This window comes from Cricetulus griseus, chromosome 7, assembly GCF_003668045.3.
Source record: "Cricetulus griseus strain 17A/GY chromosome 7, alternate assembly CriGri-PICRH-1.0, whole genome shotgun sequence".
Lineage (NCBI taxonomy): Eukaryota > Metazoa > Chordata > Mammalia > Rodentia > Cricetidae > Cricetulus > Cricetulus griseus.
This window is the reverse complement of record NC_048600.1, coordinates 8,323,306-8,861,451: the sequence shown is the minus strand read 5'-3', so window position 1 is coordinate 8,861,451 and position 538,146 is coordinate 8,323,306. Positions and strand designations below refer to the sequence as shown.

At 42.0% G+C, this 538,146-nt stretch overlaps 2 protein-coding genes and 1 pseudogene across 11 annotated transcripts; 2 read left to right on the top strand and 1 right to left on the bottom strand.

The window, feature by feature from the left end:
• Positions 1-61,140: 61,140 nt before the first annotated feature.
• LOC100762522 lies at positions 61,141-61,615 on the bottom strand (annotated as a pseudogene).
• A 53,212-nt stretch (positions 61,616-114,827) lies between these two features.
• On the top strand, positions 114,828-488,713 carry Ltbp1 (latent transforming growth factor beta binding protein 1). Of its 10 annotated transcripts, XM_027426077.1 has the most exons (34): positions 114,828-115,318; positions 116,289-116,359; positions 162,201-162,492; positions 248,913-249,082; positions 277,702-277,869; positions 321,888-322,112; positions 323,715-323,989; positions 344,092-344,194; positions 347,111-347,182; positions 358,808-358,930; positions 367,283-367,450; positions 370,014-370,241; positions 372,522-372,544; positions 375,222-375,321; positions 375,780-375,878; positions 382,804-382,929; positions 383,897-384,022; positions 385,150-385,272; positions 388,795-388,914; positions 400,289-400,411; positions 407,091-407,213; positions 409,160-409,282; positions 416,189-416,311; positions 422,354-422,479; positions 443,438-443,563; positions 446,985-447,128; positions 456,120-456,299; positions 457,730-457,816; positions 459,536-459,664; positions 460,356-460,496; positions 461,721-461,891; positions 482,005-482,127; positions 486,178-486,327; positions 487,311-488,713. In XM_027426077.1, the coding sequence occupies exons 1-34, from the start codon at positions 114,843-114,845 to the stop codon at positions 487,490-487,492; spliced, it is 5,139 nt and encodes a 1,712-aa protein (XP_027281878.1). In that variant the 5' UTR covers positions 114,828-114,842; the 3' UTR covers positions 487,493-488,713. The 10 variants fall into 10 exon arrangements, with proteins under 10 accessions (XP_027281878.1, XP_027281872.1, XP_027281869.1 ...); XM_027426071.1 differs by lacking the exon at positions 277,702-277,869 and having other exon boundaries at positions 370,173-370,241; XM_027426068.1 differs by lacking the exon at positions 277,702-277,869.
• On the top strand, positions 136,708-137,035 carry LOC103163079 (60S ribosomal protein L36a). Its single transcript, XM_027426078.1, has one exon. The coding sequence runs from the start codon at positions 136,708-136,710 to the stop codon at positions 137,026-137,028; it is 321 nt and encodes a 106-aa protein (XP_027281879.1). The 3' UTR covers positions 137,029-137,035.
• Positions 488,714-538,146: the final 49,433 nt, after the last annotated feature.

Genomic DNA, 538,146 nt, shown 5'->3' with positions numbered 1-538,146 from the left:
TTATGATTTAGGGTCTACTTAAATCTTTTAGGGAAGCCATTGAGGACTGGGCAGATGGATGAATAGTGGGGTAGATAGGTGGATTGTTGATGGTGGGTGGGCGGGGCAAGGTTTTAAATGAGCTCTTTGTCAGTACCCAGCTGTGAAAGAAATGAGTAGAAAAGAAGATGCGGTCCCGTCCCGCCCCCCCTGCCCCCCCAGGACAAGAGTTTCTGAAGTCAAGGGAAAGACTGAAGCTCTCAATTTATTCTCCTTTGAAGCCAAGGTAGGATAGTCCCATGGTTGGAGCAGTCTTCTCCATAGCTGTGCTGAGTCATAGTTTCTCTTTTGTCATGGGTGTTTTCTCAAAAGAGAGTTTCCTTTAGGGGTGTAGACCAAAACCAGGAAAGGGAACAGTGTGGCATGATGGTGTGCTCTCACTAGCCTTGGCTCTCCTGTAAGCGGTCCTGCAATACCAGGTCTCATCAACAGTCCTCTGGGTCTGGACAGCCTTCTGGAGAGGCTCAGCATAAATACTTATCTCCACATGTCTTAATTTTTGTAGTTTCAACTTTGGTTTTCTAGTATTAATGCCTCTTTTCCAGAATCATTCTTTTGCTTTGTCAACTACAAGAATAGAAAAGATATGATTTCCAAGTATAGATAACAGCAGCAGTCGTAAGTCACTGAATTAACAGCAGAGGAGTGAAAATGAACTCCAGTGAGTAAGGATCCCTTGTCAGTACCCAAAGCCAAACCTGGGGATGCTTAGAGAGCTGCCTCTGAGGCTGGGAGGCTGTGCTGTGGATGAGAAGGGCTGTGGAGGGCTCAGAACTACACAGCCCTATAGATTGTTCTGTAACTGATGGTTCTTCCCGCCAGCCTGGTCCCACAGCTGTGTCAGCCAAATAACACACTGAGACTTATATTAATTAGGAAACTGTTGGCCAGTGGCTTGGACTTCTTATTGGCTAGCTGTAGTCTTAATTATTAACCCGTAACTACTAATCTATTCCTTTCCATTTAAGGGTGGAGCCCTTGGTCCTGTCAGGTGAAGCCACGGTAGTAAGATCCCCAAATGCCAAGGGAAGTAACTGACTTCATTGTGTATCCAGGCCACTCTTCCCATGCTGCTTTGTTTTTGTTGGATGTGCTTTAGTGGCATTCATTCACAGGAATGGGAAATGAACAATAAATGTGTGCAGCCATCCACCTATCTTTCAGACTTAGTTCAAGGGTTATGAGGAGCCCACATGTCCAGCTACCCGGGGCTACTCAGGACCATTCACCCAGTTTATACAACTAGTTCTGGTTCTACCAATTTAAAGCTGTAGTTGAGCCTGAGGAAAAGGGTTTGGGTTTCTTCTTCATTTTTTTTATAACATCCCTGTCCATCTAAATTGCTGTTTAGAGAAGGCAATTCTACTGGCCAAGAGTGAGGAGTAAAATCTACTAAGTGGGTGCCACACACTCCCTTTCTGCCTGTTCATTCAGCAGGCCCTCAATGAAATGGCTGAGAGCCTTTATTCAACAGAGGGTGCTGCGCTGTGCAAATACAGCTGGATTTCTCACAACATGCAGAAGTGTGTATAAATAGATAGATTTCAATCAACACGTAGCTTATTGAGGCATGTGCTCAAATATAGTAGCTGCATTCATTAGATAGACATTTCCACTAATCCCAAGGCTATACTAATAAAAGCGTAATCCCTGTGGGCTGAAGGTAGCCTCTCACTCAGTCTTTCACAGCCAAGGCCTAATAATAATCGTGGCTGTGTTCGCTTTTCACCAAGTAAACGTAAAAGCTGAGCTTATCTTAATGTTTCCTTTGTGTTTTCTGTTCACCCTATTTTGAGATATGTGGCTTGCAGGGAAGCCCGTTTAAAACCAGTGTGTGTTGTATGTGGCATTCTTGTTACTTGGTCATGATGCGTTCTCCTCCCCCTGTTTGACAGAGTGTTGGTTCCCATAGTTTGTCTTAGTTTTTCCTTTGACCTTAGGATAAACAACAAGCTAATCCATTCTGTGACTCCTTGTGTATTGTCATAGTTTGACTTTCTATGGACCTTTTATGTCTCCCCATTTCAGGCTTGGCTTTGTTCAACAAGCAGTGTCCTCCTCCCATGGTGTTCAGAGTTAGCTGTAATTAGTTTGCTTAACACAACACCAAAAAATTTTCCCTGGCCAGTGATGTCAGCTCTGCCTTCCTTTTTATTATTCTGACTTATAAACTGTGGTGACCTGTGAGTCACCCTCACCATCTCCTGGCCCCGTGCCCACATTGTGATCTATGAAAAGGGAAGCCTGCCAAGGGCTACAAGGCGGAAAACTGATATTATTAAATGGTCTTCTGAATGGTAACTCTCAGCCATTTTTTAATCTTTTGTGATGTTATTGCCAGAAAGGGGGCGGGGAAGGTAAATCATGGCAACATGAAGGAGCTAATCCACACATTGCTAACTTTTTCCATACTGGGGGGGGGGGGCTCAAATGAGTATCAGTATCCGTAGATATATAGGATTATCACACAATGTTGCTTACAGCCGCCATGTGCTTTCTGAAGATTCTTGTTACCATGCAGCTCAGAAACTCAATCTCTCAGGCCTGTGTCCTTACCTCTAGCCTGTTAATGACCCATATTGTGTAGCAGTAATGTAATAACATTGGTCAAGAAAGATGCGTGGACACAACTTTGGAAACCAAAACATGTAATGGAAAAAGAGTGCAAATAAGAAACCATTTGATGATAATCACTGGCACCATCTTTGCTGTTCCCCTATGACATCTAGTGCTCCTGGGCCGTGGCACCAAAGTGTTGTCGTTCTTCAGGTTTCCTTCTCTAGCAAGCTTTCCCGGTTTCTGGGCTGAAGGTGAGGGTTAGGGTGGTAGAGCATGATGGCTTTTTATTAGGTAAAGAGGAAGGGAACTGAGTTAGAGAAGGAAAGGGAAGAGTTGGTGAGGATGGGTGACTAGAAGTCAGAAGAGAGACTGGCAAGGACGGGGAGGAGTGGGGAGGAGGGAGGACCAGGCAAGAGTGGAGAGGGGGGCTGGATGGTCAAAGCATGGTATCGCATGTGGGACCATGCCACTGGCAGGATCTTTTAGTTTGTACAGCTAATGTGTTACAGTTTTTTTGTTTTTTTGTTTTTTTTTAAGATGAAGTGGGTAATTAGCTGTCTGGGATTAACTAGACTGAAACCCCAGCTTTATCACTTCCTAGCTGTGATCATATCTGAGCCCCTGAACCTCTCCGGGCCTCTCTTTCCTCGGCTATGAAACTCGGGTCTCCACCTTTGCAGGCCACACAGAACTATCAGATGACTTGTGTGAAGTTCTCTGAGCAGTGAGACAGGTAATTCTCCCGTGTGATCAAGAGAAAGGGGCATTGTTGATGATCTTCAGTTCTTGGGGGCTGTGAAGTCCCCGGCTGGGGCAGCCAGCAGCTGGTGACTCCAGTTTCTGTAATCCCGGGGTGGGGTGGGGGGATCATGACCCTGTATTTTGAGAAACAATGGCGCAGAATATCTCGGTTGTCTGTGTGCCTTCAACACTACTTATTGAGATCATTGGCCCCCATGAAGTCTGGTGCCAGGGCTGATAGAGCAGTCTTAGTAATGCTACAGCTGCTTAGCCAGAGACAGACTTATGCCTCAGAAGTGTCCCTGCAGCACACACATGCACCGCCCCCCCTTCCTCTCTCCCTCCCTTCCTCTCTCCCTCCCTTCCTCTCTTCCTCTCTCCCCCTTCCTCTCTCCCCCCTTCCTCTCTCCCCCTTCCTCTCTCCCCCCTTCCTCTCCCCCCTTCCTCTCTCCCCCCCTTCCTCTCTCCCTCCCTTCCTCTCTCCCTCCCTTCCTCTCTCCTCTCTTATCCCCCCCACACTTTCTAGGCCCCTTTCCCTAACAAGCCCACCTCCCACTTATATGTCTTTGTTTATTTATTTAAATGACCCACTGAGTTTAATTAGGTTTATTTGCAACTCCATGGATGTGAGGTTATTTACTGGAGCATGGGCAATAGTGGCTGGCTGTGCCGCTGAAGAAAATGACCCCCTGTCACCCAGCAGCCATTAACTGTGGGCTCCCCAGAGAGGGTGGGGCCTCTGAACCCCTCCCATACACCATGCTGGAATGTTGACAGAGACAATTGTTTAAAAGAGTGGACTGCATTCAAGTTAGGAGTTATTTAAAGACATGACATGCCAGGCTTTGGTGGCACATGACTTTAATCCCAGCACTCAGGAGACAGAGGAAGGCAGATCTCTGTGAATTCGAGGCCAGCTTGGTCTAAAGAGCAAGTTCCAGGACAGGCTCCAAAGCAATACAGAGAAACCCTGTCAAATAAATAAATAAATAAATAAATAAATAAATAAATGACATGGCAAGAAGCCAGGTGTGGTGACACATTCCTGTGATCCCAGCTCTTGGGAGGCTGAAGCAGGGGTATTAGATGTTTGAAGTCAGCCTGGACTACCTAGAGGAGACTTAGCTCCAGAAAAAGGATGGGGTGTATGTGTGTGTGTCTGACAATTATAAGCCAAAGAAAATAAAATAAAACAAGCCAACAAAAAAATTGATCATTACTCTAAAAGAAATAGCCAAATAAAGATACAAAACAAGCGCTTAAACTCAATCATCAGAGTCATAGAAAGTTAAAATCAGGGATGACCAATGGCTAATGGTTAAGTGGTGGTGCCTACTATATGCTCCTGAGGATCGAGAAGTGTCTGCTGGGAGTAACAGCTTGATATAAACACTCTAGGAAACCCTTGGGTTGTAGGGAGCCGTCCCTGCATTCTCCATTACAAGATGGCGCCTGCATCCGGCAGGCACTGAATGTAAACAAGTTAATGCGCGCAGGCGCTGGGTAACTTTCCATTCCTTGATCTCTGCCTATTCCGTGGCGTCATATGGTCCGATGAGCTACAGCCAATCATGGGGTGACACGTCCCAGGCGGCGGTTGCCAGCCTTTATTAGGGGACGGGATTCTTGGCTCGGGGTCTCCGCTTTTGTAAGCTTATGCTCTTCTCTCTCAAGAGGCATTAAAGCTTTACTGCAGAAGGATCCGAATGTCCTGTGTCGTTCTTGCCGGCAAGACAGTCGCGTGGGACATTGAGTGATATCTGCCAACCTTTTGAAGATATGCACACCCTACCTATAGCCCACCAATTTTACTCTAGACATACAAGCATAAATGAGTCTGAAAGAACACCATAACTCTCACTTTCAAAGAGGCATAATTGCAGCAGCATTGTCTGTCAGAGGTCCCAGCAGAAGCGGCTCATCTGTCTACCAGCTGCAGAGTTGGTGGACTAGACCATACAGTGGAATAGTCTTCACCAATGAAAATGAATTCCCTACAGCCACAGCATCATCAGGGATTTCTCAGACATGCTGAGCAAAGGAAGGTAGATGTGGAGAAAAAAAAGGTTTGCACACAGTGTGTTTCCTGTGAACATAACAAAAGCTCAAAAAGTAATGGAATTGAGCTGCGTTATTCACTGAGCTCGCTCGGTGTTAAATCAGTAAAGAACGAAAGGCCATGATGACCACAGGGTGAGGCTGGTGGCTCTTGTGGGTTCGAGTGGGTGATGGTTGCAAGGTACAGAAAGGGCTCTAGGGAGTAGCAAAGTCATCTCCATTAACTCGGGTGGTGGTTGATGTGGTTATTTTGCCGTGACTCATAGAGCTGAATGTTTTTGTTCTGTGCCTTGTTCCAAATGTGTGCTACATTCACAGTGAACAACTTCAAACACAAACAGCAGTGCAATCACATTTAGTGTGATTTCTGGAGCATTCTCTCTCTCTCTCTCTCTCTCTCCCTCTCTCTCTCTCTCTCCCTTCTCTATCCTCTCCTCCTCTCTCTCCTTTCTGCTCTCTCCTCCCCCCTCCCTCTCTCCCTTTTCCCCCTTCTTTCTCCTCTCCCCAGGTAACTCTCCTCACAACTTACAAAGTTACTTTAGAGAAAGTGTACTGCTTATTGAAGTGAGATTGGATGATATAAACCCAAACTTCACTCCATATAACTTTAATCCCCCCATCCATCCCTACCACCAGACACCTCCTTAAAAAGTATAACATTTCACAATTCTTAGATGGTTACTCCAGGACAAAACTTGTATTGTTTGGCATTGTACTCTAAATTCTTCCCTTCTTTAGTGTAGTTCAGTTCAGAGCCTGTTCCCTTTCCACATTGGTGCCTGGGGAGAAAGCGGGGGTGGGGGTGGGGGGACAGCTAGCCTAAGGGAGGCTGGGCTGTCCTCACTGCCAGAGCATGCTCATCTTAGTGAGCCCAGCCAGCTTCTCACATTTCTTGAAAAGTGTGGTGTTGACACGTTTAATATCCTGTGGCATTTCCACCAGGCTCTGTAGTTGTGATGGAAAAAGTCAGCGATAATGTCTGAAGGCCAAGTTGACTGGCAAGGCCATGAGACACTCTACTTCACAGCTGGATAGTAATTTCTCTCTGAGCTGTCTGGGAAGCACTGATAGTCATATCTAGCAGGATCCACATGGCACCAGTTTCAGGAACAGAACTTAGGTGTGCCTGGATGGTTCTTGAACAACAACAACAAAAAAAGTGAAATCTCACCCGCAGCCTCATAGTGGATGATAAGTCAAAACCCAATGCATTAGACAAAGGAAAAAGAGAGCCCCAGGGATTGGGGCTTTTCTGGAAGAATTCCAACAATGTATATGGCAAGGGAATGTCTCAGGGCAACTCTCAAATGAGCTGGTGACCTGGAGATCAAAGGCACTGTGTTTTATGAGCTGTCACCGACCTCATCCTACTGCCCTCTGTCACTGTCCCTCCTCCGTCTGTCCTAAATGGATTCCTCCAAGAATCCCAAATCAGTCCTGACAGCATATGGTTTCCCATCTTCAGGAATGTAGCTGGCACATTCTTTATGTGAAGGAAGCACTCTGGGGAAGGGGAGCGACGTATCTTATTTCACCCAGAACGAGTGTTCAGAGCCCAAGCAGGGCTGAGGACTTGGATACAAGCAGACTGGTGGAGCTTAGTTCTGTGGAGAGCTATGCATGCAGCTGCAGGGGAGGATGGGGAGGGGAAGGTGGGAGTGTTCACTGTGAAGAGGGGCTTGCTTCCCTTCCTCTATGATTGCCCTTAAAGTAGAGCCCCATCCTTCAAAGGTAGCACTCACCGACTCGGGGCTTCTTACCCTCGTCTGTAACATTCCATGGGGTAAACAGCTTCCCAAGATCTACAGCTTCACTTGGCCATAATGCTAAATTTCCCATCACTTCACTGTGGCCTAGGAATTCTGTGAGATGCCAACGTGACAGGAAAGCCTCCAGGATGGCACCGAGTAACCCCCTGCCTCTTGCTTCGACAGTACTGTGACATCCCATTCCCTGGTTCTACAATAACATAGCGGCAATGCTTGAAAAGATGTCCCTCTCATGACAAAGTGACAGAGGCTCAGTAGCTGTCTTCCTCGAAGTCTCCCTGTCTGCTTTTCATAAAGCAAGACATCATGCTGGAAGGTCGTGGAGGGCCAAGCCACCTCTAGAGCCCCTGAGGAAGGAAGGAACTGAAGTCCCATGATGCATGCATGGGCTGAATCCTACCAACAAGCACTCAAGCTTAGAAGCAGATCTGACCCCAGCTGAGCCTTCCTTCCATTGGCTGACACCTTCATGGCAGCTTTGTGAGGTACCCAGAAAAAACAGCTGGCTCCCTGGGCCTCAAAAACTGATGTAATCAATATGTGTTGTTTTAAGTTGCTAAATTTATCTTATCAGTGTGTTATCAGTGATAGATGGCCAACAGCAAATTCTGCCACCTTTGTCCCCCATAATATACTCCTTAATAGCCATTAGCAGCTATTGGGTATATTTTGCAATTTCAACTTTGGTAGCCTGAGATGGAGACCAAACTGTACTTTCATCGTATGGCCTATTGCATTGCAATCTGTCATCTTTTGAGTTTTGGGGAACTGACTGACAGCATTAAGAGTCTTCTGTGGTCTAGAACACAGCTCTGGTTATAGCAGGACTATGCTTCAAGACTGTGTGAAATCCCCTGAAGCACCGGTTTTCTGTACATGTGTAATACGACGCTCAACCACCCTCCCAAGCCCTTATCCCCAGAACATCCACTTCCTACTGTTATCTCACATGTCTACTGAAGAGATGGCTCCCAGCATCCTCCCCATGCTGGAGCCTGCCCCTTTCTTCATCCAATATCTCTCCTGCCTTCCCGTGAAAGAAACATGAAGGTTGCCAGTCAAAATGGCACTTGTGTCAGCCCTAACAGCAACAACAGCTAAGAAAAAAGAAAGAAAGCTGACAGTGAGGAGGCCCTGGAGTCTTCTTCCTCATGCTTGCTGGATAGCGAGCACCACAAAGACTCGGCTAGATTATTGCATACAGGTCACTGCAACCCAAAACAAACCTGTGTCTCCGAGGACATCTGCAACTGTCTGTTGTTCATTGTGGTCCAAGATTATTGTTTCAAAAAGTCTGATGTAACTCCTCATTTTTGTCTTCAAAACCTTCCCTGGCCCCGCCTCCTTGAGCATGCCCATTGTTCACCGTGGCATGTCTTCTACTCCCATGTAGTGCTTAGCTCTCCCCAAGGAAATGCCAGTGTTTCCCGATAACCTCCCCAATTGTGTTTCTTCATTTTCTTTTTAGATTGTGGTGACAATGATGATGCTCTCTCTTCCTTTTTCCAGCTCTTATCTGCAGTGGAAAACTTACTTCTTCAATATCGCCTCTTTCAGGTTCTTCCAGGACCCAGTCCACCCCTAAGTTTGATGTCCTGTCCCCACTTTTTACACACACACACACACACACACACACACACACACACACACACACACACACACACACCATTTTTGGTTTTGCTTTGAGTGATATTTATTCTGATCATCATCCTGAATGTCTTCCTGCCCTGTCTCTGGTTCTGCCTCTTCTGGTCACTCAAGTGAGAGTGACAGCTCTCTGAGGATAGAGACATGTGGCCCTTCCTATACCTAGACAGCTTTGGGTAGTTACTCAGTTTGTGGAATTCACTTGGTGAATCTCATGATGTGGTATGAGATTACATGGTATTAACAGTCTCAAAAGGTCAAAGGAGTGTGAGACTGAGGGGCATTCTGTTTCACCTTGAAGGTGACTAAAGTTTCTAAGAAGCCATGCAGTAAAGAAACAGGGACAGCCCAGCTCCTGGCTTTCCATAGTGCTGGGATGGGCTGGAGGTTTGGAAGTGATCCAGTCACGTGTCCACTGAGTCCCTGCCTGCATAGAGTTCATGCAAGTAGATGATGCATGTTTCTGGCTTTTGTTGCCAGATGTGAGTTTGTCATGCTGTATAGTGAGACATGATATTGATAATGACATTCATATTTATTCCCATTGTTAGAAGTGATTCCTGAATAATTTGACCTTGTGATGCTTTTAATGGATACTGACAAAGAACACAGATTCTACTGGGAGACAAAAAGTCACCTTTCCTATACCGAGAGCCACATTGGATGACTAGTATGACAGGGTCCCAGTCCTCATGGGGCATTTTGCTCAAGATTTTCTATAGTCGAAATTTAAAGATCTGAGATGTTAGAGATTTACCAGCCTTTGGCAGATTCAATGTCACTTAAGGGATACTGAGGGGCATCTCCTTTGGGTCTGGCTCTGTGCTAGGTAGGTGCTTAGGGCACAAAACTCAATTATAAAATGTTCTTCCTCTAAAGAATGTGTAGGTCCAATATGACTCAAAACACCAGCAGATTATATCAGTCCAATGTCATGAATGCTGAGACCCTGGTACCCACTGTCTCTGAGTCACTTGCCAACCCTGTTACCCATTGTCTACAAGCCATTCACAGACCATTACCTAATGTCTTATTCATCAGACTCAGCCTACAAAGCAAGAGATGAGTTACCTCAAAATGCAGAGTCACCCAGGGATCAAGGTGTAAAAATCCAATCCAGTGACTTGAGTGGGTGCTAGTGCACGTGTGTGTGTGTGTGTGTGTGTGTGTGTGTGTGTGTATTTTTCCTCCCTCCACCCTTAACTCACTCTCTTGCCAACAGCTCTCTCTGCTAGGTCTTAAGATGAGTGAGACACATTCCCTTCCTTCCTGTACTTTAGCAGAGGGTGGCAAGACAAAGGTCAGATGAGACTCATAGGAGTTGGTTAATAAAACCAAATCCAAAGTGTGTGATGAATTCCAAATGTAGCCCAAACTTCCAAACTCAATTTAATAATAATTTCTTGCTTAAAATTATACCCCCACCCCAGCCAAGAGCTGGTATGATTACTCTGGGTATTTTTCTTTTAAGTGTGTGAGTGTGTGTGTGTGTGTGTGTGTGTGTGTGTGTGTGTGTGTGTGTGTGTAGGATCATACCACATGTACACTCTTGTTTGCTGTGGGTTTCTAGGGATTTTCCTGTCTTTGACAGCAGTGTAGGAGCATTGGGGTTGCAGATGTACTACCGTGCCTGGCGTTTCCATGGGTTCTTGTTTTAGTGAGGGTTTTTATTGCTGCAATAAAACACTATGACCAAAAAGCAAGTTAGGGAGGAAAAGGTTTATTTAGCTTGTACTTATACATCATATTCTATCATCCAAGGAAGTCAGAACAGGAACTCAAGTAGACAAGGAACCTGAAGGCAGGAGCTGGTGCAGAGGCCATGGAGGAGTGCTGCTTACTGGCTTACTCTTCATGCTTGCTAAGCCAACCTTCTTATAGAAGCCAGGATCACCAGTCCAGGAATGGCACCACCCATATTGGGCTGGGTCCTCCCCCAGCCATCACTACTTAAGAAAATACCCTATAGGCCTTCCTACAACCATTTTATGGAGGCATCTTCTCAATTGAGGCTCCCTCCTCTCAGATGACTTCCATCTTGTACCAGTTGACATAAAACTAGCCAGCATAGTTCTAAAGATTCAAACTTGGGTCCTCACACTTGCATGGCAAGTGCCCTACCCATTGAGATATCTCTGGGTTTGTTCATTGAACTGAGTTCAGCAGAGAATAAGAAGAAAGTCCAGGACAAGAGTTTGTGTGTTTTTTGTTTCTTAATGATTATTGTTAAGATTCCTTTTGGGGTCTACATGAAGCTAGGACAATAGCTATGTCTGGGACCAGTGTCTATAGCTGGAGAAGTCTTCTGCTATCAGCACACCCAGGGGTCATAGCGTGCCCTTGGTTTAGGGATCTCCAGCTGCCCCCTATGTAAGGCAGGGTAAACATATACTTTTCCTGGCTCTGTATGCAGGTGGCTGTTCATGTCCTGAGCTACTAGAGTGGCATGGAAAGTGCCAGTCTGATCCCTGTGTTTCTTTAAGCTGGAGAAAGTACATCAGAAATTCCAAGTAAATAAGAACTGTTTACTTCCAGCTCACACACTCAACTGTCAGGACCACTTACTATGGTGTTTAAAGGTAGATTTTAGACTATGGCATGATGAAGGGCGCCCATAATCCCATCACCCAGGAGTCTAACCAAGAAGGACCTTGGTTTCCAAGTCATCTGGGGCTCTCTAGTGAGACTGTGTCTCACAGGGCAAAACCAAAAGGCCAGCTTCTTCTCCAGTGGTCCCGCCTGCATGTAGCTGTTTCTTCGTCCCTGTGAATGTGGTCGAGAACATTTGTTCATTGTGTTTGAATTTAAAGTGTATCTCTGGAATGCTCTCATTCTCTCCAGGTTACCCTGAGGAAGATAAGGGTATTTATGTTGGCGTGCACAGCCAAAAGAGAACATGGGTACGGATGGAACATATAGTCCGTCATAGGTGAAGATGTGAGTACTTTTGGCTAACAAATTGATTTTCCTTTGCTATTATACTCAAGCCAAGGAAGCCCCAATTACTTCAGAACTTTCCGGGAGTAATTAATTCACCTGGACAGCCTTCCTCTCCTCCCTTCCTGTGAGTCCTTTCCCAGGAACTTGTTCTTCATTATCCAGAGGTCATGAAACCAGGGAGTGCCTGCTCCGGAAGTGGGCTGTGTTAGGGGCACACAAAGACACAGGGGCTGAAGGAAATGGAGAGCCCACCCATGTGCCCTCACTCTCTGATCCTCTTATGAGGGATGCTTTGTGCTAGGCAGACTTTTGAGATGCTCACAGAGGTAAGAAGGGCAAAGAAGAAGAGAGGACTCACAGGGCAGTGATGGACAAAGGCCTCACAAGTGGGATTTGATTTAAAGACTCAGAATGACTTGGTGGCACTGAGGACACGGACACATTTAGAGAGACAGCTCAGGTCAGTGGGTATAGTGGCTAATATTGGTTGTCAGTTGGTATACCTGGGAAGAAGGGACCTCAACTGGACAATTGCCTCTATAAGATGGGCATGTGGGACTGTCTGTGGGCATTTTCTTGATTGTTAGTTGATATAGGAGGGTCCATCTCACAGGGGGCCTGTGCCTCCTAGCTGGTGGTCATAGGCTGCATAAGAAAGTCAGTGAATGTGAATGTAAGTCTGGGAGGAAGCCAATAAATGGCTTTCCTCTGTGGTCTCTGCTTAAGCTCCTGCCTCCAGGTTCCTGTCTGACTCTTCAGTGGCAAACTATTCCTTGAAGCATAGGCTAACATACTTTCCTTCTGATCTCGTTTATGTTCATGGTCCTGATAACCACCACACAAACAGAAAAGGCAAAGAGCAACAGAAAGCAGACAGATGATTGACGTACGGAAGTGTGAGGAGAAAGCCAGCTCACCTGGCAGTGGGCCAGCACCAGCTCTGGGACCATCACTGAGTCTGTGCCTGTGCATCGTTTTAGCTTCAGATAAGGAGCCTCTCCATCCAAGCATCCAGAGAACATCAGCTAAGGAATCCCGCTCTGAGACTAGGGCTTCACTCACAAACTGGTCACTGCTCCTTCCGAGTTCACAGCCTGGGGCTGTGCATAAGAACCACACTGGCTGGGAGGCCCTGGGATAAAAACACAAGGGCTGCACTATGTCCTGGGGGTCCTACGTGAGAGAGGGTGAAGTGAAGAAACAGCAAGCTTCCTTCCGCCTGCCCATCAGAGCCAAACGTCAACTTCCAACTGGACTTTGGTGTGCTTCAAGAATCCACCATGGCGAGAACATTTATGCCATGGAAGCCGCACAGCTGAGAGTCATCGAAGTTCACTCTCTAGAAAACCAGTTACTCAACAGCAACCAGAACACTGCTGTGATTTTATGTATATGAACGCCCATTTAATTTAATCCAAACAATAAAATTTAATTAAATAAACAACATTTGATAAGTGTTCTGATTGCTATCAAATGTTATCTTGCTCTCAAATAGCCCATGAGAATATGTGGAGGCCATTATGGCTTCAGGAGGGGACACTGCCCGGAACTGGGCAGGCCTGACACTGAACCCAGGCTTGACTCCTCTCTGTGTGCTTCCTACCGTGGCAGGCAGTGCCTCAACAGTCAGACATCTGGTACTTAGCCAGGATCTTCGTCACACAAATTGGAGAGGCCAAATCTGACCCCATTCTTGAACATCTGACAACAGAAAGTTTCCCCCAAGGCTGGGAAGTTTTGTAATAAATGACCTTCACACTCTGCTTACTTTTGTACAGACTTCTTCTCAGGCTAACTTCGGGGCCTAAATAGGCAGGCTCAACCGAGACCTCCAGTCTGGAAGGCTTATTTTTTAACAGGACCAGGAAATGTGTCCCATGCAAAGAAGGGAATAAGAACTTTTAAAAGCTACCCCATTGAGGTCTTAGTCAACACAATGGGGACTTCCAGATATGTCACACGTGCTGATTGAAGGAGCAGTGGGTGCGTTTCAAGAGTATGAGGAATTTATGTCACGTGGAAAATCTTAGTACTGAGGAGCTGTTTCTAAAATGGTGCAAACAGCGGCAGACTCGACTAGCACATAACCACTGCCTACCGGCACATGATGGAGTGTGAAGAAAGAGAAGAGCCCCAAGTCACCAGGTGTCTCTTTCCATGCCTCTGGTATTTGTTGGGACAAACAGCCAAGTCATGAAGAAATCACCATAGAAGATCTTTTTGAGGTAGAACTTTCCTTTATGTTTGGAATTTGGGCAGCTCAGTGTGTTCCATGTATATGAACAGTCTGTGGTGTGTCCCCAGAGCCCTATGATGGATACTTAGTCCTTGAGACAGTATTGTTGAGGGGTGGGACCTGTGATGAGATTGGGAGGGCTCTGTGAATGCTCTTATTCTGGAGGGGGTTATCGTAAGGGTGGGCTCACTTAGGATAAATTCACCCCTTTCTTTTTCTCAAACACATGCTCTCTTGTTCTTCTGTCATGGGGTGATAGACCAAAGCCCCTTTCCACAGGCTGCCTCCTCCATCTTGGATTTCTCCATCTCCAGATCAATGCAAAACAAATTTGCTCTCCCTAAGTTACCCAGTTTCTGGCATCCTGTTATAGCAGTACAAGATTCAAGACAAATGCCCACTCTGGTGGCCACACTCAGAATTTCAGTCTCTGTCATACTCTGATTCCATCTGGAAATTTCCACACAGGATATCAAATGATGCTTCCTTTGCTTTCTGAACAACACCCTATGTATTGGTCTGCTTTTTGTTCTAACGAAATATCCTTTCCTTGCTTATACCCATTGTTACGATAAATCTTTCCACCAAAAGCCGCCCGAGCCCTACCGCCACGTGGGCGGTCTCCACCAGCTACGTGAGTTCTGCCTGCCGAGTTAGGACCCCAATTAATGCACAGAGACTTATATTAGGTACAAATGTTGCTTGGCCAATGACTAGGATTCTCATCTGTTAGCTCAGTCTTAATTATCATAAATCTATATATTTTTTAAGACTTATCTTATTGGACACCTTCCATTGGCCTCCTCCCTTGCCGATGGATCACATGGCGAATCTGGAGGAAGAGCGAGCCCACTGCCTTCTTTCCTTGTTTATGTATGAATCTCCCTGCTATGTCATTTCCTGCTGGATCATCACTTCTTTACTACATTTCTCAGAATCCTCTTTGACTCCTAGTCCCGTCTAATTTGTTACCTCATTGGCCAAACAGGACTTTATTCAACAATCAATGAGATGAACATACACAGAAGTACATTCCCCATCACACACACCCGCTTCATTACCTCTGTTCCTCCCTTCCCTAGGATCTCCCCTGACACACAGAGGCCTTAGTCTACTTTCTTGCTGTCTACTGGTATTCCTAACTAAAGAAATCTAAAGATTAGGTGCTAGGGCCGGTATGAGTGAGGATGTGATATTTGTCTTTCTGGGTTTGAGTTACCTCACTCAGTATAATTATTTTACGGTTCCATCCATTTATCTGCATATTTCATGATTTTAGTTTTTATAGCTGACCAAAATTCCATTCCACATTTTCATTATCCATTAGATGATGAGCATCCTGGGTGCTTTCATATCCCTAGCTATTATGAATGGAGCTCTGATGTGATGAGCCATTTGGGGGACTCAGGTCAGAATCATAATGAAGGGGGAGAGGAAGGTGACCTGTGTGAAGTGAACACAGAGTCAGTGGCAGGATTTACAGGTAGGAACAGGCAAATTCACTGAGCAGAACTCTCAGAAAATGCAGCATAGTGCAGTACCAGCCCACCACCACCACCACCATCATCATCACTGAGAACTTGTTAGGATACACAGCCTCTGGGCTCTACTCTGACTTGGCTAACAGGGGCCCCAGGAGCTCCTGTGTTTTTGTAGCCAACCCAGTTCTAAATGAGGTCACCGCCTTGCCAGCTCTTGTATGTCTCTACCCATTGACTGGGACAAGGTCAAAGGCATTTCCATGGGCTGGAGTATAGTATCATATAGTGACCAAAAGACATCTATAAACTTCAGTGAATGCAGGGTATAGAGCTCTCTCCTCTCCTGCTTCCCTCCCCTTTATGTCTGCTTCCCTCCCCTTTATGTCTTCTCCCCTCCCCCCAGCTCCTCCTCCCCTCCCTCCTTCCCCCATTGGAACTCAGATTTAAGTTTACACCCTAGCTTTGTCTATGTATGCTTGTGGTGACTCTATGAGCTGAGCTCTTACAGGAAGCTAGCAGGGAACATACCTCACTCAGCCATTGTCCTGATGACCTGTGTGACCTGGAAGCTCTTATTCCCATTTGACAAGTGAGGACGTGGAGGGCCAGTGTGACCGGCTCTCTGGAGATGACACACTTGTGTGTAACAAGATGGGGTCCTGGAAACCTGGCGGTCTGCTCCAGAGCCTGTGTCTTGCACACCTCCTGCTGGGACACAGAGGAAGCATCTAGAGAGTGGACATGGGGGTTGAATGTGGTGACTGCTGCAAACCATGGGCCTGTCCTGTCCTCAGCTGGCCCTCAATAAGTTCTTATCTCCCTTACAAAGATGAATAGAGATTATGTAGTTGGGAAAGACATACATCTTAGTAGATACTCATAGAGATTTTCCGCACTATGAGGGAAATTTAGTTGCCTTTGCTTTTTCTCTTCCAAATTTTCTTGAGAGTAGCATGCTCATCTTTTGTCATAAAAATAAAATGAAACATTATAATTTTTAAAATTTCTCTTTTTTATTTTTTGAGTCCAAGTTTTGCTACATGTCCTTGAACTTGCTGTGTAGCCCAGCCTGGTGTCTTAACTTATAGTGCTCCTGCTTCTGTGTCCTGAGAACTAGGATTACCACCATAGCCTCTTGACTGGCTACCCTCTGACCTGCTCATTAGCTGCAGGAGGGAGGACGGACAGAAGCCCCAGAGCCTGAACCAAGCTCCTATTGGTGGAATTGGAGAAGACACCTAAATCTGTCTCTCAGAAAGCAATGTCCCCAGCCCCCATCTGCCAAAAGCCACAAGTGACCTGAGAGGACTCACACCAGGAACCAGAACCTCTAGGTACAGGGGTGGAGGAGTGGGGGCGTGGGGGTGTGGGGGCGTGGGGGTGTGGGGCGTGGGGGCGTGGGGGCGTGGGGGCGTGTTTCTCTCTGTGTCTCCCTCGGTTCCACGGCATCCTAAATGAACTTCTCAACCTTTCCCTGTATAATGAAAGAGCATGGAAAATGTATGGATTACAGACTCCTGGTTAACGACTTTCCGAGTGTGGCGATGTTTCCCCTAAAGTGCTTCAAAATTAGCATAATGATGATTAGGGCTCTGAGACCTTGGTGGCAGCAGGCAGAAGGCAGTGGGACCCGAATGAGAAAGGAAGAAAGGGAATTCCCAATCCTCAGGATGCCCCACCCTGACTCTGAACTACTGTGCTAGCAGGAGCCTCACAGCTCCACCTACCCAAGCAGGAAGGCAAACCTATTACTTGTTTCAAAAGTGACTGTCAAAACCCTTAGAATAAATTTCATTTCTCCTGGCTCCTCTGGACAAGCTGTCTGCGGTAGAAAATATTCTTGTGTCTCTAAAGGAGTTTAGTCTTAGGTTTGTCAGCAGTTGTTAAATACACACCGTTGGCACTTTACCCCACCCCCACTCCACCTCCCCCCCCACCCCCAGCTGCAGACGTGTTGGACCCAAGGAACAAATTGAAACCAGCCTCCACTACTTGTACTTCACTGAGTGTGACTAAGGCCTGTGATTGCCAGTTTGCCTTGTAAAGCTGAAGGCTGCTTCCTGGCCTCCCTGCCAAACCATCTTTAGCTTCTCGACAGGTATGAGGCCCTCCTCTCAGTGGGTGAAGGAAACCAACTGGGGCGCAGGAGATGGGAGGCCTTGGGAAACTTGCATTTTCTTATTTTCAAACTTTATTTATGTACATGCATGTATGTCTTTGTGAGTGTACACTTACACTACATGTGTGTGTGGATGCCCCCAGAAGCCAGAGGAGGACATCAGCTACAGTTATAGGTAGTTGTGAACTGTCTGTGTTGTGCGGGGAGCCAAACTTGGATCCTTTGGAAGAGTGACAAGTGTCCCTAACTGCTAAGCCAGCTCTCAGATTTCCACCTTTTCCCTTGATCCATCCTCCTGAATCAAGCAAAGGAGGGCCTGGATTTGACTCAGAAGGAAACTCTACAACACACCAAAAATGCCCAGTGGAATGGAAATTATGAGCTAATGCCTTCAGGACCATAGCTGCCAATGGGTGAATTCCAGTTCTGGCTAGATTGGGGGATTCCCTCAGAGGTCCAAATTTACCATCTTAAAAATCCTCAGAGGTCCTAGAAGAAGCTAGGGCCTTAGGTGGGACTCCAGAACAATGGTAGGGTCTTCTGGCTGGCTGGGCCTCTGTATTGGATGTGACTAATGACAGTCATCTCTTCTATTGTCCCTCACTTTACACAGAAAGTGGCACTCATCTTTTGAAGGGCTACCATGGAACTCTGGGTGTGTTGACTTAGAAAGCCCTACAAGAGTAGAGGGAAAGGTCTTTATGTTATTTCAAATTCAAACTTGCTATTTAGACGTGTTGGTGGCCTGGCACCCAAGTGTTGAGAAATTCCTTTCTGTTCCTCTAGCTCAAGGCTTCACCCACAATCCACTTGCAGTTTGGAGTCTACATTTGGGAGAACATTTATAGCAACATACCAACGATAGAAACATTCAGCATTGGGCCTATGCCGAATGCTGCAATGTGTTGTGTCCCAAAGCTTGAGAAGAAAGCAATCTACAGGCCAATGACATTTGTGTGTGTGTGGGAGGTCGAGTTCACGAGGGTTGCTGATATGTGTTCTCTTATCATTCAGCTAGGGGCCTTTCAGCCCCCCTTGAAGACCTGTCTCCAGCAGGATTAACACCGGATACAAACAACAGGGAAAACCCTAAGAGTTCAGTTCTGTGTGGGAGCCAGAGGGTTGGATTCAGTCCCCAGGGTCCATGCAAACAGGGCCCTTCGAGTTTCATAGTGCTTCCATGAATGTCCCTGGTAATGGGACAGCAGAGTTTCATTCCAGAGTGTCTCCAAAGACATGCTGGCTGAGGGGAGAATGAAGAAATATGGAAACACTTCCACTTTGGGTTAACTGGCGGTTGAAGAAGACTGCTTGGGGAGACTTGTGTAAGGGTGTGCTGGCATAGAGACTGAGAGCCGGCTGCACCATGTCTGCTAGCTGACATACTTCTTTGTGTATCTAGACTGTATGAAAACTCTGAAGACAGAAACGTACCTGTGGCTAGCTTGGGGGCAAGAGATCAAAGCTCACATAGACAACCTTGAGGAGTTAAGGGTGGTCTGGGGACACCTGGGGATGAAGGGTGGTAGACTGTGAGCACTCTCTCTCAGCATCTTCCTTCTATTCACCTTGGCTTCAGGATTTTTTTTCAACATCTCAGAAAACAAAGCTACCAAGAAACCAGGTGTTGTATCTCACTCTTCATTATTAACCAGGGGCCACCTCTCTTTTGATAGCTTCAAGCCAAAACATTCCAGAAAAGGGCTGGGTCACAGGTGTACCTCTAAAGGCAGGTGGCCTGGTCGCTCTCTGGAGCTGTGCAGCTGGAGCAGGGAAATCTGGTTCCAGAAAGGATTGAGCAGACAAGCTGTTCATGTCCAGCATGGCACTTGTGGAACATGCGAGGTGGGCTGTGGGGCTGGAGGAGCAAAGAGAAAGTCATAGAGAAAGTGTGGCACTAGAGGAGGGGTTAGGACTGGGAAGGTGAGGATCGGAGCTCACTCCATAGCATGAGCAAGCTAATTGAAAGGACATTTAGTTCTGCTCTTGAATTAATGTGCCCCAGGCTGTCCATTTCTCGCCAACTTCCTCTCAACCTTAACGAATAACTTTTCCTCTTTATATTCTGTCTGAGCCAGTTGGCAAAGTGTAGCAACACTTTCTGTTTATTTGTTCTAGGAACCCCCGCCCTGTATCTTCTTGTCTATAAAGCTCTACTCAACGTGAGCCATCTCTTATATTTTTGGTTGTGAGCCTAGCCTTTAACGACTGAGCTATCCCTCCAGCCCATGAACCATCTCTTAATAGGCTAGCTGTGGTGATGCCCATTGGTAATATCTGTGTCTTGGTGAGTTATATCTTTCAACTTTGGATTCTAGCTCTGAGCATTAGGGCAGACATTTGTGGATCTCTCACTTAGGACGGAGCACAAGCCTGACAAAGAGGTGGTTGTCACCGACACATGCAGTGGAGATGATCAGAGAGACTGCAAATGATGAAGGCTGCAACACACCACTCAGCCTTCTTGTCTGCAGCTGATGCTGGAAGCCCCAAACGGCATCCCTTCCTGAGTATTGCCTTGACCATGGGCCCTGTCTAACTTGAAGCTGTACTTCTTCCCAGAGTGGCCTGGAATGGTTCATGGGCCAAATAATGGCCCCACAGTCTCACCTTGGTTGAGGATAATTCTGGAGCTCCTGCCAACTTTGGTGGCTTCTGTAGGGACTGTACCAGTGTAAGCTACAATAATGTAAAATAATCTATCCAAGCAGAACTTCAATTGTTCTATCAGAATCAAGATTTGTTATCACAAATGTACAGAAAAGCCTCGTGGGATCCATTTGAGAAAAATGCATATATGTATAGCTAATAGGGATAGTTCAGTGTTTTTGGTTTTTCTCTTTGCTCTTTGGGGCAGGGCTGTCACCCAGATCCCCAATAATCACATAGAGGCTTATTCTTTCTTATGAATGCAGGCCTTAGCTTGGTTTGTTTCTAGCCAGCTCTCTTAACTTAGATTATCCTGTCTAACTTTTACCTCCGGGCTTTTATCTTTCTCTATCCTATATATACTTTTCTTCTTACTCTATGGCTTGCTGTGTAGCTGGGTGATTGGCCCCTGGAGTCTCCTTTTACTCCCAGATCATCTCAGAGCTCTCCTCCTATTTATTCTCTCTGCCTGCCAGCCCTTCCTATCCTTTCTCCTGCCTAGCTATTGGCCATTCAGCTCTTTATTAGAGCAATCAGGTGTTTCAGACAGGCAAAGTAACACAGCTTCGCAAAGTTAAATAAATGCAATGTAAAAGAATTCAACACATCTTTAAACAAATATTCCACAGCATAAATGAATGTAACAGATATTAGAATAATATTCCACAACAGTTCAGGGACTTGTTCGGTTCAGGATAAGCTTGGATGCAAACCTGGATCCAGGGGATAGGAACTATAGCCAGCACCATCAGAGGCTCCCCTCTCCCACCCTATGTGGAAGCAGCAGCTGTTTTTTCCCACCTGGCTCATCAGTTTAGTGAAATTGCTTCTCTGGTATCTCCAAATTCCTGAAAGTGCAATAACCACTGCCAGGAAACTGCAAGCAGCTTCCTATTGTGTGACATGCCATCCTGATGTTTGACCTGTAAGTCCCTAAATGTCCCTTCTAATGCCTCCTATGCTAGGGTTTTCCAGAAAAGCAATAGGATATTTATATTTATGATTAACACCCAGTAACAGAGACAGAGGCAGAGACCCAGAAGGGATAAAGCTGAGCCCCTGAGAACCAGGAATGTCAATCAAGTCCAGTCCAGTTCAAAGTCAGCAGGAGCAAGACCCAGGAAGAGCTGATGTTTCTGCTCAATCCAAAGTAGGGAGAAGTAGCAGTGTCCCAGGACCAGCAGTAGGCAGAAGGAGCTGCTGCTCAGTAGATTGTTCTATTGATTAACTTAACTTATAGACTAGAAGGACTAGGAAGCATCCAGTATGGAAATAGAATTAAGTTATAAACCCACTAAGCTTAACATCCACCTGCAGGGCCCTCCACTTAGCAACACCATGTACTTGTGGAACCACCTCCAGGATAATTTATATAGTAGCCCATAAAATAAGCCTAAATAAGTTAAAAAGAACTGGAAAGTGTGCTGTAGTTATAATGGATGGCTTTGGAAACAAAGCATTTAGAAAAATCAGAAACACTTGGAAATTGAGCAACACACTTCTAAATGACAAAGGGGTCAATATGAAATAAAAAGATTAGAAAATACTTTGAGATAAGCCAAAATGAAGATTCAGCATAACAAAACTCATGGGACCCAGTTAGGGAAATAAATAGCATAAACACCTATATTTAAAAAAGAAAGATCTCATATCCTTACAGATTCATCTTAAGACACTGTTAAAAAGACACAGGCTAAAACAAACCCAAAGTAAGAGGAAATTAAAGAATTATAAATTAGGAAATCAAGTTAGGACTGAGTGCTGCTCCTTCAGAAGACTTGATCCTGGCAACCATGTCAGGGACTGCCTGCAACTTCACATTCAGGGATATCTGAACCCCTGCCGGGCTTCTTCAGACACCCGTGTTCACATGCATATATCCACATACACATATTAAAAATGAAAGTTCAAAGTAGACAGTTGACAGAGCTAGAAACTGGTTCCTAGAAAAAAATACTGACAAAATGAACCAAGTTTTCAGCTAAATTGACTAAGAAAGAGAACACTGCAATTAATAAAACCAGAAATTAAACAGGAACCATTACCATCAATTTTACACAAATGAAAAGGGAAATCTATGAACAGCTACATGCTAATAAATTCTATAACTTGAATGACAAATTCCTATAAAAAAGAGAGTTCTGGCCATAAAGAGATTGAATAAAAATAATCTTTTCATGTTTAGATGGCTTCACGGGTTCCTATGAGTCATGGGCACCCCGTGTGACTATACACAAATAAGGACGCTAGGGGCTCATTGGGAGTTGTTTTGGAGACCTGTACCAAAGTCAATCTGTTTACAGGAAGGGGAACTATTTGGGTTTTGGAAGGGGACCAGCCAGAGGGCAGAGGAAGGTCAAAGAGAGGCAGTGAGGTGAGTGGCTGCCAGCAAAGTACAATTTATATATATATATATATATATATATATATATATATATATATATATATATGAAACAGTCACAATAAAGCCCACTATTTTGATGCTAGTAAAAACGTAAGATCAAATTTAGAAACTTAATTCACCCACTTTTGTAGTTCCCATAGCATCAGGCTTGCTTCCTAGAGAGTAATGGCCAAAGCTCTTCGAGGGGAACTTTATTCTCAGCCCCAGTCTAAAGCCAGGGAGCTGTGATGACCAAGTTCTGGGCAGGTGTCAGCAGGAAGGTTTGGGGGTAGGAGAGCCTTTGGAAAGCCTGCAAATCACAGATGGGCTTGCAGTGTAGTCTGCTGACAGACTCCTAATGGACACTCAAGCCACAGATACCAGAAGACTCTGCCTAGTTCATAAATGTTATGCTTCTCAGGGCAGGAGAGATAGCTCAGCTGTCAAGAACACTTGATGCTCTCACAGAGGACCCCAGTTCAATTTCCACTTGGAGTGCATGATTCTTTGGAAACGCTGTATAAATATTGACATCATAGTTATTTTGACCCCCAATAACCTAAAGCTACTACCAAAGGCAGAGTAGTCTAACAGTCCAACACAACTGGCCAGTCTGATAGTATTTCTCTTTCAAGTCAGAAGGCAAAGGATCCAATAAATACTGATGCCGGGTTTTTGGCATGCTTGACCTCCATCATCGGTATGTTTGAGAACGGAAGCCATTAACAGAAAGATTTGCTTTGCTTGTATGTGAATGTCTCTCAGTCTAGTCCCACATTTCAAGTCTTAGTTGGATCTTGCTGCAGCCTTGGGGCAAAATGGTTCCTAGAATTGAGTGGCTTGCTCACTCTATTTTTGCACACACTCACTCATTTGACTATATCTATTGGCAAAGGCTATTGCTGGTTTAAGAAAAATGGAAAGTGTTCATCTCTGTCTGGCAAAGATTCCCAGTTTGTGATGCTGGTGGTTATCCAGCTGAACTTTCCAACTTAATTGGGTATGGTTGAGTGTAATTTCAATGGGGCTGTTAATTTAGTTGATTGGAATGCCTTTAATTTAATGGAAACAATCTTAGACTAATTAGCCAGTTCCTCCACCCCACATGCTAGCCTTGGCTGGAGCTTCTGGATGCTTCCCTCACCCAAACTTAAAGATAACTCTGCAAATCACCAGGCTCCAGCTCTGACTGCATTTGGCATCTAGACTTCAAACCAGACCCTTAAAACTGCTAATGTTTATAATCAAACCCAGCATCTAGCCAGTGCCTGAACACTGAGACTGAGTTTTGTTTTTCTAACTGCAGTTCCAGTGACAGAATGTTGAAGGTGCTTGTCTCCTGGCTTTTTCCAGGTGAGCTGTTAAGGTAAGAGGAGGGAACCATAGCACATTGTAAAAAGAACTGAGCCCCACCAGAATCATCCTCAACAAATCAAATTGTGGACTTCTCGATTTGGAATTCTATTAAGACAGTAGATGGAAGATTCTGTCCCACCCAGTCCCACAGCCATCTAGTCCCAAATAAACACTCAGAGGCTTATATTAATTATAAACTGCTTGGCCTATTGCTCAGGCTTCTTATTGAATAGCTCTCTCTTGTTTATTAACCCATTTGTATTAATCTGTGTATCTCTATATGGTCTTGGCTTACCGGTGATGCCTGGGTCTCTTGGTTCCTGGGCAGCTACATAGCATCTCCCTGACTCCATCTACTACATTTTTCTATCCCTGTTTGAATTTCCCGCCTGGCTAAATCCTGCCTGTCCATTGGCTGAAACAGCTTTATTCATCAATGAATAAGAGAAACATATTCACAGCATACAGAAGGACACCCCCCATCAAAGACTAGTGATTGGTGAGATTGCTATTTTTGTTTGCTAATTCTGTGGGTTGACTGTTTTTTCCAAGTTTCTACAGGCTTTCAGGGCTGCTTGGGCAGCTCCATGTTCCAAAATATTACAAGGCACAGATAAGGGGACTGTCTCAGTTATTTCCTGTCTTAGTTTAGGGTTAGTATGGCTATGGCTAAACACCATGACCAAAAGCAAGTTGTGGAGGAAATGTTTGTTCGGCTTAAACTTGCACATTGTAGTTCATCACTGAAGACAGTTAGGACAGGAAGCCAAGCAGGGCAGGATCCTGGAGACAAAAGCTGATGCAGAGGCCATGGTTTGCTCATCCTGCTTTCTTATAGAAGCCAGGACCACCAGCCCAGGGATGGCACCACTCACAATGGATTCCCCTAGTGATCACTAATTAAGAAAATGCCTTACAGGTTTGCTTACTGTCCAGATATGGCATTTTCTTAATTGAGGCTTCCTCTCTGATGACTCTAACTTGTGTCAAATTGACACAAACTTAGCCAGCACATGTCCCAAGGCAAGAGCAGCCATCAACATCATCTTAATAGACTGGAACCCCTATGATCTGAGTCTTAGCCAGTTGTGGCAGTGCCCTTCCACCTTGCACTTGAAGTTGCATGTCCCTGTAGTTGGGCATTTCTCTCCTACCCACCAGTTCCCAAATAACCACTCAGAGGTTTAATATTAATTACAAATGCTAGGCCAATAGCTCAGGCTTGTTATGAAATAGCTCTTACATTCTAAGTTAACCAGTATTCCTTATTTACACTCTGCCATGCAGAGGTACCTTTATTAGCATAGCCTGTTCGTCTCCTACTCCCTCTATATCTACTGAGACCCCTGACTCTGCCCTTCTCCTTCCCATCATCCTTAGTTTGGTACCCCTCTCCATTCTTCCTGCCTAGCTACTGACCAATCAGCATTTTATTAAACAAATTAAAGTGACAAATTTTTACAGTGTACAAGAGGATTATTCCACAGTGTGTCCCCACACAAAAGTTTCCTCTATAAGGGTGTGATAAAATAGGGTTTGATTTTAAGTTCCAAAATCAAATTTGGCCAGTTTGGCTTCAGTGAGAGAACTCTGTGATTGTACCCATTGCAGCTTGGACTCTGTTGTCAGTCTGATGAGTGTTTTTTCTCCATCCGCCATCCACCTCCCTCTATCTCCCCCACCAACCCTCTGTGCCCATCAAGCTGGCTCCTACCAGTAGCTCAAATGTGGGCAGATGTTGACTCTGCCTGGGAAATAGGATCTAGAGTCAGCACCTTCACTGCAGAGGTATGACAAGGTTGAACGTGACCAGCAGCATGGTGTGTTCCTTGCTGCAGCAGGAAAACACAGCATATGAACTTTGGGGTGGAAACTGCTCTTTTTTATTTATTTAAATTATGAACAAGCTTCCTTTGTCAAACTCAGTTCCTTCTCCCTCCTCTCCTCCCCTGCTCCCCACTGACCCCCATCCCAATCCCTTTCTGCTCCCTCGGGAGAGTGAGGCCTTCCATGGGGGAATCTTAAAAGTTTGTCATTACCATTTAGAGCAGGGCCTAGGCCCTCCCCTATGGGTCTAGTATCCCTCTATGTGGAATGGGCTCTCAAAGTCCATTTGTATACTAGGGATAAGTATTGATCCACTACTAGAGGCCCCATAGATTGCCCAAGCCTTCTAACTGACACCCATATTCAGGGGATCTAGGTTGGTCCTATGCTGGTTTCCCAGCTATCAGTCTGGGGTCCATGAGATCCCCCTTGTTCAGACCAGCTGTTTCTGTGGGTTTTTCCAGACTTGTCTTGACCCCTTTACTCATCACTCCTCCCTCTCTGCAACTGGGTTCCAGAGTTCAGTTCAGTGTTTAGCTGTGGGTGTCTGCTTCTGCTTCCATCAGCTACTGGATGAAGGCTCTAGGATGGCATACAAGGTAGTCATCAATCTCATTATCAGGGAAGGGCATTTAAGGTGGCCTCTCCACTATTGCTTAGATTGTTAGTGGGGGTCAACCTGGTAGATCTCTGGACATTTCCCTAGTGCCGGAATTCTCTTTAAACCTATAATGGCTCCCTCTATGATGGTATCTCTTGTCTTACTCTCCTCTATTCTTCCCCTGACTACCTCTTCCTGTTCCCTCATGTCCTCCTCTCCTCTCCTCTCCTCTCCTCTCCTCTCCTCTCCTCTCCTCTCCTCTCCTCTCCTCCCCTCCTCTCCCCTTCTCTTTCTTCTAACTCCATTTCCCCTCCCCCATGCTCCCCATTAGCTTAGGAGAGCTTGTCCCTTTTCCATTTTCTGGGGGACCATGTATGTCTCTCTTAGGGTCCTCATTGTTTCCTAGCTTCTCTGGCAGTGTGGATTGTAGGTGGTAATCCTGAGCTCTATGTCTTAAATCCATATATGAGTGAGTACATACCACGTTTGTCTTTTTGTGACTGGGTTACCTCACTCAGGATGGTTTCTTCTAGTTCCATCCATTTGCCTTTGAATTTCAAGATTCCATTGTTTTTTAACTCTAAGTAGTACTCTATTGTGTAAATGTACCACATTTTCTTCATCCATTCTTCAGTTGAGAGGTATCTAGGTTGCTTCCAGGTTCTGGCTATTACAAATAATGTTGCTATGAACATGGTTGAACAGATGTCCTTGTTGTAGGAATGTGCATCTTTTGGGTGGATATGCCTAAGAGTGGAATAGCTAGCTGGATCTTGTGATAGACTGATTCCCATTCTCCTGAGGAACCGCCATACAGATATCCAAAGTGGCTGTACAAGTTGGCACTCCCACCAGCAGTGGAGGAGTGAATCCTTTCTCCACATCCTTTCCAGCATAAACTGTCATTGGTGTTTTTGATTTCAGCCATTCTGACAGAAGTAAGATGGTATCTCAGAGTTATTTTGATTTGCATTTCGGTGGCTAAGGATGTTGAGCACTTTCTTATGTGTCTTTCAGCCATTTAGATATCTCTACTGAGAATTGTCTATTTTGTTCTGTACCCCACTTTTTAAATTGGATTATTTGGTGTTTTGGAAACTAGCTTCTTGAGTTCTTTGTATATTTTAGAAATCGGCCCTCTGTCAGATGTGGGGTTGGTGAATATCTTTTCCCATTCTGTGGGCTGTCATTTTGTCTTGTTGACTGTATCCTTTGCCTTACAGAAGCTTCTCAGTTTCAGGAGGCCCCATTTATTAATTGTCAATCTCAGTGTCTGTGTTACTGATGTTATGTTCAGGAAGTGGTCTCCTGTACCAGTTGGTTTGAGGGAACCCTCTTCTAAGGGTTCAGTGTGGCTGGATTTATGTTGAGGTCTTTGATCCATTTGGACTTAAGTTTTGTGCATAGCAATAGACATGGATCTATCTGCTTATCTGTTCTTGATTTAATTGTGGTATGTGAAATCTATCCAGAAAATTGTCCATTTCCTTTAGATTTTTGAATTTTGAGGAATACAGGTTTTCAAAGCATGACCTGATGATTCTCTGGATTTCCTCAGTGCCTGTTGTTATATCCCCCTTTTCATTTCTGATTTTATTAATTTGCATGTTCACTCTCTGCCATTTGTAAGGTTGGATAAAGGTTTGTCTATCTTGTTGATTTTCTCAAAGAACCAACTCTTCGTTACATTGATTCTTTGTATTGTTCTCCTAGTTTCCACTTTCTTGATTTCAGCCCTCAATTTGATTATTTCCTGGTGTCTACTCCTCCAGGGTGCATTGGCTTCTTTGTGTTCTAGAGCTTTCAGTTGTACTGTTAATTCTCTAGTGTGACTATTCTCCAGTTTCTTCATGTGGGCACTTAGTGCTATGAACTTACCTCTTAGCACTGCTTTCAAAGTGTCCCATAAGCTTGAGTATGTTGTGTCCTTATTCTAATTGAATTCTAGGAAATCTTTAATTTCTTATTTTATTTCTTCCTCGATCCAAGAATAGTGCAATTGGGTATTTATTCAATTTCCATGAGTTTGTTGGTTTTCTGCAATTTGTGTTGTTGTTGAATTCTAACTTTAAAGTAAGGTGGTCTGATAAGATACAGGGGGTTATTTTAATTTTTTTGTACCTGTTGAGGTTTGCTATATTGCCAAATATGTGGTCAGTTTTAGAGAAGGTTCCATGTGGCGCTGAGAAGAAGGTATATTCTTCTATGTTTGTATGAAATGTTCTATAGATGTCTATTAAACCCAATTGGGCCATAACTTCTATTAGTTCCTTTGTTTCTTGGTTAAGTTTCTGTCTGGTGTTCCTGTCTAGTGGTGAGAGTGAGGTGTTGAAGTCTCCTATTATAAGTGTGTGAGGTTTTATGTGTGATTTGAGGTTTAGTAATGTTTCTTTTACGAGCGTGGATGCCTTTGTATTTGGGCCATAGATGTTCAGAATTGAGACTTTGTCTTGATGGATTTCTCTTGTGATGAGTAGGAAGTGACCTCCTTCATCTCTTTTGATTTATTTCAGTTTTTTGGTTTTTGGTTTTTTTTTTGTTTTTGTTTTTTTTTTTTTTGATTTTTCAAGACAGGGTTTCTCTGTGTAGCTTTGGAGCCTATCCTGGCACTTGCTCTGGAGACCAGGCTGGCCTCAAACTCACAGAGATCTGCCTGCCTCTGCCTCCCGAGTGGTGGGATTAAAGGTGTGTGCCAGCAATGCCTGGTGATTGATTTTAGTTTAAAGTCTAATTTGTTAGATATTAAGATTGCTACCCATGCTTGTTTCTTGGGTCCATTTGATTGGAAAATCTTTTCCCAATCCTTTACTGTGAAGTTGAGGTGTGTTTCTTGTATGCAGAGGAAGGATGGATTCTGTCTTCTTATCCATTCTTCTAGCCTGTGTCTTTTACAGGTGTGTTAAGACCATTAATATTGAGAGATATTAATGACCATTGATTGTTCATTCTTGTTTGTCCTGGATTTGGTGGTGGTGGAATTGTGTGTGGATTTCCACCCAATTTTTCTTTGGGCTGTTGGTGAAATAGGATTATCTATTGCCTATGTTTTTCTGGTTGTAGTTAACTTCCTTGGATTGGAGTTTTCCTTCCAGAACTTTTTGTCGGGCTGGATTGGTGGATATGTATTGTTTAAATCTGGTTTTGTCAGCTTTCAGAGTTTCTATGAAAAAGTCAGGTGTAATTCTGATAGGTTTGCCTTTGTATGTAACTTGACCTTTTTCCTTCGCTGCTCTTAATATTCTTTCTTTATTTTGTATGTTTGGGACTTTGATTATTATGTGGCGAGGAGACTTTTTTGTGATCCACTCTATTTGGTGTTCTGTGGGCTTCTTGTACTTTCATTAGCATGTCTTTCTTTAGGTTGGGAAAGTTTTCTTCTATGATTTTGTTGAATATGTTTTCTGCACCTTTGAGTTGGGTTTCTTCACCTTCTTCTATACCTATTATTCTTAGATTTGGTCTTTTAACAGTGTCCCATATTTCCTGAATATTTTGTGTTAGGGATTTGTTGGACTTAAGATTTTCTTTGGTCGATGAGTCTATTTCTCCTAGTGTATCTACTGAGATTCTCTCATTCATCTCTTGATTTCTGTTGGCTATGTTTGCACCTGTTGTTCCTGATCGCTTACCCAGCTTTTCTATTTCTGACATTCCCTCAGATTGTGCTTTCTTTATTGTCTCTATTTCAGTTTTTATGTCTTGAACTGTTTCCTTGAGAGATTTGTTGATTTCTTGTATTTTTTGGTTTGTTTTTTCTTCCGTTTTTATAAGGGATTTTCTCATATCCTCTTTGAGGCTCTCTATCATTTATTTTCATGAAGATGTTTTTAAGGTCATTCTCTTCTGTTTCATCTGTAGTGTGATGTTCGGGTCTTGCTGGTGTAGGGTCCCTAGACTGCGGTGGTATCTTATTGGTTTTTCTGTTGTTGAATGTTTTTTTATATTGTCTTCTTCCCATCCCTACTTCTGGTGGGTGTATAAGGAGTCTCTTCCTCTCCTGGTGGTTATGAGACCAAGGTTCCCTTCCATTAGGTGCAAACAGGTCCAATACTCTGATGTTTCTCCTTTTCCCCTGGGGTGGAGGCAGGACTGGTACCAGGGCCTTGGAGTCTTTGGGTGGGCTGGATCTCACCAGGATGGGATCCTCTGTGAGCAGTCCCCAGGCTTCAGGTGTCCCCGAGGAGGGCAGAGGAAGGCGGGCTGGAAACAGGCCCAAACCTACCTAGTCCTGTGGATGGAGGCAGGACTGGAAGTCTTTGGGTGGGCTGGATCCCACTGAATTGGAAACTGCTCTTTTTAATTGCTGCTTTCTGTGTGCCATTGTTGCATTTGAAAATTCAACACTTAGCTTGTGCAGCAGTGTTGGAGAGCTAAGGATTAACTCGACTCTTCTGGGAAAAATCTATTTTCATGTCATTTATTTACTGTCCAATAACCAGTTATTGAACATATCCAGGAACTAGATAGATGGACTAGATTTTCCAAAATAACCCCACTTAAAGAAAATGGATGTTTTCTATAAAGTCAATTTATTAATTATATGTTAAGTCTGGTCTTAGTGCCATCGATTCTTATTTGTTTGAGTTCAAGCCCATTAGATTGTTTTGCCTTCCTTGAGGGCTACGACACTCACTGTTCCTTTTCCTGGGCAGGGACTTTTTCTCCAGTTTTATAGAGAAGGAAAATGATGGCCAATTTGTGGCTTTCTGGGATTATTCCATGCATAGATACTTAGAGTTGACAATTTGAAACAGTTTTAATTTCTGATTTTTGAGTAAGATTCATTCTTTGACAGTTTCATACATGCCTATAATGTAATTGGGGTTCTTATGAAGAGACTGAGTTAGGGCAGACCTTCTCAAGCCTAGATGTGTACAAACCACTTGAACTAGAAAGGCCACCCCTTTAGCCAGTGTTGAAGGACAATTTTTGTTTTGGACAGGGTCTCACTATGTAGACCATGCGGGCCTTGAACTTACAGAGATCTGCTTGTGTCTGCCTCCCAAGTGCTGGGATTTAAGGGTGTGCCACCATGCCTGCTCTGGCCTTCCCGGTCTTGCTTCTGAAGTTAGCTGCAGCTGGACCTGGAGAGCCTGGAGAAGGACTGGGCACCGTCTGGGACAGTGGGAGCCTGCATACTCCACATCCAGTATGGCCCAGTCTGAGCTTCAGCAGGCTCTCACCTGCAGTACCTGGGGCAGGACGGCAGCCTCATGGTCTCGTGGGATTTTTGCCAGGACGTGTGGCTCTGCATAGCATGGCTGCATAGTATAGTCGGGCAATAGCAGCCTCTCAGTTGGGTGGAACTGGGACAGTAAGTGGCCTCCCTTCCAAGCCTCCTGCAGCCATTTTATTTCATTCTCAGAGTCATTAATGTCCAAGTCCAAGCCCGTGGCTCAGAAGGCCCAGCATGTTGGTCTCAGTTCACAGTAGACAGTGGAAGCCTGGCATTAGCATGGAATCAGAGACACACATCCTGACTCCCTTAATCTTATAATGAGTCCCTACTGGTTGAGGAGTCCCCTTGGGGGTCATTTTGAAGCCAGTACCAGTTATTGTAATAATTATAAGGCTGGTATAACAGGCATAGGTTCTGGACTTGAACAGCAGAAATCAAATCCCAGTTCTACTTAACTGTTACAGGGTCTGCTGATCGGGGCTTGCATGCTGGGACACACACAGATCTTTTTCTTTTCCTTGTGAGACCTTGGGCAGGTTGTGCACTCAGGACAGCTTGGGTTCCTCAACCACAAAGCACAGACGACAAGGCTATAGTGTGAAGTGAGCTGTGCGATGCAAAGGGAGCGCCTCACACTGTGTGAGTAAATACGAGCTATCACCACACAATGATACTTATTTAATAATTAAGGAGTTGGGGGTTTTATTGGAAGCAAAGTAAACATGTCTGCTTCTTAGTCCCCCATCCCTCTGGGAAGCCAGGGCAAGTTCATAAATGCCGAATACCACATCCACCTGGTGGCTGCATCCCCAGGTCTCTCATCAAGAACCTGGGGAGGAAATGAAAAGGCTTGTAATTCATAAAGCAAGGCTCCTCACGAGGTGGTGGGGGCAGAAATGGGCAAACACACACTCGGGGGTGTTACATGGGCAACTCAAAGACAAAGCAGGACTTTGTCCTGTGGCTTGGCTTGGCTTTTTGTCATAATATTGAATTAATTTTGAAATTTCAAATAAAACATTAGAGTGTGAAGGATTTGCATCTAATAGGAAAGTGAGCCTGTGTTGAAGAGGTTGAGAAAGCCTCTGTAGTCTTTAAAAGGTAGCCAAGCTCACAGGGGTGACAGGTAGAGGGAGTCATCTGCCAAACACCTTTCCTCCTGGTCTGTCAACACCCAGACATCCCCAAGGTGGCAGTGGGCAGTGGAGCCTTCAGTGTCTGCCTAATTGGAAAAAGCTGGCCCTTGCACAGGGTTCAGTGTTCCAGAATCTTCTTTTTTGCTTTATAATGCTAAAGAATGAACTTCGAGCAAATGCTCACAGACACTGATGGAAATGCACTGTTCCTCCATCCTTGTGTTTGCACTGTTACCATAGTTGTCTTGTAGGACATGAGACAAGGATCCCTAATCCATTCCAAGAAGTCCACTTGCCATTCTGGCTAAAGAAAACTCCCTGGTGAATCTCTCTTCCTGCTTGAAAATTTACTACCCTATTGACTAAATAAAATTTGAGGAGTTAATAAAAGTGGAAAAACACACTTCTAGAAATATAGCACACAAGTGTCAGGCTAATTGAGTAGTTATAGGCTGAATTTGAACACTATAGTGCAGAATATTACCACCTTACCTCAGGGTCTCTATCCTGCTTCCTCATACTTAAACACCCCCAGGAGAATGAGTGTACAAGCTGGGTTTTTCCCAGCACTGAATCACACTTATTTTTGAACTTTATATACGCAGGTAGAACCAGAGAGGGTGGTGTCAGCTCAATTGGAGGGAGATGTGCCTAGACTAGCAAAGCACACTGTGTAGACATTTCCAGAGAGGACTGATGAAGGGCAAAGGTATCCCTGAATTTGACTAGCACCATCCAACAAGCTAGGACCTTAGATGGAATAAAGGGAGGGGTGGGTGGAGAGCTGGCTAACCTAGGATTTGGTGTCTGTGTCTGCCACCTTTGTAGGACGATGCTTTGCTCTTCCATGCCCTTCCCACCACGAGGACCAAAACCTTTGAGATCATGAGTCGAAATCAGTCTTCCCTCCGGCTGCTTGTGTAGGGCACTTTTGTCCCAGGTGAGGAAAGTAACCAATGCAGACACCCTGTACTACCCTGGGTGCATTGTGTGAGGGAGACTGATGGCTGGTTGGGAGCACTGTGATAGTCCTTTCAGGGTCACTGCTGTGTAGTACCCACTAGGTCATCTTTTGAGATTGAAGCCATCTCTGGCAGAGATGGGCATGCGGTCCTTGCTGGGGCTGGTTTCAGAGATGGTGTCTTAGGGTTTCTGTTGCTGTGAAGAGACACCATGACCATGGAAACTCTTATAAAGGAAACCATTTAATTGGGGTTTGGCCTACAGGTTTAGAGGTTTAGTCCATTATTGTCATGGTGGGAAGCATGGTGGCGTGCAGGCAGATATGGTGCTGGAGAAAGAGCTGAGAGTTCTACATCTGGACCAGTAGGCATCAGGAACAGAACGCCACAGTGGGCCTGGCTTGAGTATCTTGAGACCTCATACCCTACCCCCAGTGACACTTCCTCCAACAAAACCACACCTCCTAATACTGCCACTCCCAATGAGCCTATGAAGTTTGAAAGCCTATGGTCTTTCAAACCACCACAGATGGGCATATGATCTAGGCTAGTCATTTGGGATTTCCCAATGGGAAAGGCAGTAAATAGGTAGCTCTGTCCCTCACAGGCAGCAATGCATCATAGCCAACTCCTGAGTCCCGCTGTCTCTTCAACCTTTGCCATATCACTGACCAGTTGTGAGATCTGGCATGGGTTATTTAACTTCCCCATCTTTTATCTTCATCTCTGTATGTACATGGGAATTGTTCCTTTGGGTTGTTTCAGAGACTAAATGGGTACCTGGAACCATGGCAGGAACAATTCCACAAGTGTTCTTTCATTCTTGGACTCCTAGACAGGATGATGTCAGGCTAGGCTGAGGTGGCCTGGACACTGCCTGCAAGATGAGCATTGAGGTTGCTTTGGCACGCTACTGTGTCCATCATCCCTCTGAATCTTTGCCATTCCCTGGGTCTAGCCTGCAGTTGCATTCTCAGAAAACATCTGTTCCTCTTTCATGGAAAAGAATGGATGGATGTCCCTTAAAGCAGCCATCTTACACTTTCCCAGGCAGACACATCCCTATTCCTTCAGCCTGCAGGGTGGCTCCTAAGCAGTTCTGGGTGGGGGGTGTCATTGTAGTGTAACAGTTTTCCTCTGAGATTGAACCATTTGACCTTGAAGGGAAGCTCCATAAGCAGAAAGATAAACAACTCAAAAGAGCCTCAGGAAGTCCCTGAAACTGAGCAGATCCACTAGGCCCCTCCCTGCCAGAGTAAGCTGAGCCAAGTTGCAAGGAAGATGCTCAGAAGAAGAAAAGCTTCAAAGAAGACTTTGAGACCAGACCAACTGCCTGGAAGAAATGGAAACCAGATGAGCAGCCCAGCAGATACAACGTAGATACCAGAAAAGGACTCTCTCTAACCTGTTGAGCTGCCTGCAGGCTTTTCAGTGGGCTCCAGGCTCCCAGTTTTTAGTGGGCTTTGATGATACAGCTGTCTGGGAGGCACTTCTGCTCCTGAAAGTAACCACTTACCTACATATGACCCCAATAAACTCATTGGTTCACCAAGCTGGACTTTGTTGGTGAAGGGACTCTAGCTGGCTCAAGTGTGGTGAGCCTGGCTCTGGCCGGCTTTGTCCTTGTCCTTGCTAAAAACTAGCCTAAGCTAAAGCTAGCCATGAGGTCCATTCCTTTATTTGGCCACTTTCTCCTCCCAAGGCTGCCTAACAAGGTCCAGCTGTCAAAGTATTGAAGTTCAGCAATCAGAAGCCCCCTTTGGTTCACCTAATTAACATGCCTAATTAAAATTAAACACCTCATCCTATCACCCCTTGTACCCTTATAAACTCATTTTCCTATGTGTTCCATTTGTCTCCTTTCTATCCAGAGGCAGCCTTATCCCCTTCCCCCTTTCCCCTCTTTTTATGTCTCCTGTGTTTGTCTCTTATTTCTTGCTCTCTGTCTCTTTGGAGCAAATAAATCTCCTTTGTGCTGAGAATTTGGCTTTCAGGTCCTAAGCCGATACTTTTCCTCTGGGGTAGTTACATGTATTCTGATCTGTTGTGGGTTTCCTAGTAGATGTGTATGCTGTGTTCCCAGGAAAAGTTTTGTTATACAACAATTATCAGCAAAACCCTAGGGCAGCCTCCTAAGACATCATTTGCCTTGTTTGCTCTGTTGGCATTTGAGTCTAGGCACAAAAGCTAGTGCTGGTGAGGAAATTGATGGCCATTTTAGAAAGAATCAGACATCGGGGTTGGACTGAGCTGTGTTGGGTGACACAGTTGAGAGGAGGAGGGGGACTGAAGGAAGGAAGGAAGGAATATAGGGAGGTAAAAGGGAGGGAGGGAGGGAGGGAGGAATAAATGAAGGACAGTTTCCACTTAGTTGCAGAAGTGAAAATTTGTTCATTGTTGACCTGTGAATGCAAGCTTGTGTATTTTAAAATTTTTATGTGTGATGAAATAAGAAGTATATATGAAGCTTGTCTTTGACTTGCTAAATGATGCAATTTGGATCTCAGTGCACCACAAGGCCATTTGTTAAAGGGTGAGACCTCAGCCACAGCCTGTTGGGAATTGGTGAAACTTGCACAAGTGGAGCCTGATGGGGGCTCTTCTGATTGTCCTCAAAGAGTACAGTGGGACCCCACTCCTTTTTTGTCACATACCTGCTGTGAGGTAAATGGATCTGCTCTGTCATGTGCTCCCACCATGGTACACCCCCAACACACACACATTAGAAGCTTCAAAGTGGGATGTCCACCTGAACACAGGCCAGAACCTCCAGACCACGTGTGACAAAATAAACCTCTGCTTTTTCTGAGTTGATTTGTCTCCATTCTAATAGAAAGCAAAGATTCTGAGGTGGAGTGGCTGTCTCAAAGAGAAGCCCTTTGTGAACTGGTTATACACTGTGTTTCCTCCCCATGGGGTACATCTGTATTGGGTGAAAGAGTGACCACTAGACTCTGGTGAGGCAAACTTGGGTATTGGCAGATACTTTCTAGAAAACGAACAAAGAGATCCTGTCATGGCAAAGAATGTGATAGCGAGTACTTGTGGCAAAGATAAAACTGAAACTTTCAAGTCCTGATTAGACTATTGGAAAACACAAACACACCCTGCCATTTTGCTAAGTGGAGATATTAGCATGTGTGATGGAGCTGGGATCTTATGTCCAATTTTCTAAGTAATGAGACTAGTAATTGTTCATGAGTGACATTGTGATATCTGATGCGTGTGTATACTGCAGAAATATTAAATTGAGGTGCTTACCCTGTCCTCTTACCTACTAATCAGTCGTTATAGTGATAACTTTGGCAACCATTTGCAATTTTGAAACGTACAGTGTATTATTATTAACTCAGTCATGTGGTATAATCGATCATGGGAAGGTACCCTCCTGTCTAAATGGGACTTTGTACGTTTTATCAAGACTGTGCCTTTCACCATCTCCACCTCACGCCCTTGCCTCTGCTAACCACTTTTCTGTTCTATTGTCATGAGATCAACTTATTTTAGATTCCACATGGAAGTGAGATCATACAGTGTGGATCTCTCTGTGTCTGGCTTTTTTTACTTGTAATTTTCTCCAGATTGACTCATGATATCACAGATATTAAACTTTCATCATTTTTAATGGCTGGGTAGTGTTCAGATGTGTGTGTATATATCACATGATTCATTTATCCTTTGTGGGGAAATTAGATTGCTTCCATATCTTGGGTATTGGGACTAGCACTGAAATAAGTGGAGTACAGGCATCTCTTTAGGGTCAATTCCAACTCCTTTGGGTGCATACCCAGTAGTGAGTTTGAGGGGTAACATGGCGATTTTATTTGGTGGAGGTATTGAAGAAACTTTCATAGTGTTTTCTAAAGTGACTATTGACTTTACATTCCTACTACAGTGTCTGTGATTCCTTTTACTCCACACTCCTACATAATCTTTTAAATAATATCTGTTCCTCACATTTTTTGTTTGTTTAGAAAAAATAAGAATCGATTATCTGTAGGTGATAGTCCAGATCCGAAGTATTGCCTGCCTTATGCTCCCTCTAAAAGTTGCAGTAACGGCAAAGCTCTCTTCCCCGTTCCTAGCTTCTGTTGGTTTGCTGGTAATCTTTGAGGGTATGGATTTTAAATTAATGTGAAATAACAGGTTTCATACACATTTATTATATTTTGCTCATATAGCCAGCCATTGACCTCCCTTGCTCAGCCCTCTCCCCCTGGTCTCCTATCTCCCAACTGGTTCCCCTTCTGTTTTGATGTTGTATGTAATTGAGATTACACATAGAAGAGAATAAGCAACATTGGCTTTCCCGACTGAATGATTTTCCTTAACAGGATGGTTCCCAACTCTGTTGGGAAGGGCAGTGGGAAGAGTCAATAAAATAAGTGTTCCCACACTTTCTTGTGAATGACATCATTTCATGCCTCTTTACAGCTCAGGGTGTGTATTCCACATCTTCCTTACCCACAGATCTCCTCAAGGGTCTCTAGGATGCTTCCATGTCTGTGACCAGTGCAGCAGCAGACAGATGTGCAACTATGTCTGTGGTTCACTGGCTTAGACTCCTTGGGGAGTACACTAGGAGTGGAATGATTTAGTCTGTTTTTAGTATTTTGAGGAACCTTCATCCTGGTTTCAGTGGTTGCTAAAGTAGTTTATAATCCAACGCAATAGGGATTCATTTTCCTGTGTATCTGCATCAGCATCTTTTTCATATTTTTAAAATTTTAAAGTTAGCTTATTTTTGGAGTGTTTGGTTTCATTTATACACACACACGCACACACACACACACACACACACACACACACACACACACACACACACACCATTCCACATTATTTTATTGACTCTTCCCACTGCCCTTCCCCTCTTTATAATTTGTTTTCTTGATAATAGGTATTGTTTGGACAAAGATAGAATCTCAATATAGTTTTAATTTATGTTTCCTTTATAGCTAAGAATGTGGAACATTTTTTTCCTTCATATATTTATTGGTCAGTTCTTTGTTTTCTTTTGAGAACTGTTTGTTCAGTTCATTTTCTTTTATTATTGTCTAGATGATTAGGGTTTTTAATGTTTATTTATTTTTAGTTTTAATAGATTTGAAGCCAGGTATGGTGGTACACACTTTTAATATGAGTATTCAGAGGTACAGGTAGGAGAGTTGGAGGCCATCCTTGGCTATATGAAACCTTGTATTAAAAATATTTTTTAGTCTAGATATTAGTCCCCTGTGAGATACGTGGCTAGCACAATTTCCCTGAGCCTGTAATTTCCCTTCACTGGAGTGATTATTTTCTTTGTGATACAGACACTGTTCAACCTTATGTGAGCCCATTTGCCAAGCTTTCAAATTCTTTCTTGAGGGGTTGGCACCCCTTTAAGAAACTCCTTGACTATACTTACATCTTGAAGTTATCAACCCTGTTTTCATCTAGTAGTTTCTAAGTTTCAGGCTTTACATTTCTTTTTGTGTATGCTATAAAATAGGTATCCAGCTTCAGTCCTCTATGTGTGACTATGTCATATTTACAACACTGCTCTTTGAAGAAGTAGCCTTTTATCCAATTTAGGTAGTGCCTTTATTGAAAGTTATGTGACTGTAGACACATACTTTTATTTCTGGGTATGCTATTTTAATTTTTTGCAGGGGGGGGCTCATGTGTCTGTTTTTCTGTGACAGTGCCAAGGTGTCTTCAGTTGCTATGGCTCTGTACTATAATTTGAGGTCAGCTATTGTGATACCTTCAGCATTGCTCTTCTGCTTCAAATTGCTGTGGCTATTTGGGGTTTTACTGTGCTTCCTTATGACTGTTGGGATCTTTTCCAGTTCTGTGTAGAATCTTACTGGAATATTGATAAGGGTTACATTGACTCTCATGGTAATACACCTATTTTCACATTATTAGTCTGTGAGCATGACTGGTCTTCCTATCTTCTAGTATCATCTTGAATATTTCTTTCCAGAGTGTTAAAGTTTTCATTTTACATTGGTTATGTTAATGTGTCACTGAATTTGGTTTGCAAATATTTTGTTGAGAAGTTTTGCATCTATTTTTCACCAAGGAAATTGGTTTATAGTTTTCTGTCTTGTTGTATTCTTACCCAGTTTGGGTATTAGGGTAATACTGGCTTCACAGAATGAATTTGGGAGTGTTTCTTTCCTTTGATTTCATGGGGTAACTTGAAAAACATTGGTATTGGCTCCCTGTGAATGGCCTAATGGAATTCAGCAGTGAGTCTATCTGGCCTTGGGCTTTGTTGTTATTTTTGCTGTTGGGACACTCTTACTGCTTTAAGTCTCTCTCTCTCTCTCTCTCTCTCTCTCTCTCTATATATATATATATATATATATATATATATATATATATATACTTTTTGAGACAGGGTTTCTTTGTGTAGCTTTGGAGCCTATCCTGACACTTACTCTATAGACCAGGCTGGCCTTGAATTCACAGAGATCCGCCTGCCTTTGCCTCCTGGGTGCTGGGATTAAAGGTGTGCGCTACCAACGCCTGGCCTCATTACAGATATTTTTAAGTCATCTACATCATCTCAGCTTAATTTTTATAGATTATACATGTCCAGGAGTTTATTTCATCTATTTCTTCTAGGTTGTCCACCTATTTGGAATTTGGTATCTCTTACTTTAAATGTTGCTGTGATGAGATACTCCAACAAAAATTTAAGAGGGCAAAGGGGTTATTTTGACTCATGCTTAGAAAGTACTGTCCATTATCGTGTGGCAGTCACATCAATGGGAGCTTGAAGCAACTGGTCAGAGTGTATCAACAAAGAAGCCGAGATTAATCAATCCCTATGTTCATCTTACTGTCTCCTTTTTATGCATAGTCTAGGACCCCCCAGCCTAGGGAATGATGCTGCCACAGTGGACAGGTCTTCAAGCTTCACTTAAGACAATCCCTCAGAGGTGTGGCCAGAGGCCCTTCTCCCAGGGGATTGACAGTAGTGATGACCACCACAGAATTGTCCCAATTGCTGTAATTGTCCCAATTTGGTCTCTAGTTTTACCAACTTGAATCTTCTCTTTCTTTAGGTTCCTTTGTCTACACTTTAGACTCTAAAGGCCTCCCAATCTTGTCTTTTCAAAGAACCCACTCTTCATTTCATTGGCTTTTTTGTGTTATTCTTTTTCACTCATGTCATTAATTTCTGCCTTGATTGTCATGATTTCTTTCTTTGTACTGATATTGAATTTTGCTTGTTCTATGTTTTTTGAGATATTGAGGTATATCATTAAGTTATGCCCTCAATGCCTCCCTGAATTTTAAGAAATGTAACAATTATAGCTATAAACTTCTATCATTATAAACATTTCCCAAAAGCCTATGAACCACACAGTCAGGTTTATCACTGCAACACTTGGTGCCAAAGGCCTATGAACCACACAGTCAGGTTTATGACAACAACACTTGGTGCCAATTGTTTTTGTATTTGTTATTTCTCTAGCTACTGCCACAATATGCCTGATGAAAGCAACTTCAGTCTTAAGAAAGGGCTCATTTTGGGTTACAGTTTGAGGGTATAGTCCTTTACAGCAAGAACGTGAGTGGTCACATTGCATTCACAGTCATAAAGAAGACAGAGAGGAATGCTGGAGTTCAGCCACCTTCCTCTTTTTTATGCAGGCTGGGACCACAGCCCATGGAATGATGCTGCTTGCCTATAAAGCACTGGGAAGGTGTTGCTGGCAGAGCTCACAGTCTGCTGCAGCCTGGCAGCTTTCTACACATATGATAGCTAAGACTTGTGCTGAGAGCCTTATGACAGCAGTGTGCCACTGAATGCAAGTTAGGGTTTGTTCCAGGCTCCCCCAATCCTATGTATTCCTTATACTCTGAAATAAAGTTGAGCTGATTCACTGAAGTCAGTCTCCTGGAGAGTTGTCTCCATTTGTGCTCATGGGCTGCAAACAAAGCTTGCTGTTGCTGCTACATGCAGAGAGGGAAAGAGGACTGGAAAGAGGACCCCCCCAGTACATCTTTGCCCCCAGCAATTACCCTGATTTAAATAGTCCCTCACAGCCATGTCTGTTTATCTAAGATCCTATGCACGATAATTTATACTAACCATCATATGGTAAAAAGAAAAAAGGAGGGATACAAGAGACAAAAAGGAAAGGACGTCGTGTTACTGGGAAAAACTTCCTTCCAAATCTTCTAAAATTGGAATCATCCTGGCCAGACTGGGATAGGTACAGCATAAGTGGAATGTGGACTCTCTTTCCTAGTACACTTTTGCTCAAGTTGGGTTGGGCGATGTTATAGCTGGAGAATGTCTCCCAAGTACTCGAGGAGTAGGGGGAGGATCACAGCACTGAGATCCATATGGGATGAGTAGTCTCCACACTTTCAAAAGCTGTTCATCATTAAACAGCCTACTGTGAGGCGGAAGGAGCTGTGAGGTGGAAGAAACCAGGCACTCTGGAGCTTCAGAGTTCTCAGCCCACCTGGCAGTGAAATTTGAGACTTATGAATGAGTCCAGAGATCAGGCTACCTTCTGATGACAGGCTATCAGACTCCATGGTTATTCTCAGGTAATGGGCTACATTTCTATTCACCACTGTACCTTTACTTCCTGATCTGAGACTCCCACAGGCTGAACTTTGAGGCATGTTGACACCCTGAACTCCCCTTCTCTGTGACCTCCTCATTCCTCTCTCTCCCATTCTTTGGCAGGTTGACTCCTGACCCCCTAACATGGGATTCATCCTTATTATCAGGCTGCCCGGGTGGCTATCTTAAAAACAGTTTATGCCTAGGTTACAACTCTCTCTAAGACATGGAGAGAATCATGGATCTCCATTTCACTGCTGAATCTTCATGCCTGTAAAAGTTACCACCTCATTAAAACCACCAACCTAGGGCTCCTAACTGAGGCTTTGAGGACTATGGACTTGTCCTGCCAGTCTCTTTACATCAGGGCTGCCTGGCTTTCTGATTGGATGAGGATTCTGCTTCCCTTCTGCCTCACAGGGAACCATGCGGCATCTCCCTTCTGCTCCTCAGCACTTTTATCTGCCCTTCCTTGTGGCTCACAGGGCCCTGCTATTTGTCCTTTCTTAAAAAATCTTTGTCTTAGCTATTCTGACTCTCCTCGGAGTCACTATTCCACATGAAGGCAGTTTCTAATCAACCATCTTAATCCAGAAACCAAATGATATATATTCTAACAGGCTTGAGGCAGCCTCATGCTGTGATTTAAATTTGCATTTTCCCATGATTGGAGAGGTTGAACTTTTTTTTTTTTTTAATATATATTGGCCATTTGTCTATCTTCTAATGAAAGACTGTTCAAATCTGTCTTGGTTTTCTTGTTGCTGCAACAAAATACCTGCTGCAAATAGTTGAAGGAAGAGAAGGTTTGTCTGAAGGAATACAGCCAACCCGTCATCACACAGACTTCATGGTGGTGGGAGCATTCAGATGGCTAATCCAATTATATTGTGTTCATAGGGAACAGAGAGCCATGGATGCTGGTGCTCTGCTGGCTTCTCCCTGCCATTTTTTCATCTGTGAAATAGTGACACCCACACTGAACGTGGTTCTGCCCTCTTCCTCATTTAATCTCCTTGGAAATCCCCTTGAAGACATACTTAAAGTGCGTCTCCTAGGTAATTCCAAATCCCATCGGTTGACAATTAGGGCCAAGTGTCACTAAATCCTTTGCCCTTTTGAATTAGGCTAAGTAGGTTATTTTTTCCTTGATTGAGTACTTGATTACCTGATGTATTGTGGGTATTATCCTTATCAAATATATGGACTGCTCCCCCCAGCCCCCATTGGTGGGTTATGTTTTAATTCTCTTCTTTCTCCTGCTCAAAGAATTTTCAATTGAACACAATCTCATTTATCTACTTTTTTGGCTTTTATTGATTGTTCTTTTGGAGTTTTATGCATGCATCTTTGCCCAGGTTTGCCTCACCTGTCACACACAGTTCCCCTCCTCCAGGTACAGTCCTGTTCCCAGTGCCATACCTTTCACCATTGCCTTCCAGCTGCTGTTCTGCATTTCATCTCCAGTTCACTTGCTGCTCACTGATTGACAGCTGGATGCCTCCCCCAGGAGGAGGAACTGGGCTCACTTCCAAGACAGCTGCATCTGGGTCACAGGCTTGGGGAGGAGACACCTGCCATCTGGTTGATCCCTTAGCTTAGAGATCTCACAGGGTCTTAGGGTCTAATACTGGGAGGCAGAAGCCATCCCAGGAGGGGACAATCAGGTCCTGAAAGCTTACAGGGGAGCATAATGCATAGGTCCACATGAGGGCCCCTCTCCAGCGTCACACCCTTGCAGGGAAGCAGTGACAGAGGGAGGAGTAACAGAAACATTCATTTCGCTTTTTTAGAGGGAGAAGAGGATTGGGTTATAATGTGGGAAATTACCAATACGAAGCCAGGTAAAAATACAAGGGAATTTAATAGGGAAAAGCCTTACTTACAGATCGACCTCGCCAGCCGGCGGGGCAGCAGTAAGAACAGCAAGCCGAAGACGAAAGTGAAAGCAGGCCCACCACGTGAGAGGCCCTCACTCTTAAACCTTTCCTACATCACCCTGACCACGCCCTCGAAGGTGTGGTCAGGCACACCTATAGCCAGTCCCCAAGCAGGTGTGGCTACAGCATCCCCTACAGGGTTATTTTCAGCATTTGGAAAAAGGTTTATTTTATTTTAATTGTGTGTATGTGCCCCTGTGTGGGTGTGTGCACATGTGTGCCAATGCCTATGGAGGTCAAAGAGGTTGGGTTCCACTGGAGCTGGAGTCACAGGTGGTTGTCACTGCCTGATGTGTGTTCTGGGGACTGAACTGGGTCCTCTGTAATAGCAGTATATACCTTTAGCCACTGATCTTTCTCTCCAGTCACATTGTAAAAAAAAAAATTGTAAATACTAAGAAATTTAATTGTTACAGTTCTGGAGATTAGGGAGTCTGAGACCAAGCCATTTGGTGTTCAGTAAGAGAGTTTGGTTTTGTGTTTTGTTTTTCAAGAACACTTTTATTTGTTCCTTGACAATTTTATACATGTATAGATTACATCTTGATAATATACACCCCAATTCCCCATCCTACTCTCCCCATAGTCCCCCTCCCACCTTCCTGTCATCTTAGTCATGTTAACAGCCCACCAGGTCCAATTAATGCTACCCACATAAGCACGGGTGTGGGCCTGCCCACTTGATTGTGGACAGCCTCCTAGTGGCCACACTGGAAGAAAGATGACCCCCTTCCCAACAGCTATCAACTGCCAGTAGCTCCTCAGTTAAGGGTGGGCTTCACAAGCACCTGTCTGCATCCAACCTGGCCATATTTGAAGCCACAGTTATAACTGTCAGCCCACCATAATCTCTCATCCTTAATTTGTGAAGAAAAAAGCTCCAATCCTCAACAAATCACAAGGGAGTTTGTTTTAGGTTCTTATTACCAGTTAATATTCTTTAGCTGGCTTAGTCAGTGTTGTATTGCTGTGAAGAGACACCATAACCACAGCAACTCTGTAAAAAAAACATTTAATTGGGGTTGTTTACAGATTCAGAGGTTTAGTCCATTATCCTCATGGTGGGGAGCATGGTGGCACACAAGCAGACATGGTACTGAAGAGGTGGAGAGTTCTACATCTGGATCCATAGGCAGCAGGAAGAGAGAGAGAGCCATTGGGCTTGGCTTGGGCTTCTGAAACCTCAAAGCCTACCCTCAGTAACACACTTCCTCCAACAAGGCCACACCTACTCCAACAAATAATGCCATGCCCTAAAAATTCAAATATATAAGCCTATGGGGGCCATTCTTATTCAAACCACCACATTTGGCAAATAAAAACATCTTCAATTCTCTCTCTTTCTCTCTTTGTTTTTCTTGAGACAGAATCTCATTATATAGTAGCCTTTGCTGGTCTAAAACTCAAAGAAATCCACCTGTGTCTCAAGGTCAAGGATTAGAGGTGTATGCCACCAGGTCTGGCCCTTTAATTACCCTTTGAAGATTATTTTTTTTAATATAGCAATCTCTTATGTCTCATTCTTTTTGTTGTTTAGGAGAATTTAAATATTATTTTGATTTAAATATAATTTTATTTTCAAAAGGTATGAGTAAATTTCTCTGTTTGGATGATTTTACACTTTATCAAAACCAGAAAAATGACAATTGTCTAATATTAACTAAACCACAGACCTAATTTTATTGCTACAAAGAGATTCCCTTGCTGTACCTTCTTATAGGTGAACTCCAGTCATCTTTAAAATCAAATGTTTATTTTAATAAAAGTTACAGCCCATAAAAATGCCTATAATCAGAGTCACCAGAGCACAGTGTCCTGCATATGACAAACTGTGATTTCAAGATCAGGTAGTTAAAGAGGCCTTTTGGTGAAAGTTGACTCTCTTGCTGTGTGGTTTTAGGCAAGGACACAACCTCTCTGAGTTTCAGCTGTATCTTCAGAATGCAATTACTGATCCTATGGAAGGATACTACAAGCATTAGATACAAAGCATTTTGGAGTGCCTGGTATATAGACATTCTGCTCATGACCTGTGTCTTGACTTAGGTTGCCTTGGAAGCACCATCTGGGATAAAGATGTACACAAAGATAGTTTATTTGGGGAATGCTCATGCGATCAACAATGCCCAAGAGTGGGGAGGGATTCAGGATTGGACTGGCAGAGGAGTTTGAACTGTGATAACAGTTGTAGCACCATACTCCTCCAGAGAGCTGGAATGGCTCCCACGACCATGTTCCCCACAGTGACCTCAGTCTGGGTTGTTCTAGGGCAACGGTGCAATCTCACCCAGAGCACAGCCTAAAGACAGACTCAACCGTGAGCCTCAGCAGCTAATGCTCCAACAGCTGGGCGATCGGGGCCTCTGTGTTGAAGGGGAATCTGGGCAGGACATCACAGCAACGACCCTAGCCACTATTATTATGATGGCTTTGAGGAAGGGGGACATCAAAAGGGGAGGCAATTAATCATGAGTTTTTATCTTCCCCACATGTTAGCCGCGTTAAACCATGGCATATGGGAAAGGCTTGATATTCTAGAAAAGATGTTTTCCTCTTCCACTCTCTGGCATCGAGGAGGACTCTATTTACATCTTCAGGAAAAGATAATTGAGGGGACAGAAATAAAAACAAAAAACAGAACAATGGATCCTGCTTTTTGTTACAGCTGCTAGAGACTCCACCAGTTCCCTTTGCCAACTTTACAGAAGACCCTCACGTGTAGGGTCCCACCACATAGGAAGATTCCCTTGAAGTGAGTTGTCCTGTTAGACTTTGAATGAATTTCAAGAAAGTCTTTCTTGGGCTGCCAAGATGGGTTGGTATCAGCCATAGTTGCATGTCTAGTAATAGCTGTAAGTCTCCTGGGAGTTTTGGAGCCAGGCCCATGTTGGAAGGCAGAGAAGAGGGGTCAACTGTTCAACCTGAGAGTATTTCCTCATGCCTTCTCTGTGCACAACCCTCTGTGCACAACCACCCCACGTAAGCACTAGAATATAGCTCCACACATGCCAGAGGCCCCTGCAGACTGATTCCGGCCCTAGAGGTTCTGTGTGTGATTCTGCCTATTTATGTTAAGGTGAAACCATTGTCCTGATTTCATTTCTGTTGCTGTGATTGTGTGTGTGTGTGTGTGTGTGTGTGTGTGTGTGTGTGTGTGTGTGTGTGTATCTATGCAAAAAGCAACTTGGGTGTGAGAAGTTTTCTTTTGGGCTCACAGTTTTTGTAGGGCAGTCACAGAACAGCACATTGAGACAGCTGGTCGCATCCAATCCATAATCAAGAGAATGAAAGCATGCACACTCATTTATACAGTTTAGAACACCCCCCACCTGTCCTAGGGAATGGTGTCACCCACAGTAGTCTGGGTCTTTCCCATATCAGTGAGCTTAATTAAGACAGCACCCCTACCCCTCACAAAGACATGTCCATGAGTCAACCCAATATAATCCCTCATTGACCCTCTTCTCAGGCAATTCCAGGTTGAAGGCAGGGTTTAAATGAATCCACCAGACCAAAGATAAATGATAAATAGGTGTTTTATTAGGGAAGAACGTACATAGATACGAGTAAATAACTGATTCAGTCTTCCTGCTCCAGAAGATGCAAACCCTGTACTTCCGATGCTCTCTGCAACCCAAAAGAGTGTAAGCCAGCCTCTCCCCTACCTTAAAGGGGTCACATCTGCACCTGAAACTGTAGGGAGCCGGTTCCTGCATTATCCATTACAATAATGGAGCCTGAAGACACCAAGATGTAAATTACTTCACAGGCGCTGGGTAATCTCCATTCCTTTGATCTCTGCCTATCCCGTGGCTCATTTGGCCTGAGGAGCTGAAGCCATTCATAGGGTAACACGTCCCAGGCGGCTGGCCAGCCTTTATAAGGGATGGTTTTCTTGGTTCAATGTCTCCGCTCTGGTAAGCTTATGCTCTCCCCTCACAAGATGCATTAAAAGCTTGTCTGCAGAAGGATCCGAGTGTCCCGTGTGTGATTTCTTGCCGGCCGAGAAAATACAGCGCGCGCGGGACATGAAACCATGACCAAAGGGTGTGGTCACCACTACATGTTCACTGGCAAGGCAAGATGCCACTGCAATTTCCCTTTTGTCTAAATAAGAAGGTTTGAAGCCTGATACAAAAACTATATACAATGATAACAAATGTCAAGTATACTCCAGGAGAAGGAAAGGTAAAAACATACACAAATTAAGACCTACAACCAGGAAGAGCAGCATTGAGCAATAGACACAATACCAGTTCCAGGGTATTGGCATATAACAGAGATTACCCTGATAGCTGTTCTAATCTGGAAAGTCTAAGTCTTGTCTAGTAGTTTCTATCTAAGATAAGAGGATATTAGCTATGACTGTCTAGTCTTCAACATCATCAAAGACCTGAGAAGGAAAATAACATTACTAGGGTAAGCAGGAATTGCAAGCACCATGTAGCTACCAGGAAGATAGAATACCCGATGTTCTCCGGTAAGATAAAACCATGTAAAAATACATGGATTAGTAGTTATGGGTCAAAATTAAAAGAGAGATAGCCAGTAAGAAGCCTAAGCCCTCAGCCAAACAATTTATAAATTAATGTGTCTTTGTGTGTTTATTTGGGGCTAGTCGGCTGTGGGACCAGGCAGAACAGAAACTTGCGTCTACACGAGGTTGTGTCAAATTGATACTTAAAAGCTAATTGCTACAAGCACTTATGTTAATTTTGGGGATAAACATGTTTTCCTGATTTATTAGTCTCTTTGAAGCAGATTTCTTTGGTCAGTTATCTGCTGGTCTTTGTTTGTAAATATAGATACAGCCCACAGCACATAACAGAAATGGTAAAATCAAATGTTCTCATAAGTTGAGGCCGTTTCTGTGCCAGGAAGCTTGTTAGACAAAGTTGGTTTTTCTGAAATAGCTATGTTGGGTATTTGGTTGCAGTGCCCTCATCAACGTAAGGGTACAAGCCCTTACGTTCCTCAGACATGGGAAGCCTTGAACCCAAGCTTGCAGGTCACTGTGTGTCACCCTCCCTCCCTCCCTTTGTCTTACATCTTTCCCTAGTTCTCTTCCCGAGGAGCACCCCTGCTGGGGTGAGGAAAGTAATGGCCATTACCCTGGGACTCAGACAGTGTGTGTCACTCCTGGCCTCCTCACTCACAAGGAAGTCTGGGGAACAAGAGCCAGATCCAGTTTCCCTCAGTGTTCCTGCAGGACCGTGGACAGGCATGGTGAGTGATCCAGGAATTGTTGGCGTGGGAATGGGCTTTTCTGTTACCCCTAATTAAAGGTTTAGAAAGTGATGCTATGAGCTAATCATCGGTGACAAGCAGCACAAATCAGTCATGTTTAGAGGCGGTGGGGTTTTGATGGTTGCATCAGAGATCTTGGCTTATTCTTAGGAACTTTATTGAGCAATTTGTCTTTTAAATACGAATCTTTACTGAATCACCTAGTGGGTGGGTAATGAAGTGCTGGTCTTGGAGTCATGCAAGGTCTGAGTTTGGGGAGGCTTTTGAAGCCAGGTGACATTAGAGGTGTGGCTGCATCACCTGAAAGCAGTGTCTTCCTCAGGGACGCTGGTTGACAACCAACATTGCCTCTTTCCACAGTCTTGTTTAATGGACTAATGAACTATGCTGGCAGTATTGGGTTAACAGCCAGTGCTCAGTGCAGATGTTTCTTGCCTTCTTCATGGGTTATGTCCATTTAGATCTGGTAGAGATTGTGTTCTTTTGTTTAAGATAAAGGATGAACTAGATGGGACATGAACATGAGAGATACATTAACCAGTTTAGCTTGGGGGCCGCCATTTTGGCCATGTGGCCTATCTTGGGAACAAGTTTATGGAAGCAACCATCTTGACCACATGACTTAGCTGTAGGCATGTCTACTCAGTCTAGCCAGCTTCAGCCGACAAACCCTGCTGACAGATACAATTCATTTACCTTTTGCCTTTTATTTTTGTCTCTAATTTCTTCTTTGACTGGCCCTGTTGCACATGGCTTGTTTATGGAATACTGTGCCTTTCCAGGGCCCCCTGTTCTATCTGCAGCAGGATCTGCTTTCTTATCACTTGAGTCAAGTCTACTCTGTCTCTTTAAATCTCCCATCTGTTTGCTGCAACATGAGAATCAGAGATCACACTCTGGTTTGTCTTACTTTTACCCAGTCCTGTTTAATATATCCATGTGTATGCATACATGAAGCTGTTTAAAAATGTAAGCTAAATCTATGCAACTTAAATTCAACTATGCTAAGTCTCAAATATTTCTAAATTGTTATATATCTTTAAATGATGGTAAACATTTAAGTTTATAAAGGTCTACCTGCTGTTTAAAAACATAAGCTAACTCTATATGCAACTTAAATTCAACTATGCTAAATCTCAAATATTTCTAAATTGTTATATATCTTTAAATTATGGTAAACATTTAAAGTTATAATGGTCTATTTCAACTTAATGAAATATTTATACCACCCAGTCCCTCCTACAAGCTGTTTACAAAGGTAAAGCTTCTATTACAAAAGGGGAAGTCTGCACATGCATACTAAATCCTCATGCAGCCCCGTAATGAGTGATGTAGTGATGACATGGCTACGCCACTGTGCGTTCCCCACCCGTTGTCAGGAGGCAGGGTCAGCATGGTGTTGAGTTCCAACAGATTGCAAATAATGTAAATGAAAATGAGGTAAATGCATATAACCTACATCCCTACATCAAGCACCCTACATCAGCAATATGGTGCTTAGTAAGGTTAATTATTTTATCTCATGAGGGACTGTCTCACTTAGAGTTGTGCTCACTGAGCTACCCAGTATATCCGAGAAGATGGGGCTCACTATCTAAGATGGAATGATGGTCAATCTCATTGTCTGTTGACTGGTTTGGAAATAACTGCTAGACATATCTCTGAATGCACCTGTGGATATTTCCAGATAATTTACACTGAGGAGGAAAGAGCCACCCTCAATGTGGGGTTCACCATCCCATGGATGAGGGTTACAGACTGAATAAAAGGGAGAAAGGACTGTAGCCAGCCAAATGGCAGCATCCATAGCTCATTACTTCTCTACTGTGCACACAGTGTAACTGGCTGCCTCACGTTCCTGCTTTTCTGCCCTGGTGGACTGTCTCCCTTCAAACTGTGAACCACAATAAATCCTTCCTCCCTTGTATTAGTTCTTGCCAGGTATTTGGTGACAGCAATGTGATAAGCAATCCACATGGGAATCAATGAACTATATTTTATGGTTGCTGCTGAACACACACTGACCTTGCTCTTATAAAGTTGACCCGTGGTAAATTGGAACTAACTGAAAATAATGGCTACTGTGATTACTTCAAGGTGCCCTATAATCAGATACTCAAATCAAAATACTTGAGAAGTGAAATGGTCACTTATCTAAAAGTTTTGCCTAATGACTAAAATATTGACTTCTGTATTACAGATACTTATAAAAAGTGATTTAACCAAAAAGTCCTTTCAAAGATAAAAGCTATTTTTTGAAAATTATTCATTTTTATTTTATGTGTATGGGTGTTTTCTCTGCATGTAGGTCTGTGCACCATGTGCATTCCTGGTGCCCATGGAGGTTAGAAGAGGCTGTCAGATCCCCTAGAACTTGAGTCACAGATGGTTGTGAGACCATGTAGGTGCTGGAAATTGAACCCAGGTTCTTTAGAATAGTAGCCAGTGCTCTTAACTGCCGAACCATCCCTCCTTGTAATCACTGAGCCATCTCTCCAGCTCCTATCTCCTTTTGAGCAGGATCTTACTATATAGCCCCAGCTGGCCTGGAACTCTGTGTGTAGAGCAGGCTGGTCTCAAACTTAGCAAGATACATTTGCTTTACCTCCATGGTGCTGGGATCAACGAAACCCTAGCACCCTTGCTGAGCTAGATAGTATCCAGGCATGTATACCATGCCTGGCAAAGATAAACTTCTTTGAAAAAATAAAACATTTACATATATTAAGGAAGGTTTAAATTCTCCCTTTTAAACATTAATTGAATATTTACAAAGTTTAGCCAGGATAATTACTCTTGATGCATAATTGTGTATGTCATTGTGCTCCCCAGTAAGTTTCCTGGCTTATCTGTTTTGGCACTTTTCTGCACAAAGTGTTTCTCACTAGTGTGACTTAAAACTTTTCCCATGAAATTGTCTGCATTTGTGGTTTAAGCACTTGAAATTATTGATGCTCCCATTGATTCTTTGCTATAGACCATGGAATATTTAATTGAGAAAATAGTCTACTGTGTGGAAGTAGTTTGTGAACCAAAGTTGTTCTGAGCTCTACTATGATACAACTTGCAAATAAGTAATCTCTATTTCTAGTTCTTTTGAATTGTTCACCAAATTTAGATGGTTCAAAACCGTAGGCCTTCTCGATTACGTTCTATTCTGGGACAGAATTTAACAGTATCCAAATGAAAAGAGGATTGCCATGGACATATTCTTACAGGTTGAGGCAGTTCAGGACACAGTTATGGAATGTCACAGTTAAGTCATGTACTCACTAGAACTCACATGCCCCTTTCTCTGCTTTGCCTTTGGAAGATGAGATTCAAGTTTGTCCTGGGACACAGGGTGTAACCTCTGTCATCAGCCACACAGAGTAGAGACCTTAGAGCAGAAAAAGAATGTGTACATGGCCTAAAGCTCTATGTTGACATTTTAAAATTGTTACTGTATTTTCTTTAGGTGCTGGAGTTCAAACCCAGGGCCTCATGCATGCTGGAGAAGCTCTGTCCATTTCTATTGTGAAATTCTTGACTTTTGAAGAAGCATTTTCCTGTTGTAGTGAGTCCCTTACTCTGTGAACCTCATTTTGTCTGTCAGTTGGTTTTCAATAATAGTTCTATTAAAGGTTAAAGTTCTGAAGTTGGAACTTTATAATTAAATTTGTTTAAACTGATAAGTAGAACTACATATTTATGAAGTTCTATACAATGCTTTGATACTCATATATATTATATAATGTTTAAATCAGGTTAAATATATCCCCTCAAACTTGATCTTTTTATGGTAAAAACCATTCATAATCTTAGATCTCTTTGAAATGTAAGATACATTTGAAAAGTTGAGTTTAAAAATACCACTCATTTGATACTTTGTCTAAAGACTTACAAACCATTTTGATCAAAATACAACCCAGATAAAGGACACTTGAAATGATTTTCATTGAAATTGTTTATCGTAACAGCTTAGCTATTTGTGTCAATTGGCCAGCAACAAGGAGAATTTTGTGTGTGTGTGTGTGTGTGTGTGTGTGTGTGTGTGTGTGTGTGTGTGTGTGAAATCTGACAGCTCAGCTTCCATTCCCATTGGTGATCAAGACAACCTGTTTGGAAAAGGTGCTACTTCCAAACATTCTACTACAGTTCAAAAATATTTTTTTCTCTCCAAATTCTTTCTTTCTTTCTTTATTCTGAGACAGGGTTTCTCTGTGTAGCTTTGGAGCCTATCCTGGCACTCGTTCTGTATGCCAGACTGACCTTTAACTCACAGAGATCAGTCTGCCTCTGCCTCCTGAGTGCTAGGATTAAAGGCATGCGCCACCAACGCCCTCCAAATTCTTGATAGAGTAAGAACACTATTTCCACCAGGATTCTCCCCATCAACTTATTATCTTAAAAACAGTTTCTCGTCAATGATCAAAACTTTAAACAGTATTTAAATGTTCCCAGGCTTTAAATAAGATGTTTCATCTTTGACAGAAAGAACTTTCCAAAGTTTTTATTACATGAGTTTGTTTTTTTTTTTAAACAATAAAGCATTATTGTAATCAACTGACTTATCGGAAACATCCTATGACTTCGATATAAAGCTCGTTGGGTATGGAGGTTTCTCAAAGATTCTTGTTTTGTGATGCTGGAGACTGAGCCCAGGGATGTCCTCAGGTGCTGATGACTGAGCCCTGTCCACAGCTCTCGGCTTTTTGAAACCAGATCTTTCTATGTAACCTTCGATGGCCTCAAACTGAAAATCTTTTTGAGTATTAAGCTTGAAGTTGTGTGCTACCACACAACTAGCCATCCCTCTGCTGGGTGAAACACCTAAAGGAGGAGAAACCAGAGCCTCATTTATATTTCTGTGCTCTTGTGTTCATTACAGTGTATCTACCATAGCCAAGCTATGGAATCCATCTGAATGTCTATCCAGGCATAAATGGATACAGAAATTATGATGTATCTGGACAATGGAATACTCAGAGTTGCTTGAAAATAGAATGCAACTTTTAACAACACAAATGAAATGGAGGATATTTTGCTATGTGAAATGAACCAGACACAGAAAAAAATTGTTGTATTCTCTTATGCAGAATTTAAAAAAAAATCAGGTACATAAAGGATATCTATTAGGTAATTACTAGGCATCAGCCAGGAAGAGGTTTGAGCAATGGGTCAAAGGTGCAGTGATGTAGAAGGAATGATCTAGAGATCATTCATGAATATTTGCATTAATAATAATGTACTGTATGTTGGATATTTTCCAGGAAGGTAGATTTCAGGAATTCTTTGGACAAGTGCACAAGAAGGGGAATATATTGGAGGGTTATGTATTGACTTGCCACAAGTAATAATTTTGTTTTTAAGTGAAGCATCTTATGTATTACCTGCCTAGGATCGTCCTGGGAAAACCTGGGCAGAGTCATCCCACTACTATCTGTGCCTTGGTTATCCTATAGCATCTCAAGGAGACATACTGTGCCCCACTTTCATGAACAACTTGTACATAATGAAAGTGACTGCACTCAAACATAAAGAGTGGTCATGTTGCTGTCCTTCGTGAAATGGTGTGATGCTGAAAGATGGGTGGAAAGTCTATGGGCTCTTTCAGAGGTCACAATTTACCCCTCCCTTGAGAGCCACGTGCCAAGGACAACCTCCAATCATGTTTGTACAGCTCCTGGGTATTTCTAGTTAAAGCACATGGAGTTCTTGCTGGGGAGGAGAATTGAATAATTTATCTTCCACTTGCTTCCTAAGTCCGGGGCCCACATAAATTGAGGTCTACAGCATTGAAACCCTTTTAACAGCATACCACAATGAAATATCAGGAAACCACTGCTTTTTTGTTGTTGCTGTTGTTAGGGAAGGGGGTCTTGGAAGTCTAAAGTCATATTGGAGACCAGATGTATACAACTTGTGTAAACTTTATTGTTGGAGGGCTCTGTCACCTGTAAAATGGCTCTCCCAGTGTGGGCTGCCAACACATCTGAGTCACAACAGCTGGGAACAATTTTTAGTTGGAAAAATAACTTATGTGGAAAAGGAGCATAAACTTTCATCATATACTGGCTGGTTGTAAACTTAAGGCCATGTCAGTGAGGCATTCTAATGGCTTGTTTTTCTATTTGGTTGTAATCAGATATTATTGGGGCACATAAGGCACACACACCTCCCAGGCAACACTCCTGGTAGTAAAATTAACTGCATTATCATCTTCTTAGTTCTCTATGAGTTTGGAGAAAGAGATGCTAAATGCAACAAAACATATATACAGCATTGTTAGATTTTTACCATGTGACCCTGTAAGCACAATGTGCTAGCAGGGAAAACAAAACGAAACAAACAAATAAACAAACAAAAAAAACAAAAACCACCTCAAGTCTAACAAGTATGACATAACACAGATGAAAATCTTGTTTCTGACTATCAGAATAATGGCATGCGGACTTGGGTGACCAGATGACTGTAGCTAAAGATGTCCTGATAGGAGAAGACAAGAGTGAGGGTAGTGTCCAGGCACAGAGCAGAACCATATTTTAAACTTGGCAGCACTTAGCATTTTAATCAGCAGAGATTCTGCTCTCTTTCTGGTTGAGAAAACAGAATGTATCAGCAGCCCCAGTCCATAGAGTGTAGGGAAAATAGATGAACAAGTGCTTCATATAAACACTATCTTCATATAAACACAACCCAAAAGCCTTGATAAAAGGCATAGGTTTTACAGTTTTTTTTTTTCAATTTTGGACCTATTACTCAACTGTTCTTTAAAAAGTTAAGAATTTCTAATTAGGAATTGCAATGGCAAAATCATTTGCATTAAATACATTCATAATACTGTAACAATCAAGTCAAGCCACTAAATCCAGAACATGATTTCTTAATTTTTAAAGCATCTCCAAGATGCAAATACAGCACTAACAGGAAAAATATATGATTTTTTTTTTTCTGAGATTGAGCAATGGTCTTCTTGCTTTCCTTCTGCCTGGGAAGGTAGGTCACGCCTAGGACTGGTTCTTGTCGGGTTTATCTGAATCTGTCCACATGTTATGTTTTACCTTTTTCTGAACTTTGCTTTTATTCTAGGATGGTTGTAAAGCAGAGTAAAGCTTCATAAATCTATAAATACCCTAAAATGAAATTTCACCAGGGCTATATGTCTGGCGTGGGAGCTGTTCGAGCTTTATGGCATTCAGGTTTAGAGGAAAGGGGCTCAAACTCCCCCATAATTAGGTGCAATTATTAGGGAACACAGGAATTTAGTTTCTGAGCGTCTATATTTCAAGTTGTATATGGTTATTATCTAAAACAAAGGCCCAGAGTATGCATGCATGAAAGCCAGCCAGCAAAACACAGGCCTAAGTAACTTGAGAATTTTCTCCTCCGTGAGACTTGTGCTTCGGTGCTTATGTCTCTTTAATATCCCATGTGAGAATCCTACCAGACTCTCAGCAACCATTGCCCAGCTCCTGATAGCTGAGAGGCCTCCCTGAAGTCCCATTGGAAGTACTGGTGGTTTGTTCTTGGCCCAACCCTATTATGATTGCAAAAGGTTCAAATTGTTTACTGGGAACAACCCTAAGAAGAGAAAAATGGAAATGAGACTACTGATTTAGCTTTATTTTATGAGTCAAATGGATATAGCCACACGTGGAGAACAAATAAGGTGAAATTCCAGCATGAGGTAAATCTTGGTGGCTTTTATATGGGTGTAGGTTTTATTCTGTTCTTTGTTTGGTGTTGGTAGTATTACCTAATCCCCCGAAGTCATGTATGCTCATTTCTGAAAAAGCTGTTGCCTCCAGTCCACAGGATGATCTGGTTCCTATTGCTTCAGGGACAGAGCGGCTTCTGGCGAATTAAAATTTCAACTCAGACTGAAGATTGTCCCCGGGTTGTCTAGTTTGGAAACTAAAGCCGGTGAATTCAGAAAGCAAATTGTTCAGTTTCTTCAGAGCTTGATGTTTAGAGCAAAACAATGACTCTCCTTTAGCAATATAGCCTTGTTTGTTTTTAGTTCTCTTGAATGTAATCAAGGAGAGGTATGGGGGACAGAAGACATTCTCACAAGGCTCCCAGAAGCACTTTGGCACTCACCAATGCAGCCGGCAGATGAATAACGCAGTCCGGGGGTGTGGCTAAGCGGGTTCGTTTATGTGTTTCTCAATGATACCAGAAAGCATGCTGCAGTTCAGTGTCCCCATTCAGTCACATGTGCCAAGTGCCTCTGGGTAGTCGTCTGAGGGGACAAAGCTAAGGAGGAGAAGGGGCAGACACAGGGCATCTGAACATAAAGCCTGAGAGCTTCATTAGTGGAAGAATTTCTTGGCCAGCCCCCTTGGGAATAGGGTGGTTTATTGCAAACATTCCCAGGCACCGGTGTCCTTATGAACAGTCTTTGGGATGTTCTCGGGGAGGACCCTCGAGCAGTAAACAACCAGGGAGTCGAGGCAGGGTGGCTGAAGATGCAAGGTGATTTAATTATTTCATGTAACGAATCCTTAGGAAGCTATGTTCCTTGCTGGCTTCTTCCTCCTGCAGCAATTTTAATACAGTATCCATTCACAGTAGTGTCTGGGGTATGTGTAGCCCCAGGTCTGGCTGGACAAGTGTAAATCCGCTAGGGAGCTGAGTGTTCTCAGAGAGGAGCGGCTGGAACCACTTGCCAGGGAGGTAGATGTGGGTAGAAAGACCACACTGGGGCACTAGAAACAAGAAAACGTGCAGCTGTGACTAGACCCTGTCTTTTTTTTGAGGGGGGATGAAGTATCTTTTATAGCCACTGCTAACCAAGTTAAACCTCAGTTTCCTCCTCTGTAGAATGGGGTTATAAAAGCCATGCTATATGGAGGATTACATGATGGTTTCACCCTTAGCATCAGGCATGGGTCAGAAATGAGGGTCAAGGTCCTAACTATTTCACCAGTATATTGCACTTACTTTTTCACTTCTGTAATCTATTTGATATCCACAGTTGCCTAGTGGGAGAACAGCTCAAGGGCCCTGAGGCATGAAGTAACCAAATGTACCTGCTAACCCACTGCATAGCCCAAGGTCAACACCATAGTGGTTTCCTGCTTGCCAAGATAGAGCTTCCACACTCTGCACACGCTATAACTTGAGGAGAAGTACCACACTGAGCAAATGCTCAGCCTTGGCTTAGCAGGGGTGAGGCTCACAGAGGCTAAGTGGGATGATTGTTTTAGAGGAGCAGGATGGGAAGTAACATTTTGAAAGAAGCACTATTTTTTAAAAAAGTGTTGCTTTTCTAAAGTTAGCACTCATGAGGGTTTCCTCATGGTATCCTCACACGTGTTTCATTATACATTGTTCCCATTGATTCTCTTCCATCCCTATGGCCCTCCCTGTGGTCCCCTTTCCCTCTGGAGCTAGGTTGTCTTTCCTCTGTCTTTCAATTACATGTATTCCATCACCCTGCCTATTTCCTACCTTCCTTAAGTTTGCCTTTTCTCTTCTCACTATCTCCTTTCAGTTTTGTGACCTAAAGTCACACAAACATAAACACAACACACCTGCACATGAAACTTTAAGTGTATGTTGGGTACTCAAGATTAAGCATTCTGAGTCTAGCTCCTTTCGCTTAACATAGCAGTTTCCAGGTCCATTTATATTGCTGAAAATGTCATTTTATTTTACCTTAGGGCTGAATAAAATCCTGTTGTGTGTACATATCACATTCATCTATTGATGGGCTTCTAGGCTGGTTTAGTTTCTTTCCTGTTGTGACTAGTGTGATGATAAACATGGATATGTGAATATCTCTAGAGTGTGTTGACTTACAGTTCTTTGGGTCTGTAATCAAAATGGGACAGCTGTGACATGTGGTAATTCTATTATCAGTTCTTTCTCTTTCTTTTCTTTCTTCCTTCCTTCCTTCCTTCCTTCCTTCCTTCCTTTCACTTACTTTCCCTCCCTCCCTCCCTCCCTCCTTTCCTCCCTCCCTCCATCCTTCTCTCTCTTCCTTTCTTTTTTTTGAGACAGGGTTTCTCTGTGTAGTCCTGGCTCTTCTGGAACTCACTCTGTAGAAGCTGTAAGGGGTCTTTTTATTTTCTAGTGTCTTCTTTGATTTCTTTCTTAAAGGGTCTTTATGTTTTTACTTTGGGACTAGGGAGATGACTCAGTGTGTAAAGTGTTTACTGTACAGCATGAAGATATAAATTCAGATCCCCAGAAGCCACATAAAGCCAGTATAACTATGGGAGATGGAAAGTAGAGAGGGGAGACTAGCTGTTCTGGGGTTGTTCTCTGACCCCAGTAAACATGCCCACACTTAAATAACACATATACACACAAGTGTACACACCAAGATTTTTAGAGTTGTTATTATAGAGGTCTTTTGACTTCTTGCTTAAGCTTATTCCTAGATCTTTTTGTTGTTAATGAACCTATTGTGGATAGTATTTCCTTCCCAACCCCACCCCACCCCAAATTTCATTCTTTCCCAATTCAGGGTCTCATTGTGTAGTTCTGACTTAGAATTCTCTATGGAGACCAGGCTAGCCTCAAACTCACAGAGATCCGCCTGTCTCTACCTCCCAGTGCTGTGATTAAAGGTGTGCATGACCAGCTTAGCTCTGGTTTAATTCTTGGTGAGGTTATTATTTGTCTGTGCAAAAGCTATTGCTTGCAGCATGTTGATTTACTATCTTGACACTCTCCTGAATGTGTTTCTCAGTTCTAAAGGTCTTAGGGTGGAGATCCTGAGGTCTTCTAAGAATAAGATCGTGCTGTCTGTAAATAGGCATAATTTAACTACTTCCTTTCCTATTTGTATCCCCTTTATATGTTCTTTGTCTTGCCTTACTCTTCTAGCTAAGACTTTGAGCTCCATATTGAATAAAGGTAGAGAGTGGACACTCTTGTCCTGTTACAGGTTTTAAAACAAATGCTCTCAGTTTTTCTCCACGTGATGTGATGTTGTCTGTAGGTTTGTCAATGACATACTCTTTCTGTTTTTTATTTTTGTTTTATGTGCATTGGTGTTCTGCCTGAATGTATGTCTACGTGAGGTTGTTGGACTGGATTTACAGACAATTGAGAGCTGCCATGTGGACGCTGTGGGCTCAACATGGGTCCATCCTTAGGAAGAGCAGCCGGCACTTTTAACCACTGAGCCACTTCTCCAGCCCCTTGTCAATGACATACTCTTAAGAAGAAAGGCTGAAATGCTTCAAGTGGTACTTGGTTAGAGTTGGAGACATTGGTATGAATTAATGTTTATTTTTTAATCAATCGTTTTTATTTAAAGTATGTATTCTTAACATCAGAAATTTTTAATGGGAATTAAAAAAAAACAGTAAAGAACCAGTTCACCTTTCCTATTCTAGTCACATAAGCCAGCTGCAACTCAGACCTCAGCTGTAGGCTCTAAGGGAAATAGTCTAAAAGCGTCACTGTCCCAGAACTACAGAAAACTGCCACCCACAAATAAACTGCCAAGGTAAAGTAAATATAGTGTGGCTCTGTCATTCATACCAGATAACCCCAAATAAATACCTTATGAAAAAAATTAAAATCTATTATATCTACTAAAAACACTTAAATGCAGAAATCTCCATTTTCCTCCAATTGGGTCAGAAACCACCACCAACATTATGATCACGGTTCCAGGGACAATGAGTGGAATGTTTTAAGCTTAGACCAACCAACAAGCCCTGTGGACTTTCCAATAGAATAATTTACTAAGGCATACCATAAATAAGGACTGTGGCAACACAGGAAGCAAAAGTCAGTTTGTAAGTGAAATTTCTAGAAGCTCATGAAAACAATACCATCCCAAATTGCAGGTGGAAAAGGAAAAAGTTAAGAGTACTCTGGTCTTCTTCAGTCATTTGGTCATGCACAGCGTTTAACAATCTCTGCTTCCCACATCAACATTAGTTCACAGGAGGGGCGGGCGGGTCCTGTCCACTGTGAGGATTTGATCGCTTCCCGGGGAGGCTGGAGCCTCTCAGATTAGGAGGCCCCTGTAAGAACAGGAGCACTGCAATCACCATCCAGGCCATCAGGATCACAGTAATGCTGACGTCGCTGTCCCTGGAGGGTCCTGGCAGCTCACGGAGGCATTCTGTGTCTGTGCAGTAGCACTGGGATTGACCAGTCTTCTCATCGCATGTTCATGAGAGCAAATACGTTCACAGGATCAAATCCACCTTCAGCCATGGTTACCCAGCTTGATTTTACTCAACTATTTAAATCTGCCCAAACAAGCAGGCGGGCGGGGAGAGTGGCAGCCGGAGATCTCAGGACACCGATGTTGCTGCCGCTGCCGCTGGCCGCCAGCCTCCTCCCCTCTGTTTTGAATTAATGTTTAATCTAATAAATATATGAAGTCTATAAGTAGAAATTCTCGAGATATGTGTAAATATGTATCTGTCAAAGATATGTCCTCTGTACCTGAGAGGCTCTACAAGTAATGGCCGTGGGAATGAACATACCCAGAACCCAGATCTTGGTTCTAGTGCTATTCTGCAGTTAAAGTAACCAAAGGTTCATGGAGGAATGCTGGTTCTAGGGCCGGACATGTAACATATAAGAGGTCATGAAGTACCAGAAAGTAGGAAAGTACTGGAAACAGAGCAAAAAAGATGAGGTATTCAAAGGGAGACAGGAGTCAGCTGTTAAGAGAACCAGTGGCTACAACTGGAATAATTTAAGCAATAATAGAAACAATGTAGTACTTAATTATAAGCCAAGATATAAGTAAGTCTGTGTTAGTAAAAAGAAGTGATTGAATAAACATATACATGGAGAAAAGAGATACCCCTTCCCCCAAGATGGGCTCTGTGCAATGACCTCCAGAGTCCAGAAGGGAAAGAAGGGAGAAAAAAATGACTTTATGGTGGAGAAGGTCTACAAACTCTACCTCAGCCAGCTGACCAGGCACCAGTGTGATACATCATCTATGTGGAATGCTCCCTTCATGTGATGTCATGAGAACACTCTTGGTGGCCTTCCTTCCTCGAGCCCATGAGAAACCCAACAAGCTGAAATTTAAGAACAGTCTATAAATATATGATAAGTAATCTTCAAAACTGCCAAGGTTACCAAAAACAAGGGAAGTCTGAGAAATTGTCATAGCCACGAGAAGACAAAAGATAACAGTGGGATACCCTGGATATGATCCAGACACAGAAGAGACATGGTAGGTAAAACAAGTTTATAAAGAGTAAATTAATCCAGCTCAGAGGATAATAAAAAATGACAAATGCATATGAAAAGGAGGAGGAAGTGAAGCAGGAAGACCAGGAGGAGGAGCAGGGGGAGGAGGGGGAGGAGGAGCAGGGGGAGGAGGAGGAGGAAGCAAACTGATGAGAAAACATAAAACAGCAAGATGGTGAAGTACATAAAATTATGTTCAGTGTAAATGATTAAAATCTGCATTTAAAGGACAGATATCGGTCAGGTATGGTAGTGCAAGCTTGTAGTCCTAGCAGTTAGGAGGCTGAGGCAGAAGGATAACCACAAGTTCAAGGCCAGCTTGGGATTCTTAGCCAGTGCCAGGTCAACCAGGGATAGCTAGCAAGAGTTATCTTTAAAAACAAAATAAGGCAAAACAAAATGGGGGACGGTGATGTTATCTGATAAAGATTCAGCATATCTGTTTTCTATATAAGAAACTACTGTCAAGGTATAAATATAGAGGTGTTAAAAGTAAAAGTTAGCAATGAACACCAGTTGTGTATATTGGTGTATACAGTATGAGAAAGCTGAAGCACATACATTAAAATTAGACAAAGCAGAATTAAGAAGAGGAGATTTTACCATGGATGAAGATGGATAATTCTCTTTCCCTGAAATTTTTTAAAAAATTTTCATTATGCACGATACTGTGTTATATAAGAATATTTTCACACAGATGTACACTGTAATTGAGATCACTTCCACCATATCTCCCTGTCTTCTCCCATTAACCCCTTACCCTTTCACCCTAATCAGTTTTGCTTCTAGTTTACACACACACACACACACACACACACACACACACACACACGATGTTATGTATCTATATAAAATCTAGGAACTACAAAAAAAGAAAGCATAAAATATTTATCTTTCTGAGTTTGCCTTAAATCACTTAATACTTAATATGATTGTCTCTAATTGCATAATTTTCCTGTATGTGACATAACTTCTTTTTGTATGAAAAATTTCATTGTGCATCTATATACTGAATAATCTTTTTGTACACTATAGAGATATGTCACTCTGGTTGATTTAATAAAAAACTGAATGGCCAATAGCTAAGCAGGATTTCCAGGCGCAGAGAACTCTGGGAAGCAGGGCAGAGTCATGGGGAGACACAAAGAGACAGGGAACAAGCAAGACATGCAGGAGGAGGTGACAGCCACGAGGCAGGTAGACCAATGTAAATGGTTAATTTAAGTTATAAGAGCCAGTTAGAAACAAGCCCAAGCTATCAGCCAAGTTTTCATAATTAATAATAAGTCTCCATATGGTGACTTGGGAGTTGGCTGGTGGGACAGAGAAAGATTAAAAACAATATACACATTTCCATTACCTGTTCCCCAGTTGTTTGACTCCTACATTGATTCCATAACTTAGTCAAACAGTGCTTCAATAAACATTAATGCACAAGTGTCTCTGTGGCATTTTGATGTGGAATCCTTTGGGTAGATACCCAAGAATATATAGCTAGGTTATATGGAAGATATATATATATATATATATATATATATATATATATATATATATATATTGGAACTGAAAGTCATAGTAACAAGGGGACCTAGGGACCTAGGAAGTGGTTCAGTGGATGAATTGCTTTGACACTCAAACATGAGGACTGGAGTTTGGATCCCCAGCACCCATGTAAGTTTTCCGTGGATGTGGTGGCCTGCCTGAAATCCCAGTGCTTGGGAGCAAAGAGGGGATCTCCTGAAGCAAGCTGGCTAGCTTAACTAGCTAAAATGGCAAGCTCTGGGTTCAGCAAGATACCTTGTCTCAGTATATAAGATAGAGAGGAACTGAGGAAGACACTAGAATCAAAACATGCACATACAAACACACACATGTGCACATGCATCTGTACATACCCATGTCCACACACATGTGAGCACATGCACAAATGAACCATGCACACACAAACACACACATGTGCACATGCATCTGCACACACACATGCCCACACGTGTGAGCAGTCATACACATGCACAAACGAACCATGCACACACATCCATGCAACAGTAACAGAGATCACTATGGGTCAGTTCATGGAGAGATGTAAGAGTCCTTCATCTGCACACACCTTTAGAGATTTGGATATTCAGAACAAAGATTAACAGAATTAAAAGGAGAGAGAAATAGAAAGTCTTAGTTGGATTTTCAATATTCATCCCTTAATAACTGGTAGAACAACTCAAGAGAAGAAAAGAAAATCCAAGAGAATTGAAGAAAAGTGAAAATGAAGATTGGATAAGTTCCTCTTCGAAACAGCATGAAGAACCTGTTGTGAAGCCCCTCCCCCCTTAAACTGCATGGTCTCTTACACTTGATGGGATTTCTGGATTGTGTTTTCTACTTGTCTTTTATGTTCTTTGTTCCCAGGTGCCTTCTCTGAGATTAATTATGTGCCTGTTGGTTTTAACTATGCCCTAGTGAAGCCCACATAAGGCAGGACAACAGACTATCCAGGGTGGTGGAGGTAGAACAGGTTCCACGTTTTCCACTACATAGCCTGTGTTTTGTGTGTGTGTGTGTGTGTGTGTGTGTGTGTGTGTGTGTGTGTGTGTGTGTGTGTGTATGTAGTTTTTCAAGACAAGGTTTCTCTGTGTAACTCTGGCTGTCTTGGAACTCACTCTGTAGACCAGGCTGGCCTCAAACTCAGACAGTGCTGGAATTAAAGGCTTAGCCAACCGACTTACCCCTTGGTTTCTAGGGCCTATTTCCTGCATTCACTTGTGTGTGTCTATTAAGTCTCCTGACCCTCTTTAGCTGGCCACTCAAGCCACCAGTTTTAAAGGAATATAAGTTCCATTCCATTATATATTTGCAACTGAATCCCACTGTATGTTTTTTTCAATGAGCTCATGGGTGATTACTATCTATTGTCAACACCTATGAGGCAAGCCCTTGGGCACTTGTGTAAGGGATTGTCTAGATAAAGGTTGCCTCTGAGAATGTCAGTAAGGGATTGTTTTGATTATGTTAACTGATGTGGAAAAACACATCTTAATAATGCCCCACCATTCTCTAGACCAGGGACCCTGGACTTTATAAGAGTAGAAAAAGTTAGCTGAACACTCCTTGGTTCGGGATTGTGGATATGATGTGATCACCTGATTCAACTTCCTGCCTTGACTTCCCTGCAGTGAGGGACTGTAGCCTGGAATAAGCCCTTTCTCCCTCAAGTTGCTTTTGTTAGGTCACAGCATCAGGAAACCAAACTAACAGATGGCCTCAGTAGCACTTGGGTGACAAGATGAACATTGGCTGGAACAGTATAACAATTCTTGGTATGCGTTCCAAAGAAACTTGGTATGTTTCCCAAAGTAGCAAACTTGGGCATAACCTTCCCAAGATGGTTGTCTGTTACAGTACCATGCTGCTCCATGGAAAAATGCAGTCACCCTTCTATTTCACTGAGCTGTGGATGGGCTCAGTGCTGACAGCTCGTTCTCATCCTCTGTCCCCACAGAGGTCACACCAACCTTCTGTCGCTGTAATCTTAAACTTCACTATCTCTTTAGTCACTCATCTCACTGAAGAACTATGAAGAACCATCTTCTAGCCAACCTTCTTGACCCCTCCAGTATGAACAATGGAAAATTCTGACTATTAGGTCTGCAAATATTTCTTTTGTGAATTTTCTCCTTCCTTCCCCTTGGGGACTCCAATTCCATGTGTGTTAGAGTAGTACCCTGCAGGTTGCTAGTGATTTCCTTTTTAATATTTTCTATACAGTTCTATTTTGCTGTTTTCTAATGATCTCTGTATTCCTTACTTCTCTCAGTGCTGCAACTGATGCCTGGTAAGACACAACTTACAGGAGTGAGGATTTATTTTGGCAGAGGGTTTCAAGGGACATAGTCTATAATGGGGGGAAAATCTTGGCAGCTGTGACAGAATGGTGACAGAATCCGTGGCTGGGATTTCTCAGAAAACAGAGTCTGGCTATACAATTTAAGGTCTACTCCCAGTGGCCCACTTTTTCCAGTATGGCCCCAACTCCTAAAAGTTCCATAGCTTCACAAATAAGTGTTTAGACATCTGAGACTGTGAGAGAAATTTCTCATTCAATCTGTGACAACCTGTGTTGACATTCTTCAATCTCTCTTTCTGTATACCCAATATTGGTAGATATTAATTCATTTATCTTCCTTTTCACTGTTCAATTGTTTTAAAGATAGATTAGATAGATAGATGAGAGAGAGAGAGAGAGAGAGAGAGAGAGAGAGAGAGAAATAAGGTAGATAGGCAGGCAGATTCCAACTACCCCCCATGTTTTTTATAACCTGTTTGTCTTCAGGTTAACTGGAAGTGTAACCTGCAGTGATTTGTACACTGTCTTAGGTCACTCAAAAAACTTGTTAAAAATGTACATTTCTGAGAAATATCACTAACCATCAGGCTATAGCTAGGTTATTTAAACATCCTCTAGGTGGTGGTCATGTAGGAGGCCTCAGAACCCTTGAGTGGCAATGATTTGTTGTTAAGAACTGAGTTAAAGCCGGGCGTTGGTGGCACATGCCACTCGGGAGACAGAGGCAGGAGGATCTCTGTGAGTTCGAGGCCAGCCTGGTCTCCAGAGTGAGTGCTAGGATAGGCTCCAAAGCTACACAGAGAAACCCTGTCTCGATAAACCAAAAAAAAAAAAAAAAAAAAAAAGAACTGAGTTAAAAGTAGTTAAGGCTGGGTGGAGAACAATGGTGGTTACTTAGGACGAGGGTGCTTGGGTGGAGGTAGATTAGGAGTGGAGAGTTGTTGAAGCAAGGATAAATACTTAGTAAACTTTGAAAATATGCAAAGAGAATAGCACTGCAGGGCCTGGCACTGTGGTAGACAGCTTTCTGTTCGTGTCACACATACTGGAGACAATCAGTTTATGAAGAGGAAAAGTGTATATTGACTCATAGGTTTAGAAGAGTCAGCCTGTGGTCAGTTGTTCAACTTAGCGCTAGTCCTTCTTATCACTAGTCCTGGAGTGAGTCAGCACATGTGGTGGGGAACATTTGGTGAAGTGAACAGTTCACCTAACGGCAGCTAGGAACAATAGAGAGAGGAACAGAAGGATGTCAAGAGTCCATCATCCCTTCAAGTGTATACTCCTAGTGCCTTAAACTCTCTCACCTGGTCCCGCCTCCTAAAAGTCAGTTCACTCTCTCTATGGTACCACAGTTGTGGTGGTTTGAATGAGAATCGCCCCATAGGCTCATGTATTTGAATGCTTAGTCACGAGAGTGTGACAGTATTTTGAAAGGATTGAGAGGTATGGCCTTGTTAGAGGAAGTGTGTCGCAGGGAGTGGGCTTTGAGGTTTTAAAAGCCTTTGCCAAGCTGAGGCTGACTCTCCCACCCCATCCCCCAAGGATCATGATTTAAATCTCAGCTACTGCTCTGGTATCTTCCTGCATGCCACCATGCCTTCTGTCATGATGACAATGGACTAAACCCCTGAAACTGTCAGCAAGTCCCCAATTAAATGCTTTCTTTTATTAGAGCTGCCTGGGTCATGGTGTCTCTTCACAGCAATTGAACAGTGACTAAGACAACAGTCTAATAGGGTTCAAGCTTTTACCACCTGGGATTCCAGAGGCACTTCAGATCTAGCCTAAAGCAACTATGGTGACTATGTATTATGTACTTGGAAATCTCTAGGAGATTAGATATTGAATGTCCTCATCACAAAAAAATGATAGGCATGCAAGATGCCGGATCTGTTCATTAATTTGATGTAATCACATAACAATGTGCACAAAGGTCAAAATAGCACATTGTACACCATAAATACATGCACTTTTCATTGTTTTCAATATACTTTGATAAAAGGGGGGGACTTAATTTAAACAAACTCATATAAATGGAGACACACGTAATTTAAAGCTGCCAAAAGCCAGGTGGTTTTCCCACTTCACATGCTATTAATTTGATGTTGGCCAAGACTCTTCGGTGAGCTGACTGAAGCTATGGATCGTTGGGGAAGACAAAAGTACCTTTTGTGATTTGTACTCCATTTGGGTAGGCACAGAATCTTTACAGACCATGAAAAGGAATGGGAATGATGAGAATGCTGAAATCTGCTATTTCCCAGCTGATTTCAAGACTTCATGGCCTGGACCAGGCACCAAAAGCCAAAACCCTTAGCTTGCAAGTAAAATTAGTTTACAAATACCATGTAGTTATCGAAAAGAGTCTCTAAGATTTGGACAAACATAGGAGAAATTCTTCAACATTATATAATGCAAATGGGAAAATGAGTTGATTGGTAGCCCTACTTCATTGGTTTGGCTGCCTGGAGTACTGTGTTGGAATTCTGAGGCTGCCTGTAACTCAACAGGAGATAGTGCCTTCCTCTATAGCTCTGCCGTGAACATGGGTTGGAGATGGTGGAAATGGACATATGGAATCGCCTTTTGTTAATGTCAAGATCTCTCTGACTTTGAGAGATCTGGGCTCTGCTACTTACTAGCTATAGTATTTTGCAGACCACAATATCAATATTGATAATTTAATGATAATTTGTTATCAAAATGTTTCCATTCTGTATGTTACAGATACATATGTGACAATCCCATTGTAACCTCCAAACACTAATAATAATTTATTCTTCAAGGAATGGTATCTGGTGAACTGTGATCTTTATTCACACTAATTTATTCATCAGACATACCTTGAGAAACATCTTGACCAGCCTGGAAAATAATGGTTTTGCATCAACTTGATTAGGTCAAAGGCTGTCCAGGTATTTGGCAAAATGTTACTTGTGGATATGATTGTGAGTGTTCTTCTAGAAGAGATTAGCATTTCGTAGAGCAGGCTAAGTGAGGAAACTGCCCCTTACGAATGTGAAGAGAAGCCATTTAATCCATTGAGGACCTAAAGAAAGGGAAAAGAAAATAAAGTGATTTGTCTTTCTTATTGAGCTGGGACATCTATCTTCCCTGTCCTTGGACATCAGAGCTCTCGATTCTCATGGCTTTGACTCTGTGACTTACACCTGAAGGAAGAGGATTGCTGAAATTCAGAGGCCAGCCTTGGCTACATATTGAGTACCAGGCTATCATGGGCTATATAGCACAACTATTTTTAAAAAGGTAGATAGATGATGGATAGATAGATGGATGGATAGATATTACAGCATACGCTCTTAACTATTTTTCCCCAAAGAAGAATTCCAAACATTTGTGTGATGACAGCCTCATTTGTATGGTCTCCCAAGGGTACTATGTTTAATACCAGAACTTACATAGGTGTGAAAGATCATTTTGGATTTATATTTAACAACTCTATCATTTTGCAGTATAAACTCATGGTTTTCATAGCAATGCTACATACTTTGAATTAAAATGACAATCATAGGCTGATCCTGAGCTAATATCCAGAATTTCTGTAGTGAGAATAAGGTAGACCAGATGAACGTTGAACCTCTGTTAGAGAGAGAATCAGAGATTTATGGTAATACTTTAACCTCCAAGCATCCCACTGTTGGTAACTGCAGTACTATGAGTTATAGATTTAATATATCTGTGAAAATACTGTCTGTCCTTAACTCACTACTGTAATTAGAAGAAGGTGAAAACTTTTGGAAGGGAAGCAGCTAAGACATCCTTGGGAGGGAGGAGTGTCTTTTAGCATTGGAGGATGGTCTATGTAAAGGAGAGCTGGCAGAGTTCTAATATATGCTATAGTCGAGGAGGCAGATCTTCCTTCAAAATGTTGTGAGGGGGACCTGCCCTTTGCTGTGAAATTTAAAAGCCAAACTCTGACTTTCCTCTCTCCAATGAAGTCCATAGAGCCAAAGGGATGTGCTCATTGTAAACCCACTGTGGTAGGAAGAACTCAAGATAGTGTCCCAAGAGTTCCAACCTTTGCATTGTGTCCCATTCCTTGCATGTGGGTGGGACCAATGGACATAATCAATGTCATTACAGTGATCAGGTTACATTATGGAAGAGGAGGGGGTAGTTTGCAAATGAAATTATAGTTTTTAATCAGTGAAGTATAAAGCAGGGTGAAGTTAATTTTCTTGAAGTCTACTATGGATAAAATTGACTCAGTCTGTTTAAACACCTTCAAAGTTGACTAAGCCCTTCCTGAAACAGGCTTTGATGAAGTGAGTTTCCATTAGTTGTAAAGTAACAAGGAGGTTGCCAACAGTCATATGAAGCTGGAAGTAGACCCTGAGCCCCACATGAGACTGCAGCCCCGGCTGACACTGTGACACCAGTCTAGCAAGACTCTGAGTCGATGACTCAGCTAAGCTATGACTGCATGCTCTCGAACCACAGAGACTATGAGGTGATGACTACATGATCAACTGCTGCATTTGTGCAGCACCCATCCTCCGTGTTCTTGTCTAGTGATCTGGAGGGTGTTGTGTTCACACTGAGTGATGTTCTGCTCTTTCTACGGCAATTTGATCCTATGAGACATTCTAATGGTGTTTTGTAATAGTGTGGGTCAATTGTAGAAAGGGAATTAAAACTTTTTTTTCCTGTTTCACTTCATAATTTGCTTCTCTAGTTTCTTGAATTTCCTGCCCAGATCCAAGTCTGCTTGCAGGGCCTGCCCATTCTCTTTCCTTGGGTTGGTCTAAGGGCAGAAGTACTGTCGATGATCTAATTTAACTTTGTTTGGAGACAAGTTACAGAACCTGATTTGTGTGGGCTGCTGTGTCACGTGTGAGTGTGAGCCTCTCATACTGCTACATGGAGGTGGAAAGAGAAGAAAGGCCAAGAAAGAAAGATGAAAGAAAGCTTCCTGGGAATGGAGGCTGTGACTAGCTCATTAAGGGTTATCTTGGAGTTCCCCACCAAGGCACAGAAAGCTGAAGGTTCCAAAGTCAAATGTGGCTTTCAGGTCATTGTGAAGGTCTAGTGGTACAAGTGGGAGAATATATTTTGTCTACTAATATGTTAGTTTGACTTATGTTTGTGTTTCAACATAAATTGTTAACCATTACTAAGAGTAATAAAAAAGACAAAATTGAACCCACAAAACCATACCTACACCAATATTGACAAGTTATTTGTACAATACAGTGAAATTTTTCTTAATGTATAAATTAGCTCACATTTATCTATAGGAAAACAGATGAAATTCACAAACTCACAGGCAATTTTTTAAAAACAGTCCCACAGAAACTTTCTATAGTGTAAAAAATGTATTCTGTATTTTATCTTTTCTCACAATAATTTTTCATGTTTTATTAGTTATTTGAGAGTTTTATTTTTTTCAGGTTTTAAGTATTTTATTTATCAAATCAAGCTTTTACTTGGAATTTTTACATGTAATTAAAAAATCAACAGTTTCAGAAAATATGACATTATACTATGTTTGACTATTTTAAATATGATAAATGACACACAATTTATCCTTCTCAGCCCTATTTGAGAGTTTTAAATGTGTTATTTTAATCATATTCACCCCAGCTTTTCCCAGATCTTCCCCACTTCCCTACCCACCAAACTTTGTTTCTCTCTCTTTTGCTCTCTCTTCTTTCTCCTTTTCTCTCCCCTCCCCTTCCATCAAGACCAATTTGTGCAGCCCAAATATTCTTAGATGTGTGATCTTACACTGGACTGTTCAACTTACCACGGGCTACAGTCTTACAGAAAAACTGTCTGTCCCTCTCCCATCCCCGTGCTGAGACTTGGTCCGGTTTGGACTTGTACAGGTTTTATATGTGCTGTTTGCTCTTACACATTGAGCCTGCTTCCTCAATGATTTCTGAGCCTTAGGGTGGGGTTCAAGCTTCAAGCTGAATATCGGAAAAGTAAAGCAGATGGCTACTAGCTTCTTAGCTCTACCTCAGGCTGAATAGGTTATCCCGTCCCCATGAGCTCTCACCAAGCCTCAGACTGTAACCTCTGCTCAGTGTGGCTGGGGAATGAATGCTTCTCTGAGACCTTGCTTCTGTCTTGTGTACTTCCCTAATGGTGGGATTAAAGGTGTGAGCTATAATTCTCTTTTAGACTGATTCACTCTTTTGTAGATCTGGGTTGACTTGGACTCACAGAGATCCACCTACCTGTTAATCCTGAGTGCTAGGATTAAATGAGTATACCACCACCTCCTAGTTTCTGGCTGCTGGGATTAGAGGTGTGTGCCTGGCTGACTTTGCTTTTCTGAATCCTCACTCAAGCTTTAGTAAATCAATAACGATATATCACCACACCTGACCAAGTTTTTCATGCAATAATTTTAATAAAAGAAACAATTTTGATTACAGAAAAATAAAATAAAACTATATGCCTTTCCATGCTTTATAAACGGAGAACAATAGTAACATTCTTTAAAAATCTGGAGTAAGAAAAAGTTGGTTTAAAATTGAAAATTAAAAACTTTTTGAAAGATTTGTTTTTGTTATTTTTAATTATGTATATGTGGTGTGTGTGTGTGTGTGTGTGTGTCTGTGCATATGAGTGTAGGTCACCTTGAACTCTGGCAGAGCCCCTGGAGCTGAAGTTACAGGTGGTTATGAGCCACCTGAAATGAGTGTGGGGCTCAAACCCTAGTTTTCTGCCAGAACAGTATTCACTCTTAACCTCTGAGCCAGCTTCCAGCCCAGAAGGGAATTCTGAATGCCATGAAGGGCACTTACTTCCATTTTCCTGAAGAAGTGCCACATTGTGTTGTTCAGTGCTCAGAAGAATGTGATGGCAACACTCCGAGTGATGCCCTGCTTTTACACATTTTAGACACTGGCTGGCTTGGCCTTCGCTACTCTTATGCTAGACTTGCAAATGTTCGGAATGAGCCCTGAGTTCCCTTTCTGCTTATAGGACACTTCCAGATCCTTCCTGTGACTACAGCCTAGACTCCTGAACTACTCAAGTGGAAGGCTTCAGTGTCCTGTTTCCACTGACACCTCACCGTCATTATAGCAGGGAGTTTTTTTGTTTGTTTGTTTTTGTTTTTGTTTTTCGAGACAGGGTTTCTCTGTGGCTTTGGAGGCTGTCCTGTTACTAGCTCTTATAGACCAGGCTAAAGGTGTGTGTCACCAGCGCCCGGCTCCATTTTTTATTTAAATTAGAAATACGATTATTTTACATGTCAATCCCAGTTCCCTCTGCCTCCCCTCCTCCCATGCCCCCCTCCAACTAACACCCTACCTATCCCATACCTTTTCGGCTCCCCAGGGAGGGTGAAGCCTTCCATAGGGGGTCTTCAGAGGCTTTTTATTTTTTTCTTTCTCTCATTTGCCAGACCAGAGTGCTATGGATTGGGGACAGAAGGTTGAAAGAGCCAGTTTATATCAGACAATGTGGCACTGTCAGGGGTATCTGATATGAGTCAGCTAAAACATGGCTGACAGTGGACAAACCAGGGGGCTCTGAATCAATACAAGATGGCTGACATTGGATGCCTGGAAACCCCAAAACAAACAGATATAATCTATTATGTAACTGTTTGGGGGCAGAAAGGCACTTTTGTGTGACTTTGTGTAAGTATGGCCTTCAGGTCAGAGGCCTAAACCCCAGCCAAAGCCTTTGCTTTCATTAACCTGCTTGTATGTGTCCAACTACTAGGTCTGTATACCTACCTCCATATAGCCTGTGTGCTGGTGTGTGTGTGTGTGTGTCCACCTGTGTGTGGTCAATGTGTGTCTTTTTAAAGTTTTTATGCTTAATCCCAGCACTCAGGAGACAGAGACAGGTAGATCACTGTGAGTTTGAGGCCAGCCTGGTTTACATAGCAAGTTCCAGGACAACTGGGGCTACATAGAGAAACCTTGTCTCAAAAAACAAACAAACAAACAAACAAACAAACAAACCAAACAAAGAAAAGCCTGAAGACCCAAGTATGGCAAACATGGGGGTGACAAGTTTTGACCTTTCCCCCTTTCCCTCCCCTTTGCTAAAAACCATTAGATTACATTCCTAAAGGATAGCCCCCACGGTCTATTCCCTAATTCAACACTGACTCATTTCTGAGACTAAACATGGAGGCTCAACAAACAAAATTCATTATTTGGCTACACTGGCTAACCCGTCCAAATCAGATTTACCAACTCACCCTAGCAAGTCTCCCCCCTTTCCTCCCCCAAATCCCACTCCTGAAAACAACAACAACAAAAACCACCTGCTTCTGGTATTTGCTGTTTGCCTCTGAGGATTCAGGGGCACCCCTCCACCCCGCCCCGGCATGGAAATAAATCTCCTTTGTGCTGAAAACTGGTATCAGGCTGTGTTTTGAGCCCACTCCTAGGGACTTCCCTCCCTTATAAACCCAACCACAGTCAACTCATGTCAGAGTGTTTTGCCTGCATGTATGTGAGCGCACCATCTATATTGCTGGTACCCACTGAGGCCAGAAGAAGGTGTCGGATCCCCTAGGACTGGAGTTACAGACAGTTGTGAGCTGCCATGTGGGTGCTGGGAATTGAGGCCAGGTCCTCTGGAAGACCATTTGGTGTTCTTAAATACTAAGCAATCTGTCCTACCCTAATAAAGTTTGTCCTGGTCTATGGCTCCTTGAATTCTTTTCATCCTCCTGGCCTCCTCTTCCTGCATTCAAAGCTTAGACCTCATAGTTTGCCCCCAAAATGGATATGGGAACTTAATCCCCAGGGCAACAGTGTTGGGGGATGGGACTAATGAGCGCTAATGAGGTCATGAGAGGGTGGTGAATGGGCCAATGCTGTGGTCAAGAGAGTGAGTCTATTACAGGCAAGTTTGGCTGGTCTTCCTCACTTCTACCTCTTGTTATGAATTATACAGCAAAATGGCCCTTACTGGGGGCCCACTCCGAAACCTTAGACTTCCCAGACTTTAGAATCACAAGCCAATACATTTTTGTTTGTTTTAAGTTATCCAGTGTCTGGTATTCTGTTATAGCAACATAAAAATGACCAAGTGGCCTTTTCTGGATTCTGCCATGCAGAATACAGCAGTATTTCAGATCCACAGTAGGAAACTGTCACATGACTTTCCTTGATGGGATATGAAGAAATGTCTTTCACCATAGATAGGGGCATTGACGGACTAAGGAAGAATTCCATCCAACTTCAGCTTGATGAAACAATGAGTTCTTGGGGTTCCTCACAGAGAACTCCCCGTTCTAGGCTGCTGCAGCATGGACAATTCACGGAAAGCTGCGCCATTGAAAAATCCCCATGGGTGATGTCCAGGCAGAGTTGCTACGGAAGAATCTCTGCCCCTTCCCCCAGTCTGTGTTGGTTTATCGTATAGCTTCAGAGAGGGTAGGGGCCTGGCAGATATCTTGCAAAGGGTCATGAGCTTCTTGAGCATTGAGTCAGTGAGCTCCCTGAGTCTCCTGCCTCTGCTAAGGAATGCTAACAGAACCTGATCTTGTGAGGCTCTGAGGGTGATCACTGCTGGTCTGACTTTAGACACATCAAGTTGGCCAGAGGAAATAGCTCTACAACAGCAGTTGTAGTAGTACTATTGGGTACCTTACACCCACCAGTATGGGGGTTCAAGTCACAGCCTCCAAAGATGTAGTTCAATGCTTGGAACCCATGAATGCTACCTAATGTGTCAAGAGTGCGGAAATGATAATGAGGGGTTTTTGACTGTCCTTGGATCACCTGAGTATGTCCTTGGTGCAATTACAGTTGACTTTCTACAAGGAAAACAGAAAGAGTGTTGGCACAAGAGAGAGAGGGCACAATATTGGAACAAAAGCTTCCTTTAAAGATAGAGGAAGTGGCCAGGAGCCCAGGAATGCAAGGCATAGGACCTTAGAATCTGGGAAAGACAAGAGAAGGATTGTCCCCAGAGCCTCCAGAGGAAGTGTAGCACACCCCCCTCCACCCAAGACCTTGGTTTGGGCCCAGTGAAACTAGTTTTAGGCTCTGACATCAGAGCTGGAAGAGAATAAATGTGTTGTTTTAAATTGTTAAGCTTACAGTGATTTGTTACAGCAACCACAGAAAACCATATAGAGGTGGAAAAATAAAATGTGAGATACTTTTCATCAAATGAAAAGCCTGAAGTTTCAATGTGTGTATATGTCCAGCAAATACTAGTTTTTAAGACTCCTCTCTCCAGGCAAGACATCATAAACTAGGTGATATAAGCAAGAATGAAGAAGACAATTACATAGGCCCAAAGGGTGTGCTTCAAAAGCCATGTGAGAGGCCGGATGCCAGCCACTAAGTTGGAACCAGAGGGTGTTCCCTCTAAGTCACCGTGAAAGAATTCTGAAAAAGGCCAGGATGTCCAGCATTTCCCCACAGTTGACATTTATGATGTATCAGTCCGTGTTCATAGCTCAACTGATGGACAATCAGATGGCCCACAGGACTCATAAATGGCCTGAAGCACCCGCCGCTTCCCCCAGCTCGGAGAGCACCGTTTAGTGGCCAGCTTTGGAAGCAAGACATATTAAAATTTGAACCTGAGAAAAGGCAAATCCAGGGAGGAATTTAGGGCACACATGTTCTTGGCCCAACTGTGGGAGTCTAGAACAAATCACTAATTACCACAAGAAGGTAAGAAGCTCCGAGTTTGGGTTTCTAGGGTGTCTGTTGGAGGAGCAGGAAGTACCTGAATAGGGTGAGGGGGCTTTTCCATCGCTCATTTCGCTGTTCTCCACACAAGCCCTGGAAGTTAGCCCCAGAAGACTATGGGTGCTGGAGGCGAAACGCAGCAAAGAAATCTCACTTCTGAGTCACCTTTCCAGGGACCAGGAGTGGCTTAGGCCACAAGAAACAGCAGTTGCTAAATTTTGTTCGCATGGCTCACACAGAACACCCTCTTAAACTCGTTCTGTTTCTTATTTAGGCGGGTATACGTTTAAATCTAGCCTGGGAAAGTATAACCAAAAGTCCCTTGGGCAGAGTCTGGGTATCTGGTGTCTGAGATGGGCTCTTTGCTGCGGTTTTCATCTCTTCTGGGCAGGTGGGTTCATTCTGCTCTGAGTCTCAATCGGCCACATTGTTCTCCAAACAGCTGCAAATTCATCTCACTCAACCAGTCTTAACTTCGGGTCGGGTTTTACATCAGAGTATAAGCTGTGGGGAGTAAGAACTTGTTACCCGAAATTCATGTACCTCCACCAGACTCAAGTGTTGCTATTTGTGAGCAATGGTGGTCTCCATGGCAAGGAAAAAACCCTTCTCTAAATGGCCTGTGTCGTTTCCCTGGGTGCCTTATGAGTTCCACCAGACACTTAGCTACTGTACGTTTCTCCTTGCAACTGGGAGCATGTCGTTCCCATAATTGCCTCCTCCTTTTCCTACGTACCACCTCCCCTTTGGCTCTGTGACAGCATCTCAAATCAGGCACTTGCTAACTAGTCCACTGAGTGACTAGATACTTTCAAATGTGAGTCATTTAGTAACTGGTAGAAAAGGTATCTTGGATGTGTTTTGCCCCTATCCATTTTGACGCCCTTTGAGCCTAATGTCTCATTTTGTCTCTACAGTATGCTCTGACATCAAGATAGTAGTAATAGTTCCATTGACCTTATTAGAAAATAAGAAGAAAATTCTTACCCTGAATTATTGGCAGAGTTCTCATAGAATGTGTTCCCTACTCCATCCCTGCCACCACACTGTTGTGCCTCAGGCCAGGGCTTTGAGAATGTTTCTCCTCATGACTCCTTCCCTGGACCCAACTGATAAAATAGGTGTATAGTCAAACATTTGCTGACATAAATCATAAATTTATTTTTAAACAACATTTTGTAGACATAGAATCTCATGATTTATTAAAGATGAAAGCTAATTTGCATATTAATGAATGTACTGCCTTTTTTTTTTTTTCTTCACAAAAAGAGTTGAATCAAAAACAAAGAGAATTAAGTCCTGGCTGAATAGTTGACATTTCAGGTCCTAGAATATCTTCATCATTTTTCAGAGTTGATTGATATTTTGTAGGAGTCATTGCTGATCGTAACTGCCACATCACAGAATTGCACAGCATGAGATAGCAGAAGCATTGTGGGGTCTGTCTTAGGGTTTCTTTTACGGTGAAGAGACTCCATGACCATGGCAATTCTTATAAAGGAAAACATGCATTGTTGCATGGCAGCATGCAGGCAGACTTGGTACTGGGGAAGGACTGAGAGTTCTGCATCAGCAGAAGGAGAACACTGGGAGTAGCTTGGGCATATGAGACTTCAAAACCTGCCTCCATGGTGACACACTTCCTCCAACAAGGCCACACCCACTCCAACAAGGCCACACCTCCCAGTAGTGCCACTCCCTGTGAGCCAAGCATTCAAACACATGAGTCTATGGGGCCATTCCTATTCAAACCACCACAGGGCCATTTCAGAAACTGTTGCAAGTTCCATCCTAAACACAAGGCAAAAACTCATCCAACATTTTTTTTTTAAACAATGAAACACAGTATGAATGGTAGAGAGAATAAGGTAAAACTCATAACGGATCAAAAATAGCAGCTGGCCTCTCTGAACATTGTCCTAGGGCAGTGGTCTCAACCTTCCTAAAGTGACTCTTTAATGTAGTTAGTTCTTCGTGTTGTGGTGACTCCCAACCATGAAATTATTTCATTGCTACTTTATAACTCTAATTTTGCTACTGTTGTGAATTGTAATGTAAATATCTGATAGGCAGGATATCTGATATGCTACACCAAAGGGGCCATGAGCCAGAGGTTGAGAGCCACCACCGCCCTAGGGTAATGGTAAGGGACATGTTCAGGAGGAGAGGTAGTGTGCATTTGGGGTCACTGGTTGTCATGACTGATTGTCAACTATACAGGATTTAGAGTGACTGGAGAGACAGGACTCACAGAGTGTCTTTCTGTGAGTAGTTACCTAGATAGCTTAACTAACATGACAGAGCCACACTGCAGGGGGCAGAGCCACACTGCCTGGGAGCAGCAAGTGATTTGAGCATCAGCATTCATCCTCTTTGCCTCCTGACTACAGTGTGACCAGTTGCTTCTCTGCCGATGGACCGTACTCTCTAACCACGGTCCTTTCTTCCTGAAGTTCCTTTTGTCGTGTGTTTTGTGGCAGCAATGGGATTAATAATGAATTCACTGGGCATTCCGAAAGGATCTTCTGCCTTTTTCTATATGAAGTCGTCTCTGGAAGTCAGAATATAAGAGGGCTGCAGCTCCGAGTCATGCAGGTCATGGTGTTGGGTCCTAGGTGTGGTGGAGCTGGTAAACAGTGGATTCTGTCCACACTGACTTAGAGGTCACAGTTTGCCTAAATGTGTATGCACCTTAAACCACTCTAGACTGGATAGCACCTGCATACCCCATACTGGGATATACCTAGAGTACAATCTAATAGAACATCTGAATTTGATAGCTGTTAAGGAGAGGGAAATCTTATTCTATTGTTCAGAGAGGACTATGTGTGCAGGTTGGGGTGTTAGTAAGGTTTCTAGGTGTACCGTACACAGAGAGGGGTATGTGTGCATATAGCATAGTACATGTGGGTAAGGGTACCACACTGTCGAGTGCATTCTTAGAAGGCACATGTGTGCACATAGCCCAAGTCTAGCGGAGGAATACCAGGTTGCTAGGTATTCCTTATACTTGCCTGCCTTACAAAGATCCTCCTGTCTCCATCCTGTTCCGAGAGCTAGGGTTACAGATGGGCCTTCATGTTCAACTTCTAGGTGCTAGGGATCTGAACTCAGGACTTCTGGCTTGTACAAGAGGGACTTTATTAACCAGTCATTTCCCCAGCCCCTGCTCCAAGTATGTACTTCTTAGTTTAAGAATGTATTTTAGGTTTCCAGTATAGCCAAGGCTGTTACACAGAGAAACCCTGTCTTGAAAAACCAAAGAACAAACACACAAACAAAAAAGAGTGTATTTTAGGAGAAGGGGCCATATAATATGTTAATGTCTTCATTTTAACCCTTATCATCACACAAAAATACTTGAGCTTTAAAAAGTTTTGTTTCCTTGGTTATGTGAAAGAAATGAATCCTCTCAATAAAAACCAGGGATAAGGGAAATTGTAGCCCTGTCCATGCCCTCTTCCCATGCTTGATGCTACAGTTCTGCTGCCTCAGTGGTTACAGATCTTCATTTATTCTGGTGACTGGGACCGTACAAAAGAAGACCATATAAGTCACACATAGGATGTAAAATATCCTAATAGTTCCATTGAGATAGTAAAAAAATAAATTAATTTAAACAAAATCTTATGCTTCTCACTGCTGCAATAAAATACTGAACAAAGGCAGGTTTAGAGAGAAAGGTTTATTTTTGCATATGGTCTTAGTACAGTCAGTCAGTCCTTCATGGCAGAGACGTCAATCAAGTCAGCAGGAACCTGAAGCAGCTAGCTACATCTTCACAAACAGGAAAAGGGGAGCAATGAACACTTGTGCTCTGTTCAACTCCTCTATTCCATACAGTTTAGATCCTAGCCTAGTGAATAGTACTACTCACTCGTGTAGTGGGTCTTCTCACCTCAGCTATTAGAGAGAATCTCCCCTAGGGATGTCACCTCAGCTATTAGAGAAAATCTCCCCTAGGGATTCCCAGAGACTAATTTACCTAGATAATCCCTCATGGGTGTTCACGAAGACTTGTTCCTTAGCTCAACCTGAGTTTGTCAAATTGACAATACTATCACAACTAATATATTCTATTTATCTCAGTATGTCCAAAATATCTCACCAAGTGGTCAACATTTTTTTAATTATTAGTGAATGCTGGAAATAATATATATGCCATCATATATACCATAACATTAAAAATTAGCTTAAAATCAAGTGGGGATAGTATTGGATTAGTAAAGTTATGACTAAAATTAAAATAATTTACAGTGTTTCTATTTTAAAGTTATATTGAAATGAACTGACATTAAATAAAATTTGAGATTCATTGGTCAACACTGGTCACATTTAAGTAGCTCATGACTAGTCATAAGCTACTTAACCTTAAAATCATTGTGCTTTAATGGAACTGTATTTAATCTATAGCCTCCATCACCAAGTATTAGTAGTTGGAAGAGTGACTCTAGAACCTTCTCTGGGTAATATTAGAGAACATCTATGGTTTATTTTTAATATAAACTTTACTGTGGGTTCCATCCCTCTCCAGCTGCTGGTCCCCTGTGGAGGAGCTAAAGAATAACCAGCTATTCAGGGCCACGGAGTGATTGACACCCACAGTTGAAGGTCAAACAGTGTGTGTGTCAGGGGAGTCACGCTCTCTTGACCTTTCTCTACAAGTGTGCTTTTTGCAAAAGGGTTAAGAAAAGTGAACTCCTAAGGAAATTTTCATGGGTGAGGCCAAAGCTGAAGCGGAGGAAGAGAAGAAAATCAAGGGTGTTAGGGCTACTGTCTCTGAGGGACAGTTGCCCCACACGGCAAGGATTATCAAAGCCAGGAGGGAGAAAGGGAACCTTTAAAAAAAAAAGCAGGCGGAAAAATTTAGACACAAAGATGCAAGCCTGCGGATTTCTACAGCTACTGTGAAATACTACATGGTCAGTACCTCTACTGACCCCTCTTGGCTATTCTAGAATATTCTAATAATGAGACACACCCGCAGAGTGTTTAGTATCGCATCTGTGCTTCCTCTTGGCCAGCTTATTGGACATCATCTGATCCCAATGTTTGCCATATTATTGGATAGCCTCTGAATCTAAAAATACCCCCGCCCCCGCTCTAAATCAGTCCTGACTTTACAGCTGGGGTTGTAACCATAACATTGTTACACATTTTCTTTCCCTTCCAGGGAGTCCATAATCATATCAAATTTCTCATCTCATGTTAGTCTCTACTTGAACTTTGCTTGGCATTTGAGGAATATATTTATAAATTAAGCTGTGCTCATTTTTATCCCATACAAAGCCATTCTGGGTTTTATAGCATTCTCTTATCTCCTGATGTTTTCCGTCTTTAAACACACCCGGTCTCTCACAACTGATGTTCCTCAACAGGGGTTATTTTCATCTTAGAATTTCTGGAGAACGGTTTGTTATAGAGAGCGAAAGGACAGAGGCTCCTGGCTGCCCAAAGTCAGGGCCTCTTGGAGCACAGGCTGCCCTGCGGGGTTTGGCTTCTTCCTTTACTGGAGCTAGCCTTGCAGAGGCAGAGTGCCGGGTAGCGGGGCAAGTGGCAGCTTTGCTGGGCTTCTGCTTTGTTCTTGTGTGGCTTCTGGCACAAGGACTTTAGGTACCATCTAAGAAAGTCAAGCAAACCAGTAGGAATGCTTCTTATCCAGTCGCTCCCTCCCCCTCCCCCGCTCAGCGCACACCCAACTGTTTTACTAGGGACTTTCAGAGATGCCTCTGTGGTCCCAGGTTGTCCGTGCTGCCTTTTGCATTATGGTGATATTCTTGAAAGCCCTTGTTCTATTTAGTCTAGTGGAGTGGACATATTAGAAGTAAACAGAAAAGGGCTGAAATATTGACCCTGGATCGACTTACAGAGAGAAATGTGCATTTCTAATTTTCTGATTCTACAAAGGGTGTCAATAACACAGTGATTTCTCCCAGGCCTCTGCCTGCATGATTTTGTCTTTGGAGATGTAAAGCAGACGCTTGGCTTCCACTTGATTTCAAAACATATATATATATATATATATATATATATATATATATATATATATAAAGAAACAGCCGATGTATTTTCCAAATTGCAAGTCATCTTTTACTTTTCTCTTCACCGGGTACCCAACTCTCTCTTCATATCAGCCCCACGTGCTACTGGTTTCCATTCTCTGGAAAGAGTTAAGCTTCTCTCAGGCATTAATCCCAAATGGAAATAACTGGCCAAATGCCCAAACTTGTTCTTTATGAGGGATACAAGACTCTGAGGGATTCCAGCCTGTTTTTGAGCCATTTTAGGATTGGCTTGGGAAGCACAGAGATGGCAGAAAGGGAACTTAGGAGCCATTTAGCCTATTCATATGGACACAGTGTTGTTCTTTTGTTTAAATTAAAGATAAAGAAGAAGAGGAGGAAGGCGCAAGATGAGACACAGGATGAGACATATTAGACATATTAACCAGTTTATTATAGACTTGGCAGAGTAGGGAGACTAAGAGAGAGGAGAAACAGGGTAAATTGCAGACCGCCATGGCCGGTCGCCATAGAGAGGCAGACAGAGTGTGGGTAGGAGAAGAGAAGAGTGGAGAGAAGAGTAGAGAGCGTAGAGAGAGAAGTATAGAGAGAGTGTAAATGGGCAGGGGTCTGTCTTTTAAAGGGGTCCTCTGCACCTGCGTGTAGACTTAGTTCCCATGGAACCCTGGGATGACAAGGGTACTGCCTGTACCGCCAGGTAACAGGGGCAGGCCAGCATAATGCCTGAACCTTTCAATTCCACCTTTACTTATTATTTAAAAAAATGGGGTGTTAGACATGGCAGATTAAGGAATAAGGGTGTCGAATTCGCAAGACTGCTTCCTGCTGACATGGGGGGCGTTGACCATCTTTGGGGGACCTGAGAAGGTTGGGGTGCTCCCACATCCTGGGGTAGCTGGTTGCTTCATCGCAGTCCAGGCTGTATGGAACTCCCTGAAGCCTCTTAGACCTGGCAAGATGTTGGCAGAGCAGAGGACAGGGTTAAGTTTAGAAAAATTTTTTTTCTTAGGTCCTGTCACTTGAAGGGAAGATTGTAAGATGAGGGAGGGGTTCCCGAGGTGTCCCAAGATGAGGGAAGGGAATTTGGGACTGGGGAAAGGTTGACTCTGACCTGTTTGGATCCAATTCAGCTCCCTGGAACTTACAAGAATCCTTAGAGTTTGTGGAAACATAAGTATTAGACACATTAGCAGCATATTCATGTTAGAAGCAACTTGGCTGAAAGCATTAACATTTTAAAATTGACAGATATTTTTATGACAATTAAAAGCATCTTAATCTTGACCTTGTAGTTACGATCCTATAGTGGTATTGTACAACTTTACTATGAACAGTACCATGAGAAATAGAGAAATCCAGAACATATTTCATTCTTTTTAATGTCTCAACTCACTTTATCATCACTTAAGCCTTTTTATCCTCAGACCTTCATAACTTTAATTCATACACCTTACACCCAGAGCCTGGGTTTTACAAATAGGGAAAATAGTGTGCAAATCCGTGAGTAGTGAAAGAAGAAGGACGAGAGAATTTAAACTCAGAATAGCCAAACAGTCTTGGAAAAGGATGGTAAGGCTGGATGCCAGAAGGTACCATGAAACTATTAATGTTGCTATATGGTTCAGGCACAGGCTTGGCATACAGACCAAAGGACTGGAATTAAGTCATCTGAATTAAACCTGTGCATCTGTGCATGGTGCTTGAGCTCAGATGTTCCAAGGGGAAGAACTTTTGGAAAGAGATGACTCTGGTGAATCTGAAGATCTCCAGGCACACAGAGGGGTCCGAAGCCCGGTCTCACACCATATGAGAAAAGCTAAGACAGATCAAAGGTCTAAACTTAAAAGCTAACTATCTAAACACTTAGAAGAAACAATAGAGATAAATCTTTGGAGCTTTGGATTTGGCAGTGGTTTCTCAGATATAATGCCAAAAGCAAAAACCACTGAAAAAGAAGGTACATTGGATTTCATGAAAGTTGAAAATGTTTGTGTGTCAAAGCATACTACACAGGACATTTTTTTTGTTGGGGGGGAATGTTTGCAAATCCTACAGTTGGTAATGGTCTATTATCTAAAATATAGAAAGGATGTTTACAATTCAATAACACAGAAACAGCATAATTTAAAAATGGACAGGGCTTGTGGATGGACCATCTTCCAATATTTAAATTGCCAGTATCTGAAAAGATGTTTCACATCACAAGCCATCAAAGAAAGGCAAGCCAGTGCCTCATCAATTATTGCTTTATCCACACCAAGAAGCTATAGCTTATTGATTTAGAGAATTATTGTTGTTAGAAAATAGAGTCAGATGTCTGCCTCTTGAAGGTAAAATTTTGCACATGTCAATAAAGGAGTTATTTTTTTTTTTGCAATTTTGTGTGTGTGTGTGTGTGTGTGTGTGTGTGTGTGTGTGTGTGTTTGTGGGAAATACATGTTATGGCACACGTATGGAGGTCAGAAGACAATTTGAGAAAGCATGTGCACGGGCCCACGTGCACCCCCCCACACACACACACACGGGGCAGGGTGGTCAGGAACCTTTACCTGCTGAGGGATCTGGCTGGCCTTACAGTAAACACATTTTAGATGCAAAGTCAAATGTCTTGGCATGGATGTGGAAAACTGAATTCTCATACATTGCTGGTTATAGTGAGATGATGTGTTCAATCCCTAACACCACAAATAAAGCAATAAAATAAAACAGTATGAATGGTTGCTGCCACGTTGGAAAAAGTTTGAGGGTTTCTCAGAGAGTTAAAATTATTATGTGACCCACAATTCCCTTCCTAAGTATATTTTCAAGCACTGAAAGTGTTTGTTCACACAAAACCTTGTACCTGAGTGGTGATGGCAGTGTCAGTACTGATAGTCCTCAAGTGGGGAAAATACAACTAAATGCCTATGAACAGAGGGATAAACACACTGTGTTGTACCCATAGCGGACAAAAGAGGGACATCTTAGCAGCCATTCCCCATTTCCCCCCTCCACAGGCTCTGAACGCCACTCTTGCTTTGATCTATATGAATTTCCCAATTCTATACATTCAATTAAATACAGATTCATATGATGTGTGGCCTCCTGTGTCTGGCCTTGTGTGGGAGTGTCTGGTTTCTTTCATTTAGCATACTGTTTCAAAGTTCATTCGTACTGTATCATACGTAAGTATTTTATTTCTTTTTATTATTGAAGAATATTACATTGTATAGGTATATCACATTTTATTTATGAGCATTTATTTATGAACATTCCACAGTTTAGACCTTATAGGAAATGCTGCTATGTGCATGCATGTACATGTTTTTCGTGGTAATACGCTTTTATTTTATAGTGGTTTGTGTGCTTGTTAAAAGTTGTAGAAACTTTGCTAATTTAGAAAATAATAACCCTTTGGGCTGCTGAGATGGCTCAGTGGGTAAGGGGGCTTGCTGCAAAGCCTGGTGACCTCAGAAACCATGGAAAGGTGGGGAGAGAGAACAGACACTGCAAAGTTGTCCGCCCTCCTCACGTCTCCTAGTGTGTATGCCACCCACGCCCGACAAAAATGTAAAAGATAAGGAAAATTATAACTTTTTTTGACATGTGGGAAGTTTTCTCCTCAAAAGCTGACACCTGACCACTTTTTAATCACATCACAATCTTAGAACATTTGGCTCTTAAAGGAATGGAAGATACCTGTGAGGTGAGACCCTGAAACTAATGATAGAAGAGGTGATTGCACCAAGCCAGCCAGTGCTAGGAGAGGGGATCACACCAAGCCAGCCAGTGAGTGGCCAGCACAGGCACAGAGCCTGCACTCCATTCTACGCACATATGTGTCATGAATGCTTAGCCCCATGAGTCTGGTATTCTTTAGACACTTCTAGAGGAAAACTGACCACTGTATGGCAAGAGTCTCAAAATGAGCACTTAACACCCCTCAGTGGCATAAGCCTGGAGCTCCTTGAGTACCCCAAGATGCAGCTCCCCAGCACCCTCTTACCTCAAGGAACCTTGGAGGAGGTAATGGCTAGTGTTCCATGCTGGGGCTAAAATCCATCCTAACTTGAATCATGAATACTGCACATGAGGACCACCAAACCCTGGAAATTCAGGGCCCATTTCTAAAGCAATATTCACTGTTCAGAAGTGCATGGAGTATTTTATAATCTGAGGGATTGATTGCCTCTTCGTATGTGTTAATGAGATAGGACTTTCTCAGTAGAAATCCATCTTCCCTCTGATAGCTTTGGACGCATTGCAGAACCCATTAGGGCCTCAGAGTGCTAGTCCTTGGTGCAGCTAGGAGCCTTGCCATGAGCACATGAATGCACAGATGACAAGAACAGATGTTAGAGCCCCTAGAAGATCAAAGCGCTGGCTCTGCTTTGGAAAATCTGCCCATGCCACATAGTTCTTCAAATCTGCATGAAGGCTGTGGTAAATATCCAATCCGTATTTTCTCCACTGACTGAACTCTAACACAAACATATTCTTTACTCCTCCTATGGGAGACTGAAGCTGGCGTCCTGATGGCCATAGCTGAACACAGAGTCCTTCTTGAGATGCAATTGTCATCTCTGGCTTTCCCTGAACAGTTGTCTGTTTCCTTGGCATCTTAATTTTCCACAAAGAAAAACTTTCTCTTTTGCACTGGAGTCACCCTAAGGTTGTCATTATGGTTTTTTTGTTTGTTTTTTGTTTTGTTTTGTTTTGTTTTTTCCAGACCCCAAATAGGAACACAGTGTCTAGTGATTCCAGAGAAAGGAAAACAAGGAGAATTTTGTGACTCAGGAATAGAGAGCTCCCAGGGAGCCCAAACTGCTTTCTTTCACCCACCCTCATAACTCCCCTTCATATTTTCCCCTGGACTTCTTTTCTTCCACATTGATTCAAAAGCTTTTAATTACAGTGGATGAAAATGAGCTGAGCGCCAGCAGTGGACTTGAAGCAAGAGAAGCTCCCAAATGCCCACTTCTGTCTGAGCAGAGTGACCTTGTGAGCTCACATGATTGACATTACTGGAGATGTTGTGTTCCTCCGGAGAGTTCCATTCGTCTTCAAAGTGTGTCCTCTCTGTGAAGCTGTTTCACCCACACAGCTGGACAGAAAAAGCCACTGAATGGAAAGAAAATCAAAAGTAGATATTTTTTAAGTGCTTTCCCAACATCATTAATGTTATTACTGCCAAAATCTGCATCTGGTAGTAAAATCGTTCTTTTCCAAACATTGTTTCCTCCAGAGCCATCCAGAAGTTGCTACTGTAGGAGAGTTTCTCGGCCACTTTTAGTTTGTGATTTTTAACAAGCATGTCTTCAAGGCTGACTCTGCCTGGGAGGCAGGGGGCATCACCCATGACCTGGTGAGTGCAGGGTGCTGACAGTTTCATGACATTTGCTTTAAGAAATCACCTGTGGTTAAGGTTTCTATTTGATAAGTCAATTTGCATTTACCATACAACATGAGCTATCTCTGTCTCCCAAATGTGCACTTCTGATGGTGTGACAAATTGTTTGTGGGACAACACATGCTACAGGCTAGACAGCTAGACAAAACACCCCATCCGAAAGGAAACCACATTCTAAGCCCCTGAATAAAGAAATATGCAAAGTCACACCTGCTGGTCGGTGTTCCCAATTGTGTCTTCGTCCTTTTTTTTTTTTCTTGTCCATAAATAAAATTAAGGAAAATGAATTTAATGTTGAGAAAAGGACCCAGGGTGAGTTCTCACATAAGTTTAATTCGGTCATTGGTGTTTTGTGTGGCCCAACTATAGACAGCTCGACAGTGTGACTGAAGTTCAGTTGCTAGTGAATTGGACTTGAAACTCTCATGAAGGATGCAATGGCAGCTAACACAATTTAGTCTGCACAGTTATCTGGAGACTTTTATTTCGTGTGTGTGTGTGTGTGTGTGTGTGTGTGTGTGTGTGTGTGTGTGTGTGTTCGTGTCCATGCCTGTGGGTGTGGATGCTACAGGAGGACCTCAGATAGCTTCCCCTAGATCTTTCCACCTTTTCCATTGAGGCAGGGTGTTTGGCCAAACCTGCAGCTTGTTTTTGTTTTTACTAGGTTGGTGGCCAGCAAGCCTCAACGATCTTCCTGTCTCTGCTCAACTGCCCAATACTGGGGATACAGGTGTGTACAGCCAGGCCCAGCTTTCTATGTGTGTGCTGGGGATCTGAACTCAAGGTGCTTGTGCACTCAGAGCCAGTGTTCTCACCCACTAAGCCATCTCCTCAGCCCAAAGGAGCTGGTGAGCTTAAGATCTATATATTTCATCAAAGATTCCTGTCACAATCAAATTCTCATAAATCCTGCCTTTAGTATGTGATATGTATCATGTTGAAAGACTGTAGTGATATATCATTTATGATCTTTTAAAGCCACTGAAAATCAAAATAACAAAGCAGCCACACAAGTTAACCATAGTAGCTGGACAGTGGTGGCACAAACCTTCAATCCCAGGACTCAGGAGACAAAGGCAGATGGATCTCTCTGAGTTTAAGGCCACTCAGGGCTACACGAGATTGAATCCATCTAAAAGAATAACAGAGCTCACACATTTAATCCCAGGACTAGATAGGAGCAGGGTCTCAGACATTCATTCTCCAGCCGCATTGAGGATAGAAAGGCATCAAATTCTCCAGCCACATTGAGGAGAGGCTGCAGTCTGAGGCTTGGAGGAGATATGTGGAGACAGGATTGCCATTTCAGCTGTGTAGAGGAAGGATCTACTGTCTTGGCTGCTTTGTTTCTCTGGTCTTCAGCTTGAAGCTTGAACCCCAATATCTCTCTCTCTGTGTCTTATTTTTTGTGTTACAAAAGGCAGAGATTTTTCCATGGGTAGGAGATTATTGGAAAAGGAAGAGACTTGTTTTTGTCATTCATTCTGACATGGAAAGGTCTGAGGATTATTGAGCTTCTAAACCTTCCCTTGTCAAGGCATAGTTTATCCTGGTGTGGGAGATGAGGCAGAATGCATTCAAGTTCCTGACAGTGACAACAACGGTGTTTCCTGATTCCTGCCTTGTCCCTGCGCTTTACAACACAATTTTACATTTCCTCTTCCCCATCAAATATGACACCCTGATTCCTTTCACTCCCGGAAGCAAATCAAGCTGAATTCAGTCTCAGGACCTTCGTGCCTGCTGTTAGCCATGTCTCGTCTACCCTTTCTCAGTCCAAATGTCACCCTGCAGAGATATTTTCCTTCACCTCCTCTAAAATAGACACGTCCTATTTTTTGTTTATATTTTGTTTTGTTTTGTTTGTCTCCTGTCCTTTTATTTCTGCCATTTGTGATTATGTGGCCTGTCTCTTTATTATTGGTCTCCCTCTAGGGTGATGAACACAGTGAAAATGGGCAGCTGCCATGCCTCCATAGCACTTAGCACAGTGTCACACGAGTGCTTCATAAACACTTGTTGGATGAATGAATGATCAGAAAGTTATACTAAAGCGAAGGCTGTCTGTTGAAAATTTCTGCTGAGGCTAATCGTTCTCTAAACCACTGGAAAATGGCTCTACGGCTCTGTACACACACTCATATTGAGATCTTTGCTCTGCTTCTTGGCTATCTTATCTCAGTGTTACCTCTCCTGATCTCCCTTTCGATGGTCTTGTAGCTCTCTCATCACAGCTATCACTCTGTTGCAAGACTGTAGCTTTACCACCACACTTTTTTTGTTTTTTTTAAAGAAAAATCATGTTGGGTGTTGGTGGCAGACATCTTTAATCCCACCATTCAGGAGGCAGAGGCAGGTGGATCTCTGTGAGTTTGAGGCCAGCCTGGTCTACAGAGCAAGTGCAGTACTGGTTCCAAAGAAATACAGAGAAACCCTGCCTCAAAAAGAAAAACAGAAAAAAGAAAAAGAAAAAGAAAAATCACATGTTCTGATGAACAGGGCCCAAAAGGACCCAAGTCATCCCCAAGAGCTGCAGCCTCCCCACGCCAACGTATTTCAAAGTAGAACACTTTCCAAAGCTCTTCCCACTGTTCCTTTCCATTCTCAACAACTTTTCAAACGTTTCAATTGACTCTGCAGTGACATTTGCAGTCTCTTCACACTTCTGGGCTGTCATCTGTCTGCACCTGGAGGTCTGAAGTCATTGGCTGATTATGCCAAGAGTCTTCCTTGTTCTCTGCTTTACTGTGTACTCCATTTCACTCCACTCATCTCACTTCTATTTCTTCCTTTTTAAAAGAGATGTATTATTATTATTATTTATTTTGTGTTCATTTGTGTTTTGCCTGCATGTATATCTGTGTGAGGGCATCAGATCTTGAAATTACAAGCAGTTGTAAACTTCCATGTGGGTTCTGAGAGTTGAACCGGGTCATCTAGAAGAACAGTCAGTGCTCTTAACCACTGAGCCATCTCTCCAGCCCCCTCTTTCTTTTTAAAGATAGGGTCTCACTACATAGCTTAGGCTAGCCTCAAACTTACGAATCAACTGCCTCAACTTCCTCAGTGCTTGGATACAGGCTTGAGCCACCTTGGCTGCCTCTTCTCCTTGCCTCTTTTGCTGCATGCTTAGAGTCGAGAAACTTTTATCCTGGCTCTAGAAGATAGGGTTTGAGTGTGTGGTAGCTGGGGATCTTTTTACCTGCTAGTAGCACACCATTTTCTCAACCCTGTCCTGTTTTTTCCATGTCCTCTCCCTCCCTATCAGCTGCCTCTTTTCCTTTTTTAGTCTTTTTTTCCCTTCCCTTCTCTCCGCCCCCTTCTCTGACTCCATTTCTGTCTCTCTGAGTTGAGCCTACCATGGAGTACCTTGTTAATCTTCCTTAGGACATTTTGCCCTTCATCTTTTAGAATCAGCTCTTGGATACATATCCTTCGTTATGGCTTGTGAACCTGCCCTTTGAAAAGAACATGAGTTCATGAGGAGTTTGCTAGGTGACCACACTGGTTTATAGTTTACTTGTCTTTTCATTTCACCATGTCTCCTCATAACTGCTTTGCTTTGCAATTTACACAAGGCACCCTTTCCTGGTTGCTATGAATTCCCAAAAGATACAGCCACCATCTCCTAACGTGTCTATAATTTCTAGATCAAAGTCTATTTTTTCTCATTGGTTAAAATTACATCCAGAATATATTTCTCCTTTTACTCAAGAGCTGACATTGTTAGTTCAGGATATTAGAACGTTTTGCAAGTTTCTTGGGTTTTAAAAGAATATTTGTTTGTTAATTTTTAAATTATGTGTATGTGTATCTGTGTGCAACTATGTGAACATGTGAGTGCAGGAGCCTGAAGAGGCTGGAAGAGGGCACTGGATTCTACTTGGAGGTAGGAATTGACCTTAGCTCCTCTACAAGCACAGTGTATGCTCTTAACTTTTGAACCACCTCTCTAGTCTAAGATGCTTACTTTGTTTAGCAGACTGTAACCTCCAACAGAAGACATAAAGCAGGTTTCAGTCCCTGTCTGTGCTGCTGCTTGCCTTATAAGAAAGACTAAAAGGAGGAAGGGAAGGAGCAAGGAAGAGAACAAGGATGTGATGGCCACAGGAAGATGGTGTATATTAGCAGGTGAAAAAAATCTATACTGCCAAAAGCAATATGGTTTACCTTCGGCTTCCTCATCTATTCCTAGCACCAAAGTAATCCCTTACTCAATGTCTTAGTTATGGTTCCTATTGTTGTGATGAAACACTATAACCAAAAGCGGCATGAGAAGAAAAGGGTTTATTTAGTGTACATATCCTGTGTCACAGTCCACTGAGGGAAGTCAAGGCAGGAACTCAAACAGAGCAGGAACCTGGAGGCAGGGGCTGACACAGAAGCCACAGAAGGGTGTTGCTTACTGGCTTGCTCCCCATGGCATTATTACAGAATTCAGGCCCACCAGCCCAGGGGTTGCTCCATCCATAATGGGCTGGACCCTCCCACATCACTATCACTCACTAATTAATAAAATGCCCTACAGGCTTGCCTGCAGCCTAATCTTATGGAGGCATTTTCTCGATTGAGGTTTCTTCTTCTCAGATGACTCTAGCTTGTGTCAAAGTTGATGTAAAGCAAACGTTTCACAGTTGCATCCTAGTCACTCTCACTAAGTGGCTTTCCATTCAGGGGCATGCTGCCTTTCAGTACTCCCCCCTTTAGTGTGTGCACTGTGTGATTGTGTATGTTCACCTGTGTACATGTGCATGCATGTGTGCATATGTCAAGAGGCTGGAGGGCAATCTTAGGAATCACCCTCAGGAGCCAGAACCACTGCCTCTGAGGCAGGTTCTATCATTGGCCTGGAGTTCACCAGTTAGGCAAGACTGGCTGGCCAGTGAGCTCCAGCTCTGGGAGTACAAGTGGGTACCACCGAGCCCATCCCAGCCTTTTACCAAGCTAGCATTCCTCAGGTCAGGGGCATTCTCCATTGTACAAGAAACTTCTTCCTGTTCCTTTTGGTTTTCAGAATTCCTGTCTTACTACGTAAGGATGTCATATTTCTAATGTTAAAACTTTGCCTTCTTTTCTTGTACTCTGTTTTCTTTGGATCAGCATCAGAGATCTATTAGTGCATAGGGGGATTTCCTGGTGAGTTTCAGTTTCAACCAAGAATAACACATGAGGTGAGTCCAGCAGTAAGCCAGAGGCTTTTCCAGATACTTCCTTCTTCTTATATTGATGCTGATTTTCCCTCTGACTTCTTAGTGTTGGGTCCTTTCTATAGTCTATGTACTCAGCTCATAACCTACTATATAGAAAGTCCTTCCTCTTGGATTTTACCTGCTCATCTGCCTCCCTTCTGTGTCTCATTTGAACATGTATTTCCCGGTTTCTCACTCCACCTGCCTGGGTGAGCTTCCCTAAGACCTCAGAGAAGGATGTTGCTTCATCTCCAATTTTCCTGGGCTCATGACTCTCCAACCCACCCTTCTCAACCATACTCTGTTCACCTCTGGCACCCTCACTTCTCCCAGGTTTCCACATACCTTGTATCTGAAAATGTACATGAGCACTGACACTTTGAGCTAACCATGTTAAGACATTTCATAAGCCACTTGGTTATAGCAGAATGTAATCTCTGGATGGCAGCTCCCGTCCCTCTTGCTTGGTGTTATGTGGTCCTCCTTCAGGGTGTGCCAGGTCCATCTTGATGCTCTTTCAAAGGCTCATGTGCAGACAGTGTCGGGGAGGCAAACAGAATTAGAAGAAGGCCAAATTGTGTTCTAGTCCAAATGTTGCCACTTTCCCTTCAATCATTTGATCATTCTGAGTCTTGGGATTCCTAAATGTGAATCATAGACAATAATCCCAACTGTATACAGAGTAGCATGTATTTCCTGGTATATAACGTATACACCCTTGGTGTGGCACTGCTTCCCCATCTGGGAAGGGAATAAAATGACATCTACCTTTTGCATTTATTTGGACAGGAAGCAGGATAAACAAGTGTCATACATTGCCTTCATAATTAAACAGGTCTTGTCATGGGAGGTGGCTGTGAATTACAAGTTAGGTTTATGAACTTGAAGTTAGATGAAGTTTGAGAACTGGCCCTGCCACTAACAAGCTGTGTGAAGCTGGACAGGATACTTTGCATTTCTAAGCCTTATTTCCACCAATGGTACAATAAGACCAACTACAGAAGCCACCTATAGGATTGTCACAATTAGGCAACATACTATGTGCAGTGTCTAGTCTTGACCCTGGTGCTTAGCAAGGACTTCAGACTTGTTGCCTATATTAACTTACAAGTGCTGCCATTTCATTCTTTCTTCTGCCCTTCTGGCCCCAAACCAGGAGAGAACATTGCATGCCTGTTGGGACAGGGAACACAGTGAGCAGAGGAACCAGGAGTCAAGAGAGGGAAGAAAAGATGGTGAGAGCAGCAGGGACATCCTGCTAGGAGAGGTGGGGTCTTGTTTTATTTCTGTTCTATGCTTGTCCCATCACCCTGGGAGCTAGTCAGTAGACATTTGCTGGAAGGGCTGGCTCCCATGCTTCTCATTGAACCCATGTGTTTTTCCATCCATGAATAGTTTTTTCTATCCTAGTTAACTAGATAAACATCTTGTTTGTGATATAATTGTTCTGTTTCAGATTTCCCTTCCTAAGCTAAAGACTGGAGTTATCTACAACATTTGAGACAATGACTCGAATGCACTGCTTTTATGACGAACTTTTCATTTCCTATAGTTTACATTTCTTTTTCCTATTGAGACTTTGACCCCTTGGCTCTAGGTGGAGGTCCTATAGGGCAGAGGTTGCATTGTTGAAAAGAGTTACTTTTGTCGTCAAAATTTCCACTTTCTAGAGAGAAGCCAGAGAACAACTGGATGAACAGAGGCAGCTTGGGTATTTTTGGAAATACAATCATGATCTTTATTTTGATTGCTTAAAAATGTCTACAGAAGGCAACGTCTTCTGCCAAAATTACTTTTGCAAAGAAAATACTTGACTGCTTTAGCTGCTTGTGGCAGCAACTTCTCTTGAAGGCAATGAATGTAGCCGCTACTGGTTGCCTCTGTCAACTCATAGAAGGAGGAAGGAAGGCTTAGGGACGGGGTAGAGTTTTACTTTGCCCCTTTAAAGTGAAATATTAACCACATCTTGTTTATCAAGGAGATGAGCAGATCATTCAATTATTCGGGTGTGGTAAAGTGCGTGGAGGGTTTCAGCACCAAAAGCTTGGACCCAAGCCCTTTTCTTCTGTGTAGTTACTTCCATGAGGTGTAAATCTCAATGTTCTTGACCATAAAAGGGACAATAATGCCTAGATAGCAGGGCTGGCTGAGGACTGGTTAAAATAAGACATGAGGGCAAGTAAGTCTTCCTTGAGTCATTTATATAAATATAATAATGCCTGATGATTTTCCTTCTTGGGTAGAAAGGGTCTTGAATATGGCAGCTGGGTGCAGGTAGAAGTGACAAGAGGAAAAAGGAAAGGCAGCCTGGCATCTGAGCCCTGTGCCCTTGTACCTACACCGAGTATTAGCTTCTGCATCACGTCCCCCCTCATCATGATGAAACGGGTTTTGGAGTAGATAAAGCCTTGGGGTGCAGATGACAGTATCTTCCTCCCTGTTATACTCTGTAGGCTCAGGGCAAATCCATCAGCAGAGTTCTCAAGTGACTTGAGAGCTGAGGATGGCAAGGAGACCAGGAAAGAAGAGGCACATTGCAGATGTATTCCTGCGTCCATCTATAACATCCTCTAGGATGCCTAGAAGATCTTCAAGAGACCAGTGGAGTGGGGATCCGGCTCTTAAGGACCCCAGGTGTATAGGTAGAGACTTATTTTAATAGTACCTCACAAAGTGGTGAGAAGACATTTGATGTAGTTGTATGTCATAGGCTTCCACACAAAGCCCCCAACAACGCACTTTGCAAATTTTGAAGTATAGAAAGTGAGGGATCGGCATTAGGGTGAGGATTTTCGGGAACCTAGTGTAGCCTCCTGTTGAACTATCCGCAGCAACTCTGCCAAGGCCAGCTGCAAATTGGAAACAAGTCACGGGATATGGAACCACCTTCCCAGGAAGCCCAGGGGAGCCTTACCGCACATGCGCCACGCCTCTGATGGTCTTATGTAGGGCTCCAGGTCGAATTATTCTCAGTCTCTTCCCTGCAGGAGTTCATGGCCCTCAGAAGGTCTCTCTTTCTTTTCAGACCCCACATTCTAAGGCACGCCTCAGACGGAGGGGTAGGCAGCTCCCACAGCCTCCTGAGGATCTCAAGGGCCTCCTTATCAAGCCTAAGCCATGGCACCTTTGCTCGTGGATGGTTAGGTAAGACTTCAACCTCTACCGCCTTTGGCAGGAGGCATACAGTTATTGAAGGGCTGCGTCTTTATGTTTTAAAGTCAAGACTGTGTTTTCTCTGTTTCGGATCATTGTTTTGGTTGCTACAGAAAAGAACCGGCACCCATTAAAAAATTGTTCACAAAGCTAGTTCATTAGTACCACGGGATGAGAAGTGATTATTTACTGAGTAACTCTCTAGAGCTTTTTTGAACTATCTGCTGGGGGAGTACATTTACTAGTAAACACTTGGCTCTAAGGCAGTGGTTCTCACCCTTCCTAATGCTGAGACCCTTTAATACAGTTCCTCATGTTGTGCTGACCCCAAACGTAAAGTTGTTTTGTTACTTCATAATTTTTAATTTTGTAATTTTGCTATTGTTATGAATGATAATGCAAATATCTGATATGCTGGACATCTGACATGTGACCCCAAAGGGATTGAGACCCACATGTTGAGAACCACTGCCCTAAGAGAAGGTTTTCCTCTTCAGCCTTGGGGGCATCTTTTGAGGAACATATGTGGAATGGCGATGGAGAAAGAGGATACTGGTCTTTCTATCAGACTAGCTGAATCAATGCTGACAATTGATGAGGCAACAGATACCAGAACCAGGCTGACCTCATTCCATTGGGTACCTTTGTGAGCTAGTCAACACAAGGTTGGTGTGTCTGCCACTCTTCCAGGTCATCACAGGTGGGCTGGATATACTCACTGCCCAGTGACCATGAAGCGGGTATGGAGATTATTAAAACGAAGCAGAGACAGCATAAAGATGTCAAATGGATCCCATAAGTCAAGGATTTTGCATAAAGACTCAGAAGAAGTCACCCCAAGATTCCTTCAGTTGGGGAAGATGGCTCTGTGTTTGCCATAATTGCTGAAACACAAAGGCCTATGGGATATGTCAGTGAAGGGTCTCCCATCTTTTCTAAGGACATAGGGTATAAGAAGCCCTGGACATGTATGGGTGGATTTAAAGAGGAAACACTAACTTACTGCCTTTGCATTTGCAGCCTGCTGCAGGGGTGAGCAGGCTGTGGCTTGTGGGACCCATCTGACTTACCACCCCTATTTTTGTAAATAGTACTTCACCAGGATCCAGAAACACCCACTTGTTGACACGTTGTTTGATGGCTGCTTGCCAACTACCATAGTGATGAAGTTGTGTAGTTGAGATCTTAGAGCCCACAAAACCTAAAATACCAACTCCATAGAAAACATTTACCCACTCCTGGTTTTGTGGGAGAGGCACATTAACTCTTGTGGAACATGTTTTGGAGAGAATCCATGGGTATCAATGGTGGTGAGGAGACAGCTAACTGGTTGCCACCCAGGGGTGGTGACATGATGGATAGATGAACCCTCAACGTGGTAGACCTGCCAACTGGACTTCCTAGTTTCACCTGGACTTGACATCAGAGTTTATGATGCTATGACGCACACCCAAACTCCAGGTGGTGTACCAGTTAGACAGGAGTGTGCTGTGTGACTGGATCTTTCAAGGTTTGCTGATGAACAGCATAGACAAGGACAGTTAGTTGAGATCAAGATTCGATGAGCAAGGACAATGCCACTCCGGTGCCTGGAATCAAATGTGCCCATCCCCACCCCACTACAGAATAGACTGGAAAATACCAGAATGTGTGGCTTCTGACTCTCTGACAGCACTACTTCCCTTAATGCAGCTTTTCTGAGGCCACATTGACGGCATTGGCTATAAGCTGCAGCTGGTGGTGATAAAAAGAGTTGGTCCATGTGCCTCATAGCTGTTTTTTTCCTTTTCCATTACATATTGTATTTATGGGTCCACTGCAGGAGGGATGCCTTATGTTGTTTATGCTTAGGCTCTTGAGGGCTACCTCTTTGTCACCACCACACCTCCTGTACCTGATGCTGTGGGCTATGCTCTCATGGAGGCATGGTGAAGATGCTGCTGAACTACAGAAGATGGCATCATTAACCATGACTGAAGGTTTGGTAAAGGCTTAGAAACAGGTGGGTGTGTTGAGACACTGGTGACACCTGGACTGGGCTGGAGTCATGGAAAGGAAGAGTGACTGGCTGGCAAGAAGAGGAGGAGCTTGGCTTGGGGCAGTTTCAGTGTGGAATGTTGTGGGTCACCTGAGATCAGGTGAAAATACAGACACACACACAAAAGTCATGAGGTAGAGTGAGAAGCCAGAGCTTGATTTCCCATCAGCTAAGGCAACAGAACTCATTGGGGGCAGAGTTGGTGGAGTATGAAAGGGGAAGAAATAGAAACTGAATGTGAAGTCTTAATAGTTGTCTTCATTGAAGGCTGAGCAGATGAAGAGGAAGTCGCAAGAGACTGAGGAGATTCATTCATTCATTCATTCATTCATTCATTCATTCATTCATCCATTCATTCATTCAACAATGGACAGAAGAAGTGGACTAGTCCCTGTTCTCCAGGATGCTTACTGAGAGATTTCCTCAGGAAAGTACTGGATGGACCCCCAAAGAGATAAGAAGTCAGGAAGCCCAGGGCCGGCTAGTATTGGATGCAGCAAGGTTGAGGAGGAGGAGGCATAGAGAAAAGGGAGGGACAAGAGGAACAAAGTGCAGAGGCACAAAGGAATGGTTTGTTTGATTCAGAGTTCTTCATTCTTCCAGACAGCACAGTGAGCATCAGCCTCATTTGTATATCTCTGTTGCCATAGCAAGCCCTGGGCATCACTAGGTTGCACAGTCTTGAAACTTTGAGGAAATGACTTTATATCAAGTTACCTACTAATTAGGCTACTGTTTTTTCTATTTCTGAAAGCATTTTTGATACACCTTCTCCCAGGAATCCATTTTTCAAATTCTTCATCACACACACACACACACACACACACACACACACACACACACACACAGGATTTAAAATGAAATTATCATGTCATGTGGTAGTAAGACTGCTCATTGTAAAAACATTCTTTTGAGGAATGTAAGTAGGAAATACAAGTCACCCATTTCCACAATATTTCTCTCCTAATCCTATTACATTACAGGTAAATATACTTGTTATTGTGCTTTTACAGTTTTGCATAATTTTATATTAGAATTCTTGTGTCTAAACTAATCATACTGGTATTTCAAAGAAGGACATTAATAGGATTTAGTAGTCATTCAATCTCCTTTCTCCAAATGCAAATAATTTTGTAATATTGTTTGATTGTCTTATAAATGTCATCATTAATGTAGACCTAAATGTGAGTGGGAACAAATCATATTTACTTTTGACTCAGACCGTTTAACCAACAGGAATTCTGCAGGTAAGGATTAATGCCACTCTTGTCTCTACTGTAGGAAGATATTCTGACCCTGGTTGTCTTTTTCCTCTCTCCTTGTTTAATTCTTAATTTTATTGTGCCAATTTGTGAGAATTCAATGGTTACAACAGGAAGCAGACAGGAAATTTTCCCCCATTGGAAAAACTCATTTGCTTTATGCATTTTTCCAGTTGTGCTACTCTCTACACATTTAGTGCACTTCTGTGTTAAGTGTGTTTTTTTTTTTTCACATAACAAATACTGCTAAGGTTTCAAAGCATTACCTTTCTTTCTTACTAGTAAACATGACTTTTTTCTCTTTTTTTGTGGCCACTGATAAGCCTTCTTGGATTTGGTTTTGCCTCTTTTTCATACATTCTGTTTGTCCTGTAGATTTCTTAGTCCATTTTCCTCCTCCAATTTTTTTAAATGAATTTTTATATGTATGGTTATTTAACTTGCATGTATGTCTGTGTACATCATGTGTTCCTGGAATCCAGTGAGGCCAGACGAGGGCATCAGATAACCTGGAACTGGAGTTCCAGACAGTTTTGAGCTCCCTTGTAGGTGCTGGGAATTGAATTAGGGTTCTCTAAAAGAACAGTCAATGCCCTTAACTTATGAGCCAACTTTTCAATCTTCCCTCTAACATTTTTAATGGTAAAAGTTATTCCCCATCTTCTAAAACTTAGTGTTTTAGGGTTTTTTTCCAGTTATAGGCTATTTTATTTCTACTAAAAATATTCTGTGTGATATATTCAAGAGGGTATAGAGCACATGCATGTGACTGCGTACACACACACACACACACACACACACACACACACACACACACACACACACACTATAATGTGGGCAGGCCACAGGGACTCATGTGAGTCCAGAAACTGAGGCAGGAGGACTGTCATAAGCTTAAAAGCAGCCTGAACAATATGGTGAGTTCCAGGCCAATATGAGTTGTAATGTGAGATTCTGTCCCACAAACAAACAAGCATAAATTAAGGTAGGAAGGAAGCATATTACAGCTTCTTCGTTAGAATCCCAGATCTTTTACTTCTGGTTTTTATGATTTCCCAGATTAGATGTAATTATCAGCATTAATGTTTATTTTGAATTATTAATGCAATTACCATTTTTTCTTTGATCATATAATTACCTCCTTAGACTGAAGGTCTCTCTTCTGAATGCTTTTCCTCATTTTTCTTAATTTAATGTGTGTATATATATGTTCATGCATATATATGTGTGTGTGTGTGTGATTTTATGTGTCAGTGTGTGATTGTCAGAATACATGGTCAGGGAGAACAGAATTTCAACATTATGTCCTTTATTGCACCTTATTTTTAGAGACAGGGTATCTCATTGAACCTGGTGCTCACTATTCATCCACACTGGCTGTCCAGTGAGTTCTGGGGGGTCTCCTGTCTCTACCCCAGTGCTCCCTATTCAATTACTGACACAAACATCCATGACTGGCTTTTATGTGGGTGTTTCGATCCTAACTCAGCTTCTTATGCTTGTGTGGCAGGCTTTTTACCAACTGAGCCACCTCCCCAGCCTGCACCTTCCTTATTTCCCATACACATGGATTTCCTGAAGATGCTTCTTCACTGAAGATCTTTGGGTTTTCTGCCTGTTGGTGCTGCTTGACAAAACACTTTACTGCATCCTCAGCCAGCTAAGGACTCTTTTCTGCTTGCTTTGTTTTGTCTCTTGAACCCCTGGTCCCCCATTTCTCAAGTGCTGGGGTTACAGGTGTGCACCACACCTGGCTTCTCAAGATGTTTTGGAGGTAAATTATCTTGGCTTTTGTTCACTTGAATACAATCCATTTCATTATCATTCTTGAAGGGTAAGTGTTGTTCTTATGTAATTATACACTCCTCACCTATTTCCTCCAGTGTCCCAAAGACATTCTTCCTCTTTTAATTTCTTCTACTGTTGGCAAAAAAAAAAGAGTCAGAAATCAGGCAGATAATCTTTCCCCTATTTTCAAGCTGTCATACTTGTCTTTACTATTCTGCATTTGGGCCAAAATGTATGCAGATGTGAATATATTTTGAAATTTTCTAGGTTGCGTTAAAAATTCTGTGGCCTCATAAGGTGGCTTGATGGGTGAAGGTCCTTGCCTTGAGACTGATGACCTGAGTCTGATTTCCTAAACCCTCATGACGGATGGGAGAGAGCACCCACACACATGCACACCTAATTCCAATACCTAAGCTCCACACAGCTGATCTGGACACTTGATGCTTCTGCTAACTCTGGTACCTCACTCTGAGTGGTTTTGTGATTTTTTTTTTAAATCACAAGCTCATTTTTTTGTGAGAATTTTATGAGGCTTGGACTGAGAGACTATCCCTTCTATTTCCACTAATGCCAGATTAATATGTCTCAGCTTAAAATACTTTTGGAATAGGTATGTGGAGTGAATTTGGTGTATTACCTCTGCTGGAGGTGGGGTAGAGACTTTTTTTTTTCTTTTCCCTTCCAACTAAAATTAAGGTCGAGACACAACATTTTCTTTGCTGGCTTTCTTTGCTTAGCAAATATTTTTTAACTTTACTCTTTTACTGGGCATGTGGGCCTTTGGGGATTCATTCCAGAGCTCCAGGCTGACACTGCACTGCCTTGTTGCAAAGCTCCCCTGTGCCCTGTCCTCAGGTGTTGTTAAAACTGAATGATCTAATTTACAAAACATCAGCAAATGCCCTTAGGGTCCCAGCCAGCTTGGGTGAGCTTCACCAGCACTTTTGGCTTCCACTCCCTTTTGACTCCCGAGGATTAAGATAACTTAATTTCCTACCAAATCCACTATTCATTTTGTCCAGTGTTTTAAAGGTGCTTTTTAGGGAAAGCTTACCAGGATAGAATGTCACAGTGCTGGAAATAGGCATCAAGAATCTCTTTTTAACAAAATCATCTTTTTAACAAAAGATGTGCAATATGGGAACCCGAGGGTTTCCTGAGACTCCCACAGTTAAGACCTGATGCTTGATGAGTTCTGAACTGTCTGGAAAGAGTTTCAAACCAAGCCCTGCCACTTACTGCTGCTGAGGGTGACAGTAGTCAAACCTTCTTTGCAAAGAGCAAAGGACAGGTATTTGCAGGGTATATCCACCAATTTGTACCAATGTGCTACAAAAAAACTTACACAATGGGCATGCCTGCTTTTCAGTAAAACTTTGTTTACAATACAGCCAGGGGGCTGGATGTGGCTTTGGGCTTTAGTTTTGGCCTTGTGCAATGTTACCAATGTCAGCAGGTAGGTTGTTGTAAACATTAACTTAGTGAATTGGTGATCTCCTAATGCTTGCTGTCATGATGCTTTGAGAAATGAGAGGGTTGCTTTGAATTAGTTCCCTGATGTTTTAGTATTAGGATGACTGCAGTTTAATTTAACACTTTCAAATGTGCCTAATACTATCTCCTTAGCCATTTCTGATGATTTTTTGTTTGTTTTTTTCGAGACAGGGTTTCTCTGTAGCTATGGAGCCTGCCCTGGCACTCACTCTGTAGACCAGGCTGGTCTCGAACTCACAGAGATTCACCTGCCTCTGCCTCCTGAGTGCTGGGATTAAAGAGCCACCAGCCCCTGCCTACTGATGATTCTTAATGGGAAGATGAGGCACTATAGTAACAGATATCCCCTATCTTACGTTTCTGCCCTCTGTCAGCAAGAGTACCTGCAGTTTGCTTTTGCAACCTCTCTACAGAGGGAAGAACTGAACAGACTCCTCTGTTAGGCATCTTGGATTACAAAGCTCCTAGAGAATGACCCATTTTTTTTTTTTTTTTCCAGGAAAAGCTTTCTCTTACTCCAGGCAGTAAATCCATAGAGGCAGAGCTGGCGACCAGGAAACCATTCGTGATCACAGAGAAATCATCCAGAGTGTCGACTCAGAAAGGGATAAACTCAAACTGCAACCCCCACAGATCTCTAAAGGCGGAGCTTATCTGTCTCTTCCAGCTTCCAGCTGAGGAGCCGTCCCAGGACAGCACTGAGCAGCCTCCAAAACGTTCCCTCCTAAAAATGGGGAATTCAAGACTTTAGTTCCTATTTGCCCATCCTAGATGCTGAGGCCACAGTTTTCCTCCCGGGACTTGGCAAAGGAAGCAGAAAGGGAGCCCAGGTTGTTTGATGCCAGAGCTGTCACTTCTCTGTCTTGTCTACTCCCTCCCAGTACACAAATATCTGGGATTATTGTATATCCGAGTTCTGCAGATGCTTGCATACAGGCTCCTATAGGATTTTCTGGCGTTCTTCTCCAGGGCTTTTAAGTATAATTTTCTGAAATCTTAGAAAGAGGCCTTGGATCTTGTCAGCATTGGATCTTAAGCAAAAAAAAAAAAATCTCAAATCTTTTCTTCATTCACAGTTTAAAAAAAAAAAAATGTTCCTCAAGAATGGCTATTGACTCCCAAGTACATACCTATAGTCCCAGAGCTCAGGAAGCAGGGGTAGGGTGGGAGGGAGGCATGATTACAATACTGGTCTGGGCTATGTAGGGAGGTCATGTCTCAAAACAAACAAACAAACAAACAAACATTCCCCCCTAAACAACCCTCCCCAACAGCCAAAAACCAAAACAACACAACAAAGAAACAAAAGTCGCAGCACAGCAGTCGAGTGCTTATGAGCTCATCTCCAGCACAGCCGGCACCAAAAATAAATAGAAATAAGCAGATGCGGAATGAATGAAGCGTTGGCTAAATGAGGGGGTCAATGAATTCATCGGTTTCTTGATTTTGAAACAAGGATGGCTGTCAGTTTTCTACTGGCTGAACTACCTGCTGCTATTGTGCATGTGAAGGGTCGGAGCCGTTGTTTATTTAATTACACCCGGCATTCCCCATGAATCGCGTACTGTGTTGCTGTGGAACCATGACACACCGGGCCTCTGTCGCCCTCTACACAAGCCTCCAGGCATGAAGCTGAGGCATGGAAATCACTGTGGGCGAAGCCGGCTTCACCTGGGGCTTTGGCCAGTCACTCAGATATGGGGAAGAAAGTCCCGGGGAATAGGAGGACGGCGGTGTTATTTCTAAGAGAAGTGCACTGTGGTCCAGGCATCAGGCGGACAGGAAAGGGTTAAGCGCGAAGTTGCTGGCAGCTGGCACGTGTAACCCGATCCTGCTCAGCAGTAGCCTTTTAAACCAGCGTTTTAAAATCAGGAAACCAGAAGGACTCCAGACACTGGGCTGGTTTTACTGGTCTCAGCTCTCTGTTTAGAAAGCCAGGCTGGTGTGTCTTTGGGGATAGGAGTTACTTCTGCGCACACCTCGGTTCCCCACGTTTCTGTTACCGTGGGCTTTACCAGTTCCATTCGCAGAGACCGTCCTGGTCTCCGCTAATAGGGCAAACTAAAAAGGCAACAAATAGGATGTTATAAAACCAGTGAGTGTTTGAATGAGGGAGTTCTGTCCATATAAGCGTGTTCCGAGCCAACCTCAACCAGATTCTTTGCACAGAACTCAAACCGCTTTTCAAGTTCAGGGTTAGGGGACTTTCTCCACCCTACAGAGAGCCACTGCTGGGTTCACTGGAAACAATTTATGTTGAGGAATGATGTGGACTTGGTGGAACCCTGAATGCAGACAGCTTATGACAGGCATGCCAGTGTCCTAGCCAGACCTCAGCTGCTGATACCTGTGACCTGCTTTAAGTCTCATTGGAACCAAGAGCACGAAAATAAAGTGTTCTTAACGTACAAGTTACCTGTCCAGTGTCCGCACTGGATGGTAGGTGCTGAGTTGAGAGGGAAGAAAGAGAAGGTCAGTAGCTTAAAGGGCTTAGGTCTTCTGAAGGAAGAGGACTCCATGGAGGGGGTAAGGCCCTCTGAGAGAGTGACAGGAGGAAGTTTGTTGGCAGGGGTCGGGCCTCATGGGGCCTCATGTTTCTACTCACTCTTAGAGTGTCAGGGTCTTGGTTTTTCTTTCAAAGAGAAGGAAACATTGACGGAAAAGTAGTTGAGACAGACCAGGGAGTAGACCAAAACTAGCCCAAAAGAGCGTGAGTCTTGGAAATGCATCACCATTGCAATTGATGTGGATTAGTGGTTGCTACCTATATTTCTTTTTTTTTGTAACCGCTTTTCCCTTCCTTTAACCCTTTCATCAGGAGGCAAAGAATACATTATGACAGAACTGTCAGGTGTTCATGTGTGTGCAGGTACACATATATGGTCATGCATGTGGTGGTCAGGAGATAACTTTGGGTGTTATTCCTCAGGTCCCACCCACCTTTTACTCCTCTTTCCTTCTTTCTTTTTGTGTTTGGAGACTAGCTCTCTTCCTGACTTGGAGCTTGTGGAATAGACCAGGCTTGCTGGCCAGCTAACACCAGATCTGCCTGTCTCCACCTCCCCAGTGGCGGGATTACAGATACTTGCTGAGTGCCTAATGTCCCCTCTCAGGTCTTCTTTCCCACCCTCAAGCCAGAATCACATTCTGATGCTATTGTATGACTTTTTTTTTTACCGTCAATAAAAGAAATTATGTAGATAATTCATAATACTAATGACTTGGAATTTCAATAAAGAAGCAATTTGCAGTAACTCAGCAACCTGGGAAGCACTGAAGGAAGTGCAGCAGGAATTTATAGGTGACTGTGTCTGGCTGTAGAGAATATTATTACCCACCTGGTAGGCAACCAGGCAATCTTCCGGCTATCTGAGCGTCTTTGAACTTTAATGAGAGAAACTAGGAAAATCCCATGGATTATATGAAAGGACACAGAAGTATTTAAAACAGAGATTCCGAAGTAAAATTAAAAACAAATCAGAGGACTTGTCTAATCAAAAGATGCGTGTTTTGTAGCTTTCTTGGTTGAAATGCATCTCAGTTTGGGGTATATCCAAAGCGGGGTTTTTCTTTCCCCTTGACACAGAAGCAACCCATTAAAAAAAATTATAGTTTATTTATTTATTTGTGTGTGTGCCTGAGTGTGTGCACACCCGTAGGGTGCAGATATGCAAACATGTCACAGCATATGTGTGTGAGGATCAGATGACAACTTGTGGGAGTCAACTCTTTTCACCATCCTGGGGATTGGAACTCAGGTTTATCAGGCTTGTGGCAAGTGCTTTCACCTGCTGAGCCATCTCAATGACTCACAATTTCCTTTCTACTACCTCATTGGCACAATGAGACTTGGTGGATATTAATGAAAGATGTCAATAAAATTACATGGGAGGTTATTTAATTACATAGCTTCATATTTAATACTGAAGAGTTCTGAATAAGAAGAGATGATAGGGAACATGCTATAACATATAGACTTGGGTAAGAACTTCCTAAGGAGGGTATCATTCACTCAGAATTAGGACCAATAATTGAAAAATGAGACCTCAGTGAAGCTGAAAAAAAAAATAAAAACTCTGTGCAGCAATCAAATAGTTAATTGAGTCAAGGGAAGGTCCACAGAATAGGAGAAATTCTTCATCAGTTCTATAATCCAGAGAGGATTAATATTTAGAATACACAAAGAACAACAACAACAAAAGAGCATCAGGACAACAAAGAACCCAATAAAAAGATGAGCTGTAGATCTAGCCCGAGAGTTTTCAACAGAAATACAAATGACTGATCAACATTTAAAAAGTGTTCAACATTATTAGCCATCAGAGAGTTTCTACTTAAAACCACTTTGAGATTCCATCCCACCCAGTCAGAAAGGTTGTTGTCGAGAAACAACAACGACAACAAATGCCGACAAGGATGAAAGGAAATAGGAACCTTTATTCACTGTTGGTGGGGTTGAAGACTGGAGTGGTTACTATGCAAATCAGTACAGAGTTTCCTCAAAAGTCTGGTAATAGAAGTGATAAGAACAACCTTTACCAATTCTGAATATCCACCCTATATCCTACTATGATGATGGATGGATAATGAAAATGTGGTACATAGACATAATAGAATTATATTCAGCTGTGAAGAAAACCAAAATTATGGGCGTTGGTGGCGCACATCTTTAATCCCAGCACTCGGGAGGCAGAGGCAGGCGGATATCTGTGAGTTCAAGGCCTGTCTGGTCCCCAGAGTGAGTGCCAGGATAGGCTCCAAAGCTACACAGAGAAACCCTGTCTCAAAAAAAAAAAAAAAAAAGAAAAAAAGAAAAAAACCAAAAACCAAAAAAACCAAAAAAGACCCCCCAAATTAGAAAATATGCAAGCAAATGGATGGAGATAGAAACAATCACCCAGAGTGAGGTAAGCCTGATCCAGAAAGACAAGCGCCTCATGTTTTCCATTGTATTCACCCTAGCTTCAAACCTCTAGTTTACTGTGTTTCACTTGAAGTGCCCTTCAGAAGTGAGGAAACTAGACAGAAGCCATGGGGTGGTAGTGTCCCTTGAAGGAGGGGAGATAGTCGAACACAGAGAATATGGAAAGAGAGAAGTAGAACACTGGGGGTGCAAAGACTTAAACAGGGATGTGGGAGAGATAGACGAGCAGAGATGGAGGGGAGGGGAAATAAAATAAAAGGATTATGAACAAGTCATATAGAAATACTATGTTGTAACCCAATTTTAAAACCATAACTTGAAAAAAAATATACTAGTTTAGAGAGCCACACCCTAAAAGGCTGGACAAGGCTGCTTATAGAAGTTACAGATTATTAAATAAAAATCCCAGGGTCAGATGTGGGGCAATGCTTTCAGAGTTGTTTGCTGGGAAGGACCTAGATTCCTTCTAAAACAACACAGGGTCTTGATATTTCTCTTGGTTGTCCATGTGAACTAGATGACAAGACCCTGTTGCTGAAGACAGCGCACATGTTGATTACAAGATATAGAGAAACCAAGCTCAAATTGAAATGGAAGCTGGTAGCTTTCATAGCACCAGAATGTGCTATGTGGGCTGTTGCGGGAGGAAAGGCTCTGATAATCATACCTGGCTGTAAACCTAAAAAAAACCTACAGAACCAACACACCAGACAGAATGTGCTCAAGTGTGTGATAGTGGCATGGCTGTTATAGAAGCAACCAACCACTCTGTGTTTGGACATCAGGCCCTTTCCGCAGGAAGTTTGACATCATGCACCCAATCCCACTCATCTCCCAGTCCTTCCATGCCCACCCTCCACCCCCATAGCCCCCCCAAAAATATAAAAGAAAAAAACAAAACGAAACAAAACCCACTTCACTCCTCCATCTTGCTCACCTCTCCATCACATTCGCCCATTGCCATAGTGGCACTGGAAGCTTCAGTGTGTCACACAGTATACTCTTTTGCCCAAACAGCTCTACTTGCAAATGTTCATTGCAACAAATCTATCTTCACGGCTCCCTTTTGTTATGATAAATCTTTCTGCCAAAAACCGCCTAGCCCCACCGCCATGTGTGCGCTCTACACCAGCCGCCCACCTGAGTTAGGGCCCAAATGAATACACAGAAACTTGTATTAGGTTCAAATGCTGTTTGGCCAATGATTAGGATTTCTCATCTGTTAGCTCAGTCTTAATTACCATAAATCTATATATTTTATAAGACTTATCTTATCGGATGCCTTATTGGTGTCCCTCCATGCTGGTGGATCACATTGCTCTGATGGAGGAAGAGCAGAGGGGGAAAAGGGAACACTTCCTGTTTCCTTTGCTTAAATATGAGTCTCCTTGCTATGTCACTTCCCTGACTGGATCACCACTTCTTTACTACATTTCCCAGAATCCTCTTTGACTCCTAGTCCTGTCTAACTTGCTGTCTCATTGGCCAAATAGTATTTTATTCATTAATCAATAAGATAAACATACAAAGAAGTACATTCCCCATCACCCTTTGCCCATTTGTGTACTACCTATCTTTTCCTGTCAAACCATCTCTTTCTCTCTTGTACTACTCAGCTCTGTGCTGTTCTTCTAATGGAATACCTTGGATAATAAGCTTTCAAGTGAAAGACTTGTTTAGTTTATGGATTTGGAAGTCTCAGGCCATGATTTCTCTTGGTCTCTCCTGAGATAGCACATCATGGCAGGAGTTTGTGGCAGAACAAACTTCTCACCTGGTGACTCAGGAAGCAAAAAGATCATAGTCCCATAATCCCTCTTAAAGGCACACCCCCAATGACATATAGACTTCCCGCAAGACTGCTTCTGCTGAAGGTTCTGTCAGCTTCCTGTAACACCACTCTGGGGACCAAGCCTTTAAGACATGGGACTTTGCAAGACTCATGCAAATTGTGGTGTCACACTCCCCTTCCCCTGTCACTCAACCTCCCTCTTCACACTGAGTACAGACTTATGACTTTTTAACAGCTGCCCCTTTGCCGCTCCTTCTCTCTTTCTAGGAATTTCTTGACGAGACTACAAAGGGCTGAGTTGGGGTGCTTCATGAAATCCTTGGCTGGAGAACACGAGTATGGAAACTTTTTTTTTTCTTTTTTGATCACAGGCAGCCACAAAATTTGATTTGTAGCTAATCCTAAATGTAGGAAAAGATTTTCTTTCTTTTTTTTTTTTTGCAGTTTTTTTTTTATTTGAATTAGAAACAAGATTGTTTTACATGACAATCCCAGTTCCCTTCTTCCTCCTGTTTTCCCTAACCACCACCACCCCCAACTAAAACCCTACCTATCACACATGTAGGAAAAGATTTTCAATTACAAAACTCATAAAGTGAGGAGATGAGGGAACCTGGCTGCATTCTGAGTTTGACTAATGGTCTCAAAGTGCTTTGAAATGTTTGGCATTTGCCAGCCTCTCTTTCTTCCCTAATCTTCAAACCCATGGGTTTTAATGAGAAACACAATCCTCTTTTCTGATTCATTTACACTTAGCTCATCTGAGTATTGTTTTCTGAAAACCATGAAGTCCAAGAAGTTTTATGAGATCTGTAAAGGCTTGGTTTTTGAACAAGGAAGTTGTGTACTGCCAATATAAATGGACCTTGAACCCAGGGGAAGAGGGGGTTGGAGTCAAGGGTCTGTGGCATTGAGCTTGGTTGAGACTTGGCAAAGGCTGATCTCAATGCCTGACAGAAACTGGGCTTTCACTTTCAGGATTAATAGTGTGTTCAGTGTCTTGAGATGAGCAGGAATCTTGTGTGATATTACATGGTGAACATAGCACAATTCTCAAGGATTATCTTGCTGGTTATGTAAATAACAAAAAACTTGTCTGGAAAACTGTGACTTTGCTGGCATCAGCCAGAAGCCTCTGAGTGAGGCTGCTTGCTCATGTATATATTTGTATATTCATGGTCATGTAGACACACATATGTTCTAGCATGTGTATGGGCTCCTAGGGATGGTGTGAATATTCCCACTAGAAATTACTTACGTGGGAGGTTATAAATTGAATGAAGATGAATGAAGATGCATCAGAATGAAGATGCCCGAGGCGGCTCCCCCGCCCCCCTTAATTTTTTTCTTTCTTTTTGGTATGTGTGCATGGTATGTGTAAGTGGTGTGTGTGTATATATATATATATATATATATTATATATATATATATATGTGTGTCTGTGTGCGCGCATGCGCACACGCGCGCACATGTGTGCTTGTCTTTATGTTTGTTCAGAGGCCAGAGGAAGACTTTGGATGTCCTGTGTTATTGTTTCTGTCTTATTCCCTGGAGACAGGTTCTCTGACTGAACCTGGAGCCAGGTTGATGGCCAGCAAATCCCAGCATTCCTCTTTTTTCCTTCCCACTCCTCTACAATGCTGGGGTTGCAAGCTCATGTGACCATGTTCTGCTTTTGTGTGGTGCTGGGGATTTGAACTCAGGTCCCTGTGGTTGCACAGAAGGTGCTCTTCCCTTCTGAGCTATCTCCCCAGGAAACAGTTTCTCGTGGAGCCATAGAGACGAGTAAAAGCCAGTTTCATTGCAAATACAGCGATTCCAAGCAGAGTCCCTGATTATCTAGAAACTGAAATGCAGACAGGTGGAATGACTTGCTCCAAGTAGAGAGTCTGCTTCCAGCTGTGACCTCTCCAGGCAGCTGCTTCTCCTGTCCCAGAAGCAGCATTGGCATATGTCATCCATCCATCCTGGTCCTGGGAGACACTTGCCAGAAAGACCCACCCACTGCTGAAGACTATTAAAGACTTCTTGTTGGCGATGCAGTCCTGGGTCATTTTTGAGCTTCCTTGGCAACTCTCTTCCTCACTTCCCAAGGCATGGGCTCCCTTATCAAAACACTCTCAGCCTTACCTCACACTTCCTTCCTAGTCCCTGTCCACTGCAACTGACTGCTTAGAAAAACCACCCAAAATCTTCATGGGCAGGTTTGAATGTTTGGTGCTGTTGTGAATTGTCCACATGACAAAGAATTATCAGCTATTCTGTGATATAGGACTGTAGAAATCAAATCCTGCCTTGTGAGATTTCTGCTATTTTTCTTTAAGCATTACTTAATTCAGTTGTTTATCTTCATCTAATGCTTTATTTAGATCTTGTTTCCCCAACCAGACACAAAGGCTTTGTGCCTTGGGATACTTTGTAGCTCCAGATAGATTCAAGGATGCTGTGTATCTGTATGCCTTTGACTTAGCAGGCCATTGACAGGCATTTGTCTCACAGACATGAGACAGTGCCTTGACCTTGGCTATGGTTCACTTTGACCTGGCTCTGAGGCTGAATTGGAATTACCCTGCACAGAGGGACAAGCTGGTAGGATTGGAAGGGACTTTTCACCCAGCTGGCATGTGTTGAGGAAGCAGGGTTTCTGAGAGCAGAGGCAAAAATGCCTGTTCCCTGTAGTAATTGATATCATTTTAGGCTGGACCCAGGTCTGTTTCTTGGATGACAGTGTCTCTAAGACAGTGCTTTTGAAGGAAGTGGGTGTTCAAGTAGCTGGCCTTGAGGCCCACTCTTCTCAATTCAAACACTTGCCAGTATTTCTGCAATGCACAGAGAAAAGTAGGCCAAGAGATTCCTCAACTTGAAATGATTTCTTTTCATCTTCAATACTTCTTAAATCATTCTCACTTGCTTTCAGTTGTCCCTAGCTGATGTATGGAAAGACAGCAAATTTAAGATAATCAAAATTATTAATACAAGAGAAAACCAAAGCCTGGGAAAAGACCCGTCTTTGTTTCTGTTTTAAAATTTTTGTCTATTTTATGTGTATCACTGTTTTGTTTGCATATGTATATGGGCATCTAGAGGTCAGAAGGGGGCATCAAATCACCTGGCAATGCAGTTATAGATGGTTGTGAACCAACATGTGGGTGCTGGGAATCCAATCCAGGTCCTCTGAAAGAGCAGCCAGTGCTCTTAACCACTGACCAGTCCTTTTTTAATATATATAGTTATTATCATGGATTTTTGATTTCAGGCATGTAGTAACAGCATGCATTGTGTTGATAACATTGTTTTAATTCAGATGTTAGCAGTAAAGATGTCATTTTCTGTTTTTTTCCAAAACTCTCTTTCACCCCCCAACCACACACACACACACACACACACACACACACACACACACACAAACACACACAGAGACACACATATACACACACACACACAGAGACACATATACACACGCATCTACAGACACACACTGACACACAGACACACACAGACACACACAGACACACACACAGACACACACACAGACACACACACAGACACACAGACAGACAGACAGACACACACACACACACACACAGACACACACACACACACACACACACACACACACACACACACACACACACACACACACACACACACACACACACACACACACACACACACACACACACACACACACACACACACACACACACACACACACACACACACACACACACACACACACACACACACACACACACACACTAAATGTTCCACTCTACAAGGACCAGGTCAGCCTCTGCCGTTTTCTTCGTCTACACGGGCGCCCCCTGCTGCCCTCCCTGTTTTCTCGATCTTCCAATGCCAGAATCAGGGTACCACCAAGCCACCCGGAATCATCCTAAAGAGAACCATCCTTCGGTCTAAAAACTCTAATCACTTTCCAATGGACAGCTCAGCCTACCTCGGATAGTCTTTAAGGGGGTCCGACCTAGTATTTTAATCCAACTCCTGCCGACAGTATCCGAGCAAACTCGGGTAAGAAAGTGCATGAGCTTCCAGCCCGCATCTATAGGCTGCTAGGAAAGGGCTATTCAGCTTCCTTGCCGAGCTCTTTGTCTTCTCCTGGGATTGGAGACCGAGGACTCGGGAAGCAGGGACCTCAGTCCACCCGACCCATAGCCCCAATCTCTGGATGCGGAGGGTGGTGGCTAGTTCTCCGGCTCATCTCAAGCTTTCCCCAATTAGGATTTGCTGCCTGACGTCACGTCTGCCGCAGATTGGCTGTTCAGATCTGACACACGGCTCCACCAGGGAGAAGAAACTTTTAAAAGACTTTGCAGCCGGGGCTGCCTCCGAGCGTCCAGCGCTCACGATCGTCCTCTTCCCACTTCGCGGGTCGGCGCCTGTGGCACCCCGGCCGCACCCCGCGACACCCCTGCTGAGCCAGGGGACCCTCACCTTGCGCAGCCCGCCCCCTCCCCAACTCCCCACCCTATTCCCGCCCCCTGCTCGCCACCGCTGCCGGCTGGGGTCCGCTGCCGCTCAGCCGCCCGCAAAGCTCCCTCCACTGCGGCCACCCAATCGACCTCCACCCCGCTGCGTCCGGGCTCTCCGCGGAGTCCTCGGGGATACGGAGCGAGCGCGCCGGGGCAGGGCGAGCCGCGCGGCCGGAGACTGCCCGCGATGGCGGGAGCCTGGCTCAGGTGGGGACTCCTGCTCTGGGCAGGGCTGCTAGCGTGGTCTGCGCACGGCCGGGTGCGGAGGATCACGTACGTGGTGCGCCCGGGCCCGGGGCTGGCGGCCGGAGCCCTGCCTCTGTCTGGGCCCCCACGGACCTTCAACGTCGCCCTGGACGCCAGGTACAGCCGCAGCTCATCGTTAACCTCCAGCCGCTCCTTGGCCGGGCCCCCAGCCGAGCGGACCCGGCGCACCAGCCAGCCTGGCGGCGCGGCCCTGCCTGGGCTGCGATCACCGCTGCCACCCGAGCCCGCGCGTCCGGGGGCGCCGGGCCGGCAGTTCCACTCCAAGGCCGGTGCTCAGCCGGCGGTCACCCGCTTCGCCAAACATGGCAGGCAAACCGTGCGCTCCAAAGTGCCGCAGGACACCCAGAGCGCCGGGGGCTCCAGGCTGCAGGTTCAGCAGAAGCAGCAGTTGCAGGGGTAAGCCCACGCTCTGCCCCGCTCGCGCGCGGGGACCCGCCGGGACTCGGGGACTGTCTCCTCCCCACCGGGGGCGCTGCGGGAAGGGGCGAGAGCGGGGGAAGCCCGCTCACTTTTCCTGGCGTTTAACTCCGAGTGCATTGTTTCGGAGCTGCGGGGGAAACACAAAAGGCATTTATTTCTTCCCCGGGGCGTAACCTCCTGTGCGCAAACCCTTCTGCTGCTAGACTATGGGCGTAAACATGAAGTCACTAGAGCTTAATCCCAAGGCATCAATTAAACTTCTTACAACTGGGTTTTTATTTTGGTTTACCCAAAGAAAAGGGGATTGTGAGTAAAAGTTGGCTTTAAAGACCCAGCTCTCCTTGGGCATCCAGGAAATTGTAGACTTGGGTTTCCTGGCACCTGTGGGGTCGGCGGTCCTACGGTGGTAGGAGTTGGGGTTAGTGACACTCTTGGCACGAACAGCAGTGGGGCTTGGAAAGTTTTGTGATTCGGTATCCCCACTGCACTGCCTTCTCCCCATCAATCACAAGTTGGGGTGGGGGAGACTTAATTTGGACGTTTGACTTTTCTCCTCCTGCAGGGCTGGATTCCCTGAGGGTGATCTCACTTTTCTTCCTTTTTTTTTTTTTTTTTTTTCGGGGTGTGTGTGCTTCCCTCTGAAGCCAAGTGGACCCAGAGAATATGCAAACTACGTTTGACTCTTAATTTGGGGGTTAAGACAACCATTAGTTTGGATTTTTATTCATCCTTGGTATGAAGTGAGCTTTGGCTCCTTCATCCTTCGCAGGTGAATGGTTCCTTACCCTTCCATTTGGGCAGCTTTGGGTTGGGCATCCCGAGTACTGTTCCAGCTCTGTAATCCAGAGGAATGTGGAAGCAAGGATTGGCTTTCCAGGAACACTCTGATAGCTTGAGTTCTTGGGAAGGGAGCATCGCTGGACTCAGGGGTCTCGTTTTGTTTCAGAATCAATGTCTGTGGAGGGCAGTGCTGCCTTGGCTGGAGTAAGGCTCCTGGCTCTCAGAGGTGCACCAAACGTAAGTGATTGTACTCACAGCGGCCTCGCACAATGGGCCAGGTGGGGTGGGGTGGGGGTGGGGGTTTCTACAGGGGCCTCTTGAAGAGGCAGGCGCTGCCCTGGGAAGTTGAAATCTGGAATACAGTCCACCTGCAGCCTGTATAACCATCAAGGAAGGACTGGGTTAAGCGGGCCCACTAGCATTATGTTATCCAAGATTCCTCGGCTCTCACCCAGGAGCTCATCACTGTCTCATCTGAGTCAAATGCTAGGGGGGAAAATCCCATTTGAGGTAGTCTGTGTGCCAGACCAATATGATTAATTTAAACATGGCACCAACAAATAAGCATTCTTTAACGTGGTGACAGAAGAGGCATGGAAAGTCGAGTTCCTTTCCTGGAATATGGCAGGGACAGTTGTGGTACTGGGGACTGAGTTTAAGGTTACCCAGGTGCTGAGCAAGCTCTCTACCAATGAGCTATTAATACATTGTGCATCAATATACACAGCCACCCGCCCCCCTTTCTAGAATTACAGACTTAGTCTAAGCAGTCCCAACACTAAAAGTTTATAAAGCTTTCTGGAAAGAGCTACCTGCATCCTCCATCCTTGTGGTTCAGTTCTTTTCCAGAATCTTCCTGCACTTGGTGTTTTCCCAGTTAATATGCATGCTTAATGGTATCATTTTATTAATAATACATATAGATATGAGAAGACTGAAGAATATTTATTATAAACATTGTAAAGTTAAAGATGAAGAATAAAAAATTCTGAGAATAAAAAAAAATTTACTTCCATCCTAGGAAAAGTAAACATTAAAATTTTTATTATTTTTTTTTAAATTGTGTGTATGGGTGTTTTACCTGTATGTATGTCTGTGTACTGTGTATGTGCCTATTATATGTAGAGGCCAGAAGAGGGCGTCAGGTCCCCCAGAACTAGAGTTATAGATATTATGAGCCATCACGTGAGTGCTGGGACCTGCAATCATTCTGGTGGCCTTGTTTGCTGACAGATGCCTTTAGTTCCTGAGGTCAACAGAGGGGCTTTTAAGTGAATGAAAAGGACCCTTCTCTGTGTTTTGGTATTCAGGCTATGATCAAGGAGTAATGGTTGACTTAAAGATCTCTGGTGGGCCAAACTCCAGCTGCTAGTCAGAACTGCTTTGGTTTGTAGGCATTGTAAGTTAAATGTATATGTTTATTTAAACCAGGCTGGCCTTGAACTCACAGAGATCTTGAACTCCCAAGTGCTGGGATTAAAGGTGTGTGTCATCAATACCTAGCTCTGTTTTTCTGTTCTTAAATTCTTAGATTACACTTGATAGGACTGGCAGATGTGGCAGCAACATTATCCTGTGTTGCGATTCCTTCTCCTAGTAACTGCATCTACCGCAGAGCTACTATGAGAGGTTCGGCCTGTAGCATGGTGGGTAACCCTCTGACAGCACTGAAGCAGTGACTATTGCTGTGTGAGGGTTGAACATACGGGGCAGGTGTTGGGGAGATAGCTTACTTGTGAAGTGATTACCATGCAAGCATAAAGGCTGGAGTTTGATCCCTAGATCCTGCCTTTAAAAGGTGAGGCGAAGATCCCTGGAGCTCACTGGCTAGTCAGCCTGGCCTAATTGGTAAGTTCCAGGCCAATAAGAGACCCTGTCTCAAAAAACAAGGTGGAAGGCTTCTGAAGAATGACATTCAAGGTTTACCTGTGGTCTTCACATGCACAGCACACACATGCACATGTACTGGCCCACATGTCCACTCACATAGATACTCACCCACTCACCGAATACACATACAAATCAACAGAGTCTGCTGGTGTGTGATCTAAGGTTTTATGAAGCACTAGGAAGAGACTATCTGGATAGTGAACATTTGAATCATGGCTTCCTGCTTCTCCAGGCCAGGGAGGCAAGGACATGTGTCTGCATGAGTAGCTGGCTTTGCTCCCTGCAGGTCCAGAAAGAGGGGTCACTGGCCACTTGTGGGTTGAGAGAGTTAGGGCTTCACTGGGAGGAAGTAGCTGTACTGTGTTTATCTCATGATGCCTGTGACATACTGGCTCTGGGTTAGAGTTTTCCTTCTGGCTCTGAAGAGGAAGCTGTAGGTGACACTGAATCTAGACAGTTCAGCACCACTGTCCTTTCTGGTGCTTTTCTGACCAGTGCTAAAAACTCTAATCACAACTCCTTCCAGGAATTATTATGTTGCTGAAGCAGAGATGGAGCAGCTGAGCATACCACTCAAAGTGTAGCATTTATGAGATGGATGCTTTTATTTGTTTAAAGCTATTGTTTTTATTTATGTGCTTATTTTTTATTTATAGTGATATATATATATGTATATATGTATGCACACACACACACACAGACACACACACACACACACACACACCCATATATATGGGGGGGGGTGGAGTTCAGTGCTTATGGAGTCCAGGAGAGGGTGTCAGATCCTCTTGGGTTACAAGGTAGTTAGTTGTAAGTAGCCCAATGTGTGTGAACCCAGTTCCTCTGGGAGATCGTCGAGTGTTCTTAACTACAGAGTCATCTCTCCGGCCCAGAGATGGGTGTTTTTAATGGGATCTTATTTCAGGTGTGTCCTGAAAGATGAGGGAACCAGTGTCTTTAGACAGGACCACTGGAGTTAGCATTGGTACCATCCCCTTGTATTCATGGATGAGCAGCATGATGCCAGAAAGGTCTTAGGTTTAGAAGGCCCATGTTTGGCAGACCTGTGTGGCTTTGCAGAATTCATCTGGTCTGTCTGATTGTACACTTTCTCCTACAGAAATGACTAAATTAAAACCAGGCTGCCCTGTTTGATTGTTAGAGGTGTCAAGGTGAAAAGGAATGGGTATGAAAGCCATGCTGAGACTAGAGACTTTTAGAGTTTAGTTTTGCATCAAGTCAAGTAAACTCTCACTTATATGTTACATGACTTCCTTCTTTCCCTGCGTATGCATTCTTTTTTTTAAAGTAATGTGGATGATTTTTTTCTACTATAGTGTGTATTCACTATGTTTGGGGCCAAATGAGTATTTGGGACTTTGATTTTATTTAAATATGTGTTTATATATAATGAGATTTGTTAAGGATGGCATCCAAGTTGAAGCATGAAGTTCATTTGTATATATGCTTTATATATAACCTGAAGGTAATTTTACACAATATTTTTAGTGTGTTTGCATTTTGACTGAACTGTTTCCGTGAAATCAGGTATGGAATTTTCCACTTGTGGTGTCTGGTTGGTACTCAGAAAGTTTTGGATTTGGGATTTTGGGCCAGAGATGCCCAATCTGTCTTCCTTTAAAGTCATTGTGTTGTTGTGTACCTTTGAATGATTTATTTTGAAAAGGCTATAAAGAAGACCAAATATGGGGAATGGGGAGATAACGCAATCAATAAACTGCTTGCTATGCAAACATGAGGAACTAGGTTCCAATCTTTGGCACTCAAAGCTGGCCATGGTTCTATGAGCCTGACCCCAGCTCTGAGGGGGTGGAGACAGATGGATGTTTGGACTTTGTTGGCAAGCTTGTCTACACAAATTGGTGAGCTCTGGGTTTAGAAAAATCATTATCTCAACAAACAAACAAACAAACAAGCAAACCAACAGTAGAAAACAACTGAGAAAGACATCTACCTCTGGCTTCTACATGCCCTCATACACACACATGCAAACTCACACTTACCCAAGCCCACAAATACATGTGAACTTACACACACACACACACACACACACACACACACACACACACACACACACACACACCATTACACGCTGTCTCTAGTTCTCTTTGGGTTGAAGCTTGCTCTTTGGGGGACAGTACTTTAAAGTATTTGTAAGATGGGTGGGAATTGATAGTATCCTTTCACCAATTTTCATCAGTGTAACTACTTCAGTAAACAAAATAAATTGATGTGCAATTCCCTTTCTGGCTTTTAACCTTAACATGTCAAGATTGAGCAACTGCACTTGAATGTAATTTGTTATGCAAGAATCCAAATGTGTCAATATCACAAAGTGTATGGGTAGACTGCAATGTATAACCCATGGTATTTAATAGTTATCATATTTTAAGGGTAATTTAAAGGGTTTACATAGGTTACGTCAACTGAGCCAGAAGAATCTCTGCATAGGAGATTGGATGTGCTTGTGGTTTTCATTGTTTGATTAATTCAGTGAAGAACACAATGCATTCCTTCGGGCCAGCTTGGATTGTTTTGAGTTGATTGGAACTTAATTTAAATGTACCGAAGGCAAATGCTTCTGAAGATGGAAGATTTAGTGAACCTTAAATTGCAAACCAGAGATGAGAAACATGCAGGCAGCAGACCCACATGGGGCAAAGAATGCCTCTGTGCAGGCAGCACGGTGGTCCTGGGGCTCCAGCCACCCAGTCCCTGTGTGGAGATGCCAAACTGCACATTAATGCTGCTTTTCCACACAGCCAGCCAGCCAGCCAGGCAGGCAGGCAGGCAGACAGACAGACAGACAGACACACACACACACAGACGCACAGACACACACACACACACACACACACACACACACACACACACACACACACACACACACACACACACACACAGAGAGTCTGTCTGTCTGTTTAGGTGTCTTTGGGAGTTTGTAATCATAGCATGGGATATGTTTTTCTAGTGTTTAATACTGGGGACCGTTAGTAGTGATCCAGCGATTGTATCTCATGTGTTCTCTTCCCAATGACAACATTTACAGAAGATTTTTGTGGCTTAAGGGACTGTCCTCAGAGTGGAAACATTAAACCCCTGATGTGTGACATTTTCCCCTTCTCATTTTTGCATTTCTTCCCTTTGTCTAAACCACCCCATCATTGTTTTTTTCCAGTCTTTTTTGTTCCTTTGTGCTTTTCTAGAGTTAATGTGGCTCAGAGACAAACTTTGCCTGCGGGTTCGGATCTAATGAGGAGACTGAATGTGGGAACAGAAAACACAAAAGGATAAAGGAGAGGACAGTGAAGTGAGACTGGCAGGGTGAGGCAGAGGGGAGAGGAACAATGGCGGACAGGACTCCAAGCGGGTGCCTGGCACGTTGCAGGCTCTTTGTAAATGCATGCATGGCTCTTTTATTTATTTAGCGGATATCTGTTTAGTTTTTACCATGTGCCAGGTTCTATGAATAGGGGAGAAATGCAGCCAGCTGTAGGGAGTCTGGAGTCTGGTTTTACTCATGGAACTCATGGCACATCAGATGACTTCTTCTCTCCTTAGGAAGGAACAGAAAATCGATATTCCATTGCTTTTCCATTGGCGGTCAGCCTATATTGTGTGGGTGTGTATGTGTGTGTGTGGGGTGTGTGTGTGCAAACCAAACCAAACCAAACCAAACCAAACCAAAACCCCTGAAAACTCACCCTAGATATGCTCACTAAGTTCCATGCAGAGGAGATCTAGCTATTTGTACCCTCAGTGTCAGAGAGGCTACAGTAGATCGTATCATTCTGGAGGGTGTGTGTAGCTTGTGGAGGGTGGGTGACTGCGAGGCCACCCTCAGGCTGTCTCCTGTTCCTTTTGGCTCAGCTCACTAGCCCGGCTTGAGAGAGCGGCCCATGATGATCACACATTTTTCATAGGCCTGCCATGACCATTGACAGCTGCTTTGCCAATACATCTGCCGCAAAGTTTACCATAGCAGCTGCTGGGAGGGTTGTCCTGTCTGTGTCCTCGGCCCTGACCCCAGTCCTGGGAGCTGGGGTGGGAGGCTTGACTGGAAAATCTTGTCATGTGGCACAGAGACTGAAGAGAAGGGAGAGGGACCCCTGGGTCAAGTTCACACTGGGTCAAATATGTGTTCTCAACACTAGTTAAAACAAACATTTAGGAACCATAAATTCTGTGTTGTGGTAGTGCTTAAGCCTTCGGAGTGAAGCCCTCCTCCAGCCCAGGCTGGTCTGCATACAGCACTTGCTCCCTGTCTTGCCTACAATGCTGAAGCTTCCCTACTCTGCCACAAGACCTTTGGCAGCCATAGGGCTTTGCTATTTCTGACTTTGTCATTCATTGTTGAGACTATTCCAGATATACTCAAACTCATTCCAGTATATAGATGATACTTTCTTAAAATGCACATTTTTCCTTCCAAGTCCTAGCAAGGAAGGAGCCAGCGTGACTGAGAGCTTGAGGGCTTTGTCACCTCTCGTAACCCTTGACCTTATTAGCTCACTCAAGGAGCAAGTGTGGTTAAGGTAAGTTTTTGCAGGATCTCAGATGTTATGGGACTTTTTTTTTTATACCCTGTAAATTCCTTACTTTCATTTTTATAAATTTTATTATTATATATTTTATAAAGTTTATTTATGAAATAATCTGTGGGGTTTATTAAGGCAGCAGGCATGATCTGTTACCTTGTTGTAGTGACAATCAGTGCTTTACTACCTACATTGGCTCCCTGGTTTTTTAAACTGTATTAGTGTGCTCCATTGTAACAAAACCACACACCCTAAACTAGATGTCTTAGAGCCATAGAAACATACTGTCTTACAGTTTTGGTGGCCAGAAGCTGCAAATCAAGGGCTGACAGGGCTGGTTCCATCTAAGGACCTCTCTCATTGCATGTCACCATTTCTTCTGTGTGTCTGCACATGGTCTCACCCTGTTTATGCCTTTCCTTGTGTCCAATTCCCACTTCATGTAAAAATCCCACTCAGGGGCTCGAGCGATGGCTTGGAGGTTAAGCGCACTGACTGTTCTTCCAGAGGTTCTGAGTTCAATTCCCAGCAACCACATGGTGGCTCACAACCACCTGAAATGAGATCATACAAGCAGGCAGAACACTGTATACATAATAAATAAATAAATCTAAAAAAAAAGGAATCCCACTCGGATTCATACCTACTCTTACCCATTGTCTTTTGCTGGTCCTGGGGAAGATCCTCCCTTCAAATTGACTCACATTCTTGGGTACCAGGAGTTAGGATTTCAATTTATCTTTTTTTTTTTTTCTGGGGGGTTTGGGAGAAGGGAGCACAATTAGGCCCGTATGTGTTGTGCACAGGGGCAGGACATATGGGCTACTCAGAGGTAGGCCCCCCTGGGCATTTGGAGGCTTCTTTGCAGCACTTGAGGACTTCATTGCTCTCTTGCCAAGCTGCCCTTGACTGTAGATTTAGCTTGGCCCCTTTCCCCACTGCTCCTAGGCATGTTACAAGAGACAAGGCAATCGTTGTAGGTGATTTGTTTATGCCCCTGGCCATTTTTCTCTGGCCTGTTTTCAGAGGTCTGGAGGAGTGATTCTCAAACATGATTGTCTAGAAAGTTCACTGCAGGTGTGATTGTTACCCGAGTCAGAGACATGGGAACACCAACAAGTGCCCCAAAGTGTGACATAGTTCACACTTGGAGATGATGATGATGCACAAGGGAGCTAATGCCCGAGATGGGCTTGACTCTGGGTGTGGGTGATGAAAGGCCAGGGCCACACTTACCTACTACAGAAAAAAAATTCTAAGGCAGGAACCTTCTTCACTGGGATTGGTTCAATTTTGAGTATAGTTGTGTGTGTTCTTTTCCATCTTTTAAGGAAATTATTTAGTTAGTTCCATCTTTGCTGAATGCGTTTGATTTTGCAATATTTTGAAATTTGGAAACAATTTTAATAGTGACTAGATGGCTAAAATCTTTTTAAAACTTTTGAATTTCTGTCTTTCTATCTCACTCTGTTTGTGTCTCTGTCTCTCTGTCTCTCTGAGTCTCTCTGTCTCTGTCTGTGTGTGTGTGTGTGTGTGTGTGTGTGTGTGTGTGTCCGTGTGACCTACAGTATTACGTATGAAGGTCAGAGGACACCTTCTCTCTCTCTCTCCGTCTCTCTCTCTCTGTCTCTCTCTCTGTCTCTGTCTCTCTCTGTCTCTCTCTCTGTGTTAGGTATGAAGGTCAGAGGACACCTTGTCTCTCTCTCCACCATGAGTATTCTTGGGATTGAATTAAGCTGTCAGAGTTTTTGGAACATGGCTTTATCGAGCTTTTCCATTGGCACCAAGGATGTTTTTTAAAATTTTAAGTTTTAAGCTCTTTAACTCTTAGGGGTGCATGAATGCATGTGTGTTTTCTATTAGATACCCAACTTTAAAAAGGATTTATCTATTTGCTCATTAACTATTTTATGTGTATATATATGTGTGTGCTTTCATGAATTTATGTGCACTACTTGAATGCAGGAGTCTGTGAAGGCCAGAAGAGGGCACCAGACACCAGGAACTGGAGTTCCAGGTGGTTGTATGATGCTATCTGGCTGCTGAGCACTGGACCTGGGTCACTGACAAGAGGAGTAGGCAGACACTCTTAACTGCTGAGCCACCTCTCCAGCACCAAGCATTCTATTTTTAATTATGAAACAGTTTAAATGTACAAAGCCAGGAAGTGCTATATCTAACAGCTGTCCATTAGTGTTATGCTAAAAGCTCCCCGACGTGGCAATTAACTGTTAGGATTTATAGTGGTATTATTTTTCTCAAATGCATATTTTACTAATAATGACTTCCGATTTTTTAGTGCAGAGAGAATAAAACATAATTTGTTGCTGTCATACCAACTGGTTGTTGTTTGGGAACTTGTGGAAAAATACATAGGAGCCATATTTGATGTATTTCTTTTCCTTTGCCTATTAATTAGCTGTACTATTTATTATGTACAGAGCGCTTTAGGTAGCTACGGTTCCGTGTACTGGGAATGTGTGCTGACCATGTGGCTATTGGACAGCAATGCTACTGGGTGCTCTCTCCCCCATTTCCAGCCTTACCATGCTGCCCATGTTCTTTGTCTTCCTCTCATTGCTTGCTTTCATTGGATCTGCCTGGATTAGAGGCCATGTGCCTCAATTCTGTTTTAGGTGTTGGACTACAGGGCTCTGATCTTGACCTTTATGCTTCCTTACTGCAAACCTCTGAGAACCCGAGCAGGGCAGGTTAACTCTTGCAGCCAAATAGATGCAATTGTCTGACTGTCATTCTGAGGCCACTGTAGGGCCATGTGAGCCCATGCATGAAAAGTACATGGAGAACAGGGCCCCTGCTTAACCAATTTGCTATCAGTGGCTCTCGTTGCTCTGTTTTGCTCAGGGCTGCCCCCTCCTGGTCTCTTCCTGGAGCCCACACACTACTTAGGTCTTTTGGTGAAAAAAAAAAAAAATCATTGCTCACCCTTTGTTGTTCTCAAGCGCTGTTATTTTCCTTTGCTTGACTCTGCATTTGGCTGGGCATGTCTGTTGCACTCCCAGGAAGCATGGTTTTCTCGGCTTCTTTTTTACGTGTCCAGGCCCCTTGGGTTGCCATAGCACCAGTGCTAATTGAGTTGCATAGAGTTACATTGACTGGCAAGTGTAACTTAGTGGGTTAGAAATACAGTCTTTGGAACACCCTCTGGGGTTCTGCTTTCTCCTTTTGGTTGATTCTCATCTTTTGACAATCATCTCCATTTGCTTTTCTTTTCTCCGTGTGCTTATCCTGGCCCACCAGACATTGCTGCTCATGCCTGCTATTCAAGGGCACACACCTTATCCAGTTACCCCCCTCCTTCTCTCTGTAAAGCCGTCCTGGCATAGCCAACCTTTAAGATGACTTTTCCTTTCTCCCTGCCAGTTTTAGAATCTTTCTGCTCAACATCATCTGATAGAGATTTTGGACTAAGTAAAATGAATGTTGTATGATTTTCCCCTGTAATTTTAGATTTCCAAATACTTCTCTTGGCCAACTATACTATTCCCTGTGGCTTTTTTTTTTCACTCTGCTGCATTTGAGTAATATTGTTGGCAGGGCTGCCGGTAAACAGTTTGTGAAATGTTGTGTTTTGTAAATTAGAAGATGGATGGGTTGGTTTTTAAATATATGCTCTTGATTCTGCTGGTCCAGATAAAGGATGCGTTTGGCCAGTTGCATGGGTGATGGAGTGCAGGGAGATGCTGTCATCTGAAGTAGGTGAGGTCAACTCTCCTGCAGCCATGTGATTCCCTGCTGTTTACAAATGAGAAATGAGAGGCTGGAGACAAAACTTCAGAGGATTTTGGAAATGACTCAAGGGGGAATCCTCTTGCACAAGAGAGCGGGAGGTAGACACCAGAGGAAAGTATGACTCAAACAGGAGTAGGGAAAATGGAACAATTTTTAAGCCATTGTAGACATAGGAATGTTGTATTTCTTGTACCATTACCCAGCAGTTCCAAGATGACTTCCAGGTCTTCATGAATTCCCATTTATTGTTTTTAACAAAAAGGATATCTCCATCCTTTTGTTTATGTGCCATATGTGTATCATTTGCACACTGTAGCAAATGGATAGTTGAAATCCACATCTTCAAAAGCCTGTGAAATTGGCTGCAGTACACTGTCTCACCTTGTCATTGGCTCAGGGGATGCCACAGCAGGGAGACTTGGGCCTGTGCTGGTGAATCGAATCCTTAGACAAGCATCTTAGACATTTCCCCAACATTCCAACAGGGACAGAAACATCTCTTCCCAAACCTCATTCAAGTCCCTCTTAGGAGTGTCAACCACACCCTCCCTTTGGTCTCTCACCACATTTGATGCTGTGCCACACGCCCTCCCTGTTTGAGTATGCGCTCAGCATGGGTAGACGGCATCCCAGAGCCGCCACTCCATCCTCAATACCTTCAAATGTAAGTTTCTATGGAATGAGTGAGCCAATGTTTGGGTTCATTTGGTGCTTATCACCAGGCCCACGTAGTGGTACCCAGATGGGTAATAGTCTAGAGGGATGGGGGTGGGGCAGCTAGGGAAGGGTTCCCTAGTGTAGTGACTCATCACACTTGTCTGATAAGACAAGATCTAGGAGAGGAACATTTTAGGCCAAGACAGTGTTAATGACAGCATGCTGGAGTGGAGCAGCCTGGGCTGTTGAAGGATTGTCAGAGAGAGAGAGTTGCTGTAATACACAGCAAGACAATTCAAATCTATTCTTTTTAAAAGTCAAATTAGTAGGGGTTGTCACATGGTATTTCTAAAAAAAAGTCAAGTCATTTCAGCATCAGTGATAAACCATTTGGCTTTGATGGGCCCTGAAAACTCAGAAAAAAAAGAAAGAAAATGTATTAGTAACAGTGAGCTAACAGTTCTGGAATATATTTGTAGGTCATTGTGCAAACTTGCTTGAGCTTCATTTTGTGGTAAAGAGAAAGTAAGTGAGATTCATGATGACGCGGTATGCCAGAGCAATATGGAGAGATTACGATGCTGTTGATAGGTCTTTCGTGGCTATTCTGTGAATATTCCTTTCTACATTGTCTTAGTAACATTTGTCTTCAAAAATAGGATGCGTAAGACCCACCCGGCGTCTGTGGGCTTTCAAAGATTGAAGACCTTCTGTTTTAGCCTTTATGTCACACACTGAGCTACTGATTCTGGGACACCTCTGTTTGAAATGTCTACCTCTGCACTTCACCCCCCATCAACCCTGGAGATTTGCTTTCTTCTCAAAGTGAAAAGGAAAGACAGTCCTCCTCTTAGGGGATCCGTTTCCCTCCTTCTTGTGACAGTGGGAAGGTTAGGTTAGTTCAAGATTTTATAGCAATTGGAAGTGAAATAATGCAGATGATAAGTAAATTAAAGGCAGTTACTGTGTTTTGTTTTACTTTTTTATCCATTAGGAAGTTGGGCTGCCCCACAGCGCTGCATATACAATAAACCCTCAGTGAGGGTTTCTGATTAATAAGCACTGCAGGTTGCATTTGTTTCTGAGTGGAAAACCAGATGAAATTCATTTAAATCAATGGATACTGAGATTATGTCATTAAGCAGCCCTTTTTCTTACTGGTGAATGTGAATTGTAGCAAGCTTCACTGTGTAGCAGTCTAAAATGCTCAGTTTTCAGTGTTAGAGGTTCTTCAGATGGTAACATTTTCTTCCTTCTTTCCTTTAACACAGCTTGCTTGAATGCAAACTCTAAGCCATTAACTTCATCGTTCTGATGAATGGCATCAGCTGGGCTCGGGAGTTTGTTGAGATGTGAATTCTCTTAACTTGCATGCTAAGGTACACTTGTAATCCCAGTGCTAGGAGGATTGGCAGTTGGAGAATGGTCTGACTAGACAGTGTGTTTCTGGCTAGCTTGGGTGATGCAGTGAGATTTATTCTCAAAATAACTAAATAACAGAGTTTGGAGAGATGACTCAAAGTTCAAGGATGTGTCTTGTCCTTGCAGAGAACTTGACCTGTATTTGGTTTTCAACACCCAGGCCAGACAGATCACAACTGCCTGTAACTCCAGTTCCAAGGGAATCTAATGCCCTCTTCTGGCTCCCATGGGCACTGCATCCACGTGCAAACCCCCTACCTCCAAAACATTAAAAAACAAACAAACAAAAAACCAGTAACCACAACCTAAAGAACAACAACAAACACAACAAAAAATCGAAATATCACCATCAACAGTGGTGGAGATTCACACCTAAAGAACAACAAACACAACAAAAAATTGAATTATCACCATCAACAGTGGTGGAGATTCATGATTCGGTGGCGGGGGTTAGGTTGGGGGGATGGGCGGGGTGTTCCTGTGCTTAGTTTGCAAAGGGTCCTGTGTTTCCTTTCCACATCTCATTCCTACCTGCTGCTCTATGAAGAAGAAGAAGGAGAAGGAAGAGAAGGAAGAAGAAAGGGAGGGGGAGGAAGAGGAAGAAAAGGAAGAAAGAAGAAGAAATGATATAAATTCTTCAGCCCTAACATGGGTTTAGGAGTCAGGAGTGCTGGGGTGGGGCCTAGTCTTCAGTGTTTTCCATGATCTTCTGCAGGGCTTGATAGAGCCTGGCAACCAGGGACTCCTCAACTCTTTCTCAAGGAGACCAGGAAATAGGCTCCTTTGGCGTCAGACCTCAGGGATTAGATTCTTGTGTTTTCTCCTCTTTCCCTCATTGCTGCTTAGGATGAGTTGGTGTAGTATAAAACCCAGTGGGATGGACCAGTTTTCTCAATTCCAGGAGGGAACATTGGAATTTGAGCTGGCATAGCCATGCATGTTAAGCACATTTTATGCTGTATGCTCACTGAGACCAAAGGAACCATCTGCTATCCTGTAAATATGTCTGTAAATGTGGTTGTGCTCCTTTCTGTATTTGTAGTTCTCTTAGTTGTTCTTTTATATGGAGGGTGCTTAAAGCATCCGCCTCCATAATCTTCAGGGCTGTTTTTATGAAGGTGTGATACCTAGACTCCCTAGATCAGAGCCCCTAATGATGTATGTATGTATGTATGTATGTATGTATGTATGTATGTATGTATGTATATATGTATGTTTTGGCCCTCTGCCACCAGGCCTACCAATCAGAACCCTAGGGACGTAGATCCAAGAGGCCTCACTTTTGCAGGCACCCAGCTGACTGATGCACATCGAAGCTTGGAGGCCCCATGTAATGTGCACATCCTGGAACAAAAGATGTCTCAGGCAAAGGATGAGGAGAAAGATATGAAGAAATGAACACAGTGATGCTATTACTCATTTCTCAAATAGCTTCAGACTGAAGAGCTAACATTTGTCCAGAGCATGCCAGACACTGATGGAGAGGACTCTTCCCTGTCAAGATTGGGAAGTTCAGACTAAGAGAGAACAAAGTAATGAAGAGGGGACAGGTGTCCCTGTGGGGCTGTTGCATGGGGTCATGCTGGCTCAATCCTGGAAGGCTCTGGAGGAACACATCAGATTTTTGGAAACAGCTCAGCTGTTTCAGCAATGACTCATACTTTTATTAGATGTGTATTTAGGAAAGGAATGGACTAGTTTTTAAGACCAGGGCCCTTTGTAGAAAGAGTGGGAGGAGTTACTATTTTTCTTCTATGAAATAGACAATTTCCCTCATGAATGTGTCTTTAAATTTTCTATTTTATTTTATGAGCATGGGTTTTTTGCCTGAATGTATATATGTATACCATGTGCATGTAGTGCCTGTGGATTGTGTGTGCAGTGCTCACACTTGTGAGCCACAATGTGGGTGCTGGGAATTGAACCTGGGTCCTTTAGAAGAGCAGCCTGTGGGCTTAACCACAGAGCCATCCCTCCACCCCACCTTTGTGTGTTGCTTTTTTTCTTTCTACAAAATAATTCAATACACAGATGCTTTGCCAGAGTGCTGAAGAAATGTCTATTTCTGCCAGGTGGTGGCATACACTTTAATGCCAGCACTTGGGGGACAGAGGCACGTGGATCTCTGTGAGTTGGAGGATAGCCTGGTATAGGACAGCCAAGGCTACACAGAGAAACCCTATCTCAAAACAATAAGAAAACAAAACAAACAAACCAAACCAAAACAAACCAAAACAAAAAACTACAATGAAAAAGTCTGTTTCTCCTTAAGTAGAAATGAGGTGTGTGTGTGTGTGTGTGTGTGTGTGTGTGTGTGTGTGTTTGTATGTATGCATGTACATACATGCATGTATGGGTTAGAGAACAACTTTCAAAAGTTGGTTTTTTCTTTCAACTTTTACGTGGATTTTGGGCATCGAGCTCAAGTCACCAGGCTTGCTCAGCAAGTGCCTTGACTTGCTGAACTATGTTGCTGGTCCTATTTGTCATTTTAAAGTTCATGTTGTTGAGAGCAAGATTAGACAGAAAATAGAGTCCTCATTCCAATCTTAGTTTCCATTTCCCTACAGCCCCTTCCACCATCAAAATACCTACAGCAGAGGGGGACATTCACTACCATTAGTGAACTGACAGAGTCACAGCGTTAACCCCGAAGTGTATTATAAATATGCATTAGAGCTTGCTTTTGGGGTGCCTACTGTAGATTTTGACAAATGTATAAAACGACAGGCATCTAACCACTGTGCATCAAACAGAACAGTTGCCCTGACCTAGGAATCCTTTGTTGTCTGCCTAAATCATTCCTTTCTCTTACGTAACCCTTGGCAATCACTGATCTCGGATCTATAGTTTTGTCTTTTCCAGGATGTCACATAGTTGGGATCCTGCCTTATGTAGCTTTTAAAGACTGACTTATTTCATATGGTATGGTTCCTCCACAACTTTGCCTGCCTTGGTGGCTCATGCCTTTTTAGCCCTGAACTAATTAATATTCCATTGTTTGCATGAATTATAGTGTATCTATTCATTGACTTACGGGCCTCTGGGTTGCTTCTAACTTTTGAGGATTATAAAACAAGACGTTGCAATATTTTGCTTAGGTTTTTGTGTGATGTAACTTTTCATCTCATTTGAGGAAGTATCAGAGGGTGTGACTGCTGCATGATGGTTAGAGTATAGACAGGCTTTTGTTTCCCTGTCCCCCTAAGACACTGAAACTGGCTTTCAACATGACTGGACCATTTTAGAATACCATCAGCAACAAGTTGGAATATTTTGGCTCTACATTTTTGCCAGCATTTGACTGTAGCAGCTGGGTTTTGTCCATCCTAATAGCCATGCAGAGGGATCTCAATTTAATTTTTGTCTGATAAATGAACTAGATAATTTTGATAAATTCACTAGAACAGTGAATACCATTTCCTAATCTTACTTGCTTCCTACATGATTTTAGTAAGGGACCTTTTAGTTTTTAAGTTGGGTTGGTTTCTTTTTTTGTTGGGGTATAGGGTGGAGAGCATGCCATGACAAGCATGTGGAGGTGGAGGACATGAGGGAGTCAGTTCTCTGCCATTGCGTGGTTCCCTAGGAGCAAACTCAGGTCTCCAGTCTTGGCAGGGGAATCCTGAACTCACTGACTCATCTGGATGGTCTCTTTTTCTTATTCTCTTATTTACAATTTAGATTTAATTAATATTAATTTTGCATGAGTGTTTGTGCATGGGCCATGGCACGCACGTGTAGATTGGAGGATAACCTGAAGGAGTTGACTCTCTCTTCCACCTGGTACATTCTGGGTAAGCAGGCTTGGTGGCAATCATATTAATCTACTGAGCCATCTTGCTGGCACTCTTTTATTTTTTAATTTTGTTTTGTTTGTTTTAGTTTTGTTGGACCAGGGTCTCATGTAGCCAGTTGATACCCACTTGGCTGTATTGCAGAGGCTGGCTTTCCATTCCTGATACTCCTCCTCAGATTTCCAATCTCTGGACATCTAGACTTGAAATGGGAAGGTGATTTTTTTTAAAAACTTTTATCTGCTTTTATTTTATGCTGAATTTATTCCTGTGCCATAAATTTTTGTTTCTTCCATTTCTTCTGGGATATCTTTTTCTTCTGTGGTGGATGAATATGATTGTGCACATGTACAAAGCTTTCAAATAATAAAAATATTATTTAAAAATAGAAGGCTCCACTGGGCAGTGGTGGTGAAGGCCTTTAATCCCAGCACTTGGGAGGCAGAGGCAGGCGGATTCTGTGAGTTGGAGGCCAGCCTGGTCTCCAGAAAAAAAAAAACAAATTAAAAAAAAAGAAAAAGGAGGCACCAGTGTGTGTCTTCAGCCAGATGCACCTGGATGAGGACAATGTTGTCTTTTTTGTTACCATTGCTGATGACTGTTACTATTCTGCTGTTCCAACTTCTAATGGTTTTGGTCAAGTCAGTCTCTTTCAGTGTCCGTCTCCACCACCCCCACCTCCCTCCCTCTGTTCTAAATGAATTTAGGATTCCTTTCATCTTTCCTTCTGACCGTCTTCCTGCTCAGGTTGGTAGTAGTAAGGCTTTGTAGAGTGTGCTGATCATGTGACGTTTCCATTCTTGGTGGTTTTCCAGAGCAGGAAAGCAATCCAGCACCAGATGGGCCAGGATAAGACAGCTCTCAGAGTCTCCCAGAACAACCCCCGCCCCATTCAGGAGAACAACAAAGTCAAGAGAGAAGTGAGGCTCTCTGAGATCTCTGGACTCTGATTGCCTTTCTCAATAAAGAGTCTGGGAATATTCTACCCATGATCCCTCTAGGGTTGAATCATAACATGCAAGACACATCTTCAATTTCCTTGAAAGAAAACTATTATATAAAGCTGGAAGTGGTGGTGTACACCCATAATCCCATTGCTCAGGAGGATCTGAAGTTCTAGGACATCCTGGGCTACACAGTAAGACCTTGTCTGGAAGGAAAAAAAAAGTGCTATATAAATATTGGCTATAACCAATATTACATTTTGGATAAGTTATTCTATTTTTGTTAAACTTGTTACGATAAATCTTTCCGCCACCTGCTTGAGTTCTGCCTGTCATGTGGGTGGCCAAAATAATACACAGAGACTTATATTAGGTACAAATGCTGCTTGGCCAATGACTAGGATTTCTCATCTGCTAGCTCATTTTTAATTATCATAAATGTATATATATTATAAGACTTATCTTCTTGGAAGCCAGTGGCATGCATCTTGTCTTCCTGGGCTCACATGGTGACTCTGGAGGAAGAGAGAAGGGGGCCCACTTCCTTCTTGCCCTTGTTTCTATATGAGTCTCCCTGCTATGACACTTCCTGCCTGGATCACCACTTCTTTACTTCATTTCCCAGAATCCTCCTTGACTCCTAGTCCCGCCTAACTTGCTGCCTCATTGGCCAAACAGTACTTTATTTATCATCCAATAAGACAAACACATACCCAGAAGCACTTCCCCCAATATAAACTAACATGGGTATAATTATTACTATTATTTAAAATATGGAAAGGTACAGATGTTACCATCTAGAATGCAGAAGGTCCACTCTGCTTGAACAAGTGGTGCAGAAGTCTGTTGTCTGGTATCTGGTAGCCTGGACTAGAATATTCATTTTCTGAAAACATGATGCCATATGCTGAGCCCTAGTCATGCCAGGCCATGTGCTGTGCTAGCTGCTCCACTGGGACTTAGGTGGCTCCCCATATTTTATAGATGCACAAAAATCTCAAGGCATGGTTCAGACCCTTGAGCCATGGGTTTTCATTGCTACTTGCTCCTGCCTTCTGGAACCCATGCAGATTACAGATGGTGTTTGTTCTGCATGGAGCTCAGCTGCCATGTCTGGTGATGTTTCTGTGGAAAAATGAGCCTCAAATTCTTTCTCTGGATTCCAGTGGTGGCAGGATCGTGCCTTCCCAAACCCTCCTGGGGTTGGTTGAGCAATACTCATTTGGTTAACCAAGAGTGTGTGGCTGTCTTCACCAACACCCAGGACTTTCTCTAGAAGCTTGCATTCTCTTTGGGATTAAATACTCCAAGGTATCCCTCTTTCTCTCAAAGTTCCAGGTCCCCACTGGAGCAGGTCTGGACATATGAAGGCTGGGGATGCACACTCTCAGAGATGGCTGGGTTCTGTGTGACTTTGCAGGGCACATCATGAGTGTCATTTACTTCCTTTCCTCTCTTTTCAGACTCTTTCATGGTTGACCTCTGATTGCCTCTCCTTCTCTCCCCCCATGGATTCCTAGCTTCTCTGCCAAGGAGAAATGACATGCTAATTCATGACTGTCTGAGAGTCTTTCCAATTCTCAGTTGTAAAAAGTCAAGTGCAAAAAAGGTCCTTTAAGTCTGCCTTGTGCCTGGTGCATGACAGGTATTCAGCCAGTGTTTTTTGTATGAAAGAGTTTCTCATCATGCCTGTCTTCTGAGTCCATTGAGTTGACCAGGCTTGTCTTTTGTATTTACTTTTGGTAGTCTGAGTATAAAATGTTCCCTATGGATTCATGCATTTGAATACTTGTTCCCCAGCTGGTAGTCCTGTTTTCAGAGGTTCTAGAATCTTCAGGAAGTAGGCCCTAGGAAGTCAGTTGCTGGCAGTGGGCCTTGAGACCTATATCATGGACCCACCTCCTTTCCCCTTTCTGCTTCCCCATCTGTCCAGATGTGAGCAGCAGCTTTGAGCTCCGGCTGCCATGGTTCCTCTGACATAATAAACTATATCCTTGCTCAGTGAGCCAAAACCAACCCTCCATCCTTTAAGTTGCCTCTTTTCAACCATTTGCCCATAGCAACAAATGACGAATACATCTTATAGATATGGATCATTGAATTAGATTTGCATATATTCTGTGGGGGAGTCCTGACTCTCAGCTCTCAGGGTAAAGCATCAGACTGCTGCTTTTAGGGTGCTTTTGAGGGAGAGAACGGGTCTGCTGAAGCCTAATGCAAAGGGAGTCAGGACTGGGGAAGGGGAATAGAGAACCATATTTTGGGATGGGAAGGTGTAAAAGTTTGAATGTAATTGCCCCCCCCCATAAGTTCATAGGGAGTGGCATTATTAGGAGGTGTGGCTTTGTCGACGTAGTTATGGTCTTGTTGGAGGAAGTGTGTCACTGTGGAGGTGTGCTTTGAGGTCTCAGATATGCTCAAGCCATACCCCATGTCTCAGTTCACTTCCTGTTGCCTGTGGATATAGGACTCTCAGCTCCATCCCCAGCACCATGTTTGCTGCACACCACTATCTTGCACCATGTTGACAGTGGACTAAACCTCTGAAAATGTAAGCCACCCCAATTAAATGTTTTCCTGTGTAGGAGTTGCTGTGGTCATGGTGTCCCTTCACAGTCATAGAAACCCTAAGACAGAGGGGAAGATTTTGCATGAGAGAGATACTGGATGGACAGATTATTTTCAGCTATGTTTGAGGCAAGTTTTAGGAAGTGAAAGTTGGGGTTGTGACACATCCATGTACTGCCATTCCTCTAGAATGCCTCTGGCCATGTTCACAATGGAGAATTTGACAGTTCTTTTGCCATAGACATATTTCCTTCAAAAGATGTCAAATCCCAATTCCCTAGAACCTATGAATGGTATCTCTGGTGGCCAAGAGTTGGCAGATATAATTTAGCTAGGGATCTTGACATGGGGAGTTTTTCCTGGGCTATCCAGGTATACTCTTGAGCCCTGTCACACACAAGAAGCAAAGGAAAATTTGATGGAGGCACAGAGTTGAAGGCAGTAGAAGGACAGAGGCAGAGATTGGAGTGCTGCAGCCACAAGCCAAAGGATGCTAGTGACCACTGAACCCAGAAACGACAATGAAGGGATTGTCTCTAAGTCTCTGGAGGAACTGTGGTCCTTGTGGTCCCATCGATATTGTGATTCCATCCCACCAAGATGAGGTTCAGACTTTTCAACCTCAAGGATTATGAGAGAATACATTTTGGTTTTCCTAAGTCAACCACTTGGTAGTAATTTGTTAAAACAGTCATAGGAAAGCCATAGACTTCTTAATAGTTGAAGAAAGATAAGGACTTTTAACTTTTAAATAATCTCTTTTTATTGCTTGAGAATTTCATATAGGGACATAAGAAATTTTGATCAAATTTACTCCTGCATTTAGTTCTCTCCAATTTCTCTCCTATGCCTTCACCAAACAGTGTTTCCTCCCAATCTCACGTGTTCTTAAAAACAAACCAACAAGCCCTTTTCTGTTCGGTTTGTGCTGTGGAGGTGGCGATTCCGGATACTGGATTTCTCATTTTCATCGCGTAGACACCTCCACTGCAAAGATGGTCAACATGCCTAAAACTGGAAGGACTTTCTGTAAGAAATGTGGCAAGCATCAACCTCACAAAGTGACCCAGGACAAGAAGGGCAAGTATTCCCTGTATGCCCAAGGAAAGTGGCACTACGATTGGAAGCAGAGTGGTTACGGTGGGCAGACAAAGCCAATTTTCCGAAAGAAGGCCAAAACCACAAAGAAGATTGTGCTGAGGCTTGAGTGTGGGGAGCCCAACTGCAGATCGAAGAGGATGCTGGCCATTAAGAGGTGCAAGCATTTTGAACTGGGAGGAGACAAGAAGAGAAAGGGCCAAGTAATCCAGTTCTAAAACTTGTGTCTTCGGAGAGGAAAATGCTGAAGCAGTAGGAAAATGACCTGTTAGAAAATAAAGTTATTGTTCCTAATACCTTAAAAAAAAACAAAACCAAAACCCAAAACCAAAACCAAACCAAAACAAAAAAACAACAAAACAAAACACCAAGACTACTCAGTGCTGTCTGTAGGTATGAGTGTAGGGCCATCTACTGGAGCCGAATCCCTGAGAAATCAGACTTCCTTCCTCCCCACACCCTCAGTAGCCATCAATTGCCCATAGCCTCTCTCTCAGCTAGAGGTGAGACTTCATCATCCCCTCTGCCCCGCAGCCCCGGCCGTACACTATAGACCATTTTTGAGGTGGTTCTTGGTTATTGGCTTCTGTTTCTGAGTGTTCTGTGATTACTGTATCCACTGAAGTATTTTGCTGTGGGAAAACTATGGGAAATCAGGTGAGACCAGTTTGAAATTGGAAGGTCTCCATGTATGACTACCACACTGGGATCCTGGTGAGCCCCAGGAACCAATGATGTAGGTTATAGGGCATTAGCTCTTTGGCTCTGAGGTGACTAGCCAATGGTGTGATCATAACCTAAGATGATGATCCTCATTGTACGGGGCCGAGACTGAACACGGGCCAGGCCTTTTCAGTCTTCAGGGGCAGTTTTCTGTCTTTTCAGGCCATACTGAATGTATATTAGTTGCTGGAGGCGAGGAACAGGTGTTCCAGTAGCATTTCACTGGTTCCTTAATGTTTAATGGTATATACACACCCTTTCAGCCTTTCTCACCTTCAACCCACAGCCAATGGTGTGCAAACCCCTCTGGGAAACTGTTAGACTAATCCTATTATTTATTTTGTCACCTCAAGGTTTAGAGAAAACAAAGTAACATGAGCCATTGTGTCTTTTTTGTTTTGTTTTGAGACAATATAGTTTCTCTCAAGTCTTTAGGTTTCTTCTTAAAGTTTTGTAGGAACAGAATTTAATGCTTTTATGTCACCTTCAAACTTTGAATTTTAATTCGAATAAGTCTACCACAAGATCCAGCAATTCCACTCTTAGGCAAATACCCAAAAGAAGCACATTCATACAACAAGGACATCTGTTCAACCATGTTCATAGCAGCACTATTTGTAATAGCCAGAAACTGGAAACAGCCTAGATGCCCCTCAACCGAAAAATGGATAGAGAGAATGTGGTACATTTACACAATGAAGTACTACTCAGCAGAAAAAAACAATGGAATCTTGAAATTTGCAGGAAAATGGATGGAACTCAAACTATTCTGAGCGAGGTAACCCAATCACAAAAATCACAAACATGATATGTACTCACTCATATGTGGATTTTAGACATAGAGTAAGGGATTACCAGCCTACAATCCACACTGCCAGAGAAACTAGTAAACAAGGAGGACCCTAAAAGAGACAAACTTTGTCCCTTGGAGAAGGGGAAAGGGTCATGATCTCCTGAGCAAATTGAGAGTATGGGAAGAGGCGGGGAGGGAGCTACGAGAACGAGAAGGGAAGAAGGGGAAGGATGTAGAGGTCATGAGGAGGCAGAAAGGTTGAGTCAGGTGTAGATTAGAAGAAAGGATATGTGATAGTTAGGGTTTTAGTTGGGGGGGTGGTAGGGGAGGAAGGGAGGGAGAAGGGAACTGGGATTGTCATGTAATTCAATCGTGTTTGTATTTCAAATAAAAAATGATAAAAAGCTTTGAATTTTGAAATAACAGTGTGTGTGTGTGTGTGTGTGTGTGTGTGTGTGTGTGTGTGTGTGTGTGTGTGTGTTACATTCAGACAAAAAGATCCTTCCAGAAGTAGATACCATGATATTGGAACATTGCTATATTGACTTTTTTCTTGAATCCTAGGTTCTTATATCAGAAACCCATGTTGAAGGATAACTTTAAAAAAGAAGTTGCTATCATAACTCACATGGATATAAAATGCACATGTGCCAGAGATTTGATTAGCACATGTTTAAATGTGAGAACCAGACAGATGTCATAAGTGCTGGAGCAAATTTAGACATAAATGCAAAATGGTCCCACCCACAGGGCAGAAACCACTTGAATTTCTTAGATACCACTGATTTGCATTTTTATGGCCATGAATCGTTTGCAATATCAGTTTTCTGTAATTTACAGGGTTGTATATATTGCCTATGGGTATTGAGAGGCAGCAGTAACCCAGCAGGGGCCTTCAACACTGCCAGTAATATTTTTTGGCAGTCCCTTTCAAACCTTACAATTCATAATAGTAGCAAAGCTACAGCTATGAAGTAGCAACAAAAATCATTTTATGGTTGGGGGTCAGCACAACATGAGGAGCTGTATTAAGGGCCTGGAACAGTAGGAAGGCTGCCTACTGTTAAGGAATTGGGGGATTAGTTATCTGCAGTGGGTCCTGGAGCCAGTCTCTTGTGACTATAAAGGATGGCTGACTATATGTCTAGAGTTTAATTTTTCAGTTTTAACCTATTCAAGTATGTTTACCTCAAATCATGTGGACACAGAGTTGGGGTCTCTCTCTCCATCCCTACTGCAGTTTCCCCTCCCTCCTCTCCTTCCAGTTCACCCCCTCTCCCACATCCACTCCTCCTCTGTTTCTCTTCAGAAAAGTGCAGGCCTCCCATGGATATCAACCAGCTATGGCATATCACATATACCATGAGAGGAAGCCCATTCCTGACATTGCTTGGAGTGTCAGGACACAGAGACCAGGATAGAAGCAAATATAACTGTCAAAAAAAGTCAATGAAATTACTTCCTAAGGACATTCTGCTATACTCATAGATTGCCTAGCCCATGAGAGAGTCTTCATCCAGCAACTGATGGCAACAAATGCAGGCATCCATACCCAAACATTAGGCAGAACTTGGAGAATCCTGCAGAAGATGGGGAGGAAGGATTGTAGGAGCCAGAGGGTCAAGGATACCACAAGAAAACCCACAGAATCAACTAACCTGGGCTCACAGGGTCTTACAGAGACTGAACTGACAGCCAGGGATCCTGCATGGAACTGACCTAGGCCCTCTGCACATATGTTACAGTTGTGTAGCTTGGTCTTCTTGTGGGACTCCTAACAGTGGGAGCAGAAGCTGTCTCTGACTCTGTTGCCTGCTTTTGGGACCCTTTCCTCCTGTGAGGTCTCCTTGTCCAGCCTTAATTGGAGAGGAGGTTCCTAGTCTCACTGCAACTTGATATGTCAAGGAAAGTTTTTGTTTTTTAAGCTGGCATATAGACATACTGGTGTGTGCCTATATTTCCAGATCTTCAGGAGGCTATGACAGGGAGACCATGGAAACTCAGAATTTTCAGCTAAGCTGGGCAGGGCAGTGAAGGCCTGTGTCTTATAAATAAATAGAGGTTGAGAGCATGGCTCTGTAGCTAAGGGTACTGGCTGTACAATTATAAAGACTTCAATCCCTGGAACCTACGTAAAGGTGGAAGGAGAGAACCAATTTCACAAAGTTGTCCTCTGACCTTCACAATGTGTGTGCATGCACACAAACACAAAAATATAAAATAAAGTAGGTCCTTTTTTTGTTTTGTTTTTCAAGAGTTTCTCTATGTAGCTCTGGCTATTCTGGAACTTGTTCCATAGACCAGGCTGACCTTGAACTCACAGAGATCAGCCTGCTTCTACCTCCTGAGTTGGAATAAAAGGTGTGGGCCATTACCACTTTTAAAGAGAGGATCTCATCACTATGTTGTCCTGTAACTTACTGTGTAGACCAGGCTGGCATTGAACTCATAACTCACAGAGATCCACCTGCTTGGCTCCAAAGTGCTGGGATTAAAAGCATATGTTATCATATCCATGACTCAGTGGCTTCATGTATCTTGGTGGTTTTTGTGTCCTTTCTTCATGGATCCTTTTGGAGGATTGCTTTAGGAACTGCTAATAAAGGAATACTGAGTGAGACCAATGGTCAGCTGAGCTTAAGCGACTCCCAGCACTACATGGCTGAGCATCCGTGTGGGAGGAAATCTGGCTTTCACTGTACCTTTTATGACTCACTGTGTTATCACAGGTCTACCTGTCGGTGCCATGTTTTCATCTATACGGGAGGCAGTTTTGAAATCATGTGTAGATGGCAATCTTGTTTTCAATGACACCACTCCAGCTGCATAGGCTTCCTGGTGCCGCCCTTTCTCTAGAGAAGCCTATGGTTGGGCGTGCAGCTCAGAGGTAGAATGGTTACTTAGCATGTGTGAAGTCTTTGGTCCCTAACCTCACCACTCAAAAAAAAAAATCATGTGATAGTTATCTGTAATAGATGGTTATTGTCTCATAGACAAGTTTGCTTTCAGAGATTGTAAATTAATGGCCACTACCCCTGGTCCAAAGTAGGGCTGACACAGTTAATAAAGATAGCCATAGCAAGTATCTGAGTGTAATGACAACATCTGACTGGAAGAAAAGAACACACTTATTTTGTTTGGCTTGAGTGTGTTACTCATTTCATTATTTTATCTCCTATCCTAGAACTTGTTAGGCATTGCAGAACATAAACCATGATCCCATGTTACCTCATCATTCCCTAGGAATATTTACTCATAAACACCTGCAGTTACAGAGGGTTCCAGCCAGCCCATTGTAAAAATGGATCTCTGTTATCTAGAATTGGGTTAATTATGCTTTTTGCTTCATTATATATCATCAGGCTTACTTGGCGATAAGCTGAGGAGTTTAATGTCTTGAATAGTTTCTTTTTTTTCCCCTCTTGAGTTATAGTTGTGTAATTGAACTCGGTAAATCTTGCACCATAATTGCTGCCTAAATTGTCTAAATATTAGGATAGCTTTTGGCAGTTTTGGAAAGTTTGACAACTACGCAGACTTTTATGATAAGAATAAGGGTTTGGGTTCAGAGGATGAAGTCATCGGCTTCTTCCACTTTTTGTTGTTGCACAACTTTAAGGTTAAATGAAAGATAGGCGTTTGGGGAAGTGATGGCTGGGGGTGGGGTGGGGGTGAGGCTACAGTAAATTGTTTTCCGTTGTTATAACACAATAGTCATCTTCAGGGGGCATCTCACACCTGGAAGGAGGTGGCTTTGGAATCCATTTGGAGATGTCCTAGGAAGACTGCCATCTCATGTAGTAGTCTTGTTTTTTTCTCTCCAGTCCAGGAATCCTCCATGTTCTTTATGCCACAGAGCCATTTAGCCCGGCTTTGACCCCTCCAGGGGTAGGACACTCACATATGATCACCCCTTTCTTTCTTAAAGAACTTTAATTATGAAAAATAACATGGATTTTCTTGAGCTTAACTGTGCTTTATAAAAACTTAAAAAAAACCCCAAAACAAAACACCTCTTTGCACCTTTTTTTGTCTCTACTTGATGAAAAAACAGTAGTGGTGATTAGTTTAATTGCCAGCTTGGCACAGTCTAGAGTCACCTGGGAAGAGCATCACAATGAGTGATTGTCTATACTGGGTTGGGCTCTATGTCTATGGAGGAGATGTCTATGGAAAGATCCAACCTACTGTGGGTGGCACCATTCACTAGGCAAGAGGGCCCTGGACTGTGTGAGTAGAGTAACTGAGCTGAGCCTCAGCAAGTGAGCATGTGTGCATTTAGTTCTCTTTGCTTTTGATTTTGATGTCATGTGACTTGCTACATCAAATTCCTGCCACTGTGACTTCATTGCAATGATGGATTCTAACCTAACTTGAATTTGTGAACTAAAATGAACCCTTTCTCCTTGATTTCTTTTTTCTTTTTCTTTTCTTTTTTTTTTTTGAGGGGGGGAGGTCAGGATTATTTTTGTCACAGAATCAGAAATGAAACTAGTAGTTATCATGCTCATCACAAATTCCAAGTATTGGCAGAGGCAAGACGATTCTGTGTGCCTTTTGACTTGTGTGAGCTCTGTCTGTGTGGCTCTGCCTGGGTGATCTTATAATGCTGGCTCAAGGCAGCAAGAATGTGTAGGGTAGAAAGTAGGTGCTCTCCTCATTGCTGTGGTATAAGACGGGTGGTCTCTGCCAGCTAATGGTGTGCTGCTGTGAGAAATCGATCTTGAAGGTTCAGGTGTTATTGGTGTTCAAAGGAGAGAGAACCATGCTGATTACATCTTCTTTAGAAACACCCCACAATAAGGAGGTTTTGGCATGGGTAGGCAGGATTGTTATTTTTGCAGACTGAGACTAGGGGAAAGCTACTGCAGCCAGAGGCTGATGTTGTCAAAAGTCTGGCAATGGGAAGCATGAACTATGTATGAGAGGGGTGGTGGGAGGTTCCTATTGGCTCGGCTTCTAGTATCTGGGAGGGTGAAGGAAATGGACACACTGAGCTCAGTGCTCAGGCAAGCTTGATTCATTGCCTTGGGTATTTGTCCAACCATATGGCAATGCCATTGCAAAAACAGAGCCTTGGCTTCCCCAATCTGAAAGTGGTGATCCATGTCCATCCTTCACATTCCATGGCAGAAGTGAGGACTCTATCCCAGGACCTGACACTCAGCAGAGGCTTGAACACTAATGGATGGTTGTGATTACTCAATTTTCAGGCTCAGAAAAGCAGGAGATAGCAGTAACTCCTGCCCTGGGCTGCTGCTATAATATGGATATGAAAGCTTCCCCACAGGCTCATGAGTTTAAGCCCTAGGTCCCTAGGTAGGTAGTGGTGCTGTTGTGGGACGTTGGAGAACCCTGGAGCGTGGCAGGAGGAAGTTGGTTGCTGGGGCTTGGATTCTGAGGATTATATAGTACAATCTGTCCAGGACAAGCCCTTTATGCCTCCTGACCTACCAAAATGTGTCATAAACTCCCTCCACCATGGTGGAAGCTGCTCTCTACCATGTGGGCTTTACCCTCTCAAACTGTGAGCCCAGATCAACCCCCACCCCTTTCCAAAGTTGTTTCTGCCAGGCAACAGTCTTGAGAACAGTAACTGGTATAGATGTAGAGGAATCGCTAGAGGAGGGCTGGCAGAGGCAGCTTCCCCGGGGAGGCGAGGATGGCAATGGTTGTGAGGGGTGTCAGAGGGCCCATACTGATGGAGGAGGTCAAGTTAGTAGGACTGGAAGCAGATTTAAGGTCTATAGGAGGAAGAGGAGAAAGATCACCTCAAGTTTTTGTAGGGGAAGGAAAATTAGGCAAGACTGATAAGTTCGGGATTGGGCATGTTGAGGTGGAAGCAGGTAGTTGCAAACTGTAATGCAGAGAGAGGGCTCACAGCATCTAGAAATGGGAGGCTGATTTTTCAGAGTGCACGTGAAGGCTTGGTATGGAGTGAATTGCTCAGTCTAGGTAGTGAGTTAGCGACACAGGCCAGAGCATGCTCTGGCTGATGGGGATGGCATGGATCCTGTGACCCAGCTGGGGTGTGTGGAAAAGGAGCTGGTGTCAAACTGGACTCGTCTGAAAGCAAAAGAAAGGGAAGAAGTCATGAGAAGCAGTGAAAGGAAAATTGATGGTCACACCCTGACACAGTTTACAGTATCTTAGAGTTGTCGGGAAACAAAAGCTTGACATTGTTTCACACACACACACACACACACACACACTCACACACACTCGTTCACTCATATACACAAAGTCATTCCAAACACCCTCTATTACTGAGATCCTTTGGCTTCCTCAGAACTCTTCAGGAAATCCTCTGCCCTCCCAGGGAAACGTGTTTATATTTAGAAAGTTTTGAGAGAATGCCTATTGTTAAACTTCATTTGACTGGTTTATCATTTGGAGGCTGTGAAAAATGTCACCTACATGTCAGCTGTGATGAGTGGGTTTCTTTTCCTCCTGAAGACCCCTGAGGTAAGAGCATGACTCGGGAACCTGGGGAGTGCTGGCAGGGTTAGAGGGCCACATGGTCGGCTTGGCCCGACCCTCTGTTTGACAGATGAGAAAACAGTGATGCTGAGATCAAGTGGTACTGGCTCATAAGAGAAAGACCCTGTATTGTGATTCATTCTCCACAGACCAGTTCCTCTTGTCTTGTCTAGAATTGAAGGGACCAGACAAAGACTCCCACCACGAGCGGGTGGGTATGCATGCTGGGACTTATTAGGAACATCTAACTACAGACCTTGATTGAGGGAAGGAACAGTTGGGCCTTACTGATTATTGCAGTGTTCTTGTAATCATTAGCAGACCTTTCTAACAAGTGTTTCCTTTGGAAACCACCAGAAAGGAAACCGTTGTCATTGGAGGTCTTTAGAAAGCATTAACAGTCTTGAGCATTCATGGAGGACTGATGGCGTGCCGGGCACTATTAAGTGTGTCCTCTATGGATTATGGCTCTCATTAGGGTGTTTATAGGAGAGGTATAATTATGTCAATTTTTCAAATGAGGAAACTGAGGTGCCAAGAGGTGAGGTGAACTGCCCAAGGTGGTTTTTCTAATTTCCCTTCTGTTGCTGTGACAAACACTGTGACCAAAAGAAATTTACAGGAGAAAAGGGTTTATTTGGTGGCTTACACTTCCAGATCACAGTCTGTTATCAAGGGAAATCAGAGTAGAAACTTGGGAGCAGGAGCCAGGCTTGCTGGCTGGATCTCAGGCTCATGCTTAGCTAGCATTCTTACACAGCTCATGGCCACCTGCTGGGGAACGGTTCTGCCTATGGTGGACTGTGTCCTCCTTCATCTATTGACAGTCAAGACAATCTCCCTCAGACATGCTCATAGGCTGGCCCAATCTGGGCACGCCTTCAGATGAGACTCACTTCTCAGATGACTAGAGTCTTTGTCAATTGAAAATTGAGACTGACTGGGCTAGGGAGAGAGCCAGGAAATGGTAGAATTAGAATCATACCCATTCATTTTTTCCCCAGAGCCTGCTCATGTATCTTAGCTTTTTACTCAGTAAATCTGTTCAGAAGAATACTTTCCAAGAATATTTCCAAGGAAGCCATTGAATTGACCTCCTTATGGGAATGCCCTTGTTTCGGTGTTTCAAAAATCTTAGAGGATGCCATAGGGCAGTGCTCCCCAAACTGCTAGGTACTGCTATGTGTAGCCATCTTTTGATGGCTGTGTGCCTGTGCCTGGGGGGAGGTGAGACTTTGCATTTCTCACTAGTGCACAGGTAATGGGGTGCTCTGGTCTTTGGGTTTCCTGGTTTGAGTGAAGGCTACTCTTCAGTGTCCCCCCCAAGCTGTATAGCATTGTGGCTTAATTGATGACTGTCCTGTATTCCTGATTTTACTGTGTGTCAGCCTTCTGCTAAGAGTGCTGTATACTGTCTCTCCTATGTCCTCAGCAGTCCATAAAGGAGGCATCATTCTCCCTAGTTATATATGAGAAAATTGTGACTTCCTGAGTTTAGCCAAACCTAATGCCTGTGTCATTGGCTACCATCTAGGTTCCCTTCCTGTGTCCTTGTAGTTGTCATCTTGAAAAGCTTCAATGGCCTTGGCTTTTCTAACATCATGGGTTAGACTGAAAACTGTTTCCAATCAAGCTGCCATAACACCATTCCACAAATAGAGTGGCTTATAAGAAATTTTTGTTGCTTACAGTTCTGGAGGCTGAGGGACCAAGGATCAAGGCACCAGCAGGTGAGGGCCCACTTCCTATATGGTGGTCTACTCTAACCCCATGGTTGAAGGAGCAAGGGATCATTTTGGAACCACCAGAGCCATCAATCCTACTCATTTGGGCTATTTCCAAATTTTAGAAAGCTGGTTTACGCTGGATCATATTCAGAGCCTGAAAACACAGAGATATGAGTTTGTGTTGAGGATTCTTGAGGTTATTAATCACACCTGTAATTGCCAGGGCTCCAACTTCTTTTCAATGGACTTCTCTACATGGTTGTTTGAGCTTCTTTGTGACATGGGAACCAGGTTCTGAGAAAGTGGAAGTGTTTCTGCCTTTACTTTAATGCTGACAGGGTCACAGTGGCACTTCCGCTTCTCATTGGTTGGAACATTCCTGGTCCAGCTCAGGTTCAAGAGTAGGGGCATCAGCTCTGCCTTTTGATGGAGGGCATAGGAGACACAAGCAGGGATGGGATTATATATATATAATACATATATATATAATATATATATATATATATATATATATATAGAGAGAGAGAGAGAGAGAGAGAGAGAGTTCGTCTTTAGAGACTAGTAACTCCCAAAGAACTTCCACCATCATCTTTTTCTCTTCTTCTCACTCTACAGAAGCCTGCTCCAAATTATGCCACCAGTAAGTCATGCCAATCATAGGAAGAAGTTGAAGGGGAAAGGGAATGTCAGGAGTACAAAAGTTATAGGGCTTTGGGGTGGATTGCTGAGGAGCCAGTCTGGCAGACTGTTTTGAGGTCTGTGATTAATGATGTAGCCCTCGTGCCTTTTTAAATCTTTGCTTACTGAGGTATGGGATTTCCTTGTTTTCTTTCTCATAATTACATCCTCCAGTTATGTACTGGGAACAGCTTAGCAGTTCTACATTGTAAGAAAACAAATAAGATTCGTGTAAGCCCAAGCTAGTTAGGGCTTCTTTTTAATGATAAAGAGTTACTTAGATTAAAAGTCTAAAAGCTTCCTCGACTGTTCATTTCTTGGAAAGCATAAAAATATGAAACATTAGGTAATAGTAAGACCATCATTATTGAGTTCATCATCAGCCATGGTTTAAAAAGCACAGTCCAGTGAGTTAGGGCAGTCATTTATTTAAGGGCCAGCAACTTTCAGCAGAAAGGTAGTCGTTATTGGAATTTGGTCTTAATAATTATTCAAACTTTTTTAAAAAACATTTTTTGAGACAGGGTTTCTCTATGTAGCTTTGTAGACCAGGCTGGCCTCAAACTCACAGAGATCCGCCTGCCTCTGCCTCCCTAGTGCTGGGACTAAAGGTATGCACCACCACCACCAGGCTATTATTCAAACTTTTATTTGCTTACCGATAATATACTGCTTTATCTAGACTGCCTAGCCTGGAAACCCTATGGGTCTCTCCCTCCAACTCTGGGGTTTAGTACAAGCCTTCACTTGAGGCTTTTGCATGGGTGCTGGGGAACTGAACTCAGGTCTTCAAGTTTGCAACAACTTTACCCACTGTGATGGTTTGAAAGAAAATGACCCCCAAAGGGAGTGGCATTGTTAGGAGGTGTGGCCTTGTTGAAATAGGTGTGGCCTTGTTGGAGGAAGTATGTCACTGTGGGGGTGGGTTTTGAGGTCTCTTTTGCTCAAGCTTCCCTTAGTGTGACCCTCAGTCTACTTCCTGTTGCCTGCATGTGGTAGCTACCTCTCCAGCACCATGTCTGCCTACATGCTACAATGCCCTGCCATGATGATAATGGACTGAACTTCTGAACTGTAAACAAGCCACCACAAGTAAATGCTTTCTTTGTAAGAGTTGCTGCTGTCGTGGTTTCTCTTCACAGCAATGGAAACCCTAACTAAGACACCTGCTGAACCATCTCCCCAGACCTCCAAACAATGTAAACACACAAGGAAAGCCATCCCAGTATATGGATAAAAGAACATTTGATTTGTTTATATTTTTGGATGTTTGGGATGGAATCTAGGCCTTTGCCCATGTGAAACACACATTCTACTGCTGAGCTACACCCTTTGCCCTAACAGGAACATTTGAAATTCATGTATTTATTAGGATAATTTCTCTATTTATAAAAATGCCAGTGATGAGAAAACCCATTATAAAATTTAATTTTATGGATTATTGTTTTGAAAGGAGGGCTTTGCTTAGTCCTTTCAGCTGTGTCCTTGCAGGCCTTGGAATCTACAGTTTTATTTCAGTTTTAATTTCTGGAAGCGGTTAGGTTACATTTCACAGCAAAGGGTCAGTAGCCAGAGGATTAACTGCTTGCAAACAGGTCTCGGGTCTTGCAGAAGCATTTGGAGGAGTGACCTCGGATTTCAGAGTGAGGTGTCAACTGCTGGCCTGCCCAGTGGAAGAGTTTAATTGTCCCAGTCCTTGGGGCTGTGTCCATGGCCTGCCCAGTGTATGTGCTTGCTAATGATACTTGGGCATCAGTGACCTTTGGAAGCATTTTTATTTTAGGGAGGAAAAGCCTTGGTACGGTGTGGATGGCATTTCTTCCAGAGTGTTCCATCCAAAGTCATATAATACCGCTATTAATTTACCTTCAGGAATGCTGTCAGAATAACTCAAGTGGTGGTTTAAAAAGGTTCTGACTCAGCCATTTTTCATTCAGTTGTGAGGATCAGTTGGAAATGTCTAAGGAGGATCATACAGTGGCTTTGTTTTTATTTATTTATTTTTATTATTTTTTGGCTCTGTGTGGCCTACTGGCATTTTCCTGCAGACAGTTTTTTACTCTGAATGATTAAGTGTGGGAAAGAAAGAAACAACAGTAGCTAAGTGTTTGATTCAATGAGGAAGGCTGTTTTAGGTTAGTGTAAAATTCCAGTGGTTGAAATAAAAGCCTGTTTCTCTGCACTCCCCCACACACTGTGCTAGGGTGTGGGTGGGATGAACTAGGGGTAGGGAGGGTGGGGCATAATGACTGACACCTGTCTGGTGCTGCCCTGATTTCCAGATTACCCTAAGTGCTTTGCCTGTGTTAAGGACTCTACACAGAATCCCTCATTTTATCCTTCCCGTTTTATAGATGGAAGAACTGAGGCACCAAGATACTAGAAACGGGCCTCATTCTTCAGTCTGTTAGCCATCGGGCTTCTGTGGAATATGGCTTTTAGCCACTATGACCCTCCCAAATTAGAATAAGTTAAATTTTATTTTCTTAGTTTTCCCCCTCACTTTATCTTAAAACAAGTTTGAGAGATTTCATTCTGAAGTTGATAGTCATTTTAGTTTTACAAAGCTTATTTTGATTGCTCTAATTGAAAAAAAAAATTTAAAGGCCTATCTTGTTTAACAGTCTTGGTTGATGAAAATAAACGAAGTCAGCTTTTCTGGGCCAGTGAATGGCTCAGTGGCATTAGCTGTTTAAGTCTGATAGCTGAATTTGATCTCCAGGACCCACATGGTAGAAGGGGAGAACCTATTCCAATCAGTTATCTTCTGAAATCCACACATGTGTTTGGCATGCTGAAGCACGCATGTGCACACACACACAAACACACATGTGCATATAGTCATGCTACATAAATATATAAAGAGAAGCCTGTTTCTTGAATAAATTAAACATGCAGATAATACCAGATTTACTAACCGATCATAGTAGTCGAAGAGTTGCTTTTAGAGTTAAAATACTGTGTCTCAATATAACATGGCTATTGTAAAGTCTAGTGCATGGCATCCTAGCTCCTACATTGTTTGTGTTGTATAAGTTACAGTCTTAAAACTTGAAGTGTGTTTAAACTAGCCTTTAAAAGCCAGTAACATTTCTTTTTTGAAAACGGAATGTTGATTTTTGCTGCACTGTAACAGTAATTACAGACCATTAGAAAATCTGCAAAGTGTAATATAACTTAAACAAGTTAGTAAATGATAGAATTTTGCCATCATAGGTAATCATTCATGTTAACATTTGAGTATATTTTCTTTCCACCTGTATCCATGGATTCATTCTTCATGGGTGGTTTGGATTATCATTCTAGCAGATGCCGACCCCAGAACAGGGGCCCAAGGGCGAAGGCATCCACTGTCTCTCCCTTCATGTGGAGCTTTATCTCAGAGGGTGACCAGATAAAAACATGACAATGTTCAGGAGGGAGAAGTACCTCCAAGTGCAAAACAAGGGAGGTGACAATAGAGGCAGAGAGTTGATGTTTTGGAGAACAGCTTCCTGGGGAGCTGAATGACACAAGCAACCTGTGAGTATCTAGCAAGGGTATCTCAGATATAGGATCAGCTGAGTGCAAGAACTCTGCAGTGGAGGCCAGCTCAGGGCCTGGCACCTGGCATGGAGGCTGATGTGACAGGAGTGATGACTCAGGGAGAGTCATGCCATGGTTACGTTTCACAAGAGGGTTTGGAGCAGAGAAGGTCATCTGGTTTTGTTTTAACGTGCTCCTCTGGCTGTCCTCAGGAGAATAGAAGTAGGGGGCAAGACTGCCAGAGAAGGGGTTTGTGGGAGGCAGTGAGAAAAATGGTCAGATTCAAAATACATTTAAAGAAGAGCCTATGGGATTTAGAGATAGGTTTGATGTATGTTGTGAGTAAAACAGAAGTCAACTATGATAATAACTTGGTATTATATATTAAAATGTTACTTTCTTCATATATTGAAATCCTAGCCCTCAGAACCTTGGGAATTGTTGTCTGTAGACTAAGGGTCAATGCAGGTATAGTTAGCTAAAATGGGATCATGCTAACCTGCATGCCAATGAGTATTGTGGGTGGGGCTAATCCAATGTGACTAAGCCCTTAAAGAAAGAAGATTTGTAAGTATAGGAACAACTAGAAGAAAGACATATGGAGGCGAGAATAATACCACTTGCAAGCTGGGGAATGCCCACTTGCCAGAATCTGGAAATGGAATAGTCTTTCTCCCAGATATCAACGGAGAACAGCCCCTCTGATACCTTGACCTTAGACTGTGGCCTCCAGAACTGTGTGGCCGTATGCTTCTGTTGCTTAAGCTGCCTGGTTGGTAGGTTTGCTAAGGTGGCTTTGGCATATGCATACACTGGGCCGGTGTGTGTGTGTGTGTGTGTGTGTGTGTGTGTGTGTGTGTGTGTGTGTGTGTGTGTGTGTGTGATGCTGGAAGTCTAAGGTTGGGTAGTCCCATTTGTTCTTCCTCCATGAAGACTTCTTGATGGGAGCAAGTGTGAGAGGGGTCACAAGTCATACAGAAAGCCAGAGTGTCAGCCAGAGTTCAACAACCCACTTTGCAGAAAGTATCCCTAGATGACTACTTCACCTCTTCTCAGGGCAGTGCCTCCGGTGGCTTAATAATGTCCAACCCTCCACTTCCTGAAGGTTTTGCCACTTCTGAACATCTCCACACTGAGGAGAACCTTTGGAGGATGAACTCATATCCAATCCAGGACCCCAGAGCAGACTACATTTGGAACACTTGTCTTTAAAGAGGTCCTTCATGAAGGAGAGGTAAATAGGGCAGACCTCGATCCTGTGTTAATGGTGTCTTTAGACAGAGATGCCAAGGGAAGATCACATGACAACACCGGAAGAAGATGGCCATCTTCAAGCTGAGGACTGAGGCCACAAGAGATCCATTTTAATGCTGAGCCTCATGCTCTGGCTTTCTCTCCTCATTCATGTTTTAAGTTCATGGTCTCACAGTGCTCTTCCCTCACTCTATGACCCCTCCGGAAATCCCACACTGCACATTGTTCTCTTTGGTTGTTACAGTTGCCGGTGCTTCTGGTTGACTGTCTAGGCTGGGCTGTAAGGTGTACATTTCCTGTTTCTGGTTCTATCTCTGGGGCATATGACAGTGTTCAATGCAGCAGAGTGTCAAGTTCCTGCTCAGTGTTTTATTGAAGGGACAGGTCACACTTGCCTAAAGGCATGGAGCTGGGGGAGGAGGCCGTGTTTTCATCATCTGATGCACACCATCCTGTTTCTCACACTTGCAGGACAAGTCACACTTTAGACTTTTGGTCATTGGCACTCTCTTTCTCTAAGAGTTCTTTGCATCTTTATCTTTTATGGTAATCTCTTTTAAATTTTGATTTAATTACTGTGTGTGTGTGTGTGTGTGTGTGTGTGTGTGTGTGTGTGTGTGTGTGTGTGTGGGCGTGCGTGCGTGCTTGTGGAGGCCAGAGGAAAACATTGGGTGTTCTGTTCTATCGCTCTACCCTACTCCCTTGAGACACGGTTTCTCACTGGGCCTGGGTCTAGGTTTGTGGTCAACAAGCCACCTCCCCCACTCTAGTCTTTGCCCCTTACCTTGCTGTGGAGTTGTAGGCATGTGGGGCCACACCTAGATTTTTATGTGGGTAGTGCCGATTTGACTTGTGTTGTTGTGCCTGTACAGTAAGCACTTTTACCCACTGAGTCATGTACCTGGTCAGACCCCTTATTATTTCAATATAATAACTCACAGATATTGATCAATTGTCTAGTTAAGGCTCTCGTGCATATATGGGTTTGTGTATGCTGTGTGTGTTGGTGCCTGCAGAAGCCAGAAGAGGGTGTTGGGTCTCTTGGAGATGAAATTCCAGGCTGTTGTGAGCTGCCTTATGTGGGGGTTAGAAACCAAACTTGGGTCCTTTGCAAGAGCAGCAAGCATTCTTAATTGTTTAATTTCCAGCTCCACGTAGTGATTTAAAAAATTGGTGTATGTACTACATATTTGACTCGGATTTTCTGGAAAAAAACTCTCCATCATTTTTACCCAAAGTTTATTAGCATCTAAGAAGGGCTCACTGTTCAGACTATGACTGTTGATAATATGGATGATATTAAAACATGCTTTAAGATTATTTAAGAGCATGCTGTCTTCCCATTAGACATCATCTAGAGTGATTTCCATGCACCTCATAGTTGACGTCTGCCGATTCCAAAATGGCCAGGAGTTTGCACTTACCAGCTGCCTACTGGCATTTACTACCATGAAAACACAAAATAAATTTAATCTATTAATGTTAAAAGGGAAAACCTTAGATGGGTTTAATCTTTGTTTCATTGAGTAAAAAATGACTCAGAGCTAGCCCGACTGAGAACTCCTGCCTGCAGTGTGGGCAGGTGACATTTTTGGACAGTATAGTTGAATTGGTTTCAGCTTGGCCCTGTGCTCTCTTTGGATCACTTGCCTGTGACTGAAACTCTGGGCCTGTCAGACTGACACTCAGCCATTTGTCACAAGCATGGACTCCAAAGAATGCTTTTGGCTAGTTGACTTTCAGGTTGAGTAGCCTTGATTTGAAATGCTTGCATTTGGATTTTTTTCCTCCTGGATTTTGTTATATCTGCATGTGCAGAATGAAGTATCTTCTGGGTTGGACTCTCTGAGGATGAGATCTACTAAATTTCATGTATGCATTATTATCTACATTGCTCTCTTCCTCTCTTCCTCCTTTCCTTCTCTTTTCTTTCTTTCCAGTCAAGTCTCACGGTGTTGCTCTGGCTGGCCTGAAAATTGCTGTCATAGACCAGGCTAGCCTCAAATTCACAGAGATCTATCTGCCTTGGAGAGAACCAAAGCCTTCTGTAGCACAGCTCAAGGGCATTGGACACATGAGGACTGCCAAGTGCCATTAAAGCATCAAACTCCTGAAGGAGGCAGAACTCACAGAGATCCACCTGCCTCTGCCCCTCAGTGCTGGGATTAAAGCCCTCTGCCACCAAACATGGGTGTTTCTTTTCTTTTTTCTTTTCTTTCTTTCTTTTTTTTTTGTTAAAGAAATGATTTTGGTCTAACTTCATTGAAGCATTGAAGATAACATTTACTATTTATTTTCTAGTGGTATTTTCTGATTTTATTTCCTCCCTTTTTGCTATTTTTTAATTAGTTAGAATTTGTATAGTAGACTTTAACTTGGTCCCCTCTCACACTGACCATCTGTAACTTAAAAACAAACAAATTCCATAAAATGGCAGAAGCAAGACTAGAAACAACCCAGAAAAGTGTATTGTTTTTTATTATGCAACATGATTTGTTATTTTCAGTGGGTGATTTTTACAGTTATTGGTGGCATTAGGAGCCGTGCGTTGGGCCCAGCTAATCACCGATCTTAAATTAAATACATGGTGATCTACACTCCTACTGAGCTCAGGGTAGAGAACCTGACTGAAACCTTCACAGCATTTGGAGACTGCAGAGTGACATAAAGGCATCAAACTCCTGAAAGAGACCCTGCCATTCTGGGCACAGTCTTGGCAACCAAGTTCCATGTGATTTGTGCCTCACCCAACTATCTACTTGGTGAGGCTTTGCTGCTTAGAATGTCACACCATGTGGGTGTTAAGTGTTAAAGTCTGTGAGATGTTACCGTCCGATTTAGAGAGACATGGGGGTAATGACAGCAAACATACCGGTGACAGGACAGACAGACATGTACATGCCTCAGGCATTTCAAATGGATTTTCACATTGATGGAAGCTCCGTAAGGTCCATTCGGTGTATTGGTGCTTGATGATGTGTCACCCTTCCTTCTAGAAAATTCAGTTAATTCTTGGTCATTGCAGAAGACTGGCTAGAGCAGTCATTGAGAGGTTATGATGCTATTATTTCTGTCTTTAGGGACTGAGATTGAGGTTACCCAGGCCTGTTTACAAGGAGATCACATTACTTATCTGGGTTTGGGTACAGGATAAGTTAGATCAGTCTTCTACAGCTTGTGACCTCATCCTATGCTTCTTATATTCCTTCGAATTGAATAACTTCAAAGGGCAGCTGGGCAGGGCCCTGAAGCCACACAGGGAGCAACTTCTCACCTGCTGCCTTAGATCACCGAAGACACAGCTCAGCTCACATTTCTGTCCAGGACACATGGTGGCAGACATGCTGCAACTTGTTTGGAGAGGAAGGCAAGGGGCAGGGAGTCGAAGAGAGAGCTGTGTGGGTTGGGGCAGGCTTTAAATATAACCAAGGGCTGTGCCTTTAGATGAGAAGCAAAGGAGGTCGGGCTTCAGGGCATGGGTCGTTTCCTAAAAATAAAGTCACTGAACTTTGAGAGAACTTTAGGATTAGCTTTGTCAACCCTGAGTAGCTGCCAGTGGAGAGAAATTTGAAACTGTTTACCATTTGGGCCCAGAATGGAGCATTGATCCACTTGTGACCGATTCACATGACAAATGTGGTTTGGCAAGGCCAGCTGGGGAGGTAAGGAAGGAGGAGCTTTTGTAGCCCACCTGCTCTCCCAGATCTTAGCGACACTGGTATTCTTCAAGTCCTGAGTTCATTCTGGGTTGGTGGAGATTTCTGCCAGCTGTGACAGACCCCACTATGTTATTACTCCTTCACCCCACTCCCAGACGCCTTTTGTTTGCTAGTTAAAACATTGACATTTTTTCTTTTTAATTTTATTTAATTTAGGAACAATCTTATTTTACACATCAATCCCAGTTCACTCTCCCTTCTATCCTCCCATGTCCCCCACAACCCCTCCATCCCACCTACGCATCAGTTACCCATAGTTTATTATATTTGATACTATCTTTTATTTCAATTGTGTGTATGTGTATTAGTATATTCTCTAGTACAGGAATCTTGGAGGCCAGAAGAGGGGTTAGACCCTTGGAACTGAAGGTGGTTGAGAGCTGCCTGACATAGGTGCTGGAAACTGAACCCTGGTTCTCTGTAAGAACAGTATATGCTCTAAACTACTGGGCCATTGCTCCAGTCTCTCATCTTTTATTTTTAAGAAAAAAATTGAGCCATGTATGATACACATCTGGAATGATGATATACATCTGTAATGTCAGCACTCAGCAGGTTAAAGCTGGAGGAACATAAGTTCCTCGCCAACTTGGGCTATATTGCAAGACCCTATCTCAAAACAAAACAAAATGAAACAAAACACAAAAAACAAACAAACCAAAACAAATCTATAAGAATAAATTCTCATTAAGTGAAATATCTTTTTCTTTGGTATTGTTTCTCTTCCTTCTCAGAGAGGATATTGTCATAAACTTAGTGTGATGCTAACAGGCGCATCCAACCTTCTGACACTGAAATACGACATTGTCATCCACAAAGTTTATATTCTGGCATTACAAAAGTAAACAAAAATTGTGAAACCAGTCCCAGAATGTTTTAAGTAAGTTCAATATTTTGTGTTGGGCTACACGTTGGTTGCATATGGCCATGGTCTGCAGGTTGGGCTGTACATGTCTGGCATGTCTATAGGCATCCATAAAAGTACATGGTGTTATTTTAAAATTTAATTGGAAAGTTGCAACATGATCATGTAATTCAAAACAATATTACAAAGAAGCATCCTGGGGTTGAGGATGGCTCAGTGAGTAAGAGTCTTTGCTTGACAAGTGTGAAGATCTTAGTTCAAATTCTCAGTATCCATGTGACAGTCAGGTATGGCCTTGTGTTCCTGCAATGGCAGAGCTGGGAAGTGGGGATAATTGGACCCTGGGAGCTTGATGGCCAGCAGCCTAGTGGAAATGTCAAGCTGCAGGTTCAGTGAGAGACCCTGCCTCAAAGGTATAAGGAGGTGGAGAGTGATAGGGAAAGATACTACACCCAGCTCTTTAAGATCTATCTTATCAGTTATGATAGTATGTAGATTTCCAGTAACTTGTATACATAATAAGAGAAACTACAAAAGTTGATAAATTTGCTTCTTGTTTTCTGGCATAATAGCCCTTTTTCTGTTTTTGCTTTGTCATGTTGCCTGGGCCTTGTTAGGGATGATAATGAGCATTTAGGCTTGTTTCCAGCATTGACAGGAATGCTTCTGCTGTGTGCTTGTAATATTTGCTGGGGATCTTGGTATGTTGTTTGTAGGATTTGCTGTAGATACCGCTTAGCAGAATAAGGAAATCCCAGTGTATTCAGGGTTGGCAAGCAGTTTTTATTTGTTGTTATGAGTAAGTCATGGATTTTACTGGAAGCTTTTCTGCATTCCTTGAGCTAAATTCTCATCTTTTTTAGACATGGGGAGTTACATTGTTTGGTAGGGCCTTCCTTATGTTTCTAGAACTAATTCCACTTACTTTTCTGCTACTGAAAGATTGATATATTTGGCCTATCAGCATTTCATTTAAGTATTTTTCATCTAAGTTTAATTGGTGTGTATTTTCATTTTCCTGTGGGCACTACTCTTGTTTATTCTTTTTTTTAAAAGATTTATTTATTTATTTATCATGTATACAGTGCGTGCCAGAGGAGGGCACCAGATCACATTACAGATGGTTGTGAGCCACCATGAGGTTGCTGGGAATTGAACTCAGAACCTCTGGAAAAACAGTCAGTGCTCTTAACCCCTGAGCCATCTCTCCAGGGCCCCTCTTGTCTATTCTTATGTTTAGATACTGATTATTTATTCCCTCCCTCCTGCCCCCTCCTCTCTCTTAACAGGGTCTTACTATGTAGTCCAGGCTAGCCCAAAACTTGCTATGCAGCCTAGGCTCTCCTCGAACTTGTGGCAGTCCTCTTTGCCACACCTTATACTGTCCTTTTCAAAGAGTTTGATTCTGGGTTTGGCTTCATGTCCTGACTCCAGCACCACAGAAGCAGATCTGCATCCTAGAGGAGATCTGGATGTTTGCCACTTCCAAGTCTTGATGTGGTTGTTCTCTGGCCTCATCCTGTATCTGCTGTCTTGGTATCAGGTAATTGGTGGAGCTCCATTTGCAGGTCCCTAGGGTCCCTTCTTTGCTCTGTGCGTTCCAGTTGCTCCACCTCCTGAGGTGGGCTCTGCCCTTCTGCACAGCAGAGCTCTCATGCTCTGTGGTTCTCCTCCCCATGCTGTGTTTCTAGAGTGCTACCGGCAGGAGGTCTGACAGTGGCAGACATCTCTCCTCTTGGGAATCCTGTGTTCTTGTTTGTCCAGGATGGCACAGCACATGGCTTTCATCTTGCATCCAGCCATCTAAGGCTTGTTATTCTGCCACAGACAAAGGTCTGGTCTCATTCTGTATCCTGGGCTCACCTACAACTAGCAGGACTTCTGTGTCCTGAGTCCTGGGATTAAGCATGCCTTACCTTGCCTGGCTTTAGAAACTTTAATACTCTTTTTCTTTTTCTGAAGTGAGTAGCACTGGGCAGCTTTCTTGTCAGACTATCTTTGGATTGTCAGCCCCATATAATGACACAGAGACTTATTATTAATTTTGAAAGCTTGGCCTTTACTTAGGCTTGTGTCCAACTAGCTCTTATAAATTAATTAACTGATATTTTTTGTTTTTTGGAGACAGGGTTTCTCTGTGTATCATTGGAGCCTATCCTGGCACTTGCTCTGGAGACCGGCCTGGTCTCGAATTCACAGAGATCTGCCTGCCTCTGCCTCCCAAGTGCTGGAATTAAAGGCATGCATCACCAACGCCCGGCTCTGATTGTTTTTTTAAATCTATGCTCTACCCTATGGCTCTTTACCTTTCCTTAGTACAACATGTCTGACTTCTCTGAGTCTGCCAGCAAAACCCATGTGCCTAGATTCTTCCTCCTCTTCCTCTGTCTCCCTGGAAATCCCACCTATTCTCACCTGCCTAGCTATTGGCCATTTAGCTCTTTATTAAACCAATCAGAAGGCATCTTAGGTAGAGTCACATCTTTACAGTGTAAACAAATATTCTGCAACAACACTGTGCATGCAGTGTTTTTCCCAATGTTACAGGAAAAAAAATGAATGAAAGAACATGATGGGAGAGCACAGGTTTGGCATTTTCCTGTCATATGAGGGGCTTGCATTGGGCATTAGGGGCATCTATCTGTCCCTGCTGTTCCAGTTCGCGACAACCCCTGCTGCATGATCCAAGGGGTTCCTGCCCTAGCCTTGGTAGGGCAAATGAAATATCTTCTACAAAAATTTACTGTAGAAGGACAGTTTTGAAGACATTTATTCTAATGCATGGAATATTCTTTTTCTTCTAATAGTATTTATTTTTGAAACCTTAGTGTTTTCTTTGTATGTGTATGTAGTCTGTGTGTATGTTTGCATGTACGTGTGTGTGTGTGTGTGTGTGTGTGTGTGTGTGTGTGTGTGTGTGTGTATGTATGTATGTATTTGAGGCTAGAAATCAAAGTTGAATGTTTTCCTCTATCGCACCCTACCTTATTGGTTTGGGACTGTCACCCACTGAACCTGGAGCTTACCAATTTGGTGAGACTAGCTGTCCAGTAAGACCCAGGGAATCCTCCTGTTTTTGCCTCACCAATACTGAGATCAGAACACCATGCCCGATATTTCAGGATCATAAACATCTGAACTCTGTTCTTTACACTTGCATGGCAAATACTTTACCAACTGACCCATTTTTCCAGCCTGGTATTTTAATTAGTGTTTTTTTTTTTTTTAAATTACCCTTTTCCTATATTCTTATTACATACAAAATTTGAAAAAAAAGATCAAATCACATTCCTCCTCCCCACAATTCATTTATGGTTTCCTAAAGACAGGTTCCTATGACACAGTGAGTGGAGTGTTGTGTGATTTCAATCCTTGGCCTTTCCCTGGGTGCCAACTCCTGCAAGCTGTGTCATGCAGCCTACCTGAGAGATCAGTAGGTATTTGCAGGACACCCTGGGAGGAAGGAGGAATGGAAATTTCTCTCAGATGTTAGACTGAGACATGCTCCTAATTGAAAGCATTGAGAGAATAAAGAATGTATGACAGTACCCAGGGACTGATTTTTGTCTAATGCCCCCAGTGGAAAGCCTGGTCCTGTATTCTCTCCTGCTACTTCTGTTCACTAGGGTGGAGCCCATTCAAACCTGTGACATTCCATAAATAATAGTGGCCTGGCAAGTACTTGGAGCCCATCATCTCAGATCCAGCTACCTAGTTTGCTTAGTCAGGAACATGTAGTGAATTAGCATCCTTAACTCTGTACGTGCAGAGCTTTTGAATTTGAATTCTAGAAGCCTATTTAGGAGTGGCTCTTAGGGACCACTTTAGAATTAGCAGCTACTTTTCTGAAACCCTCACAGTTACCTGGCCAAGGTTAACTGATGGAAGTCATGTATTCTACAAAGCTGGTTCTATCTTTAATCTTCTTCTCTCCTCAAATATTTAGAAAAATAATGCCTGGTATTCTGATACTCAACAACCATTTTTTTTTATTTGTTATGACCAATAGGAATCATATTATAGCAAGATGGGAAGAGCATCTTTTCCTATGGAAAACTATTAGGTTTCCAGGGAGCTAGATGTTGGTCATATGGTTCTTCATAATCAAGTCTCCTGTGATTTATTGTGTTGGCTAGTTTTATGTCAACTTGACACAAACTAGAGTCATCTGAGAGAAGGGAGCCTCAACTGAGAAAATGCCTCCATAAGATTGGGCTGTAGGATTTTTTTTTTTTTTTTCCGAGACAGAGTTTCTCTGTGTGGCTTTGGAGCCTATCCTGGCACTCGCTCTGGAGACCAGGCTGGTCTGGAACTCACAGAGATCTGCCTGCCTCTGCCTCTCAAGTGTTGGGATTAAAGGCGTGTGCCACCAATGCCCAGCAGGCATTTCCTTAATTAGATCGATGGGGCAGGTCCCAGTCCATTGTGGGTGGGGCCATCCCTGGACTAGTACTCCTGGCTTCTATAAGAAAGCAGGCTGAGCAAGCCATGAGGACCAAGCCAGTAAGCAGCACCCTCCATGGCCTCTGCATGAGCTCCTGCCTCCAGGTTCCCGCTGTTTGAGTTCTTGTCCTGACTTTCCTTGATGATGAATAGTTGTATGGAAGTGTAAGCCAAGTAAACCCTTTCCTCTTCAACTTGCCTTTGGTCACAGAATTTCATCACAGCAATAGAAACCCCAACTAAGATATAATGTCTCTCATCTCTTCTGGAATTATTTAGTGGACTGAATTGAATAGGCACTAACTATGATAGGAAATTTGGTAGTGTGGTCTCAAGGTGAAGAGTTTAAGACTGAAACAGACTATCAACAGGGGAGCAGCAGATAAATAATTCCAACAAATACAGAAGGGTCTGATGGGAGCTTGCCAGAAACCTCTGACATTCCATAATGCAGTTCAAGTCAGTGACCTCAATTCTCCCAAGGAACCTCACCTGCATTCAGAGGTTCAGTCCATTATCATCATGGTGGAAAGCATGGCAGCACACAGGCAGACATGGTGCTGGAGAGGTAGCTGTGAGTTCTATATCCAGATCAGCAGGCAGTAGGAAGAGAGAGAGGGGCACTGGGTCTGGCTTGAACATCTGAAACCTCCAAGAGCACCCCCAGTGACACACTCTCTCCAATGAGGCCACACCTACTCTGACAAGGCCACACCTCCTAATAGTGCCATTCCCTATAGGCCTATCAGGCCATTTCATTCAGATCACCACAGGATACTTTAAGATTTTTTTTTTTTAATCTGTGATGTACTTTAAGAGGTAAGTTATAGTAGAGTGGTTAAGAATGATACATTTGAGCCAGTTAGGTTAGGTTCAAATCTAACTCTTTTTGTTAAGCCACTTAACCTTTGAATTTGCTTCTTTATCCATAAAATAAACATAATAAAATATCTACTAAAAACAGTCTCTGGGGATTAAGTTTGTTATATATATGTGTGTGTGTGTGTATATACAAAAAGTACCTGTCACATAGGTGGCCACTAGCAGGTATCAGATGTCACCACCACCACCACCGTCATGATTTTCTCAGGGGAACATCCAATTGCACTGTTAACCCTTTGGAAGAATGAATGAAGTTTACTGTGCTTTTCTTCAAAACTATGTCTTCTGTTGTCTTCTGCAGCAAGCTGTGTTCCACCATGCCAGAATGGAGGGATGTGTCTCCGGCCTCAGCTCTGTGTGTGTAAGCCAGGGACAAAGGGCAAAGCCTGCGAGACCACAGCTTCCCAGGACACTGTGTCACCAGTCTTTGGAGGACAGAATCATGGGTCTTCTTGGGTCCCTCCTGAGCAAGTGGCAAAGCATACCTCAATCAAGAAGGCAGACGCTCTACCAAGGGTCAGTCCAGTGGCTCAGATGACCTTGACCCTCAAGCCGAAGCCTTCCGTGGGACTGTCCCAGCAGATCCATTCTCAGTGAGTGTTTTCAACTTGCATCTAGCCAAGGTGCACATTAGCCACTCTTAAACACACTGCTTTAAACCACTCTCCTTGGCATATTTGCAGAGATGTTGGGCAATACTATCCTTTCTCCTTCTTAAGAGTCTCCATGTGAGGCTCATGTATCAAGTCTCTTAAAGATACTTGTTTGATGAGTGACTTTCCCCTAAGTGTAAACTATGGTGGGGCTAGGATTATAGGGATTGGGGTTGGAAGGGACTAATAAACACAGTTGTTTGATTGTGGAGTTGTAAATTTAAGGGTTCTTTTTTGGGAGTCCAGAGAGATGGCTCATCAGTTAAGAGCACTGGCTGCTCTGCCAGAGGACTTGGGTTCAATTCCCTGCACCCACAGTTGGCTCACAGCTGTCTGTTAACTCCAGTTCTAGGAAATCTGATGCCTTCTTCCAGCCTCTGCAGGCACTTAGGTGTGCATATGTTACACAGGCATATGTGCAGGCAAAATACCTGTAATTCATAAAATACAATAGTTAAAAAAACTTAAAAATAATCCTTTTATGGGGCAGGTGTGATTTAGAGCCCCGAAACAGTAATTTAAAAGGAGAACCATGCAGGTAGTTTTTCAGGATACTGGAAGAGGCAGGGATTTAGCTTTGGGTAGATGAGTGAGTCAGTCACTGGCAGGTAATGCTCAGCCTCAGGTTAAGTTGTATCCGCTCTCTACACAGTGCCTGCCTCACAGTTGCTGTGCAAGCCCAGTTTTGGTGAATGAGGTTGCTTTCTATTTATGGAAACCTTCTTCTTCTTCTTCTTCTTCTTCTTCTTCTTCTTCTTCTTCTTCTTCTTCTTCTTCTTCTTCTTCTTCTTCTTCTTCTTCTTCTTCTTCTTCTTCTTCCTTCTCCTCCTCCTCCTCCTCCTCCTCCTCCTCCTCCTCCTCCTCCTCCTCCTCCTCCTCCTCCTGTTCAGGAGCACTGAATACTATGTAAACTCAGGGATAAGAAAAATGGTCCCTGACCTCCGTTGACTTTTGTGACAAACAGCCCAAAGAGGGGCCCTTTGTCTAACTGTCTCCTCTTAATGAGCAACTCCACATGGATAATAAGATGCTGAAGTGACTGCAGGGATACTTGTCATTTGTATAGGAATGTCAAATACAGGAAGCCCCCAACTTAAAAAGGGACTTGACCCCAGTTCATTTGTAAGTCATTTGCCTGGAATTTAGAAGGCATTTCCCTCATGGAAATGCACTTCCACTTGGTCATTAGGGTTCAGTTAGTGCACAGAGCTCCTTGGTCTGTTAAGAAGCTCCCCTTCTCATTCCTACTTCTCACTGGAATCGGCCACCAACTGTTTTTACAGACCCGGTCTCTTAAAGCTTTTTCGTTTCTCTTTTCTCCCAAATCTCTCTCTTGTTTTTCTTATTTTTTTTCTCCACAATTTCTTCTTGTGATGTAATACTTTATATTATTATCTTATGGCTAGGTGGAAACCTGGTGGTTTTGATAACACATTTTATATCTCTTGGTGAGGAGTAAGCAATGTTTCCTCAGAACTTCCTGTGTGACAGGTACTAGTTTAGAAATTTCAGATGAGTTACCTCTCCATAACTCATAATGAGTCTGCACTAAATAATAGGAAATAACTCCATTTTTACAGATGAGAAAAACCAGCTTTAGAGTGGTGGGTGTGTCACACAGTTAGTCGGTAAGTTGTCCCATTAGAGCTTAAACAGAAGCAACCATGTCACAGTGTCCATCCTTAAGGAAGGGCATAATTTGTGCAGGAAGGGCTTGGCAAACATTTTCTGTGAAGGACGAGATAATGAGCTATGTCCTGCTCTGTGGGACAGGTGGTTTCTGAGGTCAGTTGGAACATGCTGCAGCCCCAAAGCAGCATGGACCATAGGTGACATTTATTTCATTCCCAAATCCCTTTAGTTATGGAATTGAAATTTGAATTGCAAGTCACAAGATATTATTCTTATTTAGACTTATATTCTCAATCATATTTATCAGTCCCATGTGCGTGCGTGCGTGCGTGCGTGCGTGCGTGCGTGCGTGCGTGCGTGTGTGTGTGTGTGTGTGTGTGTGTGTTATATGCATGTATATGTGCCTGTGGAGACCATTGGTCAATATCAGGTGTCTTCTCTATTGCTAGTCCCCCTAACCTCTGAGACCGGGCTGGCCTTGAATTCACGGAGATCCACTTGCCTTGATGTCCCCAGTGCTGGGATTAAAGGCATAAATGACTACACCAGCCACCACACCCATACCCGCACACCACAGAGCTTCTGATTTGGCTAGACTGGCTGGCCAGAGAGCCTTGGGCTACTGCCCCCCCCCTCCAGCCCCATCCCCAGCTCTGGGATTACAGAGTGTGCTCCCATGTCTGGTTTTGATGTAGATGCTGGGATACTTCTGTCCCTAGTCTTGTACAGCAAGGACTGAATGAGCCATCCCTCAGCCCTTTTCTCAGCAATTTTGTTTGTTTTATTTATTTCCTAAAAAGTTTAGATTTTGATTATTTTAGAATTAAATATATGATGAAATATGATCATCTCCATCTTCCATTTTCTCCTGAGTCCCTTCTCTCCTGACTACTCATCTTTCTCCTTCCTCTTCTTTTTCAAATAAATGTACTAAGTCCACTTAGTGCTGCCCATCTGTGCCTAGGTGGGGACCGGTCCACAGGTCCATAGGTAGCCTACCAGTGGCCACCCACTCCAAGAATGGTTCTACTTCCTTCAGCTGCCAGTAGCTCCTCAGTGAGGGTGGGGCCTTGAGACCCCCTCCCCAACCCATGCTGGAATTTTTGCTGGTTTGCTCTTGTGCAGGTAACCATCATTGTGTGCGACTGCCACATCATACCCAGAAGATGGTATTCACAGCAGTTCTCCCCGTTCTCCAGGTCTTATATTCTTCCCACCCACCCTTTCTCCATGTTCTTCAAGCCTTGGTGGCGAGTGGGGGATTAATCAAGATGTCTTGAGCTTGCAGCCGAACCCCCACGGTCTCTTATTCTCAGCTCTTTGACCAGCTATAAATCTCTGCATTGACTGCTGTCCACTGGGAAAAGAGAGTTCCCTGACTCAGGCTGAGAGCATCCCAGGTCTATGGATAGAAGCATAAGTGTTCAGAAGGCAATTTGACAGCCATTTAAACTGTGGAACGGTCATTCCTTTTTTTTGTTTTGTTTTGTTTTTTGTTTTTTGTTTTTTTTTTTTGTTTTTTTGAGACAGGGTTTCTCTGTGGCTTTGGAGGCTGTCCTGGAACTAGTTCGAGCTGGTCTTGAACTCACAGAGATCCACCTACCTCTGCCTCCCGAGTGCTGGGATTAAAGGCGTGCGCCACCACCGCCTAGCTAACGGTTATTCTTAACTAGTACAAAAACAGGCTGGATGAGCTTGCTCACCTCTTTCTAGAACACAAATGTGACTGTGTGTCCCTGGAGTGACTTACATCATGCTTAGACATCTCCCTTCTAACATTGCTCTTATCTGAAGAACAAAACATAATTCTGCCTTGAATTTTGGTGATGAGGAGTCAGATTACAGTGCACTGTTAAGACTGTTTTTTTTTCCCTTGCCTTATTATTTATGTAAACTGTGAAGCAAGTTACAAGAAATATATTCAACTTGACTGTCACCAGTTACCATTTGACTGCAATTGTATGAATGGATTGCAAAAACAATTTGCAGGGTGGTAAGGATTCAGGCATTATTCTGGCCTGCCCCTGTCACCTGGCAGAATGCACTCAGCCATTACCCTGGTCAGCATGCAGGTGCAAAGGATCCCTTTAAAAGAAAGACCCCACCATTTACACTCTCTTTCCCGATGTTCCCCTGGGGCAGACAGGACTTTTCCTGTCTCCCTCTTCTCTTCTGTCCTCTCTCTGTCTCTTTACCTCTTTTTCCTCTCCCCTCCCTCCCATTTCTAATAAACCTTCTCACTTAAGCTCTGCCTGCCTGGCATGTTTGTCTCCCCTGCCTAGGTCTACCTTGCCTGGCATGGAATCCGCCAAGGTTCCCCTAGGGCATTATCATAAAACAGAGAAAGCTAAGGGAGCAACTTTTAAAAATCTTCCTTCTTTAGGTGTGGGCATTGTAGTTTAAACAAGGTTGTTATGAGGGAAAAGAGAAGGCTATCCTGCTGTCTGGGGGCACTGACATCTTTGAGAGACCCTGAGAAAATTAGGATAATGGTCAAGTCCTGGCTAGAATAGCCTGAGAGGCTGGACCATCTCAGCCACCAGCCTTGAAGCTGTTCTGGAGGTAGAACTCTGAGGAAACTGCAACAGAGACACTCTGAGAGGCTGGATCACCTATGCCACGCATTTTCATTGGTGTCTGGTTCCCTTGCTCTGAAAAAATACAAACTTTCAAAGGTAACATATGTATCTACATTAATACATGTATGGACTGTGTTTTGTACACAAGCCAGCCAAAGATGATTTTTTTGTTTTGTTTTGTGTTTGAGCAGGTAAAATATACGTCACCTGTCTTGTAGTTTTGTTTCTTTATGTCTGTAGCCAGGATTTTCAGGGGGTCTCTTCTGATCTCTCTGATCTGTCAACCTTGAATGAATCCATAGCCTTTTGTTTTCTGTGGAAACAAAAGCATAACCTCTTCCCCAATGTAACATATTTTTTGACTTCCATTTTGAAGACATTTAAAAAATATATAGGTTGGTTTAATTTAGCAGTTTCCGTAATCCAATGTCTCTCAGCAGCTATCGATAGTTCATCAACAATAAAAAAAATTGAAGTCAGCAAGACACCATATAGGATCCAGACTGCGTATTTTCCATCTCTATCTGGCATATTCTTTTTTTATTATTTATAAACTATTTACTTTTTCTATGACTGTCTATATCCATTTTTTTCTTTTAAGCCTACACACATCTTTGAACATACTGTAACCTGTTTAGAGGTTTTTCCTGTCTGGGTCTGTCTTCACTGAGCATCTGCAGTGTTCTCTGACGGCTGGAGACAAATGAACTGCTATGTCAGCCACTGGGCAAGACCCAGCTTAGCACATGGCGCTGCTGTGTTTGACATTGTGTTCCCAACTTTTTTTTTTTAAAGCTTTCAGGACTTATGTGGATATATGTGCTGGATGCTGGGTGACATTTGTAATGAGTCCTTCTCTGTCCCACCAGCCAGCTCCTAAATATTGACATGGAGACTTATTGCTAATTATGAAAGCTCAGCCCATAGGTTAGGCTTGTTCCTAATTAGCTCTTATAACTTAAATTAACCCACATCTTTTAATCTATGTTCTTTTAAGTGGCTTGGTTACCTTTTCTCTGTTCTCCCCGTCCTGCTTCCTCTTGGTCTGACTGGCGACTCTGCCTTTCTTCTTCCCAGAATTCTCTCTGCCTTGAAAATCCTGCCTCGCTATTAGACATCTAGCTTGTTATTAAACCAGTCTCAGTGACATAGCTTCACACAGTGTAGAGGAACAGTCAGCAAAAAGGCTGCAGTTTCACATGGGGCTTGGCATCTGTAAAAGTAGAGTCATTATGTAAATAGCTTGGATTCTGTAGTGGCTGCATCCTAGTTAGAACCATCCCTTGATCACGCGTGTACATGTGGGGTGAGATGGTTTATTCTGGAATGACCATGACCTGTGAACACAGATTTAGGTTACTCCAAATTCCATGTTCAACCTGGAACCTTTTATAGAGTTTTTATAGCAACTTAATAAAAAGGTTATAAATGAAGACATTTTTACATACAGTGTGGAAACAGCAGGTGAGTAGTTATAGCAAAGCAGGGGAAATATCTGCTATAGCCTTGGATGCTTTCCAGTGACATTTTAACTGTTGGGTCTATGAAGCTTGGGGCATGTCATATATTCATAAGGAATTACCTAAACATTAAACACAGTAGTGGACAGAGGATAGAAGAGGGTGCTGGATCCCCTGGGAGTTACAGACATCTGCCATGTGGGTGCTGGGAAGAGAACCCAGGTCCTCTGGAAGAGCTGCCAATTCTCTTAACCACTGAGCCAGCTCTCCAGCCCCTAAAGCCTTAATTTTAACAGGTGAACTAGGAGATTATGAATCATTTAAAAGCATCTGCTTGTAGCCATAGAGTTGTGTAAAATGCTGAAAGAAACCTTTTGTATTGGCTATCTGAAGCATTAAGTCTTGATCTTGGGTCCAAACAGTTTTCATTTAGTACATCTATGTAGAGAGACATTGTCCTCATGGCAAGGGTGGTACATGAACAAACACATTCTGTTTGGGACTTCACAGTCAGCAGAGGGCAGAGGACTGATGAAAGATGCTGCAAAATACCTGTTGGTTGTAGTTAGTGCTATAGAGAAATTAAGCTGCAGATAGTGTCCTGGGAAAGCTGGCAGGGTGTGAGGTGCAGAGGGGTGGTTATTAGACAAAGCCCCAGGGGTGGTGATTAAACACAGAACTGAGGGCAGGAACCTTGTAAATATTAAGACAAGGGGTGGGTCAGAGGCCTAGAGGCATGAGTGTGCCTGGAGAGTTTGAGGCAAAGCCCAGTTTGATAAAACTGTTTTGTTCAAATGACATGGACAGGGGGCCCCTGAGGGAACAGGTGCAGTATTAGATTAGATTAGGCAGGTGGCTGTTACACAGATTGGTTTTTACCTGTGGCTGAGTTGGTTTTGGGGAGTTTGACTTTGAATGGGATACCCACAAGGTTCCTTAAAGACTTGAAGCAAGAAGCAGTTGTTTCCAGATGTTGGTGTGTTGACAAAGTGGAATTCTGGAGTGCTCTCTGGAGAAGGCAGTCTGTGAATTTGAAACTTAGCAAACTTGGTCAGGCAGAACTGGGAAGGGTGTTTCTAGAGAGGTAATGGTTCATGAACTTGGTGTGTTAGTTATCTTTCGTTACTCAGCAGCCTGAATCACTAAACATGCCTTGATGGACAGTGTGTGTGTGTGTGTGTGTGTGTGTGTTGTTGTGTGTGTGTGTGTGTGTGTAATTCTGTAGGACTCAAGCACTTTGGCTAGTTTTCTCCTGATGTGGCAGACAAATGGTGATTAGGGGGTGGCCATCACGTGAAGGCTTGGCTGGTACCGAGGTGTATCAATGAGCCAGGAGGACTTATTGCCAAGGTTGATGATAGGAAGTTTCTACTCTGACACAAGAAGTGTTGTTCCTCCCCCTGTGGTTCTCCATAGAGTTGCCCAGTGCCCTCCAACATGGCTGCTGATGTCTGAGTGACTGTAGAAAGCTAGGGTACCTTTGTAGTCAGTCAGTAGTGTTTAATGTGACAAACTCTCAGTGCTTAAAGTGGGTCATTAAGTCCATCTTCATAGCAGTAGAAGGGAGCTGAAAGGGAGGAGGAGGAGGAATTTGTGTACATGTTTAAAAATGACAGTAATGGTTGGAGTCAGTTGTCAAGTTGACAGAAGTGGAGAATTACTTGGGCAACACGCCTCTGGGCATGCCCGTGTGGATTATCATGAGTGCATACCTGAGATGGGAAGACCCACCTACTGTGGGTGGTACCGTTCTCTGGCTGGGATCCTGGAGTATATAAATGGAGAATGGGAATTGAGCAATAGCATGCATTCATTATTCTCTGGTCCTGATGGTGGACGTGATGTAACCAGCTGCTTTGAGCTCCTGCCTTCTTGATTTCCCTGCCACAATGGAATTCCCTTGTCACCATGGGTTCCCTGCCATGATGGACTGAAACAACCCTTTTCTCCCTTGAGTTGATTTGGTTCGAGAATTTTAACAGAGCAACAATAAAAGAAACTAAGACAGGCCACACTTAGGATATGAGTTGATACAAGTGAAGAGTAGCAATCAGATATTAAAACCAGATTCTTGTACATTTCAACAAAACCCCCATAGAGAAACAAACAAGTGAAAAAAAAACCCATAACAAAAGCAAAGGGAAGAGAAGTTATCATTTATAAAAACTTAAACTCATTTGCCAGTCACAATAATTAGAACATACTTCTGTAGTGATTCGAACACACTGCGTATAAAAGGACAAAGATGGGTTATAGGATAATAAGGACAATGTTTATGCTGATTAGAAATCTGAAAGAATAGATCTGGACTTGAGGGGGTCTGATGATGGCATTAGAGGAGGATCATAGCAAAGTGTCACCTATGAAGGTACATGTCATCTGAGATTTAAACCACAAAATCCAGTGGACAGAGGTATGGTAGCTCAAGATCAGCTATGAGGTGATAATTTTTGATGCCAAATGATGGGTTACACAAGGTTTCTTACAAAATTCTCTCTCTCTCTCTCTTGGAAATATTTTTGTTAGAGACCATTTAAAACAAACAAACAAACAAACAAACAAACCAAAGTTTCAAATAGGAGTGAGTTTCTTTGTTCTTTGGAAGATGTGCCTGGGGCATCTGCAGTGTATTGGTACCAGAGGTGATTGCAGCAGGTCTGTTAGCAGGTGTGACAGTCCTGGCAGTTCAGAGGAAGGAAGTGAACCCAGTCATTACCATTATGTCAACCTGGGCACCTGACTGAACTTGCAAAGAGAACCAGGTGTGGCCCCTACTTCCGAAATGTGAGAAAGAGAATGTTGGGCCTTTGAATCCTGGTGAGTTTTCAAGATTGCCTTAGTCTGGGAAGTTGTTTGGTACTTGGCTTGAAAAGGAAGGTCTATGATGGAGCTTTGGGATGAAATAGTTGAGACCACACCTTGCAACCTACTAATGACTCAGACAAGTGGGTGTTGGTAGGACAAGGCTGCTTACTTGATTTGGAAAGACTGCCTAGAGCATTCTGAAAAAGCCACCACCATGGTTTGGAGCTTTATCCTCACTTCTCTGTGGTGTTGCTCTTTCTTTCTTTCTTTCTTTCTTTCTTTCTTTCTTTCTTTCTTTCTTTCTTTCTTTCTTTCTTTCTTTCTTTCTTTTTTCCTTCCTTCCTTCCTTCCTTCCTTCCTTCCTTCCTTCCTTCCTTCCTTTCTATTATTTAAATTAGAAACAAGCTTCTTTTACATGTCAATCTCAGTTCCCTCTCCCTCCCCTCCTCCCCTTCCTCCCACTAACCCCCCATCCCAATCCCTTTTTGCTCCCCAGGTAGGGTGAGGCCTTCCTTGGGGGGATCTTCAAAGTCTGTCATATCATTTGGAGCAGGGCCTAGACCCTCCCCAGTGTGTCTAGGCTGCGAGAGTATCCCTATATGAGGAGAGGGCTCCCATAGTTCATTTGTGTACTTGGGATAAAAACTGATCCACTACCAGTGGCCCCACAGATTAACTAGATCTCCAAACTGACTTCTTTCTTCAGGGGTTCTGGTACAGTCCTATGCTGGTTTCCCAGCTATCAGTCTGGGGTCCATGAGCGACCCCTTGTTCAGGTCAGCTGTTTCTGTGGGTTTCTCCAGCCTGGTCTTGACCCTTTGCTCATCACTCCTTCCTCTCCGCACCTGGATTCCAGAGTTCAGCTTAGTGTTTAGTTGTGGGTGTCTGCTTCTGCTTCCACCAGCTACTGGATGAAGGCTCTAGGATGGCATATAAAGTAGTCATCAATCTCATAATCGGAGAAGGGCTTTCAAGGTAGCCTTTCGACTATTGCTTAGATTGTTAGTTGGGGTCGACCTTGTAGATCTCTGGACATTTTCCTAGTGCTAGAATTTTCTTTAAAACTATAATGGCTCCCTCTGTGATGGTATCCCTTTCTTGTTCTCCTCCATTCCTCCCCTGACTAGATCTTCCTGTTCCCCCCTGTCCTCCACTCTTTCTTCTAACTCCCTCTCCCCTCCCTCCATGATCCCCATTAGCTTAGGAGATCTTGTCCCTTTCCCCTTCTCCTGGGGACCATGTGTNCTTCCTTCCTTCCTTCCTTCCTTCCTTCCTTCCTTCCTTCCTTCCTTCCTTTCTTTCTTTCCTTCCTTCTTTCTTTCTTTCTTTCTTTCTTTCTTTCTTTCTTTCTTTCTTTCTGTGCCATATCATAACTGATGCATGTGCTGAAGAAATGGCCAGACGATACTTCATTATTTTGCTGTACATGAATATCTGTAGTCACTTCAGATTCCTTCAAGTGTGTGTGTGTGTGTGTGTGTGTGTGTGTGTGTGTGTGTGTGTGTGTGTAGGGTTTTTCACTGACTTGGAACTCAATGTATAGTCTAGGATGACTGGTCACTGGTCCTTCTGTTTCTTCCTCCCCCGTCCTAGGGTTATAAGAGTGCCACCACACCCAAGTTATTATTGTTATTTTTCAATGTGGGTTCTGTGGGGATCAAGTGCAGGTTCTTGTGCTTGCAAGGCACAAGGGCTGTTCTCCTCAGCCCCACATTTCTTATTATTATTTTATCTACTTCATAGTTCTAGAGTACACCTTAGGTGACTGTCACACTTGCATCCTATAGTTGTTACTCAAATTACACTGTGAGTATCACCCCAGAACAACCACTGTTAGACTGTAGGTTCATGCCAGGGTCTATCTTTGATTCTTATGTGACAGGGTTAATGTGCATGATCTATAGCTGTCAAAAGAACTCATGAAGAAGCACCAATCAAAACAGTTCAGCTTGTTTGCAGCTTTGTATTGTCTTTCATTACCTCACAAATCCATTGATGTTTTCCAAAGAAGTTTGTTTTCAACTCTCAGTGCCAATGAATTGGCTTGCCAGCAAGCTTGTAATGCTCACTTTTGTTTTTTTCAATCCTTGTTTCTCATGATGGGGCGATACAGGCGCTGGTCATGGAAGCCTGACGCAGAACTCAAAGGGATTTTAGTTATTTGCTAGGTCCGTTGGTTGTTTGGGGGATGTTGGTACAATGAGCGCTGTTTTGCCAAGTGCAGAGCTATTATCTGCTGTGTGAGGAGGAAGCCCTTATGGAGGAGACAATGTGCCCAGTCCCCCTCTTTGAGCCAGAGCAGGAAGTCTGGTTTTACTCAGGATATAGATGTCAAATCTATCTGGAGAGCTCACATGCAGCCGGTCTTTTTCTTTTTCTGTGGTAATTTTTGGTCCTTTTCATAGTCTCTTGGTATCCTGTTTTAACAAAGGAGGGTGCTTAGCTAGTCTGGAAAAACTAGTTTTTCTCGTTAAAGACACTGATAATTCTCTTGACTGTCACCTACTTCTCTTGGATGTGCTGAAGGTAAAAGAAGCGAATTTGAACTTGTTCTTTAAAAAAAAATGGGACCGACTTGAAATGTGTTCTGTGTTTACCAAGTGAGTTTATAGCATGCCAGATAGTTTCTAAATATAGAGGCCTTTTAAAAGTCCATGCAGAGGGGCGCCGTCTACTCTTAAGTTCTTAAGAAATGAGTACTTGACATTTATCATGTGGGTTGGTTGATAAGAGTGCTGAGTGATATACCCGCCACGAAAGAGAAAGAGTGCAGAGCTTCAGCTCTCTCTGTCAGGGTCTTGCCTTCTGAACAGAAGTGTCTTGCTACCAATGAAGACATGATACTTGGTGAAATGGTCCTTCCAGTTCTCTGCCCTAAACGATGACAGCAGCAGCCCACGAGTTTATTCTCTTTATTTGAACTTTCCCATACTTTCCTGTTTTGTTCCTCACAACAGAAAGCTCACTCTACAGCTATACCCAGAGCTGAGATTTCTCTGGTTTTGCAGTGTGAATAGTTGTTGTTGGTACTTTGAGTGAACTTATTAGGACAGTTAAAACATTTTCATCTCATGAACTGCTACTATCCGCAAGTGATCTCTCAGACTAGAATGGCCCCTGCTTAGTGTTGCCCCTTCACTTGGGCCTCACAGGTGACCCCTCCCCTGTGTTTCTGTTTTAAGCTTCCCTGTGTTTACAACATTCCTGATACTTTGCATGCAGTGTCTTTTCTCTGTACACCGAGGTACCCAGAGGGGCTTCAACAGAGATTTGCATAACATTAGAAATATTTCCTGCAAAGCTAAACATGGGTAGCACATAGCTACAATCTCAGTGCTAAGAGTTGGAGACAGGTGGATCCCTGTCCTGGGCTTGTTGGCCAGCCAGTCTAATCAGTCAGTGAATGCCAGGCTCAGTGAGAGACATTATTATTATTATTATTATTATTATTATTATTATTATTATTATTTTAAATAGGGTAGAGGAATTGGAGAGATGGCTCAGCCGTTCAGAGCACTCAGCTTTTAGGAGTGGACCTAGGTTTGGTTTCCAGTACTCACATGGCTGCTCACAATTATCTGTAACTCTATTTCCAGGAGTTCCTATGTCCTCTTCTGACCTCTGTGGGAACTGCACTCTTATTGTGCACCAACATACATGAAGGCAAAACACACACATAAAAAAACTTAAATATAATATAGATATGATAGATAAAGACAATAATATTGACCTCTGGTCTCAGCACATGTACATGCAAAAGTAGTAAAAGTCTTTCAAATTTTTCTGGTTCTGCCTGTTGGAAGAAAGGTATTGATAAAGCTGGAACCCCTGTCCATAGTGCTCCATGGATACTTACAGTGCAGAAGTCACCTCTCCCTTAGAGTTATGATGCCTGTGTTTGTAAAGTCCCAGGCATTTTGATTTGATGCTGAGTTGGCATGCCTTACTGTACATCTGCCTGACAAATCTTTACTATCTGCTTGATGATGTGGAGTTAGAGGTAAGATGTTACAAAGTTGAAGGTGAAGAACTCAATCCAGGGACTGCGGTACTCATTTCAAGGTACCTTTGGGATGAGAACTAAAAATTTGAACCAATGACTAGTTTTATCACCATAGATGTGCTTGTTTTACCTTTCAAACTTGAATTTACGTGGAACTTATAAGCAAAAGGAAAAAAAGTTTACAGTCTAATGATCACACCAAAGTGACTGATTACTGAAGTGTGTGTCATTCATATTAAAGAACAGGACATTTAAGCACAGCCCACTGTTCCTAGACCTTCCCTCTGCCTCTTTCTCAAAGAGACTTCTCATATGCAGAGCCCTATTCTGCCTATCTTTGAACTGTCTATTAGTAACACCATGTGTTTCCTACTTAGTATTATGCCTGGGATCTATCTATGTAGTTGTGTGGCTATAGTTGGTTCATTTACCTTGCCAATGAGTATTTCACGGTGTGTGTATACCACATTTCTTATTTATTATAGTCTTGGTGGATGTTTTGAGTTGTTGCAGTTTTTTGCTCTTTTTTGGAAATATTTAGCTATATTGAAGAACAGTTGACAAAAATTATGTATATACAGCGCCGTGATGCTTTGATGGGTGCACATCATAAAGTGATTATTACAAACAGATGAGTTTACATATCCATATCTTAGTTATGGTTTCTATTCTGTGAAGAGATACCAAGATCATAGCAACTCTTACAAAGGAAAGCATTTAATTAGGAGTGGCTTACCATTTCAAAGGTTTAGTTTATTATCCTCATGTGGGGACATGGTGGTACAGGCAGACCTGGTGCTACAGAAGGAGCTGAGAATTCTGCCTCTTGATTGGCAAGCAACAGGAAATGAACTGTGACACTGGGAGTAGCTTGAGCATAGGAGACTCAAATCCCACCCCCACAATAACACACTTCCTCCAACAAGGCCACACTGCCTCATAACGCTGTTCCCTATGGGAGCCATTTTCTTTCAAACCATCTCATCATCTCATAAGTTCCTATTTTTCTGTCCATGATAAGAATATTTAAGATCCATTCTTTTAGAACATTTCCAGTATACAATATGGTATTAACTGTAGTTTTCTGACTGTTAGAGATACGTTCCCTCTCCATTCTGAATAACTGAAATTTAGTGTCTTTTGTGCAATATTTGGCCTTTTATGAGGATTGATATTTAAATATACTCACACGAGGACCATAGAAGAGGCCTTTTGATTTCCCATAGAGCAATGTAGGATCTGGTAAGGAATTCAGACTCTATGAAACTGACCTAAAGTTTGATCATATTGTTAGTTGTTGCTCTGAGGTATTTTGTTTGAGAAAAACAGGCCCCTGGGGGGACATGCTGTGGTAATTTTTGTCTTTTTTCTTTCTTTGTGTGAGTGTGGTATTTATCAATGTGTGTATGCACCAGGGTGCTTGCCTGTGGAGGCTAGAGTGGGATGCTGGGTGTCCTTCTCTATCACCCTCTGCCTTATTCCCCATGTGCCCTCGATCCTTCTGTGTCTGCTGCCCATGGCTCTGGGATTGCAGATGCACATGTGGCCATGCTGGCCTTCTTCTTTCCTCCCTTCTGGTTTTGTTTTAAAACAATGTGGATCTGAACTCAGGTCCTCATGCTTGTGCAGCAGGCACTCTGACCACCAAGCCATCTTTCCAGCCCCCAAGGAACTGGAATTACAGAGCTCTTGAGATATAGACTTTGAAGGAAGCATAGCCCATAAAGTAGAGGTGGACAGAAAAGGGCAGGCTTCTGCATACTGCTAGGCCTCATGAGAAAAGAGAGGCCCAAAGAAGTTTGGTAAAGAACCAGTAACTGCCTTGGTTTAAACTCTGGTCAATTATGTTCAAAGATTTGTGATAAAAACGAAGAAGTATTCAGCTAAAAAGGGCAAGTGCTGGTTTGGGTACAGTTTGTCCTCAGTTTAATTGCTGGAGATCAGTATAGTGATGGCGCTGTGTGATGGTAACAGCTTGTGTTTACTGACTGTCTAGTCTGTGCCAAGCTCTGTTCTCATTGCTTTGGGGGATTATATTATTTAATCTTTTCAAAAGAATATGAAATTGATACTATCTGTCTTAGTCTGCTTTATGCTGCTATAGCAAAATATCGAAAGCTGAGACATTCATAAGAAAAAGAGGTTTGTTTATAGCTTTGGAGGGTGGCCGCTCAAGACTGCCTTGTAAGATGATGATTACCATACGCAGGGTATGGTTGTCATAGATTATTTTTATTGGGGAGAAATCACTTACATGAGAAACCGATAACCCAGGGTCAGCACTCTGAGCATCCAATCTCTGCTGCTCTCTGAGACCTGACTGGAACCCGAGAGAGTGAGCTTCCCTCTCCCCAGGCCTATATCCCCATATGCATCTGTGGCCATGCCCAAATGGGTGTGGTCAAGGCCACAGGCACCTTGTAAGGTCTCTCCCTACAATTCCCCTTTTAGTCTAAAGAAAAGATTTAGACTTGATACAAAACTATATACAAAGATGGCAAAAATCAAGTATGCGCTAGGAAAAGGAAAAGTACTAACATACACCCTCAAGATCTAAAGCCAGTAAAACAACAAGAGCAAAAGGGAAGACCTTCATATCTAGTCCTAGGGTAAAGGCATAACAGAGATTACTACAGAGCTGTTCTAAGCTGGAAAGTTTGTCTTGTACCTAATATTTCTATCTAGGGAGAGAGAACAATAATTGTGACAGTCTAATTTTCAACCTCATCAAAGACCTGAGGAGGCGGTTAACAATACTAGGGAGGCAGAAAGTGCAGGTGAGCAACTTCCAAAGGTGCAGCAAAGACAGAAACAGCTGGCTACCTGGACAGTCACTCAAAGTCTCACAGCAGTGTAGGGGCAACCAGCTTTGGCTAAGGCCTAGAGTATCAGACTGACCAACACAGAAGCAGGGAGTTAGAAAGGCTGTCTTACCCTGACTTGGCAAGGTTCAGCAGTCTTCTAAATTATCTCCTGCAAGCACAGTAGGACAGCGTGTCCAAAGTCAGAGGTCAAGGTGGGGGCAGTTCTTTGCCCAAGAGGCTATTAGCTGAGGAGAGAACAGACTCCAGAAGGAGTGACATTGGTGCCCAACATTTTCTCAGGAATAGCTTGGTGCTGTCAGAGTACTAATATTAAAACACTTAAATGCCATATTCTGCAGGCCTATGAAGTGTTTGAAGACCAAAATCTATGTCTGACTAATTTCATAGATATAAGAATGTGGGTGAAAATATCTGTAATTCTTGGAAACCTAGTTGTACAAATGCTTAAGCTTCCTAAATAACTTAGCAAGGACCAAGATTACAGCAATATAACTATATGCACACATATGTGTGAATCTCTAAAACAGAGGTAGAGTTGAAATGTCTTGATCAGAGGTAGAACTGTATAGTGCAACATGACAGAAATATACTAAATTGTGTCAATATACAAAATATCTTAAACATACATAAAAGTATATATACATAGAATATGGTAAGGATATTTGTGCACCAAACATTGCAAATAGAAAGAAGGCCTTACATAGTATGACAAAGTGTAATATACAAATTATCTAAGAATGGAATACAACTTGATTGTACAAGTTACATCATACTAGAATCTCTAACAATGTAAGTTGTCTATAGCTAATAATTTCAAAGGAAAATCACAAGAAAATATATTAATCTACCTATATCCTATCCTAACCACACCTTTCCCATCCATACCTAAACTTATCTAAAAGAAATACCCGAGTCTGAACACCCCTTTCCAAACTCAACCCTAAACAACTGTAAACCAACCCTAAACAGGTGTAAATTATCTCTTAGTGTCAACAGAAGGGAAAGGGGTGTTGTATTCTTAGAATTACTTCCTGCTGAAATGGGACAATGATAACCTCATTGGATCTGGTAGGAAGAAAATTTTAGAGTAACGAAAGTCTCAAGCGGACTAGCTGTAACATTTGTGCCTAGTCTCTGTTTGGTGGGAGATGCTTGACTGAAGTTCTTATCTGAAGCTCTGGCCAGAGTGTAATAAGAAGATGCACCATTTCAGCTAGCTAGTCTGGAGTTGCCTAGAGCAATATAGTCCCAAACCGCTTTTAGGGTGGTAATTGTCAGTTCAAAGGCATCAAGTTGGATCAAGTGGAATCGATGAAGTGGGGCCCCATTTTCTTTCTGGAGAGTTCCAAGATTGCTGTTAGGAAATTCTTTGTTCACTGTGGAGGACAAAGCCATGTAGGGAAAGAAGGAAAGGGGAGAGAGAGGAGGAGAGGAAAATGATCATATTTGGGGAGATGAGGCCAGAGTGAGCCAGGGTTGCACTATAATATCCCTTCTGTTGGTAGTGAATCTAGTTTCTTGACACCAAATATAGCTTTAATACAATTAATTCAGTCTCTTCAGGAAAACATCAGTCCACTCCCAAAGCAGGTTCTCCAGGACTCCTCATGCTGCTTATAGGTCCTCCCCTCGGCTCCACTGCACCAAGGACATAGGCCCAGCAAAGACCAATCACCTTCAGGCTGTAGTACTATTGTCTCATTTTACATTATGCAGCAGCTTGGGTGCTGAGGGGTTAAGCAATTTGTCTGAAGATATTTACCTGATGGTGGCGTTTCTGTCCTGCCTGGCTCCGAAGCCATTTAGATCCAAATAAACACACACATAGGGTTATATTGATTATAAACTGTTTGGCTGATGACTCAGGCTTCTTATTGGCTAGCTCTCTCTTAATTATTAACCCATTTCTATTAAACTACATATTGCCACGAGGCTGTGACTTACCTGTAATGCTTCAGCATGTTACTCCTTTGGTGGCTACATGGCATCTCCCCTAAGACTCACTGTCTTCTTCTTAGCATTCTTAGTCTGGTAGCCCCACCTATACTTCCTGCCTGGCTACTGGCCAATCAGCATTTATTCACCAACCAATAAAAGGAACATATATTCACAGCACACAGAATGACATCCCCCTTCATTTACCTATTTTTAAATGTAGTTTCCAGACACAAATTTAGACACTCTGTAAATGTAGCATTTAAACTGGAGAGGTTGTAAAAATGGCATTTGTGTTAGTTTTCTGCCACTGCCTTGTTAACTGTCACAAGTTTAGTCCCTTAACACACTTTCTTCGTTATTCTGAGGTCAGAAGTCCAGATGGGTCTCTGTGAGCTGCAAGGAGATGTCACTGGAACTGCGTTCTTTCTGGTTTTGTAGAACAGATACGCCTTTGCTTTCAGCTTCTAGATGCTGCTGCACAACTTGTCATGTGGCTCCTTCCTTCAGTTTCAAAGCCAGTAGTCTGGGTCTTTCTTGTGTTAGCAACTCTTGTTTCTGTCTCTTTTTCTTCCTCTTCCTCTCCTCTTCCTCTGCCTCCTGTTCCTCCTCTTCTACCTTCTCCTCTTTCCCTTCCTCTCCTCCTTCCTTCTCTCTATCCCTCTCTTTCCTTCTCTGCCTCTTTCCCTCTTTCCCTCTCCTTCTTTCCTTCCTTTCCCCCAGGCTTGCTAAGTAGCCCAGGCTGGCCTAAAACCCACAGTCCTCATGCCTCAGATGCAATGTCCTGGGATTCCTTATCTTTTAAGGGCACTTATTGTTATGTTGAACCTGTCTGGATAATGCATCCCAAGGCCAGCTTGTTAGCAATGTTAATTTTATCTGTAACTTTTTTTTTCTTTTTTGATTTTCAAGGCTGGGTTTCTCTGTATAACATTCCTGGCTATCCTGGAACTCACTTTGTAGACCAGGCTGGTCTTGAACTCACTGAAATCCACCTGCCTCTGCTTCCTGAATGCTATGGATTAAAGGTGTGTGCCTGGATTTATCTGCAATTTCAATTCTCCCTTTTCGTGCAACATCAACACTCACAGGTTCTGGACAGCAGAGTAAGGGTGACTCTGGGGGTGGGGAAAAGGACAGCTTTTCTGCTCACACAGTATTTTGCCACAGAGCCAAACTTGTCCTGGCAGTCTCCCTTCTTGCTATGAACAAGCTATAATCACAAGGTTAGTGAGTGAATAGCTACCCTAGTACCTTCCAGGTAGTAGCTAAGCCCACCTTTATGTCTTAAGTAAAAATTAAATTTAAGTAATTCACACAGGTTGATGTTTTAACTATATAATTCCTTCACATTGGCCTTTGAAATGCTTGTGTAAGCACACCCAGGCACTTGCCAGGGAGAATAATGTGAATCCAGGAGGCCAAGAGGCTAGAGGTGGCCAGGACTGTGAGGAGCCCTGAGAAGTTGAGACAACTCATAGATATGTGCATTTAGGCACAGTCAAGCAATCTCATCATCCAGACCAGTGGTTCTCAACCAGCAGGTCATAACCCCTATAGGGGTCCCATATTATGGTGGGGAGAGAGTTAGTGTTCTCTCTATCAATAAGATGATGGCCACTGCCATAAAATGCTTCTCTTGTGCTTCTCCTATATTTGAAGATATTTGTGTACTGAGAATGGAATTCCTTACTTGTTTGAGGACTTGCTACAAACTGACACTGGTGCCAGTGTAGCCAACATGGACCCATAATCTGTAGACTGTGACTGCATGATTGATAACAAATGTCAGACTGCTTGATGTTGGTACTGATTAAATTCTTCTTTTCTTTGAATGTGCTTTGCTAGCCACAGTAATGAAGTGCCCTTATGCTTACACTAGCCCATCCTGCCTGGTTTCTCTTGCCATAAGAGTTTGAGAAATGTGTAGACTCACATTTAAGACTAAGACTTCATAGCTATTCTCAGCCTCAGAATTGCCTACAATAAAGACTCCAAAGGGTGGGAAGCCTGTGTGAGGTGGGTGTGGATTATACCACAAATCCTCTAAAATACTCAGCAATCTGGAACTAAAAAGCAGAGCCCACTAACATGTATGGTGGAATGTGTGCTTCTCCTAGTGATCTTTCCCTGAAAGGCGCTGGAGTTGAATTAGCAGAGACACCAGGTCTCTTGGTCTTAGAGGTAAGAACTTCTAAGTGGGAGGAATTTCCACATAAGCATTATGGAGAAGAGAAACCAAAGATTCACTAATGTAGGAAAAAAATGCCTCTCATTATTCAGGCCTGCTATTTTTGGAGGAAGATGTGTGCATGTGTGATATCAAGAAAATCCGGGAAGACCAGGTGGAATTAGATAGTGGGTAGGATGTTTTGTGCTTATGGATAGTGTGACAGAAATTTGGGGCAATTCTTTCTTGGTGGCCAGATGATATGGGGATAGTCAGGGTTCCCTCTTGGGATTGTCAGTATCATCAATAAAAGAATTTAAGAGTGGACTCAAATGTCAGTTCAAGAACAATTTTCTTTGAATTAAAGACACCCTAGAGCAGGCAGGCTGCAAACTTCAGCAGCTGCCTGGAGGAAGAGGATTGAGAAAGTGGGGGGGAAGCCATGTTGTTTGAGTTACAGACATGGAGGTCCACCTCATGACAGCAGGCAGCCAAATGGTGGGAAGGTGGGGTTTTAGAGTATAAGTAAGGCAGCCCAAAGTATGAGAAAAAGTACGTTTAGATTCTGGTTAGCATCCCAAAGAAAAAGTCAAAAAAAGAGAAAAAAATTATACCGTTTAGAGTTAGGGAGCTGATCCATGGTGGTGTGTAGAAACTATGCTGGGGGCGGGAATTCTGGAAGGCAAAGTGGGGTATTTCATTAAAGGAATAATTAACCTATCTATCTATTTAATTGTGGCTTAAGGTGAACTTGCCTTCATAGGAGTGGTCATTAGCCAGGATATTGACCTGGCCCAACTGGAATGTTAGGTCTCTACCCAGGCCAGACATTTTATTCTCTTAACCAGTTATTTGTGACAATTTTTTTCCCCTGGGGAGATGCAACACACATGTCTGCTCCCTCCACATAGGGATCTCACAATCAGAGTATGGGCACGATCAAAGAATAGCTTGGTGAACCATGAGTTTTATTGGGGTTACTTACAGGAGTATGGGTGAGGGGTTACTTACAGGAGCAGATTTGACTCAAAGACAGCTACATCACCGAAGCCCACTCCAGTACAGGTGACAACTCACAAAAAACTGAGAACTGGGAGGGCACAGCCCTGTGCACAGCCCATAGGCAGCTCAACAGGTTGGAGAGTGTCCTTTCCCAGTGACTGTGGTCTAACCCTTTCCCAGGCAACTCAGCTGGTTTCTGCTTCTTCCAGGCAACTGGTCCGGTCTCAGAGTCTTCTCTGGAGTACTGTTGTCTGAGAGGGACTCTTAGCTTTTATTGTTTACTCCAGGGAAGAGCCTAGTGAATCTGGTCTGTTTCAGGGACTTCCTGAAGCTGTTTTGTGTTATTTACCTCCCTGCTTAAGTCACTTAAGTGCTTCTTCTGTGCTTACTTGGTGAGTGATGTCAGTGCCTCAGTAGAACTCAAATGCTGGCAATGCAGATATTAATCAGCCTTCTAGGCTGCCTCACTTTACCCAGAGTGATGCCAGGTGACCAGTTCAAGGAACTGACTTTAATAACAGAAATTGACTCAGCCATTCATTCCGTTGTCTGTTCCAGGATTAGTAAGCAGTTCTGCCTGGAAACATGTTCTTCTGTGGTATTGCTAGGTGTCAAAGGATCCATTTCTACTATGTCTCTGGATGTCCTGAGGGGTTTTTCATTGATCAGACAGTATTTAGTTTCCTGGGTCTTGACTTCACAGTGTTGGGTCTTTCTGCTCCTTGGATATCATAGCTCAGTTCTGATACCCGTAAGACACACAGAGTATTGACAGCACAGCCGGCCAGCCCCTCTCTTGGGAGAATTCTGTACACTGACACTGTAAACTCATTTTACGAGCCTGAAGCTTCTTAGTGCTCGTAAGTATTAAGTTACATATTGATTTGAACCTTGACACATTTGGCTCAAGCTCCTGGAAAGCCAACTGAGATGATCAGGCACAGCCGAATTATTTTTCACTAGAGCTCATGTGATTCCAGGCTTGAATCACTTAATGAAGTAAGCTCCACCAAGATACTGAGGAACTATTTGATTAGTGTTGGTATCTATGGGCAGAATCAATCCCAGGTACGTATCCCTTTGAAAGTTAGTATTTTAGTGCGATGGAAGATAGGAGAATTAGGCACAGTTCCTCTTCCCCGTTTTCCAGAACTTTCTACCTATGCAAACCATGATGTTGCATAACTGTGGTGTGGAGGTGGTGTGCAGGAGGGCCCTGAATGCCCTGCCCACAGTGACTCAGAGCAGGAGTAACAGAGCTGGGACTTGAACCCGGCTGTTTATTCCACATTCTTTTATATGTCACTCCAAGCCTCCTTTACCCAAAATAACGGGAGGGGAAAAAGACTAGCATAGAAGCTCTCACTCGTAATCCCAACACTTAGGCAGAGGAAGCAGGAGGATTACCAGTATGAAGTTTCAGAACCTAACAAATTCAAGGCAGTATTTTGCAGCTTCCCAACCTCCCCAAAAAAGTGTGTAACAGTGAATATTTTTAGTGGTTTTGTGACTCTCAAATTGTTGGACATTGTTTATTTTCAAAGAAGATCAAGATTCACTGAAAACAGTCTGTTTTGTGGAGCCAGTTGCCATTGTAGAAAGCCATTGTCAGATCTTTAAAAATTAGCTAGACCACCTAGCAGATGCAGAATTTATTAAAAAGCAGCATCCAACCCAACTAAACCCATTTTAGGGCTTTCTTTGACACAGGCCTGACTTTTGCATGGTCAGAGTTCTGTCTTTTCTTGAATCAGTGTTGGTAATTTGCCAGACACTGGTGTTTGGAGATTTATGGGTAGAAGCTGAAGTGAGGTGTCTGAGGCATCTTTCTTTCTCAATTTGTTCAGTTCCTCTTTGTTCGTGGCTAATCCTTCCTAATTATCTTTCTAGGAAGGACATTCTTAACTCTAACAGGAAGACAACATGGACATTGTGTGATTAGGACGCATTATGGGAAGTTATCAGGGAGGGTTGAGGGGCACAGTCCCCATACAGCCCTCTTTGGGAAGTTCTTTTTCTCTCTCTGCCTTTCTTGGACTTCTTGGGCCCCTATTTATCTGCTGGCTTAACTGAGGTATTTTGAAGGAGAAAAGCCATTTTCTAAAGAACTCATTGCCATGTAATTAGGTGGACTTTTCACAATTTAATGTTTTGAAAGGTGACCTGTCACCCTAAGTAATTAGGAAATTGAGTGTGCATGAATATTTTCTGTGAAACACTTTCTACTCCTGGATTAATTTACCACTAGTTGCTCTACATTGACTGAGGTGGTGAATTTTATGGGAATGTGCTACTGACACAAGTATTTCAGATTATTCCAGACCTGCAGTATTTTAAACAGAGCCAGTGTGGTCACTGAGAAATCAAGTTCCAATAAATCAAATAAATGGCAGTTTGTGAAGTTTTAATGGTTTTTCACATTCTTGTGAGATGTTATTATCCTACAGAATAATTTTAATTTGTGATTTTAGATTTTCTCTTTTAGTAAGGTTGAACATGTCACAATTTAGAGTATAAGAGAATTTATTGTACAAATAGTTTCCTAATATTTTTTACAATGTTCTCTGTTATCTATTATTTGTTTTTACTTGTAAGTGCTCTTTTTATATTAAAGAATCTCTAGTCCCACATTTCAAGAATTTTTCAAGGGAAGACTTTTATGAAAAGAATGTTACTGAATTTCTTATCTTCAAATTTGGAAGAAGCTTTTCTTTTTGCCCTGTGCTCTAACTTCTGAGCTATGTCCTGAGTCTACTTCCTGATGAAGAAACATCATCTGGACTTTAAAAAATCCCTACTTGCCCATGAAGGCATAAATGCAGTTTGTTACTTATTGACTGGGTGATTTGTTTCAGAATTCTTCTATCTTATTAGAGACTTACTGATTTACATAGAAGTAAATCTTTTTTCCCAGATTTAAATTGTGTGTGTGTGTGTGTGTGTGTGTGTGTGTGTGTGTGTGTGTGTGTGTGTGTGAAGGCATGTATGTGCACATGTGAAGGCCAATGACAAATATAGAGAGACAATTCTCACCTTCCACCTTGTTTCTGCTTCTGTATCTCTTGCTTCTGCTACTTTGTATGCTTGGGGGCTTTCTCCTCTCTAAGCCATTTGTATGCTTGGGGGCTTTCTCCTGTCTCTAGCAGGAGTGCTGAGTCTATAGTTGGGAGTCATTATACCTGGCTGGTGAGTGCCAGGGACTCAACTGAGGTTGCCAGGCATGTGCAACTGATGCTTTTGTGGAGCTATCTCCTGCCACAGACATGAGTGTTTATCTACTGAAGAACCATCTGTCATTCCAAGTCTAGATGATTTCCAATCATTTCTAATGATTGCCTTATTCTGGTTCATTAGTGTGAAGATTAGACAGCCACTGACCTCCACAATACAGATTTTTCAGCATCCATCCATCCATCCATCCATCTTTGTTTTTGTATCTTTTTGTTTCTCGAGGCAGGCTTTCCCTGTGTAGCCCTGACTGTCCTGGAACTAGCTCTGTAGATCAGGCTGGCCTCAAATTCAGAGATCTACCTGTCTCTGCCTTCCTCATGCTGGGATTAAGGGTGCGAACCACTACTGCCTGGTCAGATTATCAAGTTTTTATAGTTGATTCTTTCATTCCATGAGGAAGTATTTGTTGAGTATCAGTCTCATGCCAGGTATTGGTCTAGGCATATCAGCTGAAGAGAATCAAGATAGCGTGTTTGAACAATAGTGATGACCATAGGATAGTACTAATAAACTGCTGACTTAAGTAGGCACTGGTTACAAATTCTGATAGAGAATGACGAAAAGGGAGATCAGCAGTGACTAGAGGATTAGTGTAAAGAAGATTGATCAGAATCTTCAGGATTAGGAGACATAATGAAGAGGTAGGGCTTTAAGTAAACAGCAAAATCCAAGACCTGTAGGTATGAGTGAGCTGTTTCCATAGCACTGCTGGGAGAGCACTCTCTTTAGAGAGAACTGAAAAATAGTAGTAAATGAAGTTGGGTGGGGAGACCCGTATTTTGGATATCTTTGAAAATCCAACAGAGGAGTCTAAGAGTAGGGCTTAGAGAAGTAGGAAGAGACCCACAGCAGCCATTGAGGAAATACAGGGGTCACTTGTGTGTTGCCTTATTATTGAGGGCAGAAGACCTCTCTGGATAGGGAGCACATTCCAGGGAGGGATGACTGGTGGGCCTGCTCTATAGCCAACCTGCCTCTCTCAGGAGCTTCTTGAGAGAAAGAATTCAGTCTACTGATAAAGGAAGCTGGTTCTGGGTTCAAGTTAAGAACTATGTATTATCTGTTTATATGTCAGGGTTGAAAAATTATGTACGGTATAATGTTAATCTGTCTCTAGTAGAGACTTGTCTGAATGCTTCCTTTTCTTGTCTCTACTCTAGCGCTAGACTCAAATTCACGAATCAATCAGAATCAAAACCAAATTTAATTTCCTTCTCTGTTCATCTGCTATCCATCCTCAAACCATTCTGGGATAAGAAGTCCTCATGTCATATAGGAAGAACAAGGTGGTTTTTTTTTTTTTTTTTTTTTTTTCATGCTTTTCCGGATGTACATCAGGCTTTGACTTTTGACCTGTCTTGATCTTTGCATAGCATTTAGCCTTAAAGGATTCATTTTATCTCTGCCCCTACCTACATAAATCTCTTGGGTTCTTATGTTAAGTCAGAAACATTCCTGTTATTCCTCCTCCTATGGGAGACAGAGTCCTGGCTTACGTCTTTCATGATAGACATCATGAAAGAATTCTATGCACTGTAAATGAGTCCCTTAACCCTGTGCTACACTTCTGTAATAATCCATTTGTTACTTGTCTCTATTCTTTTTAGTAAATATTTAAAATTGTTAAATATAAGCTAATAATAAAAATATGAAACAGAGATTGCATATTTATTTTGTGACATTTATTCTTAAGTAATGTGGTTTTTGTTTCAGATGTGGCATGCATTTTTTAATTATCTGTTAAGGTCTAAAGTTGCCAGGAAAGTTTTTATGATTTGCTCTGTGGGCCACTCAGTCCAGGTGACGTCTACATGATAGAAATAACAGTATTGCCTCAGAATTTGAAACACTTTCCAAACCAAGTGAAAAAGTGCTGTTTCTTAAAAATAAGAAACAAACCCCACATATCTTCATGTTCAAAGTAATTTAAGTTATTTATAAAAAATAAAGAAATAATCAAGCTTGCAGCTATTTCTTCTGGATTGAAATCCTTCCTCCTGGAAGGAGCCTCCTTAAGACTCAGGAAGTAAATGAAACTTACAAGATTCAGGATGTAAGCACAATGTACAAATCCCAGGAAGTTCCTGAAGTTTAGGAGAATCACAAGCCCCCTCCCCATAAGCAGTTAAAGTTGTTAGGGAGAGGAATAGCCAAATTGCCTGCAGGTATAAATTGTTCTCATGCTAGTGTGGGCTTTCTAGTGATGTGGTTGCCTTTGAGCCAACCATACTTCTGTAACAGACTCATTGGTTCACTAAGATAGCCTAGGAGAGAGTAATTTCTTTGGTATTTTATTAATGCCTTGTTTAGGGTGGAAAGACATTTGTTCATGTTCCCCAAAGAAAGGTCTCACAGCATAGCTCTGTTAGCAAGTCTTTGACAAAAACACACAAAGCAAAACCAAACCCAAAATAATTGGGAATTTTCAGTCTCACATATATCGTTATTTCACATGTGTTATGCTAATAGCTAATATAAATATTCTTTCATTTCAACAAATGAGGGATAGCTGGGATTTTTGTTTCTTTTTCTTCATATTATTTCTAGAATAATTTAATAAAAGTAACTACTTTGTGCTTTTAATTTTAAACATTTATTTTTATGTGCATGAGTGTTTTGCCTGTATGTACACATGTCCTGGTACCTATTGAGACCGGAAGAGGATGCTGGATCCCCTGGAACTAGAGCTACAGACAGTTGCAAATTGCCATGTTGGTGCTAGGAACGGAATCGGGGCCCTCTATAAGAATAAAGATTGCTCAAAACCTCTGAGCCATCCCTTTAGCCCCCAGAGCTATATTTTTAAAGGAAAAAAATTTCATTCTATGTATGCCTTCTAATAAAATCACATATTTGTCATACTCTGTCAAAATCTAGCACTGGTGTTGATGGCCCCAGAATCAGTGAGTGATTTACTGAATCCTTCCTTGTGTGTACCAGGTTCTGTTTTAGATCATAGATGTAGTATGTGCAGTGTAACTGAATGTTAGCTTTAAAAACTAATTGCTTCTAGGAAGCAAGGAGGTCCCCAGGAGAAGGGGAAAGGGACAAGATCTCCTGAGCAAATTGGGAGCATGGGGGGAGGGGAAAGGGAGCTAGGAGAATGAGAAGGGGAGAAGAGGAGGGGTGAGGAGGACATGAGGGAGCAGGAAGGTTGAGTTGGGGGAAGAATAGAGGAGAGCAAGATAAGAGATACCAAAATAAAGGGAGACATTATGGGTTTAAAGAGAAATCAGGAACTAGGGAAATGTCTGGAGAGCTACAAAGATGACACCAACTAACAATCTAAGCAACAGAGGAGAGGCTACCTTAAATGCCCTCTCCTGATAATGAGATTGGCTAATTCATATGCTATCATATAGCCTTCATCCAGCAGGTGGTGGAAGAAGTAGACACCCACAGCTAAACACTGAACTGAACTGGAATCCAGTTGCAGAGAAGAAGGAGTAAAGAACAAAGGGGTCCATACCAGGCTGGTGAAACCCACAGAAACAGCTGACCTGAGCAAGAGGGAGCTCTTGGTCCCCAGACTGATCACTGGGAAACCAGCATGGAACTGATCCAGACCCCATGAACGTGGGTGTCAGTGAGGAGACCTCAGAAATCTGTGGGGCCTCTTGTAGTAGATCAGTACTTATCCCTAGCATATGAATGGGCTTTGGGAGCCCATTCCACATAGAGGGATACTCTCTGAGCCTAGACACACAGGGAGAGGGCCCAGGCCCTATCCCAAGGATATGACAGACCCTCTATGGAAGGCCTCACTCTCCCTGGGGAGCAGAAAGGGTTATGGGATAGGTAGGGTGTTAGTTGGGGGTGGGCAGGGGAGGAGAGGAGGGAGAGGGAACTGGGATTGACATGTAAAACAAACAATCTTGTTTCTAATTCAAATAAAAAAAATGGAGAAAAACAAAACAAAATAAAAACAAAAAACTAATTGCTTCTAGATGCCTTAGTGTGGCCAACAAGGCCAGTTAGGTGAGAGAATGGAAGAGATTCTGCTGCTCAGGAACACTGTAGCATTGGTGTAGGAATTAGTTGCCACTGAAGGGCTCCTGCAAAGGGACTCTGAGACTGTGCTGCTCTTATCCTGGAAGAAAGGCTTCTGAAAGCTGTGGCTGCCACTGGGCTGGCTTCTTTTTGTATGGAGACACTGCCTCTAGTGTTGAGGAAAGTAATACCTTCTAGAAAATAGTACAAGATTATGGTGTTATCTTGAAAGTGAGTTGGTTCTTGATGTCTGCTGTATAGTAGATCCCAGATGAATAAAATACTGCACATAGCTTTGGCTTTATTCTGCATATAGGCAAGTTAAGTCTTTAATGGTGTACCTCAGAGGCCCCAGGATGTGCAATAAGCTTGCTTTCTACAAGTCTAGGGGCTGCTGGCCTGATCTTGGTCCAGAGCTCTGAGGGGCATAGAATGCATGTGGTGTGTATAATAGCTGTCCTTGATGGCTCTAAGGCATGTTTCCCCCTCAGGCGCCATTTTTTTTCCTTTATTCTTCTGGATTGTTTTTGAGGTCCTGACCACATGAAATTACACATGGACAGAGTTAGAAGACAGGCAATATTTGATAGTTGGTTGCTTTTTTTTTAAGGCTAAAATTCATTTATTTCTCAGATTATCTTAGAATCAATGAAAATGGAAGTGACTACTGGATCCATCAAGGACCCCTGAAAATGCTAGTGGGTGTTAGTATAGTTAAGATAGCTGAACTTTAAATGTCTAAATGAATACTTAGAACGATGGTGGAATTATTGAGAGTTTTTTTGGTTTGCTTTTTTGTTTGTTTTTTGGGTTTTTTTGGTCAGCTGGGCTGCTACTGAGGGTTTTGTTATGGGAATGCATATAAACTATTTATAAACTTGCTTAATGCAGTTATGCTTTAATGTTTGGAGTTTAAAGTCTGCGCGGATCCAAAACTGGATTTAGTATTCCATATCATGTTAAGATGATGACAGGCCACGGGAGCATGGGACAAGGCTGGCACGCTTTCAAAGACATTCCACCTCGGTCTGGGTACCATAATAAACAGAAATGCAGTTTCTCCAATCTGTTATACATACAATGTGTGGAACAGTTTGGAAGTGGTGTTTTTTTTTTTTTTTAATTCCTTTTATTTTCTTTCTTTCCTCCTCCTTTCTCTTCTTCCTCCTCTTTTTTTTCCTTTTTCTTTTTGAGGCACTCTTGTTCTAGCTGATTATGTATAGGACTGGAAATAGTATCTGGTAAAAAGAGATGTTAGCTTTGACATTTTCTTTTATGAACATCAGTGGCAGTCGGCTTGTGAAGGGCCTTGCATTAGGAAACGAGGGTGTAATTTGCACATGTACGATTTTGCTATCGGGCAGCAGGTGGCAAGCTTTGCTTTCCAGTGTTCCTTGGTCTTATTTTTTTATACCACGGATGCCAAGATCTGAAGAGGGTGGTTTGAGTCCACTGGAACATGTCATTTCTTGGCAGTGCAACCTTGAACCTCCTCTTTACTCACTGTGGGTAATTGCCTTTCTTTGGATACCGTGGCCAACTTTCAGTTCCCCTTGGTGCAGATGGGTAGGAGGATTTAATTCATATGAGCAATGCTTTATCCTCTTGTGATTTTAGCAACATGTTCCTAATAGAGAAAATAGATTAGAAACAAATGAGTTTAAGGCAGGCCCCATGTGATTTATATGGATTTGGTTGTGTCATTTTCATTTAATAATGAGAGAGAGAGAGAGAGAGAGAGAGAGAGAGAGAGAGAGAGAGTTGTTTTTGCTTTGATTAAAAAAAAAAACCACTTCTAACTAGCTAAGTACCTTGCTGTGGATGTGAGAGGTAAGGGGATCTCAACTGTGTTCTAGGAAAGTATTTGAAAATCAGGAAGAAAAATACACTCCAAGATCAGGATGGCAAATAGGTCCTCTTATGCTATACCGTGTGTTTATTTCAGATTTGAAAGCAAGGATCTGAGGACCTTGTACATATGCTCCTTGCACACGTTCCTTGCATAGTTACTTTGCCATGGAGCTACTCCCCACGCCCTAGAATTTGAATTTTAAATCTAGAAAGGACTTTATGCTTGGAGAGGAGAATCATGAAGAGGCAGGTACCAAATCCTTCTCTGGCCCATTTGTGTATGCTTTTCTATATTAAAAGTCACGTTTCAGATTATGTTATGTGTTATTAAGAATAGAAAATAATGAACAAAGTCCCTGATCACTGTAAGTGCTTATGAGTCCCTCAGCCTGTCACCATCAGCCCTGTCTTTCCTAGGCCATTTGTTAGAGTTTAGTTCACACGGAGTATACTTTGCATTAATTTGTTTTGTATATGTTCTTGGCTTTCTTTTTCCTGTGTGGGCTCTGCATTTTAATTTTTTTGTTCAAACATATATTATCTATAAGCAGATACACAGTGTATAAGGCTTGTAAGAAACACCAAGCATGTGTTTGCTTCCTAAGTGAGACCCCGCAATGCTGGGCATTTCCTTAGAGGTCTGCTATGTGACTCTTCATTATCTCTTTACCCTGTCCTTCCCCGCAAAGTAATTCCTGCCTATCCTTGCCTGCCTCACAGATACCTAGGCATTTTAGGACATGGCTCTGCAGTATTTTGCAAGCCAGCTTTTGGATGTAAGGTATTCCTCTTGCAGCTGGCATTCAGGCTCCCAGATTTTCTCCTGCTGTTGTATTGAGTAAGAGAGAGCTATTATTAATTCTTATGAAAGATGTCTGGGTTGTTTTCAGTGTCTGACCACTTACTGCATGGTTATGGAGAACGGCTTTGCATCAATCTTATATTACACACTGTTTTCTTTTTTTTTTTTTCAAAAAGTTTTTATAAATTGAAATAGGGATCAAAATGTTTCCCTTATGTTAAGGATTAGTCTTGTTTCATGAAACATGTATTTTAGATGCCCATACTCTCAATGCAATGCCCCTCTTGTAGTGACTTCTTACCAACCGCATTGCAAAGTTCTTTGGCTGTGGTAGCAATGTTAGCCACATCTTCTTCATAAGCAGTAGTTATTTTTTCTTCTCTTGATGCTATAAAAGCTTTTTGGACTCATTTTAATGCATGGGAGGTTGATTTTTGAGTGATGTGACTTCTGTTTCTATGGGGGTTACCTGTCGTCTTGGCACCGTTTATTGAATGGTGATTCCTTCCCCAGTCTGTGTGGCTTTTGCTATCATTGTGCTTATGTTTCATGCATGTTCGGGGATCTTTCTGGGTCCTGTACTCTGATGTGCTGGTATTTCCTCTAACTTTGGGCCACACTAGGCCAGTCTATTCCACAACTATGTATGTAGCCAGTCATGGTAGGAAAGTCCTTGCTTTGGATCCCTCTTCGTCAGCATTTCTTTATAACTGTGCAATCAGCTTGTCAGGTTTTTATTTTGGAAGAAGGCCTACTTGTAATTTTGATTGGGATTGCATTGGATCAATTCCTACCCCCTACACACAGATATACATAATTTGATATTGACTCCTTCTGTTAATACATGCACTCTATCTCTGCATTTATTTATGTTTTCTTTAGTATATTTCAGTACATTTAATGATTTCTTCATCATGGTCTTTATATATCCATTGTGAGAGCTATTTGCCAGCATTTCCTGGCTGCAGTCCAAAACAGTGTCTTTCCTGAAATGTCATTTTCCAACATTCTTTCCTTGGGAAATGAGATCCTATCTTTCCTTAGGTTGAGGTTCTAGTGGACTCACTATCGCCAGTGTATGGTGCATTCTGGGTTTTCTGTGGAGAATTAAGCCATGTGCACAGCTGTCGTTTTACTTTAATTAATTAATTCTTATTATTCTTATTTTTTTCAAGACAGGGTTTCTCTGTGTATCTCTGGCTGTCCTGGAACTCGCTCTGTAGACCAGGCTGATCCACCTGTCTGTCTCTGCCTCTCAAGTGCTGAGATTAAAGGCGTGAGCAACTGCCACCTAGCTTGTTGCTCATTTTAAGTTGGACTCTCTTGGGCTTTTATCACTGAGAGCCCCGTTTGCTGGAGACTTCAAATTAAGGAGCGAGGCTTCTAGTGCGAGCCTGCTGAGTGTCTACTACAGATGTTGAATTTGGTGATTTGACATGTTGGTTTGATCATATTGCTTCCTTTCATCTTTGATGTGGTGAATTATATTAGTAGCTTTGCCAGTGTTGGAATAGTTGTATATTCCTATCATAAAGTTCACTTGGCCCTGTTTTTTTTAATATTTCATGATTTCAATATGGCTTGTATGTATGAGTGAGACTTGTATATAATTCTCCTTTCTCATATTGGTCAATTTTTTTTTAAATTAAAAAAAAATTAGGGGCTGGAGAGATGGCTCAGTTGTTAAGAGTGCTTGCTGCTCTTTCAGAGAGCCTGCGTTTAATTCACAATAGCCGAATGGTGGCTTACAACTGTCTGTAATTCCAGTTCTAGGGGATCTAATACTCTCTTCTGGCTTCCAAGGGCACCTGACACACATGTGGCGCACATATAAACCTGTAGTCAAATACTCATACCCAGGGAAATGTTTTCTTTTTAAATAGCCTCTCCCCATATAGCACTGATCAGTCTGATACTTGTTAGGCAGTCCAATGTGGGATTTTAACTACTAGTAGCCCTCCTATTTCAGCCTTCTAAATACTGTTTCTCATACTATTTTGACATCAATATTAGCTTAACAGTGTGAGCTAGGGAGTTTTTTTTCTCATTAAAAATTTTTTGTGTGTACATGTCTGATATTGAATGCTTGGTAGAACTTGCTTGTAAGCCAGGTATTTCTATTTAATTTTTATTTCCATTTAAAAAGTTGTCTTAAAACTCTTTTTTCCTTCCCTGTCTCTCCCCCCCCCCACCTCGCATGGTCCCATTCCCCGCTCCTCCTCTGCCCCCTTCCATCATGGCAGATTGTTTCCACCCCTCATTTCTTTCCTTCATCAAACAACATTGAATTGTAGTTTTTATTCTCTTATTGATTGCCTCAAGGATTTTACCATGTATTATTTAAAATAGTGAAGGCAGTGTAACAGAAGATCTTAGGACACTGGACTGTGATAATGCCTGCAGAGGCCCATGCTGTTCTTTTCCAATAGTCTAAAGAGTGCTAGTCTTACCACGTGGGCACGCCATCGCCACTGTGTGTCATCTGCTCATTTGCATTTCCCCACGAGCTCACTTTGTCCTCTGTTCTCACTTACATTTTAGACATTCCTTCTGGGACAGTTTGTCTTAAATTGCTTCGTTTTGAAATTCCTGTGGTAAGGGTCTTTCAAATGCATTTTATTCAAGTTTTCAGAGCGTACAATTGGAGCTTGACCATCATATTTTTTCAAGAACATTTTTCAAAGTGATACTTCCATGTCCTTTCTTTTGCTCTTTTATTGACAAGTAAACTTGCTTTCCTCTTTCTTCCTGGTGTGAGAAGGCAGATGATGGTCAAATTTTTGTTCCCCTGTGGTAACATACCTTCTGTCTGATTAGGACACATTCATCATGGTTGATATTTGCTGGGATTTTGATGTGAGGATTTCTATGCATCGTGCTTTTGGAAAATTCTCAGCTACGGTTTTTCCCCTTGGAATATGACTTTTTATTTCTCTGTTTAAGGGCGATTTGATAACGACTGGTGCTTCTTACCCTGTTTCCACTAACTTGTCATGAAATGGTGTCTCTTGTAGCCCTTGGCTGGCTTTGAACTTACTGTGAAGCCAAGGATGACCTTGAATTTCTGATCCTCCTGTCTCCACTTTCCCTGGCTGGAATTTCAGGCTTGCCCTGCTACACCATGTTCATGTGGTCCTGAGATTGAACTCAGGCCTTGGTACATGGGCACAAGCACACTACAGCTGAGCTTTATCCCAGTCCTCTTCATGTGTTTAGCCCCTCTCATTCTTCCTTCCCCATGTCTGCTATATTCCAGGTCTTTCTAGTTCACTAGTTCTCCACTCGGGTCTGTTATCAATGATGCCTTCCTTTGGGGCACCTACGACAAGCAGTTTCTGTGTTTTTGTATCTGTTGCGTACTTTTTCAGATCTTATTCTATGTCTCTTATGAGTCATAATTCAATGTCTACTTAAGCATATTAGAAAGATTCACCCTGTAACCTACATTAGTTCTCTAACTTGCAGATGTTGCCAGACTGACCATACTGTGCTGTTTGATTTTTCTGCTAATGCTGGTTTATTTCTTCCTCACTTTGAGCTTTGATGGCAAGTGTTCATTGGACTCTTGACTCTAGAACTTCTTAACATGTAGATTTAAGTTAGAGTTCTTCAGTATTTTTGCCTTAGTGAGCTTCTAGGCTGGGTGATACTATGTGCTGGGGATCTGTTTGAATGTGGGGTTGGGCTGGTTCATTGTTTTCTTCACTCATATAAATCTGGTCGGATGGACCTGTAGTCAGGGGGTTTCCCTTGGGAGTGTTGTTTGTTTTCATGTTCACTCCAACCCCAGACAGAGGTGGGAACAGCTCCCCAGCTCTCTTCTTGTGGGGTGGTGTCACTTGCTGAGAATTTCATGTGGCAGTCTCCCATTGAATGAATACATTGCCATTGTGGTCATACAACTCTGTCCCAGGGCCTCAGGTAGCACACTATAACCCCCAGCCTGGGAGCCTGGAGGCGGAGAATTGCTTCACTGCTATTGCAGGGGCCTCACTCTCTGGTTGCATTCAGCCTCCCACAGGTTCTCCAGCTCTCCTGTCAGCTTGGCCACATTTTCATATGACTACAATCTTAGACTCTTCATCCTGGGAAACTTCCTTTGAACATTGAATCATCCATCATAGTTAGAGAGCATGATTATTATGAAGAGTTGTATTTCTGAGGAACAAACAATATTTGAAGGATGGGTGTTAAGTTTCTTAAACTGCATGGAATTGTATCATGGTTGAGTAATTCTAGACTGGCTCTTTGGAGGGGCTCAGATAATTCTTTCCCTCATTTCTTATAATGTTAGGAGCCTTATTAAAATGCCCTGGGGAAGGGGTTGTTCACCCAAGTGAACCCTCTGGCTGCTCAGGAGAAGTTTCTCTTATGTCTGTCCTTTAGCATCTGCCTGGGGACACTGATGCTCTGGGCTGTGCCTCTATTTTCCATAATGTCATTTTGTTCCCAGCCTGGTCGTTTAGCCTTGTCTCCTGAGTATTCATCTGTCTCATTTGTGTCTTTTGGGAAGTCTCTAGCCATCCCAAACATGTGTTTCCAGTGTACCCAGGAGTGTGCTCTAAGAGTAAATTAGCCTTTGTGAGCTGTAACTGTGCTATTCTCCATAGGGGTTCAATGACAGAAAGTAGTTCTGCTTGGTTTTGCTCTGGAAGCAAGAAAAGGAAAAATACACTGCCAATACCTCCACTGCGGTGACCTTGGATGGGCAAAGACATCATTACTCTGAAAAGGGAGAGTTGATATAGACAAAAGACCTGTGTGTCTGTATATTCAACTATGGATACTTGTGAATTTGTTTTGGCAAATGGAAATAATATTATATCCCTTTGGAGGGTTTGTGCCTATGTGTGCGTGCGTGTGTGTGTGTGTGTGTGTGTGTGTGTGTGTGTGTGTGTGTGTGTGTGTGTGTGTGTTGCTGATGGTGGCAGGCAGGCTTTTATTGAACCTAGAGTTTATTGATTTGGCAAGACTAGGTGCCCAGCAAGCTCCAAGGATTCACCTGTCTTTTTCACTCCAGCCCCAGAATTTCAGACATACGCCTGCATCTGACTTTTTATTTGGTTTTAGAGTTGTGAACTCAGGTCCTCATGTTTGCCTAGTAAACACTTTACCAACTGGGCCATCTCCTAAACTCCTGGAGGGTGTTTCTTTCTTCTTGAATTGAACTTACAACTTTTAATGTTCTATCTTGAGCTCATTCCTTTGTAATGACCACCTGTAACTTGGCAGTCTGCAGAGCATTGCCAGATGTATTAGGACACCAAGTAAAACATCTTTTTGTAGCCAAAATTGAAATCAAGTAATTTTGGCTGACCACTTCTAATCTAAGACTTGTCAAAATCATTGAGAAATGACATGTTTCTCAGTGGGAAGGATGATGATAATATACATAATCATAGGTAATTAAGTTGAGGCAGCAAATGAAATTCAGTAATTTTTTAAGATTTGTATTATTTCTTTTTTAGAAGTCTGAGTTGGATTTTGATAACCATCAGTTTTAGATCATGATGATAATGGGTTTAGAAAGCAAGTCCTAGTCCAAAGTTGATAATGGTCCCCTTAAAGTTGAGGTTTTAGATGATGAGAGTGTAGTTTTGTGAATGGTTTAGACTGAGGTTGAAAACAAGACGAGGAGAGAGAGCAGGTGTAGAAACCGTGAGTGTGGGGGAAAGTTAAGGGGATGTCAGATGAGGTGACAAACCTCAAGGGGCAGGTTTTTGAGGTCTGGGAGTGGTTAATGAAGTCTAGCTGAGTGGGGACTGTTAGGCATCCTATCCCCTGGGAAAATATGAGCTAGAGTTATTTGAAGAAGCATTGGATTTGCCATCCTGGGTGCTGGTTATTGGAGCTAATGAGTAAATGAGAGCATTTCACAGGGAACTTCTCTGTTAGAGGGAATTCATGGGATCCTGTGTGGAGCCAGATATTTGGAATAGGGGGTATTGAGTGTTCCAGGTATGGAAAGTGCTAGATCCTAACACACATGATTAGATTTTTTTGCTGCCAAGGTTCTTACAGTTCAGTGGAAGGTATCCATACACACATAGGATAATCTTTAATCAAAGTTAAGGTAATGAAATTCAACAAGTGGTCTGGGAGTTCCAAAAAAAGCAATAAACTTTTCTTCCCAACAAACCCAAGCTCATTCTAAGACCTTTTGTAATTCGGGACTATCTACTATCTACTGCATCGTGTACTTTACCTCCCTTGGTTCATACATCACCTCTGTCACAGCCTACAGTTTTTCACTCCATCCATGGTATTCTCTTTACTTCTTCCTATCAAACATTCCTTGAATTATGAGGAAAATTAAATTTGAGAGTCTCTCCTGAAGTTTTCAAAATAGCCAACATTTACTGGGATATACACAATGCTGAAAAAAATGTCCGACATGTTACATGCCCCATCATGAACTTGCTGATGTTCATGTGATTGAAGTGCTGCCTAGCACAAATGTAGAGTAACCAGGGCAGAGCTGAACACTAGGCTGGGTAGCCTGATGTCCTGGAGGATCTTTCTTTTTCTCTTCCTTCCTTCCTTCCTTCCTTCCTTCCTTCCTTCCTTCCTTCCTTTCTTCCTTCCTTCCTTCCTTTCTTCCTTCCTTCCTTCCTTTCTTTTTCTTTTTTTAAATAGTTTTCCCCCTTTTAAATTCAAATTAGAAACAAGCTTGTTTTACATGTCAATCCCAGTTCCCTCTCCCTCCCCTCCTCCCCTACCTCCCCAAGAACCCTCTATCCCATCCCCTTTCTGTTCCCCAGGGAGGGTGAGGCCTTCTGTGGGTTATCTTCAAAGTCTAGCAAATTATTTGGAGCAGGGCCTAGACCCTCCCCAGTGTGTCTAGGCTTAGGGAGTATCCCTCTATGTGGAATGGGCTCCCAAAGTCCATTCGTGTACTAGGGGTAAATACGGATCCACTGCCAGAGGCCCCATAGATTGCCCAGACCTCCAAACTGACACCCATGATTAGGGGGTCTGGATCAGTTCTATGCTGGTTTCCCAGCTATCAGTCTGGGCACCAAGAGCTCCCCCTTGTTCAGGTCAACTGTTTCTGTGGGTTTCTCCAGCCTGGTCTTGACCCCTTTGCTCATCACTCCTCCCTCTCTGCAACTAGATTCCAGAGTTCAGTTCAGTGTTTAGCTTTGGATCTCTGCTTCTGCTTCCAACAGCTACTGGATGAAGGCTCTAGGATGGCATATAAGGTAGTCATCAATCTCATTATTGGGGAAGGACATTTAAGGTAGCCTCTGAGTTTGCTTCCTTAACTTTATTAGTTTCATAAATATGTAGACTGTTTTCCCAACACTTCTAGTTTGGGATCTGGAAAAGAACACCAGGAAAGTATCTGTAGACACTTACTGAACAACTGCTTTGTATCAAGCTGTGTGCAGGGAGATAAATAGACAATTAGGGCAGAAGAAGGGCCCTGGAGAAGTCTACTGGAAGCCTCAGTCTCTACTCCTTTCCTCATACAGATAATTGTAAGATTATATTGCAATGTGATTAAAAAAATAGTGCATCAACTTAAGAGGCCCGGTGGCTCCTGGTTGTGGTAAATGTCTTTAGGTATAAGATGCTCTTAGCTGTCTCCACCCTAACTGTGCCATGCTGCATTCTCAACAGTCAGTGTATCCCAGCTGTTGTAGACTCTTGCCAGCACTTAGTATTGTTTGTTTTTAACTTATGCCACTCTAATTGATGTGTAAGTGGTAGCTCATTATGGTATCAATGTGAAGTTTCCTAACCAATCATTTAGATGCTTGCTAGCTATCCATGCATCTTCTCTGCCAATGCATTTGTACTATCTTTTCCCTCATCTTTAATTGGGCTGCTTATTTTTTTTCTGTTGATATGACTGACTTTTTTCTCCCATCCAGCAACTGAAGAAAGGCTTTTGTTAGGGGTGAGGAAACACACACAGAGAAAGACTATCCATAAAGCAGAGGGGGACTCAGGAGGCTGAATCCTAGCTTTTCTTTGAGGGCTGGACAGTTTAAAAGTCTTTGAAGTCTTCTTCCCCTAATTTACAGTTCATCAGTTTTTACAAATGATGGGATGGCTGACTGGCTCACAACTGTTATGGAAACATGTTCTGATACTTTCCCACATTAGCGTGGGACAGCAGTGATGGCTGAGGAGGAAGAGGTGACCACAGTGCTGGCCTAGCTCACAGCATGGGAACCCTGCTCACTTGAGTGTTGCTGGGGTATTCTCTGGTACAGCTATTCTCAAAGGAGGCAGAACTGTGCCCTGCTGGTGAGAGTGTGGCAGGCTGGATGGGAGGAGGTGGCACAGGGGTTCTGCAGAGCTTGCTCTGGTATCTGTGTCTGTTAGCCAACAGTTTTGAGCATGAATTTTATCCTCACTGGCAGTATTCAACAGAAATGTAACACAAGCCACACGGTAATTTTGAATTTTTAAAATGGCCATCAAAAAAAAAAAAAAAGCAAAAAACAAAAACAACAAAACCCCCAAACAGAAATTGTTTAATAAGTCATATTGAATTCCACACACTCAGAATATTATTATATCACATAATTTATATAAAGTAATACACAATGTAACATTTAATATTCCCAGAATGCAGTTTTGCCTACAGTGAGCATCCATTTGGATCAGCCAGGGTTCCAATGTTCATAATGACTTGTGCCTGGTGTACACTGTGTTAGGATAGCTTTGAAATTCACTTGGAAGCATTACATCAAAGCTAGACAGAACTATGGATCGTCTAATTGGGTTTCTGGATGGCTCCCCACAGGGACAAGTGGTAGAGGAGGAGCAGCCTGGGTATGAGGAGAGTGTACTTGGTCACTCCCTGCCAAAGCCACTTTGCATTGTGTGTTTGTTCTCTGCCTAAGGTGTGGCTTTAAGAAATAATTCTGAAAAAAATTTGAATTCATGGTAAAATGTCACCCAGTTCCTTTTTATACATGAAAACATAAAATCCAAATGATGCTAAGTCATCTGGCCAATGCCACCTTCATCAAGCAAACACATTCCTACCTATACTTTGTAATTAGAGATTTCCTTCTGCCCTGTAGAAAACCAGGGTTATGTGTGTATTTGAAGGCCCTGTGATAATTTTAACTGCCTTGAAACTTTCTTGGTGACCAGCATTCAGGTAAGCTGTGAATGATTTTTGGAATCTCTGAATTTTTCTACAAGGAGAGACATTTGGACATTGCTCTCTTCCTTTTGACATCTACTCTTGTATGTAAGCCACTAGCTGGTACCTGTGAGCCAGTGCCATCTGAATGTGATACTGCTGGAGATAGGAGTTGGTCTTAGGAAACTCCTGGCTTTGGAATCAGGACACATGGTTCAGTGTTCTGCTTTACTCTCTCCTGCCTGTAACTTGGACAGATCATTGAACACCATGCTTAAATTTGCTCATTCATGAACTGAGCATGACCATTGGTCACAGCTGGATGATGAAGCTGAGTGAGTTAGGAAGGAAGGAGGTGATATGAAATCATGGCAATGCCAGAGCTGGGGGCTTGGCTCAGCAGGTAAAGCATTTGACGCCCAAGTGGAGGGGTGGAGTTTGGAACCCAGCACCAACATAAGTGCAAGAAAGGTACTTGGGAGGCAGAGACTGGGGTTCCAGGAGTAAGCTGGCTACTCGGATCAGTGACCCCCAGTTTCAAATGAAATACCCTGTCTCAATCATATGGTGCCATTTGATGTCAACTTCTGGCTTCCACATAAACACATGTGCACATTCACACATACATGTGTATCCACACACATGTGAGTACTTGTACATGCAAGCACACCGCACGCACATATACACTCCAAGTGAGGATTGGCTGAGATGTGGAAGGCAGTGACTCAGACCCTTTCACTATAATGGTGGTGGTCCCCACCTGAGACTGAGAAGTCTAGATCTAGATGTCCCCATAAAATATTTGTGTTATCCCCTGAACACCATTCTGTTGTTTCTGATGGTGAGGGTTGCCCTCTGGGCTTCTCTTAGGTTCCAAGTTGTGTGATGCATACAAGGCTGCAGTATTGGCTTCCTGTGTGGTATGCAGAGGGTCCCAGGGTGCTGGTGACTCATGATCAAAAGCCACTTTATTTTTGCTTCCATACCTTGCACAGCCTGTTAGGTTAACAACCATCTAAACCGAGAAGGCCTATCACCTCCCCACAGGAAGTGTGGAGCCCAGAGACATAGGCACACATTCTCATTTCCTTTTAAATGAATACGATCTCTTTAAAAGTTTTATTTGAATACCGATCTGTGGTTTGCAGAAGTTACTTGAATTTTAAACAGATGTGTGTGCAATGCTAGGTGTCAGCTTACATGTTTTCACCCAGTTTTGTAGTCATTGGTTTTTAGGGGTGCAGCTAGGTCTCAGGCCCATGCCTTAATTCAAGCTGGTGCAGGCTCCCATGTGCTTTTCTTGTCCAGAGCCATGACACTTTAACTAAGACCAGTGTCATTTTATGAGTATCCAGAGCAGGGCTATGTCACTTGACCATACCCATGGTCTCTCATAGGCTCAGATTTGCTAATTGTTAAGGCCAACAGTGCATGGAACCTGGGAAACTATAGGTAAAGAGAAGAGCACAGAGGTCCAGACCACGCTGATGAAAAATGCAGAAACAGCTGACCTGAACATCCAGGAACTCTTGCTCCCCAGTCTGATAGCTGGAATACCAGCATGGGACTGATCCAGACCCCAGGAACATGGGTTTCTGTGAGGAAACCTCAGAAATCTATGGGACCTCCTGTAGAAGCCCAGTATTTATCCCTAGCAAAGGTGTGGACTTTGGGAGCCCATTCCATATAGAGGAATACTCCCTGAGCCAAGACACATGGGGGTGGGCCTAGGCCCTATCCCAAAGGATACGAAAGACTGTTATGACACCCTATGGAAGGCCTCACCATCCAGGAGGAGCAGAAAAGATATGTGACTGATAAGGTTTTAGTTGGGGGTGGGTGGGTAGGGGAGGACGGGTGGGAGAAGGGAACAGGATTGTCATGTAAAACAATCCTGCTTCTAATTCAAATAAAAAAAGTTGGAAAAAAAAGTGTTTTTTTTTTTTTTTTTTTTTTTTTTTTTTTTTTTTTTTCCAAAAAAAGTGCTGGTCCTTGGAAAGTATCCACGAATGGTCACTTTTCTTAAGTTCAAGGGAATTTGATAATGTTTCTAGCTAGATGAAATTAGGTTATTCAGAAACACGTAAATTTTGAGTGGCTCGGCAACTAGTGGCTAAAAACAAGCAAAGCCCCTCATTAGTGGAAGCTAGTAAAATAGATTCTTTAAAAACACCCACATCAGAGGGCTGGGGAGATGACTCAGTGGTTCAGAGCATACACTGCTCTTCCAGAGGACCTGGGTTTGATTCCTAGCATCCATGTCAAGTAGCTTACAATAAATGGCCTGTAATACCACCCAGGGAATGCAATGCCTCTGCTAGCCTAGCCTCCATGGGTACCTGCACACATGTGACATATTCTTACAAATATATACGCTTAAGTAAAAAATTAATCTCAAAAAGATCTTCATGTTTAGTGTTTAATACTATGTATGAAGGAATCTAGGGACTTGCTTTATTATTTGACAACCACATTTCTTTATCAGCAATAAACTCCTGTTGATTTTAAAAGAGAAATACCACACAGAGCTGTAATTCCTTCATTTGACAGAAACAAGGGAGGGTGTTGCTGGAGATTTTCTTTTCCCGCCAGGTCTCTCCACTTCAGCCCCAAATGAGCACACAGATGCTATATTAAGTATTAAACTGTTGGCCTAAGACTAGGGTTTCTATTTGGCTAGCTCTGTCTTAATTATCAACCCATTTCTATTAGTCTATGTATTTCCATGTGGTCTTATCTTACTGGAGAAGGGCCCGGACTTCTTACTCCTTTGGAAGCTTACTCCTTTGGTATCTCCATGAAGCTGGGTTCCCACAGGAGGGAGGATTTATTTTGGTGCATGATTTCACAGGATGTCAGTTCATCATGGTGGGAAGACATGGCAGTTAGAGAGACTTCCTCCCATGTGGAGGAGGCTATGACATTACTTGTCATACCTTGGTGGAGTAAAAGCAGGGTGCAGTGTGAACTATCCCAAGCCTGTGCTTGCCAGCTGGGCCCTGTTCCCTAAACACAACTTTTAAAACAGGGCTTCTAGGTGGTGACCAAATGCTCAAACACATAAGCCTGTAAGGGACAATTTTACATTCAAACCATAACAAAGCCATGATATAGGACAAAAGAAAAGGACTTGTGATGTTAAGGGGACAGGCTTTTTTTGAAGAAGAATTAACAAGAAGAATTTAAGTTTTAACTTGATTATGCTGTGTTAAAATCTGACAACTTGGTCAGATTCACAGTTTTCCAATTTGAAAATCCACTTCTTTTGGGTGGAAACCTCCCATCTCTTTCTTGCTTTCACCACTGAGAGTGGATGTTTGAGTGAACAGAAGGATGAAGTGGGTCCCTCTCTGTCCTTTTAGGTTGAGGCAAAGAGAAAGGATTGTTAAGGGCTATATATGGTTCCTGAGGGCAGCCAGATCAGGTAGGACACCAGTAAAATAACTAAGCAACCTAATATTAGTTTGGAAGGTTAAACTGTATGGTGATAACCAAAGTCAATGGCTTTGCACATTGTTCCACAGTGAAGTGTGGAACACATGAATCAGCACTTCTGATACTGAGTCAAGGTCCCAGTTGCTTTTGTATGTAAACCAGAAACATGTCACTGCTGAAGTGCTCATCTGATGGGTGACAATTGCCAGCCTCTTCTTTTCATGTGTTTATTTTCAGTGTTTATTTGCCCCAGATAGGAATACCCATGGCAGGCCCAGGAAATATTTGCTAATGCAATTTCATTAAGTCCAGCTTGATGAACCAATGCCTTTGTTTACAAGAGTATGGGTTACCAGAAGGCAACTCTATCACTAAAACCCTACCAGAGTGTCATTTGAAGCTGTGTCCCTAGAGCTCCCTGCATGATTTGCTGGAGGCTCCAGGGGAGGGAGGGGCCTTGGGGGCCTGAAAACTTTCATGAACTTCCTGGGCCTTGTAAGTTTTATTAATTTCCTGAGTCTTAGGAGCCATTCTCTTCTCTAGACAGGAACGTATAAACTCACAGGAAATAGTGATCCAAAAGTGTGGTAAATACCCAGATCTGTGCATAATTCTCACCAAGTACTTTCCTATCTCCAAATCGGTGCAAAATTCTCACCAAGCACCTTCCTTCCCTTCCCTTGCAGGAGGGTATCACTTCCCACAATATCGTGGACCCAAGACTCTTGCTTTTCTTTCTCTGTCCCCTCCTTTATTGTTTGGACTGGAGGTTCTGAAAGTCTATTCAGTCTACAGCCATCAATTACATGGAACGTTTGTCTATGGAAAATGACAGCATTTCCTCATTTCATAATTCCCCCAATAACAACAGGTTACAAAATAGGGGTTTTTAATCATAATAGCATCAATTATACTCGTTTTTCCCCCCTTGCAACATCCATAGAGTTCTAAATGTCTGTTTTATTGAATGCACTCCAAAATTTCTTGGATTACTGGCATTTATTTGGCTTGAATAAATTAACATGAAGTTTCTGAGTCATCATGTAATAAGTTTTATTCTAAATATTTAAAACATTTTGATTAGTATTACTCTATCAGAAAACTTTATTTTGAAATAACTTTCAGCTCAGAGAAATGATCTAAAGATAATTCAGGGGATTTCAACACATCTATTACCCACTTCCTTCTAATATAAACATTTTACATAACCATGCACATTTGTCAATTCTTAAAATATTAACCCCATAGTATTAACTAAAGTACAGTTTTATCCTTAAAACTTGAATTTTATTTTATGGTAGTGATTTCCCTCTGCCAACTAATGTCTCTTTTCCATTCTAAGACCCAATCTAGGATACCACTCATCTTTGAGTCAGGTTTTCCATAATCTGTGGTGGTTTTATATTCTTCCTTTATTTTTCATGACTTGGACTTTTTGAAATTGTTTTGTAGACTGTCTCTTTTTTTTTGTAGACTGTCTCTTAATTTGGCTTTATGGATGCTTTCTCATCTTTAGACTGGTTTATAGAAACAAGGATTGATTACTTCAAAGGTAAAGTGACTTCATTAATCTTGACAGTAGAATATGATATCATTTTGATATTATATATGAAAATGATATGACTTGTTGAGGCTGGAAAGATGGCTCAATGGTTCAGAGCATTTGCTGTTCTTCCAGAGCATCTGAATTCAGTTCCCAGTATCCAAGTTGGATAGTTCACAACTGCCTGCACCTCCAGTTTCAGGGGCTGTAATGCCCTTGTTTGGCCTCTGTAGGCACCCATACACACACTCACATGCACATAAACAAAACTCAAATAAAACCACTGTGAAAAAATGACTTGTCACTAATGGCAGCAATCCTGACCACTTGGTGAGTGGAGGTAGTGTCTATAAAACGCTTATTTTCCCCATTTTTGTACTGTTACTGTTCTTTCTCTTGTCCTTTGACAGGGTCTTATAGCCTGAGTAAGCTTCAAACTTGCTATGTAGCTGATAATAAGCGTGCACTTGTAATACTCCTGTCTCTACCTCTTAGATGCTGGTATTACAGATTTGTACCAATATACCTGGTATAGATGGTGCTGAGGACCAAACCCAGGGCTTCATGCATTCCAGGCAAGCACTCTATCATCTTAGCTGTGTCCCCATCCCTTGATAGTCTATTGGAAACAAATCACTAGGTATTGACCTCTGTTTGGAGAGAGGTGTTTCTTCCTGTTCTCTTGGAATTGGTCTGTAAGGAGGTTCTGTCTCTCTCCTGTATTTATGATTTCTATTTCACTTTTTTCTTTGGGCTATGACATCGTTGTTTAGTTTACTGCTCCAATTATTCCACCTCTGTAATGTTGGGAACTCTTTCAGGTTGACTGTTGAGTCAAAATACATTTTCTGCTTTCACAATTTTAATTTTAAAGGTCAGTTTTAACATTACAGCAGAATTTGAAGGAAGATGCAGAACTTTTCCATATACCTCACCCCCAGATGGCCCTCTGCAGTGTCCCCCAGTTTTATGGTTACATCTTCACAGGTGATAACTAAGCAGGCCTCATTCTTTGTTTTTTGGTTTTCTTTCTTTTTTTTTTTTTTTTTTTTTTTTTTTTTTTTTTTTTTTGGTTTTTCAAGACAGGGTTTCTCCGTGTAGTTTTGGAGCCTGCCCTGGAACTGGCTGTGTAGACCAGGTTGGCTTTGAACTCACAGAGATTCCCCTGCCTCTGCCTCCCGAGTGCTGGTATTAAAGGTGAGGTCCACCATCACCCAGCTCAGATCCCATTCTTTATACAGAGTTCAGTTTAAGTGTACATCCCATGCATTTGACAAACATGTCCACACAAAGTCAACATTATCCTATTGTGTACGTGGAGTGTTTTCACTCCTCTAAAGAGCCCATGCTTTGATTTCTAACTACTTTGGCCTGGAGTAAACTCCCTCAAAGTAGTGGTTGTTCAATGAGACAGTTTTTTTTTTTTCTTTTTTCGAGACAGGGTTTCTCTGTATAGCTTTGGAGCCTATCCTGGCACTTGCTCTGGAGACCAGGCTGGCCTCGAACTCACAGAGATCCACCTGCCTCTGCCTCCCGAGTGCTGGGACTAAAGGCGAGCACCATCAACGCCTGGCCAATGAGACAGTTTTTATAATCTTCCTAAAATCTCTACTAGCTCATGAAAAGGTAAAAAGAATATATATGTCAATATGTTTAAAAAATTAGTTGGTCATGTGTAGCCTCAGAGTTCAATCACTAATAAATGAATGAAATCATCACCTCATTTCAAAGAGATGAATTCCTGCCAAGGACCATGGTGGGTAGGCTCCTGGGAACTGAAAGGGAACAAAGAACAGCTAAAGCTTCCAAGTTAAAGTGATCTACTGAGTGAGGCTCATGCATGATGGATCCACTTCTTCTAAATGTACTAGTTCCTGTGAATAAGATCCTCATGGAGCCTTCCATACTCTTCCTTCCTATATCCTCTGTTCTTTCATATATCCTTCCTTCATTCGTCCCTCCCTCTCTCCCTCCCCCTTCTTCCCTCCCTCCCTCCTTCTTTTCTTTCTTTCTTTCTTGTTTCCTTTTTATACAAATGAATATTCTGAAATATTTTCCAGATATGGAATCATAGTTGATAGTCAAACTAAGGGAGACAATAAGTGATACAGTCCCCGACTTGCATTTCAGGTTGATAGTTTGTAGTAATTGCACATATATACTTCTTTGAATGCCATGTTTTGATCACATTTTGGCACAGAAAAAAGCAGCTTCTCTCAATTTTTTTTTTTGGTTAGAGATTCCATTACAGAAATTCAGATTAAGTGATGCTGATTCAGTCTTGCCATCTTTATATTTACTGCTTAGTGTAATGGCAGCAGGAGAGAAAGCCTGGCCTTTAAAACCCAAAGAGTGTTGAATATGATACACATGGATGGGAATGACAGGAGAGGATGGAAAAGAAGCCTTGCCAACTTGTTAATTTCCCCTGGGGTTTACACAAATGTGGGCATTTATGGTGTTTTTATAGCTATACACTTGCTGCCATTTGGAGTTATCCTTAAAAGCCATCAGTGTTAAATTCATCTTCCAGGAGCAGGAGGAGGAGAGGATGTGAGTTTTACCTTTAACAGTTAAAGAGTTCGTTCATCCCTGTCTGTAAAAGGCTTCGCTGTTCCATTACCTTGATGGATTTGCTATTTCGTGTCCCACAGAGTATAAAACGTGACCGATAGAGTTTGAGTTCCGGGGGTCTTTTCTGGTTTGTTGAGCATACTGGTGCTTAAGATGATGATTTAAATTAGTTTTAATGTACTTGGGTAATCAAGCATACAGTATTTTGAAGCCAGTAACCAAGAAGAAAGAAGAGAGTTATTGCAGCCTTTTGCAGTAATGAGACACATAAATCAAAAGGATGAACATGGAAACTTCTACTGAGCCCTGGGATCTGGTTTCAGGCACCTTAAAGGGATGCCTTTTTTGGATCAGGCTTGCTGTGACAAAAATGCTGAGTGTGTAGGTGAAAAGGAACAATCTAGATGCAAAGCAGAGAACCTCTATAGAGCTAACAAAAATAGGAAAAACAAACATAAAACACCAACTAAATAAAATCCCAACTAGAACCCAACCAGACACTCTTTGCCTTCTCCTGTATAGTTGAGACCATATGGTTAGGAAGTCTGGGTCTAAGGAGGAGACCCTAAGGAGGAGAATCTCATATAAGCAGTAATTCCTTTCTAGGTGTGTGTGTGTGTGTGTGTGTGTGTGTGTGTGTGTGTGTGTGTGTGTGTGTGTATGTGTGTGTGTGTTCAGTTATCAAATGCATGGTGCTGATGGCAATCTAACTTGGATATTCAAGAGAAACAGTGTTTTCCACTGTGAGTCTGGGAGATCCAAGTTCTTCTAGATGTTAGCTCACACCAGGACAGAAATTCTCCTCAGCATCTTTCCCACAGGATGACTCAGAACTATGCATATTGTCCTCATTTTAAGCTGTGGACTTCATTCCATAGCTACATATTTTACCTTTCTGTTCAAGTGCTAAAAACAGGGATCATGTCAGTTAATTTATACCATGGTGCAGGCTGGAATGACAATCTAGGATTCTGAAATGATGTATGGTCGAAGGTTGAGAAGGGGGACATGAGTCCATTTTCTTCTTTCAATTTTCTCTGTCCTTCCAAACTTACTGGAAGTCCTAAAACATGCAAATATTTTTGATTCCCTTTCTCCATGGGGATAGTTACACTGAGGGTGGTTACACTGGATTTTAGTAACAGTTGCTTTAGGTGAGTATTGGACACAATGTAAACCCAAGGGACGTTTTTGCCCAGTGAGGACAATGGTTAATTCACCTTGGGGGATGAGGTACAGGGAGGGAGGGGAATTCTGAATGTGATTGGCTGCACTGAATTCTAAGTTCAGGCTTTGTGTAAGCATAGAAAGAAAGGTATTCACATGGCTGAAGATTTGTAGTCTTTAAGGAGTGGGGTGAGTGGTGTATGTAAATTATTTATTGTGAGTGGATAGAGACAGAAGTTCACACTTGTCCTTAACTCCGACCAAACTGGCATTTGTGCCTTGAAGACTGAAAAGAGTTTCAGGACTAGCCAGTGTAACGAAGAGAAGCAGGGTTAGAGATTGGCGGGGCTTGCCTAGACTAAGGACACTACTATAGCCCTTAACTTGCACAAGTCATTGTAGCACAATAAATGAATCACAAACTTCCATGTACAGTTAGAAGTTTCTGTGATGTGTCAGGTGGTGCCTATCTACTCTCAAATTCAATCCCAGTCATTTTGAATTGGCTGCTTGGAGTGCTGTGTGGAAATGGCCTAAGGAGAGTCTGTAGGAGGCATGAGGTGGTCTCCACTGTGGATTCCCCATGGTGCCGTGTTTGCAACCCACTTATCATCCCCTATTCCAGCTTACATGGCTCCACATAGTGGCTTATCATGTGTGTTCTTTTAAAGCCTCTTGTGTCTGCTCCTTTGCTGTTTGTATGCCAGTTGCTTCTTCCAATACTTTCTCACATCTAGTTCTTTTGACTGTCATATGGAGTACGGGCCTTGCTAACCCAGAAGCCTTATTTCCAGTGCTAAACTGAGGGATTTGCCTCATTGACTGAAGGTCCTTATCATAGCCACCAGCTTAGCAATCACTTTCCCCATTACTTGGACAGTTTTGGATGGCGCACTCTTTAATCCCAGCACTCAGGAGTCAGGTAGATCTCTGTGAGTTCGAGGCCAGCCTGGTCTGCAGAGTGAGTTCCAGGACAGTCAGGGCTACACAGACAAACCTTGTCTCAAGAAGAACAGGGAATATGGTGTAGTTTCAGTTTTTGCCTCTTAATTCATCCCGTGTCATCCTTTAATCCCAGCACTCAGGAGTCAGGCAGATCTCTGTGAGTTCGAGGCCAGCCTGGTCTGCAGAGTGAGTTCCAGGACAGTCAGGGCTACACAGACAAACCTTGTCTCAAGAAGAACAGGGAATATGGTGTAGTTTCAGTTTTTGCCTCTTAATTCATCCCGTGTCATCCTTTAATCCCAGCACTCAGGAGTCAGGCAGATCTCTGTGAGTTCGAGGCCAGCCTGGTCTGCAGAGTGAGTTCCAGCACAGTCAGGGCTACACAGACAAACCTTGTCTCAAGAAGAACAGGGAATATGGTGTAGTTTCAGTTTTTGCCTCTTAATTCATCCCGTATCATCCTTTCTTTTCTAGAAGCACCCACTGTCTTTACTATTTTGCATGGTGTCCTTTTCCCTGTCTTATTGACAAAGATTATGTGGGTGCAGTGTCTCCAGCATGCTCAGCACTCAGGACTCTGTTCTTCAGAACGCCCTCAGCAGCCTGTGGTTCCGAGAGGCCTATTGATCATGTTGGAAAGTGAGTGTGGCACTCAGGCCACAAAGCGATACATGGATGTGACTTCACTAGTGCCCTTATTTTAAACTCAGTACAGTGAAAGTGTTACCCAGTTCTGACAGAGACTGCTAGCCAGGGTTGGGCTTGCCTTTGCCTCAGTGATGTGTCACATTCTCTACCGGAAACTCACATTCTTAACACCAGTCATCATAAACTTGGCAAGAAATCTTCTGGAGAGGTGTTGGTATTTGGTAGATTTATTTTTTTTTCCAGCTGCCCATGAAAAACAAACTCAGAAATCTGTTTTATTCTCCCCCTCCCCTTTGAAAATTTGTTTTGGAATAGTTTGTCATTCCACCGTCTGGAGAACGCTCATCGTTGATCTGTTAAACGTAGTTTGCTTAGGGCCATGGCAGGGTGACTGTGGCCCTGCATGAAGGGTAAAATAAACTGGGGCAGCGTGCCTGTTGGAGTGATGAAAACCTCTTAGCTGGTGCTAGGCGGTGGGTGGCTAGCCCTGGCTGGTGACCACAGGTCTGCACTTCAAATATGGCTGGGTTTTACTTGAAGTCTTCTGAGGTCTTTTAGCATGCCTGTCCAGTTACTCACAGAAGGAGGTAACTCTTTACTGTTCAGTGGTTTTGTGCTAAGAGAATGCCCAGATTTGCCAACCCATGCTAAGAACTTCCCAGAAACCTAAAGGCCATGCCTCCTTTGGAAGAACAGGGGCTTCCTTTCTTTGGTTTATTCTTATAGCGGATGAATGTTCTAATGGACAGTACTTCTAATCTTGTGTAAATAGCTTCTTGAAGGTACGGCTGTGTTTTACTCACACTTCTGATGTTCAGCACTAGGGAAGCCTAAGCAGAGAAGACAGTGTGGAGATGGGGGTCAGGGCGATAATCCTGCTCTTATAGACTATCCAAGGATTGTAACAGGAAAAAATAAATGACCCAGAGACTGATATTCAAGCTTCAAGCTGAATGTCAGAAAACCAAAGCATTTGGCCACTAGCTTCTTACTTCTACCTCAGGCTGAATGGGCTGATCCTGTCTCCACGAGCTCTTAGACTGTAACCTCTCCTCAGCATGATTGGAGAATGAATGCCTCTATCTTCAGTGTGGCTGAAGAATGAATGCCTCATACTGAATCCTTGCTCCTGTATTTTATACCTCTCTAGTGCTTGGATTAAAGGTGTGAGCTATAATTCTCTTTTAGATCTTTTCAGTCTTGTGTATCCTGGGTGGCCTTGGACTCACAGAGATCCATCTACCTCTTAATCCTGAGTGCTAGTATTAAAGGTGTGTACCACCACCTCCTAACTTCTGGCTGCTGGGATTAAAAGTGTGTATCACCATCGTCTGATCTCTATAGCCTGAGGCTGACTTTGTTTTTCTGAACTCTCAGTCAAGCTTTAATAAATCATAAATAATATATCACTATCAAGATTAGGTCAAAACGGCACAGTTAGTTATTAGCTGAGGTCTTGGCCAGAAAACCCATCTCTGCATCACTGTGTAAGCCTTGAAGAAAAGATTCACTAAAGCAGTGGCTTTTACTTTTGCTGGTCGTCAGAAACACTTTTGAACTTTTTATTTTGTAACATGCATTCTAGGGCCCCATCCTGAAGATGGACTTCAGTAGGTCTTGTTGGAGGTCTGAGGATGGGATTTTTTTTTTCCTCAAAGTTCCTTGTTGTCAAGGGTGAGGACTGTTACTTCTAATCCTCCCTGTCCTCTGTGAGTATATTTAACAGCTGACTAGATAAACAATGGGAGTAAAGAGTTAAGTCAATCCCCAAGTTCATCAATCTGGTTTAGGATAGGACTTGGCTCTTTGCTCACCACTAGGAGAAGGCTTTATCTCATCATCTGGGCTGGGCCTCTCCATAGGGCAACTGTGAAATATTCTGGCCTCTTCAAGAGTGAGCAAGAGCAAGGGTATATCACTTTTTTTTTTTTCCTGAGGTAAAAAATGCCATGACCAAAAAGTGTGTTAAGGAAGAGTTTACTTTAGCTCACAGTTCTGGAGGGCTAAGAGTCCACATGGTGGGGGAGCATGGCAGCAGTTAGCAGGCATCTTGGCAAGAGAAGAAAGCCGAGAGGTCACATATTCGATTTCAAACACAAAGCAGAGAGCAAACTGGAAGTGGGCCGAGACTTTAAATCCTCTAAGCCTACTCTAAGTGATGCTCTTCCTCCAACAAGGCTGCACCTCTCCATAACCTCCCCACACTGGGGACCCACCAACTGGGGGCCAACCAACTGGGGACCAAGTGTTTAAATGCCTGCGCCTTAAGGAAACTGGTGGTTTGAATAGGGATGGTCCCCATTGACTCATGTGTTTGAATGCTTGGCCCATAACAAGTGGGCATTATTAGGAGGTGTGGCCTTGCTGGAGTAGGTGTGGCTTTCTTTGAGGAAGTGTGTTACTGTGGGCACAGGCTTGGGGGTCTTATATGCTCAAGCTCCATTCAGTGTGATACACAGACTCCCTTCTGCTGCCTGTGGATCAAGATGCAGAACTCTCAGCAGATTCTCCAGCACCATGTCTGCCTTTATGACAACATGCTTCCTGCCATAACAATAATGGACTAAACCTCTGAAACTGTTAGTCAGTCCCAGTTAAATGTTTTCCTTTGTGTGAGTCACTGTGAGTCACAGCAATAGAAACCCTAACTAAGACAGAGACATTTCTCATTCAAATCACAATGATGGGGAAAGTGAAAACCATGACCTGTTTGTAACCTAGACTAAGAGGTAAACATCCCATCACTTTTGCTATATGCTACATTGGAAATGAGTCATTTGGTTTGTTTTATATTCAAGTGTGTGTATGGACTACCAAGAACCATGGACCACAGGGAACCATCTTAGAGGATGCGCAACATAGCATCTAAGAGGTGAGTTGAAGACTATTGTGGAGCAGGAATAGTGGGAAGGCAAATGAATAGTCAGAGGATAATGAAAGGACAGATACAGGATAGGTGATGCCATGGTAACAAGAGATGATCTGGGATACTTACAGTAGCAGATTTGTTTATTCCCCGTGTGTTTAATCCATTACAGATTGCTTTGGGTTCTGTGCCATTGGATCCCTGCATTGTGGGCCATTTGGGGGATTCTTCTCTGTGTCATATTGTTTGTGGGACCTAGGAAATTAGGAGCCATTATATGAAATATTGATGTCTGCCACAGCAAAGGGGAAAGGGTACTGATACTTTCAGCTCTGAGGGTGACATTGGAATTATGCTTGTGAAGAATTTCCTTCTGTTTGGCAACATACAAGAATGATAGGCTGTAAAACCAAATCTTTTAAAACAGCCTTAGATGTGTTTGAATCAGCATACTTTGAAGTTCCTCGACAGTGCATTACCAATTTGCCATTTTTTTTAACTGGGTGTTACTATTTTCTTTTCAACTAGGCTATTAAAGTTATTCTCTATGGAGATGATTTAATACGTGCCACTGAGAAGAAGATTATATTGTTCTGATAAAAAGTCAGTTCTGGGCATTTCCAAGTAAAATACTTCAGCAGGCAAATCCTTCTATATCTCCCTCCCCCCCAGGCATTACATAAGTATGCTTATTTTTCTAGGCATTGAATTTCTGGTCATTGTCTATGTTGTTGAGCTGCTGAGTTATTTGCATGCACAAGTAGGTACCAAATTCTTCTGAGTTCATAATAACATGTTGAACCTATTCAAGTTGTTGAAATGATTTCTTCTCATGTTAAAACAAACAAACAAACAAAAACTAACAAGATGGCATCAGCTATTTTGGTGGTTGTGTGTTTTGTCTTTGAGTGGTTGGGAGAAGCAAGTTTCTTTTGCTACTTCTAGGGGTATGGAGGTGGTATTGCTCCTGATGTGTGTGGGACACAGTCTGGATTCAGCTGTGATGTTGTGTGGTAATGACTGTAGATGGTCCATATAAGCGTCACAAATACATGGCCAGGACACTGTTCTTTTTGCACTAGCATACTTTAGCATCAGTTTGGCAGACATGAGCAGTGAGGTTAAGACAGATAGTATTGAGCAGCGTGCGTTCTAGGTTTGAGGCAATGGGGAAACAGCTGCAGGAGGTGAAGCTGATGAATTTCCTGCTAGGCACTTTGAGTTTGAGTGGTCTTTAGGGTGCTCATTTAGGTGGAGCTCCAGCATTGCTGCAAATCCACAGAGCTTGGAGAGAGGTCATGTTTAGATGTATAAATTCTGGGGACATTTATTTGTGACTGAAGCCTTGGAGATGCCTGGAACTGCTCATTAATCATGGAACATGAAACCTATTATTGCAGCAGTGTGAACTTTGTGTGAACAGTGTGAAGGTGGCAGAATGGCCATGGTCTCTGTAGTCTTTTCTGATTCTTTCTCATGAAACACAAACCAGGCTGCCGTAGGCTGATAGTGCCACCTGGCCTGTCAAAGGAACAGCACCACCCACAGTCAGCCTGTCCCTTCTTTTATTGCTCTTTAGGAAATGATGATTTTTTTTTCCCTTTTCTATACTTACTTACCATGTAGTCATTTCCCCCACAGGCTGCCTTTATCTTCAAATTTTTCCAAACCCATAAACTTCTCTTCATCTTCTCTTTTTGGCCTGTGACTTTCTTCCTCTGTGTTCCAGAAGTCAGCTAAACACCTCAATCATGACCAGCAATAATCAAAATAATGTACATGGTGTTGCTGTGTGGGGAAAAGAGACTGCATGTTTGGAGCCAATATCTCCATTTGCTTAATCCTTGGAAAGACCCAGAAGTTCTGCTTGAAAATCTTTGATGTTTCTGATTTTGCTATTTCCTACATTCTTCTGATAATATGTGTGTTCAAGATAAAAGAAACAAATATTGATTCCTGTTTTTTTTTTGTGTGTGGTGTACATATAATACACCACATATTCACATGTGTGTAGGTGTGTGTGTGTGTGTGTGTGTGTGTGTGTGTGTGTGTGTGTGTAGGCCCAAGGTTGACATCATATGTCTTCCTCAGTTGCTCTCTACCTTACATTTTGAGACAGGGTCTTGTCCTTGAACTCAGAGCCTTGAGTCTCTTCCTTGAACTTAGATGTGGATAGACTCACCAGCCAGGTTGATAAGGGATTCCCTGTGTTTCCCCTCTTGTTCTGGGGTTATGGGCAGGCCTTCATGCCCACCTGGCATCTAAGAGGGTGCTGGGACTTTGAACTCTATTCCTCGTGCTTGTGTGGCAAGAGCCTCCCAGCTGAACCATCTTCCTAGCCCTCCTTTCTCTTTATTTTTTTAAATGTAAAATCTTTTGGGAGGTACACTGCATCATACACAGAACACTGTTTCCACAGTAGAATGGTTTTAAGCAGCTGCTATAGAAATTAACCCTGTAAGGATATTTGGTTCTTTGTTTATTTTCTCTTGAATTTTTCACTGAGTAATTGCTGACCTTTCACATTGTTCTCATTTCCTGTCTGTTGTTGTGATAAAGCACTCTTATCAAAAGCAATGTAGGGGAGGGAAAGGGTTTATTTCTCGGTTCAGGTTAGGGTCCACCACTTTGGGAGATCAAGGCAGGAACTCAAAAGGAACTTGGAGCAGAAACCAAGGAGGGAAGGTGGCTCTCGTGGGCACCTGCTCAACTATCATTTTTCTTTGTTCCTTCCTTCAGCTTTCAGAATTTCAGGTACTTACCCCCACTCCCCCCTGCAATTCTCTCCACGCCCCTCCCGACATACCCCCTCCCAACTTCGAGTCTCTTTATTTTGTTTGTTTGATAACTCAGTAGTGCATGTGTGTGGTGCTACCCACTGCAACATGGGAAATGTACCAGTGACCACATCCCCAATAAAGAATGATTTCCTCCTACCCCAGCAACCCTCCACAGCCAATAACTCCTTGCTGTTGGACTGGGTAGACTGGAGATGAGCTAGTCCATCTGCGCTGGCTCCTGGAAACCAAACTCAGCCAGTTCTTCCTGCAAAGACAATGGACAGTAGGAACTCACCTTTTCCTGGATTGAGCAAGGAACGGGAAATAGACATGATTCATGCCTTAAAAAGATGTGTCTTTTCTTCCTCTCCAACAAGGGTCTTAGACATCAAATTTAGGGATCTAGAAGAGAAGGGCCCAGGAAGTATTGAATGACCAGGAATGACAGTGGTGAGGATTATGCTACAACCTGACATGGTGGAGGCTGGATTGAGGGAGTCCTGGGGAGCATCTACTGTGATCTCTGCTGGGGAGTTCCTGGGTTTCACAGAGGTTCCTTACCATAGAGACAGTGATTAAGATAGTTCATGCCCTGTGGGCCTCACCCAAGGGTCTGACCAACTCTTATCTATATGTTATCTTAAGGCAGAGCTGCTCTGGGTACAGAATGTCACCCTTTGAATGGGACGCTTCTGAGTCAAGCCACCAGTCACTCAAAAAGGAAGTAACAGAAGGTCATCCGTGGAAGGAACATTCTTTCATTTAGTGACTTATCAAGAGGAGGAAGTGCAAATGCCTAACTCTCTTGACCGCCCAGGATACTGGATACTACAGAAGAGGAAGCTGCACTAACATGTTGGGGACTCTCCTGATACGTTTATCTCATTAGTGTGCAGAGTCTTGCTGAGTGTTAATTAATTTGGCATTATAGGTAGAGGACTCTGATGTCTAGAAATAATTTCTTGGTCCTTTCAGAGGGCGAGCAGTGGCTTTCCAGGGCTCTCTTGGTGACTCTTAAGAAAACAACAGACAAAGGAGGCTTTTGTAGGATAAAGAAACCTGGAAAAGCTCTTGGTGAAATTTGATGAGGATGCATTTACAATGCATACGTCTATCAGATTTGCGTGTGTGGTGTGTGTGTGTGTGTGTGTGTGTGTGTGTGTGTGTGTGCTCGTGTACTCCAGTGCCCAGATAGGCATTTATGGTTTTAAATTGTCAGCCGCCTCTGATTACCTTATTAGTTCAGATTGGTCCCTTTCAGGGAGATGGGCTGGAGAGAGGCTTTGAAGTTGTGAATGGGACCATGAAGCAGACAAGCCTCTGGGGGCTGGGAAGCAGCTGCCAGTGGGGGGTGTCTGGAAGGCTTCTGTCTTTATCTTCAAGGCTCCTGTAGGTTCATATGGATCTCCTAAGGATCCAGGCGGCAGCAATAACCTGGCTTTAGGTTGTATAACCAGCAGGAAAACCAATAAAAGATATCAACTGTTTAGAAGAGTTGAGCTCAGAAAGACACCATCCTCAACAAACTCCCTCCTACTCCATCCTGCTTTCCTTTGCCACAATCCAGCTCAGCCTTTCCCACAGCTGTGGAGAAGTATACACAATCTACAGGTTATTTAATTGGGTTCTGTGGTAAATGCCTTGGCATTTCTATTTTCAATGTTTAATTGATTGAGCAGTATTTGCCTCCAACCTGTAAATGTGATGTTATTTAATAAATATAAGTGTCTAGTTTACACGGCCATAAATTCAATGTCAAGTTTCCTTATAAGACACAAAGAGAAGAGACAGGGAGGGTAGGGAACCCTTCAAAGATGGAGGCACTGATCAGAGTGAGGAAACCACAAAGCCACAAGGAGCCTTAGATCCCCAGAAGTTGGAGGAGACAGGAAGGGTTCTCTCTTAACTCCAATGGAGGGAGTGTAGTTCTGCTCAACATCTTGGTTTGGGGTTTTGGACTCCATAACTAGGAGAGAGCAATTTCTGTTTGAAATCACCCAGTTCATGGGTTATTGGTCAAAGCAGCCTCAGGAATCAGATACACTGCTGGGAGTTCTCATCAGTGATCATCTCTGGCTCTGAAAGATGAGGCTCCGGACACAGCCATGCATATCTGCTGAATTCTGGTTCTGTGTCCTGATGACCCCCACCCCCACCTCCAATGCATCTTGATGCTAAGAATAATTCTGCAAGTAACCATAGCAATGGCTATGTGTGTCAAACATTGTTTTCTATAATGTATCTATCTGTCTGTCTATCATCTATCTATATGACCTGTCTATCAATCATCTATCTATCTATCTATCTATCTATCTATCTATCTATCTATCTATCATCTGTCTATATTACCTATCTATCTATCTATCTATCTATCTATCTATCTATCTATCTATCATCTACCTATCATCTATCTATATTGTGCTCTCCCTCTTTCTCACCTGCCTCCCTCCCTCTCTGATAAAGGAGGATTAGGATAGGGTAGTCACTTGATCAGACGACACAGTGATATAGGAGGAAAGGCCAGAGTTCAGGCCAGTTTCCTTCTAACTGTAAGTCCTGTGCTCTCAATCACGATGCTGGACTGAGAGATCAGTCACACTTTAGACCCCTGGCCCTATGCTGTATGGTTGTGCTCTTTCATGTCTTGGCCACTGGATGGTGAGTTCTTGGAGGGGGTAGACTTATGTAGAGGAAGAGCAGGAAGAGCATAAGACCCACAGGACATTGGGTGTGCTGTGAAACAGCACCAGGCCGATGACCCATCATAGAATAGTGCATCCTGAGATGAGGACTGAAAATCCATCAGTCTTGGGGCTGGGGAAGTCAGTTGTGCAAGTAAGTATGAGGATTAAAGTTTGAGTTCTCAGCACCCCCTTCGTGTGGTGGTCTATCTGTAAACCCACTGCTCAAGTGAGGCAAAGATGAGAGCCCCAGGGCAAGCTGGGTAGCTAGGCTAGCCGAATTGAGCTCTGGGTTTATGAGAGAACTTGCTTTAATATATGAGACATAGAACAATTGAGGAAGACATGCACCTGAGCTGACATATGCTTGTGTATCTGCCGATATGTGTACCTACACACACGCAAATATACATACAAAAATATGCACCATATACGAATACAAAAGAGACCCTTCAGTCCTGACAGTAACCCTTCAGTTGTCCTAAGCTCTTTATATGTGTCAGGCAGGCATTGTACTAAGACTTTTTTTTTAAGATTTATTCTATTCTTCTATGTGTGGGTATTTTACGTGCATGCACAGGTATGTGCACCACTTGCATGCCTGGTGCCATGGATTCCCTAGAACTGGACTTTCAGACAGTTTTGGGCTGCCATGTGGGTGCTGGGAATTGAACCCAGGTTCTCTGGAAGAGCAGTCAGTGCTCTTAACCACCAAGCCATCTCTCCAGCCCCAGCTCTAAGTCTTCTGTGTACTCATCTATCGTGAAACAGGTACTCAGTTAACACAGAAGGTATAACGTAGACTGCTTGCTTGATATTCAGACACCAGTAAGTTGCTGACTGAGAGAACGATGAGAGGAAGGAAGAGCGCTTGTCTCCAGGACGGAAGTTTTAGATAGGTTACCAAGAGTGTCAGGCTGGCCACATGGCTCAGGGGGTAAAGGTGCTTGCTATCAAGCCTGATTACCTGAGGTTGATTCCAGGAATCAAGTTGTCTTCTGAACCCCACCCATACACTGTGACAGACACATGTACACATGAATGTGTACACACACACACACACACACACACACACACACACACACACACACACTGAGCAAATGTAACACAAAGAAGAAGGAGATGTTTCTTTGGGGTACCAGGATATATGAGAATGCACGATAGAATCTCTTCTCAGGAGGGAGGCAGATGTGTAGCTATTAGAACAGGGGCCTGAGTGTCTTCCTGGTGTGCACCAGGTGTGACATCATTGGATACTGTATATTTAGAGTGTGGCAGCAGCGACTGGGCATGGAGGCCAGGGTTATAAGCAGTGAGGTCTGGAGTGAGCTGAGTAAGTCCCCGATGTCTGTGTATTTCATCCTCACTCCTCTCCTCACTGCAGCTAGGGAAGGGATGGTTCTGCTGGGAAGACCACACAGCATGCGCACTGTCTATTGGGTGATGAGCACCTTGGTGTAGTGCTTACTTCAAACAACCGTATTTTCTCCACCAGCTTTATCGGTACCTCGTAATTCACTGGGAGCATCAGGCAGATGAGTATCAGGCTGGGGATATATGTAGCTTAGCATGTGCAAGGCCCTGGCTTTGACCTCTAGCATCACACATAAGAGAAAGAATCAGATAAAAGGGCCAGTTTTTTGCAGACTCAGAATCATTTGCAGTCCCTGGTCTCCCTGGCGCCCCCCCCTCCAGCCTCCGTCATCTCTTGTTACCTTCAGGAGAAGGAAAATAGAGTTAACATGTTGCCTCTCTTCCCCTGGTGGGAGAACATCTCCATCTTGTGGTTAGTTGCTTTCGGCTTTATACCCTACAAATGTAAATAGGAAGGGCCCAGAACTCTCCATTCTCTCTCTTGGCAGTCATGTCAGTTTCTGGACAGGCAGGACTGGGCAGTCTCGTCTACGCTGGCTCTCGTTACCTGCCCTCCATAGGACACTCTCAGCATTTTCAAAGTCCTCTCAAAATAATTGTTTCTTTTGTTCTTCCAAATAGGTTTTTCTGACGTTTTAATTAGTATACACTAACTCTACATAGTAATGGATTTCATGATGACATTTCATGTGTATAAATTTGGTAATAATCACCTCCCATCACCCCTTTTTGTCCCCCTACCAAGTTCTACGTGAGTCTCTCTCTCTCTCTCTCTCTCTCTCTCTCTCTCTCTCTCTCTCCCTCTGTGTGTGTGTGTGTGTGTGTGTGTGTGTGTGTGTGTGTGTGTGTGTGTCTATGTGTGCCTCCCTATGAGTTTCATCAGGGTTGTTTGTAGGGACATGGATGCATGGATGAAAGATTATTTACACGACTATGGGTTCCTCACTGGTAATTATACCACTGAAGAAAATGTTCCTTTGTGCCCAGCAACCATTGCTTGCCTCCAGGTCTTCAGAAAGAAGTAGGACTGTCATGAGGTCCTCCTCCTGGCAGCTTTTTGCTGCCTATGGGATGCCACATATTCCGTGTGATATGAGGGAATTACTTTTAACTTAAAGTTGAGGGAGCTTGATCAATTAGACTGACCCCAGAAATCCGTGATGCTCTGGCCTTCAGAACATGTAACCACTCCCACACAATGCTCTCTCTGCCCCACCCCAAATGTCATAAGTATGGGAGAAAACAGCATGTAAATGACAGCAGAAAGCTAGTCTAAGTAACTTTGTTAGAAAATGCCATGGAATTTATCTAGATGGATTTCTTTGCCTTATTTATTTGTTCTCTGCATTTCTCCAGTTCATGTAGCTCGAGGTTAATATACTCCAGAAGGTATACCATAATATTCTGGTTAATACTTTGAGAAACTAGAGAACTCCAAAAATGGAATATAATTTGAAGGCAAGGTTGATGTTGTAACATAGCATATTAGAGAGTGGGCTGATTTTTGTCTGCATAAGAAAATAAAATCTATTAAATATAGTAAATGGATTTTTAAAATTTAATGCCAAAAGAATAAACTTCACTGTTTAGGTCTTTGCTTTTGTAACATTTGTACATGGTTAGAGTCATATGAAATGCTATTAAAGCCAATGTGGTCATACACACTGATAGCCCTAACATTTGGGAGGCTGAGGGATAAGTATCACAAGTTCAAGGCTAGCCTCTGCTACACAGAGGGTCAGGGTGGAGGATTTATGTAATTAATAATTACATTCATTGCATAGTGTGATGTATAAGAAGTGTCTTGGTGAGTAGACTGCATCTCTGGGGTCCGTCTTGTAGCAGAAAGTGCTAAGGCAGATCATATATATATATATATATATATATATATATATATATATATGCCAATTCCTTCCTGTGCTGACTTCTCCTTGAAAATGGCTGGGAGGGGGGGCTGGGGATATAGCTCACAATTGGTCAAGTGTGCCTACTGTGCACGAAACCCTGGGGTTCAGGTCCCTAGTGCTGTATAAATTGAGCACAGTGGCACATAACTTTAATCCCAGTACTGGGGATGTGGAGGTGGCAGAACCAGAAGTTCAAGGTCATGCCCAGCTATCTGGGGACTTTGAGGACAGCCTGTGTTAGAGACTTTGTTTCAAAAAAAAAAAAAAAAAGTAAAAGATAAAAGAAGAAAATTTCTCATGAGACAGCTAGCTCCACAAAGACAAAGCCCCTTTCAGTCTTGATTTTTTGCTGGATCTGTGAGACCAGAGCAGTTTAAAGCAGGGGCTTCGATACTGTGGGAAAAATTAAACAGTGGGTACATAAGGGTGGCGAGAAGTGGGGGTGGGCCCTTATTAGTTCAAGTGAAACTTAGAATTCTAGAGTTGAGGACTTGGAATGCTGCTTGCTCACAACCATGATGCAAAGAATATGTCAATTAAAAATAACCAGGCATGGGGAAGTCAGGATAAAGTGGCTAAAGTTTGGGGTCTGTAACCATAGACTGCTGTGCAGCCAAGTCATTTTAAAATGTGCATAAAGCATAGTTGTGAGATTGGAGATAATGCATCTGTTTCGAACGCCTGAGTTCCACAAACAATTATTTCCCATCAACTTAAGGTCTTCCCTGTAAAACAGAAACAACTGTGCAGTCTGTCAGTGGCTCTCAGGCTGAGTGCCTTGGCCTCCAAATGACATTTGGCACTGATTAGCAGCATTGCTAATTGTTATGGCTTTGGGAAAGGTACAACTAGCGTGTAGTGGGTAGAAGGCAGGGCTGCAGCTAAGCACACTGCAAGGGTTATCCTGACCTAATCTACAATCACTGGGAAGGGAGTCTCAGTGAGGGATCATCTACATTAGGTTGGACTTTGAGCACGGCTATGAGAAGATGCACCAATTGTGGGTGGCACCATCCCCTTGGCAGAGAATTATGGGCTAGGAGAAGAGAAAGTGAGCTGATCAATAGCAAACATGTGTGCATTCGTTGCTCTATTCCTGATTTGTGGATGTTATGTGATGGGATGTAATGTGAGTCTCTTTTCCCTTTTGTCAGGGTATTTCCTCACTGCAGCAGAAGAAAAGAAACTGAGATAAACACAATGCACAAAGAATTATCTGACACATGGTATCAACAGTGCTGGGCTTGGGAAACCTTGTCTTGGTCATAAAGGCCTTATGTTAAAATATTGAAGGGGTTGGAGGTATAGTTCAGTGTGATAATATGCACTTAGCATGTATGAGCTCCTGGATTCAATCCTAAGCACCACACAACACTCACTTAAAGGAAAAAATGACCCAAATAACAAACTTGTGTCAGCAAAATATCTTACTGTAGTGAGTCTATCTGCCCAGCCTGCCAGAACCCAAATCATGACATAGAAACTTATTATTAATTATGAAAGCTTGTTTCTGATCACCTCTCATAACTTAACCCTTTTCTAGTCATCTCCATGCTGCCATGTGCCTCATGGCCTGTTATCTCATCTCAAGACTTTCCTTTGGGTCTTTCTGGTGGCCACTCTGCCATTCTTCCTCCCAGCATCCTCTGTGCCTGGAAATCCTGCCTTGTTATTGGCTGTTCAGCTTTTTATTGAACCAATCAGAGTGACATATCTGTGCACAGTGCATCATCTCAAATCACCTTACAGTGATTCAAATATTACTTATTAATACAAAGTCCATTAATACTGATCAAAAAAGTAAGTTTTTTTTTCTTTTTTTGGTACTTAGGTTTCCAATCCAAATTATTATTATTTTCAACTGCTGGTTTCTATCAGTAGCAGAAGTTCTTTTGTTTGGTATATTTATAAAATTTTAAATCAATATCATGAGTTCCTTCCGTTGATTTATTTATAAGATTTATTTATTTATTTTTGTTGTTGTTGTTATTGTTGTTTTGAGACAGGGACTCTGTGTAGTCCTGGCTGTCCTGGAACTTAGTCTGTATTAGGCAGGATGGCCTCAAACTCAGAGATCCACCTGCCTCTGCCTCTGGAGTACTGGAATTAAAGGTGTGTACCGCCACTGCTCAATTATTTATAAGATTTAAAAGCTATTGCTTAGATGAAAATATAACTCTGTTGGTATAGTGCATGTCTAACATGCACAAGGCCCTGGGTTTGATCCTCATCACCATGTAATCAGTGTGCTGTGGTTCATGCTTGGAATTCTAGCACTTGGAAGATGGAGGCAGGAGGGTCAGGAGCTCAAGAACATCCTTGATCACATAGCAGGTCTGAGGCCAGCCTGGGCTACAAAACAGCAGTCTATTGTTTGCTTTCCAAGTTTACTAGGCATAGACCCAGTGAATCTTGCCCAAGCTCAGTTACAACAGCCACACAATAAAGGCGCTCTTAACTTGTTAAGAGATTGGCCAAGTATACTTGACCAGTTGTCTGGTGCTTTCTTGTATGAAGTTAAGGCAAAGTTATCTGTCTCATGTATACTTAACCTGACATTTAGAGTTGGTAGATTTTTTCTTTCCTTTTACTAGACTTTCCCATTTTCTATGAAGAATATTGTGGATTTCTGTGGAAGAAGAGAGTTGGAAAATTGGGGTAATTCCATTATTTCATTGACTTTCTCACAGATGTTGTGAAATGTATCATGTTGGAATAATTGTCAAGGGTGGAGAAAGTCTTTGAAGATACTTTGTGGTTGTGTTCATTGGCTTAAGAGTCAACTCCTTTTCCTGGACATTTCATGACACATCTGCAATTCACTTGGTAGGATCGCAGATGCTGCCCTTGGTGGTCTGAAGTTTCTCATTACAGGGAGCAGGAGCCGATACATGCTAAATCCGTTTTCATGCTCGCGGTGTTGTCATTAATGCTGGATTGCCACCACAGTCATAGCTTGTTCTGATGAAGACTGATGCCATTGCTGAGGGATTAGTGCTTCATTTGTGTCATGTGCTGTACTAGGTGATCTATCCATCTTTATCACAGCACCTTGAAGTAAATGCTATTGTGTCCATCTTAGAGGTAGGAACCATGCTCGGAAAGATTAAGCAATTTGTCTGTAGTTGTATAACAAGGGAGTAAGGAGGCCTGGAAAGATCCCCCTTCACTAATGACCTTTCCTGTTTTCAGAGGGGGAGTTGTGATGAAGTAGTACTTTAGTGCATAGGGCAGAGAAATCCTACCTTAGCCCTCAATTCCAACAGTGGAGTATGATGGAGAGAGCTTGGCATGGAGACAGAAGACATCTGATGGGAGAAGAGGTAATGTTCAAAAAGGTAGATGCTGTTGAGTCACCATTCCCTTCTTCACCAGCACTGGGGGCAGGGTGTGGGACTGCAGGTGTGCAGTCGTGTGTGCAAACAAAGGGGAGGAGTCCATCTGGCTCCTGTAGTCCAGACCTCTGTGCTCCGTTTGCTGCTCCTGGTTGCCAGATGGCCCTCTAGGCTTGTGGGAGCTCTGGACATTTGGGCAGCAGTTTCGTGGAGACACCCTGTCCATATTGAGGAGACTGTGGGAATTGAGATCTGTTCTGGTCTTACCCTGCCATGTGTGTGCACATGTACATGAATGTTTCCATTGTTCCCACTCTGGGTGATGGGAATCTACGGTCTTCTTCCCTGGATGCCTGATCTCTGTTCCCCAGGGACTGTACTTAGTTAATTACCCTTAGGCCGCTTTGGTTTGTGGACAGATTAAGCACACATATGTCAGTGCCAGCGGTGGCAATGCCTTTGAGTTTTAGGATCTGTTTTACTGATGAAACAACTGAGCTAAAAGAGGATACTTGGCCGGTGCTGGAGAGCTGGCTTTCTACCTGGGTCTGCCTGGTGTCAACATCTGTGCCACCATCTGCATGCTTTGGCCTCTTTTATGTTTGCATCTGGGGCACCTGCTAGTTAGTGAGTGTGAGTGGGAAGAGTGGGTGCTGCTCGTGAACACACCCAGGAGGAAGCAGAGCATTGCTTCACCTCAGTGTGATGCAGTTGGTACGTAAACCCAGGATAGTGCAAGGACCCTTGGTCACTGGTGCTTGGCTGTGGTCAGAGGAAGGCTTTTGTTCTCAGGACCTCTGCCCTGTTTGTGTCCCTGGGGTCTGGATTTCCCAGTCTGTAGCTGAGTTTCACAATCTGTTTTCTGAGCTGGTCCAGGAACACTTTCTGAATGTTCCCTGGTGCTGTTGACTTTCACTTTCTGAGGTTCTTTCAGTCTAATAGTCTCCCAAAGGCACTGCGCCCTGAGAGAAAGGGATGTACCCTGTATACAGCTCCAAGCACTGGCTCTGGCTGTGTGGGCACTTCTGGGGTTTCTGTGTGGACTGTGGGATCTTCTTTGCATTTCCAGTTTTCCATCTGAAGTGTGAGAGGCTTGAAGGAATAGGTAATCTAACTCTATAGTTCCTTGTCATATTTTTAAACATAGGGAACCTCTGTGAGAATGTGCTAACACACAAACATTACACACACTAGTGCAGACAACTCGTTAACACCATTCCAAGGTATGCAGAGGACCCAAATTCTGTCCAAACATCAATTATGCCATACATAACAGATATGTTCTTTATTGGGTTTTATCCATCTTTGACAGGCAGGCAGTGTGTTTTATTTAGATTTGCTGCTGTGACAGAGCTGTTTGCTTGAGGGTGGAAATACCTGTTTTGGTCCTCGGTTTCAGAGGTTCTAGTGCATAGCCTGTTGATTTTGTGATGAAGTAGAATATTATGGCAGTGGGAACACGTGGCAGGTGCTACTCACCTTTCTCTCTCTCCAGGACCTCACCGTGTAGCCCTGGCTATCCTGGAACTTGCTGGTCTCAAAATTATAGATACCCACCTGCCTCTGCCTCCTCAGTGCAGGTATTTAAGGTATACACCACCAGGCCCAGCCCAGGCCTAGATGGTTCTCAATCCAGTCAACTTGACAAAAAAAAAACAAAAAACCCCAAACCAAAAAACAAAAACACACATCACTACACTATAGCATTTCATGAAAAAGTTTCTTTTAAATAAAAAGGCATTAACATAGTGTTATGTTAGAAACTGTAAAACTTATAAACTTCCCAGCTGTAGTTTTGAAGTAAAAGGGGAAGGTTTAGAATTATTGTTGATGCCAGTGGGGGATGGGGCATGTTCCTGATTCTTCTTCCCTTCCTGCCTTATGAGCTTCTTCATTTGTTTCGAATTCATAAAGTGGGCAAGATCCCCTGCCCACCTTGGAGGAGTTATATTTCAGGTGACATTTCAGTAGGAATGTTAGGTAATTAGTTTTCAGTCGTTCTTTAAATAAAGGTCATGGGGAACTCTGGCTCCAAGGCCATCCTTATCTGTCCCAATTGGCCTTGGGATTATATATGGCAATTGTCCCCATGTTCACCTTTTCCTTTAGAGTCTTTTCTTCCGTATTTCCTTCCTTCCTTCCTTCCTTCCTTCCTTCCTTCCTTCCTTCCTTCCTTCCTTCCTTCCTTCCTCTCTCTTTCTCTCTCTCTCTCTTTCTTTTCTCTCTCCGTCTTTCTCTTGTTCTCTCTTTCTCTCTCCCTCCCCCTCCCCTTTCTATTTTGGTGTTAAAGATTGAACCCAGGCCCTCAGGTATGCTGAGCAATCCTAACCAAGGCTTCCTCCTTCAGCCCCTACAGTTTGTTCTTTGTTGCTCCAATGCCTCCTTCCCTGCAGGGGCTGCTTCACAGAGGCGGGCTTCTTTTTCTTTGGGAGGAGGCTTCAGTGCTTTCTCCATTTCATTCCTGCCCCAGGTGGAGGTAGGAAAATTAAGGGTGAGAGGCAGAGGCCACTCCCCCCTGGGATGCAGTGTGTTAGAAGACACATGGTGCCCATACTCCTTCTATAGACTTTTCTCAAGGGGAACATAGCTTTCAACAAACTAGCGTTCTGTTCATAACATTCTAACCAGTTTCTGGTGTATTTGAATCAAGCCTTTGTTTCATGGATGTGTATTTTCAAGGGGAACTACATGAGCAAAATCAAATATTTGATTTACAGCAGTTAAGATGGTTAATGCAAATGCTCCTGGATTCCCCGCCTCCCCTCCCATTCTCTCGCCCCTGTTGTTGCTCAAGGACTCTGATGGGATTCTGTTTACTAGCTGGGTGGAAACAGTTGGGGGAAAATGTAGTTAGAACAGAATACTTCTGTAACATTTTCTTGGCCACCCCCTCCCCTTATTGGCAGCTAGGATATGCCTGTTCAAAACATTTTCTGTTTTCTCTTCACTGGCTCTGCATTTCTTAGTATGAGCACTTCTAAATTGTTTCCTTCTTTTCAGTTTTAATAAGAACCTATGACACACACACACACACACACACACACACACACACACACACACACACACACACCCCATGGGAGCAGATGGGAAAATCATGATTGTAGGGCTTGTTCTCCACGGAAGGGGACTATGAAAACCCTGAAGCAGTGATGCTGCCACTGCTGGTCTCCTAGGACTTATGTTGGCAATTACGGAAGGTCTCATGATAACAGTACATCTCAGAGAAAGCCATCATCTGTGTTTAAATTGTCCCTTTCAACCTGTCAATAGAAAATTGGTACCTTGAACTTAGCACCTCCTGGGTCGCCCGTGAGTGGAAGCTAAAAGTGCAAGATATGAAGAGAGACTGTAGGGAGGCAAATGTGCTCTGATAGGAGGAAGCTGGGCACTGATGTTTATGACTTCTGCTAGAGCAACAACAGAACTACCACAGTTCCTCACATCTGTAAGCCATTTGCAATAATTTTGTTAATCATTCTACAAAACAACACTTTTGAAACAGGCCCCATCTCTTTGTTAATGATGTAACAGAATTAAATTAATGTTAGTCATTCCCAAACAGTGTCAGAATACGATTTAAGAGTTTTTGTTATTGTTGTCATTTATTTGAGCTTCCTTCTTTCCTTAAGACTATCTCAGATACATTTTAAGAAGACTAGAAACATAATTTTGTGAAGTACTTCTGGGTGTAGGAGGCCTAGTGGAATGACTTCTGTCATTGTTGACAATTATTTGATTTTTTATTGCTAAGCTGTATTACTTCTTGCCTTTAGTTCCCTTATCTGTGGAATCAAGTGACTGGATCCTATGATAGCCCAAGTTTCTATTGGTTCCCTGGGCATGACTTTTAATCAATGAGCTTATGATTCACCTCGCTGAAGGACCGTAGAACACCAGACCATTATCCCACAGATTACATATTAAGTCTGGGGGAATTACATGAGACCACTTACTGTCAGTTGGGTTCCAGCCCATTCCAAGTGAGCATCATTAGGTGATGTTGCTTTATTCCTTATTGAGTTAGGGCTCATAGGTTTCCCATCTACCAGACATGGGATCCATCCCTTTGACTTTGGCAAACAGGCTGACTTCATGAGGTTATGAACCCATGGATTTCTGAGTTAATGTGTGAGGTAATTCCATCTTCTAACTGAGAAACAAATACATTCACCCAGTTCCTTTAAAGAGAGCATATTTTCCCTGAACTTAAATATTTCCATTACCAAATGTAAACATGCTTAAGAAGGTGGAAACATTTCCAAATTTATACCATATATTTTGTTCTAGTGTAGGGAAAAAGTTGCTATGAGACTGAAAAGTACTCCTTAGGTAACCTAGTTACTTAAAAATTAACAAGGAATGTTTCCATTCTACACTTCTTTAAATAAAACTGTAGTTATGCAAACTGATACTGATCTTGATTGAAATACATTTCAGCATATAAATAGCAGTTTCTCATTATTTGACAAATATTGTAGATAACAAAAAATATAGAGAAAATATCAAATCAACTACATGAAGACATTGGAAAGCAACCAGAACCAAGAAGTGGAAGGGGTTCAAACTTGTAGAAAAAGAGACCCCAAATGTCCATGTATGAACTCTGTCCAGATTCCTTTTGGGTCCCTGGGGGATGCTGAAGTTCCAACTAAGAAGTCACAGGTCAACAGCTGAAAGACCTGATTAGATACACAACAGGTAACAATTCATAGTTGAAGTCCAGACACATGACTGTGTGATCCACCAGAATAAACTATATCTTTCAGGAGGATAAGCAGAAACCTCACAGTGTGTTGTTTATGGCATCCCAGACAGCAGAACAGCCATGAGAAGAAAAAGAAACCAGTCCCTTGTCAAGAGATAAATCAGTTCCCAGAAAACAGCCCTAAGATGAAGCGCATGCTGGAGTCAGCATAATGGCAGCTGTTATAAATAGGACCATGGACATAAAAGAGTGGTCTTTATACAGCAGTAAATGGAGGACTTTAATAGAAAAACAGAAAACATAAAAGAAAACAGGGAAATGAAAAGGAAAAAATGAACTTCAGATTGTTTAACATAGAGATCAAAGGGAAAAGTTGTTACTAACGGTTGAAAACAAAAGTCTCATGCTGGGGGATAATACTTTGTAACAATGTGGATGTAATTGTAGTCTCAGAGGTGAGAAGAGAAAATGGTAGGAAAGCCCAATGATGTGGTGGCCAACAGTTGCCCAGACAAGGTGCAGAGTCTAACTTTACAGACAAGAGCAGCTCAGCAAGCCCTGAGCAAGGTGAAAGGAAACCACAGTGAGATGTTTCCTAGTAATAATTCTCATCATAGTGTTTTCTTCTTCCATCTCAGTCATGGATATTATTCCCTGTGTGTTTAGGACTTCATCTGATGACCGCTGCAGTGACCATCAAGTGGAATGCCCTGGAATCATAATTTTGTTTCTCATTATCTGTGTATTCCTGACATGCATAATCTCAGACAATTAGAATACTATGCTCTATAAAAGCATAGACATCTTTAAAATTCATTGGTCTTGGAACTCACTGTGTAGACCAGGCTGGCCTTCAACTACCAGAGATCCTCTTGCCTCTGCCTCCCGAGTGCTGGGTACCTACCATTTTTTTAATTAAACATTTTTATTTCACGTATGTATACGCACACACATTCTACGGTACCTATGTGGAGGTCGGAGGAGAGCTTGTAGGAATGGTTGTCTCCTTCCACCATGTAGGTGCTTGGGGCTCAAACTCATGTTGTTGGGCTTTGCAACAAATGGCTATACCTGCTGAGCCATCTTGCTGGTCCCAGTTTGATTTGTTTCCAGCTCCTTCTCTCCTTGTTCCATTTGAAGTCACAAACATTCCATCTTAACAATATGGTAGTTGTTTTCTCTTTCTCCAGTTTAGGTCAGCTCTCAACTACTGATTTACACCCCTAGCATTTTCCTGCTTCCTTTCTATAAAAGACAGGCTCCATTTGCTTGAGGAGATATTGTCAAAGATCCCTAATTGGTGCTTAAGTAGTGAATAGTATTGAATCTTGTGTGTATAAGTTTTTCCTATAGGTACATTCCTATTATAAAATTAACTTTATTAATTAAGCACGGTAAGAACTTAAAAGCAATTGTTAAGATAGAACAATTATATCAGCTATCTTGTTGTGGCAAAATTACTGGGCCAAAGCAATTTAAGGAAGGAAGGAAGAAAGGAAGGAGGGAAGAAAGGAAGGAAGGAAGGGAGGGTTTATTTGGCTTATGGTTTGAAGGGATACAGTCTATCATAGTGGGAAGGACATGGCAGTGGGAGTTTGAGGCAGTGAGTCACATTGTATATACAGCTGGGAAGCAGAGAGAGATGAACCGTTGATGCTCTATATTGTCTTCCCTTCCCCCTTTCATCCAGTCAGGACCCCAGCCTCTGGGATGGTGCTGCCCACGCTGAAGGTGGATCTCCCCTCTTCAGTTGCAAGCTCCTTCCCAGATTTGCCTCGAGGCCACATCAAAGCTGGTCTGATTATTAGTGTAGGTTAGCCATCATAGAAGTTACATCAGCATACTGTAACCAGCATACTGACACCTTTAGAGCTCTTCCCTTGTTTACGCATTTTTTAATAAAGCTTTTGTAGGACACATTTGACAACATGTAACAGAAGATGAGGAAAGAGAAATTGTGTGTGTGTGTGTGGGGGGGGGTTATTGTAATCATGTTTACTTCTTCAATTACATATTAAACAAATAAGGAAATGTTTCTACATCTTGATTTTTCTCACATAAAGTAAGTCCTAGAAATTCCTCTATAATATTGATATTAATTATTTAAATCATTTTATAGTAGTTTATGTTGTGTGTACTGGTTTATTGTATAACTCCTGTGCTAGTGGGCATTTATTAAGTTTGCAGCATTGTTTTTGTGAGTGTATGTATGTGTGGTGATTACTAGCAGTGGTCTGACAAACATTTTTAGTTTGTATTCATACATTTTAGACTTTCATTGAAAGTAAGCTATAAGGAATATGACTGGTACAGTCATATTTAAATTTTTTAGTTTGTTTTCCAGTCTGTTATGTTTCACGTTTTCACCAGGAATCCATAAAAGTCTATTTCTGCTCCTATTCTGTCAGCAGTGTGTATGAATGTGTGTATGTGTGCATATGTGTACATACTTGTATTTAGTTGTGTATGCTGGTATGGGTGAATGCATGCAGAGCATTGAAGTGATGACAAGAGTCATTCTGAATGCCTCTTCCACCGTGTTCACCAAGGCAGGGTCTCTCACTCAAACCCAGAGCCAGCTGAGATGTCTATTCTTCATACCCAGGTTCCTCTGGAGATGCCCAGTCTCCCTCTTCTGGGGTTGGAATGAAAGGTGGGTCACCAAGCCCACCTAGCACATTAACATGGCTTTCTGGGGATCCAAACTCTACTCCTGGAGCTTGTCTGTCAAGAGATTAAGTCACCGAGACATCTTCCCAGTTTGTTTTTACTTCAAATTTTGTGAATTTGAAAAATTCAGCTAAGTATATCGAAAACAGTTATGCTGCATTCATTTTGCTGAGAGCTGTTGAGGCCTTGCGTCTTATCACTCTCCATGATCATGGGGTTCCTGGTCAGTGATAGCATCCGCTGGGCATTTACCTTGTTTTCCTGTGTCCTTGTTGGGCTACTAATTCGTTTTGTCTTCAGTTTGTAAGAGACATATGTATTGCCCTGACTTTTCATTGCATGTTCTTTTTCTTTGTAGTCTCTTGTTTAGTTGTGACCTTTCTGGTGCCCTTTAATGTTTCTCATAAATAATAAGCTCCCTTTCTTGATAAGTCACTGTGAGTTTTCTAACAGGCAAATTTGGATGATTTGCTTAGGAATTCTAATGCCAAATAGAGTAAGGAGTACCTGTGGAAGGCTCTTCAGTCTCTCTCTCTCTCTCTCTCTCTCTCTCTCTCTCTTCTGTGTGTGGTGGTGTGTGTGGTGTGTGCATGTGTGTGTCAAGGAAACACACTGGTGGCTTAAATTGGGAATACTGGTTCCTGTATAAAGATCTGATGTGGGGGATTTCCTTGATAGCATGCTGCTTCTCATGAAGTTTTGTGCTCCTCTAACTCTAGATGTTATTTCACTGTGCTCCCCTCCACAACCCCCACCACCCACACTAGCTTTTCCCAGATCTACTAACATCAGGAAAAATGTGGCCTGGCTTTGCAGGTCCTGTATGGCAGTGGGTATTTTCTTTGTGCTGGATGGCACCCTGAAAGAGGACTGGAACAGATGTTTGAATTTGGTTCAATGCTTTCAATATTTATTACCTAGGTGGCCTACTTTAACAGCAATTGTAATAGAAAAAATAAAGCAAGGCCATTTGGGGAAAATAGACTTTATTGCATTCATCTTAAAAATATTGGAAGAATTTCCCCCTTTCTTCTTTCACTTATTTTATTTAGCCTGGAAATTAGGAAAATAAAAGCAGAGGGTTTCTTGTCTTACTCCGAGAAGATATCTACATGTATGTTACACTAAACATGTTTCCCCCAGTAAGTCTTCTCTTATTGTGAGTGGAAATGACTTTAGAGCTCTCGATGCACTGGGGACCTTTGGCAGTCTTGTCAAAGCTGCACTTTAGAAATGAAGAGGTGATATGGAGAGTTAGAGGGATTTGGGGATGTGGAGCCCAGGCTGGCAAATTCAGGGGCATAGGCAGATATTTCCATTGAGTTTCACAGATCCCATTAGGACTCGTCAGCCTACCTCCATTTTGATCTGTGCACTGACTGAGTGATAGGAAGTGGGTGTTTTGTAGGTGATCTCAGGTGTTCACCCTTGGCTCTTCCGGTATCTGTACCAGTGCTCAATGTAGGGAGATTCATCTAGGAAGAGGGAAAACTGTTTTAAAGAGCACTTTCTTTTGTGTGTTCTTGTTCTTCCAGTTTACAGGAGGGAAGGGAGGGTGAGAGCTGGCCTCCTAAATACCAGTGTGTGCGTAGGTCTTCATGCTGTCCTGGGCAAAGCAATGGCGTGGTGACTGAATATTTCTGTAGGTGTTACAGCTATAGCAGTGGGACTAGGGGAGAGATGGGAGAAATAGCAGGCTGGGCTGGGAGGCTTCTCAGGCAGGTGCAGTAGTAGGCTCTCTCTGCCATGCAGGGTGTGAGGTGAGGGTCACCAAGAATATAAAATGTCACAGAGTTGTAGAGTTGGAAGTCTTACCATGTAATTCTAGGAATGGCTACAAAAAAATCGATGCTTTAGAGCGAGGGTTAGAAGAGATTGAAGACTGTAGAGCTGGCTGTGACTTGAGAATCGGCATAAACAGTGGAAAGAGAACACTCACATATTTGGAAGTGTCTGATGAACAAGCCTCCTTCTTTGTCCCCTAGAAATACTGAAGGATGGGGACAGGGAGGTAAGATGTCTTCCTCCTCTGAGGTATCCACTTCAGATCAGGCACGTAACTCAAGTGTCTTAGTCACTGTTCTATTTCTGTGAAGAGACACTGTGACCAAGGCAACTCTTATGAAGGAAAGCATTTGATTTAATTGGGGGCTTGCTTGCTTGCAGTTTCAGAAGCTCAGCCATTATCATTATGGCAGGGGGCATGGTCTGGAATAGTCGAGAAGAGCTACATCCGGATCCAAAGGCTGAGAGATAAAGGCTGGGTCTGTCATGGGCCTTTGAAACCTCCAAGTCCACTCATAGTGACACACTTCCTCCTTCAAAACTTAATCCCATTAGAGAGTTCCACTCTCTAGTGACTAAGCATTTAACTATATGAGCTTTTGAGGGTCAAACCACCACAGTAGGTCTAAGGAGGAGCTGGGAAATTCAAAGCCGACTTTTGCTCTTTCAAACTTGTTTCTAACTGACACAAAATTCCTATGATTTTAACATGTAATCTGTCCCTGGAATTGCCTATAAATAAGATGCTGACTAAAGCCCCAGTTAGGTTCAGGCTTGTGTTTTGGCTGGGCAACTTCCTAAGTGGCATGAATTCCTCTGTTAAGAGTATATGGTGTCTGGTCTATGTTACTGTGATATTAGTGGCCACAGATAATGGCTACCTGGATCTCTTTAGGTGGCAAATGATGTTTTGGTGGTTATATTGCCATCACTGCTACCTACTCACCTTCTTTACCCACCTTCTCTTCTCCTTCTCACTCCTTCATCTCCCCCCCTCCTACCCACCTCTTCCTCTCTCCTGATCCTCAACCTTTGATCACCCTTCTATAATATCCTTGCAAATGGAAGCTTCCCTTCTTTAACTACTTGGCTGAAATTAATTTTTATAGAGGGGGTCATTATTAGGACTCCTCTAAGAAGCTGATAGAGTATATGCATATAGACAGTTCCCAATGTGAAATGCTTTGACTTGTGTTTATTTTTTTTAATGTTTCAATGTCATGAAAGTAACACACATCCAGCAGAAGCTGTATATTGGTTTTTTATCTTTTTCTGAGCGATGGACTCCCAGCATAAGCCCAATGAGCCCTAGTCTGTGGACAGCCCATGATCTGGAGGCGAATCCCAACAGTGAATGTTTGGCAGGGGGCTGAGATGCTCAGCTAGGATGCTTTTTGTTTAGGCAAATTGAACGCATCTCAATTAATGACAATTTAAGCATGAGGAGAATGTTGGGTTGTATTTCCATTGTAGTAAAGTAGACTTTTTTTTTTTTTTTAAATTAGGAATTGGCTGGTGATTCTAGAGGCTAGTAAGTCTGCACGTGGAGTGTGGGTTGACCTGGGAACCCAGCAGAACTGGAAACTTCAGTCACATGATCAGCAAGTAGGGACCCAAAGCTATAGATGACACAGAGAAAGTCCAATGGCAAATTGTTGGATTCTCTCTTGTTCAGGGAGGCTGTGGGTTGATTTGTTCTTTCCTAACCATCAGTCCTTCACCTCATTGGGTGAGCCCCACCACATGTATGAAGGGTGTTCTTATTCAGAACACACCAGTTTCAATGATACTGCTACCCCAAACTGATAGGGGAGGTCCTTTTGTGTATATGTTTGTCTTATTGGTTGATAAATAAAGTACTCTTGGCCAATAGGGAAGCAAGTTAGGTGGGACTAGGAGTCAAGGAGGATTCTGGGAAATGTAGTAAAGAGAAGTCTTGTGATCCAGTCAGGAAGTGACATAGCAGGCAGACTCAGAATATAATCAGGGACCAGCAGGAAATCGCTGTCTTCCTCTTCCTTCTCCTCTGTTCTCTCGGAGCTGCCATGTGAGCCCAACAAGAGAGGACTCATGCTGCCAGCATCCTCGATCAGATAAGTCTTTATAAAATATATAGATTAATAATTATTGTTGATACTTAAGACAGAATAGCAGATAAGAAATCCTGGTCATTGGCCAGCAGCATTGTAATTAATATAAGATTCTGTGTTATTTCGGGTGCCTACATGGCAGCGGGGCTCAGGTGGATTGGTGGAAAGATTTATCCTTACACTAAACCTTCTCTGAGTTGACACACAAAACCTACCATCACAGAGAATAAGTAAGTCTTTCCTTTTGTGACCAATTTAAATATAATAATTATTAAAAGCCTTCCAGAGTTACTATTTTTTTCAAATGAATGGATAGTTGTAAAAGTGTTAGAAAAAGAGAAACCTATTGTATTCTTCTTATGCTTACATTTTTCCATCTTTGATTCATGGGCTGTCTTCTAATTGGCTCATTAGACCTTTGATCCTAGTGATCTCCAACATGCCACTTCTCTTATCTTCATTTTTGGGGTATCCTGTTCGAGATTGCCTTTGATTCCATTAGTTTTTCTGGATTGTTTTTGTCTTTTATTTCATTGCTTTCTATTTTCTTGTTTTTTTTTTTTTTTTTCTTTTGCCAGATTTGGGTTTTGCTTTCACTTTCTCTAGTTAAATGGCAGCAGATACCAGTGGAGGAGACCTTCCTTCTTTGCCTAAGTAGGCAGTCAACATTATGATTTTATATTTTGATAATTGATTTGGTAGCATTCCATGGTCTTAACCTGTTTTATTTCCATTTCAAATCAGTTAAGAATAATGAATAATTCCCACTGTGATTATTTCACTCCCTGTGGTTCATTGTCTTGGAGTTGCTTTTGCTGTGATGAAACACCATGACCAAAAGCAAGTTGGGAAGGAAAGCATTTATTTGCTTATATTTTCATATGTTAGTCCCTCACTAAAGGAAGCCAGGAGGAACTCAAACAGGGCAGGAACCTGGAGGCAGGAGATGATGCAGAGACCATGGAGGGTGCTGCTTACTGGCCTGCTTCTCATGGTGTGCTCAGCCTGCTTTCTTATAGAACCCAGGACCACCAGCCCAGGTATGGCATCATCCACAGTGGACTGTGTCCTCACTCATCAATCACTAATTAAGAAAGTGCCCTGTAGCCAAATCTTATCGAGGAATTTTCTTAATTGAACTTACCTCCACTCAGATGACTCTAGCTTGTGTCAGGTTGACAGAAAACTACTCAGCACAGCTGCACTGTATCATGATATACTTAATTTCCAGTTATTTGGGTATTTCATAGGGCTTTTAGAATCTATTTCTGGATTATTCCATTATGGCCAGAGTGAGATATTTTATATGACTCAGATCTTTTAAAATTTATTAAACATATAATATGTCTTTGAATATTGTTTTCTTGGTCAATTATGCTGTGTGTATGCTGGAAAGCAAATGTACTCTCTAAATCAACACAGTATTGTGTAAGTGTTGACTCTGTGAAGCTGGTTGATGCTGCTGCTGGAGTCTTTATCCTTCTGGATTTCCTGCATGCTTATATCTGTTAGAACAGCAGCTTTTAGATGGTTTCTTTTTGTCCAAGGCATTTCTAATTGTCTAATTGTCTGAGCTGTCCTGTCACTCAGGCTCGGTTTCTATGTTGTCTTGATGAATTAACTTTTACTTTATGGGTCAGGTCTATCAGTCCTTGGTTAGAATCTCAGCTCTGCAATCAACTCCTCTGTGACAAGTGGGGAGACTCCAGTCTTGATTTCCATGACCTGGAACCCCACCTCTCACCCCTTCCTGCTCAGCATGCTTGTCTCAGTGTTTTTGGTGGCTCTTTTGCAGGTAGTTTATGGTTTGCTCTTGCTTTCTGTCTTTGCCTGACAGCTGCTGACTTTTCACTGGCTTGTTCAGAACTTTTGTGTTTTCCAAGCACTTACAGAAAAAGAAGCAATACAACAAGGTCTCCACACAATCTGTTCCTGGTTTTCAGCTTCCAAAGAACAGGCTGTGTTCCCTGGATTCTTTAAAAAAAATTATGTATTCACTTAGTGTGAGTGTGTGTGTGTGTTTGTGTGTGTGTGTGTGTGTGTGTGTGTGTGTGTGTGTGTGTACATGTGCCATGGAATGTGTGAGGAGGTCAGAGAACACCTTGCAGGCATTGTTTCTTTCCTTCAACCATATGGGTCCTGGGGTATTGAACTCAGGTAGTCATGTCTGATGGCAATTGCTTTTACCCACTGAACTATTTCACATGTCTCCACCTGCTTCTTATAGTGTCCTCTCCATAGCTTAAACAACAACAACAACAACAACCAAACACAGGTATGGTGGTACATATCTTTAATTTTAGCACTCAGGAGGCAGAGGCAGGGTTTTTTTTTTTTTTTTTCTTTTTTGCTTTTATTTTCTAATTTGTCTCTTCCATCTCAGCTGAAATCCCCCTAAGAGTTTTTGCTGGACTATCCCTACTTTTATGTTGGTGTGGTCACCAGCCTTCAGCTCTCTGTGTGTCTTTGGTTTGCTTTACTTTCACGCTGTTTCTGTATTTTTGCTTTTTTTTTTTTCTGGAATACTCAGTCCTTGCTTGTTCTGTTACAATCAGTATGTTTCATCTTGTCCTTTACTCTCTTCAACAGCAGCCTCTGGCCTCTGGTGTGCTTGGGACCAATAGATGATTTTGTGTGGATGAGGTCACAGACACAGATCCTGTCTCATGTTCCATGTGTTTATGTGACAAGTCAGGTTTCATCTCCCCAGTGGTTTGCATTGCTCTGATGTTCCTGAGAGTCCTCCCTGGGAATCCTGTGAGTCTTCTCCAGGATTCCTGTGAGTCCTCCCCAGTACACCATTTCCCACACTTTGTCTTTGCTCTAATGTCTTCACTTCTCCAGGAGCAGAAATCACCCACACTTGTCAGAAACTTGAAGGCAGCAGGACCCTCATGAAGACTTGACTTCTGTAACCAGACACTAGCCCTAGGGACTTGAGCCGGCTTCTTCAGACTTCCTCCTACATCACTTATCCCTCTCCTGCCTTTTCTCATGGCTGGTTACAAACTCCAGGAAGCTCACGATAGGTGAAAGGGTCAGATGGTGTCAGACAGACCTTTTGTGGGAAACATTTTATGGCCGGCTGGGGGTTCCCTTGTGTGAGGTCCAGAGCCCTTGTCTGAAGTGGAAAGTGCTGTGTCTTTTGCCAGATCCTCCCACCCTCTCACAGGTCAAATAATGGATTTAGTTAGAAATACGGAAAAGTTTAGTTAATCCATGCACCAAAAATTGCCACTAGGAAGGCAGCAGTGTAAACAGTGTGTGACTCATCCTTTCTTCTGGGGGGAGAGGTTCTATGCAATTGTTTGCCCCATGTTTACAAAGACACAGAGGTTTCCATAGATGCAGATCTCTGAGCAGCCGGCCATCTCCTTCCCCCTTCTTCTCCTTTTCCTTCCTACTGGCATTCCCCTCATTCCTTCTGACCCCCTTCTGGTACTATTGTCATGCTATCTGTGTGGCCAGTGACCTGCTACCAAACCCAATGGCCTTTCCTGATTCTGTGTATCCCACAGCTCTGCATCAATTTGCAAATAACTTTTTTCCCTTCCTTTTTGAAATCTTTTCCTGCTCGTCATTTCTAGACCTATACTGTTTGATTTTTAATCTCTTTGGATTTCCTAGCTATTATCTATATGATCTATCTATCTATCTATCTATCTATCTATCTATCTATCTATCTATCTATCTCATATATCATCTATCTCATCTATCATCTATCTATCTCATCTATCATCTATCTATCTCATCTATCATCTATCTGTCAATCATCCATTCATCCATCTCATCTATCTATCCATCTATCTATCATCTATCTTCTCATATATCTATCATCTATCTACCTATCATCTATCTATCTTAATGAGTTGATTTATTTGGAATTCCATGAACAATGGTTCTCAAGTTCACTACAAAATGAAGAGGCTGGGGATGTGACTTAGTTGCTAGAGTGCTTGTATAGAATACATGAGGCCCTGGATGCGAATCCCCACACTATGGAAGCTGAGCGTTTTCAAACATACATGCAAGTCCAGCAGGTGAGGAGTGGAAGAACCTGACACTAGATAAGGTCATGGACCCTAGGGGAGGAGCTCTTTTCTTTTCTTTTTTAAAAATATTTTGTTCTGCAGATTTTTTTATTTGAATTAGAAACAAGATTGTTTTACATGACAATCCCAGTTCCCTTCTCCCTCCTGTCCTCCCCTACCCCCCCCAAAAAAAAAACTCTACCTATCACATATCCTTTCTGCTCTCCCTGGATGGTGAGGCCTTCCATAGGGTGTCATCAGAGTCTATCATATCCTTTGGGATAGGGCCTAGGCTCACCCCCATGTGTCTTGGCTCAGGGAGTATTCCTCTGTGTGAAATGGGCTCCCAAAGTCCACACCTATGCAGGGACAAGTACTGAACTACTACAGGAGGTCCCGTAGCTTTCTGAGGTTTCCTCACTAAAATCCATGTTCCTGGGGCCTGGATCAGTCCTATGCTGGTATTCCACCTATCAGTCTGGGGACCAAGAGCTCCCAGTGTTCATTTCAGCTTTTTCTGTGGGTTTCACCAGCCTGGTCTGGACCCCTTTGCTCTTCGCTCATCCTTCTCAGCAACTGGATTCCAGTTCAGTTCAGGGATTAGTTGTGGGTGTCTGCTTCTACTTCCACCAGCTGCTGGATGAGGGCTATCAGGTGGCATATAAGTCAGTCATCAATCTCATTTTCAGGGGAGGGCATTTAATGTAGCCTCTCCTCTGTTGCTTAGAGTGTTAGTTGATGTCATCGTTGTAGATCTCCAGACATTTCCCTAGTGCCTGATTTATCTATAAATCTAAAATTTCTCCCTCTATTATGATATCTCCATTCTTGTTATCTTCTATTTTTCCCCTGACTCAACCTTTCTGCTCCCTCGTGTCCTCCGCATCCCTCCTCTTCTCCCCTTCTCATTCTCCTAGAGGAGCTTTTTCCTTAAATGGGAGTCTTGGATTCTCTCAGAGGACATGAAGATGTAAGCCATCCTTAACTGTATGTCAGAGAGCAGAAAAGTTAGGATGCCAACCGAGTGTGGTTCACCTTCCTCAAAACTGTTTGTGATTAGGTCTCAAACTGGCCTTAAACTCATTATATAGCAGAGGATGACCTTGAACTTTTACTCTGTGTGTTTCTACATCACAACTGCTGGACTTCACAAGTGTGTGCTACCACACTCAGCATCTGTAATGCTGGATACAGGTCTAAAGCAGACAATTCCAGCCCTAAAGGGGAAGTTGATGTAAAGTCCCACCCATCACCAAGAAGCTATCTGCAACTGATGCTGGTGGGAGAGGGAGAGACCAGCTTTCTCCAATGGAGTGCCTCTGGGTATCTCTACCATACTCCCATGGATGGTCTTATACCCAGAAGCAGTTGGGCAATATGGATCTGACTCCAGGGTTTTCTTCTTCTGTGCTGTTTTGTTTTGGTGTTTTCTTTTTGTTCTGATTTCAACTTTTCACTTTTTTATTGAGAGAGAGAGAGAATGAACATGCCACTGGGTAGGTAGAGAGGTGGGAAGGATCTAGGAAGGAAAAGAATATGATCAAAATAGATTGCATGGAGAGTTTTTCAATAGAAAAAATAGAAAAAATCAAACAAATCCTAATTGTGGAAAATTTTGTGTCTACAAAATAAGTTGCCAAACTCTCTACCAAATGACGTAACATTTAAGAAAGGATGTATGTTGTATGTAATCTATATGAATAGGCTTTTAATCCCAGCACTTTGAAAACAGAGACAGGTAGAACTCTGTGAGCTCCAATGCAGCCTGCTCTATGTAGCGAGCTCCAGGACAGCCAGGACTATGTAGAGAGACCCTGTCTCAAACAAACAAAAAGATTAATTTTTAATATAAATCCACTTCTTAATAATGTTTCTACAATTAAATACGACTATTTTCCAAGACTAGTTGATTCCATGATTTTTAATAAAAAACTTTAAAAATTCTTTTCACATTTATTTAGTATGTGTGAACACATGTGGAGGTCGGAGGACAACTTCTGTAGTTGGTTCTCTCCTTTTTCAAGTGAGTCCTGAGAAAAATCAAAGTCAGCTTATCAGGTGTGGCCCCGAGAATCTTTACTAGGTGCTGTCTCTTTAAAACATCACTGTTTCCCAACTTGGAGGCCTTCCCCAACTGCTTTCTGGAGATCTACTTGTATTTCAGTCTGTGAAATGAAGGCAGCTTTCTTCTCCATACACTGACCCCTTCTCCTAGTGGCTTTTGCTCAGAACACCTCTTTGTTCCTACTTTCTCCTCTGGCCTTGATCTAGTAGTACTCTTTGAGGTAACTGGTCTTTACAGCTTCAAGTTTTCAAGGGCCTCTTTCACTTTCATCCTTAACTCCTGCTGGCAGTTATCTTCACAGGGACCCTTCTTGGTTTATTTGCTGCGAATGTTTTCTAACTAAGAACGGCATAGTGAGAGAAGATTTTGCTTACCTCTCCCTTGTCCTGCTTCCTCCCAAAGTCACTGTTTTGTATGTGTTGGCTTCCCATCTCTGTGGACTCAAACAGCACACTTAACCCTTGATATCTTGTCCTTTTAGCAGCCTCATCTGTCACAGTCATGGTCATCAGTGTTATCTCATGACCCTCGATTGGGAAAGATGAGGGACTCCACTTCCATTCTTCCTCTTTCAGTTTTTCAGCTTCCTCCAACGCATCCTGGACCTTTGTATCACCAGGATTGGTGGTACAACATGGGAGCCTCTAATAATTTGGTACTCTGCTGCAGTTGTACATTTGTAATACTTGTCTGTGAATGCCCACTCTGCACTGAGCCTTGGGAGGTGTTTGCTTTCTTCCTTCTCTCTGTGCCTCTTGGAGGACAATGTTCCTGACATCACTTTTGAATGGTTTCTCTCCTCTTTTTACTCTACTATGTCCTTCAGTATCCTTGACCTCCCCAAATCTCAGTTGTATTTTCCACTCTGACAACTTCTGCTGTTTGCCTTCTCCCCTGCACTAATGCTCTGATTGCTCACTGTTAATGGGGGACCAGTCTTTATGTCTACAGGAGAGGGCTTTATTGAGGAGAGGAATAAATGTTAGAATTTTACCCCAGGTTGTCTCGTCCCTTTAGAGAACAATATTTTTATTTTAACCTTGGAAGGTGGGGTGGGAATACATTTTGACCCCTGGATGGTTGTCTTGCTGAGTTAGAGAGAGTAATTGTCTAAGACTTTCTAGGAAGACAACAGCCACACTTGTACTCATCATCTTTCACTTGGATTCAGTATCCAGAACCCCTGAGGTGCTGGGAGATTGCTGACTCTGGGCTTAAAGTCCTGTAGGGATCTCTGACCAATGTCCTTATGCCTCAGGTTATAGTCTATGAACTGTCCTGAATGAAATAGCCCAGGACTGCCTAAAAAGGTTTCTCTGATCAGAGGAAATATAATAGATGTTTTATTAGATCAATAGATCAGAGGAAAAATAATGTCAGGATATCCTTCACAGTGGTGGCAGCTACTGTTTTGTGAAATTTATTTTGCCTGTGCACAAATACAGGTGTAGGTGGAGACACAAACTAAACCTCCAGGCAAAACAGGCCGCTTACTGTAGGTGGAGGAAGCTATGCTCCCACCTAGCTGTAACAGTCAGTATTTTTCACTATACCTTGAATATCTTACGAATCTGGTTTAACGCATCTTATTGGTGGGTAATCCAACATATGCTAGCTGGATGGAACAGGTAATAATGGCTGGAATGGAAGGGGGACCTGAGGTCCCTGAGGGCTCCAGCAATGCCAAATGCTAGTTTTTATGTACAGGATTAAGAAATTATTTTGTGGTGTGGATAAAATAGGGAGATTCCCCAGTGGATGGACAATGGGTGGGGCTTCAGAGTTTCAAGTATTTGAAGCCGCCAATGTGATTGTATTTAGAATTTATAATTTACCCCTTACCTGTAGTTTCAAGGAAGGAGGGAGGGAAGGAGATCAATGAGTGTGCCCTTTTTTATTTTGAGTCAGAATCCCCATGGTTTGGATTTTTAAATTTTCTTTTCAAAAATTTGCACCCCCCCCCCAACATTACAGTTACAGTGATGTGACTAGCTTGGGTTTCCTTCTCACAGCTAAGCCCTCCCCCCAATCCTGGAAACAGGGGAAGAAGAAATTAAATAATTAAAAACCAATTCAACTTTCTTTCTGAAGCAGTTGGATGAAAGAAGGTTGAGGCTGTTGCCACGCTCTAGACTTGGCACAGCTTGCCTTGGCTCCTTTGATTTTCACCTGTTACATGGAGGGGAGGAGCCCTGTACACATATACCTGCAACTCTCTTCCCGCCACCATTGCTCTTCCAGTTCAGAGGGAAGAGTTGCTCACCTGGAAGCCCCCTCCCCCACCCCAGTGGCTTACCTTTCAGGACAGGAGTGTTAGCTGCTCTCTAGATCTCCTGGAACTCTGGGTCCTCCTGTTCTAAACAGGAGCTAGTCTGTGTCTTTGTGCAGGGTGACAGAATGGCTTAGAGAGAAAGTGAGTCACTTCCAAGTTGGGGAGGAGACTGACAGAATAGACTTGTGACCGCCAGATTTGTCCAGCTGTTTCCAACCCTGGAGCATACTTCAAGTTCAAAACAACACTTACATCATCAAAATAGAAGTGTTTATAGTGCTAATCCTTAGGCTTTTCCTAATACAGTCATGAGTTTGTCGACAAAGGGAGTGCCCTGTGTGGTACCACACACATCTGGGAAGATAGATCCAGATCCAAGTTTAGGCATTTAGAGACCACAGGGTTTGAAGTGGTGAATGCCAAGGTACCAACATCCTCACTCCAGCCACTCTGGTCCTTAATCACTCGGGAATGCTTTGTACTACTAAACAACTCCCTCTTTAGCTCCAACTGGAATTAATTTGAGTGAACTTATATGAGATTCTTTGACTATTTTTGATGAAGACACCTAATGGTGGAGCTTTGGTGACAAGATGATCTATCTTTTGCTCAGAATGTTATCTCTTCTACTGTTTGGGTAGTCACTAGAGGGACCCATCTTTTGAGTCAGACTACACCGGTGAGTGGGTACTCCTTCAAAGGCTGTTTGCTGTTAATGGCAGTATGCTGTAGTCTAATAATCCTCGAACATGAGTGGGGGCACTGGAGAGATGCTTCAGACGGTCAAGTTCTTGCCTTGTGAGTAAAGTCTGATCCCCAGCAGTGATGTAAAGAGCCCAATGTAGCAGCACAGGCCAGTAATGCCAGCACTTGGGAGGTAGAGACAGGAGGATCCTGGAGTGTTGAGTAACCAGCCTAGCTGAATTGGTGAGGTCCAGGTTCAGTTAGGTGGAGACAGATTGAAGAAGACATTGGCTGCCTACCTGTGTTGTGCACAGACAGACACAGACACAGACACAGACACAGACACACACATGGAAACAAACATACATTGCACACTAAATAAATAATAAAATGAGTCAGTATCTTTTTTTGTGTGTGTTTTTCATTATTGGTCTTCACCCAGGATTTATTAGCCTTATTATTTATAGAAGCTGATAGTTATAAAATACTTAACCTGAGTTAACTTATATAATTTATATAGCTATGTTTATAAAATTATGATATCTGGCATAAAATTAAATGGATATTTCCCTGAGGTATTTTAATGATATATATGCATATATTTCCAAAGGAATTATCATGTATGTGTGTATGTATGTATATTGAATTAGCATCTCACCATATAACCCAGGTTTCCTTCGAACTCCAGATGCCCCTGTTTCCACTTTCCAAATGCTGATATTAGGGCATGACCACCATGCCCAGCTTATTCTATTTTATTTTCTGCCTTAGTGTGTTCAGATTTTATAGTCATCTTTTCTCTTGGCCTTGTGTGGTAGAAATTCTCTGCTACACAGTGAGAAACTGAGGCCCCAAGAGCCAGATGAGCTAAGCCACTAGAGTTAGGCAATTTGGAAAGTCTTGCTGTCCCACACTGACTTTGATACTTATGGCTGATTTCTTGTACTTTCCTCTTGTGCTTGTTTAGTTCTTATTATTTATTTGTATGTGCACCATCTATTTGGGTCTGTGTCTTTGGCCTTTTCTAAGAAATAGATGCCCCATGTTTTTCATGAAGCTCATGGTAGCTACACTCTGAAGTCTTTGATAAGATGCACCTGCTACAACCCATTTCTTGCCATGCATTTTGACTAAACAGACGAATCCCTTTTGCACTGGTTGGTTCCACCTGTAAACCAGTAGTTCCTTATGTGCCAGAAATGGTGGCATGGATGAGCCTTGTATAGCACAGGTGTTTCCTCTTGTAGCACCAATAATAAAAATTCTCAGAGACAGATATCTTCAGGCAAGCTTTATTGTTAGATCATAAATAAAATCTCACCACACCTTCTGAGTTTAATTCCTAATCTGTCCTTCTTAGCTGGCTGTTAAAACCCCATGCTTATTTTCTTACCCCCTTTGTTTCTTCCCAGAGTGGCACCCTTGACTTCCCAGAATGTAATGATTCATCATGGCCAGACCCAGGAGTACGAGCTCAAGTCCAAGTACCTCCCATCCCCGAAGGTGGTCTCTGGAGAGCAGTCCATGGAAGGTGCTTTCTCTTTAAGATACGGGCAGGATCCAGGCACCGCACCCTTTCAGTGTGAGTATCTGCTCAGACAGCCATTTTCCTGTGTTACAGACTCGGAGTTTGGAAACATTTTCTTTGGTTTAGATGGCTGTAATGTGTCACAGTAGATAAAATTCAAGAGTCATTAAAACACCTCCTTTGGTTCCTAAAACAACCAGACAGCAGATTTTTTAGCATGGTTTCCTTATTCAGAGGAAAGACATTTTTCCGGGACTTTGGAAATAAATCTGGAGCAACTAGCCTGGGATTCTGTTTCTGCAGGATTTCTTCTTCTGGGAGACGTGTTCCCTCTAATTTTAGGTACAGCTGCATGTCTGACATGTTTGTATTGATAAAATGTTTTCTTTAGTGAAGCTGCCAAGATCCATTCCCTGCGAGCTGCCCGATTTGTCCTGCTTGACTTTGTGAGGTTCACCTATGGTGGCTATTTTTATGCTGAAAGGTTCACCTCATTTTCAGGCTACCTCGCAGACGGCAGGAAAGACATGCTGGCCTTTGTAAAGGACTATTGTATCTGGGGCCAGCATGCTTCGTATCTCCCTGTGTGAAGCTCAAGGACACAGGCCCTGGCTGGGAAGGAAGGGAATGTGATGATTTGTGGTTTAGGTTCTACGGAGTGTCTGCTGGCAGTGTCTGCTGAGAATGCGCTGGAGCGAGACACAGACCATTCAGAGGCGAGAGCTAGACTCACCTTCTCATGCCAGCAGCTTCCTGCTTAGTCCATGTTGACTGATTGCCTTCACCATAACTGAGCAAAGAGTGTGCCAGGTGTGAGGTGGAGAAGGGCTCCCTGTTACTACCAGGAATAGTGCAAATAGCCCAGGCAGAGGTCTGCTACTATCTGACACTTTAGAAGTTGGAATCTGCTGTGGATTTGCTACTCTGCTGCTGTCCCCTCCTCCCACTTACTATTTTGACCCTCTGATGATTAACACTTATTTTTTACCATAGAAAATTCAGTCGTAGATTTATTTGTCTATACTTCATCTTTCGAGAAAGTTCTCTTCTGGGCCTGGTGGCTGGGCTCCCGAGTGACAGTTTGGTGTGGCTTATTGGGATGATAACAAAAGTAAATCAGGACCTTGGGGAAGTGTGTAGAAACCACTGGAATCATCTCTTTGCCAGGCAAGACAGTCACAAAAGAACAGCTGTAACCACTGTGTTTCTTAACACCCTTTGAGTTCTTCAAGGGGAGTGTTCCTTCCATGGAAATATCCCCCAAGCATGTTTTTCCAATTCTGATTTTAAAAGTGAATGAAGGGAGGTACTTAAATTTCTTGGGATCTCATATAAGCACTTTTTGAAAACTCTCTAAAGTTAGGAAGCGATAAGAAGGGAATGTTTGAAATCTCATGATCATATTGATAGAGGGAGAATATCCTAGCTCAATGGAAAAGTCAGGAAAAGATGGCTTGATTGATGGTCACTGGAAAGAAGATGAAGTATGGTGCTCTTGGTTGGTTACCGGTTGATGTGTTATTCAAATGTATGTCTATCTACACACCCACGCTCCTATCTCTATGAGAATTTAAACTCTAAAACCTTGCTGAGTGGTCTTCTGGAAAATGAAATGATGTTAGTTTTTAACTCCCTTGCCTCTTGTCTGCATTTTCTATGTAGTGGGGAGCTAGTGAAGGCTAGTGAAGTAGACCAACTCATGCCCTCAATGATGGTGCGCTCTTCTCAAAGCCTCTAAAATATGGAACTGGACCAAAAAATGGCTTAGGAAGGACTGAAACATTAGTCATATCTGAAAGACAGGAAGGGGAATGTGGCTATTTTTACTGCTGCTTGCACTATATTGAGAGCTGAAGGTCAAGTTGGAAAGCTATGAAAACAAGTAATTTTGCAGGCCCATGAAAGATGCTGAAATAGGAAAACCAAGTAAAAATGCTAGAAAGAAGACAGATACGGGGAAATGAACAGTAGGAGGAGGGACCTAAAAGTATCTATGATGTCAGAGAAGAATGGGAGCCTATTGTATGACTGAAAGGAGGGGAAGGCAACAGTGGCCATCCAGGAAAAGTGGGATCCTTCAGTACCCTCAGTTTCCTCTTCATAGAAGAGTTCAAATCCAAACATTAACTCCACAGTGTGCTGAGGGCTGGAAGGTGAAAGAGAAGCAAGTGATTCTGACTTTAGAAGGACAGAAGAGATTAGGTCTCTAGGACATGCTGTGTCTTGGGATACAATTTCGAGATCGGTGTGTGCCTTCCCTAGAGTACCGGCATAACACTGGGGGAAGCTACGAGGACTAGTGGAAACATTAGGGTTGGCAGAAGAGCTCATGTTGCTTTCTCCATTGAAAGAGGGGCTGTGGTAGGTGAGGGAGGCACTAGAGTATGTGCAACATAAAAGCAGAAGACTGCTGGGGTGGAAGGACACAAGGGAGGGAAGGTGTGAGGAGATGATCACTTGTTTGAAAAATCTATCAGGAAACCTAATATGTTGTATGTTGATTAAAATAGATGATACATACTTTTGTACATACACAGACACAGATAGATTAACAGATTAACAGATAGACACACACACACACACACACACACACACACACACACACACACACACACACACACACACCAAAAAGATATGGCTGCAAAAGGAAGTGAGCTATTGTAATTCATTACAGTTGGTTGGGCCAAAATTGGTGTCTTGCAAACAGCAATAACGGAGAGTGTAGAGTCCTGTTTTCTGTAGCTTAATAAGCTCATCTGAGGAACAGAAAGCAGTTCTATGAGCCCCAGAGGACAAATACTTGGTCAAAAGAGCGTTCATCAGAATAAGCAGATAAGAGCTGGCAATGGGGAGTGTGGTGGACTCAGCAGAGCAGACTCTATGACTGCATCTAGTATAGCACTCTTCAGGTGAAACGAACGAATGGGAAATCAACCATTAAGCTGCTGTTAAGGTGCTCTCTGTAGAGGAAGCAGTGTTGACAAAAAACTTGTGCTTAAGCTCAGTAAATATTTTAGGTTTAGTTGCCAAGAAAAAATTGTGGTTCTTATATAAATGTTTTGATACCTATTTAAAATGAGAACTTTAAAATATGTCACAGATTATAGAATACTGGGTAAATTGTTGGAGGCTATTGTTTGCTAACCCTGGTCTAGACTCTCTCTCTCTCTCTCTTTCTCTCTCTCTCTCTCTCTCTCTCTCTCCTCTGTCTCTGTCTCTCTCTCTCCCCTCTCTCTTTCTTGTGTGTGTGTGGTACTTTTTGTATGTTGTATGCATGTGTGTATGATGGTTCACTCACACATGTATGGTGCATGTACTGGTCACAGGTTGACATTAGTGTTTTTCTCTATTTGTTCTCTACCTTATGTTTTGAAATAGGGTCAGTCTCTTGCCGAACCTGGAGCTCCCAGGTTCAGCTAGGCTGACTGCTCATCAATCCTCTGGGGTGTGCCTATCTCCATCTCTCAGTGCTGGGATGACAGTTGCACCCCACTATACACAACTTTTGTTTATAGATGCTGCCAGTCGAAACTCAGGTCCTCATGTGGTAAGCACTTACCACACTGAGCATCCCCCCAGTCGGAAGCTCAGTTTCTTCATCTGCCAAACACATCTAGATTTTGGATCTGATCAACTGATTACTGGGAACAGGACACTTGCACCAAAAGCTTCCCAAGAAACTCTGCTTGTAACTGCCATTCATTGTCAGTGCTCCTGCCAACCCATCCTCCAACACCATGTCAACTCTCAGAATCATCTCTATCAAGTTTGGAGGCAACCGAAAATCGGGACGCACTAGTAAAATACTGTAACAGTGCTTCTCAACTGTCCTAATGCTGGGACCCTTTAATTTCTCATGGTTGGTGTCCCCCAACCAGAAGGTTATTTTGCCACTACTTCATAAGTATAATTTTGCTACTGTGATGAATTGTAATGTAAATATCATATATGCAGGATATCTGATATTTGACCCCCTGTGAAAGGGTCATGTGACCTCAAAGGGGTTATAACCCACATGTTGAGAAGTGCTGCATTATAAAATAAGTTTAGTTTCTTTCAGTGTTAAGAATGTCAGGTTTTGGGACTTGGAGAATAGTGAATATCAGTCCTGGATCTTTACAGAGAACCTTCTGGTATTGCTGAAAACAATGGATCATGGTCACAAGGCAGGATTCTCAAAAAAGTTACAAACACAGTGAATATGTATCTAGCAATTTTTAATTCCTAATAGAATTGAAAAAAAAACCCATATTCTCACAGAGGTTTGTATGCAACTGTTCATCACAGCCCAGTATCTAATGAGAGACAATGGACTGAATGTTCATCAAGTGATGAATGACTAAACAAAGTGAGGTAATTCCATAGAATGGAATTCGAGCCATTAAAAAGAAATGGAGTGCAGATACTTGCTAGAACTCTAAGCTTACTTTGAGTGAAGGAATCCAGACACAGAAGAATCCAGACCACATACTATATGATTCCATGTGTATGAGACATCCATAATAGGCAAACCCCAAAGGCAGAAAGCAGGTTAGTGATTCCCAGGACTGGGGAGAGTGCCTGTGTATAGGTCAGGAATTTCTTTTTGGGTGATAGAAAATGATCTTGAGTTTATTAGGTCATGATGATTGCACAGTCTTATGACTACACTGAAAAGCACAGAATTCTACATTTTAAACACTGGAAAATTCTAATAGAGTGTGAATTGTGTCTCCTTTAAAAGTAAAAAAAATTATTTACAAGGACAACTGCCAAGTATATGATTTGAAAAACCTCAGCACCTCCAAGGTACAGAGAGAACCCAGTGATCTGGGGTCTTCAGGAAGGTGAGAATGAGGGAGGTCTTTTTCCAGCACCTTCCTTGGTGATGTGTCAAAAAGAATTCAGTATGGAAACCAAACTCCCCTCTACTTGCTTTTGTAGCATTTTTAACTCAGAGGGGAAACTTGAAATGGTAGAACATTTGGAGGGTGATATTATAAAAGGAAATCCATTGAGATGACTGGGATAGCATGTACCCAGGAGTGTGTGGCTCAGCTGTTTGACCTTGAGGGTGGTGAGTGTTCACATCAGATACACTGTTACTGTAGTCAGTGGGCAATGGGAAACTTGACACCTGGAACTAATGTTTCTATTACAGTGCATGGTAGAACATTTTTTTTTTTTTTTTACCAGGAGTGATACAAGACTTATTAGGGTTGATGGCTGTGTTACTTGCCTAGGAGAGGAGGAATACAAGTCTTGCTGAAATGGTCCTTGGACCCCTGGTTACCTGTCTGAGAAGGTGATACTGGAACTAAGAGAGAGGCAATTACTCCCTTCAGTTACTTTTTATAGCAGGTTTCCTAATTGGGAAAGAGTAGAAATTTGAAGTTCTCTCTCTCTCTCTCTCTCTCTCTCTCTCTCTCTCTCTGTGTGTGTGTGTGTGTGTGTGTGTGTGTGTGTGTGTGTACAAGCATGTGCACACGTTAGCACACACATGAGCAAGCACATGTATGTGGAAGTCAAAGGCTGATGTCCAGTCTTCTCCTTGATTACCCTCTACCTTCCTTTTAAGACTGGGGCTTGCTAACTGGCTAGGTTGGCTGGCTGTTGGGACTCAGGGTTCTTCCTGTCTTTGTCCAGCATCCCTTGACCCAGCGCTGTGGCTACAGACATGTGCTGCCATTCTTGGTTTTACACAGGCTCAGGGGACCTGAACTCATGTCTTCATGCTTGTGTGGCGAGCACTGTACTGACTGAGCCATTTCCCTGGTGTTGGAATTCTCCCTGCTAATTCTAGTTGTTTTCCCACGGTAAGGGCTCAACTTTTAAGTGGGCTGCTTATATTTCAATATCATCTTCTAAAAGTTTATTTTGTTATATTCAAGGAAGCAGACATCTTAAATTCCAGAAGAGGCATATGTCATGTTTTATAGATTAACTTCCCAAAGGTCTATAAACACAGATAACTCAGACTCTTAAGAGGACCAATGATTTATATTCTGATGTACTGAGATGGGGGCTGGGAAGGAAAGAGAGAGTAATACTGGTACCACAAATACACAGTATTGTTAAACTTTAAAAAAGCCCACTTTAAAAAGTGTTAAATATAATGCTTTTTATTTAAACAGGCAGCCCCAGAGCTGACACAACATGAACATAGTCCATTAGGCAACTTTTGGCAGAAGAAAACTGGTACCTCAGGAGTTGTCTTTCCCTGGCTTCTGTAGTCTATATTGACTGTTTGCAGTCATTCTCTGTAACAGACAGCTCAGCTCCCACCCAACAGCTAGAGGCTGGCTGACTGAAATCCTCTATCCTCCCCATGTCTCCCTTGCCTGGTTGGAAAGAAGTGCAGCATGATCTCACAGCATGGTTTTGTTGTTCAAGCCCTTGCATTTCCTCTGTGGCCTGACTGTACTGCATAGTCCAGAACCTGAGGAAGATGGACTCTATGGGCACAGGAGACATCTTCACACTTTTGGAAGCATGGTGGTTGAATGTGTGTCTGGCTGTATTAGCTTTTAGGCTTGTGTTTAGATGTGTCAGAAAACATGACAGAACATGAAAGTGTGTCAGGGTGTGGTGACAAGTAGTGATAGCTCATCCTCTGGAGGACAGAAGTTCATGTTTCTGGAATGAGAACTTCCCATGGTTGTAGATTGATTGGTACAACAAAGAGGGGATCGGTGATGTTTGGATTTTCAGTTGGGGGAGGGAGAGAAAGAACACATTCTGCTGTCCATCTGTCTCACACACAGAGGATAGAGAGATAGAGAGAGAAAATAAATGGTCTTACAGACCATTAGAGGAGACAATCCAAATCTGAACACTGTGGGGAGACACAGCATTTGTCCCTGAGAAGTCTACGGGTGCCAGCCAAGCAGCAGAGGCCTTGATTCTTATAGCTGGTTAGAGAATGCTCATGAAGTGGGTGTCCATGGTGTAGCTGAGAGCATCTGTGATAGGGCAGAAGAAGCCTCAGAGCATAGAAGAATCAAGCTTATCTTGTACTGACTGGCCTTCTCCAAAAGAGGGAAGAAAGGCAGAAGTTGGGACAATCGATTTGGATAAGAAGAATTATAGTTCTTGTATAGAACTTGTGTAGAATAATATCCCGTTCTTGTATAAGGGATGGATTGTAACGTAGGGCCCATCAACATGTTGGAAATGCTACTGAGGATGAGTTTTCCCTTGAGAAATATCATGCACTTAATTTGGAAGGGACAGGGAAAGAAAAGCAGCAGCAGGAGGGGCCTAGTACCCTGGAAACTGTTCTGCACAGGGATGGACAGCTACTAATGCATGTGCTGAGGGCCTTTTAGGACATCCTTCCTGATGAACTAAGTGTGCATTTGGATGGAGAGATGCCCAGGGATGCACCAAATGGAGACTACCATCAATGAGTGTACAAGTAGATACATCCTTGTGTTTGGCTCCACATTGATTCATTGGTCATTAAATGACAATGGAGTTTGGACCTGCCAGCTGTCCAAGAAGCTGATAAAAACCACCGCTCACAACAGCCACAGATGAATAAACATTCGGAGGGCTAAGGCGTGAGACCAACTGCTTTACAGAAAGAATAATGGTAAAGCGTCATCCTTTTGCCCTTGCAAAATCAGGTCCCAAAGCCTCTTGGTCACCTGCACACAGTTTTGTAATTCCAAAATATAATGCAATATGGGTGTTAGGACTAAAGGTGGCTACAGAAAACTTACCTTCTCCTTGATGATGTCTGGCAAATGCTTTGCTTTGACAGCATAGATAGTAAAACATTATTATGTGTATAGACTGGCACTCAAGTGAGTGAACATAGTTCTATCAGGCTAATCTCAGGAATCCAGGTTTTGCAGAAGGATGGGGCGTTCCTTACTATTTGCCTGCACAATCTTGCACTTGGTGATGAGGTAGAGGGTGTGTAAGACTTATCCAAGAGTTGTTTGATTCCATCTCTGTCTAGGAAGGTATGTGAGTTAGAGATAGCTTGGAAACAGTAACATAAATTGATTGTCAACACTTCCAAGAAGCTTATCCAGTAACATGAACAGTGATGGAGCAAAGCCTTCTAGAGAGAAGGGTTATTATGTAGTTTAAATTCCTCCATGGTCAGTCTGTAGTGCCAGAGACAACTTTTTGTTCCAAAGGCCCACACTTTCATAATAATATGCACATTCAAAGGTATTTCTGGATGTCAAAGCTAATTTCAAGACACTGAAAAAAAATCAAAACTTAGTATGGCTCCTGAATATTTGAGAGTCAAACATCTATCTATCTCTCTATCTATCTATCTATCTATCTATCTATCTATCTATCTATCTATCTATCTATCTATCCCCTAGGGAAAAACAACACAAAGGAATTTATAGGGTTGGACTTAACAGGTATGTGCCTCTGTGCCCAGCTTTTCGGTGAGTCCTGGAGCATAGGACACAGGTTCTCATGTTTGCCTGGCTTTACTGAGTGAACCATCTCCCTAGCATCTTGCATAGTTCTTTATCAAGTTCTTTTTCAGAGGGGATCAATACTTGGGAATGAATCAAATGCCTTTCACAATATAGGCAAGTGCTCTACCATGGAGTGGCATTGTTAGCCTGTGGCTTTTTAAACATGTTTATGAATTATTGGGTAGCACAGGCTACCCTCAAACTTGGGATCCTCCTCTCTGCCTCCCCTGTGCTGAGATCATGGGCCTATGCTACCATACCCAGCTATATCACACCTCTAAATAATAGTATTAGGATTAGGATATTTCTGTGGTTTTAGTTCTGTCCTATTTGTTTTCTTTCCCAATAGATAATTGCTACCTGGTTATGTTCAGTTAATTATTGTGATAGACAAATTCTATACTACTGAGTGTGTGTGTGTGTGTGTGTGACTGTTTGTGATGTGGGTGTGTATCAAGTAAATATGTCTATAATTTTGAAATAATCTTTAACTTCTTAGGTTATCCTACATACAAGCAGTATGCTGTTACTAAAAACTTCTTGTAGCCTAAGTGCACTTTACAAGTTTGCTTTTTCAAGGTTCCCATTGTATGTATGTGTACTCTCACGTGTGTGCACACGTGCATTATGTGTGTGAATACAGATGTTCAAATGCCACTGTACAATATGGGTATCTGTCCCTGCTTTCTACCTTGTTTGCCTACTGTAAACTTTCCTGGAAGCCCCAGGATTACAGATGCTTGAGTTGTACATTTAGCTTGTCTGTGGGATCCAAACTCAGGTCATCATTGCTTGCATGGCAAACTCTTTTACCCACTGAGCCATCTCCCCAGCTCTGGTTCTTACTTTTGGTTTAACTAAAATCATTTTAAGTAGTGATGCTTTTGTGAAAAACATTGTAATTATGTAAAAAATATTTTCATAGCCTATAAATGGATTTGGAAAGCTTTGGTGAGAGAATAAGATCTATGGAGCCGGTTAGAGAGTCTGGCTGGGGTTCCACACTAGCCTCCAGGCGTCTTGTGTGGGATTGAGTGCTCTTCCCTAATGAGGGTAGAAACATACCAACCCAACAGCTGGGCTGCTGTTTAATGACCAAGCTAATGGTTACAGGTGCATCCAAGGATTGCTGCAGCTTGATGGGGATCCAGCAGAAACCAGAGCGCTTCCTCCCACACTCTGAGCTTGCATTCCAAGGAGTAGCCAGCGCAAGGGCCTGCTTTCCTTTAGAGATCAACCCTCCTCCCAAACAAAATATTTTCATGTTTTTCTTTATTTATCAATTAAAAATATTATTCCTGTGGTTCAGTTAGAGAAGTAACCAGTCTAAAGGTTGATTCCCCACCCCCTTAGTTGCTAGATATTTAATGAAAAAGAAGTGTTTAAGTGGGCATCAGTTTGTTTTGAAGAAGAGAGAAGGTGGTGAGCATATTTCTGTAAAGAATGCTTCTCTGACCTATTTCATTCCCCTCCTTACATTTCATTTATCCCAGAATAAACAATAATGGTAGATGATATTTTTATGTATAATTCCTTCTTTCCTCTCCTGTCTTGCCACTTCTTTCTTGTGGGCTGACTGACCTTTCCTGCACACCTCCCCTTGACTAGGGCTTGACCAGTAAAGTGGGTAGACAGAGTGTGAGTCTGACTGATGGCTTTAAGAGACCTCACATATTCTCTCCCGCCTTCCTGGAGCCTGGAAAAGGCAAGAATCTGGTCTGCTGACCTTCCTGGAATCTGCTCTCTATGTGTGTCTCTCTGTCTCTGTCTGTCTGTGTCTCTGACCATCTCTGTCTCTCTCTCTTGAGATTACCACACCAATGGGATAGAAGGACTGTTGAGAACACTTTAGACAAATAAATTGTTAATCTCAGTAAGCCACACAATCTGGTTGCAGTTAGACATGTTTCGTGCAGGTAGAAAAATACCATTATGAGTGATCCCCACCTTTTGGGCACAGTGGACTGGAAAATACATAGATGGTTGACCCAAGGGAAACCAGTGTGGGGCTGGCCAGCTGCCTGTCAGAGCTCTCTCAGGCAAGGATGTTGCTGACTAAACCAGATTCAACAGAAGGCTTCTTAAGGAATTTGTAATGGAGAGTAGCTGGAATGGAAGTTAGACTAACCAAAGGAAGCCAGAGAAGCCAGGGGGAGGTTTTCTGCCACATGAATATTGGGTGCAAGAACAAAGTTCAAAGCTTTTGTAAAGGCCTGGGGATGGAGCTGCATGCTATGGGTGCCTAAAACTGTTTCTCACTTTCAGTAAGAGGATGCTTACTCAACTAAGTCCTGATGTTTGTGAGGTCTGGCTTGTGGGGCTGGGTGTTCCTGGGTCTTGGATGTTCATCATCCTATCTCTCTATGCAGTTTTCTCATAACACCCTCTCACCTCCGGGAATGTGCACTCTCTTCATTGTAGACAGAAAGACCCCAGCTATTGTAGATTCTATTCTACCCTCCTCTCTGACAGCTGCATGTTCTGACTACTCGGTGCACCCAAACCATCGCCTTCCAGTGAGGGCGAACCCAGCTGCCCCGCTTCTCTGCTTCACCCCTTTATAGCTATTATGCCTGTCCACACTCCTTTTTAAGAAGGCTTGGGATGACTGGGCAGATAGAGAGGAAGAGGGGAAGGATGGGTGAGCTTCAAAATTCCCAAAGACCCTTGGAAAACTTGGAAAATTGTCTTGCCTTGCCTGAGATCTGCATTGCCTGATTTATGAGTCTGAGTGCCCATCTGGATTACTTTTAATGATTAAATTTGTTCTTTGACAATATCATCTTTGTATATATAGTGTATTGTTTACTCTTCCACTAGCCTCTCTCTTATCTCCATCTCACTCCCATCATCTCCCCCTGCTCCCTCGAGGTCCCTTTCCCACACTGATGTCTTTTTGTTTTATGACCCAGTGATTTTAACTAGGGATGTTTGTATGGCCATAGGCACCAACAGATAGTCCCATATGGATTTCTAACAGAAATGTTCTCAGTTAGGGCTTGGGGATTCTTGCTCATGTAGGATGGAAAATGTCCAGTTGTCATTGGTCCATTGAGTGTGGCTTGGGAAACCTTTTCAGGAAGTCTTCCTGCAACCTCATCATTGCCTCCTATTCTTTCATCTTTATTGGTCTGGGCTTTCCGGCAACCACAGTGTGGTATTTGTGTAAATACCCATCAGACATGCCTTGCCATGTCCTGTACATAGAAATACAGAAAATGTAGTTAACTCTGTCTAAAGGATTATTTCAAAGATATTCAGTGGAGAAAGTGATTCATGTTTCTTGTCAGAGGTCCCAGTTTCCAAGCCACACCTGAGTATATCTGGAAAAAGAAATCCTACAGAAGTTACGATAAGTTGTATTTTTGGTTTTTAAAGATTGGCTGAGAAACATGAGAGACTCTACCTCATCTGTTTGGCAGCTTCTCTGTGTTAACTACTGTACTAAGCCCTGTGTATGTATTTCTTCAGCATCCCATGTCTGAATTGTTTAATGACAGGATACATTCTGAGAGCCACATCTCTGGGTCAGCTGATGGCTGGGTGCTCAACATAGAGCACATTTACTTACAAACCTTGGTGGCATATGTTTTTCACTTGTCATGATCACTTCCTATTGATAATTTAATTTCATGTTTAAAGTGGCATAGAAAATATTAGCTATCATTATGGCATTTTCAAATGAAATGTTTTATTGGGTTCCCTGTTTCCCATCCTTCCCACTCCCTTACCCCAATAAGCCGCCTTGTACTATCTCTTGGTCTCCTTTCTAGTTTAAGGCTTTCCCCATGTTACACCCATTTCTATATATAGATGTATACATGATACACTAGGATCTGTATTTGAGAAAAAATGTCATTTTTGTCATTCTGAGTTTGGGTTACTACATGCAATATAATGATTTGCTTGTATGCTCATTTTTCTGAATATTTCATATTCTTTTTTCTGGCTAAATAAAATTCCATGGTGTTTAGGTACCATATACTCATTATCCATTTATCTGTTGATGGGCATCTAGGCTGGTTCCAAATTCCTTGCTATTGTGAAGAGAGCAGTAACGGACATGGATGAGCATGTGGTAGGGTATGGAGTTGTTTGGATATGCCCAGGAATGGTATGGCTTCATATAGATAGTAATTCTATTTTTAATCTTTTTGAGAACCTTCCCTTACTGACTTTCATAATAGCATTCCTCTGTCCCACATTCTTGCCAGCATTTGTTGTCTGACTTATTTTTTAACCTAACATTTTTCAAATTTAATTTAAAAATTATTTTTCATTTTACATACCAACCCCAGTTCCCTCTCCTTCTCCTACTCCCCTCCCACCTTCCTCCTTCCCCCCATCCACTCCTCATAGGTAGTAAGGCCTTCCTTGGGGAGTCAACAAAGTTTGGCATACCAAGTTGAGGCAGAACGAAGCCCCTCCCATCTGTATCAAGACTGAGCAAGGTATCCCACCATAGGGAATGGGCTCCAAAGAGCCAGTTTATGGCCCTGGGATAGGTCCTGGTGCCACTGCCAGCTCCCCTCCAACAGATCAAGTCACATAACTGTTACCCACATTCAGATGGTCTAGTTTGGTCCCATGCAGGTTCCCCAGCAGTCAGTCCATGGTCCCTGAGCTCCCACTAGCTCAGGTCAGCTGTCTCTGTGGTTTTCCTATCATGCTTGTGACCTCCCTTGCTCACATGATCCCTCCTCCCTCTCTTCAGCTGAACTCCAGGAGCTCAGCCCAGTGCTTGGCTGTGGGTCACTGCATCTGCTTCCATCAGTTACTGGATGAAGGATCTATGATGACAATTAGGGTAGTCATTAATCTGATTAAAGGGGAAGGCCAGTTCTGACACCTGCTCCATTACTGCTAGGAGTCTTAGCTGATGTCATCCTTGTAGATTCCTGGGAATTTCTCTAGTACCAGGTTTCTCCTTAACCCCATATTGGCTCCCTCTATCAAGATATCTCTTTGATTGCTCTCCCCCTCTTTCCCTTCCCCAACTTGGTCTTCTTGATTCCTCATGTTCCCATCTCCCATCCCCTCCCTTCTGCTCCCGCCTCCCAGTTTACCCAGAAGATCTTAATATTTTCCCCTCCTGTGGCCCTCCATGTGTGTCCCTCTTAGAATCCCCCCCTTTGACCTAGCTTCTTTGGGGTTGTTTTAGAATTACTGAAATTTGTTTTTGACCATTTTAACTCATATCTGTGGTTCCTATTAAACTGTAGCCTGGTTGTCCTTTACATCTAATATCCACTTATGAGTGAATACATACCATGTTTATCTTTCTGGGTCTGGGTTACCTCACTCAGGATGTTTTTTGTAGTTCTATCCATTTGCCTGCGAATTTCAAGCTGTCTTTGTCACCCCCCCAACACCCACTGAGTACTACTCCATTGTGTAAATGTACCACATTTTCTTTATCCATTATTTGGTTGAGGGGCATCTAGATTGCTTCCAAGTTCTGGCTATTACAAATAATGCTGCTATAAACATAGTTGAGCAAATGTCCCAGTGGTATTGCTGAATCTTGAAGTATTGCTGGGTCTTAATTACCAATTTTCTGAGAAACCACCATATTGATTTCCAAAGTGGATGTACAGGTTTGCACTCCCACCGGCAGTGGTGGTGTCTGATTTCTTGATGACAGCCATTCTGACTGGGAGGATGTGGGTATCTCAAGGTAGTCTTAATTGAATTTTCCTGGTGGTTAGGGATATTGAACACTTTGTAAGAACACCCTTTGGTTATTTGTGTTTCTTCTTTTGAGGATTGGCTATTTTGTTAGCTCATCTCTCGATTGGCAAGTGTGTGTGTGTGTGTGTGTGTGTGTGTGTGTGTGTGTGTGTGTGTGTTTAGGTTTTTTTGTTTTAATTCTGAATATTAGTGCCTAGTCTCAAGAATAGCTGACAAAGATTTCCTCCCATTCTGTAGACTTCAACAGGATCTCTTAGTGCAAACAAAACATTCGGTCAAAACAATATGTATTAGGCTGCTCCTAGTGGGGCACAGCATGCTGGTTTTAAGGAACGTAGTTTTATATTACATTCTAAAAATAACAAAATCTATGGAATAATAAACCCACAAACCACTAACAGCAGTTTTGTTATCATTGCCAAGTATATACATTCAATATAATTGTATGCTTTTAAAGTTGCCTTTATTTATTGATGATGGTCTCATGTGTCTGGGAGTAAATGTGACATGATATGTGTGGAGAGGTCAGAGGAAGTTGTTCTCTTCTTGCACCATGTGGTTCCCCAGGATCAAACATATCATCGGGCTTGAGCACAGGCACATTTACCTGTTGAGCCATCTCACAAGCCTAGTAAGTGTTATATATTTGTTTGTCTGCCAGTGGCAGTGCAGGAGGTATGTGCATGCCACCATCACCACATTAGGATAATGATGTCACTCAAGCAATAGGGATTTGTCAATTCCATTATAATCTATGATGAGACCATTGTGATCTGTCACCAACTCAAGTGTCATTGTGAGACTGATAGCATTAGTACATTATCTGACTATTTAGAATGTACGTGTTATTCATAGAAATTTAATAGGAACCACAAATATGAACTAGAATGGTCAAAAACAAATTTCAGTAATTCTAAGAAGTCCTACTTTACTTCTTTGTGTAAGTTAGTTGTAGGGGAATAGGAAGACGAATTTTGATTACATTCAAAAATTTGTGCATTTTGTGAGCTGCGGGAATTTTCCCCTTGCTTACCTGGATATGAAATTGTTAGCAAAGCTGTTCAGTTTAACAGAAATAATTCAAACATAAAAGGTTTTTCTGACCTGCCATCCCTTCCATTTATTCCATGTAGACTCCACCTCTTGAAGAAAGAAGTATTGAGCAGTTTTTCATGTATTTTAAAGTCTCTGCTGTATTCAAGAGAGGGGGCTCTATCTTGATGAGGAAAAAAAAAAGCAAGTTGAAAACGAGTAAACTGAAAACAATTATCTCACAGCTTGTGAAATAATATGCAGAATTAACTTAGTGTTTTAGTGGCAACTAATCATTCTTAAAATTTTATTTATCACATGATACCAGAGGCATAATACTATGAGTTTGAAACAAGGAATGTTTTCCTAATGATGAGACCTATTGAATTTGGCAGTAATCCCTTGAGGGAGTAGATGGGGTCATGGATGGGGTCATTTAAAGGTGAAACCAAGAGAAGTTTGTGCGCAAACAAAATGAAGTAAATGACACAAGTGGTATTCTACAAACTTAGACTCCCTAACGCTGTAATACTAAATCAATTCTGAGACTTAAAACTTCGACCAATTGCTTCGGCAGATTTTTCCTTTAAGTCTAGGCCACCTAGTAAGAATTGTTTTGGCAATTGCAAAAATATTGATGTTCAACTTTTTAGCACTTCTTAAAGCAAAATGCATTCAAATTGCAATATTGTGCTTGTTCCCTCTGCATTTTTGTTGATTATATGAAAGTATTGGAGCCCATCAGGGGCCATATCAAGACATCTACTGTGGGCCTGGTAGTACCAGTGACTCAGATGCCTATCAAGCAAGGGCTTAGAGGTAATTGGGCTTCCTTCTGTGCTCTGCTCCATAGTCTCCCTCCCTCCCTCCCTCCCTCCCTCCCTCCCTCCCTCCCTCCCTCCCTCCCTCCCTCCTCCCTCCCTCTCTCCCTCTCTCCCTCCCTCCCTCCCCCCTCTCTCTCTGAGACAGAGAACATCTATGTTTTTGTGTGCAGGTATGCATGAATGTGTGTGAACATCTATGAGGACCTCAGACGGCAACCTCTGGAGTTGGTTTACATAGTTTTTTCTTTGTTAAGGTAGAGTCTCTCATTGGCTTGGAGCTCACCAAGTGAGCTAAACAACCCATTTCCAAGGTCACAGCCCTAAGATTGCAAGTATGTGCCATCACACCCAGCTTTATTTTTATGTGGGTGCTGGGGCTTGCACTCAGAACCCCATGCTTCCGAAGCAAACACTAGACTAATTGTGCTATCTCCCCAGCCACTCTGCTATGCTTTTTGACATTCTTTTCCTTTTATGCCTAATTTAAATTTGTGGAGTGTTCTAGATCATCTCATCCTGTCTGCCTATCTGTCTTTGGCAATACAGGCTATTTCTAAGTCCCCTAATGAAGGTAACAGCAGCTTAAGAATGCTTGACTCCTTCAAAGTTTGTGGCTTGCAATCATTGTGTGAGAGTCACCCCTCCTCCGTCCTTCCCACTCTGTCTTCTTGTGAGCTCCTAAAGCCTTAGCTTCTGTCACCTCCTTCACTGCTCTTCCGTTTTAGAGTCCCCCACCCCCGCCATGTTCTCTTACCATGTTTCTCCTCTGCTCCTCTATACTGTTTCTCATCTCCAAACAGACAGTTGGCAGGTGGGACGTTAGTTACGGACAGGAGAGGGGAAGTGGAATGCATACTTGTTTGCTTTTCTGGTTTTCATTTTGACTGAGGCTAAAGGAAGGTCAGAGTAGAAAGATGCAGAATTAAGAGGACAGTGGCCTTTGCCATTCATCTGGACTCAGAGTGGGAGAACAACAACAACAAAAACAAAACAAAAAAGAAAAACATTGTTTTTTTTGGAATGGAGTTACATGTGATGGAAGGCAGTGTGCAAGTGAAGGTGCTGGGGCCTTGTGGCCTGGTGAATTCCCTGGCTGTCCTTGTGAGTGAAGATGAGAGTCAGTTGTGTCTAGATAAAAAAGGTCTTAATTTACTTTAAAGGAGTTGGATTTTTGTCAGAAATATATATATAATAAGAACTATAGAGGTCATATAGAATCCAAATTACCAGAGTGAGTCCAGGAGATGAACTAAGATTCATGAGGCAAAGAGCCTCCCCTGGGGCTTGTGGGTCAGCCTTGGAATTTGTTGCTTGGTAGATGCATAAGGCACTAGCTGTCTGACCATTTAGTCAGCCTTGCTCCTCCACACACAAGCACACAGACGACGCTATTTATGGGAATGGTGAGTGATCAACCAATGGCAAATGTCTCCACTCACTTGCTTTTTGAAAAACAGCAAATGTGGAGATAAATAAAACCTAATTCCATTCCAAAATTAAGGGACAGAAAATCTGAGTCACAGGAGACACAGTCAAGCACTATTTCTGTAGGGAGCCCCTGCAGCCCTGCCAGATGGTGTGGGTATAGATGCAAAAGGCAGGTGAGTGCTGACTGTTCAGCCTTCACCTTTCTTGACAGCAGTGATGCCATCTTGTCACTTGCCCTTCTGTCTCCTCTGTACCCATGGCTGTGCTGTGGTGTCTCAAGTGTGTGCTTCAGGTACTAGCCTGGGATCATTGAGGGAGGTAGAGATTTTTCACATATGAAAACAAATGCCATCAATGTTTTTTTTTTTTCCCCTTGAGAGACAAGCTATTCAAGTAACATCTTGAACCAGAATGCCTCTTACTACCTGCCCACACCTCAAAAAACAAAACAGAACAAAACCAAAACATCTCTGGGTAGACTGTCAACTCTCCATGAGTATTTCAGATCATGGTTATCTACTACTTCCTCCCTCCAGCTTGAGAAAAGGGTAAAATGGGTGCATTGAACTCCCCTGTCTCTTTTTCCTGTGGGTTTTTTTTTTCTTGGATTGAATGAAGACCTGCCTTCTTTGGAAGACATTTTTCTTTTACTCTCAAGTCACAGCAGTTCATATCCCATTGTCCATTTTGGATGGGACACACTGGTAGGTCCTGGGAGGCCTTCAGAATTAGGGCTGGGGTGGGGTCTTCCCAATGTATTCTAGACAGAAGAGTTCTGGAGGAAGTGTCAGGATGAACACCATAGAACCAACTGAAGTGATCCCAGGTGCACCAGGACCAAGGTCTGTACCCTGTCTCCGCTTCTAGTTAGTAGGGGCTGGATTGGGGACCAGCAAGTGCCATCATGCCAGCCGCTAACTACAGCTCAGAATTTCTCCTGAACTTTGCTGGGTGTTGCTTGTCCCTAAACTGAAGAAGTATGTTTGGGTCATTGGTTCTCTACAGCGTCCATGAGGTTAAAGAAAACTATTTTACAAAAAAAGTCAGAGAATGAAAATGTCAAAAAGTCATTAGTGTGTTTTGCTAGTTCTCCATTTTATGGCAGACTGCTTCTCTCTTCCCCCCTTGAAACACTGGGCCAGCTCCTGCTGTGTGAGTAAACTATTTGTTGGGTAAGAGTCTTTTGACAGTAAAATATATTGTACCTTCAGAAATACTGGATTTGAGTCCAGGAATAAAAATAGGATTCTTTCTCCTATTTGTAAGGAAGAAAATAGTATTAAAGAAGATAAAACTACAAGAAGGGCAATGAAAGATCAAAGCAATGACAAATTCTCAAGATGTGGTCTTTTAGATGTATTGAATTTTCACAAAAATTATAAAATAAATGTTTAAACACTGTGCTTAAAAAAAAAAAAGACTCATCACAGCGGTAGTGTGTTGGGTGAGGCAAGATTGATGGTGAGTCTAGGGAAATCACAGACCCAGTTCTTTTGTTGGTGTTTGAGTGCATACGTGGTGTTCATGCATATTTGTAGATATGCAGGCATGTGTATGTTTGTGTCCAAATCCAAGTGTGTGCACTTGTGTGTAGAGACCTGAGGTTGGTTTGGGGTGTTTTTCTTGATCATGCTCTATTGTTTTTTGAGGCAAGGTCTTTCCCTGCACCTGGAACTTGTGGATTCTGCTTCTCTAGTCAGTTTGCCTTGAGGATCCCTTGTCTGGCCTTCACAAGTCCTGGGATTAAAGGTGGGCTAAAACACCCACCGGGGTTTTACTGGTTACTGCACATCAGAACACAAGACCTTATTCTTGCCCAGCAAGTAATTTACCAGCTGACCATCTCCCTCATGTCTTGATTCAATTGAAACAAAGATTGAATGCAGGAAGTGGGAACTTAGAGCTGACAGACACGGAAGTAGGGGTGAAGTCTTGCATTGTCAGGGAAGCACTTTTGGCTAGTCTCTCTCTCCAAGCTTAGACCCAAAATGTCTTTGTCTTTTGGGGTAAATTTTATCACTGACTACTTCCCTAAGAGTTGTCACATCTGGGCAATGATGTGCTAATGGTGAATGAATCCTTGGTAAATCAGAAATACATGAAAACTCAAACACCTTACTGACTCCAGATTTTATCTTTGAAATATAAGGGACTTTCTGTTATATGTCAGTATGATTTGTTTGCATAATACATTGTAAAATTTTATTAGCAAAAATTACTTTTCTTTTGAAAATGTGCTGAGAATTTCTATTTCCCGTTGCCTAGTTCATCATTTCTTTTGTTTTATTTAATTTAAAGATAGTTTTACTGAAGAAATCATTAGCCATTTTGTAATGTTTTCATGATTTAGGGGAAATGTTTTGTAATAACTGTAGAATTTGCAAGCCATAATGGCTCCTGATTTCTCTTGCTCTGATGTACTAGTTATTAAAATCTTCTCTGGACAAGTGTATATTTGGCAAATACAGTTTTTTTTTTAATGCAAACTGCATGAGGCTTTATTGTTGTTTAATGAGCTAACCCCAGGTTAGCTCGGGCCTTCCATCCATCCACCATGGCGAATGGCTAGCAAAGACAGCTCGAAGGGTCTGCATAGAGATCTTGTAGGGCAGCGTAAGTGTCTAGGGGTATGCACAGGCTCAGGATTGGTGTGGCTCCAGGCTTGGAGGGCTTGCCCTGTGTTGATTGGTCAACTGGTTGTTATGGCCCATAGGCCCTCCCAGGGTGGTTGCTATGCTCTGCATGTCATTGCTGTGCACTTGTCTGTAAAGCACACCCAGAGCCGTAAAGCATAGCACCACCAGCTAACTTCTGATTGGTTCCTTGCCACGAGGCAGGCATCTGACCTCCTTGTGACTAAGGCAAGGTCACACAAGCACATGTTCGGCTGTTATGACTGCCGGAATGGGGAGCTGGTCCCTTCATTCCCCCATTTTTTTTTTTTTAAATTCCAATCATGGATTTGCTGTCTCTTCAGCGTCCCATCAGGGAGTGAGAGATATTGGCATCCCCATGCAAGGGAGTTCCTTCTGACTTAGCATTTTAACCAGGGAAAATGGTCGATGTATTCTTTCTCATGCTATTTCCTGCTGACTTTGGGATGAAATTAAGGACCCAAGAAGGCTGAAATGCTAGTCAAAACCAAAAAAGGAATTTAGGCAATGGGGAATCCATCAGGGGCTGTTGGCAGACTCTGTTGCAGAGACAGGGGTTGTCCATATCAGCTGGACTGGTTCACATCCACAGCAAGTCCAGGGTTTGCAATCTACTTAGGAACAGCCTGTAGTCAGCAACTGATATACTCAGATGTGTCTGCCAGAAGCAGAAACCTGTTTAAGACATATTTAAACTAGGACTAGAAGTGAAAACTTATTTACTGAAGCCCACAATGTAGAAAAAAGCAGATATCTGGATATCTGTTCAAACAGTAGGAACATATTTATAACTTTGAGTCCTAGCAAAAGCTACAGATTTGGGCTAGAAGCATATACATTTTTTTTTCTGTTCTGAGATCCAGGTATGGATTGGACAGAGGTGCCTTTTGCCTGATGAAAAGCCCTTTAAGTTTATACTTAGATGACAACCAAATAAACCTAAAACCTTGAGCTTGTGACTGAACAGTAGATAGTCACTACTTTATCAGCTAAATACATTTTAAGGCTAAAGGTTTCACAGGTGTGTCCTGTTAATTCCCCACAGGTAGATATTAATATTTATTTAATTTTTTGTCAGCAAGGCCCATTTTTATTACATTAATACCTAAGTACTTGGTGTGAGATGCTTCTTTTCATGAAAGTTATATTCTTAAGGTATTAATAAAAAGAAACTTAGAAAATGAAATGCAAAGTACAATTAGGCAATGTGGGGTGATACGACAGTTTTATCTTGGGTTGCAATGAGGAGCCTCCCTGATACTGTGACAGGAGAAGGCTGAAGAAAATAAGGGAAGAAGCTATGTGTGTCCACAGAAGGACACCCGAGCCCAGGGAACAAGTCAAAGTTTGGAGACAGGAGTGTGTAGGTGTTTGAGGAATGGTGAGAAAGCCAGAGTAGAGGGTGGGGCAAGGTTGTGGGTCTTGGAAGTCTTGGGTGGCTCCACGGGTCTTGGTAAGGCCTTTGGCTTATATCTTGGTCAAAGTGGAAGGGAGGAGAGCCATGATATGACTGCTATTCTTAAGAAGGAGTACACTGAATGCCGTGAGGAGAGTAAGCTGTGGCAGGGGATGGTGGAAAACAGAGTGCAGTTAGAAAACAGCTGAAACAATCTAGACAGAGTCATGGTGCATTGCAGCAGGACATTACCGGGGACCTGAGGAGAAGCTGCTGCTCTCTGAAAAATAACTAGCTAACAGATTTTTGTTATCATGTTGCTGTTACATGGTAGGGAAAAAAAAGAACAAGATTAGAAGAATTAGGCAAGAAAGCTTAATTCTGGATATGTTTTGTTTGACTAGTAACATGTACCTAGCAGAATATGTTGTTGGATTGTTGTGTGTGTGTTTCTGTACATACACATACATTTATGTGTGCACATACATATTTAAAGTATTTCCCATATGAATAAACACATATACACAAGATTAAGGTGATACTGGCTATTGTTATATGTTACTCCACATAAATCTGTAGATGGTGTTTAAGTCCATGAAACAGGGCAGGATAGAGTCATTTATGAATTTAATATATGGAAGATAAGGCTACCAACACTGAGCTCTGGGTCTGTCCCATGAATCGAATTATGAGGATTAGAAGGGAGAAAGTCAAGGAAAGAGCCGACTTTAAGAGATTAGGGTAGCTTAGAAGTCAAGTGAGGAATATATGTCACAAGACGGGGTGCTGTAGTGTGTCATATATTGTAGAAGTTGGAACAGGAGAGACTAGAGTGTTTGGTTAGATCTGATGATGAGGAGTCCACCAGTAGTCTTCCTAACCACAGGTGTAAGGAAGGGTTGACAGCAAAAGCCTGGTTGCTTTTAGCAAACTGAAGAGGAAAAGGTAAGGAGAGTTAGGAGATGGCATTGTATGTGAGGGGGTGCAGTAAAGAAAGTGACAACACGACAGCTATGTGATGTGGTTAAGGTTTTCCTTCTCTCTCTCTCTCTTTCTCTCTCTCTCTTTCTCTCTCTCTCTCTCTTTCCTCCATTCTTCCTTTCCTCCTTTCTTTCTTTCTTTTTCCATTTTTTAATTTGAATTAGAAACAAGATTATTTTAGATGCCAATCCCAGTTCCCTCTCCCTCCCCTCCTCCTTTGCTCCCCCCCCCAACGAAAACCCTACTTATCCCATACCTTTTCTGCTCCCCAGGGAGGGTGAGGCCTTCCATAGGGGATCTTCTGAGTCTGTCATATCCTTTGGGATAGGGCCTAAGCCAACCCCCTTGTGTCTTGGCTCAGGGAGTATTCTTCTATGTGTAATGGGCTCCCAAAGTCCATTCCTAGGCTAGGGTTAAGTGCTGATCAACTACAAGAGGCCCCATAGATTTCTGAGGTCCCCTTACTGACACCCACATTCATGGGGTTTGGATCAGTCCTATCAGTCTGGGGACCAAGAGCTCTCCCTTGTTCAGGTCAGCTGTTTCTGTGGGTTTCTCCAGCTTAGTCTGGACCCCTTTGCTCATCAAAGGCACACATCCCCATGCCCCATACACAGCCTCTTTAATGTGGATGCTGGGGCTGGTTCTTAGAGCCTTATCTTATCTAGGCAAGTGCAAGCACTTTGCCAACTGAGCCACTTCTCAAGCCTCTCATTTCTGCTGTTTGATAAGCATTATCCCAGGCCATACACAAGAACTCATTTTGCTGAACGTAATTTTCTACTTTCCTCTTTGTCCTTCCATAAGACACTTTTCATTAAGTGCGTGTAAGTGTATATTTGTGCTCATGCACTCAAGAGAAATACACCACAGACATGCTGTTGCCTCTATTGATTATTGGGAGAATTTGGAAGGAGTAGAAAGGTCAACTGTCCATTGGAGTTTAATCACTTGTGTGGCAAGGAGGTCCTGCCCAAACTCACGGTAGAAATCTCAACTGACATTCCTTTTGCAGGGTTTTTCCACTCCTGGGCATTGCCCCATGAGGTAATGGATTGGATGTTAACTGGTCATTTCTACCTTGTTTGAAGAATGTAGAGCACTCTGTGGGCATTTAGTACTCTAGTTCTTAAATCTGGAGCTGAATGGGAAAGTCCATACTTTTAAGATTTGAAAGAATTCTTGGCCCCGGGGCAAGTGATGGACTGCAAGTGGCAGCGTGACCACTTGGCTCAGTCTCTCTTGGAGAGAAGAGAGGATGTGTTACCTATGTTGACTCAGCTAATGTGTTCTTTCCATGGGCCTCAGTTAATGGCAGGGTGATGGTTTTTCATCGGAGAGGCTGCCCCGAAGGATGTTGCCTGAGCTCGCTGGTCCCTGTTGTTTAAGTTGTATGGGTGTTGGCATGCTGTCACAGCATTCTGGGTGAATGCTAAGGAGACCATATTTGTGCATGATGCCTGAAGTGAGGCTTGAACTTGTTAGACTTAATTCCTCTGGCTGCTTTGGGTTTTGGTCACATCTTGGTCCGATGACTGAAAGATGGCAATTGTACTTTTTTCTAGGCTGAGGTCTGTTTGTCAGAAACAATTTCCATAGGGTTGAATTTTCTCTTGGGTAGTGATGAAAGCCCCCCCCCCCCCCCCGCCTTAACAAACTTGGGAATCAGCACTTCTGTGACTTCTGTGACACTTGCCGTTCCTCTGAATTGTGGTTTGCTCTGAACCTCTTCTTGGAGGTATAAGTTCACCCAGGGTCTGGCAGAAGCTTCAGACATGATGTTGACTCTTGTGTGTCTTTGACTGACGACTATGAGGCCCTGTGGAGGTGCAAATGGCTCCAGGCAATCTCAACTTTTAGTCAAGGCCTCTAAAACTCGAGGTCTTAAATTGCTTGCTAAAGATTTCTGTTTTTTTTTTTTTTAATTACACTTATTTTCTGTCAGAGAGAACAAGTGTGAAAACTATCCAGTGAGCTCTCTGCTAACTCCTGTCTGGTTCCCTTTTTGCTTCTCAGATTTATTAGCCCTCTCCAGCCAGGACATGGATCTCAACAGGGTCTTTGACCACTGTTAGCCTTGGACTCATTATGAAGCAAGGTCTTAGACAGAAATGACCTCCAGCAACCTGTGAATCCCAGTCCTATGAAGGGGTCAGTAGTCATCCTTGTGTTATGACAGCTCCAAGTCACTTTTTATTTATTTAACATTTGCTGGAAACCAGACACAGGACACAAGGGTCATTCAGTAGTGATTGACTCACAAGGATGTCTCCAATAGCCCAAGTGGCCTTTAGAGGAGAGCCCACATCTATGGTTAGTGACATCCTACTGGACTCTTGCATGGTGATGACTGTGGTCTTTTACTGAATAGTGGACCACAGTTTCCTGCACTTTAAAACTGACAATCAGGACTGGAGAGATGGCCCAGTGGTTAAGAGCACTGGCTGCTCTTCCAGAGGTCCTGAGTTCAATTCCCAGCAACCACATGGTGGCTCACAACCATCTATTATGAGATCTGGTGCCCTCTTCTGGTGTGCAGATACACATGGAAGCAGAATGTTGTATAATAAATATATGAAATCTTTAAAACACACATTTAAAACAAACAACGATCATTCCTTCAGTAGGTTGAAATGGTTTTCAGGTATTGGGGTGGACGCATGTATATTTTTGAATCCATTCAGTGTTTATTGAGGTCCTGATAGGAATCTGAATAACTGGTTAGTATCATTTTTTTCCCAATTCTGATTTTGGAGAGTAGTGTGGGAGCCTCAAACTAAACAGCATGGAGAATTAAGTGCTTCATGATGAGACCAAAGGACCCACCAGGAATACAGGTGTCTACTTTAGAATTAAATTCCAGCAGGGTGCTTGTTAAACACAAGGGGAAGTATGAAAAACCCTGTATCTTCTGCTTCTGAAAAATTGTGCTTGTTGCAAAAAATCAGGATTAAGTCATATGAAACTGTCTCTCCCTTTTGAAAATCCAGATGACTACAGGCCAGAAACATATTTTTTGGCAAAGAAATATAAATTTTTAAAAACAATAGGCTGGGAGACTCTAAAGTGCCTCCAAAGTGACTACTGTAGCTCTGAGGTGAGGCGGGGCTCATGACTGAATACTCACTCTCTTTGGATGTCTCAGTTCACATAAGCAAGCGTAATTGAGGGAACTGGGCATCCACACGGCAGTTGCTGTTGCTACAAGTGAATGCCAGAGAAGACAGAACAGTTGGTACCAGGTTTTTTATTTCATTATTGTACTATGAACCAGAAGAAATAGAAACTTATATTCATCTGAAGGGAGAAGATGCTGTCATTATGTGTCCTCACCCTACCCCTGCGCTTCGGCTTGCCCACACAAAGTATCCTCATGATATTCGTAAGCATGATCTGACAACATTGAGCCCATGCCGATTTGTTTGTGCTACTGGAAAAAAAAAAACCTGGAAGAATTTTGCTTAGCTGACTGTATTCCATTGCATGATTTTGGATTTCTAATGTAGATGCCCAGATAATTTGAAATATTCATGTAACTATTTAAAGCTGTGGGCAGCAAACTGTTTCTTCAAATAAAGTTTTTCTGGAATACAGCCATGCTCACTGTTTGCATTCTGCTCTAAAAAAATTTATATGTCTGAATCTGTGTGTGAGGGGAGGGGCAGTTGTGAGTGATAGACAGGGGCATCAGATTCCTTGGAGCTAGAGTTAGAGGTCTTTTGTGGGCTGACCAACATGGGTACTGGGATCCAAACTTCAGCCTTCAGGATAGCACAAGCGAGTGCTGAGCCACCTTCCCAGCCCTCCATGTGGCTTGGTACAGGTGCATTTGGGTTATGGCAGCAGAGCCAAATGGTTCTGATGGTGTCCTTTGGCCTGCCTTCCTAAAATAATTACTATCTAGCCTTTTATAGATGGTGAACCTCTGCCTTAAGTCCTGATAGCAGCTTCTTATACACTGCCATTTTTGAAGGATGCTGGAAGCCTGTTTGCAAGTAAAATATCTATTCATTAAACCAATTGCTTCCTTCCCTTCCTCCTTCTTTCCTTTTTCCTCTCTTCTTCCTTTTTCCTCTCTTCTTCTTTTCTTTAGTGCCTTCCTTCTTTTCTTTAGATAGGGTCTGGCCACGTAGCCCTAGCTGGCCTGGTACTCACTAGGGAGAACAAGCTGGCCTTGGATTTGCAACAATCTTCCTGCCTCAGTTTCCCAAGTTTACAGGCATAAATCTTGATACCTGGCTTAAATAACCTGTCTTGACCTCTAGTGTTCTAACCTCTAGGGAAGGGAAAACTTTTGGAAACCATTGAAAACAACTGAAAGGCTTTTTTTTTTTTTTTTTTTTTTTTTTTTTTAACCTTCTGAGAAATCTTATGGAGCAGGCCAACACAGCTGATGGCTTCTACCACTTTTTACTTAGGCTTTGTGATAATGTAGCCGCTGGCTTGGAACCTTTGAAGGGCTGCCACGTGGAAGAGACATGGAATTGTGAGACAGGGAAACATTTATCAGGACTAATAAGTTGCAAGAACACATTTTCGTTGGAAATCACCCTGTGCCTAGGATGGGATTCATGGTGATGAGTGAATGCCCTGTCATGAGAGGGTCAGATTAAGCCTGGACAATTGGTTGCTTATAATCCAATCAGTGAATGAGACATGACTGTGTAGGAAAGCCTCTGGGGTCCCACTCCAACTTTGAAATTATAATGGCTTCTCTGGTCAAAATTTGGTGTCTAAGCTCAGATTTGAGCTACAGTTTAATTTATTGTGGGTCTCTAGAAGCATACTGGACGATTTTCTGAAAATACAATTCTGGTCAGGCTAACAAAGTCCAGAGGTGGGGCAGGGGTGAGACTGGATGGGCGACTAGACTGTGATCACCTTTGGAAATTCTGTGAACAGTGGCAGGGTAAAGGCACTGTTTCTCAGAAAACTTAAACTGTCTCTGTCATCAGTTACTGCCAGCATCTCTACTTTAATGCTTCAGGACTGGGGAAGAGGAAGGACCCTAATGTATGTATATCGCACACAGAAGTCAGAACAGGGTACTAGTCTACAGTACAGATTGAGATCTAGCAGTGAAGAACCGTCATGTTGACATCATGTAATCTCTGTATAATTGTGCTGTGTACAATTGTACAGCCATGTTCCTATAAAACTTTATTAACAACAACAACAAAAAGCAGTGGGTCAGGTTTGGCCTGTGGGCCATCATTGGCTGGCCCCACATGGAGACTTCGAAAGTTATGATTGGCTAGAAAATATGTTTCAATTATTTCATGTTTTAGAGAAATGGTAAAATGGAATGTACAAAGTCACATGAGTCCTGAGCCAGGACTCAAAGCCACAATGCATTTTTGGCTTAGTGCCCAATTATGCGATGCAGTGCTACCTCAGCTGGCCTGTCAGATTATAGCATTGGGCTTTTAAGCAAGTACCTTGTAAATGACAGAATTCTCTCTTCAGATGGTCTGTGTACAGAGATGGTGAGAGCTCAGGCTATTTTAATAGAGGCGAACTTCTATCCCCATGACTGGTCCTAACTTTCTCTTCGATGGGCTCTGTACATAAGAAACAAAAATCCAGGTTGTAGGAACTCATATGGACCAATGATGCCCATGAGTTGTGAGAAAGAAATGGGCTCCCACAGCTGCATCATAGGATGTGATCACTTCAGCTGAGAGTGCCAGGAGATTTGAGACAGATGTTTTCAGACATGCCGCATGCCGAAAACATTTCCAGGGGTCGGGCTGCAAATAGTGACTTCATAAGTGGAGAAACGGGAAAGTATGCAAGTTGAGGACACAGGAGTTTATTCACCACTAGGTGCGGGGCCAACCCCTTTTGCTTTACATCTGCCTGTCAGGGTTGGCTCTTTAATCTGCCTGGCCCTGGATGTTGCTCTTTGTCTGCCCGTGAATAAAGTGCAGCATTGTGGTTAGTAATCCCACTCCAGTGACTCGACTTCAAATGTGGTTTTGGAGTGCATCCCGGAGTTCTGTTTGTTAAGCTTCCTACTCCTGTTTCAGAGACACCACTGGCTAGAGAGAGCAGCAAGCAGAGCAGGCTCCCCTCTGCCTGAGACCTGTCGGGCTGTGGGCTGTGGGCGCTCTCTTTCCCTCTCTTGCCCCTTTCTTTCCTTTTTCTTTCTTTTTTTTTAGTTGAAAATTTTTCCAAGGCAAGTTCATGGATAAGCTGATGCGTTTGTTGTTCTTTTTCTGTCTGCCTCTGCTCCTAGTGAGTAACCACACTGGTCGCATCAAGGTGGTCTTTACTCCGAGCATCTGTAAAGTGACCTGCACCAAGGGTAACTGTCAGAACAGCTGCCAGAAGGGGAATACCACGACTCTCATTAGTGAGAACGGCCATGCAGCCGACACCCTGACAGCCACGAACTTCCGAGTGGGTGAGTTCCTGCGTGGTCCCTAACTATCCTTACCTCCAGTCGTTTTATGAGGATATAACACTTGGACACTCTTCTGTTCACATGGCTCTCTCTGCCTGAACAGCTTTCTATCTCTGAAGATGAATGTGCTTGTTTTACGAGGTCTTTTAAGTTGCTTTTTGAAATATTTTTTCAGCCTGATTTTTGGCTTCTTGGGGAAATGGCAACTAGAATATTTCCCCTTATGATTTAGCATCTCCCCAGCTGTTCAGTGATGGGAAGGTACTGAGTGGACCAGACCAGAGTGTTTCTAGGTGAGACCCGAATGTCTAACTTGCATTGCTTAGTTTTGGATTTTAACAGCTTATTGATAAATTAGATCTGTATTAGATTTGACTCCTGTAACCTGGAATGTTGTAATGAAATTAAAATGAAAAGTTTTCATATCCTAAATAATGGGGCTCCTAATTCTTTTTCTCTATAAACTGTCAAAAATCTGCACTTCGGTTTAGGAAGCGATGTAGCCTTGTTTCTTCTGCCATGTGTCTGCTCTGCATCATGGGACAGAATTATAGATTAATGTACAAGATGAATTTGCACAAGAGAGACGAGCGGATTGCTGTCAGCCCACAAGAACTTTAAATATAAACTAGTATTTACTGACTGCATAAATGGGACTTTTGCCTCTTTTAAAATCCTGTTTCTTTTCTGCATTTTTTGTAAGTGGAGAAAGTATTGCGGTCTCCTGAAGCTGTCATAGTGCCATGCCATCATGCAACACAGTATTTTTGTCACTCAAAAAAAAGTCTTTTATTATTTTTTGACCAATTATGGCTTGCCATGTGTACTCAAATAATCCAGACACCCACGTTACTTTCTGAGTTACTCACAAGAATAACCGAAATGTCAGACAGATAATAACACTGGCTAGATCTGGTCTTTTTATGGAATATTGCTGTTTAGTCTTGGGAGTGTGTGTCCGAGGGGTGCAGGAAAGGGATGCTATTTCATTTCATGAGGACAAAGTATGAAGGGCAGCCTGAAGCCCTTACTGGTGCCTTAGTTAGTCTGTGGCATAACTCTAAATTAGTTAACTCTAAGTTAGTGGAAATTCTAAATGAGGCCGAAGCAGTGTTATTGATCATCTGTACTTGGAAAAATAGTATGTGCCATGGATATGATTGAATAAGGTATTGTCATTTTCCTGGCTAGGATTGGGTACTTGGGAAAGTTTTAAGGAGGATTTATCTATTATATGCCAAATGGCACATAGTGCTTAGCAGGCCAGAGAGCCAAGTCTAAGGTGAAGTGTACTGAACTGATTGATGATCAGGCAAATAGACTGGAGTCTTGGTTCTTTTGCTGTCCAGGGCATGCCATTTAGGATTTTGGGGACTCCATTTTTCTCATTCCTCAAATAAATGGGATTATAGATATCGACTCCTAAAACTTACCTCTAAAATCTTACACTGTGGCGTTTATTTTTTACTTATTCTGGTCATTTTGGTGATTCGATATGTTGCCATGCATATGCGAGGCAGAGTGCTCTGCTACTGCCTCCATTCTCAGTCATCTTATGGCTTTTAAAATCCTCAGTAAATAGTGTTATTTCACAGCCTTCTCCTTTTCTATAAACAAGGAGAGGAAGGGAGGAAACTATCCCCAGACAGGAGATAGTGAACTTCAGCGCTTTCTTTCTCATTTCGCTTTTCTGTGCAGGAGTCCTTTCTCACTGCTCTCCTCAGTCGTCATCAGCGTTGTCTGTGCCTCCTGGCACTTATGGCAAATGTTTACAGTAGCAATGACGAAGTCATTGAATGGGTAGTCTTTTCTTTTTTTTTTTTTTTCTGGCTTGCAGCTTATTCATTTTGAAACTAAATCTTTGAAGGCATTGAGAAACAGAGGAAGTCTGCTTGTTAACGCATGCCACACTCTTTCCTTTTTGGCGGTTGCCCAATTGTTTAGGGGCAGATTACACATAGCTTACTCAGAATATAATGTGCGACACAGTTACCCGAAAAAACAGTTCAGAATCAGCCCTTAGCACCCCATAAGAGGATTGGCATTGCCATTTAACTTTTCAAAAGTGTAAGAGCAATTAAACATTTTTTAAAACTCTGTTTACATTGAGTAGTTTCACAACGGAAACCATTTCAGTTCAAATATCAGAGGGCTTGAGGGGCATGTTTTACAATTTATCTTTATTGAAAAGTGATGTCTTAGCAAACTTGTAAAGTGTGATCCTTCAGAAACACAGCAAAGTCAAAAAATCATTTGTATGTTTTGGTTTTTTTGGACTTTATTGGTGTAATATATTTTATTATTTATAAAGAGTAGTTTTCTGACTTATTTTCTCTTCCTTTGTACTTTTGTATAAGGTCATACGTATTTTGACAAATAAGATATATGCATAGTAAATAGTATAATTTGTGGAAAATTCAAGTGCTCATAGCTTGCTAACAAAGGGTCCTAAAGGTGTTGGCCTGATGTGCTTTTCTGGGGAAGGCCAGACAATACAATTGAGTATTCATGGCTTCTGTGGCCTGTCATAGCGCTCCTCTCTGCTGCTCTGTAGACAGTATATAGGAGAGCAGACGCTGTGGCCCAATGCCAGTTGGTATGCAACATTTGTCTCAAGTTCAAGTTTGTGGATCCCTGCCCCAAGGAGTCAAAAAAAAAAAAAAAAAAAAAAAAAAAAAAAAAAAAAAAAAACGATCGAAAGACTATCCCATGAAGTCCACAGGATAGTTTAATGACATGACCCACATAGACAAAACTTATGATGTTTTTCTGGTGATTTACCCATCTTTGAAGGGAGCAGAGCTAATCTTACTGTTACCCAATTTTTGCAGTAAGGAAATAGGTACAGAGGGTTAAGTGAACTGGGCTTAGACATACAACCAGTTGCTTAGCAAAGAGTGGAACAATCTCTTTACATCATCCCCATGCTTACTTCCCTGGCGTCTGAGTTCCATGCATTGAAGGGACACCTTGAGGAATCTCTTGGAGTTGGAACATGTAGAGAGACTGAAGAAAGAGGTGTGGGCGGGTATGGAGAGGGAGGAGCATGAGGATATATGAACTAGGAGGGAGAGGGAGAATATATGAATTAACAAAGCCTGGTACTTAAGGGTCAAATTCCTGACTTCATCATAGCCAAGCTCTGGCTCTTTACCCTCTCGGGTCCCAGGTTACTCCACCTACCCTGGGCAGTCACTAATCGATGTGCAGAGGACTGCTCTGTAAGAGGCTATGCCTTGGGTCCCTTCTTTATTCATGCTACCTATGGGTGGGCCTTCTGTGCTGTTCTGACTACGTGTTGGGCTGGTGGATGTGAGCAAAGCAGCAGGTATTTCCCTACTTCTCTGGTGATGATTAACCCTAATAATCTCTGCCCTTGAGTATCCAGTGAGAGAGTCAGGAAGTAGAATCTCTATTAAATGAGACTTTCGAAGTGAGGCCTCCAGGCTGGAATGTAGTTCAGGGGCAGAATTCTTCTTGCTGAGAATGTACAAAGCCCCAGTACCCAAAAGAAATAAATCCGTAAAAGATCTTATAAGGGAAAGAGTGAGGACCTCATGGAGATGATTTTTAAGGGATGCATCACTTCTGCATCATAATAATAAGGTGGAGTAGAGAATTTTTACATTGATTCGTATTGTCTATAAAGCAGATTTCTAATGATACTGACTTGTTTTCAGTGACAGCGGTTTTCTCTCTGCTTCCCTCTTTCCTCCATTTCTTTCTTTTGAAAAATGAAAACTTACCTACAGGTGGGTGGGCTGGCTTTGTCCGTTCAATGCTGCTGTGTCAATGGCTTCTTAACCTGTGTGTGTGTGTGTAGTGTGTGTGTGTGTGTGTGTGTGTGTGTGTGTGTGTGTGTGTGTAATGAAAATCAGGTGTTTGTGTGTATGAAGAAAGAGGGACTAAAAAGACTCATTGGTGTTGCAATCAGAATATCACAAACCCTGCAGACATGCTATCTGTTGTGACTTCTTAAGAGATGAGAACAGAGACAACATAAACTGCTCTGCATCCTGTTCACACTGTGCTGTTTCTCTGTGTGTTTAGAAAGGACTTCTGTCCTATGAATACTCAGTAAGTAACTACAGAAATGTATCTGATAAATTGGAAACTGCATCCCCATCTGTTATTTCATTTTCGAGAACTCAGTGGTGACAGCCATAATCTGCAGATGTGAGAACCAGAGGCATTTGTGGCTTGATTGAAGACGACTTTCAACATTTCTTATAGTGTCTCAGTCCCTCCAGCTATCTCATGTTGCTTCCGCTGACCACGTATTAAGTAATTATGCATAAAGCAGGATGCTAGGTTTTACATGAAGACCCACCCTGTGTTCTTTCCTCTGATTGTATAGTAAGTGATTATGAGTATAGCGGGGTCCTAGGTTTTACATGATGGACAAACCATAAATCTACTGTTGTAAGGAGGAGATGAAGAAGATGCATACAGAACAATATGCCAAGGTAGATCACGCTGAGCTGGAGTCCTGAGAAGAGATGAGGAATCACTTCCCACTGGGGGTGGGTATTTGGAGAGGGAAGGGGTATCCCTCTATGCCTCCGTGTAGCCCACCCTGCTCTCTCTCCTCCTCAGCATATTGTCACACAGGGAATCAGTGATCATCGCCTGCTTGTTGACTGACATGGGCTGTGAAACTCTAAACATTATGAAGTCTTCATATAAAAATAAATGAGAGGCAAAGAGAACTGACAGGGGAAGAAGGATTTTCCCATTAAATTCAGTGTGAAGACAAAACAGCAGGTGGTTCTGTGGAACTGGGAATAGTTTGTTTTCGCAATAACAAATGGTGAGTCTGTCAAGGCTGTGAAAGCCTTGAACTTCAAGCTCAGAAATATGAACTTTGCTCACTGAGGAAGCCCTCCAGAAAGGTGATGCTGATGCCTATCAATCATTTTGAACAAGAGGAAGAGATGTGCTCACTGTTTTCAGACAGGAACCTGGTGTGTTTGGAGGATCACTTTCTGGGTGAATGACCACCCCACCGTTCTTCTGTTCACCTCATGCTCTGTGTTGGAAACCTCCCCATCTGTCTTAGGACTCAGCTTCCAAAGACTGTACTTTAGGGGCGTGGAGGGGGGGCTAGCAATTTATGTTGCTGAATCCATTCTAAAGGTTGTCTTCACAAGAAGGGACAAAGATGGCTATCAGTGAAGTGCTAAATAAACTGATATAAGAGCTCAGGGTGGGGAAACAGATTATTTTTTTCCTCAGAAACTTTGTTCAAATGCCAGCTCATCCATGAAAATGCCCCGGGACTCATTCTGATGAACTGGAGACTGTATTTTCTTCCCAATAAATTTTATAGGTATACCTTCTGGGGTTTAAAGGTGATTCATTACAACAGTTAAAAAAATGGTTGCCTTTCATTGGGGCAATGTAGAATGCCTAGAAACTTGTCAAAGAAACCACTCCAAAATTTATTTATTATTGGCAGAGCATGGTAGCACACACTTTTAATTCCAGCACTCGGGGCAGAGGCAGATGAATCTCTATGAGTTCAAGGCCAGCCTGGACTACACAAAGAATTCTAGGTCATCCCAGACTATATAGTGAGACCCTGTCTCACAAAGCAACTATATGTCTGTCTGTCTATCTATCTATCTATCTATCTATCTATCTATCTATCTGTCTATCATTATTTTCTAACAATAAAAACCATAATGTAGGATATTTCCATCTTTACTTTAAATTGTAAAGTACCCTTAAAGGGTTGATATCCAAACCTTAATTCATTTAACATGTATGTTGAATGTACATTAGGTGTCAGAGATGAGTTTAGGCATTAGAGAAACAACAATGGATGAAACAGGCAAAGTCCTTCCTCCTCCCCCATCACATTAATGTACATGTAATGTGACATATCATGTGCTTGCTTCATGGATGAACCTTGAGGACATTATGCTATGTGAATCACAGCTTGCTTGTGATTCAGTGTCCCTGAGGTACCTAGAGCTGTCAGGTTCATGGAGGCAGAAATTGCAGCAGTGATGATTGCCAGAGGTGGGAGGGAGGGCAGAATGGAAAGTTTATTAGTGGGGATAGAGCTCTAGTTTTGCAAGATAAAGGCATTCTGGAGAAAACATGCCCAGCTATGTGAGTGTACTCAGATATATTGGGTGTATGTTTCAGAATGACTAAGATTCTACAGGTTATTCTGCATGTATTCTGCATACAAATACTATATACATACATATATGTGTGTGTATTGTATTAGTTAAGGTTTTACTGCTGTGAAAAGATACTGTGCCTAAGGCAACCTAAAGAAGAAAGAGTTTTTTGGAACTTACAGTTTCACAAGGTAAGTTCATGACCAACACATTGGAGGAGCATGGCAGCACACAGGCAGGCATGGTGTTAGATCAGTAGCTGAGAGCTTACATCTTGACATATGAGTGTAAAGCAGAGAGATAATTGGGGATGGCATGGGCTTTTGAAATCTCAAAGCCCACCCCAAGCAACACATCTCCTCCAACAAGGCCACACCTCCTAAGCCTTTCTAAGCAGTCTCACCAAATTGGGACCAGGTATTCAAACACATGAGCCTATGGGGACCATTCTCATCCAAACTGCCATATGTAATCTGCTCTCTTTCTGTTTCTATGCAGTTATAAACAATCTGTTGTAAGATATGGTATATATAAAATGCCAGGAAGTGGTAAATACCATGGAAGACAGTAATGGACAGAAAGAGGACAGAGACTGGGAAGGGCTGGAAGTGTGGGTTGCTGGTTTTGACAACATCTCTGTGAACTGCATCAAACTCTGTGAGGGAGCATCACAATGGCATTGTCTGTGCAAGCCTGATTAGATTAAAAAAATGAGCATTTTCTTTCATATGATGTACTTTGATTATATTCTTTCCCCTTTCGACTCCCCCTAGATCCCTCACACTTCATACCCACCCAACTTCATGTTCTTCCTCTCCCTCAAAAACAAACAAGCAAAACAAAACAGGAGAAACAACCAAACCAAGAAAACAAAAACAAAAACAAACAAAAAAACAAGAAAACTGCAGAAACAGAAAGAAAATTAGAAAAGAAAATCTGTAAGATCTTAAAAAAACACTAATCCAAAGTGCACACATATACACAGACACACATATACACAGACACACATGTGCACACACACACAGACACATACCAACACACACAGACACATTCCCAACATATACACACCCCACACACATACATACACACAGACACACACCCACACACACAGACACACACCCACACACATAGACACACACCCATACAGATACACACACACACACACACACACAGACACACACCCATACAGATACACACACACACACACACACACACACAGACACACACCCATACAGATACACACCACACACACACACACACACACACACACACCACACACACAGACACACACACACACACACACACACACACACACACACACACACACACACACACACACACACACACACACACACACACACACACACACACACACACACACACACAGACACACATACAGATACACACACACACACACACACACACACACACACACACACACACAGATACACACACACACACACACACACACACACACACACACACACACACACTGGCTAGCTAATCCCGGGCATGGGACCCTCTCTGGAGCATGGTTGCTATACTCAGTGGTACTCCATTGGAGAAAACAGATTTTCCATTTATCAATTGCAGATAGCTTCCTGGTTAGGGGTGGGGCTTTGTGTCAACTTCCCCTTTTAGGTCTGGGTTGTTTTTTTTTTTTTTTTTATGTAGCTATCATATGTGAATCTGTCTTGTGTCTGGATGACACTGAGTCTTTGGAGCCATTACCACTCTCTGCCTCTTACAGTCTTTCACATAGACTCTGAGTCTTGAGGGGAGAGGTTTGATAAAGATAACCCATTTAGGGCTGAGTGTTTGCCTGGATACAGAGAATGCCAGAAAGGCCTGCGTTAGTGGCTTTCATCTTCAAATTCAGTCTGCCGTCTTGGGCTCAGTTTCATGGATCTGTGTCAGGGAATCAGATTAATGTCTGTGAAGATCAGCCTTCTACACAAAGGACTTGTCAAGAGAGGCAAGCAAGTCTTGTCCTCTAGTGGGGAAACAAAAGTAAAGAATGGTCCTGCAGTTATGACAAAAGGAAACTTGGTAATTTGCATCAGGAAGTGAAGGGATTCCCATATATAAGCTTCACAAAACAGTGTTATCTTTTTCTCTAACTTTCTTTTATATAGGATAGGTCACATGTCATTTGTGGGTAAGCTGGCTTTTAATATGGGGGGCAGGGTGATTCCTTTGTGAATAAATGTGTCTTTCTCCACCTCCCACTCCGTGTGTGTGTGTGTGTGTGTGTGTGTGTGTGTGTGTGTGTGTGTGTGTGTAAGGTCAAAGGAAGGTCTGGTTGAAAAAATTCATGGAAGGGCAGTTGTAGCGGTTAGTTAAAATACATAGAGATAGTTGGTTAACGTGAAGTAACATCCAGAGAGAACAAGGTCGTTTTTGATTGGAGAGATGCCCAGGATCGAGAAGGTGACAGGTGCTCCTCTGATAGTATCACAAAGTACATCTGTAGCCAGGACAGTTTTTAAAAGCCATATTTAGAGAGAGGCCTCAGCTGTTGACTACATCGCAAGAAAAGCTCATGTGACTCCTGGGCTCTTTTAAAGCCATACCTGACCTGTCAGAGAGTGAAATGGGGGTCTTTGATGCCTTGTGATAAGCAGCCAGAATAAATAACATGATGTCACAATGTGGAACCTTTCTCACTATGTGAGTTTGCTCAGGTGATGTGTTCTGTGCTATCATATAGACTACTTTGCAGAGCTTTTGGGGCCTCTAGGAACTTCTGTTGTCTGGCTCCTTCACTTTTATTTTTATGGTGTCCCTTCATCCATGCTTGATGCTCTATCTCTGCCAAACTGAGCCTCTGGGATGCCAAATGTACCCATTTTCAGGTCCTCTGAGCCGCTTCTCACATAGCTCCCTCTGCCCAGGCATGACTCCCTCATCCATTCTGGCCAGCCTATTGCCTGTTTCATTTCAGACAGGTACAAACCACGTTCAGTGTCTCATGGTTCCCCTCTTTGTTGGAATGACTGTTTTTTCACTGTACTTGGAGCCACTTGGACATAAATACCTGTGTGCTTCAACTCAGTATCCCTGAAGCCAGCATAGCACTTCATTCTTGTGATGGTCAGTGGGGTTTATATGCGAGGGCCTGTGCTGTGGGAGCATGTGGATAGCTGTCTTAACCTAGTCCATTAATTCTAAGGCAAGGGACAGTCACAGAAGTAAAACAATCAATTGAATTGTCTCTCTACAATTTAGAAGAGATGGACACACACACACACACACACACACACACACACACACACAGAGAGAGAGAGAGAGAGAGAGAGAGAGAGAGAGATACACACAGAGAGAAACAGAGACAGAGATGGACAGAGACGGAAAGATTCAGAGACAGAGATGGACATACACAGAGAGAGACAGACACATGCACACACACATGAGAGAGATACAGAGAGATAGAGAGAGACAGAGAAACACACAGAATGAATTTCATTCACCAAAAGATGCCTGAGAAAGGCCTTGTCTGCTTGGGAAGATACATCAGTGGTACAGAACTTGCCTAGGTTGCATGAGGTCCTGGGCTCAGTCTCTAGAACTGGAGGAAAGCGGTGGTGTATTCCATAATACTTTACATGGAGATAAATATTCAACACTGAGAGTACAGTACTTGCCAGTCACAGCAGACTACAGTCTGACTTCTGTAGCCTTAGTACAGTTGCTCCTCAGTATGGAATTCCAGACCATTTCTCCTAAGGAAACATTAAGTCTTTTTAGGTAGACCTTTAAGTTTTGCTTCAAGTAGTGCTGTGCATTATGAACTGGCCTCAGGATCCTGGTATTTTTCTCTCTGATTCTCAAGTTCCACACTGCTAAAGTGATGGGTTGCATGTTGAACTTTAGGTAGATCCTAAGAATCTAGGGAGGAAGCAAGCTGGAGGTAGATATGACATCTTGAATTGATGAAAAGAACTGTGTGCTTTTCTGAAGAAGTTCCATCCTTCCTATACCTTGTAAACTCTGTCTCCAGTGCTGCAGAGTTGGGGCTGGTAGAGGGAGTGAATGCACTTATGGTATGCTCCTGGCTCCTGGAGCCTGGATCAGGCATGCTCCTTGTGGTAGTGGTCCCTTGTGGTACTGATCCTTGTTGCTGGAGGTTTTGGCCTAGCAGGTCCTGCTGCCCTTGACCCCAAATAAATACATGGACTCTATATTAATTGTGAAACTGTTGGCCGGTGGCTTGGGCTTCTTATTGACTATCTCTGTCTTAATTATTAACTCATTCCTATTAATCTACTAGTCTGTGGCTTACCCGGTAATGCCTGGCATGTTGTTACTCCTTTGGCAGCAAGACATCTCTGTGGCGGGCTATCTCTGCCTACCTCTCCCAGAATTCTCCTGGTCTCCTAGTCCCACCTATCTTCCTGCCTCATTGGCTGAACGGTGTTTTATTCATCAACCAATAAGAGAAACCTGTATACAGAAGGACATTCCCCCATCAGATCCTAACAGCACAGCAGAGAGAATGAAAGATCCATCTTTCAGTTGCTCCTGGGTCTATCCATCCTTGTTTACATTTAGTCTTGCTGAGGAAGGTCTGAGTTTGCACAGAGCACTGTCCTGTATGGTTACCCTGTGGTCTCCGTGACACGCCTCTCTGCTTGGCCCATGTGTATCTTTGCGGATTTCACTTGCTTACACAGGAAGTGCTTGCATGTTGCCAAGACTGCTGACAAAGGTGGATGAAGTCAAATAGTATAATACACTCTGGAAGCCAGAGCCGTGGTCAGGAGGAAAAGCCAGCAACCTGAAGAGATGGGAGCATCTCCAACAAGGCTGGTTATTATGGTTGCTCCTTCTCTGCATTCTTATTCCACTACCAGTTGTATAACTTCTATGCTTTGAGGGTACAGTAAACTTAGGGAATTTGGACATGATTCGGCATGTACCTACAGCATATATTGGCATAGGAATTGGCCTACATTTTGCATCTATTGGCTATACCAAGCATTTGTACCAATTTTTAACAATCAAGGTATACACACACACACACACACACACACACACACACACACACACACACACACACACATATTTCTAAGTGGAGAGTGAATATGTGTATAACTTGCAAAACGTCCTGGAACTAACATCACAGATGATGTGAAAACGTTTTTTTGGGGGACAGCCACACAATCTTCTTCATGCTAAGCAGTTCAGGGAAATAAAATAACTACCAAATGGGGAAGAATAGTTGGAAGTTTGAGATTTATTCTCTCGAAGTCGTATCACAAATACAGAAAATGGAAGTGTCAGCTGCCCTCCATTGCCAGTTTAGTGTGGTGTTTTCATTGATACGCTTGTTAAAACTTGATTTTCTCTTTAGAGCTGAAGAAATGGTTTGCTGCTCAACTTCATTATCTTGAATTTAGACTCAGGCAATAATTGCTGACAAACTGGCAGGGCTACATGTTGGCTTCTCCCGAGAGCTGGTGGAAGAATGTAACAAAATCTAACACCGGTTCATGCAGCCATGAAAGGTTTCTTTACTTCAAAACCAAGCTTAGGATGCCCGGGAGAGTCCAGAAGAATTGGTTCCGCATTGTAGGGATGTTCTGTGATTTGCTGGTGCAAAAGCTTGACCTAATTTTCATCCGATTTTTTCTCTCTCCAAGAGGTGAGAGGAAAAAGATGCTAAATCTCTTGGAGTGAGGAAAGTAGACCATTTCCCTTTCCCTGACAGATTAGGAAACACACTAGAACATTCTTAGGTAAAATCTTATTTAGCCAGATTAAAGTTTGCTCCCTTTTGCCACTGCATTGTTCCTCTCTGAAGAAAGCGTGATTTACAAGCCCTGTGGATCTTCTTGTGGCATTAATAACATCTTGAGGCAGCTGTTTTATTGGGTGTATACAGGGGGTAATTAGAAACATCTGAGTATCCCATATTATGCCTAGAGCACCATGGCATTGAGCTAAAAAGAAAAAAAATACTCCAAAGTTGTGCACTTAGTAAATGCATGGATTCCTCATTAAACCAATTGCATTTTGTGTGATATACCATTTTTCAAAGATAAGCCAAACTCTTTAGACTGAAAATATTCTTTCATTGAAATATTCTCATGGCAGAAATCATTGCCTTATTTGGTAAAACACCCATGACTCTGCTGCCCATACCATAATTATTATTTCCCTAGCTGTCAAACTTCATCATATTATAGACTGTTTGCTGCCAAAAGTATTTCTTCTTTTAACCTGGCAGTGGCTTAAATTCTAGAATTCCAAGGGAGCTCATTTAGGAAATTAACTCTTAAAATCATCCTGCACCAGGGACCAGTAGTGTCCAATTTTCCTTGTAGTTAATTCTGGAAATCAACTGGGATACAGGACCTTGGGCTCCAGTTCAGCTAGTGTTTGGAACCGGACCTGCTGTACTGGTGGTTGAGTTGGAAGCATTTGGGTAATGCAGCAGTAACAGCAGTGTCTTTCATCCCAGCTTTCCTTCCTTTAAGACAAAACAATTTGGTGGGAGTGAGTCAATGAGTGGCTCCTTTCCTCTTCATTCACAAATAGCTAGACCCTCAGAGGAGTCAAAGTTGGGTCAAGATGACAGACTCTGGGCAGATGAGCCTGGGTTTAAGTTGGAGGCACCCCATGCCTCTACCGCTTATCTACCTTTGTGTGTCATCTCTGGGTGTACTGTTTGCTCTTTGTAGTCTGTGTGAATGAGAATACTTATGGATTTCTGAGGGAACACGTGTTTGTCTGGAGGCTACTCATTACTTACAAAGCCATTGGAAGAAGTGGAGTCACACATATATATATATATATATATATATATATATATATATATATATATATATGGGATGTTTTCTTGGTAGAGGCACCAACTCCAACAAGTCTAGGCTGGCCAGCCACGTCCCAGGGATCTGTCTACCTTTGTCTCCCTAACCCTGGTGTAAAAATCGTACAGCAAGACTGTACTTTTATGTTCCATGGGTTCTAGGGATCAGACTCTGGTACTGTACCTGCAAGGAAAGCCTTTACATACCAGCCCCTGTAATACTCACTGATTTCCTCAATACCTTATTTAGCAAGTACCAGAAGAGCCTGATTCAGACAATGAGATGATGTTGACCTTTGCACATCTCCTGCCTCAGCTGGTGTCTCCCTTAAATCAGAGATTTCCTTACCCTGCCTGATGGTCTTTTGGAACAGTGCCACCAGAGTAGTTAAGACTTTGGGGTACTTGTGCATCCTTGCTGCAGGAGACGCTACATGGCATGGCCTCTCTTGTCACTCTACTGTTTCAGCATGATTTAGTGTGCTCCTATGTTCAGATTTTTTCAGGAGACAAAGTCCAACCACACCAAACTCTCAAGTGTTTTGATCCTTTGTGCTCCAGTAGGACCAAGCAGTTTCTGCAGTCCAGCCAACACCCCCTAATAGCAGAATGGCTGTTACTGCCCTTTTGTCCTCAGCTTAGGAATGTAGCCCAAGCCCCCAAATGAAAATCTAGTTCCCTGTATAATGTTCTACTAATGATAATTGCCCTTAGTGAGGTATTCTGATGTGAAAGATGAGCCTTTTGGCTTATTAGTCATGGGACAGATAATTGATATTTTTCTGGAAAAGCAGAAAGGGAGATATTTACAGTGCCCTACTTATGAGTTAAGTGCCCCCCACACCTAGCCTGGGATTACTATTAAGCACCTTAACCGTGTCCAAAAGTGCACTTTAGAGATAAGATAATAGGGGCACTTAGGGTGCAACTGCCCCAAGCCTGCCACTCCACAGTCATGTTTTGAACCTGTAGACTAAAAGTGCCAAGATTCCTACTTGTGAACATGGAGCTCAAGAGTGTGAGGGTCGAGCATGGAGCAGTTAAATTAGCAGAAAATGAAGTACAGATCAACTCAGGTGAATAGCAAAGCTGCATCTTACCCTCCCTGGGCCCTGCTAGCTCATACTCTCCCTTCACTTCCATCTGACCTCTTCTTCTTTCTTCGTGGTCTTTGTTCACCCATCTTCAGCAGTCATGCCCGTAGTTGGTGTTCACTGAGATCTTTGTTCCCTTAATCCTCACAACAAGTGGGAAGAGGAGAAGCTGTTTGTATATAATGGTAGTGCATTCCCTCCTGCTCTCAGAGAAGCATTTGGCAATGCCAATATACACGTTTGCTTTCCAAACTTGAGCAGGTGGTTAGCTTGTAGCTGGCAACTAGCAGGCAGAGGCAGAGGTTAGCGGTCTAAACATCTTACAAAATGGGACATCACCTACAGACATTTTGACTATGTAATTTAATCTTCTATTGTGATGAAACATCATGACCAAGTTAAGTTATGAAAAAATGGGTTTAACTGGGCTAAGAGTTCCAGAGGGTTAGAGACCATGGTGGTGGAGCAAAGGCAGGGTAGCTGGAACAACTGAGAACACACATCTAAAACTGTGAGCAGGAGGCAGAGACAGCACAGGGGATGACAGATGATGGGGGGCCTTTGAAGCCTTGAATCCCAGCCTCCTCAATCCTGCAACTCCTTCAATGAGGCCACATATCCTGATTCCAACCAATTCTATCAACTAGTGACTAAGTATTCAAACAGACTATGGCAGCTATTTTTGTTTAAACCGCCACAGGCCCCAAATGTTAAGAGCACCACATCCAGGGAGCCCTGCTCTAGATGCTAAAGATGACCTTTTTTTTTTCCCTTCCAGACCTTAAAACCCCCTTATGATACTGTGTCCATATCAGTGGAAAACCTCCCTCTTAGGCTCAGATAGTTGTCTAGGTGAAAGTTCCAAGATTTTTGTGATGGATGGATGCTTGCAGGGATGCTGGTGGGCACACAGGCTCAGCTGTCCCTGGATAAGTGCAGTGTAACCAGCCACACCAGACTCCTGGAGGCTACTTACATGAGACTTACATTTTCAGCAACTTACATGAGACTATGGTGCTGATTCTCTCAGAGAGTATCATGGTCAAGATGGGTTGGAATGTCTCATAGGGACTTCCCCAGTCAGCTTTACTGGTCTTTAGCATGGGACCTCCTTGGAAACTGCAATAAAAAATAAAGATCTGTACAATGTCCAGGAGACATAATTTGTACATCTCAGAAGTGAATGGATGGCAGATACCCCATTTTCAGAGCTTCCTGTTGCTCTGTAGATACTCAGTTGCAGAATGCCTTCATAGTGACTAACAGAAGAGGAGAATTCCAAGTATATTTTTAAAAATACCATCATTGCATGTTCAAACAAACCTACCATCTTGGGTGGGGACATACATATTATTATTACCATTATTATTGAGACAGGGTTTCTCTGTGTAGCTCTGGCTGTCTTGGAACTCACTCTGTAGATCACGCTGGCCTCAAACTCACAGAGATCTGCCTGCCTCTGCCTCCTGAGTGCTGGGATTAAAGGTGTGTACCACTGCTGCCCAGCTGAGATTTTTTTCTAAAGGGCCAGACACTGAAAATTTGACTCCAAACTTGTTGGAAAAATAAAAACCATTTGGTAGTCTGATGGGGGATGTCCTTTTATATATATGTTTCTCTTACAGGTTGATGAATAAAATACTGTTTGGCCAGTAGAAGCAAGAAGATAGGCAGGACTAGGAGATGAGGAGAATGCTGGGGAGAGAGGCAGAGGGCAGAGAAGCAGAGGGGCAGAGAGGTGCCTCAAAGAGACAGCATGTAGAACCCGGAAGATGGGATGTGCCAGGCGTTCTCTGGTAAGACAAGGCCATGTAGAAATACATAGAATAGTAGTTATGGGTTAGTAATTAAGAGAGAGCTAGCCAGTAAGAAGCCCTAGCCATCGGCCAACAATTTATAAATTAATATAGCATCTGTGTGTTTATTTGGCACTAAGCGTCTATAGGACCAGGTGGGACAGAAACCTCCATCTTCAATGGTCCGAATCCCTGTGGTATAGCTGGACAGTGGTGCAGATCAAGTTCTGGGGACTCACTGTGGGGTTGAAACAGTTCTAGACAGCAAGGATATGACCTTGCCCTCACCTGCTCTTAAGTTGCAGAGTTGTTTTTTTTAGGTTTTGGTCACTTTGCCAGGGATCTTGGAATTTGCACAATTGTGTCTTTTATGCTTTTTCTTTTTTAATGGAATACCAACTCTTAATTCCATCAACAGAAAGTCAGTGTAAGTTAATGTGTATCTCCATGAGAACCCGATCTCATAATTCACATAGCTGGCTCTCTCTCTAGACTGCTCTTTTTTTTCTTTTATTTTCTAAGAGAGGGTCCTATTCTGTAGCCCAGGCTGGCTTCAAACTCATGATTCTCTTGCCTCTGCCTCCTAAGGCCTGAGATTACATATGGGTGCTATTCCATTTGCTTTCCATTTTAATGATAAACAACCTGTTTTCTAAATATATTACCTTTTGTTCACCGACTCATCAATTGATGAATATTTGGGTTTTTCTTTTTGGCTATTGTAGATAATAGTACTATGAGCAGTGGGGTGCAATATATGAGTCCTTCCTTTGAATTTTTGGGTAACATGAAAGTTTTAAACTCCCTCAATCTGAATATCCCAAGTCTGAAATGCTCTGAAATCTGAGCTCTTTGGAGCACTGATGTGAAACTCTAAAACATTCGTTTGGGAACACTTAAGATCTCACTAGGGATGGCTACAGTGTGATAAGGATGAAGTAAAATGTTCTAAGGCAAAGAAGAAAAAAAAAGGCTCTGAAGTCATGCACTTCTCGAGTGCATAGATAAGAGGTGTTCCATGTGTAGTTGGAGAGGAACTGCCAAGCTGTAGGGAGCTCTGAGTTTAGCTTTGCCAGAAATTGCCAACTTGGTCTCCCTGGAAACCATGCTGTTTCTATGGCCCCCTTAGCAGTGCTTCAACCTGCAGTTTCTCCAACTCCTTGAACAATGCTAATTGCCCTTTCTTCTGATTAATTAGTATATGATATCTCCTAGCTTTGATTTGCATGTCTCTGATGATGGGTGAGAGTGAGCATCTTTGCATGTACTCACTCAGTGGACATCTGTGGGTCTCCTTTGAAGGCCTGCCTGTTCAGTCTTTTGCCCAGTTTTGAATTGGTTTGATGTGGTTGATATTTTTTAAGCCAGGATTTCTATTTTCCAAGCTCCGTTCTTAATTACAGCATCCTGTATGGCTGATATTGATTGGGAATCTTTTAGGAGATCTACATTCTGGTTTTGGTTTGGCCCTCTTACTTGGACAAGACTCATTTTGTGAGTCTTCATTTCTCCATCCCTCAGGAGGAGTTCAGAGAGTGGACACAGAGGCATCCCTGGCAGTCCCTCCAAAGCCCCTTGCCTTGGGGGTGCAAAGCCTATTCCCAGGGATCAGCATGGAGTGTGAATGGAGTAGGCTATCTTGAGTATTTTTTTTTCTATCCTGCACATACTTTCTGTGATTTCCAAGTATGCACACTGAGTTCCCTTTTGTACTTTTTAGTTTTGGCTTTTCTTTCAGTGGGAATTAAAGGATGGCTTTGTACAACTACAGTGATATATCGTGTGGCGATATGTCATCAGCCTGACAGGTTTGATCAGAAAAATCGAGGCCTGGAAACATTGGACAGGCTTACAAATGACTCTCTATTTTTCTTGCTTGGATTTTCAGCTCCAAGTTTGCAGAAGAGTTTGGCCCGGAACAGAATGACTCCATGGTGGCCTGAAGGAAGCACAGCTTGTTTGGAGTGTGATGAAAGGACAGAGTTGGGTTGGGCCAATAGGTTGGAGAAGGCTGAGGGCTTTATTTTCTTAGAACTGAAGTAAAAATCTGCACTCTATAGATTGTGCTGGGACCCCATTATGAGTAACAGCACACGGATGGTTGACAGCTAAAAATCTAAGCCACAGTTATCTAAATACCCCCGATAGGGTTGAAAACGCCAATGGCCAAATTTTAAAGTTGAGGAAAGCATTTTCCTAGGAATTGAAAGGGTAGTTTTTCCTGATATGTCTTTGGGTTCATTTATCTCCTGCCAATTCCCAGGGCTGTCTTTATTTCTGTGGATTAATACTGCCTTGATTCTTTTTCTTTGAGTAGAACTAAAGAAAGGGCCAGACACATGAGCATTCTTCAAGAGTTAGAAAGCCCTGTTTCCAACCCTGTGCTGAGAGCCCACCCTGCCCTGGTTCCTGCAAGATGCCAGTGGCTTCACAGCCCTAGAGGACAGGGCAGGGTGGAGGAGAGAGGTTGGTTCTTTGCTATTCAAGCTGCCTCTTGGAAATTCCCTGGGGTCTTCTGTATCCTCACCCAAGTCCACAGAGGCTGTCAAGAGGCACCCTCTGACCTTAGGAGTCTCTCTGGGGTTCTCAGAACTCAGCTTAGATGATGATGGTGGTGATGGTGATGATGATGGTGGTGATGATGATGGTGGTGGTGATAGCAAAGTATATCCCTGTGTAGCCCAGCTAACTTTTAAGATACCATCTTGCCTGAGCCTTCTGAGTACAGGGATTATAGGTGTGTACCAACGTTCTTTTCAAAAGTTTTTTTATTAAATTATTTTATAAATGTCCTTACTTGAAGACACTTCACCTTTTGACTAGCCTTTGTTCATACCAAAGTTATAGTTAACTAGATCTGAAGATAGATTTTAAAAAAATGATTTGTACATCATTAAAAAGTAAACTCTTTTGAATAAATGATACATAAGCGGGACAAGAGGGTGAGATGGGTACTGTTTTGTCAAATGCAAATTTTGTTTCCATTTCTGTCCTGTGAATCCCCATCTCTCTTTATTAGAGATATAAGTGGGTCCATTTGTATGTCTTCTGGAATGGGTCTGTATTGGCAGATATATAAATGCATCCTGAAGCTTTCCTAATATATTACTTACTATACTGTGTCATGCTTTACTTACCTAGCAATTAATATCTACACAAATAAATCTGCCTCCATATTTTTAAAGGCTATATTATAGTCAATCCAATCATATATTTTAACATAATTAGCCAGATATGCCAGCCAACTTTCCAGGTTTTGCTGTCATCCAAGCTGCAGGAGACAATAAATGTCTTAACATAGGTATTGGTGACTTTTCCTGCCACGGTGATCAAATACCTGGGAAAAAACAACTTCAAAGAAGGGACTTTTACTTTGGCATGCGGTGTGAGGTTATAGTCATGGCAGGGAAGGAGTGTGTCAGTATTACAAAGTGGCTGGACACACTGTATACATAGTCAGGAAGCTGAGAGAGATGAAGGCTGGTGCTCAGCCCTGGAACCCCAGCCATGGAATGGTGCCGGCCACATCTAGACATGGGTCTTTCCACCTTCATTAACACAGTCTAGCTCAGTGGTTCTCAACCTGTGTGTCACGACTATTTTGGGGGCACAGGTCAAATATCCTGCATATCAGGTTATTTATATTACAATTTATAATGGTAGCAAAATTTCAGTTATGAAGTAGCGACAAAATAACTTTATGGTTGTGGTTCAGCACAATATGAGGACCTGTCTTAAGGGTCACAGTGTTAGGAAGGTTGGGAACCACTGGTCTAGCTGGTCCTTCACAGACTCCTAAGAGGCTCATCTGCTCAGTAATTTTAGACCCTGTCAATTGGACAATCAATAGTAAAATAACCACATAATATATCTGTGAAGGTCCCAGGATAATGCATAGGAAGTGTTTTAAACCACAGAATATGCACCTATTAACATTAGCACTTACTTGTCCAACTATCTACTGGCTGGTTGAAGTAACACATTCCCAGCACACTCTTCAGTTGGTTGTGACACATTTTGAACTCTTCTATTGGAGTGGGTTAATGTTTAATTTATGTTTTGCATATGTACATGATTGCCTTTTCAGGTGTTTGAGTCTGCTAGTCTGTATCCTTCACTTTCCGGTGAAGAATCAGGTGTTTCAAGACTGTCCTGTGTGTTAAAGAATGACTGAAACAGCCCTTTCACACTAATATATTCTAGGCTGACTGTTAGCTCACCATACAGTAAAGATGGTCTTGAATTCCTCATCTTCCTGCTCTGCCTCCCAAGTGCTAAGATTACAGGCTGGGTGTGCCACCATATCCAGCTAAGCATTTTAGTTAAAGAGCAAGCCCACTTCTTGTTCAGCTCTCATGCCTCTTCAACATTAGATATAAACTCCTAGTAGGAAACACAGGAAGACCCTGAAGTTTGATCAGTGACATATAGATTTATTAAAGAGAAAGAGTGTCTTAGCATTTCTATTGCTGTGAAGAGACACCATGACCATTGCAACTCTTATAAAGGAAAACATTTAATTGGGTGGCTTACAGTTCAGAGGTTTAGTCCATTATCATCATGGTAAGCATGGCAGCATGCAGGCAGACATGGTGCTAGAGAAGTAGCTAAGAGTCCTACATCTTGCACAGGCAACAGGTAGTTAACTGAGACACTGGGCATAGCTTGAGCATACATGAGACCTCAAAGCCTGCCTCCACAGTGACACACTTCCTCCCACAAAGCCATTCCTCTTAATAGTGCCACTCCCTTTAGGGGCCATTTTCTTTCAAACTACCATGAAGGGGAACCTTGATTTTTTTTTCTCTTTTTATTATTATTATTATTATTATTATTATTATTATTATTATTATTATTAATTCAAGTTAGGGAACAGGCTTGTTTCATATGTACTTCCCCTCTCCCTCTCCCTTCCCTCACCCCCATTCCTTCTCCCCCACTTCCAACCTACCCCCCACCCCATCCACCCCCCAACCGGGGCTCCACCAAGTCCACCAAATCTTCCTGTGCTGGGCCTAGGCCCCTCCCCATGTGTTCAGAGACAGAGCGAATCCCTTCAAGTGGGATGGGCTCTCGAAGCCCCCTCACCCACCAGGGCAAAACGCCAGTCCACCTCCGGAGGCTCCCAGGAGTGCAGGGGCCTCCCCATTGGCATCCATGATCAGGGGGCTGGATTAGTCCCTTACTGGCCTCCCAAAGAGCATCTGGGGTCGATCTGCTTTCCCTTTTTCAGGCCAACTGTTTCTGTGGGTTTCTCCAACCAGGTACAGACCCCTTCATTCTTCATTCCTCCCTCTCTTCAACTAAGTTCCAGATTTCAGCTCAGTGTATTTCTGTGGATGTCTGTCTCTGCTTCCATCAGCCACTGGATGAAGACTCTAGGATAGCATAGAGAGTAGTCATCAATCTCATTCTAGGGGAAGGGTTTCTAGGCCATCCTCTCCTCCACTGCCCGGACTGTCAGATTGTGTCATCCTTATAGGTCTCTGGAGATCTTCCTAGTTCCAGATCTCTTCTCAGACCTATAGTGGCTCCCTCTTATATGGTATCTCTCATCTTGCTCTCTCTCCTCTATTCTTCCCCCAACTCAATATATCTGCTCCTCCATTTCTTCTCCTCTACTCTTCATCTTGTGCTCTTATTGTGGCAGCACCCACTCCCCTACCCTCATGCTCTCCTTGAATTTTTAATGGCACTATTGAGTGTCAACTGTGGCCTGATGCCTGATAGCTGAGTCATCTGAGGTCAGGTATTTTCTGTCATTCAATAGATGAGGTTCAATAACTGCCCAGTACCATGGAGCAAACATCCACACATGGGGGGGGAGACCCAGACAGATAGACAGGGACACACACACAGATACACACAGACACATAGATACACACTCACAGAGAGAGACATGCAGACACACATACACACATGCAGACACAGCAGTTCTCAGAATCTGGGACTGTGTTCTCTCCCATATACCATACTGCTTCATGTTTCCCCCTCTGTTCTGAGGTTGGTGTACAGCCCCAGTTGGGAACCATGGTACTGGCCTCCCATCAATGCTGTGACTGATGCATTTTGAGAGATCCTGCTGCTGTGGGGAGAGATTGGCAGTGCACTTCATGTGTGCTACAGATGAGTGTTAAGGGTATTCTGTCCCAGCTGATGAAATGCAAGTATGCTTTCCTGAATTATTACCCAATTAAGGGTAATAATAAGAGCCATTAGGTACCCAGGGGAACCTTACTCAAGAAAGAACATATATGTAAAACAGAACATACCTCACTTATTACATAAGCCTTTGTTGGATGTGAGGGTGAGCAGGCAATGTTGCATAAACTTCATATGGATTGAAGTGGAGAATTTTAGAGCCAGTGCTTGGGGAGTCACAACTCTAAATGCAAGTCCTCCCTAGAGATGGCGTTCTTGAGGCCTGCAGGCAGGCAGGTCCTCATTACCAACCACAGAAGGTGGCTTACTACGCATGAGAGCTGCTGTGGCCCTGAAAAGGAAGGACACTAAGTTCGATGATATTTCTGGATTAGCCCAGAGGAGGACTTGAGCTGAGACTCCCCAAGTGTTCCCACATAGGCTCAGCTTCTCCAGCTACTCCCTGGAGGGGTTCCCAAGTGCCCACTGAACAGAAGTTGGGACAGAAAACATGTCTGATTCATGGACAATGTGGTCTCCCAAACACTCCTCTTTTTTGTCAGAAAGATGTAAAATCTCTTTCCAGTGATTCACATGTATTACCCAAAACACTTGGACTTCCAAGAATTGAAAGCAGAGACTCAAGTTTCTTGGCAGTAACTTTTAAACACTACAAATAATGAGTCCTCCTCTCCCACCTTCCCTCTAATGCTGATCTACCACCATGGGCTATAGAGCTAGGCAGCTCCGATGGCAGAAATGTCTCCCTTCAGAATGACAAGGACACAGGGTGGACCTCGTCTCTATTCTCCAACAGGGAAGACACATTCTTACATTGTATGATGAAACAGGAAGCATGTTATCTTTGAGAGCTAGCTCAGCTATGGTGAAGTAAAAATGTCAGTTGTCTCATGGCCAGACAGAGTACAATGAGATGGGACTGTAGAGGCTTAGTGTCCCTAAACTTGCTTCTGAAAGAGGACAAAGCATTGGACTGACAAGTGGTGGCTGTGGTCATGACAGCTGCATGTACTTGTCTTTTCTCAGCCCTGCCTATGTCCTGCTTGTAATGTCAGAGATAAGCATTCTGCTTGCCACTGTGCCTCTCATTTCCTGAATGTTCTGCCACAAATAATGAGAACTGTGTGTCCTTCTGGGTGAGATAGTGAACGCCATCAGCCTCTCTGAACCTTGAATGCTTGTTAGATAGCCAGAGCCTGGGTGTTCAGGGGCCGTCAATCCTCCCCTAATGTTCTAGGCAACATCACTGGTTCCAATGCCAGGGAATAATTAACAACCTCCTTGCCTCTGTTTCTCTCCTATTTAAAAAAAATGACTTATTTTGTTCAATTATGTGTCTCTGTGTGTTTGTATGTATGTGCGTGTGAGTGTAGTACCTGCCTAAGCCAGAAGAGGGCGTCAGTTCCCTTGGAGCCGAAGTTATATGCCATCATTAGCTGCTCTGTGTGGGTTCTGGGAACTGACTGGCACCTCTGGAAGAGCGAGTGTTCTTAACCACTGAGCCTTCTCTTTCTTATTTTTTGTACCTGGTTATTTAATTCCTTACTTAAAACTTTTGTGTAACAAAAAGCGAGGAAGGCTGGGCGATGTCTTAGTCAATAAAATCCTTGCTGTTGAAGCACAAGTCCCCAAGTTAGATCTCTAGCCCCAAATGACAGGCTGGATGTGGTGCTGGAGACTCGGGAGACTGGGGGTCCTCAGGGATTCCTGTCCAATCCACTGAATTGGCCAGCTCTAGGTTCAATGAAACACACTATTTCAGGAATTAGGGTAGAAAGCAATTGAGGAAGATACTAGAAGTCGACCTCTGGTTTCCACATATACACACATGAATAAGCAGGTACATACACACACACACACACACACACACACACACACACACACACACACACGGGGTGGGGTGGGGGGGGGGAGACCCAGACAGATAGACAGGGACACACACACAGATACACACAGACACATAGATACACACTCACAGAGAGAGACATGCAGACACACATACACACATGCAGACACAGCAGACAGACATGCACACACACACACACACACACACACACACACACACACACACACACACACACACACCAGAAACTCTGGTGAGGGGGCTTCTATTTAGTAGCTACTAACCTACCCAGAATATTGGGTTGCCCAAGCTCATTAATTTTGGGTTTCTTTGTCTTGTTGTGTGGCAACCTGTAGCATTATCAGAAAGGGAATCTTTCCAAAATAAAACTGGTTCCAAGATGGGAGAGGAAGAGTGAAGTTGACCGTGGACTCCGTGTGTGCCCTGCATAGATTTATTAAGCATTTTCCTGTCTGCTTCTCTTCATCCTGAGAAATAAATATCACTTCACTGACTGCTGTGGAACCAAGACCTGTCACATAGAGTACTCAACTCAGAGAGAAAATCCAACTGCAAAAACAACTGTCATGGATAATTTCCATCTCTGTAGCCACAGAGAGTCAATTTATTAGGGTCTTGAGAAGGCTTACCCTTTTAATTGTTGGGAGAAGAATAGAAAAACTTGAGCTTAATGGAATCCAAGTGCCTTGGAATGACTGTGAGTGGGTCATTCATGTGGTTAAGGCTCTGCTGTGTCCAAAGGAATATTTTGATTGATTGTGTTAGCGTCATTGGGTGGCCCTCCCAAGAGCTTGAAGGCTTGTGTAAATTTTGTTCTCTGTAGAATCTTCTAAGCTTTAACAGAGGAGGCATCAATCCTCTCTATTTTGTTCCCATAATAATGATCAGTATAATAGAAGGAACTGTGTAGGGATTAAGTATAGTTTGGTTGATTGGCTGTAGATGTGGAGTTTTTAAGCTTGGTTGAGGTTGAGTTGATACTGTAGATGAGCATCCTGGCAGCTAGGTGCTGGCCCTTGTGGTTATAGCCATCATTTCTGCCTCATTGTTATTTATCGGTCATTGTGGTCCTCAACTCAAAGATTTACACTGCATTTTATTCCAAGGACTGGTTGTATCAGAAATCTCTCAGCACTGGATGTTGAGTATCCATTCAGGCCCAACAAGAGCTGTAAAAAGTTAATTATTTTATTGAGAGGAGAGGGTAGCAGCTACCCCACAGCTGCTGCTCCCTTGAATGTATCCAGAAAGCCAGTTGCCATCTCTATGGAGATAGGTTCCTTGCTATCCCTTCCTGGCTTTTCCAGAGTCACTGGTATAATGTGCACCTTTGGAGACAGCATTGGGGGACTCTGAATCTTGACTCCTGGAGTGGCATCAAGCCAATAGACTTGAGCTAATGGCCTTAGAGTGTGGCTTCAGTGTGCGGACATTACCCCTTATAAAGAAGAGGAGGGGCTCACTCCATTGCCTCTTGGGTTGTGGTCTCAGCATCCTGGATTGCAGACCCTGGCCTCCAGCGGCAGAAGACTGTGGCAGTTATTTACCATCATTGTGTGAGTGCTCTGCAAATAAATGTCTGTTATTCTTTAGTCAGGCGTTCATGGACTTCCTTTAACCCACCTTCAGAACATACATTAATAGTGTGCTTTGAGAAGAGTGTCAAAATAGCTCAGAATCTCAGTTCTCTTCTGTAACTTGGGGTTAAAAAGATGTCATGCGCGGGCCTAAGAGGAGTAAAGGAGATTATGAATATACTGGGTGGAAAAGAGGAATTGGAATCCTTGTACCTTGACCAGGAAGCTTTCTTCCCATAACTCGGCTAGCTCTGCTCTCCTCGCGTGTAGGGAATAAATAAGGGACATTGTTGTGTTGATGAATGCATAGCATTGACTGTGAAAGCAAAGCACTTAATAGACACATGTTCGTTTCCATCATTGTTGGGCCCTAAGTATTGAGTGTAAGTGCTCAATGCATTTTATTAACCAAGAAAGGAGAAACTTTCAAGAGGTTTATATGGAGCATATTAAATAACTTTCATTTTAGACTAAACAGTCACATAATAGTTTTTTATTGACAACCAGGCTAAGAAATTCTGAATCATTTGGTTGTAACTAAGAACTCTCTGGTGTATTCCAGACAGCCTTCATCCAGGTCTTTGTTCATCCCCATGGTGGCTTTTGGATTGCTTCTTTCAGGTGACTTTGGGGTGGTTGCTAACATCCCTTGATAACTTCACAGGGGCCTGAGAAATACACACTCCAAAACTTAATCGGTAGATTTCATTATTTGAAACATAGTAACAGTCATTTTGTCTGGCTCACAAGAGGACATTTGATGAAAATAATGTCCTGTCTCCTTTTTGTGGCTGAGGTTTATTTAACGAATTTAGATTTGCTTATAAATGCATCCATAGAATTATACATCAATAAGTGGTTATAAAGGGAGTGGTCAAACACCACCTTGAAAATCAAAATCAGTTCTTAATGATTATTTTTCTTATTTACTTGAGGAAATCTGTGGATGTTGTAACCGTATATCTAGTAATTACCTGGAAAATTCTGTCAATCTCTGGTTTTCCCATTTGGGGGGGGGTTATAAAACTCAGAATTTTCCATTTTAATCACAAGAACTCTGAACAATTTTTATGCTAATGGTGAAAGCAGGAATTTTGTCCTTGCCCTCAACTCAAGTTTAAGTTTTCTTAACAGGCAATGGTGATAACACACAGACTTGACCAGTTAGAACCATCATCTTTCCTCTGCTTGGCTGTTGACTGATTGGTCTGCTGGCAGCTGGAAGATGAATAATAAATCCCTTCATGAAGTTTATGAATAAGCTCTGGGTTTCTCCACACCATAGTCATTCTCCTCTCAGTGGTAGGGGAAGCTTTGTATTCAATAAGAGAATTAATTCTTTAATTTCATTGCCATTTTCTTTACTCTTCGATTTTTTTAAAGATAGGAATGAACAATGTTAGATGGTAATTAAATGTTGTATGAGGGATTCAGAAGAAATCTGCCACCTACTATCAGGAGCTACTGTCATTTTCATTTGGTCCATGGCTAATACAGAGAGTTGAGTGAGTGTTCCCCTGGGTCTAAGGAAGCTTCAAGATACATTACATTCAATATAACTGTATCAGTATGTGAAGAGAATGCAAAGAATACAGACACTCTTTTTTATTTCTTTTTTCTCCATTTATTTCATTTATGTTAGAAACAATATGGTTTTACATGTCAATCCCAGTTCCCTCTCCCTCCCCTTTTCCCCTGCCCCCCACTAACACCCTACCTATCCCATACCAATTCTGCTCCCCAGGGAGAGTGAGGTCTTCCATGGGGGGGGTCTTCAGAGTCTGTCATATCCTTTGGGATAGAGCCTAGGCCCTCCTCCATGTGTCTAGGATGAGGGAGTATCCCTCTGTGTGAAATGGGCTCTCAAAGTCCATTCCAATCTAGGGATAAGTACTGATTTTTTTTTTTTTTTTTGGTTTTTTGAGTCAGGGTTTCTCTGTATTGCTTTGGAGGCTGTCCTGGAACTAGCTCTTGTAGACCAGGCTGGCATGGAACTCACAAAGATCCATTTGCCTCTGCCTCCCGAGTGCTGGGATTAAAGGCGTGCGCCACCACCGCCCGACAATACAGACACTCTTAAAGTATTCTGTTATGCTGGGTATAATCCTAGGTGTATAAACACAAGTCTGAGGCTTAGGAGGAAGCCTGCAGGAAAACTGTTGCTACACACATGGACATAGTACCAGAAGCCATCTCAAATGCCATGAGGATGTTGAATGAAATGGCCACTTTTCTTAAGTCATTATTTCTCTTCTTATTTCGGTGTTAGTTGGAATAAAAAGAACATAAGAATCTGTGCTGTCAACAGTTCTCTTCCATGGGTCTTGTATAAACTTCAAGAGTATTTATTTTTGAGTCTCCTGGTCTCTGTGATAGGGCTGGAAAGTTGATGCCGCTGGGATGCGTTTTAAACCGTTGACACTTCTTTGGTCCCCAATGTTGATGTTCCATAAGACATTCTTTGTCGGTTATCCAGGGCTGATAACTGTAGGCATCCTTGAGATTGCATACATTTTCAACTTAATATGTGTGTGTAAGTGTGTGTGTGTGTGTGTGTGTGTGTGTGTGTGTAGAGTGGTGAGTTCCATGGAGGCACATGAAGGCCCCACATAAGGGAGGATCATGGAATGTGGGGGGTGAAGCAAAACTGACCAGAGTGGGAAGAGAAGTTCTTTCAGAATCTAGCCAGGAAGCTTGCTAGTGCACTGGTATAAAGCAGTGGTCCTCAACCTTCCTAATGCTGTGACCCTTTAATACAGTTCCTCATGTTGTGATGACTCCTTACTGTGGTGGCCAGAAAATTATTTTGTTGCTACTTTATAACTAATTTTGTTATGGTTATAAATTGTAATGTAAATATCTGATATGTGACCCCGTTGAAAGGGTCATTCAGCTCTCAAAGGGGTTTCTACCCACAGTTGAGAGCCACTGGTATAGACTCTTGACTCAGAGTGCAGGAAATGTAAGAAGTTAGGACTCATGGCCTGACATTTGTGGAATAAGTGGAAGTAGAGAGAACTGGCTGGGAGGTAATTGTAGGAGGTCTAATGAGGAAGACAGCATTGGGGAAGGAACATACTATTCTATGAATAGACTCTTTCATTCTCAACACACACCTCCCGAGGCACAAGCTCCGATCCCATTCTATTGAGAAGACAGGATTTGTTCCCCTCTTTTAGGTGACAGCTATAGAAAGCTTATATAGGTGAATGAAGTGATTGAGTGTAAGCTGGGAATAGCGTGGAGAGATTCTATCAGAGAGGTGTAAGAAAAGCAGTGGAGAGACTTCCAAGGAGGCTGTGTGTCCACAGAAGACAAGACAGTCCATTTGGGCAAAGACATTGCAGATACCGAAGAAAGAAGCAGTAAAAGTTAGGCATATTGACATAACCTAAATTGCAGGGAACTGACTGAGACATGTCAAGATCACTCAGCTCAACCTTGTGAGACAAACCTAAGACTACAGTAACTGACACCTCTTGGCTTCTGGAACAGGAAGATTCTGATCTTGTGCCCCTTTGGGGGGTTGAATATCAGATATCCTGCATATCAGATATTTGCATTGCAATTCAAACAGTAGCAAAATTACAGTTATGAATTAGCAATGAAATAATTTTATAGTTGGGGGTTACCACAACATAAGGAACTCATAATACAGTCACATCAGGAAGGTTGAGAACCACTGTACTAGACTTTAAAATTGTACAGTAGGAAGAAAAATCTCCACAGAAAACATAGTTTTATTATAGTTGCGAATGTTGGTTAATAATATTTATTTAGCAGGTGGGATATCCATCTTGATAAAAGTAATGGACCAGAAAATAGGAGCCACTTGAGAAATATGTTTAAGGATATCAGCCCTATGCAGGGACATGCTAGGATGTGGAAGTGAACTAGTCAAAGAGCTTTGGCCCAGATGGCTGGATTCAGTCTCCAGCACCACATAAAGCTAGTTACCTATACATTCCAGCACTTTGAAGGTGGAGTCAGGAAAAGCAGAAGTTTAAGGTTGACCTTGGCTGTATAGCCTTGGATGATTTTGGAGCCTGTCTCAAGAAAAAAGAAAATGGCAAAGTAGACTTTCTGAGTTTCACGATTTAGGGCTATTGAGCCTATTTGTAGATGAAAGTGTGTGACCTAAGCCTTCATTCCTGCTTTGCTTTCCCACCAACTAATTCAGTTTAGAACATTACCTCTGCCTTAGTAGCTAGACTCTAAAAGTAGACAGCAGCATGAGCTTGTTTTTTTTATTATTATTATTTGGGTGAGATCGGCTATAATTCACCCTAAATATACCTATAAGTTATAAACTTTAACTTCAAGTTAAAATGAGTTTGGTAAGGTTTTTTTTTTTTTTTTTTTTTTTTTTTTTTTTTTGTGTGTGTGTGTGTGTGTGTGTTGTGTGTGAGTTAGACAGTGAGTGATTGGGTGTGTGAGTTAGGACAGTGAGTGAGTGTGTGTGTGTGTGTGGTGTGTGTGTGTGTGTGAGAGAGAGAGAGAGAGAGAGAGAGAGAGAGAGAGAGAGAGAGAGAGAGAGTTTAAGGGATTTCATTTTGTATCGGTAAAAAATACCCTTGTATGCACATTTCATTCCTAAAATCATCTGTATATAGTTGATGCAACTTCATCATTTATCCCTAAAAGAAAAGGAGAAAGAAACAGAAGTAATATTAGGGGACGTTTCTGAAATTTTCCCTCATACACTCAAGCAGTGTCTCTGATGATTTTTCTGTTTATTTAGGAATATTGCCAAAGGATTTGGAAATTTTTCTAGTCCTGATTAATGATGGTAGTTTTAATTGACTTCACTTCCCTGTCTCCTATTGTTATCCTGTGCACAATCTTGACGTCTGATTGTTTCATTGTGGTGCCCGAGTATTCGAGTATACACCGGGATGTCAGAAGTCAGCTCGGTCTAGTCTGAGGGGCCTTGCAGGAGAGTTAATTGGAAACACACTCTCCCACCAATACTGAGGATTAGGTGGGATTATCTTCAGGAAGTCAGTCTTGATGCATATTGACTTGATTTAGTGGAATGTTCCAGGTTCAAGAAAGATCTCTGAAGCCGTGAACTTAACATATGAAGCCTTCAAAGCTGAATGGAAGGAGACATCTTGGCTCGTCTCATCAGCTAGTCACAGCTCACATGGTACTTGGATATTCCACGATTGACTCTGGAAGTTTCCATGGTGTGATTTTTAAGCAGTGGATAGTAGAAAATTCAAAACTAACTTTTCAAACTAGCCAAAACCCGCCACTCCCTTTTAAAAATATACAGACTGATGCCCAGGACCCTCTGAAAGCCACTCCTGGGTTCACATCTTTCACCTTCAAAATCTGAAATTTTTTCCCTTCCTTCCTTCCTTCCTTCCTTCCTTCCTTCCTTCCTTCCTTCCTCCCTCCCTCCCTCCCTCCCACTCCCTCCCCTCCCTCCCTCCCTCCTTCCTTCCTTCCTTCCTTCCTTCCTTCCTTCCTTCCTTCCTTCCTTCCTTCCTTTCTCTCCCAAGAGCCACTTTTTGTTACTGACCTAAAATTGGAACATCAAATTAAATGTTAAATAAATTGACCAAACCTTTGTACACAAAAGAGAACTGTATTTATGAAAAATAAGGTGAGTGATCTTGGAAAACTCAGTAAAAGTGAACCACTAATATAAGTCAGCTACTGACTTGGGGTTAGGAAAGACAATGTGAAGGTCTTAGTAAATTGCAACATCTGGAATTTGCCTTTCAGAATGTTCCCAATTAAAAAGACATGTACAGTAAAACATTCATTTATCCACTTATTAGACAGCTACCATGTACTCTATCTCTAGGGATGAGCCCCAGCAAGTGCATAGTCCCAGAGACTGTTTCCTGGTGTCAGGATCATTTGGGGGAGATTGACATGTACTCAGACAGCTAACCTGTCAACTCAGAATTGCAGATGACTCTGTGTTGCTCTAGGACTCTATGGCAGGGATGGGAACCACCATCTTTGGCCTGGCATCACTAGGAAAAGCATTATTGAGTATGCTGATGTAGAGGGTTAGGTTGTAGTAACAGTGTGGTAGTGAGTTGGGAGGAAGAGGATAGAGTATGTCTAGAACCATATGTGTGGGACTGGTGAGACCAGAGCATGATGGGAGCATCAGGAGACAAAATGGGGCAGGGTTGAGGAAGAACTTGATCAGAATGGGCTCTTCTCTCATGAGGCAGTTACAGAGAATGTGAAATAAACAAGGATGGTGTTTGGTGGCATTCCACACAAATGCCTCTGTATGTCAGGAGTGATGCAATTAGAAGCCATTTCGGAACCCCTTCACTGCTATGAGTTGGCTATGTCTACAGAGTCCCTTTTAGCCTATTGGACATTTTCATTGGTCTTTGTGCTTAGTTACTAAATAGATGGGTCCTGTGGGTGAGAAGTAAGATATAAGTTTTGATTGCGAAGTTGACACTAGTATCACCTGAGAAGGCCAATGAAAGGAGGGATTATCTACATCTGATTGTCCAGGAAGGGGGTTGTTTAGATTGCTAAAGGAAGACCTAGCCCACTGTGGGTGGCACCATTCCCTTTGTAAGAGTAGAGGGGATGAGCTGAGCAGGAGCACCCATTCATTCAATTTTTCTCTGACCTTGACTGTGGATGCTGCTGCCTTGACTTCCCAGCAATGAAGGATTTACCTGGAATTGTAAGCCAAATAAACTCTTTCTCACTTGAAGGGGGTAACAGAAATGAAAGTAGGACAACAAGTGATCAGAATTTAATGTTCTTCCAACCTAACACATTGTGGAAGTGCAACCTGTGACATAGCCCTGCAAATTGTTAGTTTGATATGTATGAATAACCCTTCTTTAACCTCTGACTTGGATTTCTTCAGTGAAGCCCTACTACATTTATTTGTTTAAGTTTTACTATTTTACATGTGTGGGTGTTTTGCCTGCATATGTGTGTCTGTGCACCGTAGGTACACAGTACCCGCAGAGGCCAGAAGGGGAGTTGAATCTCCTGGAACTGTAGTCACAGATGGTTGTGAGCTGCCAAGTTGGTGCTGGGAATTGAATCCAGGTCCTCTGGAAGAGCAGATGGTACTCTTAACCACTGAGCCAACTCTCCAGCACTAAAACTGTTTATCACTAACTGAAGTAGTCACTGATATCTCAACAATAGAAGAACCTCCTCAGTTAATTTTTCCAGCCCATTTTGATTCTGAGAAGTGTAGACAACCTCTAGCTAGACCTTTGACTAGACATTATAATCAAAGCCATGGAGAGACAGGGTGGAGGAGAAAAATGCCTCCAGTGTGGCCAACAGTAAGGTGGGGGGCTGAGAAAGTAACAGGCCATGCAGGGTGGGAAGAAGGAGTTGCAGACAGCCATGCAGAGTTTTGTTTATAGTAGTGGTTCCCAAACATTGTCCACCCAGAATTTATTCGTTTTGGCTTTCAGAGTGAATTTTATAGACCCCATTTCATTTTATGACCCAGTGTGTTTCTCCTTTCATGTCCCTTGGGGAATGTTGCTCTGCTCTTGTGTTCATCTGAGTAGGTCTCAGTGATTTTTTTTAATTCTGCATTTTTTCCCTCTGATCTCCCATTCCTTACTTCACCTGGAGCTGCCAAGTTTTCCCTTTTCTACTCTGTTATGTCTCTATCTGTCCTTGGAAGCTTTCTGTCCAATGTAACTGCTTATCTTTAAAACACGAGAAAGGAAGTTTTATTTAATAACCAATTTTAAGATATTTAAATAATGGTTTGCAGCAAAATAGTTATAAACCATATTTATATACTATATAAAGCCTTCAAATGGAATAAGTTAAATAGATTAAGCAAGAAAGATTAAAAATTAATGTTAGCATGAAATAGATGACATCTCAGGTGTTTGGAGGAGTGCTGGGATTTTAAGGATTGAAACAATAGAATGGAGAGAAACGAGCATATAAAGTTATCTGTGTAAAACAAGCAAGTATAATAAAATTGTGTACCCAAGAGAACTGAAATGAACAGGAACTAGACTGACAAAGTCTTAAAGAGCTACCATCCATACAAAGCTATCTATCATGAAAGCTATCTCGAAAAAACAAAGATCCCAAGAGGGCGGAGTGTGGTGTGGCCCTCCTGAGGGTTACACCTGGGATCCCAGTACTCAGGCTACAGAAGCAGGAGTGTGTTAGAGTTCAAAGCCAGCCCTGGCTATGTAGTGATTCAGATCTCAACATTTCTTATTCTTTAAGGTAAATGTGAATTCTGTGTTTTTATACACTGGTGTTGATGCTATTGGCATGTTCTTTGTGGAAGATTCATCTACTGATTCCCCAACAATTTCATGGCCTTACACTAGATTCTGAAAAGGGTGGTAGATGGGCTTGCAGGCTGTATATTGCATGGCTCACCTAGCTTTAGGTTATATTCTTTCCTTGCCAGTATGCTGCCTTGGCTTCCCCATTTCCTGTATTTCCATTGGATCATCCATAGTTGCTGTGAAGTCAATGATGGCTAATCTTGGCACAGTGCTTATGGGATGCTGAGTTTTGCATACTTTGACTATGTATAAATCCACTCAAGCCATGTGATAACTATATGAGCTTCATATGATTATTATTGCTTTACAGGTGAAGACACGGGACCGACAAGTGTTAAACAATGTGCCTAAGGTCCTGCCATTATTAATTGATAAAATCAGGCAGTCAGCCTCTGGAGGTCTAGTTCAGGTCTGTGCTCTGTGTCTCTCCCCAGTGATGAGGCAGTTACATTAGATTAATGGAATCATGTGTTTGTCTACTGTGTCTCTTAGCTTGTCACCTAGAGTTAGTAAGCAACCAACAAAAAATGCTTGAGTGCATGCAGTTGTAATTACTAAGAATAAAATTATATTCTTGAGACTGTTTGCTGAAGCTTTCACTGTAATAGTTAAAATGAAAATGCAGATGTACTGAATAAGCAATAGAGGAATACTTACATAATCTATATTCTGTCTACTTGGAATATTGTATAGATACTAAAATATGGATTCTTAAGACTATGTAGAAATACATAATAATGAACAGTATGAAGAGTATTATGCAATTATGCAAATGCACACCACCTCTCTTGGACATCTCTCTAGGTGTTACTACTTTGTAAGTTAAAGATGTTGTAGTGAAAATTATCAAATTGTGCCTTAGTCCTTGCTTAGCTTCATCTTATTTGCACCCTCTAAAAGCTACTCTGGAAACCTAATGGGTGCTTCTCATTTACTACTTTATGCTGGTGAGCTATAGTTGAGCATGGTATCTGCACAGATATTCTGGTTAGAACCTCCAAAGTCCACTGTCTCCCCAAAGCGGTCCCTCCAGAACACTGGCGATGTGTCATACCCAGGTCTCTCATGTTCCATGAAGTGCCGGGATGAGTACTTGGTAACTGCTGTTTAGCTCTTTCTTCAACCCTAGTCAGCTCTTTGACTTTGAGGCCCTAGAGCAGGCCTGCTTCTTAGAGAACCTCAAAGATGGAGGAAAGTAAGTGCCAGAAGGGCCGAGAGCTTTGTCTGTTTTTGTCTGCTGATCTTGCCAAATGTTAGAACTGTGTCTCGTGGTAGACAGACAATAAACAGTCATTAAAAAAAATACTTGTGGTGCTTCTAGCCTTCCTGTCCCACTTCTCTAGAGCTCATGGGGACAGCGAGGGACCAATAACACACAAAGGTGCCCTCTGTAGCCGAGGGAACACTTTCTGTCTACTTTCCAGCAAATGGTCTTTTCTTGCTTTCGTCTTCTTGACTCTTACTTACTATGCTTCTGCAAGAACTAGGAGCTTTATGGGCTCGGTTGGAAAGCCATTTGTTTTTCCTAGTGTGTGTGGGTACTTTAGTGCATATTCTGGTGCTGTAACTGAATACCACATCTGGGGTTACTGACAGGAGTATTAAGGGTTACTTATAGGAGTATGGGTGACTCAAAACAGCAGTCACATCACTGAAAAACCCAACCTGGGTGATGGCTCACAAAAGCTGCAGCCCTGGAACTCCCTGCAGAGTCAATAGGCAGGCAACAGCCTCAGAATCTCCTCTTTGCAGCTGTACAGGTTAGAGTCACGTCCCCTAGTAGCCATTAACTCCTTCTATGAGGCTGGGAAGAAGGTCTGGAGAACCTTTCACATTTCCAGGGACATTTTGTTTACCATCCTGCATTGCAGGAGCCTCTCTGTTCCCTCTGGAGGAAGGGTTTCATTCTGTAGAAACTGCTTTATAGCATCTCTCAAGGGCACACCTCCAAACATCCTTAGTATCACCTGGGAGATTAAGTTTTGTATGAGTTTTGGAGAGGACAAACCTCCAGACATAGAAGCTGAATAAAAAGAGAAATGTTTGAAGGGACATAAATACAAGATGCATTTTTTCACACCTAGCATCCCTAGGGAGTCTTTAGAGAATGCTAATCAGTTTTTGCTTTGCTCCAATGTGCTATGGAGTATGGAAGAAAGAGATGAAACCATCATGACTTCTTTCCTGCATACTCAGGTGACAATGGGATAAGGGGGACAACATAATCACAGTAGAAAGCAGGTTGATAAATGATATAGAAATGATGTTGGATGCGCCACCCACAGTTGCAGGTGCCTCCAGGGCTCTTTATTATTTAACATCTTCCTCTCTCCTCTGATGAATGGTTTTGTTTTCTGAGTCCATACTTATCCCCAAATTTACCAACTACAGGAATTTGTCTCGGATGCCAGAGGATTTTATTGAAATGCTGCACTGTTGTTTGATATGTTTGTTGAGGTTTTTGACTCTGAAAATATTTTAAAATTCTCAATCCAGGCTCATCTCAATTCCCTCTCTTAGGCTCAGGAATAAATAAATCCCACTAAGATATTAATAATGAGCTCAGTGGGAGTATGAACATTGTATTTAGAAAGATCTGCCGGCAAAGTTTGCAAATCACAGTGACAAAACAAAGTTTAAAAGGGGTTGGAGCTTCCCTTTTAATATTACTGAGTATAGCCCTGGCTTAAGTGGTGTTACTGGGTTTCTGCCTTTTGCAAGGATATAAAAGAAAATGCCAGGCTGGAGTGGCTGAAGTGGCAACACATGGACAGCTGCAGTGATGCCCTGCTAAGGTGGCCTGCACGGAGAACCATGATTGCCTCTATGAAATATGTCTTACTTTCATTATGTCGTTTTCCCAGCTTGACATGTCCATGTCCTTCCCCCCAAGTAGTAAAACTTGGTTTCAACCAGCATCCATCACTTAGCAGATGAGATGTAGCCCCTTGAACTCGGGTGACAGTTAGAAGGATACACAGTGTCCCAATGTTATTTTTTAAAATATAAAACCCTGTCAGTCACATTTGATGAGATGTAGAAGTTGAGCTGTCATCCTGTCTCATTAGTAGGTTGTCTACGAATGGTTTAGCGCCGGCTTCCACACAATCATGCATTAACATGACTGGTGAAGAGGACAGCCCCCTTTGCAGCCACACCCTGTTTCCCAGGAAGAACGGTTCTCTGTACAGAACGGATGGACCTCTGGTGTGTATGGATGATGTGGTTGGAGTTTTGAGAATCAAAACTTTGAGAATGAAGAAGGATCTGACATTATACCACCCAGCCATTTCATTTTTAGATGGAGGTATGATAGTCATCAAGGAGCCTTGGTTTTGAAAGACTGTTGACAAGAGGTGTCCATAGCTTAAGGTGTCTGTGATTTGTGGTGTTTATCATTGTGTACAGTTTGCCAGCATGACTACAGATGGTGATTAAAGTGACTCAAGGGTTGGGAAGCAGTAGGTGCCATGACTGTGGCAGTCCGTGAAGACTGTGGAGCAGAATGTGGTGATAGGATCCATCTACTAAGTTCCTCAGGGTTTGCAAAGTATAAACTTAGATGAAGTGAGATAGCTCCCAGTAGTGGTGAGGTTGATGATTAATGAAGAGGAAATTATAAACAAAGCTGAGATGATGAATGGTTCTTTTCCAAATGGGTAGCTTTGGCATGTAGAAGAGAACTCTCCATCTCCTGTGTGTAAACAGGCTGCAGCACAGAAGCCTTTGCTAATGCCCACCAGAATTAAAAACGTTCTGTGTTTGTGGAATTCTTCTGTGTGGCCATTGCTGTTGTTAAACATTGTTAAACCCTGTATCTACCTTCACATGATGCAGTGTCCGCTCTGCCTGGGCATCTCATTTGTGGACAGGGAATGGAAGTGGCCATCTGAGGTTTTAAAGCAGATAAAAAAAATGTGCTCCCCTGATCTGACTTCAGGTGAAGGAAAACATTTAGGCACCCCTGACTCTCCACTTCACTAATTCTTCTTGAGACGGTGAAGCATACTAAGTTAAAAGGAAAACACATCTCTGTCTTTTTTCGGTTCTTAGGATCTGTAGTTAGCACAAAAGAAAAGAGGAGGGTGGAAGGAGAGAGGAGAATGAGAGAGAGAGAGAGAGAGAGAGAGAGAGAGAGAGAGAGGGAAAGAGAGAGAGAGATTGATTGTGTGTGTGTGTGTGTGTGTGTCCAGTGCTGGAAAGGTAACCTAGGGCTTTGTCCATGCAACCCAAGTATTCTCTCACTGAGCATCATCCATAACCCAGCTCTCATTCATTATGGAACATATTTACTACCTAAAATCTTTGCATTGCTACAGTACCCATCCACTTTCTGACCAAAAAGGAGGAGAATTAAGGTGATAAAACTTTGGCTGCCTTTAGGGTAACAAAAAAAGGTATTGAGAAACCAGCTGAGGTTTCGAAGAGAACATGATTCCTCTAATGAGAGATTAAGTGGCAGGGTTGAAATGGTTGAAGCAGCTGTTTTCCCTCAACACCATACATGCACTTGTCCTGTGCACTGGCCTTCTTCAGGTGGAGGGTTTTCTCTCTCCCATCTTTGGCTCAGAAAATCCTGGGCAGGCAGAGTTTTTAGGATCAGCTGCAGGAGGTGCCGGAACATTGTGAGGTCACCTTTTTGGAATGAGCAGCTTAAGTGTTTTTATAGTCAATTGAGATGACTGGAAAGAAAGAGGTAGTCTATTATTATAACACAGAGTTTTAGAAGATGTCTTATTTGTATCTGAACCCAAGCCCTTAGTGTTTGTTACTTAGATGGAGTTCCAATTTGCAATGTAGAATGTGAAACTTCTGCTATCCCAAGTCTCTGAACACTGAGAGTTGTACAGAGCACAGCAAATGATAGAGTGCATCTGAAACACTTGATATGTTTAAAACCTCTGACTCGATCCTCCAGGCAGGATCCTTTGGCTCATTTTGGCCTTTTATAAGTAGCATCATGAGATACTTTGAGATGCCGTCATGAATGTCATTATTACACTTTCTGGAATAACAGGATGGTGGTCCACATACATCTTGTTATTGCAACGGTTCCCTGGTGACTATATGATGCAAGATGGTGAATTATGGGGTGGCCAGCAAAATATCATGCCAACAAGGTTATGGCATTTCTCAGGCAGCATTCTATGGTCTCCCTTCTAGTTAGATTGTTCAAAATATATGGGCCATAACCAGAGTTACAACTGACATACCACAGGCTTCTCAAGCCAACCTAGAGGGTAATTCATTTTTTTCCTTTCTATATTTTGAGGAGGTAAAGCTGCTATGCCTTACAGCAGTGCTTAGAGAGTGGTATGAACTTTGAAGCAGAAAAAAACTATTCACAGCTAAATCTTACAGTCTGTAGATTGGTTTAAAATTTTTTAATATATAAAAGATGATTTTGGTGTAAAGATTTCCTGCTGCAAACAGCTCCATCTGAAGTTGTTGAGATGAGGCAAAGGCTTTTATTTGCTGTTCTTAATACTTTAGAAAGTAGTGGAACAAGAGAATAGATATTTTGTTCCTCATTCATGAGTGGTTATGCATAATGACCTTTTAGTGATTATAATGGCCAGGCAGAAGCTGATGACTGGGGAAACAGGGTTAATGGGGCTCATGGATGACTGCTGTAGTCTCTTAGGTATTCTCCACTGGACAATTGCAGGCTCATATCTCTAGAGTGAAAGGTAGACAGACTTAGAGGACCTGTGCCCATGTTGCCTTTTAGAGTCTGTTAGCATTAATGGAATTATCTTGTAAAGGTCAATTGGTTAATTTTTTAAAAGATTTTATTTATTATGTATACAACATTCTGCTTCCATGTATATCTGCACACCAGAAGAGGGCACCAGATCTCATTACAGATGGTTGTGAGCCACTGTGTGGTTGCTGGGAATTGAACTCAGGACCTCTGGAAGAGCAGCCAGTGCTCTTAACCTCTGAGCCATCTCTCCAGCCCTAATTGGTTAATTTTTAAGTTGGTTATTTCTATGAATTTATGCCAGTATAGATTATAGGTAGTCCTCAATTTACATATGTTAGCAATATTATTTACCCATTTATTTATTTAGGAAAGTTCTCACTATGTAGCCTTGGATGGCCTAGAACTTGCTATGTAGATCAGGCTAGCATTGAACTCAGAGATCTTCCTGCCTCAGTCCCCTAAATGCTGTGATTAAAGGTGTGTGCCACCATGCCTGCCTTTACTTTGCAGCTTAATAGATGGGAAAACTCAAGATGCATAGCTTTTAATATTTTTGTTAAAATATCAAAGGGGAGAGTATAATTATGTAGAACAATGGAAACAGAATAGTAAGGCTAATTTTTTGTTAATCTACAATTGAAAGTTATAGAAGCACGAAGGATTAAAATCTTTTATTTCTTTGATTGAAACCAGTCAAGAACAGTGTGAGCATGTTCGTGTTCTTCTCCTGTGTAATTTATGACATAGAATTTCTTTTCTTTCCTCTAAACCAGCAGTTCTCAACCTGTGGGTCACGACTACACTGGGGTCAAATGACCCTTTCATGGGGGTCACCTGAGACCACCAGAAAACATAGATATTTACATTATGATTCATAACAGTAGCAAAATTACAGTTATGAAGTAGTGATAAAGATAATTTTATGGTTGGGGTCAGCACAGCATGAGGAACTGTATTAAAGGGTTATGGCATTAGGAAGGTTGAGAACAACTGGTCTATAAACTGTCACATCCCTTTTCTTTTGGACAGAATTTTGGAAGCAAACTCCAAGGAGTGAACTACTGGGCATGTGCACTGTGCAAATATCCTTCTTGGAGTGTCACTGTTACTTCTTTAAAGTCCATACCATCTTTTGATTATCCACTTTCATTAAACATTCTGTGATTTTATTGCTTTGGGGTTAGGGGGCTAGGACTACCTGCCTTGATGTGTGTGCTCCAACTAGGGGACTTGTAGCACCTGATCATCAGCAGAACTTGAAAGGAGTGATGGGACTAGGCACTGGTCATGAAATACACCTGCCATTACTGAAGAGCTTGGTGGACAGGGCTAGCAGTGAAGTTTACATTTGATGCATTTGCTCAGGGTACTGTGGTCAATAAAATTCCTACAAGCTGGAAGTAAAGAGAGTCTCTGTTCTGCTGATGAATTATTCATAGGACATTTATATAATATATTAGTATATTTGAATATGGTACTCTTCACTGTTACCTAGTGTACACTGAGCTCATCCAGTGAGCCAAATAATGGTTTTGAAGTTGAAGTTAGAATTGAACTAGGAGTTACAAGGATACTGACTACTGGGATAATTTTGACCACGTCTTCTTTTACTTGCTACTTCTCAGAGTAGATGGGATAGCAGGGGAAGTTCTGGGGTTCCCCAGACCCAGCTCATCTGGGTTGTTTGACAGCCTAGAACAGTTTCTGGGCTGTGACCAGGTAATGTTCTCCAGCTCCCTGTTTGCTTCTCCCCCTTTTGAGCTTCCAGTGTCATCAACTGATCCTCCTTGAAGATTTCATTACTTCATATTCCTTTCAGTGTTTGCTGACATCACCCCGAGCCCTGTTTTCAACTTGCCTGTCAGTTATTATGACAGTTTCCAAACTGGCCCTCCCAGCATTGTCACTTTTCTGTTCAACTAATCCTGAATGCCATCTGCAGAGCAGCCTTCCTGGAACTCACTGGCAACCTTGTTAATCCGCTCCTTCAAGCCTTAGGATAATTTTTCCATTACAGAATAAAGCCCAAACCCCATGTCACGTCTTTAATAACCTCTTGGTCTGATGTAAGCCTTCATGTCCCAGCTTATAGCCGGATCCCTTCCCTTCCTTTAAAAGCCTGGGGTTTAACAAGATGCATTAACTCTGTCTCCCGGACAAGCTACTTCTTCCTCTATGGAGATGATTTCTCTACAGTGTACTGTCTGCACTCTCAGTTTTGCTTCCTCTCAAAGACTTCTCCCAGTTCTGTCTTTTGGGAAGTGCTTTTTCAATTACTTCTGACTTTCCAAAGGATTTTATTGGTGTTCTGCAGTCATTGTTTCTTTCGTTGTTTAATGGCACTGACTAGCTGGAACATTCTTGAAGGGTAAGGACTGAACTGCCTTTACAACCTAAGGAAGTTATTTAACACAATGACAGGCACAGAACTGTTCATTTCTTCATCTTTGTGTTTATTTTTTATCATTTTTCTTTATGTTTTCAGACCTTGCTCATCTCTGCTAGGTTCTGAGCTATGTATAAAGGGTAAAATTGAACAGAACTGATTCTCTGACCTCACAGAACTCTAGTGGAGGGAGGTGTACACAGCAGGCAGACAGCTGCCATGTAGTCAGAGATGTGACCTGGAGGGTAGTGATTAGGAGGCAACTCTGAATGCTTCTCAGAGAAGCAAGGGCCAGGCAGAGTCTAAAGGACAAACAGAATGCCAGTCTGCTGAAGGGAGATGAATGGAAGGTGTTCCAGGCAGAGGACTCCTTGTCAGTTCTGAATAAAGTTCATTGGGCTGCTCTGTGAGAGATGGGGTGAGCTCAAAAGAGATGAAGTTACAGAGGGAGCAGACCTCTGAGTAATTGGAAGAGAGAAGTTCTAGAGTGGGTGTGGAATGAGTGAGGTGAGGGAGGAACAACCATTTGCCTAGAGACCACGCTGGGGCTAGGGTTGTTAGAAGGGAGATGATCGCTACTGAAGATGATAAGAGTTTGGGGCATCTATGGGATGTCTCCATGGAGATACACAGTTATAGCCAGTTTGAAGTTCAACAAAGGCTTTGACAAGTTTGGGGACATGTTAAAATCATAGCAAAGTGTGTGGAGCTGTTCAAGAAGGTTTTAAGACTAGCCTGTGGTATGCAGCAGTGTTTAAAGGGCAATCAAAGGAAGGCTTCTTGTAAGGCACACCTGTAGCCAGCCCCAGGCAGGTGCGGTTATGGTGTCCCCTACAGCTTCTGCAAAGAGTGTGCAGATTGTCTAGGGAAGAAGGAAGGAAAAAGGAATCAATTAGATGAGCAAGGTGCCATGGTAACCAAGGGAGACTGGAATCTCTGCCTGTCAGTTAGTGACACAGAGACCATTAGTGGCCTTAGGAAGATGGATTCTATAGAGGAAAGGAAGGTGTATCCTGTCCCCAGGTATCTTATAGTCATATTGTGAAGTGAAGAATGATTTCAGGCACGTGCAGTAATGAGGGACACCATTTAAAGAACACAAAGGCTAAGAAGAAATAGAGTTGAGGATTTTTGTTTGTTTGTTTATTTGTTTGTTTGTTTTATTAAGCAGGAAGAAATCTGATGGGGCTTAAAGGCTGCCAGGATGCATTCACTAGCAATGAGCAAGGCTGAGGTTATTCCAATTTAAAAACTGGAAATTCTTCCTTCCAGTCATCATCTTATCTTTTGATAGTTTAAGTGAACAAACTTCAAATTAATGGTAACTCAGATACCAGCAGGTTTCAGGGTTTGTTTGGTTTTTGTCCAACAGGATGGAAAATTCCTATAAATCGTGTTTCAAGCTATCTGTGCTTTATGTCCTGAGTGGCACATAGTTCACTGTCTCCTACAGAAAAGAATTTAATTACTCTAATTTTTTCCTTTATCTTTTCTATGAGCAAATATCCACTATATGCAGGAGATCTTTTAGGTATTGAGGACATGAAGGTTATCAAGGAGTAAATATCTTTTCTTTCCTCCGAGTTTATAATCTATGATACAGTTAGCTAATCAGTAAATCGAGAAGCAAAGCAATTTCAAATTGCAAGAGATGCTTAATATAGTACTGAGATACACAGTAACCCTGGGTGGTTACTTCATACACATGTACATACATTCATATATGCATTCATATACACACATATTAGTTTTGTTATACTCTTTTTATTTACTTTATGTGTCTATATATGTGTGTATATGGGCCTGTTTGTGTGCTGGGGAACATGAATGGAGGTCAGAGGACATTCTGCATGAGTCACTTATCTCCTTCCACCATGTGGGCCCTGGGGATCAACCCCAGGTCATCAGACTTGGCAGCAGGCAAGTCACTCACTCTGCCATTTTGTCAGCCTACTTCATTCTTTCCCTGTGAACTCTTGTTTTTGTTGTTGGGGGCAAACAGTCACCAGCTCATGGAAGCTAAATGCCTTTCCATTGTCAGGAGAAGCTAACAGATCATAGAAACTCTTTGGCCACATATTGACTCCCAGTAGGAGGAGATGTCTGAAATAGGATATGCGTTAGGATATAGTAGGAGGGTGTTGGTTGATTGTTATTTAATCTTTAGGAAACTAACCAAATTTTCACATTGTCGCTTTTCCTTTTCAGTAATTTGCCATCTTCCATGCATGAATGGTGGCCAGTGCAGTTCAAGGGACAAATGTCAGTGCCCTCCAAATTTCACAGGAAAGCTTTGCCAAATTCCTGTCCTTGGTGCCAGTGGGCCTAAACTCTATCAGTACTCCCAGCAGCCAGGAAAGGCATTGGGGACACATGTCATCCATTCCACACACACCTTGCCTCTGACCATGACGAGTCAGCAAGGAGTCAAAGGTAAGGTTTGTATTCTCTTTTTTGCTCATAATCCAGTTATCTGTTTCCAGGTCATACCCAGAGAGAAGTCTCTGCATGTAACAAGGACTGGGGTTAACACAGGTGGGAGTGTGTGAATCTGTGACCTGAGGAATGGCAGTAGAGATGGGAGTCTGGGCGGCTTATGTGGCTGCAGGGCACTCTAGGCCACAGTGAACTGGCATCTGGAAAATAAGAAGTGTCTGCTCCTCTGAGGACTGAGCACCACAGAGTGATGGATATGCAAGGCCAGAGACAAGGTCATGGTTTAACCGTGACAGCAGCAATAAACTAATGGGGCCACACCATTCCCGATAATGAATTCTGGGGCTGACAGATACTTGATTTGAGTCCTACAAGATCACTTAACTTCACTGGGCTTCAGTCTGTCCATCTGTAGAGGAAGGCAAACTAGGTCACTTGGAGCTCACAAGTTCTGTGACTAATTCATTCTTTCAAAGCTGGCATCCGTAGAACATACGACTTTAAAGGGGGGTCAGAGAAATATAACTGACTCTCACTCTTTAAATCCTGAATGTTTGTGTCAGAAGATGAACATTTCATCTGAAATTTTCTTTGAAAGAGGCAGAAAGGCAGTCTTGTGACACATATAAATCAACACACATTACTGTGTCCTCAAAGTTCAAACGTGTATATATAAGAGACACCTAAAGCAGACAAAAGAAGCATGCTTTGTGAAATTGGAGTTTTAATGGAAAAATTGAAGTCCTAAAATTTACATAATAGAAATTTCTATAGAAGAAATTGTTTGAAATACACAAAAGTGCCTAATTTCTGAGAACCTATTATCACTTGGTAAGGTATATAGACCTTAGTTTGAAAGAATCATGAATTCATAATCTTATGATCCTAGTTAAAATAATATTCTTGTTTCTTTTTTAAAAAAATATTTATTTATTTTTATTTTATATGCATTGGTGTTTGGCCTGCATGTATATCTGCATGCATATCTGTACTCCAAAGAACCGGAGTATAGACAGTTGTGGGCTGCCACGTGGGTGCTGGGGATTGAACCCAGGTCCTTTGGAAGAAGAGCCTGTGTTCTTAACCACTGATCCATTTCTCCAGCCCCAATATTCTTGTTTCTTAATACATCACTGTTAAGATACTGTAATGTCTGCATAATTGCAGTTTTATTTAAAATTTTATTATATATTCGTGTGTGTGTGTGTGTGTGTGTGTGTGTGTGTGTGTGTGTGTGTGTATGTGCGTCACAGTGCATGTGTGGAGGTCAGATGGCAACTTGTTTTTTTCTTCCACCATCTTGTATCCTGGGGAGCAAACTGAAGTCATCAGACTTAGTGGCAGACACCTTTACCAACAAAACCATCTTCCTGCCCACAGTTTGACTTTTTTTAAATGTATAAATTTGTTACCTTGAGTACAAAATTCTCAAGAATTTTGATGTCTGTGTCACACACACAAAAAAATACTCTGTATATGTTTATCCTATGTGGAGTCTCTTGGTGGGTGTGTTTGCATAAAATCCATTTCATGTTTTAAAAATCTTGAGTTTCCCAGTAATTACTCATGTTTAACAAATTATCTTCCTGATTTTTGTAGTTAAATTTCCCCCCAACATAGTCAATATCCATGTGAAGCATCCTCCTGAGGCTTCCGTCCAGATACACCAGGTTTCCAGAATTGACGGCCCAATGGGCCAGAAGGTGAAAGAAGCTCAACCAGGCCAGCCGCTAGTCTCATACCAAGGCCTTCCTGTCCAGAAGACCCAGACAGTACATTCCACCTACTCCCACCAGCAGGTCATTCCACACGTGTATCCTGTGGCCGCTAAGACACAGCTTGGACGATGCTTCCAGGAAACCATTGGGTCACAGGTGAGCAGTATGTTTCAGGCAATCTTGATAATGTTTCTAGGTGGGACATTGTCCAGTTACAAAGCCAGATCTAGCACAAACAAATTTCTCTAGGAGAGACTGGTAAGCTATGGTGGATTTACAAAGAAAAGTTTTACGGAAACATAGCCCTACTTATTCATTAACTTTTCACCTATGCTGGTCTTACACAGGGACAGCAGGATATTTAATGAGATTATGTGATCTATAAAACCTATTTATTTTGTGACCCTTCATAGAAAAAAGTCTTGCTGATTCATGATGTACAGAATAATTTTAAGTATTGAATTTCTGGAAGTGTTGCTGGAATTTCATGGTCACTTGTTTATATGTGTATGTGGGGGGGGCGTGCACGTGTGTGTATGGAATGATTTGTGTGCAAGTGCAAAGCATGCTAGCCATGAATGTGTTAGAGGAGCTACATTCAAAGATGTTTGAAAATACTTTTGTAGTGTTTTGATAATTTAGATGTTAGTAAATAGAGTTGAATTTTGAATCTCTTATGTAATAATAATTACTATCATCTCTTGTTTTCTTTTAATTTATAATTAAGATGACAATGAATATTGGCACTGGAGTTATTGTAATTTTAGCCTATATCATAAAATGAAAGACTATTTCCTTTCAAATTCCTCCATTGAATCTGTGTATTGAAGGCAACCTAAATTTTTAATTGAAGTACATTTTAATTAAAATATATTGTTTTTTTCCTCTTCCCCTTCCTCCATGCAGTCCCTCCAATGTGCCTTCTCACTCTCTCTCAAAATCATGGGCCTCTGGTTTCTCTTTTCCAGCAGCTTATTTCTGCTGCTTCAGGCTATGTAGTAATGATGTCCTTTGTCCTGTGATCCTCTGGCTGCCTTCTATTATGTTAAATACCCTACAAATAGAGTAAGGAAGATATGGTCTTCGTTCCAAAAATTGTGTGCGGGAAGGTGTGAAGCTAAAAAAGGAGAAATGCTTTAGGTTTTATAGAACCAATTGTTACTGCTTAAGAAACCTTCAAACCCCCCTCCTTTAGAAACTAAGTCACTGTGGGATTATCACCACCCTTCTAGAAGAACTGAAAGTTAGTTTGTGGATCTGAATGGAGTTGCAGTGTGCAGAATGGAAAGGCACTGCAGGGAACTAACAGACCTTGTTCAGAGCCAGGGCCCAGCCCTCGGTGGCAGAGAACCAACGTCCTTATCTACAAATTGTAGGCAAGAATCTAGTGCTTATGGGTTATGTTAAGATTAAACAGGATAATTAATGTAAACCACATTTTGAAAATGTCACAGAACTATGAAAATATTAGCTTAGAAGGTACTGAGAGTCAAACTTTTGAAAGTAGCCAGAATTCCTGGTTGCTTATGCTTATGTCATGTAGCTTCTCAAAGACAGGAAAGCCTTCAGACTTCCAAACATAACTTTTATCTGCCCATGGATACTGGCAGTACATACTTCTGGGCATGTGATAGAGAATCCTGATTGTTCAATTGAAAGATACACATGACATTAGTTAATATAGCACTATTCCACACGTGTTTTTGAGGGCTCGGGCATAACCAATGGTTTAATGCATGGATAGGTTAAAATCTGACTAGAATATTGGGAGTTGTTAGAACTATGGAAGGTTCAGCATGGTTGGAAGAGGTAGATCACAAGGTGGGTGACCATAAGGTACCCTCTCACCATAGGCCCAGAAGCATGGAACCAAACCACCATATTTTGCCACCTCTGCAGCCATGAGGCAAAATGCATCTGTCCTTTCACAGGTTGTTTTCTTAGGCCTCTTGTCACAGTGACAAAACATCTGACAACAGGGCACTTGAAATAACATTTCATTTTTCCCCTGAAGTCCAGCATTAGCAAATGCTTTGGAGAGAAGGAACATCATCCATTTAAATTAATCTCTGAAGTAAAGGGTACAGATAGATAGAAGCAATGTGGCTGAAGATGAATTTTATACACGTCATAGTTTTGCCCCAGATGAGGCTTGGAGACAGAAGTTGAATTTGGTGCCATTTGCATTGTTTAGTCATTCCAGCTTAGGTTGGTCATGGAGAAAGGAAAAAAGCAGATCCTTTTAAAACTGTGTGCCCAGGACCTTTCTCCCCAGTTTCCAAGTTGGAACAGTGATGATAAAAAGGCTTTTAAATGAAACATAACAAACTTGTTATTCTCCTATTATATCAGACAGATGATGCTAACTAGCAAAGATGAAAACAAATTACTTATAAGCCTAAGCTGGACAATTCAATTGAAGTGAATTGAGTGATTGATGGAGTTACCTAAATAATTCAAGCCCAGTGGGATACTCTTGCCTTATCTGGATCCTGTTCTGACTTTCGGCTGAATGGTCCAGACAGTGATCTCAATTCTTAATTCATTTTGCATGTGTAGTCACCGACACATAGCTTCAAAATAAGACCTATTTCATCAGACATTCCTCACATGTATTTGTCTTCTGCTTTGTGAGAAGCTGTTGGAAAGTGAAGATTGCCTAATTAACTAGGGCAGTTCAGATGAGCCATATAATTATTTGAAAATAATCAATAGTATATAGTTGTGTCCTGCTAAGATGTTGGAAACATAGACACAGACAGTGTAGGTGGCTTTTAAATGAGTGGGGTCAGGGAGAAAAACCAACTCTACCATACTTTCGCCTTGCTCATTGGGCATGCTCAGTAGCTGCAGCTATTGAGATTTAACATGCATGGATGTCAATAAGTGCTTAGGTCTGTATGTTGCCATAAGAGGTCATATACCAGATGAGCTTGTCAGAAATAGTTAATATTTCTGTGGCACATTCTAGTAGTTGGGCCATAGACTCAACATGCACTGTAAGTGTAGTTAAGCCCGTGGAAGTTTCCCAGCATAAAATTTCAGATCTATCTAAATGATAAAAAAAATGAGCAATGGATTATGAAGCCAAGTTTACAGAGCAAAGGAATAGGGGATCCAACAGAGAGGAGAAGATTTTAAGAAATAGTTGAAGAAGCTAAAGAGGCCAGAGAAGCAAATGGCCTGGGATTTCTGACAGACTTTGGCGAACATATTTTTAAAGATCTTAAACCTGGGACATAGTGCAGTAGAAATGGCTGGTAGTAAGTATGGTCAACATGTCTTAAAGCCTCTTTACCAATAACCAAATTCAGCATAGTTAAGGGTAACACAACTACATGGGACATGTGGATTCTTCCAAAAATGTCTAGCCTGAACCTAGTTAAACCTTCACAGCTAAACTTAAGAGTATAGGGAATACTGAGGGTAAAGAGAAAAGCTAAAATTATCACATAGGCACAAAACAAATAGATCCATAATGTAGGGCAATGCTGCCTTTTTTATAACCATACCATGAAAACAAAAGTAGAATGATTTTTCTAGAAAGAGGCACAGAAAACATACAGTAGATGGGGGTTAAGCTACTTTTCTTTAAATTTTTAAATTTATTTTAATGTGCATGGTGGTATGAAGAGAACATACATATACCACAACATGTGTGGAGGACAGATGACAACTTGGAGGTGTTAGTTCTCTCTTTCTACCATGTGAGTCCCAAGGATCTAACCCAAGGTATCAGTTGCAAGTGCCTTTACCCACTGAGCCATCTTGTTGGGCCAAAATTAGGGTTAAAAAACCCAGATGTGAAATGTTTCAGAAACAAATGGAAAAATTGAAATAACTATTTGATGTTACTTTGGAATCATTACTATCTAGGTGCGATGATAGTCTTGGGTTGCTGTAGGAGAGTGTTCTTATTTTTGTGAGTTGAGTGATAAAAGCTTAAGAGTGAAGTACCATAGTGTCTATAGTTATCTCTCATAATGTATTCCATACACAGATGTGGGAAAATGTCAGCAGCTTTTGACTCTGGGAGTTCAGCTTACAAATTATCATCATATCTGTCTTTGAATGGCCTAGCATGCTTGAAAATTTCTTATGAGAAGAAAGGGAAACTACCAAATTTTCCAGGACTTAAATACGTTCAAACTGAACTTGAAAAATACAACTTTAATGTTTTGAATAAACTTTAGAAAAAGATATTTGCTAGTTTTATCTTTTGATTGGTGCTGAGATACAATACAAGAAATTGACTTTGTGTCAAATGTGAAATGCTCAAGGGTTAGCACAAGGAGAGCTGGAGGTAAAGATGAGCAGTGTAGGGAATATATTATCAAGATCTGCTTGGAGAATGTTATGAAGAAAGTGAGCGTGGGTTGCCAAACTCTTCTGAACTTTTTTATTTTGAAGGTAGGCCGATGCTCATTGTCATCCAGTAGCTGACCCATGGGAGGAAGGACTTGAAGGAAGCTAGCTGGCTGCATCTTGAAGGATAAATCCCAACTTGATTTGTATTAAGAATGATGTATTCTTGACTATGGGTCAAAGCATGGGGATTTATCAGTGGAATGTGAAGGGATTAATGGAGACAGTTCAGTGATCTTCGAATAGATCTCTTGGTAGTATATCCTTGACAGTGGAGGACATTTCTTTGGATGTTGTCATAAAAAGGAGACAGAAATAAATAATACTGGCACTGGAAACTTCTGTAGTGATTTTCACCTTTGTAGAGAGTGCCAAGATGGAAGGGAAAACCCATTCCTTTTTTTTTTTTTTTTTTTTTTACTTTTGTAGAAAGCATTGTTTAGTTTTTCATGGTCTAAAATATTTTCTTATGTTAGAATCAGTAGGCACCACCAAAATCATTTAGAGTAGAAATGGAGAAGACATAAGCTGTTTTTGAGGGTAGACTTCCCCAACTGGCAAGTCATAGCCTTGGCTAACTTAAGGGTCTGTATTGTAGTAAATTGTGCACGCAATATATGTTTGAAAACATTTCATTACTTGAGTTAGAATTAAAGCTTCAGTGGTTACAATTTCCAAGTCTTTGCAGGGAAACCTGTTTTCATGAACTTGAAATTTGAACTTTCATCTCTGAGGAGAGTCCCAGTTTTAGAAAATGCCTGTCGGGTCCATCACTGCCTCACCAGGATGTTAAATCTACACACCCTTTTCATTGTGTAGGGTGACTTTTGTTTCAAATTGGTTTCCTTAGTAGTGACCTAAGTTCTGATGTTACATGGCATCTGTAATTGTGATTATTTGAATTGGGTTTTCCTGATTGCCCCATTGTTGAAAACAAGCCTTTGACAGAGACCTAGTGATGCCAGATAGTTTGAAAAGGCCCTGATTGTGAAGTGTTTAGAATCACAACAATAGAGCTCAGGGTCCAGCTTCCATGCTGGCCGTGTCATTGGCAGGTTGCACAATCATGCGATCATGGTCTCTGTGTTGAATTCGGTAACACGGACTGTAATTAGATGCAGGCATTACAGAGAAGGCAAAGCAAAATGTCTCAAGACCTTCATGTTGCAAATGCTGAAAGAGCAGAAAATTCCACACATAAACATCCAGATTAACTAAGAAGTGCAGAAATACTGGAAAACCCGAAGTAGATATAAACAGAACATTTTTATAGTACTCTAACATAGATAAAGAGGATAAAATACCACATGAGCCCATGTTCATAGGATTACAGCTATGGAGAGTTAAAGAAATGAACACAGTGGATCTTGTAAAAACTTCCATAAAGATTAAAAAATATCATAAGCCACAAACTTGAAGATGATGGTGTCTAATGTATACTCTACTGAAGACAAGAAACTCTGGAGTTTGTAAAGAAAAGGGGGAGTGGTACATGATGTCAAACACTCAAGTCATTGGAAGAAAAACTCTTGTTTCCGTTAATTATCCATCATATAAATAATAAGTCCTGAGGCAAAATTGAGTTTAAGTGACACAAGAACTGTTTGATAGTCTTTTAGAGGTTCCAGACGCCATTGCAGTGGTTCTCGATGGACAGGAAGAATGGCAACAGAATGGACCAGTGGAGAAAAACAGTAACTGGAGATAGGTCTGCCTTGTGCAACACCCTGAAGGTCAAAGCCCAGTGCTAAAATACTCATGTATACTTGCACTGTAGAAGGGAGCGTTAGGACCTCTCTGCTTTTGTTTGAAACAAAAATAAACACTATTGAGAAATTAGCAGGAAAGCATGAACTGGAAATGGAGAGTATCCTAATTGCATGGCTCAATGTCCTTGTTAGAAAGTGTGAAGAAAACCTTCTTAGCTTTATTTGCATAGGTTCTGTATTCATTGAAGTTTTTCATTGCTATGACAAAATATCTGACCCCAGACCCCACCTCCCAAAACAAACTTATGATAGAATGGTTTATTTTGGTTCATGGTTAACTTTAAGGGAATAGCACTCACAGTTTTGGAGAGTCAGGGTGACTAGACCTGGCTTAGTCCTGGGTGTTGTGAGCTTTTGACATGGCTCTCCCACCTCTCTGAGAATGTGAAAGCTGAAAGTGGCATCAACCCAAGCCCAGGTTGAGATGTACTAATGATCTAGTCTGCTAGTTATGCCCCAAGGCCAAAAGTTGCCACAACCTCCCCAGATAGCTCCATTGAATGAGGACCAGATATTCAAGAATGCAAGACTCTGAGGGACAGTTTACTTTTAAGTCTTCACAGAGACTAATGAGAGACTGGGGAAGTATATGTGAGGCCTGCTAATGCATGCGTCAGGGGAAGAGAGGGAGGGAGGGGGAGGGAGGGAGGGAGGGAGGAGGGAGGGAGGGAGGGAGGGAGGGAGGGAAGAGATGGACTGTAGACTTTCATACTAGTTTCTCAGTGATGGGAAAGTAATTTATTCCTCAGGTGACAGAGCTAGGACACTAAGTTTTGCTTAGAAAGCTGCTCTTTAGTTTATACATATTATTGATTGACTCTATATATTAATGGAGTGAACCTAGAGCTAAAATGGAAATCCTAGCTTTATCCCAACAGCATGATGGCACTTATCTTAACACTTTCACATTGGTCATTTCCCTAAATGGAGTCCAGAAACTACCAGAACAGACTGGGTGACTAAAAACTAAATGTGGGGCTGATGAAATGATTCGGTGTGTATAGATACCTGCTGACAAGCCAGCTGACCTGAGTTGACGACCGCTGAGATCCACATGGTGGAAGGAGAGAACAGATTGCCACAAGTTGTCCTCTGTCCTCCTCAGACATGCTGTGTGTGCCACATGTGGCTACCACCCCCTGCCAAATAGATACATAGATGAAATATAACTTAAATGCCGATAAAGCCTTGACCTGTCAGTTATCCAGAGCTCTTATCTGGAGACAACAGAGTGCACTGCCTGGCTCAGCAGAAGGTGGAAGTAAATGTGTGGCCTTCTTTTCCCTTGCTGTTGACTGACACCCTGTGTCTTTAGGGCTGGGTTACTCAGGTGATGCGAGCTTGGGTTAGAGCAATGGCTTTCATCTTTTAGAGCACTTTTTGCCAGAGGTTTGGGAAGGCAGAGCTGGCTTTCCCAGTCGTCTGTCTTCTCCATGAGCAGAGCTCCCAGCCTGGGTATGCTGATCACATTTACTGTGATCACATTTGGCCTCCTTCTGGTGGAATAAGTCATCAACACCAGCCACTTCCTATGCCATCTGCGTTTTTCTTCAGTGTCCCTCTCAAGTGCTTCCTGGTCCAAGACACACTTAATTGAGTGTGAGTGTCTCTAGTGGCTGTCACATGGCAGTGCTTGGTATCCATCCTTGTGTCAACATCAGAAGATTTTGCTGAAGGTGGTGTGCACGTCTAAGTGATAGGTGTTGGAAGTCTTAAGTGTTCACTGGTCTTGTTCCAGCAGCTTTTGCCAGATAGCCTGTGAGGGGCCCTTTTGCCTGGAGTGGAAAAAGATCAGCCAAACCCAGGGATAGGATCCAAAGAGGGGGAACACCACATGGGAGAGAGAACATGCATTCATGTTATTGGGTTTCTGCCAGCAGAGGGGAGAACTGCTAGTTTTACTTGGATGAGGAGTGTGAGGAGGCTCAGACATTGTGAGGGCTAAATATAGATTCTCAGAACTGGGGTAGTAGTCTTCACAGAATGCATGGGGGCCCAGACATGGTACTTTCTGTAGCCCAGTGTCTATCTAGTCTTCACCTGGGCAGATGCTCTGTAAGTGCCACAAGTTTGTCAACCTCAAATCTTCACTCTCCCTGACCTGTTCCATCCAGAAGCAGGTCTGTGCCACATCACTGCGTTCCCCTGAACCCCTCTTCAAAGTTTTTTCCCCATGTTATTGGCCATGAAAATACTTTGCCATAACATGGAATATTATCAGGCTTCCTTATTTTACCTTTAGGGTCCACCTAAACCATAAACCTACTAATTACTAGACTCCAAGTTTTCACACAGGAACAGACATTGAAAATAATTATGAAACAGAGTTGGGGCTTTTGGTAAGCCGCTTCTGATACTGGCAAAGTTGAGTGTGTTGAAGGGAGTTTGAAGAGAACATAGCTTGTCTTGATGGAGTTTTAGACTCTATGTACTACAAGAATGTTTAAAGAATTGTTCCTGGAATTTCTAGGTGCTAAAGTCACTTCTTGTCCTTATTCCATTGGATGGAATTAATATTTCCTAAACTGAAGTAGAATCATCTGGGTTACTAAGAGTGAATAGTTTGCAACAATTTTATGAGGTATTCTGAGGAACTGCAAGATTTGTTCATATCTGCTCACACCATTCTTGATATGACAATAGTGTTGTGTTTTTTCCTTCCACTTCTACTTTCCCCTTCTTTTGTCTCCTTTTATGTATAAAAATATTTATATGCAAGCTGACTATTTGCTTTTATAAGATCATCTCCAGAGGCTATATATTTTCCCCAGTGATACTGCATTGAATTGTTTTTCTCAGTTTATTTTAATTATGTGTATATATGTGTGGGTTATACACCTGTCCTGGTAATCTCAAAGGCTAGAAGCAGCAGCTCTATAGAAGATGGAGTTACAGGCAGTTGTGAATGCCCTGACATGGGTGTTGGGATCTGCATTGAGATCCTCCACAAGAGCAGTACATACTCTTAACCACCCAGTGAGCACTCTCTCTCTCTCTCCAACCCTGCTATTGTATAGTTCTGACTTGCCTGAATTCAAGAAAAAGCTTTTCAGAACTGAGTAAGAATTTGTCCTTGCTGGTCATCTTCTTATCACTTATTTTCTCAAGGAACCTGAAAACTTAGAATGGTCAAGTCAACTCCAGTTTCAAGGATTTGCCATCACTGAGAGTGTTTCAAACATACCCTAAGTACTGAAGAGTTGAGGAACTCCAGATATTTCAAACAAGACCACAATGCCTCCAGGATAACTGTTTTACAGAGGACTTACTTAGAATGGGCAAGCTTAAACAGTTAAGAACACGGTCTTCACATTCTGTGGCTTTGCGGCAAGCCTCTTAGTACACCAGGGCATTTTCATAAAATTGATAGATGACAGAAAACGTTCACAGTCATGGCCAGATTTGACCTTTGAAACAATGTAACAGAAAGGGAAAGTATGTATTTGTGCCTCCGGTCTAAGCTATGTGAAACTCCAGGCCCAGAGAAGTTGGGACTAGTGTGTGCTGATTCATCTGGTCCAAGTCTGTAGCTATTGTTCCATTTTAGCAAGTTTGCCACATCTCCAGCCCCATTTCATCACATTTGGACTGGGAAGCCTCCTGAGACATCTGAGTACTGTCTTCTTTTGCTGTGACACTTTTGACATCTTTCCTTTTTCTTTGCAACCATAGGCACTACCCACAGGACATATGAACCGAGCAATCCAGACAAATGTCAGTTATGGTGAATACCTGTCCAACTGTCTCCAACCTGTCCTGACTTGAGATAGGTCCCCTCAACTGTCATTTCCTCCAAAGAGTTTTCTTCAATCTAGTTTGCTCCTTCTCTGATTTCTTGTTGCATTAGACTCTAGTCAGACTATTTCTAATTTAATTACGTTCAAGTAGTTGCTTTTGTTCCCCTTCCTGTTAAACTTGTACTTTTCATGAGGGCAAAGCCACTTAGGATGAGCTGAGTAATGGGCACATATGAATCATTGCTAATTGTATCCATGCTGCTCCAGTTCAGACAGGCTTTGCTACAGTGACAAACCTAGCAAATGCTTACATTGTGCATGGACTGGATAGCTTCAGGAAAGCAGAGGACTCTATCTTCCTTGGGGACCTTAGCTGGGGATGGTTCTAGCACATTATTGCTTTACTACTCAGAATACCTTTGCCAGAATAGAACCATGACAATACTTGATTCTGGTAGCCGAGGAAGAGAGATACTTTTAGAAACATTCATCCCATTTTTCACTTCTCACTGGTCAATTACATGGTCCTGTTAATTCTGTGGATTGAAGTGTATTTCCTAACTTCATGTATTGAAACCACTGATAATTACCATATTGGGGGTAGAGACTAAAAGGAGATACTTGAGGTTGGATGAAGTCATAAGGGTGGGACCATGACAGGAAGTGAAAAGTATTATTTGAAGAAAGGAAACCAGAATGCTTCTTCCTTCCTGCAGACTCATAAGCAAGGGATTATGTGAACATAGAACCAAACAGCCACTGAACACAAGAAAGGAATTGACCATGCTAGCACCTTAGTTTGAGTGTCCAAACTCTACAACTGAAAAAACGAATGTCTATTGTCAAATCCATGAGTTGGTTTGGAAAAGAAAGATTGGTTGTAAAGTTCCTGCCATGCAAGTATGAAGGCATGCATGCATTCAGTTTAGAGAATCCATTAAAAAACAACAGTAAAAAAGGGATAGGCATGGTGGTGGGGGTTTGTCATCCCATAGAAAAGAAATTTCTTGGGGCTTGTCGACCAGCCAACCTAGCTTTCTTGGGGAGATCTAGACTACTTAGAAACCCTGCCTCACAAAACAAGGTAGACAGCACCTGAGCTACAATACCAAGGTTAACCTCTAACCTCTACACACATGTGCACACCCACATATACACAAAGCCACTTAGTTTATGGTAGTTTGTTACGGCAGCCAGGTAGACGTGTCTGTTTAGGACTGGGATATGTGGAGAAACCAGTGGCTGTTTGCTGGGCAATAATTGTTCCTGTCTAAGTAAAAGGGCTGTGGACAATACAAGCATAGTTCCTGCGCCCAGACATGTAAATGAACCTGTTGCTTTTATTTGCGGCTTTCAGTTTTTCTCCGAGAGTTACATCCAAGCCACAGGTAATTAGTAGTTTTAAGTTCTGTGTGCTTGGGCGGGACACAGAAACACTGAAAGCTTAACCAAATGGGAGGCCTGCATTTTTGCATAGTGCTTTGAGTCCTTTGTTCCTTTTTACCATTTCTATAAAGACAAAAAGGGAGCCGCTAAGCAATGAAACTTAACATAGAAAAGTACCCAGTGTACTTAAAGAAATAAACAAACCTTTACTTACTCTGGAGGTGATCTAGTTGCCATAATAACAGTAGGCATTTCTATACCCCCATCTTTATTTTCTTACCTACCAAAGCTCTTTGTTTGCCAATAGAATTTCAAATAAATTTAACAGGATGTACATGTATGAAAATATAATGAATCTAGTATTTTTATACAAATTAAAATTAATAATAAAAATGTAATGAATTTGACTTATTTGCTCTGTGGTACTGCTTTGCATGGCCTGTTCTATGTGGCTTTTCTGCAGAAGAAAGCGTAGTGGGAATTATATGAGAATAGAGTCATGATAGAACTTATTTATTCTTTAATTGTTCTCTTAGCCACACAGGAAGACCAATGATACACAGATCCACAACCTGGAAGACTTGTCCATCAAAATTCTGAAATCTCAGAGGTGGAGAAAGTAGACAGCTGGATTTGATGATTTCTTTAGGAAAGATATAAAGGAGAATCATATGTCAGGCCCTTAAGAATACTTTCCCCTTAGTATGTTAAAAACCAATGTGCACTTTAAAAATACCATTTCATAAACTAAAGTAGTTGTCTGGAGTTCCTTGAAGTCCATGGTTTGGCTTCAGCAGCTTTAAGCAAATACACTGTCAGAAATCAGTGTGGATATGTTTCCAGCTGTTAATGCCCTAGTCACAGCAGACACTTTATAAAGTCAATACCCTGAAATATCAGAGGATTATGCATATATCAGATACCCCAAATGCCTAACATTGTATTAATTACTCTAATAAAAGAAAGCTGGGCAAACTTAAAAAAAAATGCCCATGAAGAATGTTCTGTTCAAGCCAAAGCAATTTTTTTTACAAGTTCTTTTAGAAAATCTGGAAGCATTTAAGCATTTTCCCATTCTTTTTATGGGACAATGCCTGTTGCCCTGCCAGTGAGCCACAGTAGAGAATTCTCCATTAGGAAGACAGACCCTCAGAACCAGCTTATCAAATACGTTGCTCTCCTTGCATTAATAACAGTGTTTAAAAATTTGAAAGAGTTAGCACTGGCGCGTAAAAATAAATGTATTTAACGATTTAGTTCAGGAATGTGGAAGAGCTCTTGGTAAGGCTTTCCAGTTTGATTTGAGCCAAAGTTGAGCCATTTTGCATGGAAGGTGCACAGAAGTTACTCGGCCAAGACAGAGACATTTCTAACATTGTGAAAGGGTGGTGATGTCATAGCAGTGAAGACCCGGGTCAGCGGTTTAGATGTATCCAGTCTCTTATGCACAACCAGAGCTTTCCATGAAGGACTTTATTCTCGATATTGTGGAGAGATGTGGAAGATTCTTATGAAATACGACTCCTATCCCTCAACTAGAGTCACAGAAGTGAGGATGGTGCTTCTCCTTGCTGAATCCTCAAGGGTCTGTGCCAGCGTGCTCAGGCAGCATGCTTTGGAATGTGAGTGGAAGCCGGGACGGCGCTGGCACAGAGGATGCAGCTGTGCCATGTGGGTGAATGGGCCATCATGTGGCTTTGCATGCATGCGCCACACCTGCAAAATCTGCATCTCCATGAATGTTATTCGTACCTCCGAGAATTGGCTTATTGATGATAAAATGACTGTTGCCACTCTCCTTCACAGTCAGGTAGGAAACATGTAAGAACCATACCTAATTTTAGGTAGGTGGATGCTTTTTTGTATGTACGAGTTGGCAAGAGAGGGCTGCAATTATATTATAGTCATTGCTGATGACGTGGGTCTAGGTCATTCTTTGAGGATAGTCTGGAAGGTATGGGGTCATGGGCTCCAGTAAGTCAGGCTTGTAGACAGGGGACATTTAAGGAACACTGACCTTTATCAGTGACTCTGACAGACTAAAACTTTTCACCATTATTCCCTTGCAGCCTCAGTTCTCCACTGGTGGCCTATATAAAATAATCAAATTTAAGTATATTAGTTGTGTACTAATTGGGTTGTCTTTGTAATCTTATTAAGAGACTGACATTCAGAGAGTTAATTCATTTAGTGTCTTCTATTGAGTTTGTGGCAGGTAGGGACTAACACTGAGCCTTCCTGGTTCCTTGTCTTGTTCTTTTTCGTTATTCTACCCTCTTAACACCATTTCTTTATGGTGTACATAGTCTCATACATGAATATATGTGAGCGTGCACACACATGTAGACACACACCCACCACACCCACAAGGCTTTAAAAAATGGTCAGTTTACCTTTGAAAATGAGCTCAAACTGGCAGGTAGGTAGAAGTCTGGGGGTTTCATTTGGTTTTAGGATTTCCTAGATTAGTGGTTCTCAGCCTGTGGGTTGCAACACCTTTGGAAAACCTCTGTCTCCAAAAATATTTACGTTACAATTCATAACACCAGAAGAATTACAGTTGTGAAGTAGCAATGAAAATAATTTTGTGGGTGGGGTCATCACCACATGAAGAACTGCTAAAGGGTCGCAGCATTAGGAAAATTGAGAACCACCACCCTGGATTGTGACTGAACAGCATTTGTGGTGTGATAGAAATCATTTGCTGAGCTTAAACTCCCCCCCTGTTATCTGAGAAATGTAATGAAAGGGGCTTCAATCCAGCTTTATTCTTTTTTTGGATCTTTGAATATTCCTGAATGTGTTTATCTTAAATACAATTTCTTCTCCATTTCCCATGAATGATATACTCTACCATGATTGGTCATTTTTTACATTTCTGATTATCAGATGCTGAAAACTATACTTTCCCTTTTTAATGGGCATGTTTATGAGTATGTGGTGTGTGTGTGCATGTATGCAAGTTTGAATGTGCACGCTGAAGTCTGAGGTTAACATCCCATGTCTTTCTTGATCATTCTTTACCATATTTATTGAGGCAAGGTCTCCCTCAGAACCTGAAGCCCACCAATTCTGGCAACTTTAGAAAGCCAGTTTGTACTGGGATAGCCTGTCTCTGCCTCTGGAGTTCTGGGATCACAGTAGGATGCTATTCCTGCCTGGTATTTACATGGATTATGGGGATCCAAATTCTGGAGTTCTCCACTGAGTCAGTCATCTCCCAGGCCCCTAACTGTACCTTTTGAAGGGCCCTTAATCTTTTTCTATTGATTAGCTATCAATATCCCTGTATCAACTGTTTCTTAAAATATATCAGGTTTTTTTTTTTTTTTTTTTTTTTTTGAAGCAATGTAAAACTCAACTGGCTTTGGGAAAGAACCAGTGTGGCCACTTCCATGTCTCCTGGTTGATTTTTAGGTTCAACTAGAAGTTGAACCCCAAATTTAGAAAATTCTCCATAGAGAATTTTCCCTGGCTCTCTGTACCCTCCTTCTGTTCCTTCTTGCCCACCTGCCTTCCCCCATGCTTACTTATCCTGTCTTCTCACAGTCAGTGGTTGGCCTTCTGCATTGGGAGAGCTGTTGTGTCCCTCTGGAGTCTCTCCCCAGTAGTACCATCTTGAGTCACTTCATGGTTTGAGCACTTGCCTGAGCCCAGACCTGTGTACTTTTGCATGGGTTAAAATGAATCAGACTTCTATTTTCCCCATGCAGTTTCCCTCAGTGAACTCCTGGGAGTATTTTTAAAACTCTGTATTGCTTTAACATTTTAAGTTTATTTGTTTTGCTGGCTTAGTGCCATATTTCCCTTGTGAGAAGATGTCCTTTATTCTAGCTTGAAGTATTTATACTTCATTATAGAATGGTTCTGGATAACAAAATGAGTTACATACATGTGTTAAGGATGATTTCTAAGGTTTTGCATAGTCATTTTTAAATGTTTCAGCTAGTGAGACCAAACAGTAGGTGCTTGGTATTGTACTATCTTCCTGAGATGACCCTTCTTATAGTGAAATATCTGAACAGTTTTAACAGAAGTCTTCTCAGAGCCTAGAAGATGGCAGCCCCTTTAAGCACTGTTATAGTTTTACCTGTGCTGGAGAACAGGTGAATGAGACCTGGGATTCAGCCCACACTCTGCTCAAAACTGAGGTTAAAATCTGAAGAGGTATATTCTCAAGCAGGTAAAAAAGATTTTAAGAACATTTCTCATAATCAGTTGATTGTTGATAATTAGCTACATAATTAAAGGCCTTTATATCATTGCTTATAATTATTTTGCATTGGGAAATATACTCCTAACTCTACCAAGTCAAATAGCAACATGCTCTAACTCCTTAGAAATTTCTATAGTCTTCAGTGCTAATGAAGGGTCTCCCTAGCCCATGGATTGTATGAAGACCTGAACTTCTGAAGTACAGCCTCCATTAACATAGGTGGAGAAGAAGAGTCTAAAGCTTATTTTCAACACTCAGTTTTTCAGAAATCAAGGTCAAGTGGAGCTGTTGTTTTTTCCCTCTTTTGTCTTGTTTGCCTAAGTCTAGTTGGCAGAGGTTTAGACTCACTGTAGACTCTAGAGATGAGGAAGTAGGAACAGACAAGGAAGAGGGCTAGGAACTCATCAGCCCAGACTTGGCCCTGTTATAACAACAGAAGTCCTTGAACTTGGCTCTATCTTTCAGTAGTCTGTATTTTCTAAACGGAGTCATGTAACCTAGCAGCACATACTGACCTCAGAGTCTTAAGCCTGCAAGAAACCACACAGAGGTCATTTGCTTTGTATCTTGAGCATTCCTGAGAGATGATCCATCAGGCTCATCTCTCACCAGAGAGGTCACTATCTCCCATTAGGTAGGAACATTTACTGCAGAAAGATCATCTACATTGTGAGATGAATCTTCTTCTCCAGTGCATTTGGGTTTTCAGTCCTGCTGAAAACCTCTGGAGTGCAATAGCCTTGTTTACTGTATCTCCACATTGCCATCAGGTTCACGTGTAGGCTTATCTATGCTCCATTCTTCAGCTGATCTTCATGGGACTTGTTGCCTGAATATTCTGCTTGCCCTGCCCTAGCTGGATCCTGGCAAACATATGGGGTTAGTGTCCCTTCACTAGCACTGAAGGATATGCATGTTTTCTGAGGAGTTAGAGCACCTTGCTATTTGACTTGGTAGAGTTAAGTACAAGGGTACACATTACATAAGATGGGTTCTGAAATGTTTGACAGTCTTTCTTGGAGAATGTGGTGATTAACTCCATGGGAGAAAGTCTGCTTAGTATACTTGTGTTTTTCGTTTGTAGAAACCCCCTGGATTCCTGCATGTGAATGTGGCTAGGGGAGTCTATGTCCATGTGAGTTCATCTCGTTGACAAGTAGGACTTCCCAGTCTTAGAGCAGAGCATCCCAACCTGATTCTATTCTGTGTTATTCTCTCCACTGTGGCCCTTCGGTGCGGGAGAGACGTCCATTGACCTAGCTTTTTATCCCCTTTGGGTACTTCTGACTACACTCAGCACTTCTCTACTCACACGGTATCCAGTGGCCTCTTGGATCTTTCACAGAGATCTTTCACATCACATTTCTTGGAACACATCGATGATTCTTTATTCTTAAACAGTTAATGAGACTGATAGAAAACTTGTACCTTATAACCATGACTTCGTCCCTCACAGCTCATTCCTACGCTGTGAGGAATAGACCCAATTTCCAGACACACAGTGACATGGTACTACCTACACATCCCATTTATTCCACCAGTTTGATGGCTTATGCTGCTCTTGGCTGTAGACCTGCAAAAACAAAGCCATGAGGATAAAGCAGTTTGGATCATGTAATGAAAACCTGGTACCTTTTTGGAGGCCTAGTAGAGGGAAATGATTTATTTTTGCCCTACCAAATAAAACATTCTAGGAATCCAAGGTGAAAATTGGATTTTAACTGCTACTAACATTTTGAGAATATAAAATCGGCAAGTGTTGAGTGCTTTGCCTGATTAAGAGAAGAGCCCAGAGTCTGGTACAAGAATGAGCTGTGTGCAAAGTGGTTGGTGTCTCAAATAAGCCCAACCAATTTATGAAGCTGAAAGAGAATGTTAAGCAGATGTTGGCAGCCAGGTTTCTGCAGTGGAAACCTCTGTGTTTTTATTTGGTCCTTGTCTTATACTTGAATCATTGTCCCCTTTCATTTCCTGCTCCTAATCTTTATTTAAATTGTCTATATTTAAGCTTAAGGACTTGAGCAACTATCCTGATTCAGGTAGTTTGTTTTCACCTTGATTCTTTATCTTCTTTTATGTGGTGTGTGTGTGTGTGTGTGTGTGTGTGTGTGTGTGTGTGTGTGTGTGTGTGTGTATGTGCACTTTTGTGCTTGTACTTCCTGTCATGGACCTGCTGCAGATCCAGATCTGGGATTGGAGCATTCCCACTCAGCATGTAGTGCCCACAGCTTGCAAAAAGCTAACTACACACAGGCTTCCCTATTAGGGTAGCATTTGTTTATAACAGTCGCACAAGCAATGGTCATTCAACCAACTTGGGTTGCTTTCCTGCCTCTTTCAAGAAAAGCATGCCTATTGAATCCTGTCTGTGGAGTAACTATCAGGTGTCACGGATGTGGTGACCCTGGCCTTGTTCACTTTCCCTAAGGCACTATTATATATATTTTAGATTATTCTCAAAAATAGACCAACTCGAATTGTCTTCAAGACTACCTTTTATTCCAGGGAAATCATTTTGTCTTAGAAATGCATTTGGGCAGTTAGACTAACCAGCTTGTTTCACAGAACACTCACAGTCCACTCCAACCCATCCATATGCCCCTTGCTCCCTGAAGAATCTGACAATTTGAAGCTGATGTGAGACATCTGGAATAAGAAACTTTCAGATGATGATGATAAATGATAGTGATAAAAGTGATAGCTTACTTAGCACTTACACATGTCAGACATAGTACTCAGTATGGTACATGGATTTTACCCTTCAAGTTCATGACCATATGGAAAGGTGCTATTATGTATTCCATGTAATGGCTAAGAAAATTCATCTAACTGTGTGTGTATAGAGTCCTTGACCAGAATTCATAACCAGGCTTCTAGAGTGTCTCAGTTACTGTTTTAACCACCATCACAAACTGCTTTTGGAAAGCATATAACACTTGTCAAAATTATAAAAATCATATAAAATCTTAAAAGCCTAAGGACACCAATACCATGCTGTTACCCTAGTTGGCCTTCTCTGAAGTGGTTTTGCTTTATGAGTTGTGTATGCAGTTACTCAGAGCCTCAGTCAGAATGAGGCATGCCTGGACCCAGCAGGAAGGAAACACTGTCCAGGAAGGCCTGCCAGGTCACCTGTGTCTACAGCTTGTTGTTCTTAGGATCCCCGTTCTTTGCTTTGACTTTCCCTCATTGTGCATAGCGTCCTGTCCTGGGACATGTATGCTAACCTCTGATGGTTTTTCTCATAGTAATTGCTCCACTGGGCATTATTGAACATTTGAAATATGCCCTGTTTGGGGATATAAAGATAATAAACAAGCCCTGGACTGCAACGGGTAGCAGTGGACCTGTGTAGCATTATGTTCGAAGTAAAGAAAATGAATCAGGAACCGAGGAGCCAGTGCTGATGCTCATGGTAGAAACAAAGTTGGAGGAAAGAAAAAATATGATAGTGATACAGAGAGAAAGAGAGAAAGAGAGAGAGAGAGAGAGAGAGAGAGAGAGAGAGAGAGAGAGACAGACAGACAGACAGACAGACAGACAGACAGACAGAGACAGAGAGACAGAAAACAGCATTCAAATAGACCTGAGTTGTTCAGACAATCAGAAAGGGTCCTTTACCAAGCCTAAATAGATGCTCAGAGGTGGAAGGCAACAACAATGTGCAGCCTAAAGTGGGACCAGAGGGGACTTCTCTATCTGGCCTGGGGATAATGGCAGACAATGTTGCTGGAAGTCGTTAGTCGTCAGAGTTATGTGACCAGATTTCTTTTAGAAAAGATGACTCTGGAAACCATCTGAGGATTTTTCTTTGGCAAAGCAGAGGAGCTCCTTAGATGCTCCACATTTGTACACAAGACGAACATGTGGGGTGTGGGGTGTGAGCTTATCCTGTGCAGCCAGGGAGTGAGCGTTAAGTAAGTCTCATTGCATTATGGTCCTTGGGTGATGTTGTAGGACAGGATCGATTTCCTAGGTAGTTCTAAGTAACATCCGTCCCCTGTTTCAGGGTCACCTGATCTTGTATGGTTGCCTAGGAGTCTCACCTGACCTTAATATTTGACAATATAGAACCATAGTTCTAAGGGTATCTGTTCTGCCTGCTGGTCTTGATTAAAATTGCCAGCCCAGTCCCAGTTTGGCTGATCTCCCTGGAGCATTAGTGTCCTCTGAACCGATCTGTTTCATCCTATGGTTATCTCTTAGATTGCCCTTTCTTGGTCTGTCCCTTCTTGGGCCTCCCCAGGTTCTGTAATTCCTTCCTTGTTGACTTCACAGGTCATTTTACAGTTTTATGGCTGCCCATCTCAGTCCAGTGAATATGTCCATCTTTGTATCCCAGTTCATGGATGTATTCTAAGTGTTCAATAATTGCAATGCAAAGGAACCATAAAGGAACAAGTCAACGAAGGGACACTTTGGGCAAGCAATTGTTGTGGGGAGACCTAAAAACTGACATTTTTTCCTCAGGTGAGGGGACATGGTGCAGTTAGGGAAAATGCAGGTAAATGGTAAAAACTATAAGCCTTGTGCATGGACCTATGATGCTGCTTCAGATGTTCATAAGACTTTACAAATGTAAAGGAGTTCATATATGGAAATGTGCTTATTCACTTGCGTGTTATATCAGCTCTGCCCTAGTGTTTGGCCTCCACCTTTTATAGCCGTTCTTTTCCTCTGTAATTGTATCAAGGGAACTGTTTATAAAGTGACTGGGAAGCACCCCAGCTCTGGGACTGAGCAGTCTGCACTCAGTTAACCTCCCCATTTCACACCTCTTTGCAGTGTGGCAAAGCACTCCCTGGCCTTTCAAAGCAAGAAGACTGCTGTGGGACAGTGGGGACCTCCTGGGGCTTTAACAAATGCCAGAAATGTCCCAAGAAGCCATGTAAGTAACATTTCTTTACTGGTTAATGGAGCATACCTCTTTCCTACCATGACTCTTCATGATGAGTCTCTTAGACCTTCAAAGAAATCCCTGGCTGTATTCCAGAATGTAGCATATACAGCCTGAACTTCTAGAAACATTCCATGACTATTAAAACTTTCCTATCAGTTCTTTTAAATAGTCACTGTTATCAGTTGCCTTCTACAGTTTAATTTCTTAAATGTGGGAGACTGTGAAGAACGGATGAGCAAAATCAACTCTCCTGGCCCTCCAGGATAGGGAATGAATGGCTTTTAGGATGGTGAACAAGTGTTTCAGACCTTATTTAAAGATGTCAGTACAGTTATTATTTATTAGGTTAGAGTCGTTAAATGGAAAATTTGTGACTAGCCGCATCATAGGCTATAGATTTCATTCTGCTACAGATCTCCCCTCATGAAAAGAATCTCAGATCAGGAATTGACTGGTTATCCATTTGTGAAAAAGAAGTGTCTAATTATGGAGCCTAGTATTTTACCTCCCTTATCCTAACACTACTGTTGCACTGCCCCAGTCTTCAGTGGCTGCAATGCCAACCTGCTGTGATTTGCCATTGGAGTGTTTTGCAGAAACTGTTATTTGAGTAAATTCAGATTTATACAATTCCACTCCCTCTACAACAGATTGTAGCTTTAGTTTTTGAATGCAGCATTAACTCCTGCTGACATTTCTAAAAAGATTTTTATAATTGCCCCTTATCTTAAAAGAGACATCTCATTTGTTTCAACCAGATGAGTTTTATTTATTCATCTTAAGTAATGGTTGATTGGATTAACAGTTTCAGTTGTCTTTAACACCTTTTAAGATTTATTTATTTTATTCTATGTGTATGAAGGTTTTGCCTGCATACACATTTGTGTACCCCACTAGGGCCTTGTACCCATAGAATTCAGAAGAGGGTGTCAGATCTTCTGGAAGTGGAAGTACTGAGTAGTACTCCATTGTGTAAATGTACCACATTTTCTGTATCCATTCTTCTGTTGAGGGGCATCTAGGTTGCTTCCAGGTTCTGGCTCTTACAAATAATGCTGCTATGAACATAGCTGAACAGATGTCCTTGTTGTATGAATGTTCATCCTTTGGGTATATGCCTAAGAGTGGAATTGCTGGATCTTGAAGTAGACTGGTTCCCATTTTCTGGAGAAACCACCATACTGATTTCCAAAGTGGCTGTGCAAGTTTACACTCCCACCAGCAATGGAGACGCAGTCCTCTTTCTCCACATCCCCTCCAGCATAAACTGTCGTTGGTGTTTATGATATTAACCATTCTGACAGGAGTAAGATGGTATCTCAAAGTTGTTTTGATTTGAATTTCCCTGATGGCTAAGGATGTTGAGCAATTTAAGTGTCTTTCAGCCGTTTTAGATTCCTCTATTGAGAATTCTCTGTTTAGTTCTGTACCCCACTTTTAAATTTAATTATTTAAATTTAATTGAGTTCTTGGTATATTTTGGAAATTAGCCCTTTGTCAGATGTGGGATTGGTGAAGATCTTTTCCCATTCCCTGGGCTGCCATTTTGTCTTGTTGACTGTGTCTTTGTTTCTATTTCTTCTATTTTCTAATTTCCAAAGGAGCCAAGAGTTACAGAAGTTAGTTAGGGGTTAGAGGTAAAGGTTCATATCATTTTTAATTCCTAAGGCCATTCCTGACCTCCAGTAGTTTGTATCTGGCATTGCATCATCTGGGAAAGAATTTGTTGCTTTATATGGTGTTGTTCCTTCACAGTCCAGTCTTGATGGTGATTTCAGTTGAATGGGAAAGGACAAAGTTGCTCTTTTAACCAAGTGTTGTTGAAAGTAAGTTAATAGGTTAGTTCATTTGATACATGAATTGAAGAGATTGCTTTGGTTTCAGGGCAGTGGGGATGATGAATGAATCGAATGATAAGATCTTGGCATTTATTCTGCTTGTTCTGTCTAAAGTGACTCACCACCGAGAAGCACAGTCAAGGTCACATTTTCTTAAAAACTGTCCTTCCCTTGGTTGGTACTGCTCTCTAAATCATATTCGTGTTGGAACAGAGAAGACTTCCCTTGGCTGCTATAGATGATGGTTTTGGGTTCCATGCCCTTGTCTTGTTTTTGTTTTTTGTTTTTCACTCAAAATAGTTTAAACTTCAACTTTCAAGTGGCTTTTAGCTGATGAAGTGTTTGTTTAGCCACATACAAAACCTTTCATTTGGTGATAATTTTTTTTTTGCTTTGAAAGCTTAATTTTAGATCTGTAAATGATTTCATTAACTAGTCTGTCATCTGTTAGCAATGTGCTTAGTGTGAACAAGCCTCTTGCCTTCCTACAGTTTTAGGAGAAAATTAGCATGGAACCTTAAGCAGAGGAAAACTCTGAGAGATCATCTTGGCCTGGCTTTGGGACTTGAAGGGACTGTTGGATACAATCATTTTGTCTTGGAAGGAGTCACAGCTGAGGTCCCAGTTTCTGTAGCACCCTTCTCAGTGGCTTCATTATATGGGACAGAGCTAGACATGAGGCCAAGGGATGAATGGAACAACTTCCACAAGCCAGCATTTCCCCTTTTAACCCCTAGTTCTCTGAATCTAATCACTGTAGAAGAATGCATCTTATGATAGGAATACTTAATCACTAATTGGAAGATAATACAAAACAGTCTTGTGATTCAGTTAACACAATAAAGATTTGCTGGCAACTTTCTAGGACTACAGCTATTGCAAAATGGGAAGTATACTGAAAACAAGCTTGAGGTGAAAGCAGTCAGTCGTAAAGTTCGTTATTGGTATCGATAGCTTGTAAATGATAAGTCTACTGGTGCCATAAATGGCACTGCATCTAGCAGTTTCAGACCGTCGGATTATAAGCTACACATGTAATGAAGGATTTTTTTCCCCCCACTTACAGCCTATCATGGATATACTCAAATGATGGAATGCCTACAAGGATATAAGCGGGTTAACAACACATTTTGTCAAGGTAAGGCTTATTGAACTTACTGATGTGGATTCGATGGGTGTCTTGGCATTTTAGAAGTATGAATTGTTCTGCTACATTATGCTCCTGGGTCCAGCATGTGACAGTTACATGGTGGGTAGATGACTTCCTGCTCTTTTCCTGTAGCTAAGGGCATACTGACATTTAGTGTGTGATTGGTAAAGTTGCTTACTCTTTAAAACTCCTTGAACTCTTACTTTTTATTAACTTGTAGCAAAAACCTGCAGGAAGTGTGGATGGCACTTAGCAGACCCTCGTTCCCATGCCAGTCACACGGGTGCATGGGTACCCGTACCTGTACCCACTTAGCAGAGGGTCTTCCTTGCTGACCCACCCATTCACAACAGAGTTCCCCTTTCTCCTCCCATGAATGTGTTGTTCCCCATCTCAAATTATGAAAGAACTAAATAGGAGCATGGACCTCTGTCCCCCAGGCAGCCAGAAAAGCTAGAGAGCCAAATGGGAGATGCCCTGGGTACTTTTGTTTCATATTCATAGCACAATGGGGAGCTGTATGTAGAGGGAATACTTCATAATTCATCTAGTCTTGGGCCTATGAGTGAGGAAAGCAAAGCCATGCTGAAATGTTAATTACCCCTGTGTGGTTGAGCTGAAACCATATCTTAATTTGACCAGTGCCTCCTTGTGATCTAGTTACTTTATGGGGCCACTGCCAAGAGTCCTCAGACAGAGCTAGGATGTCTTCTACTACTTAGTCCAGGAATTATTTCTTGATGTTGTGTTTTAAGAATTTGCTTCCAAGTTGGTTTTTTGAGTAGATTTTGATTGCCCCCAACTAAGAACCCAGCCTTACTGAGTCATGGACTCGGAGCCTAGAGGACATTATGGATTAAAAAATAGTATGAATGAAGAAAGACTTTCTTTATTATTAATAAAAGAATTGCTATTGGTTTAGGTAGGGAAAGTACTGATGGCTTAGGAAAAAACTAAGAAGTTTTTAGTGATTCTTGATTAAGTTCTGTGTCTAAACATTAAGCCCAGTGCCCAGAATCTTATACAGTGGCACACAAATAACTAATTTTCTTCTTTCTTTATTTTTCTTTTTTGAAATGTAAGGAGCAGCCTGGCCTCAAACTTGAATTTTTTAATAATTAATTAATTCTATTCTAATAACTGGTTATTTTATCCAAGTCATTTCTCCGGTATGATGTGTTAATTTAGCAATATCTCTTATTCCTTCAAATGTCTTTGTGAAGTAAGTGATGCTATGTATATTTTGTAGATGTAGATACTGAGATCCATCGAGGTTAGGCTAAGTATTAAACTAGGTGGACTGAGGCTGGTGAGTTCTAAGACATACTGGGCCATACACAAAGATCCTGTCTGAATTTATAAAAAAAAAAAAAAAAAAAAAAAAAAAAAAAAAAAGTGGACTTGAAACTTTGCAAGCCATTATTTTAGATGACTGAAGAATTCTTCAGGAGATGCTCGTCAATTTTGTATTTTCATCTGCTGGTGTGACTGGGTGATCGTTAACAAGTGTGGTCCATACAGAGCAAATCCTCTGATAGTTTGTTAGTAACAACAGATCCTGGCTCTTGTTGGTCTCGGGAGGAGGCCTGCAAAGCAGCATTATGCTTTCTGGCAAGGAAGGATTCTGGATTGCAGTATCACAGAACATTTTATTTCACGGTGCCTCAAGAAGGCACTGCTAAATTACATACAGAGAAGGTTGACTCACGGAACAGTATGATTTCATTCAGCATAATCTACTGTAATTGCTATTGAGAGCAAGGCCTAATTTCCCTCCCTTTGTGATATTAGTAGTTGGCAAAATGAAATAGAACTTTCTTGAATTACGTACAGACCCTTAGGTTTCCTAGAGCCTTGAAGCCTTTTGATTTTGTTATCCGCAACAGAAATTCAAAAGGAGCCCATTAAGCATCTAATTACGTGTGCTTCCCACTTTGTTCTTTCAGTCTCTAGCCCTCTCTGTTTACAAAGCACATTTAAAATTAAAGTGATTAATAACTAGAATTACATTATTTCCTTCATGTCCCAAAGCGTCTTTTACCAATGTGTACTGAATAACAAAGAAACCAACTGTGAGCATGCTAACTTGAGAAGCTTTCACATCATTGCGCTTCAAGACCCCCCCCCCCCCCCGGTCATTGAGTAATTATCTTTTCAAGGGAATGATTTATTGCACATGCACACATGCCACTCTGAGGGCCGCCCCTCTCTCCTAGCACGATAGAAGTGGTGTGATCTCCTTCATCTGTCACAGCAAGCAGTTCAGCTGTGCTTCCTGGTGGATCCAGAGTGGCATTCTTCATCTGTCTCTTGACTATTCTGCTAATTGTTTTACATAGAATGAGAAAGACATGAAATAGTGCCATCTAGAAATAGTAGTAAGAATGCCTACTTTTTAATAGCATTGTCAAATGCTAGACACTTATTCTCTTCCAATAGTATCTTCACTCTCCATTGCCCTATCATGAGATAAGAGTATTGAAAATGCAGACATACGGGGTGTAGTGGGGATGTGGCTCAGGTGGTAGTATGCTTGCCTGGCATCTTTGAAGCCATGAGTTTGGTCTCGGCACCATTAAGCTGGGCATGATGGCAGCATCTTGTTATTCCAGTACTTAGGAGCTAGGGGTAGAAAGATGAGCAGTTCAAAGTCATTCTCCTCTCCATAATGAGTTGGAGGCCAACCTGGGCTACATGAGACCCTGTCCCCAAACCAAGTTAGATGTACTTCTAAATGCTAGATAATTTTTAAAAACAAACATCTCTTGGCATCCCTAAAATCACTTACCAGTTTCATGACTTTACAGATAAAAAAATCAACACAACTGTTTTCTACCTTAAAATCACCTGCCAAAAATGGTACAGATTTCGTCAAAATATATAAATATAAGATGCCTTATAGTTTAATCACTGGTGGCATAAATGTTAGTTTTTCAAGGGTAATTTTGAAAACCTTCCTAGTGACTCACTGTTCCACAAATGTTAATTGATGGGGCATTCCTGCCATGTACAGGAGATGCGTCATGAGCTCTGGGTAAGATACTGTTCCTACACTCAGACAGCAGTTTGAGTCAGCAGGATGTAATTTGCTTAATTCACTCTCCCAACTCACTGAGTTATGACTGACTCAGGATGAGCCTTTCAAAGGAGTTATGAAGGAGGTGCCTGTGGACCTTTCTTTTTGTTAGCGTTTTATTATTATATTTTTTTGTTGTTTTAACAAAATAAATGAACAAAATCTATACATTCATGGTAGTGATACTCATTGCTAAAACTTCCACTGACTGCCTCTTTATAGGTAAGATTTCCCTAAAGTGTACCTATCACCAAATTTTATTTAAACTCAAAAAAAATATAAATTGCCCATTTTAAGGATCATATTTGTTAAATGAGACTCACCTGATGATTTTACTATATATGAAGCAATTTCATCTACAACCTTTTTGGACATGTGATCCATGGGTAGACTAGTGCACAGATACAGTGAGTGTGTGATCCACGGGTAGACTAGTGCACAGATACAGTGAGTGTGTGATCTACGGGTAGACCTAGTGCACAGATACAGTGAGTGTGTGATATATGGGTAGACTAGTGCACAGATACAGTGAGTGTGTGATTCATGGGTAGACTAGTGCGCAGATACATAGGTAGAGTCACAAGATTGTCTAGCTCTACAAGTCATCACAAAGCAAACATACATGTATAGTTATTACCCAGGTCAACACACAGAACATATCTTGTACCTTGGAACACTTTCTTCCTCTTGTCCAGGTGTAATCAGTGTTCTAACTTTTGGAACCACAGTCCAGTTTTGTATCTTTAGAAAATTTTCAATTTTTTATATTTTTATTTCTCTCCTCCTCCTTCTCCTTGTCATCACTATTTTCTTCCTTTCTTTCTCCTCCTCCTCTTTTCCCTCTTTCTCCTCTTTCATTGAGGTAGGTTCTTCCTAGGTAGTTCATGCTGGCTCCAAAGTCATTGTGGAGTCCAGGATACTCTTGACTATGCAATCCTCTGCCTCCTGGTGCTGGGACTATAGGTGTGAGCCACTATGCCCAACCCAATATGTGTTCTTTTGGTTCTGTCTTCTCTTAACAGCATGTGGCCAATCAGTGTTTATTCTGACTGTTGTGGTGATGCTATGCATCACTGTTGTTATTCAGCACCCCCAGTGCTCCTCCTCCTTTGCTGTATTCTTCACTGACTTCTTGCAGCCTTGCTACATACCCACATCCTCTTGGAGAGTAGTCTTCCTCTACCTAAATTAAGTGAAGCATGTGTGTGTGCGTGTGTGTGTGTGTGTGTGTGTGTGTGTGTGTGTGTGTGTGTGTGTGAGTTCATGTGGGTGTATAAGCATGTGAGTGTGTATGTGTTCAGGACAGAGGCTGACATTGGACATCTTCAATTGCTTTCTACCAAATACTTTTTTTTTTTTTTTTTTTTTTTGGTTTTTCGAGACAGGGTTTCTCTGTGTAACTGTGGAGCCTATCCTGGCACTCGATTTGGAGACCAGACTGGCCTCGAACTCATAGAGATCTGCCTGCCTCTGCCTCCCGAGTGCTGGGATTAAAGGCATGCACCACCAATGCCCGGCTCTACCAAATACTTTTTGAGACAAGGTCTCTCACTAAACCTGAAGCTTACCAATTCAGCCCTGAAGATCCTTCTGTGTCTGCCTCACCAGCATTGGAAATATAGGCATGCTTAATTTTTCTATGTGGGTAATGAGAGTTGAAGTCAGGTCTCCACACTTGTGCAAACAACACTTCATAGACAGCCATTTGCCCAACTCGCTTGTTGTAGTTAGAGTTTCTACTACTGTGATGAAACACCATGACCAAAAGCAAGTTGAGGGAGGAAAGGGTTTGTTCAGCTCACACTTCCACATCACTCTTCATCATTGAAGGAGGTCAGGACAGGAACTCAAGCAGGGCAGGATCCTGGAGACAGGAGCTGATGCAGAGGTCATGGGGGGGGTGCTGCTTACTCCTCATGGCTTGCCCACTCCACTTTCTTATAAAACCCAGCACCACTAGCCCAGGGATTGCCCTATCCACAATGGGCTGGGCCCTCCCTCATCAATCACTAATTAAGAAAATGTCCTACAGGCTTGCCTACAACCCAATCTTATGGAGGCCTTCTCAACTGAGGTCCCCTCCTCTCAGATTACTTTAGCTTGTGAGAAGTTGACATAAAACTATCCAGCACACCACTGTGGCTTCTTAAATAGCCAACTCACCCATCTGACTGAGGAAAACATTTATCTCAAGGTTTTTTTCTCTGTCTTCACATGAAAGTCCTACCACTGATGGAATTTGGTCACATCACATGGTTAGAATTTCTATCCATCAGCAAGGTTAAGCAGACACAACTGAGTCTCCTGAAAGCCTTATGTTTTCCCCACTGTATAAAGATCCTCAAGTGCCACTCTCACTTTGTACCCAATGTACCAGACATGCCTCATTTCCTGTGTCAACTTATGTCTCGGAAAAGGTGGTAAATTATTACTCACTTGGTTAACATGCATATTTTCTTGTAGGAAAATAGATGTGTAAATGAACATTTATTTCTCTTGAGGAGGGAGGGGAACTTCTTCCTTAAAGATGGGCTGTGTTGATAGGCTATATGTGTTATCTTAAGAACCTTAGGGAGGATCTGGTGTGCTCTTGGTCATACAGATAGAGCAGAGTTCATCTGGGGGTTAGCCACTTCCAGTACTGGTTGAGCTTTGGGGAGGTAGGTATGGCTTGGCCCTAAAGATAGTACAGGGGATACCTAGGTTTTAGCCATCTCCATTCCCAGCCTTCTGGGCAGAAAATAGGTTACCTTTTCTCTTGAAAAGACGACCCTGAATGTTTAGCATTCCTGGCTTTTTTTTTTTTTATTTATTTCTATTTTTTATATATATTTATTTTTTATATATTTGAATTACAAACAAGATGGAATTACATGACAATGGATTCCTGGCTTCTTTAGAGCTATCTGTGAGCACAAGGACCTTTGTGCTCACAGCAATAGATTATTTAACATTATTTTTTCTTCAGTGCTGGGTATTAAACTAAAGGCATTGTATATACCAGGGAGTTATTCTGTTAATGAGTTGCCCTTAGATGACCAATCATCTTGGGTTAAGTTAGGTGATGTGACCAAGTTTCAACCACTTAGGTGGTTTTGTATTCTGGATCTTCACAGGTTGGAGCTATGATGATAGGCTATAGAGGTAGAACTACCTCAAGTGTTTTCAGTAAGGGGAGAAACATGTAAATCTCTCTGAGCTATATGTAGCTTCACTAGTTCTGCTTTCTTGACACAACCATGTAAGCCTCTTCTATCTGCTTCTGTGAGCTCCTAGCCTGCTCTAACACAGGCTGGAGATAGATGTGTGTGGGTGGCTGTAGGAGTGTATCTCTCTCTGCTTTTATTTTAACTTTGTGTTTTGAGTCAAGTGGTGGTGGTGTGTGTAGTGGCCCTGCTGTTCCTGTTGAGGACAGGACCCCATAGACTTTCAGAGACAATGATGGCCTACAGTGGGAGAACAAGGAATAAATCCAATTGTTTACCTATTTTGTTTTTTAAGCTGAGAATTAAAGTAATTTTGGCTTAGTCTGAGTACATTAAAGAAATGTGGTTGACCCCATAAAATGTGAGATTTCTGATCTCTATTGTGTTTGACAAGGGTCGGTTACTTATATTTTATAATTGAGTTAGAAGATTTTCTTCTTGAATATGTGTTGTGTGGGGGAGAAGCTTTTCTTTAATAAGGAAAATAGCCTTAGGAGTTGAAGTGTGGGTGGAATTATAATTCACAATTTGTCAGTCACATTTCAAATGGTTGTTAAACTTTGGCCCCATACCATCTTTGCTTAGAGTGGTTCATAAGCTTACTTTATCTGGATGTGATATATTTAATATAACCTGTGTTTTGTCATTCATCTGCTTGTGGATCTGCAGATCCTTTCTATTTATTTAGAGAAGTAGAAAGGAACTTGACTACCTCAAAAAGTCTTTTGAATGATTACTCATGTTTCTTATTAATTTCTGAGACACTAAATGAACAGTAATAAGTGATAAGCTTTTGGCATTCTGATTTTCCTTTAACACAAAGGCAATAAATTATCCACATACCACTCAGAATATAGCAGAGGATGGCAAGGAAAGGAGAGTGTATCTATGTAGTTTTTTATGTAATAGCTTCCCTGTGGCTGTTGATAATTTGTGAATGGAATCCTTCCCAAAGTTTGATTTGCACATTGTTGATATAGACATAGTAGAGTGAATCAGACCGTCTTAGTCTTACACAGCCAGCTCCCACATCCACCCCATCCTGCCTTACTTCATAATGATTTGTTTTGCACATCTGAAATTTTCAGTGCATACTGTAAGTCTGGGGATTACTTTCAGAATGTTTAGTATCCCTGTTATCCATCCTCTTTGAGTTTCCCAGTCCTCATGGAAACCAGATGCTCTCCAGGCAGGAGTACACCATGTCTCCCTTTGAGAGTCACAGACCATCTCATAGATATGGTTGTAGTGACTCACATCTATTCCCAGAATTTAGGATGGTGAGATAGGAGGATTGTTGTGAGCTTGAGGCCAGCCTCAGCTACACAATGAATTCTAGGTCATCCTGGGACTATAGAGTGAGACCTCATTTCAAACAAAATGAAGCAAAACCAAGAGGGCAACAATTCTCCAAACCTATAAACACTTCCTGGAAGTATCTGCATTTTAGCAGAAAATGTTTTATATTTAAATGGCTGAGAAGTCTATAAAAAAGTATTCAGTGTTGATCCTCATCTGAGAAAAGCAAACTAAAACCACAGCACTGCTCTCTGCCAAAATGACTGAATTTAGTAAGAAGATTGATACTAAGGACAAGGACTTGTCAACTGGAGTAGAAATTGGCGTAACTCCTGGACAGCTTTTTAAAGTAAATAGAAGTCTTCTCTAATGGCCTGGAAATTCTGCCCTTAAATACATGCTCAAGAGAATGAATACTGAGGTCTTCCTGTCTATACTGTAGGTGTACATACAGGTAGATACGTGTGTGTGTGTGTGTGTGTGTGTGTGTGTGTGTGTGTGTGTGTGTGTGCATGTATTTATGAATGCTCACAGACCATTGAGAACAATAGCCCCAAATGGGGGGAAACAACAATAACAACAACAAAAAAACCAAATGTATTATTAGAATGGCTAAGTTTGATTTCCTCACAGAATAACGTATAGCACATGAAAAGACTGAGCCTTTCTATGTGACAACACTAAAGAACTTCATAGCAAAGAGTAAAATAAATAACATAAGCAACATGATTCACAAGAATAGGCAAGATAATAGCAGTGAGAAGCCTAGCCAGCCGTGGGTGCAGAGATGTCACCCAGGAAGGGGCTGGACAGAGCTTTCTGAGGCAATGAAAATGGTTTTTCTCCATTTTATTTGCTTAGTTTTAGATTATATGTATGTGTGTGCATGTCTTTGGGTGGGTGTGTATATGAGTGGAGAGAAGAAAGAGTGTCAAATCTCCTGGAGTTGGAGTTGAGTAGCCAAAAAGGGTGCTGGGACCTAAACTCAGGTCTTCTGCAAGAGCAGTACTCACTCTTAACCTCTGAGCTATCTCTCTAGTTCCAGTGGAAGTGTTCTTAATCATGCCCTTGGTGGTGACTACATATTAGTATATACACACATGCATTTCTTTATTTTTGAGACTGTATTTTAATTACAACATTTCTCCCTTCCTTTTCCTCCTTCCAAGCCCTCTCATAAACCTCTCCCTGCTCTCCTTCAAACACATATGTTTCAGAGACAGGCTGACTTTACATATTCTTCCTGTTTCCATGTGCCAACAGACCTGGGTATATTTAACTGTGTACTTCAATGGGAGATACTCCATTATATAAAATAAATAAGAGAAACATAATATAAAAGTAATGCATCTCTGATCATGATGTTGTAGGTAATATGCTAAGATACAAGCAAATCAGCTGCTGAAGGAAGCAGGAGTCTTTCTGGCAGCTGTGAGTGTGTTCAGAAAGGCCATGTATCAAGATTCATAGGGTCAGTTGGGGGCAGTGGCAGTCCGGGTGTAGTGGCCCAAGATGACCAGAGGAGTAGAAATCAAAAGACTTTTCCATGACTCCCATCCTCAACTCCCCTGTTCATATCTCTTGGTCCTTATTACTTGGTTAAGGCTGTGAGCTGTGCTATGGGAGGAGAAGCACTGGGAGGGAGTTCGTGTCAATTGTTATAAATGAGGCATTCATGATTCAGAAGATGGAGGACCTTCAACTTTGACCTGACAACCAACATCGAGGCTGGATGAAGATACTTTATAACTCTGGTAACAAAAGAAGGTTCTGATTCCCAAGAAGTGCTCATGGGATGTGTGGTAGGAAAGCCACTGAATAGGAGTAGAAGACTAACAATCAAAGCCCAGTAGAGATGTGAGTGAAAAACAGAAGAGTGGAGATTTTGTCCAGTGTTTCTGATCATGACTGGTTAGTTACCCAAACCTCCGGCTTTACTTGGATCCTATGATAAGGTCTTTGCTTGTACTGTGTAAGCTCCAACTGGAGTTGGCACTCTTCCTGGTCCTTCATGGTGGTTTTATTAAGAAGAATGAGTTGTGGGGGAATATTTTCGATTACATGCCACACACAAATGACTGTTACAGCACAGTACACAGCCTGATAAAGAACAACACCTGGGCTGGGTTGTTCTAGGAGTAATCTAGCAACCCCTATTTCCAGATACTTCCCAGTTGACAGTCTGTAGAGCTTATATAACACATATACACTAATTGCTCATTTGTATGTCATGCACCAAGATCCATTTTGTCCCCGATGTTAACTTTAAAACTGCTCCTCATACAACATATACTTATATGGAAGTGTCCTTATGGAACCTAATACCTCATGCAATGAATATAGACAGTGGAAAAAATTTAAAAATAAAAGTTTAAAAGGCATGTGGTTTAGATAAAATATGTGCAACATAGATAAGTATGAATTCTTAGAACATCTTCTAGTATTCATGTTTAAATAATATTTTTAATATTTTCTTAAATGAGTTACCAAGAGAAGTATTTCATTTTTATGTGAAGATTCTTTAATACTGTTCTAACATTGTGTCCAGTCTTAATTTAGGAAATTAATATTTTAAGACCCTTCATAAAAAGATTGCAGAAGAATTCCTGATGGAAAGACATAAATATTACTTGACATAGAAGCTTTAACAGCCAACATCTGTTAACTGTTAAGCTTCATAGCCCCCGTTGGATCAAATAAAAATGGCTACTAGTTTTTCATTTTTAACTTATTCATTCTGTTTAATTTTTCATTACCTTTACAAAGGACTATGTAAGCTTTTGTTTTAGTTTTTAGCCACCACATTTGTATATTCTCTCTCAGCTCATTTCGGTTTCCTCTGAGACTGACCCATGGGGCAGTCTCTGTTTTCAGGCATTTGTTTCAGAATATTCTATGGCTAGATATTTCTACTTGGGTATCACAATGTGACTTTTAATTTTGAAACAGAATTCTTCATCTTCGGGCAGTCTCCATTCACAAACCCTTTCCTCTTTCCTCAGACTAAAGCCCCCCCCCCCCAGACATCTTTGAGGCCTCTTCCCTATTTTCTAGCATTGGGTTGCCCAGCCAAGTGCCATGCTTTGACAGTTGTTCATTCTAAAAATGAACCGTGCCTCCCTCATCTTCCTGGTTGTGCTTACTGTCACCCACATGGCTCATCACTGTCATTATGGAGCTCATGGTCCTTCAATGGCTTGCTTTATGGTCTCTGCTCACCAAGCCATATGCTGGCCAGGAATCTACCGTTGGTAGCACCTCTTCCCTGCTCAAAACCTTTCAATATAGCTTCCTGTTTTCAGTAAGACTGAGTCCGAGCCTAGCCTGGCACGTACCAGCTCTGTGTTCAGCTATTTGCCTTATTGAAACTTATTTCCAGTAAGTGGCTTGACTCACTATTTCCCGAGTCCCTTTTCTGGGCCAGTCTCTATGTTCATGCTTCAATCTCTACCCACATAAATATTCCTTCTACCCCGTTACCCCCCAACACCCAGCTTCCACCCTGATGAAGTCTCACACCCTCCCCAACACCGTCTCCAACCTCTTTCAGGGGCGCTTGACTGTATAGACTGCAGTTTCAGAACTGAATGTCAGTTTCTAATTGTTCTAGTTTGGGTAACAAACTATTCTTTGCTACTTTAGCAATTCATATATTCTATGTGCCGCCAGGCTGTCAGTGTCTGCAGAATAAGGATTGTTGCTTCACATGTGTGCTCCCTAACACTCAGCATACCCTAAAATAAAAGCTCTGTGAAGATGGCCATGTTGGTTAGCTTTGTTTGCTAGTACATTTCTGGCACCTAAGACAGAACCTGAAGTATATAGCATATACATCAGAACTGATGGTGCAACAGCAAATGTTTAATGAAGTTCTGGTCATATTAGTTTTAGTTCATTTACTCCTGCTGTGTTCTCCCTTTGTTTGTTTTAACCAAGATTATTGCAGTGAGGCAGAAAGTGCACATGAGAACAGCTGGAATCTGCACACTGGGGCCTGACTGATCCTTCTGAGCAGCTTTTGCTTTCTTGCAGATATAAATGAATGTCAGCTACAAGGTGTATGCCCTAATGGTGAGTGTTTGAATACCATGGGCAGCTACCGATGTTCCTGCAAAATGGGATTTGGACCCGATCCTACCTTTTCAAGTTGTGTTCGTAAGTAATAATCTGTTTGTCTCTATATTTTGATCATGTGTCTATGGGGTTACCCAAAAGAAGAAAATGTTCAACTGGATACTGAAAATATGGAAGAAAATGTCATTAATGAAAATGACAAGAGCAAGGAACCAACCCAATTTGGGAAACTCAGTGCAAACTATGGGGCCTTCTCCAGGATGCATTTGAACTGCATTAAAAAATGTTTCACAGCAAAAATTCAGGATAGGGCATAATCATGAGAGACTAGAATTGGATAGAAATGAGAAGCATTTGCCAGGCAGTGGTGGCACACACCTTTGATCCCAGCATTAAGGAGGCAGAGGCAGAGGCAGAGGCAGAGGCAGAGGCAGAGGCAGAGGCAGAGGCAGAGGCAGAGGCAGAGGCAGGTGAGGCCAGCCTGGTCTACAGAGAAAATTCCACTACAGCCTGGGCTATATGCAGAGAAACCCTATCTTGAATTGCACCACTCCCCAAAATAGGGAGGGCAGGGAGAAAATAGTTATTGAAATAGGTGTATTAGTCCTTTGTGGATTTGGGAGATAAAAACTGATTTGTTTCCTTCATAAATAGTTAAGCCTTCTTTAGGGTAGATCAAACTTGGCCTCAGCTTCTGCCTTTAATTATTGTAAGTCCTGAGTCATAGCAATCTGTTTTTATGAGGTTTCATTGTACTTTCTCAGTTGGAGAAGCCTGGAAATTCATTTCTGGTTCTGCTCTAATGTCCTTTGAATCCACAAAGGGCCCCTAAAGTGACTCTACTGGTTTGAGGGAATGTCTCTGGGATTTTCTTTCCTATCTAGTAAAGGTAAAAGTCTCTCATGAAGCCATATATTCTAATACTGAAATATGGTTCTGCCAAGGAGACCCCCTCTTCATGAAAATGAAGCCAGTTTAGTTATTAGGGTATTTATATGATCAATATAGATTATGCAATCTGTATGCCAACTAGATTGGATCAAAAGTATAGCCCCCCCGCCTTGTGTGACAATATTTATCTTGCTATTTTGAGACAGGGTCTCTCATTGGCCTGGAGCTTATAAATAGGCTATGCTGGCTGACCAGTGAGGCCCAGGGATCCACCTCTCTGCCTTGTCAGCACTGGAGTTATAAGCAGGAGCCACAGTCCTAGATTTTTCTTACATGGATTCTAAGGATGAAACTCAGGTTCTCATGCTTGTGGAATGAGCAGTTTACAACTAAGCTCTATCTCTCTAGCCTTAAATGCAGATTAAAAATATTTTATATTCTAATATATATGGGCGTTTTGTCTCCACTTACAGCTGTGTGCCATGTATGCCTGGTAACCAGAGAAGCCAGGAGCTGGCACTGTATCTCCCGGAACTGGAGTTATAGACATTTGTGAGCCAACATGTGGGTGCTGGGAATAGAACACAGGTCCTCTGGTAGCGCATCTAGTGCTCTTAACTTCTCCAGGCCCTTAAAGGCAGAATTTCAAAAGATAACCATATTTTATCATAACCCTTTTATTAGGAAAGTAGATAAACAATGCACATAAAAACTGTATACAATTATACCAAGCTTAAAAACTTGTCACAGTGGGGTGAGGTAACTTGAGGAGCGATTTTGCATGTTTCTGTCTAGTGAGGCTCTCTGAATTTCTTCTAGTGTGGACTTGGTGTTTATTAAGCCATACCCTTCTTTTCCTGCCTCACATTTGATCAAGTGAAAACATTCTTCCGGATGACACGGTCCTTCAGTCTTAGGGGTTTATCTCTGTCTAAGCCGTGATATACAGAAAGGATGAAATGAAGTAAGATGAAAATGACTATCCTCTTTGGGGATACATGCCTTTTGAAACATTGCTACTAATTATTCCTGTTTTCCTTTTTTAAACTGACAAATTCAGATTAGGAAATTGTGCACGTAAGTCTCTCTCTCTTTTTTTTTTCCTGTATTCTTTTATGGGCCGCTCTGATCTGAAGCAGTCAGGCACCCAACGAGGGTAGGGGGAGGGCTTTTTGGAGGTGGCTGAATGAGACTGTAAAGTTTTCATACAAGTCATGCTTGAAAACTGGTGTAAGGATTTAGGATGTTTGGGCACAAACCAAACTGTCGATAATATCCAGATAATTTAGAGGTATCTTTCAGCTACTTTGAACTACATAAACAAATATGTAAACAGGTTTCTAATTTAAGCAGCAATTATTGTAAAGAGCTTTGAGGCAGAATTTGTTGTAAATGACTTTTGACTGCACATAGTCTGGTTAGAATTCTCACGTGGAAGGTTGAAGATTAGGTAAACTTGGAGAACTGGCTATAGACTTGTGAAAGCTTGACAAGCCCTGATGTCTAGCACGAAGGGCAGACCTCCAGGTTTTAATGAAATCGTAGAAACCTGCCAATGTGAATTTTGAAACACTTGCACAGTTCCTTAGAATTTATTTTCCTTGTCATTGCCCAAATAATTCTGAACTTATTAAACAACCTTCCATTCTTATTTGAAAAATAAATAATTCAATTTTACGGTTCAGCTGCAACAGCTGAAATGATAAGTATTAAGAGATATTTATTTGTTGCTAGTTAAGTGTTCCAGTTTAGAGCTGAGAGTTAAAGTTGAGCACTTTTCCAGCACGGTCCACAGATGAATTTCTTTCTTTTTTTTTTTTTTCCTCTCTGAATTTACCACATGTGGTATCATGGATGTGTGTCCAGTTCCTTTGGAATTTGTGATTTGTACCTATTTGTCCTGACTTGTTTATGAAGAAACTGTTGAAGAGTCTGAAGACAATTGGAAAGATTCAGACAAAAACTGTGATGCTCTCAGTAAGTGGGGACAGATAGTGTTTCCTCATAATTATGGAGAGTAGCTAAGGAGATGAGGAAATGAGCAAGTGCTTAGACATGCATGCGCGCGCGCGCGCACGCGCGCGCACACACACACACACACACACACACACACACACACACACACACACACACACACACATTCCAGCCAGGGCTTGAGTGTACAAGCATGTAGTAGAGACTGACAGCATTTGCTTAAGCAGCATGAAATTAGGGTACATCCAGGCCATAAAATGTGTGGCTGACTTTGTGAACTTGAAGAAGTGCACTTGGCAATAACTAATGAGCACTGGGAAGCTCTCTGTGTTCCCGAATGCCACAAGGTGAACACCCTCTGCATTCCGTGACTCCAGCCAAGGGGGCCATTTGCTTTTCTTGCCTTGCCCACTCTCTGCACTTGACTTCATGTAGTCAAAAAGGAGACAAGAGGAGGATGCTGACATTTGCTGGCTCTTTTGATCTGTGCTTGTGGCTTAGGGTGCTGGGACAATATAATCCAAGCCTGCCCCTGCCTGTCTTATGGGGAACAGGGCAAAGTTTGGGCTCAGCACAGTAATTTGAAGAAAAGTAAACTACATTGAGGAAGACTTTTTGCCTCCCAAAACTGCACTTGTTTTTCTGCAGGCATTTAGGTATCCCATAATGACTGCTGCTGAAGCTTAGGAAAGGTCCTCAGATGAAAGAAATCTGCCTCGGGGCTTTAGTATTCTCCATCCCTCAGCTTGGAGTTAATTGACAGAAACAGGAGGTGAAGGAGGACATGTGCTCAGGGATTTCTGCCATCATGAGACAAAGAAGAGCAGCTTCTTTCTAAAAAGCCAGTCACATTTATATACATAATTTCTAGTTAGTTTTCCCACCCTCTTTATCAAATGTGTTATTATTGTTCATGTCACACACACTGGAAATTGGAGCTAAGAGAGTTTTAGAAACTTCTTCAGATCACATATCTAATAATCAAGAGTTGAGATTTAAAGTTACGATTTGGGGCATCCAGATTTAAGGTTATGGGCCTGCAGTTGGTAAACTGCAATCCATGGATCGAATCTTCCCACTGTCTGGTTTTGTAAATAAAGTTTTATTGGCACATAGACATCTCTACTGACATGTTGTCCAAGCCTGCTCTTGTAGTAATCATGGGGGAGTTAGGATGTTGGAACAGAGCTGAGAAGCCATCTGGTAGAACATTCGGGGACAGTAGGATATTTGTATCCATGATGCCTAATGAAGACATTAGTCAGTCCAACAGAGGAACTGAACTTTTAAATAAATTTCATATAAGCTTATTCAGTAATATGTGCCTTTTGCTTGATGTATTGAACTGCATAGTTCTAGATCAGTGATTCTCAACCCTTGGGTCGAGACCCCTTTGAGGGTCAAACAACTCTTTCAACAGGGTTCGCCTAAGACCATCGAAAAATAGATATTTACATTATGATTCATAATAGTGGCAAAATGACAGGTATGAAGAAGCAACACAAATAATTTTATTGTTGGGGGGTCACCCAACATGAGGAACTGTATTAAAAGGTTGAAGCCTTAGGAAGGTTGAGAACCACTGTCTTAGATTTTATTTTTAGTTTTTTGAGAAGTAGAATAAAGGTTCTTCTAATTCTACAGATCTGTGCTACCTGTTTGCTCCCAGATAATAGTGGCAGGTGATAGTCTTTATTGTGTACTTAATAGGTGTCTGACCCTATGGTAGGTTCTTTGCATAGATTGTCACATGTAGTATTTAGGAGATGTATGTTGTTATTCTTCCTGTTTTAGAAGTGAAAGAACCAGGGCAGAAAAGGCTTAGAGTAAGGTTCTTTCTGAGTGTCACATGGTCCATCAGCCACAGAACTCTGTCCTTCTGTAGACTGAGTCAGGAAGGACATAATCTGAACTGACAAGCAACCATTATTTAATTTTGGAGAGTTCGCAAGGCTCCAACTTGTAAAGGTTTCATGTCCTTCCAAAACCATATCACTGGCTGGGCACCAAGCATTCAAACACAAGAGCCTGTGGGTGGCATTTCCCATTCAGAATACAACAACAATGAATATTAATTGTCATGGGACAATGTCAGGAATATGAAGAAATTGGTCTGTTCTGAATTGCCCATGGCCCTGGGATCTAGAAGCAACACTAATGTGATTAATTTTATAATCAAGCCCCATTGTGCATAAAATAGGCTCTGATGAAATGTCTTGACATTGCTTCTGTGTAAATATGGATTATAAGTAAAACCCAGATGTTTGGGGAAGGAAATTCTAGAGCAGAATCCTCTGTGAGCTACATGAGAATTATGTGTGGGTTCTATATGTACTTACATGCACACACACACACACTCTTGTGTGCACATGTGTATTGTGTGAGCAACAGCAATCATTCCAAAGGCTTACTCTGCTTTAGGAGTCTAGTACTCTGCTGCTAAGCTGTCTTTTACTTTTAGTCTGTAACGTCTGACATTTCATAGCTTATCTGCACAGAAGCCAGAAAGGATGTGGGAGAATTCCAGACTTTTCTATCTACTTACTTCTTTTAGAAGCAATAGTAGAGTAGGCTTTATTAGACCTATTTTGTGGAGGTGATTTTGCTTTTTTTATTCTGTTCCTGCCAGAAACAGGACTGAACTCACTCATGGCCCTGTGCATGCTAGGGAATGCCTTATCACTGATCCATGCCCTCAGCACAGGTGTGGGTTTGAAATCTTCAGGAGTGCTCTAATTTTTCATCTGCCATTTATCCTCCAACTTTCAGTTCACTTTTAATGTCTTTGATTGCTGAACTTCTTCTAAGTGATGATCCAGTTGGGCACAAACGTACTTGATAGAATAGAGATAGATGGGTTTTGTATTATCATAGGCATCTGAACATGCATTATGTGTCTACTGTGCACCAAGTATTTCAAATGTCACATATGGATATTATCCTATTCTTTATAAGTAAGAAAGTTATTGAGGCTTGGCCAGTATATACTTTAGCATTTTTGAAGAAACAGAACCAATGGACTAAGTATATATGTGCATGAGCCAATTCCTTGAAATAAACAACCCCATCCCATATACATTATAAATATTTGAGTATTCTTTCTTGCATGTTAATACATACTATGCATCTATAAATGCACATGCTTGCATGTAATATATGTTCTTGCATAGATAAGGGGAGGCAGCATTTATTTCAAGGGATTGGTGGACATAAGCACAGAGACTGATGAATCTAAAATCTACAGAGTACACTGTCCACCAAGGAAGAGCTGACATAGCAGCCTGCTTCTGAAGGACGTTAGCAGAATTTATTCTTGATCAATGTAAATCAGTCATTTTTTTCCTTGTAAATTTGCCAACTAATGTGATAAAGCCCACTTATATCCTAGAGGATAAATATCTTCAGTCAAAGTCCTCTGGTTTAAATGTTAATGTCATATAAAATAATAGCAAAACCCAATTGGTCATCCAGTCCAGTATCTGGTTAAATATCTAGGTAGTATTGCTTAGCCTTGTAGGTACACAAAATTAACCATTTTTGACAATTAAAATGAGTCTTCCATAACCCTGTAAGATTGTTATATAAATTAAAATATGAAAAAATAAGGGTGAGGAAAGGCAAGTGTATTAATTTTGTTATTGCTGTTGCTTTGATAAAACACTATGACCAAGGCCACTTAATGGAGACAGAGTTTAATTTGGTTTGGACTTTCAAAGGGTGAGAGGGCATAATATTGGGAACAGCAAGGCAGCAGGCAACAGGCATAGCAGTAGGAATAGGAGGCTGAGTGCTCACATCTGAAAAAAAACAAAAAACAAAAACAAAAACAATTCCTCTTATTTTTACATATCAATACTAGTTCCCTCTTCCTCCCATTCCCTTGCTCCCCCAACCTTCTCCTCCCCACCCCACCTTCTATCCATTCCTCAGAGAGCTTAAGGCCTCCCATGGGGAATCAACAGTCTGTCACATCACTTGAGGCAGGAACAAGGCCTTCCCCTCCCCTCTGTATCTAGGCTGAGCTAGGTGTCCCTCCATAGGGAATGGGCTCCCAAAAGCCAGTTCATGCACTAGGGATAAATCCTGGTTCCACTGCTAGTGGCCCCACAAACTGCCCAAGCCACATAACTGCCACCTACATTCAAAGAGCCTGGTTTGGTCCTATGTAGGTTCCCCAGCTATCAGTCCAGAGTTAGTGAGCTCCTACTTGCTTGGATCAGCTGTTTCTGTGGGTTTCTCCATCATGTTCTTGACCCCTTTGGAGAGCTCACATCCTGAACCGCAAGTACAAAGCAGAGAAAGGAAACTGGAAGGCATGGGTTTTGTTTGTTTGTTTGCCCTCAAAGCCTGCCCCCAGTGACGTACTTTCTCCAGGAAAGCTTTACCACCAAACCTTTTCCCAAATAGCACTGCCAGCGGGAGGCCCAGTGTTCAAATGCCATAAACTATAGGGTACATGTCCCATTTAAACCATCACAGCAAGTTTCCTGAAAATTAGGGGAACAGGCAAGAAATCACCCACACTTTGGAGCCAGTCATATCCCTTGTGTCTTCCTCCACCATACACCTTAGTTATTCAGATTGTTCTTAGAATATCTAACCTGGGAAGTCAGTCCTGTTGGAAAGATGGAACTGCACATGTGCATCTAAGCAAGAAGGGCGGGAATTTGGGTTGAATCATGAGTACCAGGGGCTAGACAGAAGGCAGATTGAGATGATACCATGAGAGAGAAGAGATATGGCCAAGATGGTGCAACAGACTTGAGACTGTTTCAGCAGTGTTGACTTGTCATGGAGCACTTACCCCAACTATGCATGCTTTAACTTAAGAAATACACATCTCAAAGACAAGGCTTGTATTTTGCTCTCCAATTTGCCTTGTGTGTCAGGTATCTGAGTGATGACCACTCACTACTCATTTACAGTAGAAGATCAGGGTGAGGAGGCAGGAGTTGAATGATAATAGCCTGGTTACCTTTTGCAGCGTAGAATGAGGACCTTGTCTGCTCTCTTGCTGCACTGGGACTTTGTGTGTCTCGGCAGGTCAGCAGCTACTCCCTACCTGCCATTTATAATCTTTGGCTTTGGGTGAGGATTCCTGAGCTCCCACCAGCTCTGCAGCTGAACAGGGCAGCTGCTGGTCTGTGGTACTAACCACGCTCCTGATTTTCCATGGTGCCTTGACATTCACCAATCGTTGCCCTGGAACTGCCTCTGCCGCCCAGTCTAGAGAAACAATGGGTCATGGTTGTGATTAATCATAGATGACTAGGTTTGTTGGACAGGTAGGTGTTTATGGAAATGCTTAACTTATACACACATCCTATATGAATATTTGTTACAAATAGAATCCAGACAAGGACAGGGATAACTAGTTACAGCATTCAGTGCTCTGACTCAAAGAGTGATTTAATGAATGGACTCTTAGCCAAAAAGTAATTCCCCTAATCTGGATGGGTCTATCTTAAAGCATGGTCTCTCATCCATGCTATAAGGGCCATCTTATTTTAACTTAAAGGCGATATGACTTTTTACTTCAATGACATTGGGTTTTGTCTCTATCTTCAGCGGATCCCCCTGTGGTCTCAGAAGAGAAGGGGCCCTGTTACCGCCTTGTCAGTCCCGGAAGGCACTGTATGCATCCTCTCTCTGTTCACCTCACCAAGCAGATCTGCTGTTGTAGTGTGGGCAAGGCCTGGGGACCACACTGTGAGAAATGTCCCCTTCCAGGTACAGGTAAGCCATGGCCAACTACACACACACACACATAAATGTTCCCAGGCACAGGAACAAAATGACTTCAGCAGCTTGGGTTGTTTATTGGTTTCTGAATGGTATAATGTGTTTGTATCATTTCAGAAGAAAACATAGCTGCAGAAGCTCAAATCAGAAAAAAATGTACAAAGGAATTCCCAATTATTTCTGGGTAACAGTAGACTTCATTTTGAATGTTAAGTCAAGAAGATAAACCCTTGCATTTTATTCTCAGCTTCCAGAACTCACAGACTGATATTTAAGTGTAAAAACCAGGAAGCTGTACAGGGCCATGTGCTTTGCTAATGGTCCACCACCCATTGTTTCACAATAATGGCTTTGTGAATGTTGACTTGTTTACTTGGCTACTGAAATGGCACTTGATTTCACTAGTCAGAAATACAAAGAAGTATATTCAGTTTTGTATTTATGCTGTGAAGCTAATGCTAAAGGAGATCTTGCCAAAACCACTGTGAACTTTGAAGGGGGTCAAGTGTTAAAAAGTTAAGTCTTTACCCCTCAGTTAGGTTCATAATTCCCCAGAGCTCCGAAAGGGTACATTTTTCTAGATACCTTACTTTTAAACCAATAAACTCTCAAGTAGAGTCAAAAGGAGTTTAATGGAAGAGAAAGAGACATGACCTACAAGCCCCGGTCATCATATGGTCAAGGAAGGTGTGGTTTCTCTTTCACTGGCTTGGTGTAGCTTCAAAACATTTCACTAAATTGCTTACTTTAGAGAAACTTCCCATATAGGGAAGTGCATTAAATCTCTAGGGCCATGTAATGTCTTAAAGTAGCAAATTACACATTAGAAATCAGAATTTGGATGTAAACTTCAGTTTCACCTTTGGCATTGGTTAGAATCAAAAGGAACAATAAGGCAAAAGTGATATGTTGGTGGTGGTGAGTTAATAGAACGGATGGTGATAGACTCCTCCCATAGGCTCTAGTGCCCTGCTGTGCTATCTAACAAACTCATCACTAAAAAGAAAACTTTGCTTTCATAAACCCATTTCTCTCTAAGTTCCACTTTGACAGCATCTTAATCCTTACACAAAGTGTAGCCAAGTAGGGGATTGTACATCAGGACTACTTCCCAAAGTACAGTAATGAAATCTGAAAATGATATTAATGATACAATTTCCGTTCTTAAGCAAGTTTTGCTTCTGTAATGATTTTAATTAAATATGTGCTTAGGTAAACAACCATGCCTTGTTCTAAAGTATTCATTTTTTAGGAATTCTCTGTTCCAGTAGATCCCACAGTTAAGTGTCTGATCCCTAGAAAAGCAGGATTTCAGTATGCTTTAAAGGATTCCTCTTTCTCAAGGGATAATTTTAGGATCAGTACATCCAACATGGCTCCTTGTTCAGTGAAAGTGAGAAATGATTTATTTTACTTTCAATTTCAAAAGTAGAAACAAAAACTTGACTATAAGCCCCCTTGTTTGCATTTGGTAATTTGCTTCCAACACCAACAGCCCAGGAATTATGTGGCGTTGGCCTCTGCCACATACCACTACCCACCATTGTCTTTTTCTCCACCAACTCTTAGAGATTGCTGCTGGAGCCTTGCAAACCACACACCATACCCAGTCTGCTTGGAGGGGAAAAAAGTCATTTTAAAGATTCCTTTTTCTGGCAAGTGTGGCACTTACATGGTACAGAATGTCCCATTGTCCTCTGGCTAGTGAAAGTGACCAGGTTTTTCTAGTTGTCATGCCCGTCTGTTCATTCAACACTTGCTCTGGCATTTCTTCCCTGCTGTGGCTACCATCTGTAGCCTCCTTCGTGGATTTCTTCTCACTGTCTGAGGGACCTTTGAAAAAACACATTCCTCTTTGCCCTTTCTTCACGGGGACCCCCACTCTAGCTGTAGCACTCCATTCTGGCTGAGTCCTTGGGTTTGTCAACTGGAAACAATTCAGGAGGATTTCAGTACCTCATTTTCCTAAATCTACTGTTTGTCATTTACTTAGATGTCCACTGAGCTCTTTGTTAATAAGCAGTGAAAGTACAGAAGCAGAGGGAAAGAAGAAAACCTGACTATTGTTAATACTACATATTCATATATTCATATATTAGACAGTTGTCACCTGTACTTAACATGACTGCTAATATTTATCTTTTCATGTAATATAGTTTACATATGTAATTTAGTCTACATAATGGTATGTTGGCTACTAGCATATAAATACAATATATAAAATTCATGCTAAATATATATACTATGTAATTTATATGTACACACATGTGCATATATTGTATATATATACATACATATGTATATATATTCTAACTGGGTAGGATGAAGAATTCATAGGTGAATAAATGTTTAAAGTAAAAGTAGAATTTTTCCCTGTAAATATGCAAGTTTACCAGGAATTTAAGCAATTTGCTTACATTTTTCATCTATTTCTAAAGTTTTGAAATGTACCTATATTAGCAATGACTTATTAAGAGATATTCATCATGATATTTTCCTCTGTATAAGTTTGCACTGTTAGATTTTTAAAAGGAATATTTTCCCATCCCAAATCTAGCTGCTTTTAAGGAAATCTGTCCTGGTGGAATGGGTTATACGGTTTCTGGCGTTCATAGACGCAGGCCAGTCCATCAGCATATAGGTAAAGAAGCTGTGTTTGTCAAGCCAAAGAACACTCAACCTGTTGCTAAAAGTACTCATCCTCCACCTCTCCCAGCCAAGGAAGAGCCAGCGGAGGCCTTGACCTCCTCGCGGGAACAGCGGCCGGGAATGGCGGAACCTGAAGGTGAGCTTGCATGCTGGGTGTGGGTTCTAGTTGCCCATTTTTGTGAATGTTTTTACCCTTCTGGAGCACGGCTCTCAGCCTTAATGTTGTTGACATTTTCAAATGTGTAATTCTTGAATAGGTGAGGAAGCTATACTGGGTCTTGTAGGATGTTAAGCTGTGTCGGTGACCTTTGACAATACATGATAGTGCTACTCCCACTACACACACACACACACACACACACACACACACACACACACACACACACTATTGCCGCTACTACTAAAATGGTTTCTGAACACTGCAAACATCCTTAGATAATAGATACAGAGTGGACCATTTTCTCTGATTGAGGATCACAGCTGAGGTGTGTGTGTGTGCCAAGCAGGTAACTATTTCATGAGAATTCTAGAACAATGTCTTGCATTTAGGGGAGCTACAGTATAGCTTAGTGTTTACTCCTGGAGAGGGTTTTTCATCTTTAGGGAATAGTCCAGATTTATGTCTGTGTATAAAGTAGAACACAGGCTTAAAAGTATGGACTGAGCTTTCATAAAATGATGGTGGGTCTGGCAGTGAAATGGTGTAGCTGGATAATGGTAGGATAAAACCAGGAGCAGGAGCAGGCAGGTAAGTAGGAGACAGCCAGCCCAAGATTCTAGGAGAGCACTGATGAAGTCCTTTCATTTACCTTCTGAGAAATTCAAGCCATACACATGACTTGCTATGTGTCATTCAAAGTGTATAATGGGACCCATGGCCAAGGGCGGGGAGTCTCAATCTCTCTAGTTTGATAGTCTCTGCCCCACCCTCCAGGGGATTTTCTTCTCTCTTTGGTGGGTAAAGCAGTATTTCCAATACTCTGACTATTTTGATTGTTACAGAAAAGCCTCACTCCTGGAAAAAGGAACAGTTTTAGGGCTATAAGGAATGTATTTAATTGCTCTAAAAAAATAAAAAAGCTTTTGTTGGCTTTTGCTATTGATCATTAGGTAAGGATTTGGGTGCCTACTTGTGGGTCATGTGGTAACTTGTCATAACCTTCCATGGTAGCAGGGGTTTTTCTGGGCTCTGAGCTTGGTGCCTTATGGCATATTTCTTTCTACCCTTTCACTCACTGTGCTGTAATTCTTCCTTGGGTAGGCAGAGCAGGTAGGACCTCACCTAGTGTTGTTTCTGTTCACCTATGTCAGTGGTTCTCAACCTGTGGGTTCAGACCCCTTTGGGGGTTGAACCACTCTTTCACAGGGGTCACGAAGACCATCCTGCATATCAGATATATTTACATTACGATTCATAACAGTAGCAAAATTATAGCAACAAAAATGATTTTATGGCTGGGGTCACCACAACATGAGGAACTGTATTAAAGGGTGGAAGCATTAGGAAGGTTGAGAACCACTGACCTAGGTTGTTCATCCTTTGTTTAGAAGGAGATGGGCACAAGTGTGGTTCTGCCTTTAGAATTTCTTAACAGTGGGTTTCATGGGTAGAAAGTCAGCTCCCTCCCATCAAAAGAGCAGTGGATTTAATTTATCTGGTAGCCTCATTGCTTCTTGGAATTAATGCATCCAACCTTTTTGTTAAGGGTTAAGGAGACATACTGACTCAGAAAATTCCAAGTAAAAAGCAAAGTTGAGGACTAGTGCTAAGAATTGCTTAATGAAAACAAGCATTTCAAAATAAAAGACATCACCCCACTACAACAACATGAGTGATTGTGTAATACTTTAGTTGCTAATTATATTGATGTGAAATTATAATTGTCTCTTATTGGTTTATGAGGTTTGGCTTTTGTTTGATTTAGTTAGCATGTCTGCATGAAAATAATCAGAAGGCTTCATGAAAAACTGGTTTATATAAAAAATGCAGTACCCATTCTCATGTTGCACTGAAAAAAATGTCATTTTCTTAACTCTGACATCAGATGGGTTTCTGAACATGGGAAGCGTTTGTTTTCTAAGGCATGGGAAGTTCCCCAAACTCAAGATTACGCATTAAGTAATGTTTCAGAAAGTGTTTTCTTTAAAATTGAGGTTAATTTTCTTAATTTTGAATGAAAGACTTTGAATCTTTGACCTCTGAACTTGGATAATTGAACAATGAAATAGCACAAAATGTCCTTTGTTGCTTATGAATTCTCGAAAATGGCAGATGACAGGAATTCCACATTTAACTTAATTTGCTTTGTAATTGTTTGGGGGAGATAATGGGTTTCTAATGCCTTTTGAAAACTGAAATATGATGAGTGGATTGTGCGTGGCCATGCTAATTCCCATTTCTCTTTTCTGGTTTTAGTGGTAACAGCACCTCCTGAGAAGGTAATTCATTCACTGTTTTTAAAGTCTTCTTTCTTGTTGACTTCAAGATGCTTTTTAAGGATATGAATAGGATTTTTTAAAATTTTAGGATGTTCGAAATATAGATCATTTACTGTAAGGAAACACAATTCATTGATGCAAGAAATTCTGTGACAGGATTTTCTAAATGGGTGTTGCATTCTCAGTGCTCAGAAAGTGATGGCTAATCGGTTGCTGGGGTTGGGTGGGGAACAACATCTCTTGCTACAGAAGCTAAATTCTGGAGAGAGTAAAATGATGAGCAGAGTTCATAGGGTCAACTAGTTGCCTGGACAAACTGCAAAGGAAGACACTTGTGTTTGTCCAATTATGTATTCTCAGTATGCATATAAAATTAAGTGAGACTCTGATTAGTCCAACTAAAATTTAACACAAGTGTTTGGATCATATTAGATAAAACTAGATTAAAGACCCTTGAAAGCCACAGTAAAATACTTAAAAAATTGATCAGTTTTGGGTTTAGGAACATGAGGTGGGAGTAGGCACAGTGAGACTCAATAACAGGAAATGTGAACATTTGCTGACTTGATGTCCTGTTTTTGTAATATTTCATCTTCTCTGCCCCTTCTCCTGCCTTGAGTCTTTATGTGATAATATGGAAATTATGTAATTATTAAATGTTTTTCATTTGTATATCATTCCTCCAGTTGCCAGGAATATATTAGGCGTTAAAACTCATGTGAGGGGATGTGGAAAAAAACTATTTCAAATGATGTTTCAAATGTTATGTGTAGCATATGTTATCATATGAGAGTGTTAAAAGAATCCAGAATAAAGAATTGATGACTGTGAGATGATAACGCTTATATTGGGATAGACTGTGGTCTATTGAGCCTGAAAGAACTATAACAGATCTGCAAACTTAACTTGCACAGCTGTGGCTCAGTGAGCATCTTGAATGATGGATGAGGTACAGTAGCTTGCAATTTTGTTGATTCTGAGTTTAGCTCTGAATGATCTGAGGGGAAAAGAAACCACTGAGGTTATAAGTATGCCAGTCAACTGCCTAAACAAACCCGTCATAACTCAGTTTTGGTTTTCTCTTTTTATGCTGTAGTTTATTGCAACTGTAATTGAGAATAGGAAAGAAAAGATACTGTCTCAAAAGATAAGGCAGAGGGTGAGCAAGCAAGAGGCCCGATGTTAATCTCTGACTCCTACATGTGCACACACATAGGTTGAAAGTACATTACAGGACCAACTGTGCATTCATGTGTGAGTGCATGGGTATGAAAGCGCGCGCGCGCGTGCGCGCACACACACACACACACACACACAGAGAGAGAGAGAGAGAGAGAGAGAATGCTCAGGACTGGAGGATCTATTCAGAAAGAGATATGAACATTTTCTTATATAGTCTTAACATCATTTGACCATTTTCCTTGTATAGTTAAGCATTTTACTTTAAAAGGGGATAGTTGGGAAGGGGAATAAAATCAGAATCTGTTTAGGACTGACATCATGGTCTCGTGATCTTAAAGATAGATGTGGGTAAAGGAGGTCAGTTCAAGGGTGAGACATATGTGTGTGAAGGTTTAATTGACAGCAGCAAAAATTAGGTCAGAAAGGGAACTTGGTCCTGCTTTGATGGCCCGGAAATACTGACTACACTTGTAGTCAGTGGGGAAATAGCTACTGATCTGGGCCCCTGCCTATTAAGTGGAAAAGTGGTATTGATTAGGAAGGCTACACTTAGGTGGATGGGGAGATTCTGCCTATAAGTCTCAAGAGTGAGTTAATGTGAGGGTATCTACTGTAGCAGCATAGAAAGGTAGCAAACTAAAGCGAGGAGATTACTTAAGAGTGAAACCAAGGCCAGGAAGCTGGCTTTCAGTAAACTAAGCCAGACAGGAAAGATGTTGGGTAACGGTGAGGAAGTAACTTGATGAATGCATTTAATGAGGTATTGTGAGCCCTCTGGCCCCACGCTGGTATAAGAAAAGGTACAAATACCTTACTTAACTAGATTAACTGTCCCATTGGCATGAGCTCCTAAAGAGCTATAGCTGAAGGCTAAGCCATGATGACTGTTGGATTATTTTCTTTCTTTTTTTTAACTTTTATGTTGCTTGAGTTAGAAGCCTGTAGTCCTCTAAGACTGCAGCTGCTATTGCTATGGTAGCCTATGACTGCTGAGGAGAGTTTGGGGCTAAAGAAGGCCACAGAGGCTAAAGAAGGCCACAGTGACTGCCTGGTGTAAAATATTTAAACTTAGTGCATGTTCTTTATGACTCAGTTGCTACATCCATTATTCATTTAATCTACAAAATGTGGCAGTGTGGCAGAGCCCTCTGTGAGTGCATGGATGTTAAATCCCCAATTAGGGTTAGTGTTGCCCAGTTGGAGATCAAATGTGGAGCTCTGGACCAAGGTCATTGCTTTCAAGGTTTGACTTTGAAGTCCGAGGAAGCAGATGAGAGCATGTGCATAGATAGCACAGCTGCTAAAATAAGAAAATTGACATTGTAACAGCACAATTTTTTAAAGTCACATACATAGGTGTGTATCTGATCCTTTGATATTTTTTGTCTTTCTGAGAATATAATTAATTAAATAAAATAACACTACATGAGAAAAATAAAAGTAATTCCCACTTTATGTCTCCATCTCTATCTCTCTCTAAAAAACAACCACCAAGGAAATAACTTCCCTGGATCAAGAGAAAACCAGACTTGAGCCTGGGCAACCCCAGCTCTCCCCGGGCATTTCAACTATTCATCTGCATCCACAGTTTCCAGGTAACCTATGCTGATATGTATTGTTTAAAAGGGGATTCTTGTGTGTGTTTCTTGGTGAGTCATTGGACTGTATCATTGCATTTCATTGTGAAATGTATAATGTAGTAGGTTCCTACACTGGAACAATGTTAGTGTAGGAGGAGTAATATAAGTAGTATAATAGGAAGCCTCAGCCTCTCACTATCTTCGGTGATCAGGGCTAGTATACATCATCTAAATATTGGAACTTTTTATTTATCAAATGGCCATATTTTTTGAATTCTGGATTTTTCTTAGCTTTTTTTTTAACTAAATAGTCAAACCAAAACTGTGACTTAATATCATGAGCTTTTAGGACTGTTACCAGTTCTTGAAAAGAGCTACTATTTTATTTAGAGTAAGTTATACTTCCATGTTGCCCACAGATGTCAGTGAACATAACAAGGTTGACTTTTCTTATCTCCCCTTCCTTCATACAGTGGTGATTGAAAAGACATCACCCCCTGTGCCTGTAGAAGTGGCCCCTGAAGCTTCCACGTCTAGCGCCAGTCAAGTGATTGCTCCTACACAAGTAACAGGTCAGAGGAGTATTTGCTGTATTCTGCATCCTATGAAAATACATGTATGAACTGCACTTGAAATGTAATATCAAATGCATAACATTGATCCTTACTAGGGTAGTTATAACAGCAAATGCATTGGAAATGACTGTGCATAAATAAATCAGGGTATATACGTAATGGCATATTATAGAGCTATTAACATTTTAAAGATATTTAATGTTTTAAGCAGTATTTCCATAATAATAGTTATTAAGAAATGTAGGACACAATGTCATTATGAAAATTTATTTTTAAATGTCAACGAATATGGAAAAAGAGACTGAAAGAAAGGCATTTGTGTTTACCAATGATGAAGAACAGGGTTATAGGTGGTCTTTTTGTTCTTAGATATGTGTTTGTATATTTTAAAAATTCTTATAGCAAACATATTTCAATCCTTATTATTAAAAAAAAAACCTCCAGCAATGTATTACTTCTAAACAAATGAGAAAAATTGAAAAGGTTAATATTGTTAGTAATAGGATAGTAATAAAATGTAGTAACATCATTCATAGGAAAAAAATGACACTAAGGAACACAAATAGGGAATTTCAACATAGTCTATAATAGAGAAAAGGAGAGGATAGCCCAAACATCCAGTTGTAGGGAGTAAAATGCTAAGTGACAAAGAAAAAAGTGGCAGGCCATGGGTTCAACCACAAACTTTCAACTAATCAGTGATAGAATCAAGACTTGCTTGTACCCATAGTCTTGACCCTCCCTGAGCTATATGCCATCTCCTTGTGAATTTTGTTGTTAATACTGAGTGAAGTGCTATAGAACTGTGAGCAATTCTAAAGATTTTCGGAGCTCTATAGTGAAGCCATCATAACTTAACTAAGAAGAGGTTTGTAGGAAGGTGGACTTTTATGAAATTGTCCCCCAGAGACAAACCGGCTCATAGACAGGCAGCCATGATGAGACTGAAATGGAGACCATTAGGAGATCACACCATAACATCACGATGGGGTCCAGAACAGAGAGAGGGTCTTCAATTCAAAAGGAAAAAGAGCAGTTGCTGATGCTTAAGGGTTTTCAGGAATGGTGGGCAAGTTTCATGCCCCATGACATAGCCTCACCTCACCTTCATGCCAAGAAGCATGGAGGCAGGCACTGTGTAGCATGTAAACTTATCCTGGGGCTACAAATGGGGAGGGAGAGAAAGCGAGAACGGCAAGCTCACAGGATTCTTGTACTCTGTCCATTGAGAGAGACTGCAGGGTGGGGAAGAGATGGGCTCCAGTGTGTGTGTGTGTGTGTGTGTGTGTGTGTGTTGAGAGAGAGAGAGAGAGAGAGAGAGAAAGAGAGAGAGAGAGAGAGAGACAGGTAATAGATAACAAGATGGTAGATAGAGATTGATAGAGGTATTAGTAGAAATACAGGCTCTATGATCTAACAAAAATGACAGTGCTTTTTCAATGGGTATGATTGAAATTATTATTCCATATTCTGAGCCCTTATGTGTACATCTGTCCTGCTCATTTTAAGACATGTAAGCATGTAATGTACTATTTGGGGGAACAAAATCCTTGTAATTATTTACCTCTGTGTTATAAAATGCAGTGTGGCAATGTAATCCACAGGTTTCTCTAAGTATTGCATTTCCATTTCCCAGTGTGGAGGTAAATTTAGTTCTGAATTGGCATCTCTGGCATCAGTGGACAAACCTCTTCACACATTAGTTTCACAAAAGTTAATTACATTTCAATTAGACAGATGCAGTTTCATCATTAAACAAAACTATAGAAATTATCCTGAATGTGTTTTTTCTAATAAAGATTTATTTTATTTGTGTGTGTGTGTGTGTGTGTGTGTGTGTGTGTGTGTGTGTGTGTGTGTGTGTATGTGTGTGTGTTATGTAGGTTGGGGTGGGGCTGTGTCTGCAGAGCCCAAAAGAAATCCTGGAGCAGGTGATTATCAGTCACCCGACATGGGTGGCTCTGAAAGAGCAGTATGTGCAATTAGCCACTGAGCCATCTCTCTGGCATTAATGGTCTTGGTTTCATCACTTAAATGCAAACATGTGAGGAATGACAAGTGGGAGTTTCTGGGCCTCAGCTTGAACTACAGAGCTGATTGAAAGAAAAATGAATAAAGCCCTGCTATACAAAGTTGTCAGAAGACAGCTCAATTTAGTCTGGCAGATATTCAGGGTTAACATCTGCTATCACATGTTGGAAGCACAAGTATTTCCTTCCAGGAAACAAGTGACCCTGATTTTTTTTTTTTCCTTTTTTGCGTAACAGCTGTAAAGTGCTTCCACTTCCTCTAGAAAATAGCTTTTTGGAAGGAATCCATCCTTAGGGAAAAAATATAAATAGAGAGGCTTCTAATTGATGTATTTGCAACTTCAGAGATGTTACAGAACACGAGTTCCACTAGAATGAGAATACTGTTTCATGCCAAATTTCATTTTCAATCAAAATATAAACATCCCTGCTAGTTAATGCGATGAGCAAAGACAGAACTAAGGAACCCTCACATCATTTATCACAGGAACATTGTATAATTTTTCTCCTTTAGCATTGAAGCACAATCAATGTCATGCCTTATTGCTATTCTCTCCCATAGTTGAAGGAAAGGATGGACTAACCTATGATTCTGAAGTAAACACAATCAGTTCCACGTTGCTCAGTGATGATATCTCTGTGATTGCAAGATTGGAAAGGAGCCTTTTTGGATCTAGCCACACAGCCTTGAACAAGGAATATTATACAAGGAGCAAAGTATTATACAAGGAGCAGAGTATTTGGTGGCTTGCAACATTATTGGCCTACCATTTACAAATCAATCATGCATTTCAGCATATACATTCTCGATTTCACACAGTGTCATAATAGCTGGATAGGTTGGAAAAAATCAAACCTTTATTTCTCTAGCAAATATTTACAAAGTGGAAACATCTGTTTCAATTGTTATGGGACAATGTCTGCTCCTCCCGGGGTAGTTGGGAAGCCAGGGCATTTTAATAAACCTTTCCATGAGTTAATACTCGATGCCTTGCTCCGGCTCTTCCTCTTCTCTCTCCATTGCCCTTGCAGACCAGCTAGGAATTATTCTTCCTCCCCCATAACTGCTTTATGGAAACTTCCATAGTGACCATGGCCAGAATGTTTTAAAACTATTTGCTAGTCTAATTCTTCCAGAACTCAGAGCTGACCCCTTCGAAAATGTCTGTCCCCGAAGTATATTCCTGCTGTTATTACAGTCTCAAAAGTACTATGCTGATGAGAAATGAACTGGTTGTTTTAGTAGAAAGCCATCACCTTTTGCTATCCCAGCTCCATTGTCTTTGCTCATCGTTCCTTTGAATAATCAGATGATGGAGAAATGACCTCAGGGTCAGCGCACCGGTTTTCACAATTGGCCCAAATCTTCTCTTCACTGAGTTTTTGAAAATAAACACACTGAGCTGTTAAGTCTGCTGTAGACCTTATTGGTGAGAGACACAGAGCATTTGGTTTTCCACTGGCTTTTGCTCATGGTTCTTTTTTCCCCAATTCCTCAGTGGATTTTAGTAACAGGAGTGGAATAAGATTCTTGAGCTGGCGAGGGTGCAGTTGTATCAGGGGCAGAACTGTCTGGTGACCCAAGTGGCACATGTGTATTTTAAAGGGCACAGGAAAGAGTCCACTTGACCATCTCTCTTGGGCACCAAACAATCTCTGGAACAAAAGATGTTCATATTCACCAGGGAGCTCTGTCTGAGTGGCCTGGCCTCAGTGGTAGGTCCTATCTGTATTTCTAGAGCTTCTGTAGACAGTTTCTAAAAGGAATGTGTATCTCTTCGTAAACTAGCCCATTCTATAGAAATGAGGTCACTTGCCTGCAGGTAAGCACCACTCATGTGTGCATGCTGGAAATTAAACCCAAAAACCCAGGGCCTTGCTCATACTAGGCAAGTACTGAGCTAAAATCTCCAGTGCTTAGCTTCTGGAGGTAGGGTCTCAGCATGTAGCTCAGATCCTTCAGTTCTCCCATAACCATCTCCCAAGTGCTAAAATTCTAGAAATGTAATGCCAAACCTAGCTGATATATGCTAACTTTCAGAAAAAACACTGATTCTGAGTAACTTCTTGGTGGTTCCTTAGTAGAAAGCAGATAGGCTATCTTGAGGGTGATTGAGGCTCGTTCTGTCCAGCAAGTGAATGGAAGCAATCTTTGAGGACAAAACATTGGAAGTTATAATAACTAATCACTGTAAAAATGGGATAACCAATGAAGAAATTAAGTGTGTTGTAAGAATGCCCCTCCCTCCACCCTCTCTCTCTTCCTCCCTCCCTCCATTTTTTATACATCTCCTAGTACCCTCTAGTGGTGTCAACATGGCAGTTCCATACATGTTTAGTGCCTCATCAGCCAGGATTAATGTTTTTGGGCTGTGCCTCTGAGTGCTTAATCTAGAAGATAGTCAACTTAACGTTCCCAAGTGTGTTTTACCTGTCTAACCTCAACCCTCAGCTCTAATTTAATGTGCTGGGTTGAAAGAAAAGCCACTGTTACTCATTTCATTTCCCACAACCAAAAAGTTAGCATTGCTAATCATGTCATGTAGATGGTTAACAGGACACAACAGAACAAGCATAAGAGAAATAATTGGAATACATTTATGAACTGTGGTGTGGGAATGTATTGAGTTCTGTCCTAGCGCCCTGTGTTTTCGGAGACTTTTATTCATGTGTGTAAAAATTCCAACCTATAGTTATACCCAAAAAATAACAAATAAATATTTGCTAATCAAGAAATTGGGATGCATAAGGGGGACTGCAGCGATCAAATCTTTTGTACAAACGCTGGTTTTATGGCCTTTTAGTTTGCTCTGAATCGTGGCCCTAGTATGTTCATGATGATGAATTCATTTTACTATTGCAAATGTGGACTTTCCTGCTTTAAGACAATGGCCAGAAAAATAATGTGTATAGAAGTACCAATAATTAGCAAAACAAGAGCTTGATATTTCAATCATTTCCATAAGAGGCATCTACCTATAATAGGTCAACAATATTTAGAGGTATATTTCTTCTATTTTTTTTTGACTCTGAAATTTGCACAAGAGAATTTTTACCTGAAACTCTGTGAGTGAACACAGTGAAAGTGCTTTCACCTTTTACCTTCAGAGTTTTGTAGCACATAGAAATGAGATGATATTTATTTTATCTTATATGTATAGATGTCTGTAGCAAGTCTCTCTGTCCTGCCAGTCAGCTCCCAAATAATGACACACAGACTTCTTATTAATTATGAAAGCTTGACCTATAGTTTAGGCTTGTTCCTAACTAGCTCTTCTTACAACTTAACCCATGTATATTAATCTACGGTCTATCAAATAATGCCACCTCTCTTCCATCTTGCACCCCCTGGGTCCTCTCCATGTCTCCTGGCACCTAGATTCCTCTCAATCATCCTTTCTCTCCCTAGAAATCCTGCCTATATCTCCTGCCTATCTATCGGCCATTCAGCTTTTTATTATACCAATCACAGCAATATATCTTCACACAGAATACATTATCCCACAACAGGTGTTTTTCATGCATGTATATCTGTGGCCTGGTGCCTGTGGAGGCCAGAAGAGGGTGTTAGATCCCCTGGGACTGGATGTTGCAGACTGTGCAGATGTTGAGAATTGAATCTAGTTCCCCTGGAAGAGCAATCAGTGCTCTTATCTGCAGAGCCCCCTCGCCAGCCCCATCCTCCTTAGGATCATATAGAACTTCATTGTGAGCAATGGTGACATAATGATGACTTCTTTGAGCTGCACATCAAGTCACACCTGCTGTTTAGCTCTTCCTTTTTCAGGATCACTCTGAAGTTGGAACTCTAACCATTTCCATTTTGCACTTGTAAGAAAGTATGGTCTGGAAATGACTGAGCAACTTGTTCCATGCTGCAGGACTATAAATGACAGCAAAATTTGTAACTTTTTCTGACTGCAAGCCATGAAAGCCATTGACTATACTTATCACTCTCTGCCACTGTATCTTCCAGCAAGGCTCATTGAAGACAGACTATGTTAGGTAGGACATTCATCCCAGAAAGGTGTGTTTGTATACTGTGATAATTAAGCTCGTTTTTATGAATTCCCAGAAATCTCCACCACCATGGTGTGATGGTGTGGGGTGTGTGTGTGTGTGGTGTGTACATGTATGTGTGTGGTTGTGCATGCATGTGTGTGGTTGTACATGAATGTATGTGTGTGTGTGTGTGTGTGTGTGTGTGTGTGTGTGAGAGAGAGAGAGAGAGAGAGAGAGAGAGAGAGAGAGAGAGAGTTGTGAACATTTAGCAGTATTGATTGTATAGGTTTACTAGAAGCAGAAAGTGTCATACAAGCATCAGTAGGTAAGCAAAGAAGGGATGGAACAGATTTGGTGGATGGTTCTACTTTGCTAATGCAAAGTGCAATCACCTTACAACTGTACGGTACATGTAGAAGTTTCAGCAATCTGCCTGGATAGTAGAGGTGAAATTTTGCATCAGCTTGATCATTTCTGAGGAACTCACATTTGGGCTGCTAATGAATAGAAAGTTCTCATGCATTTCTCATGAGGAGAGTTCATATGAAGATTCAAATTCCCTCACATAGGAAGAAACAGAGTCGGAGGAGCTCTTTGATAGACGATGAAGGAAGTTGCTTTGTGGAGGAATGATTTTCTTATAACCTTTGGCATTCCTGCTTGACTTCATCTTTGAGCTTGATTCACTAGGAACGAGTGATGAGCTTAAGCACAACTAGGTGATCAGTCACAGAGTAACTGCATGAATTTGCAGTTAGCACACTGTATTCTTCTAGATATGCGCCTGCAGTGAGTCACTCAGCTGCTTGTGAAACACAAAGCCTTGCTGAATGGGTACAATTAAATGCTAATGCTGTGGTGGTTTTCACATGGTTTTGTTTCTTTTAAAGAGATCAATGAATGCACTGTGAATCCAGACATCTGTGGGGCGGGACACTGCATCAACCTGCCGGTGAGATATACCTGCATATGCTACGATGGCTACAGGTTCAGTGAGCAGCAGAGGAAATGTGTTGGTAAGAGACACGTGTGGTAAATAGACTGCTGAGTGGGAAAAAGAAATAGAATGTTCCTTGAGTTTAATCATCTTGGGAAAACATTATTGTTTAAGTTTTTTAAACAGAATTAAGGCGTGGCTTCCCCAGATGGCAGGATTCCCTTTCTTCTGTGTTTAATGCCACTTCCCTTGCTACAGGTGGGCTGACTTACAAAAGGAAATAAAATATGAATTTCAGCAGTAGCTACCAGTAATCGTGCATTAGCCTAAATAAATCCACACTGATACATGCTGCAGTAATGAACCCACATACATATGCAAAAGCTGAAAGGGATTTCTAAATTCAAAATCTCTATATGCTAGCATGAAGAATGGTTTTCTTAGTAAGGGAACTTTATGTTTCAGGGGGCGGGGGAGCTATTCCAGAGGTGATACAGAATTTAGCAAATGATTATCATGTTAACCCTAAATTTGATTCCTTTTAAAAGAAAATGCACTATGTTTTAAGACACTGGCAAAATAAATAAAGCAAAAAGAATACACAGCGTACTTCTTTACTGTGTGCATTTCGTGTGGTTGGTAAAAGAGACCCTTCACAGCTGTTTGCTTTCCCATGCATCTGTAATGTGCAGTCCTCCCCAGAACCTCAAATACTAAGTAGGGAAGGTAATAGAGATGGTCATGACCCAGTGCCCCTCTAAGTGCACTGCAGGTGGGATTGTCCCTGACTATCCTGATGGAGGTCAATCCCAGTGCTTGGGTGACCCTGCTTGCCTTAGAATAGCCTTCTCTATTGAGCTGGAATCTATATTTTTTGAACTGTTAATGTTATGTTTTGTGGGTTCATATGCCCTATTAACACTCCTTTGTGTATTTGGGGAGAGAGGTCACTTCGTGTTGGTATTTGGTGTTTTACAGAACAGGGAAACAGTCTTTGCTACACAGCTACACAGCTCCAGTCTTTCCCATTGTGTTCTTGTTGACAGACATCGATGAATGTGCCCAGGTCCAACACCTCTGCTCCCAGGGTCGCTGTGAGAACACGGAGGGAAGTTTCCTGTGTATTTGCCCAGCAGGGTTTATGGCCAGTGAGGATGGTACCAACTGCATAGGTAATGATGGTGTTCTTCCTGATGTTGGATCTGGGGGGATTGGGCCAGTTCAGGGCTTCTACAAATAATCCAACACCCTTTTATTAAGTAAACATCTGCTATGGTATATCAATCTTCCTGGTACTAGGGGACAGCACTTTGGAAGGAAGAGTATCAAAGGTGTGAATGAAAAGAGGTTATTTTGGGGTTTTGCAAATCAAAATAGTGTGACTTGAGAGCATGCTGAACACATCAAAGAGATGATGGTGCAGACCGGACACTTCCTTCTCATATTTAAGTAAAGCTAGGAGAGGTAGGAAGTGGTACCTTTGCAAAACACAACTGGTGCAGCCACTTTGGATATCAGCGTGGAGATTTCTCAAACAAAACAAAACAAAACAAAAACAAACCTAAACAACAACAAAATAACTCCTACAAACAGAAGACCATATGATCCAGTTCTACCATTTCCTGACATATACCCCGAAGACTCTATATCCTGTACAGATATATATACACTTATAGCTATTTCTGTGCTATTTATAGTACCCAGGAAATGGAACCAGCCTAGATAGCTATCAATAGATGAATGGTTAATAAAAATGCGATATATATTATATGACATATATTTGTGTGTCATATACATATATGTATATGACATGTATATGTGGAAGGGATTTTTTTGGCTCTAAATAAAAAACGAAATTACTATATTTTGGAAAATATTAAGTGTGTTTATCTAGTCTAAATACTACTTGTTCCTCTTTATACACAACTACACAACTCCTAGCTTTGTATGTATGTGTGTTTGTATAGAATGAGTATGGCTAGAGGCCAGGAAACCAGAACGGAACACATGAGAAGGGGGAAATAGAGGCTTAAAAAGAAGAGTGTGTTTGGCAGGGTATAGGAAATGTGTGACATTGAGGCAGAAAGGGGACATTGGGAGAGGAAGGATATAGGTCAGGGAAGCAGCAGGAATTTGGGGCCGGGGGGAGCAGGTTGGAGGGAAAGAAATAAAAACAAAAACTAAGACTGTTTGTAAAGGCCCTAAAAGAAATCTATTACTTTGTATGCCAATTATCAACTAAAGAAAAACATAAATAAAAATAACCCTGGACAATACTTTGTGTCTCACTCTCACACAGATGTAGATGAATGCCTGAGGCCTGATGTGTGTAGGGAGGGTCGCTGCATCAACACTGCTGGGGCCTTCCGTTGTGAATATTGTGACAGTGGGTTCCGGATGGCGAGGCGGGGACACTGCGAGGGTGAGTGTGCTCAGAAGACTGGGTGAGCTGTGTGTCACGGGACTGTGTGTCACAGGACTGTGAGATGCACTCTGGGTCTAGAGCCAGGGCTTAGGCAGCTGCCGTGGTTCTTGCTATTCTCAGTTCTGTCGGTGACCCAGTGAGTCCCAGGTCCCTTCCCTCTGTTCGGTGCCTCCTTCCCTGCTCACAGCCTCTGTCTGACTTCCATGGCTCTGTCCGCCTTATTTTCTATCTTGATGTTCTCATTATTTTTCACTCTGCTATCTGTCTTTCCTGGTGTTTGGAGCTGTGAGCACAGTTAATTGCTGATTATTCTGGAATGAGGCCAGACTTAATTACAATGTCTGGCTGCTCACTCTTCTGTAAATATGGTGCAGGTGTAACCTGTGTTTATTTTTCATTCTCGCCCTTCCCATCTTGTAGCATTCCTTTGTCTTAACTGTCTCCTTTTTCATGCATTCTGGAACTTTCTCGAAGACTGTTTGAAGCATTGTGTGACCAGTTCGTAGTCCAAGTCTGACAGCGCTAGATAACGTTGCTTCATTACATTTACAGAGATCGTGCTCATTGTGGAAATGTTTTGGAAACTGTGTATAGCGTGTCAGAATTACATTCCAATTGATATTTCTCTTGATGCAGATATTCACCTTACACTAGATGTCTTTAAAGCCTCCATTGTAATTTTTTTTTTTTTTGGTAATTATTTTCCCCAGAGAAATAAAGTAACTTCAGCTGCAATTTTGGCATGGACCCACAAGAATGAACATAGTCCCTGACCTGCTGCTTGAAGGATTTAGACTTAGATGTGGTATTGTGTTCTGGCGCTCCCTGTCTGGTTTTGCCTGCAGCTGCCTGAAGCTCTGTATCTTGTCTGCTGTGTACAGCCTTCTAGAGCTAGTGAGTGACAGGCTCAGCGGTCCAGTTTTCTCTCAGCTGTCCCTTGGCTTCTGCATGTTGGTTCCCTTTACACTCAGATGACCTAGGCCTGGAATGAGAGCTAATTAGCCATTTCTTGGCAGCCCATACCTGCCTGTCCTATTGGCCTCTCGCCTTGGCCCCTTGGGTTCTAATTCTAGAGACAAGTGGGAGGGAGTGTCGTATGTTACTAGATGTCTGATCAGTTTGGATCAGAGCAGAGCCATGAACCTTCCCATCAATGGCCTGGTGCCATTGGACAAGCACCAAAGTGACCCTATTGTCCTCTTCTAGGGAATCCTCCCTCTGCAGTAGAGAGCGTGAGGGTGGGGAATCAGCTGACAACCATCACTTGTCATAACTGTCTGCTCGTTGCCTTAGTTCATTGCCTGAAAAGGAGAGCCATGAAATCAATTGGCAAGCCTCTCTCAGGGTCATTGTGGACATGAATGTGTGTGGCTATGCCTGTGTGACACCTGTCATCTTCTACTTTTCAGGTTTACGTTTCTTTAAACCCTCTTCCATGACTCTTTGTTCTTGCCTAAGTCTTCTCAGTGTCTCTGTAGTTATTGGCCCAAGCACAAGTAGTGCTAAAAAAATGGAGATTAACTTATTTGACAAATAGTCCTATGCAAAGAAATCAAACCCTAAACCTAATTACATTCTGTATGCAGTCCCAAAGTAGAGAGAGAATATTAAAATGCTGTGATTTATAGCTGATAGACTATTCAGCAATAATCTATAGGAATTATTTAATGCTTGCTAATATGCCACCTGGGTTCCCTGCGTGTGCATCTTTCTATATCCTCAAAAAGGCTTGAAAAGAAAAAGAAGCCAAATAATGTGACTGTTTTCTAATTCCATGGTGGACCAGAACCAAAGGTCCCCAGGCCTCTGGCTCCCTGAAGCCTCTCTCAGATGTCATGGAGTGAGATGCTTTCAAACAGAACTGTGTCTCCAAAGAGCCTGTCGTAATTTCCAGACATTATCTCATTTGCCCTCACTTTGTCACATTAAAATGTCACAAGGCATGTGGCCCCAGATTTGTAGATGAAGGACAAGCAGAAAGTGCTGCAGCAGATCCACAGGTACTGCCTTAGGTTGCTTAACCCAGAACCAGCTGTTTGCAGGGCCAGCCTAATGCCAATCTCCTGATTTGGCCATTGCATTTCCATTGTAAAAAGACGAAAGATTTACATCCAGTGGACAATTTGATGTTGGAAAATAAAACTGGCAAACATAATTTTGTAGAAGTCCCAGAACATTGGACCAATGGGGAAAAAGAGGAGAGAGAGAGAGAGAGAGAGAGAGAGAGAGAGAGAGAGAGAGAGAGAGCAATACTGTATGTCGTGTCTATTGGCAAGAATAAGAATTTTTCCCTGATTAGCAAAAAGTTACAACAATGACCCGGTCCTCCCATGATCTTGAACTATCTCCACTTTAAGCATCTTTCCTCAAAAGCATCTCTCACAAAGTGATTTTAAAGGTATCTAAAAGGAAGACACCAAATATCTAATGTTTATGTTTACTTTCATGTTTTGACTTGTATCCTGAAAGTGTGTTTAAATAGGTATGTTTTGAGGTCCTCTGTCCTGTATACTTTGTATTTGGAAACCTAGATATGAATTGTACTTCTCTAAATACAAAATCCCCCTCCAGGAAAATGGGCTTCTACTAAATGGAGATAGTGACCCCAGACTGATACCATTTTAAACTGGATCCCCCTTTTCCTTGCTTTTCCATGCTATATAAGACACCATGCTTAGGACTAACAGGATGGCTAAGTGGGTAAAGGTGTTTGTTGCCAAGTATGGCAACCTGAGTTCAGTCCCCAGGACCCACATGATGGAAAGAGAGAACCAACTCCCCAAAGTTGTCCTCTTATCTCCACACGTGCGCTGAGGTGCACACACACACACACACACACACACACACACACACACACACACACACACACACACATGCACGTGCTCTGTGGTGCACTCACACATGCACACACTGACAGACTCCCAATCATATCTAAAGTGCTTTCTTACTTGGAGAGAATTGTGATTAATAACATCCCTTAGAGGTGGATAGTAAAAGCGGCATCTTTTTGGAGGCTATTTATAGATGGTCATATAACCCTTGCTGGAACATTTTTGAAGTGTCTGATGAGTTCATTTTCCCCTAATTTCCTTTCTGCCTCTAAGGAATTCATATCACATGAACGATTTTAAATGAGTCGAGCCTACAATGTCCTCTAATCTATAAAAACAATGTGAAGATTTCCCTAGAGACTTCGTATCTACGGAGAATGCCTCAACCCATTGGATGTGTGGCTTCCTCACACCCATCCTCATTTCTCATTTCTTTCTGGAAAGTGGTGCTATCATTGGAAAGATTTGGTCCACAGTGTGGCCTTAGAGCACCCACCACCTCCTCGAGTAGAGAAGGCTGCCTTTCCAACTGTTGTTCCTGTTGGATAGTTGCGGCTTGACCAATGACTCTCCTGGTTATCTTCTTCCCTGAAATATAAGATTACTTTTCTTCAGTCCTATGATGAAAGTCAGAGTTTGTTTGAACCTTCTGATAAAATGCTCACCACCTCACTTCCTAATTTTTCAGATATTGATGAGTGTCTGACACCAAGCACTTGTCCTGATGAACAGTGTGTGAACTCCCCGGGTTCTTACCAGTGCATCCCCTGCACGGAAGGCTTCCGAGGCTGGAATGGACAATGCCTTGGTAGGTACCACCACACCCCCACAGAGGCTTTTGTTCCTTTGAAAATAAAGATGAAATTTAAGAAATTCACATGATCCTCAGAAAAGTTGTGAGTAGTTTTTAATCATGGAGAATGTAAGGAAATGAGTTGGCACAGAAGAAACAGAGTTCTAAAAGGGACAGATAATTCTGATTGACCCAAACTATTCCTTGTAAGATTTTAAATAAAATTAAACAAAATAATAAACACTACAGGAAAGAAAGATAGGGAACAAAAGGCTTTTTTAAAAAAGAGAGAAGTATATGTTCATAATCCCAGCTACTTGGGTGGCTGAAGCAGAGGGATTGCAGGTTACAGACCAGCTTGGGGTACAGAGCAAAATCCTGTCAAAATGAAAATGACTGGAGTTATGGCTCAGTAGTAGAGCTCTTGCCTAGCTTGTGTAAGCTCCCATGTTCAGTCCCAGGACTGGACTGAAAGAAAGAAAATAGAAGGAGGTGGAGTGGGAGAGGGAGCATGGCTAGATGCTGCCATGCACACACAGGGTTGAAGCAAAGGTAGGAATTGAGGCTCTGAGGAAGAGAAAGTGTTCTGCCTGCTGGGCTCCTCCTTTGTGCATCTGTCTGCCTGTGGATGTTTTGTTTGCTATTGAGTTCTTGCTTCTTCCAGTGGACACAAATATAACCCTCCTGGATCTAACTGTATAGCAGGGAAGATTGTCTCAGTTGTTAAGAGCACAGGTTGCTCTTGCAGACGACATTGCTTCAGTTCCCAGAACATATTGGGTGTCTCACAACTCCCTGTGACTCCAGTTGACTGCAGTTCCAGGGGCTCTGTTACCATCTTCTGGCCTTAGGGGCACTGTATGCATCTGGTGCACATGTGAGCATGCAAGAAAACACACACATGGAATGCAAGTAACTTTTTTTAAAGGTTGATGTCTTTTCACTTCATGTCAGAACTCTGGATATGTTCGGAGCTTCATTTATTCCTACTTTCATTTCTCTCCAGTCTTGTAGTAACTACACACACAGAGAGAGAGAGACAGAGAGAGACAGAGAGACACATGCAGAGAGGGAGAGAGACAGAGGGGAGGGAGGGAGGGAGGGAGAGGAGGGAGGGAGGGAGGGAGGGAGGGAGGGAGGAAGAGATACACAGAGAGAGAGAGGGAGGGGGAGAGAGAATTGTTTCACATAAATATATCAAGAAGCAAAACCCCTTCTCCCTTCATGGCCCTTACTTCTCTGATAGGAAAATACTGTCTCATACACAGTCATCTCCCAAGTAGGATAGGTCAGTAGAGAACATGTTAGGAAGAGAATATGAAATATTGTAAATCATAAAACCCTGTCTTGGAAAAAAAAAAAAAGAGTGTCTGTTTGGGATTGGAGAGATGGCTCATGATTAGCACAGTTGCTGCTCTTACAGACGGCTCAGGTTCAGTTCCCAGCACCCACATGGGTGCTCACAAACACAGTAATTACAGTTCCAGGGAATCCAGCAATTACAATTCCAGGGAATCCAGCACCCCCTTCTAATCCCTAACAGCACTGCTCATACATGATATACTTACATGGTGGAAAATCACTCATATACATAAAATAAAAATAAATCTTTAAAAAGAAGTCCCTTTAAAAATTAAAAAGAGGGGGCTGGAGAGATGGCTCAGTGGTTAAGAGCACTAGCTGCTCTTCCAGAGGTCCTGAGTTCAATTCCTAGGAACCACATGGTGGCTCACAACCATTTGTAATGCAACCTGGTACCCTCTTCTTACCTGGGCAGAACACTGTATGCATAATAAATAAATATTTAAAAAAATTAAAAAGAGAAAGAATGGCTATACCCATACAAGGAAATAAGTACATGAAAATGACACAAAGAAACTGTCTATTTTGCCTGCTAACTAAAAATTAATTTTAAAAAAATGAAGTCTATTTCATCCCTAATATTCTTGATGACTTGTTGTATAATTTGGGGAATTATTTGTAATCTGAGTAAATGCTGAACTTGCTGAGCTCATTCATGACCTGCCTGTGTTCATGCAGTGTAATCTGATGCTACCTATCAATGCAGCAGAAGTTGTGTCAAAACAGGCAAAATGTCAGAAGGATTGTCTGGGGTGGGGCTGTTGTTTTTCTACTGTGTGGCTCAGGGCGAATAGTTCTCCATTCTTTGTCATTTGTTTTCCACTTCAGACATCCCTGGGGACCATGTCCTACCTAGCATGTCATTCCTTAGTGTCTTTTGACAGCTCTTCTTGGCTGTTCTGTATCCATAGCCACCCCTTTAGCTGTAGATGTCAGTCCTCTCCCAGTGGCCCCTTTCATCATTGAGTGTTGTGCTCCTTAGACCTGGCATTCAACCTGCCCTTGTTGCCAGCCTGGTCCTGTCTTCAATGACTGCTTCTTCACTCTGGGTTGTAACCGGTTCCAGCTGGCTATTTAAACCAGGACCTGTCGTAAGCGAAGGCAGCCTGGCAGGTCCTCAGTTTACAGGCTTCACTTGTGGTAGCCTGATGAGGGTCATTCCTTAGGGACTACCCTGACAGTTAATTATTTATAGATACATTCAGTATCTCTGAAATTATGTGTCAGCTGGACCACATGACCTCCTTGAAGTTTAGTTTCATTATCTGTAACGTACAAAGAAGGACTGAAACATCTTTGTCTGACTTGTCACCAGAATTAAAAAAGCAATATGAAGCAAGTAGTCTGGCATATGATTGGGTCCAATAAATATAACTCCCTAATCATATTGCCTATTTTTTTACCTGAAATACAAACACAGAAGTACTATGTTAAGTAAACTATGACACATGTTCTATATAACTATGCACTCTTTGGCTTTGTTCAAGAATGTAGTTTTTTATTCTCCCTCTGTTATAGGAACTTTCTAATACGAACTAATTTTGTGATTTCATTGTAACTTATTAGCATTTTTATATCAGTCAGATATACTTTATAGGGGTTATCATTAATGATTCCTAATAACTATTAGACTTTATGATGGATTGGGCTTTATATTAGTGCTACTGTTTCCTGTTTCTGCCCATCATTTTTGTTTGCTCACCCTCACAACTCAGAATGTTTGTACCAACTGAGTGTGTGCAGCCCACCCTTCTTAGGTTCACTTTACTGTCTTGCTTTGTAGTTGAGTCCGTGACAGACCATGTGACTTGAGAACATGAGTGTTTGGAGTTTTATTAGAGTATTGCTTCTTTGTTAATCTCTTTGGGGTAACAGTCTGGCTTCCAGGAAACCCTCAGTGTGGTGGGCCTTAGGGATTTGAATAACCTAGTATCTTGACCAGGCTCAGAGCCCTGGTAGGATGAACATGGAGAGCATATTGTTTACAACATGTTTTCAGAATTCGGCTCTCAGAGATAACTTCTGTGGATGATGAGAACATTTCTAGACTGCTCTGAACTTGAAGACGTGATACTGCGGAAGCCTTTTTCTTACTATGGTAGATGAGCACATTGTGAGACTATGCAAACACCAGTCTTATGCCTCAGCTACTATATGGCAAATGAGTCTTCTAACCAGCCTTCACTGAGCTCTTGACAATGTGGCCACTGGAAGCAACAAAACTCCCTGCTCTGTATTATTTCCTTTAATTATCACACAAAAGGATGGGTTTCCTGACAGTATCTAGGTACAAATTTTTCCATCAATATGATTTCATTTTTCTTTGTGGCTGAATAAAATGTCATGAGTATATGGCTATGCTTATCCATTAACTTGTACACATCTAGAGTAGTTGCAGCTCCCAGCTATTATGACAGTAAACATGGATGGGCAGTACCTCTATCTGTTCTAGGTTGCTGTGGAAGTATACACAGGATTGAAGTATCTGGGCCATATGGTAATTATTTTTAGTTAGTATGAAGAGTTTTTGCACTGATTTCCACAGTACATTCCAATTGGCATTCTTACCAGCTGTGTATGAGACTTCTTCTTTCCTCACATCCTCACCAGCTTTGATTGTCATGTCTTTTCTTGGTAGCTCGTGAGATGGAATCTCATGGCACTAATTTGGCATCTACCCTGTGACTAAAGATATCGACACTTTTTCAAATATTTATTGGCCATTTTGTTTCTATTTAGAACTGTCTATTAATCACCCTGTTTATTGGTCAGATGACTGTGTTTTGCTGTTTAATTTTTATAATTCTTTATATATTCTAGGAATCAATCCTATGTCTGATGTGTGGTTGGAAATGATTTTTTTTTCTCAGAATTCTGTGGGTTGTCTATTTTTGTGATTATTTATTTTGCTATGCTGAATTCTTCTCATTCTATGGATTATGATTTGTCAGTTCTTGGGTTTGTTGCCTGTGCTTTTGGGATTCTTTTATTTTATTAATTCAAATTAGGAACAAGCCTGCTTCAGATGTCAATCCCTTCTCCCTCTCCCTCCCCTCCCCCCAACATCCCACCTGTCCCTAGCCATCACCCCTCCACTCCCCAGACAGGGTAAGGCCCTCAAAAGGGGCTCCCCAAATTCTACCACATCATCCTGGGCCAGGCCTAGGCCCTTCCCCATGTGTCTAGGTCAAGAGAGCATCCCTTCACAAGGGATGGGCTCTCAAAATTCCTTCTTTAAAATGTGTAGCCCAGGCTGGCCTCAAACTCTTGATCCTCCTGCCTCTGTCTCCTTCAGCAAATCCTACCGGCGTGCACCACCACAACCAGTGCTTTTGGGATTCTAATCAGGAAATCCTTGGCTATGCTTATGTCTTGAAATGTTTTATGTTTTCTTCTGGCAGTTTCAGAGTGCCAGGTCTTACATGAAAGTCTTTGATTTATTTTTAGTTGAGGTAGGATCTAGTTTCTTTTTTTGACTTGCAGAGACCCGAGTTTTCCCAACACTACTAAAGAGGCTCTCTTCTCCAATGTATTTTTTGACACCTTTGTCAAAATCTAGGTGGTTGTTATTGTGTGGGTTATTTCAATGCTCTCTATTCTAGTCCATTGGTCTGCTTATGTTTGACTATTAGGACCAGTTTTGTTACTTTGGTTCTGTAGTATAATTTGAGATTAGATCTTGTTGGTAGCTAAAACACTGCTCTTTTTGCAAGGAATTTGTGGTTCCTTGCACTTCTGCGTTAATTTTAGAAATTATTTCTAGTTCTGTAAAAATGTAATTGAAATTTTGATAGGAGTGTATTGAGTATGCCATTTGCTTTAAGTAATCTGGCTGTTTTCACAGTATTTATTCTGACAACCCATGAGTATAGGAAGACTTTTCATCTTCTATTGTCTTCTTCCATTTTTTTCTTTAGTGTTTTAATGTAGAATTATTATACTTCCTTGGGGAAAATTTTCTATTTTGGGATGCAGAAACCATAGCTGTATGACAAGAATAAAAACTTCTCTTTAGGTAGTTGATAGAGAACTTTTACTTGATTTTCTCACTTGGTCTTCTTAGCAATCAGCCTGTGGGATGGATACAAAAATTGATTCTTGGACAGATTAATCAGCTTCCTGGAATCTACATGGAATAACAAAATGAAAACAAAATCCCAGGTTTTTTTAATCTCCAAATCCAGTGTTTCCATTTATATAAAATCTCGTGTGCTCCTCCTATACATGGAAGAAAATTAATGAACAAAGCAATATAGAAGAAACAATAAGGGAATTAAATTTTTCATAGGAAGGAGAAAGCTATGTGGGGTGGAGTCAGCCTTTGTAAACAATGCTAGTCATGGCTTAGGGGTTCTGGAATTAGAGATTGTAGTTCTGTAATACCTTAGCTATAATAGCATTTTTCTTCCCAAAGGGTAATCTACCTTTGGAAGGTAGGACAGGAAACCTGTGACTAGATGCATTTTGGAACTGATTTTCTGAGGTCAACCTTGGCTGTTGGTGTTGGATGTAGAAAGTCTTGGCTCTTTCCAAGTTCAGAAGAAAAAGAAAAAAAAAACAAAAAAAACAGTGGTTCTCTGTCAATTGTGTAGCAGGTTTTTGTCAGCAGCTTGCTAGTTCATATTTTTAACTTCATCAGAATTGACAGGGAGCCTAATATTCTGGGATTTATTACACCTTCAGTACAGCTGAGATGGTCTCGCCATGTTGGCACAATCAACATCTGTCTCTCATTTATCCATGCTTTATTTTCTGTCAAATATATTTTCCTATCTTTCCTATGAAAGATTACACATGGAGAATAGTTGAGTGGTCACTGCAGTTAGGACACATTTCTGTGAGGGGGTAATTAGCCTCCACATTTATGTGACTGTATTCTTGGAATATGATGCTTTTTACTTAGTTCAAAAAGATGTCATTGCCTGAAGTCTATGTGGGTGACTAAGGAATTAATTGTGGTTGGATGGTTTCAGAGAAATGATTGCTTCATGTTGTTGACAGATCCATATCCTTGAAAATACAGGAAATAATGCATGTAAATTACTGCTCTGGGACATATTCGAGCCAATTCCAAGGAACTGACAGGTTATGTGTCAGAACAAGAGTAGTCCAAGAAGAACATGAATGGGCGGATACAGCCTCCTCAGACCCTCTGCACCTGGTAGTTCATGCCCAACAATGAGGGATTTGAGGCAATGTGGTGTGCTCCCAGGATATTAGGAAAGTTCAAAAGAGATTCCTGACTCACATGAATTATATTGCAAGACCATGAGAATTAGCAAGGTGGGATTGCTGGCCACCTGGGAGACATCTTTGGGAAATTGCAGAGAATGGGAACTTGCCAGAGGGCTCAGGGAGGAGCATGTCCTCATTTCCTCAGAAAGAGGAAAGAAGGTGGAATTGGGGATTTATCCACTTATCTGCATGTTAATCTTGACAAAGAACTGCAGAATGTTTGATCCTAACAATGGTATGGAAGGTTTTTAAAAGCAAGGCGTGTTCTATGAGCCAGCCAGAGTTCAGTAAGAACAAATCATTACATGGTTGTTAGAGGACTCATACAGCACACCCAACTGGCCTGGCACCCCAAGATTCGAACAAGGCATTTCTCCATCTCTCAGGATACAGTAGATGATAAGGATCAGTTTTGAACTGGTGGTAGCATAAGAAGATGGATACATAAATTTTTGAGCTGTTACAGCCATGAAGTCTGACTGTGTAAATTGCTGCCATTTCCTTACTCTGGGAAGTTCAGTTTAATTCACTGAATGGTAGACACCAGGTTGGTACACCCCAACAACCCATTGTGGAGTGTGTTTTTTCCTGATAACATTTCCTGCCTGAGACAAGAATCTGAGACTGTTTGAACTCATTGTGCATCATGCACTGGAACAATTTGGGTAGTATGTATATTCTATATGACCATAGGCTGTAGTAACATGAACTTTGAACTCTAATATGGGAAACTAAAGACATGATTGTCTCCTTCTAATGGTTAAAGGCAGATGGTGGCTTGGCAGGGTCTGTCTTGCTTCCTGTGGTATATTGGTGGGAGACTATCCCACAGGTTAGAAATAAGAAGTATGGGACCTTAAACTTCTGATATCAATAAAGTCCCATGTGTTTTGTCCTTGGCTAAATTTAAAAATACCAGAAACTATTGAAACATGTTACAGTACTTGAGCAAAATGATTGCTCAGACTTGAATTTTAGAGACTGTTCTGCCTACAAGCTAGAGTAGACATGGTAAGACTTTTAAAAACCTAATTTTAAAATCACAACAGCAATCCAGGGGAGAAGAAATGGGAGCCATAGAGATGGAAGGAAATGGAATGAAATCAGTATAGTGGAGAGGTGTCTTGGAAGGAGGTTGAAATATCTCAGCAATCTTAGAATGTAAAGATGGAGGGAGAGGGCGTGTAGAAGGAATGGCTCCGGGTTTCTGCCACAAGCCTTTGAGTTGGTGGTGGTACCACAGGAAAATGTAGGAAACACCGTACAGAAGTCAGGGTGCAGTCAGGTTTGTCTGTGGGTGCAGTCAGGTTTGTCTGTGAAGACTCTGAGGTACCTGTGAGAGAGCAGAGGGGTATTCATTAGGCTGACTAGCTGGATGCATGAATCTGCAATCTAGGGAAGAATTCTGGTTTCAGGATACATTATGGAGTTTACTTTGTTCTTCATGTATCAGTCAAGCCTGCCTCTCTCTCTCTCTCTCTCTCTCTCTTCTCTCTCTCTCTCTCTCTCTCTCTCTCTCTCTCTCCCTTTCTCCCTTCCTTTCCTCTTTCCCGTGTGTGTGTGTGTGTGTGTGTGTGTGTGTGTGTGTGTGTGTGTGTGTCTGTCTGTCTGTCTGTCTGTCTGTCTGTCTGTCTGCTCTTTAGCTACTTTCCTTCTTTGTAGAAATGCCTTGGGGATATTTTGCTGTGTGATATACCTCCCAGAGCTTAATCTCCATCCAGGCCATGCATCTATTCAACTCTAACTGGTTTGTCTATGGAAATGACTGGTTTGTGCAATTTTGTCTATAATAAGTTAAGAAAAGAATAAACGCATGAAACTGTCCTAGTTATTACACAGCATTTTGCTTCATCATTAATCATGCTGGTAGGTTTTTTTTAAGTCAACTTTGTAAGTACTCATGCATGGCAATCTGCAGTGTCTGCAATTTAAATAAAATATAGCCTTAGGAACAGGCTTTGCTGCTACATTCTATAGCTCTGTAAATCACTTTTGCTGGGGCATGAGTAATTAAACAGAGAGTCCATACATTTCTCAACTTGTTAACATTTTTGAAACCAAACCAGATACTAGACATGACATTCTCTTGCTGCTGTCTGGAATTTTACATGCCCCATGTCTAGGCTCGTTCTGTTCCACTATTTACTTTGGCTCTAACTCTTGGCATCTTCTCTCAAGTTGTTTGCTCTTGGTGTTTACAAAAGTAGGTTCCCACAAGCAAAGAAAGGGTAGGTAATGAGGCAGCCTGAAGGACTATTTGCTGTTGTCAGAACTAAGATTGGAGCACTGTAATTATGGGTATTTTTTGAAAGTGACTCTGGGCTCTGTGGGCAATGCCAATGGCTTCTCTCTCGGTCCGCATATGGAATGCACACTCCCAGATGTGCCTCTCTTAAGTTCTGAGTTCTCTCTTAAGAAAGAAAACCATCTTTGTAAAATTCAGGGAAAATAAGAGTCATCCAAGCTCTAAGTTGCTAAATGAAGGCAAAGTCTACGCCGGGCTGCTGGCATGCTACTTTCTGAGGACAGACAACAGCATTTTTGCTTTCTTGGTGAACAGTGGACAATGGAATAGATGTATTTAAGAGCTTTAGTGATTATGATGTTTTGGTTTGGCTGGAGAGATAGCTTGAAAGCCAGAAGCCCACACTGATCTTTCAGAGGAACCTACGTTCAGTTCTCAGCACCCATGTTGGGTGGCTCATAACTGCCTGTAACTCCAGCTTCAGTGGGGAGGAGGATACTGCCCTTTTCTAGCCTTTGTGAGCACTCACACTCATGTATACATGCTCTTCCACACAGAGACACATATGCACACAATACTTAAAAATAAATCTTCCAAAAGATAATTTTGATTAAGTTAATAGGCTAATAATACTTAGACCAGATTATAGTGATGCATGGTGTTTTAGCAATTCTGAGAGTTTTCCTTGCTGATTATTGATGTTACATTCAAATAGGTAGTGAGTGACTAACCTAAGAGCATTCAGATAGGACACAGAATTTAAAACTGGTTTTTGGTGTGTATGCAAGCTCACATGTACATTTCAGTGTGTGTGTGTGTGTGTGTGTGTGTGTGTGTGTGTGTGTGTGTGTGTGTGTGTGTGTGCGTGTGCGCATGTATGTGGAAGCCCAAGGATGACCTTAGGGGTCTTCAGCAGTCAAGGCTGATTTTATTATTTATTGAGGCAGGGTCTTTCACTGAACCCAGGGCTGGCAATTTTTGGTACCCTGCTTAGGCAACTTTTTCCAAGAATTCCCTGTCTCTGTTTTCTGAGTGCTGGCATGACAGGAGGCCACCATGCCCACTGACATTTGGGTGGGTTCTGACATTCCAAACTCTGGTCCTCCCACTTACATGACGACTCTTTTCCAACTGTGCCTCCTCCTCCTCCTCCTCCTCCTCCTCCTCCTCTCCTCCTCCTCCTCCTCCTTCTCTTCTTCTTCTTTCTTCTTCTTCATCTGTTTTTTTTTTTTTTTTTTTTGAGACAGGGTTTCTCAGTGGCTTTGGAGGCTGTGCTTGAACTTGCTCTAGGCTGGTCTGGAACTCACAGAGATCCACTTGCCTCTGTCTCCCAAGTACTGGGATTAAAGGTGTGCACCACCAACACCCAGCCCTCTTCCTTCTTAGTAGCAACCGTCGAGTAAGAACTCAATGAATGATTGTTAAATGAAACCAGTGAGAATTTAAACAATCATTTTCATTATCAGTATGGTTAGCAAATGAAAAGCACCCAAACTCATCCACTCTCTATGTTTATCACTGGACTGAACTTTGCCTATGACAGAAGTGTATTACAGAGTTTTTAAAAAATGGGCTTTGGATTCCAATCTCAGAACCACCATTTTCTTTCTTTCTTTTTAAAATTTTACTTTATTTTCTGTGTATGGGTGTTTTGCTTGCATGTATATATGTGTACCATGTGTGTATCTGGTGTCCTCTGGGACCAGAATGGGGCATCAGATCCCCTGGAACTGGACTTATAGACAGCTGTGAGCTGCCATGTGGGTGCTGGGAATTGAACCCTGGTCCTCTGTAAGAACAGTCAGTGTTCTTAACTGTTAAACCATCTTTCCAGCCCCAGAATCATCACCATTTTCTAATCCTGTGAACTTGGGCAAGATACTGAACTTCTCTAAGTATCTGTTCCTTTCTGAAAACCTTGTCCCATGTTAATTTTTCTAAAATTATAGAGAGCATTCTTTGCCCACACAGTTTCTTTAGTACCTGCTACTGTGACTATAGCATCTGTCATCTGATCTGCAGTCTCCCTTCTAGCTGCCCAATTAGCCTCTCAAGAAGCAGCCCTGGATTGGTTTTATCACACCAATTCACTGCACTGTAGAGGTGTGAATGACTTCCTCCTTCCGTTATAAGCCCAGGGTTGTCTTCCAGTCACAGATTTTTTTTCTGAAGGCTCTCCCATCTTCCTGGACCCATCAACTCTCAGAATGGTTCCTACCCCTTTCTCTAGAGATTTTATTCTGCAGGACATATTGCCCTAAAATTACCATCTCCAACCCCCTCTCCCTTCCAACAGGCCCTCCATGCATTTTTGATTTGTTTACACAGCTCATTCGGTCTGGCCTTCATTGCCCTTAGAAAATGAATGAACAGAACCATGGTCCACTGCGAAGCACAGCTGCTGCTTCTCTTCAGGACCACCTTGGAAGTCCAAGAATCTGCCTGGTGTTGTGAGGTCTGCTCTTCCCATCTTTAATCAAGCTTGATTTGATTCATGCTTTCTTTTCCTCTCTTTTTGTTTCTTTCCATTATGCAACAACTTGCAAGATGTGGACGAGTGCCTGCAGCCAAAGGTCTGCACGAATGGTTCCTGCACCAACCTTGAAGGCTCCTACATGTGTTCCTGTCACAAGGGCTATAGCCCTACACCAGACCATAGACACTGTCAAGGTAATGCTGTGCCCATTGCATTTGCACATCCTTCAAGAGTAGAATTGAGTGGCTGACCTTAAAAATGGACCGTGCTACTGTGTTTTTTTCTATTGATTACTTGGTGCATATTTGGCTCCTTATTGTGGGTCCATCCAGCTGGATTTATAAATGTCACATGTCTTGAACACTGTATTTGATATGCACAGTTTTCATCTGCCATTTGTCAGTTGTATGTTACACACATTTTACATATACTTACTAACTCTTCAAATATCTTTTTCAAGTTCACATAATATTCATAATATGTTGTCATAGTTTTCCCAACTTCTCATCATTGGCAGATCTCTTTTTAAAATAAACCTCTGCCTCAACTTTAAAATTATTTTTCTTTAAGTGTGGCAATATTTGTTAATATTTCCTGGATTTTTTAATATTAAATAGGAAAATATACACTTATGGTTCTTAAATGTGTATTTCTTTTAATTTTAAGAAGTTTCATTTTTTATCCTCATTTTCTTTGACAATTTCTTAAACACTTGCAGTTATTGATAAATATCTTATTTTTCATTAACAATTTATATTTGTTATTTATGCGTCTTTTTAATAGCTTTTTATATTTATCAAGCTTCTTATTTTCAAATAAATATGTGTGATCTCTTAATACACACTCATATTTATGTATGTGTCTTTGTACATGCATATATATATATATATATATATATATATTTGATGTGCATTTTATGGCATATTATAATTGGTCTGTATTGTCCCTAATTCTTAAACAAATTTGTGTGTGTGTGTGTGTGTGTGTGTGTGTGTGTGTGTGTGTGTGTATACACCCATAGATATTCATGTGAAGGCCATAGCAGGACATCAAGAAGTCTTTCACTGAGTTGAAGATTTGTTAAGCTAAGCTGAGTGGCCAGTAAGCTCTTGGAATTGGCCTATTTCCATTTTCCAGTGCTGGAGTTACAAAGTGCACATAGCCATCCCTGCTTTTTATGTGGCTATGGGAGATCTGAGCACAGGTCCTCCTGCTAGCAGAGTAAGCACTCTTCAACTGAGCCATTTCCTCAGCTCTCAATTATTATTTTCCTTACAACCAAACTATAGGTTGTTCTGCTTTCTTCCACTACTCTTATACCCCAAAGCATGCTTGCCCCAAGGCAAAAATGAGGAAATAATACAAGCTCTTCTTCTTTCATAAGTTAGTGTTGAACTTTAAGTGAAGGAGCTGGGATATTACGTTCTCCTTGAAGTAGGCAATTAATAAAGGAATGTCACAGTGTTCCATAGGAGATGAATCATTCTCTGCTTGTAGCAGGTGCTCTAAAGGCATTGGATCGGGTGCCCTGTTCCTTGCCCACAGTGAAATGCCAGTCAATGCCTATGAATGACATAAAGTAGACATGTCTCCATTTCTCCAGGTTCCCTCTCTGCTCACCCATACTCAGCCTTTCCTATTGACTCCTTAAAATATGCATCTTCTCAGGCCAAGTTCTACACAGGAACTTTTTAGAATTTCTCTCCCATCTTTTCTCAATAGCACCCCACCACACTTACCAGGGTAATGGTGACCAAAGATCTTGAACCTTAGATGTCATTGTCAATTCATATTCAGTTGATATGCTTACTTTATAATCATATCCGGACACTTTATCTCCCTGATTTTTTAATCTGCTGTTGAGAAAAGCTCTTATAATTTCTATCTCTATCTCATATTCCAAATGTCATTGTCCCTATTGCCTTCTTCAGCTTGTATTCTCTGACCCATCCAAGTTACCATCATGCTATCTGAGTGCTCTGGCTTATTTAGACCCAAATGCTGCTCATACCCACCTTCTTCCCCACTGCTTCTTTCATAGTGGCTCCTCTTGTGGATGACTGTGAGACCTTACATTAATAACCTCTGACTTCCAGACTTCATGTCATGCAATGTTAGCAACCTATAGTCTCTAAAGGGATGAAACTCAGACTAGACACACATTGAGTCCATGGCTGGTACAACTGTCTTCCTTTTGACCATTGCCCAAACAACTTAGCCTTCTGCTCTCTGATAATTCTCCCTAGCACCCCACTTAATTCCACTAGAAGTAGCTACCTTAACCAAATAATTAAGGCTAGGGTTATCACTGTTGTCATGAGAATGACCCAGATAACTGATGTATTTAATGACCAGAACACTTCATGTCTACATTGCTCTCTCTCTCTCTCTCTCTCTCTCTCTCTCTCTCTCTCTCTCTCTCTCTCTCTAAAAATCTATGTCCCCCCGATCTAATCATGATAAAGATATCACAGAAAAAGATATCACAAAAAAGGCATGGTACAGGGTTCTGGGAACCAAGACAACTAAACATAAAGTAGAACCCTGGTTTGACTCCAATAGAGGAAGAGAACTAGGAGAAAAGGTGTAAAATTCAAAAGAAATCCATGGTTTATTTTTTTAATGGGATGAATGAATCTGGAGACCACTGACCATGTGCACATTTAGCATGTATGAAGTCCTGGGTTCCATCCCCAGAACTTCTTTAAAAAGAAAAGCTCTGCCAGGCCTTATAAGCTGCTGTTTTGAATGGGCTGTGTTAGTTCACCATGGGCCACTTTCCTTATGTGCAGAAGGGATCAACCATGATAACAAACTGACAGAATCATGTGAAGACTAGTTGTTTTAATTCCAGCTGGGAAGTTTCTGGAGAATAGGTTGATGTGTATGCAGAAAGTGACATGACAGTCTTGGTTGTGTTTGTGACATTAGAGGCAATGAGAAAAGCCTTGTAAAATCCAAGAAGTTCGGTTCATTCTGCTTGTGTGCTGGGAGAGCCTTGAGGAGGTATTGCTGTTCTAACCTGGTCATAGATACTGAGTACGGGGGGGGGGGGGGGGGACTTAGCAGGGAGAGGAAACAGCACAGTGCAAAGATAGGAACTGGGAAAGAGCTGTTGGCTTTGCTTGGCTTTCAACCCTGCCCTCTTCACTGAGTCTCCCATTAGATAATGTCTAGGATAGAATAAAGGGAATCCTATGTTGGACTTTGGGTGCTTACAGTGAGTTAACTGCTCTCAGTACTCTGCTACCAAAGCCTTTCCTTTCTCTACTAAGAACAACTTTTTCTTTAGTTTTTTTTCCTTAAAGAACATCTTACCTCAGACTCATCCCAAATCATAAGTCTGCTTCTTCTCCAATATCTGAGGAACTACACCAATCTTACTTTGTTGACGGCCCCTAATGTTTACTTTGTCTTTACCTCATTAAATGTCCTGGTGACTTTTTGAGACTCTAAGAGTATATCTAATGTTTCAATGTATTAATTCATTGCTTCTTACTCTTAACATTATAGCATATATAATATTGTCTCATATATATGAGACAATATTATATATGCTATAATATATATTTGTATGTCCTAAGTTTATAAACAGCCATAGACAATCTATATTCTTTTCTTTGGACAGGGTTTGTCACAGCAAGATTGTTAAAAGTAAGATGTACCCTAAATGCCTATGTAATAGAAACTTACTCTTTGTTTCAATGATTCTGTCCCTCATTGGAAAAAGAAACAAAATCATCTCTAAATCTATGGTACTTCTTTTCCCTTTGGTCATTTTAAAGATACAGAGAGCACTTTGTGTAAGATAATGACATGCCATTATTCCAGGTATCTGTGTCATGACTTCTAATGAATGGCTTTGGGTAGTCTTCCTAACATAAACAAGTAGTCTTAAGTGAGGTCTGATGAACCTTGATGGTACTTGGAGGAGTGCCTATCCTCTTGGCAGATGTCCTCCTGTGGGAATACCTAATTTGCCATCATCTATGAGAAAGTCAGAAAGATGCCAAAGCAGTAAAAATTCTGTCAGATTTGATGTGAGGTCTAGCAAGAGCTGTTGTTGGTCTCAGTGTGTGTACTGATATCTCACGTGTTTTCATGCAAAGTAGAGAGGCATCTACAACCACCCCTGATGCTAAGAGGCTGAGTATTCTGGAAAGGTGCAAAATAATTCTGAGGATGAAGTTTGGCTTCATGATGCAACGTCCCTGTGCACAAACAGGAATTCTTAACAAATAAAAGTAGCTACTCACAGAACTAGTGAAGTAATTAAAAAGATTTTAATAAATGAAAGTAAGTGCAAAGTAAAATAATCCTAACTAACTGTATTCATAATGTGGAAGCTATTTTGGGAAACTTGGAATGATTTGACATCTTACTTTTCTCAGGAGAAGGGTCAGAGGATTGATAGCTCATTAGAGATTAAGCAGTCCATCTTTACTCAGGAAACAGACAACTGTCAGTCATACTAAAGGGTTTAGGACTGTACAGTGAATGGGTATTCCTGGTAAACACTTTCAGACACATTTTTTTTATTTGAATTACAAACAAGATTGAATTACATGACAATCCCAGTTCCCTTCTTCCTCCCTTCCTCCCCTACCACACCCTCAACTAAAACTCTACCTATCACATATCCTTTCTTCTAATCTACACCTGACTCAACTTTTCTGCTCCCTCATGACCTCTGCATCCTTCCTCTTCTTCCCTTCTCATTCTCGTAGCTCCTTAAGACATTTTTAGAGGCAAATAACAGTTGTATGTTGTACATCAATCATGGAACGTGGCTTCTTCCCAGCTCCCTTAGTTGCTTTATGCCTTGCTGTTTAGGTCAGAGAGAAGGCTAGTAAGGTTTGTGCATGTTCCCTTCCTCCTGCCCTCAGAGGCCTATGGTTCAGGTGGTGAAGACCCATTGTACCATGCTTTAATTATAAATTCTTTGTTGTTGTTGTTGTTTTTCAAGACAGGCTTTCTCTGTAGCTTTGGAACCTGTCCTAGAATTTGCTCTGTAGACTAGGCTGGCCTCGAACTCTCAGAGATTCTCCTGCTCTTGCCTCCTGAGTGCTGGAATTAAAGGCATGCACCATCACCACCCAGCTTAGTTATAAATTCTTCTATATTGCTAGCTATCCAGCAGAACACACGAAGGCTGGGTGATCCAGGTGAAGCAGGGCAGAATTCTCAAATTAGGCCAGACCTGTACAGTAACTGTGTTAGTTGCTTTCCGCCTTGCTTGGGCAAATACAACCTGAGAGAGGAAGGTCTTATTTTGACTCATAGTTTGAGAGTACAGTCCAGCATGCTGGGGGAGTCATGATGGTAGGTGCTCAAGACGGCTGTGATACTGTATGCACAGTGAGGAAGCGGGGATGGGTGGGTGAATGCTGGCACACAGCTTGCTTTCTCTTTTGTATGCAGTTTGGAGGTTGGAGTGCAGGTCTTTTGACCTCAGTTAACCTAATCTTGAAAATGCTCCTACACCTGCTGAGAGATTTGTCACTGATGTGATGCTAGAGCGTATCAAGTTAACAGGCAGTATAAATCATCACGGTAGACAAGCGGAGCCATGTGGAAAGCCAACCCTGATCCTACTAGGAATGCCCATGTCATAGATGAAGCCCTGCTTTCCCACAGTCCTGTCACTTCATATACATGACATTTCCAAGGACACTAATGCTTGGTAGTGTTCCTTTATGATATTACAATCCTTCTCAACATGTTGCTCTAGCTTTTGTCAAGGTTTTTTTTTTTTTTTTTTTTTTCCTATTCTGGGGTTGTTTGTTTTTTGACTGATGTTTGGCTAGTATTTAAAAATGGATTTCACTATGACGTTTTCATGCACTATTACCACATTCCCCTCTTACCTTCTGCTCCCTTCCCTACTCCCTTTTCTCTACTTCTCCAGAATATTGCTCTCCACTGCTTCATGACACAGAGCCTATTACCTTCTCTCGTTTCTTCCTCCCCTCCCCTTTAGATCACTCCCATCCTCCTATCTCTACATGAGTGCCCTAAATATACATTCTTACATGCATGTGCATATACATACATAGATGCAGACAAAGGGAGAGAGAAAGCATGTGATGTTTGTTTGGAAGTTTTTGACACAGGGTTTCCCTATGTATCTACAGAGATGGAACTCATGGCCCTCCTGTCTCAGCCTCTGCAAGTGCTGGGATTACATGTATGTGCCTGGCTCACTGAAAGGACTTTTATTAAGTCCTCAAATACCACATTCTCTCTGAGTCTTTCATTGTCATTGTATGTCCCATTAGTACCATTTTTCTCTGTTTCTGTGTTACTTTAAAAGAGAGGTCCGTCTTTTTTTTTTTTCCTCAGATTTTTTTTAATTTGAATTAGAAACAAGATTGTTTTACATGACAATCCCAGTTCCCTCCTCCCTCCCACCCTCTCCTACCACCCCCCAAACTAAAGCTCTACCTATCACATATGACAGGTAAGTCTTAATTAGCACAACTCTGTGACCTTATAATTCAAGTTATAAAAAACACACATGCTTCTGTTGCCTTCTGTAACTGCCAGGATTTGTGTTTGTTTATTCCTGATAGTTTTATTTCTGTCTTTCATACAGTGTAGTAGGCCCACAGAATCTAGTAACTGTTACCATGTGTTTTATATTCTGCCTTCCATTTTCAGCTCTAAGTTTTTACGTTGTCTTTTTCAAAGTGTTTGGATGAGATAGTGGGGAGCTGTAAGTTGCTTTTGTGATGATTTAACTTATATGTGTAGTCTAACATACTGAGTTGGTAAGGCTAGTCAAAGAACCCCAGAACACTTCGTAGGGATTACTATGTTCTTCTCTGAGGGAGTCTCTTTCTAAAAACCAGTTGCCATCATATATGTTAACAGATATTGATGAATGTCAGCAAGGGAACTTATGCATGAACGGGCAGTGCAAAAACACCGACGGTTCCTTCCGGTGTACCTGTGGACAGGGATATCAGCTGTCAGCAGCTAAAGACCAATGTGAAGGTAGGTGTGTGCCATCATGAACTACTAAGACTAGAGTGGATGACCCAGCCTATATCATTATAGTTTCAGAAACCCAGGTACTTTTACACAAGTCAGACAAGGCAATAAAATAAAATGAAGTGAAAGAAAGTAGAAAAATATGACATTGATGGCTGGTGGCTAAGCATCATACTAAGAAAAAAACTTGTTGCTGTCTATGTGACTCTTCACTACATAAAGTAACTTCCATTTAAGCATTTAAATTAATGTTGAGGTTTTATGTACTGTGATTCCACAATTAGAAAGTCACTACATTGGCCTGGTATTGTACTTAATGATTTCAGTGTGTATATATCTTCAAATTTATGTTTGTTAATTTCGGTACACTGAAATAGTTTGCCCCTTATTGTCAGAGATGATGACTGTTTCATAAGCAAAACCATTCATTGACAGCATCATTAAAGCAAGATTATCTACCTGATGCTGACTACAGAAGTATCTGCTGTTACTATTGTCTCCTTCCCCAGGCGTCCCTTTCTAGAATCTTGAATGCCTAACTAGCCTAAGAGTGTGCAGTGGCAGAATACACACAAACACATTCATGTTCACAGATGAGTTAGGCAACTTGTTCCAGAACTCCTCTTAATATGTTTACCTTTATAATCACTCACCCTATCTACCTGCAAATGAGTGGATACACAATCTGCGCATAATATAATCAGGCTACCACATTCAGAGTTCTTTGGCAAAGCCTCTCAGGTTCCATTCAATGATGAGTAGGGTGTAGCCAGAATCACCTATCTACCAGATGATCAACAGGGAAAAACCCACTCTAGTTGCCAAATGCTGAGAGAGTCAAACCAAAGGTATGACTACCACAGTGTGGGAGAAAAATGAGTTGAATTCCTCCTGGGAACTGATACATGTTTTACACCTTATAGAAACACTGGCAGGAAAAGAGAAATGCTTTCTAATGTTAAAAAAAAAAATCCTTCAACAAGTAATGTGAATTGAGTACCTATCTGAGAATGTGGTAAATGCAGCTTCTGCCACCAGGAAGTCTGTTATTACAATGTAGCCATGAGGGTGAAGTATTCGGATCCATGCAGTGTATTTTGTGCTACTGTGTGTGGATACAGTACATGACAGGTGAGTGCCTGAACTCAGGGTCATGTGACTGAAGCAAATGATGCTCGAGTTGAGGATGCTGTCTCCAGCAGGAGTGAGGAAGTGGCAATGTGGAATAGCAAGTGAGATGAGGGTGAGGGGAAGATTTGGCCAGAATCTCATTGTTTTAGAGAGATAGCGAAAAAAATGAGAATGGATAGATAGATAAATAGATGGATGGATGGATGGATGGATGGATAGATAGATAGACAGATAGATAGAGAGATAGAGAGATAGTTGAATGAAGGAATGAAGCCCAGTTTCTTAGAGTCCAAGAGACAAATTAGAAATGACAAGGAGGTAATAATACATATGCTGTGCTACTTAAAAACAAAATAGTGACAAACCTTTTCTATAATGGACCAGATAATAAGTGAATATACAGAGAGGTTTTAAACAAAACTTTATTTATACTAATTAGTAGTAGCCTGACCTTTCCTTTAGGCTATTATAAGCCTGCATGTTTCAAAGCAAGTGTCAAAATTGAATGTATCAAAATGGGGTTTACAAATGACAGCAAACTATTTGGTACCTCTAATTTTTTCTTTTTTTAAAATTTTTTATTATTTTTAATTACTCATATCTACATATGCTACCTATAATTAAATAGTGAAATATATATACACAGATGGTTTACATTTTTAAATTTATTGGAATTTTCCTATTGTAGAGTTATACTTTTTTCCAGCTTAGTGTATTTTACATAATGAAAGGTCTTGCTCAATTATAAACCAGAAATTTCTCTATCTTCTATGATACAAATGATGGATTCTAGTCTCTCTGTGCTGTTTTGTTCACAGATATTGATGAATGCCAACACCATCACCTCTGCTCTCATGGGCAATGCAGAAACACAGAGGGCTCCTTTCAATGTGTGTGCAACCAGGGTTACAGAGCATCCGCTCTTGGAGACCACTGTGAAGGTGAGCATTGCCTCCTGCCTCAGGACCAGAACATGCTACTGTCTGAAGCAATCTGGGGTCTTCCTACCTGCTGTGTAGGAGCTCAGTCTTTGCCTTCATAGTTGAGGGCTAGCTCCCTACAAAGGGTTCTATTCCACTGTTATATGAATGGACAAAGAAGAGAGTAGACTGCAAATTTTCTTAGTGCCAGTGATGGATGCTTACTCTGGGTACGTGGCTCTGACCTGTACTACCTCATTTGTACAAAACTGTCTTCTAAATGGCCCAAACAAGCAAACCTAGCTTAATTTTCCATACCAGCTGAGGGCTTTACAGAGCTTAGTTTTTCTGTATGAAACACTTCTACAAGGTACCACACACATCTAGCCCTGGACAGTTGATGGTGGCTTAGAACCTGCATGAGGTGTTCTGGGCTCCTGGCCAGCTCATACATGAGAGTATTTTCTCCTGGCATGGTATTTATCTCTCTGTCACCACCATCTCATCAGTTATGAACATTCTTTGTTTTGGGGGCCCATCCAAGGAGCATTATTTCCAGCTTACCTTCCTTTTTAGTACATGTGTAATCTGTCAGTTGTAAAGTCAGACCTACGAACATCCAGGCTGTGTCTCACATGCAGCATCAGTGTGTCAGAGTGAGGGGTGGTGTTAATTTTCTCATTGCTGCGATCAAAATACCAGACAAAAGGAAATCTGAGGGTGGAAGGATTTCTTTTGGTTCGTAGTTTGGATATACAGTCTGCCATGATGGGGAAGGCATGGCAGCCAGAGCTGTTTGAGGCTGAAACAACAGGAGGGGAAGGCTTATTGCTCATATTCTCAAGGATCAATAGGCAGAGGCAGAATGGGAAGTAGACTTGGACTCATTCCCTAGTGGCTACTTCCTCCAGTTCTCTAGAGGTTCTTTAAAGTCCCACAATCTCCAAAAACAACACCGCCTGCTAGAGACCAAGTGCTCAAACTTATGAGCCTAGTGGGAGAACACACAGACATACCATCACAGGGCCCAAGTTCTACCATTGTCTTAGTCAGTGTTCTATTGCTGTGAAGAGACACCATGACCACGGCAACTCTTAAAAAGGAAAGCATTTAATTGGGACTTGATTACAGTTTCAGAGGTTTAGTCCACTGTCATTATGGTGGGAAGTAGGGTGGCGTGCAGCCAGACGTGGTGCTAAAGAAGTAGCTGAGAGTTCTATATCTGGCTCCACGGACAGCAGGAAGAGAGACTCTGGGATTTGCTTGGGTCTTCTTTGAAACCTCAAAGTCTACCCTCAGTGACACACTTCCTCCAAAAAGGCCATACCTACTCCAACAAGACCACGCCTCCTAATTCCTTTCAAGTTGTGCTACTCCCTGATGATCAAGCATTCAAATATATGAGCCTATGGGGGCCACTCTTATCCAAACCACCACAACCATTTTCAAGAATGATCTCCTGGCAGCACATTTAATAGTTCCACATTCCTAGCTCAGTTAGCTGGGGAAGAGCCATTGTGGATTATAGCATGCTGCATTTTATAAGACAGTTTGGCACAAGTATTCTTAAAGTGGCTGAGTACCTATCTGCTGCTTTTAGGAGCATCAAGTGACCCAGTCCCTTTAAAAGGCAATTTGGGGCTAATTTCAAAGGCTTTAAAATGCATGTTGTCTGTGTACCAGTAAGTTGGATTTTACCCTAAGGTAATAATATTTCTCAAGGTTTAATAACATGGACAAAATGCCATCATCAGTATTTCTACTGAAAAATAAATGGGTAATCAAACAAGTTGTGAAACCACATGATACCTGAAAATACTGTTCTGGGGGAACTTCAATATATGGGCTAATGATTCCATATGATGGCATCAAAGGAAGAAGAAACAGTTGGGTTAGAGGGAGTTCTGTGTTGTGAAGGGCCTGCTATGGAAGGTGTTTTTAGGAAGTCAGTAGCAAGACCCACACAAAGACGTGGGAAACCTAAACTGACAATCATTGACTCTTCTAACCTGCTGCTTGGCCAAGCCAAGAGGGTCACCAGGCCATTCCTGAATTTTTAAAACTTTTTATATGTATAGTTGTTTTGTCTGTGTATATGTCTGTGCACCATGTGTGAATACAGTGCTTCTGGAAGCCAGAAAAGGGGGTCAGATCTCCTGGAACTTGAGCTACAGATTGTTGTGAGTTGCCATATAGGTGATGGGACTCAAACCCAGGTCCTCTGGAAGAGCAGCTAGTGTTCTTAACCACTGATCCATCTCTCCAGCCCCAGTCATGACTGAAATTTTTATAGTATTCACCAGAGAGAGGATTGTTTGTTTGTTTGTTTGTTTGTTTATGTGCTTGGTTTTTAGAGACAGGGTTTCTCTGTGTATCCCTGAGTGTCATGGAACTCACTCTGTAGACCAGGATGGACCTGACCTCACAGAGATACACCTCAAGTACTGGGATTAAAGGCATGCGACACCACCACTGGGCAGAGAGTTTATTTTTTTATCCTGGCCTTTTAAAACACTTGTAAGCTGGGCGTTGGTGGTGCATGCCTTTAATCCCAGCACTCGGGAGGCAGAGGCAGGCAGATCTCTGTGAGTCTGAGGCCAGCCTGGTCTCCAGAGTGAGTGCCAGGATAGGCTCCAAAGCTACACAGAGAAACCCTGTCTCTAAAAAAAAAACCTAAAAATATTCATTGCATGACAAGCCAAAAAATAACCTTTAACCAACTTATACTTTATTAATATATATGCTTATAAGATATAATTATATTCCACTGGAAAGTTCCTTTGGATGTGTAATGAAGCTCATTTCTCTTAAAGTCAGGATTAATTTCCCCAGTGTTTGGGTTATAAATAGGACTGGAGTCCATCCAGCTAACTCAGAGCTCCCTTTGAAACTACATTAGCGCTTCAGCCTGCTAATTCCCACCTAGTCCTGTTTCCATCCCTCACCAGTGGAATGTATTTTTGCCATAATTAACTGTCTGTGAATGGTCACATACCTCGCACAGCTGTGAGAGGAAGAGCCATCCTTCTTGTTAGACTTTATATTTATATTTACATGTGTAATTTTTTTCTCAGTTTCAGTGGAGACCTGGTCTTCACGCACTATTTTCCCACATCCCTGCCAGCCTCTGAGAGTCAGAAATTAAGTGTTGGCTCACACCTGTGTGCAGCAGGCTCAGCCTGATGCTGGTGACCTCCTTGTCCTAGTTCTTAGAGATCTCAGGTCCTTCGGCATACAAAAGGCTCTGCCTCCGACCTGCTAAGGTCTAACTTAATTCCATACCTACCTGATCCTATTCCCCAGTTTGTTTCCCTGGTAGGCTCCTTTCAGAGTCTCAGAAGATAGTACTTGTCATCCTGAGGCCCTTGTGTCTTTGTGGTTGATATGTCAACAACAACAAACACAACCACAACAAACAAACAAACAAAATAAGACAAAAAACAGTGAGAAGTCATAGTTTTTTCTTTTCAGGTCAGACTCGTGCATTTATATATTTGTTTATCATAATCATTTAGTGCTGAATTTGTAGGAGCCTGTATTGTAGGTATAGAGCATATATTAAAAACTGGAAATCCCTGCCCTCATGGAATTACCTTCGTTCTAGTGAGGAAGTTAACAAAAGGTGTGAGAAATAAGCAATAGGCATAGCTTGTTAAGTGGTAATAACTTGTAAAGTGGGATACATGTGGAGTTCTGAAAATGGATGGTTTTAAATAAAGGAAGTATTGGTTTCCTTTGGTCACCGACTTGTGAATATTTATGAGAAGAACATTGAATTCAAAGTAATAGCAGGTGTTGAAGCCCCAAAGGGGCAGACTCTGTGGATATTGAGAGTTCCACATGACATGTTCAGTTTGCCATCCCAGAGTGAGTGTTCAAGTTTGAATAGCAAATGAATTGGATGCTAGTATCTAGAATTGAGGGGCGAGCCCTGGGCTGTGAGCCATCATCATACATGTAGTGTTTAAAGCCATGAGATTGAGTGCAGTCACTCCAGAGGAAGAATTGTTGGAAAAGAGAAGAGCTCCTGGGTCTTCCAACATGTAGAACAGGGGTAGGAACAAGCAGAGGGAACTGAGGAAGTGGCATAGGAAGGAAGGAAGCTGGACTCCAAACCAAGAAAAAACTTCAAGGAGAGGAAAGAATTATAGACTGTGCAAACATGACTATCGGTCAAGGAAGGCCCACATCAGACCATGTTATTTAACAATGCAGAGGTGGTGGGGGAAGTGACCAGATTCCACTGTCACTTTCTGAAAAATGTGTTCCTTCATTCCTCAGAAGACTCTCTGTTTACCCCACCCCATGGGATACCATCCCATGTTGAGCACTCTTGATGTTCAAGTTATCCTTTCATTATCTTGGAGGGAGGCAGGATCTCACTGTTAGCCCAAACTGGCATCAAGCTAACTATGCAACACAAGCTGCCCTCAATCTTGTCATCCTCCTGCCTTAGCTCCCAAAGTGGGCTGTCAAGCATGCACCACCATGTATAGTCCTCACTCTGGTTTGTTTTTTTTTCAATATTGTTGCAGATATTGCAAACATGAATAAAAATCTTGACTATATGATAACTAAGAGTTTTTAAGTCTATATGTTTATTTGCAAACACTTTAAAACAATGCCTTTTTCTCTCAAAATTTGATATATGAATGAAAATAAGATAATTAAATATTTCTGTTCACAGACTTCTTTGTGCTGACACAGATTTCTGGGTCATATACTGTTTCTTCTTGTTGAACTTCACATTCTCTGGATTTGACTCAAGTTGAGGTTTTTTTTTCTTTAATGCTAACAATCAAATACATTTCATATCACTTTGTTACTGTCTTTTCGTAAGGAGCAAAGAAAGGAAGGCTGATTTAAAATCAGCTTGCCCCATATTTACCCACTAGAAAAGCTGTGGAGTTAGCCAAATACATATGGAAAAATTGAATGTCTCTTCTACTGCCAGGAAGAAACTAGTGTGTGAAATGATACAGCCATTTTAGGAAGCAATTTCTAAAAACATTAAACATAAATCTACTCTAAGATTTAGCTATTGTAAATCCCAGTAATTTACTTAACTAATATAAAAGCACGTTCACATGAAGACATACCCATGTGTGTTTGTTTGAAGTAGACAAAATGGCAGTAGTCTAAGTACCCATTAAAAAGACGAAGGGGTGAAAAGATTATATTCATATAATGAAATACTACTTGACAAAGAAGAGTGTGGATGAGTCTCAGAAATACTGTGAATTGATGATGCCAAAGACACAAAGGGATCCTACTTGGGGGGTGGGTGGGGGTGGAAATATGGGTAATGGAACCACGGTGGTGGTTGTAGGGTATGTATGCCAATGTTTTGGTACACTGAGCTGGACTCTCAAAATAGCTGTTATTTATTGTGAGTTATACTTCAAAGAAGATAGATGATGCAGTTGCATTGACATGGCGTGTCACATACGTTTTGTGTTTTACAGTAGCCATGCTTGGAACATTGCCAGTATGAGTAAACACTCACTCATCATAACTTGATCTTGACAGGCTGACATGATAAGCCTCCCTTGTCCGTTTTTTGTATAGCAGTTCCTTCATTAGTTAATTTGGTTCAACGAGGAATTCAGTATCCTTGAACCAGAAGGTGGCAAGTGTGGGGGAGACAGCATCACTTTCTATATTCACTTCCTCCTTGAAATTCTCCTTTGCATCAGCAACCCCCAGAATTACTTGCAAGAAATGCCGTGAATGCCAAATTCCGAGGAGACAAAGGAAGGATTGTTCTTCCATTTTCTTGAACACTAATTATTTAAATCTTGCACAGACCCAGCAGAGGAAGGGCTTGTGGAGTGTGTTAGGAGTAATGGTCTCTGACTAGAAGTCTCTATGGTGATATACAGCCCTGGAAACATCTGCCTGATGTGAACCTCTGCATCACTGAGACCGTCTTGAATCATCACAGTCAAAACTCGGGTTGGCTGGTTGTGAAACACTTGGAGTTGGACATATGCTTTATATATAGTTGCTAAAAATCTACGCAGTCTGTTTAGGAGAGTTGCTAAGACTTAACAAGGATTCTGCTCTAGTTGATTCCACAAGTAAAGTCTCCCCCATTGGTCTATTGCCAAGACATCAAGTAAGACCTTCGCTGATCCTTGTATCTTTTCTCTAAATTGCCTCTAAATTTAGTAGCATTCTTTTGTTAGGTAATTATATTTTGCAATAATTCTTATGTTAATTTGGGGGACCTATAGCACAGTGGAATGGGATACGTGTTTATTTTTATTAATACACAGGCATTTGGTGTTCTGGGTTTAATAACATTTCTCTTTGGTGTGGGGACTCTTGCCAAGCACTTTCAAACCAGATCTTATACATTGATCAAGGAGTTAAGTGTGCTTAAGATACACTTAACAACATGTGCTTTTAAAAATGTATTCTCTGTTATCACAGAGAACACAAGTCAATTATTGTTTAATAAAAAATTGTGATGCTTCCTCTCCCTATTCGTTGTATTTGGTGTTTAAAACTTCCATGTAGCACTCAGGAGTCTGAAGCAGGAAAATTGTGAGTTCCAGGCCAACCCAGTGTCTAACTGACACTGTCTCAGACATATAATTTCTGTGTTTATTCAAAGATGAAATCTTTCTGGATGGCCTTTGCACTCAGGGAGCTGAGGCCAGAAGATTGACACTTTCAGAATGGGCTACATAACAAGACAATTAAGCTAAAAAAAAATGTTTCCAAATATTTCATTTAAAAAAACTGCCATCCATTTAAAACCATGTACTTAAAACACAATGTGTGTTTATGTGATTTTTGTGTGTGTGTGTGTGTGTGTGTGTGTGTGTGTGTGTGTGTGTGTGTGTGTGTGTGTGTGACACATAACATGGATAATCTTCCTTATATTATTTGCTTACTTCTAACTTGCACACTGGCTTGCAGATATCAATGAATGCCTAGAGGACAGTAGTGTCTGCCAGGGAGGAGACTGCATCAATACTGCGGGGTCCTATGACTGCACATGCCCAGATGGATTCCAGCTAAATGACAATAAAGGATGTCAAGGTACTATTCTTTCCTTTTTATTGCATACATGGTTGTTCAGTTCTTTGGTGCTTCCTGACAATCTTGCTTTATCCATGCATAACTGATGGCATTTTGCATGATGGAAGTGTGTTTCTGAGGTCTGCATCAAGCACAGGGATGTGTTTCTTGGAACCACACTGTATTAAACAAAGCTTGCATGTCCCATAAACCATATTTCTGAATCTGAGGTCGCTTGTGCTTTGCCGGACCTTATGGGTATTTGTTTTTAAATTATTGTTTAGCTTGTTTGTGACTAACATGAATGTATTTCATTTTGCCTCAGATGTAATATTTGTCCTTTTTATGATGCCATTTTTGTCCAGTATCTACCATTTCTCTCTCTCATTAATGATTTGGTTAAAATAAAGAACAGGAATTCATATTTTTCAAAGTGCTTATCAACATCTATTGTCCCAAACAATAATACTGCTGATACAGGATGCTAATAAGGACACAGTAACACAAGTATGAATATGTACCATCACAGTAACTTAAATCAAGCACTCACTGTTGGTGCCTCTTTCAATTCTTACAGCTATGTAAAAGGTAGTTTTCCTTATATTCCATTTATGTGTGAATAACTGAGACCCAGAGCCGCTAACGTGCATGCTCAGTCTTCTCTAGTGAGGAACTGAGGTCGGAACCTACAATCAAGGAAGACAGTGAGGTTAAATGATTTTTCTACAGGAAGACATAACTGACTTTATTATTTTTGTTTTGAGTTTGTGGTGGTAGATCCTGTGTCCAATACTGTTAGCTGCATCTTCCTACCACCACTAGTTTACCTGCACTTATCAGTCTTAGGCACTAGTGACATTTCTCAGTGGTAGAGCACTTGTCTAGTATGAGAGAGGCCTGGGGATCAATGCCTTGGGTGAGGGGAAATGAATGAATGAATGAATGAATGAATGAAGAAATGGATGAATGACGAACAGGTTATGCCTATTTTCCCACCAAAAATGTACTATTGTATTTACATATGTTTATTTCTGATACATAGATAAGTGTTTTATGTTTCTCTGCTATTATAAAATTATGCATAATATTCAAAATACTAATTAGATAACACATACGAATATTTTTATTGTTATTATTACCATTGATTGCCACAAATGATCTCTCCTCTGGTATGTTCCAGACAACCCACATCCTTGACAAAAAGGGTGTCTTCTGTCTAAGATATGATACTAGAGTAACATAATGCTTTGTATGTCATAGCCATGTTCCCCCATGTGTGAATTGTGAAAGACCGAACCTTTCTCTTAAGGTCTTTTGGAATTAATTCCATCCTTGGTCCCAAGATTTAAATATACTCCATGTAATTCATTTGATATTAGGTATTTCTTTGCTTTCATAACACAATAAGTGAGATTGGGGTTTTAATTTTTCCAAAGTAGAAATGGAATGTGCTCAAACTTGATGCTGTAGAGAAGGAACATTTGAGTTGTATGATTCTGTCAAAATATTTCCATTTTAGGACTTTAAACAAAATTAATCTTGATTTATATAAAAATGCCAGGAGATGAAAAAAGTTGAAAAACCTAAGAAATTTGAATCTTGATCTTTATTATAGGATTTTTGGCTGGAAAAGTGATATTTTCTTTCCTAATTTCTTTTGGCTAAATAGAGGCAAAACCAGGTCTCAGTACAAATGGCCCAAGAGCTCATACTGAACATTTTATCATTTACCTTCTAGAGTCAAATCCCCCAGAACTCACTCAGTCATCTGACTCATTAATTGTACCATGTTCTCTCAATACATGAAATCCCTCTCTGTGGTTTGAGATCAACTTTCAAAGATGTGACTGCTCCAAAAGTGTGGTGGTTAATAACTGTCCATCATTAGTAAATTTGTTCTGTTATGTGTTGCATCCTTTTCTCAGAATGAATGGATGGGTCAGCTTGAAAGAATTGAGTTCAAATATATGATAAGCATTTTTTCTGGTGTGTGTGTGTGTGTGTCTGTGTGTGTGTGTGTGTGTGTGTGTGTGTGTCTGTGTCTCTGTGTCTGTGTCTCTGTGTCTGTGTCTGTGTCTGTGTGTGTCTGTGTGTATACAAGCCCACACATGGAGGTCAGAAGACAACTTGCAGGAGTCAGCTCTCTTCTTCCACCATATGAGACCAATAGATCCAACTCAGGTCATCAAGTTTGGCAGCAAGTGCCTTCTCACTGGCATTTCTGAAGCAGGTTCCATGTGCTGTTTAAGTGATATGTAAAAATCTGTGTCATTGCTCATTTTGTCCTATTAGGCTGTTTCCACAAGTGTGCATACTCACTCCCTTTGAGTGAGCTCCTCTGCTGTCACTGGAGGCAGCTCTGTGATCATTTAGTCTGCCTACTCTGATTATGTCAGTGCTCTGTTTAGAGCGGTGGTTTCCGAGTTTGTCCTGATGCTGAAAATGCAATGAATGGCAATGTTACTACCCAGTGACCATTGTTGAGAAACTGTGAGATAGGCATGAACTTTGGCAGCCTTACCTTCTGAAAGTCGACATTTTCAGTCAGAAGTGTGCTTAAGATTTCTCTTTGTCCCCCAAAACTAATGGTGATGTGCAGACAGTATGGAAATTCCATGTTAATAGTCTCTGCAAGAATGTGGCAGGGTACACTAGAGATTCAGAGCACACTTCAGTTTCACGTTTTGACTTACACATGCCAAACTGTGAATTTCTATGGCATTCCGGACCCGTGAAAGAAATCCAACTTAAATATAGTCTGGCTTTCGGCTCGGAGTTACTAGCAGCATAGCTCAGAAATGAATGCTTCAATAAGTACAATCCAAATTGAATGCACATGTTTCGCTAGCTTCAGATATTCGGGTTGTTCTTTTTTAGCAGTTTCCTGGAAGAAAGTCTGGGAATTCGCCTGCAGTTCCTGTCGTCAAACTTTTTAGACAGTTCCTTATTAACCAATGACTTCTTAGAAAACAGAATCTTTGTGTAGGGTGTTTACCAAACAAAGCTGCAAAGTGTTGGTTGTTTCTAAAGGGCTTCATCAAGCCACAGAGTAAAAGCAGAAAGGAAGTTTTAGGGAGCCTTGAGAACTTGACAGATGAGCTTGCGTATGGTATTGATGTTCAGGGCAGCTGAGCTCCTTGGCCAGATGGAGGTGATCCTAGGTGTAGTTTGGAGGGCAAGAACAGAACTGACAGAGCTGAAGTGCAAAAGAAGAGAAGTATTCAGATTGCCGACGTAATGGATGATCAGCAGGTGAGGAAGAAACAAAGGCTTTATGAAAAGCAAGAATGTGAAATCATACTGAGAAATAGGCAAGTAGAAAACAAGCTGCATGTCCTTAAGAGACATGAAGATGATAAGAGGAAAATATGACTGGTCTCTGCTGATTTTCCTTTCATTTTATGTTGGCTTTTAAAGCTAACATACAAAGTAATGGGTTTCACCGTGGCGTTTTTGTACATACTTTGTGCTTATTGGCCCCCACTTTCCTCCCTAGTCTCCTTGGCCCCCTCTTCCGTGCTCCCTCCCTGCCCCAGTTGTGTCTCTTCTGCTTTCATGTCACGTGCCTTCAGTTATGCTTGTTTTCCTGCCCTTCTTTAAGATCTTCCCCTCTCGAGGTCCCTTTCTAGTTTCATGGCTCACACCCCACACACATACACAAATTAAGGTCCCCATATGAGAACAAGCATGCTGTTTTTGTCTTTCCAAGTCTGACTTATTTCTCTGAAATAATGATATCCAGTTCCAGTCATTTCCTTGCAAATGCCATGATTTCATTTTTCTTTATGGCTGAATAAACTTCTATTGTATTTATACAATGGTAATATTTTTTTAGCCATTCATTTATTGATGGCTGTCGAGGCTGGTTCCATTTCCTAGCCATTGTGAACAGTGTAACAATAAATGTGAATCTCAAAGTATCCCTGTGGTGTATTGACTTGAGTCCTTTGGGTACACAGGAATGGTGTAGCTGGGTCACATGATACTTCCATTTTTAAATATTTTAGAAATCTCCAGATTGTTTCCACAGCAGCTGCATCAGTTTATACTTCTGCTGGCAGCGAATAAAGGTTCCTCTTTCTCCAGATCCATACTCAGCAGTATTCATTAATGACAGCCTGTCTGACAAAAGTGAGATGGCACCTCAGGGCAATTTAATTTTCACTTTCTCCGTATAGACCAAGGTGTGCAGTACTTTCCAAAATATGTATTGTCTGTTTGTATTTCCTCTTTTGAGAACTGACTATTCAGTTTGCTAGCCTACTTATTGACTGGAAGATTTCTTGGTTTCATGTTTAATTTTTGTAGCTCTTTATATATTCTAGGTATGAAGTCCTTGTGTGAAATATAGTTGAAAAGACTTTCTCCCATTCTGCTTGTGTGTCTGTTCTGCTGTCTGTTCCTTTTGATGATGGTCTGTTGTTTCCTTTCTTTGCTTCAGCAGTGGGTAAGCCAAGAAATATAGGTTATGTGGCTATGGAGAGATGTAGAATCAGGGCTAATAAAGAAAAGCAGTGAGTCTGTGGTTGTTAGAAGTTATTTTATACAGGGATTAGCAGGACCAGCAGAAGAGCCTCCAGAAGACCTGTATGCACTGAAAGTGGTTACTTTTCAAGGAAAAGAGTGGGGTTGTAGCTCAGCATGCTCTAAAAGCCACTGTGAAGAACTCGGATCTGGACTTTGTTAAGCTGCACATATGTTCTGCTTATTTTGCTGTGAGCTTCCTGTTTGCCAGGGATCCATCCTATTCATCCATTTATAGAGTGCATTCAGAAAACACTTGAACTGAAATAAAGTTGAACTTCTAAGAAGAAATATTGAGGACCTATTTAGTAAAAGACAAGAGAGACCCCAAGGAACTTAAGGTTACCAAAGTGACCTGCTTGGATAGTGCTGAGAACATGTGATCATGTTTTTTTCGGACATCAGTTACCTAAAAGAATCCAAACCAATCACTGTTCCATTAGTAAATTAGATATGGCAAGAAATTTTATGGTGGATACTCATGACGTTATTGGTATACAACACGAAGGTAAGGAACTCACAGGTCACACATGCTGATCTTTTCAAGAAGCAAACAGAGTCATGAGGGACACAGATGAGTGAACTAGCCAGGACAATGCAGTGCTTGATCCATTGTGTGTGTAGTACTACTGTGACTAGGTAAGCTGCCCTTGGCTTCCCTGTGTTCTTGTCATCAAGGGCGATGTTAGCCAACATGATTAGAAATGGTTTGAAAGAACATTTTGCTTTCTAATTTCACATGTTAACAGTACTTAGAGTGCCTCTGTCTCTCTGGCCTTGGAAGCATAAGGACAACAGAATATAAGATGTTCGCCCTTTGCCTATAGCATCAGCTGTTTACAAATCATAACAGCAGCCACTTCTGGACCTCTAGGTTTGTGTTAAGCCTTCCACTAAACACTTCACCGTTACTCAGTTCATCATCACAAAGACATGCAAATCATAACTTCCCTGGCCTTCTTTTCCTCTTATTTTTTCCATTATTCATTTTCAGTGAAATGTAGATTGGAATTTATTTCCAATATATCCAGCAGATATTTATGGAGTGGCACCTATGAGCTAAAGACTATATTCAAGGCATTCCTGGTTTTGCCCTGAGGAAGTCCACCTCCTGGGAAGGGAGAAGCAGGTGTGACAGGACTCCAGTACTCTAGGACTCTGGGGGGTGGGGGTGGGGGAGGGGGAGATGACAGGGAGGAAACATCATTCTCATTGATGACTGTTTCTCAGATTGCTCATTAATAGTGCTCAAGGCTCTGCTATGTCTAAGCAGGCCAACTATGGGCTGAACCTTGAAGATGGCTGTTTTTATAGGCTGACATGGTTGAACAGTCACTGTCATGTGGGTCACCCTAAGTCCTCTGCCCCTTCTGACAGTTCAGCTTGTCTTGTGGTCTCTAATGTGGACAGGTGCCACAGCTGGGTCAAGAAAGAGAGGTCAACCTCTTTCAAAAATAAGTTTTCCCTTCTGTGTGACTGGTATTAGAGGGAAACAATAGGTCTCATTTCAAATATTTGTAATTCTCTTTTCAATGGCAGACATTAATGAGTGTGCACAGCCGGGGCTCTGCGGTACTCATGGAGAGTGTCTAAACACGCACGGGTCTTTCCACTGTGTCTGCGAACAAGGGTTCTCCATCTCTGCAGATGGTCGCACGTGTGAAGGTAAGAGAACCCATAGGAAATCCTGTAACTCTGGCCCGAGGAAGCTGAGAGACAGCTTTCTGTTGTGCAGGCAAAAAGGCTCCAAGGCTTAAAAGGTATGTGTAATTCAAGACTCAAGGCTTCTGCATGTCAAGGTGACTTGCTCTGAAAAGCATAGCTGGCATTTACAAGTAGAATAACCTGAGGTTGTGGTGGTGAAAATACACACAGGTGGTTCCCACACCCACGCCACATTAAGGAGTGAAAACTGTTGGAGCTGAGGATTCTGGGTGGACATCGTGACTTTTTTTTTTCCTGTTTCGATTATCTTTTGTGTAAGTCATCTTGCTTATTCTCTTTATAAGATGTAATGCCCTGCTTGACTTCTCTGTCGAGTTGGGAACAGGGAGTGTCTAGAATTATTCCTCTCATCTCACCTCTAAGCCAGTCCCTTTTCTCACTTACCCACATTGTATATGATCCTGCAAAGGCCTGTTAGACTATTAGCACTGATTCCTGTTTGCAGGTCACAGCAATGGCTGTTAGTTTTATGCTCTTCATGACATTATAGTCTGAGAAATGGAAGAAAATTCCATCTAAACATTTTTTAAAGCAACATAAGATTGCCATGATCCAAGTCCATTGTATCTTTTTCAAGATCTAGGTTATTGAAATGCGACTGCATTTTGAAGAAGTACCTTGTAAATGTTCTATTCTAGGCCTAAGAGAGTACCTGGAAAGAGAGTACACTCTGAAAAAAACAAAAACAAACAAATAAAAACCTACTGCAGCAGGAAGTGTCTGCTCTTTTGCTAGTACTACAGTGGAACCCGGCCGAGGCCTGGCGTCCAGGTTCAGCTGAAACCAATTATTATATTGGGAGGAATAAACTGATCTTATAAAACAGAGATTGTTGAAATTGTTCTCCTGCTGAGCAGACAAAACATGGAGGCCAGATTTGGCTGCGATGGGAGAAAGATAGTGCAGGGTGGAGCCGGAGCAAACAGAGCGAAGGGTTTGGAAGGAATCCCAAGTGGGGAAACAGAGGAAGGCAGCATTGTAATGTGGGCGATGGGAGATTTACAAGGAACTCGGGCTTTGGTGCTTGTGTTTTATGTTAAGTTTATGTCTGGGGCTCTGAGGATGTAGCCTTTTGAGAAGACACTGTGTGAGCACATCTTCCCCCAGCTGAGGGGGGTGCTGCCTTGCCTCACACTGACAAGGCAGATTCACAGAACTCCACATCCACAAAGATGCAGGCTTGCTTTTTTTCCTTCACTGTAAATCAGGGGGTGCCCTCCCTGTGACATGGTCACAGTTGCTACAGCTGGTGGTTGTACCACGATGTCCGAAAAAGGTTGGATCATCTCAGATGTTCATCCATCGAAGCTGTGATTCCAGACCGATATGTCGAGTGCTAGCAGATTCGTGTGTGTTTGCCTTCTATATGTACTAATTTTTCTTTCATCCTGTACCTTTTTAAACATGGATTTCTGCAAATTGGGAGTTACATAATCGCTCTAATTTGGTTACAGCTCTAATTTGGTTGGTCATTTACTTGGCAAGGACCTGGCTTTTTTTTTTTTTAATGTCTTTTTAGAAAACTTCTAATTCGTTGTAAATTGCTGTATTTGTAGACTGCTCTCTTTGATACTTGTTCCATACCCTCCATATTCCCAAGACTGGACATTTTACAAGTAATAAAGGGTAATTTTAGAATATCACGCTGATGTATAGTAGTACAACTAATTATCAAACACGTGATTTCCCTTCTTGAATAAGTTCTGTAAAGATTTCAGCTTTAGGGATTAATCCAATACACTAAATTGGTCCAAGTTTTCTTTTGTTGGATTAAGTCTGAAACTTATGGCAATAGTGCTGTCCTCATTTGACCACTGCCCATGGTGTAGGACAAAGCCAGCTCATGTGATCAGGGTTTGGCAATAGAGCTGGTGTGCATAGTTTTTGTATTAAGGCTGAGAAGTGGTCGGCACTCTTGGTCTACCAACTTCCTTCTGAGCCTCTGGTTAAGCAGCTGAAGCCACGTCACTGCTGGCAGTGACACACTTGTTTCAACCAGGGCAGATGAGCTAGGAGTACAACAAAGTGGGCTTAGCATAGCCAAAATATTGTGGGGTTCTTCCTTGATGCCCTGTATCTTGGATAGTTGTCAGTGTCTGGCTTAATGACTGAAGAGTTGTCAAGAGGCAAATCTTCAGACTTAATTGATTTGAAACTGTGTGGCCCACTCTTTGGTAATAAGAGGGCATCACCAGTCCTTCATCTCCCTTACCTGTATGTGGTATCTGGGAACAGAAGGTGGAGTGTCAGTCAGAGCCCTAGTGGAGTGGAGAACAAGATGAGCCGGATAATTAGTTATTATTCATTCATTCATGGAAGTATTTATTACTGATGCCTGTGTGGTGACAGACACTGCTCTGAAGGCACAGTACAAGACAGCTGTTGCCCAGACAGAGCCTGTATCACAGCAGGGGGAAATCAAGATTAAGTAGGGATGTACCCCATGGGATACATTGTTCATTTATATTTAAATCAAATGACATAATTGTGCTTTATGGATCTAACTACATGGTGTAGCATGCTATAGATCATGTGATATATATATATATATATAATTATATACAGTATATTGTACATAAGTATATATATATATGTATATATATGCATATGTACATTATAAATCCCAGAGTTGGGTATTCAGAAATCACAGGGGAATAGGGCCCTTTAGATGGATGCTGTCCTCTATCCTTATGTGTTGTCTCTTGATTATAGTTTGGCTTCTCCTGCTACTACATTCCTTTCACTGTGTAGCCAGAGCTCTTGTATTGTGTGTAAAGAGACAGTGAATTTTCCTTATTTCCCATACATCATTTTATAACCCATTTTGCCCTATCCATTTACTTTAAAATTCCCAATTCTTTTGCTCTTGAATTTTTATTATTATTTTTATTGTGGATTTTTAATTTGCATGAATGGTGTTTTGTCTTGGTATTCACTAACCATCTCAGGGAATGCCTTCATCATCATTAGCAGAATGTGTGTACCTGGGAAGGGAGAAGAAACCCTGGGAATCATCAGCCTGCCCTGGACGCCTGGGGAGAAGCCTTTCTTGCTCCCTGACTGCATCACCCTACCTCTGGCCTCATACCCATTTTGTGTCAAGGCTTAGTGAGAATTTGTGTTGTAATCCAGTGGTGTTGTGAACAGCACATGTCTTGAAAGCTCATGTGCCCCAGCTGACTCACATGGTAGAACAGCCACATGGTTTCACAAGAATCCAAAGGAGCCAGAAAAATAATAAAACACTAGTGATTTACAGAACTTAGGGATCTTTCCTTCATCATTTTCCTCCATTGGGCCTCTTAACCATGTGCCATAATCCCTTCTTAAAGTCCCATAGTTCAGAAAGCATTTTCATTTATCCATTCAACAAAAAGTGTGTGTTTGTTTATTTATTTTTTTTAATTGCTGGGAACGAAACTTAGGGCTGCACATATGCTATGTAAGCATTCTACTACAGAGCTATATTCTTAGACCTCAGCGGTCATTTATGAATGTCTACTACATGCAAATGACAGTCCAAAGTACTGGAGCAACTTCAGTGACCACCACCCAAAAGACACCTCCATTTTTTTGGTTGGTTGTTTGTTTTTGAGACAATAAACTAATAATATAAATGATATAAGATGATGGGACATGATAAAGCCTGCAAATAAAGGAAAAAAGTAGAGTTCAGGGAACCGTGAGATCTAGAACAAGAAAGGAAGCTGATGTGACACTAAGGAGGTGGCAGAGTTGACTGTTTTGCCTCTGGAAGTGGGTTAATGAAAAAAAGTTACTTTGCATTTGAGTAAAAGATCCATATTATATGCCTCTTAATTTTAAACTGGTCTTTGACTCCTAAGTGACAGAGCACCATCAGTAAATAGCCAAAGGTTCAAAGTGACAAGCAGAAGGCCTTCTCTCCATCCCCAGCATGAATTTTGTTCCCAACAGAGAAATAAAACGCAAATCAACATGACATGAGTGTCAGTCCACATGTGAATTGTGAGCTCAGCTTAGTGATCTCAGTGCAGGCTCTATGGTGAGAGCAAATGCCCCTCTCTGTATTGAGAGTACAAAAGGCTGGGGGCAGTAAGAGGGGAGCAGGGGATCTACAGAAATGATAAAACCTCACTGAGAATCTACAACTCCTCTTGGAAGCAAAATCTGTTAAAAATCAGATGCATGTATGGCATTACTTTTTCCTGTTGGAAAGAGAAAAGGCTTTTGTTTTAATTCTGTGTTCTACTGCTATGTTTCCACCCCCAGCAATAATGATGATACTGTTATTTCTCACTTCTCAGAATAATACTTAGTACTGACTGTGTGACAGATGACTTTTCCTAGTCTTCGTGACAGTTCTGATACTCATTGAGAATTTTAAATCTGCAAGACAGAGAGGGAATCTCTTAGAACATCGATCTGGAGCTCAGAGGTCTAGAATTTTCTCCTCAGTCCCCACAAAATCAAATTCTACTGTTAGAGAACTACAGAGACCCTTCTTGGGCACTAACTGCAAGCTACTCCTTGCTCACCTATTCATCCAGAAAAAAAAAAAGAAGATATAAAAGGTCACCTATTACAGATAGCTGGCTTCTTGAAGCATATAGATAATATATATGTAGTAGCAATGTGAATGAAATAAGGTGGTTTCAGACTTGTAGCTAATTTTGTCATCGTTGAGCAACTCCACTCCAGGAAATAATGAGCCGGAAGCAAGTGTGCTGTGTGTTTCACCTTGAGGTACATTTTCTATGCCCAGTGTAAAAAGAAAGGAGAAACCCACTGTCAACAGAGCATCAGGGCATCAGTAGTTTTGTGGCACGAAAATAGAACTTCATATCCATCACTAGAGAAAAATATTTCTGAAAGTAACTTAGCCAAGAATAACGTTAAAGTATCCTGACCCAAAATAGATTGCACCCTGCTGCCTGGGCAAAAGATCTTTAGGTTTATTTTTTAGTCATTGTAAGGTCTGAAACTGAAAGTTCTACAGAGGAAACACAATTTGAGTGTTTCTTACCTTTATTGGATGACTAAAAGGTGGGGAGGGAAATTTAATAAGGGGCTGCATTGTCTAGCACATGTAGAAACAAAAAAGGAAAAAGGCTCAGATGATATTCCAAGTAAAGGACGGACGTGGGTTCCACTTGTCAGGGCTACTGTTCATACTCACTCTTCCTGTGAACACACTTCAACAAAGGTGAATGAAAATGGATATTTACGTCATTAGGCAGAGAGCTGAGGGAATTCTGATGGAGCAAGCTGCTTTTAGGCCTGGAATCCAGATTTTCCCATGTGTTGCTTGATTGTGCATCGAAACTGGAAAAGGAAACTCCTAACAGAAGAAGAATTTTCAGAAACTCTTTCTCAGCCTCTTTTACCATCTATTGACCTTTGCAAGCCCAGAGACAGGTAGAATCATCCACACTTTCCTTGTAACCAAATAAGACATGAGATTGTCAAGAAGCAGGGTCAGTGAATGGGAACAGACAGCACATCCCTTGTATTGATGCTGTCACAGGCCCTTGGCACCTGGCCTGAGATACCTGTTTTGACAATTCTTTTGGTGTAACCTACATTGAGAGGTCTTCACAGGTCATGGGAAGTTCTTACATGACGTTTTCATACTTCAGATCTAAATTCTACTGCTTCACATGTCAGGTTAGAAGCAGCTACTTAGGCAATTATCTTGGACTCGCCATGCATGTGGGCAGGGAATGGTTCCAGGACTGCTAGTAAAACAACGGCATTCATAATGGTTAGCTGCCATTCATGGAGTTCTCACCGAGCCAGGCACCACCTTAAGTACATCATGCCTTTCTTCTCATTTGACCTTCACAACGAGCCTATGGGTAGGTTAAGTATTAATTGGTATGCTTTTAGCTGCAGCAAATGAGGACATTTATTATGTTAATAAGGAGCACAGAGGTCCTCATCTCTGCTTCCTGGGGCCTTTATTCAAATACTGCACTCCTGGAGCACTTTTCAACCACTTTTCTCAGGCTTTCTCACCCCTTAGTGCATGTGAATTCCTATTTCAGTGTTTTGCTTTTTCTTCCTCCATTCCCACTCTGTTGCCCTCCTTTGTGTGTGTGTTGCTATCATCACTGCCATTGGGCCAGGGAGGCGGGGACAGTTTTCAGTTTTGCTCTGTGCTTTGTATGCCACTGGAAACACTAAGGGCATAACCGGTATTTGGTGAATGAATGGTGGAGGCAGTGTTGTCTTTACTTCATCCTGTATTAGGAAACCTTTGTAACAAGGTTGCCCTGAGCCAAGCATGCTGTGCACGTTTTCAAAGTCTCCCTTATTCTATAAAGCATGTCGCGAGTGATGGTTGGGCACAGAAGCAGTTGGAGAGTTGAGTTGTGGGATCTGAGTATGTGAACTTGACTTCCAGCTCCTTCTTAGCTGTGTGGACTGGGTAAGTTATCAAAGCAGCACTACCCCATTTCCCCTGGATAATGAGGACTGTGCTACCCATGTGAGCTGGGTATGTGTTGGCACCATCAACCCAGCATGACGCCTAGCCCACAGAGCTTGCTGCATGACTGTGTTGTTATTGCTATCTTAGTGCTTCTTACATGGGTACTTTAGTCACTGTCTCTTATTTCCTTTGTTATATAAAATCAGGAACATTAAAAACATGTTCATTTTGTATTATCAGTGCTTGGAGAATATGGGTCACACAGATTATTTGCAAGTGAAATTACTTGGTAGTTCCAGGTCTAGGTGTATGTATTAATGGGTTACTATCTCTGTTTTTAAATCCAAGTCATGTATAGCATAGTAACTCATTTTTCCATGATTTGCTTTAATTCTTCACCTTCTATGGTCCTAAGAATGTCACATGCCAACTCAACTTTTCCATTCTCCCACCAGATACTTGATGTTTCAAATTGTTTTGGTATCTTAATTTCTAGTGAGGTTCAGGCCACCACTGACGCATCCTTGCACTGAAGCATAGGAGCTAGTATTTCTAGAGGTATACTGTCTATTTTCTGTGGTTTTATAATTGATCTTTCTTGGCTTTCTATTGGAATATAGAAAGAGAAAAATTAGAATAGTGGGGGAAAAAAAGAAAACCCTTTGGCTGATTTTATGTTGCCTCTGGGGCCTATGTGTCAAAAAGATGAATCTAGGGTTTGATATGTTTGGCCTATGCCGAGGGCGTTCTCCCAGTCCACACTGGCCGCTTAGCCGAAGAAATGGTGTAGGAAAACAAAATGTACAGTGTGGCTTGGAATTTAGAATAGGACCTTTGTGCTTTCCAAGCAGGCTAGTATAAAAAGTATAAAGCTAGTAAATGAATACATGGGTGATGTAAATGTTTACTAATAGATGTGTTAAGACAATGTAATACTGCATTCATAAAACTTATGACGGCATGAAAACACACAGGCATATTCCATGCGTTCTGTCTCTTGTGAGAGTTGTGGAAGACAAAACATATATTCAGCCACATACAACTGAAGCATGGGATGTTTTCTGATTTTCTCCAGAGAACTTTCTCTGAACGACATGAATGTAATTTACAGTGGGACCTAAGTACTCCATTTCCCATGATCTCTATGAGTGCCTTCAGGGTAGAAAAAATGTTCTTATAGCGAAAGCTTCTTATGTTATTCTTTCAGATTTTAGAAAGGTTTGTTTTCTGTAACAAATCTAACTCCTTCTCACAGATTTTCCTCCTTCTCAGTCACTTTTCTACTTTTTCTATGCTATTATCCTAGCCTTGGTGGAAAGAAATGGGAAGAAAATGGAAAACGTGCTTTTGTATTCAGAAATATATTTTCTTATTTCTCCAAAGAAATATAGACAATGTACCATGTGGGTTCTTTGTTTGTTTTGCTTTCTGAAAAGAAAATCAGTTGCTGTGAGAGTTTACACACCTGAAATCCCAGCATTACTGGAGGCTGAGGCAGAAGGATCTCCACAAGTTCTAGACAAGCCAGAGGGAGATGCTGTCTCAAACTAGACAAAAACAAAAGCATGTCTTGTGTCATTACATCCTACTTTGTGAACTTAATTTTTTTCTTCATTGTGCCAGATCCTCAATTGTGAATCTTTATGCGAAATATCGAGGTTTCCTTGGAACCAAATAGGTATCTGACCAACCCATGTTCCCCCAGGCTGTGCCCCCCCAGCTCCAAGCTGCAGCTCTGGTCTCTAGAAGGAAGATCCTTGCCAAGCAAAAAGTGCATGCATTCCAAACTATTTAATAACACAAACGACCTTACCAGATGTAAGGCCTGAGCTCTGCAAGCTCTCTCAGTGAGGAAACCCATTAGGGTCAGGCCACTTCCTCTTCTCTCTTGGTCACTAATGGAATCAGCTTGTCACTATGGTTTGAAATGTAATCCTGATGTGACGTGTGCTTTTTGAATTTTTCTTTCCTTTTCTTTTTTTAAGCAAGCCTTGCAAGACTTCATTCATGAGAACGCTTGTTCCTGACCTCCTTTGGGTGATCCAGAAAGAACCTTCTGTTATTTATCCTACTTCTTTGTCTTTACCTTCTGGGGATGAGAATGGAGGATAATTTAAACACTTAAAATTTAGGACTCTTTTGGGTATTAAAAAAAACCCACAAAATTAAAAACCTCATTTATTTTATATTTTACTTTTGTGTAAAAGAGCATTTTCTAACAATGTTTACTTTTAAATGTCTGGAAAATGGTGCAGATTAGGGAAGGGTCCAGGATTGGAAGCCACTCTGGGGCTGAGCAGCTGACTCTCAGAGTAGATGGTGCCTACTCAGCTTCAGCATCTCTTAGTGAACAACCTAGAAATATGAACAGCCTCTTAAGCAGTCAATGTGTCTAACTCCCACACCCTATAGTATTACAGTTTCTGTCTGTTCTGAATATTAAACCATATTCACCAGAACACTGATAGAAATCACTCCATAATATTGCTTTATCACTTTCTGTAAGAACAACACATAGTTCCTTGGACACAGGGGATTCATATATTCCTCATGACTTGCAGTAGGTCTTACTAAAATGCAATTAAAGCATTAAGACACAGTGTGTCACATGTGTAGTCTGAGTCTGGGTTGTATTGTTTTAAACAAGGAAAAATATCTTGCCTCTGTTTGGCAATTTTAAAAAAAGGTTTAGGAATAGATTACAATGAGCAGGAAGTAATGACCAAGGTTACTGTGGTAGAATCCCTTCACAGGGAACAGATTTTTTTTTCATTATTCATTGTTTTCTACTTATGTATTTTCTGTGTGTATGTTTGTTGTTTCTTCTATTTAATTTCTTTAGGTGCATTTTGTCTTTAGTTTCTAGATCCTTAAACCACTACCTCTCAACTATCTTTTATAATACATGCATTTATAGCTATAGAGTTCCTCCTAAGAATGACTTTGGAGCCTGGATATTTTGTATTTTATCATCCATATAAAAATATTCTGAAGCCCACTGTCATTTTTCCCTTCTACCAGTGAACTGTTTAGAAATAATTTTCTAAATCTCCAGACATTTAGGGGGTGTTTTAGCCATTTTTTTTGTTATGTATGTCTACCTTACTATGCTCAGAGAACATACCCTAATTTACTTTAATCCTTGAATTTATTATGGCATAAGAAATTATCAACTTGAGGGGCTGCAGAGATGGCTTAGTGATTAAGAACACTGGGCTGCTCTTCCAGAGGTCCTGAGTTTAATTCCCAGCAATCACATGGTGGCTCACAACCATCTATAGTGGGATCTAATGCCCTCTTCTGGCCTGCAGGCATACATGCAGATAGAGTACTCATAAATTAATGATTAAAAGAAAAAAGAAATTATCAACTCAGTAAATGTTCCTCTAACACAGTGCTGCTAATATTGTCAACATAGCTAGGGTTATCTGGGAAGAGGAACCTCGGCTTCAAAAATGCCTTTATCATATTGCCTGTAGGCAGGTCTATGGGGCATTTAATGACTGAAGTGGGATGGCCAAGCCCACTCTACGCAGTGCTATACCTGGGCAGGTGTGCTTGTTGTATTTAAAAAAAAAAAAGGCAGGCTGAACAAACCATAGAGAGCAAGCTGGAAAACAGCATTCTTCTATGGTTTCTCCTTCAATTCCTGCAACTGGTTTCTAGTCCCACCCTGACTTCCCTCAGTAATGGATTATATATAATCTATATATAAGACAACTGAATCTTTTCCTACCCAAGTTGCTTTTGTTCTGAGTGTTTTTATCACAGTAATAGGTAACAAACTAGAACATAAACTTAGGAACAAATGTATATTAGGTAGTTGTGCATATCTATGTCAATCAGGGCTAGTTTGTAAATTATATTGTCCAAGACATCAATATATCTAATATTGTTTTGTTCACTTATTGTATAAGTAACTGGGAAGAGGCATTGACAGTGTTCTGTGAAGTCCAGACTGAAGATACAGCTGAGAGTCCTCAAATGCAGGTGATACTTGCAGCTGTTAGAATGGATGAGGCCATCAAGAAATAGCACAGAGTGAGAACAGAAGATAAGCCAACAATGAGCTTGAGAAACATCAATGTGTACCTATCAAGTAATCAAGACTGTTTGAGGAGTGACCCAAAGATGGTTGTGTAACCCAGAAGCATAGGAGATAATGGAAACCAACTTCAAAGATCGGAAGGTGTTCAGCTGCCTCTATTGCATAGAGTGATGAGAAGATGATTGCCTAGCAAATTGGTGATCTTACCAAGAGCCCATTCAGGGAGAGTCTCATATATAGGATGCATCCAAGAGCAACTGAGAAATGAAGGAAGAAAGATAGCATGTGTAAAAACATTAAATGCCATGATTGGTGCAGAGGCTGGGAAATATGGTTCTTTGGGAAGATAGTTCTTGATTTTGTAAGACTGTGAGTACCTGGAAATGGTGGTTCTTGGGCAGTGATCTAATAGATAGGGGAGGAAGTGGAAGTAGAAATGCAGGGGAAGAGGGGCCAGCTGGAAAAGCAAGTGATTTAGAACTCAAGGATGGACGAGTTCAGAGGTCAGGCCATAAAACCCTTCTCATCATTACGCTCGATGATGGACTGAAGAGGTTCACATTGCCCTGATGGAATGCCCAACACAACCAACTTGAAGAAGTAAGGGTTAATTTTAACTCATGGTTTCTGAGGTGAATGGTCACTTTTGGCCTCAGGCTTCCTAGCAGAACATCATGAGGTCAGGAGCACGGGGTAGAAGAGATTTTCACCTTATGGTAGACAGGAAGCATCAAAAAAGAAACTGGAAGTAGACCTAGGCAAAACGCTTCCAAGGACCTTCCTTATGACTCATTTTCTCCAGGTAAGCCTGTCTTCTTAAGATACTAGAATGTCCTAAGTAGCACCGTGGGTTGGGGTGAAGAGTTTCACACAGGTCTTTTGGCAGGAGGCACATTGTATTCAAACCATAACAATGTTTAAATAGAAAGTTACTTGACTGAATATTTCTAGAAGTTTAAGCCTTTTGTTATTATGAGTAATAAATCTGTGTTCATCCCAAGTGTCTGAAAGCACAAAACCATTGTCCTGACAAGGCTGGAATGCACAGAAGAGAATGGAGATAGAAGCAAGAGATAAAACCAGGAGGACATGCTATTAGATTTGGAGAGAGAGAGTCAGAGAAGCCTTCCCCCTTTACAGGTTACATCAGAGGTTCTCAAACTGTGGGTTGGGAACCTTTGGAGGTTGAATGACCCCTTTATATAGGTCGCCTAAGACCAGTGGAAAACAGATATTTATATTATGATTCATAACAGTAGCCAAATCACAATTATGAAGTAGCACCCAAAGTTATTTCATGATTGTGGGTCATCATGACATAAGGAACTATATTTAATATAGTTAAAGGGTCACAGCATTAGGAAGGTTGAAAAACCACTGGATTAGATAATTGGGATTATACTTGTGATTTTTAAGGTTGGTTTTTGATGTCTGTAACTATAAGAGAGGAATTGGTGTAGTCTGCCATGGCTGACAAATATCAGCATTTGGCTCTCTGGACCCAAAAGCTGCTTTTAGAAATCAAGTAGATATCTAGTCCTGACATTTGTAAGTAATTACTTAAGTAAGTCCCTTCAAGCAGTGTATCCTAAGGTGGGGGGGGGGGCACATACAGGAGGGTCTCTCATTGGCCAGCCTTGCTTTCTAGAATTTCTGGCCTCTTTCATTTCTTAGTGTATCTATTTGTGAGCATCAATTCCCCCACATTTTTTTATTCTGCCTTCTCTCTTGTTCTTCTATTGGCATGGAAGTCAGACTATACAAAGACATTGGTTTTTTGCTGTTTTTTGGGCTCGCCTATTTCCCAGAACTAAATTATTATCCATAACACATAAGGACAATATTCTCCAGCCCTGTGGATATTGCCAGACCTCAGTGGACCTTTTTAGCAAAGTTCTACAATATCCTATTGTATTGTCTGGATGTTCTCCAAATCCAGTTTTTAATTTCCTATTGGCTAAATTTTATTTTTTCTTCATGCCTGTGCTCATCTCCTGCTCACTGCTGGCTTTCCTCTATGCTGTGAGAAATACCTTAATCTCCTTTGGGCCAGCAGCCATGCCATTTTCAAATTCCTTTGGGCAGACATTCTGCTAACATCTTTCAGTTCCACTTCTTGGCTGGGGTTTGCTTTACTGTCAACCCGGACTCTCTTCAAGAAACAGTGTGAGGTCTGCAATTCTCCTGAGCAGAAGCCTTTGTCCCTTTTAATACAAGACCCTTTAGGAGACTGTTTTCCTAAAATTCTGGCACCAAACATTATACCAATTGCAGGTAATCAGGAAGATCTCAGCTGAAATAGTAGGTCATTTCCTTCTGATGAAAAGATTAAAGAATATCCATTCTAGCTATCAGCTTGAGTCTTCCTGAGACTCACACACCATTGAACCTGGTATTTGTTTTTCCAGGAGTCTTTTTGGTAAATATCTTTGGAACCTACCGTGCTCTGGTTTCTAGGTTTCAGTATGATGACGCTTCTTTGTTAACACCTGTCTAAGGATAGGAGGACCTTCTAAACTTCAAGTCATTAAGTGATGCCAGTGAGTGGCAGACAATGTGGCTTGATTTGCATCTCTCCAGTGCACATGCTCCTTTATGCTTTTGTTGGGCTCATAGTGTTGTTCACTCATCACATGGGTAACATTTTAGAACCATCCCTGTAAGAGGCAAGCCCACATGTTGCAGAGCCTTCGGTATGGATTTAAAGAGTTATCCTCAACAAGGACTAGTTTTTTGCCATCTCTACCACTTACTGTTTTTGTTACTTGTCAGAAGTCACTTCCCTCTCCATGCTCCAGTTTTCTGGTTCTTAAAATGAAGAGGCCAATTTTGATAAAACTGAAATCTCCTTTAAGTCAGGATGAACAATATGATTCATGCAATAATTCCCTGATAGCATGAAGGATCTTCATTCCCAACATTGCAACCACTATAGAGATTTTGTAAATGGCCAAGTATCACAAATGGCACTCCCATTCCTACCGTTGCCCTTGCTAGAGTATCCTAGAGGCAGAAGGGTGACTCATTTCTGAGACTTTGCCTCTAGTGCATGGATATATCTCACTTGGAAGTAGAGAGGAGAAAAATCTACAAAGCACAGATGTTAAGAGTCTGAGGAAACAGGCTCTCTTTTTCATAATTGAAAACAAAACAAAACTGAAGCATTTGTCTGAAGAAAAGACCAAACCACTTTCCTAACAAAATAGACAAAAATGTACCTTTGCTGTGATACATGTAGGCTTTTCTGAATGTGACACCTAGTGGGACCATTTGTGATTGCTTTGAATTTCACTGTCAAGTTCTTTGAAAACATTTTAATTTTTTTTGATGAGAGTATAAACTGCCTGACCTATTCTCTTTCAGAAAATCATGTTGAATCTTTCATGTTTTTCCCCCCTAGTTTCACTGTTCACTTTACCAAAGTGAGAAGGTGAAGACTGGGTGACTTCATTAACCTCTGTTCTTGAATTAAAGGAAAGTTGGAGTTCTGTTTTCTCACATAAGTTTTGAAAAATTTTAGATAAATTAAGAAAATATATTGATTCAGATGTGCAAAACAGTTCAACTGTTATGACCTTAAAAGTGTGGATTTGACAACCAATGACACAATTGCAACTTCTAACACTAGCTGTTGGCAACTCTAAGCATCCTGGGCTGTGTTCCATTTACCTTTCTAATATTTAGAAGTTTTTTGTTTTTGTTTTGTTTTGGGACGGGGAGTCAGTTTTTAGTGACCCACTGGCCTTGTAGGTGGTATTGTTTTGTGACTTCATTTACATTGAAACATCAATATTTACCTGCATTTTTCCCAGTAAAAATATGAAGAGTAGAGCTGTATGAGAAATTAGTAGTTCTTTTATGATACTATGTGTGAATTGATGACTGAGGAATCACTAGGCAGTCAATTCCAATAGATTACTAGCTTTGGGGGTAGTGTTACTAGTGATAATTTCTACCATGGCTCCTACCAGACCCATAAGGAAAATCTCTATAGATATTTTGACATTAAACAAAGAAAATGTGATATTTTGATGGTTCATAAATTAGTCTTGACTTGGCAAAGCAGAATGGTAATCATCTATCCAAACAGATGATGGAAAAATAGATTTGAAACCGCACATCATCAAAGAAAGTGAAATAATTTTTATGTAGGCCATTAAAGAATTGAAGCGAAGGACTGGGGATCTAGCTCAGTGGGAGAGCTCTTGCCTGGCCCCTCTGAGAAGTGAAACCAATGTTGTCCTTCAGTTAAGCTATTACCTCACCTCACTGTTGAAAATAAGAAACTGCAGAGTTGCATTATATCATTTTTATAAAATATTAATTGTTGCACCACTAGTCCCCAGCAGGCACTTCACATTCCTTCTTCCTATTCATTCCAGTCCAAAATATTACTCATCTAAACTTGGTTGGTGAATCATTGTTACAGTAAACTGAGTCTGCAGGACGCCCAGTAATTCATAGCCAGCTGGGGGCTTGCTCACCTTCAGGCCAGTTACTCAGTTCCTATGCTGGTAAACAGTAATAAGAGGCCATTCTCTGCTAGAATTGCATGAAATTAATAAGAAAAAGTGAGATATCTAATTTTAAGAATCTGAACGGAGAAGCCAGAAGCAGCTGAATTCCTTTTCCTTCCCATTTCAATAGAGAAATGAGTTGCTGGTGAGGGTGTGTTGAAGGTTCCCCATCCCTTCAAGCCTAATATATGCATAGAAAAAGGAGGTGTGGCCTAATATCTGTCTCTGCAGTAGTTGAAGGAGTGGCCACAACAGAAGTGCCCCTTAGGCTAACTCTGGAAGGATCAGCATGAGTTCCTGAGCAAAGATAGGAGGGGGAGAATCAGTCAGGCAAGGAGACTGATTGCATTTTAAGGTCAGTGAGACTCCATTCTAGTTCATCCAAACGGAGCTGGAGTTCAAATTGAGAAGACTATCTGAGAACAGTTACCACACATGTAGTTGAGAGTCAGATAATGGAAGCCTTGTGCTCCAGCCAAGAAGAGATGGTGAACATTTTTAGCAAGGGGATGGCATGGGTGGGCTTGTATTTTCCAAAGAGCACACTAGCAACAGTTAAGGAGAAAGTGGATTACATCACTTCTAACCCTGTGGGTCACCACCCCTTCGACAAACTTCTACCTCAAAAAATATTTACATTACAATTCAAAACAGTAGCAAAACTACAGTTATGAAATAGCAATGAAAATAGTTTTATGGTTGCGATCACTACAATGTGAGAAACTGTATTAAAGAGTCTCAGTGTTAGGAAGGTTGAGGACCACTAGGTTAGAGGGAGAGCAAGACTGGAGATAGGGATGCCAACTAGAGTATAAGGAGTATCCAGGAAGATAAGAGACAGGGTAGGGCAGCAAGAGGGAGTTTCGGAAGGCATAGGAAGAGGGGGAGAGTGGTGTTAAGATTTCTGGCATGAGGGTCTGGTTGGAACTGCTGATGAAGGGTGTATGGGAGAAACAGAGCTGTTGTGAGGAGGGCAGTGATAGCAAGTTCATTTGTCACTGGCATGTCTATTTGGTCTTAGATAAATGTTTCAACAGGACAGAACTCAAGCTTTGAGAGAGACTGGGAATCCATCAGCATGTAAATGGTAACTGAAGAGTTGCTGAACTTGCAGCCCCCAAAAGCCTGCAGTGCAAAGAACAACATAATCTCTTTGACAGACGCCCACTTCAGGAAGTCCAAAGTTAGCAATGGCCTGTATTAAATGAGTCAGCGACAGGATAGAATTCCTCCTCACTGTTACAATCAGTAAAGCAGCCGTAATCCCAGCTTTGTGTGGGCATTCAGATCAGTGTAATCAATTTGCTGCATTAGATGCCATGAGGAAGATTTGCTGGTTTATATGTGAAATGATTGAGCTGGGTTTTCTATTCAAGTTAGGGAGACAAGATAGATCCAAGGGAAGAGTGGGAATGAGAGAAAATGCTCACCCATGTCAGGAAGAGGCTTGAAATTCTCTGTTTAAATTCAGCTGTTAGGCTTGATAAAGATGATGGCAGAAAACCAAATAGAAACAGTTAAGAGTAAGAAGTGTAGTTGGGGGAAGGATTGTGGTTCTCATAGTTGAAGCATTGAGAGGGTAGATGGGGAAAGCTAGTATGCAGTAGATCCCAGGAATTCTGAACCTGCAGGCCATGGAAAGTAGAGCAATAATGATGTTCTTGAACCTGGGAAGAGTGTTCAAGATATGGGTGTTCACCAGACTTAGAGGCAATGGGGGCTGACCTGAGAATCAGGTATAAGGGGATAACACAGATTATTTTTTAATTAAATGGGCTACAATCAAGGCTTTATTTTATTTTTCTCTTGTCAAACAAGTCTTCTGTTTGTCTACTCAAAGACTAAAAATTACAGGCCTCAATTTAAGTCATCTTCATAACAATTAGAAAAATTATTATTTCATCACATTAAAATGAAACAAAGCAAAAAACAACCAGAAACTACTACAGATAAAAACCACACATGATATTTTTTAAAAGGGAGCAGTGACCACCTAGTCTTTTGCATCTCAGATTGTACCATTCCCAACTCCCACTCTTTTTTTTCAGATTTTTTTTATTTGAATTAGAAACAAGATTGTTTTAAATGACAATCCCAATTCCCTTCTCTCTCCTATCCACCCCTACCACCCCCCCCCCAATTAAAACCCTACCTATCACATATCCTTTCTGCGCCCTCTGGATGGTGAGGCCTTCCATAGGGTGTCATCAGAGTCTATCATATCCTTTGGGATAGGGCCTAGGCCCACCCTGTGTGTCATGGCTCAGGGAATGGGCTCCCTCTATGTGGAATGGGCTCCCAAAGTCCACACCTATGCTAAGGATAAGTACTGAACTACTACAGGAGGTCCTGTAGATTTCCGAGATTTCCTCAATGAAATCCACGTTCCTGGGGTCTGGGTCAGTCCCATGACGGTATCCCAGCTATCAGTCTGGGGACCAAGAGTTCCCCAATGTTCAGGTCAATTGTTTCTGTGGGTTTCACCAGCCTGGTCTGGACCCCTTTGCTCTTCACTCATCCTTCTCTGCATCTGGATTCCAGTTTAGTTCAGTGATAAGTTGTGGGTGTCTGCTTCTACTTCTACCAGCTGCTGGATGAGGGCTATCGGGTGGCATATAAGTCAGTTATCAATCTCATTTTCAGGGGAGGGCATTTAAGGTAGCCTCTCCTCTGTTGCTTAGATTATTAGCTGATGTCATCATTGTAGATCTCCCTAGTGCCTGATTTCTCTGTAAACCTAAAATGTCTCCCTCTATTATGGTATCTCCATTCTTGGGATAACACAGGTTTTAGCATCTGTGTTTCAGTGGGACAAAGTTAGGGAGATTGCAGGTCATTGGGGATGAAGAATGGAGATGATGGTGATGGTTGACATGTATCAGGTTCTTCTAGCGTTTTATGTTCCTAACATAGTGCTTTGAGGAGGCTTGTTTAATACACGGATATTGTATCGCACAACTTCGCCATAATTTCTGAATACTGGATAAGATGTGACTGTGAGTTCTGTGCTCTCAAGTTCAGCTATCAGCAGTTTCAAAATATTTGACAAAGTCCCATCTGTGCTGAGCATATTCAGACCATCTTCTTGCTGTTAGTCTTGAAACAATGCAGCATATATAACAACTGTTTGTATGGAATGTACAATGCATTGGGTGCCACAGGTAGTCTGTGGGATGAGATGGGAATGGTAGCTCACTGGTAGAGTACCTACCTGACATTCATGGGGTCCTGGAATCGATTGCAACACTGAAAGAAAAAAGAGGTATCAAAAAACATGGGAGTGGAGTGGGGTAAGAGAGATGTCTCAGTGGTTAAGAGCCCTTGCTTGGCAAATGATCTGGGCTTGATTCCTAACACCTTAATGGTGACTCATTAACTCCATATAACCTATAGCTCCATATTCCAGGGGGAACCTACACCCTCTTCTGACATCTGGGGGCACTGGGCACACTTGTGGTGCACATACGTCTGTGCAGGCAAAACACCCATGTTCATAAAAGTAGACAAATCTAAAAAACAAAAGTAATTTTAAATATAAGAGATGTGTGGATAGGTGTAGGTTATTTGCAAATACAGTGTTGGTTATATAAAGGAATTGGGCATCCTTGGGTTTGGAACCAATCACATAGGCAGAAGAATGGCTACATCAGAAAATAAGGCAGTGAGTGTAGACAACTCTAAGGAGACATTTTGCATCAGTGCCAGAGAAAAATAGCAGACAGAGGTGAGGTCAAGAGACAGCTTTTCCAGGAGAAATGAACACTTCAAGGGCAGTGGGGGGAGGAGCAGGGAGAAGAGTGAGTAAAGATGCTGGAGAAGGAAGCAGAGGTGGACCAGGGTGAGCTCAGAGCAGTCAGGAGGAGAGGGGCCCAGCTTTCATGAAACTGAGAAAAGAAAGTTAAGGAAACTTTAATTTAATAACTTAAATGTTTCAATTAAAATATGAGGCAGCCTGATTTTATTCTTAACAATATCAGTTTTGGAAAGTTTGGAAAGGAAATAAGAAAATTTGTTGGATATATCTTCTTTTTCTTCTGTCCTACAGCTTAGCTTCATGAGCTTTGGAAGGGAAATGCTCAATCTTACTAAGGTTAACTCCTCCCAAACTAAATCCTGCTGTGTGGTGCTTAACTTACCATCCCCTTTGTGATTTGTACCTGATCCATCATTTTACCATGAAAATCCATTCTTTTTCACGTATATTTAATTGTTTCTCCAAAACCCTGTCTGTGGTGGGCTGTTGAGTTCTGAGGTAGAAAGAGTAGAAAGCATGGTAGCTGAAAGAATGCATGGTAGCTAATTAAAAATGGGAAGGGAAGGACTATGGACACAGTCCCTAGAAAGATAAAGAAGGACTCTGGCTAGAAGTTTGTTGTAAGACAGTTTATAAAACATGTTAGTTAATGTGGGAAAAGCACAGGGCCACTGTTTATGAGCTCCAGTGCAGAGAATCCTGCAGGGTAACTGGCATGTGGGATCTTAAGTAGCTGTAACTTGGTGATGCGTAGTTTTTCTCATGAGTAGCTAGGCAGCCTGGCTCATCAGATTCTCTCTTTAACACAGTCATAGTTAGCTACATGGTTGAGTAAACCATTGTTTTTTTCCCTCCTACAACTCCACAGTTGGAGCTTTTTTTTTTTTTTTTTTTTTTTTGCGTTTACTATATCCCCCACAAAGTGGTTATGAAAACTGCGTTGAGGGGGGTAGAGAGATGGCTCAGTGGTTAAGAGCACAGGCTGCTCTTTCAAAAGACCCAAGTTTGATTCCCAGCACTCAGATGGTGGCTCACAACCACACACAACTCCAGTTTCAGGGAACTTGATGCCCTCTTCTAGCCTGCATGGGCACTGCATCCACATACATGGGTACACATACATGCACACAGGCAGAAACTCATGTTACCCAAGTCAGAAAGGCCATGATGGAGAAAACAAATACCAAATACCATGCAAGGATACAGTGGGTGAAGGGTGAGGATTCTTTATACACTACCAGTGATGATGTCAGCTAGTTCAGGCACTGGGGAAATCCATGTGGAAGTTCCTCAAAAGTAGAACTATATAACCCAGGTATAATGACTCCTTATATACCCAAAGGGCCCTAAGTAAACACATGACATATTTGGATATCCTTGTTTATTGCAGCTCTAGCCGCAATGGCCAAGTTGTACAACCAGCTTAATTGTCCATCAACAGATGAATGGAAGAAAATATGGTGTATTACACAATAGAGTTTTGTTCAGCCATAAAAAGAAAGAAATTATGTCATTTTCAGGAATAGGTGGAGCTGGAGATTTTCACATTACCTAAAATAAGCCAAGATCAGAAGGAAAAATACCATATATTTTCTCTCATATGCAGAATATATGTTTAGTTACATATATTCTGCATTAATATATATATTTAAGAAATGGAAGTAGAAGAATAACTGTTTGGAGCTAGAAAAGGATACCTGAGAGGGGATAATGGGTGGGTGGATACGAACAAAGGACACAATATGCATACATGGTATTGTTACCAGGAAGCACACTATTTTGCATGTGACGATATTCCATCAAAAAAGAAATAAGTTATAAGAGGTGACAGCACTTACGCTTGTAGGAAAATAAAGCTGCCTTTGAAAATAAACACTTGAAAACATTTAGGAAATACTGACCATGTCTAATTGCGGCAGTCATTTCAGTGTGAAAATATTTCCTGGGGAAAAGTCAATGTTTTCTCATAGACCCCGCTGTTTTAGCTACCAAACCATTTTCATCAAAACATTTTATTAACATGTACGGTGTTTTTAAAGTTCTTTTTGTGTAAACATGATCCTCCCATGTAATTATGCTATAACAGTGCCCTTGCTTATCCATCCCATACCTGGTGTTTGTCAGTCTGTGTTTATTTCCTGCCTCATGTTCAATGTCTCTTTTGCAGATATTGATGAATGTGTAAACAACACTGTGTGTGACAGTCATGGGTTTTGTGACAACACACCTGGCTCTTTCCGCTGCCTCTGTTATCAGGGCTTTCAAGCCCCACAGGATGGGCAAGGGTGTGTGGGTGAGTTTTCGGTTTTTGTTTTGTTTTCTCCCCTCATCCTGTTTCATACATCTTTACCAAAAGAAATGAATGCTATCAAAAATAGGTGAATTCAGGCAGGAACCTTCTCACCATGGTTTGCTTTATATCATAGGATTTGAGATTGCGAAAATTGTATGTCCTTTGGCCTCTGAAGGGAACAGAGACATTAAGAGGGACATTAGGGCTATTTTTAAAGGACATCTGGTTAAGTCTAGCTGAGTAGTCAGTCTCCTGTCCCCAGGTAATGAAGTCTGTCACGTGGTACTGCTTGCCTGTCTTTGACACCTCATTTAGCAGCACGTTTAAGGATAAATTACGGGCACACGGCTTCCGGGAATAACCCCAGCATGATAATGCTTCCAATTGTGCAACTGCTACTGGATAGACGGGGCTGGGAAGGCTCCCATGCCATCAGATGTCCCAGAGTGTAGTCCAGCACAGGCTCAGAGAGGCGAGCTCACATTTCATATTCTGATCAGCTGTAATGTCTGCGAACTTGTTATGAAACATGCTTTCTGTTAAAGCAGTTTCATAGGGAAAGGTGGGAGGGGGAGTTATAGAATTTACAACTTCACACACTATGCAGCCTTTTCTTTATTCTCCTGAGAAAAGAGCTGTGTTTGCCACAAGGCAGGTGCCATTCAAGGCGAAGACAGTGACTTACTTGCTTTGGAAATTTGCCAACCAAGCACCAGGTCATTTACCATTTAGACCTGACCTGGACGAACTGTAACTACTTTTCTGGTATTCGTTATGGAAGCTCAGTTAATTCCTAATTACAGAAAAATATTCAGGAAGCAGCCATGTAGTTTTCACAAATTTGCATAAACAATTGCCGAATCAAAAACCACAGGTCACTATTTAAGAATTATAAGGAAATACAGCTGTTCAACGATACAGCTAAGGTTAGCCTATGAGACTATCTTGGATGATGTAGACAGGCCTGTCATCCCAGCTCTTCTGGAGGATGAAGCCTGAGGATTTCAAGTAAGTTGAAGGCCAGCTTGGGTAATAAGACCCTGTTTTAAAATCAAAATTTAATAAATAAACATAGTTTAGCAATGGAACGTGTACCTAAAATATAAGAGAACTGCCTATGTTCAATCCCGGGTACCAAGAAAATGATGGTAGGGTTTGTTTATCTTTTGACTCACAGGCCTTGATGTGAGCTCTGCTCATCTTCCTTGCTTTATACTTCCTCAGCTTTCCTGTACCAGCGACGTTAGGCTGCTTGTGGTTGGTCACACCACTAGTCACTGGCTTGGCTGTCACTTGCTCCTTCTGCTGTGGTTAATCTCCCCTGGGCATAACATTTGATCTACAGCAAGTACTCAGTATGTACTGTTTGCTTGTTTAACACTGAAATAGCAGATGTTAACTCCACAGGGCTCCTAAGTCCCTGCTTACTGGTCATTCTAAAGGGACTAACCTGTGTGCCTAAACCGTATTGATTTTCCAGTCTGGCACATGGAGCATCACTCTTAGAGAATGGGTCTTGGCTATTACTTTGATAAACTCAGTAAATACCTTTTTAAAAAATGATTGTTTAAGAGATATTAACTAGGGGCTAGAGAAAAGCCATGGCTGCTCTTCCAGAAGACTTGGGTTCAATTCCAGCACCCACATGATGACTCACAACCATCTGTAACTCTGAGGGCACCAGGCATCTACATGGTGCACAGACAAAACATGCAAGCAAAACATTCATATACATAAAATAATAATAATACAATTTTTAAAGGGATGTTTCCTGACTACCTAATACAGGTACTTCTCCTCAAAGAATACTATATAGCATTTCAGAGAAGAAATTGTGGATCCAGTCTCTGGTAGTTCTGTTTCCTCTTACCTGGGCCTGTTCCCATGCCCCATCATATGTTCATCATTCGGATCTGGGTTCAAATGACAGCTCTCTAACATATACCTGCATGGCAGAATCATTATTGCATGCCTCTTTGGAGATGTGTTGTTTTAATTCCCAGCATCCTCTGCTTGTGGGATTTCCTTACTAATTTCTCTGACTCAACTCTAACTAAATAAAGGCAGGAGCTGGGCCAGCCTGACTCAAGATCACACCCCCACATGGGGACCCTAAGGACCTGGCCTGCTTGAGTAAGTTAAGATATACCTCTAGGTCAAATGAACGCAGTCTGGAAAGAGAGCTTGCTGTAGCCAGGCTGGTAGTATAAGCTGGGAACTACAATTTCATTTCTTATTATGTACCTAAAATTAACAAATGTGAGCCAGCCAATTTCTAGAGTCAACTTTTCTGATGGAAATTATGACCATGGTGATTAAAGACTTCAAGCCCACTTTGCTTTATGGTACCACATCTTTTTTTGTAAATGAAACTTGGGTTATTGGGTTTAAATCAGTTTATGGACAAATGAAATGGAAAAGTTAGGTAATAGTCTGAAACTTCAAGGTCCACAAGCCTATCCAAAATAAACAAAACAACTCCCCCCACACAAAAAAAACACAAAACAAACTAGGTATACAAGTGAAAATAGGCTGTTTTTCCCCACTCCTGGATGAGTTGGGTAATTGCTCACATTTTTAAATTTGTAAAGATTCTCAAGGTATAACTATGAAAGCTGGTATTTATACTTGTTAATTCCGATGAGCTGTGAGTAACTCAGGATGGAGTTGGGTACTTTGCCGACTGAGGAAGCCACCAGTAAAACTTTTTAGGAACAGAAAGAGAATTGGTCCTATTGGACAAAGTCAAAAGAATAAATAGCCTTTCTTTGGGGCGTATAAACTACAGATTTGGGTGAAGCAAATCTGTTGACTTTGCTTTAATGATATGGATTTATGGTTAGGCAAAGGAAACATTGATCAAAGTAGATGTTACAATGGGGACATCGACAGAATAAGGAAAGACAGTGGAATTGGTCACTAGTTATTGGACCAATCGGCTTCACCTGAATGAAGAACGTGCCCTGCCATCCAAAGTCTATTGTTAACTTAGGCTGAAGTGTATTTTATGACATGGAAGTATCTTTTTAAAACCTTACATCTTAAATCTAAGTTCAGATCGCCCAAGTGCAGAGGCTTCTGACTTTTCCATGAATTATGATCGATAGTAGAGCTTTGGGAGCCTTGTGTGTTCAATATGCTGATCAGCGAGGAAGACAGTGCTGGATAGTCAAAGGGGCTCACGCTATGCTCCCAGAAAACTAGAATTGAAGTTCAGAACCTTATCTTTGTGCTTGCACTGTCCTTTCATCCAGACCAAATTGTCGTGCTCTGCCTGCAGGACCCCTTTGCTGGGAAGGATGGAGTTGAGGGCTCGCTGGAAGTAGGCTGGCTTCCAGCAGCCACTGCCGGCCTTGGCACAGCAGGTAAAGCAAGAGCTGTCGGGAGACACATCTTACTGGATCTGTGCTTTCTTTTCCAGATGTGAACGAATGTGAGCTGCTCAGTGGTGTATGTGGGGAGGCTTTCTGTGAAAACGTGGAAGGGTCCTTCCTGTGTGTTTGTGCGGACGAGAGCCAAGAGTATAGTCCCATGACTGGGCAGTGCCGCTCCCGGGCCACTGAAGGTAAGTCCCAGGGGCACTGTGCAGGGGTTGGAGGGCGTCTCTGAAAATGGGGCTGATCCAGGCCTAGGCTAGACCTGGAGATGAGTGAGACAGGACATGTCCTGACACAATCCTGCCTCTGCAAATGTCCTAGTTACTATTACTGTGATGAAACATCATGACCAAAGCTTCATGGGGAGAAAGGCGTTTGTTTCAGCTTAGACTTTCAGGTAATAGTGCATCAATGTAGGAAGCCAGGGTAGGAACCTGGAGACATGAGCTGTTGCAGAGACCATAGAGGAGTGCTGCTTCTTGGCTTGCTCCTCATGCTTTGCTCAGCCTACTTTCTTATAGAATCCAGGACCTGCAGCCTGGTGGCCCCACCCACAATGGGCGTGGCTCTATCCATCAATCACTACAGTATGCTGATTTCTATGGAGACATTTTGATAATTTAGGTTCCCTCTTCACAGATGACTTCAGCTTGTGTCAAATTGGCATAAAACTAGCCAGCACAGGTAGCTTTCACACTCTTATGCCTTACCAGTAAAATGCAGGTGATGGCTATCAGGGTTAAGGGACCTCTAGCGTTCCTTCCAACCCAGCAACACCATGCTTAAAAGATTCAAGATGATGTGGACATGTGCTGGGAATTGCCTAAAATCTAGAACTCTATCAGCTAGTGTTTAACATGGCTTCATCTCACCAAGTTACATAAGCTTCCTTTCTTGGCCCTTGGGGAAACTTGTCCTGATGCTTCATTAAATTAAAAGCAACATACGGGCCTCTCAGGGTCTACAAAGACTTCCACTTAGAATTCTTGAGAGTTTTGCCAGAAGTTGGCCCTTAGAGAGTTGCTATGTTTACATTTGTTTAAAATTTGATTTAGGCCATGTTGTCACTGAATAAATTGAAATGGAGAACTGACAGCCTTCCAGATAAATTAATCACCTTCCAGATTGTAGGTTAACCTATTAGTTGGTGCCATTTAGCTGTAATTGGTTGTGTGTGGTTTTTTGGGTTTTTTTGTTTGTTTGTTTGTTTTGTTTTGTTGTTTTGTTTTATAAAGCAAAGGACCAAATGGTCCCTTGTGACCCAAATATAATGACACATAGGTTATTTTACTTTCTGGTTAAATCTCAGTGTTATCCATCTTCTCATAACAGATTTTACTATTCATGTAGAGGAGACACTTGTTCTGTGTAAAACAATTATTTTTGTACGTCATGGGAAATAAAGTGCATTTTTAGCCATACATTTTTCTCAATGATCAAATGTGGAAAGGGAAAGGGTACAGAATTAATTGGACACTGATTTAAACATATCATTTAAAGGCAAGGTGGCAGGTTATCACTGAAAGAGGGTTATTGTTCATTCCAGTAACCACTTCCATGACACCTATATGGTAAAAAGCTTTTACTTATTTGTACCTGCAGCACCAAAAACCAAAATGAAAGACTGGTTGGCCTTAAATAACCACACTGCCCTTTTTTTCTCGGTCCTCGGTTCCATTTCCAGAGTAAAGCCTTACCCACAATGTTACTTGAGATGCATTAACATATTATATATAATATTATAGCATTATTCATCTCTATGAAGATTGGTAGTCATGGTAAAAGTAAATGCATATGACACAATGTTAAATTTAAAAAAGATATTCTAGTGATGATGCTCTATAGAGGGAGGGGTGAGAACATATGAAAAGATAATCATAGGCCTTTCTGGAAATTTTAGAGATTTTCCATGTTATCTATAATGTTTTAAATTGGAAAGCCAGAGTCTAGTTCACCCACATCTTCCTAGCTGTATAAATATGGTCATCTCAACATCTTTGTGTTTGGGGTTCTCATCTATAGAATAGGGAGCGATGTTTCATTTACTTCACAGAGCTCTGTGAATTTTGAGTGAAATCATATAGGCAGTGTCACTTGTGAATGGTAAGTACAGTTGTGAATGGTAAGTACAGTATGAAATGTTACAGTGAGCTATATCCCAAATATATGAGGGAAATCTATTTCCTTGTATGGTCTATTCCTAAAGAGTGGACCTTTTCAACTACAATTGTTTTTGCTAGAGTGTTTTAATAGCATCAAGAAGTGATTCATTTATGTCACATTAGGGTACATGTCTATAACTTAAAATTTGGCATTTCTTTTTTAAAGTATTTTCTTTTCTTGTGTGTATGGGGGGGGTACAACGTTTGTGTGAAGAATCATTTTCCATTGCTCTTACATGCTATTCATATGTTATTCATTGAGGTAGAGTCTGTTATTAGCCTTGCTAGCCATCATGCCCTAGTGAGCCCCATCTCCACCTTCTGAGGTTAAAATTACAAGTCACCCTCTACTTGATGTCTGGGGCCCTGAACTAGGCCCTCAAGCTTGCCTGGTAAATGCTTTAACCACTGAACCATCTCAGCCTCTTTTTCTCCACTTAGGCTAGAGTTTAATAGAGCCTTCTTGGTATCACAAGATAATCAGAACCAGTAACTTACTGTCAACTGTATTCTACTACTTCTGTGTGTGTGTTATGTGTTACATATGTGTTATGTATGTGCAAGGAAAAGCCAGAGAACAGCATTAGTCTTCTCTTATATCATTCTTCACTCTATCTTTTGATGCAGGGTCTCTCACAGAACCTGCAGGTCTCATACTTGGCTAGACCCGGGACCTGGAGAGCTTCAGGGACCGCCTGTCTTTTCCTCTCCAGTGCCAGCATTGCAGGCATGTGCTGCCGTGTCCAGCTTTTTATGTGGGTACTGCACATCCACGCTCAGTTCCCCATGCTTGCACCACTTTACTGATGCACCATCTCTCCAGGCCACCCACCCCGCCACCCACTCTGTTACTTTGTAAGCAATAACATCTTCCTTGCTTCCTCTCTTCTTTCCTTCCTTCCTTCCTTCCTTTCTTCCTTCCTTCCTTCCTCCCTTCCTCCCTCCCTCCCTCCCTCCCTCCCTCCCTCCCTTCCTTCCTTCCTTCCTTTCTTCCATCCTTCCTCCTTTTCTTCCTTCCTTCCTTTCTTCCTTCCTTCCTTCCTTCCTTCCCTCCCCTTCTCCTCTCTCTCTCTCTCTCTCTCTCTCTCTCTCTCTCTCTCTCTCTCTCTCTCATTTTTGAGACAGGGTTCTCTGTGTAGCCCTAGCTGTCCTGGAACTCACTCTGTAGACCAGGCTGGCCTCAAACTCAAAGATCCACCTGCCTCTGCCTCAGGTATGCTCCCCCTGCACTTGACAGTATATAGCCCTTTCTTTCAAAGCGCTGGTCCACATCTGCTTTGGAGGTTTTCCTATGACAAAGTCCCCACCATGTGCTTCCCTTCTTCCCATCTCAGCTTCCTTGATGGTTTTGTTGGCCATCTCTCTTCTCACAAAGAAGTCTTCCAGTCAGCACTGTCTGTCACAGGATTGACCCTTCACTTCTCTGAAGGGGCTTACAAATGTCAGCTGCTTCACATGATCACCTCCCTCTAGCAACCCACACTGCAAGGAGCCCCCACACCACTGGAACATACCTGTTCCATCCTAGAGGTTGCTATAAATCTGGTCCAAAGAGGACTATCTGTCTCTCATGAAGCTTTTTGGAAATTTTACTTGTTACTTCAAATGTGACCTTGTTGGCACAGTCTGGGCCTCTCACTGCTGATGCCATGTGTCCCTGTGGTCCAGGATGAGTCTGTGCTGGTGTGACCTCTGCTTTTCCCTACCTCTCTGGATGTGCCTCCCAGTCACAATCATCCTAGGATGCTCTTCTCCTGGGTGCACTCCACACAACCCTGCTTTGTCAGGAGTTCCCTTCTTCATCTGTTTCTGCTCATTTTTCTCCTCACCTTTTCCAGTATCTGCTAGCATGGCTAATGTTTTCAATCTACCTTCTCTCCAGCCTGTACCCCTTCCCCGCTAAGCCTTTACCAGAACAAACAAAACCAAAACAACAACCTGCGTCAGAAAGCCCACATCCATTAGCAATGCAACAGGTGCTTTATGGCCAATGTTTTGTACATCATCTTTCCAGTGACTTCGTAGGTCTCCATCAGAAAACAACAACAACAGAAAACAACAACAACAACAAAAAACTATTGATTCTGACAACTACTTATCATGTGCTTTTAAAATGCAAGGTCCTCCGGTGGTTCTCTCAGAACTCTGCCAGCTACTCCAGCACCTGCGCAAGGACAACCATACTCACCACCTGACACACCACTGTTCACCCATTAATACATTTCTGGACCATCCTCATCTCTCAGGGTAACAGTCTAAAGTTTTACTGACCAGGTATCCTAATTAGATCCCAGTCTTGCAGCTAAAATGCCTTCTGTTGACCCCCACCCAACTCCATTCTGCTCACACAAACACAGGAACAGTTTACTTTTTGTGCCCCAGTCGTACCCTAATTTGGTGGGGTTTGTTTTTTCTCTTCTGAATCCATCTTTCAAAAACTAAATTGAGATGTCACTTCTGCCAGGAAGCCTTCTGTGGTAGCCTTCTCTGGACTGTTCTTTGCATTGTGACTTAGGTGTGAATAATGTCCAGGAGTGGACACTACAGCCCAGTGCACACAGCTTGTTGGCATAACTCCCCATCACACTGACCTCTTTAACTAGAACTTCTGGCTATGATGGCGCATGCCTGTGATGCCAGCACTTAGGAGGCTAAGGCAGGAGGATGCCAAGTCTGAGAAGCCATACACAGAAGATACCCCATGTCCTAAAAACAAAACAAAGAGTGGATAGGAACTGTGCCCATGTGCTTTTTTAAGTGATGTATTCTGTGTTTTGCTTCCTGATTTCATATTTATCTTCCCCATCTAAGCAGACCACCTTTTGGTGATCTTACCTTTTTCTCTACATTGCTTCATGTTCCTGTTGTTGGTGACTTCTGAAATTCACTACAGCCCTCTCCTAAGTCCCACTTTCAAAAACAAATGACACCTTCCTCCTTATTTTGCAAGTTCTCAAGTGAGAAAAGTAGAAAAACACTATGTGTGCATCTCTTATGTTGCATTTTTTTTGAGACAGGATTTCCCTGTGTAACAGCCCTGGCTGTCCTAGAACTCTCTTTGTAGATTATGCTGGACTGGAACTCACAGAGATCTGCCCGCCTCTGCTTCCCCAGTGCTGGGATTAAAGGCGTGCACTACCACTGCCTAGGAAGTTCCATTTTTACTATGTCTTGAAATATTATTGTAGAGTTACCTTGCTCTCAAAATATGAGGTAATATAAAATATTAATGTCTGGTGGAATTTCCCAACTAGAACAGAGAATCAAGTTTCCTGGGGTCATTCTGTTAGAAGTAATTCACTGAATATTATCACCTCTGTAAGGCTTGATAAACAGGTCCTCTCAGGACTATGAGCAGTATGGAACTGGGCACAATTTATATATACCCCTCTGCCACACTCTTTGACCATTGTGATTGACTATCTCTAAAGGGTTTGGAGAAGATTAGGTCTTGACCTTCAGAATGGTAACCATGCATAGGCAGTGTAGAGGCAAACAGCTTGCAGCGACCTTCACAATACACTGCAAATACAATGGAAGGTGAATTCAAGATCCATTTCCACTTTAAATAAATGAGATAAAAACATTCTAGATCATCTCACGCCATCAGCGGACTCTAGGGTCAGGCATGTTTAGGGAAGAGAAAAGAAGGAAACAGCCTTTATGAGTGAACATCCACCCCTCATTAGCTGAGCCAAAAGCATTATCCCAAAGGCTTTGCAGGCCGCACAGCAACTCCAGTCCCTCATTCCTATGTAGAACAGAGGGCTGAGTCCATGCAGTCCATAGGAGGCCATGCAGATGACCTCACACCAGCAAGGGTCGCCTGTTCCCTCTCCTCATTTATCATAAGAGAGAAAAGGAAGAGCAGAGTAAAGGCAAGCAACTCGATACGCTAAGATGTTACATCCCACAGAGAGATGGACACTTGGTGCCGACCTGGGTTTCTGCCTGCAGAAGGTGAAGATGCCATCATTACCTGCCTCATGGAGCATAGTTACTCTGTGCTCACCTGAAAGTTCTTTAGCAACAGTTCCTTCAAAACAGAACCACCTGAGGCTGGGGGTGTGGTTCAGTGGTAGAACGTGGCCTAGCATGTATAGGGTCCTGTAGATCCCTGTCACTAAAACCAAACAAAAAGTAAAATCAATGTAAAAATGTCAAAACCCTGTTGATGTTCTTGCTATCACTATACATACAGCTAGGATGAAGGTGTGTATATTGATCTTCATACCCAAATGATGGGCCAGATAGCAAGTATGAATAAGAAAAATCAAATCTGAAAATGCCAGAGAAGTAATATGTTTCTTAGAAGTCTGTGGCATTGGATGTGGCATGGCCAATCTTACCAATAGTCTTTAAGGAAAAGAACAACCATTTACTCCATTCCTAACAATTTTCATAACCATTCATTTGACTGTAGAAAATCATCTTCCAATGGAACCTGATGCTCCTGGCAACAGTGGTCTAAACTCACAGAAATTCTTCAGAAAAACTACCGTGTGTGTGTGTGTGTGTGTGTGTGTGTGTGTGTGTGTGTGTGTGTACACATTCTCTCTCTCTGTCTCTCTCTCTCTCTCTCTCTCTCTTACACACACATGCATTGATCAGAGATTTACACACACACACACACACACACACACACACACACACACACACACACGCATTGATCAGAGATTTTTTTTACTCCAGTGGAAAAAGGCTCCAGGAAGTTGATCGTTTAAAGGTCTGGGAGATGGGGATGCTGTATTTTTTTGCCCAGAATGACCTCTGTGGATCAGTTTTTGAAAAAGAATTTGTGTTTCTTTCCAACATGGATGAAGGCTCTCCTGACTCTCCATTTCAGCTGTGTAAACACTGAACTCTCAAACAGCTTGGAAAGAAAATAAGAACAGCATTTGAAAAAAAAACTGAATAATACAATTGTATTGCTGATTATTTCTCTTATGTAATATCTCTACCTCCTTCCAGTGCAAGGCAAAACACAAAGATAATGTTGTTGTCTTCTGTGATGTAAATGTAAAAAAAAGAACACAAAACATGTACTATATAAAAATTACATCATGTATATGCATATAATTTGTCATGCTTTGATTTGGAATGAACCCTTGTTTTTTTATTATCAACATTGGAGCTCTTCTACATAATACTACATTTTATTAAAATAAATCAGACATACTCTAACTTTGTACATAAGGAAAATATTATTGATCTTTTTAAAAACTTCACCTATAAAACTGTTGCTTTTCTGATTTATGTTTTTAATACATTACTTAATAGCTACCATTTTTTGCCTACCTGAGAGTAAAACTGAACAGTAACATTGAAAATATTGTAGGAAACACTTATAAATTTTCCTGTAAGGTTTCTGGAAATGATTTAATCATAATTTTAAATGGCTATTCTTGATTTTCCCTAATAACTCTGTTCATAAGCCCTTTTGGCCAAGATGGCTTCCATCAACACAGAAGTAAAAGTCTATCCTGCCCATGTGTGAAGCAATTAATTTCAGGCAAGGCTTACCCAGTCTACACACAGAGGACTGATTTGAGACTACTTTCTAGCTGACACATGGGAATCTGTATTTTAGTCTTTTCCTAGACTTTTAGTCTTAGTTGGGATACCACCTGCTGGGCAATTCATTTAGAGTCCAAGCTCAAAATCTGTCAAAGAGAGAATCAACATGTAAAGTTCTAGAAGGATCTTTGGTGTTCTTGGCACTCTGCTTGGAGGATATCATGGATCTGAAAGGTGGTTTGATTCTTTGCTTGTTCCATAAGAGGAAGTAAGACAATAGTTTCCTGATGACATTTTGTGAACTCTTGCTTTAGAAATGCCCTTAAACTGCTTAGGGTCAACTTGACCCTGACAAAACCAATACATAGCAAATGATTGTGAAAATAGCTCATTAAATGTCTCTCATATTGTGACCTACCAGCTTCAACAGTGGGTAAGTCTGTGTTAGATTCTTAATCTTCCCCTTACTCATAACTATTCTCTTTTGTGGTTTCTTTGAACCTAATAATCCAAAATGGTAGAACTCTAATGAAAACATTGTGTTAATAATATGCTAAGTAACTAGGATAGCCACTGCCAGCTCTTATTTTGTGCAGTATAAAATAAAAACTATAATTGATAAATTCCAACTGGGCCATAGGCAATCATCCGAATTCTATAGCATTTGGTGGAAGAAATTATATTACTTTCCAAGCTGTGTCACAATATAATAATCAAAGATGTAAATCAATTCAAATCTAACCATGCCATTATTTATATTTTTTCTGGAAATGAGTAGACTTTGTTGTTGTTATGTACGTTATTTCATATCACCCTGTTCGTGTACTGTCATAGAGAAAATGTTAGAAAATGTCTTCCTTCAGGGCCCATCTGAACAGAATCTGAACCCAGACTTGCAGTCCTACACTGCAACTTTGTTGGAGCTCACAGCTTCCTTCTGAGTTATATATTTTCACCATTTAACTAGTTAGATTTTTCAGGGATGAAAGGTTGTTTATTGGGCTCCAGGTTACCGCATTTTTTTTTTTCTACTATCTTCCAAAATGCACTGTTCAGAACTGACTTGGGCATGGTTGATCCAAATAACTGCCAAAGGGTTAATTATTACATGTGGTCCCAGATCTCTGGTCCCATCTGGGGAAAAATTTTAATAACTTAAGTAGGTGTTACAGATCTATAAAGAATGGCCCTTGGTTGGCAAAAAAAAAAAAAAAAAAAAAAAGGAGCAGATATGGAAACTTCTCACAGCTAAATTTACAAGAATACAGTAATTGGTTAACGTAAAAGGAAATGGTTTTGACAGATTTACACTCTGGAGTGTATTAAAACCTACCAAAATTCAGGGTTCAAGTGCATGTTTATCTTAACGTGGGAGAATCTGGCCCTGAAGATGAAACATGATCTCCTGTCAAGAACATGTAAGAGACACAAGCCCATGGCCTCTGTCCTGTCTTGATTTTTACTTGACTGTCCCACCAATGTTTTCTCTATACTTTTTAGATTCTCGTGTAAATCATCAACCCAGAGAAGAAAAGAAGGAATGCTACTATAATCTCAATGATGCTAGTCTCTGTGATAACGTGCTGGCCCCCAATGTCACCAAACAAGAATGCTGCTGTACGTCAGGTGCTGGCTGGGGAGACAACTGTGAGATCTTCCCCTGCCCTGTCCAGGGGACAGGTAAGATCTACTGACTGTTGTGTTCACACTGCCTGTTCGCATGACATGATGTTCACTGGCCTGAGAAGGGGTACCTTTTAGTTATGACTTTGAGGTCCTGATATAGCATTCTCTGCCTTAGTGACTCCAATGAGCCTGTCCTTCAGTGAACTACCCTCCAGCCCAGAGCCTTTGCCCTCATCCCACCTCCATATGAATTCTTTTATTATTATTATTATTATTATTATTATTATTATTATTATTATTATTATTATTTTATTAGTTCAAATTAGGAACAAGCTTGCTTCAGATGTCAATCCCTTCTCCCTCTCCCTTCCCTCCCCCCCAACATCCCACCTGCCCCTAGCCATACCCCCTCCACTCCCCAGGCAGGGTAAGGCCCTCAAAAGTGGCTCCCCAAAGTCTACCACATCATCCTGGGCCAGGCCTAGGCCCTTCCCCATGTGTCCAGGTCAAGAGAGCATCCCTTCATACTCCATATGAATTCTTAAATTCTGCCTGTCATAGGATGCACGGTTACAGTCAGGCTCTATAGGATGCTATGAAAGATAATTCAGTTTTATTTCCTTTTAAAATAAGAGAAATCTCATTATTTACTTATTTGTGTCTGTGCATATGTTGGCATATGCTCACTTACATGTGTAGGTTAACGTGTCCATTTGGGTACCCAGAACCAGGTTTCCTCCTCCATCATTTCCCATCTAGTGTTTTGAGGCAGGGTCTCTCCCTAAACCTTGGACTCAAGTTTTCTCAGCTAGGCTGGAAGACATCATGCCCTAGCGATCCTCTTGCCTCTGTCCCCTCTTTAAGCTGAGATTATGTGGGTGCTGGGATCTACACCCCTGCCCTCCTGATTGAGGAGCACTCTTAAGTGATGATCTGTCTCTCTAGTTCCCCAGAGTCTTCCTATTTTATACTGATGACAGCACTGTTATATATTTAAGACAAACTGTTCCTGTGTGGGCTCTTACTAAACCTTCAGAACACTAACCACCATAGTAATGCAAAAATAGCAATCATGATATTAAATAAAACATGGGAGAAGTAGGACATATGGCAGGTTGTCAGGCATGGTGGTGCATACCCTGAATTCAAGTACTCAGGAGACAGATGCAGACAGATCTCTGTGAGTTCAAGGCCTGCCCGGTTTGCCTAGAGAATCATAGGCTGGTCAGGACAATACAGTAAGACCCTGTCTTAAAGAAAAGAAAAGAAAAATAAAATGTATCAACTTCTAGAATTGGCCATCTTCTCACCTAGTCTGTGACTTTGAGACCATGCTGGATTTATTGATCGAGTATTTAAAAGTTTCTGAGTCTGAGAAGGAGAAGCTGGATTAAAAACATGTGCTCGGGGAAATGTTGATGCTTTGTTTTCTTTTTTGACTGATTGCATTTTTTATTTTTTGCTTTTGTCTCTCTTAAAATCAGCTGAGTTCACAGAAATGTGCCCTAGAGGGAAAGGATTTGTCCCCACTGGAGAATCCTCTTACAACACCGGTGGTGAGAGCTATAAAGGTCAGTGTCATGAGTTTGCAACATGTGTCTGTCACTCGGGTAGGAGCCTGGCTTGGGTTACACAGTGGTAGAGTTCTGTTGGGCTGTGGAAACTGGTGGCTGTGCCCCTTTTCCACCCCAGGAGGAAGATCTCTGAGGATGCTGGACAAAACTCCGATTTGAGGTCAGAATCCCAGAGGCTATGTGACCTTGAGAGGTCATATGACCTGAGTTTCCAGCTGTTCAGCTCTGAAACAGGAATTTTTTCAGAATTACAGTGAACTTTCAATGAAATAATATGTGCAAAACTACTTACCACAAAAGATTGTAGTCAGGAGGTATTCTTTCACCTAGACATACACTCCAAATTATATAAACCATGAGCATGTAAGTTTGATTATCATGGTGCCCTTTATGACTAGGTATGAAGCTAAGAATCATACTTTTTTTAGTAGCCTTTCTTGCTCTTCCTATACTGTTTATCTAATGCCCATAGATTCATAATGAAAACAAGAAAATGGGAAAAATGAAACTGGCTATTTTATATCCTTAATGCTATTGTTGAACAAATAAGTGTGTAGCCTTTTTTTAATGGTGAATGTTCATATATAGGAACATTTCTTCATTAACTGACTTTTGACAGTTCCATAGTAGAGATATTATAATGAAATACTATATATAAGGTAATTTTTTCCATTATAGCTTAATAGTGAAAACTGGAAAGTAGCTGGAAAAGAGACTATGAAAATGGCTTTATTATCCATCTACTTTTGGAAAGCTAGTATTTGAATGGTATGGGCTAATTCAGTAGCTGGGCAAGAAATTCCATTTGTGTTTTTAAAATACATCTATGATTTAGTCCAACTGGATTGGAAGACTTGGTTTGCAGTATATGTTGAATGGTTTTCACGTTCATAAATATCACATATCCCATTTTTACAGGAATGCAGTTAAAATGCACTTCATGTTATGAACCTCAATTTTACGATACAGCCATCCTCTCTTTTATATAAAACCCAGCTCCTCCTCCTAACGGTGCTTCCAGTGTGGAAGGAGATGGGATGCAGGCCCTTTACTGCCACACATTCTGTGCTCCGCACTGCCTTTTTCCATTTGTATAAATTCGAGCATGTATTCCATGGCGTTGAGAGTTTTCAAAATAAGAGCTAGATGGCATTTGCTCTGAACTTCTTGAACAGGCAACCTCGGAGTGTCCAGAATCCTTAATATAGATTATCTTATTTATCCTTGGAATCCTAGTACACTGGTGGACCCGGCTGTATCCAGTTTATCATGGAGACAACTGTGATGGCCAAGGGTTAATTCAGTGGGGGAAGTGGGCCTGCCAACCCTCTTTATAACTTGCAATTCCATGGATTTCCCTCCCTCCGCAGAAAAGATCTTCTTCGTGTCCATCAAAGAGTTCTTGGCATTTTGTCCATCTCAGCTAGTAAATGGGGTGACATTTACCACAGATAGAAAGGCCAATTTCATGAAGGCTACATTAGAGCAGGTTCTGAGAGCCACTGTGGAATCCAAAGACTAGCTCACTGAGGGTGAGGTGGCATCAGAACATATCTCATCACATTCTGCATCTGTCAGTTGGGTCCAATTTTAAGAATTTTATATTCTATATCATAAGAATCTTTTGAGCATAATAATATCTAATCTAAAACCAGATATTGGTTAGATTCTTCTTCAAGTGAAAATAAAAACATATTCCTATTTCTCTTGCCATAGATGCTGATGAATGCCTGCTGTTTGGGGAGGAAATCTGCAAAAATGGTTACTGTTTGAACACTCAGCCTGGGTATGAATGCTACTGTAAGCAAGGGACGTACTATGATCCTGTCAAATTACAGTGTTTTGGTAAGCTTTAAGAGAATATAGTAACGTGTGCTGGGAAAATGTACAGGAAAAAAAAAGGAATGCTATGTAATAAAAATGCTATAATTTTTATTTATAAATTTTATTTCTAAATTGTGTCTTTAAAAGACAAGTGTTTTGTAGATCTCTTTCTTGAGCAAGATCTGAGAAATAAAAACCTTTCATCCTTGTATTGAATGGGTGTCAGGAAAGGAGTTCATTGTCATTGTGGAATTACAATCCAGGTCACCAATATGACTGCAGAGTCCTCCTAGGCTGTAGAACTTCCTGTTCCATCAGTCAGATCAGTAATGCAATCAGAGGACATTTTTAAATATTCACATAGACTTTAATCCTTAAGCAGAAAACCATGTACTATAGGCAGAAAAATTCAGCATAAGGAAATAATAGTAAAAGTATTCTTTTTTAAGGGCATTTTATCTTAAGTTTCTAAGCATGTTCCATTCCTTTACATATTTCCTTTACATATTTAATAGCAGCAGTAGCAGCATTGCTTTTCCTCAGTGACTCTGTCTTTCCAGCCACAGGGTTCTCCTGTGGATGATGATGTGTAGTTAATTCAAATGTGATGGCTCTTGGGATCAGGACTGAATTTATCAGCATGTTAACTTTGATAACTGTATGAAGCACAAATTATTGCTGATTTTCTTGGGTGATTTTTTTTCCTCTTAAGATATGGATGAATGTCAAGACCCTAACAGTTGTATCGATGGCCAGTGTGTTAATACGGAGGGCTCTTACAACTGTTTTTGCACTCACCCAATGGTCCTGGATGCCTCTGAGAAAAGATGTGTGCAGCCAACTGAATCAAATGGTATGTTTGGATGTGAGATACAAATGTCTATTCAGATAAATGCTCAAGATTGTCTTTTAAACTAAAAATGGAAATGTCTCAAAAATAGGGACATTAATTCCATGGTTAGCTTAAGGAAGTAAAGAGAGCTACTAAGAGAAATAATGAGATATATATGGTTCATGTGTAGATTTACTATTCTGGATGTATTAGTTAGGGTTTCTATTGCTGTGAAGAGACACCATGACCACGGTAACTCTTATAAAGGAAAACATTTAATTGGGTGGCTTACATAACAGTTCAGGGGCAGGACATGGTGGCATGCGGACAGACATGGTTCTGGAGAAGGAGCTGAAAGTTTTACATCTTACTATTCAGGCAACAGGAAGTAATCTGTGTCACTGAGCATGGCTTGAGCATACATGAGACCTCAAAACCCACCTTCACAATGGCACACTTCCTCCATCAAGACCACACTTCCTCCATCAAGACCACACCTCCTAATAGTGCCACTCCTTTGGGGGCCATGTTCTTTCAAACCCCCACAGTTCCCATTAAGGGAATATCAGGATACAGAGGGGCTGAGCTCATGGAAGGGCTGTTCCACCTGAGCATTCGTCACACTTAAACTTCAGAGGAAAATGAGAGGTCTGGAAAAATAATGTGTTTTCCCAGGGTGCATGACATGGATAAAGCTAGACAGAACAGAGTGCGAAGTTCAGCAAAGTGAAGACTTCGAAAGTGCATAGATGGAAATCCCCACTAGTCTCTGAGGATGTGGTGTGTCTTTGATTATTGTTATGATCAATCAATCACTCCTCATATTTAGGAGATTCCTTCAGATGAAACAAAGGTACAAAGTTTAGAATTGAACATTCTAGAGTGAGGTGTTATTAGGCCAGGGTTTGAGCAGATGAAAAGAGTAGAAAATCATGGATACGGAAGGAAGTGGCAGAAGTTGACAGAAGCCCATCAAAGGACAGCAAGATAATGAGAACTTTCTATATTGAGAGGACTGTCTTAGGGCAAGCATTCACCCAGACGGAATGTCAGCTGATGGAACAGCATTCAGCTGGAGATGACAAAGATGTGATCTGTGGAAAGAGCAGGCTGAATTGAGACTATTCCTTGGAAGTTGCTCATAGAAGTAGGGATGGAAACTTTGAAACTTGCTGGCTTCCACGGCAGTGTCGATGAAATAGGAATAACAGTGCAATTGTCATGGAACCATGTCTTCCTTTTCAGAACAAATAGAAGAAACTGATGTCTACCAAGATCTGTGCTGGGAGCATTTGAGTGAGGAGTATGTGTGCAGCCGTCCTCTGGTGGGCAAGCAGACAACGTACACCGAGTGCTGCTGTCTGTACGGGGAGGCGTGGGGCATGCAGTGTGCTCTCTGCCCCATGAAGGACTCAGGTGAGCTGGTGTCCTGTTTATTCTGCACGAGGCCTGTGACACGTGCTCTTCATCTCCTGTGGAGCTTGGCATGTCTTTCATATAGCCTTTCTCCTTGCATCTTTATTCATCACAGGTGGTGTGTGTGCTTAGTAGAAGATATAGTTATATAAGCATGTACCTCCTGGTTTACCTTCAAGCCAGACCACATCATTAATTTTTGAAGTCATTGTTCATTTTCTCCCAAGAATGACAAATGACCTGAAGAAATATAATCTAACCATCTGTGGAATAATTTTTTGCACCTTTTTTTCTAATTTATATTTTTAGATGCTTCATTGTTCTTACCCAGTTTTTAAAACGGAGAGGGGGAAACACATTAGAGACTATAATATATTAATTGAGGTAGAAGTTCAAGTGTTGATGCCAACCTCCATATAAGAGATACTGGTAGAGCATGCTAATCCAAAAATTCAAAAAGTTCAGACTTTAGACCACTTCAGATTTGGGGATTAAAGATGCTCAATTGGCGACATCTATCCGAAGGTCCCCAAGTCCAAAAATCTCTTTAGTTACTATTCCATTGCTGTGAAGAGACATGGTGACTAAGACAACTCTTATTAAAGAAGGCATTTAAATTGGGGCTTTCTTACAGTTTCAGAGAGTTAGTCCAGAATCATCATGTCATGGACCAGACAGGCGTGGTGCTGGAGCAGTAGCTGAGGGCTTTATATCCTGATATACAGGCAGAAAGCAAGCAGAGAGAGAGAGAGAGAGAGAGAGAGAGAGAGAGAGAGAGAGAGAGAGAGAGAGAGAGAGAGAGAGAGAGAGGAAGAGAGAGAGAGGGGGGGGCTGGTATGGGCTTTTAAAACCTCAGCCTCCACCTCCAGTGACACACCTCCTCTCACAAGGCCACACCTCCTAATCTTCCCAAACAGTCCCACTAACTAGGGACCAAACATTCAAACATAAGAGTCTATGAAGCACCGTTTTCATTCAAACCATCCTAGCTCCAAACCTTGAACTATTTCTGGTCCCAGGCATTTCAAATATGGGCTGTTCAACCTGTTTGAGAAAGCTGGCTTGTTGTGTAAAAGTCCTTGCCGATAAGCCTGACCACCAGTCCCTGATTTGACATGGTAGAAGGACAGAACAGGCTCCCATAAGTTGTCCTCTGACATCCACACGTGTGATGTGACATGCATGCCTACTCACTTGCACATAAATAAATAAATAAATGCCAAAATTTTCCAAGAAATTATTAGAAAGAGAAGGAAAGAATGGAAGAAATGAAGAGTGTTTAAGTAAATCTAATTTTTCTCCAAGTTTTGGGTGTGAGCATCAGTTGTTCAATTGCCTTGTGTTAGAGGATGTTTGGATCCTATGCTTTCTGCCTGGCTGTTTGGTGGCTGCTGGTTTATGTGATAACCCTTTTTTTTTTCCTTTTCTGACCACCAAAGCCACTTCTTGTTTTAAAGAAAGGTACTGGAAAGTGTTGTATATTGTTTTCTCAAATGGACTTAAGGCTAGAAAACCAGCATATTTGAGCAAGATGAAGGAATTCATAACCAGCACATACTCTCAGAGTAGCAAGGAAGGTAGGGATTGCTGCAAGAGGGGAAGTACATTAATTTTTGGCTAATTCAATTATTAGAATATTTCTTTCAAGCTGCTTCATAGATGTAGCATCCCTGCTTAGAAATAACTTGAAACCAATGTAGCATGAAAAAGAAAATAATCTGAAATGCCACACACAAAAAAGCAAATCCCTAAAGTAATAGATGGAACTGATAGCAGCTCAGCACTGGGAAGGCTAGATTCTAGGGTTGGATCTGCCACACTGCCCACGGCAGCAGCCTTCCATGAGAATATGCATCACTAGCTCATGGGGTTGTGGTGAGGGCAGGAGAACGTGGGACTGCTGGTGACCAGCGAGGCAGATGCCACCGGGAGACAAGAATAAAATCAGTGTAGAGATGAATACAGCAAGGCCTGGCTCTCCTTATTGTGTTTCAACTCCTCCCTATCTCCTTGTCCTTATTCAGTGCTTTTCATTAAAATAATAATAATAATAACGAATAACTGAATGAATTAAAACAACAAAAGAAGTTGTATTTCCCTCCACCTGCCCTGTCACATTTGTATTCTTCTCCCTGAAGATATTCACCCTTGACAGTCTCATAGGCTTTTTGCTTTATGTGTCCATTTAGTACAGATTATGTTAGTCATTGGTGTATATTTAGTGTAATATTTACTGAACTCAGTACCAGCTGTCGAAGCAATGCTTTGTTTTGTTGTTGTTGTATATGTCAACACTTCCTAATCGATGCTTACCTCCTAATCGATGCATTAAAATGGCCACAAGCCATGCTTTGTACATTTTGACATCATCTCTCTTAAGAGCACCTGGTGGTATTTTAGGACTGCTGGAAGAAGGGCTGTGCAGAACCTGTTCTATCTATGCAGCCTGGTTTATTTAGCCTCATCTCATACTGGACGTTGTAATTGTTCCTTCATAGCCTTTCTTGGCCCCGACCCTGACTTTCCCATTGTAAACAATGCTCCAGTGAACTCCCGTGTGTGGACCTATAGGATGGCCTGGGAAGAAAGCGCCCACAAGTTAGAGCACCAGGCTGGGAAGTGCATTCAGTTTTAACTGACTCTTGTTATTTCCACCAATGCCAAGTTGGAAAAGTTATACTCAGGGCAGTAGTGCCATTTTACCAGTAGTGCCATTCTTCACCTTTGGAGAATGCTTTGGTTGAGAAAGGAACCTTGGTGGATACACAAGGTCTACTCCTGAGCTACACACCCAGCCCCTTCAGAATTGTTTCTCCTGTGTGGGTAATGTACATTGTAAATGCATTGCCCTTGTTTCTGAGCAGTTGGAGGTCTTTTCCTAAGTTTACAGGTGATTTGTGTTTGTCTTGTTGCAGCCTTGGATCTGTGTCTTCTTGCTTATTTGTAGGCGTGGCATGGCATTATTTGTTGACAGCCCTGGCCTTTGGACTCCACTGTGTGTGTGGTCATGGATGCTCTCCAGGAAGGGTTTGTGTAGCACCATGCTTTATTCTGTCTCCAACTTGATCTCTCTCAATGCTGCATTTACCACCTATGACTGACAAGCCAAGCACCTTTGATAATCATAGTTAATTGACTGCATTTTCAAAAGAGACATCCCATCAGGGCTGGGGAGATATCTCAATGGTTGAGAGAATACTTTTGATCTTAAGTTTGGTTTCAAGCACACATGTTAGATGGCTCACAACCACCTGTAACTCCAGTTCCAGAAGATCTGATACCCTCTCCTGGCCTCTCAGGCACCTTCACATATGACATACATACATACATACATACATACATACATACATACATACATACACTAAAATAATATTTTCAAATCAAATGCATTTTCTAATGTAACAAAAATCAAAGGCTCTTATAACATGTGTGGTTACCTAACACCTGGACATGAATTAAAAATCAACCAATGCAGAATTGTCATTTATATAAGTTTCTCTTCTACATTGCTGCTTTATGAACACAAAGAAGAAGCCCGTGAGCTAGGAGTCTCACCTGAACTCCAGCCCTGCTTCCAAGGTTGTCGGGATGAGAGTACAGGATTCTGCATTCTCCAAGTGCCTCCACTGTAGGTCTAACAGCTAGTGAGATTCTCGGTTTACCAAGGAGCATCTGCACATGTTCAAACCTGCTTTCACAATGAGACTCTCAGAGGAACCAGAGAATGTGTGAGGTTTAAAACTGGATGCCTGTAGTTCTGTCTCTGGACCTTTTTAAACTCTCCATTTCAGCATCTCTCCACTGTTGAGAAGCACAGCCTTATCCTTTGTTAATTCAAACACTGGACTAGACCCAGACAGACAGACATGGAACCTTCCAGTTTCTGTAGGAGGGCCGCACTGTTTGGGGGAACAATCTGTTACTGATGGAAACGGTGCTCGGGGAATTTGTAGACTAAATCACAGTGCCTGTCATCAGCTCTGAGCATTAAAGTGCAGTGTAAGTACAGCTCTGGCTCACGACAGGCCTTCACACTTCTGGTCCAATAGGTCACAGGCATTAATTCTTGCTGGAGCAGCAAGTCTGGGAATACTGGCAGGTGGAGGCTGTAGGAGTGGCCCGTTCCTTGTGGTTCTCTGAAGTTAGAAGTTGCTCTGTGGGTTGGTACTGCATGTGAGAGAAATGAGTGGAGGGTGAAGGGTTATGTCAGAGAAAAACTTGCATGAGAAAAACTATGCCATTGTGTAATTCTGCTCACTTTTGGGGCCACTCTGGATTTTATGTCAGTCCTCAGCTAGTTAAAGGGGCCAAATGGCAGGCTCGTTTAGAAGAAAGCTCCAGATTATTTGTGGTCAAGTGAAGGGTGTGACAGTGGTGTGGTGAGCATGTGCTAACAGCCTCTGCCTTCTAGAGCCCCGGAGGCCTCCCTCACCCTCTGTCCGTTCCTGCCACCTCTGCCTCCCTCCCTCTCCTTTTGCAATACCCTCTGCTGCTGCCCAGTCTTAGAATGTCAGTGGCTGAGCTTGCTCTGGGAGGATCCCCAAATATGATCTGTTTATCACCGTATTGAGACTGTGAAAGGCAAGGCTGTTAAGAAAACCAGTTCAAACCAAATAAACCCACTGTATCCATATTTCAGATGAGAGAGAGGGCAAGCATGGTTTGCTCCCTGGAAAATGTTCATGCCATGCTAGAAGGATATCATAGTTATCAGAATATGGGATCTTTGATTAGACATTTTCTGCTTAGTTTTCATGGATCTCAGTGCCAGGCATTGTTGAGAGTTATTCATTTCTTCAGCCTTAGATGCACAACCACTGCCTCCTTCTGGAAGAGGAGATGTGTCAGAGGCAGAGAAAGGTAGCTTACCTTGCCATGTCCTGTTCAAAGGGCAGAGTCAGATCCAGGCATTGCATCGACTCTGTTGGAACTGCCTTAGTGTGGCCCAAGTCCTCCCTTTCCAGAGAATGTAAAATGCATTTGAAATAAACAGTATTTTTTATAAACATGAAAGTAGGAGTAAAGAATTAAAGCTGAAACTTTCATGTTGTCATGTGGTGTGCTAGCACAAGCAAAGGGAATGTGGTTTAGAGCAGCAGTGAGTGTAGTGAGCCAAGAGAATACAGTGTCCGCCTATCTCCACAGGCACGCCGGCAGGCAAGGTGGGTCGTATATATTCAACTGGCAAATGGGTTAAAGCCAAAAGTTCTTGGCCAAGTAAAGTATAAACTTATTTTTTGGAAAACATACCTATAATTTATTATACATATATTGTATTGTTATCAAATGGAGATAAAAATCTTTCTGTGAGCAGCAAAAGACAGTCAGACACATTTGAACACTAGATTCTATAATGCCCAGGAGTCACAATATTTGCAGTTGTACTATTTGAAGAATTTTACTCCCGATGAATAAATCGTTCAGAGAGCCACGTTGTAAGTTAACTGAACATAAGGTCTTGATAAGAGTCCTCACTGAAATCTTTGCATTCAGGAGCTTGCCTAATGGGATAACTGCTGTGTTGGGAGAGTGCTCCCTCTTGGCAGTCTGTTGTACTACACAAGTGTTCACCTCTGAGGCATTCTGGAGAGCTCAGGTATTGGTCAGAGTGACATTTGCTTTTGTTTTTATTAATGTCCCAATGGGAGCATTAGTGACACAAAATGAATACATTTCAATTATATTTCAATACTGATCAACTTATAAAAGTATTGTCTTTCTGTATTACAAGGAAGCAATCTGAAGATGAAATGCCTATCTATATCTGAGTCACTAAGTCTAGTTTGGGGAGCTCACCATGTAGATGAACTGCCCTGTAATAATGTAACTGCTCTGTAATGAGGAGAAATGGAATCAGTTATGCCCAGAATTGATTGATGAGTTGTGGACATCTATACAGTAGAAAATACTATGCAAGCTTTTTCTAAATGAAGCATGGCTACAGGTCCTCATAGAGGATACTGTCTAAGCCAAATTTTAAACTTTGATTACATTTACTTATCGTGTGTATATGTATGTACGTGCATTCACGTGCCACAGTGTCTGTGTGGAGGTCAGAGGATAACTAGCAGGGGTCAGTTTTCTCCTTCCTATCCTCTGGGCCTGGGTCATCAGGCTTGCCAGAAAACATCTTTACCTACTGAGCCATCTTGCCAGCTATAAGCCATAGTCTATAAAAAGGCATAGAACAACATGAGCAAACTGTCCTTTGCATAATAAACTAAAGGAAGAACACATATAGCTATGTTGATGACTGGTTGTGAGTCTATCGCCTTTTCATTGCTTGAATTTGTTTTTACTATATAGGTTTTTTCTATATATTGTCATACATATATGGATATATATGATCATCTTATTTTAAATACACAGAAATGTCTATCTGAAACTTGAACTCATAAAACAGGGACTAGGTATAGCTATGTCAGCTCTGTTTCCCCATTAAGTGATAATGAATGATTGGTGAATAGCACAAAGCCATGCAATGAATATGCATGAGAATCCACAGCAATATTACCTAATGGCTCCTGTGTAGGTAGGCACTACCCAAGCAAAAGGTTTTTATAAGTTATTAAGTTGTGTAAGCTACTCACATGCCTTATGCTAAAGAGAATGGTTGTTATTGCATATAAGTTGTGCACCTCTTGTGGTTGACAAAAAGAGATGACTTTTCAGAGATAAGATCTAAATTGTGGGTCATTTTCCTCTTCTCACTTTAAAATTAAATTTAAACGTTCCATTTAAATTTAGATTATATATTTCTTCCTTCATTTTGTTATTTTTTGAACATATATTCTGTGGTAGGCCAAGAGGTTTGTGACAAATTCACAGTTTGTGTTTGGAATGTAAGGTGCCATTGTGAAGTAGGGTGTTTGTTCCCAAATATTCTCCTAAGTATACATGTGCTACATTAGCTATGCCAAAATATTGTAAATATCCTAATTGCTGACCTAGCACAGTGCTTTTTTTAAATATAGTTTTACCCAACTAAAATAATTTATAAGCTGTCTTAGAAATGGTTGAGCCAGTGATTTCCACATCCACGCATCCCCACGTTCCCAAAGACCTCAGTGCAAGACATTGCTTAACAGTCCTGAGGTGTGAAAGAAGACAGACATTTGACTCCCAGACAACATTTGAAAAAACACCGTGACTAGGCGATGGTTGAAAAAAAAAGAAGAAGAAGCCTTTCGGCATCCACAGTGTAAAGGCTTTTCCAAGAAATGTTTCCAGAGAATGTTAGTAATAACTTTGGAACATCCCACATGGGAAGCACAGCAGAGGGCCACCGCCTTTACTTAGGCGACCCGGAATCCAGCTCTGGTTTGGGGATCGGTTCTACTCATTGCACTTCAGATCTCCTTTATGTAAAATTGAGATCTCTCTGTGAACTTATGACTAATCCTGTCTAGTGTGAAAACGTGTATCCTTTCGATCACAGATTCTGAGCGCTATGACTCAAGAACAGTAACTCTGAACCAAATAGAATGGAGATTGACCAAACTAGAAAGATACCCCAAGCCTCCTAAACTGAGTGGCCGCCATGCCTGGAGATGGGATGTAGATAGCAAGCTGGAAGGAGTCTAAGAAGCCACGTGGTCCAGTTTTTTGGGGCTGAATTTTCGGTACCCGTTATATGCTATGTGGAATAGTCTGGCTTGCGGTTTATACTGTTCCTCGCCGAAAAGATTACCTCCCAAAGAGCAAAATAGTTTTCTTTCTACAAAGGAATGGCTGTGAAACATTCAATAGTGAATTCTGTCCATACATACCTATGTCTGGCGTTGTTAGTTTCCTCCTGCATGAAACGGCAGTAACAACACCTTCCTCGAGGGGGTGTGCAGGTGTTAGATGTGATACTGCATGGGTCGTCAGACAGTACATGCCTGCCAGGGTCAACTGACTATTATTAAATCCGGTTCCAGAAGGTAAGTTGAGCTCATGCCGATTCTACGCAGTTACCTCCTTGTGCAGGGCTGAGCGTCTCTTTGAAGGGAGGTGAGCATCAAAAACAATGCTAGATTCAGGGTGTTTAGAAGGAACAAGCAGTTCCCGGTAGCAGTGTTTGGGAACTAGTGTGGCCCCTGTGGCGCTGTACACTGATGAACAAGATTTTCAAGTGTTCCACGAGTTCCAAAATACCAGGGTAATGTGTGAGGTGTGAGGGAGGCTTTATTCTGGAGAGGACCCGACCATCTAATGTTGCTTTCTGAACGAACATTGGATGTACTCGATCTACACAACTTTTAGGTGGTGACGCACACCTTTAATCCCAGCACTTGGGAGGCAGAGGCAGGGGGATCTCTGTGAGTCTGAGACCAGCCTGGTCTACAAGAGCTAGTTCCAGGTCAGCCTCCAAAGCCACAGAGAAACCCTGTCTCGAAAAACCAAAAACCAAAACAAAACCTAGACTGTAGACGACTACCTTGAATATATTACATGATGTCATCCAACCAACTTCCTAGAAAATGCATTCATTTATACTTTCTTCTGGTTTCTGTCTCAAAGAAGACATTACACCGCCTGCTTTATTTAGGTTCTGACGATGTCTTATACTCTTCAGTCTTCCTTCATAAATTTTGTACTCGGTTTTCTCTCAAGTAATTTAGCTGATGGGGCAGCCCACAACTCCTAATAATCTTAACATTTGTGGGGCAGTGGTGGTGCACACCTTTAATCCCAGCACTCTGGAGCCAGAGACAGGGGATCTCTGTGAGTTTGAAGCCAGCCAGGTCTACAAATCGAGTTCTAAGACAGTCAAAACTATACAAAGAATCCCTGTCTGGGAAAATTAATTAATTAATAATTAATTAACCATCTTAACATTTAAGCAGCCTTATTGATATCAGATGTCAAGCTTAAATACAGAGGTTAGGGGGTGTAGCTCAGTCGGTAGAGTGCTGTCCACCAAGCACAAGCCCCCCGTTCAATCCCCAGCACTATGGAAACCCAGCATGGTGCTCTGCTGTGGTCTGAAAACTAGGGATGTAAAACCAGGAGAATCGGCCAAGCATTGGTGGTGCATGCCTTTAGTCCCAGCACTCGGGAGGCAGAGGCAGAGGCAGAGGCAGGCAGATCTCTGTGAGTTTGAGGTCAGCCTGGTCTACAGTGCAAATTTCAAGACAGCCAAGGCTACACAGAGAAACCCTGTCTTGAAAAAAAAAAAAAAAAAAAGTTAGTTCAAGGCAGCCTGGTCTAGAGACCCTGACTCAAGAACAAACAGAAAATTTGAATTTCTTGATATATTTAAATACTGTTTACCTACTTATTCAAATTCTTTTAATTCTCATTCAAACTAAGGCCTTAATTCCTAAAGCAAGTACACTTCAAACAAATCACAAAACCTTTTTGGGAGACACTCTATGGCATGATTCTTTTTAACACGGTAGACATCCATAGTAACCAGGGGCAAGAAGGAACACTTCACCGTAAATAAAGCATTAATACACTGGCCTTATTACATCTGTAGCTGTACAATTGCCATTTTAGGCAACCCGAGGTCACTGGGTGGAGAAATTAAAGGCTGCCTCAGGCAGTTATTTGGAGAATCAAGCGCCAAGACATGAGGTAAGTAAGCATACTGTCCCCAGCCATGTGTGTCCTTACAGGATCATGTGGCTGTCAGTTTGTACTTATTTTTATAATCAGTGTCTTCCACTGAGACAATTCTTAAGGTGATAATAGGACTCTATCAAATCAAACTCTATCCAACTCTCATGGTTCCCTTGGGAACCAGGTCTCCCCATCATGCCAAAGCTTCCCAGGGGACAATGCTTTTGTGATCCACCAGGGCTTCTGTCTCTGAAATGTGAAATCCACATTGGACCTGGGAAAGGAGCTAGATGAGCAGGAGCAAATGACAATGGGGCCAGGGCCAAATAGGGGATGGTAGGTAAGAATGAGATTCTGGAGACAGCCAAAATGTGGGGTTTTAAAACTGTGCTCTGGTGGTTGCATTAGTGAAAAAGCACATTGGGGTTGTGATCATTTGCAGCCATTTATTTAAAACATGTCAGTAGACAAGTGAGCATGGTTCACCTAAGAGTAAGGATTGGCTAACAAAGAACAGATCCTCATAGAGCCAGCACAAGCCAAATTGCTGAAGCCAGAGCAATGGAAGTGTGGACCAATAAGCTGTGTTCTAAACCTGGTTTCCCAGAGTGTAGAGGACCAGCTGGGACCCAAGAAGGCAGCTAGCAAGGCCCTTCAATATCGCCAGGTTCAGAGTGCCGCCTGCATGCTGGATAAGAACTGGTTGAAGCTACTGCCTTAAGGTCCTCACTACAATTACAGATCATTGTGGGGGAGTTTGATCAGCAGAACGTCACAGGTGATGGTGATATGAGCACTTGTGAAACTTTAATATTTGGATAGCTTGGATGGATCAGTGGGTGGGGTGGCCATTTCATCTATGCTTCTTTTCCCGGAGTTACACTGTTTGCATTGCCAGCAAAGCACTAGCTGCACTCAGTAATGCTAAGCACTCAAGGGAGGGATCCACTGACGTCATCTCTGAGTCCAAGTCAGCAAGCCAAAGTAGGAAATGAAATAAGCCAATCACAGAGTCCAGGGCGGTTGTTTCTAGATACAAGCAATCTGGTTGATCTCAAAAGTAACCACTTTGTCTGCCTCAGCTTTCCATTTTGAAGTTAGAGTTGATAGGTCCAGTTTTCTAGAAGTTTCCATTCAGTGCCAACTTGGACTAAAGGTTTGCTCTGAGTTAGATTTGGCTTTTGAACATTTTACAGACAAGTTGCTAGGTTTTGTCTGTTGGTTTTGTTTGTGTTTGTTTCTCTTTCATCATGGAACCAGTTGAGGTTTGCTCCAAAAATGACTTGGAGAACGAGCGCCCTGAGCTGGTCTTGGGGTTTTTAACTGAGATCGGTTGCATTTATTTCTACCTCTTCTGAACAAACTGTTGTAAGACTTCTTTGGTTAGAGCAGAGCTGCATTTAGATAGTAACCTCTGGCCAGCGCAGGCAAGCCTTGCTAGATGGCAGGTAACAGGAGGTTGATCGACTCTTCCTGCAGCAGACAGATTCTATCCTGTCTAACTGGAGAGAGGTGGCCAGCAAGAGCTTCAAGAGCAATCAGAGATGAGTGGTGGGGGTATATTAGGGACTCAGTGGTAGATCCCTAGCATGACTGAGATCCTGATTTGATTCCCAGAACCATGTTTTTTTTTAAAATAAATAAATAAATAAACCTCATATTTGGATGAATTTGCAGAGAGTCATGCCTAGGAAAGTAACTGTTCAGCATTAACAGCCAATCTTATGAAAGGAACAACTTTTAAGAAGAAAATGGAGCTTGGTAAGGAAGATTCCTGATACAATGTCTCCTTGACAATGTTTGTTCCTGAGCCTTGAGTGTTAGGGACCAGCAGAGCTGTTGTAAACAGTTGTGTTGGTTGCACACTGCTCAACTGTACAAGATGCTACTCAGTAACCTATGAGTCCCTAGCAAGGATGGGCAAGTAAATCACTGCCAGCATGAACCCATTAGGATTGGGATTGACTATGATCAGCCCTGGGGAAGAGGAGAGTCTCTTTAAAGCGAGGTAAAATAGCAACATACAAAGAAATTATAAAACAGAATCAGAGATCTTAATTCCAGGTCTTTGCTAAGCAATGACGTCTTATTTCTTGTAATTGAATGGAATACATTTTCACAAATAGCATATAACCATTTATTGTTAAGAAATAATACATAAGTTAATCAGAATTTGTTCTTCAAATAATGGCAATGGGTTCTGAGGGATATCTTACTGTTATGTTTTTTTAGAATCTTGAGTTCTGACGCTTAGGAGAGTTTTAAATATCAGCAGTTTTCTCTATGGTAAACTTTAAAAACAATATGCATTGTTAAAATACTTTAAAATATAATTCTGTTGTTAGAGAAAATTATATGAAATTATTATTAAAATTATCATACTTAGTAGCTAAAACTTTGAGAATTTAACCTGACTTCAACTTTGGAATACTTTTCAATGTCTCTCAACCTCAGTTTCCTTCCAGGACAGGCTTGTGAGGCAGAACAGTGACATCTAGTGGTTCTTACCTTGAATTGCAGCCACAGGCTTCAGTGGCCTTTTTTTCCCCAAGGTAGCAGTAAGCCTCCTATAGAATCAGCACAAACTCAATGGCATGTTTTTAGAGGTTCTTTGTCTTACAATGCTTTGAAAGGCTATTGTTTATTTGTTTTTATTTGTTTTTACCTTACATGTCCTTTGAGTTTGTACTACAGTTTCCAGTTTTGTGTTTTCATGGGGTTTCTGTGTGTGTGGACTTGTGTGTCCCTATATATGCTTCATGTGCTTTTTCTTTGGAATACCTTTCTGTTTGTTGTTTGTTTTGTCTTATTCCAGTTTGTTTATTTTTATTTTATCTCATCTTACTATTATTTTTTAGATATCTGTTTGTTTTCTAATGTGAAAGAGGTGGGGAAAGGTGTAGATTTGATGGGAGTGACATGGGGAGGATGTGGGAGGTGTTGGGGGAGGAGAAGCATAATCAGAGTATATTTATGAAAAATAAAAGTAGAATCATACATAGAAGTTTGGACGGACCCTGGAGATGTCTTGTTTCCTTACTTACTCGTTAGAAAGTTTATATGAACTCCAGACACACACACACTCTCTCTCTCCCTCCCCCTCTCTCCATATATGGAGAGAGGGGGAGAGAGAGAGAGAGAGATAGATAGATAGATATATAACTTTATGCAAAAGAAGCAAAGGAAAGGGACAAAAATAGTGTGATACACACACACACACACACACACACACACACACACACACACACACACAGGTACTCCACCACCAGGGATTGAACCCAGTACCTTGTGCATTTTGGTCAAGCATTCAAGCTTTGAGTTATATCCTCCATTAGTTTGCATTTAGTTTTTAATGGAGGTAAAAATTCACATAAAACAAAAGCAAGTTTCTGAGGTGGACACGTCAGTGACATTTGGCACATTCACAAGGCATACAACCTCCCATTTATCCTTAATTATACATTCAGTTTTTCTAAGTAATTCTTACTTGCTGTATCACAAAGAGAAAAGCAAATGGACTCCTTGGGGATGATATTTGTTTGTGGTGATTTGTTGACTTTTTAGATTATCACTCCCAGGAGCAGGAAAGAGACAATGATGTGGCTTTCCCATCTTCACAGTGACAGAAACAAAAGCGGAGCCTTTTACAAAAGGAATGCTTTGAAATCCCTCCCCGGTGCCCTCTTTGCATGCTAAGCCTTGTCTCACATCAGTAGTAACCCCACTCCTTGTTTCTTTTGAGACTGCCTGAAAGTAAGCCTTAGTGATGTCTTTCCAAAGCCCAGATGGACAGCTGAGAAATGGGGGAAGCCTTCCATTAAGTCTTTAATAAGGAATTCATGTTAGCAGTCACTATTCTCAGGCTTGCCTGTGTGGCTTAGCTTAATGCTATTACAAGAATATAAATGTTTGAACCCAGGTTTTAGAACACAGAGGGGACCTCCGTTTTTTTTTAAAAAAATATTTATTTAGTAGTACTAATGCATTTGTAGCCAACAATCTCTTCTGTCAGCTAGTCTGGCTAGCTAGCAGCCATCTGATGGGAAACATTGGGAGTGACTGCATTGGTAGGCTGACCTCAGTTAGAGGCTCAGGGTGGGCAGGCTTGATTGGTATACGGCTGTGAGTTTCCTCAAAGTGTTATGGTTTACAGGAGTCCCATGGAATATAAACCCTGCCAAGACTTTAGACTTCATTACTTCCCTGTCCTCGACAAGTACAATTTAATTGAACATTAAGCAATTTGATCTCTTTCACCTAATAAATCGAGCAAATTCAATAAACATAAATCCTACTAATGATAGTGCTGACCCTGGCGGAGCTGAGCTCATCGGTGTTCATGGTTATGACTCTCCCTGGAATTTGAACCACAGATGCTTATAGCTGAGCAAAGTGCTTACCTGATGTTCACGGCGGGGGGAGTGCACTCAATGATTTTCCTAGGGTGTCAGAAAAGAACAGCTGTGAACAGAACATGGCTTGGCAGATAGAGTGCACACAAAGCCCTCAGCTAGCATTAGACATGTTGTGCTACAAACTGCAGTGTTCTGGTGAGAAACAAAGAAGGGCTAATTACAATTTTTCCTTAGTCAGTTCTGAGATCTCGATGAAACTATATGCAGAAGTATGCCATGTGTGGTTCACCAGAGCTCTAAGGCACATGCCTGCTGAATTCCTTTTCCACATGTTCTGTGCAGTAGACAGGGCATGCATCCTTCAGTGTTAACTTAATGCCTCCTTGTTTATCTGATTGTTGTCTGGTTCTTTAGTTGGTTTGGTTTTGATATTGGTGTTGAGCCCAGGGTGGCCTTGAACTCCTGATCCTCTTGTCTTTGCCTCTAGAGTGTTGGGATTGTAAGCATGTGCCTACACACCCAAGTCATAGGCTGTTTTCTGTCTGTGGTGCTCCTATACTGCCCCTCTCAGTTAGCTTTTCTCTTCTTCATTTGCTGCTCCTAGGATGAAATGTAAGGGTTCCCATTTTTCTTCCCTTTCTCCTCTCCTAAACCCCACCTTGTTCATTCGATTCTCACTGAGTTCATGCTACCCTCAGGCTCTAACTGTAGAAATGAAAGAAGCCACAAAATGAATCACTTTGATATAGCTAAAACAGAGTGGCACAAATATTGTTCCATTGATAGAGAAACTGAAATTCAAGCAAACAGGCCCAGACCAGGAGCTAAGAAGAAAAGAAATAAGGATGAGAACCCAAGTGATTGAGCCTTGGACTTCAGGTCTTTTGTTAAGAGTGTGTGTGTGTGTGTGTGTGTGTGTGTGTGTGTGTGTGTGTGTGTGTGTGTTGTGTCTATGCATGGGCATGGTTGTTATGGTGTGTGTGTCTGTGTGTATGGGTGCATTGTGTGTCTGTGTGATTGTTATGGTGTGTGTGTCTGCCGTGTGGGCATGGTTGTTATGATTTGTGTGTGTTGTGCCCATTTGTATGTTATTTTCTGTGTGTGGTTATTGTTATGCTATGTGTGTATGTGTCTGTATCTGTGTGTCAGTATGGTTGTTATGGTGTATGTGGTGGGGGGTGTCTAATATCCTTTGACAGTTCCCCACTTTTTAACTTCCTGGATGCAGGCTGGTTACCTGCTCCACTCTGGGCAAGTGTTTATTTTTCTGGAAAAGACAGACATGCAATGCAGTGCAGCTCTTGTCCCTACTTACTGAGGCCTTTCTGTCCCTTCCTTCATCAGCACAGGATGGAAGAGTCTAAATGGTCACTGTAAGAAGAAAAATTATAGCCTTTGTCCATTTCAGTTAAGAAGTTTTCATTCCACTGCAGGCTAAGCAGTCCCTGTGGGCAGTGCCCACTTTCCTCCTCTCCATCCTTAATGCTGCCATTGATTAATAATGCCTGTTTAAACCTGTCGGAAAAACAACTGGTAGAGAAATTTGAATGAAATGTGACCTCTATTCTTACTACAGAAGACCGGGGCCTTGCTTGTCCCACATAGATACAACTTAAATTTTGTCACTCTAAATGCTCAGTGTTGGTGTGTGGAAACCCAAATCCAGCCTCTGTTCCATTTCTAAAAGCTGGGTTTAGCCTGCCTTAGACAACAGAAACTTCGCCTCCCAGGTTCTCGAATGCCAGAGTGGCACTGTGACATGTGACTGTCCAGACCAAACCCGCAGATGCGTCTGTCATCAAGAATGATTTCCTGCCAGGATGTAGTAATATGCTTCCCATTGCTTCTGACAGCAGGGGTCCTAGACCCGATGGCTCCAGGGGAGAACTTTGTTTTTTTAAAAAAAATCATTTTTTTCATTTAAAGTAGAAATCAAAACAGTACCATCTGCTGTGTGAATCTGGCATACCAGGGAAATTAGTGTGACCAATGGCCTGGATCTGTTTAGACCACTTAGTGGTGGTGTTCCATGCCACCCCATCCATGTGTCCCTCTCATAGCTTTGATCTAGAGCTGGTGGGGGGGGGGATCTCAGAAAAGAGGGCTCTCGGGATCTGCCATTGCTCTGCACCTAACACCTGTTGACTAGATGATTAATTTTTGTTGGTGTGCATAAAAAGAGGAAGTTTTGAAAAGCAAAGAGACGTTAAAGACAAAGTATGTTGTGTGTGCACTCATGGTGAGCTGGAGGAAGAGGCAGCCAGGGTTCTCCTGGCTTCTCAGGGGAATCTAGAAATAGTTCAGGGGTCTGCTGTTGACCTCTGTACTGCAGCCAGCCCCAATTCACCCAGACCCCTAAGTTACACTCTGACTGTGACTCAGATATAGGGCTAATGACACCTCCACACCAGAGTGGTTTCCGTTCTCGGGGCTTGGGATGCTCACGGGCCAGAACATGCTAGAGATTTGCCTATACTCAGATCCCAAAGACATCTTACCCATGCCTCTTTGGAATGTTCCGAGTTATCCCTTGTGCACCTGGTCTACAATACAATGCAGCCAGGGCTACTTGATGAGATCTGTGACTCAAATATAAAGTTTGCTGTTAATAATCTATCACATGCAAACAAGTTTGCCAAGGCAATCATCAGTTTTGTGTTTTGTTGGAGAGTGTTCATGAACAGTTTTTCTCTACCCAGTTTCCTACACCTATGAAAAAACAGCAAAAAAAAAACCCCACCCCAGATAATCTCAAAAGGGAATCAACAAATACCTGGAATTTGTTCTTTCATTGTCCTTAATTTACCACAGCCCAATCTGCCCACAGATCACCTTCAGTTCAGACATTCAGACTTATATGTCACTCGCAATACTCTGACTTGTCTATTATTTTCACATCTTCCATACAGACTTCTGGGTTTCTCTTAAGAGAAAGAAAAAAAAAGAGTAACTTCCAAATTCAAAATTTAGGAGCAAATCTATAATACTGTCTCATTTTTCATGTGCCACCAACATATGAAGATAAGAATTACCCCTGTGGAAGGGCTGGAGAGATGGCTCAGAGGTTAAGAGTACTGGCTGCTCTTGCATAGGACCCAGGTTCAATTCCCAGTAGTCAGACAATGGCTCACAGCCATGTGTGACTTCTGTTCCAGTGGGTCTGGTCCTCTTTTCTGACCTCCACAGGGACTAGGCACACACATGGCAAATGGACATACATGCAGGCAAAACATTCATACAGTAAAAATAGATATTATTTTAAAGAATTACTCCTATGAGACAGATAGAGAAACTGAGGCTTGCCCAAAATTGCTGAATAGTAAAATAAGCAACACAATGAACACTGCAGCTCTGGCCTCTGCCTCCAAAGCCCACATTCTTTCCATTTGTGCATGCTCATTTCACCCATGACCCTGGTCAAGAACCTGAGAGGTGCATGATGGGAGGATGAAAGAGACAGCATACATGGATGGGGACAGACCTGCCCTTGGTCCCTGTCCTTATATTGAGCAGAGGGTACACATTTTCAGCTGTAAGACAGAACCTGTGACACAGAAGTTATACTTTGATATCTGATCAATTCTGTCTTGAAGCTTAGCATTCGATACATTAGAGACAGGGAGGCTGTGAAGGACAGTGGATTCTAGACTCCCGAGTGGTAATGCGTGGCAGGAGAAGGGAAGAGAAAGACGAGGCAGGTCTCAAAATTTCCATTCCCTATCTCCTTCTGCTGCCCTCTCTCCAGCCTGGGTCGAGTCTACAAGCTTTAGGAGCCACATAGCCATGTCTGACCATAATTTAATTTCTTTTGTCTGTAGCTTTAATTAGGACCTTAAAATTAATCCAAGGCACTTTTCCCCATAACCTGATTTGTGTACATACACATAGCTGTTGTTCAAGCACAGCCCTTCCAGGCAGCTGTTGTCTGTCTGTCCTTCATTTTCACTCCCACATGAGGTCTCTCCTTTGACGCTGATAGAGGGAAATGCTGGCAACAGTTAGTCACCTCATTGCTTCAGTGGAAGAGAGCCCAGAATCGAAGCCAAACAGCGCTGGCCAGACCTTTCTGTGTCACTTGACATCCTTGGACCTCAAGTCTCAGTAAGACTCGCTAACAATTGACAGATGTCTCAGGGGAGAGCTCTAGCCATCTCTGGATTATGTCTTCCAAACTGAGTATATGAACTGATTCACTTTTAATATCCACTCTTGGTCACACTGTGGCTTTGCTATAAAATACTGAAAGATGTCCTCCCTTTGAGACAGCAACTATATATAAATTTTTTAAAAACCAGGGGAGATGACCTCAGCTCTTAAAACCTGTAAACATTTGAACAATTCTGCTCTCAAAGGGAAAGCCCCTGGTGCTTTTTCAAACATTAAGTGGAGCTGACAACAGTTTGAGCTCTGTTTGAAACTGGGATTTTGGTTTTGTTGTTGTTGTTATTGTTGTTTGAATCAAGAGTCTTGTTCCAGGCTCTGTTATTTCCTTAAAGAATTGAACATTTCATCTCACAGCATGGCTTCATGCAAAGTGTTGGGAACATCTGGGGTCTGGATGTTTCTAGAATATGTGTGCATGAGGCGAGGGATTGGGGCAATGAGGCTTCTACCCTGTCCATGGCGCAGTGGGTTCTGAGGCTTTACTGTTCCCTGGTGCTAGTCGCAGAATGTGTGAGTTTTGACTCTTCACCTTCCATACAGGGATGGAAGCAATCCTTTCCAGCTGCACTAGCTATTTCCTTAGAGTTATTTTTTTAGAGGGGGGAGGGGAAAGTGAGTGTATATGAACTACAGTGCACATTTATGGAGGTCAGAGAACAACGCACAGGAATCTGTTCTCTTCTTCCTCCATGTGGGCCCCAGAATTTACCTTAGGTCCTCAGCCTTGGTGGAAAGCACATTTAATAGCTGAGCCATCTTGCCAGACTCTGTTTTTCTTTAATTGTATATAGGAGGAAACAACTGGAAACCTTCGGGTTCGTGTTGCCGTGGGTGACTCCGGTGAGATTTTTGTCAACCCAGTCCTGGAGCCCAGTACCTGGCTGCCTGCAATCATCCTGGCAGAGTAGCTGACCTCTAGGAAACTTGGACTTCTCACCAACTGCTAGTTGTTGTATTTGGAAAATGCATTCTCTGTAATTCATACATTCAGCACATGAAACATTTCTCTCTGGACTTTCCAAACAACCACTATTAAGTGTAGGAAAGACCTGACATCATGGCATGCATTTAAATCTCAGTACCCCCCTGCGGGTGGAGAACTGAGATTCCATGGCTTGGCTGGGGAGTGCAGGTTAGGAATCCAACCATTCCAGCCTGGTCCAGTTTAGAATGGGTATGTGGCTATAGGAAGTGGCTGCTGGAGGCCAAGAGCGAAATCAGGCCCGATGTTCCAGATGAGATGCAGGAAACTGCACTTGAAGAAAGCTCTGTAGCCTGGTTACTGACTTTAGATCTGGGCCAGCTGAGCACAAGCTGAGATGTAACCTCTCTGTGCCTTCCTGTCTGCATCAATAAAATTCAGATGACAGCAAAATCAGAGCAGCAAATGCTTCTGTGAAATGGGTATTAATTAAATGCTTAGAGCAACACACGACAGAGGAAGCAGTGTGCAGTCAGTAGTTTCTTATTGCTATGCTCATCCTTGCTGTGATGTCCATCATGCTGTAATCATGTTCCCAGGGCCTGGAATTACACAGTGTCTGACGGTTAGAGGAGCAACTGATCAGTTCCAGCCGAGACTTTGGGGATGCTGTTGTATGGTGTTATGAACACTAGTGATTTGCTTTTCCTGTTTCTTATGGGCATGTGCCTTTCACTTCCTCTGTGGACTACCTTTGTTTCTTACATTTTTATAATAATTCATATTAAGATTTGATAAAACTTCTCTTCCAGGAGGCCTGATGCATTCTGAGATGGCTGTCTCACGCACGCTCACTCTCTCTATCTCTATCTCTCTCTCTCCGACTGTCTCGCTGTCTGTGTGTGTTTTCTAGGATGGGTTATACAAATCATCAGCTCTTTTAGGTCATTGTTTGAGAGCCTTCTTTATCCTAATACTCAGTGTGTACGTGCACCCAGCTTCCACAGAGGAATACTTGGGCACATTCCAGATGCTTCTGAATGGTGTGTGTGATGCCAGGCTCACTGCTCTGGGATGTGGTGTTCGTGTCTGATGTAACTCAACTGTGTCCTTTCCCTTCCAGATGACTATGCCCAGCTGTGCAACATCCCCGTGACCGGGCGACGGCGGCCATATGGACAGGATGCGTTGGTGGACTTCGGTGAACAGTATGGCCCAGAGACAAACCCTTACTTCATTCAAGATCGTAAGCAGTCGTTCAGTCATGTTGAGTTAAGCTGTGGATCAAGATTAATCAGTATTTTCAAAATCCTATCCCTGGGAAATTGTTTTGAATGCAGATCTGTGGGTCTAAACATACCCATCAGAATATTAGGGTGGGACCCAGCAGACTGGTTTTATAATCCCCTTGAGTTACACAGCCTGCTGGTTTGGCTAGGAATCACCAGATTCCAAGATGAGCATTGCATGGGAGAGGTATTGTATTTATTTTCTTTAAAGTAATGAAAATGATCTTATTGTTAGAATTGCTACAGCTCAATCATTTCTTTTCATATTAAGTCATGGTCTAGTTCCAGTTCCCTACAAGGAAATGACAAATGTTCACCACACCAAGTTGATCTTTACAAGTATTTTAGAGTGGGTGGTCCAAAAAAAAAAATACCTTCTTGGTCAGAAATGGATTTTTAGAATCCACTTGTGAGAGGATTTATTAAGTAAGAAGTGATGCGTGCCAGCCTTTTCTGGATTTGTGAGCAGAGCTTTCAGGGGGGAGGCAGGAATGAAAATAATGTCCCCTCTAGAAAGGAAATGCCCCACAGCCTGTGGACAGAGGGTGCTGTGTGAGGAAACCACACACAAACTATGTTTCTATAGGAGAGACATCTGTGCTTTCAAATAGGAAAGAGTGAGGTTTGGAAACACAGCAATTCAGAATGAAAGATGGTGGCTGACTGGACAAGAGGGTGCTGAACTGCATCGTAATGGAGACCTTCCTCATCTCAAGAGACGCGTCTCACTCCAGCAGCTGTAGCACGTTCTCACATGCTGGGTCCCTGTGGACCATAGACTTCGGGGTTAGGACTTAAGAGACACTTCAGAGTTGCAACCTACTAGGAAGTCTTTTCTTGGGGGGAGGGGGGTATCACCTGTTTGCAGAAGCCACCAATTGGGAGTAGCATTTAGACCTTTGTAGCTGCATTGGGGATTATTTCCACAAAGTCAAAAGCCTTTTCCTTCCTCCTTTATGGTTCAGGAGGGTAGACATTCTTCCTCCCTCTGCTCCAATATGAGGTCTTTGGTTGAATCTAAAAGCCACATTTCCACATTCGTTGTATGTTTAATTACATTTCAAGACATAAGAGTAAAGTTTAAAGAAATGGCAGAGCATACTGCTTGGAGGCTTTTAGACAGTGAACAGTGATTTTGTGAATGAATGACAACACAGAGATATCTTGTATTACTATAGGATGGTGAGTTCTGTTGGTCCCCCTGAGAGACTTATGGGGGTGGGGCACCTATAATTTAGTGGAGGGTAAGGGTTACTTCTAAGAATGTGTTTACTCACCCCAGCTACCAGCGTCCCTGACCAAGGCTGTTTCCAGCTTGGGTATGTAAAGACCTCCCCTCCCTGAAGAATCATTACAGTGTGGTAGCAATAGGAAAAGGCAAACCTGGTAGAATATTCAGGAGTAAACAGATCCTCAATGACTTTGGCTTGAGAGAATCGGTATCTACCAGTTTACTGTGTTTCTGCCATTCAGTGAGGTTGGTTATCACATACCTATATGGCCCCTCTCCAAGGTCAAGAACAGTATGTCCTTTCCCAAGTCTTCCCAAGGATAACTACTGTCCTATCCCTAACTCTTGTGCTTGGTAGCCTTGCTTTATTCCTAACAAAACGTGATCCTGAGTCACTTCATGAAATGGGCCTGAATACATCCACAATGTCAAGACTATGTACTTGTATACACATCACGATGGGAGCTATAGATGAGTAAACCTCCTCCTTAAAGAGAAAAGGGGAGAGAGTGCAAATTCCAAAGAAAACCCACAAATACAGAAATAGGTAGAGTCTGTAAGCGACCCTGAAACCCACACACTTGTGTGTGTCTCCTCTGCCACATTCAAGTTTGCATTCTAGGACTTTACATGTTGAACTATCCTGAACTTCTCTTCAATGCCAACATGATTCTAATGCTCCTGTTCCATTCATAATGTCAACACACATGTTGGTGTCACACATAGGGAGTTGTCATGTGGGTTTTGATTCCACAATGGCCTTTAAACAGCCTGCCTGAATGTTAGAAACATCTCCCAGCCCGGCCTGCTCTCTGACTGGTAGGGAGCAAGGGCTCCTGGCCCTGCTGGAGAAAAGATCACACTGAGTAGCCAATAATGGAAGAAAAGCAAAGTGAGACTTCTCATCAACTTCATGCTTTGTGGTCTCCGTTACCTTCAGTTTGTGCAATTTCTAAATTTCCAATTTCCAATTTCCAAAACTGTAATTCATTAGTGCATTAGCCATTCTCTGAAAGGCTAGCTATGGTAATGTTTTAGACTTTGAAGGCCACATGGTCTCTGTTGTAGCCACTCAGCTCTGCCATAGTGCCATTTATATGGCCACGGAGACTTAACATGGCTACTGGATGTAGTTGTGTTCATTTACCTAAACAGGTATCAGGTCAGATTTGGATCAGAGCCTTCCCACCTGGTTTAGAAACATGAAGGTGTATTTTGGAGGTCTTGGGTTTCATTTGTTAATGACACATTTTAATTCCTGCAATAAAATGTAATCTTACTGTGACAGCAAAATGATTTTGCTGTCCTTGAAATGATTTTGCTATGATTCACTAGATTTTGAAGATTTCTATAAAGATCTCATTTTCTAAGTCTGTATTTCTCAAATCAGCTTTATATGTCTGTTATTTCTTCATGGCCTGATTCTTTCCCTCTTTAAATTTTGGCTAGGGGCCCTCATGGATTGTTTCTGGGAGCTTTTCTTTCTTTCTTTTTTTTTAATTACAATCACAGTTCCCTCTCCTTCTTCTCCCCCTCCCCTCCCCTTCTCCCACCCTACCTTCTTGGTGTTAATTTAAAAAAAAAAAAAAAAAAAAAAAAGCTTTTTTAGTGGGCTCCTATGTAAGTTAAGACCTTCTGGGCCTGCATAGCAATAATATTTTGCTGCCCCCTGCAGTTCCATTGGAGAATTACCTCAGAGAACACCTCATGCCAAAATGTCTGGCTTTATGGTTTTTTGTTTTGTTTTGTTTTTTTAAGCCCCTGTGTCCAGAAGGTGACCTGTGACAGTGTACTTATGTCATTGTGTATTTATAGTTACAGCTTCCTTCTCCAGGAGGACAGCTCAACTCTTTCATGCATGGTCACAACTTCATGTTGTTAAAACTCCAGGCGTCTTGAGTGGCTTCAGAGCTATCATCTAAACTGTAAAAAGAGCCAAACAAGAGTTTCTTTGTTTCGTCCTTTATCAAAGTCTTTTGATATCCTAAACACACGTATAGTGTGCTTTCCCATTTATCAAGATGTTTTAATTGCTTCTATGCCTCTATCCTGTGGGCCTTTGCAGAGGGCTCGGTGGAAAGCCAGAGTAAACAGACCCCACTGGGCACAGCCAGCCCGGTACTTCTTTGTTTCTGCAACTCCCATTGCACATCCTCAAACTTGGGAGCCTTCCTAGAAAATGCCTGCAGAACATGCTTGGGAATTCCACCAATCCCACCCCTGAAGGCTTCCTGACATGTGCCCTACTGAAAAGAACAACTTAAACTCATGCTTAAACTTTCTTAAATCTCAAACTCATCCTTGTTTTCCATGTTATGTGATTTTAGTATAAAGAACTGGAATTTTAAAAAATGGACTACTCCGTGCAAAAGTTTGAGTTATTTTATGCTTAGCACTGGGCATAGATATACGTGATAGTAAATTCTAAAACTAGTGTCAGGACTGCACAGATGGCTCAGTGGTTAAGAGACTGACTGCTCTTCCAGAGGTCCTGAGTTTAAATCTCAGCAACCACATGATGGCTCACAACCATCTCTAGTGGGATCTGATGCCCTCTTCTTCTGGTATACAGGCATACGTGCAATAGAGCTCGTGTGTGTGTGTGTGTGTGTGTGTGTGTGTGTGTGTGTGTGTGTGTGTGTGTGTGTGTGTGCTAATGTTAAGGTATCTAAAACAAATATATAAAAGAAACCATATCCTTAATAATAATAATGTGATTTTCTTTAGGAAATGAGATTGAACACTTCTAACCTGGACCCTGCCTTTTCCTCTGCAGGTTTTTTAAATAGCTTTGAGGAATTGCAGGCAGAAGAATGTGGCATCCTCAATGGCTGTGAAAATGGCCGCTGTGTGAGGGTCCAGGAAGGTTATACCTGTGATTGCTTTGATGGGTACCACCTGGATATGGCCAAGATGACTTGTGTCGGTAAGAACAAGAGTGTCCCATGAAAGGCTTCCTCTGGGATCCCCTGTGGCCATATCCGGTCAGCTGAGTATGTTTCAGCAAGATGGGTGGGGGTTACAGTTTGGGAAGTTGAAAAAAGTTCTAGAAATCTGCATTAAGTATAATTATGCTTGGTGTTACAGGAACTACACACAAAAAATAGTTAAGACAGTCAGTGATGTATTCTGTTTTTTGGGGGGTGGGGAGGTTGACACAGGGTTTCTCTGTATCTTTGTCTGTACTGAAACTCATTCTGTAGACCAGGCTGGCCTTGAACTCACAGAGAGCTGCCTGCCTCTGCCACCCGAGTGCTGGGACTAAAGGCATGCATCCAGCCTGTTTTGATTTTTGTTTTTTGTTTTTTTTAATCACAACTGAAACTCAGAGTTATCGCCCCATTTAAAAATCATTGTTTTATTTTCCTCGGGGCCAGAGACTGAACCCCAGGGCCTTGTGCATGCTAGGCAAGAGCTGTATGTACCATGAGGCTCTACTTGCAGCCTCCAGCCCCATCCCTCAATAATGCTAAATATAGAGGAATGGCTCAAGTAATTATTTTGACTTTTCACCTTGAATTTTGATGGTTCAGGAAGTAATAGTTTCCCTGAGTATGTGACATAACTATAAAAGAGTGATGGTATCTAGAAAATAGATGGCTTCCCTAACTGTTAGCATGTATAAAAATATTAAAATCACCAGTCATACTGTAGCTTGTCTATATAAAATGTCAAGCTGACAAAATGTTGACATTGTATTTTGAATAACAGGGCAATTCATACTCTCTGTGGTAGTCTTTTTTAAGGTCTAAGAAAGCTTATCTTGCACACTGAGAGAGTTAAAAATAAGGAAACTGTCTGGTTTATGTGCCAGAGAACTGTGGGCAGCACCCAGGTGCAGATGGTACCTGCATGTCTCTGGCTGGAGTAACATTAGAGACTGTTGACCTGTGGTTTGCTTTATTGCAGATGTAAATGAATGCAGTGAGCTGAATAATCGGATGTCTCTCTGCAAGAATGCCAAGTGCATCAACACAGAAGGCTCCTACAAATGTTTGTGTCTGCCAGGCTATGTACCGTCTGACAAGCCCAACTACTGCACGCCGTCAAACACCGCTTTGAATTTAGACAAAGATGGTGACTTGGAGTAAAGGGGAAACTATGTGACCTGTGCCCATATACTCTGCACTGTGTAAAGGAAAAGGGAGAGATGTATACCTAACACACGGCACCTAACCCAGAATGGCAAAGACAGAAACAACATGGAGTTGAATGAACCCCAAAGACAGTGAGCAGATGGAGCCGGAACCTGATGGGTGTGACAGACCAAATGGACATTTCTCCAAAACTCCAGTATATATAGTCTGTTCATATGTAAAATTCAATGGAAAAGAAGCAGGACAGGGCTGTTATTTTAAACAGAGGTTGTATTATTATCTTGTTTTGATTTTTTTTCTTTTTTACTATTGCTTAAATTTGGCTTTTAAATAGTGGTGGAGATGTTTTATATGATTTTCTTTTTGTTGTGCAGTTCCTCAGCTACTGCTTTTTTTTTCTTCAGTGTTATTCTCAAGTTCAAACATCTTTGATAAAGTATTGGTAAAGTGTATTATAAGTATTATGACACAGGGTTGTGCTGTTCTTCAGTCTGGAGCCTTTTAAAAACAAATTGTCTGTCCTGTGGAGTAGGCAGTGATTGTTAAGCTTTTATAGATAGACATTTGGAGGTGGGGGGGGACACCTTTATTTTCATGTATTGCCATATCTCCTATCAATTGGATCCCTTTATTAGCCTGAAATGGAAGAACTTCTTAACCTATATTGGTATTGTGATGTGTAAAGTCAACCCAGAGAAATTTTAAAACCTGAACATCCCCCCAAATATTTACCATTATATGTTATAAGAAAATAAAATCACCATTTTTTGTAGAAAAAAAAAAAAGCCTGTGTGACAGAACAAGTTGTACACCCATCCCCACCCCCAGTTCCCCCACTTTGTGTTTCTTAATAGTTTTCCATCACTTTGTAAGTTAGGTCTAGTTAGCTATTGTTACAGGCTGATAATTGTCCTCTTAAGATCTCTTGTTGAAGGGTTGAGTCCCAGTGCTTTATGATGCAACTCTGTTTGGAGACAGGCTCTCTAAGGAGAAGACAAAAGTTAAATGAGACCAGTGGAGTTAACTGCAGTCCAAAACTATGGGTGTCTTTAGGCACCAGGAAGTAAGGACACAAGCAAAGGAAAGACCACTCGAAGACAACAAGAGGTGACCATCTACAAAAGAGTGAGGCCTGAGAGGAGAAGAAACCAACTCTGCCACAGATCTTGAACTCTAGCTCCAGAATTCTGAGAAAATAAACTGTTGGAACCACCAGCTGTGGTACTTTTCTTGTGGCTGCTCTAGAAAACCAATGCAAGTTCATGTGACAGGAATGATGAACAAACAGGACCTTTCAAAGTAGAGTCTCTGGCCTCTTATGAAGCTTGCCTAGCAACTCCACCAGCTTCACAGTCCCTATTTTTTACCTATTTTAAAAACAAACTATGTTGCAGCAGACCCATGGAAAAATCTCCCAGTGAGCACTTTGAAAGGCCTTTGCCTTTCTAATATCTGCAGTAGGCATGGTGATCTGTCATAATCAAGAGAAGTACTGTGTCAGAGTGCCAGTCACCTGACCCTAAGAGGTAGATAAGCTTGGGTTAATCTGGTGAGCCTCTTATGTAATCACCAGAACAAAAGGAGTCACAGAGGTGTGACAAGGAAGAGGTCAGATACGACAGGAAAGAACCTTGACCCACCACTCACCAAAGATGTGGACAGTCAGCGGGAGCTGGGAAAGACAGGGAGAGGACTCTTCTTTGACAATCTAGAAATGAAAACAGCACAGTGTATACCTGACACCTTGGTTTTGGTCCAGCGATCCTGTGTGAACCTCTAACCTGTTGAACTATAAGATGGCTGTGTGCTGCTTGGTGTGACTAAGTTCACTACAATAGGAGGCTAATACAGTATTAGTGCTGGGTAGAAACTATTGAACTAACTCAATAGTTCCAGCTAATGCTCATGTAGGAGAAATGAATGGTTGGGTTCTGGCCCAAGAAAAGATGCTGCAGGGCTTGAGAGAAGAATAAGGATCAAAGTTTGATGCCCAGACATGGTGGCATGCACTTGTAATCCTGGTCCTGAGGAGGAGGAGATGGACAGATCCCTGGTGCTTGCTGGCCAGCTAGCCTACCGAGCAAGCTCCAGGCCAGTGAGAGACCCTGTCTTCAAAACGAGGTGTACAAAGCCAACTGTGGTGGCACATGCTTTTAATCCCAGTGCTTAGGAGGCAGAAGCAGGTGGGTCTCTGTGAGTTCAAGCTCAGCATGGTCTTCATAGTGAGTTCCAGGACAGCCAGAGCTGTTACACAAAGAAACCCTGTCTCAAAAATAAACAAACAAACAAACACAACCACCACCAACAAAACCCCACCAAACTAAAAATCCCAAGGTGTATAGCACCTGAGGAATAGCATTCAAGGACCCAAGGTTGTCATCTGGTTGCCACAGGCATGCACATAACACACACACACACACACACACAGAGAGAGACAGATATATATATATATATATACATATATATATATATATATATATGCCTTTTGGGTATACATATATACACATGTGCATCTATACACAAACGTTACACTTGTTCTCTCTCTTTCTCTCAATTTTTTAAGTTTATATGGTAATCTCCTCTAAAATATGTGCTTTGCAAAAACTCTGGAATCATAATATTTATAAATATAGTATTGAATCAATGGTGTAAGAAGTTAGTATGGAAATTGGTGTTTGTGAACTACTTTGTGGAAACTATATGAACATAGGATTTTCTACTCTAAACAGCGTCTTAGTTAGATTTAAGAAGACAGAATACAGATGTCCTGTTCTCCTTCAGCAGTAACAAAATGTATACATTTTGAAAGGAGAGACTATGGAGAACACTGGAAATAAGGCTTCAGACCCTTCAAAGATTCAGAGACCCGAGAAAACAATATAAAAAGAGAAATAAAATCTCTGCACACCTGTGGCTCACTTTAAAAAGTAACTTGAAATCTGTGCAATAGTCTCCCTTTGGGGGAGGATTTCATATCATCTCCCAATAAATGCCCCAGTATGATTAAAGCCAGGGCCTGTAGGGGACAGTAAGCCACTCCTGTTGGAGGCTGGCTTACTGTCCCCTACAAGGGCCCATCTTAGGAAGAGAGATACTACATTGGTATTTCTCTGGGCTTCACAAACTTTAGTGTATCTCCATCTCTGAGATTCCATGACACTGGCATGGAGTGATAGCTCTCCTTCAAACTCATCTTGGCCCAGAAGAATGACTATGATCTAAGCCTCCTGAATATCTTGCATTGTAGGAGATTTGTGTTTCCATATGAAGAAGAATGAAACATAGGAGCTGGAGGGGCTTGCCCTCTGAGACCAAAGGCATTGTCAGCCTTACTTAGACTCATTTCAGTGTCAGGACTGAAGGCAAGCATTCACACAGCTCGCATCACTACTCCCCCATTGTACTGTGCTTAGGGCCTTACAGGCAAGATGGGAACACAGGGACTCTGAGCTGCTGCCCTAATCTAAATGTATGAGCATGTAAATATCAAGTTCAACAAGAAGATTAAACACAGGAGAGAAACAAAAGGACCAAATTATCAGTGCAGTAAAAGTCATACGCAAAGAGTAAAGAGGAAAACAGGAATAAGGAATGTTCAAAACAACTAGTAAAAAAGCAAGAAAACAACAGGAGTGAGCCCCTACCTATTAATATAACTTGTTAAATGAAGTACATTTTCCAATTAGAAGACTGAATGGATATATATCAAGCTCACCTCACTAATATGCACAGAGGGGAGGGGGAAGGGAGGAAGAGAGAAATTGCAAAAGAACAATGTAGTAATGCATCTTGAAGATTTGAAAAAAACAAACCCAAAATTAGCAGAAGAGATAGATGACAAATATCAGTGCAAAAATCAACTAGAGGCTAAAGAACGTGCCAACACTCAATGGGAGGTTCCAACAAAAGGTTGTCATTGTGATCATTTCTTCACAGACTGTTATTCAGATGTCAAACTCCCCAAGAAAATGCAGGTGAGATGGACTGAATTTTGCTGGGAAGTTTACATTTCTGTTCCCTAGACAGAGAGAGAAAGAGAACAAAGAAATGGTTCAATACTAGTTCATTGTGGAAAGCTGACCTTTCCTTACAAGGGGTTACTTGCAGGAGTATGGCTAACATTACAGATAACTGCTCCTGAAGAAGAGTCTCCTATTCCCACTCATTGTCTGTCACTTGTATATCTCCAGGGAGAGGAAAGCCATTAGGTGTCTCTCCAATCTGATAGGTCTTCTCCACTTTCATAAAGGAATGGTAATGGGCCCAGTCTTGTGAGGGTATCACACAGTCACATCTGGTTTCACAGCAACAGCTAGGGCGTGTCCAGATGGGAGAATTCCATGACACTCCACCCCTTCCTTTGACTCGTATGTTTTTGCTCTCTGTCCTCTGAGCTTTGGAGAGAATGATATAGATGTCAGATTACTTTCTCCCATTTGTGCTAACCATTGGACAATCATGCCACAGTAACAGTCATTTATTCTCAGCAGTTTGACTGACTATGAGTTTCCCTGGTAACCATTACCCACTGAAAAAGGATATTTCCCTCCCATAAACCAGGATGGACAATGGCAGTAATCTATGGACATACATATAACTGTTTAGAAACAAATGTAATAGCCACATCACATCTGTTTAACAAAACCATGGGAATACCCTCTGCATTAAAGCCTACCTAGGACCTTGGCAGTTACTGTAACCCTGTCTTACAGTACCAAACATGGGTTTCCTACTATAGGATGAGCCTTAAATCCAATGAGAAAACCACTGGATATAGCCATAACAGTTATGCCACTTCTGACCCAGTGCAGTGGTCTTGCTTGGCATGTTGATAAGTCAGTATGAAAAGTAGATTAACTTAATAGGACATTTGGTAACAATTTTTTACAAGTGGACTGACTGCCTAGTGCCCTGTGGCACTTTGAAAGTCAACAGGTTGGGTGAGGATAGGGGAGCTTCCAGCTTAGTCCCAGCTTGGTTTCCCTATGACCTGAAACCAAAGTGTGTGGTATCCTCAGCCATAGGATCTTACCACCCACAGTAAGTTCAGCCATGCAACCAGCAGCAGTGGCAACAGCCTGTGTGGTTTATGGGCCTTCAAGGACCTCACTGGCCAACAGCTTTTAATGAAGTAATATACCTATGACATAGAATTTCAGTCAGAACCTTATGGCTTCTGGGAGTGACTTTTTCTACCCATGCAAAGTACCTTCTGGGTTAAATTCTTTAGTTGTAGTTTTCACAATCGATTCTATAACCCGATGGAGTTATATGGCAAGCAAAAGTACCATTGAGCCCAGTTTTGATCAGTCCAATTCTTTGCATCAGTGTTTGTGTAACGAGTGTCCTTAGTACTATCACATGTAGTAGTGAGGAGGGTGAGACCCTTGAAAGTGTCCTCAGCTTGCTCATTGATATGCAATTGCATAAGAAGAGGCCTGTGATAGTGTTCACATAGGGGAAGGAATATTTACATCCCACACTGACAGACATAGGCCCTATGCAGTCTACCTGCCAATCTCATACAGGACAGACTGATATATTTGTCCCAGCACAGCATCCATACATCAAAAATGCAATTGGTTACAGACATCACCTGTTTGGACAGCATGCAGAATTCCAGAATATTGCACAGGATTGCTAGTGGCTTTAGATGTTTTCCAGCCTATGCTCCACTATACCTAGACCACATAGAAGCCCATAGAACAGTTTCTACTATCACTCAGCTAGATTAAAGAAGCCACTCCAATATACATTTGACTAGTCCCAAACTGTATATCTGAATGAACTTCTATGTCATTGGAATGCCCATTCTGAAGCTATGAACTTTCAATTCAGGCTTTACACTTTTACTTTTTACACCTTTCCATGTTATCTATCTCTTAACATGTTAATGGATTATTAATTGCTTTGATTTTCAGTCTCCAGGCTAAGGAAATAAATAGTTTATGTACCATGCTTACAACATTAGAGCATTCTGCAAGTGCTGGTATAACTACCAGTGATTTTCCTATTTTCTTCTTACTCACCAACATCTCTCCCAGGTTGAGGAGCCTCCCCTTTGGTTTTGAGTCCAGCCTTTAATGGTTGAGGCATCTCTCTAGCCCTTGAAGGACACCCTTTAACCATTCCTTTAACATTTCTTGTAGAACAGGTGTGAAGGAATATTCTCTCAGCTTTATCTGATGATGTCTTTATCTCTTTGTCATTTCTAAAGGGCAGCTTTGGCAGGTAAAATATTGTCGTTTAAAAGTCTTTCACTCGGGCTGGAGAGATGGCTCAAAGGTTAAGAGCACTTACTGCTCTTCCAGAGGTCCTGAGTTCAATTCCCAGCAACCACACAGTGGCTCACAACCATCCGTTATGAGATCTGGTGCTCTCTTCCATGTGTGCAGATATACATGGAAGCAGAATGTTGTATAAATAAATAAATAAATAAATAAATAAATAAATAAATAAATAAATAAATAAATAAAATCTTTTTTAAAAAAACAAAAAAAGTCTTTTCACTCATAACTGTGAAGATCTCATGTCCCTTTCTCCTACACTGTAAGGTTTCCACTGGGAAGTATGCTGTTGGATGAATGGAGACAACTGTATAGGTGGTTTTATTTCTTTTCTTTTACAGCCTTGAGGATCATTTACTTATCATTCTCCTTTGAGAGTTCAATCATAAAATGTCTTGAGGTTATGTTTTATTGAGTTAAATTTTACTGGTGACTTGCATCTGGACATGTGCATCCTTCTCCATGTTTGAGACATTTTTCTATTATCCTTGCCACCCACCCAACCTAGTCCTGGAGATTGAACTCAAAGTCTCCTGATTCCTAGGCAAGCAACCTACCCCTGAACTACACCTCTGAACACTATAATTTATTTGAATAAATCCTATAGTCTTCATCATTATTCAGTTTTTCTTGAGGCCTATTAATCTAAATATTTGCTCATTTAATACTCTCTCAACTTTCTTCTTTCTCTTTCAACTGTATATTTTTAAAAGCCCATCCTTAGATGCTGGAGAAATGTCTCAGTGGTTAAGAACACTGACTGCTCTTGCAGAGAACCTAGGTTCAATTCCCAGCACCCATATGGAAGCTCATAGCTGTCTGTAACTCCAATTTCAGGGGACTCAACACCCATGGCAAAACACCAATGTACATAAAATAAATAATGTTTTAAAGAACCCATCTTCCAGGTCATTGATTGTTTTCTTTTTCTATTTGCCCTGCCCCACTATAGCTGTCTTTTATTATATTTTTACTGAGTGTAGTTTTCTATTGAAGAATTGGAATTTTAAAAAATCGCTCCCATCTATTGAAATGTTTCTCTGTGTTTTAAGCTTAATGAGTTCCCTTAAAAATTGCTGTTTTAAAGTCCCTGAGAGATTTCACATACTGATCACCCTCTAGTCAGTTTCTGGCACCTTCTGAGGTGAAGTCATGGTTTCCTGAACTTCTTCATGCTTGTTGCTGGGCAACATCATCTGGTCCAGATTGCTTAATCTGACTTTGTTTGCTCTGTCCTTTCCCCAAACCTTAAGCCAGACACTGCTCTTCTCCAAGCCTGTAGTCATGCTATTTCAACCCTGGGTTGTGTCCAGATCCTGATTTGCTAAGGGTCTACTATTAGTATGTTGTCAGTATTCTAGTGCTAGAGGAAACTCAAGCCCAAGTTTGTCCCAACTTCACTGTTAGTGTCCTGTTCAGAAAGAACCAAGAAAACATGTGTATGCAGTAGCCTGTCTCCTCAAGGCTGTTCTTTGGTGCTGTATTAAGCCTATATACCTTATCAGTGGTTACTGGTTTGTGGGGCTCTGACTAGCTTTGGCCATACTCGTCATGGATGAACCATCTCCAGGTTCTTATGTCATAATTGTTATCACCAAAGCCACCAAATTGTTTCATATCCTGATCTCACATCCTACTAAGACCAGCATAACACTGAGCTAGGACCAAGACCCACACTAACGTGGCTCTCTGTTGCTGAGGTAAGCTCATGCCTAAGACCACTGCAACAAGTCACATGTGATGCCAATTGGAATAGAAGTCTGATAGACTTTGGTTTCTTGTGTTCCAGAGGCTCCATCCACAGGTGAACCTCGGAATCAGGCTGTGAGAATCTTTGGTGTGATGCCAATACCGGAGCAAAATCTACTCCAACTGGCGTCCTCTATGACCTTTGTGCCCATGAACTCACTGTAACTGTGGTCACCTACACAAAACCTGCAGGGAGTGGTCTCAATGACATTTCATCATGGGAGGGGGAAGGGCTCATTAGGCACCACCCATCACTGAGAGACTATTGGCAGCAGTTAATGGTGATTGGGAGAAGGGTGTTATAGCCCAGGCTCTGGTAACCTGCCACCTATGCTCATGCAAGCAACTCTAACTAAACTCAGTGGGTCTCACACACACACACACACAAAAAAAAAAAAACAAAAACAAAACAAAACAAAACAAAACAAAAAAAACATGAAGAGAAGAAGAAAGTTCAAAATTTTATATTGGTGGGGAAAGAGGCAAATTGCGTTCAAAACAAGACTAAGGTATTTGATATTGCACAGTTTCCCTGTTTGTTAAAATGAGTGGTCACTATGCCATTTAAACATCTAATTAGATGAAAATGTTTAGGTGTAGATTACATGGGTTCTCTTGGAGAGTGCAAAGTCTCAGCAGAAGGAGCAGAGGTGAGAGATAGGAGTGAAGGATCCAAATGAATGAAATCCATTCTATGCATGTATGAAACTATCCAAAAATAATAAAACAAAAAATTAATTTGGAGGCACAAAAGATTCAGAATCACTTAAGTAACCCTACATAAAAAGGGCAAAGCTGAAGACACCACAACTCTTGGTTGTGACAGACTACAGAGACATAGTAACCAACACCACATGGTATCGTGTAAAAACAGACTCCCAGACCATGAAACCAGAATAGAGACTGCATAAATAAATCCGCATGCACCAAGCCAACTGATTCTCCTCAAAGACACCAGCAATGTACACTGGAGAAGGCCTTTTCAAAAATTACATGTGCTAGGAAAAGATATCCATATGCAGAAAATGAGACCCAACTCCTATTTCTTAACCTGTAAGAAAACTGACTCAAAATATATCAAAGTCCCAAATGCAAGACCGGACCTTAGTAAACTGTACTGAAAACAGCTCAAGAGATTGACCAAGGCAATGCTTATTCTGAATAAAACTCCTAAAGGAGGCTGAGTGTGGTGGCACACACCTTTAATCCCAGCACTCTTTGAGTTCGAGGCCAGCCTGGTCTACAGAGTGAGTTCCCGGACAGGGTCCAAAGCTACACAGAAAAACCCTGTTTCCAAAAAAGAAGAAAAAAAAAGACTTCCAAAGCAATAGAAACAGAAGCAAAACTATACAAACATGAATACAGCAAAGAAACAACTAATAGAATAAAGACAACCTATGATGTGTGGGGGGCAGAGCGGTATTTGCCAACTATTCCCCTGACAGAAAAAATAGGCAACTCGAAAACCTTAAGAAAATAAGTAATCCAGTTTAAAATGGGCAGGTGACCGGAATAGACACATTAGTGAGCCAGACTCTGCCTCCAGTGAATTCCACTCTTAATTTAAATGTTTGCCTCTGGAAGCCTATATATGACATTTGGGACTACAAGTGGAACAAATGAAGTCATATCTTTTGGGACCAGGAAAGTGTAACCAAAACACTCCCAGTCTGTTAGCATCCCATGTTCATCACTTGAATGAAAGACATCTGGGCTTTGCTGGGGAAGACCTGGAGATGGACTCTGTGCCATGTTTGTCTGACATCATCACCACTGGATGGCAGTAAGAATCCTCAGATTTCCCCGTATTGAGAATCTTCAAACTAACTTGCCCTTTGTCTAGTTAAAAATGCCATGCTTTGGGAGTTAGCTTTAACCAGAAAACCCTTGTGTAAAATGCATTTAACATATAAGACTCGAGTTCAAAATTTTATATTAGAGAAAAAAAAGACAAACTGTGTTCAAAACAAGACTAAGATATTTGGGTAACAGTTGATATTGTACATTTTCCCCATTAGTTAAAATGAGTGGTCACTATGCCATTTAAACATCTAATTAGGTGAAAAACGTGTATGTGTAGACCACATGGGTTCTCCTAGAGAGTAAAAAGCTTTAAACTTGAGTGGAATAGGCTCTGAAAATAAGGATATAATTATTCTTACTCATTAATTATCTTCAACATTGAATAGATTCAATTCCCACAACAGACTGAAAATCATGACTTAAAATTCTCCAGTTATAAGAATGAACAAATTACCTCAATCTTCAAGCTTATTCATTCAAATGTTTGGCAAAAATTTATTGTAACATGTAAGCTATGGCTGGGCCTTGCCTAGATGTTCAGCCAGAATCTGAGAGTCACCTCCTGGCACCCCATTTCCCACAGCCAGTTATTTGTTCTCCACTCTAGATATCTCTGGATTCCATCCATGTCTCATCTTTTCCACTTTGAACCAATCTTAACAGGTCTTCCTGGCTTTGGGTGTGGCTGGAGCGTCATCCATATCTCCATCCTTAAACAGGATGCAGTTCATTTATTCCATTTGGGCAAGGAAATGCCAACAGGTACCCCAGTACATCCTCAGGGTGCCAAGCATGCTCTTTCCTGTTCGTCATGCAGCCACAGACCTCTCCATTCCATTGTGCTGCATCGTCACGGCCAGCTGCCTGAGATGTGGCAGTTTTCCAGTCCCTCACCACATCAGCTTTCTGGGATGGCTTCTGCCACTGCTGCAAATGGAGTTCCTTGGAAAGCAGAACCTGATATGGAGATCGGCACATGGGACTTGAATTAGGGAATGTTCTTGGGAACAAGTTTCTTAGGAGATAAGAGAAAGCAATCAAAACAAGTAGTACATGAAGATGGGCAATGAAGGAGTTTCAAAAGACTGTCCACCTCATTGAGATTTTAAATTCTGCTGTTTAAAGGTTTGTGCTAAAACAAAAAATGTTATTAGACTCTAGGTAAACCTTTTGTTTCAACCATCTTGGTGTGTTGGTATCAACTTTGATGCACTGACTCTTCAATGAAGGAAACACCAGTTGGACCCCATCTATGAAGAGTCCTGTCAAGGCTCCCTGATCTTACTTCCTCATTCATCTGTAGGAATTTGTTTTAGTCTTCTGAATTCAGTGACTGTTTCAACAGTTTCCTTACAAATACTAGTTTTATTTAGTCCTTTTAAGTGGATTTTTGTTTGTTTCTTTCAGATTTATTGTTTGAACCTAGGTAAGTGCAATTCAGCTGAGCCTTTATTTATTTATATATTTACTTACTTATTATTTATCTCAATTTTTATACAAAGACCAGCTCTTTGTAACTACTGAAGTAGAATCTGACCAATGCCAGAGCTGAGACATGCTGGAAATATTGGTTCTTTGGCATTTAGCATGGCCAATACTAAAGCTGTATTGATATTCGTTTCTTTGGATCTTCAGCATTTTCTGTGTCTTCACCAAACAAAAATCACTGAGGAGGGAATGCATTTTAGTTCATTTATGTTTTGCCTTATGGTCATAGCAATGTTTGTTGTTGTTTGTTTGTTTCCAGAGATTTTTTAAAGTTCTATAGAACAAACTGGACTGTTGACACAATGCACAAAACCTGATCATTGCTTAGAAGCTCCCTTTGAGGCTTCATGTTTTATGATTAAACAACAAAAGCCATAAATCACATTTGTTCTCTCTCTCTCTCTCTCTCTCTCTCTCTCTCTCTATCTATCTATCTCTCTCTCTCTCTCTCTCTCTCTCTCTCTCTCTCTCTCTCTCTCTCTCTCTCTCACACACACACACACTTCATTCATTCACCTTTTTAAACTTACTTGGCTGTTGGAGAGTTTGTATCTTGAGTAGGAAGATTTTGGATTGCATTTCATTTAGGTTTATTTTGTTACTTTTTTTTTAACTCTAGGTAGACACAGTCTCTCTATGTAGACGGGGTCTATGTAGACAAGATCTCCTTAGCTGTCCTGGAGCTTGCTCTGTAGACTATGCTATCCTCAAACTCAGAGACCCTCTTGCCTCTGTCTCCAAAGTGCTAGCATTACAGGTGTGCACCACCACACCCAGCTGTTTTCATTTTAATGAAGATACTGAAGTTTGGACCTAGGGTAGCAAGCATTCTACCGCTCAGCTCTAGCCTGTATTGTCTTCCTTCCACCTTAGTCTTCATTGTATTTCTTTTGAGAGAGGGTCTCACATAGTCCAGGCTGGCTTTGAACTCACTATGTAGCCTGGGATGACCCTACACATCTGGCCCTCTTGCTTTCACCTCCCCAATGCTGGAATTACAGGCAGGTAATTATGCCTGAAGTATGCAGTGCTGGGGATTAAACCTTGGGTTTTATAGGTAGTAGACCAGTACTCAAAGAAGTGACATTGCAGCCTGTTCATTGTATTTTGAATGAAAAGTTAGAAGGAGAACTATTTGAAAGTCACTTTTCATTATGAAGGTTAGATAGTAAAACTAGTGAACACTATGTAAAAATCTTCCACCAAGCACTTGGTGAATGCCTTGGGGCTTGTAGGAACAGCTGATGAAGCCAGTGCTGCCAGCCTAGCCATGGTGCTCTCTCCATGGAGCCCTGGAGTTGTAATTAGAGCTGTTACAGTAAGGAGGCTGGTGGGACAACAACATTAAATTTAAAATGCTTCCTGTCTCCGTCATGCAGACCCTCCCATTCTGAACTTCTACGAGCAGTTTTTGGAGCTCCAGGCAGATGTTAGCTTTTGCTTCTATTCATCTTGTCCTCTTACTTTGGCCTGTCAAGAAGATATTTTAACATCTCCCCACCCACCTACACATACATACATCAAGACACTGTCTCAATGGGCAGCCCAGGCTTATTTGGAACTTACTATGTAGCCCAGGCTAGCTTTGAACTCCACAATCTTCTTGCTTCAGTAGTGCTTCCTGCATCCATCCCATCAAAACTGGTATTCTTATTCTGTCATCTATGATGGCATGTTTTCTATGTCCTTCAAGTTCATGCGCCCTCTGCCCCTTTCCTCACAACATGAATAGATACCCTGAGATGTGTGTCTTTTTAGAACAGAAGGCAGCAGCAACACAAACAAGCTGCTTCCTTTGCCAAAGTTGCCGAACCCCCTGGGTAACGATGGTAGATGGTAGTGTGGCTACTCTGTGGTTTCCTTGTGGTGTTGTTTGGATTTAAGATCAGCCAACATGAATCAAGCAATTCTTAGATTTCTGTTCCCATACTCCCCTTGCAGGCCAGCTCTAGAGATCTTCAGATTTTCTTTCCCCAGGCTCCTCAGCAGCTCCTGCGACTTCCTGACACCCTCAGGAGCCCCTCACGAGAGACATTTAAATAAAAAATGTTCCCATATTTACCTTTGGCCCATTTTCTCTGCTTTGCTTCCCTCTTCTCTCCACCTCCAGGCTCTCTGGTTCCCAGGCAGGGGGCAAGGGAAGAGGGCCGGAAACAGGATGTGTGGCCACTCTCTTTGATGTCAGTGTACTTCCTCAGGTGAGAGACTCCAGCACAGGGAAGTCTGTTAGAGGGGAGATTCATATCTAATGTGTCAGTGAGGTGCCTGTGACACCTGTGAGGGGGGACTGCTGTGACATCACCTGAAGTTGTGGCTTGAACAGCTGCTGGGTTCCAACATTATTGCCCTCTCTCATTAAGCCTGGAAGTTCATTCCCTTTATGTCCTTTGGATCAACACAAGGGGAAGTGCTGTTTCTATCCCCACCCAATGCAGTCTTGCTATGTAGCCCAGGCTAGCTTCAACATCCTGTTAGTCATACCTTCGCCTCCTAATGCTGAGTTACAAGTGTGTGACCCCTGTCTGATAGAAGCATTAACTGTATGGAATTCTGAAAACTTACATATTCTTTATTTTTCTTGTGGATTATCTTACTGTAGCCTTTCCCCTGATCTTTGATGTCCATGTCTTTGTTGTAGGAAGGAACAGGAGGCTTTTTTCTGAATTTCTGTCTTTCTGACTATTTTGACCTCTCTTTGGCTTTGGTGATGGCCCAGAGACTCAAGCTGTCCCAGGTTTATCATTCCATTTCCAGTCACAATGACTGTTACCAGAAGCAGGTAAGTGATCCATGGCAGAGTCCTGCCAGGGACTTTTCTCATTGACAGTAGAAGTGTCAGGGTGTGGTGGGGGCATTCCTCTCTGGTCACTCCAAAGACTACAGATGTGAGTCTAGACGAGGCATCATCTTATGGAGAGCTCAAAGTTTGAAGAAGAGTCAGAAACCCAGAAAAAAGATTCATGGTGATGTTCCAATGTGTTTCCCAGATATCCCAATGTTGCACTCTCTTTGTTCTTCCTGAAATGTAATTAGTTCATACAATTCCATTACATCAATCAGTGAACTTTCGATGTCTTTCACCTTGTTGCCATCAAATGTGACTAGTTCAAGAGTTGACTAACTCTGGATTCCAAAGCAGTGTGGTCTCTGTGGTCATGTCAACCAGTCTCAGTTGCCTTAAGAACTCTGATGTGGTTTGTTATGGGCTGGGAGGGGCTCTCAAAGTTTGCATTTCTAGAGTCCATTTGTTCTGGGGATCAATGATGGAGTTTAGGGTAAAGGAGACTGGCCTGTAAGTGAAGTCACTCAGCATCTTTAACCTATGAAAGCTATAATAACAAAAATTGCAAGGAACTGGATAGCTGGTAATTAGAGATACCCAAAGAATTCATCCTTCTTCATTGGAAGATTTCTTTGCTCTGGACACCTGCTGCTCTGGCTGGTTTTGTGTGCCAACTGAACTTAAGCTAGAGTCATCAGAGAGGAAGGAGTCTCAGCTGAGAAAATGTTGCCATGAGATCCAGCTGTAAGACATTTTCTCAATTAGCAATTGATGGGGTAGGGCCCAAGCCCATGGTAGATGGTGCCATCCTGGGCTGTTGGTCCTGGGTTCTATAAGAAAGCAGGCTGGGAAAACCTCAACTCCCCTCTATGGCCTCTGCATCAGTTCTTGTCTTCAGGATCCTGCCCTGTTTGAGTTCCTGTGCTGACTTCCTTTGGTAATGAATAGAAATGCTGAAGTTTAAGCCAAACAAACACTTTCCTCCCCAACTTGCTTTTTGGTCATGGTGTTTTGCCAAAGCAATAGAAACCTTAACATTAAAACATGTTTACCTTTACTGAAAATATATCCAAATATCTCTATGTATGATTTAACCATCCCAACACCTCCTGAACCTTTAAGATGTTTTTTTTGTCACAGGTCTGTCACTTCTCATGTCTGCAACCAATGTTGTTAACAGTAATTACAATGTAATCCCTGATCTCTTCCAGTCTACTCTGGTCATAATTTGTTCAACCAATATTGAGAAAGAAGTCTTCTATCTGATGGTGACATATTGCAGATCATCTGGTTATATGGAACATGCCAGCTTGGCACCCACCACGCCCATCCAGAGCTCTGAAAACTTCCTGTTTCCACAACCTCTTGTCTTCACTTTCTCCCTTCTTTCTGTTTGACAATTGGATTTCTAAGATCATAAACTCATTTTGACGTTTGAGCTCACTTTGTCATTTGTGTCTTGACTGTGACAGTGTCATCTATTAGACTGGCCCCTCTGTCATTGAAACAGAAAGAAGAGTGGCAGTTCTCAAGGGCAGATGGAAGAAAGAAAGGAAGAATTATTCAAAGGCTATGGGGTATCAGACAAGCAGGATTAAAACATGGAGTCTGCTGCTCAACAACATGAATATGCTAACACTACTAAGATACACAGGTCAAAATGGTAAATAAATTCTGCAGGAAATGCTCTTGCTATCATTTACACACTGCAAAAAACGGGTTTTTGGCATGGGGAGGTGGAACCCCTCTTTTATGACCTCTTTGAAGAAACTAAAACTGAATTTGTCACCATTAGATATAAATTGGAACTGACTCTAGAGGAAGCTTTTACCATAAAGTGTTCCAAAATGATGCCTTGATATTGGCTATGGCCAGCAACAGAATTCTCAGTATTTTCATAGCCGAGTCCCTTGGGTCACTCCCTTGTTTTAGTCAAGAATGGATGTTTTGTCCATTTTTGTCACCTCAATGATACCAGATCATTGATTCTCAAACTATAGTATGCAGTCACAACCCAAACTTATTATAAATGAACATTCCAAGGTTTAACCTAGATCTAGTAAGTTATAAATGCACTAGGATTGAGTCCCAGGAATGAACATGACCATAAGCCGTCTAAATTATCTGATACTGGCTCCTTGGACCTTGGTTTGTGGGATTTGGCTTTAGAAGTTATGCAGTGTTTACAGAAAAGACCAAATGTTCAGTGTTTTGTTTTGTCTTGTTTTTTGGGTTTTTTTTTGGTTGTTGTTGTTGTTGTTTTGTTTTGTTTTGTTTTTCTCATATGGTTCAAGCCCAGAGCTTTGTACTTAGTAAGGACTTCCATGTAACTAAAAATGCTTAAAAAAAAAAAAGACATTTTGCTGAACTTACCCAAATAAGAGGGACTTTGTTCTGCAATTGCACTTGAAAAGCCATATGATAAGGAGCTGGGAGAGGATGCTAACTCCAAAACCATAGCATTTGTATTTAGTCTCTTGGTTCTAGACTCTTAGCTGCTCTGATCCTGTATAGCTCCATATAATGACTGGTCTGGCTCATCAACTTGCTGGGAATTAGAATTGCCTGAGAGACACAATTCTGGGTGTGTCGCTGAGAGTCTTATTCATTCTAAGTGGGCTACACAATTCCATGGGTTGGAGTCTCAGGCTGGATTAAAAAGGGGAAAGAAAAATAAGTGGGTTGGGGACCATATCCAAATCCCTCTGTTTCCTGACACAATTTGTGGATGCAATATGATCCCTCACCTCACATTCCTACTACCATATGCCACCCGTCACCATGGTGGACTATGGCTCCTCAAACCATGAGCCAAAGGAATTTTTCTTTTCTTCAGGTTCTTTGGTTATACATTTTGCAACAGTGATGAGGGAAAAAAATCCATTATAGGACATTTCTTTCCTGGACTTTTTGAAATCACTGTTCCTTCTAATTTGATATGAAAAAACTCTTACTTTTAAACTAATTTTCCGCTTTCAAACTATATTCTTAATTCAGTATTACAGAACATTTGTAATGTATCCCAGGGTCTAATCCATCCTCACAAGAGTGACAGTGAACATGTTTTAAATTTCATATGTTTGAGAATTAAAAAATTTTTTTGCCTGAAGAAAAAACAATTCATTTATCTGCTGGCAAGCAAGTTGGAATTGCCTGGTTTAGATTAGATTCACTTGAATTTGTAATAGCCACTTATATTTATGACATCACAAGGATGTGCAATCACAGTCCATCAATTTTCCCTTAGAAACCGAGATAATGTGTTCTTCATGTTCTATAGGCTATTTGCCCCTCAGATGAGTGACTAGAAAGATGAGTGAGAAAGCTCTGGAATACTGTGACAGTGACTTTATACTGCCAAGGTGATGTCTTGATGTACTCAAAACTGCTTGGATAGACTGTGAAGTAAAATTTATTTCCCACAATCGCATAATTTTTTAGCCTAAAATTTGCCTGTGCAAAATTAAGTTTGTAACAATTTTATCCCCATGTATTTAAAAATGACTTCATGCTTGAGGAATATAAATGCTCCAAGGGAAAAATGAAAAATGCACCAGACAGTTAATACTCAAATAGATTTGGCTTTTAACTTTTCTAAGAGATGGGGCTCTGGTGTATTATCTCTGTCCTCTGTGCTGCTCTATGAAGATATGAACAATAGTACAAATTGTCAAAATGTTATATTCAAAACATAGCCAGGATTCTTGGCTTCCTAACATGTCTTAAGAGGCTTGGAAGGGCAGGTCCAACATCACAGAGGCTTAGAAATGAAGGATCTCAGACATGGGGCAGGAAGACAGGTACAATACCGAGTTGCTCAAGAGTTCACAAAGGTAGAGGGCTGTCTTGATTCTCCATCAAGGTGATGCAATCCTTTTAGATCTGAAGGAGGGAATATTAAGATGTAATCAACCTACCAAGTGGCTATTTATCATACTAAAGAGACTCTAAAACAATGAATTTTAACTATTAAGAGGATTTCTTCCATGTTTCTCCCTCCTTGCAAATATTGCTCAAGACAAGGTAATACAGGGCACCGATGCACCTGGGACCCTAGTAGTTTGCCTGTGTTTTCAGATGTGTGTTACACAGTGTCCCTACAAGGGTCTCTCTCCTGCATAGTTTACTCCGGTGATGTCCTCACTTCATCCTGCCAGTGATTAACTTCACAAACAACTTTATGGTTGAGTCTCACAGTTTTCCTCAGAGGAACATGCAAGAGGCAGAAACACTTAAATGAGTGTCCATGTTTCAAAACTAATATTTTTTTTCTGCAACAGCAGTTAGCATTGATTTATTACGAAGATTTTGGTGTCTCCACAACTGAACGAGCTCTAGGCACTCACTGTCAGAGAGCCTCAGCATCTTGTTGTTCTGCTTGTCACCCAGAAACCTGTTGCATTTTAGGTTTGTGGCAAAGCGACAGGAAAACAACAGAGGCCAAAGCCCAAAACAATGAAAACTGCCCTGTTTAGATTTCCCCACTGAACATTACCAAGGCTGGGCCTCTCCTGGGAAACATTATTCTAGTACTGAACTGAGACTTTTGTAAACTTGCAAGGTAACTTTAATGTTATATCTGCTGAGAACTTGGCTGAGTGAAAACAAACTGCTAATGTACATAAACTTATTTTAATTTAATTACCATGGGTGGTTCTTTTCTAAGTTTCTGCTTCTCTCAAATAGTGAGTGACTTTTATATTTTGTTAGAAGGTAGAACTCCTAACCCTTTAAGCATCTTCCTGCTGTTCCTGTTAAAGACTTGTGAAAAGCCTGTGTTCTTTTGAACAGTCACCACAGAAGTCCCTATGTATTTTATTACTATTTATTTTACACAGTTCAACAGTAAGCCAGAGCTCTGCTCTGTGCAGACAAAGATGAGCTGTTACTAAAAACGCCTAATTAAGGCTCAGACACTTGCAGTACTCTCTGATCCTCGGAGCAATAACATCCAGACCTCTTTGTTTCCTTTGGGGACATGGGTTTGGGCTTTTTCTATATTGCAAATACTGAAATGGTTTTTAAGTGGCCAAGATAAGATGGATAAGGTTTCATTCACTTAACAGAACCAAGACAACCAAAGGAGGTTGTTCATTGGTCTTCCCAACAGACCCCAATGCTTCAGATAACTTTTCTGAAGTAACTTAGGGTTAATGTCTTAACATTATATGCAAAAGCAGCTCCAATCTTGAAATAAGAGTAACCAATATTACCAACAGTCAATGTTTTATTCTTACATTTAAAATCTAAAACTCCTTTTAGAAGTTGAAATATTAATAAACAAGCCATAAAATAATTTCATAGAGAATTGCCTGATATCAGTCATGGGGGACACATGCGCAGAACTTCTGATGTAGTTGTCACTTCGCTGCTCCTTTGAGACAGCACTGTATTATGTCTGTGCTATTCCTATGTAAAGAGTGGCTTGTGGTAAGGCTGTTAAGTATGGAATGGTATAAAGATAGGTGGATAGACAGATGATAGGCAGGCAATAAGCGGGCATTTCATACAGTTTGAGAAGCTCTTTGAGTAGTACAGTTTTTCAAATTCTCTGAAAGGTTCAGGCATTATGCTGGTCTGCCCCTGTTACCTGGTGAAACAGGCAATACCCTGGTCAGCCCAAGGTTCCATGGGAACTAAGTCTGCACGCAGGTGCAGAGGACCCCTTTAAAAGATAGGCCCCTGCCCATTTATGCTCTCTGTCTGCTCTCTGTTCCTGCTCTCTGTTTCCTCTGTTCCCCCGCTCTGCTTTGTCTCTACTCTGTGCCCCACCTATGCCCTTGGTCTGTCTCTCTATGGCGACCGGCCGTGGCGGTCAGCCATTTACCCTGTTCCTCTTCTTGGTCTCCCCATTCTGCCGGGCCTTATAATAAACTTATAATCTTATGTCTTATGTCTCAGCATTTCTCTTTTCTTCTTTTTAAACAAAAGAATAACATTCTCCATTAACTGAATAAAGTTTTATTTTTACTTTTGGCATTTTTATCAATTTTTTAAAAAAAATTATTTTATGTGCATTGGCGTGAGAGTGTCAGATCCCCTAGAACTGGAGTTATAGACAGTTGTGAGCTGTCATGTGGGTTGGGGAATTGAACCCAGGTCCCCAGGAAGAGCAGCCAGTGTTCCAAACTGCTGAGCCATCTCTCCAGCCCTTACTTTTAGCATTTTTCTTAAGCTGGGGATTGAACCTGGACTTTGAGTATGCCAAGCAAGTACTCTAGCAGTAAGAGCAGTAAGCTACATTCTTGGTGCCAAATAAAATGAAAATACGAAGCACAGCATATGCAGTTAAAATAATTTTAAAACTATAGTATGAATATGCTATAAATGAAACTATTTTCCCATCCCTAATTTACCTCTCACTCTGCAGAATAAACTAATTCTCATTACCTTGTTGGAGTATGTGAACTGAACTTTTGGAAAGGTGAGACTTGCCCACAAAAGACCAGGGCTGGAGAGATGGCTCAGTGGTCAAGAGCTCATACTGCTTGAGTCTAGCTCCCAGAATCCATGTCAGGCAACTCACAACAGCTTGCAACTCTGGTTCCATTGGATCTGACACCTCTAATCCCCAGTAGCATCAGCACCCATGTGCACACAAATACCCACCACATATATGTAACTAAAGTAAAATAAATCTTAAAAAACCCAGACCAGTTTATATTTCCACTTACTGTTATACAAATGGTTATTCCTCTCCATGTCAGAATCAAAGATTAGCTAAAGACTTAGCTGCCCATCTGATATGTGAAAAATGGGCTCTAATTGTTTGCACTTGTTTGTACTATCAACAATCCTGAGGAAAGTTGAACAACTCTGAATAGCAAGAATGTGGAAAAGCTATTGTCAGTTAAAGTGAATGGATAGTATTGTTTCCAAATGAATTTTGCAAAAGCGCTTTGCTCGTTCACATTATATTAAGATGCTATATTCACTTTTTTGGTACCTTGAATTAGGAAATTCTCTACTTCATCTTTTAAAGATTTTATTAATTTGTGTGCTCGTGCATGCGCATGTGTTCATATATGGTGTGTGTGTGTGGGGGGGGTGCTTTTGTACACAGAGACTAGAAGAGGGTGTTGGATCTCTCAGAGTTAGAGTTACAGACATTTGTAGGATACTCGCTTTATGACACGGATGTCGGAACCAAGCTCTAGTCCTCATGATCGCTAGCAAGGGCTCTCAACTTGCTGAGCCATCTTTCTAGCCTCAAGGTCTTTTATAAATGAAAGGAAACATCGAGTCTGACTTGGTGGTGAATGCTTGTAATCCCAGTGTTTGAGAAGCTGAGGCAGGGGGATCATGAGTTTGAGGCTAGCTTGAGTTATGTAGCAAGTCTGAAGTGTCTGAAACAAAGCCTACAGTGCAGATCTGTTCATGGTGGGTCACTCAGAAACCTTACATTTCCAAATTCAAGCTCTGCTAATGGGAAGTGACAACCTCCAATCAAGCAAAGACAGAGGGATAGTAAATTGCAGCTCTTCTGCTTGCACTAAAGTTGAATTGTTTAGGCTAAATTTTCTTTAGCGTGCTTACTGGTGTTGACTTGAAAGGAGCGCGCGCGCGCGTGCGCGCGCGCGCGCGTGCGCGCGCGCACACACACACACACACACACACACACACACACACAACCTCTGCCTGCCTTTTGAAATCAAATACATTTCCTGCCTCTTCTCTCCTCAGTACTCACACAACCAGCTTATTTATAGCCCAGGAAAAGGGAAAAAAAAAACAACGCTCCACTGCAGGCCGGAAAACTAAGTAGGGAAAGAATAGGAGGAAGTAGGCTTGCCATTTGGCCAAACAACCTTTTCTTCATTGAGCTCAAAGCTTAGCCGATTCACAGTGGTGGTGGTGGTTAGGCATAATTGGCTTGCAAATTTCTTTCTTTCTTTCGTAACTCCTTACTTTTGAACTGTCTTTGGGCAATGGAGGCGATGACAGCTTTTGAGAACAGCAATCTCTAGGTGTTCAGGCACATTGAAAAGAAACTTAAAACCTGGTGAAAGAAAGTGTGGTGGACAGATGATTTGCTAGTGTGGTGATGTCTGTTGACGATGCATCTGCAAATTAAGGTATGTGTCATTTTTAGGTTTGCCTCTTGGTGTGTCTTAACACATTTCATTGGCTTTGCATATTGGCCACAGGCAGGATTTGTGATCTGTGGGCCTGTCCGCCTGTAACTGTTCAGTGAGCTTTGTTTGTGTCTCTGAAGAGCAGCCAGCAGCCTTAGAGGTGCCGTCCTGAGCTTCTAACAGTAAATTCTTCTCTTAAGGTTATTTAAGGTAGTTGTTTCCCTGTGGTAACTTCCGCTAATCTCAGCATCACCTATAATCTCATTGATGATCACTTTTGATAAAACATCTGCCTAATACTATTGTGTTCATCGTGAAGATGAAAATTATTCTAGTACTGTTTCCTTTCTTGATCAATCATTCTTAAACAACGATGAACCTTCTAGAAGATAAAAACAACCCAGCAGTGAATTTTTCCAGTGATAGGAACTATTTGTAGTAATTATTTGCACTTAATGTAAAAAAAATTCTGCTGCATATATTTTGAGTGTCTTGAAAATGTCCTTGTGCTTAAAAATGAATGGAAAGGTAGGAGGGAAATTAAACCTAAGAACAGTTGATGATGCTCACAAAAACTTGGAAGGCTCCTGGGGACATTCTAAACAACATTCCTTGCCATTAAGTGAGTGCGTGTGTTTAAATGATGAGCCCATGTGCATCCGCAGCAGATACCGTCCACGTTTGTGTGAGAGATGAGAAGCCTGATTGGTGTCAGCACAATGACCATCAAAGGAGCAGGCTCTGCTGGTTGCTGAGAAGGAAGCCGGTTGCTGTTCCTTCTGCCCCTCCCTGGTTGAGATTGGTGTGTTTAGAATCTGCAGCAAGAAGATAGCAAAGCTGAAGGCAGAAGTGTGAGCCTGCTAGACGTGGTGAGGAGCCTACGGCCTCCTTCTGGGTAAGAGCGACTCTCTTTGGCCCTTTTCCATGCTGACTGAATTTAAGTGGTTTTTGTTTTGTTTTGTTTTGTTTTGTTTATATACATGTATATCCAAAGTGTCTTGTCGTTTGCTATTGGTTTCTGGGTGCCCAGCATAGTAAATATATTCACAAGATGCCAGTTATTTCACTTGCATTTCTTGGGAATTGCTTAATAGCTTCCTAGGTTACATGAGGCATTTTCAGGCTCCTGGGAGTATTTTAAGTTAGGCAATTTAGAAAAATACTTATCAGTTTTACATTTCTGTTGACTAGATAGGTGTGTCATCTCTAGGGTAACTCTTACAGTCACTGTGTGTTTACAGGTGACATAGAAGAGGTACCCTGGGCCTCGTTTTCCATAGGAATGGAATCAGAGTCAAAAGGTCATGTGAAGCAGCAGTGATTTAGAAGTCAGCAAAAATAACCTTCACCTTGTGGGACGTGTAAAAGAGGGCGTGCGTGGGGTGAGTCAAACCAAGGTCAGGAAGCCACACTCATCTCCCATCTGGCCTGAAGCTGGGCAGAGGACAGGGAATGCTGTGTATTGGGTTCTGTGTTTCTACAGGAACCCTAAGTTTCAGATCAAGGGTCTTGGCAGGTTCCCATTCTCCTTCCTCAAATCCCTTGCAAGCAGCACCCCCACCCCCAAGCAAACCAAGTTCTCCTGGTTGTTAAAATCGTGTAAGATCTTGGGACACTCAACATTAAGTTAAAGAAAGGGAATTAAATAGAATTAAAAATATAATTATAGAACTAAATCCTTTATATAGAACTAAATTAATGATACAGATAATGAACCCTACATAAGGAAGACCTCAGCCAGGGAGGCTTGATGGAGATATGAAATTGAATTGGTTCCTGGAGAACAATGATGAGTACAGACAGAGGTGAGAACAACCACTGTGGGAAAGGAGATATGAGCATGGACAGAGATGGAGATGTCCATGGCATGCTCAAGGTTGACCGATGCTCACTAGAATGTGAATTTCTCTCTCTCTCTCTCTCTCTCTCTCTCTCTCTCTCCTCTTCTCTTCCTCTCTCTCTCTCTTCTCTTCTTCTCTCTCTCTCTCTCTCTCTCTCTCTCTCTCACACACACACACACACACACACACACGTATTTGTGTCCTATTGCATGGGTTTGCATGGATCATATTTATAAAACTATTATCCTTTCACCTGGAACCACATCTAATTAATTGTCCTTTATTTTTAATTCCACTCTCTGGCAACCCAGTCAGGGAACTGAGTCATCCAGCTTCTCAAGAGCAGAGAAAGGGACTCGTGGGACACATGAGAAGTGTCTGGAAGAGATTGAGGCCATACTGCAAGGGACTGATGGCTGACTGAGAGATATGATATCTATCTCAAAGATGTCATGGGACACTAAGAGATGCTGGGCAAGATATTATTATGGATAAGATTTGACACAGGACTTTCTGGGATAGGGAGAGCAGGTCCCAAGGCCTGGGTTCTCATGCAAATGAGGAATCCATTAGGGAGCAAAGTGACCTGCTTTGAAAACTAATGAGGCATGGCTATGGGGGGAAGAGGACAGACTGACTATGTGTGTGAGTGTGAGTGTGTATGTGTGAGTGTGTGTGTGACAGAGAGAGGAGAGAGAGAGGGGAGAGAGAGGGAGAGAAGGGGGAGAGTTAGAGGGAGGGAGGGAGGGAGAGAGAGAGAGAGAGAGAGAGAGAGAGAGAGAGAGAGAGAGAGTATGTGTTACACTCAAAGTCCATCAAAGGTAGCTCTGAGTCTGGGAGTGACTGGGTGATTTTGATCAGAGATGTATGGAGTTTGAGGTGATGATGGAATCTCCAGCTAAAAGAGCAGCTAACGGTTGGAAACATGGAATAGCTGAGGAGGGAGGTGAGGAATGGCGGTAACAGCAGCCCGCTACTACTGAGCACTTAGTGTATGTATCTGAGCTAAAGGTCAGGACACTGATCTCCAATACCTTATTAGATGCTCACAAACAGTTCTGGTAAGATTCTGTTAGTAGTCACATGCGATAGGTGAAAGAGTAGAGCCCATAGGGTGTAACCAGCTGTCCACAATTCAGGACTACAGTCGCTGAAAGATAACAGGAAATGGAACCAACGCCCGTGCTCGCGCTATATCCTAGATTCCTGGTCCTTTCTTGTTTTAAATTTGAGTAGACTTCTTAGAATTCTCCACCTTTATGTACTTTCTTAACGGGACTGCCAGCCCACAAATAATGACACAGAGCCGATAGCTTAGGCTTGTTTCTAACTAGCTCCTACCACTAAATTAGCCCATTTCTACTGATTTACAGGCTGCCACGTGGCTTTTACCTCTGTCCTATTTATGTGTCTTACTCATTCCGCATCTGGCTGGTGACTCCTCCTCCTTCTTCCCAGATTTCTCTCTACCTCGAAAATCCTGCCTAGCTATTGTCTGTTTAGCTTTTTTATTAAACCTATTACAGTGACATATTTTTACACAGTGTAAAGGAATAGTGCACAACACCTTTGGGTTAGTATCTCCGAAGAAATGGAAATAGTTTATACAAAGAGGTTCAGTTATTGTTGCTATTATATTTGGGTTTTTGGTGTGTGTGTGTGTGTGTGTGTGTGTGTGTGTGTGCAATAAAACCTGGGAGTCCATCTCCTGTCTCTCTCCCTGGTTACACTCTAGTGGGGTCATCTGCTAAAAACCCTCGGTCCAGGCCAGAGACACCGAAGACAACTGGAAGAAACAGGCTACTCAGCCATTTCAATAGTGTGGCTGAAGTTCACAAGGTGAATACATCACTAGGCTGCGGTGCCCACACTGGTTTGGAAGCTGTTTGTGTTAGTAGGGCTGTGGAAAACTTCACAAAATTACACAGATCCTTTGGTTCCCAGCACGTGGAAGGACCCAGATTGCAGGATCAATACCAGCAAAGAGTAAAAAAGAAATATAGTAGTTTTATTATGTTTGGCTATAAAAGATGATATAAAAGATACTATAAAGGATGCTAAAGCATTATAAAAGGGCAGGGCATTGGTGGCGCACACCTTTAATGCCAGCACTTGGGAGGCAGAGGCAGGTGAATCTTTGTGAGTGCGAAGCCAGCCTGGTCTACAGAGCTGCTTCCGGGACAGGCTCCAAAGCAATACAGAGAAACCCTGTCTCAAAAAAAAAAAGCATTATAAAAGATAAACTTTTAAAATGCACAATAAGACTTTATTATTAATATAACCGCTTAAACACCACGATGTATCTTTTTAAGTAGAAAATGAAAAGTCTAACTTAGAAATGCATTCCAAGGAAATAATCAAATTCAGACAAAAATGTATGCCAACTTTTTTTTTTCTTTTTAAAGAATTACTTGTTTTTATTTTATGTTTTGTGTTTTGCCTACTTGTATGGATGGAGGCATACCGCCTGTGTGCAGTACCCTCTCAGGGCAGAAGAGGGCACCAGGTCCTCTGAACCGAAGTTAGGGGATGACGGTGAGCTGTGACAGGCGTGCTGGGAATTGAACCCCGATCCCCTCCCCGTAAGAGCAGCAAGTGCTCTCAACAGGTAGGCAGTCTCCAGGTTCTGTAGAAGAAACATTATTTGCAACAGGCAACACTTCATTACTAAATAGAAAACACAAAGAAATGAGGGGGTTGTTTAATGTTGTTCCATAATTTCCAATTTTATAGAGCTGTTAGTTTCCATTAGTTTCCATTATTTAAAGGTGTTGGAAAATGACCATACTTAATGTTACATGTGAAACAGAAGGCTTGAGATTATATTTGTGGTATGGTTGAACTTGCATATATACGAGAAGGAATTGAGAGTCGAGAGTTCAAAAGCTGACTTGTTAACAGCAGAGATCTTTAGTAGGTGAAATATCAGTGGCTTTTGTTTTCTACTCTCTCTCAGGATAAATAAACACACACTACTTTATAAATAGAATCCGTACCCCAATACTATCTGTAAAGTAGAGAGCCGAGTCTCTGTCCTATGCCCTGCTGTCATGGCCAACAATATGTTTGTGCTAATTCAGCGCCATTTGTGGCCTCCTTGCCCAGTTAGGACCGCATCCTGTTTGTGACAGTGTAATTTATGGTCATGGAAAAGCTTGGGATGCACTGGCCTGCTCTATGACTTCACTGTATTCATTGGCAACAGGAAACAAAGACACACACACACATACTTTTTTTTCTTTCTGTAATTGTTTTCGTAATAATTGACAATTGGAGGAAACGAATGGCAGAAAACAATTATAGGCAGACAAGATGTCAGCAGCTCCGACTGGGAACTTCAGTGCCCCCTGTCTCGGCTTTATCCCTGCATTACCTTCAGAACTCTACAGAGATACTATTGTTTCCTTCTCCAACTACTGTGAAATCACTCTTGTTTGTTTTGTTTTGTTTTTTTTTACTAGCAGTTACACTATTCTTTGCTATTACCTCCCTTTCCCCCTCCAATATGTGTTGAATTCAGTTATCTGGTAATCTATATCAGAGACTGGTGTTGGGTAGTTCATGCTCACTGGTATTTCTGACCAAGATGAGCTCCTCCCTGCATACAAATCCAGGAACACTACTCAGCAATATTTCTGGAATTTTCCTGCATCAGACTAGCTGCCTGTAGCCCAGACATGAACTGTTAAAATTTTTACTTTCTATTGAACTTGCAAGAATCACATGCCTGTTTCTACTTCTGCAAAATGATCTCTTGCCTTTGTTTAGCAACAGTAGACAGGGGTAAGGGGGTAGAGGTGAGGGTCATGGGCAGAAACTCAGAATGAATGATTCCTGATTCACTGTCCAGTTTCCTTGATGTGGAACGGGTATAGTTAACAACTTCGTAGATGACAATGGAGAGTGTATTATCAACTGGAAAAGGCTTAAGGGATGGAAGGCAACTTCATCTTTTGAGGGCTTATTAAGATTCTGTGCATGGAGGAGCTGAACAAGCACAGGCTGTTACAATCTTTGCTCCAGTCCTATTTGCTTCCCATTAATTCAGTTTGGAGTAGAATTCTGCAGTGGCTCTGACTACTGCTTCTTATTATAGAGATCTTAACACCAGCGGAATCCAGCAGGAATACAAAGTGAGCTTCATGGTTCATTTTACCTTGTCAAGTGACTGAATTAAAAAAAATAAATAGGGAGCCGGGCAGTGGTGGTGCTCGCCTTTAATTCCAGCACTCTGGAGGCTGAGGCAGGCAGATAGATCTCTGTGAGTTCAAGACAAGCTTGGTCTACAAGAGCTAGTTCCTGGGCAGGATCCAAGAAAGCCTGTCTCGAAAAACCAATAAATAAATAAATAAGTTAGGTGAATTTTAGGAATTTTTTTTTATTTTACTACCTACATGTAGATCATTACTAATTCAACACGATCAATATAAAAACTGTTAATGAAATATTTTACATTTTCCTACCATCTTTGAAGTTTGCTGTGTATTTTTCTTCACTGCACATCTGGATTCAGATTGGCTTCATTTCAAGTGCTCAGTAGCTTTTCCGTGTGCATGGCTGCTGTGCTTGGCTACACTTGTAACATGTGGGTTATGCATGCAGGGTTCAAGACTCTGTCTCCTCCATCCTGCCCAGAGAGCTGGCAACTCCTTGTGGTCTCAACTAAAATGGAATAGCTACCTGAAAGCAGGCCACGAATTGGTGACTTTTGTGATTTGGTCTGTTAGAATAACTCAAAGTTCATTGAGCCTTAGTACCTACTGATTTCTCAACTGAAAATCCGAGTGACCAGGGCTGGGGAGAGGGCTCAGTGGGCAGAGTGCTGGCAGAGCAGTTCTTAGGACCTGCTTTTGCATCCTTAACACCACATAAAGTCTGCAAGTCATGGCCTGCCTCTGTAGCCCCAGAACTTTGGAGACAGAGGCAGACAGACACTGGGCTCACTGGCCCACAAATCTGCCCCAAATGGCAAGCTGCAGGTTCAGTATGAATCTGTCTCGAAAAATAGGGTGAGATGGATAAACATCTATGGTTGACTCCTGGCCTCCCTGCCAGACACACATTACAACACCAACAGAGGAGTAATCTGATTCCAAAAAACCTGGAGTCCGTGCTTGTACACAGACTTTGTTTGGAATCTGATTACTCTCCTGTGTGTGTGTGTGTGTGTGTGTGTGTGTGTGTGTGTGTGTGTGTGTGTGTGTGTTCTAGCATTGTGACTACTTGCTGATGCTTCATTTGAAGGGTAGGAAGCATGCTTCAATAGTAACTCTCTGCCCTGGGGACTCCCATGCCAGTCAGCTGGGGAGATAAAGATAGCTCTATGTGCTAAATAAGGAGATGCAAAAATAAACTTGTGGAAGAGCATCAAACCAGAAGACCCTGTAAGTTCCCATGACTCTGCCAAAGGCAGAGACCTGGAAATCCAAGTCCCTGGAGCCCTGACAAGGGGCTGTGGCCAACAGCAGCGGTCCTATTTGGGGTTCCTTTCTTGTTACACAAGGGCTTGATTATGAAGGTAGATTGGGAGCAGTCAGAAAAATTCCAGACTCAGAATAAAAGCTAAGGACATCTAAGTAATGCCCATTTGCTGCATGGCTCACATGCTGGGAATGCTCCAAAAGCTTGGGGATTTTCTTGGATCTCTGAATTCACTTTCCATTTTCTCCGTAGAAATAAAACCTATAAATAGCGATCAGGCATCTGCACCAAAAATGCCGTATGTCTTGAATGAAACTATTTCAGTGCATCTACAATGAATGTATAATGGACTAAGTTCTTGCTTGATAAGTTTTTGTTTAGTATAAATATGCTATTATCTTCCTGAAATTATTCATTTTATTTACAAAGGAATACAATGCTTGATATTGCTATTTCTACATTGATGCAATACACTTTATACACTAACTATATTAATGTATTAATAATTGTGTTATATGATCCATATATGAATGATACATTAATAAATAAAAAGCATAAACTGTCAACTTATTATCACCTTGGATGCAAAAAAACAAGCAGTAGTAAAGATCTCAGGAAGCAGATGTTGTTCTGTATTCCAGGACAAGCCTAAGAGGTAAATCCTCTTTATTTTATCATGTTGGTAGGAAAGCCAATCCATTAACAAAGAATGAGGAAATAGAATTCTCAAGAAAGTCACTTATCTATGTGACTTGGGAACAAAGTCCTTTTTAATTATCTACCCCACCACCACCACCACCACCACCACTGAGACAGGGTTTCTCTGTATAGCACTGGCAGTCCTGGAACCTGCTTTGTAGACCAGGTTCAAACTCAGAGATCTGTCTGTGTTGGGATTAAAGACCAGCACCATCGCCACCCAGATCTTTTTAGTCTTTTATGTCCAACTTTACACTGGGCTTGGCTTTTCTTTAAGGAAATACTTTCGGCTATGTACTTAATGTTTAACTTTATTTAGGATTCCTTTGATTTACAAATAGGTGAGGATTTCCTGAAGGATAGAAGAAAGCACATTGAGAAGGCAGTTAGAATTAAATAGTGAAGCATATTGGAAATCAAACTATACAAAATTGCTCAGGACTCCTTGGAGAGAGGGTGAGACTGAGCTTAGAAGAATGACTCTCTGCAACTGTCCCAGGTCTGGGAAGGAAGGGAGGGGGAGGCAATCAACCTTCACTTCTAGTTTTTACCACTGAGAATTAGTGAGTAGCTGCAAGCTGGATCCTGAAAGCATTGCCATTGTTTTTGATTTTTGCTTCTAACCACCAGGAATTGAGGTGGGTGTAACAAAGCCAGACACTAACTTGTCAAGTTAGTGTCTTGACAAGTGACACTCCAGTCAAGGTCAATAAGTCTGGGTTGAGTGTGCCAGTGTTTAGTTTTACAAAACAGTAAGTGAATCCAGGGACCTACTAGAGGGCTGGGACAGAAGTTTGAGAAGGGGAATAGAGAACATCTTTCTCTACTTGATTCTCCCAGTATTAGACACTTCATGGTCCTGGTGTTCCTCCACCTGTAAAAGCTTTATTGATTGACTGACTGATTGATTAATTGCGTGTGTGTGTGTGTGTGTGTGTGTGTGTGTGTGTGTGTGTGTGTGTGTGCGTGTGTGTGCACTCACCATAGCACACTTGTAGAGATCAGAGGACAATTTCTGGGGAGTGCGTTCTCTCTTTCTACCTGACTTTGAAGCAGGGTCTCTCTTGTTTTGCCACTGTGCTGTGTAAGACAGTTTTCAGGTGATTCCCTTGTCTGTGCTGCCCGTCTTGCCATGGGAGTGCCAAGAATGCAGAAGTGTATGCATTACCATACGTGGCTTTTTAAAAATGTGAATTCCAAATATTAAACTCGGGTGGTCAAGCCATCCCCTTAGCCCTTCTAACCCTTCAAACAATTTTACCCCCTCCCCACTAATCTAATTGTTTCCTATTTCCCTCTAAATCCATTCTCGCCAGGTACACTTGTTCTTGCCACCAGTGTATAACTAACCCTGATCTTCCTTAAATAGCTTTGAGACAATTTGAGCCTATGCTCTAGGTCCAGGATTGTCTAGTTGCCTGCAATATCCGTTTTTTTTGTTTTGGTTTTTTTTTTGTTTTTGTTTTTTGTTTTTTTGTTTTTTGGTATTCTTCATAATCTCAAACTTACTGTTTCTGAGCTAAGAATCCCATCTTCTTTGAAGTCCCTTCTGTGGGCATTGCTCTTTGAGATGCTGACATCATTCCATTTGGCTGGGGCCGTATTTCCCACTGCCATTCCCTTCACCAACCATGAATCCAGGTGGTCAGCCTTCCTGTTAGATATGCCTCATTTCTATTCCTAGTACTCTTCCTTCCGCTCTTGTTCCTTTTTACTTCCTTCCCAGATCTCTTCGTAACCTACAGCTGGTTTCCCACCCCCAAGGATTCCCTTTCCACACACTGAGCTTGCTGTAGTCCGGAAGGGGTGCAAACTGCTCCAGTTAGCTCAGGTTACCAGAGACAGAAATATAGGCAAAGTGTTGTATCTATTACAAGAAAAGCTATGTGTTGTGCAAATGGAAGAAGTGACAAGGGAGATGGGGGCTTTTCTTTGAAAACCAGATCAGGGCTACATCTACATGACAGAACGATGGTCACTTCTCTCTCCCTCCCTTCGTTCTCCCTTCTCTCTCCGGTCCCTTCTTACTCTTGAGCTTTCTTAACCACACCATTCACCTCCACATAGGAATTGGAAGAAGTCTGGCAGCTTTCCAGTTTATATCTCTTATAAATGGACGCATCTCTTGTGAGACTTATTTTTTTGTTTGGTTTTGTTTTTGAGACTTGGTTTTACTCTGTAGCCTGGCTTGCCTGGAACTTACTGTATAGACCAGGTTAGCCTTGAACTCAAAGAGATCCACCAGCTTCTGTCTATTGAGTGCTGGGATTAAGTGTGGGAACCACACTACACATGGTTAATTTTTAAAAAATTATGTATAAACAGGCTCTCCCTGTGTAGCCCAGTTTGGCCTCCAACTCTGTATGTAGCCCAAGCTAGCATCAAGCTTTGAATCCTCCCGCCTTTGGGATTATAGGTATGGCTCACGATACCCAGCCCTAGCCCATTATAGATTTCTTGTTTCATGCTATTGTGGTTGGAAAAGCTACTTGACATAGTTTCACTCCTTTTTAATTTGTTAAGACTTGTTCCAGGACCTCATATCTGGCCTATCCTGAGGACTGTTCTGCACACACTTAAAAGAATTCATATTTCACTGTTGGATGGAATCTTCTCTGTGCTGAGTCCACTACAAGGTGTCATTAAACTCTATCACCTCTACTTTGGTTTATTGTCCATTGTTGAATGAAGGATGTGTGAATTCCCTATAATTATACTATTTCAACACTTGCAAATATCTGTGTTTCAATAGTCATCACATGTATCTATAGTTACTAGAGCCTTTTGATAAATTAGCTCCTTTATCATATAATGACATTCTTTTGTTTTATAGTTTTTTACTTGGCATCTCCTTTATTTGATATAAATGTAGCTATCTCTGGTCTCTTTGCTTTCCATGTTCATGGATACCCATTTGCATCCCTTTACTGTCAGAGTACATGGCACCAACATGGACCCTTGTAAATAACACATAGTTGAAACTTTGGTTTTTATTTATCCAGTCACTTTACGTCTTCTGACTTAATCCATTTACTTAGCCAGTAGCAACCGACAGGTAAGGACATTATATTATAATTTTTAGCTACTTTCTACTCTCCTGTGTGTAAGAACATACACCTGGATGATCCTGCCCCCCTAACGACAGGTGGGGCAAGCACAGGAGAACCTGCTAAGTCATCACCATGTCACCCACCACGCATTATGGCCTTCATGAGGACTCTGCACATGTTTGAAACCCCAGTGCCCAGCCTTCCCTTTAAAGGGTCCAGCCTTCCCCCCCTTCTCCCTCTTTGGCTGACAACCCAATCCATCCTCTCCCCTCTTCTGGTAAATAAACTCCATGTGGGTTGTTCATCCGTAGCTTCCTTTCTTTCCAACCGCAGCTGCAGCTTAAAAGAATAACACTGTGTATATTCGGTATATGCGTGTGTGCACTGGTATGTGCATGTCCATATGTGTGTGTGTGGGGGGGTCACAAATTATGTTGAATGTCTTCTATCACTCTCTAACTTAGGTTTTTGGAACAGGGTCTCTCACTGAACCTAGAGCTCCTTAGTTCCCTAGTTTGGCTGACAAGCAAATCCCTGGGATACACCTGGCCCCAACCCCTGCAGTGGTGGATGCAGCACACCTGGTATTTTACCTGGGTGATGGGGCTCCAAACTCAGAGCATACTTGTGCAGTAAGAATTACCAACGGAGACATTTCCCCAGTCTGGTGTTTACTGTTTTGGAAGTCTTTTGTTCATTCTTATTTGGAGACTGACTTCCTTTGTGATTTTGTTGTTGTTGGGGGAGTATGTTTTGATTCTTAACTTTTTTTTTAATCTCTTGTTTGTTGTACAGGGTTTGCCTTGTAGTTATCACCTTAGGCTTACATAAAACATCTGATAATTTTAGCCATCTATTTTAAGTTGAAAATGATAACTTTGTGTTACTGATGTCACAATTTACATCATTCTGTATTGTGTATCTATTAACAAATAAATGTAGCTATAGCTAATATTAATACATTTTGCATTCCATTTTCATAGAATAGTAAAGTGGTTAGGGCATCAGCTATTGTGCTGTTAAAATGTGGGTGGCTCCATACTTAGGATGGGCTCACAATTTTTCTCTTTAGTCTTTTGATGGGCAAAATTGAGTTCATTCAGTTGAAACCATATTTCAAATTTCAGATTTTGATAATTTTCCAGCCAGGGATATGCAACATTTAGTCTGCGCTGATGCTGGGTAGTGGCTGTGAGCCCTAGTTCCTTGTCAGGCACATGGTTACCTAACAAACAAGTGACCCACTCTACTTGGCTGTATTGCCATGTTACAATGCATGGAAGGTTTGGTGAATTAAAGGCATTCTTTTACTCTCAATATTTTTGACATTGATGAGCTTTTGGGGGATGCAATCCCACTACAAGTTAAGGAGTGTCTGCATTCTGAGTTTGATGAGCTACTTTTTAACAGAGATGATTTTGACATCCTTAGATTTTACTTATTATTTTGTGTGTATGGGTGTTTTGCCTGCGTGTGTGTGTGTGTGTGTGTGTGTGTGTGTGTGTGTGTGTGTGTGTGTGTTTGTGTGTGTGTGTGTGTGTGTGCATGAGCAGTGCCCTAAAAGGCCAGAAGAGGGCATCAGCTCCACTGGGATTGAAATAACAGTTGTAAGCCTCCATGTGGGTGCTGGGGGTCAAATCTGGGTCCTCTGTAAGAGCAGCTAGTGCTCCAATCCTCTGAGCCATTGCTCCAATCCCTAGAGATAAGTTTTATACTTTCAGCTAACTAGTTAATAACTTTTTGAAGACCTCTCTTTAGCTCCTAAGGGGTGTCTAATGGTGATGAACCCCTACACTTTTGGGGGAGAGGTTGAGACTGGGTTTCTCTATGTAGCTCTGGCTGTCCTGGAACTTGCTCTGTAGACGAGGCTGCCTCAGACTCACAGAGATCTGCCTCCCAGGTGCTGGCACTAGAAACTAACCCAGACACTTCTTGTGTGTCTGGGGAGGTTCCTCTTATCTCTTTCATTTCTGAACGATGATCTTGGCAGGTTTAGTATCTTTGGTTGACAGATTCTTTTAAAGCATTCTGTTTTCTCCTGGCCTGCAAGCTTTCTTCTGAGAAACCTGATGATTGTCTTGTGAACGTTTCCTTTTTATGTGAGGAATTGCTTTTCTTCTTGATGCTTTTCCATATTTTCCTTGTCTTTGAATTCTGAGAAATGATTACGTTGTGTCGGTGTGATGATATCCTTGTATGTTAACTACTTGAGGTTCATTGGACTTCAGGGATCCCCATGTTGATTGTATTGTCTAGATCTTACAAGGTTTCTGTCAACTCAATTACAAACTGTGGGATTCACAGACTGCGTAGAGAAAGCAAATAGGGCAGAAGTTTACTGGAGGAAATAACAATATCTTCCTGGCACGGCATCAGAATTCCTGAAGAATGAGGCAATACTTTAATGTCTTTACCTTGGAAGTTGAACTGTCACTCTGCATGTATCTTGTTGGCCAGAGATAATCTGCCTGGATTCAGTATGAGCCTACAAGAGTCTACAAGGTTAGCTGAGGGACTTCTGCAGGCTACTACACATGTGCACCATACATACTTCACAAAGTTGTGATTGCAGAATCTTATTTTTTTTCTTTATGCAATATGTTACTTTTTGTTTGTTTGTTTGTTTGTTTTCTTCAAGACAGGGGTTCTTCATGTAGCCCTGGCTGTCCTGGAACTCATTTTATATCCCAGGCTAACCTTGAACTCACAGAGATCTGCCTGCTTCCGCCTTCCGAGTGCTGGAACTAAAGGCATGCATCACCACCACTGGGCTTCAATGTGTTCAATATTTATGGAAAGGATTTACGGTTTTTATAACCACAAACATGTAAGCCAACAAAAGTTAGTTGTTGCTTCAGAGCATAGAAATATAAGTCAATGAAAGTTATTGTTCCAGAGCATAGGAATATAAGTCCACAAAAGTTAGTTGTTTAAGAGCATAGGAAGTCACTCTCTGACACTCCGATATGAAAGTGAACAACCTGTACTTTCTTCTGTGTGTGACAAATCTGTAACCAAGGAAAGTGGAGCTGGGTAGGAAAAGGATCGAGTGAACCATGGTGGAGCACCCAGGGAGGAAATGGAAGTACTCAAGGGCCAAAGACATCAAAATGAGTTGAGATTATCATAAATACGATGAGCACATTGCAAAAGCTTCAATCTTCCAGCTATAGACAAGTCTCTCACTCACTCACTCACTCACACACACACTCACACACACACTTACACCCTCACTCACACACACCCCTACTTCTACTTCTTTCTAACAATCTATTTAAATGAGATCAAAGGGTTTTTGCATAAAAAGATCAATCACCTCTCTTATCCTGCTTCAGAGAGTAAGGTGCATTCTCTCAAGAGGTTGATATAGGCTATTTTGACCGCCAGACTCTCATCTCTGGATGAGGTCCAGCTGAAGACAATCATATTTCAAGCTGGGCAATTGACCACACTTTGAGAACCAGCTCTTTTCTCCCTCTCAGCACTCAAAATGCTGTGAACAGGCAGAAGAAGTAATTGTTAATAGGCTGGAGGTTTGTTGTATACCTTGGCTAGAGAAAGGGAATTGCCTGATTTCACACCTGGAAACCACAAGGAAGCAGGTCATAGGTTAGGGGCTAATTCACCTGCATCCAGTGCTTGTTTTTGGGGTGCTCACAAGTAGTTAAAGTGAGAGGGTGCTGATGGTGGAGGGGGGCTCTGGTTGGGTCACATACCTGTCTGTGGGCAAAAGTAGCCTGGGCAGTTGAGTATGTAGTTAAAAATGATGATAGAAGGGAGTAGGAAGAATAGGCAGACAGTGTTATAGTGCCAACCAGAACTTCTCAGCCTCATCTGTAGATGACATCATGTGGACAACAGCACCAGGGAGCATTCATAGTCCCATGAAAATAAGAAGTGTGCACATTTTACATTTAGGCAGCACAGATTGGTTCTCTTTTTTAATTTTTTGAGGTTATAATTTTATTGTAGGGTATGATAGCACAATCCTCACAGCACTTGTGAGGCAGAGGCAGGTAGATCTATGAGTTCTAGGCCAGTCTGGGCTATAGAACTAGTTTCAGGACAGCCATGGCTACACAGGGAAAACTGCCTTGAAAAAAAAAAAGTATAGAAATAAAAATAAAATTTTATTATTTCCCTCTTTCCTTTCCTCCTCCCAAACTGTCCCATAAATTCTCCCCCCCTTGCTCTTTCATACTCATGGCCTTTTCCTTTAATTGTGGATATATATATATATATATATATATATATATATATATATATAACACATATCTACATATATATGAACTTCTCTTTCGAACACCCCCTCCATGTTAGCATGTCTATTGGCATTGTCTTGTTCAGGACTCAAGACTCGGACTTAAGACTCACATAACAAGAGGGAGAAATCAAGCCTGGTACTGAAAACATAACCATCTACCTAGTGAAGCCATCAGTTTTGGGCGGAGAGTCTACAGCAACTACTTTACTAAACCAATATAACCCCTAACTACATTCTAAATGTTCATTCTTATATCCCCAGATAAGTGTCACCTCATCAAGGAAACTTCTCTTTGCAGCATCCAGAGACCAATGCAGAAAACCACAATGAAACAAAAGTCAGAGTTGTGGTGCCCAGCGCTAATGGATACATCTACAACACAACTCCTTCACCTAAAGTCCGGGGATCACTGCAGAGAAGTGGGCAGAAAGATGGCAAGAGCCAGAAGGACAGGGAGTTTACTGTGAGATTGTGTCACCTAGCAATGTCAGAAGGACAGCTGTTCAAAAGCACTTTTTCTGTGTCCTTTCTTTTCCTTTTGAAAATAAATCCATGAGACACATATAGCCATGCATATTGTTGATTTACTATTTAGATGATTCCTAAGAGCAATGTAGTAGAGTTGCTCACAGTCACTCAGAAGGACCAAGAATGAGGTAGCTCAGATGTCGGGTCTTGGGTTCCTCATCCTGCTTGGTTTTCTATTTTAGCAATGGAGTGATCAGGACAGTATCACGAAGTCCTTGAAAACTGGGATTGGGGAAGAGCATTTGGAAATATGCTGTCTTCAAGTAATGAACTGCCATCATGTTCCTAGATTCCTTGTGTCTCACCCACAATTCCCTGCACTTCAACTCCAACATGTGTAAACTAAATGGAGGTTGAGAAAGCACTGCCAAACACGGACAGCCCAGAGGAGTCAGAAGAAAGGATTAACTTTTGCAAAGAATTTTCCATCTGTTTCCCTGATAAGGCTGATTAGAACCAGCTATCTAGTTTTGCACACTCTGAACTAACAGACTAACTGTACCATCTGGCCTGGCTAAATTTAATGCAGATTTCTTCAAGGAGTTCGGGCTCTGTTATGTAGGCAAAGCCCTCACCTTCCCAAATTCTCGGGAGAACAGGAGTTAATGCTGCTAGAGGTTGTCCATTCTGTTTACTAGAGACAGCCCGCTGGAGTAGGAAGTGTTTCGTGATTTCCCGTATACAGGCTGGGCACCTGTTAGCCAGCTCATTGAAACCCTGCACCTGTTAGGTAGTTTCTCTCGAGTTTCATTCTTTGTGTCAAACTTACAGCACAGATGCGGTCTTTGTCTCCTGGCCTCCCTGGTACTTCTCCCATCCCTCGCTTTTTCAACTACATCAATCAGTGCCCTCTCTTATTTTTGGCATAAAGAACTTGCTTTTAATTAGTTTCAAGGCTTTGGGAAAAGCAGTTTAAAGGGGTTGAGTTGATGAACGGTGTCTCTACGGTCCTCCGATGCACACACAGATGACCTTAGACCTCGTGGGAACTGAACTGAGTTCAGGCCTATCTTCTTGTTTGTTATTTAACAACAGTGTATCCACTCTGATAGTGAGTTTAGACAATCTACACTGTGGTCATTAAAGCATTTTATAACTTTAGTTTTTAGTAGCTCTGTTTTTTTCTTTCATTTTTTGCTTTCTTTGGAATTCTTCAAGTTCACTGTATTCCATTTCCCCCACGATTCGTGCTTCGGCTGTTACACACTCTGTCTCCTTTATTTTATAGTTGGAACACACACTTTATTTAGCAAAGTCTAATAGAAACATGTTTCATTTAAGGCAGGTATGGGACACACACCTGTTATCTGAGCATTTGAGAATCTGGGGCAGTAAGATAAAGAGTTTGAAGGTATGTAGCCTCAGCTACATAGTAAATTTGTTCAAAGCCAGACTGAGCTGTTCACTGAGAGCTTGTCTCAAAAACTAAAATCAAACCAAACTAAATCAGCAAGAACAAAACCCACCACCAGCCTTCTTCTGAATAATTAAGACCTTAGAGACCTTTAATTCTGAACCCATTCTCCTTTGGTGCTATTACTAACTGTAAGGGGTCCTTAGAGTTGGCACAGGACACACCCAGACACCCAATTCTCAGCACAAAGGAGATTTATTACCCTGGAGGGACAAGTGGGGGTGGGGGTGAGGTGGCTGCCTCTGGTTGAACAAAGACAGCAGAATGTGTTTCTACAGCAGTGGATTTTTAAGGAGAAACAGGGCAAGTCTTGGTTAGGATGAGTTGGTAATTAAACATGTTAGCCAGTGTAGCCAAATAATGATTTTTAAATGCTGAACCTTAGAGTTTCAGTCAGGCATAAGGACGTAAGTGGCCAAATAGATCTTGGGGGCTAGTCTTAGGCATGTAATCTAATAGTTTAGCAAGGGAGAAGGAAGTGGGGAATAGAAGATAAGGCCTTCCAGCGCCATGTTTGCAGTGCTTGGTCCTGTTAGGGAACCCTTTAATTACTGTTGAGCATTTAAATTCTTCTAAAAGAAAAAACTGCCAAGATACAATGTTGTGCACATTTAAACTACAATGAGATTTCTTGGCATGCACAAACCTATCACTATAACAATAAAAGGTAACAAACATCAAACTTTTAAGGCAAACCAACCCAGTTCACACTCAGATACAACCAACTGTATGGTATGAAGATCTGCTAGTTTTCTGTCACCTTAAAAGTTCTAAAAGTCCAATGGCTGGCAAGTGAGAAGAAAAGAGGAAGCAGGGAGGGCCTACCAATCCTCCCCTCCAAGGACACTCCTCTAGTAACAGAAGGATCTCCTGGTAAGCCCCGCCCCTTGTCAGCAGCTCCCATCAGCACTGGGGCAGAGCTGGCCTTTTAACTCCTGGACACCCGGACTTTCATCTAAACCACTACAGAGTTTGTACTTCCCTTACGTTTTAGTGTTAGGACTGATGAGTTGGCTCAGCGGTTACACAAGCCTGATGACCAGGGTTCAATCCCTGGAATCTGTCTGAAGGTGAAAGGAGAGAATCAACTTACAGAGTTGTCCCCTGACCTACACATACCTGCATCTCCCCTTGCCACTAATAATAATGATATTAAATGTTAATTATAGAAGTTGTACCATTTGTTATAAATATACCCAATGCTAAAATTTATCATACAAGAAAAGGAAAAGGAGAATCCTGTTTGGCTTCATAAGAGTGGATTTATGTTTGTTTTCATCTTTTCTCATGGCTGTATGATATATACTTCATTGAATATTCATTCTGATTATTTTGACCAACTGCCTCTTGTTTTGTTTTTGTTTTTGGTTTTGGTTTTTCAAGACAGGGTTTCTCTGTGTAGCTTTGGAGCCTATCCTGGCACTCACTCTGGAGACCAGACTGGCCTCAAACTCACAGAGATCCACCTGCCTCTGCCTTCTGAGTGCTGGGATTAAAGGCGTGCGCCACCAATGCTCTGCTGTTTTTTTTTTTTTTTTTAAACCGAGTCTTACTCTGTAGGTCAGGCCTGGTCTGGAACTCAACTCACAAAATCCTGCCACAATCTCCTAAGTATTAGTATTACAGGCATGAGCCTCCAGGCCCTGCCTCCTTTTCTAATCCTTGGATTGTTTCCTTTTTCAATGACATATGCTATACAGAGTTTGTCTTACTCATTTCTCTGTGTGCTTGCTGGTTATTTTTCATAGGCTATACTTCTGAACTAGAATGTATTATTTCCTTTCTAAAACCTATGCGGGAAACCAGTCAGCCAGCTTTTGAGTTGGGTATTTCTATTTCCTTATTAAAAATGAAGTTTTTTTTGTTTTTTAATCTTCAAAGGTTCAGTTTATACATGACTGAATGGGAAAGGAGAATCCCATTCTATGGTATGTAGAACCCCAGGGCACCACACCTCCTTACTAAGTTAGAAAAGGACTAGCAAAGAAAAACTAAGTAATTATGGAAGAATTGTCAAGAAGATTACTAGGAATTTTAAACAGATAGCCATCCCTGGAATTGGGGCACAGGGCACCTATTTCAAGCAGTTATATTCTCACCTGGCCTTTCTGTTGAGGACACTAAGGGAAGAGCTGAGGGTTTATTTATAGTCAGTCACTTCTGAGTACTTGGGTGTCATGAAGTCACTGTGTATCACAGGCAACAGGGAATTGCCTGCCCGAATTTTGTTCTGAAGGGAAGGACACAGCTTATCTGGGCCAGTAAGTTGGATCCACATTGAACTTGTGATTATTTTATTTAACAAATATGCTCTTGAATAGTATGCACTGAATTTTGATGGGTGAGGTGTCATTTTTCAGGAAACTGGGGCTTATCCACTGTTCATAAATGATGGTCTTTCTAAAAACAAAGAATGCTTGAGAATTGTGAGCCAAGTTCCCTCTTTATAAGAAATAAAACTTTTTTCCCTTTAAAGTCAGGAACACGTGTATAGATGTTAGTGACTTAGAATGTGATGGCTTATGCTGAATACACTATTAAAATAGTGTATGTACTATTATAGTGAATTAATAGTGAATAATTAAAAATACACTCATTCTAAGGTCTCCCTCCAGTCCACCAAACTAAAGTATGCAATAAAGACTTAGACTGTAGACTGTAGAAGAGTCTTTTGGGTTTTGGGTTTTTGGTGTTGTTTTGTTTTTTCATTAACTATCACACCTGGAGCATCATAGCTTCGGATATTGGTGTCCTTGACCCTATTATAGTACTCTGGTGTCATGTGAAACACTGGCTCTTCAGTTACAAGGCTATGTAGTCCTGCAAGCCACACAGAGTGATGTGTGGGAGGGACTAACCACCTCACCAGCCCCAGTGCATACTGGGAATGTGCTTCAGGATAACCTTGGTATTTTGTTTCTTTATAGTCTTCCAGGTTGCCAATCAGCAGTTGGTCCCATGATTGAAATTGTCTTAGAGTTCATGGGAATCTTGGTATGTACATATAACAAATACTAAAATAACAAGGGATGCCGGCATGTGTGCAACTAGTAATCCTATCATTTGAGAAGCCAATGTAGGATGATTGTAAACTTGCAGCGAGCCTGCTTTACATAAGACTCTGTCTCTAAAACAAACTAGTACACAAGATAAAACATTAAGAAGATATCAGAAATAGATAGACTCCAAATTTTAGCTTTGTGAAAAAATTTAGTTGAGTTTAATATCCTTTGAAGAAACTTACTATTCTTCATAGAAATTACACAGGCACTTTCCCTTCAGTTGGTAGGAAGTAATTACAAAATAAAATTTTATTGCTTCTCTTCTCATTCTATAATCCAGATCCTCCAAGTTAACATTTCTCAGAATTTTTCATCTTGTGACCTTTCTATTGTTATTAGTTCAGATTAGGAAAAAAAGAACAGAATACTTTTTTTGCTTTTTTTTTTTTTTTGGTTTTTCGATACAGGGTTTCTCTGTGTAGCTTTGGCGCCTATCCTGGCACTCGCTCTGGAGACCAGGCTGGCCTCGAACTCACAGAGATCCACCTGCCTCTGCCTCTGAGTGCTGGGATTAAAGGTGTGTGCCACCAATGCCCGGCAGAATACTTTTTTTTTGTCAAGTCAGAAATAAGTTCAAGAGACAAGGACAGATTTTCATCAGTAGTAACTATGGCAAAAGTGACCAGCCTAAAGATTGGGAGGTAATATGATTTGTAAAGGAGGACCCAGACATCTTAAAGAGAAAATGAGGAAGCAACCAAGTCAGGGCTTAGCAGAGTCAGAAGGTTGGTAGGTATCGGTAATATCAGGCTGTGTCTGCTAGTTATTAAAGTCAGGAAGCTAGGGGTCTATCTTCCCACAGAGACTGAACAACATGGGTCTTGTCCCTTTGGTGGCAGGAACAGGTAGTAAAGACTTTTGAGTCTTGAGCTTCCTCAGGAAGGTATATACTTGTAATGGCAAATTAAAGTTAATCTTACAGATGTTGCCTTGACATTCTAGAAACTATTTTGGAGTTTGTTCAAAATTCTCTCTCTCTGTCTCTCTCTCTCTCTCTCTCTCTCTCTCTCTCTCTCTCTCTCTCTCTGTGTGTGTGTGTGTGTGTGTGTGTGTGTGTGTGTGTGTGTGTGTGTCAATTGTGAACCAAGTTCACAATTGTGAATGCTTGAGAATTGTAAACCAAGTTCCCTCTTTATAAGAAATAAAACTTTTTCCCTTTAAAGTCAGGAACATGTGTATAGCTGTTAGTGACTTAGAATGTGGTGGCTTATGCTGAATACACTATTAAAATAGTGTATATATTTAATATACGTGCGTGGGGGGGCATGCACACGCATGTGTCAGTGCAAGCAAGCATGTGTGTTTTAATGACACCCATGGAGAGATCAGAGGATGCCCTCAAGTGTAGGGTCTCACCTTCCACTTTGTTTGAGATGGGTCTTTTTGCTGTTTGCCACTGGGCATGCTGGGTTAACTGCCCCTTCCAGGCGTTCTACTGTCTCTATCTCCCATATCTCTATAGGAGCATCAGAACGACAGACTTGAGCTCCTATGTCCAACCTTCACAGCCTGGGTTTGTTCAAATCGTGGTAGGTCTAGATGGAGAAAAGAGGTGAGGAACATGGCTAGCCTTTGATCAAGAAGAGGATCTTTGCCGGCAGAAATCAGTGGATTAGCAATCCTGGGGCTGGAGAGATGGCTCAGTGGGTAAGAGCACTAACTGTTCTTCCAGAGGACCTGGGTTCAATTCCCAGCACCCACATGGCAGCTTAATACTTTCTATAACTCCAGTTACAGCTCCACTCTCACACTTACATACATGCAGGCAAAACACCAAAGCACTAAAGTAAAAAAAAAAATGAGTAAAAAAAAAAATTAGCAATCCCAATAATCCCAGCTGGAGGATCTATACCATAGAAAGAAAAGACATGAATGCAATGATGCTGTGGGCAACAGTGTTTACAGAAGCAAAACTGGTATGGGAGTATTAATCAACAGTACGAGAAGGTACACTCTGATGTAGCTAAACAGTGTGGTAAAATGCAGAGATTTTAAAAACTGTATTATTGAGTTTGGAGCCAATATATATGGTCACTATATATTATTAAAGGAAAAAAATCAATTCACAGAGTATCAATCAACTTTAAAAAAGGAAAAGCAGACATATGGTAACCTTCTTTTTTTGAATCTCATATTGCTGACATTTGGCAGAAAATAAATGCTATGTCATCGAGACAAGAACACATAGGAAAGGGGATTGTTAAACTCCTCATGCATAGCTCTGTCTTGTTCAGTTTGCTACCATGAGTGTGTAATGCTTTTAAAGTGAAGCATTTCATAAAACGAAGCACAAAAGTGCTGCTTTTTCGATCTTGTGAAGTATGGAGCATCCTTACCTCATTCTCCAGTGTGATCTGATGCCTACATTCTGTTCACTAGAATAAACCAGTGGTTTTCGGCTTATGGGGTGCAACCATTGGAAAACACTTATTTCCAATAGTCTTAGGAACCAAGAGACACTGCTCTGCAGCAAAATTATAGTTATGAAGTAGCAACAAAAACAAATTTATAGTTGGGGGTTCCTAAGACCATCAGAAATATGTGTTTTCTGATGGTTGAGACCCACAGGCTGAGAATTCTGAAAGAGGATTTATGGGAGGTCACATTCTGTCACAGCTTCACAGTTTGGGTTGGTCGTTTCCAGCTGAGCTGCCCTTTTGGAATCTCACTCTCATTAACTGGAAGGGGTTATTTTAACTTCTTATGGTCAACAGAAGGGAACAAAGCTAAGCTCTCGGTGTGAACCCTCCATTTGAGATGTTTTACTCCACACGAGTGGTCTGCTTGCTTTTCCTGGACAGGAATGGACATCACAAAGATGAACCCTGAGGACACCCTGGTTTTAATGAAAAGAATGAGCAAAAAGATACTTTCTCCACCACTTTGGAAATGCTGATAAAAGCATTTTCTTATTTTACCCACCACTACCTACAAGTAAGAAAATCCACTTGCAATAACATTAGGTCCTCATCAGCTGGCTATACTCATCTGGAGATCTCTGTATTCTCCTAGGAAAGAGCAAAGAGCTCAATGGATTCCTATACATCAGTGGTTCCCAAGGTTCCTCATGTTGTGGTGACTCCCGACCATAAAATTATTTTCCTTGCTACTTCACAACTGTAATTTCGCTATGGTTCTAAACCATAATGTAAATATCTATGGTTTCTAATGGTCTTAGGCGACTCCCTTTAAAGGGTTGTTTGACACCCTCCCTTGCCTGGTCATGACTTGCACAGGTTGGGAACTCCCCGCTGTACACCAAGAGACTACTGAAGAAAAGTTGAACAGATACAATATAAGCAACCTGTGGCCCTGTTTACTGATGCATCTGAGTGACACTGTAGGGTGTGGAAGTGCGGCCAAAGGCCCAGGCATGCACACTTAAAACCCGGACACTATAAATTGTTGGATTACAGTGTGAGTGGGCAGTTTGGCACTATAGTTGGAATTATCGACTGTGGAGTAGAATTGTAGTTGGCTAGCTGGGTTTGGTAATCTGGTAATTAAAGTGAAGAGAAAAGGCTGTCAAGTGTCAATTTGTTTGGAATTGTGCACAATTTTGAGCATGTGGATTGGTATCAAATTAACAATTTTTATAGTCATAACCCTGATGGAAACATTCATACAAATATTTATCCACCTATCCATGTCTCCATTCAACTTCTCATTCATCCAGCTAGAAAATGTACAAACATCATTATCTTCTAGTCAAGGCCAAGAGGTTGTGTTGGTGGCAGCATGGTGACTTCAGGGGACCTGTGTCCACTGAAGATAAATCTATGTGAAGACAGAGAGCCGTGGGGCAGAAGAAATCCAGGGCTCATATAATGAGATAGGGGAGCTGAGTTTCTACTCCTCTTTTCCTTTGAGTCTCAGGAAATTCAAGCTCATGCACTTAGCTACAACACATTTTGAGAAATTAAAATGATTTCACATTTATTTTTGCCTCATCATCTGAGCCAGATTTGCATTTTCTGCTTCGAAATTCAACTGTCTGGATGCTAGACTAGAAAAGAAATCATAGGCCTGAAAATTGTCTTGGTAATATTCTCAGAACCCAGGATGATTTTCAGAGAAATGCAGAGGCATTTGGGGGGATTTAAAAGGAGCATATTTCTTCTCAAGAACTACAACAGTGTTGGGTACAACAATGACATCGTGAAGAATAGCATTAGGTTCAGATCCACTAACCCAATTTGCCTGCTAGTCTCTGCTTTCTAGGGGTGACGTCTGTACAGATTTATGAATATTGCTGTCGAGTCAGATTTTGAAATAAAATTATTAGCGGAAAAAGCTACTGTGTGAGTCATGATGCCAAGCAAGGTGTCCTGCAGTGTGAATGCTCAATTTTCCCTCTTCTGTTTTGAGGAATCCAGCTTCAGCAAAATCTAAAGAGTCGGCTAGAGGGAGGACAACATTTTAAGAGAGAAAAAGAAGCCATAAAGATAAATCTCAACAAATTAAAATTTAAAAATACAATTATACTCAGGGTAATGTCTTTGAATAGTGATTGAGAAATGGCAGAAAGGGAGGGAAGAGGAGAGCCAGAAAGCAGAACAAGACAGGGAACTGAGAGGGGAAGTCTATTTTAGTCAGGACTAGTGTGTCTGTGAATTTGGGAGCTTGTCCAAGGATTCTGAGGAAAGGAGAGCAGTGGGGGCTGGGTGCAGACACCAGTTCTGACGGAGGCTGTTCCCCTTCCTAACGTCTGCTGTTATTAGGATGATTTCCAGTTCGCCTGTGGATTGAGTTCCAAAGTTGTACCTGCAAACGGGATGTTTGGAACTCAACTGTTTATTCCACAGGAGGCATTCGCTCAGAGAGAGAAGGCTGAAAATGTCCTTTTGCCTGCCTGCCACACTGACACTTAATCGCCGTAACTGATGAAACATCACATTTGCGGAAGATAATATTAGGAGGCTGTTCCTATGATGCTAACAATTAGAACCCCAAATGCAGTACAGATCACTGCATCTGGAGGCAAACAGGCTTGACTAGATGAACAAGTCTTCCATGGTTTCTAAGAAAACCTCTGTGGCTACCGAATCACTGGGGTTGGGGGTGATGTACAGGAGTTTGGAATCCGAGTAACAATCTGGGCTTGCATCTTCGTTCCTTAGTCTGCTTGCTAGTCATGGGTAGCCTGGCTAACCTTGGTAAAAGTCACCTGGGAATGATGATAGCATCTCCCTAGAGCTTTGCCATGAGAACAAACCTTCTGAGCAGTAGTTAACAGGTTACATATTATAGTGTTAGCATAATGCATACATAGCAATATGTTATTATTGATATTCTAATTACTTCTACTTGTGTATGGCTCTCCATGTGCTGCCCTTTATTTCCAAGGAGATAATGAACTTGAGAGCAGAGATTTTTGTATAATTTTGATGATCTTCACTAGATTGAACACACTCTATTTCTTCATTTGTTGACATTGTTTGCTTTGTGCAAAGGCAATAGAATTAAAATAATCTCAACTCTGAATGCTGCTTAGAAATCAATTTTTTCATTTCTGGAACAAGAGCGTAGCTAGCACTTCATCCCTGTTGTTTTTTGTTTGTTTTGAGACAGGATTTCTCTGTGTATCGCTGGCTGTCTTGGAATTCTGCAGACCAGGCTGGCCTTGAACTCAGAGATCTACCTGCCTCTGCCTCCTGAATGCTGGGATTAAAGGCATGTGCCACCACTGCCTGGCTTCCTCTGTCTAATTTTGAAAAGATAGTGTATAAAAAATTGTGAGTGAGTGTGTGTGTGTGTGTGTGTGTATGTGTGTGTGTGTGTATGAATGAATTTAACTCACAGAGACTATCAGACAAACATAAACTGTGTAAAATTTTTGATATTTGTTTCAGGCTTTTTCCTATGTCAACATAATATTTTATTTGAAAAATGATAATGTTCTGAAGAAACTTCTGCGATGTGATTTTTTTCACTTACTAAACACCAACTATTTCCAGGTTAATAGTAAACTTGGCCATTATTTTTCTGTCACAGTTGCATAGACTTCAGCCTGCGAAGGGACCGTCACTGGGGCAGACTCGTTCAGCTCTCCGATATTCATTATTTTCACTAGCATGAAAGATACCCTAAGGAGCAGCCACACAGTTATGCAACCCATAGTCTTTTTCTTGGGATATATTTGTATAACAGGAACTGAGGAGTGGAAGGGAAATCACATTTTAAAGAGTGTTTGCTTCAAATTACAAAATTAGCTTCCTCACATGTTGTACCAGTTACTTTTTATTTTTTTATTTTTTATTTTTTTTTTGAGACAGGATTTCTCTGAGTAGCCCTGATTGTCCTGGAACTCACTCTATAGACCAAGCTGGCCTCAAATCACAGAGATTCATCTGCCTCTACCTCCCAAGTGCTTGGTTTAACAGGTACATTTTTTTTTTTTTTCTGAGACAAGGTTTCTCTATATAACAGTCCTGGCTGTCCTGGAACTCACTCTGTGAACCAGGCTGGCCTCAGACTCACAGAGATCAGTCTGCTTCTACTTCCTGAGTGCTGGAACTAAAGGCATGTGACACCATCACCCGGTAGCAGTTGCTTTCTTAACATCTGATTAGTGAAGGTTCTGTTTTCTAAACCTCCTAACACTGGATATTATCATTATTTCATTTCTGTCAAGTTTATAGATTTCAAATGATATCTTATGTTCATTTAATTTGTTGTTTGCAGGGAATCTGCATTTTTACAGGGATATTAGACACCCAGGTTTCTTCTTTTGTGAAATATTTATTGATAACCTCTGTCCAGCTATTACTTGTCACTAGTTTATTAAAGCTACTTATCAGTTACCTGTATGTTTCTCTATTTATCTTGTTTTGATATCTGTAGTTTAACTTTGGTTATGGTGGAACAATAATAATATACAAAAAATTATCTTACCATTGGAATATTTTCATTTTTCATTATGGCTTAGACTTTTGTGACCATGATTGAAGTATTCTCATGATGATTAAATGATTAAAATTATTTTAAGGTTATGAAAACAATCCTTTTATTTAAGTGAGAGACAGAGGTGGAGAGAGTGAAGGATGATGAACCAAAGGGAGATTATGGCAAGTAGTGCCTGTCAGTTAAGTCACTCTCAAACTATTTTCATAGTTTCTGGACACAAAAAAGTGCCTAAGATACCACCACGGCCCCTGCCTGAGAGGCTGCACTGTAGGTAAAGCGTAAAAGGGGCACTGAGGCCATAAATAGGGATTTAGAGGCAAGTCTGTTGTAATTCAGTCATCAATCCCTTCGCATGAGACTTGTTAGAAAATAGAATAGGTAGAAAGGAAGTCCACGTAGGAGGCTGAAGGAACTTGCAGTAAGATTTCGTGGAAGCCACAGGATATTTTTGGCACTACATAGTCGGTTGGGTCAAATGTGACCAAAGTAAGAGAAGAGCAGAACCATGTCCCTTGGTTTTGGTGGATAGCCACATGGAGCAAGCACTGACTGTGAAGTGGGCGAAGCCAGACCACAGCAGACTGAGACTTCGGGAATTGAGACCCGAAGACAAATTCTTTCTCCAGAAACTTAGTTGGGAAGAAAGACTGACTTAAGACAGTAAGAGCAACCAATCAGAAAGATCGTTGTTTGGACGAAAGAGCCCCAAGAGTGGGCACAGCTGGATGGTGAGGGAGCGGAGCTGAGCAGGAGACAGGAGTGGCTATAGGAGAGGGTCTAGGACCCCTGGGATGTACAGGGAGAGAGGCGCAAAGGTGGGAGGGGCGTGCAGGGGGAGGCAAGATTTTTGGAGATGAAGGAAATGATGGTCACCTGCAGGCAGGTTGGCTAGAAAAGTGCTCTGGCCCTTGCAAGGTTGGAAGATGACATCATTATGGGGCCATCTGTCACCTTACTGGACCCAGAGTGGAAGGCTCCAACGTCTTGATCTCCATGCTGACATTTTGCCTCATAAGTACCATCAGGGTCTGCCCTTAGCTGTAAATAGAATTGGCAAAGAATCTCCATATTGTTTCCCCTGTTAATCACTGAAGAGTTTCCAGAAATCTCCCTCTTCCTTGACTATTTGGTGCATACTGGATTGTCAGGATAATGAAGTGACTGACACGGATCATCAGGTCCAGAAGTTTCTGTTACTGTAAACAGGGAGTATAAATAAATCAGAAGAGAATTCCAAATGATTAGCAGACTTCCTCTTCTGTAGGTGCATGGAGATTGA

Excerpts from the sequence above, each read along its gene's own strand:
- Ltbp1 (XM_027426077.1), top strand. The coding sequence starts at position 114,843 with ATGGCGGGAGCCTGGCTCAGGTGGGGACTCCTGCTCTGGGCAGGGCTG. Across the intron at positions 459,665-460,355 it reads TGTCAAATTACAGTGTTTTG|ATATGGATGAATGTCAAGAC; the intron begins GTAAGCTTTAAG and ends TTTCCTCTTAAG. Across the intron at positions 486,328-487,310 it reads GGCCAAGATGACTTGTGTCG|ATGTAAATGAATGCAGTGAG; the intron begins GTAAGAACAAGA and ends GCTTTATTGCAG.
- LOC103163079 (XM_027426078.1), top strand. The coding sequence starts at position 136,708 with ATGGTCAACATGCCTAAAACTGGAAGGACTTTCTGTAAGAAATGTGGC.